Source organism: Caretta caretta, chromosome 6, assembly GCF_965140235.1.
Source record: "Caretta caretta isolate rCarCar2 chromosome 6, rCarCar1.hap1, whole genome shotgun sequence".
NCBI classification, from domain to species: domain Eukaryota; kingdom Metazoa; phylum Chordata; order Testudines; family Cheloniidae; genus Caretta; species Caretta caretta.
Genome location: NC_134211.1, coordinates 129,727,316 through 130,304,031, shown reverse-complemented (window position 1 = coordinate 130,304,031; position 576,716 = coordinate 129,727,316). Strand labels below are relative to the sequence as shown.

Genomic DNA, 576,716 nt, shown 5'->3' with positions numbered 1-576,716 from the left:
GCAGTGACCATGAGTTGGTTGAGTTCAGGATCCTGACGCAGGGAAGAAAGGTAAGCAGCAGGATACGGACCCTGGACTTCAGGAAAGCAGACTTCAACTCCCTCAGGGAACGGATGGCCAGGATCCCCTGGGGGACTAACTTGAAGGGGAAAGGAGTCCAGGAGAGCTGGCTGTATTTCAAGGAATCCCTGTTGAGGTTACAGGGACAAACCATCCCAATGAGTCGAAAGAATAGTAAATATGGCAGGCGACCAGCTTGGCTTAATGGTGAAATCCTAGCGGATCTTAAACATAAAAAAGAAGCATACAAGAAGTGGAAGGTTGGACATATGACCAGGGAAGAGTATAAAAATATTGCTCGGGCATGTAGGAATCATATCAGGAGGGCCAAATCGCACCTGGAGCTGCAGCTAGCAAGAGATGTCAAGAGTAACAAGAAGGGTTTCTTCAGGTATGTTGGCAACAAGAAGAAAGCCAAGGAAAGTGTGGGCCCCTTACTGAATGAGGGAGGCAACCTAGTGACAGAGGATGTGGAAAAAGCTAATGTACTCAATGCTTTTTTTGCCTCTGTTTTCACTAACAAGGTCAGCTCCCAGACTGCTGCGCTGGGCATCGCAAAATGGGGAAGAGATGGCCAGCCCTCTGTGGAGATAGAGGTGGTTAGGGACTATTTAGAAAAGCTGGACGTGCACAAGTCCATGGGGCCGGACGAGTTGCATCCGAGAGTGCTGAAGGAATTGGCGGCTGTGATTGCAGAGCCATTGGCCATTATCTTTGAAAACTCGTGGCGAACGGGGGAAGTCCCGGATGACTGGAAAAAGGCTAGTTGTCACGGAGTCCCTGGGCGATGCTCTGGAACTGCTCCCCATGAAGCCAGTCAGGACTCTGGGGCAGTCGCCTTTCTGTGAGCAGCCTGTCTTCAGGACACGCAGCTCACACAGCTTCCACCTTCCTGGGTCTGACCTCGGAGCATTCAGCATCCTCTGCCCCTCCGTGCGCTTCCCACAGCGAGTCCGCTCAGGCGGGGCTCCTGGGGAAGCCAGAGGGTCCTGCACCCCAACTTCGCAGTCAGACGTGACTCTCAGCCAGCCAGTAAAACAGAAGGTTTATTAGACGACAGGAACATGGTCTAAAACAGAGCTTGCAGGTGCAGAGAACGGGACCCCTCAGCTGGGTCCATTTTGGGGGGCAGTGAGCCAGACAACCACGTCTGCACTTCACTCCATGTCCCAGCCAGCCCCAAACTGAAACTCCCTCCAGCCCCTTCTCCTCTGGGCTTTGTTCCTTTCCCGGGCCAGGTGGTCACCTGATTCCTTTGTTCTCCAACCCTTCAGCTCTCACCTTGCAGGGGGGGAAGGGCCCAGGCCATTAGTTGCCAGGAAACAGGGTGTCGGCCATTCTCTGTGTCCAGACTCCTGCACACACATGCCCTCTAGGGCTCTGCAATGATCATACACCCTTACCCCACCACCTAGATACTTAAGAACTGCATAGGGGAAACTGAGGCACCCCCACACTATTCAGAGGAAACATTAAGAACAGTCCCACTTCGTCACATCTCTCCCCCCTTCGAGATCGAACTGAGCGGGGTCACTTTAGCCGGTGACCTGGGGAAGTTCGAAGCCACCAACGTTCCCATGGATGCCCCAGCATCTCTCCCATTCCTTGGTAGGAGTTACACCAGGCCCTTCCAGTTTCACGCCCTCCCTTAGGTCAGGGGTGGTCGATAGCACTCGCAGGCCGCATGTGGGAAGGTTTATGCAGCCCATGCCCTTTGGCCACCCCAAGAATGTCTCCCCATTGACCATCACCTTCTGCTCCCACTGGAGGTCCGGGGGGCCTGGCCCCAGGAAACTCCACACAGAGATATAGGTTGGGGTCAGGAGTGGGAGCCTGTCCACATCCCCAACCATCTGGCTGACGGAGTCTGTGGCCTTGGGACCCAGCAAGGGAGCTAGACACCGGGGCTTTTCCGCAGGGTCCCCTTGGTTCAAATCGCCAGCCTGCTCAAAGGCAGTGAGGTGGCATCCACACACACCCCCCCCTTAACTAGGGGCAGCAATTTAGTCTCGAGGTTCCCTGCGGAACTGGCCCCCCGGGGTCTATCCCCACTCACCCCTGGGAGGTCCCCTAGGCCTCTCCGCTCCCCCACCGCCAGTTCATGCTGCTGCTGCTTCTGCAGCTCTTTCTCGGGCTCTCGCTGTCTCTCACAGTCCTCTTGCTCTCTCAGACTCAGCTCCAATCCCGTCCGTCTTGATCCCCCAATGGGGAACCCGATCGTGAAGACCCCCGTCTGGTCGGGGACAGGAGTCTTGGCGATGCCTGGCTCCCGCTTCAGCTGCTCCCAGATCCTGCTATAGCCCCAGTTGGGGTCAGGAATCTGTTCCTTAGAGCGGTCATCCTCCTCCAGCTGCACGATTAACTCTGCTTTGGTGAACTTTCCAACGCTCAACCCTCTCTTTTTGCACAGGGTTACAATGTCCTTCTTAAGGAGACGGTGACAGGCCATCACTCCGCTCCTCCCAAGTTGTTGTGGACTCACAGGCCCGTGTGTTCTCAGCTCCCCACGGTTTCCAGGGAGAACCCCTAGTGTGTCAGCCCTTCTCGAGGTCACCACCTCTTTGCCAGGGTCGAGCTGCAGACTCCTCCGCCCCTTCGACTGCTCGCTGCAATCCCCAGGGGAACCCTGTTACTGCACAGTCCTTCTCGCTGGTCACACACTCCCAGGGGTTAACCGCCCCCCGAAACCGCTCCTCTCTGAGCCTTCAGCAGGCCTGGTCCTCGGCAATCCCCCTTCGTGTTACTGCTCCCCAGTCACTTACTGCAGGAAGCGCCATCCACGGGGTGCAGTACATCCCACCGCTGCCACCAGTTGTCACGGAGTCCCTGGGCGATGCTCTGGAACTGCTCCCCATGAAGCCAGTCAGGACTCTGGGGCAGTCGCCTTTCTGTGAGCAGCCTGTCTTCAGGACACGCAGCTCACACAGCTTCCACCTTCCTGGGTCTGACCTTGGAGCATTCAGCATCCTCTGCCCCTCCGTGCGCTTCCCACAGCGAGTCCGCTCAGGCGGGGCTCCTGGGGAAGCCAGAGGGTCCTGCACCCCAACTTCGCAGTCAGACGTGACTCTCAGCCAGCCAGTAAAACAGAAGGTTTATTAGACGACAGGAACATGGTCTAAAACAGAGCTTGCAGGTGCAGAGAACGGGACCCCTCAGCTGGGTCCATTTTGGGGGGCAGTGAGCCAGACAACCACGTCTGCACTTCACTCCATGTCCCAGCCAGCCCCAAACTGAAACTCCCTCCAGCCCCTTCTCCTCTGGGCTTTGTTCCTTTCCCGGGCCAGGTGGTCACCTGATTCCTTTGTTCTCCAACCCTTCAGCTCTCACCTTGCAGGGGGGGAAGGGCCCAGGCCATTAGTTGCCAGGAAACAGGGTGTCGGCCATTCTCTGTGTCCAGACTCCTGCACACACATGCCCTCTAGGGCTCTGCAATGATCATACACCCTTACCCCACCACCTAGATACTTAAGAACTGCATAGGGGAAACTGAGGCACCCCCACACTATTCAGAGGAAACATTAAGAACAGTCCCACTTCGTCACACTAATGTAGTGCCAATCTTTAAAAAAGGGAAGAAGGAGGATCCTGGGAACTACAGGCCAGTCAGCCTCACCTCAGTCCCTGGAAAACTCATGGAGCAGGTCCTCAAAGAATCAATCCTGAAGCACTTGCATGAGAGGAAAGTGATCAGGAACAGCCAGCATGGATTCACCAAGGAAAGGTCATGCCTGACTAATCTAATCGCCTTTTATGATGAGATTTCTGGTTCTGTGGATGAAGGGAAAGCAGTGGATGTATTGTTTCTTGACTTTAGCAAAGCTTTTGACACGGTCTCCCACAGTATTCTTGTCAGCAAGTTAAGGAAGTATGGGCTGGATGAATGCACTATAAGGTGGGTAGAAAGCTGGCTAGATTGTCGGGCTCAACGGGTAGTGATCAATGGCTCCATGTCTAGTTGGCAGCCGGTATCAAGTGGAGTGCCCCAAGGGTCGGTCCTGGGGCCGGTTTTGTTCAATATCTTCATAAATGATCTGGAGGATGGTGTGGATTGCACTCTCAGCAAATTTGCAGATGATACTAAACTGGGAGGAGTGGTAGATACGCTGGAGGGGAGGGATAGGATACAGAAGGACCTAGACAAATTGGAGGATTGGGACAAAAGAAATCTGATGAGGTTCAATAAGGAGAAGTGCAGGGTCCTGCACTTAGGACGGAAGAACCCAATGCACAGCTACAGACTAGGGACCGAATGGCTAGGCAGCAGTTCTGCGGAAAAGGACCTAGGGGTGACAGTGGATAAGAAGCTGGATATGAGTCAGCAGTGTGCCCTTGTTGCCAAGAAGGCCAATGGCATTTTGGGATGTATAAGTAGGGGCATAGCGAGCAGATCGAGGGACGTGATCGTTCCCCGCTATTCAACATTGGTGAGGCCTCATCTGGAGTACTGTGTCCAGTTTTGGGCCCCACACTACAAGAAGGATGTGGATAAATTGGAGAGAGTCCAGCGAAGGGCAACAAAAATGATTAGGGGTCTGGAACACATGAGTTATGAGGAGAGGCTGAGGGAGCTGGGATTGTTTAGCCTGCAGAAGAGAAGAATGAGGGGGGATTTGATAGCTGCTTTCAACTACCTGAAAGGGGGTTCCAAAGAGGATGGCTCTAGACTGTTCTCAATGGTAGCAGATGACAGAACGAGGAGTAATGGTCTCAAGTTGCAGGGGGGGAGGTTTAGGTTGGATATGAGGAAAAACTTTTTCACTAAGAGGGTGGTGAAACACTGGAATGCGTTACCTAGGGAGGTGGTAGAATCTCCTTCCTTAGAGGTTTTTAAGGTCAGGCTTGACAAAGCCCTGGCTGGGATGATTTAACTGGGAATTGGTCCTGCTTCGAGCAGGGGGTTGGACTAGATGACCTTCTGGGGTCCCTTCCAACCCTGATATTCTATGATTCTATGATTCTAGGTGAGACATGCCCAGATGATCCCAGCAGGTGATCCATGCTCCAGGCTGCAGAGAAAGGCGAAAAAAATCCCAGGGTCCTGCCAATCTGACCTGGGTGGAAATTTCTTCTTAACTCCAAATATGCTGATCAGTTAGACCCTGAGCATGTGAGCAAGACACATCAGTCAGGCATCTAGAAAGAGAATTCTCTGTGTCACCTCAGAGCACTTTTCACTCCACCGCCAGTCAGTGTCCGGTCTCCAGCTATGGCCCATCTCTGATGCTTCAGAAGAAGGTGTGGGGAAAAACCCCAGAACACGTCTGGTTAATTGTGCATCAGGGGGCAAAATTCCTTCCTGACCCTGCAGATGACCAGCTGAAGCCCTGAAGCATGAAATTTGGTTATAGTTATTGTCTTAATGCAAAACTGCAAGTGTTATGAGAAAAGGAGTACTTGTGGCACCTTAGAGACTAACCAATTTATTTGAGCATGAGCTTTCGTGAGCTACAGCTCACTTCATCAGATGTATACCGTGTGTTATGAGCACACTGAGGGCAATGCAAGCAGTCCTGTTCTCCCCATGGTTCATGAAGGCAGGGGTTCTCCAGATCATCATAAACCCAACTGTCTATAGTTCTAATAATTGACTCCCCCATCACTATTACCTCTCTCTTGCTAACAACTGGAGTCTCCTCCCCTGCAGCAGTATCCTTAGTGTGAGAGGATACCATGACATCAGAAACCAGGGTCCCAACTATGAGATCATTTCCCTCCATTCCAGTCTGATGTTCTTCTTCCCCAAGACTTTCATCCTCCTCAACAGCACAGAGACTGTCAGAGTTGGGATGGGACCACTCTACTGTCTACCCTGTGTACGTCTCTGCCTCCCTTGGCTCCTCCAGTTCAGCCACTCTGATCTCAAGAGCCCGGACTCAGTCTCTGAGGGCCATGGGCTGCTTGCATCGAATGCACACATACCCCACCTGCCCTCAAGCTGCATTCAGTGCAATAAACTGGATAGCCCCCAGCCTGCTGCTGGACATCTGCCTGCATTCTTTTTACTATTATAGCTGGGGGTGGGGGTTATTGGTCTAAGATTAGAGAATTGTAGGTGTACCTGGCTTTCACACTCCCTCTCTAAAGTCCCTCCATGTGGGCATGCAGGAGTGTAGACATCTACCCACACATGGCACCCCTGGCTTCAATGCAGGGGTGCCGGAACAGGCCTTGGCCCTCCCACTTTTGAAAGTGGAGGAGCCTGACTTGTCCACTTTTCACCACAAGTCTGGTCCCCTGCCCCTCCTCTTCCCCCTGAGCCACCCCCCACCCCCACCCCCTGGCCACAGGCAGGTGGAGAGGCCCAGGAGCCCCAGGCTTCTGGTTTGGCTGGAGGTTTGGGGGCTCAGGAGAAAAAGAGGGGCATGGTCACAGAGGGGGTGGGGCCGCATGCCCCGCCCCCCCATTTTTAGGAAGAATCAATCCAGCGTCTATGGGTCTCCACATCAGCATAGGGGTGGTCATAAATCTAAAGGGAGGGGTAACCATATAAAATCCCTCCTGGCCAGAGGCAAAACCCTTTCACCTGCAGAGGGTTAAGAAGCTAGGATAACCTCGCTGGCACCTGACCAAAATGACCAATGAAGAGACAAGTTACTTTCAAAGCTGGAGGGGGGGAAACAAAGGGTCTGTCTGTCCGTGTGCTGCTTTTGCTGGGAAAAGACCAGGAATGCAGTCTCAGAAACTTCTGTTAAGTTAGTAAGTACTCTAGCTAGAAATGCATTAGATTTCCTTTTGTTTAACGGCTGGTAAAATACGCTGTGCTGGAGGGAATGCATATTCCTGTTTTTGTGTCTTTTTGTAACTTAAGGTTTTGCCTAGAGGGATTCTCTATGTTTTGAATCTAATTACTCTGTAAAGTATTTACCATCCTGATTTTACAGAGGTGATTCTTTTATCTTTTCTTTAATTAAAATTCTTCTTTTAAGAACCGGATTGCTTTTTCATTGTTCTTAAGATCCAAGGGTGTGGGTCTGTGTTCACCTGTACAAATTGGTGAGGATTTTTATCAAGCCTTCCCCAGGAAAGGGGGTGTAGGGCTTGGGGGGATATTTTGGGGGAAGACGTCCCCAAGTGGGCTCTTTCCCTGTTCTTTGTTTAACACGCTTGGTGGTGGCAGCATAGGGTTCAAGGACAAGGCAAAGTTTGTACCTTGGTTAAGTTTTTAACCTAAGCTGGTAAGAATAAGCTTAGGGGGTCTTTCATGCAGGTCCCCACATCTGTACCCTAGAGTTCAGAGTGGGGAAGGAACCTTGACAGGGGTCTACTCATGTGGTTCTTCCTACATGACCCAGGCCTATGGATCACTACCCCCAAGTTAGAGACAGAGAACTGAGGTACAGGACAGATTAAATGACTTACCCAAGCTCACACAGGATAGCAAGCTCACTCTGTAGCAAAGGCAGGAGTCAAACCCTGACCTCCTAGTCCGAGGCCTGAGTGAAGACCCTCCTCCTTCACTTCTAAATATTTATTTCAAATCAAGGTTTATGCGCAAGTTTTGTATTAAAGTGTTGTTTATGGATTTAATTAGAATACTGCATATGAGACCTGCTAATCCTATTTGTGCTGCAACCGTATTAAAGTACTAACATCAATACATTTGAGTTTAAATATTTTATAATGGCAAGCTTTAAAATATTAATGATGTACCAAGTAACCAGTGTCATTGCTTCAGTCCTTTCTGTAGGAACTTTGCAGGAAATTAGAAAAAATATCTAATCAGTTGGATCCCTAGTCAGCTGTTTGAACTCCAGCTTAGAAAACAAAACGTTTGCCAGTTTTTACAAATGGAACAAAAAACTTCAGATGAAGTTTATTGTTATTTGTTCCCTTTTATGTTACACATTTACTGAAGAGCTTAGAAGAAATGTAACTGTAGCACGCAGCCACTAGACAATGCTATTCACTGGCTTTTTGGTCGGGAAAGTAGGGACCAAATTCTGCCAGCCTCATTCACACGAATCACCAGTGAAGTCAATGAGACAACCCCAGCGAAAGGTTAACACAAGGCCAAGGCATTTTTAAACCCTGCTTAACGCTCACCATGTAACCCTCCTGTATTGAAGACTGTGTTGGAATTGCAAGCTATCACTTTGAAAAAAGGAGCATCTCCTGGTCCTTCTTGCAGGCGAGGGGGCGCTGCAGCAAAGCATGCATGCATTAGGAGTCAGAGCAGAAAGAGTCAGCCTGAACAAGGAGGGTTGAGTTGTGCCTTGCTGCCTTACGGAGCAGCCTGTTTTCTCACTACTTTGGGGGTCTTGTGTGTTACCATCCTGAATTCTAAGAAATAAAGCCAGGTCCCATTGCAAGCTTCCAGAAGAGGTATTTATGTTTTTATCTAATTTCTCTGTGTGTATGCGGTGAACATACAGGTTAAATCGTGCAAAGTCCTTTGCTGTGGGGTGAATTTCAATCTATATCAATTTCTTTTGAACCATCCAAATCTCCTAGATGCACACTGGCCAGCAATGCTCAGGGTTGCTTCAAGGTTAACCCAGATTTTTAAATCAATGCAACTCTCAGAAAGATCATGCTACATAACAGTCCCACAGAAGAATGATAAACTACATCTCTTGCATTTACAGTTTCTTCTAGTACCCCCTGGTGTTTTGAAGTGGTGATTTAGGACTCATGTTCACTAGCATTAGGACTGTGTTGGCCAGAATTATGTTTTTAAATGAATCTTGTGAGCAGAATGCTAAAGTAGCTTTCCTGGGCTATTGTTAGATACGAATACACCATGTTCTAGGCTATAGATTTGGGATCTATTGTCAGCCAAGCTACTTGAACTCTGGTGGTATGCCCGTACTGCTGACTGTATACCCCTCCCAACAGGAGTAAGGACCGTCTACATTGGCTTTTTGCCTCCAAGAGTGGATTCACGTGACACCATCTATAACCTTCAGAAAGCAAATGGGCACAGATACCTGTGAATGCTGAACTTGTTCACCAGTCGTGACCCAAGCTGGAGAACACAGAACGCAGTCCATGGGGAAATATTTTGTATAATTAATTATTCAAAACAGATGTACAGTTCAATAATGGCATTTCTCTAATCTCAGTATTTGACAGCTCAGCCTCATGGAGCCTGCTGCACCGTGGGGAAGCAGGGGAGGGGGAAATTACCTTTGATTTTCCCCCCTAGGTTACATAAATTCTGTTTTGTAATCAGTTTCTTTTCAGCCTCCAAACACCTGCTGGGGTTCATCACCTCAGCTTCCATGCAGATTACTAGATTTATGCCAAACCCTCCTTAGACAGCAATTTGATCCCTCCCTCTTAATGGATCTGCCTCTAAGCAAACCCCTAAAACCATCTGAGACAATAACAGAACTCTTGAGACTAAATGACTTTTGTTCTCAGGGGGTCTGATGGGCTGTACAAACCCCACAGGGAGCAGCATAGGGACCTATGCTGGGCTCAGCCAGCCCCGCCCCTCCACACCTGTAGCAAATGCATCACTAGCCGGAAGAGTTAAAGGCAGGGGAGCAGCTCATTTGGGGCAGACCAGGGAGGAGAGCAGACCTGCAACCAGCAGCTCCACAGAGACGAGCGGAGGGAAGGCAGAATCTCTCCCTACACAACTGCCCCAGGGTCCCTCCCTGAGGGAAGGCAGGGCCTGCTGCAGAGACAGCCTGAGAGGGAAGCACTCCCTCTCCGAGGAGGTCTGGCCTGGATCGATTCCCTTTAGTTTCATTTGGACTACCCCGGCGGGGGAAAGCCTTGGACTGAGCTGCCCGGGAGGCTGGGCCATACCCCGGGAGGAGGCAGTTGCTGCCTGAAAGGGAAGAATAACCTCCCTACACACCGCCACCAGCAGGTGCCTTGTGGTGAGCAGACACCCCGCATGCTGCCTGACCCAGGCGGCGACCTTGGGACAGTCCAGGCAGGGGGTAGGAAGTGGCCCAGGGAGGGCCGCCTTATGCCTCCCTGGCAGTCAGAGCACTGGTAGCCCTCAGAGGGCCCTGGGTCAGAGCCCAGTGGAGTGGGAGGGCCCAGGCTCTCCTACCAACAACCCTCCCTGCATGTCACCAGCCTGAGCCCTAACCACTGGGCCGCGCTCCCCTACCAACCACCCCTGCACGAGGGCCATCAGAGTGGGGCATAACACCATAACCATAAAAAGCAATGCAGCCCTGGGATAACTAATGCTGGAAGAAAATATCAAGCAGTTCAAAAATGAACATCTCCAGACTAGCAATATCCTTGCTAGCCTGCTGACACCTAAATACAATACGAGTCTTACTGGAAAAGCAGGAAAGGCTATTTGTATCTACTGTACTGAGAGGAACCTGAAGAGAAGTGGGCCTGCAACCTACATGAAAGCTGAAAACCAATAACAAAATTAAGGCACCAGCATCCCTCAGTGGCAGCCTGACCTGCAGCGATAAGGTGATCTGTCCCATTTTTGCAAGCTCTCCGCACAAGCTGTGTTACACGGCAAAAGGCGCTGCAGACCATTTCCGATTACAGAGATGGGGTTTTGCCAAACTCCCTAACCACCAAATTAAACAGCAGAACATGGCAGATCTTGAGAAACCAGCCCAGGAGAGGAAAATCAAAGAGCCAAATACGAATTTCGGGCCAGGACAGTCTCTTGGGCAAGGTGGCGATGGAGCAGCTTTCGATTTAAAATTCAACCAAACAAATGTTCTCATCTTGGCTTCTCAAGCTACACGCAGGGTAGCCAGCAAGTTGGTGTACACAGGGCTCCCCTCAGCAGGTGAAGCACAAGGTGAAGCGGCAGGCCTGTATCATTGGAGAAGGCAGAAAGAGGCACTCTGTACTACAGACATTCACTGCCCTACTCCTGGGGGAATGCTGTGCCAAAAAATTAAAAATTCTGTGCACAATATTTTACAATTCTGCAAACATTATTTGTCAAAATAACACTATATAATCACGCCAGTTTCAATTATTTTGATAATTTATCTCAGAATACCTGTCAGCAAGTATGTCTGTAGCAATACAACAAGGAGTCCGGTGGCACCTTAAAGACTAACAGATTTATTTGGGCATAAGCTTTCGTGGGTAAAAACCCCACTTCTTCAGATGCATGGAATGAAAATTACAGATGCAGACATAAATATACTGGCACATGAAGAGAATCCCCCCAGGAGTAGAGAGTTAAAGAAACCCCTAAGACAACCCAGTTCCTTTTTCTCTGCTCCCTCCCTCCCCCAGAGCCCAACTTGGGGGCCAGAAACCCACAACCCCTCCAGCTCAGAGCCCAGCCATGGGCCCCCCAGCCCAGATACCCGAATCCCCTTCCCCAGATACCTGCATCCCCTCCTCCCCAAGAGCCCAGCTGCAGGGCCCCCCCTTGCCCAGACACCTGCCCCCCATCCCTCAGAGGCCAGGAATCCAGAGGGAGAAATAGCTTGATGTTTGGTCCCAAGCCTGTGTGCAGTTTCCTGCATGCCACCATCTCTTTCCATCAGCACATGCCGGGGAACTGCAGCTGCCGGAAACCCTCCAGCTGCTACCCACTCTCCCTGGCAGTGTCTTCTATGTGCAAGCTGGGCTCTGCCGGGTCCCACGGCCCTTAGTCACGGCCAGCAGCACTGCAGACCATTTCTGTGGGGGAAAGGAAATTCTACATACAAAACATTAATTTCTGCAAAATTCTGCATTGCACAGAATTCCCCCAGGAGTACTGACCGTCTCGACTGTAGACAAGTCTAGGCATCAGTTCTCACCATCAGACAGACAAAGTGGAGGGGCAGGCTCCCAGGTGATTATTTGTTCGGAAGGTGGGAATGGCGCAGAGGAGTAGCCTGGACACAGAGTGTCTTGAACCCAGGTCTGCCCCACTTCCAAAGCTTTTGTGGCTATGGGTAAAGCAGAGGCTTGTAGAAAGCCACTCATCTTTCCTCCAGCTAACTATGAGAGTGAGTTCTCAATACAGGCCTGCAGGCTCAGACTGGTAACTCTGAGATTATGTTTCTCCTCTGCACCTGCCACAATTCCACCTGCCCAGGAGAACACACGCAGGTAGGGCCTGATGGGGTCCTTGTTCACACCAGTGTCAATCAGGAATAACTCTGTCGACCTTGGTGAAGTCGCCCAAGTGTAAAACTAGCGGCATCTGGCAGTATCAGACATTTCACCTGGTCCCACGGTGCCACCGATGTCTTCCTCACCCTCCTCTGAGCAGCAAGTAGCCCTCTGAGGACAGGGAGAAAGAAAACAAGACTGAGTCCAAAATGAAACTGGAAATAGGAAGGGGGAGAATGGAGAAATGAAAGGGGGAAGAGAACAGGGACTGAAAGAACGAGGGGGAGACAGAGAGACAGAGGGAGTGACGGAGGAATGGAGTGGCATGGTGCAAGGCGCAGCCTGGGGGAGGGAAGCGAGCAAACCACAAAGGTTGGCTAGAGTCAGGAGCCTGGAACTGGAGCCAGGGTCAGAGTTAGGTGTTAAGCCAAGAGTCAGAGCCAGAGTCCGCACCAGAGGTAGGGCATAGGAGCAGGGATCTGGAGCAAGGCAGGAAAGCAGGAACTGAGAGTAGACAGGGGACAGGGATGGGGGGCAGGAACCAGGAGTCAGGCAAGTAGGCAGGCTTCATAACAGCTGCCAGCCAGAGATTCCCCTAGCTGCTCAGACAACATCCTGTGCCTCTTTCTGGCTTAAGTAGTGCATCCCAGCCAATCGGTGGGGCTGGAAATATCCTCCAATCAGAAGCTTTGTGGGCAGAGCTCTTTGTGAGCTAGAGCCTCCTTAGCCCCCTTCTCCATGGGCTCAGGTGAGCTGTTGAGTAGTGGCCATGCCTGAGGACCCACAGGCCTGGATTTGAGGGCCACGTTCCCTCAAACGTGGCAAAGCACGTGGTCATGAGCCAACCATGGCTTGCCAGTTGTAGTTCTAACCCACAGTTTGAGTTCAAACTTGAACCAGTTGTGTTGTGTGCGCCGAGTCGCCTGGCCTAAGAGGCAATAGCATCTTCAATAGAAGCTGCATATAATGGAGTCGCTTTTGATAGATTAAATCAAACATAATAAAACCAAATTCTGTCCACCATTGCAAGTGTGTAGCTCAATTTACCTACACCAAGAGCGGCCTGAATATGTCAGAGGGCAGTCTGACCCATAGACTGATGTTTGGGCCACTTTCCAGAATTATACTTTCCTGTCCTAGCCTTTGCAACCCATGAAGAAAGACATTTCCACAAATGAACTGGCCTCGCCTCCATTAAAGAAACCAAATAGATAGTATAATTCCATTGTAGGGATGAATTTGGCCCATTTTATTATCCTGCATTAGTACAACCTTACTGGCTTTTCTCACACTGCAGAGCTGCTGGGTTAAACTTACAAAAGCATTAACGTCCCATACCAACCTGTGTCCCAATGACAAAGCTGTAAACTGTTTCTCAGGGCGTAGCAGGCTGTCATAAAAATAAAGGGAAGGGTAACTACCTGTCTATATACAGTGCTATAAAATCCCTCCTGGCCAGAGGCACAAAAACCTCTTACCTGTAAAGGGTTAAGAAGCTCAAGTAACCTGGCTGGCACCTGACCCAAAGGGCCAATAAGGGGACAAGATACTTTCAAATCTGGAGGGGGCGGGGGGGAAGGCTTTGTCTGTTCTGTATTCTTGCCGGAGACAGATCAAGAAAGCAAGCAATCCAACTCCATTAGAATTAGTAAGTACTAGCAAGGAAATGTGTTAGTTTACTTTTGTTTTGGCTTGTGATTTTCTCTGTGCTGAGAGGAAGGTGTATTCCTGGTTTTCTTTTTGTAACATTGAAGTTTTTGCCCGGGAAATCCTCTGTGTTTTAAATCTGATTGCCCTGTGACATTAGCTTCCCTTCTAATTTTACAGAGGTGCTTCTTTTACCTTTTTTCTTTCTAATAAAGTTCTGTTTCTTTTAAGAGCCTGACTGATTTCTCTATTGTCCTAAGACCCAGGGGTTTGGGTCTGTGATCACTTTGTAACCAATTGGTTAGGATATTATTCTCAAGCCTCCCCAGGAAAGGGGGTGTAAGGGCTTGGGGGGATATTCTGGGGGAATAGGAACTCCAAGTGGTCCTTTCCCTGATTCTTTGTTAAATCACTTGGTGGTGGCAGCGTACCCTCCAAGGTCAAAGAGTTTGTGCCTTGGGGAAGTTTTACCCTAAGTTTGTAAAAATAAGCTTAGGGGGTCTTTCATGTGGAGAAAGTCACAGAGAAAATCACAAACCAAAACAAAAGTAAACTAACTTATTTCCTTGCTAGTACTTACTAATTCTAATGGAGTTGGATTGCTTGCTTTCTTGATCTCTCTCCGGCAAGCACACAGAACAGACACAGCCTCTCCCCACCCCCACCCCGATTTGAAAGTATCTTGTCTCCTTATTGGTCCTTTTGGTCAGGTGTCAGCCAGGTTACTTGAGCTTCTTAACCTTTTACAGGTAAGAGGTTTTTGTGCCTCTGGCCAGGAGGGATTTTATAGTACTGTATACAGACAGGTGGTTACCAGTGTGGAACCGGCTGACCAGCACTATCTGTGATTTGGGGGGCATGTCATAAAAATAAAGGGAAGGGTAACCACCTGTCTGTATACAGTACTATAAAATCCCTCTTGGTCAGAGGCACAAAAACCTCTTACCTGAAAAGGGTTACACAGGTCCCCACATCTGTACCCTAGAGTTCAGAGTCAGGAGGGAACCCTGACACAGGCAAATGCCAAAGTGCTTTGCAAAGTGTTCCATCTAAGTACTTCCCCTAGAACATACAATTCTTGACAATGTTTCTGCTTGGAAGATGTCAAGTCGTACCGCAGGAAATGAGTCACAAACAAGGTTTTTATAATTACATTTTAGAGAGAGATGAATTTATTCATCATGTAAGCTCCCACTGAAAATGGAATGAAGGAACCAATTTATTCATGCTCCAATCCTAATTCTAGAGCAAGTCAATTTTATTTTTCCAGTCTGATGCCACATAAATAGCAAGTGGCAAAGTGATTCCTGTCGGGGACAACTTCTAAGCCTTGAATGATAGTGGGTAAAGTTGCTGACACCATCAACTACAGAATGGATAAGAAGCAACACGTGAGCTGATGCTCCCGGTAATGGAAATATATCTGGATGACAATACTGACTGTGCTTTTCATCTGTGGATTTCAAAACGATTTACATGGGTGGGCACTATTAGCCTCAGCTAGGGAAACTGAGGCACGAGGCCCTCAAGTAACTTACCCAGGTTCACACAGGAAGTCAAACCCAAACTGAATCACACAGTGCCTGAGTAAGTGTTTTGTTTTGTTTGAGTCACCATAGTGGAGTATAGAGAATAGTTATGAGAATACATCAGAAAACAGGAGACCAATCCTGCCCCCAGTCTGCAAAGCAGTAAAAAGAATAGAAAGAGTAGAGAGCTATGGCTTGCTGCAGGGAATAATACTAGCAGCATTACCAGCTCCTGTGATCTCATTGCCCCTCTGATGATCTCTGATGGTTTTAAAAGCCTGGCTCCTGGAATCCTGTGATTACGTAAGACTTCCCAATTCCTTTCAAATAAAAAATAAGTTTCTAGTCCTCATGGTTGCTTGAAAATGTGACACAAGAGCACCCTAAGGGCTCAAAAGTCAAATAAAGAGAATCAAAAATTTAGTATTTTTATAAAATTCATGGTTTTTAAGCCAGTCTCATAATTCTCTGGAGCCTGACACGTGATTTTGGAACAGTTGAGGTTGGCAATGCCGCCAGCTTCTATTTTCTGTTCTGTTTCTGCCAGCTAACAACCCTCACTAATTCTTCTTAGCTAAGCAGATATTTCATCTTTACGGGCACAGCAGCTTTGGGATGAGGGATCTGAGCAAGGTCTCTGTAGCTTTCACTCATCTCAGCAGGCCCTGACGTATGGCTGACCTGTATTTGGGGTGTGGGCCAGGGGAACTGAGGTAAACTCTTTCTTGCGGGCAGGGAGGAGAAGGAAACTTGCTGCAGATAGGGAGCTCATAGAGGTGGAGCTAGAAGACATGATCCCTTCAAATGTGACATGGGGCACTGTTCCTCTCCACTTCCCTGGAAAGGCTACATAAAGGCTGTCTCCAATCTGGCAAGTAATCTTCAAAGAGAGCCCCTGTTAATATGAATGTATAGACTGGACTGAATCTATTGGTTGCTTCTTACTTAAACTCAGAGTGGTTTATTCTGCTGGGGAGAGGGATTTGTTGTCTGTAGAATAAATAAGTGTCACAAAATGGCTCCAGCTATTCATCTCTCTGCCTGCCCCTTCCCCATAATTCCAGGGAGTAGGTTCTTCTAGCATCACTAATCAACAACTCTCATTTTAAATGTCCGTCCATCTTCATGTTCAGTCCTTAGTAGCCCCTTTGCTCTGTGCAGTTTGTTTACAAGCACAAGGAAATGTAGGGACTATATTTTGGGAGGGCTCTTATTCATCAATAAAAAGAAGAGGAGGACTCGTGGCACCTTAGAGACTAACAAATTTATTTGAGCATAAGCTTTCTTAACTAATGGATTAAATGCCACTTTCATAGTGACTTGTGTGATGGGGGTTTTCACTTAATCAGTCCTTCATTAGAAAGCAGTCAAAGGTGTTCTGTCCCATCTTGGGCTGCATTTTTGCTTTCCTGCACAAAGTCTGAGTAGATTTGCTTTGTAATAGAAATTACAAGGCCATCTATGTGCATTGCCCAAGCTGTTTAAGTAGTACATGGATATCACTTACAGGATATTTAGAATTGCTGGTATCTGAATGTCTGTTCGTTTCTACCCTCACCACTTTCGTACCAACAGAGGCTTGGGGGTGCTGAGATGCCCCATGGAAACCAGTTTACCCCACTGTCCTGACACCAGTTCCTCTCCCTTGCCTGCCTATCAGTTCTAGTCAGCTGATTCTCATTCTCTTTTAATCTCACAAGTAAATGTTAGTTGTTTGAGGTTAAGGGGGAGGAGAAGGTGCCCTTTGCTTAATTTAACATAATATCAAGAATAACCCCTTAAAATCACACACAGAGCTGCACATTCAGCACCCCAGAATATTACCTCAGCCCAGCATAGTCATCTCTCTGAGGTATTCACAGAGTGCAGTCACTATAGTGCCTCAGACTGGCAAGCATACAGGAGCATAGAGTCCATAAAACATTAGCAGACCGGTATAATGCATCAAAAATGATTAGGGGACTGGAACACATGAGTTATGAGGAGAGGCTGAGGGAGCTGGGATTGTTTAGCCTGCAGAAGAGAAGAATGAGGGGGGATTTGATAGCTGCTTTCAACTACCTGAAAGGGGGTTCCAAAGAGGATGGATCTAACTGTTCTCAATGGTAGCAGATGACAGAACGAGGAGTAATGGTCTCAAGCTGCAGTGGGGGAGGTTTAGATTGGATATTAGGAAAAACTTTTTCACTAAGAGGGTGGTGAAACACTGGAATGCGTTACCTAGGGAGGTGGTAGAATCTCCTTCCTTAGAGGTTTTTAAGGTCAGGCTTGACAAAGCCCTGGCTGGGATGATTTAACTGGGAATTGGTCCTGCTTCGAGCAGGGGGTTGGACTAGATGACCTTCTGGGGTCCCTTCCAACCCTTATATTCTATGATTCTATGATTCTACCTGCTCAATTTTGTAACAATGCACTTGATCTGCAGATCAAGGCGGTGACAGGACTTGGGGCCCTGTTGGGTTAGGCAAAGTGGAGAATAATCATAGTCATAAATACTTGCATAGCCCCTTCCAGCAGCAGATTTCAAAGCATTTAGCAAACATTAGTGAATTCCACTTCCCTGCGAGACAGAGGTGAACACACCCACTGAAGGAGAGGTGGGCAGGGGTGTTTGCAAGGGGCAGGGAATGTGAGCAATCAGCTCCAGGGAAGTTTCAAGGTCGAGGGCAGGTGAGGCAGGAGCTATGGAAATCTGGCCCTGGATTTGGGTGTCCCTTCTCCAGCTGAGTGCTCAACCATGGGACTTTTCAGAAAGCAGCTGTCACAGGAGACAGCGGTGTCCAGTAACTGCTGTGCCCACCTGATACATGCCAACGCGTCCCTCATCTGTTCTTGGTCCCAGGCACTGAGCAGGAAGCTAGGGTGAGTATTATTATTTATTTGTATTTCCACGGGGTGCCACTCACCTCTCGCAAGTGCCCCTGCCGGATGGGTGGGCCTGCGCGCTCTAGGTTAGTGCTGCTTGTGGTAACCCTGGCTGGCAGTTAACTCTTCTCAGGCGGGTTTTCAGTGTCTCGATGTGCAAAACAAAACAAACCCCGAGTGCGGTACAAGTCCAGCAGGCCCTAACTCAGTGCCCTCAGTACGGTTTCCATCTGTACCCCCGTCCCTGGGCTCAGTCCAACAGGCCCTATCACAGTACATGGTTCAAACGGTCTTTCAGCCCCTTCTGGGTTCTCTCTCAAATGATCCCTGCTCTGGAACGGAGCCGTGCGCCCAGGGCTTCCTCCCTGGAGACTCTTCCCTCGGTAGCGAGCCTCACTGGCCCCAGCTGGGCCACTAGTTCCGTTCAGTCCCTTTGCGGGGGAGGTGGGGTATGAAAGTCTACAAATGCTGACCCTCTTGGGGATCTTTAACTCACTCCTATGCAAACCCCTTCCTCAAGGCTTTTGGCCACTTCACCTGTGGCCAGTGTGGGGGACCCGAGCCCACCCACTATCCGAGTCCCAGCCCAGGGACCCTATAAATAGCACGTATGTGCTGCATCCCTTTTAACTCTATGCTACTGTTCCCCGTACAGGTGCCGACTTTCAAAAGTGCCGCGGGGTGCTCTATCCCTGGCTCTGCCTCAGGCCCTGCCCCCACACCACCCCCACCCCGCCTCTTCCCGCCCCACCACCTCCCCCGAGCACACCGTGTCCTTGCTCCTCCCCCTCCCTCCCAGCCTCCTGCACACTGCGAAACAGCTGTTTGTGATGGGCAGGAAGCGCTGGGAGGGAGGTGGAGGCGCTAATTTGGCAGGGCCAGCTGCAGGCGCTGTGGGGAAGGGGAGGCTCTGATGGGGGACTGCCGGTCGGTGCTCATTTTTCCCTGTGGGTGCTCTAGCCTTGGAACACTCCCGGGTTCGGTGCCTATGGGTCCTCAGGCCACTTCCCTGCAGCCCCTTCCCCCTTAGCTCAGGCCTGAAGTCCCACTCGCTTTAGTCCCTGCAGCCAGCCACAGGCACCTTTCCTGCTTCTCTAGCTCCAGCCAGCAACTTACTCTGCTCTCTCCAGCAATTCCTTTTATATGAGCCTGCTGGAGTCTGATTGGCTGCTCCCTGCAGCCTCTTTCTTATTAGCTGCTTCCCCTGCAGCCACTCTAGGCAGCCTGCAGGTCTCATCTCCACTGCTCCGTTTCTGGGGCAGAATAGGCTAGGACCACGAGGCCTCCAGCCGGGAGCCTCTCAGCCTACTACACCCTGTCACACCCGATTACCGAGGCACCCTCGTCATAGGCCAGGTCTGCATTGTGCTAGGGGCTATACAAACAGAACAAAAAGACTGTCCCCTGCTGCAAGTAGCTTACAAACTAATTAATAAGGAGGGTGTATGCAGTGACCGTTAGCTAAGCAAAGAACTCCTACAGAGGGACCCTCATTTTGCTATAGGTCTATACAGTGCCCAGCACAATGGGGCTGAGACCTCTATTATTACAAATAGTAAATAACAATAATGCACTAGAAATACCTATTCTGTCTGGATGGAGGTGGGTAATTGCTTGCCTCTGCCACAGGCTGCCTACTCAGGCTAGCTGCCAGAGAAGTGTGACACAAGAGAAGTGGAAACTACAGTATCTACATGATCACCCTTCCTTCAGGCAAACTGCAACAATACCGAATGCCCACTGCTGCCTGCAAGCCGTGGTCATTCACGCAGTAGAGAGTCACTGAACAAACTGCTGACTAATGGGCCGACGGGATTCAGCCAGCTCATGTGCCAAGCTTTAGTACAGAACTTAATGTGAGTTCAGTGTACGCCCTTGTCTCGGCTAGACACTTCTGCTCTGTGCAGCACAGCTGGTGAAAAGCACAACAGACTGTTCAAGCAACAACCAGCAGCTCACTTTAGACCTGATCCAAGCCCGTGGGGGTTTGGCCAAGGCCCTTTAAATGTATCTGTACTCGGAGCACACTGGCAGTGGCTATGAAGCAGCACTTGGTGTTCTATCTTTGTGTTCTGCGTTTATACAGCACCTAACGCAATGGGGTGCTGGTCTGTGACTGGGGCTCCAAGGCGAAACACTAATACGAATAACTCACACTAATACTCTTCATCAGTAGGTCCCTACTGGTGTTTCTGATATAGAGTACAGCGAAGGTTCACAGGTGTGTTCTCCCATCCGTGTGTGTGGCGGGGATTTCTTTTATACTAATGGGAGTTACCTGCATCGATCTCCCTGGTAATGGTGAAAGAATTGGCTACTGCCTGTACATAAAAGCCAAGCAGTGTGACAGAATGAGAACAAAAACAATATAGGGCCAGAAAACCTCTGCAAAAAGTCACACAACAGCAGCACATCTGGTCCTCTGGGCATGAGATATATGGAGAGGTCCTACGTGTTACTGAGCAGCTGAGTGAGAGCCATCTGGGAGCTAGACCAGCCCAGATAAAACAGAATATAAACACTTCCCAGGTGGAAAAGGAAATGGTCGATAAAAAGTGAATGGAATAAATCTCCTAGGAACAATAGATCTGACATTAACACACAGAAACAGAGCAGTCACTCATGAGAGGAGAAAGGAGAGGGCAGGTAAGAAGAAAAAGTAGAAGAGGAGGAAGATTGAGAGAGAATCTACAAGAATTGCATGATCATGTCCCACAGATCAGTTGCACCAATTAAGCCTAAAAACCGAGGTCCTGGCCGCTTGAAGTAGAATATCAATGCCAATTAAAATGGAGGAACTGAACCTCCCAAAAGACTTGTTAGGCCTGTAATAATCTACAGGTTTGGGTTGGTGGTAAAGCAAACAGGAGGTCAGAGAAAAACTGCTAAGCAAAAAGTTCCCGTCGTTATCTCATTGTGTTTTGCTGCAGTTTGTCAGGGGGAGATGTATCAGGCCCAGACCCAGCAACACCAGGACTTCAGCCCACATTGGGAGTGCAGAACACCCAGCAGGAGGAGCAAGAGAGAGAGCTTGTGACTCACATCTTCCATGTTACAGCCTGATCCAAAGCTTATTGAAGTTAATGGAAATCTTTCGACACTTCAAGCTATCACCACTTTGTCAGGCCTTCCAGGTCACAAACACAGGGTCATATCCTGCCACCTGACTCACAGGAAGTGGAGTTTACTCATGCCTGAGGAGAGCAGAAGCTCCAGTTTGAGCTGGAAAATTTGATTTCCAATGCCAACGCCTACATGAAGAAGTGCTGACGTGACTGGCTGAGTGATCTGAACAGAGTTCGCTGAACGAGGGAGTGACCAGTCTTCTCCATGATTCTCCAAGCAAGAGGCATGGCAGGGTTTCTCCACCATGTACCACAACATAACAGGCCACTGTCTGGGCTGGGTCTGTAACTGAGTGTTGGATTACAGAGTATGGTAGACAACAGGATTTGGGGGGATGTTTTTTCCCCAGCACTAGGTATCTTTAAACCATTAATATTGAAAATGCCCTTTGATTTATGCTCTTGTTCTGAGAAGACCCCAATACATTATTATTACAATGAATATTGCAAAAGATCTTGAGCCATTTCATCAGTGTTCCTGGGAAAATATTCAGGCTCATTTTTCTTGGTTAGTAAACATTGCACAGTTAGGGCCTGGTCTTGTAAAGTGCCCTCTATTCCCATACTACGGGATATGACCCATATAAGATTCAACAAAACAACAGCTCTGGCTTCAAAAGGGTAAGAAAAACTATTATCCTTAAACCTTGATCCTAAATTATCTTGAAACATACTAATTTAAGATTGTACATTATTTGTTTCTTCACATTCATATTTGTGCCTCCTTCCACTGATAGGTTTGCTGATAGCATTGTACAGCACACAGGGCCTGACCAATGGGTATGGATATTTAAAGTGCCTCAGCATCGTAGTTGGGCATCTCACCTTTCCATCAGCCATAATCCATCTAAAAGCATCTACTCGTTATTTAGGGCCTGACTTCTAAGGTGCTCAGCACCTGATGTTCCTATTGACTGCAATTGACTGTCAGGCCATATTTCTCTTTACGGGACCTTGAGTGCATTGGGTTTGGTTGGTTGTTTCTCAAGCACAGGCAGGCACATCATACCCCATTAAATCTGGAGATACATCATACAAAGAACCCCCATCCTCTTGCTTACCATTAGCAGAGTGCTTAACATAGAGGAAGAGGCTGTCTTTGTCCACTCTAAAGTTCCATGGTGATGAGCGTCTTTAGGCTGGGAACTCAGAGCCTGGATGACCAGATGAATGTCAGACTCAAAGCGGTGAGCTCATAATTTTTGGTTTGATTTTTAACAATGCTTCTTTCTGCAGTAGGCTATCACTGAAATGCTTCAGGAGAGAAAAATGTCTGCAATAATAGGGGCTAATGAGTGATCCTGCCAATGGTATGTAGGGAATCCATCAAAACCATCAAAGATAATATTTCCTCCTGCCAAGTGAAAGAGTTTTGACATTGACTCATTCAGTTCATAAGATTATTCTTCGGACACATCTGTTTCCTCGCATAAAGATGCTCCATTGCCTTTCCTAAACCTTTTTACCCATAATAATTGTTTATCCATCTCTATCAGGTGTAGTAACAACTGTCTTACTGGATCGCAGTCTGCTCAATGTTATCATGTCACGCTTACTCTTAATTGCAGGGAAGGTAAATATAATCAAATCACCCAGCAATAGGTCTGTATACTGTATTTGCAGAGCCTACTGTCACATTTCCTGAGATATTGTAACTATGCAGCTGCCGACTCCAGAAAGGTACTGCATTTCTATACAGGTGTTCTTATGATGCAGAATTGGAATGCTCTTCCTATGTGGTCCTTGCAGTCATCGTGCACTTGTTTGGTCTCTGATTTAAAAGACTGATTCTCTCCTCTCCTCTCTTTGCCCTGCGCTCATTTTGTTACTTTACTGTTGGGTTTCTTTCACAAATGTGTCTTATGACACTACACTCTCATGCAAAACAATAACTTTGCTCCCGAAATTGCAAGGCTTTCTCAGTTCAAGACCCAGCAATTTACTTTTCAAGGACAGCCCTCCATTGATTCAGATGTTTACAATCACTATTATATTTTAACCACCCCCCCCTTCACAAATTCCTTTCTACACACTTCTGTTGGCTTCCACCTCTCTCTGGTGTCCTGCCCCTACGCTATTGATTTTCAATGCACTGTTTGCTAAGCCATCTTGAAAACTTACAAGCCTGTGCAGAGAACATATGCTCCCACCCTTATCAAGGTGAGGCTGATAATTTAAAAAAAACTAAATTCATGTGTCATGCTATATATGTGTACATCAACACACGTTACTGGAACTGATGAATGGGTGACTAAAATTTTGAAGCTTGATCTAATTAAATCAAAACATAATTTTGTCAAGTCTTGAATAGTGGAAGAAACCATTGATGGGTATTTGGTATGATTTCCAGACAAACAGCATTTCAGTGTCATTCTTTAATGATATTGCTCTTCTTGTAGCACGCCGCACCTCTCTTTGTAACTGCATGCTCAGTAGCCGTATAAATCCAGGGCAGATATTTCCAAAACATTTAAAGGACATGGAAGAAGGAGGTCACTACAACGAAGGGGTAAGGCAAAATCCTGCCACCTAGGCTGGGTTGAGGAATGGATGGTACCTGTCACACAGAGGAAGATGGTTAAGGGTTGGCATAGGTGCACACAGTCCTGCAGTTCTGCACTCTCAGGGCTAGTGCATGCCGCGAGGAGCACCAGTCCCATGCCTTTCTTAAAAGCCAGGGGAAACCCCACCTCCTTAGCTGGTAGATGAGGTCTTGTTCAGGCTTGGGGGAATTGGAAATGGGAGCAACAGGAGAAAGTGGTGCCCGCCTGAGGCTCCCTGATGTCCCACAAGTAAGTGGGACAGGAGTGGCATCTGATGGGGAAAGAGGTCTCCCAGGGTGGAGTCCCATATCCACCACCCCTCTGCTCCAGGAAGAGCTGTGTCCTAACAGCTATCCATCCCGTTCAGAGGAAGAGAGGATGCAGAAGCCCTTTGCCACTGTCTCCATCTATGGAAGAATTCAGGTAACTAAGGCCAGCAAGGACTGGTTCAATGAGAGTTCCTGCACTTGTCATGGAAAGGAAGTAGGACAATAGACCAGATCTCAGACATGGGGGGGAAGAAGGGGGGTCATAGTCTAGCACCCATGTGCTGTGTCCACTTGTTCATTACCCTTGATAAATGCATTGATACTGTGCCTGAACGTTCCATCGCAGCGGCGGAGGTCAGGGCCCTGCCACTCGGCTGTCCAGTGGCAGAGAAGTCAGCGACACAGGGTGTGGATATATTCCTAATGCAACTTGTTATTTCTACACTATACACACCAGTCCTGGGATCAAGGGGCACTCAGACAGCACCCAGACAACCCCCTCCCAGAGAGAGCTCATCTCAGACACCTGTGCCTGGTTTCCACAGAGCAACTCTGCTGCAAGAACGGAGTCCAGTTAGAGAGATTAAGGCAGAGCAAATACTCTCTTTTTGCTTGCCACAGCTCCCACCAAGGTGAGGATCATCATAAAACAATAACACCATCAAACAGCTCCCCCATGTTGTTAAAAAGAACTTGTAAGACTGTGCAACAGCGCCACCCGGTGACTCCCCCTTGTCAACAGGTACTGTAAGAATGCTGCACAGAGGCTGCTGGGGTATGGCCTACCACACTTACTGCCCCTGCATAGCACATAGGCCCAAGAACCACTTGTCTTATGGTCTAATTTTTAAACAGATGCCATTATTTCTAAATAACGTCTCTTAAAAATTGCATTTGGCAGCACAAGCCCATCTCCTGCCATGCTCAGGGCGGTAGCCAATATTTCATTGTCTGTAACAGAAAGCCGCTATTTTGCCTCTGAGGGCTATGCAGCGTCTTTTAGGAGTCTCTGCTGTGGAGCCAGTATGGCTCAGATGAAGAAGAATAGCTTTGTTGCGGTTCTTCACATCTTCACTGGGTACTGTACTCTTTCCTTTAGAAGCAGAACGCGTATTAGGATTTTTTTTTAAACGCCTTCCTTGATAGGATCATTTCTTTGACAGAAATTTAGTCCATAGAATGCCAAAAAGGAAGCCAGAGGCAGAATGGGGCAAACTGGGATGGAAGAAGGGAGAGCTCCAGAAGTTACAGTGGTTCAAACTCCACTCAGTGGGTCTGATTCTTAGCTGCCTTGCACTTTGCCTGGTACCCCTTGCACAAGTGAGTATAAAATGCTACCACCTCGGAAGTCTCCCCGTGCTCACACTGCCAGTCGCATTTTCCAGCCACTTTGTGAAAACATCCATGACTCCATAAGATACAAGGCAGAGGGGAATCGGGCCCATTGCACTGCCTGTCAAATTAGCGCTCTGACAGATGAGCAAGAGCTCTTACTGCTGACAAGTAATTACCAAAAGCAGCCAAAACCTGAGAAAACAGAAGAGTCTATTGATTCTTAAATCATTGTCTGCAAAAATAATGGAGTGCTGTAAAGGGGAGTGATACCAAGTCCGGCAAAAGGGGACAACACAGAATGGTTGTGTTTTTCTTTTAAACATGGAACAGAAGATGAAGGTGCATTTGGATTCATTTGCAATCTGCCACCAGCAAGACTAAGTTCAGCTAAAAGCAACAAATATGGTTGGGATGGGAAAGGCAAACAGGGATCGTTTCAGAAAGCCTCAGCTGCCTGACTGTGTGTAACAATATCAGTCTGAAAGCTAAATGGCATTAGCATGGCAGCCCCTGAACCATGCTGTTTGAGATCAAAGCAGAGACACGCAGCACTGCAGGCTATGATGGATTTTTTATTAATTTATTCGCCTTTCCAGCCTATTCTTGTCAAACTGCAGGCTGGCTGCGACAGTGAGCTGCAGGTTTGAGGTGCGTTTTTGGCGTTTACACCCTCTGCACCGGAAATATTCATCGCAGGGTCCAGGCAGCAGTGCTATTGGTAAAACGGACCAGCCATTATTAGTAAGACATTTTTTAACCAGTGTCTCAAAGAATAAATTACTGACTAATAAACTCACATGCACTGATCAGTTCGGAATACATCCATGGCCTGATAACTGAGCTCGTAAGCTTTAAATAATAGTAAAACAGTCACATGATGCTAAATGTCATGGTTAAAATGAACCTTTCTAGGCAATTCAGAATTAGGTCAGAATCCCTGCCTTTAGCCCACTCTGTTGTGCCTAGATCTTGCAGCACATAAGAACATATGAATGGCCATACTGGGTCAGACCAATGGTCCATCTAGCCCAGTATCCAGTCTTCGGACAGTGGCCAGAGCCAGGTTCCCCAGAGGGAATGAACAGAACAGGGAATCATCAAGTGATCCATCCCCTGTAACCCATTCCCAGCTTCTGATTCTCATTTTCTCAGATTCTCGTGTTGACCTGAGTGGTTTTGTACAAGTAACCCTCAAAAGTATTAACAAGGCACTATGCGCATACCCCGATTACGCCAGGATAACAATTCTCCTTCCACCAGAGAATCCTTCGGGGATGTAGAGCCAGTGTAGACGGCTCTAGGCCAATGGCATGGAAGTGATTTGTTTGGATAGGGCTGTGGTTTCCTTTTGGGGACAGGGTGGTTACATGCTGTTCTTGTTTATGTGTGAGAAAGGCGGTCAGAGAAGAACACCTCACACTCAGGTTTGTGATGGGCGTTCGCACCCAGGGGAGTTCATTCCTGTAGTACATGGAGACCCAAAACACACTCAAACTGACAACAGGAGATCTTTTATTCTGGTGCAGGTTCACCTCCATCTTTGGAAAGCTTCCTCCCACAACCCCCTGGAGAGTGCTCAGTCCAGCCTTAGGGCTTCTAACAGTAAATAGCTATGCTTAGATTAGCCACCAGGTAGCAATAAGCACAACAAAAATAGCTACAACATTACACTCCTCCCCCTTTAAATTATTAGTAATAATACACTTAAAACATTAATATGATGACAACAAAACAAAACGCCCTAATTCACAGTTAGGGATAGACTACCTGTAACGAGGCTGGTTCTGGCGGGACCCCACTGAGAGTGCCAATTCAGGACAAATTGCTTAAAGCAGGGCAGTTACAGCCCAAGGCTGGGGTTTCTGTGCACACCAAGGCAAACCAAATCAGCCAAACAGAGGAGACTTTGGTTTTATCTCACTGGCTAACCACAAGTCACACAAGCAATTCCCTTAGACACTCCAGTTTTCCAGTATCACCACCAGTGCCATTCGTTATGGGGACAAACGGTTATAGAAACCAATACCCCAGTAACAGAAAAAATGTTCTCTTGATCCCAAAGGACCAAGCCCCAGACCCAGGTCAATATACAAATCAGATCTTACCCACAAATCACGCTGCTGCCAATCCTTTAGAATCTAAAATCTAAAGGTTTATGCATAATAGGAAAAAGACAGAGATGAGAGCTAGAATGGGTTCAATGGAATCAATGACAGACAGTGATGGCAAAAAGAAAAGGAGTACTTGTGGCACCTTAGAGACTAACCAATTTATTTGAGCATGAGCTTTCGTGAGCTCTGTAGCTCATGAAAGCTCATGCTCAAATAAATTGGTTAGTCTCTAAGGTGCCACAAGTACTCCTTTTCTTTTTGCGAATACAGACTAACACTGCTGTTACTCTGAAACCAGTGATGGCAAAGTTCTTGGGTCAGGCTTGTAGTAATGATGGAATAAACTGCAGGTTCAAATCAAGTCTCTGGAAAATATCCCCAGCTGCAGTGCGTCCTTCAGTTTGTAGCCAAGTCCCTCCAGAGGCAAGAAGCAGGATTGAAGACAAGATGGAGGAGCTGCAGCGGCTTTTTACAGTCTCTTGCCATGTGGTCTTTGCTTTCTTTGTTCCAAAGACAAGCTGCCCATCACACGGCCTGGAAACACCTCAGAGTTCTGTCCATAGGCCTCTCCCTGCACACCTGGCTGAGTCCCAAGGCGTGTCTGCCTTCTCTCAATGGGTCAATTGTATAGCTGATGGTCTTTAATGGGCCATCCAGCAGGCTAGGCAGAGCTGACACCAACTTGTCTGGGGTGTCACCCAGAAGCACAGCACACGTTTGAACTACAGACAGTATAGAGCCAATATTCATAACTTTAACTACAAAAATGATACACACATATAGACAGCATAATCATAACCAGCAAACCATAACCTTGTCTTAGACACCTCATTTGACCCCTTTTATATAAGATTTGGTGCCACTACAGGACCTTGGTTGCAATGATGATCTATACGGTCTTAGATTATGTCAATAACGTCACACTACCATAATCTTCAAGTGATTACTTTCCCCTCTCTAGCATAACTGCATTACTCCTACAAATCCAGTCTGTCTCTTAGTTTGGGACATCTCCTGGAACAACGCAGTGAAAACACCTGTGGTCCTTGACAGTAGCAAGTGCAGAAGGGGTTTCTGATAATAAAAATGTCTCTATGGGTTTAATGTTCAAGACTGCTGTAGAGTAGGGTCCTTGGCAATCTCACTATTTCTGGATGTATCAACTGGATAGTCAAATGAGTCTGTACACCTGGTACCTGAACATCCAAATAAGAATTCTCTATAGGTATTTCCTCATGGTATTGCAGACTAACCTGATTGTGATGTCTACACATGTGCCCCCCGCATTTGGTAACTTAATCACCCGTCCAGGCTATGATGTGACCTCATAACCAGCAAAGGCAATTGCGAAAATTAAGAGTATATACTGCATTCCCTCCACCTCATGTTCTTGGTGATGCTCATACACCATAATATAACTTTTTGTGCAGCGTGCTCTCTCCTCATCGTAGCAGCTTTGTCAGAGTGCTCAGAGTTTAGATGAGTTCCTCGTTTCCTTCCCATTAAGCGTTCTGCAGGTGACTTTCCTGTTGTGGCTTGAGGGGTCACACAATCCTGGAAAAGAAGCCTGAATATTGTTGTGACTTTTGATGTAAGGGACCGTCTGTCAGAAAGGCAAGCTTAGCTGGGTGGCAAGACAGACCAGAGTACCCAAGGGGGACTCTCTGTGACTCAATGGTAAGTTATAGTGCTTGAGCAGTTCACACTTGATACTTGGTTGGTGAAATCTAGGTACAGCACTCAAAACCAGTTTGGGGTTTGCACCCTGCTTCTTCTGCCCTGAGGTTGGTACCCACGCTCTTGAGCCACTGCAGGACAGCTTGACAATACCTCTGTTCACTTAAAGATTCATTTCCTTAGGTTGGAATGCCGGACAATTGGCGCAAGATGCCTGCAACTCTTTGCTTAGTACTACCCTGTAAATCCACTGAGGTTACTTCCCTGCCTTGTGCTGGTTCCAGAGCTTTGTTCAGGTGGACTCTGCCAATGCATGTCTCTGAAATCTTTCAGCATTTATACCAGAGACAAATCTATCCCGCAGTATGGCTGTTAACTCATCTCCAAAACCACAACGCTCCGATAAACGATGCAGCTCCGCTACAAAAACTGCCACGGACATTCTACCTTGGTGGGAGAAACTATGAAATTGAAGGGTTTCAGAGGAACAGCCGTGTTAGTCTGTATTCGCAAAAAGAAAAGGAGTTGAAAAGGTATTGTTTCATATTCTCTGTGTGTATATAAAGTCTGCTGCAGTTTCCACGGTAAACATCTGATGAAGTGAGCTGTAGCTCACGAAAGCTCATGCTCAAATAAATTGGTTAGTCTCTAAGGTGCCACAAGTACTCCTTTTCTTTTTATGAAATTGAAGATGTTGCCCAGTCTCTAATGGCATGGGGTTATGACAGTGAGTGACAACTTTAACCAGCTCATCAAAGGATTTGGCACTGGGCTTTTCCTGTGCCACCGAGCTTCTAATGAAGCTATATGCTTTTGCTCCACATATGCTCAATAAAATGGCACGTTTCTAGTTATCATCCTGTATATCATTAGTGATGAAGTCCTGAGAGAGTCTGAGAACTGAAGCCAGGCATCATGCGCTTCTAGCCTTCCCCATGCAGCCATTTTCCTTTGCAGTTAAAACAAAGGTGTTCACTTACACACCCTGTGCAGACCTTGCTGGTGGTTGTTTTCAGTTTATCCTCATGGGCAACGTGACACACGGCACGGGTTCACATCTTCACACCGCCCCCTGGAGCGTGCTCAGTCCAGCCTCGGGGCGTCAGGTGGTAAATAGCTTTCCTCACACTGGCCACCAGGTGGCAATAAACACAACAAGAATACCAACATCATGACAGTTCCACAGTCTTAGGTGTCAGAGTAGCAGCCGTGTTAGTCTGTATTCGCAAAAAGAACAGGAGGACTTGTGGCACCTTAGAGACTAACCAATTTATTTGAGCATAAGCTTTCGTGAGCTACAGCTCACTATATAAAATCTCCTCACTGTATTTTCCACTTTATGCATCCGATGAAGTGAGCTGTAGCTCACGAAAGCTCATGCTCAAATAAATTGGTTAGTCTCTAAGGTGCCACAAGTACTCCTTTTCTTTTTACAGTCTTAGGTGGGCTCTCAAGAAAGTTCCCTTTTCTTGCCGGACAAGCCACACGCTCATGGCTTTGTGCTGCGTGTGCGGGAACAACAATCCCTCTGACTCAGCCTGCCTAGGACTCGCTATGGTCCACCTTCCCTACCCCCGCTGTGCTTCCACCGCAAACCGTTCTCTCCCACTCCATGGCTTCAATAAATGGCAGCAATTTGAAATAACCTGTGTGTGTTTATAACATGCCACTGAATAAATCCTGGGACTGCAGGGTGCATGCAAAATCTCTGCAATACACACTCCTTTCCCCCAGGTTCCATGGCCAAACATTGTCCGACTTAGACTGCAAGCTCTGTGGGGCAGTAAACTTCCCTGCTTGGTTTTGCCTGTAAAGTATGATGCACACATGTGGCTCTGTAACAATGCAATACGACACTAGGGGACAGCCAGCCATGTAGGTGACAGGCACACATGCAGAGAGACCCAAACAGATGTGGGAGCCACCACACTTCCCAGGGGCTGGACCATTCCCCTTGAGCAGTGTGAATTGCACACTGGAGAATGCAGTGTTGCAGAACAGCAATGGACAGCCAGTGAAAAGCAGGGCTCTGACAGTAAAGAAAAACTGGAATAGAGCCATATATCGCACACTGTATAGGAGCAACAGATTCACTTTCCAAACGGACAAATGTCTGAGAGTCCAATGAGAGAGACTCACTCAACATTTCAGAAAGGCTGCGGGAACAAATTTCAGAGTTAGGTATTTAACACATGCACCATTGATCTGGCATTAATGTCTCCACATCACCCTGAGCTGGGCAAGCAGCAAGCGTGCAGTTCTTTGCAGAGGCTGGTATCCTTCTCCTTGTAGTTATTTTCTTTCTGCAATAACTGAAAGCAGGCCTGTGAGCATCAGCCCTCAGGACAGAGACCTGCATCTGCTCTCAGGTATGGCTGTCTCGCTGTGGGACTGGCTGAACTAACTGACGAGATTTGAGCAGCAGCTCCCCTCTCCCACATAAAACATACATCACAACCACACACAATACAATGTTCTGAAACATCTAACAAAAGCAATTCCTAACAGGGAATCCCTAACTAAGCTTGGCTCCAACACATACCTGCAATTATTAACAGCAGGCCTGTGAGCATCAGCCCTCAAGGCAGAGATCTTCACCTGTCCTCCAGTATAGCTGTCTGCCTCTGGCTCTCACTGAACTAACTGAGGGAGTTTTTGCTTTATGTCTGGGAGTGGAATTGGTCCCCACCCTTGGAGATGCTCTACTGAACATGCTCCTGGGGTTTGTGAACACCCGCTAGTCCCAGCTGCTCCGCTCTTCTGGCAACAAACAAAACAAAACTGACTGCTACTGGTTTAAAGGAGCAGGGACAGAAGCGTGGGTTCCATTCTCCCCTCCTGGACCACTGGCGTCTCCCACAGCCCTGTAAAATGTTGACCGATCACATTAGGTTCTACCATGTCAGCTAATAATGCTAACGAAGCTGCTATTCATGCCCATGTTGTACCATAAGTATGGGGCTTGAGAGGCTATGTACATAGTCCTGAAATTTCACTGGCATAAGACTTTTTCCCCTGTCACCTGTGAAGCAAATTCTGAGCTACAACTTCCTTAGCTGATTCTGGATTCTGTGTTGCATCTTGTTCTGTATCGGCTTCTTTTACTTGAAATTCAATAAGAATATCAGAAAACTCTTCCCCAGGTGTATATGGTAAAGTAGCATCTTAATTGTACACAGGGAACTCTACTGATACATCTAACAATCTCTCCCCTTGTTCATAGGGTACAGTGTCATCTGAGTTCATTAATACAATGCATTCAGCATCTGGTTGCCAGGTATCAACGGCATATGAAAAAGTAGAATCTTCGGATGTAAATTCTGATGCTTCAGGATTCAATACAAAAGTTGTTTTGGCTTCCTCCGATCCAGAGAGTTTATCCCCAAGAGTTAAACCAGCTCCCTCATGAGAAGTTATCTTCAGAACTGTTTCGAGTTGAAGTTCATCTTTTCCTGTAGTAGAAATAAAAACCACATGGCCTCAATAAATCACAGCACAGTGTTCTTTCAGGTGCAGTACTATCTTCTGGTTTCACAATGTAAACAGTAAGGACATCCTGCAGTAGCTGGACCACAACATATATCTCGCGTTCCCATATATCCACTAAATTTACCTCTTAAGTCGAGGTTGCAAACTAGGAGCCTGTCACCTTCAGATGTGTGTGAAAGCCTAACTTCCATGTCCCATCTTCTCGTTAGCTCTCTGACTTTTCTCAGATTCTTTTCTTGCCAACTCATAAACATGCTTCAGTTTTCTGTTAAGATCTTTCACGTACTGTTGATGAGTTATTTCAGATTTGCCTTGCAGTTTAATTCCAAAACACAAGTCAATTGGCAATAAGGGACTGTGCCAAACATTGAGAAATATGGAGACTCTCCACTTCCGTCATTTTTGGAGCAACTGTAAGCACGAACCAATGGTTTGACATACTTCCTCCACTGAGTTTTTCTCGATCCTCCAAGGTCCCTCACAAGCTCAACAGCGTTCGGTTGAATAACTCTACAGGGTTTCCACATGGGTGATAAGGAGTAGATTTTTATTTCACCCACACTAGGGTGCGTAGCTCAGCTATTAACTCTGATTCAGAGTTTTCTCCTTGATCTCTGTGTCTTCTTTTTGGAAAACCATAATGACAGAGGAAAATTTCTCATGCAGTAGTAGCAAGAGTTTTGGCTGTTTGATCTTTAATAGGACATGCTTGGCCTTTCCCAGTAATATAATGAGTCACCACACAAAGGCTCCTTGTATCACAGTCATCAGATTCTAATGCTAAGAAATCTATGCATATTAACTCCAATGGTGAATAAATTTCTAATGCTGCCAAGCATCAATGAGATGTGGCATCCAACTCTGCATTTGTAAGAATTATGTTAGAGGCTTGTTGACAGTCACCTCAAACTTTACTCCATACATATATAGTCGTGGAATTTTGCAGATACAGAGCATTTGAGTTCTGGGAACTCAAGTTTATGCACAAGACAGCTTTGTTCACTTGCACGCAATCCCTCAACTGCCATATGCCATTATTCCAAGTCTTCTTTCTTGTTCTTGATACAGTACCTCTGCCAGTCCTGCCAAGCTGGCATTTCTACGTAATATATTTGGAAACTTCCAGTCAGCAACCCCCAAGATCAGCACAGTTGTTAATAGTTCTTTTGTGGTTTCAAAGGCTTCCTGACAGCTGTCAGTCCATTGATCCATTAGCTTTTGCCTATACCATGATATCTCTTCTTCTGTCCTTTCACTCTGCCCCGAGGAGTGATATCAAAGGCTTAGTAATAGCCAAGTATTTCTCTCCAAATCTTCTACAGTATCGTGTGAATCCCTGGAAAGTCCTTACTTCTCTTACAGTCCATGGCCTTGGCCGATCCTTTAAAGCAGACAACTTGTCAGAGTTAGGTTGTATACAGATCATATGTCCCAAATACTTAACAAACACTTGAAAAAAAAAACCCTTGCACTTGGAATGTGGGTTGGAAACTCCAGCCCACATTTTACCAAACATTGAAGAGCCTTCATTAGACTTGCTTCATGTTCTCCAAGGGTTGCTGAGAATATCATCAAGTCATCCAGGAATGCTATGACTTTGTGAGGTTGATGTCCTTCATAACATGTTCCATCATCCATTGGAATGTCACAAGGGCATTGGCCAGTCCTTGCGACATCATATAGAACTGCCAATTTCCCACTGGCATAGTGAATGCTGTTTTGGGTCTATCCTCCTTCTCCACTTCAATTTGGTTGTACCCAGTTTTAAAACCGAGAACAGTGAACCACTTGAATCCAGAAAACAAAGACTGAGCTTCCTCTCTCCTTGGTAAAGGATATGGACCCTTCCTGGTGATGCTATTAAGTCATCTGTAATTCACCACTGTCCTTAAGGCACCAGTCTTCCTTCTGACTAAAGGAACTGGAGAAGCATAAGGACTATTTGACTCCTCTATGATTCTGCATGCTAATAGTTCAAAGACCTGCTATTGCAATTCCTCAAAATCAGCTGGTGAAACCAGCCCTGTCCTTTCCTTCAAAGGCACATTGTCTCACAGATGAATAGCAAGAGTCAGTCCCTGGACACTCCCCAAAACTGAATAATGTCTGGGGAAAGCTGCTCCTGTTTCTTGGAAGATTCTCTTCTCAAGATGCTGTTTGTAATCAGAATTTATAGGGGGATCACCAAGGTCCAAATTAAGAGGGGTGTTGTCACCTCCTTTTATGGCTGGCATTGGCTTGACCTAGTCCACAACTTCTCCCTTAGCAATCCTGCTGGGTAGCGTGAGTCCATGGAAACTTACATTCTGCAGTAATACAGTGATCCTATTAGGGGAAGCTGTGGCTACTGTGGCGAACTGAGTTTTTACCACTGCCCCTCCTGGAAAACTTCCATTTTTTGCATCTTCTAGTATGACTTTGAGTTGTTCCTCTTTTGGTAACATCCTTACACTTCAAGTAACTTCCTTTACTTTACCTGGAGTGAGTCACTTGTTTACCCGCCCCCCTGCAACTCTTACAGTTCAGTTTGCAGTTCCCTTCTGAGCCCTCTTCACAGCATTGTGCACAATGTATGCCCCATCCCATACAGTAACAACATGCAGGTTCTGCAGGAGATATGAACCTGCCAGTTGCTCACAGTCTTCCTTAAGTTTTCATGGAACACTGGTACCCACAATAACTAACACTGAAGCTGGCGGATTCTGATCAGGGTATATCAGTGTGATGAACATCTCTTTCTTGACCGTCCCATAACTTTCTTGCAGGCATTGGACTGAGGCAATAATGTATCCCAAATAAGGAACTGCTTGACCTCCAGATCCTATTACCTGGAGTATTTCTCCCATTTGATGCAATTCTGTATGTACCAAGCATTCTTTGTAAAATTCTTGAGGTATGGAGGTTACCCGGGAACCAGTATCTTTTAAGCACTTTCTCAGTGAACATTGAGGGGTGTGACATGGTTCTCCTGCCAGTTTACTTAGCACCTCCTTCCATTTAGTCGGCCCCTCAAAGCTTAGCTCCAATCTTACAGTTTCCAGCTGGCTTCTGAGATTTTGGAGCCTTGTGAAGTTCTGGTTGCCCCCTTCTAGAAACTAAGTTCTTTTGTACGAACTCAGTGTTCAGTGGCTCAGTGCACGTAGTACTAGAATGACCCTCCTTACCACAGTTGTAACCATGGATTGTTTGCAATTGACTCCTCAGCAGCTAAGAGTGTTAGCTGAAATTTTGGTGAGCTATCCTGCTTTGCTGCCTCCTCGAAGTGGGAGGTCCTTCCACTAACTTTGTCATGTCCCAGTTTAAGATGGCATCAAGCTCGTGAAACGTCCAGGCCAGGGTACCGCAACTAGACTGTTCTCAGTGGTAGCAGATGACAGGACAAGGAGTAATGGTCTCAAGTTGCAGTGGGGGAGATTTAGGTTGGATATTAGGAAAAACTTTTTCACTAGGAGGGTGGTGAAACACTGGAATGCGTTACCTAGGGAGGTGGTGGAATCCCCTTCCTTGGAAGTTTTTAAGGTCAGGCTTGACAAAGCCCTGGCTGGGATGATTTAGTTGGGATTGATCCTGCTCTGGGCAGGGGGTTGGACTAGATGGCCTCCAGAGGTCCCTTCCAACTCTGTTATTCTATGATTCTATGTTGTCTGCATAAATGAACTTTCATGACTTCATTGTTGGCAAGTCATTGATGTAAAGGTTGAACAGGGTTGGCGAAAGCACAGAGCCCTGGGGTAACCCATTGCTCTGTCGTCTCCAAGCACTCGTCTTCTCCCTCATATGGACTCTGAACTGCCTATCGTGGAGGAACAGTTCAACGATGCCTGTGACCCAAGGTAGCAGGACCCGTGATACCTTCATGAGCAGGCCAGTGTGCCATACCATATTGCATGTCCCTGTTAGGTCGATGAAAACAATGCCTGTTTTGGAGTTTCTCTGGAAGCCATTTTCAACAAATGTGGTCAGCGCAAGTACTTGGTCGCACGTGCTACGGCCACGGCGAAAGCCAGCTTGGTCAGGGCTCAAAATTCTCTCCACGTCGGGTAATATGCGCTGTAGGGCCAAGCACTCCAGTGCCTTGAAGCACACCGACAATAATGATATGGGACTAGAGAATCAGGGAATTCCTAATTTAGACATCCTATATGACAACTCAGGACACTCCCACTGTTTAGTCTCTGAGGTTAACAAACCCTACTCAGGTTTCTAGTAACAGAATCAAAGCCTAAGAGCACTCTTCTGGATTAGAGCTATAGAGAGATTCTAAAAGTCGCTTTTTCTTTCCAGAAAGGCATGCAATAAATGCTTGCTAAATGGGTTAATTTAAGGCACAGACAGTGTTATGCTGTATAAGTTGCTTTATCTTTTCCCTCTGACGAGTAATGTCTAGACATTACTCTTTTCCAATGGACCTTTGCTGCCATCTACTGCACAGTTGTTGTTATTTTCAGTGTTTTCAAGCACTCAGCGCCCCAAACAAGATTAAGGGAAGCTTACATGTCCCCTGGCACCATGCCCAAATTCAAACTAGAGTTTCGTTTCACTCAGTAATCCCAGTGGAGAATCACAAGGTGGACAATTCATGTTCCTATATTAACTCTGGCAGGTTCCCAAATGCCCTCCTGACCCACTTTATATAAACGCAGTATTGGAATGCAAGGGCCGCTGTTTCACTGATGCCCCACGAGTAACGCAAAGCAGCATGAAGCACGACGCCAGAGCATGGCATGTGCTAAAATCAGCCCCTTAACCTAGCTCCCTGCAGTAAACAACATCCCACTCTGGCCAGTGGATCCAAATAGCTGTACATCTCCACTCAGTCGCTCTTCCCCTTTAGCGGGGGTGGGGGGGGAGGAGGGGGCTTTGTTTCTAGCTAAGTGCAAGATCTGGTTTCTATCCACCCAGAGTCCAAGGCCTCCCTCCATAAGGACTAGCCACCCCTGGTGGTGGAAGCAGGCCCGAACTCAGCCAGACACCTCCCTTTCTGATGCAGCTCCTGACACTTCCAGTAAGGGAAGAATCAACATTTTCTCCGAGAGCACCAGCAGCCTGGGGCTGCAGCACCACGGTGGCTTTCCGGAGACAGAGCCCTGACCCCGTGCACAGGAGAACCAGTCCCAGAGAACAGCAGATCCACGTCTCCAGAACGACACGGAGTGGGAACCTAGGGACACAGGACTGCAGAGCTTTCCTGAAGCACTGAGTCCAGGCCCCTGCTATCACAGGCGACCCTGTCACAGCCTCCCCTTCATGCCCTTACCAAGCTCGATCTTAAAACTACTGAGGGGGGGAAACGTCCTTCAGTCTCCATCCAGCTGGGCTGTATTTTGCCAACCTCCTCGACTCTAGGTGAAATTCTCTGTCTTCCTGAACCGGGCAGCCCCCTGCAGGAACAGTCCTAGGTTCTGTGTTTAGTGTCTGGCGGTGCCTCTGTGCCGCGCACAGCAGCGAGTCGCCCAGCCGGGGCCAACAGACTCAGGCTCGCTCTGCACAGCTAAAACCAGCGGGGTACGTGTTGCAGTTCAGATGGAGCCCATCCCCCTCTTCAGGCTTCAGAGCCCAAGCCCCAGAGTCTGTACGGTTACTTTTAGCACCAGCCCCATGCGCCCGAGTCTGTCGACCCAGGCTCTGAGCTGCACGGCCACAGGCGGTTACTTGCTGTGCAGACGTACCCTGGGTTTAGCAGCTGGATAGCAGGTGGAGGTAACCAGGTGGAGGTAACACACGCGACAATGAAGCCAACACGCTAACTGCAGCACAGGGCAGACGGCTCTTTTGTCATTAATGTAGCTGCACACAGGGTACCTGACACCACGCTGTATTTAAAGGACAGGCTGTTTAAGGACTGCTCTCTGGTTCAGACTTTCACTTGAGCCAGGCAAGCCCAGCTCCTACTGCCATTCTGAAGACTGAGTGAAACCTCATGTCATGAGGATTTGTGCCAATTACATAGGAATGAATTTTCCTCCAGCGCTGGGCTGCTTTCCTCTGCCTTCGGTGTGCTCTGCAATTAAGGTAGCGGAGTTGTTAGCATAATCTGATTTGTGCAAAAGCGCATTTAGCTACTTTCAGTCTGGATGTGAGCAAATTAATTGGTGTCATGTCATTCCCAACAAGAGAGACTGAAGAGACCAGCTGTGTGTTCTTTGCATCAATCCTCTGCTTCCCCAGCAGCACCCAGGAGCAGAGAGCTCCGGGGACTAGTCCCCAGCCAGCTATTTTGCTGCTATTGCTGGCTGGGGGGGGGGGGGGGGGGCGAGGCGACAGGCACTACGTGGCCAGCCTATCATAGAGGCTTTTCCTTCCCAAACGCTTCATTTTCAGTCCACTTGGGAAATGCCAACAAAGAAGGCAGAAAAAATAATTAACTCCTGCTTCTGGCACTTGGGGTGACGTTCACTCCGCACACACAAAGCCCTGTGCAAACGCCACACCTGGCCACCAGCTGTGACAGTGGATTCTCGTTCCAACCCCTAGGCAGGGCAGAAGTATAGCGGGGGAATCTGACCCTTGGGGCACGGTAACTGGCTGGGAGATCAGGTCTGGAGACTGCCACATGGAGGAGAAGACAGTGGGGGGAGATCCCAGGGGAATGTGCTTTGGGGAAAAGAATATGATAGGGTGACTGGAGGCCTAAGAGCATCCTCCCACAGGGACTGCAAACATACGTGCATTGTGGGGAAGCGATGCATGCCTACGGTTTCAATCACAGGCAATATGTGGGACCAGATGGCCCATTGGTCTGCTCCAGTCTGGCAACTTTACATCCCTGTACAAACTCCAAGGAAATACAGTGAATCTGTACAGGTGGATTTAAGTAAGGAGCTAATGTCGCGTGCACATTTCAGACTCCTACGACCTGGCCAGGAGTGAGAGGCAGCCAGGAATACACTGTGCAGCACAGGGAGGAATAAGGGAGCAGAGGGATGGGCAGTTTGAGCCTTAACAGCTGTGAAGATTTTCAGTAGCAAAGACAGAATTAGGGAGACCCAGTGACTCTTCCCAGGACTGGGGTTTTTGTTAAATGTAACAAAAGCAAGAGGCTAAGAAAACAAGAATACTTCTCTCAAACATACAGGCTAAGGCCCCCTGGCAATGCCATTAAGCCAGTGGCAGCATGTGGCCCAAACTAGCTGAAGGAAAGGAATTCTGCAACAATTGTCAAAATGGAGGCTCTCCACCACCATTCTTTCACATTGGGTGACTTGAAATATTTATCATGATTACTCCTACATGTCTTCGAAATCAGTGTGAAAGCTCTTGCAAATTGTAGCAATTTCTTGCCAGCTAGCCTCCCTCTCTTTTATCATTAACTCTTTATTAAGAAGATTTAGATTAATTGCATTGCAACAGAATATCCAGATCAAATCCTGCAACGATTCAAACTGCACTCCAGTGAAGAGAGATTTAAACGGTGTCTCTAGGAATCAGCATTGCACTCCACCCTCAACTCCTGGCAATGAGTGACATCAGTACACAATCACTTGAGGTCTGTAAAGCCCAATGAAGTCACAGGAAGAGACACACTGACTCCAATAGGCTTTGGAATGGTCCCTTCCCAAGTAACGAGGTCCTTTCAGTCTCATGAATTCTCTTCTGTGGAGTAAACATTCTCTAGGAATACAGCAGTAGTGAAACCGAGCAGAGATCTCCAGTCCCCTCTGAAAGGTATCTGCCATGACATCCCACAGCACGACTGGAAGCTCATCCAGGAGAGGCCACTTTCTCAAATCAGGCCTCTTCTGTTAGCTGGGACACTCAAATAAGGCGGACATCAGTGACAGAGCAAGTATGCTAAAGCTGGCTGATCAATCTGTACACTTTGTAAGCATCCCCCAGTTGGGCCACACTGAGGAGCAATGGGTAGGTGATCAAACCACTAAACAGACCATTCGGCTCCTTATCTGGGGAGTGTTAAAAGAGAGACAGGACCCTCTCTCCCCAGTCTCACCCTGTGTCTGGGAAGGGGGGAAAGCCGGAAGGAAGGGTCTGAGGCACCCACATTTCATATACAGTCTTTGCTGTGGCTGTTTCTTGTGCTAAATCCACACGGTGCTACTCTGCAGCACACAGGACCGGAGTTTGGCATCCAGGGGCCCTGCTCTCTAAAGCCCAGCAATACTGAATTCTGTAGCATATTGAAATTTCTGTGGCCATGTCAGGTAACATTGAAATTGGGGGTTTGCACTGACTCACATGTGAGCAGGGCTCATAGAAACAGCAGGTTGTTCCTCGTGGTACCTCCATGGATGTTCCTGATGAGCAAGGAGAACTGGGCAAGAAACACACCCCACATCCTCCCGGGTCACTGCTCCCCATGTGCTGGCTCCACTCCCCCAGCCCCAGGGCCTGGAGAAGAGGCCCTGCAGGGAAGACCCAGCTAGAGAATGAAGTGGCAGGAGCCGCTCGAGCCGGGACTGACAGACGCTGATAAGATTTTCTAGTTTTGACTCTGATTGGCTGTTTGCTCCAAACTCCTTGCACCCCTTCCTCAGTCTCATCACCTCAGCCTCACTCCGCATCTGCTCCTCACACCTTCCTCCCTGGCCTCTTCTCCTCAGATCAGGCCCCTTCACCCTGGGCTGGCCCTTGGGTTTCCATTTAATTTCTCCCCTCCTCACTAACCACCCCTTGCAAAAAAGTTGTCACCGACATGACTTTTGCCACCATCCGAATGGTCACTCTGCTTGTGTCCCACACCCCTATTCTCTCTGCCCTACCTGTCTCGACTGGCCGCTCTTCTGGCAAGGGACTGTCCATGTGTGGCCACTGCACCCTGCACAATGGGGCCTCATTCTCAGCTACCACCATAAACCTGGCTAATATTAATTAATCTCAATCGAGGAATGTTCCTTTTCACAGTGGCCTCCAATTCGCACTGTGCAGTGAGCTGGATCGTTTTGCGTTGACCATTCAGGGCTGCAATTGTCAAAGTTGTCAAGGGGAAGGGGCACCGGGGGCTTTTGGCAACAAAGGTAATTGTGGGTTTTGGTATCCAGAAGGTGCTTGAAGCTTTTGCAGGTGGGAGAAGGCGCAATCTCTTCTTCCCCTTTTTGGCCAAAGGCAAATGCTTTGTGGGACTTGTTTACATTCTTTCAGATTCTGAGCATAGGAGGCCACATGAGTCTTCACTGTATGAAGGCTAAGAGCTCCAAGCTTGTCTACGCAGGAAAAGAAACGGTTCCAGATGCACTGCGTGTGGAGGGCAAATCCTGCAGCAGCCCGATTTCGCAGTTGCTAATAATAACTGTCCTGGGGAGATCATCTGCAAACTAGCGGCTTTAAACAGAGGTGTGAGGAGCAATAGGGGAGACATGCAAATGCAAGAGGCGTTGGGGGATCCAGGCTGTGAGTGGGCTCAGTAAAAGCAAATTGTGTGGAAAGCAGCCCAATGCAAAGCAGTGTGTGGTGGTAACAAAGCCAGCCCCTTACCCCCACAACCCGCCCCCCCAAAAAAACAAAACCCAGAACTGAAAATCAAACCAAAATAAACATCAGCTCCTGAGCTCAGGGACTCTGCTGAGGATAGAAATGGAGGGAGCAGCAAGGCAAACTCCAGCACTGGCCTCCGAGAGGCCCGTCTTGCGGAACAGTTCGCTCAACGTGCCCATGGCCACAGTCAGTTCCAAAGGATGTTTTCCTTCCTATGGGCCAGCATGTCCTGGGGCTGTGAGGGGGAGTCTTTAGCTACTGTCGCCCCCGGCCTTCCCTCAGCCTGACACCAGCCCACTGTCTGGTACTCTCTGTTATGAATGTCTGGGCCCCAGTTACCAAGGTACTGAATTGTGCACATCACTTTAAGCATGTGAATAACCTCATTGACTTCAGTGGGGCTACTTCTTTACCTAAGAACCTTCCTGTACTGTGGCCTTAGGCTCCACGGGGCAGGGACTGTGTGTTATCCCTGGGGAGCAACCAGGGCATGGCACAAATGATGATGCCAACTACACTGCAGTCATGTAGCATAAATGCCCTACAATCCGGCACTTGACATCACACCATCATTTCCATGGCAACACACGGATGTCATGAACATAGAATATTACGGTTGGAAGAGACCTCAGGAGGTCGTCTAGTCCAACTCCCTTCTCAAAGCAGGACCAACCCCAACTCAATCATCCCAGCCAGGGCTCTGTCAAGCTGGGCCTTAAAAACCTCTAAGGATGGAGATTCTACCATCTCCCTAGGGAACCCATTCCAGTGCTGCTGAAATGGAAATGACGAATGGAAAATTCCAGGGGATGCTACACTGGTGGATGCCAAGAGTAAAACCTAAACAGTTAGACAAATGGGTTCTAGGGGGTTGCTTGTTTTGTAACTGGAATCGAAAACCAAACAAAATTAAACTACAAAGTAAACTTACATTGACAGACATAGACGATCCTAACTTTACTTACTGATAGTCCTGTTTTGTGCAGTTAGACACATACAGGTAGGTTCTGGAGCTTGGAAAGGGCTAAAAGGTTGCCTGGAAGAAAAGACCTGACATTTAGTGAGCTTCACGGAATGATTTTAGAGTCTCCAATCTAGGAAGCAGAACTCAGACCACACTTCATTCTGTCTCTCTCATCACCATCATCATTCTTGCCATCCTGTGTCAGTACCAGTCATCACAGGGCATATGGCAGCTATCACAGGGCACACATTTTGTTATCAAATTTGTTCCATTAGATGAATCTCAGAGTCTTGTTTCTGACTTTTCAAACCGGTGAAAGATGGTTGCGTAAAGATTTGATTTAGGAAAGAGACAACCTGCTTCTCACATGAGAAACCAAGTCAGCTGTTGAAAACCGCAAACCAAGTCAGATGGTAGGAGGGAAGGAATCACTTTCTCGAACACTGCAAGACCTTGGTCCAAGGTCGAGAGAGAACGCCTCCAGACACACACTTAACAGAGAAGAAAGAAAACTTGTTTCCCTTGGAATGTGTTCAGCCATCAGACTTCACCAGAAACGCTGCCTCCGTTGGAGTCATCGATAACACTACAGTTGTCACACGGGGCCCGGTTTGGGCAACTGCAGGAGAAGTGACTAAACCACTCCCTAAATAGGTGCACATCTGATGCAGAAGGGAATCCATATGCCGCCCTCTTATGACTGAGGCACCCCTCCTGTTTGATTCCCCTAGCAATTCCCTCAAACAACAGCAGGAATGATATGTGTTGAATCTGTGCAGTGTCCATTGCTCCCTTCTTTACAAAGAGACAGAGAACCCAGCACTGCTGAAAACAGACGAATACACGCTGAAGTAAATGCGAGTTCTGCCCGAGTGCAAGCCGTGAGATAGGACTCCAAAGAGAGTCGTTTGCCTGCCTCCTGAGAAGAGCCATCCTTGCCCTGTAGTGCACTCTGAGGTGAACACAACTGGACTCTGCCATGTTTTGCTGCAATATGGATCAGCAAATGCATCTAAAACTCGTAGGCTGAGATTGTCGAAGCTGCCCAAGGGATGTGGACTCCCAGCTATTAGTTTTCATTGGGACTGAACATCCAGACCCTATTGCAGCTTTGGAAATCCCAGCTGTAGAGTTCAGTGCAGGCACCAGCTTCAACAAACAGCCTGAAAATGCTTCAAGTACTGGAGCCAGGGAAACTTCCATTTGAACTCCATCCTTTTCTGGTGCAACTTGCGATTCGCTGCGTGAGCGTTCCTGTGGTTGCATTATTATTCTGCACAATCTCCTCGGCCTTTTTATGCTTTAGCAATGACCTTATGATAGTAAAATAAGCCTACAGAAATGGCACTTGTAATTAATCTATTTCCATAAGATTAGCATGTCAAATGTCACAGGGATACATGTTACATTCCTTTGCAGCTTAAAATCCTTTTGTCTGATTTCCATTAAAACCAGAAATGTCTCATCAGCAAGTAAACAGCCTGACATGAATTGCAAAACAGATCCCCACACTGACATCCAGATGAGTCAATCTTTGCTCTTCTACACAGGCCCATAATGCAAAGCTGGATTATTGTTATGTGACCGTTCTGAAGCAAATCCAGGCCAAAGAACCAACTACTGCACCTCGCCACCTCCCTGGTATCTATAATTTCAAACAGAGAGTGGAGCTTGGCAGAAATTCATGGCATAGACACCTGTCAGCAAAGAACTGGGTTAGGGGCCTATCCATCTTGTCAATTAATTGTGTAATACATCCAGAGATCTCTCCTGCACAAAACACATTCCACACATATGAAGGTGACAGGTATCACATGATACCAAACATGTGATACCATTTGTTTATCACATGACTCCACAATTTATCATCTTTCCAGCATCACTTGTGATGATGGATAGCCAATTATTTTAGTCAAGGTCCAGATTTCTTAGTCAAGGTATAGACAAGGTCCAAACTCCAGAGAAAATTAAAAAAAAAACCAAGAACAAAGAGAAACAAACAGAACAAAGAACAAGAACAGAAGTAGTACATAAAAATATTTCAGCGTCCGTTTAAAAAAGTGTCTGGAACGAACGAAGCTTTGGCCCAGTACGTGTCAACTTCTTCCTGTTTCTCCTTCGATTTGCTGCTGTCTCCCAGGAACCACGCTCCATTACAGCATCTCCTACTGAAATATTTGTGCTTGTCCAGAATAGGGGTGGTTCCGAAGAGTTGATCTATTACTCATTCTACTGCCCTGAGCTCATACTGAAAAGCTCATTTAAATAACAGGAAAAACGCCTGTCAGATTGACTGTGCTGGTCAGGCACCACACCAGGAAACCACTAGTAGACTCTAAGCAGTGATTGTGTATGTTGTGAAGTTACAGTACACCGCAGTGGGAGAACTTTCATTTATTGCTACCAGCCCAAGCTGTATTGCATTTCAACTCTTATTAGCATCTGATATTAGGAACTAACAAGGTAATGGAATGGAGAGTGTTTTCAGAGCTCGTTTACACCAGATGTGAGAAGGGTCAGTTTCCTAAGTAATGAGGCACTGTGTGGTTTTGCCCCTAAATCATTTCAAACTCAGCTCTGTCTCCTGAAGCTTGGGAGAATCAGTATAATCACGAACCTTTTCCACCCCTCCACTGACCCCACATAAAAGAAAAGAAAAGCTATAGGAAGTTGGGGGGGATTTTTAAGTACGAGTCTGTCTTTGACATGAGTATAAAACCCAGGAGCTACAATCTTCCGAGACTGTGTAGATAAAAAATATTGTATGTGTAGGCAAGTGCAAGGTCTTTCTTTCTTTCATCCAACTTTCTGCTGTTTCTTTAGACTGCTGCGAGACTGCCTGGCTCTTCCTTCACTTCTGATCAAGTCACAGGCCCCTAACTTTCTTCCTATGAAGCTCCAATAAGTCATTCCTTACTACTGAAGTTGCTGAGCAGGGGAATAAAGAAACAAGATGCTGACTCCAGAAAAGTAAGGGACCTACAGACCTAAACCTCACTCACAACACAGATGGAAACTTTTCTAAGAGAAACCAAACCAAACCCATAAGTGACACCATTGCAGGAAATCTGAGCAATATTTCCAATGAAGCCACCTTATCAGGTTTGGTCACCTCATTATCAGGAGCTAATGGACACTGACCCTCCCCACACATTCATAAAGACACCCTTCCTATCTGGATTTGGGCCAAATTTTCCTGCTGTTGCATCTGTGCAACCACGATGAGTCCCCTGCTGGTGTGATCTGCAGCCATTTTGACAGGGTCAGATTCATGCCCCACAGACTGATCGGCCCTATAATCTTGTTGCTGCAGAGGGGCTCAGACACAGTGAATAGCACAGCTTGAATGTTCCCACCAGTATGTCTTTAGAGTAACCCCACCACCATTTTGACAACCCCATATGGTGGACTGGAGTGCCTGGCCCAGTAATAACCACCATTTCTCACCACGTCAGCATTCCCGTTGTCCAAAGGCCCTCTCACCTCTGAGTGCTCACCAGCTCGACCAGAATAGTGCTCAAGTCTGACTACAGCCAGCCCTTCTCCTGCTGGAGGGAGAACTCGGTCTTCTCCCCAGACGTCTGCGCTGAAAGCATCACAGTCCCCAGTTTGGACCTGCCAGCGCCAAAGAGCTGCTCAGCGGGTAGTAATTGCCTTGGGTCACCAGCGTCCTCAGCGCAAAGCCCGCTTTCATCCACGCCAAGAGCAACTCTCATCCAAGCAGACTACAGCGCCAGCCTTAAGACGAGTTCCCCCACAGAGACGGAAAGAGATCCCCTTCCTTCCACAGTGCTGCAGCCATTGCTCTCCCTCCAGGGCCCTCAGGAGAACTCGCTGCGACCAGCCACTGGACGTGGTCCTAGCTCCAACGCGGGGCTCGATCAGGGACGTTCCAAAGCCACTGGGCTCCAGAGCCATGTGTCAGTGGAATGGCAGCAGGGATATGCCAAACCTGCCAGACTCCTCTGCAACTGCCAGCAGTGCCAGCCTGGACTCTAGGTGGTCGGTCACCTCTCAGACTCGCATGCCTGGTGGCCTTGCTTCTCCGCCGGAATTCTGTCCACTCCCCTCTCGAACCCTCATAGCAAACACCTACTTGAGACCGTAGATGCCAAACACATTTTGAATTGACTCTGTCTCTCTCCCGCCAGCTGTAGCTCCTTCCTCAGTTCTGCAAAACATCCCATAACTTCTCTTTTATTGAATAACACTGGCAGCCTTCATGCATGGCTCAGCTGCCCCCTTTCAAGCTGGGAAAATACCTTGAAATGACAAAGCAAGAGTGAACAAGACCATAGAGAGAGCTGCTAGGGTGTTGAGAGCACCCTTCACAAGACAAACCCTGAATCTCCTAAGAAAGAATACGCCAGGGGTTAAAAGAACTGAGTTCCTGACATTCAGTCCCTGTTGTAATTTATACATTGCAGCCCATTGTTTGCTAGGTAGCTGCGGTCTTTGAGGTGATCCACCTTGGGGATTCATAAATACTGTGGTTCCTCTGCAGCACTCAGCATTTCAAAGACTCTTTTGATGTTGAATAAAAACACAGAGCACTTACAGGGGCTTTCGGGGTTTCCTTGCCAGGATCTGCAGTCCTTAAAAAGCTGCAGTCGTTAAAGCTGGTAACTAATCAAAAGGAAAACACAAGTCACAGAATTTTAATATTTTATTACACAACTTTTAAATATTTCACCTGCTCAAAGAGCCCCCGGTTTCCCTTTTCCTGGGGACCGGCTGGGCTGTGCCAGGGGTGGGCAGAGCACAAGCTTTCGCAAAGGGAGGGATGAGGTCCTGCAGTGCAGAGCAAAAGGGGATGCCCCTTTTATGCCACAGTTTAACGTCCTTTTCAGGTTTCTCTTGGGCAGACCCATTACAGCTGGCTTGAATAAACACCATGGGCCGCTTTAAACGCTCCTCCTGACAGGGTCTCCCTCCTCACACCCCCACAAACGCCAGCTCTGCATGAACCACACAGCCATTGACACAGATGGCACAAAAAGCTTTAAAGGAAAACAGCAACTAGATTCTTCCTCTGACAGGTCATTTGCAGGGGTAGAACTAGCCTTCTCCTCCTTCACCCACTGGCAGACAGAGCTTCGCTGAGCCCTCTGCACTTCTGCTCCAAGCAGGGAAGGATGTTCTTACCCAAATCCATCCCATCTGACAGCACTTTCCTGCACCTGTTAGCCAGAGTCAGATCAGTGTCATACAATCATCCATCCACGGTGGCTCGAGGGGGCGGGGATTATTGACTCCTCAGCAGCTCCGCTGCAACTCCCAAGACATACTATAGGGACGATGTGGTTATCATCAGAAGAGATTATGCCGAAGAGAGAACCGGGATGCATAGGTTCAACTTGGGCCTGCCACTAATCCACTGTGAGCCTCTCTGGGCCTCAGTTTACTGAGTAACACTTCCCTAGCTTACAAAGAAGGGGTGTTAGCTAATTACTGGTTGTAAAGGCCTTTGAGATCTTGGGGTGAAAGTCACTATGGAAATGTGATGTATTACTACCCTCGTCTCCAAGTGGCCATCAGATACTTGCAGTTTTCCTCTGAGCCTTTACACTTTTGTCAGATCCGTGAGAAAGAGCAAATATATTCTAGATCTAGTTTCCATCTTTCATTGTAATATTTTCATGTCTTTAAGTTTTCTGTAGGACCAGGTGCTGTCTCTTTAAATAATGAGAAAACTAATTCCCCAAATAAAGGTTGTTGTTTGTTTTTTGGGGGGGGAAGAGGGAGGGGTTCTTTCCCCAAGCTCTCACAGAATTAAAATTAAATGTTTTATCATTAATATCACATCACAAGTATGTACAAATACAATTCACTGGAGGGGACTTTCCACAAGGAGGGTATAATTCAGAATTATCAATAAAACTTGTCTCTGACACCACACTTCCTTAAGGTTTAGATCCCTTGGTACCTGCTACAAAACTAGGCAGGGCTGCTCAAGGACACTGAAAATATTAAGTATGTTCATCCTTGGAGGATAAAGCTCCAGTGAAATCCCTTAACTCACTCAGTGACTTTTTCAAAGTCATTCTGAATGCCTGTCTCTGCAAAGGTTTTTTTTTTAAAAAAGAAAAAAAACCCATACACTCACACGTTCTTCAAAAACAGAAATGCCACAGTTCTGTGACAGCCAGTTCATAGAGAGCATTTATTCCACTGAGATGCGTTTTTCTGATTTTTTTCCACTTCTTTTCAGAGCTACACGCAATTCATCACCTGTTCAGACCAAATATTCCTCTTTCATTTCTATTTGCTTAACCAGCAAACTGATTTTTAAGTAATGCAAGAGGCACTTTCTGCACCAAACAACTGGAGATAACGATTTCCCATCGGCCATTGGCATCGTCAGTTTCTAAAATACAGAGCCCGATTCACTGCTGTCTTAAACTCTGAACAGTCTGATTATCTTCAAAAAGAAAAGGAGGACTTGTGGCACCTTAGAGACTAACAAATTTATTTGAGCATAAGCTTTCGTGAGCTACAGCTCCCTTCATTGGATGCATACCGTAGAAAATACAGTGGGGAGATTTTATATACACAGAGAACATCAAACAATGGGTGTTACCATACACACTGTAACAAGAGTGATCAGATAAGGTGAGCTATTACCAGCAGGAGAGGGGGAAAAAAAAAAACCTTTTGTAGTGATAATCAAGGTGGGCCATTTCCAGCAGTTGACAAGAAGGGGGGGGGGGGAGGGAGAATACACATAAGGAAATAGTTTTACTTTGTGTAATGACACATCCACTCCCAGTCTTTATTCAAGCCTAATTTAATGGTGTCCAGGTTGCAAATTAATTCCAATTCAACAGTCTTTCTTTGGAATCTGTTTTTGAAGATTTTTTGTTGAAGAATTGCGACTTTTAGGTCTGTAATCGAGTGACCAGAGAGATTGAAGTGTTCTCTGACTGGTTTTTGAATGTTATGTAACCCTTCTGCCCATCAGAGTTGGCAGCAACAAGGGCCGGATTCAGCATCTAGGGGATCCATTCCAATAACAATGCAAAACCGGCTCGAGCCCCCACCCAGTGACCTGGGACAAATATATATACCACTCCCGGCTGGACGCCTCTAAGAGACAATACTTCCCCTCTCACAAGCACCGAGTCTGAATGTAGCAAAAGCCTTTTAATAATAGAGAGAAACAATATGGCATTATGTTGTGGGAACACCACCAACAGGATTCCTAACACAACCCATGAGCAAAAACCCATCCCAAGCAAATTGGGCCGTGTCCTTTCCCTTTGGTTCTTGAGTCCAGCAACCCAAAAGTCACGCAAAGTCCCAAAAGTCCAACACCCCAAAAGTCTCTGCCCCGGTCAGTGCAGCCCCAGAGTTCAAAAATTTATCTGCAGAGTTTTACCTCCCAACCTGGGTGGAGGTGGAAGGGTTAAAGGGCACCTTACGTGGTCCAAAACCGATTGCCCCACCTCTCCACAAATCGCTCTGCTCTGCCAGCCCCCCCATAAGCTGCTCCAGCCATCCCACAAACAGCTCCACTCCACCAGCCACTCCACTCTGCCAGCTGTCCCGCAAACTGCTCCATAATATATCTTCAGGCTCCCCCTGTACTTAACACAACACTCAGCGATTTCAGCTCTTAGTAATTTTAGCTCTTCTGCAATTTCGGCTTGTAGTATGGGAGCCTCAGTGCTGATGCACCATCAGCCCAAAGTGAATTCAGTTCAGCAGCCTGTAACTAAACTCCTAATGGAATCAAAATTAGCTCTAACATTCCACAGTAGATAGAAAAAAAAAGTACAACTGGCATATAGGGCACTGACCAGGGGGCCCATACCACCAGGTACTAATACCTGTCCCCTGAATAGATGTGTGGACACAGTTGGCAATGGGCTTTGTTGCAATGATAGGTTCCTGGGTTAGTGGTTCTGTTGTGTGGTGTGTGGTTGCTGGTGAGTATTTGCTTCAGGCTGGGGGGCTGTCTGTAGGCAAGGACTGGCCCGTCTCCCAAGATCTGTGAGAGTGATGGGTCGTCCTTCAGGATAGGTTGTAGATCCTTGATGATGCACTGGAGAGGTTTCAGGGGACACCATCACAGGGCCTAATCACATCAGCCACACTATCACAGGCTCGTTCACCTGCACATCCACCAATGTGATACATGCCATCATGTGCCAGCAATGCCCCTCTGCCATGTACATTGGCCAAACTGGACAGTCTCTACGTAAAAGAATAAATGGACACAAATCAGATATCAAGAATTATAACATTCAAAAACCAGTCAGAGAACACTTCAATCTCTCTGGTCACTCAATTACAGACCTAAAAGTCGCAATTCTTCAACAACAAAAACTTCAGAAACAGATTCCAACGAGAGACTGTAGAATTGGAATTAATTTGCAAACTGGACACCATTAAATTAGGCTTGAATAAAGACTGGGAGTGGATGTGTCATTACACAAAGTACAACTATTTCCCTATGTTTATTTCCCCCCCCGTACAGTTCCTCACACCTTCTTGTCAACTGCTGGAAATGGCCCATCTTGATTATCCCTACAAAAGGTTGGGTTTTTTTCTCCTGCGGGTAATAAATAGCTCACATTATCTGATCACTCTCGTATGGTAACACCCATTGTTTCATGTTCTCTGTGTATATAAATCTCCCCACTGTATTTTCCACTGAATGCATCTGATGAAGCGAGCTGTAGCTCACGAAAGCTTATGCTCTAATAAATTTGTTAGTCTTTAAGGTGCCACAAGTACTCCTTTTCTTTTTGTGGATACAGACTAACACGGCTGCTACTCTGACACCTGTGATTATCTTCAGTGCATTGTACTGGTAAATCAGCAACAAATCATGCCCTGGATTACCAATAATACAATGCAGGATCTGTTTCTGCACAGTCTGCAGAGGCCCTACACCTTGACCAGTACATGTGTCCTATGTAACACTGGGAAATTGTGACCAGACATGGAAGTCCAGTGAAAATTACTGATCCCTTTTATCTGGGGCTCAATCCTGCAAGATGCTGAGCTCACCAGCCCCAATCAAGGAGAGCACAAAGCAAGGGCTTCGCTTTGACATCAGTGGAACGACGCAGGTGCATTCAGTTGAACACGTGCTTAAACCCTCCAAGTACAAAGGGAGCAGGGAGTTCAGGCTCTGGTGTTGCCAGACCTTGTGGGTTGGGCTCTGGGTTTGCAAAGCCAGACTTAGAGCTGATTTGTGTCATGGGACAGTAGTAAAGAAACACAGAAAGAGCCACTTGCTTCTACCAGTAAACAAGGAACCTTGGGCATCAACTTATTTTCCTTATTTCATATAACTATTCTCTTTATTTCATTGGAAAGCTTTAGCCTATAACTAGGGCTTTTGTTTCTGTATGTTTATTTCACGTTTCAGGGGTTATTTTTAGAAATTTGCGTTTTTATGGATGTAAGCAGGGTCAGGATGAGCTCTACCCTGACATCATGGTGGGTTGTGGAAAAGAACTTCAGGGGCTGATCTCATTTGCATAGGCACACCCACCCCACCTAGATGGTCACTTTGGCTGCTGTAGGAGCCCCAGTTTCTCTGTTATAGGGGCAGGAATAAACTGTTATTATCCTGATTATGTGAATCAAGGACAGTGGAACTGTACTTGGCCTTTTGTTATGATGGAGGGACTCACCATCACCAAGCAGCACTCACTGGGCAAGGGTCATGAGTTCCAAAACCCAGTGAATAGAGAGAGGTTGGGGATGAGTATTAATGCCTGGTGGTATAGGCCCCATGCTGAGGGCTTTAGATGTTAATTGCATCTTCCTCCTCTCTCCACTGTGGAATATCAGAGCTAATTTTGATTCTATTAGGGATCTAATTACAGGTTGCTAAGCTGAATTCACTTTGGGCCAATGGTATGCCAGCATGGAGGCTCCTCTACTATAAGCTGAAATCACAAAACAGCTAAACTTACTAAGAGCTGAAATCACTGAGTGTTGTGTTAAGTAGTGGGGGAGCCTGAAGATACAGTGCGGAGCAGTTTGCGGAGTGGCTGGAGCGACTCATGGGATGGTTGGCAGAGCAGTTGGTGGAGTGGAGCAGTTTGTGTGATGCCTGGAGCAGCTCGTGAGGGCAGCTGGTCGAGCAGAGCCCCATGGAGAGGTGGGGCAATCGGCTTTGGACCATGTAAGGTGTCCCTTAACTCCCCCCACCCATCTCCACCCAGGTTGGGAGGTAAAACTCTGCAGATAAATTTTTGAACTCTGAGGCTGTACTGACCAGGGACAGAGACTTTTGGGGTGTTGAACTTTTGGGATTTTAGGTTGTTGGACTCAAGAACCAAAGGGAAAGGACATGCCCCAATTTGCTCGGGGTGGGTTTTTTGCTCATGGGTTCTGTTAGGAATCCTGTTGGTGGTGTTCCCACAACATAATGCCACATTGTTACTCTCTGTTATTAAAAGGCTTTGCTACACTCAGACTCTGTACTTACAAGAGGGGAAGTATTGCCTCTTAGAGGCGCCCAGCAGGGGTGGTATATATTTGTCCCAGGTCACTGGGTGAGGGCTCGAGCCGGTTTTGCATTGTGTTATTGGAATGGAACCCCTAGATACTGAACCCGGCCCTTGTTGCTGCCAACTCTGACGGGCAGAAGGGTTACACGTAGATGTCATATACAGGGGGCTTTCCCTCTGTATATGTTAAAATGAGTAATGTATATTGTATCGTACTATACATTGTAATGAGTAAGCTCTCTGTAATGGTCCCTGGTGCACTTTAACATAGTACTTTTTCAAACAGCACTACATTAAGGCACACTAAAGAATATTAGTACACACCAGCAGGGCCTACACAGGCCAATTAATGTGCAACATATTAGCGTGCTTTAGAAATCACATCCCACCCCCTCTCCCGCCACATTACTGTTCCATGTAGACAAGACCTTAGATACAAGTAACAATTTCTGGCATTTATCCACTGAAACCAAAAGTCAGAAGACTTACCTCGATCCTTCCCCATGCACTCTTTCTGCTACAGATTTAAAAGACAGCACACATGTTCTGAGTTTGAATCCAAGTTCTGCTTTATCCAAACCATCGAAGTTTGGCCAGCGTATGTGCTCATATCAAAGGTATGGGGCCCGACTAAAGTAGTTTGGGGTTGGTTTATCTCCATGAAGATTCATGGTGTCATAGTGACATAACTGAGAGGAGCATTTTGCCCCAAGCCCTTCCAAGTGATCTGGAAAGTGTGTGTGTTTGGAGACAAGGAGGAGGTTCTCCCTCTCTCAGAAAAGATAGTGGGACTCAAAAGTACTCCCTTGAAAGAGTGGTTGGTTGATGCTGCCACAGGAACCCATTTGCTGTTCACAACAAGAAGTTTTATTGGTCCCAGACAGCCCAGAAACTATGCTATGTATTCCTGAGCACCATCTCCAGGCTCCTCAGCTGCTAACAACTATGTACATATGTACAGACATAGCACGCGCTAGTAACACTCCGTTTGGGCCACATTTGGCTCCCAAGAGAACAGGAGCAGGTTCGCGTAGAGGCTTGTTCACCAGCATTCGGATTCCAAGCACACGCCATGCGACCGCTCTGAACTCGACAGCACGGAGAAGAGCTGCTGAAGCTGAACACACCCTGACACCGGCTCCACATCTCACAAATTACCCACATGTCCCAGCTCACGTTCCAATTTCTGGGGGGAGCATTAAAATGATTATTCCATTTTCTCACTCCATTTCTCCTTTGCCTCCTGGAAATAGAGGGTGACAGAATGTGACATGGTCTGTCACTTCAACTTAGACCAGAGAGACTTTTTTATCCCACAATAATCTGAATGCAGATCAGATGTGATATCCTAAGGCAGAAAGAAACAATATGGGACTGGGGTAATGGGGGGGGGGGGGAGAACGTCTGAAGAATCATCTCTCATGTTTCACAAGCTTTATTATTTATTTTTTAACTCTGTAATGTCTGCAGGTCTTTTCATTGCCAGAACAGAGAGCTGGCATTGCTGTCTTCAAACATTTATAGACTTCTCAGTGTGACCACAAACCAATAGCCCTGTACCTGGACTTCCTGGGATAATGGCACAAATGAATATATGTGCTTGTGACGGGGTGTATCCGCCCCACACTGATACAGCAGGGTTTAACCCTTCTCTCTTAACCAAGGAGGCCACAGCCACCCGGCTCTGCTGGGCATGCTCCAGCTGGAGGCAGGATATAAAAGCCAGAGCAGAGCAGCTCAGTCTGGGCTGACCACCGGCAGGGAAGGAGGTGCGTCACCAGCTCCTGGGAGAGGACTGCCTGCACTCCAAGGCAGAGGCCAGCCAGTCGGAGATGGACCCTGCCATACCGGCAGGGGATGCCGCGGCGAGGGGAAAGACCAGAGAATCCCAGAGATGGAGGACTCCAGAGACTCAGGTAGGAAGTGACCCAGGGAGGTTTTGCAGGGAAACGGTGACAGAACCGGACCAAGGCTCGGTGTGTTTCAGTTGGACCCACGCTGAGTTGGTGGTGAGCAAACCCAACAGCAACAGGGCCCTGGGTCAGGACCCAGTGGAGAGGGTGGGCCTGGTTCCCCCTATCCTGGCCCCTACCCACCATGGGGTGGTGGCCCCGCTCCCCAGTACTATTGACTCCAGCCATTGGGCCACACTGCCATGACAGCAGGGGCTTTAGTATTGATTCTGGCCGATAGGCCGCACCGCCCTGCTATCAAGAGCCACGTTAAGGACTGAGGCCCCTCAGCCATGCAGCCCTGAGACCCGGGGCTCCCGTCAAACTCGATCGCGGGGCTGTGACACACCTCTCCTCCGCCCCCACGAGGTGCATCAGCCCCACGACAGTGCTCCAACGACTCAGCTCTGTAAGAAAATAGCTGTTCTGGAGTAAGGTCACCAAACACTCCTTTGTCACGATGTCAAGTTGTTGTGTTTTGTAAGCCATGTTTAGGCTGTTAATGTGCAGACACCACCGCCTCCCATGCTGAGCAATACCGTCTACTTGGATTCCCCTGTCTGTTTGTAGCCATCCGCTGTCTCTTGTTTTACACTTAAATTGTAAGTTCCTTGGAGCAGTGACCAGACTTTTGTTCCATGTTTGGGTCCATGACCAGGGATCCGAGCCGCCATGAGAATATAAAGAAAGGACGCCACTCCCTGGGAGCAGCTTGGTAAATACCCCAGGTATACAAGACTCAGACAAAAAGCCTGATCCTCAGCTAGAGTAAAGGGGTGTAGCTCTGCTGAAGTCAAGATAGGAGGAAGCCACTTTTCCTGAAAAGCTGGTGCTAGCTGTGGCCCATGCTCCTTACAACAGGTCTCCAGCCCCAGGTCCAGTTCTCAGAGCTGCAGTACTGCTGCCCCCAAACCACCAGGAGGTGGACCCCACAAATCATGAGATTTTAAAAATAATAAATGTGGGGTTCTTTTTATTTGCCTTCTGGGGTCATGTTGTCAATCATTCCTCTACAACCAGCAGGGCTCGGCATGTCCTTGATTTAATGAAAGTTGAGCCTCTCATATTCACATGCATCCATGACCTGGGGCTTTATGAAAAACACCAACTATGCAGAGACTTCTGATCAAAAACACACACAAGTTGGCAACACTGGGGCAGTAGCATCAAGCTTTCCAGCATCCCCGCAGCGCTGTGCCAATTCCCACCGGCTGAGGGCCTGACCCGCAGCTCAGCAGTTCCTGTGCAGCACTCCAGAGCTGAGCGGTGGAGACTGGCCCCATGCTCTGCCTGACCTTCACGCCTGGCTGCTCCCTTCGCCTCCCTCTCTTCCTTGAGCTCCATTGCACCCCCCCCCCAATTCTCACGGATACAGGGGGCCTCCTCGCTCCAGGGCTCCCCAGAGTCACCAGATTTAACTGGGAATTGGTCCTGCTTTGAGCAGGGGGTTGGACTAGATGACCTTCCGGGGTCCCTTCCAACCCTTATATTCTATGATTCTATGGTTCCCTGCCCCTCCCCTTCTGAAGCAGCTTTTCCTAACAGGCTCCTGGTGCAGAACGGGCGCAGCCCATCCCTTCCTCGGGCTGCATGCCTGGGACCCCCCCTTCCCATTTCTGCCAGAAGCCTGGCGCCTCCCTCCGGAGCGTGACTCTCTGAAGGGTCTGCCCCGGAAGCATTCTGTGTAGCTGTTGGCTGGGCTGAGCACAGAGGAAACTCAGCGAGTCACCAACTCTCTCGCAGGCAGTCCTGGAGCTGCCAGAGCTGGTGGAATGGAAACAAACAAAGGCCTGTGGCAACAGAGGTTCCACTAGTGTATCTAGGCACGCAGAAAACCTCCTGCCCCTGCTTTTGCTGCCTCCCAACCCCGCCTCAACCCCATTCCCCCAGGTACCATTAATATTGGTTACCCTGCAAAGCCTGAGTGCGACTGTGCTGAGTTCTCACGATTTTAGTGGGAGGTTTTAATGCTTTCCTAATATTCCCCCCTCAGTAACCAGCTGACAATGCACCCTAGCAGGCATGTGCATTGTGTAAACACCCCACTGGACACTGGCGGGGGGGGGGGGGCAAGCACCTGGGCAGGTACCCTGGCCATGCTGGCATTAGAGCAACTGTGTTTCCATCCCTTTCCTGAAGGAAGGTCCTGCCACCAGCGAGCCCTGGAAGCAGCAGGTTTGGCTGCGCGGCCCTCCATTTCAAGGCATACCGTCTCGAATCGCTGCAATGGACAGGAAAGGCTCCGTGCATCACAGCAACCCGGGCCCTTCGGGACGGCTGCCGCTGAGCTACGAAACTGGCCCTGCTCGAGGAGCGCGCTGCAGCCCCTCAACCATCCTGCGTTACCGCAGCACATAGGAGCCCTGCTCGCGGATGAGGACCCCACTGCTCTGGGTGCTGTACAGTCCTGCCCCAAGACGCCACAGCCGGAGCCAATCCCAGGAGCTGCTAATCAGAGGGAGCACACGGCACCACCTGGACACAAAGCTCTGTGCACAGGGGACTGCGGAGCAGGGCCCCACCTTGCAGAAGGGGTAAGTGAGATGGAGATGCAGGGAGTCAGCAGTAGTTGGGAATGTCGCCGAGTCCACGGCTGCCACAGGCGGTGAGGAGAGCAGGCAGAAACCTCTCCCCCGCGGAGACCATTCCCGCTTACCAGCAGATGGTGGTTGCAGTCTAGTCTCTGCTGGGCATTTGCCCACAAGAGAGGGCTGCCCTTCTGCAGCCCCCACTCAGCAGGGCGGGCGGTGCTGCCATGCACCTGTCAGGTGCAATGGGAGCGACTGCCAGGCATGCAGCAGCCCTACCGCTGTCTCTCACCTTCACAAGCACCGAATTCACTGCCCCCCCCCCACTACACAGCAGAGCAAGGGAGGCTGTTCCCCCAACAGACCAGGATGACAAGATTTAAAGGGATGCAAATGAAGCCAAGCGCTGTCCACCTCGGAGCTGCATTTATAACCCACTCCTGAACACAGGACCCAGGCGAGAATGATCACCGCTGGGCCTCACTCCTATTCACCTCACTTGGACAAGTAGTCCTGTCGGCTTCAACAGCCGATCAACATCCGCAGGACAGGAGGGGATTTGGCCCTGCCCTGGAAAAGCTCCCGTTGCCTGCTGCCCAGGGTTAAAGAGGCAGGCTGGTGCAGTGGGTCAGGTGCTAAGGTGCAACTTGGGAAACACGAGTTCAGTTCCCTGCTCTGCTAGCAACTGTCTATGTGACCTTGGGGAGTCGCTTAGCCTCTCTGTGGCTTCCTTCCCCACCTGTACAATGTGGACAATTGTTCACAAGGACAAGAGCAGATTAGACGAACACCTGTCAGGGATGGTCTAGATAATCCTTAGTCCTGCCTTGCATGCCAGGGACTGGACTAGATGATCTCTCGAGGTCCCTTCCACTTCGGTGACATTGTGAGGAGAAATACATTCAACAGCATGAGGTGCTCAGCAGGGCGACAAAGCCACAGAAGGACCCTAGATAAATGTAATGGTCCCAACGAGACATGCAGTTTTTAGCATGTTTATGGGCAAGTCCTGCTGTGCCATGTTAACATAAAGCCAGTTATAATCCATGAGAGAACCTGGCTTTTGATGTGCTTTGGTTCCACAAATCTACACCCAAGGGCTGCGACGCCCCACTCATAAAGCGACGTTAATTGTGATTTTGCAAAGAACCACTCGTCACTGGTGCCAGTGGCATGTGACGTGATGGAGCTACCTGGCCCAATGAGCCACCTCCTGGCATGTTGACTCCTTTTACCCCCAGCCACCACTGGCAATGGACAGCTCCAAACAAAAGAATAATAAACCAGCAAAGGAATAGATGAAACTACCAAACCCTTCTGCAGCTTGAAAAGTTCTCTTCCAATTCCTAAGGAGCCTTGGAGGATGGTATCTGTGGCCAGCTCAGCGTGTTAGTGCTGGGGGGTTCCAGAGAACTCTTTATCCTGCTGGGATTTTTTTTATTAGTATTATTAGCTCTGTGAGGAGGCCTTTTTATTTTTAGCATTGCCTTGATTAAATTCACTTTGATGTATATTTCAAGCTTCCCTCCTGATCACTTCACTGTTACAGGGGTAACTGAATTCCTGTTCGAGTGGGAAAGCACAATCCTTCCCCACTCTAATCACTGCAAAGACATAATACAGTTATCGGGCAACTTCTCATGTTTCAGAGCTACACAGGGGCTGGACCTAGGAATACTGGGGGTGCTGCCACACCCCCTGGCTTGAAGAGGTTTCCATCATATCCAGGGTTTACAGTTTGGGTCAATGGCTCTCAGTACCCCCACTATAAACATTGTTCCAGCCCCCCTGCACAGCTATGTAGAATCGGTATTTCTGGTTTATGTAAAACTACACCACAAGAAGAGGTTCTCCTCAAATCATCTTGACTAGTCGTTAGACAAAAGTCTGTATCTACACAATATACTAGTAACTAACTAGCTAATATGAAATAAGATGCCTTGTAGTCCTATAGCAAGAGGTTATAGTCAGAGACACACTCTAGACACAGTTCAAACAAAAGATGTTTCTCAGACAGCAAAAACTACAAAAAAAAATCAAAATAACCAGATCTAATAAATAAAGCATCAGGCTTCTTGTGTTCAGCTTAACAACAGTCACTGACCTTGGGCAAGTCACTTTGCTTCTGTGCCTCAGTTTCCCAATTCCCCATCCTTTGTCTGTCTGGTCTATTCCAGCTGTCAGCACTTGGACCTGCCCCTCCCAAGACGGTCTCTCCCAATGTTTCTGTACAGCACGTGGCACCAGGTGGTCCCCAGGCAGGGGGTCATTCAAATCCGTGCCCCTGGAAACAGCTAGGGCCTTGCACAGCAGTGGAGATCGATTCAGGCGGCACGTGCATTAAGAATCAGGTCCCGTGAAGCAGAGAGTCTCGTACCCAACAAACCAGCTACTAACAACTTCAACGGTGAGAATAAAGTAGCACTCCGTGAAAGTGTGACAAACTGCATGGAATTAGAACACAAAAGAAGGCTCACACCCCTGCCTCACACACCACCCCCCCATTCACAAACCCCACACATCCACCTCGCAAGCTCCACACCCCTACCTTGCACGCTACACCCATTTCACATATCACCCGCCCCCCATGCACTCATCTTGCCCCGTTCACACCCCTGCTTGGCACACCATCCCCTGCTCCGCCCACCTCACACTCCATCCCCTACATTACACACGCCTCCTCCCACCTCGTAAGCCCTTGACCCTAGTCCACACGCCACCCCTTGCCCTGCCTACACCCCCCCTCGCCTCCCCCCCCCCCACACACACACACACCACCCCAGCTTTGCTTGTCTCATGCCCTCCCCCTATCATCCTCACTTCACCTTGCCCCCAACTCACCTCCCCGTTCACACCCCTACTCTCCCACTTTCTACGCCACTCACCACAAAGCGAATGGCAGCTTCTCCTGTGCAGCCAGACTGTTTTCACTCAGCGTGTTCCCAGTTCCAAGACAACACCCCCCCCCACCCCGTGTGTTGCTCCTCACGGTACAGGCAGCCAGCCCCGGCACCAGGGGAAGTCAGGGCCGCAAGGAGACCTGCCTGGTCCTATCTGCTGCACCAAGTGAGGCCCGTATCCTGCTCTGCCAGGCAACCAGCGCGGCTCCAGCTGGTACAGGGTGAGGAGCAGGGGTGGTGCACCTGATCCCTTTGTCAACGAGTCAGACCCCGGCTATGCCCATCACTGCCCGTGGGGCTGGCTGGGCACCTGCTTGGACAGGAGCAGGCTGCCCCCCGCCAGGGGTTATAGGACATTACCAAGCTCAGGCAGGGAGCCGGGAGGGACGGGGACGCCCTGAGGAAGCGAGCCAGCCCACAGCTGCCGGGAACGCCGCTGTAAAGTGCCCCATGCCCACAGCAGAGCCAGACGGCTCAGTCGCTGAATGCTCTGCATTTCTTGGACAGATACTGGGCCCAAACGCCCCCTAACTGCACGGCAGCTGATGAGGGCACCGTGGGGCAGGGTTCAGAATGGACGCAGGATCTGGCCCACGACGGCCCCGTCAGGTAAATGAGCACCTGGCAAGCAGGGCAGCCGGGGCATGGAAAGGGCAAGGTCAGCGTGTGCCAGGCCCCAGCAATGGGCACACAGAGCCGACTCCTTCCCTTGCGCAGCCGGGGAGAGCGCCTGCACCAACAGCACGGCCTGCACTCGTGGGGCTGCTCAGTCCCAGCACCCCGGAGGGCCCAGCTCGTCCCTGCAGCCCACGCGCCCCACGGGCCCGCCTGCCCTTTCCACAGGGCTGCAGAGCGTGCACACAGCCCTGGGCACCGGGAAGCTCGGGGAGGGCTTGTGCCAAGCTGGGGCACTTTGGTTCTGCACTGCCCCAGCTCAGGCTGGGGCCTTCACAGCCCAATCCCACCAAGGCTCACAGAATAGGCCACAGAGCCTGGGCGTGAGCCCCAGTGCCCCCGACTCCCTGTGCACACCCCCCACTCACCAGTATCTCTACCATTCACTACAAATGGCTCCAGCTCCTCCCGAGCCTGCCCCCCTTGCCGGAGCTGTCTGCTCGGACTTCGCCCCAAGGCCCAGGCGGAAAGGCGCACTCAGCCCGACTTTCCCCAAGCTTGGAGTGCATCTACCCAGGAAAGAATTCTGTCGTATCTGGCTGATGAATCTTGCCCATATGCTCAGGGTTCAGCTGATCACCATATTTGGGGTCGGGAAGGAATTTTCCCCCAGGGCAGATTGGAAGAGGCCCAGGGGGTTTTTTGCCTTCCTCTGTAGCATGGGGCACAGGTAACTTGATGGAGGATTCTCTGCTCCTTGAAGTCTTTAAACTACGATTTGAGGACTTCAATAGCACAGATATAGGTGTGAGGCTTTTTGCAGGAGTGGTGGGTGAGATTCTGTGGCCTGCATTGTGCAGGAGGTCAGACTAGATGATCATAATGGTCCCTTCTGACCTAAATATCTATGAATCTAGGAGGAAGGTTGTTTCATTCTGCATTAAATGAAGAGATTCTGTTCAGCGCTATCACCGCAGGAGAAGGAACAGAGCTGACAGGAGCCCTGCTACCAGGACACCAATTTAGCAATGTGGGAAGAACATGGGTGCCTGAGCAGTGCTCCAGTGCCCCGGGAGAGCAGCTGGCTCTGGCCTGGCAGTAACATAGGACGTGTCTGCACTGCAATGAAACAGCTGCAGCTGGCCCATGCCCGCTGACCTGGGCTCGTGGGGCTCGGGCCAAGGGGCAGTTTAATTGCAGTGCAGACGTTCGAGCTGGGACGGGAGGCTGGTGCATTTATGAACGATAGTAAACCAGGGCTTCCGAACATCTGTGAGAAGCCGTTCCCTGTACCAGGGAAGCAGGCAGCAAATCTACAGGCTGGATGGGGGAGACAGCCTTGCGTCTCTCCCGCGGGAGCTGTGCATTCAGACTACACGCCCGCAGGGATCTGTTCCCCGTTGTGTGATGGCAGAGCCAGCTAGCAGGGGTTCAACACACAGCTCCACAGAGCGGCAGTTTTGGCTAGGGTCTTGCCCAGTCCTCTGCGTTCCACCCTTCCTTATCACAGGGGTGGTCCTACGAAATCCCTCCTCTCACAGCCGGCACCCTGAGCCACAGCAGCCCCACTGGCTGGGATGGAGAGGGAGTGCGGGCGCTGAACCCCCAGGGGTGTCTCTTTGCTCAGTACCACTAAGAATCAGGCCCTATGCAACCACTGAGAGGCAAGAATTTAGCTGCAAATCTAGCCCTAAGTGCTCCCATGCTGAGAGAGGAAACCCAGCAGAGTCTCTTGGAGAATAGAGGTGGGTAAATGTAGCACTTGGAGGAATAATACTGCAATCCCGGCTGGAACCAGGTGTGCTGAGGACAGGGACTGCCCAGGGTTTCCTATGCAGCTCTGCCAGCAAGCCTGGTGTTATTTGGATCTGATCAGCTATCATAGGATAAGCTGGGCTGGGCCACCTAGGGCTAAAGGCAGCCCAGCTGGTATACTGGTGGGTCAGCATTTGACCCATCTCCCTCTGAGGCATTACTACGTCAATACTGCAGTGCAGAACTGTGCTGGAAGTGCCATTTCAGCAAAGGTGTAACGCCAAGACCCCAGGCACTTGCCATAAAAAGGGTAGGGTGGGGCCTGGGGGGTTAGCCCCAGAGCCCTGGGGACATTCCACTTATAGGCCAGATTGTGACTGACTCCTTGCACGGGTGCACAAGGAGCGAAAGAGGGTGCAAAGATCCTTGCCCATTCTGCCTTGTGCCTCTTGCACAGGCACGAGGCACAGCTGTATGCCCCGGACAGCAGAAAGACTGCTCTCCGGGCCTCATTTGCATAGTGATCACATATGCAAATCAGGCTGTTGCACACCTGAATAGCCAGTTACACAACTAAAGCTTTAATCCAAATGGATGAAAACTCATCTGAGCACATATGCCTAGACCAGGAAAACATGACTTTCAGGTTCTCACACATGTCACCACTGCATTTTCCAGAACATCAAGTTAAACAGGGATCTGTTCCCCGTTGTTCGAGGACAGACCCAGCTAGCAGGGGCTGCAACACTCTGCTCCACAGCATCGTAGTTTTGGCTAGGGTGGTTTTTTAAACTGAGACATGCAAATGAAACAGAACTTTGCCCTACCAGAAAAAGACGTATTTAGAAAAAAATATAATGAAGTCTTAACACCCACACTGCCACAAAGAAGGGGGGTGCTGGTCAGCCAACATCCAGAATAAGCCACTAGACCAGTTAAAAGGCAGTTTGCCACGAATGTCCATCAGCAGCTGGCAGAGGATTACATCACTGTCCATCAAAGAGACAGACAGCACCTACTGTGCATCACTTATCTCTAGGAGCGACGGAGCTAAGGTCACAGGATGCTGTCAGACAGCAAGTGCCTCTCTTTCAACATATACCACTTGCCAGTTTCTTGGTGTTTATTGCTGACAAAATACGCTGGATTTGCCTCCGCACTTTTCCAGCACAAAAATTTGGCCACCTGGTAACAATCTTTCCTTCACTTAAAAGGGCACTTACTGATTGTGGAAGACCATGTTATTCCTAACACACCCACACCATTGCTATAAAGCAGGAGTTCTCAAATTGTGGGTCGGGACCCCAAAGTGGGTCATGACCCCATTGTAATGGGGTCACCAAGGCTGGTGTTGGCCCTGGGCCCGAGCAAGTCTGAAGCCCAAGCCCAAGCCCCATCGCCCAGGGCTAAAGTTACATGCCCCCCATCCAGGGCAGAAGCCTCAGGGCTTCAGCGTTGGCCCCCACCCAGGGCAGCGGGGCTCGGTCAGGCTTGGCCTTTGGTCCCCCCTCCTGGGGGCGTGTAGTAATTTGTTTTCAGAAGGAAGGTTGAGAACTGCTGCCCTGAAGGATGGCCATGGCACAACCTCCATTTCAACTTTTGCATCGAGAGACCCACCCTCTTGTGGAGCTCCAGGCTTTCTTTGGGATCTGTACATGGTGGGTGCTTGGATTTGTACCACTGGGCTGCCTCTCTGTCTCTCCATACTGTGATCAGATGCAATGCACTGAAGTACACAAGAGACTACAGGACAGGGTCATGCACTGAGGCACAATCTCCTGGGGTTCCCCCTGGAGCCTCTCTCCCCAGTGCACAGCTCCAGCTTAGTGCTTCCTGCCACACAGCCACCCTCCACTGCAGTGTAGCCCAGGAAGCGAAGGAGAACTCTGCTCTCATGCCCCGGTGATGGTGCAATCCACACAGAAAAATGATCCATTTCTCATTTGGTTATTTTTAAGGCCGTTTTCAAGCTATCTAAGGGGTTGGGATAGCAACAGGGCATCCAAATCCTTCGCCTCCCCCCCACACACACCCTGATTTAATTAACTGGGTGTCTCATCATCTTAGACAGCTTTGGAAACCTCAGCCTTATGGTTCAGTGAAAACCAAAAAAACCCACAATATGCCAGTTGTATATTCACACTTCAGAAAGCTATACCATGCTACCGTGATCTCCTTCAGTGCAGGACTCAGACTAAAGTGGATTTAAAGGAATTTGACTCAAAAAAGGCATAATGAACCATCAATGAAGATAAACACATCTTGGGAAGCCTGGGCACTAGAAATCTTGTTATACAGATAGATGGAGGATTTATCAATCAACTTTGGAAATCACATCATCATTGGAGCTGAGAATCTTCCAGTGCAGAAAGCCACACTAAGTAGATGTAATCTTCTGGAAATGCTCTCACATACATGACAGCAAAAAGAAAGAGGATGAAATGCCATACACCACTTTAAATCAGTTCATGGGAATATTTTCCACCGGTCCTGATTTGTTTCTTCAGCCTTGCCACCTTTCTAACAAGAAGCAGCGTTATTGCTGTGTGTCGGCTCTAACTTGTTTAGCTGCAGTCAGCTGTCCTCTCTCATAACGCCTGATTGTAATATGAGATACTGGACGTTCTTTGTGATTGGGCAGTAGCCATTTCTAATGCAGTATAAGCAGGCACGAGTCTCAACTGATTTCAACAAACACTGAAATGTGCTGGAAGCTGTAACCTCCGGAGACGTGCATTTCTAAGCTGGTGTCTGATGGCTGTCACACATACCACACTTCTCTCTCCTTTGGCGAATTTCCCATTCAAACCATTCAGATTTCACAACCCACACAGAGTGGTTGTCATATGTCCCACTTTAGGTTAGATGCCCCTCTGTATTTGACCCATCCTTCAGTTACCAGAGTACGCACTGCTGTCCCAGTACACTGGCACCTGATGGAGAATTATATATTAATATGGGGTAGCATCTTCTGACCGAATATTACTTATGCTATACTTTGCATCACACACACTTTTTGGGGTTCACATAAAACACCCCAAAACATCCAGACATTGAGATAACCAGACGGAATCCAGACCAGGGCAATAGGAAGAATAAAAGGAAGAGAGGTTAGGACTTGCATGAGTCCATCAGGCCTGATTTTCAGCTCCCTTGTTCAGATAGGCAGCTAAATGTGTGTAAGGAGGAGGCTGGTCCAGCAGTTTGGGTGCTAGGCTGCCTTTTCGGAGACCTGAGTTCTATGCCCTGCTCTGCCACAAACTTCTTGCGTGACCTTGCTCAAGTCCTTTAGTCTCTGCGTGTCCAAGGTACTCATCTGTAAAGGGGACAATAGCACTGCCTAACGTCACGGGGAGAGGATAAATGCATTTAAGATTATAAGGTGCACAGATATCTAGTAGATGGTTGGGTAGTTGGGTGTTTCGTCCCAAGCAAATGCAACTGGGAACTCATGTACATGCAAAGTAGATGCACACTGAGCATGTTGCGACAAATGCATGCCTGTCTGGAGCCACAAAAACCAGGCCTGGAAGTCCACAAATAAAGCATTCTCTTCCCCACTGCATTTGCCTTTTGTACACACAGTCCCCACAGTTGCTCTAAGCCTGGTGACAAGACAGGAGATCGTTGAGGCAACAGCCCAGACGACGTGTTCAAAAGTAGGTCTGTTAAAAACACTGACCAGATTAGTGTAAAGGACACACTCCTGAACCGGGGCAGGGCTGGTGATTTGCTGACTCGGTGTCCTAGACATCTAGGGGTGGGGGCAATTATTTGTCTGTCTGCCTTTACAGTACAATAGACAAACTCCTATTGACATAAGAAGGAGCTCTGGCAACAGAAGGGTGGCAGGATATTACCCAGGATTCTGTGAAACAAGGTGCAAGAGAAACACAAGGAAGGCAGTGGCACAAGGGTGACACGATCTTGTGCAAGAGCCTGAATATGAAACACTCAACCAGGGAAAGAATAAAAGGTGGCAGCGAAGAAAACCCACAGCAAGGCTGAGCCAAAACCACAGGGAGAGTTTAGTCGAGTGACCAGAGGTTCCATACAACACACACCTTAAAAACGAAGCCAGAGCTCACCTACTAAGAAAAGGACAAAATACTTAACCTAGTGAGCTACAGATGTGCATTGCCAAGTGATGAGAGAGAGAGAGAGAGAGATAGCTCCTGCGGGCTTCTCCTTTGAACACCTTCTTGTTTTGGGGCCAGATGGTTGCACTGAACCACTGGCCCAAGTGGAGGACCATTATTGTCATGAGATGCCTCTGCCACCCCACTATCCCGTTTAAGTCCTCTTCCCCCTTCCCTCTAAACTGCTTCTGATTGCCCTGCTGTGCGGGCTCCTCACTCTGGGCGTTAGCAGCAGCAGAGCATCAGTACAACCGAGGAACATCCTGATCCCTAACGTGCTCTGCACCAGTGCCTCGGAGAGCAGGCCAGTGTTTCACCGACACCCTGCGGCTGTCTAGAGAGCGGCACAGAGCGTCAGGGAAACAGGGACGAGAACAGACAATTCCGGACAGGGAGCTCACCTGGCGAGAACATACATGTTCCACCTCTATTGCTTGTTACGTATGTGTGGGCTGTCATAGAAAGGAGGGGAGACTTTCGGATTAGTGCAGAGGTGATCTCCCGGAAGTCCGTTACTGCATATAAAACGGGCTCTTTTCAGACAGCAGTTGCGTATGGGTTGTGCGCCTCATGGGGAGATTCCGACTCAGGCCAAGCGGCAAAGAGTCCGGTGGCACCTTATAGACTAACAGACGTACTGGAACATAAGCTTTTATGGGTGAATACCCACTTTGGCGGATGCTCAGACCAGTTTCCAGCTTCATCCTCATGATGGCTCTGGGAGCAGAGCAATAATGAACAAAACTGTTGGCTGTGGCTCTCAAAGACATACCCCGGCCAGAAGGCTGGATTTAGAGACCTTCACAGTGTTATACCCAGGAATAAAGACCAATGACGCTAAGGGCTTCAGGTCTTACAGAGCAATATATTGGAACCACACCCACATAGTCCCAAGGCTGGCAGGCAGAGGTACATGCAAGAGAAAGAAAAACAGCAGGTCACAATTTGCCTTTATCTATTCAGCCACAAATTCAGAATAACTCTGTGTGTTTCAGTGGAGTTATTCTGAGTTTACACCAATATAACTTAAGGCAAAATTTTACCCGATAGGTCTGGACAAATCTTTTCAGCCACCTTTCACAGAGACACTGGGAACAGAACAGTCTGGTTCGGCCAGTAGTGCATGCACGGCGGCATGGCACGCCATACCAGTGAGCTATTTATAGCTGGTATGCCGTACCGGAAAGACGCAGGAGGAGCAGGATGTAGGGCTGCTGGGTGACCCCACGCCAGCAGTTCCTCCAGTGCAGCCCCATCGCCCCCAGCCCCACCCCCTGCTCTTCCATGCAGCTGCGTCTAGCGTCTCCAGTCTGGGGTCGGTAGGCAGCCCCCCCGCCAGAGGACAGGGCTGGGGGCAGTACAGCTGCACCGGAGGAGCTGCCAGGCTGGGGCCGCCCGACATTCTGCTCCTTTCACTGCGGCAGTTCCCAGGAGAGCCCTGCGGTTCAGAAGTCTCCGGCGCAGCAGGAGGAGAACAGAGCCCCCCACCCAGGTAACATGGGATGGACTGCGGGGAGGGGGAGAGCGTGGGGCCCTGGGCTGGGGGCAGGATGGGGTCACGTGAGGAGTCATGTGGGGAGGTCACGTGCCCCCCACCTTTAGCTGGTGCAGCGCACCGGTAAGAAATGAATTCTACTTGCCCCACTGGGTACAGCACAGCAGAATGGCCTCTGAGCATCAATCTAGTCCTGGGCTGAGCGCTGTGCTTCACAGCTGAGCAGCGTTGCTGCCTCTCACTCCTTGCCTGCCCACACAAAAGGCAGGTCAGGACTGCCTGGCTCCCTTGTGGCCTAGGGGCCATTATAATCATCTCATCTGTCTGCCTATAGAGCACAGGCCAGAGAATTTCTCCTGGTGAGTGATTCTCCCATCAAACTTATAACTTCTGTGTCAGCTAATCCATCTCTTTTTAAAAAGACATGTGACTTGATATAAATACTCCAGCTGTTGGAGAATCCACCCCACCTAGGTCAGATAGTCCAGTGATTAACTCCCCTCACTGGGAAAAAGTTGAGCTTCATTTCTAGTCTGAACCTATCCAGCTCCAGCTTCTAGCCACACCGATCTTGTTATGCCATTGTCTTCTAGATTATGAGGGAATATCTTGTACTGGACCAACTTCTGTCGGTGACAGATACAAGCTTCCAAGCCACACAGAGTTCGTCTTCAGATTAAAGAGCCATCTGCTGCCAGAAATCTTCTTCCCATGTAGGTGCTTGTAGACCATGTTCAAATCACCCTCAACGTTCTCTTTGTTACACTACAATCTAGAGAGTTTCTCAAATCTCTCACTAGAACGCAGCTTTTCCAGAGTTCAGATCATTCTTGTAGCTCTTTCCAGAACCCTTTCCAGTTTGTCACCATCCCTTTTAAACTGTGGACTCCAGAACTGAACACAGTCTCCCGCAATGGTCTCACTAATGCTGACTACAGAAGTAACCCCGCCTCCCTTCTTCTACTCCATATTCCTCCTCCAGTAAACCCAGTGCTCACATTTGCTCTTTTAGCCACCACATCACATTGGGAGATTGTGTTCAGCTGGGTTCCACCATGACACTTAAGTCCTTTTCTGTGTCACTTCTTACCAGAATACAAAAAGAAAAGGAGTACTTGTGGCACCTTAGAGACTAACCAATTTATTTGAGCATGAGCTTTCGTGAGCTACAGCTCACTTCATCAGATGTATACCGTGGAAACTGCAGCAGACTTTATATACACACAGAGAATATGAAACAATACAGTTGCACACTGTAAGGAGAGACCTACATTCTTTGCTTGTATAACTTTGCATTTTAGCTGGCTTAACATACCTTATTCAAGGGAATCCAGTTTACCATGGTATCCAGGCTGCTCTGTAGAACTGGCCTATCATTTCTATGGTGTAACGAGGCGGCACCCACCTCTCATGAGTGCTCCCTGGTCAAGTGCGTGCATACCTGCAACTTTCTCAATTCCTCGCCTCATAGTGTCCCCTGTCGGCTGCTGCGTTTGTCAGGTGGGTCTTTGGTGACTTCAGCTCTCTGGCCGAGTCATCCCCAGCTCATGTGCAAACAAACCCCTTCTGGAGTACACTGTTCCACTGGGCCTGTCTTAAAGCCCTCAGTAATGTCCTGTAGCTTTCCCCAGGCTCAGTGCCTTCGCAGTCCAACAGGACCCATCACGATACCCTAGTTGGCCAGCTTATGTGCAAAGGTTCCTGCTGTGCAGTGGACCAGCCCCTCCCCAGGTGCCCGTTAGTCCTCTGACCCCAGCTCTCCAGCTGGGTCAGGCTCAGTTCAGCCCCCTTCTGGGGGGTAACAGTTCCACATCCAGTCCCTTCCCTGAGCCTGTCTACACTCCCTTCTCTCAGGGCACAACCACTCCCCAGTGGCTGTTGGGGTGGGGGAACCTGGGCCCACCCACTATTCCTGGTCCAGTCCAGGGACCCTCTAAGTAGCAGCCACATGCCCTGTCCCTTTAACTAACTGCATTTCCCTGGGCCACTTCCCCATAGCATGTCTTAATTGAGTCCTGGCAGCCAGTCAGAAGCCATTCCCTAGTTTCCCCTGTCCCCTGACAGCAGCAACTACCTGCCTTAGTCTTTGCAGTCCCTGCAGCCAGCCAGGAGCACCTCTTGGTCCCCCTGAAGTTACTGAACTCACTTTGGCCCAGCAACTCCTTTTGTATGAGCCTGCTGGGGCCTGATTGGCTGCTCCCTGCGGCCCCTCTAATTGGCTGCTTCCCCTACAGCCACTCTAGCCTCCTTGGGGGAGCTCTCCACTGCTCCTTTCCTAACATGGTTGTGGCAGAACCCCGAGGCCTCCAGTAGGGGCCCTTTGGGCCTAGTCCACCCCGTCACAAGTGGATTTAATGTGGATGAAGCACTTTGAGAATGGAACTAAGCATCAAGTACTATCAAGCACAGGCCCGGGCGACTTGAGCTAAGAGAGCAACTGCATTAGCTTAGTGGCAGAGGCCTTTGGCTTTTTTTGTGTTTGTGAACAGAGAACGTCCTGGCTGAGCTTGTCCCCACCTGCCACAGCTGCGTGGTTTAAGTGGCAATGGTGGTGTCTTCCCGTACGCAGCCCACAGCAATGTTCCATTGCCCCATAATAGGAAAGCATGGGAGAAGCGTGTGGTTCATCTGACATCGTAACCAGGGCCTTTGAGGAAGCTGGTCCAAAGGCTGAAGTTTCTTTATAGGAAGGGAAGAAGCTGCTGTAACTGACTTTCAGAAATGAAAGCCTTCTGCTGTTTGTTACCTCCCATTGAGCAATGCTTAGCCCCTGGGGGGTGAATTTTATGCAATTACTAAAGCTTCACGGTGGAGAAGACAAGACGTGAGGAAAGTGTCTGAGGAGAAAACACTGAACGGGTCCAGTAATTCAGAGTGGGATTATCAGTCAAATGAGCCATGAAATTATCCATTCTCTTGTAAAGAACATTAGCTGTAGCTCACTGTAGTGTATATGTCACGGCAGACAGCATTTAGGACCAGTCAGGCAAGGAGGAGTTAGGCGTTTGCCTTCAGGGGCATGCAGCTTTGGGAGGAATGGATCGGATATACCAGCCAAGGCTAGGAGAGCACCATCCGGACCAAAACTCCTGCACGATCCCTTTGCCTGCAGACATGGCCTGTCCCAGTGCCATTCCCCTGAAGGCTGGTATAGCACATTCATGCCCTGAGCACAGGGCTGGATTTGCCCAACTACTTATATACCTGAATATTGGAGCTGCTCCATATCTGGCCCTGGGTAGGATGCAAGTCTTCATGGCAGCCTGATGTGAATTGGCCAGTTTATGCCCCTACAAGGCGTTTGGTGCCCAGCTGAAAAGCCATGCAGGCCCAGGCAGCCTCTAAGGGTGCTGGGCTAGGGAACTCCGCAATGCCCAGTGTGGTAGAATGTCAGCTTGGGGAATGTCAGCTTGAAGCCCTGTCTTCAGCTCAGAGGGAAGTGAGGGTCCTGGAAAGGCTGGGGTCTGCTACACTAACCTAGGCCCACAGGCCATGGCCTGGCAAATCAAGGAAACCTTTATCACTCTGCACTGGGAGCTGCAGCATCCTACAGAACTAGTTCAGAGAACGGGATATACATAGAAGGGCTATCGAGCCTCCTGCTCCTATGCCAGATGCATCTCCCAGCCCCAGCAGGGGAAGGGCCCAGGGGAATGCAGGCATGGCCAGGTACAGCTGGCCGAACCTCAGCTGCTATAACAGCCCCGTGAACTCGCAAGCAGCCAGAATCAATGAAAGCTTCAGGCAGCTGTCCTTTTACCCCATCACCCAGACTAGGGCCAGGATGAGCTCATGCTCAGGGGGACAGAAAGTTGAAATTGACCTTCCTGCCCCCAGGAGCACTGCTCACCCAGAGATCAGGATCTGGCCCTCATTTGCATCACAGCCTTGAAGGAGTGTTGGGTTAATGGAGCCTACAAGTTTACTCTAATTCCGAGATTTTTACCTGTACAGAACGAACAAACGTTTATCAAAGGTCATGAGAAGCTATCATAAAATTATGGAAGAAAAGGTGTAAGTAGGAGACAGACAGACCAAATTAATGTAAACAGAAAAAAATTAAATTTAATTTAAACTCAAGGCCCGGGTTAAGATTATGACTGGTAACTACAGCAGTAAAGGACCAGAAATTAATCCTGAGCTTCAGTTCATTTGCAAACTTGACACCATCAGCTCAGGATTAAACACAGACTGTGACTGGCTCACCAACTACAAAAGCAGTTTCTTCTCCCTTGGTGTTCACACCTCAACTGCTAGAAGAGGGCCTCATCCTCCCTGATTGAGCAAACCTCGTTATCCCTCACCTGATTCTTGCTTGCATATTTATACCTGCCTCTGGAAATTTCCACTACATGCATCCGACGAAGTGGGTATTCACCCGCAAAAGCTTATGCTCTAGTACATCTGTTAGTCTATAAGGTGCCACAGGACTCTTTGCCGCTTTTACAGATCCAGACTAACACGGCTACTCCTCTGATACTTAATCAAAATTGATGCTTTGGAAATTAGGCCTGATTAGTGAGCAAAATAATGAGAGGATGAACACTTCCACCCATTGCCCTTTATGGGGCCCTTAAAGATAGACTTTGGAGAAGAGGGGGAAAATGTACTCAATGGGGCAAGGATTGTTGCTGTGACACAAGTAATGTTTTGACTCAACAGTTTGGACTGCAGGGAGCCAGAAAGTTGTTTCTTGGGAGCCTGAATATTTATCTAAGAACATCTTGGCAAACTAATGCAAGTGAGCTCATCAGCTTAACATGGATTTCTCCCTGAACAGCAGAGGTGAGATGGGAGGGTAGGGGGAAGCAAAGCCAGCAGAGAGGTCTTACAAAGCTTTATTGTATGTAACGTCCTTATTACAAGACAGAGGGAAGCTGCTTTACTGTGATGTTTAAGAATTGTATTAGCAGCCCAGTTCATCACTAATATACATAACCCATTTGGGGACACTGATAGCTGTCCCAGGCCACTGTAGAACAGAAATAAGTCTAAACTGTTTTCTAGTTCATATGTAAAGAATGAGGTATTGAAGTTTTATCATGAATACAGAAGAGGCAATATGGTCACTAGGGAAAATGCACCTGTGAATTGCCATTCTCTGTCTGTCTCTAACTGCCACCATTAATATTTTCTGTGTTCTTCACAGCTGTCAGAACATGCTGTCTTCTGCTTTATTCCCACAGCCTAAACCCTTCTAGCCCAGCTACATAGCCAGAATGCTAAACACTTGAGTGTGGCATATTATTCATCTTATCAAAGGCAGGAGAAGTGTTTAAAATGCTACAGTGATTCATATTCATTAGAGAAACTGTTGCTAAATTCCATTCTCTGCCCCCTCCCCATGCTTATATTTAACTATAAAGTATTCACAGGTTATAATGATAGGAACAGCACTGGAACATGTATTTTCTGTTCTTTATGAACTATAAAATTCGTTCAAAAACCACACCAGGCCCTTGCCTTGAAGCACAGCCAGGGTGGATGGCTTGCTTAGAACAAACAAGGCTGCTCAGAGGAGAGGAAGGGGTGGAGGAATGAGGGTTTACTATAATTGTCATATTAAAGCGAACAAGCAAGAGAGCCAATAGTATCCCCACATTACAGCTGAGGAAACTGAGATAGGGCTGTTCAGTGACCACACGGTAAGTGTCTTCGCTGCAGTTGGAGGTAGGACGGGAGAGGGTGTGATTGCAGCCCAGGTAGGCATACTCAAACTAGCTTTCACCAAGCTACCATGGGTACCAATAGCAGGGAAGCTGGGGCACCGCAGGCTTCAGCGTGGGTATGTCGCCATGTGCTGCAATCCCCTTTAACCTGCAGCCCTTGCCAGTACCCTGAAAGATGTAACTGGGACTGAAGTGGGGCACAGGCACCATCTTCAACTCTTGCAATTTTATCTTGAGTCTCTCAACATTGGGTGCTTTTTTCTAGCCCCAGTTCCTGGAGTGAAGTGAGTCCGAGAATCTCAGCTTGCATTAAAGAGGAAAGTAACTTTTTAACCCTCCTGGCTGCAGAGAAAAGCTTGAAGACATGAACCGCCTGCTGGCCAAAAGCACAGAAGCCAGCAGGGAAAAGAAAAGTTAAGGTGCATTCTATTTTAAAACCAATCTTATGATTTTGGGTGGCCTAGCTCATTATATTTGTAAGGCTTGGGCTTGGCAACACTGTAGGTCTTTTACTGGGATGAGCAGCACCCTTAGGGAGGTGTTGCCACTTAATACCCCCGCCTCAGTTTCCCCATCTCACGTGCGTGGATGGGACTGCCAGTTCCCTTCCTCCAGACACAAAATGCAGAGAACGGGCAGCCTGCCTCCCCAGAAAGCAGAGCAGGGACATGGCGGCTGCCCCGGTTTCCTCCAGAGGCATCAAAGGGCCTTCAGATCTTCTGAGCTGACTCCCTAAATGTCATTGCATTGGCCCTGACTGGTGCTGGGAGCCGAGGGTCAAGCTGCGAAAGCAGGGTGGCCTACACTGTGCTGGCACCCTGGCTGAGGGCCTGTGGACAGCTGGGGCCAATGACTGGGATGAACCCACAGCAGCACGAAGCTCTTTTAATCACCAGTGCAAAGTGACAGAGTGCCCCCCTCTGTAACAATTCCCAGCACTGCCCCTCCTCCGTCCCTGCTCATGTGGCTGGTGAGACTTGGGCCTCTGCCCTTTTGTTCCAGATTATTGCCTGCTTCCCTTCTCCAAACTGCAGCCATTGCTCACTGACCTTCCCAGCCACTACCATGGGAAGGAAGACAGAAGACAGAGACCCACCAATTAACAGGCCATGCTGGTTTCCCCAGGAACAGCTCTTCAAGAGCTGGATCCGTTATATTATTTAGTGACTGTTATGTACTGGGGATGAAGGTTTAAGTTGGGAGGTTTTCACCTTGTAGGAGTATGTTCACGAATAACAGACTCATCTGCCCACTACATCCCTACATCGACATTAGTACCGTGTGCCAGCAGCTGGGGAACATGCGAATATGGAATAAGATCACCAGTGTCTGCAAATGGAGAACATAAGACTCGTTCATCAGCCATCTGGTTTCTTCCTCACCTCCCCTGATCATTCCCCAATGGGGCGCCACTTCCATCATGGCTTTGCCAGCTGAGGCAAAGCTGACAGAGAAAGCTTCATAGAAAAAGACCTCTCTTCTCAGAAACGGAGTGGCTAACGGGACTGCTCTAATCCTCTCTCCCACAAGGACATTCCTGGGGACCCTCCTTTAAACTGACATGCTACTAGTGTTTCAACTGTGGGCTAGTTACAGCCAGACAGGACAATAAAGATGTAACTACATGGATAACAGAGGATCTACATGGGAATAAGCTGTTACAGTAAGGATGATATCTAAAGATGAGAGAATGTGTTCCCTATCAGATATGCACCTGGTGACTATCAGGAACAAAACATGGCAGTCCCAGATTCATGTATTTTCCTCACTGCTCAGGCATCATTCAGAATGAGGCATGGGAGTCCTTCTAATGCAGATATTATACTTCTAAAGTGCCTTTTTGGAATGCAAAATGTGGCCCTTCAAGTACATACAAACCAACATGCAAATACCTGCTAGAGAACATATATATTTTATGGGATATGGAGCCTTTTGCTTTTAGATGACTGGTTCATACCCAGTCCAAGGTGCTGGCTGATGGCTGTTCAGTGCTGTGTGTGAAATAAATGTCTGGGATCAAATTCCTAATGGGTATTACCGGCTCACAGAAGTCCCCACTGCCTGCAGCAGAAGGGAGTTCAGATAGCGGAGAATTGGCTTAGCATGAGATAGGCAATCACATGATTGAGTCTGCCTTTCTGCACATTTCAGGAGGAGGAAGGAGAGAAATTTTGGTCCAGAATAGGTCTGTAAGTCAGGAAACCGGTGTCCTTTTCTTGGCTCTGCCATAGACTTGCTGGCTCAGTGCCTCCATTTCCCTATCTAAAGAAGGGTGAGAAGACTCCCTCTGACTCTGCCTTTCCCTACTACACATCTGTTATCAGACCAGAGACCTCTTGGCTCTGCCAGGCCTGCTTCTCTCTCACCTGCCTTTGCATATTCTGCTAAGTCACCCCTCCCACCTGGAATACCTTCCCAAATTCCATATCACTCTTTTCTCCTCAAGATCCACTTTTAATTGATCCCTACAAGAAATTAACTAGTTAATAATGGCTAAAGCAAGAGCCAGCTGGAACTGCTGATTTTTATAAATCTGGTTTAACCATGTTTCCTGCACCCTTTGTATGTTGCTTGCCACCTCTGCTTGTGAGCTTTTTGGGGCATGGTCAGGGACTCATTGTGATCCCAATTCACCAAAGCCCCTAAGCACCTGCTTATCTTTAAGCACATGAGCAGCCTGATGGAAGGCACTGAGACTACTTGCATGCTTAAGTGCTTTGCTGAATTGTAGCACGTCTGGACGGTACCTCGAATACTTCGGATAATGCAATATTATAGTGCCTAGAGATCCGTGGGGCAAAATGGCCCAGGGATGTGGAAGGGCATCCATTGCGGCTCTGTACTTGTTTTGACAATCTGAAAGCTATTAACACACCGAGCACCAAACCCTGGTCTTCAGCTGTCTGCCAACTGCTGACACACTGAGCAAAAAATGACAGGTTTCAGAGTAGCAGCCATGTTATGGAACTAAGGTGCCACAAGTCCTCCTTTTCTTTGAGCAAAAAATACAACCATACAGGTTAACTTAGCAGCCACAGCCCTGCCTTCCAAATACGCCAGGCTGACCCCTCTAGAATAGATGGAAAAATAGGGGCTTCATTTTATACAACAATATGGGGGTTCAAAAGCCAAAGAATAAATCTAATGTGCCATAAAAAAAACACACACACATCACGTACCCTCCTACCAAGCAAGATACAGAGCACCCAATTCCACTTTGCACAATGACTGAGATGAGGGACCACAGAGACAATGGTGTTTCAAAGCACTCGATTACTCACATGCCTGCCCTAAGCTTGCAGGGCTGTCATCTCTTTTTATTATTATTATCAACAAAGATGAGGATTCAAACATTTTCCCGGCAGATCAGACTATATTAAAATACAATGCGCTTTCCCTCTTTTGGGATTTCACAGCCCTGCCATTTCACTTGTTTTCACAGCAGTCCCGATAAGCTTGTTGGAGACTGTGACAAAAGTACTATCATTGTTTCCAAGTTGGTTTTCAGCCCAAAATGAATCCGTTTACTGAGGCAACTGAGAAATTCATTTTTAAATGTTATAATTATGATGGTCACTGTTGGGCACGGTGGCACGTGCCTGTATTCCCAGCTACTTGGGGGGCGGAGGCTGGCGGATCGCTCAGAGGTTCTGGGCTGCGGTGTGCTATGCTGATCCGGTGTCTGGGGCTACTGACAGCCTCGCCAGCAGGTGGCTGAATGACTGGCTAGAACATGAATGATGTGTTGGATCGATGCTCTCTCTGTGAGGACTGATGGACCGATCAAGGGGATTATGGTCACTAGCACTTACAATTGATCTGGGCAAGTAACTTAGCTACTTTCTCATTTAGGACAATTTCAAGTTAGAAAAACTAAGCTCAGGCATAGAAAACTGCTAATATTTAATATATTGGCATAAATGTATTCAAATATTGAAACCAATTTATGAAAGAACATAGTAATATATTAAAAGCCACCATAGTGTATGTTTAAGATACCTATGCCTACTCTCCAATTCTTGAAGCAGCAAGGGACAAAATAAAACTAAACTGTTTAACGTTGAGGGAAGATAGATTGGTGCAGTTGGACTTTAGAACTAAACTGTGCCATTAAACCAATATGGGAGAAGTGTCTATGATGCTGGGTCTGAGAATATTCCAGGTCTAATTTAAAGGTGACTTGGTTGAGCCTTTTCCAGGCAGAAGACACACTGTAAGAATTTGGCAAAGGAGGTGTTGGATTGTTTCAACAGACCTTGTGTCTGATTTATCTTAATTGGTCTTAATGATGCTCAGCTGTGAAATAACCAGCTCACCCATGGCAGGCAGAAATCCACTGTCCTGACTTCTGTTCACATCAGCTCAGAAGGTAAGAATCCTGCTCATCAGAACCGCTCCCAGACAAAATTATATCCACCCCAGACGCAAAGGCTGCATTGAAAGTACCGATGTAGGTCCCAATCCTGCAATGAGCACTGGAAGAGCAGAACCCTGAGTCCATACGGAAATGCACTGGGATCAGTTCCAGGTAGGGCTCCCACCAGACAGGGCTTATGGCAGGATCAGGACCAACGTGCTTTAAAATACTCCTGCTGCTAGAATAAAGATTTTTGGGGGGTGGGGGAGTAGGAGTGAGGGCTTGGGGGAGGATCAAAGTATTTGGAGCAAAAGCAACACACACACACACTCAAAAGCATTTATCGGTATCTAAAAACTTAAATATGAGGCTAAAAGATGCTACCCCACAAGGAAAATATAAGTAGCTTAAATGTAACTTAAGGCACTTCTTTGTAAGAAACTATCTTCTGAAAGTTACCATACACAGAAAAGCATGAGTCAAACCTATCTGCTGCTATTAAAATGGTCCCTTTAAAAGCAATGTGCTCCACATATTGAGTACCAGTGCTATCAGCCCCAAGACTTTTCTCCTGTTAGAAGAGTAATTTTCTGAGAGTATTGCTTGAGTGAAGAAAATTAAGCTGCTGACTCAATTTGGGAGCAGGTCTGAAAACGTATTTCTTAAAAGGCTTACATTCCGAGGGGTCACACATAGCAGATTGAGGTTTGTAATGTGTAGCAAAGTGGAAATCAGATTTTGATAGACTTATCCCAGCCAAACTGTCACACTGCAATGGCGATAAGAGAACAGAGGCCTGATGCATTCATAATCGGAGGCTGAATGTACCTGTCCCATATAAAATGGCACGTTGGACAATTCCGTTCCCCTTCATGCCTCCTACCGGGAAAGGGGCACTCAGCGCAGTCTCACCCCAGTCTAAAGGTCATCAGAAGGCACCGTTCCCATTCCAACCCGGACTCCGAGGGAAATCGCCATCTCCACTCAGCCTGCTTCTGCCTCACACAGGAGGGGGCGACAGGCCACCGACACTGGCAGTTTTGTGGCGACAGTTACGTGCTTCGGGTGAAATTCACCCCGGTGCTGAGAGCCAGCACAGAGCCTTGGCACCACTTAAGACTGTGGGGCACACCTCTCTAGGGGGCGCAGAGGAACCTATGGGGGGGTGCAGCAGAGCCTGGGTCAGCCCCCATAGGGGGCAGGGAGGGAGCGCTATCCAGCCCCTCCCCCCCAGCTCCGAGCCTCGCACTGGGCCCCATCCCCAGCTTGGTGCGTCTCCATTCCCACCCGGGGCTGAGGCTGGGGGTGGGGGCGAGGACAAGGACGAGGACGGGAGCGGAGCCATACCTGGCAGCAGGCCCGGCTGCCAGCCCCCACAGCTGCCTAGCTGCAGCTCCACTCCCACCCCCAGCCTCAGCCCCTGGCCTCGGCTCCGTTCCCGACCCCAGACTCACCCCCAGCTGCCCCTTACCCCTGTCTCCCCCGCCAGCCCCCAAGAGCCACAGCCCTGCTCCTGGCCCTGGTTCTGGGCATGGGCAGGGATGTGCAACCCTCAAAAGTTTGAGGACCCCAACTTAAGGACTCAGAAATCAGATTTACGTGGATCTAAGCAATGCAGCGAGCATCACAGTTTCAGGGTAACTGCACCTGTATCGATGCTCCCGTCCTGCATCGATGACTCCGGTCTCCAGCCTCTGCCTGTCTCTGGGCAGGGACCCTTGTCTCACTCCCTTTTGACGGGGTGTTTTCAGGTTGCAGAGCTCCCTGCCTTATGCTGCCATATCCCCAGTGAGCCCATCTGTCTAAGGGACAGTGTCTGTGCTTTGCTTTCCCTCCGAGGGCTATGAATAGTGCACTGCCATCACTTACTAGTCACCACCCTGCTCCTTCGGTGCAAAATACATTTATTCTTAAGCTAAAACCACGACAAAGAAAACCATAATAGACATTCCTGGATGAATGCAAAACACTCACCAGAGGTCACCCCTCAGTTGTATGGGGCACTGGCAGGCCAAAGTCTTTCCAACCCCTCCACAAGGGTTGGGGCCCCCACATAGGCGCCAACTTCTTCTGGCGCCGGTGGGTGCTCGACCCCCTCTGCCCCCTGCTCCACCCCCATTCCAACTCCTTCCCCCAGCCCCACCTCCTCCCCCAAGCGTGCCACATTCCCGCTCCTCGCAGCACTTGCTACAGCTGTTTGGCGGCGGCAAGGGCTGGGAGGTAGGTGGAGGAGTGGAGATGCGGCGCACTCAGGGGAGGAGGTGAGGTGGGGTGAGGCGCGGGGAGCTTGGCTGCCAATGGGTGCATGGCACCCACTAATTTTTCCCCATGGGTGCTCCAGGGCCACGGAGTCGGCACCTATGGGCCCCCTTGGACAGAACTTCCTGTCTTTACTGACTCAGAAAGCAGGCCCTGAATCAATTTAAAACCAACCTTTTTATATCAAAAGCCTATTCTTTGTCTGTTGATTTTGGGGAGGGGGAAAGCAATTTGACTGGTACAGGCAAGTGTCCTCAGGGAGTGGTACCTCTCCAGATGTGTTTGGAACTTCAGCGATTCACCTCCTTAATCATCTCCGGTTTTGGTGCCTGGTGGAGCTGTGGCAACCCTCTCCCTCTGGAGTTACATACAATCACTTCCCACAGTGTTACATAAACCATTCATAAGCCTTGATACAATATGGGCCCCAAAGACATTGCAAATATCTGTCACATCATCTTGTATTGGCATCTAACCACCTCTCTGCCTTTTACTTCCCTCCCAGAATCCATTGGAAATACATACAAGGTGGATGGGTGGAAAGGGAGGTTTCTCAGGGAAAAAAAAAAAAAAACAGATCAGCTCTTCCTTTCCACATGCTAGGCTGCCACTTCTTCCCCACTGCTTCCACCTGCAGACTCCCTTTCTCCGGGTAGTCTGTATTTTAATCTTACTGTAGTCCAGAATATGGCAGAGTAACCTTCCTGATCTGCCATAACATTAAACACCCAGTCCCACACCAGTGCTCCTGCATTATCTGTTAGTCCCTCATACACATGACCTAAAAGGCCAAATCATTTCTTTCCAACTGTATTAGCATAACCCACTGTTCAGCATGCATTTCACATCCCCCTTCGATTTCTGTCCAGAATGGATAGAAGTCTTCTATAGCTGCCAGCTAGAGCATTTAGTCCTTTAATGTAGGTAGCTCAGAGCTGTGTTTCAGCTTTGGAGGTCTTGGGTTCAATTGCCGTGAGTAACCAACGGTAACAGTCATATTAGCCAACAACTGTGAACCCATAGTTGGGCCAAGCAAGTCCAGCCATATATCACACATGAGTCCTGAAGGCAATAATGCAAGGGCTGTCTGCTGGAGGCATTGTTATTAAAGGCTGTGTGTTGGGTCTGTTAGTTCTGCAATGTATGCTGATACTTTATGTCTTTGCTGATGCCTGGCCATCACATGGACTGGTTGGTCCATTCATGGCATTTATTTAATCCTTGATGTCTTTCATGGAGAGATTTAGGAGTTCTCATTTTATTTGGAATTCCAGTGGAATTGCCTTTAATCATGAGTCCATTTGACTCACTTAATTGTCCGCATGCAAAGTAGTCTTTTGTCACTTTCACGTGTCCTTTAGATACTTGGGTCAGCCGCTTCTAACGTAATTTAAAATTTCCTGAAGTTGTGTCTGTCGAGGTTGCTTTTGGTAGCTGGAGTAGTCTCTTTTCTGAAACTGAAACAACATCCATTTATGCCTTTACATCATCTTCAAGTTCAAGAGTAGTTAAGTGCGATGCCAGGCTCCGTGACAGTGTCTGCTACAGATTTTTCCCAGGAACATATTTAGCAATTGGGTTAAATCACATTAACCTTAAAAATAGAGGTTGGTATCTCAGTGGTGCTTGATCCAGGTCTTTTCTATTGATGAGAGTTACAAGTGGTTTATGGTCTGTTATCAGTGTAAACTAATCCAGTCCACACAGATATCCTTTTCAATCTGTGCAGATAGTTTTTCTGCTTCTGGAAGTGTGCAAAAGCAAAGTGTAACTAGCTTTCACTCCAAGCCATGTTGTCACAACAATACACCACCTAGGCCATTGCTGCTGGCATCCGCATGGACCATGGTGGATTTGCTCACATCGTAGTTCTGGAGAACTGGAGTGGTTGAGATAATTTATTTTACCTTTTTGAAGGCAATTTCTTGGTTTGGCCCCCATGGTCAAGATGTGTTGGACTTTAGCAATTCAGTGGTTTTGTCACTGTAGAGACGTCTTGTAGATATTGATCAAAGTAATTTACCATCCCCAATATATACACCTCACTTCTAGTACATTAGTTGGTGCATTCAATTCTCAGGCTGCTTTTACTTTCTCAGGCGTAGGACTGATTCCGTCTTTGTCTATTGTCTAGCCCCCCTGCAAAAAACCCACCTATTTGGGGCAGGCAGAAAACACATTGTTTGTCTAGCTTCAGACAGTCCACACTGTCCTGCCACTGAAGATCCACATATCAGAATACTGTCCATGGGAACTACAATTCCATTTGTGTTCATTAACAGTTCTTCCATCTTTCTTCAGAAAATTTCAGGTGCATTGGTAAGCCCAAAAGGCTTCAAAAGCAAAATCTCCCAAAGAGTGTGATAAATGTAGGAATTTGCCAGAATCCGCTTGAGAGAGCTGGTTTGGAGAATACTGTAGCTCCTTTCACTTTGAGGAGGAAGTCATTCAGTGTTGGGAGAATATATTTTTCTCACACAACTGCTTCAGTAAGTCTTTTAAGATACACACAGTTTAGTATTTTTCCATTTTTTTTTTAATACCTGGTACCATTGGGGCATACCATGCTGTAGGCTCAGAGATTTTCCTCAAGTATGCCAATCCATTCCATTCTCTAACTGTTTCTACTTTATGAAGTAATGGGACAGGAATCCTGCAAGGTGTATGTACAATATAGCATTCAGCATTGTCTCTTAAGGTTATTTATACCGGATCTCCTTTTAAAAGTCGACTGTCACCAAATATTCCATCCACTTCTTCCACCTTTCTCACTTGGCCCATCCTGGCTGCCACGCGGTGGCTGAGAAGGCTGTTGGTCTGTGGCCCTTTGATCTCAAAGACAAAAGCCGTGCATTCAGGGTGTAAATTGTTGCTGTGGCCCGTGCAGTTCGGAGTACCGCCAGGGCTACTCAGAGCTGTGTCCGGTGACTTCAGCTGTGGGAAGATGACTGGAAGTCCTGCACATGAGTCAATTTTAAAGTCAGTAATCTTGCCAGGAATATTCAATTTCACTCTCCAGGCAGGCTTTATGTCATCACAAGTGATAGATCCCAGAAACAATGACTCTTGATAGTCTGTAATACGAGTCAACTCCCTGACAGCTTTGGTGAAGCAAACAGCTGCAGGATGCCCTATTTCGTGTAATTATTACACCATGTGCCTCTGGCTGGACATGCATCATCTCTTGGGATGACTTTTTCCACATCTTGTGCAGAGGCTGGAATTTGTCCCTCTTAGTCTGGGATTCTCTCCTTGCCTCAGGGGTTTTATGATAATGAATTTTCATCTGTTGTCTGTTTACAAACCAGTTTCAGGTTTTTCCAACTTGCTCCAGCCTTTCGTTTTGTTGTTTGACTAATTCTGACCGGGGTGTTCCACAGGAATAAAAGTTTGACCCCTTCTGGGGTGGGGGCATATTCTGTGCTCCTACTGCAGCCCTAAGGCACGAGGAGCTCACTGTCCTTCCGGGGCCCCACTGAGGACCCTGTGCTTCCCCTTCAACGGACCCCTTCCCTGCCTGCCCCACACCCAGAGGCTCTGCTCACTGCCCCGTTACTATTGGTTAGGAGGATTGTCACTCCTCATCATTTCAGCTGCTTATTGGTAGAGACAGAAAAGGGGGAAGGGTGGGTGAGCTCTGGAGAATGCCGGCTCCTGGAGAAGAGGATCTGGCTGCCCAGGGCTGAACCCAAGAGCTCTGCCTGGGTGTGCACTGTTAGCAGACCTCCGGTACGAAACGGGGGGCCTGCCCCCGCTAAATGGCAACCCTGCCCCAGGGCTGGAGGAGCTGTCAGCTCCTGCTGTGGCCCTGGGGGCCAGAGGAGTTTGCTCTCCCCCCATGGCAGAGGAGTTCTGTGCCCCTGCTGATTATGGTGGGGGGCATGCCCCTCCTTGGTCCCCCCCTCCCCCCACCGTGCATGTTGCGGATTCTGATTTCTTTCCTATCTGTATAGCTGTGACCTGGGTTCAATCTCTCTTCAATTGTAGCTGCTGGAAAGGTTTTATCTATTATCACAATATCCAGCCTGGCTGATATTTTTATGTTTTGCAGTCCCGAAAATCTTCAGTCTTCAGCGAATGTATGCAGAGCTTTTATAAAACATTCAACATTTTCTCCTGGTGCTTGAATTCTTGGGTGAAACACATGCTTTTTCATAAACCCCATTTCTCTGAGGTATAAAGCATGCATCAGACATAGCCAGAACCCTTTCACAAACATCTTTGTGACGGTCTTCAGTAAAGTCAGAGGATTTAAAGATAGGCGCGGCTTGTTTCACCACAGCATACATTAAAGACAACGCCTGCAGAACAGCATCCGTTGCTTTCTGGAATTTGTTTGCCATTTGAAATCCTGCAAAATCCTGCTTCCAGTCTGTCCACTGTGAAGGTTTGTCAAAGCTGAAGTTCTCTGGGGCATTGGAGAGTGGCATGTTGATGAGATCCTGTGACTTTTAGTGCTTTGTTCCTTCTGTCTGCAACCTTAGGTGCTTCATGCTTTGTTTCTGTTCTTAGGAGTAAACTAACAGCATGTCACGTCCCTGTACCAGATATGGCCTGGCCTGGCTACAGAGACTGCTTATATACACAAGATGTGTTCACCATAAAATCCTTGAACGCTCTGCCAGGTATGGCTGAGGTTCATTTAAATAAGGTAGGTTTCAGAGTAACAGCCGTGTTAGTCTGTATTCGCAAAAAGAAAAGGAGGACTTGTGGCACCTTAGAGACTAACCAATTTATTTGAGCATGAGCTTTCGTGAGCTACAGCTCACTTCATCGGATGCATACCGTGGAAACTGCAGCAGACTTTATATACACACAGAGAATATGAAACAATACCTCCTCCCACCCCACTGTCCTGCTGGTAATAGCTTATCTAAATGGCCCAACCTGATGATCACTTTAGATAAGCTATTACCAGCAGGACAGTGGGGTGGGAGGAGGTATTGTTTCATATTCTCTGTGTGTATATAAAGTCTGCTGCAGTTTCCACGGTATGCATCCGATGAAGTGAGCTGTAGCTCACGAAAGCTCATGCTCAAATAAATTGGTTAGTCTAAGGTGCCACAAGTCCTCCTTTTCTTTAAATAAGGTAGTTGACACACAGTGCCACCTAGTAGCTGAAGAGTGTAATACAGGTTAGCATTCCGTGACACTGATCTCAGTTCCATGAATCGCTCCAGTGAAACTGAGACCAAACTCTGGCCCAACCACCTTCTTTCCCAGGAGCACATCTTCCTCCTTCTCCCAACAGCAGGGAGACAAGGTTGAAAAGCCTGATCCATAGATAGGAGAAACTGTCCAGAGTGTTCTGCCCATATCGAGCACTCTCGGATCTGGGCCCAGGCACTAACAGAGGGACAAGATAGAGACTGACTCAAGCAGTCATGGAAGTTGGGGCTACAGGAATGGGTCATAAGGAGAGATTTGAATGATACTGTGACAGTGACTGTCAAAAAAATATAAAGGGAAGGGTAACCACCTTTCTGTATACAGTGCTATAAAATCCCTCCTGGCCAGAGGCAACATCCTGTTACCTGTAAAGGGTTAAGAAGCTCAGCTAACCTGGCTGGCACCTGACCCAAAGGACCAATAAGGATACAAGATACTTTCAAATCTTGGGGGGGGGCGAAGGGGGAAGCGTTTTGTTTGTGCTCTTTGTTTACCCATTGGTTCTTTCTTGGGACTGAGAGAGGTCAGACAGAAATCCGTCTTCTCCAACCCATCCTGATCCAAGTCTCCAATATTGCAACCAGTATAGGTAAGCCAGGCAAGGCGGATTAGTTTAACTTTTGTTTTATGTGAATTTTCCCTGTGCTAAGAGGGAGGTTTATTCCTGTTTTCTGTAACTTCAAGGTTTTGCCCAGAGGGGGATCCTCTGTGTTTTTGAATCTGATTACCCTGTAAAGAATTTTCCATCCTGATTTTACAGAGGCGGTTCTTTTACCTTTTCTTTAATTAAAATTATTCTTTTAAGAACCTGATTGATTTTTCATTGTTCTTAAGATCCAAGGGTTGGGGTCTGTTCACCTGTACAAATTGATGAGGATTATCATCAAGCCTTCCCCAGGAAAGGGCGTGTAGGGCTTGGGGGGATATTTTGGGGGAAGACGTCTCCAAGTGGGCTCTTTCCCTGTTCTTTGTTTAAAACGCTTGGTGGTGGCAGCATAGGGTTCAAGGACAAGGCAAAGTTTGTACCTTGGGGAAGTTTTTAACCTAAGCTGGTAATAAGCAGCTTAGGGGGTCTTTCATGTGGGGCCCCACATCTGTACCCTAGAGTTCAGAGTGGGGAAGGGACCCTGACAGTGACTTTAATCAATCAATAATTCATATTGGACACAGAGAAGAGGGAACGGTAGGAGATTCCTGGGTCTTTAAATTCAGATGCAAGTTGGACATCCAGCAAGGACAACTAATATGCAAAGAGCTGAAGATCCCAGAAAGAGCGAGATGCTTTCTTGGAAATGCAATGTAAAATGGATAGAGGAATAAAACCAGGAACCCAAACCTGTTTACGTAAAGGCAACAAATACAACAGCGGATGATGGAGAGAGATTGTAATATCCCCATCTGCAGAGTCAGCTGGGTTGGCACCTTTGTGTGTGAGGGAGGTAATAATGAGCCAGGCACATCTAATTAACCTGAAGTGTGTAACTGTGCTGAGGGTCAGGTAAGCAGGGAAGACGGCTACTCGGAGACCAGAGGCTGGATCTCTCACATGCTGCCTCATCCGGGGTCCCAAGTAGAACAGGCCGCACTGAGGGAGAAGGAAACACCTCCTAGAAGTGTCCAATTTCCCTTCTTTTCCTTGCAGTTTGTCTCCACGCTGCTGGCAGCCACGGTCAGCGATGGATGCAGCCGATCCGGCGTCAATAACCATTTCGCTACAAAGGTGGAGAGGTGCAGACAGCGTTCAGCACCATTTCTCTAATCTCGCTTGGGGGGGTTGGGACCTGCTTGGAAGAGCTTTTCCTGAGTAGGTTTGAGATCAGTGGCCGGTTAGCACCACCACGTTGCTCCTCTGATCCTGAAACACACTTCATACGACTCCTACCGTTACTCACTGCATTCACCCCAGGTAGAAGCCCTCTGGTTACTCATGTGAGGAGTAGCGTAGACATGGAATGCTTTTGGATGCACATGCATCCTCTTTCATTCAGGAAAGAAGATGCAAGCCACGGGGGCTCACCAGCTATAGCACTAACTGATGCAAGAGTCAAAGGAGTCCATTATAAAAACCTGTTCATCTGTACAAAGTGAGTCACCCCCACCCACACAAACACCGCCAAATGCAGGGTCCCAGTGATGAGAGGCTGGAGAGCTAATCACAAGGCTGTCAGGAAGGAGCTGTGATTCACATGGAGAGGTGGGGAAATCTAGTTCATTAAAGTACATTCTACAGTTAACGAAGAGAAGGCAGAAAGCAAAACCTCGTTCTAATCTGCTCCCCACAGTGGAAGGTTTCTACAGTGAGAGATAGATAGTGCATTAATACCCTTAATTAGATCCGAAACCCATTACGGTGCCAGCCCCACTACAAAGCCTGACATTTCTCAACAAGCAGATGACATCTCCCATTACAAAAATCAAATATAAACCATCATCTAGCATTTCTAAACCCATCAGGTAACAACAGCGCATGAACCCAGCGCAAAATAAAACCAAGCCAGTCTCAACCCCTTCACCCGACTAAGCAGCCCTGGCTATATGCACCCCCTGGTGAATCCTGAGAAGCCCCCGCTTCTGCCATGGCCATCGTTCGGGCTGACGCAGTGGGGACTGAATCAAGGAACTCTGGAGCTAAAACATGAGTCTCCACAGCTTGAACTCCAGAGCCACGCTCTCCAGCTGGTCCTGCGACATAAAGCAACAGTGGCTTGGACACAGAGATGGACCCACACCACACCCTGACTGATGGGGTACATTTCACTACTGCCTCCTTACACCAGGGCCTAATCCAGCTCCCACTGACTGCAAGGGCCCAAGTGAAGACAGTGTCTCTGTAGCAAGGCGGAGCACTCACCGGCATGGCGCCTCCTGCTTGTTGGTCTGGGAATTAGCTCTTCCAGCTTCAAAGCACCTCCTGTTGGCTAGGGTCTCCCTTGCTGCCGCCTGCTTCTCCCTTTTCTCCACCACACTTTAGTTCAGGCCCCACGTCCCTCCCGGCCCGTGGTGCCCCTTTGCTCGGGCACTGCCCCCTGGCGGTACCCCACACTCAGGGGTCCTCCCCTCACTAGGGAACCCCAATTCCCTGAAGCCCACCTTGCCTCAGTGACCAACTGCCAGTCTTCATCTAGCCCCTTTTCTCAGAGGCAAACTGCAGTCTGCAATGGCTGCTCATCGTTGGCAAGGGGGTTTGGACCCGCTGCCTTTTCCTGGCCTGGCTGCACCGCTGCAGCCTCAGTACCCCCATAGGCCCTTTTAGCCTGAGGATTCGCCTGGCCAGAGTTCCCCCATCACTGCTCTGTTTGAGATACCCTTCTCTAGCCAAGTCCTTCCCACTCCACCACTGAAGTGAGACACCCCTGCCTAGCTCCCAGCCCTTTTATCAGGGCCAGTTGGACCCTAATTGGGTGTGGCTACACCTGCGGCTGCCAACCCAATCAGCCTCCCTCAGCTGCTTTGAGCCCCAGCCCTCTCCAAGGGCCGGCTTTTAACCCTTTCCGAGCCAGAGCAGGGTGATTGCCCCGCTACAGGCTCCACACCAAGATCACGGCAGACACAAGACCACAGCCTCACAGGGATGCTCTCTGCTTGGAAAGAACTTTCCTAAGCTCTGATCCTGCAATGAGCTCCCTATGGAGAGGTCTCTGAACCCACATGGAGCCCCACTGATCTTACTGGGGTTTGGTGTAGGCATAGGACTTTCATTGCAGGGTCGAGGCCTCAGGCCCTACACAGGCAAAGTCCCAATGAAGCCAAGAAGAGTTTGCCCAAAAGAGGACTTCAGGAGGGCTCCATTATTATTTATTTCTCCCTTTCATTCAACACAAGCAAAGAACCTTTATTCCTCCACTGGCCCCAGAATGCAGAACCTCAGGGTTTGTTTTTTTTAAACCTCTGGTGTATTAGTTACCCATACCACACATTAATTAATGATCCATCCTGGACCAGAGCAGTGCAAGGCAGGAGCCCTATTAAGTTTGGCAACAAAAGAGACCCTTTAAAGCCATAACAATTGTTACATCTAAACTATTATCCTTTAACATTGTTAGTGTGGTATTATCCAAAGGCCACAGCCAGGCTGGCCCCATTGTGCAAGGTGCTGCTTAATTGCCCCATTGATCACACAGGAGTTGATTTTTTTGAAGTGAAAATCCCAGTAAAAGAAATAACTGAAATCAAAAGTACGTACATAAACAACTGACTGCAAAGTCCCATCCCGCAAGTGACCCCCCTCACACAGTGTCATGATAAGCAGAACACTCAGAGGACAATATTGGGAAGGATACGAAACACCAGCTGACCATAATTATGATGGATGGATGGAGCTTTGTGCGTGCACGCACATCAATATATGTATATACACACCCACACTCACACAACCATAAAGATGGGCAAAAGCAGGGCTGGATATTTAGCCCTGATCCTGCATCACAGACATGCAGGTGAACCCTTGAAGACCATTGGCCAATGTCAAAAGACAGGATACTGGGCTAGATGGACCTTTGTTCTGACCCAGTCTGGCTGGTCTTATGTTCGTGGGACTCTGCGTGGGAACAAGATCATCTCAGAATCATAGAACTCCACGCCAGAAGGAACCACCGGATCATCTAATCTGGTCTCCTGTGTGTCACAGGCCAGCTGCACCACCCAGCACCTGCACATTCAACCCAGCAACTGAAATTAGATCAAGATCTCTCAGCTTTCCAGAGATCTAACTGTTATGTGCCACAGGCACAAGAAACCTCAAGAGCAGGGGGCTGTTTGCTTCTTGATTGCCATTTAATCTGGGACAGGTGCTGTAGGATGAATAATTCTAACTCTGACTCATCTCTGCTCTTGTTGAGCCATTTTTCCTCCTTTGGAGGACATGCAGAGGGACATCAGTGGCAGAGTTCTGCCAGGAAAGTGCTCTGGTCTTTGTCAGCACAGTAGAAGGCTGGTGTTTTACCAAGGTGCAGCTTGCAAACAATTCTTCGCACGTTGCTTTATTTCCCAGCCTAGTGAAGCAACGTGAAGGAGAAGCAGGTTTTCAATAAAGACAGCGCTTTGCATCTAAAAAAGAGAAAGCTACCAAAAGCCCGAAGGACTGACACACGGGCAAGCTGTTCCATGCATTGAACAGCAGTGGCTCCAGAACTGGTCCCCCGGGATCCTGCACCAACTGCTTCCTAGGCTGCGTACACGCCATTAATCATTACTAATTGCTTTACTACCACCACTTGCTAACCCCCCTTCTGTTGTTTTCTTATTGATCTCCTGGGAGAGGGAGGATTTGTATATTGTAGGGGACTACTGAGAGCAATTTGCAAAAGGGCCTGTCAGAGCAAAGGGAACCAGTGAGGGAGCAGAGCTGTTAATACGCGTCTGCGGACAGGTGTCAGTGTGGCTTTGCCTTCTGTTCTGCTCCGTGTCACTACTTCTTCTTCTAGGCTGGGCACATTTTGTGAATGCCTCACTCCTCAGAGGAATGCAGAATTAATGCCCATACTCTCCCCTAACCTCCCCCTCCTTAACTGAACATCCTCTCCCCTCCTCCACTGCTGGAATTTTGTACTGCACACTAATGCCTGAGAGGCCATTTTTGCTCTAACTTAGCCCTGGCTGTCAAAGGGCCATCACAGCAGAGAGCTACAGAGCATGGTGCAAATCCTACCTGTCCCGGGGTGCTCCATTCACGCTTCTCTGGCGCCTCCTCCTGGTCAAGCTGGGGATTAGTTCTCAAGGTCAACACCCCCCTTCCATGGTTTGCAGGTCGTCACCTCATCTCTCTCTCAGGTCTGTAGCTCCTCACTCATCCAGGAGCTGTAGTGTCCTCTTCTTGACTCAGCCCTCCGCCCAGGTCACTCAGCATCCCCCATTTCGGGGTACAGCCCTCAGTTCTCTCTCACTACCACAGGCGGTCTTCCTGTTCACTGCCCTGCTGGTCTATGCCATGCCCTTGGTGGCTGGTTGGGGAACCCAGGCCTGCCCTCTTCTTCAGGTTCCAGTCCAGGGACCCTGAAACCCAGCAGTTCTGCAATTTCCCCTCCCAGCACTCACTGCACTGACCCTGAACTGCTTCCTACCACTCCTGGTTCCCTGCCTCACTCTGGGTGTCCTAGCTCCAAACCCTCCTCCCTCTTCCCAGGGAGTGACTGTCACATCCCAGCAGCAGCCTCTGTCTGTTGCCAGCTTCCTGGTGTTATAGGCCCTGCCCATTCCTGCACAGCTGAACCTGCTTGCAGCCCATTCCCTGCTCCCTGGCTCCCATACCAGGTGCAGCCTGTGGAGTTAATAGGCCTACCTGGCCACCTTAACCCTTTCCAGTCCAGGGTGGGGTGGACACCCCATCACACTACCCCAGAAGTAGATTGCCCCATGCTCATGCATGTGACTGACCCCGTGACCCATAGGGGAAACCGGGACATGCTGACAGGAGAGCAAAGGGACGGAGGGCAGGGGGGAGGGGAGAAGGGAAGGAACTGGTCAATTCCCCACCCTAACCACAGGACGCTCCTGCTCGGAAACAACCCCCTGCCCAGAGCAGGACCAATCCCAACTAAATCATCCCAGCCAAGGCTTTGTCAAGCCTGACCTTAAAAACTTCTAAGGAAGGGGATTCCACCACCTCCCTAGGTAACCCATTCCACTGTTTCACCACCCTCCTAGTGAAAAAGTTTTTCCTAATATTCAACCTAAATCTCCCCCACTGCAACTTGAAATAGAAAAGGGTAGGCAGGCTATGGCCACCAGAGAGAAGAGGATCGGGAGAAATTCCACTCAGCTAGAAGTTTCCAGCTTGTCTAAGGGAATGGAGAGATGTAAGGGACACGCCTGTGGAAGGTGGCATGGCCCAACCTGTAGAAAAAGAAGCCTTGCCCACAAAGAGTTCTCCAAGCTCCCAAGGCAGACAGACAATCCCTGCATGGGTTCAATACTCAGAAGAATCAAAAGACCATTCTGCAATGGACAGCAGACAACAGGACAGTGTGCTGTCTTCCCAGAACGAAGACACAAGACATCACTCTAAAATTGTATAGGCTTCTGAGATCGATGGGCAAGAATTCAATGGTAATGGTTCATATCCGCACTACCGACACTGTACCGTGGGATGTCTTGCAGATAGTAGATGACTTCAGGGAACTCAGAAGCATGCTGAAGAAGAATAATGTCTGAGCGATCCTCTCTGAGATTCCTTGTGCCCCAAAAGTGAACGAATACATAAGGCAGAAGACTCCAGAAGTGAATCACTGGTTAGGTAAGTGGCGGAGGGTTTTGGTTTTGTGGAACATTGGTCCACCTTTTGTGAAGAGAGGGCGGCTGCAAAGTTTGGATGGCTTCCACTGCAGTAGAAAGGGAACCAATCTCTTCAGGGAAAGAATGGCTAAAATAGTCAGAAGGGCATTGAACTAATAAAAGGGAGGGTAAAAAGAGAGAAGATCTGAGCACTATGCACAAAAATCAAGCTGCTGAGAACAGAATTAATCAAGGAACCAGAAGACATGAAGAGAAGTAATTCTTGAATTTCCTCTACACCAGTGCTAGCAGCCTGGATAACAAACAAGAGGAAATGGAATTGCTCATTTATGAGTATAAATTGGTTCTAGTTGTTATTATTGAAACCTGGTGGAATTATTCATACAATTGGTATGTTACAGTCAATGGTTATAAACTATTTAGGAAGAATGGAGTGGGCTAGACGGCAGGGGGAGGGGCATTCTATGTAAAAAACAGCATTACCTGTTTCTGAGTCAGTAACTCAGAAGAAAATGATCTGGAATGCTTATGGATCACTGTCCTAATAGATAAAGCACAAGATGGGATATTCATTGGTGTCTGCTACAGACCACCAAATCACTGAGGGAATAGGATGAGCAGCTCCTTACATACCTATTTATAATGGTAGGCAAGAAATCTAGATGATCATGGGGGACTGCAGTTTGGAAGATATATGCTGGAGGCCTCATGCTGCCAACATCCTTGGAATTTCTAATTATTATAGATAACAATTTCCTAACTCAGAAAGTGTGGCAATCAACATGAGGGAATTCTCTATTAAACTCATCTTGGCAGTTAAAGAGGAACTGGTCACAGAATTAAAAATTAATGGTAGCTTAGGTACAAGTGAACATAACTTGATCCCATTTGTAATATGTAAACAGCATAAGATCCAGTCCAGTCTTCTTAGTGTATGTGCAACATGCCTTAGACCAAATGTGGTCTGCTGGTTGGATCATTAGCTTCCCTGGCTCGGGCTGGGTACTCACAGGGAGTGTGACATGAATGCTGATCCATGCCCACCTCCAGTCCAGATTTTATATATCACACACACACACACTTGGTGCTTTAAAAGTGCCAATTTCACAAAGCTGAAAGCAATTAAGAGCCAGATCAGCTGGGAGGAAGAATTTTATTAGAAAAATTTAAATGATGACTTGGAGTTGTTGAAGAACATTTTACTAGCTCTCCAAAGATGTGTAATGTATATAAAGTGACAGGGTTTCTATGTAACTTTGGAGCTGTGATTTACCTGTATCTACACACACATCAACCCCCTCATGTCAACGCAGTGTAGCATTGTAGTATGCCAAGTAAAGATACCTGAGTGACAAAGTCTGGAGTCAAACTGAGTTCTGGGAAGCTGAGTGGAAAAGGTCTCAGAGGGAATCCCAACAATAAAGAATTAAAGAAGGAAAATGTAATGAATGCCAAACAACACGGGTTTATGGAAAATAGATTCTGCCAAACTATCTTGATATCTTTTTTTTTATGAGATATCGAGTTTGGTTGATAAAGGTAATAGCATTTATGTAATATACTTGGACTTCTATAATGCATTTGACTTGGTACTGCACAACATTTTGGTTGAAAAACTAGAAAAATATAAGGTTAACAGGGCCCACAAAGAATGGATTGAAAGCTCACTAACTGATATGTCTCAAAATGTAAGTTTACATGGAAAAATCATCATTGAACGGGTGTGTTTCTAGTGGGGTCCCTCAGGAATTGGTTCTTGGCCCCCATGCTATTTAAACATTTTTATCAGTGACCTGGAAGAAAACCTAAAATCATCACTGATAAAGTTTGCAGATGACACAAAAATTGGGACAGTGATAAATAATGAAGAGGACAGGACACTGATACAGACCATTATGGATAGCCTGGTAAATTGGGTGGAAAGCAAAAATATGAATTTTAACAGGGCTAAACATAAATGTATTCATCTAGGAATAAAGAATGTAGGCCATATTTCCAGGATGGGGGACTCTATCCTGGGAAGGAGTGACCCTGAAAGATATTTGGAGGTTGTGGTAGCTAATCAGCTGAACATGAGCTGTTAGTGTGACTGTAGCGAGGAGGTGTAACCTCCCTCAGAGACAGACTAGGAGGGACCACAACCTGCCCCCTGGGTTGTAGGGCCAGGGAAGCCACACCCTCCCCACTGGAAGCTGAGGGGTGGGACAGGAAGTGGAAGTATAAAAGGCGAGCCCTGCAGCTCAGTTGGGCAGAAAGAGGTATAACACAATCCAATGGCTGAAACTTGAAGCTAGACAAATTCAGACTAGAAATAAGGCATAAGTTTTTAACAGTGAGAATAATTAACCATCAGAACAATTTACCAAGAGTTGTGGTGGATTTTCCATCACTGTTGATTTTTAAATCAAGACTGGATGTTTTTCTAAAAGTTCTGCTCTAGGAATTATTTCGGAGAAGTTCTCTGGCCCGCGTTATACAGGAGGTCAGACTAGATATCACAATGGTCCCTTCTGGCCTGGGAATCTATGAATCTATTAATTTGTGTGACTGCGGCTGCAGTGCTTCTATCTTCTGAAAGTAACTTTCTTGAAAGCCCTTCTTTGCAACAGCTCATCTTTCTGATGCTATTCAATGGCAAAATGTGCATCTATAGACCAAGGAAGGCAGGATTATATGCCACAAACCTGACAGCAAGTACTGTATTTAATCAGGTTCCATATGAAGTTCACACCGCATTGTGCCACACATGTAAGGATCCAGCAGTGATGGATTAGCCTTACTGGGCACACACACACACTCCAAGCCAAGAGCAGGGCAGTAGTGTGTTTGCCAATAGGCTGCCTAGGTGACTGGCACTGAATTTGCCAAGTTCTTGCAAGAATTCACTGGCCACAGTGTGCAAGAGTTGGAAGGACCGCGTCACAGGCCCATTGCAAAATATACAACCAAGTCAAACCAAAACCCAAATGGAATTCTGTTCTTTAGTCTCATCTCTACAGCCCTTCTTTTCCTTTGATTGCTGGTTATTACATTACTATGAGCCAACAATTCACTGCAAAATGTGAGCAGGAGAAACTTGGAAAATGTAAAACATTCCATATTCCTCTAGACTGTGGATCCAAATCTAGGAGGTATCCAGGCTTTGTCCATGTAACAAAACAAAAAAAAAACAAAACAAAAAATTCAACAATCAGGGCTTAAGCCAACCATGGATGGTTGGGGGTCAGTAGGAAAATTCCCCAGGGACAGAGTGTCCCACAAGTGCCCACTGCAGGGTCTCTTCCACCTTCCTCTGCAGCATCTGGTACTGGCCACTGTCCGAGACAGTGACAGAGAAGGGATACTGGACTAGATGGACCATGGGTCTGAGCCAGTCAGGCAAACCAGAGGAACTCCCACAGTAGACAAATGTGGGACAATCTGCCCCCTCCTCCCCACAGATCTCAGTCTGGCCTCTTATATTTAGGGGATACTGAGTTCCTATGAGATGTTGCTAAAACAAACACATCCAATGCACCGCTCTCGTTCTGACACTAATGCGGTGTGTCCTTTGTAGCCACATGACAAGGAGGCAGTGTCCTATCAAAAATAAAAGATGGTCCAGTGGTGAGGGTTTTAGCTCAGGACTGAAAATGCCCTGGTCCAATTTCCTGCTCTTCCACACATTGCCTGGGTGGCCCTGGGCATGCCTTCTGAAGTGTTTAGGCTCCTCTCTTCCACTGAAGTTGGTCATACTGCTGAGGAGCTGGGCCTTAGTTTCTTTGTGCCTCGATTCCCCCTCTGCGCAACACGGAGAATAGCACTGCCCTGCCCCACAAGGGGAATGTGAGGATTGTTGTATTAATTTAGATGGAATATGAGCCAAAGCTGTTATCACCCAGGCACTGTCCAACATTAAACAGTGTCAAAGACGATCACGTTTGGCCTAGAGACCTCAGCCTGCTTAGTGCCATGGCAAACATTCCATGAACAATCCTTTTAACTTGTTCTTAAAGATACAGAAGAAAAGGAAAAACAGTTAAAGCATTTGAAATGTAATCTATTCACTAAGGCTTTCCTTTCAACATCCCTTGTTCCCTGTCCCTTTAGCTGGAGAGAGTTTTTATAAGGAAAAACCCTTGTTTGGCAGTTGTTTAGATACCATCAAAGGTGGCACTCACTGTCCTTTTACGGGGAGTGAAGAAGTTAGTAGAGATGGACTGGAGCTGTTGCTGTTTTTCTTAAAGTCCAGCCCCATTTCCTAGAAGACAAAACAAGACAAATACACAGAAGAGGGAAGAGAAACAAACAGCAAAGAGAGAACGTGCAACTTCTGTCTCTGGTGTTGACTCTCACTTGTAACCTGATTGTCAGAGAAACACAAGCTCAGCACATAGTCTTATCAGCTTCTTCAAGGCATGGCAAACTTGTGCTGTTTAGGGCATTGCTTTTAGCTGCCTCTTCCTGGTCACAAGCTCACAACCATGTTGCAAAATATGCAGAGTTGGACGGCTAAGCCTGACTCTTATTAGACAGAAGGAAAAAGGGGAAGCGAGATAGGAAAGAGAGGAAGTAAGGTAGGGAAAGAAAGGGACATCCTGGGCGTGGGGGAAGAGACGAAGTCTCACATCCCAGAGAGTGTGCAGGATTCAGCCGAAGCTGGTGGAGGCATTGATGTCAGTCATCTGGCTCCCTCTCTCTGCCCCAGTTTGGTCAGGACATCTTTCGGAATTAGGATAAAGAAGGTCTGGGTTCCAGGGAGACAATGGGGATAGCAGCCATGATGGTGAAAAGCTTGCACCAGTAGCCAATTTTAAAGGAGGACTTTAGGAGAAGGACCACAAAAGGCAGTGGTGGGTGAAATAGCCCATTCCTTCATTATTGTGTCCACCAATTAGACCTAATTTCTAACACACCAATTTCAGTTCATTGATTCTCAGCAGGGGTGAAAGTAACTTAAAGGATTTACCGGTAGGCCAGAGTCCTGAGCAGGGGGCGTGGCCTCAACTGGAAGGGGCGTGGCCTTGACTGGAAGAGGTGGGCCTTTAAATCTCTGGGCCCTTTAAATCAAGATTTAAAGGGCCCGGGGCTCTGGCTGCAGTAGCGGGGGCTGGGAACCCGAGCCCTTTAAATCACCACCAGAGCTACCAGCTGCAAAGGTGGCTGGGAGCTCTGGTGCTCGGGGGTGATATAAAGGGCCTGGGGCTCTGGCAGCCACTACCACAGCAGAGCCCCAGACCTTTTAAATTGCCACCGGCGCCCCCAGCTGCTGCCGCTACCCCGGGGCTCCAGCAGTGGGGATCTGGCAGAGATTTAAAGGGCCCAGGGCTCCACTGAGGGAGTGGCGGCTGGGACCCCCGAGCCCTTAAAATCACCTCCCGAGCCCCGGAGCTCCTGGCCACCTCTGCTACCCAGGGGTTCCAGCAGCAGGGTTCTGGCGGCAATTTAAAGAGCCCAGGGCTCCAGCCACTGCCGGGAGCCCCAGGCCCTTTAAATCACCTGCCTGGGGAAGCTGGTCCAGTACGGTGCACCAACTCTTGCCGGTACGCTGTACCGGCCCATACCGGATTACTTTCACCTCTGATTCTCAGTCTCACACTGTTCTTGTTTACCAGGCATGGTCGTAACACAGTCCTTGAATTATATCAGTAGGTCTCCCCTTTCGTACCTTTTCCCATCAACATGATAGGTTATTGTAACATTTTATAAACTTTTGCTCACTCCTTACAATGAAACTCACAGTCAGGGTAAATTTATAAGCCCAATTACCACAACAGGCTAAATACAATAAAGATTGTGAGGTGCCTAGTAACGACCTGAGATAGATAGAAAGCTGTTATTACTATTTTATTTTTGTGTTGCAAAAGCACAAAGGGTCAGGGCCCAGTACAGACAGACAATAAGTAGGTCCCATTCCTGCCCTCTCCTTCTGACTGTAGGCTAACTCATCGAAACTAACACATGGCCAGTTTCTCTGCAGGTGGCGGTTCAGGAGGGAGTAAGTCAAATAAGCTATTGAGACCAATGCAAATGGGAACAGAATATTCTGTCTCAGGCAGAGCTGTAGAGAGGATTTTTGGGTGGATGGGGAAAAATCTGAAACTGAGCCCCCCTCCACCCCCACTACCCTGCTAAAAAATTATCAATGGGGGGGGAGGCCCTGAGGTGGGGATGGGAGCGTGACCCTGCCCTGCACTCATCCTGCAGTGGGGGCTTCTGTCCCACAAGGATGGGCCTGGCTCTCTGCTCCAGGTATTGTGACCTGATGCCTGGCCAACCTGATTGCCTTCTATGATGAGATAACTGGCTCTGTGGATATGGAGGAAGCAGTGGATGTGATATATTTTGACTTTAGCAAAGCTTTTTATACGGTCTCCCACAGTATTCTTGCCAGAAAGTTAAAGAAGTATGGGCTGGATGAATGGACTATAGGGTGGCTAGAAAGCTGGCTAGATTGTCAGGCTCAAAGGGTAGTGATCAACGGCTCCATGTCTAGTTGGCAACCAGTATCAAGTGGAGTGCCCCAGAGGTTGGGTCTGGGGGTGGTTTTGTTCAACATCTTTATTAATGATCTGGATGATGGGATTAATTGCACCCGCAGCAAGTTCGCAGGTGACACTAAACTGAGGGGAGAGGTAGATACACTGGAGGGTAGGGATAGGGTCCAGAGTGACCTAAACAAATTAGAGGATTGGGCCAAAAGAAATCTGATGAGGTTCAACAAGGACAAGTGCAGAGTCCTGCACTTAGGACGGAAGAATCCCCTGCACCGCTGCAGGCTGGGGACCTACTGGCTAAGTGGCAGTTCTACAGAAAAGGACCTGGGGGTGACAGTGGACGAGAAGCCTGATATGAGTCAGCAGTGTGCCCTTGTTGCCAAGAAGGCCAATAGCATTTTGGGATGTATAAGTAGGGGCATTGCCAGCAGATCGAGGGACGTGATCGTCCCCCTCTATTCAACATTGGTGAGGCCTCATCTGGAGTACTGTGTCCAGTTTTGGGCCCCACACTACAAGAAGGATGTGGAAAAATTGGAAAGCGTCCAGTGGAGGGCAACAAAAATGATTAGGTGACTGGACACGTGAGTTATGAGGAGAGGCTGAGGGAACTGGGATTATTTAGTCTGCAGAAGAGAAGAATGAGGGGGGATTTGATAGCTGCTTTCAACTACCTGAAAGGGGGTTCCAACGGGGATGGAGCTCGGCTGTTCTGAGTGATGGCAGATGACAGAACAAGGAGTAATGGTCTCAAGTTGCAGTGGGGCAGATCTAGGCTGGATATTAGGAAAAACTTTTTCACTAGGAGGGTGGTGAAGCACTGGAATGGGTTATCTAGGGAGGTGGTGGAATCCTTAGAGGTTTTTAAGGCCTGGCTTGACAAAGCCCTGGCTGGGATAATTTAGTTGGTGTTGGTCCTGCTTTGAGCAGGGGCTTGGACTAGGAGACCTCCTGAGGTCTCTTTCAACCGTAATATTCTATGATGCGCTGGGTCACAGCACCAATTATGACGGGAGTGGCCAGGCCAAATGTGAATGAGTGGCATTACGACCGGGCACGCAGGACTGCAGCACCACTCAGGTTCGGCCTGGCAGCCCTCCATCAGAAGGATGCTGGTCAAACCTGAGTGGTGCTGTGACCCCACACACCAGGCCGCAACATCCCTCGGTTTGGGGTCCTCTCAATTAGGGACACATGGCCCCTTTTGTCTGCCCCTTCTGAGCAGCTCTGGTCCCAGGGAGCACGGCCCTGAGGACTTTTCTGCAGCGCAGGATCACAGGTGCCTGCAGCATAGCAGTGGATTCCCTAATCCTTCTGTGGCTGTGTAGAAAAAAAGAATGAACAGGGGTGAGTAAACAAAGCTCTTCAGCTGATACTTCTGCCTTAAAAATCTGCACATTGATGGACATAAATAACAGGGCTCAAGAGATGGAGCTTCTACCAGGATGACCAATAAGCTAAGACAGTTTTATCTATTATCTCCTTCAGACCAAGGGCAGGAGATATGCCTTTTTGGGGGGGACTATCAGATATTAAATTAATATTGTACTTGCTCTTTGCCAAGAGGTCCTGTAGCTTATGTTTATTGACAATAATCAACTTGCCTGAAAAATGGTCCCACAGGCAATGACACCAGTAACTCTTTATAAGTAATTTTGTGTGACGTAGATCACTATAAAAATTGCAGTGATCTCTGGACAAGGTTTCATTTGGATTTAGCAGGGGGGGAAACCATGCATTGTTGGCAACATTCATCCCTCTAACTTAATTGAAATCTCAAATGGGCAGCGATGAATTTGGTCCAGTGTGACAGTTATATTGGCTTACATTCTTTCACCCAACTAATAAAAATGTTTTTTTTTTAAGAAAATAGGAATAGAATCTATGTTCCCACAGCCTGGCAGGCAGTGAAACCCAATTGAGAAGGGCAGACACACATATTTACTGGCTAGTTAGCCATCAGTTTCATTTCAGCTGCCCTTAAATGGAACAATACTGACATCCAGTGACAAGATAAAAACCTGCGGTTAACCTGTTCCCTACAACATTTCAGAAGATCTCTATCTCCAGACCTTGTTGCTTGTAAAAGATATCAGCAAGATAATACAATGAATTCTCATTAGAAATGTAATATTTGATTACCTTAAAAGTTATATTTAGAGCACAGCAACATTTCTTTCTTAAGGGAAATACTGACAATTTTAAAGTCAAAACCCAATGAAGGAAAACAAATCATATATTTAAGATATTCAGCACTGACCACCTCACCCCTGGATTTCATGTAGGATTTCCACTTCAGTAGTGCCTTTCATCCAAGAATCTCTAGGCAGTTTGCAAATAAGGCCATAATCCTTGCCACAGTTCCCAGGCTAACTGCACCTCTGACCCCTCCTGCTCTCACCGAGCATGCCCCCACTCAGGTTTCAGGCCATCAGCTAATACCTCACTCCAAGTGGAATCACAATATTCTCCCACTCTCAGACTTGTCCTAAGGTTGCAGTCCCTTGTGATCTAAGGGATCTGGTTTTCGACCGGAGCGCCTGGTTGAAAAGGAACCCTGGCAGCCCTGGTCAGCCCCACTGACCAGGACATTTAAAGTCTGGTCGGCGGTGCAGCAGAGCTAAGGCTCATCCCGGCTCCCGGAAGCTGCTGGCCTCTCCCTGTGGCCCCTAGGTGAAGAGGCTGCCATGGGAGCTCCGCGCGCTGCCCCACCCCAAGCACCAGCTCCGCAGCTCCCATTGGCTGGGAACCGCAGCAACCTAAGAGTCGCAGGGACATGCCACCACTTTCGGGAGCCGCATGGAGCCAGGGCAGGCAGGGGGCCTGCCTTAGCCCTGCTGTGCCACCGACCGGGAGCCGCCTGAGGTAAGCACCAGCCAGCCCGTCATTTCATTAATAGAAAATTATATGCACAAACCCTGTTATCTCAAATGGAGGGTCCCAAAAACATCACTGGTCTAGATAAAACAATAAAACAAGTTCATTAACTACAGAAAGATAGATTTAAAGTGATTACAGGTAACAAGGCCTAAAAGTTAGAATTGGTTACAAGGAAATAAAAGGTAAAACACAAACTAATCCCTAACTTAACAAGCAAAGTGAACTTAAAGCCAAAGGATTTCTCTCACCACATGCTCACAGCAATCTGGCTGGATGCCTTCAGCCAGGATCCCTCCGCCAGGTCAGTGATGTTTCTTTTGTCTTTCAAACATTGTTGATGCCGTGAGTAGAGATGACGGGGGAGAGGTGACTTGGGGCCTCTGTTCCTCATTTTTATATCTTTTCCTCCTCTTTGAGAATCATCTCCAGCGGGGGCTCAGGTGACAGGCGATATTTTACTAGGACAATAATGATTAGAAAATTATAAGTTTTCAAATGATACCTCACAAGGCATACTTGGTACATGATTTATCACACTTTTGTAGAAAGGATGAACATGAGGGGACAGATTGTCACAGTCCCATCGCAGTCTGTTCTCACCAGGTACTGCACCTGACCTCAACCTTTTCTCCCTTGACAGAGATTTAACTGTTTATAACCCTTTGATCTATCAGTTTACTGTGTAACTTCTACCTGAACAACCTATTGGGCTGCAAAGTGCTGCCCTCCTCCGATGTTTATTGGGAGGTTTGCTTATCTAGAATTATTGGGGTGCTTCCCTGCTTGTTTTTCCAACAGATCCCTGTCAAGTAAGGTCAGTACATTCTTTCAGGAAATTCTTCTAACCAAACACAGCTACGTTGTAACTTTACTTCACTGGCCAGGTTACACACAGTATTTATACCATTACTAATCTCTGTATCCTTGGATTCTTACAGAGCAGCTCCATGTCATCACAATCCTGTCATCAGATCAGTCACCTGGCCAGAGACCCACTGAAGTCAAAGAGGTCTGCCTGCATGGCTCCAACTGCAGGATCAGGTCCATAATGAACTAAACCTCATAATACCACTTCTTATCTACTTCACAGGGATCTTATTCCCCTTGTACAGCTTGGGAAAATGAGACATTAACAGCCTGCTTCTTCATTGCCTTGACCCAATGTCACTGTTTCTATCTGCACAAACATAGTACAAAATGCTCCACAGTCTGAAATCTTCTCCTACTAACACTGGGAGCAGCCTTTGACACCAACTTTGTATGGGTGTAAATGACTTCACAAGGTACAGGGCAGTGGATGTTCAAGGTGAAGCTAGGGGACTTGCCCAAGATCCCACAAGAAGTCTGTAGCAGAACTGAAAATATTTCCCAAGCCACCTGGTTCCTAGCCCTGTGTGTAAGAACCATCCTTCCTTTGACTTTACACATCTGATATTTGTAAATCCAAGTGTGTAGGATTTTATACAAAAGACAATTTGTAACCAATGAATCAATGCTTTCACTTTAATGCTGACGGACTTAAACACAACCGTGTTGGAGGTGAGGGGAGACAAACACTTCCAAATAAGCTAATACACTTAGGGAAATTATTTTCCCAGGGCAATGCACACTTTGAAAAATATCTTCAGATCATTATTTGGAGAAATATGTCCATCTGTTCAACCTGGGGCTATGCGGTACGGTATGTTTTCAGCACTGGGTACATGCTCTTACCAAGCTCTCCCAGCTGCCACAACATGAGCAGATTCTTGCCTCTAAAAGTAAATACACATTTCAGTGCAGCCAGTGGCTAGCTGTGCTACTGCCTTTCCACAGGGGATAATGGCAGTGCACGAAGCTCTGGCATGGGAAGGGGTACAGAGCATTCATTATTCCTTTTTCTCTCAGTAAAAAATTTTAAATCTGGGAAACTACTGAATTAGTGTCACAAGATGTGACCATCCCATCCTGGTCTCAGGAGGACAAGACTCATGCATAAATCCTTCCAGAATTAAAAGAAAGAAGTATTTCCATTGTCAGTAGCTCCCGATTTGGACCAATGTGAAACACGCAATCCATTTAGTAAGCCACACAGGTTTCAAGATACATTTATTGTGCAGCCTAAGGTTTCAGTAAGGAACTCAAGTTGTCCTGAAGCTGAATTATCCTGGAAGTGGTGTTCACATTTTAAACTAATACATTTTGTTCTCAGTGTTTTCAAGTTTACCCTTTGAAAGCTGCAAACTTTCAAAACTCAAAGAATAAAAAATTAATCGGCCACTTCTGTTCTTGCCAGATACTTGAAGTCCCTGGCCCTGCACACTCCTGCTACCCAGAGAAAGCATTTTAAGCCCCAACCTCCTCCACATTTCTACCCTCCTCAGCTTGCACAGGACTTCTCCAGGAAGCGGGGCAGAAATAACAGACGCAAGCCTCCCCATCCGCTGCCTTTTGAGGGTGCACCCAGGGGCAACACACCAGTCTCGTCACCGGATCCTTCTCCCTGTTTTCTAAACTGTCTAAACTGTCTGTCCCACTTCTATTGTGGGTGGGCCCAGATAATCTCAGACCGCTGGGTTCTCCACACAGTACATGTGGGATATTCTCTCCAATTCTGCTCCTTCCATCCCCCTTCCCTGTCCCTCTTCAGTGATCCTTCTCACAAGCAACTTCTCATGCAGGAGGTACAGTACTCCCAGTATTTCCTAATTCCCAAAACCAAAGGGGGAGTCAGACCCATTCTCGACCTGCAAGGCCTCAACAGATTCATAAAGAAACTGAAGTTCAGCAGGATCTCTTTGGCCACCATAATCCTCTCCCTGGATCTGGGGGACTGGTGCACCGCCCTCAACTTGAAGGATGCGTACTTCCACACATTGATAGTCCTGTCCCACAGACGGTTTCTCAGGTTCATAGTGAATCACAACCATTGCCAGTTTACAGTCCTTCCTTTTGGCTTGTCAATGGCCCCTCAGGTGTTCACCAAGTGCATGACAGTCATGGCCACCTTCCTAAGCAGACGGCAGGTGCAGGAATTCCCACATCTCGACAACTGGCTTGTCAAGAGCCGCTCCAGGGCTCAGGGAGTGGCACACGTACATCTGATACAAGCAATTTTTGATAGTCTGGGGCTATTGCTGAATGTGCCCAAGTCCACCCTATCCCCACCCAGAAGGTAGTTTATAGGGGCAATGCTCAGCTCCACCCAGGCCAGGATGTTTCTACCAGAGTCGCACTTTCAAACCATGTGCTCCATCATAGAAGACTTTCAACGTTTCCCCACCACGATGGCACAGAGCTGCTTGAAGCTGCTGAGTCACATGGCCACTTGCACATATGTAGTCCAGTATGCATTGGACTGGATGAATGCACCATAAAGTGGGTAGAAAGTTGGCTAGATTGTCGGGCTCAATGGGTAGTGATCAATGGCTCCATGTCTAGTTGGCAGCCGGTATCAAGTGGAGTGCCCCAAGGGTCGGTCCTGGGGCCGGTTTTGTTCAATATCTTCATAAATGATCTGGAGGATGGTGTGGATTGCACTCTCAGCAAATTTGCGGATGATACTACACTAGGAGGAGTGGTAGATACGGTGGCAGGTAGGGATAGGATACAGAAGGACCTAGACAAATTGGAGGATTGGGCCAAAAGAAATCTGATGAGGTTCAACAAGGATAAGTGCAGGGTCCTGCACTTAGGACGGAAGAATCCAATGCACCGCTACAGACTAGGGACCGAATGGCTAGGCAGCAGTTCTGTGGAAAAGGACCTAGGGGTGACAGTGGATGAGAAGCTTGATATGAGTCAACAGTGTGCCCTTGTTGCCAAGAAGGCCAATAGCATTTTGGGATGTATAAGTAGGGGCATAGCCAGCAGATCGAGGGACGTGATCGTCCCCCTCTATTCGACATTGGTGAGGCCTCATCTGGAGTACTGTGTCCAGTTTTGGGCCCCACACTACAAGAAGGATGTGGAAAAATTGGAGAGAGTCCAGCGGAGGGCAACAAAAATGATTAGGGGGCTGGAACACATGACTTATGAGGAGAGGCTGAGGGAACTGGGATTGTTTAGTCTGCAAAAGAGAAGAATGAGGGAGGATTTGATAGCTGCTTTCAACTGCCTGAGAGGTGGTTCCAAAGAGGATGGTTCTAGACTATTCTGAGTGGTAGAAGATGACAGAACAAGGAGTAATGGTCTCAAGTTGCAGTGGGGGAGGTTTAGGTTGGATATTAGGAAAAAATTTTTCACTAGGAGGGTGGTAAAACACTGGAATGTGTTACCTAGGGAGGTGGTAGAATCTCCTTCCTTAGAAGTTTTTAAGGTCAGGCTTGACAAAACCCTGGCTGGGATGATTTAATTGGGGATTGGTCCTGCTTTGAGCAGGGGGTTGGACTAGATGACCTCCTGAGGTCCCTTCCAACCCTGATATTCTATGGTTCTATGATTCTATGCAAGGCTGTGGCTCAGAGCCGCTCAGGCCTGGCTAGCCTCAGTATACTGCCCAAGCAGAGACAGCTTGAGCAATGTAGTCTCACTTCCTCCTCAGGTTATCCCTCCGGTGGTGGCTCAATCCTCAGGCAGTTTGTTTCTCCAGACCGCAACCATTGATGTCGCTTGTCATGGACACTTCAGTGTTGGGGTGGGGTGCGCATCTAGAGGACCTCAGGATGTCAGGCCTCTAGTCCCAAGCAGAACTCTTGCTCCATATCAATGTCAGAGAGTTGAGAGCAGTTCGCTTAGCCAGTCAAACCTTCCAATCCTACCAGGAGGACAGGTGTGTATCAGTCATGATGGACAATACAACAGTGATGTTTTATATAAACAGACAGGGTGGAGCACGCTCCTCTCCCCTGTGCCAGGAAGCCCAGGAAGCAGAGACGGGCTCCATCTTACGAAGAGAGGGAAGAGCATCTTTGCCAGCAGGCTGGCTAACCTAGTGAGGAGGGCTTTAAACTAGGTTCACCGGGGGAAGGAGACCAAAGCCCTGAGGTAAGTGGGAAAGCGGGATACCGGGAGGAAGCACAGGCAGGAATGTCTGTGAGGGGAGGGCTCCTGCCTCATACTGAGAATGAGGAGCGATCAGCAGGTTATCTCAAGTGCTTATATACAAATGCACAAAGCCTTGGAAACAAGCAGGGAGAACTGGAGGTCCTGGTGATGTCAAGGAACTATGACGTGATTGGAATAACAGAGACTTGGTGGGATAACTCACATGACTGGAGTACTGTCATGGATGGTTATAAACTGTTCAGGAAGGACAGGCAGGGCAGAAAAGGTGGGGGAGTAGCACTGTATGTAAGGGAGCAGTATGACTGCTCAGAGCTCCGGTACGAAACTGTAGTAAAACCTGAGTGTCTCTGGATTAAGTTTAGAAGTGTGTGCAACAAGAGTGATGTAGTGGTGGGAGTCTGCTATAGACCACCGGACCAGGGGGATGAGGTAGATGAGGCTTTCTCCTGGCAGCTCACGGAAGCTACTAGATCGCATGCCCTGATTCTCATGGGTGACTTTAATCTTCTTGATATCTGCTGGGAGAGCAATACAGCGGTGCATAGACAATCCAGGAAGTTTTTGGAAAGCGTAGGGGACAATTTCCTGGCGCAAGTGCTAGAGGAGCCAACTAGGGGGGGCGCTTTTCTTGACCTGCTGCTCACAAACCGGGTAGAATTAGTGGGGGAAGCAAAAGTGGATGGGAATCTGGGAGGCAGTGACCATGAGTTGGTTGAGTTCAGGATCCTGACGCAGGGAAGAAAGGTGAGCAGCAGGATACGGACCCTGGACTTCAGGAAAGCAGACTTCGACTCCCTCAGGGAACGGATGGCCAGGATCCCCTGGGGGACTAACTTGAAGGGGAAAGGAGTCCAGGAGAGCTGGCTGTATTTCAAGGAATCCCTGTTGAGGTTACAGGGACAAACCATCCCAATGAGTCGAAAGAATAGTAAATATGGCAGGCGACCAGCTTGGCTTAATGGTGAAATCCTAGCGGATCTTAAACATAAAAAAGAAGCTTACAAGAAGTGGAAGGTTGGACATATGACCAGGGAAGAGTATAAAAATATTGCTCGGGCATGTAGGAATGAAATCAGGAGGGCCAAATCGCACCTGGAGCTGCAGCTAGCGAGAGATGTCAAGAGTAACAAGAAGGGTTTTTTTCAGGTATGTTGGCAACAAGAAGAAAGCCAAGGAAAGTGTGGGCCCCTTACTGAATGAGGGAGGCAACCTAGTGACAGAGGATGTGGAAAAAGCTAATGTACTCAATGTTTTTTTTGCCTCTGTTTTCACTAACAAGGTCAGCTCCCAGACTGCTGCGCTGGGCATCACAAAATGGGGAAGAGATGGCCAGCCCTCTGTGGAGATAGAGGTGATTAGGGACTATTTAGAAAAGCTGGACGTGCACAAGTCCATGGGGCCGGACGAGTTGCATCCGAGAGTGCTAAAGGAATTGGCGGCTGTGATTGCAGAGCCATTGGCCATTATCTTTGAAAACTCGTGGCGAACCAGGGAAGTCCCGGATGACTGGAAAAAGGCTAATGTAGTGCCAATCTTTAAAAAAGGGAAGAAGGAGGATCCTGGGAACTACAGGCCAGTCAGCCTCACCTCAGTCCCTGGAAAAATCATGGAGCAGGTCCTCAAAGAATCAATCCTGAAGCACTTGCATGAGAGGAAAGTGATCAGGAACAGCCAGCATGGATTCACCAAGGGAAGGTCATGCCTGACTAATCTAATTGCCTTTTATGATGAGATTACTGGTTCTGTGGATGAAGGGAAAGCAGTGGATGTATTGTTTCTTGACTTTAGCAAAGCTTTTGACACGGTCTCCCACAGTATTCTTGTCAGCAAGTTAAGGAAGTATGGGCTGGATGAATGCACTATAAGGTGGGTAGAAAGCTGGCTAGATCGTTGGGCTCAACGGGTAGTGATCAATGGCTCCATGTCTAGTTGGCAGCCGGTATCAAGTGGAGTGCCCCAAGGGTCGGTCCTGGGGCCGGTTTTGTTCAATATCTTCATAAATGATCTGGAGGATGGTGTGGATTGCACTCTCAGCAAATTTGCGGATGATACTAAACTGGGAGGAGTGGTAGATACGCGGAGGGCAGGGATAGGATACAGAAGGACCTAGACAAATTGGAGGATTGGGCCAAAAGAAATCTGATGAGGTTCAATAAGGATAAGTGCAGGGTCCTGCACTTAGGATGGAAGAATCCAATGCACCGCTACAGACTAGGGACCGAATGGCTAGGCAGCAGTTCTGCGGAAAAGGACCTAGGGGTGACAGTGGACGAGAAGCTGGATATGAGTCAGCAGTGTGCCCTTGTTGCCAAGAAGGCCAATGGCATTTTGGGATGTATAAGTAGGGGCATAGCGAGCAGATCGAGGGACATGATCGTTCCCCTCTATTCGACATTGGTGAGGCCTCATCTGGAGTACTGTGTCCAGTTTTGGGCCCCACACTTCAAGAAGGATGTGGATAAATTGGAGAGGGTCCAGCGAAGGGCAACAAAAATGATTAGGGGTCTGGAACACATCACTTATGAGGAGAGGCTGAGGGAGCTGGGATTGTTTAGTCTGCAGAAGAGAAGAATGAGGGGGGATTTGATAGCTGCTTTCAACTACCTGAAAGGGGGTTCCAAAGAGGATGGCTCTAGACTGTTCTCAATGGTAGCAGATGACAGAACGAGGAGTAATGGTCTCAAGCTGCAGTGGGGGAGGTTTAGATTGGATATTAGGAAAAACTTTTTCACTAAGAGGGTGGTGAAACACTGGAATGTGTTACCTAGGGAGGTGGTAGAATCTCCTTCCTTAGAGGTTTTTAAGGTCAGGCTTGACAAAGCCCTGGCTGGGATGATTTAACTGGGAATTGGTCCTGCTTCGAGCAGGGGGTTGGACTAGATGACCTTCAGGGGTCCCTTCCAACCCTGATATTCTATGATTCTATAGTAAACCGATGCAGGCTATCTGCACTGACCCTACCTGCAGTAATATACAAAGTAAACATTGGGACTGTTAGAACCCTAAGTGTACACACTTTATTTTTATTTAAAATTACTAAGATGCCTCCAGACGGCTTGGTGTGTCTGGGGTATGTTTGTGTGCGTGTGTGTGTGTGCACACGTGGTCTAGAATCCAAGGCAAAGCTGGACCCAGCTGTCTCCTGTAATTACATTTCAAAGGCTCAAGCTGGGATTTTGAGTTTTGGCTTGAGTTTAAAAAGTGTTAGCAATTAAATATTCACAAGTGAAGCTAACATGCCATTAAAATAAGGAGGAGACATTCACACTTCGGTTTGGTGCTATTGTTCAACTGCAGAATCAAAAAGACAGCAGGACTTTAATGTATACATCAAAGGTGAAGGTCCTGGAAAAACTCACGTGTGCTTATACGTGCAAGTAGTCTCCTTGTGAAGCTAGGTTAAGCATGAGTTTGTCTTTGTATGATCAGGGCCTTAGTTCATAAACAAAGGAACTAAAAAGCTTTTTATTCTCAACAAAAAGTATAGATTTTTGGAGACTCTATATCAGTGAGAGAAGACATCTACCATCTGTTTGAGGGATTGATTCAACCGGAAATCTTGTTTCTTTGAAAGGAGTGTCAAGCATTGCCCCGCCCCTGAGCCCTCTGGCCAATGGTTTTGGTTTTACCATCACCTTCTCCTACCTTTTACACTTTCTTCTCTTCCCTGGTGCCAAGTTGCACACACACAAACTAGGGAAAGTGAATAATGATTAGATAGGGGAAGCGGTGGAACTGACTATACACAGAGATAACACATGCACAGTAACCAAACTGAAAATAGGGAGGAATAGATGTTTTTTCCCTCAAACTTTTCAGCTGTATAATTGTGTTACTTGTAAGCTTACAATAGTAGGTAAAATGTTGGCAAGAAGGGTGAGTTTTACATTGCCAGCATCCCTTCGAAGGGCTCTCCTGGCAACCCACAGGGACAAGCCATTGTAACATATGGCACCTCGGATGATGAGCAAATCACAGTATTGGGATTTGACTGTAAGGATGTGGGGACCAGAAGCCGGGCCTGTAGAGCCTGGGATGGCAGATGCTCCCACAATGCCCCCAGGAGGCTATGCAGCACCATACCTAGGGAGCACGGTGGCGAACAGGCGCAGCAGGAAGTACCACCCAAGGGAGCCAGAGTGACAGGACCCCGCCGACCTCTCATTGGCTAACCACCCTATTTAACCCTGGAGGGTGCCCCAGGAAGTTGTTTCAGCAGCAACACAGATATTAGGCCTGCTGTGACTCCAGACCTCACCTTGTCTCCAGATCTCTGGCCTCCGATCCCAGCCAGAGTCTGACCCTGATTCTTGCTTCTGATCTCCAGTCAGAGGCGCTGGCTTCCTCCTTTCGCCAGGGGTGCTCAACCGCCACTCAGCCCCGAGCCCCACCCCCACTGCACCCCTTCCCCCAACGCCCCACCCCCGCCCTGCCTCTTCCCGCCCAGTGCTGCGCCCTCCCCCAAGCGCGCCCCATCCCGCTCCTGCCCCTCCCCGCCAGCACCTCCTGCATGCCACGCAACAGCTGACTGTGCCGGGCAGGAGGCGTTGGGGATGAGGGGCAGGAGTTGATTGGCAGAGCCACTGGCAGGTGGGAGGTGCTGGGGGGGCAGGGGAGCTTGGCTGCCGGTGGGTGCTAACAACCCACTAACTTTTTTCTGTGGGTGCTCCAGCCTGGAGCACCCATGGAGTCTGCGCCTATGTTTCCAGTCTCTGGATCCAATATGGCTCTGACCCTGATTCTTCCTTCCTGATTCCAGTCTGGTAGTACCTCTGATCTTCCGTCTCTGACTCTGACCCTGACTCTTGCTTTTTGATCTAGTGATTCCTCCAATCCCTGCTCACTGACTACCATCCCTGATGGGCAAACTCCAGCCCAGCTGTGACCACTAGGCCGGACCACCTACATCCTGGTCCCTTACATTGTTTGGCCCACATGGGGATTCAGAAGACATGCATATCTGGAGATGATCCACAGACCAGCAGGGAGGACAGTTCCACAAAGACGAGGGTTACCACATCTGTGGGCTTCCCACAACTCTGGATAATTTTTCTAAACCGTCCATGGGGTCTCTTTTTCCTTTAAACGTCAAAGATACAGTAACTAACACTTCATTGGTTTTATAGCTAAGGTGGTGCTTAGAACTGCCTCTCCTTGTAACTCAAGAAGATTAAAAATACCTGTTAAATATTGCAGAAGTACTCCTTCAGCCCATTCAGGATCATGACCCCATTGTGCGCTGGATGTGACCATACAAAGACATAGTCCCTGTCCCAGACAGCTCACAATGTAGGATGTCGGTGCAATCTAGGATGATTGGGGAGGGGGGATATACACAGTTGTTGGATAAGTATGCACCATTAACCCCTTAGAGACTTAGTTCATGGGCCCATACTGCCCTAAGGTAGGCCTGGGCTTCAGGACAGTAAGGGCTAGTAGCCAAAATCTAAGTAGCCAACCTTCTCCCCAGGGCAGTATGTCCCAATGGCCAGAGTCAATAGGTCTGTCCCAGGACAGTAAGCCCTAGTGGCCAAAGTCTAGGTAACAGTCTTCAGCAGCCCAATTCCCTTCCCTGACCATCAGCAGTGTTCACGGTGAGTTGGATAAGGTAGGGGGACCAAAGCCCACCCTGGTCCACTTGGTCCTGATGCAGGGCCCTAGGGTACGGATACCTTGCTGCTCAGTCTCGGTCACCTGTCCTTACTGCCTCATTCCCTGGGTCACTTCCTACCCCTTGTTCCAACTTGGAGGTTTCCTCAGCACCCATTGCCTCATCTCCATCAGCCTTGGCTGGTGGTTGGGGTTCTGTTGGGCTCCTAACCTGGCTGGCTTCAGAGTCTGGGAGTTCTGGCACTTTCCCAGCAGGATCCTGCAATGCACATCTGCTCTCATCAGCTGCCAGCCCAGACTGAGCTGAGCTGCTCCCTCTTATATGGTGGTCCCAGCTGGACTATGCCCAGCAGGGGAGAGGGGGCGTGGTGTCCTCAACCCAGAGTATGGGATTAACCCCCTCCAGCCCAGTGCGTGGTAGGTACACCCCGTCATAATATACATTTGCATTTTTTAAAAAATAATTTTAAATAGGTAAAGAAAGTGTCATCTTTCCCCATCTGCCCTTTACTCTAGCTCTCAGTAATTGGCTGATTTCATAGATTTATACATTTTTAAGGCCAGAACGGCCCATTAGATCATCTAGCCCGACCATTAAATCTCACCCACTTACCCCTGCATTGAACCCAGTAACTTGTGTTTGTCTAAAGTACATCTTCCAAAAAGGCATCCAGTCTTAACCTGAAGACATCAAGAGATGGTGAATCCACCACTTTGCTAGGTAATATTTTCCAATGACTAATCACCCACACATTAAAAATGTGTGCCATATTCCTAATTTCAGTTTGTCTGGTTTGAGCTTCCAGCAACCAGCTCTTGTTCTGCATTTCTCAAGCAGGTTAAAGAGCCCTGTCACACCCAGTATTTTCTCCATATTCTTTTTGATAAGTTAAAGCTTTAAATCTCTCACTGTAAGGAATTAGCTCTAGTTCTTTGTCTGTGAAGCAGACAGAAATTGCTTCTCAGTCTATGCTACTTGAGAATTTGTCAGTTGTCCCAGAGTTGGTTCTGGATACAACTAAAGCCCAGGATGGAAATGTTCCTAAGTTTGTGTGTGCTAGGGAGAATGACATTGTAACTAGGTTGCATCCAGTTAGTGTCATAACAAGATTCCCAGAGTCCTGGCAATTCTGGGGCTGCTATTTTGCTTGTTGCTGGTGTATTGCTGGGTAAAGATATGACAACCTTGTCTGATCAGGTCTCTATCCTAGCCAGGGCACAAGAAGAACATGAAGGTGATTTAAACTGTGTTACCCACTAACAGTGAAAACTTGTAACAAGGAGGAAATGATTCCTAAGCCTGTTGAGCCTGGTAACCTGCATTTTGCCAATGAAGAAAGTTGCAAAGGGAAAGAGAGTGCCTTTAACCTTTTATGTAGTGAGTTTATCACCGGTTTTGGGTTGTTTGCCCCGTTTCTCAGCATTTTGTCCTGAGTTTGACATTCTCAGTTGTGACCCACTGAGGCACGGTTACAGTCGCTTAATCCTTTTCAGCATCGCTGCTCCCCAGGATACAGTCCCCGTTCTGTAGGGATGACCTGCTTTCCTTATTGCTGGATGTAAGTAACCCGGGTTAATGGGTCTGACGAAAAGGGGAGCCACGCTTGTTCCTGGGTAAATGAGAGATGGGAAATACTGTGGTGTGCTCACCTTGCCAAAGGTGTTGAGCCTTGTGATTGGGCAAACCCTAGGGGATGAAAAGCAGACTAAGCCAACCACAGGTAAGAAACAAAACCAGAATCAGGTTGTTTGGGGGCATTATTTGGGGGGTAAAAAAACATGGGTTTACAACACAGGGGTAAATGATTTGCAAATTCACACAAGTTCTGCAAAGCCAGAAATCTTCCCACTCCATGAGGTTTGCTCATCTCTACTGAGCAAAGGGATACAGGGGAAAACATCAGGTATTTACTGAGGTGTGACAATTGTCTGCATTTCTAATGATGAATTTTTTTTTCTTTTTTAAAAAAAGTTAATTTATTAAATTGAAACAAACTTGGTCATTGGGAAATTGAGGTATAGGCTGATTTAGCTCCCAGCATCTCCCCCATTTAGGTGCCTCAGTGGGAGCGGAGCTCTTTTGAAACTCTGGCCACTTGTTTAGAGGCCTAAAAGGGAGTTATCAGTGCTCAGCTTCTTTGAAGAGTTTATTAATGTTTGGGAACTTTAACAACTGCCCCCTCTGAATCAGCCCACTCGGGGTTCCATAGGATCTTGGCCTAATCTCAGATAGGCCATTTGCTTTCAGGGGAGCAAACCCTGCTACCCCTTAACTCTCTCTCACTGTCCCCAAACCCCATCCTTATGGCTGGAGTTCTCCCCTACTTCCTTAGGCAGAGCAGCTGGCTCCATTTTAGGGGCTGTCATGATCAGGGAGTCCTGAGGGAATATCAGGGATTTAAGCTGAGGCGCGGGGTTTCCTCCTGTGGAGGGGATTCTCTTTACTCTGAGACTTCGAGATTTTCAGAAAGCCTTTGCCCTTAGATTTCCAGAAAGCCTTTGATAAGGTCCCTTACCAAAGGCTCTTATGTAAATTAAGTTGTCATGGAATAAGCAGGAAGATCCTTTCATGGATTGAGAACTGGTTAAAAGACAGGGAACAAAGGGTAGGAATAAATGGTAAATTTTCAGAATAGAGAGGGGTAACTAGTGGTGTTCCCCATGGGTCAGTCCTAGGACCAATCCTATTCAACTTATTCATAAATGATCTGGAGAAAGGGGTAAACAGTGAGGTGGCAAAGTTTGCAGACGATATTAAACTGCTCAAGAAAGTTAAGACCAAAGCAGACTGTAAAGAACTTCAAAAAGATCTCACAAAACTCAGTGATTGGACAACAAAATGGCAAATGAAATTTAATGTGAATAAATGTAAAGTCATGCACATTGGAAAAAATAACCCCAACTATACATACAATATGATGGGGGCTAATTTAGCTACAACTAATCAGGAGAAAGATCTTGGAGTCATCGTGGATAGTTCTCTGAAGACGTCCATGCAGTGTGCAGCGGCAGTCAAAAAAGCAAACAGGATGTTAGGAATCATTAAACAAGGGATAGAGAATAAGACAGAGAATATCTTATTGTCCTTATATAAATCCATGGTATGCCCACCTCTTGAATACTGAGTACAGATGTGGTCCCCTCATCTCAAAAAAGATATACTGGCATTAGAAAAGGTTCAGAAAAAGGCAACCAAAATGATTCGGGGTTTGGAACGGGTCCCATATGAGGAGAGATTAAAGAGACTAGGACTTTTCAGCTTGGAAAAGAGGAGACTAAGGGGGGAGATGATAGAGGTCTATAAAATCATGAGTGGTGTGGAGAAAGTGAATAAGGAAAAGTTATTTAATGTTCCCATAATATAAGAACTAGGGGCCACCAAATGAAATTAATGGGCAGCAGGTTTAAAACAAATAAAAGGAAGTTCTTCTTCACTCAGCGCACAGTCAACCTGTGGAACTCCTTGCCTGAGGAGGTTGTGAAGGCTAGGACTATAACAAGGTTTAAAAGAGAACTGGATAAATTAATGGAGGCTAAGTCCATTAATGGCTATTTGCCAGGATGGGCAAGGAATGGTGTCCCTAGCCCCTGTTTGTCAGAGGGTGGAGATGGATGGCAGGAGAGAGATCACTGATCATTACCTGTTAGGTTCACTCCCTCTGGGGCACCTGGCATTGGCCACTGTCGGCGGACAGGATACTGGGCTGGATGGACCTTTGGTCTGACCCAGGATGGCCATTCTAATGTTCTTATGAGACACTGGAGCCAGCCCTGAACTGAATTCAGACTTAGGGCTCTGCTCCATGTGATTTTCAGGAAGGGTAAATCACGTGTTTGTTAGCTGGTGCCTATGCTCTGTAATGACCATTGGGGAATGTACACACCCCCAGACAATCAATTAATTTCCCAACTGGCAGAGTGTCCAAGCATGAGCCAGTATCACAGTTATCTACCCCCAGATTTACTAGATGACTCTCAGGTTCTCTGCCCACTGGACAATCCCAATATATATCCTTTCCTCTCGGCATTTCTTCTATTGCTGTGTTATTGTCCTCCATCAGATATCATACTCTTTCCCCTGGCTAAAGGAAAGCAAGGCTAAGATGGGTATCAAATGCACAGGGGAGGATTCAGAAAAAACTAGGGTAGGAAACAAAAGTGACATTAATAAAAGTTTTCAGTAGTTTCCATTAGTCAAACCTTTTCATGTTTAATATTCTACAGCAGCGTTGTACGCCATCATAATGTTTCCTCCATAATTCCCTGTCAGGTTATATAAAGAAATTTGCTTTGCATGGCTATGCTGGTTTTGTCAGGACACACGAAGTCCCCTGAGAGGAGCTAACTTTATTCAGTGATTTTTATAGTACTGGAAACAATATGAAGGAACAACAATGTACACAAGACAAAAGGCAGGCAAGGAGACCAGACCGTGGGATAGAGGATTAAAACAAAAATGACCTGGTACTGTCCCAACTGTCTGCCTTAGAACTGCAGTACAGTCAGTTAAAACACACAGCTAAGATTGTATTCCAGGCAGGTAATTCCTACAGGCATAAATGGGAATTACACATGTAACTCTCCTGAGCCTCTGATAAGGGAGGAGACAACTGTGTGAAGGAAAGCTTGACATACTTTTCCCAGTTGTGCAAAAACATTTCATTAGTGCCAACTCTTGCAATTGTATCCCAAGTCTCTTGGTGCTTTTCTTCAAGTCCCAGCTCTTGGAGCCATAGATTATGTGAAAATCTCAGCTTCCACTTCTGAAAAAGTTTCTAGCCTTCACGGTTACAAAGCAAAGCCTGAAAATGTGACCCCCAAAAGCTAAAATACTACAGGGCAAAGAACCACAGAGTTGTGATTTTTAAAAAACTCATGATATTTAAGCCAATTTCATGACTGTTGGGGGCATGACACATGGTTTTTGAACTTCTGGGGTTGACAGTACTGCCATTTCCAGCATGCCCTTTTAAACTGTGCTTTCCAGATTGACTCACCAAGGCAGCCCCTGCTGATCTAGGGCCCCAGTTTGCGTTGATCTCCACACAAGTGCAGGGGGTTGCCCATGTGGGGCTCACTGTGGGACCAGGCTCCAGTATCTAGTGCTATTATGACAGCCTTTTAAATATTTGTGGATATCAGAATTACCTGGTTCATTATACTTTTCCACATAACACCCCTGCTGCTCCAACACCCCCCGCCCTTAACTATCCCAGATCGAATGTAGTTGTAGGCTTTCATAGGTCTAAGGCAAATGGCACATGCAAAAACATCTACTAAAAAACCCCCAACACCAGCTCAGTCTATAAAGGTGTGGGGCCTGATTGTAGCTCCCTTTGCCCCATTCCCCACAGCTACACTAGCAGCATACCATGCACCTGTGCAGGAAGGACGTGAAGTAGACACATCCCTTCGGAGGAGCCACTGAGTCCTTAGCGAACAAGTGGAAAGAGAGAACCAGAAGGAGGCTCACCCTGAGGGAGGGAATTGTCCTCTCATTAGCCAGCTCAAAGCTTGCTGCCCCATAAGCTGGTGAGGCGGAGACGGAGTCCCTGTGGGAGAAGAGTGCCTAGCTACGGTGGCAGCTTTCCTGTGGGAAGACAGGACCCCCAAGGAGAGCTGGCCTGAACGAAGCCACAATTGTACTCCCATGCGTTGCAGGAGTCTTTGCTCTGTGCACATGTAGCTGCGTCTGTGGTGACTAATACACCATCTGAGTTTGCAAGCTAAACATTCTGGACTTGGTTCTGAGCCCTGCCCCAGCCTGTGAGCACTGCTCTGGTGGCAGAAAGGAACTGTATAGCCGACTCAAAGAGCCAGCCGGGGAGTGGGGAGTAACCCCAGATGATGTAGCCAGCAGTACGCCATCCCTCCTCCTGGCTCCCAGCATTGGGCCATGCCAAAGGTGGGAGGGGATGTGGCCAGAGTGTGCTGTGTTTCAGCAATATCCACATCTAGTGGGTGACCCCCGCGGGGCTGCTGCTGTCAGGTGTAGTTTACAGCAGCCCTGAGGTCACTCTAAATTAGGGTGGGGGGAAACGTATCCACGTGTCCCCAGCTCCCCATGGGATCAGTGAGCTACAGTTGACTTCTTTGCAGCTCTCCTTTCACCCGCTGCTGTGCCCAGGAGAGGACTGTCCTCCCTCCCTTCCTCGGCTCTTTGAGCCAAGACCCATGCATAGCTCAGTGCTCGGTCATAATTCCCATGAAGGGAGAATTCTGACTGTGTGAGGATGCAGGACTAGGCCCAGTGTAGGCATGCTACAAGAAAAGTCATGCCACAGCCCCAGTGTTGTTACCGATCCCTCACCAACCTCTGCACCAGAGGACATCCCTGTGCTTTTCTCACAGAGCCACCCACGGAAGCGTATAGCTGCACCATACACAGGGTCAGAACACGGGCTTTAGAAAGCAGGATGAGCTTTTCTAGCCACACGTGGCATTGGTGCAGCTGCACGAAGAGCTGTGATTGGGGGCAGTAGCCATCTCTGGGCCGAGGACACTTTTTAGCTTAAAGAGGCTGGTGGAAATTATGTTGATATTTTTTTAAACTCCAGCTACTTAGAAAGAAAAGGCTTTGGGGCTATATGAAAGCAGATGTAAATTCTGAATGCGCTTTGTGATAATGATGAAAGCAACCCCAAAGAGTGTGTGGGGTGAGCGAGACAGCTCAAAGGACTCTGTCCATTTGTTCATCTCCTGTAAGGACCCAAAATAGTTTTGATTTCTGATCATTCCTTAGACGCTCCTGAGCTCAATAGCACTAAACTCCATTTTAGGGCATGCAGAACCCAGAGTAGAAAACACTTAGCTTGGGCATTTTCCAGTAATTTAACAGAGACCCCCAAACAAAATAGTCACAGAGCGAACTTTTACACAGTAACATTTTAAGCAAGAGTTCAGGCTTGCTTGCTGCTCAGTCACCGCGTTTAGATTGTCATCAGCTTGATTTCAATTCCCTCCACCTTTTGCTAATTTTAGATTGTAATCACCATTCCTTACGGCGCCCAACCCTGCAGACACTATCTTAGTCTCTAAGGTGCCACAAGTACTCCTTTTCTTTTATCAGGAGTAGCGCTTACTACACTGATACTTACTACACTGATACTACTACACTGAGTAGTTCCATTGGCTGCACTACACCCAGTAGTGAGTGTTTACAGGATCAGGTCAGACACCCTTTGGCGCTTTTCATTCTGCAGTTTTTAACCTGGGTTTTATAACAAGTTAAAGCCACCCTCACTTTCACGACACAGTTTGGTTTGTATCCACACTTGTCAAATTGTGCATGAGCAGCACAGACAGATACACACAGAGCAGCATTAGGACTAGCAGTATATGGGGCAACGCCTTCTAAGATGCCCAACCACAAAGGGACTAGGAAGAGGACACCGTGCAAATAAGCTCCGCAATCAGAGAACCTGAGCTGAAGCCCATGGAACTCAATGGAAAGATTTGCAGTGACTTCAGCTGGGCTTTGGATCAGGTCTATAGGTACAACACTCTGTCTACACTGCAAAAAAAGGAGCAAGCTGAACCACGAACAGGATGACAACCAGGTGATTGCCTATGCTGGTGGCCAGGGTCAAACATTGTTAGGTAGCCAGGGTTACTGACTGAGCTTTAACCATGTTGTGTGTAGCCAGGCCAGTAACTGGTTACAAACTTAGCTAATAGTGACAGTGAAGACAGGGCCATAGACACCAATGGATTGCTGAATAAAGCCCTCACATTCTTTTGGCCATATTATGGTCTAGTCATTTCTTAGTCCAGTCTTGAGTGCAGGGGACTGCCTAGATGATGTCTCGAGGTCTCTTCGAGTCTGACACTTCTACAATTCTATGGAGGTTGTTTAGTTGGAAAAGTTCTGTTTTACAAGAACTGATTTCTTTGCATTTCTTCTACACCTCCGGGAGAGCAGTTCATGCATTTAGGCTGGGATCCCGTCCTTACCTACCACACCCTTAGTCCCTGGGAGTTTTAAAGTTGTCTTCAGCGGTCCTAAGACTGGTACTGGCACCCAGCTACAGAACTTTCTCATTTCAAGAACTACTTTTTTGCACTGCTGAACACCCTGGACATTTAAAGCTTTGGCTCATGAACAAGATCAAGTTGTGCCCCTTGTTTCTGCAGTGTTACTGTGTAATTTCAGGGATGATGGGTACTAAGGTCATTCACTCCCTCAGCAGCATCCAAAACCAAATGCTTTGTCGCAGAACGATGGGAAGAGAAAAGGAAAAGAAACATATATGACTTTGTGACTAAAACTTTTAGAAATGCAACAGCACTTGTGTGGGGTCATTTTAGGGAAAGAGCCTGTTGCCTTTTGCTGACCTCTTGAGGTCAAGCCACAAGCCACAGATGCAAGGGAGCCTGCTCGAACCACGTAGTAAATAATATATTTAGTAAATGTCTTCCACTCAAGCCCATCTCTAAGCACCCTCCTCCCCCAAAAAATCAACCCCTCTTTGGAACAATATAGTGACAATTGCTTCAATGACCAGCTGATTTATTCAGATTAGCGGTTGTTAAGATGATCTTCAATTGTAGGGAGTAGCAGAGCTGTTAAAGAAATAGACATTCAGCAGGAGTACATATCCTCTATATAGCACATCAGATTTTCAAAGTCTTTCTACAGTTATTAACTGATATCTTATCTATTTCATAAACCAAAACGTACACTTTGGCTTTGTCTATGCTCCCAAGTTTTGTCGACAAAGGGCAGTTTTTGCTGACAAAACAGTGGATGCGTACACACTGCAATGTGACTTTTGGCGGCCAAAATGCCCTGTTTTGGCCACAAAATAAAACCACCCCGAGGAGAGACATAAAGCACTTTGCACAAAATTTTTGTTGACAAAGTGCCAGTGTACACACCACACTTGATTTTATCATTTTAATTGGCCTCCAGGAGGTGTCCCACAATGCCCATCCTGACCGCTCTGGTCAGCAGTTTGAACTCCACTGCCCTACAGCCAGGTAAACCACCATCCACCCCTCCCCCTTAGAAGCCCCAGGAATTTTTAAAATTCCATTTCCTGTTTGCTCAGCATGGAAAGGTCTCATCTCATCTTCCCAGGTGACCATGGCAGGTTATCGCAGCAAACACTTTCCCACTTGGACCACTGCAGAGCTGCTGGATCTGCTCAGGATATGGGGAGAGGAAGCTGTGCAGTCCCAACAGTGCTTGAGACGTAGGAATTGGGATACCGATGGGCAGATTTCTCAAGGCTTGTGCAAAAAGGGCTGTGATCAAGATACGCTGCAGTGCAGAGTGAGGATAAAGGAGCTGAGGCAGGCGTACCATAAGGCGAGGGAGGCAAACCATCGCTCTGGTGCTACACCTATGACCTGCCAGTTCTATAAGAAGCTGGACGCTATCCTCGGTGGCGACCCCACCTCCACTGCCAAGAACCCTGTGGATACTTCGGTGGGCCTGGAGGTGGTGGAAAGAGGGCCCAGAGGATGAAGTCATTGATGAAGAGGTGGAGTTAGATGAGGATGTGCTGCTCCTGGCAAAGTCGCCCGGTAGGGCAGGCACCCAGGAACTGTTCACCACTCCGGAATTGTCTAGCTTGGCTCTGCAATTGCTCTCTGGCGAGCAAGAAGCAGGAGAGGAGATGCCTGGTAAATGGCTGTAGCCTATGTAGTGCGGAGGTGGGTTCAGGGTATAGAAATGTACATGACTGGCTGTGTTTCTGTGTGCTGGACATTTCCCTGTGTAGCTAATCAGTACAGCAGAACAGGGTGTTGATTCGTGCCGAAATCTCATGGGAATCCTCCAGAGAGATCTCCAAGAAAGTTTCCTGGAGGTACTCACAATCCTCTGCCGAAGGTTCCTTGGCAGAGCTGCTTTGGTCCTTCCCCCATTATAGGAAACTTTCCAGCGCCATTCGGCAATCACTTGTGCAGGGACAAAAGCGGCACCCGGACGAGCAGCACAGGGAGCAGGGCGGAAGCCACAAGCGTTTAGTAGATGCAGCCTCGCTTCTCTGCTTACCCTCAGCACTGAGATGTCTGCTAGAACAACCCCTGCCTGTGGAAAAAGTGTGGGAGAATTTTAGAATTTCTTCCCTAGTCAGCTGCACCACAACCCTTGTGCTCTTTTCCCCATGTAGAGTATCCTCTTCCCCCCAGCCAAGGCTTACCATACTTTGGGTGGTTCGCAGAGATGTGTGCTTGCCAAGGGTCAGTGCGAAAGTGATTGTCGTGTTGCAAAAGGTGTGTTTTACTGAAATGTTTCAGTGCTGTGCATGAATTTAACAATCATGTTTCTGTGCATTGTTCCTTTTGCTTCAGCAGATGTGGCCTTGAGGAACACCCCACACACACCGGCCAAGTGTCTCCGCCAGGTAAGAAAGCACCCAAGACAGAGCAAAGAAGACATGTTCCAGGAGGTCCTGCACTGCTCCAATGCAGAGAAAAGGGCACACAAGGAGTGGAGGGAAGCCAAAAGCAGGACAAAAAAGAAAATCAGGAGTTTAAGGACGCTACTGAGCGGATGATTAAAGTCATGGAGGAGAAAATGCAGGTGCTGAAGTCCTTAATAATGCTACAGACTGAGCAAATGTGTGCCCGCCCTCCCCTGCAGCACATTCAAAACTCTTTTCCATTCCCCCCCACCCCAATCCGCCCACACAGTCCTTTCCACTTGCTGGGACTTCTGGAGTTTGCCTTCACTCCACCCCCCTGGGATAACTTTCAAAATGATAGCTGGACCTATACACAGCTCTGAAAGTCTGCCCTTCCCTGGTACCTCCTTTCCCACCAACTATTTTTGTATATGTTTTTGTTGTTTCTTGTGCAATAAAAGCAAAGCTTTCGAATGGTAACTCATCTTTATTTGTTTCCTACAAACTGAGATAGCAGGCACGACCAATACATGCACAGGGAGTGTAACCATGTTCTCACTGGAATGTAAGGCCCCAAAAGTCACCATTGCTTCCTAGGAAAACTACATGAAATGTAACATTGCAGCATCAATCACAGAGATATACATTACCGGTTCTCATTTTCAAAGTGTTGTCTCAAAGCCTCCCTGATTCGAATTACCCCCTTCTGGGCCCCTCTGACAGCCCTGGTATCTGGCTGTCCAAAATCAGCAGTCAAGCCGTCTGCCTCAGCACTCCACCGCTGAGCAAACCTTTCACCCTAAACTTCACAGAGATTATGCAATGTACACCATATGGTTATGACCATGGGAATAATATCCTTATTGAGGTCTAACCTGCCATAAAGGCATCACCAGAGCACCTTTAATCTGCCAAAGGCATATTCCACTGTCATCTGGCACCTACTCAGCCTGTTGTTGAACTGCTCCTTACTGCTGTCCAGGTTTCCCATATAAGGTTTCATGAGCCACAGCTGTAAGGGGTATGCTGGGTCTCCCAGGATCACTATGGGCATTTCAACATCCCCCATTGTAATCTTCTAGTCTGGAAAGAAAGTCCCTGCCTGTAGTTTTCTATACAGGCTGGTGTTCCTGAAGATGCATGAGTCATGCATCTTCCCGGACCACCCCGTGTTGATGTCAGTGAAATGCCCACGGTGATCCACAAGTGCCTGCAACACCATGGAGAAGTACCCCTTCTTATTGATGTACTCCGTTGCAAAGTGCTCTGGTGCCAAAATAGCAATATGTGTGCCATCTATCACCCCTCCAGTTAGGGAAACCCATTTCTGCAAAGCTGTCCACTATTTCACACACGTTTTCCAGAATCATGGTCCTTTGTAGCAGGATGCAGTCAATTGCTACGCACACTTGCTGTAACTCACCAGTCGACTTCCCAACTCCAAATTGATTCGCAGCCAACCAGTAGCAGTCTGGAGTCGCCAGCTTCCACACAGCGATTGCCACATGCTTCTCTGCTGGTAGGGCAGCTCTCACTCTGGTGTCTTTGCGCCGCAGTACTGGGGCAAGCTCTGCACACAGCTCCAGGAAGGTGGCTTTCTGCATCTGAAGGTTCTGTAGCCACTGCTCGTCATCCCACACCTGCGTTATGATATGATCCCATCATTCAGTGCTTGTTTCCTGAGCCCAGAAGCGATGGTCCACCCTCTGCAGCTGCTCTGTGAATGCCAAAAGCAATCTAAAGTTGCTCCTATCCACATCACACAGCATGTCAGGCAACTGGGAATCTTCTTCAGTTAGGAACTTTGCAATTAACTGCACTGCCATCCATGATGTCTTCATGACAGTTATCAGAGCATAGGAGAGCAGGGCGGGATCCATCCTTTCTCACAAAGATGCCGTGGTGCACAGCAAACAAGGCCCTTGAAAAATGCTGAGAAAGAAAGCCGGAAGCCCATGGACTGCTGGAACAGAAAGCAATGCATCATGGGACATTGAGCCCAGTCCCAAGATGTGCTGCGATCGGCTCCACCTTCCCACAAGACCTAGTGGCAGAACAAGTTGAAGGGAAAGCAGTGGATGTATTGTTTCTTGACTTTAGCAAAGCTTTTGACACGGTCTCCCACAGTATTCTTGTCAGCAAGTTAAGGAAGTATGGGCTGGATGAATGCACTATAAGGTGGGTAGAAAGCTGGCTAGATTGTCGGGCTCAACGGGTAGTGATCAATGGCTCCATGTCTAGTTGGCAGCCGGTATCAAGTGGAGTGCCCCAAGGGTCAGTCCTGGGGCCAGTTTTGTTCAATATCTTCATAAATGATCTGGAGGATGGTGTGGATTGCACTCTCAGCAAATTTGCGGATGATACTAAACTGGGAGGAGTGGTAGATACGCTGGAGGGGAGGGATAGGATACAGAAGGACCTAGACAAATTGGAGGATTGGGCCAAAAGAAATCTGATGAGGTTCAATAAGGATAAGTGCAGGGTCCTGCACTTAGGACGGAAGAACCCAATGCACAGCTACAGACTAGGGACCGAATGGCTAGGCAGCAGTTCTGCGGAAAAGGACCTAGGGGTGACAGTGGACGAGAAGCTGGATATGAGTCAGCAGTGTGCCCTTGTTGCCAAGAAGGCCAATGGCATTTTGGGATGTATAAGTAGGGGCATAGCGAGCAGATCGAGGGACGTGATCGTTCCCCTCTATTCGACATTGGTGAGGCCTCATCTGGAGTACTGTGTCCAGTTTTGGGCCCCACACTTCAAGAAGGATGTGGATAAATTGGAGAGAGTCCAGCGAAGGGCAACAAAAATGATTAGGGGTCTGGAACACATGAGTTATGAGGAGAGGCTGAGGGAGCTGGGATTGTTTAGCCTGCAGAAGAGAAGAATGAGGGGGGATTTGATAGCTGCTTTCAACTACCTGAAAGGGGGTTCCAAAGAGGATGGCTCTAGACTGTTCTCAATGGTAGCAGATGACAGAACGAGGAGTAATGGTCTCAAGCTGCAGTGGGGGAGGTTTAGATTGGATATTAGGAAAAACTTTTTCACTAAGAGGGTGGTGAAACACTGGAATGCGTTACCTAGGGAGGTGGTAGAATCTCCTTCCTTAGAGGTTTTTAAGGTCAGGCTTGACAAAGCCCTGGCTGGGATGATTTAACTGGGAATTGGTCCTGCTTCGAGCAGGGGGTTGGACTAGATGACCTTCTGGGGTCCCTTCCAACCCTGATATTCTATGATTCTATGATTCTATGTTGAGGTGGACTGTGGGATAGGTACCCAAGTGTGGATGCGCTCTGCTGACAGGGGGAGTGAGTGTGAACACACAATACCAATTTTTATTGTAACACTTTTTGATGTCGACATAACTCTTGTCAACAAAACTCTGTAGCATAGACAAGGCCTAAGCCTCTCCAATTAAGATAAATGAAAAAGATTGGGATTGTTACCTTAGAGAGGAGCTGAATGAAAATGGACATAATAAAAGAATATAAAAATACTGAATGGTCTAGGGAAGATAGAGCAGGAGCTTCTGTTCTTCCAGTCTCATAACACAAGAACAAGGTTCAATGGAATAAAAAAGTGGGACATTCAAAACCAATCAAAGGAAATACTCTTTCAGAGAACATGCAATGAAACTGCAGAACTCACTGCCACAGGAAGTCATTGAGGCCAAGAATGTAACAAGATTCAAAATGGGATTGGACATTTATATGGATAACAAGAATATCCAGTGTTAAAATTAACGACGATAACAATTTTGGAAGGGATATTAAATCTCATGTATCAGGGCTTAAACCAGTCTCTAAATATTAGAGACCAGGACCTAGTGTGTTGGGCAGATTAGCCCACATCTGCTTATTGTGGGGTTCTTACACCATCCTCTGCAGTATCTGGTGCTGGCCTCTCTTGCAGGCAGGATTTGGAGCAAGGTGGAGCTTGGGTTTGATGCAGTTTGGCAATTCCTACGTAGTGTGTAGGCAGTGCGGTCCCAGGAGGAAAGAGCCAACAGTACAATAGAGAAGCTGCCTTTCTGTACATCTGAACGAGTGTCTTCTCTGAATAACTGTGCTAACGAGATTGGTCCAGTTTGTGTCAAGTAACAAGCTGAATCAAAGTCCTTCAGAATCAGGATTTTCAATGGGAGGTACCACACTGGGGGGAGGAGGGGAACAACGTGGGACCTGCCTCACTGAGAGACTGTCTCTCTCCCAGGGCTGGCAATCCAAGGCCCTCGGCACACCCTCATGCCATGTCCATGAGCCCTGCACCCATGGCTCTACTCCCCTTCAGAGTTGTAAGAGCCACCCTCACAAATGCTGTCTCCGGTGCTGGTGGGGGCTACCACTCCTCTTTGGACCTCTGCGGCCTCCAGCCTCCCCAGTTCACCACCCCTCTCCCTCAGGCAGGCTGTTGTGGTGACGGGAGCCATGATGGGTGGTGGCAGCAAGGGTTTCCCTCACACAGAGCCCAAGAGCCGTGGGTTTCAGAGCTGATCTCTCAGAACGATGAATGGGCCAGGTCACAATATGATCTATGATTTCAGGCTGCCTGCAGACTCAGGTAGATATTACACTCAGTTCATGTTTTCAAGCTTATCTTCACAACCGTAGGCTGGAAACAAGGCAGAGAAGCTGATGGCATCAAATGCCTCCAGGAGCTGGGGACCTAGGGAGGCACAGACCTATCGTGCCTGAGCCTTAATCCAGCCCTGCTGTCTACCTGTGTCATACTGCCACAACTGCAAGGCTGGAGGCACTGTATAAACAAAGAGACTGCTGGCAGGGAGTTCTCTGTGGGGGTCCCTTGACTTTGGAATTTTCTTCCCTCTTGTCCTATAGGACAACAATCTGTTGTCCTATAGGTCTCACTACAAAGTCCATCGATTCTCCCAGCCCTTTAGAGAGAAAGTAAGATGGGGAAGGTGGGAAGTGGTGAAAGAGGACTGGGGCTGGAGGGTTATATTTTGCCTGGATAATATCACGAGGCTTGGGAGAGGGTTTAGCTGGAGCAGATGAACCTGCTATAATACCTTATGGGGACGTTTTAGTCATTTTAGTTTTGACTATTGTCCTAGATCTATGGGAGTTGTTCCTTTCTCCCTTTTCTGTGTAAATCAAGATACATAAATAAATAAATAAACATTAAACCCATCGAGCCTCGCTTTGGGGAGATTTAGACTGAGAAGCTGACGTAACGAGCGTCGCGTGGAGCGGGCGTGGCAAGGCAAGTGTGAGCGTATCATCAGGCAGGCCAAAAAGAAAGAGATTTAAGAGCAACTAGCAAAAGACAGAAAAACTAGCCGCCCATTTTTTTCAGTACCTCAGAAGCAGGAAGCTGCCAAACAATCAGGGGGGCCCCTGGAGAATCCAGGGGCTAAAGGAGCACGCACAGAAGACAGGGCTATTGCAGAGGAGATAAATGGATTCTTTGCTTTGGTCTTCCCTGCAGAGGATGGAGGGAGATTCCCTCGCCTGAGCTCTTTAGGTGACAAATCTGAGGAACTGTCCCAGATTGAGGTGTCATTAGAGGAGGTTTTGGAACCAATTGATTAATTAAACAGCAATACGTCACCAGGACCAGATGGGATTCACCCAAGAGTTCTGAAGGACTCAGATATGATTTTGCAGAACTGCTAACTGTGGTATGTAACCGATCACTTAAACCAGCCTCTGTCCCAGATGATTGGAGGATAACTAATGTAATGCCAATTTTTCAAAAAGGCTCCAGAGGCGATCCCGGCAATTGCAGGCCAGTAAATCTAACTTCAGTACCAGGCAAACTGGTTGCAACTATATTAAAGAACAGAATTATTAGACACATAGATGAACATGACTTGTTGGGGAAAAGTCAACATAGCTTTTGTAAAGGGAAATCATGCCTCACCAATCCATTAGAATTCTCTGAGGGGATCAACAAACATGTGGACGGGGTGATTCAGTAGATATAGTGCACTTGGACTTTCAGAAAGCCTTTGACAAGGTCCCTCAACAGAGGCTCTTAAGTAGGCAAAGATGTCATGGCATAAAAGGGAAGGTCCTCTTCTGAATCAGTAACGGGTTAAAAGACAGGAAACAAAGGGTAGGAATAAATGGTCACTTTTCAGAATGGAGAGAGGTAAATAGAGATGTCCCCAGAGGTCTGTACTGGGACCAGTACTGTTCAGCATACTCATACATGATCTGGAAAAAGGGGTAAACAGTGAGGTGGCAAAGTTTGCAGATGATAGAAATTACTCAAGATAATTAAGTCCAAAGAAGACAGAAGAGTTACAAAGGGATCTCACTAAACTGCATGACTAGGCAATAACATGGCAGATGAAATTCAGTGTTGATGAATGCAAAGAAATGCACATTGGCAAACATAATCCCAACTATACATATAAAATGATGGGGTCTGAATTAGCTGTTATCACTCAAGAGAGAGATCTTGGAGTCATTGTGGATAGTTCTCTGAAAACATCCACTCAATGTGCAGCGGCAGTCAAAAAAGCAAACAGAATGTTGGGAACCCTTAGGAAAGGGATAGATAATAATACAGAAAATATCAGAATGCCAATGTAAATCGACGGTCCACCCACACCTTGAATACTGCGTGCAGTTCTGATCACCCCATCTTAAAAACAATATATTTGAATCGGAAAAGATACAGAGAAGGGCAAAAAAATTATTGGGGGTATGGAACAGCTTCCATATGAGGCGAGATTAAAAAGACTGGAACTGTTCAACTTTGAAAAGAGACAACTAAGGGGGGAGATGACCACGATCTATACAGTCATGAATGGTGTGGAGAAAATGAATAAGGAAGTGTTATTTACCACTTCACATAGCACAAGAACCAGGGGGTTGCCCAATGAAATTAACAGGCAGCAGGTTTAAAAGAAACAAAAGGAAGTACTTCTTCATACAACGCACAGTCAACCTGTGGAACTGATTGTGGGGGGATGTTGGGAAGGCAAAAAGTATAACAGGGTTCAAAAAGAATTAGATAAAATTCATGGAGGATAGGTCCATCAATGGCTATTAGCCAAGATGGTCAGGGATGCAACCCCATGCTCTGGGTATCCCTAAGGCTCTGATGCTGGGACTATACAACAGGGAGATAGATCACTCGAAAATTGTCTCGTCTGTTCATTGCCTCTGAAGCACCTAGCACTGGCCACTGTTGGAAGACAGGATACTGGGCTGGATGGACCATTGATCTGACCCAAAGTGGCCATTCTTCTGTTCTTATATACAGAGAGTAACAACTGCCTGCAGGAGGGGATGGAAATGTTATGCAAATTGCAGCCAGTAGCATGGGGGTGTGTGGCTAAGTGGGTGTGAAAGGCCTTTGGGTGTTAGCTTTGCTTGCTGACAGGCTTTTATTTTTATGCTTGGTGTGCCCTGGGCAATCCCAAAACACACACATCTTTCCCCGTCAATGGGAGCATGAAAAAGGATATTTAAAAGGCCCTTTGAGCTAGGAAGGGAGACTTGTTCTTTTGGAGGAGGAGAAAGAAGAGGCTGATGACCAGTGTTCTGTGCAAAGCATAGAGGGCCGTATGTCTTGGATTGTGTGGTTACAATTTTCTCCACTGGCTGCTGTAAATGCTGAACTGTATTTTATAAACGATATGGCCGGTGAAGTGGGGAGGTGGTAATTCCCCTGGACGCTCTCCTCAGGCTAGGTCTGGCACTCCCTGGGAGAGAGATGCAGCGAGGACTCGGGACCTCACCTACCTGGGCAATGTGAACTTTGATTTTTCCGCCCATGGGGTGAGATTCTGGGCGCAGCACAGAATTTGCAGCCCAAAGGGAAGGTGGGTAAAAGGAGCTTTATGCCACCTTTGCGCTCTCCCAACTCCAGCCCCAGCATAATTCAGGCAGCTCAGGGATTATGGCAGTCTCTCTTTGCTACCCCATGGCTGGTGATGCCTCTGAGAATTCCCATAGTATCAAGAGCCCAGTCTTTCCTTCTTCCTGAGGGTTGTAGGGTTTCATGCTCCTATGTTTGCCCTATGAGATGCCCAGGGAATTCTCCCCTGCCAAACTCTAGGACATTTATGGCCCCCATGGTCTGCCACAAAAGCACACAAAGGTCACAGCAGGGATTAAAATCCCATCCCATGGTCTTTGGGGAAATGTAGCTTTAGTAACTGGCTGGCTATTCTGATGCAGGGATTGCTATTTGTGGGTAGGTACATTAAAGGATGTGATTTATTATGGTAATTATTTTATTAAACAGTTTGCAGTACATAGGAGGTTAATGGGTTTTTTTGTACTTTTCTTTTAAGTGGAGAGGAAGTTTTCACTTTTTCAATGCCTCTTTCTCACCAGAGCGAAGTGGTTTCATAAGATCTCAGTGAGTAAAGGCTAAGTATGTATTTTGGGACTTTTCCTTTTGCCATGGCAGTGCGCTCATTATCAAGATCCACTTCAAGAGGAACTTGCTTCTGACTGACAAGGTAGGCAAGCTATCTGAGAGGTATCTGCTACAATCCACGTAACTCAATGAATGATTGGGCAACCGACTTGCAAGTCCGATGAAGTGAGCTGTAACTCACGAAAGCTTATGCTCAAATAAATTTGTTCGTCTCTAAGGTGCCACAAGTCCTCCTTTTCTTTTTGCGGATACAGACTAACACGGCTGTTACTCTGAAACCTGTTCTTACCACAGTGCAACCTTGCCTTTGTTGTGAATAGCAGCTTCATCAATTGATATCCAGGGCGGTTCCATTTCTAAGTGCCGACATGGTGCCAAATGTTCAGACAAACCACTCCCATGCCAAAGGTTTGTGTTTGTTTATCCACTCCAGCTTGTCCCATTAACCCATCAGACCCTCTGGGGCTGGGAAGGAAGAGAGCACACACAGCAGCAAAAGAACCCACATGCCACACTACAGCATTCACATTCCCCATGCACATTCATGGTGCTGTAAAAATAATAATAAATCCTCTGCGCAGAATGTCACGTAGCATTTCAGACTGGCCCCCACAGCCTCTCCCTCGCTCCAGCAGCAGCCATAGGACAGAGAGCACGGGGTGAAGTCAGGGTACAACAGCTCCACTCCTGAGTGGACCAGCTAAAAGCTGCCCAGATGCAACAGGTCCCACCAGTGTCCTCACCACCTCTCCACATGGCCTTAGCAGGAGGAGCTCCACCTCAACAGCGGGGGCAGCAGCACAAGGGGCAGATTTCTCCATCCCAACAGCTTTCCCATATGACTAGACCCCTCTCTAGATAGATGCCTGTACAGTCACTGCTTGGATGTTTCTTCTAATCTCCTCCCATCCCTCTCTTATTTCTACACTACCCCATCGGCCAGCCTCACCCTTCCTGCCCATTATGTTCCTCTTCACCCTTCAACCCTCATCCCCTCCATCCTTCACCCCCCCCTTCTTTTCTATCCCCTTGTCTTCCATCTCTCCCTAGCTCTATCCGCAGGATGCTGGGTGTCCTCTTCTGACCTGCTCGGTGTAGTGAGATGGGGCCCTGGAACATAAACCCTTGTATCAGAGGCCTGGTATGAGGCCTAAGGCCTGGGCTAAAGGAATGGTCAAGACTTTTGTGACATAAAGCAAAGTTAAGCTGTGAGCCAGAGGCAGGCCCTGCTCACAGAAGCTGGCAAGGAAAGGGCTGATGTTGCAAAAATACACCTACCTAAAAGATCCTGGACACTAGAGATACCAGAACACTCCGATACGTGCACATTTCACACAGATAACAAAGGACAGGTGGGCCCACCCTAAAGACGGGGGCAAAAGGGTAACATGATGGATAGAGTTGTTTTGTTCGAACCAACATGTACAAGGTGAGAGGCGGCACCTTACTGCGTAGAGGGGTTGTACCTTGCTACGTAGAGGAGTTGCACCTCAATACGTCAGGAGTGATGGGTAACTTGTTTGTACCTGCGTATAAGAATGCATCCCTGGGGCGGTGTCTTTGTCCGGCCTAGGGGGCAGTGGAAAGTCCCGCCACTGACGGAGTTGTGTCCATTGTCAGGGAGCATGTATGTACTGCAGCACTGTAGACATCTGATCCGAGGAGCTAGAGTCTGTGTTTCGTTTGGCCATAAACCTGGCCGGGTGCCTTCGTACCTTATCAGAGTCTGTGGTCATTGGGGGTTCTCTTTGGGTCTGCTGTGTCAGCAACCTGTGCAGAGCCAGGGCAGCACACAGAGGGAACACACGCACCCAGCTGACTGTTATCAACATTGGATAGAGCACAGCACCACACCAGTGGCGTCTGACAACATGGTGACCCCGACCGCTGATCTGGTGAGTAAGTGAGCTGTCCGCTGTAGGAATCGCAATCTAACACGACAGAAAACCATGAGCTAGGGAACCCCCTTAGCCCCTTCCTGCAAATCCCCACAGAGTTTAAAAAATATAATGGGGAAGAAACATGTCATGTTTTTTGTCAAGCTAGGGCAGAGACTGTAGCCTTAAAATGTAAAATATTGCAAACTATAACCATGGCTGTTAAATGGTTAAAACAGCCCGCCACAAAATTGGCGGGGCAAGTAACAGAAACAAAGAAAGAGTTAAAAGAATCAAAAGAAGCTACACAGCCCTGGAATGCTCCCACCTCCCTCGCAGGGCGGCAAGCAGCCCAGAGACAACTGGCACAGGAACCAAATAAAACCTTGGAAACAGGTACAAGAAACCTCCAAAAAATACATGCGCCGTCCCCTGTTATAAATATTGGTGGTAAAGAGCAGGCTTCAGGTAGCTCCCCTGTGCCTGAAGAACGGGGACAGAAGTGGAAAAAGGTGGCCCTAGTAAAAGTAAAAGATGAAACAGGGCCCACTGCAGTGCAACCACCTCCTGATGACAAAAGCCAGGTTCTGGTGAAACCTAACCCAGGACCTAGACTGGTGCCTGTCAGAACGGGACAAGTAAGTGCACAGGTGGAAGAAGTAGCACACGATGCTTTCACTCAATTGGTAAATCAAATGAAGGGAAAAATGGAGCAGTTCACAGAGCACATTAGGAGACAGGAGCTCCGACTCGATCGCAGGGGAGTGAATAAAAAGGAATTTCAAAGTCAAAAACTAAAATTGAGCAGGTTAACACCTAGAATTGATGCATTAACACATGGAGTTGCCCCAAAACAGTTAACTGCAGCAAAAAAGGGCACTCCCGCCATCCGTCTGGCATGCGCACAAAAGCAACAGACACTGGGGGAACAAATTCAGGTTTTACAAGAGGAGGTAACTACCCGCACTCTCCTCTCAAAGCCAGGATAAAAACCAGGGGCGCGGTTCACAGCTATTTGGGTTCCCAACTACTTTGACCTATGGAACCACACTCTGCGCTCATATCTAAAAATAGAACCTTCTTTCTCAAATATTTTCACATACCGATTAAGTTTTTCCCTTTCTAGGCTTTCCCAGTTGGCTAAACTCGCTGCTGCTGCCTGTACTTTCAAATACCTTGACAGAGTTAATCCCTCTTGGCTCAGGTCTCGCTACCTTCCTAGGTTGCTCTTCACCCCCCCTTTACCCTGCCTCGCCTCACTTTGGCTCTTGCTCTCTCTCTCTCTGTGTTAAAAGTTATAGTTTTTACAGAAACCTCCAAAAGATAAAAGCAATTGAAAACAGGACAAAACAAGAAACAAAAAGAAAACAAGGTAAAAACTTTACTTTAAATAAATTCAGTAAATTCATTATTTTAACCCTTCAGGAATGCAACCAATGAAATTATTCCTAACTTTCTTGAAGATATGGTTGCCAAGCAACAGAAATGTACACTCTGCTTCTAATCCTAACCACTCACTAATATTTGGAACATGGGCTTTTCTTATTTCCATATAGCAGAGTTTAAAAATCATGTTAAATATAAAGTAATGCAAAATGCCTTGTTATCAAATTAATACAATACATGTGGCAAATATATTTTTATCAATGTATGTTAAAAGTTGTAAATAAGGTAATAACTTGTTTATTTAAATGTTTGACCCTTTTTATTTTTGTTTGCCTTTATATATATTCTATATATAGAATTCTGGCGCCATTTGTTTGTCCTGTATGTCATGTGTGGTGTCCTGTGTTGTATGTTGTGTGTGTCACGTGACTATTTTTTATTATTTTTATTTTGTTGCAACAAAAATCAATTGTATACCCTTTTAAATAGATATAAATGGTACCACACTATTTTAATATTATGGTTGGGGGTATATATATTTCTGCCTCAACAAATAACGCAATGGCAAACAAAAAGAATTCTCTTTTATTAATCACGGGTTTGTTTTTTAAGTTTTTTTATTTGTTATTCAAAGAAAAAATGTAAGGGGAAACCTCAACATTAAGGTAAAGATAATATTAACAAAATGTCAATTACTTGTTTGGGTTTTTATAAACTTGTTTCCACTTTTAAATAGAGTTATAAGAACGTGATAGCAAAAATGTTTAAAAATCACAATTTATGCATAAAGATAACCAAACTATTTCAACAGGTTTCCATGTTTTCCATAGATTTCCACCTTTGGCTCCCAAACACAACAAAGCATCATAAAAGTTTAATACCCTCAAAGTATTTGCATAGACCTGTATTTAAAATTTATTTTGGTTTAATTTGATAGGCTTTTCTTTTGTTATGTTATCTTAATGGGAAGCAGTGGTTGTTAAAGTTTGTGCTTCTAAACAGTTAACAAGAGTGAAATTGGCATTACAAGCAAATTAAATCTAAAAAGCTTGGTAAAAATTCTGTTATTAACTCTTTTGCTAAAACAGAGTGCTCAGCAAGGCGAAGCAATATACCTTCTCATAGAAGAGTGTGAGCATCTATTTTAGCAGTTAAGCATTACATTTAGTATAAAATATTAGTAATGCACCTCAAATGAAAATGAATGTCTGTACAACAATTGCCAAAGTATAGCTTGTGTTATCAAAGACTCGGTCCCTGTTACATTGTAAAAAAAATAATTTAAACTTTGTAGTAAGTTTGGTTTACTGAAAACAAAAACAAAAAAGGAAAACAAACAAAAAACTTTACTATGTTAACTAACAAACGTTGTTTAAGTTGCGTCCCACAGACCAAAGACACCAGAAAATATCACACCCTGAAGACACCAGAAAATATCAGTATACAGCGAAGAAAGCCCCAAGCATCAAGAAAAGAAAAATGAAGTGCTTTATAAATAAGAGACTGGTCAAATACACCTCTGTCTACCATATGTGGACAATTAAGTCAACAATCAGCTAAAAACCATTAGCGGGACCAGGATAAACTGTCATTTAATTTCAACTTGGTTACTGTGTAAAAACAACTGTCGTATCGCTGTGCTACTGTATTATCACTGTACTGTTGTATTATTGCTGTACAACATTTACAACGTGCACAACCTTGCTAAACTGTTTAACCAACACCCAGGTAAAAATGAACAAACGAACAGCAGCAAACAACATGAAGGCAGTTAAAAACAAACTGGTAAAGAAATTAAGTTACACAGTAACTACAAATTGGGTAAACAAATTCCCTGTTAGTACCAGTCATAATTTGGGTTACTGACACTGCATCCTAACTAAGGTACATGTTATTCAAAACAATCTTGTTCAGTGTCTGGATACCAGTCCTCCATCCTGACACAGCAATATTTGATAAATTGGTTACTGTCCATTCAGTAGGTTATCTGGAAGACAGCATCCATAAGAAACAACTGGATCTATGTCAGCTACTAGTTTCAGAGTAGCAGCCATTTTAGTCTGTATTTGCAAAAAGAAAAGGAGGACTTGTGGCACCTTAGAGACTAACCAATTTACTTGAGCATAAACTTTCGTGAGCTACAGCTCACTTCATCGGATGCATTCAGTGGAAAATACAGTGGGGAGATTTATATACACAGGGAACATGAAACAATGGGTGTTACCATACAGACTGTAAGGAGAGTGATCAGGTAAGGTGAGCTATTACCAGCAGGAGAGCAGGGGGCCGGGGGGGTGGGGGGGGACCTTTTGTAGTGATAATCAAGGTGGGCCATTTCCAGCAGTTGACAAGAATGTCTGAGGAACAGTGGGGGGGTTGTCCCTGTTTTTCCCTCTCTCTTGGCAGTGAGAGGGTTTTGTATCCCTTCCCTTGTCTCATGTTTTGGGAGAGGGGATAAAATCTTAATTCTTCCATCTCTCAGAGCTGGGCAGCCTTGGGGACCTGAGGGCTGATACTGGAGAGAGGATGTGAGAGGTCCGCAGCGATGGAACTGGGAGTTTTGGCCATGTTTATTTTGGGGTATGTTGTTCCAGCCTGATGCCAGCAGTGAAATGGCTTTGGTTTATTCTCACGGGAAAAATGAATGGCTACAACTTCTCCTCCTCCTTAGGTTCTCTGTATAGGATTTTAGAGGAAATGTGCATGCTGCAAGTGTAACGCAGACAGACCCCAGTCATCCGTGGGACCTCTGGAGCTTAAGGCATGAGCCTCTACCGCATGAGCTAAAAGCCAACTGGCTGTTAGCGAAGGCTGTAGAGCAGACTCATTTTATCCTGTAGCTGCCCAATTAGGGAAAGCTGGTTCTCAAGAGAATTCACCAACCAAAGCACAAAATATTCTTGTCTGCTTGTAATAAACATATTGTCTGGTCCCAATCACCTGCCCCGTGTCAGGATTCTGCAGATGACCAGGCCTCTCACATGCAGGGGTATTATGAGCAGGCTGCCACAGATTTACGGCCTGTCCTCTGAGACAGATGAGAATGCAAAAACTAAATGACAGGCTCCACACCCCTGGAGGGGGAATAATGATAATAATAAACACCCCTCTGGGAAACAGACACCCCTGTGATGCCCTGGCTCTTCAGCTCCTCCCATATTGGCACGCCCCACCCCCTCCTAAAGCCGCGCCCCTCACCCTTTAGTCCCGCCCATGTCTCTCCAGCCCCCCCATCCCCACAGCCCCGCCCCTCACCCTTTAGTCCGGCCCACGTCTCTCCAGCCCCCTCCCCACAGCCCCGCCCCTCACCCTTTAGTCCGGCCCACGTCTCTCCAGCCCCCTCCCCACAGCCCCATCCCTCACCCTATAGTCCCGCCCACGTCTCTCCAGCCCCCCTCCCCACAGCCCCGCCCCTCACCCTTTAGCCCCGCCCACGTCTCTCCAGCCCCCCTCCCCACAGCCCCGTCCCTCACCCTATAGTCCCGCCCACGTCTCTCCAGCCCCCGCCTCCCCACAGCCCCGCCCCTCACCCTTTAGTCCGGCCCACGTCTCTCCAGCCCCCTCCCCACAGCCCCATCCCTCACCCTATAGTCCCGCCCACGTCTCTCCAGCCCCCCTCCCCACAGCCCCGCCCCTCACCCTATAGTCCCGCCCACGTCTCTCCAGCCCCCCTCCCCACAGCCCCGCCCCTCACCCTATAGTCCCGCCCACGTCTCTCCAGCCCCCGCCTCCCCACAGCCCCGCCCCTCACCCTTTAGCCCCGCCCACGTCTCTCCAGCCCCCCTCCCCACAGCCCCGCCTCTCCCCTTTTAGCCCCGCCCACGTCTCTCCAGCCCCCCTCCCCACAGCCCCGCCTCTCCCCTTTTAGCCCCGCCCACGTCTCTCCAGCCCCCCCTCATCCCCACAGCCCCGCCCCTCACCCTTTAGCCCCGCCCACGTCTCTCCAGCCCCCGCCTCCCCACAGCCCCGCCTGGCCCTGCTCTGTCCTGCCCCTCGGTCCCAGAGTCGGACCCCTCAACCTGCAGCCCCGCCCCGCCCCTCTCCTCTTGCCCCGCCCCGCCCCGCCCCTCTCCTCTCGCCCGGCCCCGCCCCTCTCCTCTCGCCCGGCCCCGCCCCTCTCGCCCGGCCCCGCCCCGCCCCGCCCCGCAGCCCGTCCGGGCGGGGCCGGTGACGCCGGGAGGCGGGGGGCGGGGCCCCTCCGTAATGACAAGCGGCGGCCGGGCCTGGCCGGGCCGTGGCGCGGCGCGGCGCGCTTGGGCCGCGGGGTCGATGTGGCGGCCGGGGGGGCGCTCGGCGCGGCCGGCACAGGTACGGGGAGCGGCCTAGGCCCGCGGGGGGCAGGAGAATGTGGGGGGCTGGTCCTGGGGGGGACCTGCCTGGGGGCAGAGCGTCGGGGGGGGAGAGGTTGGATCTGGGGGGGCCCATGGGGACCTGCCGGGGGGCAGAGCGTCGGGGGGGGAGAGGTTGGATCTGGGGGGGGCCATGGGGACCTGCCGGGGGGCAGAGCGTCGGGGGGGGAGAGGTTGGATCTGGGGGGGCCCATGGGGACCTGCCGGGGGGCAGAGCGTCGGGGGGGGAGAGGTTGGATCTGGGGGGGGCCATGGGGACCTGCCGGGGGGCAGAGCGTCGGGGGGGGAGAGGTTGGATCTGGGGGGGCCCATGGGGACCTGCCGGGGGGCAGAGCGTCGGGGGGGGAGAGGTTGGATCGGGGGGGGCCATGGGGACCTGCCGGGGGGCAGAGCGTCGGGGGGGGAGAGGTTGGATCTGGGGGGCCATGGGGACCTGCCGGGGGGCAGAGCGTCGGGGGGGGAGAGGTTGGATCGGGGGGGGCCATGGGGACCTGCCGGGGGGCAGAGCGTCGGGGGGGGAGAGGTTGGATCTGGGGGGGGCCATGGGGACCTGCCGGGGGGCAGAGCGTCGGGGGGGGGAGAGGTTGGATCTGGGGGGGCCCATGGGGACCTGCCGGGGGGCAGAGGGTCGGGGGGGGACAGGTTGGATCTGGGGGGGGGCCCATGGGGACCTGCGGGGGGGCAGAGCGTCGGGGGAGGGGAGGTTGGATCGGGGGGGGCCCATGGGGACCTGCTGGGGGGCAGAGCGTCGGGGGGGTTGGATCTATGGGGCCTGTGGGGGACTCATGGGGGGCTGGTCATGGGTGGGGCCTGTGGGGGACCCATGGGGGTGGAGCGGGGAGGTTGGATCTATGGGGCCTGGGGGGGAGCCATGGCAACTGAGGACCCATGGGGGTGCTGGTGGGTGGGACCTGCTGGGGAGGGTGGAGGGCCTGTGTGGTGAGGGAGGATCTGTGGGGGACCCATGGAGGTGGGGGGGGGTGAGGATCAAGGAGGAGGAAGAGGACCAGTGGGGGTTCTTGGGGGCTGGTGATGGGTGGGACCTCCTGGGGGAGCAGAGGGTCTGGGGTGGGGAGAGGAGGACCCAGGGGGCTGGTGCCAGGGGAGGGAATCTGTGGCGGGAGCAGAGGGTTTGGGGGCGGAGGAGAAGGAGGACCCATCGGGGTTGGGGGGGTGCTGGTGGCACCTGTTGGGGTGCAGATGGCCTGTGTGGGGGACCCATGAGGGTTGTGGGGGGGATGATTGCTGGTGGTGGGTGGGGTTACCACAGGGGTTGTTGTGGGGAGAGTCTTGTGATCCTTCCCCCTGCGCTGCCTCCATTGGGCCAGGTGGCTGCTGCCCTAATGGACCCTCCCCTGTGCCTAATCCCTCTCCCCAGGCCACCGCAAGAGGTGACCCAGCCCTGGCTCTGGGGCAGAGCCCAGGGCCATCCCATGGGCCCAGCTCTGCAGAGCTCCTCTCATTCGAGTCGCAGCCTGGCCTGGCAGCGCCCCACGAGTGGGAGGAGCGCTGGGTGTACACCTGTTGCCGAAGGGCACTGGTGGTGGGAGCTGGGCAAGGTGGAGGCAGGTGGGTTGCTTGCTCCCTCCTGGCATTGTTAGCACCCCTTGAGCAGCATGGTGCTTGTGCCCAAGTGAAGTGGTGGGCCCTGAGCAGAACCCCAGGGAGAGAGAGCGCAGCAGCTTCCCCTGCCCTTTGGGACCCAAAGAGCTAACGCTGCAGATTAGCTTCTGGCAGAAACAAGCAGTTGCTCCTGAGCAGTAGTGATAGGGGAGATGATGTGACAATTAGGAGTGTTTCTGTCACTGTCTGAGCTTTTGAACTGTCTCAAGTCCCTGTGTTCTCTCTGTTTTCTATCCCCAACCCCCCGTTTCTCCTTCATGTCTTTTGCTTTGTCATCTTTTGGCCTGTACTTTCTACCCTATTCAAGCTGTAATGGCAGAGAACGTAGGGTCTAAATAACCAAGCAAAGTTCATGGATTGAAGAGTAATGGACTTGTGCTGAGTTTCTTGGTTATAATTAACTGATGCCTTACTGTTTAAGTAGTCTGTAGTTTTAGTCCACATTCTTTTCCTACGCTGAAGCCAGAAATTATGATCTATATTTCTCTTATCTTTATAGGGCCATAACTTGAAATAAAAGCCCAAAGAAAATGACTTTGCTAGAAACTGTATATGGTGGCATAGGGGCTCAACTTCTTCCCATATGAAAAATGGAGGTCTTTGAACACAGTCCACAGGACTAAAATGCTTTTGAGTTTGGAAGCCTTAAGTTTTAACTTGCAAGGAGCCACAAAAAGCCTTAGGTTTTACAGTAGTTATTGCCTAAATATTAACCATGAAACTTTTCTTCCCCAGAGAAAAAGCCTTATATCTGAATACTGATGTAGTATAGTAGAACCTCAGAGTTACGAACGGCAGAGTTACAAACTGACCAGTCAACCGCACACTTCATTTGGAAATGGAGGTATGCAATCGGGCAGCAGCAGAGACGAAAAGAAGCAAATACAGTATAATACTGTGTTTAAATGTAAACTAAAAAAATTAAGGGAAATCCGCTTTTTTCTGCACAGTAAAGTTTCAAAGCTGTACTAAGTCAATGTTCAATTGTAAACTTTTGAAGAAACAAACAATATTCAGAATTCTGAACAATGTCCATTCCTGAAGTGCTCATAACACTGAGGTTCTCCTGCAAATGCTAGTGCTTCCTAAAACTAGGGGGTCCTAAACACTTCTGCAGCACTAGAGTAACAAAACCCTAAACACAGCTCATTCTGGACTAATACTTTATCAATAATGTATTGTCATTTCACTGTGTAGAGCACTGAATGGTTCAGAATTCAAATGCAGCATTACCCTAGCATGTTGTAAAAATCAGACATTGGGCCAAAAAGACCCTTTCTGTAGTGGTTAAAACTGATATGTCACAGTATTCAGGGATTCCTTGATTTCAAGTTACTTTCAGCTTAACTAAGCTAAACTGAGTATAACTGCCTCACATTTCTCTATGGTAACTGTCCTCTAAAGTAACCTATATAGTCGGAAGAAAGAAAAGGAGGACTTGTGGCACCTTAGAGACTAACAAATTTATTTGAGCATAAGCTTTCGTGAGCTACAGCCCACTTCATCGGATGCATTCAGTGGAAAATACAGTGGGGAGATTTATATACACAGAGAACATGAAACTATGGGTGTTACCATACACACTAAATCTCCCCACTGTATTTTCCACTGAATACATCTGATGAAGTGGGCTGTAGCTCACGAAAGCTTATGCTCAAATAAATTTGTTAGTCTGTAAGGTGCCACAAGTACTCCTTTTGTTTTTGCAAATACAGACTAACACGGCTGCTACTCTGAAACCTATATAGCTGGGTGACAAACAGTGGGCAGTGACTAACCACAGATTATATTCACAAGAAAACACATCTTGTGCCAGCCAGTCAGCCCGCCTGGACTCTAGGGGAGATAACAGCATCCTTGATATGTGAGTGACTCATCCCTTCTTGCAGACTGAATCTCTCAAGGTACAGCTTAATGCCTCCAATGCCCACTCATGCTTTACTAAAGAAAGTCTTAGTGATTAATTTTAAAGACCCGTAATTAGCTGGGTCAAATGGGAAGAAACCTATATCTAAACTAGGAAATCTCAGAGCCATTTGATTCTTAGCAGGGGCTGCTCCTGACAGTTCATGGAAGCCTTGTATACTGGTAGCCCTTGAATTAAGTTCTGGTCCACTCACTGTATATTCTAAGTGTGTGCCTGTTCCAAAACTGAATGCTTTTGGTACAATATAGTCATACTTTTTCTCTTAATTGCAGGATGAAGACACTGTTTGAGGAGATCAAAGCATCAATTAAAAATAATTATGATCCAGACCGCTCATTTTGGAGGCCTGTGCTCCCTTGGGGAGGGGTTTTTACTATCAAAGCTGGCCGTAAAGCTGTATCTTGCACACCACTTTATGTTGAAATAAATCTGAAAAATACTTGCACTATAGATGGATTCTTGATGTTGTTGTATGTCATTCTGCATGAAAATGAACACTTCCCCAAGGAACTCTCCCTTCATTTAGGTAGAGAGTTTGTCGACTACTTTCTTTACTTAATGGACACCTATAATTTTACAACGGTGAAGCTGCTTTGGATTTGGGACAAGATGGAGAAGCAACAGTACAAATCTGAAGTTCACAAAGCTTCACTGGAAATCGATTTATTTGGAAATGAGCATGATAACTTTACAAAGAATCTAGAAAGTCTCATGTCTACCATTCAAGAGAGCTACTGTTCAAATTCGAGGTGTCCAACTCGTATGCAGGAAGATCCACAGAGAACAATTAACATAAAGTAAGTTGCTGTACATACTGGCATGCAACTGTGATAAAATAAACTTCTTCAAAGGGGGCTGCAACTCACCTTTTTAAAAGATCTGTATTTGTCAAAGTGCTAGAATACAACTCTGGTTGTATGTAACTGTAGCAAATGCGTACATCCTGTGTACTCAAATCATTCCTCTTAAGATCTTGCTGTAGGAGACTTAGAAATGAACCCTTCTGGCCTAGGGTTGGCTAACAGTGTGGTTTTCTTTTTTTTTTTTTAAAGAATATTGCATTAATTGCAGCAGAGCATGTCTCTAATATTCTACACGGCAGTGCTAAAGTTTTTAATTGATTTTGATGCTCACTGATTCAGTGGGAGTGCTGGCTTGGAGAGCTGTTCAACAAATACTGCTGGGTTGGGCTTTCTTCCCTCTCTGCTTGGAGCATGTGATATGAGAATTGCTCTCTTGCATTCATAGCTGTTGACTTATTGTGACTAAGAACTCTCCAGAGGTGCCTGTCATTCATGCGGGGTCCTCGCTACAGATTAACACTTGCAAAATAAATTACCTGCCTAAAATGGATTGGTTTTTCCACAGTAAAGAATAAATAGTTGTTTTGCCCTGTCCCAATACTAACCCTAGTAAATGTGTCCCCAGTGGCTTGGTGGAGTTGACCTTTGCAGTTATACCTAGAAATTAACAGAGGGAGGTTCAAATGGACAAAAGTAGCAGGGAGAGGGAGTCTCAAAGTTGAGCATCCTTAACAGAAAAATTTCTGTTGGCAGCTCCAGCTCTCAAACGGAGGGGCTCTAGCACCTCTGATTGGAACTGGGGCAATAGGTTGCTGGGGGAGAGCTACTTTCTCAGGCAGCAAGTTCCCAGACCACTGAGGATACTTCAGATGCTGGAGTAATGTGCTTTTGTGTTGAAACTCTAAATTACATTATTAAGCAAGTTGTTGCACTCTCCACTCTAGTTTCTTAGTGGTCTCAGCTTGTACCCAAGTCCAGAGTGTATTACACTAAAACACATACAAAGTCTGACAAGAGGGGGGCTAAGAAGTGAGTCTTGGAGAAGATGCGGGAAGGCCTTCATTTCTTAAATGAAGTACATTAGGCCAAAACACACATCTCTGGGGTTATGAATTCTGTTGACCTGCTCAGAATGATCACTGAAAGAGCTAGAAATGTAGTTTTACTACCTGACTCTCAAATCTGTCTAGCAGAAACTTTGAGAGCTCTTGCTGCGTCAGTGGTACCAGTATGAATCATGATCAGTGATTCTTCACCCTCCTCTACTGGAATCCTGTCTACTTCTGCCATGAGGTTTTTATACTAGCAGCTGATGCAGATGCGGTTAAGTTACAACTGCAGCATATTGACCACATGGTAAGGCACAGGGCTCTCTGCTACAACTTCGTAAGTTCTCTCTTGCAGATTGTGGTGTTGGCTTTCATGGGCTTGAAAGTCTGCTGGACTTAAATACTTCAGATTTTGAATTTTTACCCTTTCACTGCAGGCATTGTGCATCAATGAAAGCATTTTTCCAACTTGTAGAGTTCAGTTTCTTAGCTGGTCAGGTCAACCTTACTCTGCTCAATGGTGACCCAGATGCTATGTAATTGTCCTGTGCTTGAATTACAGCGCTGTACCCTCAAGATGTTAATTTCGTACAACAATAAGTATAGCAATTAAGGCTTTGTTTCAACCATTCTTTGTCTGATTTAATAGTTGGATGAGAAATCACATTCCAAAACAGGTGCTCTAAACTTCTTTTAGAGGTAGAAGAGAAATTTGTCTAATCCCTCCTGTCACGTATGAGCTTTTAAGGGCTGGGTCTGTGCTCCGAGGTAACAGCAGTTTTTAGGTTTAATACCTTCCATACGAGAGACTTTCAAGGGCTTGCTGTTTTAACATTGACTCTTTAACAGGGGACTCTTAAAACATTAGTGCTGCAACCTAACAGACCACTACCTTCTAAATATACACTGCTTCCCCAGTGAGGCATGCCAGCTAATCAATGAAGCCTTTCTGAGTGGGTTTAAGGTGGTTTTCTCAGACTGGTTTAAAAACACAGAAATCCCTGTGCTCAATGGTTGTACTGTGAAAATGAATATGGTGCTGAACAGTATGTAGAAACACCTTTTGCGGTCTATATTTGAAATATGTGATGTATCAACCAAGCACCAGTCCTCCTGTCTATACTCTGTTCTGTATTTCATACATTTCTTCTGAGTAAGGTATTTGGACTACCTGACTCTACACAAACACCAGGGAGGAAGGGAAAGGAAGGTCTGATGGAAACTCTTGTGGGTGATCCTAGAGTACAGAATAGGACAGAGCCTTTTAGCTTTATTATGGAATACATGCCATGAACAAATGTATCGTAACATTGACAAGATGAGATCAGGTTTAGCTGACTGTTTGCAGAGCTGAAAGACTTGACTCTCAGTAGCAGAGGTCTCAATATGACAGTCATGTTCAGGAAAAGTTGGTTTAGAGTTTTAGACAAAATGTTTTCAATATTTGAGTTAAAGTAGCTGGGTTCTTGGACAAGAAACAGCCTTCAAAAGACTCTTTTCATGGGATGATGGATTTTTTTTGTATTGAGTTTAGGCATTACTCTTTGTGGTTAAATGATACTATGTAAGTACAGAATAAATCTGATCAAATGTCCCTAACTATTTCAGTCCTCCCCAAGAAATTCCTCATGGAGACTTGATTCAGCGGGCAGTAGATGAATTATTCTGTTCCAAGATAGAGCTGTGTGAACAGTATGGGTAAGTGCATAATAGATATTAAAGTGTGTATTTGCTATCCTAGAGGGTGCACTTGCTCACAGCTAAACAAAACCTTTTCCTTGGATTGAAATGTTCTGTGCTTGGTCTCGGCCCAAAGATGACATTGGACCTCTCAAACGGCACACATTTTTCCATGGGTTCCTGCAGGGGGGCTGCCTTTCATAAACCCAGAACCAGCAGCTATATCCACACCTGCTGCTCCTGCCTACCAAACACGCTGATCTATCCCTGTACAATATAGGGGGCTGAACAGTCTGGAGGGGGGGTGAGGAGAAACAATGATGGTGTATTCAGAGTAGCAGCCGTGTTAGTCTGTATTCGCAAAAAGAAAAGGAGGACTTGTGGCACCTTAGAGACTAACCAATTGATTTGAGCATAAGCTTTCGTGAGCTACAGATCACTTCATCAGATGTTGGCAAAGGAAAATCTGAGGTTCCAAATCTGAGAGGCTTGTGTGGAAGGGAAAAATCCAGGGGCAACATCTGGGGGAAATTTTTGGACTAAGTTGCGGGGAGGGAAGAGGTCAATGAGAGGGGTGAGATTGCAGAATGGGAAGAGCAAAACAGACAGTGGGGGATTGAGTCAGCAGATTGCTAGAGACATTGTCATATTTTTAAGGTCCGGCTTGACAAAGCCCTGGCTGGGATGATTTAGTTGGGGATTGGCCCTGCTTTGAGCAGGGGGTTGGACTAGATGACCTCCTGAGGTCCCTTCCAACCCTGATATTCTATGATATTCTTACAACTTGGTTCGGGTAAATGGATCCAAGAGCCCAGGATGGGGTGGGATGTGGGCTAGGAAGAAGCATGCCAAGCCAGATTCACAATAGTGTTCTCTGAGTTGGTGTTATAATGTACGCTCACCACCAGAGTGCCTCCTTATAGCAAAACCAGACATCTCAGGCCAAACACTTGTCAGAATTATCTGGGTATATCTCAATCCTATCCCTGCCAGCAGGGAGGCCTCAAGCACTGGTGTCCCTTGGTTCCTTCTGGTCTCTGCCTGCAGCATGTAATAGGCTAGTTTCCTGTGGGTTGTAAGACTTGAGTCTAATTTCAGTGGTTGGGTTTAGTGTACAGGTGCTGAATGGTGCTGGAGGCCTGTGATATACAGAAGATCAGATTAGATGAGCTGGTGATTCCTTCTGGCCTTCAAGTCTATAATTCTGCCCCAGTTTCCCTCTGCTAGACCCATCGCTATCTAGCCACTTGTTGATTCTTTGTTATGACCTCAGCGCTCTGGCCAGGTTAATAGTAGTCCTTTCCCCTCCGAGTGTTAGTCATATACCTCAAGCAGCCCATTGCCCTAGATGAGGGGCGCACGGTCCCTGGCCTCTCTGAGCATGTTGAAAGCCTTACTAAATCATCTTGCTGGGTTTGAAGGGGAAGTGAGGTCTGCACACTCCTCAGGGTTCCAGGCCAGGGCCATGGCATGAAGTGGTTGGCACTGCTCTCACCCCCTCACTGTTTCTCTGGTCTATTTCCTACGGGGCCTCTGAGTCAGAGAGAGGGGTCTTCTCTTCTAGAGGATCTGGTTTCCTGAGCAGTTTGTCCCCAGTGTGTTTCTATAGGCGCCTGCTCTCAGTGGCTTCCCCATCTCTCTAGCAGCCACTAGGCTGGGTTTCAAACCATCCTTCTGGTTTCCCTCCTTAAGACAAGAGGTTCCCCCCCACCACCACCTTTTCCGGAGCTGGGGCTGTATTTGACAGTCCCTCTCTGTCCCCTTTAAAGCAGTCATAGAATCATAGAATATAAGGGTTGGAAGGGACCCCAGAAGGTCATCTAGTCCAACCCCCTGCTCGAAGCAGGACCAATTCCCAGTTAAATCATCCCAGCCAGGGCTTTGTCAAGCCTGACCTTAAAAACCTCTAAGGAAGGAGATTCTACCACCTCCCTAGGTAACGCATTCCAGTGTTTCACCACCCTCTTAGTGAAAAAGTTTTTCCTAATATCCAATCTAAACCTCCCCCACTGCAGCTTGAGACCATTACTCCTCGTTCTGTCATCTGCTACCATTGAGAACAGTCTAGAGCCATCCTCTTTGGAACCCCCTTTCAGGTAGTTGAAAGCAGCTATCAAATCCCCCCTCATTCTTCCCTTCTGCAGGCTAAACAATCCCAGCTCCCTCAGCCTCTCCTCATAACTCATGTGTTCCAGACCCCTAATCATTTTTGTTGCCCTTCGCTGGACTCTCTCCAATTTATCCACATCCTTCTTGAAGTGTGGGGCCCAAAACTGGACACAGTACTCCAGATGAGGCCTCACCAATGTCGAATAGAGGGGAACGATCACGTCCCTCGATCTGCTCGCTATGCCCCTACTTATGCATCCCAAAATGCCATTGGCCTTCTTGGCAACAAGGGCACACTGCTGACTCATATCCAGCTTCTCGTCCACTGTCACCCCTAGGTCCTTTTCCGCAGAACTGCTGCCTAGCCATTCGGTCCCTAGTCTGTAGCTGTGCATTGGGTTCTTCCGTCCTAAGTGCAGGACCCTGCACTTATCCTTATTGAACCTCATCAGATTAACTCCCCTCAACTCTGCTTCTGGATCTGGGACTATGGTTCAGGTTGGTAATTTCTTCCCCGAAACAGAACATGACACAGCCGCCTCCCCCTGCCCTCCACACACATGCTCCTGGAGCTAGGGTTGTAACTTAGGCCAGCTGTAGAGCCTTAGGCACCTTCTTTCAGCTCACCCCTTATTCCCAGTTAGTCTCTAGGCTCCAATGGCTTAGCAGTCATGCCCTGCTGATGACTCCCTTGTTATGAAGGAAGAGGCAGCATGTAAACTGGCTCCCCTGCTAAAGGTCGTGCCCGTCGGCTGGGAGAGAGCAGAGCCTTGCCCTGCCCACTCTTCAAGGCTTCTGGGCCAGGCCTGTGATGAAACAATAATGGGGATTTCCTCCCAAACACTACTTATTACGGGACCATGTCCTCTCTTCCAGTATCTGAGGCCTTTGCACGTCCAACATCCCAAAAATCTTAAGGACCATGATGTGATGGTGGGGAGCTGATCCCTCACACCACTACCTTTTAGGGGACAGATCACCCTAGCACAGGAGATACGTCACTGTAATGCTTGAGTCCCTTTGTAGACCCAGGCCATAGTCCTCCCTTGTCTTCCTCCACTGAGACACCTCCAATTTGGGGTAGTGTCTGCTGTGTATTTTGCATACATCACTGCTGACCAGTACCAGAGGACCATTTAAAAATTCCAGCTGAAGGGGGTAACTAGCAACGGTGAAGGATCTGGGCCCCTGCTGCCCCAAGTGTCACCGTTGCATTTAACAGCAGTATCGCCTCAGATTACCAAAAAGAGATGCTCTGGACCCTTACAGTGGCATTTGCAAAGGTGCCTGAGAGTAAGGTGCCCAGCTCCTGCTGACTTTCAGTGAGATGTGGCACCTCATTCCCCCGGGCACCTGACAGTCCCTCCACCAAAGGACTGCTTGGTTCAAGCAGTAAGTTGGTAAGCAAAGAGTAAACTGGCTAGTGTCCTCTAAATTTACTGCAAATTATTGTTGCTCCTTGGCCTGAGCAGTTAGCCATTCTTCTGGACATAGCTGGGTTGTTTCTCTTAGGAGAGTGTGTTGACATGAGTTTGGTATCTTTAGTGCAGTCTTTGTTCCTGCTCTGCTCAGGAAAACAGGACTTTGGGTACATTCTTTATGAATAAACAGCCACCAATTTTCTTGCTCACTATTTCCAAGGCTGCCTCTCCATCCAATCTTTGTGCCCAAAGGAGCTCTGCCTCTATCCCCTCTGAGCCATGCTCACAACTATGTCAGAGGCAGAAAGCCAATCAGTCCCCTAGGAAACTCCTTGGGCTGCGTGAAGTGGCTGCTGATTGGCCTTTTATGTGTCCTGGTGCCTTGGGCAGCAGCTTCTGTTGGGTCCAGTTGTCATACTCCATAAAGGAGGTGAGTTGCTGCTTCTCTGTAGCCTGAATGAGGGATAGCCAGCACATCTATCAGCTTTCACAGGTCTGTGATTGCCTGTGGATCATATGCTCAAATAAATTTGTTAGTCTCTAAGGTGCCACAAGTCCTCCTGTTCTTTTTGCAGATACAGACTAACAGGTCTGCTACTCTGAAACCTGTGGATCAAAGACACACCGGATGACAGCCATTAACACCTTCCTGCATAATATAAACAAACCAAATTCTACTACAAGACAAAACCTGCCCTAATAAAGTGTAAACCTACAATCATGTCTGGATGTGAAATAAAAACTGTTTAATTGTACTGCGTGCCAAGTGAAATAATTGCCATTTCTGCTTCTCTACTTGCAGATGTAATGGGTTAAGAGAGTTCACCCAGAGAGTTTTCTGCCATGGGGCACCGCCTTTTGTTGTTTTAAATATGCAGCAATGGAAGCCAGAAGAACTGGCATATGTACCATATCATTTGGATTTATCTGATCACAAGTAAGTATTTTAAAACTATATTTAATGAGGCAAACAACGTCTCTTCACTTCGTGTTCTCAAGAGGAGTCCAACAATCCTTTTGAATAATCTGTAAAGGAAAGGGTGTTTTTTAGAGTCAATAGTAATGAAGCAGTATTGACGGTCATGCTCACTGTCCGTTTCTGCTAACTTCTTATTGTCAAAACCGTTTTAGAGCAGTTTTGTTTCAGAACCCACCTTCCTATTTTCTATTAATTATTGTAAATACATCTAACTGCAGATATTTCAAATGTATTATTACAGGACTTAGAGCCCTGTATACCAAAATGCTAGCTGAGACCCAGTTAAGCATCAGAGAACTTTGAATCCAAATTTTACTTCCTTAGCTTGCCTGACAAGGAGAAAGTGAAGGGTGATGTGACTGTCATAGAGGAGCAAAGAAGGAAACTGTTTACCCATAAAAAGAACATGGAGGACTTGTGGCACCTTAGAGACTAACCAATTTATTTGAGCATAAGCTTTCATGAGCTACAGCTCACTTCCTCGGATGCATACTGTGGAAAGTATAGAAGATCTTTTTATACACACAAAGCATGGAAAACAAAAATGGGTGTTTACCACTACAAAAGGTTTTCTCTCCCCCCACCCCACTCTCCTGCTGGTAATAGCTTATCTAAAGTGACCACTCTCCTTACAATGTGTATGATAATCAAGGTGGGCCATTTCCATCATACACATTGTAAGGAGAGTGGTCACTTTAGATAAGCTATTACCAGCAGGAGAGTGGGGTGGGGGGAGAGAAAACCTTTTGTAGTGGTAAACACCCATTTTTGTTTTCCATGCTTTGTGTGTATAAAAAGATCTTCTATACTTTCCACAGTATGCATCCGAGGAAGTGAGCTGTAGCTCATGAAAGCTTATGCTCAAATAAATTGGTTAGTCTCTAAGGTGCCACAAGTCCTCCTTTTCTTTTTGCAAATACAGACTAACATGGCTGTTACTCTGAAACCTGTTTACCCATAAGATTCACAACAGAGCCCCCCACGTAGGCCCCATTTCCTACCTTCAGATGGTGGGGGGGAGCCCAGAAGACAGGTGGGAGTAAGATGGGTTAGTAGCCAACACTATGGGGATAGACTGAGGGCCTCAGCCCCACCCCCACAAGGTACTGTGTGTCTGTAGTGGTGGAAGGGTGAGGAAGAGGCCCATTGTATCCATAGTCAAAAGATGTGCTTTCACCCCTCCCTGATAAGCGCATCTTTCCTGGCAAGTGAGGAGAATAGAAGTAAACCAGCGGCAGATCCTGCTTCCCTTCCCAGAGGATTGTGAAGAGTGGTGGAGCTGTGGGCTGGGCCACCCCCCAAAGGCACTGTTGATACAGCAGGAGGGGACTAGCTTTCCTCTTCTGACACTAAGCAGCTAAGGGGTGATCCATGCCCCCATCCCTCCCCAGAAGACTGCAAGAGTCAGCTGAACTGTGGGCTGCTGCTCCCCCCTCTTGCCCTCTGAACTCACTGGCAGTGCAGCAGTGGGAGACCTGCTGGGAAGCTAAGAAATCGAGTGAACATTGGACCCTGGAGGATCACAGAGCAGCAGCTGTGCCAATTAGAGCCTCATCCCCTTCCCTCTCTGTGGAAGTCCTAGCAAGTGGAGGGAGCAGCACTGGGCATAAGGATAACAATACCACTGAGGGGAGTGGAAGGAATAGGTGTTTTTTCCCCATCTCCTGCTTCTCCCCCACCCCCCATCTCTGATCCTAGGCAGTGGTGAAAGGAGCAGAGGGTGTTCTTCTCCCTGGCCTTGTATAAGGTTGGGTCAAGCTAGCCTGGAGGCAGCTACAGTTAGAGTGCAGCACAGAGGGGAACAGCAGCGGGCCTTGCAGTTTCTGTCTCAAACACTGGTGATGGATGGTCACTGGACAAAAACTACCCACAAGGGAGAACAGGGCAACATGCAAACGAAGGAAGCGGAGGCCAAAGGAGAATCAGCGGCTATGGGGACAAGTACAACAGTGGCACAGATTAATTCCAGCTTAGCTGTGGTGCTGGAAACCCATGTCAGCAAGTTTTGAAGAAAAATTAACACAAACTTGACACTGTGGATAGTCAAACCAGCAGCAGCCATTAGACATGGACTTAAGAATGATCAGCATTGAGGTGGACGTGCAAGATGGGTTTGTTTCAGAGGTGTATTGAGGGGTAAACATGTTACAATATGTAGCGTACCCTAACTGAGGAGGCTACTCCCTTCTTCAGTAACACTTGAATTATTGCAGTGGGTCAGAAGTCATGGGCAATTAAGTTTTGAGTGGAGGTCTCATCACATGATGATCTTTAATTAAAGGTTCATCTTCCCTTCCTAGAGACACCAGAACAATCCTGAAGGGTTGGTAACCCTGTGTGTAATAGTGGCATGCAACTAACTCTTCTCTTAACCCAGTGGGGGATAGATTGCCAAGTAGGCAATAAGATCCATTTAAAAACAATATCAAATAATAGCATCACCAGGATCTAAAGAACAGGCCCTGATGAATGTTTGGGGTTTTTACACCCTCAGGGACTTTACTTTTGCTTCAGAAATTGCTATAACATGCTTAATAGACTGAATGAAATCTTTAAACATTAATGAAGTTATTATAATCCTTAGTGTTATATCTCTTAACCATATTCTGTCTTTTTGTGAAAAGAAAGCACAACTCAGAAAGAAGCTGGAATTTTAGAAATTTATTGTTAAGACAAATATTTTGTGAATAAAATGCAAAACTGTTGATTATAATGAAGAAAAATCCCTTGTACGATACATCCCAGGGTGTACTTTAAAGCAGTAATAAGGGGACAGTTACTGGAAAAAGAGACACACAGGCAAAAACCAGGCTGGCTTATAGGAGCAAAGTGACAGTTTGCAGAAGCAACCTAACATGACTAATAGTGCAGCTTTATAGCAAGAGCTTAAAAAAAACATAAAAATAGCTCTAGAAACATTGATAACAGAAAACCCCAGACAGCTCACCTGTGGGCCAAGGAAAGGTTCTCTGACTGGGGCACAAAGTCAGGCAGCTTGCTAGCTAGACTGATCTCTAATAGAAGACATAGAACTAATTGCTGTGAGGTCATGGTCCTGCTGAGAGTTTCCCGTGTGCATAGCTGTCACAGCACCACCTACTCAGGCCGCTTGCTTGTGGGCTAGCCACTCCTCAGTTTCCCCTCACTCAGGTGGGATCTCAAGACCCTCCCAGGCAGGTTTTACTGCCACACCCAAGTCTTTTTCTGGGCACAGTTTTATTCAAATATAAAAATATCAAAAACATCATAAGTTCTTCTGCTGACCCTGGGCTACGGTGCCCGGAGGCTTTTCTTCCTTGTCTTTCTCGGTGCTGAAAAGAGAATACCCCCACACTACCCTACCTCTCCTCCCATCCTTATGCTTCAGGGCCTACTGCAGAAGCACATCTCCTCGCAACTGAGTTTTCTCAGCCTTGATTCCTTGTCGGCTGGATCTGATAATTGAACAGGGCTGGCTGGCTCCAGGCCCCAAAGAAGCGGGCCACCCTGTCACAGCATATCGTAAGCTTTCCCTGAGTTTTGGAGTAAGCATCACTTAAAGGCCACCTGAGACCAAAGCACTAACTTTTGGTGCCGGCCTGTATTAAAATGCCATGCTCAGTAGAGTCATAGGTGTTAGAGTGCCCCATTTCTATTAGCTCATTCATTCCTTCTTCCCTGCCAATGCACAACTTCCCTCTGCCACATCATTCAGCAGCAACACGCTCCAGATTGATTTTGAAAGTTATTTTAATGCTTTTTCTTATACTAATTTGGAGTGAAGGGGACAGAAGATAAGCCTTTTCTGAAGAAAGGTCAGACTAGCAATATGTTATCTTGCCACAGCCTGTCACCCTTGCTCCAGGAATTGCTCAGATGGACATCAGTCAACTAGGGCAAGAAAACAGCTCACTTAGAGGAGTCAAGGGCAATGCTGGCTCCTCTCTACAACGATTTATAAGACAACTAAATGCCTGCCATTGTAGTAACATTCTTCTTTAGCATTTACTTCCAGAAAGAGCATGTTTGTGATGGTTACATCTTTGTTTGCCTTAATTTGCAGGTACTTATTGGAAGGTGCCACGTTGTTCAATAAAGAGGAGCATCATTATTCTGCAGCTTTCCAGATTGATGGGTATTGGATGCACTATGATGGCCTCAGAAATGTCAACTTAATTTTGTTAAATAAACCTCCAGAATTTCTTCTTTTGTCATCTCTAGTTTATATTAGAGCAGCAGAGAATAAATGGCATATCTAGACTATGGAGACAAAGTTAAATCACGTTCCCTTCTCTGCCACCAAAGCTGGCCCATCCCAAACGGAGGTCTATATTTTACGTATACTTGGTATCCAAGAAAGGAGTAGAACTACAGTAGTTCTGGTATTGTATCATCCAATGCTTACTCCAGGTAAAAATTTGAAATTGGAAACACTATGCAATTTTTTAAAACATTTGAGCTATTTTTATACAGGCAAATTTTTATGCTAAAATAAACAGGCAAAAAACCAAGAATGGCTGTATCCTTTGTTTCTTTATTAATATTTCAAAGTAGGTGATAGAAAAATCAGTCTTTCATTTACGTGGATTACCTATCATAATGCACAAACAAGGCAGGTAGAATTAAGGTTGCTCAGACAACCTTACTTGTGGCATTTCATGAGTGCTTTACTTCGTGGCCTAAAAACATTTTAACATAGGAAATACATTTTAAGTAAAGCTAAGTTTTTACATCAGAAATAAATATCAGTTATTGAATGCCAATCTACCTGTCGTCAGTAGCATCTGAGCCCTCTAGAGCAATACCCGTCATTCACTGAAAGGGTGGATTCTCTATGCATGAGTATCCCCACTTTACAGACAGCATGGCTGAGCAGTTAAATTTGGCAGATTATTTCTGAACCATAGTGTGGCTAAATGATTGAGTGGGATCTGCCATATGAGATCTGGATTCTCCTTCTGGTTTGTGTAACCTTTCAGGGGGGTAGGACTCTTGCTTAAAAAAAATAAACATTTTGAAAGGGTACTGAATTAACAACACATCAGCATGAGTGAGACTTGAACTGCTGGTTCCTTGCCCAGTGCACCATGTTATATGCCAAAAAGTGTGCCGATGTGGGGAGTGGGATCTATGTTACCTGGCTGTGCCTGGCCTGACTGGGGCTGGGGGAGGTGCACAAAAACAGGGCAGTGCAGGTGCCAGGCTAACTCAATGGTCACTGTTTTCTGGCAGCATGCCACAAATGAGATGTTAGCAAAATACAGAGGACATGGGGATTTCGAAGCACGAATAACTTACCCAGTAAACAGCAGTTTGTGGCAAAAGGACTAGCTCTCTGACAAAATTTAAAGTCCTGTTGCAAGTCATGGAATTCTGGAAAAAAGGCCAGTAAATGACATAGTATAGCACTAAGGTTGAGAGACACTGTACATAAAACCTCAAGTTTTGCACGGTCCGCTTTGAATATGCTGATTAAGAAACTATATGAGAATTAAGTGGCCTTTGCAAAATTTTACCTATTCACTTCCACAGTGTCTAACTCAGACTCTGTACTTTGCTCTTTACTGGGAAGTCAGTAAAAGTAACAGCTAGATCATTTAAAAACCAAATAAATGTAAGCCTCCAAAACAGATTTTCAAGGTAGAGGCAGAATTATCAAACAACCAAACACTAAGAAATATGTTTTACCACGGGGGAAAGGTTGCTGGTAGTCTCCTGATTCTCCAGGAGAGGGCAGCAGAAATCATTCTGAAGGTTCCTGGGTCTGGAACACTTATGTCAGATGACAGGTTTCAGAGTAACAGCCCTGTTAGTCTGTATTCGCAAAAAGAAAAGGAGTACTTGTGGCACCTTAGAGACTAACACATTTATTTGAGCATGAGCTTTCGTGAGCTACAGCTCACTTCATCGGATGCAGTGAGCTGGAGCTCACGAAAGCTCATGCTCAAATAAATTGGTTAGTCTCTAAGGTGCCACAAGTACTCCTTTTCTTTATGTCAGATGATGGTTGCAAGAGTAGACTCCTCTGTCCTTAACTCTTTACGGTTGTAGTTAGCCATACTGTGTATCTGGGGCTAAGTTTTAAACTTGTACTGGTTTAATGGGACACTTTTAGTTACCTAAACTAATCTCCCTGCTCCCTGACCTTCTCACCTGTGCTCCACCTGAATTCTCTCTCTCATGCACTCACTCTCTCATCAATATAACTGGGACTATTTGTGCTGAAGGACCAAGGACACATGTTTCTTCCACAGTAGCTTTTCCAATAAAATATTTTGCAAAAACACAACCCATTCAAGAACGTCAAAGCCCCTTTAATGCATGTGCTGAACCTTCACCAAAAGAAAGCAGCTTGTATGGTGGCATTCTGTGTTCTACACATGCAAAGGAAATAAGAGCAATGCCATTCATCAGTTTTTTGGCTCTGCCACATCCCTCGGGTTTGCAGTGGAATAAATGGCACAGCCAGAAAGCTGGTGACCCACCTCAGTCGAATACTGGCAGGCATGGTTTTACTCTGTACAGCTGAGCTTGGACCTTAGTTGAGGTCCCTAGTTGTTGCTGTAATACAAGTAACTACAGCAGAGCTACTCTCCTAAAAACTTTGCAAAGGCTACAAGACATCTGAGAATTTGGGATCCTGGAAGAAAAACTCTGAAATTGAAATGTGGCTTACATGAAAAACTGTACAGCGAGCGTACACAGAGTTTCCCATACTGCTGAGGTGAGGTTGGGTTGGGGCACAGTGTTCTCAAACATGCAGTGGTTGGAGCCTGAGACTGCTGAAAACTTTGTGCCCAGAGCTGACCTCTCCCAATCAGTCCTCCATATTCACAGCCTTGAGTGGGGTTAGAAAGTGACCACATTTCCTTTTCCAATTTAATTGTCACAAGGTCACTAGATACAAATGTCAAGACATGGAAGATGGAAAGGAAAGATGTTCTTGTTTAAATATGGCTGGGGCTCAAAAGATCTGGATTCAATTCCTAGATCTGCCACACACTCCCAGTGAGGTAGCAAAGTCTGCAGATGATACAAAATTACTCAAGATGGTTAAGTCCAAAGTTGACAACAAAGAGTTACAAAGGGATCTCACAAAACTGGAGGACTGAGTAACAAAAAGGCAAATGAAATACAATGTTGATAAATGCAAAATAATACATACTGAAAAACATAATCCCAACTATACATACAAAATGATGGGGTCTAAATGAGCTGTAACCACTCAAGAAAGAGATCTGGGGTCACTGTGGATAGTTCTCTGAAAACATCCACTCAATGTGCAGCAGCAGTCAGAAAAGCGAACACAATGTTAAGAACCATTAGGAAAGAGATAGATAAGACAAGACAGAAAATATCATATTGCCACCATATAAATCCATGGTACCATCACACCTTGAATACTACATGCAATTCTGGTTGCACCATCTCAAAAAAGGTAGATTAGAATTGGAATAAAGTACAGAGAAGGGCAAGAAAAATGATTGGGGGTATGGAACAGCTTCCATAGGAGGAGAGATTAATAAGACTGGGACTGTTCAGCTTAGAAAAGAGACGACTAAGGGGGGAGATTACAGAGGTCTATAAAATCATGACTGGTGTGGAGACAGTGAAGAGGGGAAGTGTTATTTACCCCTTCACATAACACAAGAATCAGGTCCTCACCCAGTGAAATTAAGAAGCAGCAGGTTTAAAACAAACATAAGGAAGTATTTCTTTACACAACATACAGTCAAGTTGTGAAACTCATTGCCAGGGGATGTTGTGAAGGCCAAAAGTATAACTGGGTTCAAAAAAGAATGTGATAAGTTCATGGAGGACAGGTCCATCAATGCCTATTAGCCAAGATGGTCAGGGGCACACCTCCATGGTCTGGGTCAGTGATGAGCTGCCAAAATCTTAATCGGTTCCCTATAAAAAGTTCTGATTTAAGGGATGTGCCAAGAGGTGGAGGGGATGGGGGTGTAGTGGCAGGGAAAAGATTGCACAGAGGCAAAAGGGGCTTGTTGCAGGGGGTGCAGTGGCACAAGGGAGAAATGGCAGGAGGGGGTTGTTGCAAGGGGCTGGCAGGTGGAGGTGTGTATATGCCCAGGGTTGTTGCAGGGGGGTGAAGGTGGCAGGGAGCGGTTTGCACAAGGGAGGAGTGGGCAGGAGGGAGATGGCAGGTGCGGGGGGGGGGGGTCCCGGAGACCGTGGCTAGCTGGGGGGGGGGGGTGCTGGGTGGAGGTTGCCCAGAGGCAAAAGTGGCAGGACAGGGTGGGTTGTTGGGGTAGGAGGTGCACAGGGGAGAAGGTAGCTGGTCAGTGGGTATTGGAGGGGGTGGCACTGGTAAGGGGGAGGGGTGCCCGGGTTGTCCCACATACACCATTCCCCAGGCCAGGGACTGGACCTGCCCACCCCCTGGCGCTCCGCGGGCCCGTGCAGCTCCCTGTGGCCCAGCTAGGTACCTTGCTGGCAGAGTAGACACCCAGCTTCTCCGCCCGAAGAGCAGAGCGCAGCTGCATCTTCTTCCCCATGCCGAGCTGGGCTCCCCGCCGCCCCCGGGCTCTCAGCAGCGGTGGTGGCAGCCAGCGCCCCCCCCCCCCCCGTCCCCGAGCCGGGCTCCCCGCCGGCCCCGGGGCTCTCAGCAGCGGTGGTGGCAGCCAGCGCCCCCTCCCCGAGCCGGGCTCCCCGCCGCCCCCGGGCTCTCAGCAGCGGTGGTGGCAGCCAGCGCCCCCCCCCCCCGAGCCGGGCTCCCCGCCGGCCCCGGGGCTCTCAGCAGCGGTGGTGGCAGCCAGCGCCCCCTCCCCGAGCTGGGCTCCCCGCCGCCCCCGGGCTCTCAGCAGCGGTGGTGGCAGCCAGCGCCCCCCCCCCCCGTCCCCGAGCCGGGCTCCCCGCCGGCCCCGGGGCTCTCAGCAGTGGCAGCTGCCGCTGAGAGCCACAGGGATCCCGGCTCACGGCGCGGGGAAGAAGGTGCTAGACCCTCCCCGTCCCCGTCCCCGCTCCGCTGCCAGCTGCTCCCCTGGGGGAGGGACTGGCCGCGCCCCGGGCGGCTCCCCTGGGGGAGGGACTGGCCGCGCCCCGGGCGGCTCCTCTGGAACCGGGAGGCAGAGAGCAGCGGCAGCCTTGTGCTCAGCTGTTCAAAAAATGTTTGGGGGGCACGGCTTTTTGGTGCCCCCAACCACTTGGCGGACTAGGCAGCCGCCTAGGGGTTGCACTGGCTCTGCCCAGCAGACCCTCCAGAACTCCCACGCCTCCCGGCCTCCCCCCGTTCCCTATCCCCTGACCGTCCCCCCTCTGAACCTCCGCCCCCTCCAACTGCTCCCTGCCCCCTTACCCAACCCTCCTCCCAGCCCCCTTACCATGCTGCTCAGGGCAGCGTGTATGGATGCTGCGCCGCCCGCTGGAGCTCGCAGGCCCACCCCCTTATCAGGCTGCTCAAAGCGGCAGGAGCTGCCCAGCTGCCCAGAAGCGGTCCAGAGCGCTGGTGCCATGGCATGCTGAGGCTCTGTGAGAGGGGGGAAGGTGGGGGAGAGGCTGGGGGAGCTCAGGGAGCTGTAACAATTTTTAACGACCGGTTTGCGCGAACCGGCTCCAGCTCACCACTGGTCTGGGTGTCCCTAAACCTGTGACTGCAAGAAACTGCTACTGGATGACTGCAGAGGTATCACTCAAAAATTTCCCTGTTCCGGTCATTCCCTCTGAAGCATCTGGCACTGGCTATTGCTGGAAGGCAGGATACCAGGGTGGATTTGATTTAAATCAAATCTATTTAAAGCACTAGGCAGGAAGACTCGATTTAATCATGGATTTCTACATAAAAGTGCATTCTTGTTGGTTGTTATAACTTTAATACATATTCTTCACAACGCCGAGATAGATGTAGGTTTCATTTTTAGAAGGTACACACTGTACATTTTTTAAGTGATTTATTTTGAAAACTTTTCAGATTAGTTTTACACTATATCAGAAAATGACTGATTGGTTATTCATTTACCAAAGGTAACTGAAGCAGATAGTTCACCTCTCAATGACTTCATAAATATCTCTAATTCAACAGGTTAATCATTAATATTTGGAGGATTTTCTTGCCATGCTGTATTAGGAGGACATCACCAGACAAACATTTCAATTGTTTTATTTAACTAAAACAACAACATTATGTATTCTGGATTTTTTTCTTTAACAGCAAACATAATATTTTAACAAAACAAGCATATGAATTTTTGAACTTAAACATTCATATTTTTTAAAATCAGGTTTGTTTTTGTTAAAATTGTTTTAAACTAAAATAGTTAAATGAAATATATATTTTTTAAAAACAAAAATTAAATCGACTGTCAACCAGGTCAACATCAGAAACTTAAAATATTGGCTTCTGCAGCTAACTCAGTCATCTTCACCTTCATTTTTCTGTTTGTTCATAATCTGGCTAAGGAAAACAAGCTTTCCTGCTTTTTCAGGTCCCAAACGATTTCTCAATTTGGAATGAATTAGTCCAAAAGGAAGAAAATATTCTTTCTACACCAGCAGAAGCTACTGCTGTTAGAAGTGAGATCATCACTTCAACAGTCTCTGAATCCAAGTGCTTAAGTGACTTCCACCAGTTCACTGCTGTGACTTTCTTTAAAACATCATCAGCAAACATATTTCTTGAATGGTTCACCCTTAGCTCTGAAGTTTATATAGTTGGCATTATAGAGGGATGATTGCTGGATGTCCATATCATAGCCAACTCCTCTTCAGCAGTTAAGGTTTGACCTTGGTTCCGAGTATTGACAATATCTACAAGAAAATGAGCTGGAGACAGTGCTTGTCCCATTCGTTTTTTTTAATGCTTGTAATTTAACTCTGTCATTGCATATTTCTCTTTTTCAGATCTTCCAAATTTCAACAGCATCAGCAATAAAACAGCTATTTCCCTGCATTTTGTGCAAGGCTACGGAAATAGGCTTCAGGGTACTCAGCATGTGTTCAACCTTTCTCTTAAGCCCAATGTTGGGAACTTAGGCTGTGACAGTGCCATCTATTTTTTCACAATTTTGTTCACAAACTGTCATCAGATTAGGCCAGTTCTTGATACAGTGCTCAAAACAGTCCACTACGGAGTTCCTTCGCATGTCTTGTAGGAGAGTTAGCTTGGTTCCTCCCACTTTTTTCAGAGCAGCTGCTGCAAAGTGATTGTTACGAGAAGTATTTTGCAATTTCAACAACATTAGCCTTTATTTCTGGAACACTGAAGTCTTTGGCTAGGAGGTGCATCAAATGAGCACTGCAACCGTATGTTATTGGCTTGGGACTCTCTTCACTCTCTTCTAAATAATTTCTTCTCATCTTGGATACATTTGCAGCATTGTCTGTGACCAAGCTGCGTACTAAACATTTGAAATTTTTTTCAGTTTGTTATAGCTTTTACTGCACTTCTTGTAAGTATTCTGCTGTGTGTGCATTTCCTGATGTAGCAATTGTTTCTGTAAGGAAGACATTCCTTTCTTCTGTTATCACACAAACACACACAACAGCATCATTGTGAACATTGCTCCACCCACGAAGACTCAGGTTAACGACTTTATCCTCTAAACCCTTTGCACACTGCTCAGTTTCGCTTTCATACACTTTATCCAGCAATTTGCCTGCAACATCCACTCTGTTGGGTGGACCGTATCCTGGTCTTAATGACTGAACCATGTTAATAAAGTGTGGGTTCTCAATCATACAGAAAGGAGAGTTTGTTGCATAAGGAGAGTTTTTTTCATCAGTTACCTCTTTTTGTAATCTGCTGGTTCTTATAACAAACTAAGGTTGTTTCTGGATGATGGAGATTTTTTTTTCTTCTTTTTGCTACAGGTGATATATACTGTCGCTATGTGACATACATGATGTGACTGAAACACTATCATTGGCAGATAACCCTGAAACTATAGAAAATGATGGTGATCTTGAAGGTGGATAGTTTCAGAATCCTGTTGAGGATGGATTCTCCTAAACAAAGTAAGCCAATGCAGTTATTTCATTATTACCATACTCCTCATTTAGTATTAATCATTGCATTCACTGACATGCAGTACTACTTTAAAGGTTTCAGAGGAGCAGCTGTGTTAGTCTGTATCCGCAAAAAGGAGGACTTGTGGCACCTTAGAGACTAACCCATTTATCTGAGCATAAGTTTTTGTGAGCTACAGCTTGCTGTAGCTCATGCTCAAATAAATGGGTTAGTCTCTTAGGTGCCACAAGTCTTCCTTTTCTTTTTACTTTAAAGGTGAAATTGTAAAAGGAAGCTCTGCCTATTTTGGCTGTTTATTTTTTATCACAACTGCATCTAAAATGACAGTACCATAGAGTAACAACTATATTTTTTGCTCAAACATGAGAATTCAAGAATAGTCCAGAAGACAGGCAGTCCGTAAGAAAGAAGTATGAAATAAAAAAGTTTACCAACCTGAAGATCCTGCATGTTCAGATATGTTCCTTTCATCATCTTCAAGTACACAAATTTGCAGAGGGACGATAGGGTTGAAGTCTTATTTCTCACCTCTATATATTATTTATTTAAAAACATTTTTGCTGTTAACAAGCACGTTATCTCTGGAGACACAAATCCACAGTTTGAGAACTGCAGAACTAAGCATCTCCGATGGTATCTTCTAGACTGAGCACTGAGTCCCATTGCATAGATAGAAAGATTAACCAAAATAGTCCATACAGAAGCCCCTGGAACCCCATAAAATTGGGTCCCTAATCCTTGAAACATTGGAACTCATTTACAAAACTTTAACCATTACATGAATATATTGTCTCATATTATAGAATTAGAATTTATAATCCCTATTCCATGAGATATCTTTGAGCGATAATGTATCTTAATTAAAACTAATTTTAGATAGGTTTTTTCCTCAAAAAAAGCATTTTATCAAAAAATCAGATTGAAATAAAAAAATCAATTTTTTTTTTTTTAAAAAATCATTGATTTTTATCCACCCTGTCAGAGCATGAACTTTGCATCACAGAAAGCTTTATCAGGATACGTAAAGTTCTTCCTGAAATTAGGTTTCAGGTAGGAGTCTTCACGTCTGCAGCCTTGCTATGGAGCATAGGAGGGAAAACCCCTCTCCTGTACTTGTTGACACATTCACAGGTGGGTGTGTGCTTGCTGCACAGAACAGGAGTGGGGCTTACTCCTACGCACCTTGTGAAGTGTGGGGGACAGGGCATTACAATGGGACAAGACAAGCAGAGACTGTAGAATTTTTCTCTCTGATTAAAAAAACTTTCATATTTTAAAAATGTCAACTGAGCATGTTAACTGTAAGGTTTACACATACAAAGAACAATGCACAACTTTTTAACTCTGCTGCCTTGTGTGCATGTCTGGTTATTCACACGACATATCAAATATTGTCTTTTATGTGCATATGTACACACACAGAGATCAGAGTGTCATTTGAGTGAGTGATGCATATGTGTCAGGAGGGGTTACAGTTACAGGGGTTACAGTTTTAAGACTATAGTACAAAAGCCCCCTCTGAAGTGGCTTTTGAGAAAGGACTCAAAAAGTAGCCCAGCAGACAAAGGTCAGGAAGCAGATTTCTGAAAATTATTCTCTCTCTCAGCTTAATCCATGACTGGGAACTGGGACCTCAGACCTAAATTAAGCCTCAAACCCCCTTAAGGGACCAAATCACATAGATGTCTTATTTAAAAGTAGGATTAAAGCCAGCGTGCATTTGCATTCACCATCCACCATCCAGCCAAAATGTAAAAATAAAATCCTTTTTCCCTCAGATTTATTTAGTAAACATTTCACATTAAATGAAATACTGTTACAACAAATTGTTACAGAGCATTATCACAATAGCAAACACACATTGAGAACACTATTAAGAACAAAATTGCAAGTTATTCAGCAGTTTTTTCTTGAACTCAAATGCCACTTATGTAAACAATAATGAAAACAAAATCCTGCTGCTAAAAAAGGTGTACACATAAAAACACTGTACATACACAGAATTACATTTCTCATCTGAAACTCACAACCAAATCACTCCTCACAAGTCAGAGTACAATACAGTACTCACTCTACAATGGTTCCAAATCCTGCTAAAAGTTAAAATTCTCCTTGGGTTTAAAGTACAGCACAGGACATAAGGCAAAATATAGGAATTATCATCCAGTTCTTTGAGTTTTAATTAAACATCAGGAATTTAAGGCAAACTTGGAAATTTTTGCATTGTTTCATATAAATAAATGAGGACTTACAGATGACAAATTCACAAAAGCAACACTTAACTACCTCCGTAAAACAGTTAGCTATTTGGAACATCAGAGATGTATATTGGACACATTTGTCCCCTCAGAGATTCAAACAGGATATTCCAAAATCAAAGCATTTCTAATAGCAATGACTGTCAGGAAACTTGCATATGGCATTTTATTAAGTTTCTTCTAAACATGTGAGTGAAAATCCAATGACTTATGCATATATAAACTCACACCTATTTCAAAGTGCTTCTAAAAAAAATAATTTTGAGTGATTAAGAAATAGAACTGGATGATAATTTAAAGTTGTATGACATCTTATTTGAAGGTCTTAACTTTTAGATTGCATGAAAGATGGTACAGGCTGTAATAGGTTTATTTCTTTTAACTGCTAAACTGATTGTTGCATCAGATCTCCCTAAAATGGAGCACTTCGGTGAACAGCACAAGCAGCGCCCAAAACAGAAAATGAATATGCCATATTTATTAGTTTATATGATCTCTAAACTTGATAGACGTACAGCATATGTGAGTATTCTGCATCTTACATTGATCCACTTCTATGAATATCCAATCTAAACAGATCTGCATCTAGAAACAGCAGGATTTTTCATTAACTATTACTTCTTCCGTTCTTAACATCAAACCTGCATACTGAAACGTTACTTAGGTTAGTAGTACTCTAAATTTAGCAATAGGCTGCATTAACCTCAGCGTCATGTAAAGTGGTAAGTCTATTTAACAAATTAATTTCACTATAGCCTAAATAAAGGGAATAAATGTACATTGCACTTGCAAAATGCTTTGAGATCACTAAACGAAAGGCGCTAGCTAAATATTGACAAACCATCACCATACCTGTTAGGTATGCACTGTTGTCTTTTTATTGATGCCAGACCACTTATGTCTGTATCTTGTGCCACTTTCTACACATGAACTTTGTTTACTAATGAATCAAATGAGACTTAAGTCTGTATTTTAAAAAGCTGCATTCATGGAGTACTCTTGTAATTAATCAAACTCCTAAAAAATTCAGTACATACTGAATTACAGAAAAAACTTGTAGCCACTTCAAGGCATAAACTCAAACAAACACTGTTTTGCAAACTAGGTTCTTGACCATTTTTATCTCCTTGTTTAGATGGGGGATAAGATACTCCTTAATTCACAAAAATGAATGGTATCGCTATGAACTTGTAACTGGAAAGCAAAACAGCATATGTAAACATTCAGCTTGGGTATTTACTTGAACAAAATGAAAAGGCAGCCTAGACAGCAGACTAACATGATTTTGGTTGTGACTTGTTCCTAAAATTGCTTTTCTCCGCACAAACTCTCCATGTACAACAATAGAGCTACCTGTCTTCTATCAACAGATCAACTGGAATCATTCAATTATGCATTATTGCTATGTAACTAGAATAAGCAATAGGTCATTCAAATAAGCAGCATATAAAATGCTAAATTTGTCCATTGTATTTGCTTACAAATCCTGCTGAATTCTACCAAGTTAGTAAAGCATGAAGACTATTTGCAGGATTTCATAATTTGTGCAAACATTGGTAAAACATGATTTTTTATGGTTAAAAGACAGTTCTCTCATTGTTTAAATCCGAATGCTAGCTTATGGAAGAACAAGGAAAACTGCAGTTTGCCTGGTTGCAATTAGTTTTACAGAAAAATAAATTTAAGTACATCCAGGACACCTTATTTTATGTACTTATAAATGGCTTTTTAAACAACTTTGTCTAACATTATTGCACTTTCAAGAATAATAGTATGTGGATTTTAAGAGTGAGGGGAAACATACATTGGATTATTATGTTAAAATTGGGAAGGAGGGGCGGGGGTGGATGGAAATAATCCCAGAAGCAGAAAAATGTATCAAGTACCAGAATTGGCAAGTATAAGTACAAATATTAGAACAGAATGCAAGATAAACGTGATTCCTTGTTTAAAACAGAAAGAAACATTTTGTAAAACATACTCTTGCAACCCAAAATAATATTTATTCAGTTATTTATTTTAAATAAATGGTCATCACATAACCACCTCAATTTTTTATTTATCCACCCAAAGCTTAACTAACTGTAGGGCCATCACTGAAGTAGACTTCTTCAGATTCTGGTTTATCAGAAGAAACAACCTTCAGGGTTCAGTTACAAAGATATGTGCATAGTATAAATAACCATGCCCAGTGCTTTTTATTCAATGTGATATTTTTAAAGGCAAAACTTGTCTAAAGAGGCAGAGATTCACTCTTCATCCAGTCCATATTTAGAAACTTTGTGAAAATAGGAATATTAAACTAGATCAATTGAAAAAATTAGAGTATGTTGTGTTATTACTGACATTTTTCATAGGCACAAATTAATAAAGCAGATAGAGAGAAACAAATACACTAGAGAACAATCAAAACAAATCATGCTTTATGCATACTGCACTAAATTGGTAACAGCCTTGTGGTAAATCCTACATTTAGCACCATTTTGATACCTGAACACTCTGTAAAAGCAATCACACATTCTTAAAAAAATAAAAGTTACAAGGAAATATGAACACAAGTCTGCTAGGACCAAGGATGGGATGGACACATCTTTCTAAATATTTACACCTACGCTGTGAACTCTGCTGTGCTACTTAAGAAAACCAAGACATTGTTGATGAATTAACCATTTAAAATTGTCTTTGTATTATGATTACAAGCACATTGCAGACCAGGTAAGTAATTTCATCTGGCATTAGTCTGTCCACAACAAAAATATAGGGGGAAGGTTAAAACAAGTCAGTTGATTGCAATTTGTTTTAATAGGTTCAAAATTATAATAAAAGGCATTAAACTTACCTTGCAAATGTATTAATTTAAATAGTCACCCATGATAATTATCCCCAGCCCAAAACACATTAAGCAGGTAACGAAGGAGTGTACAGGCAACATACTATGGCATTTATTATTTACAAACCTTGAGATTCAGAAACAAGGCAGCCCTTTAGTTACTATTCATAAAAAAGATCATGAAGCACTGGCATTTTCTCAAAATGAAGACACAGCCAGACAACTATTAACGAACAGCCCAGTCATACGACACACTCAAAGGCCTCTCATCCCTCGCACAGTAAACTGCATGTTTCATAATAGGAAGAGGTAAAAGCTCTAAAAAGTGAAAGGATACACTAGGTTTTCTAACCCTATCCCAGGTATCCTAATGTTAAGATAACCACTTCATGCCAGTCACAGGATGCAGTCCATACCCTAGATTGGCAACAAGTTTCCATTTGTTTTGTTTTGTGTAATTAACAATAACCAAGGCCAATTTTTGAAAAGAAAAAAAAAATCCAACTCTGTCAATCAAATATTCACCCCACTCCTCCAACTCCAGAAAATGCAGCTTATGGTCTCCATGAATTGGGCATCTTTTCAAGCGGAAAAAGTTCCATCTTCACATTAGGTCCATGAGTTCACACTTTTCATCAAAGTGCAGTCAAACCAAAATTGCATCGACAGTACATCATACCAGCAGAGTCCAGCCAAGTATCTGAGATAGGGTCATATTTCTGTACGGTGTTCAGATAGGATGACCCTGAGTGACCTCCAACTACATAAAGGTGGTTATCAATTACAGCTGCACCAACTCCTATTAAAGGGAAAAAGATGCAAAATTAATTAATTTTTGCTAAATAATATTTTTATTTTTAACCATCTAAAATGGTGTTTTTAAAAAAGGCTGCATGTGGGTGAAAAATCTTTGCCCCTTCAGATCTGTGTCTCCTTTCCTGAATCACCCTGCACCCTCCCTCAACACCTGACCCTCTTTTCCCAGTCAGACCAGGAGGAAGGGATATGCACTGCTGAAACTGAAATGCCTGTCCACAACCAGCTGCTTAGGATAGTTCTATTCCCATTTTTAGCCTCGTTCATAAAGATATTAAAAAATGACATTTTCTACATATCAGTAGTAGTTATTGTTTTTATATATCTTGGTCAAGATTCTGCCTTCCTTTGGTTGAAAAGTATCTGAGTCCCCAGATAGTCCACACTGACTTCAAACGGTCTACTTGTGAATAAGGTACTACTCAATGTGAGTAAAAGTAGTAGAATTGGGCCTTTTATTATAATTAGATCAGGAAAATAAATGCTCTTGTAATGTATTCAAACAAAAGTTAAATCCAATATTTAGTCAGTCATTCTTTCACACGACATTACATTATTTCAGTGATCTTTAGTCTACTCAGGGAAAAGAGACAACACTCTGAAGGCCAGGTCCTGCATTCTTCTATATAAAGTCAAATGGCAATTTTGTCTCTCAGGACACCAGGAAAACCTCGACATTCTCAGCATTTTACACATTCCTACCTGTTCTGGGTTCCTTCATAGGTCTACACACCGTCCACTGATTTTGATGTGGGTCATATCTCTCAATGCTTGACAAGTGAGACACCCCATTGTGTCCGCCCACTACAAAAATGAACCCCAGCATGACAGCAACACCAAAGTTTATCCTTTTGTCTGCCATTGAAGCTACTGTCTCCCAGGAGTCTTTACTTGGATCATAACGTTCCATGCTGCAGATACAAATAAACAACTTGTAAGTCTTGGGTTTAATGACATTTGTTTGCACCGAATTTTATACCACAAGAGACTTATCTGCATTCATCAGGGATTCCTAGCTTGCTTCTGTCTACTAAAAAGTTTGCTCCATTATATAAGGCAACAAGAAAAAATGTTTAGGGTAATGGAAAAATTCTGCATTATAGCTTCTTTTCACCAAGGCTGGCACAAAGAAGCTCTGAAGCCAACATACTCAACAACAGAAGGATCAGCCCCTCTTAGGATCCTCCAGCAAAGAATTGGCATAACTGAAGATTCAGCCCACAATATTGCCAAAAACAATTTAAAAATATTCCCTCATGGCCAAACAATATAGTTCTGCCTGTACTCTGAGGTTATCAGATTACGGTCATAACCACAGGATACATTTTGACATGAAACAAGACAGAGTGCGGGGCTGAGGGTTCTTGTGAAGGACAAGTGCAATTATAATTCAAGTAACCACCACCACCAGGTAATCTGAACATTTCACAACTCTGCAATGGAATTTAACCGAAAAGTCTACCAGGCTCAAGATTTCCCCATCTTGCTACAACACCATCTGAGACTGGAAGGGGGTGGGGGTGGGGATGGAAATGGGAAAGGAGTATTCGTCAAGAATGGCAACACAGGGGTTGGAACTGAACAGTAACGGAGGATGGGACATGTCCTCACTTCAGGGTAAATTTGAAAGTAACATGCAGCCCCACGAAACATACCTGTCCAGCACTGGAGCTGTACAGAAGACAGTAGTTACTACAGACATAGGAATGCAGCCATCCCGTACCAGATGTGCCGCGCCCGTGGCATGGGGGGGAAGGAAAGAGAGAGGAACAGGGAACCAGGAGTAGTAGTGCACTGAAGGCAAGGAGCTTATTTAAACATCAGCCAGCTTACTTGATCTTCCAGGGCTTGTATGAGCCTGATGACCATGTCATAAACAGGGTCCATAAATAGCGAAAAACAAAGCCACTCAATAAAAAGCTTTAAAAAAGGGAATCTAGAAATATCTGTCACAATTTCAGTAACACCACAACTGTGAGTGATACTAACAATTCCTTTGTGACAAAGGAAGAGCTGTTCATGGCCCTAATCCTGCAGCCAGATCACAGATTTCAAAAAATTTAAGACCAAAAGGGACCATTAGATCACAGAGTCTTGACCTCCTGCATAACACAAACCATTAAATTTCAACCAGACACCCCTAAATTGAGCCCAATGATGTTAGTCGAAAGGAGATTAAACTGTCATGTGCCACAGGCAGGGAACAGGGGACACTGAGGTGTCAACAATACTGTTGCAATGGTTGGGAACTGATTTGACAGGAGATGCCCAGCAGCAGGTGATCCCTGCTCCATGCTGTTGATGAAGGTAAAAAACCCCCAAGGTCCCTGGCAACATGACCTGGGGTAAAATTTATTCTTGAGCCCAAATCTGGTGATCAGTTAGAGCCTGAGCATATGAGTAAGACACGCCAGGCATCTAGAAAGAAGATTCTCTCTATCATATCAGAGGACTGATCCACCCAATCTGCTGTCCGGCCTCCAGTTGACCAATCTGATACTTCAGAGGAAGGCAAAACAAACCAACACACATCTGGTCAATTGTGCATCAGGAAAAAAAAAAATCTTCCTGACCCTGCAGATGACTGGCTGAAGCATGAAATTTGATTATAGTTAGCGTGTTAACACTGAACTACAAGTGTTATGAGCATGGTGAGGGCAATGCAGGCAATCCTGTTCTTGCCATGGCCCAGGAAATAAAGGAATGTATACGGGGATTCACGGACAGAAGGGATCATGGACCAAGATCCATGTGGTGAGAAGCTGGAAACTGAATGGAGCACTGACGACTTCAATGGAACTCCTTATGGGTACAAGATTCCATCCATGGGGATCTGAATGCAGGACTAGGGCCTGTGACTGTGTGTGGTTTTGTGCTCATCCCCTTTTACTGGAACTTTATTGTTAAACTAGTCTAAGGCTCCAGTTCAGCAAGATACTTAAGTACAAGCCTTTATATAGACTTACATTTTCATATTGTTAGCATCAGAACTTTAAGCATATTTTTCTCTTAAGATTTGTATAAAAGAAGAGCTGAGCTCTTAGCTAGAACACTTCAGTTGTATACTGAAAAAAGATTCCTCAAATGAATTCTCATGTTGATGCAACAGAACAATAACTAATGAGGCCCACCGTGGATTACCACTGATCTTGCTTAGAAACTTACAGATGGCTGCTGATCACAAGGTAAATATTATCACTGGTTTTCCAAGTTCACACTGTTTTCATCCGGCAGACCTCACGAGTACGTACCTGTCCATATGGGCAGGACCGTAGCCGCCGATGGCGTATATCATCCCATCCAAGACAGCCGCAGCAAAACAACTTCTTGTTTTACTCATTGGGGCCACTGGTTGCCATTCCTTAACCTTTGGAATGTATTTCTCCACTGACTGTAAATAAGACTGCCCATCATAGCCACCTAAGGCATACAGTTCTCCTGCTAGAACCACGACGCCAAGAGTACTTCGGCTCTCATTCATTCTTTCAAGAGATGTCCAGGTATTTGTATCAGGATCCCAGCATTCCACTGAACTTTCATGTTTTCGGTAATTGATGCCTTGACACATGTGGGTTGCAATCCCTCCTACAACATATATTTTCTGGTCCAGGACACATATTCCAAATTCATAGCGGGGAATGCTAAGAGGCGCCAGACCTATCCAGGAGTCTTTCTGGGGAAAATACATCTCAACACTGGAGAGGAAATAGAGAAATTGGATTAGGTGAACAGACTTTACTCTTTAAAGCTTTGCTAAGTCCCACCAAGTAGTATTTATTTGTTAAAGACTGAAATGTATGTTCCATACCTGTGTACCTTCCAGTGGCTTTAATGGGAGTTGGATCAGGCCTTAAGTGATCCAGATCCAAGAATACGGAGTATTTCACACTCATTGATTAATGTGTATGAGGGAGTTATTTGGTGAGGTAACTCTTCCTCTGTATATACACAGGTAGGAAGAGAAAATTCCCGAAAGTCACCATGAAATATATTATCATAGAATCATAGAATATCAGGGTTGGAAGGGACCTCAGGAGGTCATCCAGTCCAACCCCCTGCCCAGAGCAGGACCAATCCCCAATGTTTGCCCCAGATCCCAAATGGCCCCCTCAAGAATTGAACTCACAACCCTGGGTTGAGCAGGCCAGTGCTCAAACCACTGAGCTATCCCTCCCCCCCCAATCACTGTATGGTCACCAAGACCAGAAATCTGCTGGCAATTGGTGTTAAAGTTGCCATGGGAAATCCAGCTTCAACAGTCTCTGGGACAGCTTCAGACCCCAAATGAGACTTCAGTGATCACAGCTGGATTTTTCCTAGACCTTTATTTCTTTGACAGTTACAGAGTCCAGCAACCTCAGTCTTCTCAGAAGGGTTCAAGGCAGATGCTGATAAAGATACAACAGCAAATATTACAACTCTGCTGTCCTGCAGGAGAAAGCATTCCATGCTGCAGAGTGGTGGGGCCCATTTTCAACTAGCTGCTTGTGGAGCAGATATCTGCATTTGCTCTTCCCCCAGCTACCTTTCACCTTGAATTTATTAGAAAAGTTAAAACAAATAAATAGAGAAACAAATAGCTCTTTATGTCCAGATGGATTGTTTAAACTCAAGGACTTCAGTTTAGTCAATTACAGTAGGGAAGAGGAAAAGCTCCTTATTCCACTCATTTGCTAAAGGCTTGAGGACAGCTGAAAGCAATGGATTTCCGACAAAAATATTGGGAAGGGATAGTCTTACAGTCAGTACTTCACTGTGGGAGTTTGCAGAAGAACAGCTCCAGAGAGAAATATCAGAAAAGTACACTATTTGATTTAATAGAAAGCCACAAAGTCTCAATTAAAATACCTCTGATCCTTAAATCTGAGGAACTGACAATTTCCCACCCCTGACTGTCTTCTGTGCCAATAGTGGTTTTCAATCATCACTTTGCTTCAGGAAAGCTATGTTTTCAGATCAAATTTGGGAAAGTTAAGAAATACAGTTGTATCTACAGTAAATCATATGTAGATTTACAGATTATATATCAAGAAAAAATAATTACCTCAAAAATTAAAAACTTAAAATGACATGCTAAACTTTTCTTTAAGTCATGTAATTGTAGGAGTTTGGTTTCAAGTTATTTAATAGGATACTAACCGAGCCTTTCTACTCTAAGAGATGGTCTGAATTGTGACAGATATTACAACCCCATCCAGTATCTTTAAGTGCCATTGTATTAAATTTATAAATGATTTATGTATGATTGCATTCTACTCCATGGGGGAGGGTTACCAGAGCTCATACAGGAAATAAAAACAGTGTGTGTGTGTGTTGGGGGGGGGGTGATTAAGGCCAGTCACTAAGACTAAACAATTCTAGAGAGGTTTGCATATGCTGGTTGAAACTGAGTTTTCCAAAGACAAGACAAAGAAGGGGCTTTTGGTATAAAAGGATGACCTGGAACTGAGCTACAGGACCTTCTCTCTGATCCAGAAAATGGACAGGACCTCCTGACCAAGGGCCCCAATCCTTGAGGAAGGGCTGGAAAGACTTTGGCCTACTAGAGATCCCAGAAGACTGAAGAGTAACCTCTGGTAATATTTTAGCACGCATATCAGAATTCTGGTTGTTTTTATGTTTTCTCTGTAATGCTTTTACCTTAAGAATACACATGTTTTGCACAGAGTGAGCTGTGCAGTAACTGACAACACACTGTTCATAGCCCTGGGAAAGAAAGCAAAGCACAGGACCAGCCTTTGGGCAGACTGGCTTGCTGGGATATCACAGCGTGGGCAGGGAGCTGTGCAGCCTTAAAACCCCAGTCAGGAATGACAGTGACATGGATCTCCACTAAAGACAGGTGACAGTTGGGAGCTGGAAACCATATGTGGGTATCCTCAAGGGACCATGGAGGGGGAATACAGGTGCAGTTACCAAGAAACTGTGACATGAATACTCTATCAGTCAACAGTATAATAAGGCTTAATGTTTAGTGTTAAAGATACACTATGAACCACAAAACAAAACACCACATTACATTTGTCTGAAAACGTTATAAGCCAGTGGTTCTCAAAGCCGGTCCACTGCTTCTTCAGGGAAAGCCCCTGGCACGTCCCTTGGCCCGCGCCGCTTCCTGCAGCCCCCATTGGCCTGGAGCAGCAAACCGCGGCCAGTGGGAGCCGCGATCGGCCGAACCTGCGGACGCAGTAGATAAACAAACCGATCCGGCCGCCAGGGGCTTTCCCTGAAGAAGCAGTGGACCGGCTTTGAGAACCACTGTTATAAGCAACCCCGAACAATACCAGAACTGGAAAACACCCCAAAAGAAGGCATGTTTCTCTCTCTCTCTTTTTTTTTTTAAATACAGTTTGCTTTTGGCACCTGACACAACTCAGAGATGTATATAGAATATGACCACTGGGGTCTATTCATAACAAAGGACCAGTGCAAGCTCTCAATTACCCTGTCTCTAAAGTGGTGAGAAATTACATTTGTCTCCCTCCTCAGGTAAGGATATGAGCCCTTGTTCAAAAGAAAGACTGTGTAGTGTACATAATCAATCATTTACAAGCGAGCCTTATCACATCTGGCTTCTCCTAGGCCATGGGGGTGACAGCAGCTGTTACTATTAGTGCTGCATCATCTTCCCCTCCCTCTTCCAAGCATTCACTCTCATCCAATTCTAGCTCTGTGCTTTGGAGCATGTTCAGTGCAGATAGAACGTTATATTGTAGCAACATGCTTCTAATAAGCTATACTTCAGAGGCTAACATTGATCCTAAATCTTGTTGGATTTTCATGGGGACAGCAAAAGGCACATTTCTGGCCCCAACATCATCCCACTGCCAAATTTCAAGTTCTTATTCCAAACATTTGAGGAACTACAGCTCTTAGATTATCCAACCATTTATCTGAATTTAGCAAACCTAATTTCCCCCCCCCCCCCACCATCTCATTCTTAGAAAAAACAGAACTGTTTTTGCTAATGCACACGAAGTTTGGAAAATTTCAGATGAAGTGGTTTTAAGCAACTGAAAACAGAGGATTATAAGTATAAAGCAACTTTAACTAAAGGTGTAGCCATACTACTTACAATCAAGGATTCAAAGCACTAAAAATGTAATTTAAAAAGTTATACCATCTCAAACATCATTTGAAAAATAAGAGAGTTAGCAGTCCCAATGATACATCCTGGTTAACTACGAGGTCTGTTTTATCAATAAGGTTTTGTGGGGCACACATCTATGATACCTAAGCTACATTTTTTACTATTTGGCAATCTAGAATGGTGATTGGGGAGAGTAACAAAAATCGTATACACAGTAAAAACATGAAAGGGTACCAAGGCAAAAACGGAGTGAAAATAACTGTACGGTTAACAAATTTCATATTTAAATACAAGCACCCCAAACGATCTACTAAGGCTTTGCAATATTTTACATTGCAGAAAAGTTCTCAGCACAAATAAAGAACATGTACCAAGGAAGATCATATATAAAAATAAAGAGCACAGTATGCTCAACCCTGTTTCTCTGACATTTTGTAAATTTGATTTTTAGTCATTTGGGTGCTCATGAAAGGAGCTGATTCACTGACAACCTCAAGACTGAAGCCCTTTAATTACAAAGTAAACAGTTACAACCCAAAGACTGTCTCGACCCTGACCTGGAGGACATGTTAATGCATGGCTTCTTAACACCACTTAGTGTCACCAATACTCCTTACCTTTCCAAACAAGCAAACAGTCCAGCTTTTCCTCCTACAGCACAAAGTACTTTGGGAGCACACCGTGGTCGTGTCATCAACACAGTCTGATGAGAAAGTCTATGCTCAGGCATAAAGTGGTATTTCAGAGCTTCATTCAGCAGATGTTTACAAGTATGGTCATCACGAATAAGATGGTTTGCCTCGTACAACCTAGTAAGAAACTTAACGCTCAGCAGTGGCAACCGGACACAGTGTAGCAGCTGTGCTAAGTACTTCTGTCGCTCTTGCACATCGTACTTGATCCAAGACTCCAGTGCATAAAAAACCGTCTCTTCTGTGACAACATTCAAACAGTCATTTGAAACAATTTCATCTAATTCAGCATGTGTAAGCTCAAAAAATTCTTCAGTCTGACAAACATCTTCAAAATTCTGACAAATGTATTTGTTCGCAGCCAAGTAGAGGTCATGGCAGCCATACGTCTCTGCGAAACGAGAAATCCCAATGCAATTGCCAGGGTCTAGCTGGCTTTCAAGAAATGTGCAACATTCCTTTAGTACAAGTTTGATCTGAAGAAGATTTGCAGCTGGAAGAAGTGACTCTACGGTGTCCTGCGAGATGAATACAGTCCCTGTGTATGCATATTCCACTATAGCCTGCAGTGCTGCCTCGTCAACACACTGGAACTCTACCTCGGAGTTCTCTTTCTTTGAAAGATTTCCAGTGAACATGGCTTTGAAATACGGGCTGATGCTAGCAAGTACCACTTTGTGTGCATGGATCTTGACATCGCCAACTCTAAGGATAATGTCACACAGCTCGTGATGTTGGCGAAGGAGGTTCAAGCCCTGCAGAAGCTGTTCAGAATGTAAGTGGGTTAAGTTGGCAAGCATGTAGGTTGGAGACGACTGGTCCATCTGTGACGAACAAAATTTTAAATATGTTACTCAGCCTTTTATTTTAAAGGGTTTCATTATCCATTTTACTTAAGCCTCTTAAATCATTAAACAGACAACATTTAAAAAAAATCAAATTTATTTTTCATCTTTCATGCTGTTATTTTAATTATTGTATTATGCTCCAATTGGACAAATAAAACAAATGTTTTTCTTTCTGATTTTCACAAACTAGCAACATGCTTTTTTATGCACATTAATTTAAAGTCAAAGGTATTATTATATTTTTTAAAAAGTCTTTCCTTTACAGAATTTGTATTTTGGGCCTTACGTACCTGATAGTGTGTTTAAACTGGGATTTTGCATCAAATATACCCTCAACACAACCACAGTGGTGGAATAAAAACAATTAAGAGACCATGGTCATTTTGGACAGAACTTATCAAAGAAATATGATTTGCAGATCACTGCCCTTTTCGGTCAGGTTGATGCACAAATGCCCTCGTTTGAAGAAACCTGCCTAATATCCAGTTGAACGCTTCAAAGTCAATGAGCTGTACTGATAATTCTCTTTAGTGAATACAGTAGAACCTCGGAGTTATGATCACCTCAAGAATGGAGGTTGTTCATAACTCGGAAATGTTCATAACTTTGAAGAAAACATTATGGTTTACAACTGAACATTGTCTTAATATAGCTTTGAAACTTTACTATGCAGAAGAAAAATGCTGCTCTCTCTTTATTTTTTAGTAGTTTATGTTTAACACAATACTAGACTACTTTTGCTTTTTTCTTTTTGGTCTCTGCTGCTGCCTGACTGTGCACTTCTGGTTCCAAATGAGGTGTGTGGTTGATTGGTCAGTTCATAGCTCTGAGGTCCTACTGTACTGAGCAAACCTTGTGAAGAGGAAACAATTACTACACATGTCCTTGGAGGAAAGCAGGTGCCATGAACTCTTCAAAATTTAATATTCTGCAAGGAGGTTCAATATCTTCCTCCTCCTTTCCCAGGAGCATTTGGGAGGATTCATTATTTAATATTTCGAACGTGCTTTGAAAAGTTCTCAAACATTACTAAATTAAATTATTGTAGTTTTAGAAAAGAATGGGAGTGCTTATTCCAGAATCTCTTATTTCAAAATCATTTCTAACAAACAATTATAAGGGGCCATTCTGCCTACAAAACTATTTTTCTTATTGTGACAGACTGACAATATCTTGAACAAACCTTACAGAATTAAGATAAACTTTACTGAATTAAATTAAACCTTATTGAATTAGGATTAATACCTCTGAGGTACTGTGTATTAAAAATGCAATTGTGTGTTATTTTGGCATTGTACATACCTTCTCTAGAAGGGAGAGGGGATGCTAATGTACTTCCTCTGTTATCAACCACTTGAAGCCACCACCTTGGAGAGGCTCACATATATTAGTTCAGATTGGATTCTCCTGGGACCAAAGGCCAAAGAAACGGGTTTTGAATAATTAGCCTAATTTTAAACTGGCTCATGGGCTTTCTTCCTGAACCAACAAATGGATAGGAACCCGGTCTACAAAGAACCTCAATCCTTAGCGTAGCGTTGAAAGGACTGGGTGCTTTTTCTGAGCTGAAGTTGTAATGAATTTGTAACCACAAGACATCCCCCCTTGGGTGGGAGGTTGGAGGACTGCTCCTGCCAGAATCCATGTTAGGATGTCTGTAAGCTTATTAGCATGTGTGTAGACTCTTTTATTGTTTGTCATATGTTTTCTTGGTAGTGCCTTTTACCTTAAGAATAAAGAAGGCTTGCATAGGAAGTGCTTTGTGGTACCTTATAACTGTAGCAAATGTACCTGTGTTAACCGTCTCTGAATAGGAAGTAAGCAGGTGTCCATCAGCAGCCTGTCTGTGCTGGGGATAACACGGTGTAGGCAGGGAACCGCTCAGCCTGGCAAAACCCTGGTCAGAAGGTAAAGAGACACGTTTCCACAGAGAAAGGCAATGGCTGGGGAGTTGGAAGCCTGAGAGTGGATGTCCAGGCTGAACCATTGAAGGGGAAATACAGCTGCAGTTGCACTGAACTGTGACATTTATTATTTATTAAATAAATATAACACCCCTAGACTCTATCTTGAGTATAATTCTGCTTGTTGTTTTTCATAAACCACAGAAGTAATTCTTTTGTTTACTTTTGTATCGCAACCAGAATTATTAAATTTGTGGTGGGGAAAAAGTGTCAGGCTGCTAAAAACTGAGGTAACGGAATTTCCTTCTCAGATAATGATTTGACAGATTCTACCCTTTTAGGCTACATCCAGATGTGCTTTACCAGTCTATCTACCAGCAAAGTGCTCCTAGTGAGGATGCAACTATACAAGCTTTATACCAGTATAATAAAACCATCCCCTACAAATGAAATAAACTGGTAAAAGTGCACATATCCTGGCACAGCTGCATGCATGCTAAGGGCTTCTGGTTGCACAAGCTAGGCAGTCAGGAATCACACATCTTTGTACCCCTGACCAATACAGCTCTTCGGGCAGAAACCTGTAGTGCAGACCTAGCCCTGCACTCTGAAAGCCCACTGAAATCAATGGGTTGTGAGGCAAAATTTGGCCAAATCATTTTAAATTCTGATTTCGCCATCATTATCCACTTATTCATGCACAGCTGCTCCCAGCATCAGCCATAGGGGTTATGCACAGAGGAAAGAACAGACTTCTAAACCTAGATATTGTGCATAAGAAAGGATGATGAATCAACTAGAAGGAAACATTTTAAATTGTAAACTTTTCAAGCATTCCATTAACGTGTCCCCATTGTTATACTACACATTTTCACCTCTTGCTTGTTTAGCTTGTTTAAATACAATGGCAGAGACAGATCCGCTCTTGTTCATGACCCCAGATAAAATACATATGAACCTTGTGCCCATCAGATTTCTGAATTTTAAATAAATCAGCTTTTCATTTGTTAAACTGACTACAACGCATTATCATTTTACTTCTTGTAAACTGGTACTAAAAAGTAAGGACTTGTGGTCACTGGCAAGTTTCTCTTCACCACTTTTATAACTCCCTGACACCTAATTTGCACAGCAGAGCACCGATGAAGTGCTGAATCTGGAGGGAGACAATTATCTGACAATGTTTAAATATAGAACATAGCAGTCGCTAGCAAAGAGGTGAAGAATTACAACCAAAGTAAAAACAATTTTGTGCAGGAAAATACACAAGTTTACCCCTTTCCTATTATAATATTGTATAAAGTTTTTAAGAAAACCCTTCATCACAATTCTCTGAAAACAAGATTGTGACAACTGGTCACTGAATTTGCAGTATTCACAAGCTTAGTGATGCAATCTAGCAGCTAAAACCCCTGCTTCTTTTCTTTTTACTTCCTTTAGTTAAGTGTATTTGTTTACAGAGATTATATTTCTTTGCCTCACTTCCTAATTTTACTCTACAAGTATACAGAATCCAACAGACACACAAAGCTAACAACATCCTGAAAGACTATGGCTAGAGAACCAGAATCATTAGTGTGATATGGAATAAGTCCCAGATCCTGCAAAAATGTGTTCACGTAACTTTGCGTGCGAGCCGTCCCACAGAATTAAATGTGACTACTCACATTTGTGTTTACCACACATAACAAAACCAGTGATCTTCAAATAAACAACAATACAGATTCTGTGCGCATCTTTACTTAGTTTGTTAGCCATGAAGTCAGAACAAGGTACAAACAGGGCTTTTGCCACAGGCTCCGCTCCAAAGCCCTGGGTACAAAAACAACAAGGAGTCCGGTGGCACCTTAAAGACTAACAGATTTATCTGGGCATACGCTTTCGTGGGCTGGAACCCACTTGCATCCCACAAAAGCTTATGCCCAAATAAATCTGTTAGTCTTTAAGGTGCCACCGGACTCCTTGTTATTTTTGTGGATACAGACTAACACAGCTACCCCCGCTACTTGAGAACAAGGTAAATTCACTAGTCATAGAAATGTGCCTATTCAAATAACTTGCACTTAGCAAAGCGTGGTAGTGTTCCTATAAAACACTTAGATGAACTGTTGAGTCCTAGTCACTTCTAATGACAAAAATTAAAACGGAAGTACAATAAATACCAACAGAATTATTGTTAGGAATGTCATGATTATATTGGAAAAGTTATATTAAATTTGCTTGACCTATAAATTATCCCCTTTTCACAAACAATATTATATAATGACCCCCATTATCTATATGCAATTTTCTTTACATGGGAATAATAGGAAGTAAGGACCTGGAATAAGCACTTGAGCCAAGGGAGCTTTGAAATGCCTCCCCCAAATCCTCATTTGTACCATAAAACCCTAGAATCACAGCACATGACCATCAAGGCCTTCTCCTGTCCAGGAGAGGCTTGTTCCCTATTGGCACATTCAAGAGCTTCACCAAGTTTAATTTTAAATTTCTTAAGCAACCACAAGTTGTGTGTCAAATTACAATGAAAAAAAAATGCCATCCCCAACACTGTGTAGCATAAACCTTCTTGTTTGTGCTTCTTAATTTTATTCTAACTCTGATATAGACCATAATATAGAAAAGGGAATATGCAACAAATAAGCCACCATTTCAGACAAGTTTACTGCTGAAGAAATTAACAGGCTGGGTTAGCCTCTTATTTAACTCTCTCCAGAGGCACAGCTTTGGAAAATATGCTAGAAGGACACACGTGGCCTTTTGGTACCACTGTCAATACAGAGATATTATTTGTATTGTAATCTCCTCAAACTATGGATTAGTTGAGACCTGACAGGCCTGTTCCATTTCTAGGTTCTATGAACAAATCATAGGACACTAAAGACAGAACTACGTTTGTCCCCTCCAGACTGGATTACTGAATATTCTCTACTTAGGGCTATTCTTAAAGACAACTCTGAAAATTCAATTATAACAGAAGGCCTACCTACTTGGTGAAGTGTACTTGTTTTGCCACCTCCGAATTGCTTCCCCATCTACTTTTGGGTAGAATACAAAATGCTGGGTTTGGTCTAAAAAGCCTCACTGGTAACGTGGCCATTTTCCCATGGAACATGTTTCATCAGAAAACACCGATTCATCAAAATGTTCCATGAGAACGAGACAATTTTGACAAAAAGGTTTTCAATGGAATCCTGCCTCATTTTCCGCCAGCTCACCCTCCTGGCTCCTTGGGAGCAGGGGCTCCCAGCAACCCTGGCTCCCAGCACAGTCTGGGGGTCCCAGCCTGGCCGGCTGCCGCAACTCCGGGGGGCTGGGGGAACCTTGGAAACGTTTCAAGCAAGTCAAACTGAAGCACCGTTTTGACTTTTCTCAATAAAGTTTCAGCCTTTCCCTTCTGCAGGAAGTTTCATTTATTTTGGAATGTCCCACGGCAAAGGAATTCGGTTTGGGACCCGGGATCTAGCTTTGGTTTATAGGTTGCCTTCCTACTACCCATCACCTCGGTGTCTTCTGGGAGCCGAGGCAGGGCTGCCCGCGCTTCGCAGGTCTGCAAACCGGAGGACCGGCGCGGGGCGCGCTCGGCGGGCAGCGCCTGCCTGGGACCCCGGCTCGCTCGGGCGCGCCTCCGAGGGCGGCGGCGACAGGCTGCGGCCCAGCGGCACGAGGCGCTGCGAAGCTGGGGCGGCCCAGAGGCTCGGGGGACGGTCCCTGACCCGAGGGGGCGACAGGGGCGCGCCCGGGACGGGAGAGGGGCGCCGCGGCACGGCCCGAAGCCGGGGGGCTCACGCGGGCCGGAGCCGCGTACCGGCTGGCTCCTCTCCGGGAGCGGCCCCGCGCCCGCGTGGCGAGCTGGTCTCCCGGAGCCGCTCGGGGCCGGCGGGCGGGGGGGGGCGCAGCCCGGCTCGGCCACCGGGGGGCGCTGTTCGCCGCACACGGGGCTCGGTTGCGGACGGGGCTCTCCCTCCCCGCCCCGGGGCCCGGGGGCCGCTCCGCCGCAGGCTCGGCTCACCTGAGTCATGAGGGCGGCAGAGGCCGGGACGAGACCGAAGCCGGCGGCGGCGGCGGCAGCAGTAGGCCCCGTCGCCTCCTGTCAGACACCAACACACAGCGGCCTTGCGTCACTTCCGGGCACCCAAACCCACGGCTCCGGAGCTTTGCCTTCCCAACGGCCATTTCGGTACAGCCGCCATCTTGTGGGTCACATGACACTAGCCCGCCGCCCCGCCCCCCGAGGAGGGACAATGGCGCCTCACCCTCGAGCTCCCGGAGCCTACAAATCCCATAGTGCTCTACGCTGCCCTTTCCGGCAACAAGCAGCGTCGAGACGTGCCTTGGGACGGTCACGTGATGCCCTCCCCTGGCGGGCGGCCATTTTGCCACGCGCTCTGGGGATGGGGGGCGACGCGTTGGTTCCGTCCGCTCCGCCCACTCCACCTGCGGCCGCGCTTGGTTGAGGCCGCGCAGGCGCAAGGCGGCCCCTGGAGACCGCGATGTTTTCCTCTCAGGCCGGTTCCAGCCGCTGCCCGGGGACGCCGCCGCCGCCGCCCCCCCATGGCCGCGGCCCTCGCCCTTCCCCCGCAGGCGGGCAGCATGGAGGCCAGTGAGCGCGGGGCCGGCGGGGACACGCGCGCGCCCCAGGGCCGGGGCTCGCCGGCCGAGCGGGAGCGGGAGCGGGAGGCCGCCCTGCTGCAGCAGCTGCTCCGCCGCCGCGGCCCCGAGCCCGGCCCGGCCCTGTCGGCGGCCGGCGGCGAGGAGGGGCCGGGGCCGGGGCCGGCGCCGGGCGAGCTGCCGCTGGCCGAGCTGGTGCGCGGCCTGCGCGGGGAGAGCCCGGCGCTGCGCGGGGAGGCGCTGCGGGGCCTGCGCCGCCGCCTCGCCCGCCCGGGGCCCGGCGCCCAGGCGCTGCGGGCGCTGGTGGAGCACGGGCTGGAGAGCGCCGAGCCGGCGCTGCGCACCGCCACCGCCCTGCTGCTGCCCGCGCTGCTCGGGCCGCCGCTGCCCCGCGGCCTGGACCTGGGCGACCTCACCCTCAGCCTGGCCCGCAAGCTGGGCGCGCCGGCCCGGCCCGGGGGCGGCCCGGGGGAGGAGGCGGCCGCCGCCTTCAGCAGCCTCCGGCAGCTGGGCGAGACGCTGGGGCCCGAGCGCTTCCACGGCTACCTGGGCCGCCTGCCCTCCGCCCTGCGCGGCCACTACAACCGGCTGCGGGAGGCCCGGCTGGGCGAGGACCTGTGCGGCGGCGGGGACACCGCGGGGGCCCGGCCCGCGGAGCAGGATCCCCTGAGCACCAACCTCAAGTTCGGGCTGATCCCTCACGAGCTGCACGGCCGCCTGCTGGACCAGGAGGATTACAAGAACCGCACCCAGGCCGTGGAGGAGCTCAAGCAGGTGCTGACAGATGCCGCCTCCGCCAGCCTGACCTCCACGCCCGCCCCCAGCCTGCTGGGGCTCATCAGCTTCCTCTACACCCTTCTGGACGACTCCAATTTCAAGGTGGTACATGGCACCTTGGAGGTGCTGCACCTGCTGGCCCTGCGCCTGGGCGAGCGGGTTCAGGCCTACCTCGGACCCCTTGTGTCGGCCGCTGCCAAGGTGCTGGGTGACAACAAGCTGGCCATCCGGCAGGAGTACAGTCAGCTCTTCTGGTGCTTGATGAAGGCTGTGGGTCCCCAACAGGTATTGTGCCTGCTACTGCAGCCAGAGCATCTTCAGCACAAGAACTCCAAGGTCAGGGAGGAGGTGGTGAACATCTGCATCGGATCCCTGCTCACATACCCTAGTGAGGACTTTGACTTGCCCAAGCTGGCGTTTGGGTTAGCACCAGCCCTGGTGGACAGTAAGCGGCGGGTCCGCCATGCTGCCCTGGAGGCCTTTGCGGTGTTGGCCTCTTCCATGGGCTCAGGCAAAACCAGTCTCCTCTTTAAGGCTGTGGATGCTGTTGAATTGCAGGACAACGGGGACGGGGTGATGCACGCTGTACAGGCCAGGCTGGCCAGGAAAACCTTGCCTAAGTTAACAGACCAGGGGTTTGTGGAGTATGCTGTGCCCATGCCATCCTCTGCCCATGGCAGGGGGGTCCATCTGCCCCATGGAGCAGACACAGATTGGTTGCTGGCAGGCAACAGGACTCAGAGTGCACACAGTTACTGTGGGGATCATACAAGGGATGCTACCCAAAACTATGGCTCTCACAGCCCCTATACTGATCAAGGGATATGTCCCAGAAGGGTTTTAAGTGCAGGTAAAGGAAAAAACAAACTGCCTTGGGAAAATGAGCGAGCTGGAGGCACAGGAGGAGGCTGTTCAGGAAACCAGACACCCTTTACAAAGGGCATAGAACAGGTATGTACACTACTTCACTTAACACTTTTTTCCTAAAGGCCCTTCCATACAACGATCTCAGAGCTCTTTGTAAACATTTAATGAAAGAAGTTGAATGTTTTGATCTAGGTGATATTGCTTCTGTGTCAGATAAGGAAGCTGACATGCAGAAGCCAAGTGAATTGCCAAAGTCAAGTACGGTCTATGATAGAGTTAGGAATAGTAAAAAACAGATTTCCTGTCTTTAAAAACCAATTGTTTTTTTCCTCAAGAGGAAACTGGTCAGTTTCCTTCTAAGTGCAAAAGCTTTTCACATATAAATTGAAAAGGGAACATGACTGTTACAGTGCAAAATAAACTGCTTTGCTTCTGGCTCTTTATACAGAGCTCTGGAGTGCTCTTATAGCCAATGCTTTCCTCAGTAGGCTCAACCACAGAATATTTAAATGTGTAGGTCATGTCAGTAGTTACCTGAGTTGCATTTGACCCTATGAGAGCCTGCATTGAGTAGAAAAGGTTTTAGGTCAGACATAGCTAATACACTCCCACTAATCATAGTCTAAATTTGACCACTTCTCCTTGTCAGACAAACCCTGAATGTGAGCTTATCATCCATAAATTAGTGACCTATCCAAGGTCATCTGAAGTCCCCTCTAGTTCTGCACTAGGCAGCCCTCCATTCTCATGATTTGCTGAATGTTCATGAAAAGTCTGCCTTTCTGCTAAAACTTCTTAAACAGGTTGTTTTGATTTTAGCATGGGTTGCTATCTAGAAAGCTAACTCATAATAAATGCTGGTTAGAAAATCAGTCTTACTGAAACAATTTCCCCACTGAATATGTTTTCCATTTATAAGTTAATTTTCAGTCATGTAGCTATTCTAAGCTCTATATTTTGCTCATATGTTTCAGTACCTTGAGCTTTTCCCCTGAACTAATTTGCTCCACATAAGGGATATAGAACCACTGAGAAATTGAAAAAGGGGGAGATTGATTATGCACAAGCACATTCCTTAATCAGTGTGTATATATTTGTGCTAATATCTGAAGTGATGAAACTTTCAGATTGGCAGTCCTGGGCACTACTGTCATATATTTATCCACAGAACAGATAGTCTAGGTAAGGGTTTCGATGCTGGCCTGCCATCTCTGCGGGTTAGAAGAGATTTCACTCAGTTCTTGTCCTCATTTCTGAGACTAACAATTATATTAATGCTAATTGTGTAGGTAATTGCTAATTGACAGTGTACTAATTGTAAACTGAATCGAGTTGTATACTATGGTATACATTAGTGTCACAAATCTTTCACTTTTTTTAACATTAGGAAACTTTTTATGAATATGGAACTTCAGAAATTACCTCTTGTTCACTGCTTGAAAAGACAATCCTCTCCGTGACATCACAACTGGTTGCTGTGAAATGGTTCCAATTTTTTTCAAGTGAATGTGCTTTCAAAAGTGGACATATTTGATGCCTGTAGATTGGGGAGAGACCTCAAAGGGGAGGTCCACTCACAAAAACAGTGGGCAAAAGTGGCCATATTGACAACACTTGAGACTAAAGGCCTCCATTTAACCACAGAATCAGTAAAGTATGGGCGGGAATGGTGTAAAATTTTCCCACACCACCCCATCAGTCTGCTTGTTTTGACCTGGAGAAACAGCCTCGGATGGTAATGAATTGTTCACTACAATTTCTTCTTCTACACAGAACTTGTGCGGGAAACCTTTAATTTTTTAGCACAAACTTTCCTCTTATTTATCCCACCTTTCTCAATAATGTCATCTTGTACCATGCGAAATGCACTGTTTTCCTCTTGGTGTTGGCACACCTAAAATATGTGTAGACTAGAACTTGAAAAAGTATGTGTCAGATGAGGAACCTACAGCTGCACCAACAGTCTTTGCAGAACATAAGGTTTTATGTAAAACTCAATGGGCTGGATTGACAAAGAGGCTTAGGCTCAGTGTTGCAGTGCCTAATTTTAGGCACCCTTCTGCCAATGGACTCCTCAGCCCTGAGTTAGCTGCCCAGCTTCTCTGTATAATGCATGGGGGGGGGGGGGGGGTTAGGTGCCTAAGAATGGGATCAACAAAAGCTAGCAAGCTGAGTGGGGACTGAGCTGCCTAAGGTAGCTAATAGGAAATACTGGGGTGAGATGTGGCCTAAGCTTGGTCTCTTAAAGGGACTTAGGGGTCTGCCTCCATCTGGAATTCACATCTCCTGGAGTTACGTGCCTAAGACCTTTCTTGCTAGGGAGAAAAAAAAAGACAGGTGATGCCCCCTTCTTCCATTTAGCACATTCACCCAAGCATTCAGATCACTCACCCAAGATGTGGGAGACTTGGATTCAAATACCCTCCACCCCCCGTCTGTTGTGGACAGGAATTTGAACCCGGATCTTTGGAGAGTGTCTTAACCACTAGCCTATGGATAGGCTTGGAAGGATTAGATTTTTATTGGTTATTGTAAATGTCAATTTCGTCGGACACACACAGACTCATTAAAAAATATTTCTATCAGTAATAACTGCGAGCACTTGAGTTTGATTTTAATTATATTTACTCTGTATATTTGGACATGTGATGTTGTCAGTTTGTTTTAATGGTTATAAAGCTGTAACTTTTTTTAATCTCAATGTCTGCTGTCATTAAATAATTCTGACCCTTATAATTTCCCACAACAGTGAAAATGTAAATTGATAAACATAAAAAATGCTTAAGTCCCATGATTTTGCCCAACTGAAAATTTCAATGGTACAAATAGAAATTATGCTTATAAAATATCAATATTTGTTGAAATTATTAAAAAATTTCTGCCAAGCCTACCTATGGAATATTCTGGTGTGGGGAGGTCTCTGTCTCTCCTGCTGAAGCCATTTCACTTTTCATATATGTTCACTGATCCAGAGACAGAGTGAGGCTGACTCAGTAGCTAGCTGAGTGGTCAGGACCCTCACCTAGCCTGTGGGAGATCCGCCTTCAATTCTCTGTTCCAGTGAGTATTTAAGTGTTTTACATGAAGTGGAATGGCTTCAACAGAAGAGATTGGGGGACCCACCCCAGCATATCTCATAGCCCAGTTGTTAGTGCACTCTCCAGACAGGTAGGTTCACATCCCAGCTCCAAATTGGACAAAGGGGGTATTTGAATCCAGGACTTCCATATCCTGGATGAGCACTCTCAATGCTGGGCTAAAGGTTATCAGGAGGCCACCTTTTCCTCCTCCAGTGCTGTCACTTTGTTTAGGTTTAGGGCCTGATCTGTTAGGTAGCTTCTGAGAACACCTTCTGCATTGGGCCCTGCAGGTGAAATAGAGGAATGCCTAGCTGGAGGATCCTGTCGGGGCTTGGGCGTGAGCGAGGCACGTGGGCATCAGGACTGAGGTCGCTTTGCGCGTGGCCAGTGGCAGATTTTTAGATGCCTAAAAGAAACATGGATGCCTAGGGACTTCAGTACCTACAAGGGTTAGCTGGAAGCTGAGTGGGGGTTTTGAGGATCTGAATTTTGGGCTAAGTGGCAGTTGGGGCTAGATCCATAATGCGATTTAGGCATCCAAATTCTAGCCTTTGGGTTGCAAAATCCGAACATGATATTACATTGCTCTACATCTTTCATGAGCTTGCAGACAGCTCCATTACTCTTGCTGCTCAAGGCTTTGCCAAGGAGCCGTTCAGTGAAAATAAAGACTCTACTTGCCTTCACTACTGCTGTTCAGATTTCTGTGGTTAGTGTGACAGGATTATCTTCCAGAGTGAAGATGCAGCCTGTAGGACTGTATTTGAACTTCATTTTTGTTTTAAAAATGGAATGTTCTGTATCTCCTAAACTTTTCTCAGAGACACCCAGTCCCCTCTGGAAATGTTTTCTGTTCCTGTCCTTTCTGCGGAAAAGGACCTAGGGGTGACAGTGGACGAGAAGCTGGATATGAGTCAGCAGTGTGCCCTTGTTGCCAAGAAGGCCAATGGCATTTTGGGATGTATAAGTAGGGGCATAGCGAGCAGATCGAGGGACGTGATCGTTCCCCTCTATTCGACATTGGTGAGGCCTCATCTGGAGTACTGTGTCCAGTTTTGGGCCCCACACTTCAAGAAGGATGTGGATAAATTGGAGAGAGTCCAGCGAAGGGCAACAAAAATGATTAGGGGTCTGGAACACATGAGTTATGAGGAGAGGCTGAGGGAGCTGGGATTGTTTAGCCTGCAGAAGAGAAGAATGAGGGGGGATTTGATAGCTGCTTTCAACTACCTGAAAGGGGGTTCCAAAGAGGATGGCTCTAGACTGTTCTCAATGGTAGCAGATGACAGAACGAGGAGTAATGGTCTCAAGCTGCAGTGGGGGAGGTTTAGATTGGATATGAGGAAAAACTTTTTCACTAAGAGGGTGGTGAAACACTGGAATGCGTTACCTAGGGAGGTGGTAGAATCTCCTTCCTTAGAGGTTTTTAAGGTCAGGCTTGACAAAGCCCTGGCTGGGATGATTTAACTGGGAATTGGTCCTGCTTCGAGCAGGGGGTTGGACTAGATGACCTTCTGGGGTCCCTTCCAACCCTTATATTCTATGATTCTATGATTCCCCTACCTGTGACTTAGAACTGTCTGCCTCACTTTCATTTTATAGTCTGTCTATTCTTATGTTGTAGTTGTCTGTAAGGCAGAGTGATGACTTTGAGGTGTTTGAATTTGAAGATTTTGTCAGTCGCACTCTGCCTCTGGTAATCCCATGTGCCCCTTGTCCACTCTTACTTGAAGGGTGGCTGAATAACCAGAAAATTCCTTAATCATAACCTTTACATTAAAATGTAACTCTTCCCCACATAACATTGTACCCATACACTGCTAAGTACTTGCCAGAATAAAAGTTAGCATCCAAATTCTGGTTATTCTGAAAAGCCTATTGCTAAACTAGATACACATAATCACAACATGCAAGCCAGATCTGCTTCATTTAGCCACTTTCTGAGTGAAGTGCTGGGTACAGTTCAACCACTAGTATAGAAAGTGTCATATTGTTATCCACACAATTACAGAAACTGTGCTAGAATTGATAGAGCATGATGTCTTGTGTGTGTCTTGTAATGGTTTTGAAAAGGGTTTGTCTCAGTCTTCACTAAAAGGCAAACAGTTTCCAACACTATTTGTGCGGGTTAAGGGGAGTATGTTGATATTTGTGAGATTTTGGAATTGTCGTCTGTGGAAAGTGCCCATTATTAAACTCTCACATCTCTACTAAGAACTGTATTAAATGGTTAACCGATAAGCCTGATGCTTATTGGTTTCTGTTAATGGTTAAACTCCGCCCCGTGTGCCCGGAGTCCCTCTGGGCCGCCAAGGTCCATCCTGGTTGCTGGTCCCGCACCCGAGGTCCTGGTTGCCACCCTGCTGCTGCCTGGCATCCTGTTGCACTCGTGGTTTGTCCTGGCTGCTGGGACCCCAGGCGCACTGGGATGCTGGGTAGCAGCAGAGCCACAGGCGAGGGGCCCAGAGCTCGGGTGCTGGGTAGCAGCAGAGACCCTGATGTGGGGCTGGCAGCTGGGATCCCTGGGCGTGGGGGCAGCACAGGAGTCCTGCGTAAAACATGGGGGTGCTGCAGCACCCCCCGCGTGCCTAGTTCCCTGGGTAAACGTTTAACCGTGTAACCAATAGAATTTTAATCGGTTACACGGTTACTGTTTTTAAATGTTTTTTACATGCCTAGTACTTAGTAAAAAGAAAAGGAGTACTTGTGGCACCTTAGAGACTAACAAATTTATTAGAGCATAAGCTGTAGCTCTTTTTATGCATACAGACTAACACGGCTGCTACTTTGAAACCTAGTACTTAGTATGTTTTAATTGTTGAAACAAACTCCCAACTCGCCTGTTGACAAAAACTAGACAGACTTTCTCTGGATAGACCTAAAGCAAAATGTGAGTAGGCCCTGATTCTGGGAGTAGCAGTCTTCCTTGTCCACTATTAGACTAACTCAGCCCAGGCTTGTGTTTATAGTCATTAATCATACCCCTTCCCATCTAACCATTGCTTCACTTGGTGACAGAAGGTATCAGTGTCTGATGCATTAGAAGTGTGCCATTCCTCTTTAAACTTGTCCTATAAATCCTTTGTATCTGAATACTCTTAAAGACAAAGTGTGGGCTGTATCAGTTTTCCTTTGGAATAGGTAAAGAATGTAGAATTTTATTTTTAACCTTATTGTGAAGGGTAGCTGTGTACTCCCCATCCCTCTTCCTTGGAGTTCCAGTGCAAGACAATAACAAGCCTCCCCTTGAGGGAGAAGCCTAGAGAGAGAGAGGAGGGCAGGTCTTTAGAGGAGAGAGAACTAGGAAGACCACTCACTGAGAGAGCCATGAGCTCCTCTTTCCTGTTAGACTATGTAATGGTTACTTTTAGGAGCGGATCAGTACAGCCATGCTTAATTTCACTCAAACCTGATGGGTCTTAACCTCTTCATAACCACTGCCGTTAAAAAGTGTTTCCTAATGTAGATGGACCTTTACCTTTTGACACACTGTCAGTTTTGCTAGGCTGCTTTTAAGCATTGAGATATTAGGCTGCTTAGATAAACTAAGAATTCTGCTGCTCTAAACTGTTAATTTTATTGTTAGCTCATCTTCATATCCCAACCCCCTGTTCTTGTCTGAATTGCATTTTATCTGAAACCTAGGGCAGGGACTCTTTTTATTATTTGCTTTCTGGTACCTGATACAATGAGGTCCTAAATGCTTGGGGGGGGGGGGGGGGAGTTCATGTCCTTTGGGAAAATTCAGTTTTGATGGAAGTACATGAACTCCATGCTTTTCAGTGAAGAGGCATGTGCTCATGCCATTGCTGAATTGACCATTTGTTTTCTGTACTTGGGGACATCGTCTGCTAACTGAAAAAGATGATCAGCTCTACTTCTTTATGATGTGACTCTCTTAAGACTTGGAAAACCAAAAAGAAAAAATGTTTGGATAAATCTTAATTCTTAGGTTTTGATTTTATAAAAAATAAAACTGCAAACTACAAAAATCATAGAAAAATATTTAGAGTGTCTGACCTCTGGTGTAAATAGAATGTTTAACTATTAATGTGGAGACATTCCTTTGAGCTGAGCTCATTTAAAAATTAACTTTCGGAGCCATTTAGTAGCTGAAAACTTACGAAATCAGTTTAATGTTTAATATACATAGCTCTCTGGTGGTAAAGTTTTTAGGAGACATTACATTGTTTTTGGTGTTTACTAACCCCCAAGACTTGTATAGATTAGGATAAAAGTTGTGTTTCTGGAATGTGTAAACTAATGTGTTCTCAGGGTATGTCTGCTCTACAAATGCTACATTGACACAGCTGTAGGGCTGCAGCTGTACTGCTGTAGCTTAGACACTTAGTGCAGCGACAGAACGGTTTTTTCTGTTGCTGAAGTAAACCTGCACATCTACAAGTGTTGGCAGCTAGGTCAACAGAAGAATTCTTTCATAGATGTGTCAGTGTCTACATTTGGCTTAGGTTGGCTTAACTACATCCCTCAGGGTGTGAAATTTCTCATAGCCCTGAGTGATGTAGCTAGGTCATTCGGCGTTTTAGGTATAGACCAGGGCATGTTGTGTAGGCTGTGTTAAAGCGCTTGCCTGTGCACAAGTTGCCACAGTTTGACAAATCATTTTACTTAAACCAGTGCAGGTTTTCTTTGTGGACTACTTATATCACTTTAAAACTTTTGTTGGGTTCAACTTGTAGCTGTAAATATACAGATTCAAGCTAAATTCTTGTAAGTCAGGTTCAGACTGCTAAGAAGGGTAACATGAGTTACAACATTTAAACTAAATCAGTATAAAATTACACCTCTAATTACATGAATACAAATTTGTGAGCAGCACAGGTCTAACACATTCGAAGCTGGCTGAGTTAAAGCCTACGGGGGAGCTTATTGCCCTGTCTACATTACTCTACAAACATACTAGTTAGAATATGTTTGATAACACTCTAACAGCATCTTTTATCCAAGCCCTGTACCAGGCTGAGTGCAGCAGCACACTTGGTGTTAGGAGCAGGGTCTGGAAGGGAAATTTACCCTACTGCCCTTTAAGATAACAAAACCAACTGCTCTGTCTTTGTGTGACATTACTGTATAGGGGAGCCATCTGCGCTTTTGTCAACTTAGTTTTGATTGTTGCAAAGTGCCAAGCACACTTTTGGACTCTAGATAAGCTTAATATTCTATTACTATAGCTTCTTCTCTTTGGTACAGTACTGACCATGTTTTCAAGAACAAATACCTCTTCTAATCAGTTATTTCAAATATGCAGAGCCACACAGCATAGAACAATAAAGTAAAAAAGGAGAAACTCCGCCAAAATATTTTGGTTTTAAAGCTGCAAACGGTGTTAATTTATTTTTAGAATAACCAAGGATGTTGCCTATTTCTAGAAGATATCCAAGACCATATGCTGCTTTATTTAGGTGGATGCCATTAAAATATTTTACACCAAGAATATCACCTTGATCGATCGGTTCTTCAGCACTCATATAGATTGCTCCAGTCACAACACGTCTTCAATTCTTGTCTTATCCTGGCCTTCCTTCTCCATGTGTGACCATGCCTTTTCACGATAAAATCTTCCCATCTCTTTGGAGGTCGGCTGAGTGGTTGTTTCAGTTCCCCTGGGGACCACTCGTGGACAGCTGCAGTCCATTGATTGTCAGTGAGCCTAGATATATGCCCATCGCATTTTACTGTACCTGCTTTCAACAACGACATCCTGCACTCCACTCATCACTTCACTGGGGACTCTGTCGCAGATTGAAATCCCCAGAATTCTTTTTTCCATCGCTGTTTCTGTGACAGATAGTTGTTGCTCCTCTATCTTTGTCAGCACCATGTTTCGCTGATGTACAACATTTCCGGTAGTACTGTTGAGTTAGAGGTTGCCTTGTTGTTTTTTTTCCTTGGAGGACATCCTTGATAGAATTGAATACACACCAACCAGCTTGCTTTCTTCGTAAGAGTTGACCTTCCTGATCACGGCGCATGTTAATTTCTTGGCCCAAATAGACTTATTGTTCAGCTTCTTCTGTCTGTTCTCCCTTGACTATTACTTGGGCTTTTGGCAAGGCATCAGATCACACACATTTCATTTTAGAGCAGATCATTTTCAGTACAACTTGGCTGCTTTTTGTGTCGAGGTCTTGCAGCATTTTCTATAGTTTGGAGTTTTCGGCAATCAACACAACATTGTCCGCAAAAAGAAAAGGAGTACTAGTGGCACCTTAAGGACTAACATTTTTTTGAGCATAAGCTTTCGTGAGCTACAGCTCACTTCATTGGATGCATGCCGCGAATCTAAGGTGTTTTAACTGCTCTCTGTTGACTCTGATTCCACCCTTCCGGTTCATCTACCTCATTACCATTTTGAGGCAGGCTGTGAAGAGCAGGCAGGTTTTTGAAGGAATTTTCAGCATAATAGACCATATCTTCACTATAAGCCAGCTATTGGATCGCTCGAGGGAATACAAATTCCCTTTATGTATTGCCTTCATCGACTAAGAAAAAGCATTCGACAGAGTGGAGATCAATGCAGTGCTGAAAGCTCTTGCAGAGCAGGGCATTGACACAAACTACATGAGACTACTAAAGGAAGCAAACTCTGACTTCATGATGGATTAACTCTGACATTCTCCTTTGCATTCCAGCCAAAAAAGGCATGAAGCAAGGAGACACAGTTTCACCAAAACTCTTCACCAAGAATATAAAATATCTTAACTGCTGTAGAGCATTGTCAGCCACTCCATAGTTAAGGTTGCAATCCAGGTCCCGTTGCAAGGCCTATAAATAGATTTTAAGGCCAGAAGGGACCGTTATGATCATCTGGTCTGGTCTCCTGCATAATACATACCAGAGAGCATTACCCAATAATTCTTGACTTAAGCCTATACATTCTGTTTGAGCTAGCCTAGAGTTCTGTTGTAGACCAATCCAGTCTTGGTTTAAAGGCTTGTCTTTCCTTGCCCTCCTCCTACAGCTCTCTTCTTCTCCTCTTCCTCCTTGTCTGTCAAATACAGAAGTTTGCTTTCCTTCTGTAACCCCTCCACTTGCCACAGTGGCCCCATCCTAACGCATTTCCTGATCACTCTCATGCCCACTGTCATCTCCTCCCTTATTAGTCTCCTTGTTCTTTCACTCTTCTGACTCTCTTCCTTCACAATACAAGCAGGATTTAGTTTCTCCGATTTAAAAAATAAACCAAACCAAAAAACTACCTACCCGTGACCCAACTTGCTTCTCCAGCTACCGCCCCTTCGTTTCAATGAATGAACTGTTTACAATTTTTCTCAACTTTGTCTTCTCCAATCTAGCTTCTGCCCCATGCATTTCACCGAAACCACTCTTGCCAAAGTTCAGAACCACACTCAACCTGCAGTTGTCTTTGGTACAGTCAACCATGCTTTTCTTGGAATCTTGACTTCCCTTAGCTTCTATGACTGCCCTGTCCTCTCTCCTTTTTCTAATTGCTCCTTCAGTGGATCTTCCTCATCTGCGCACCCCCACCCCCCAACTTTCTGTGGGGGCTCTGTTCTCCATCCTCTCCTTCTCCTGCTGCACTTTTTTCTCTACGTAATCCCATCAGCAAACACAAATTCGACTACAGTCAATAGGTTGATGTACATATCTCTCTACTCCAGACATGTCTCCTTCTGTCCAAACTAAAATCTTGGCCTATCTCTGAAGACATTTCATTGATGTCTAGCCATCAGCTTCTAATATACTGGCCAACATTGTTTCATTGTTTCCTTGTATTCACCATCTGTCTGTGTCCATCTGTTGTCTCTGTCAGGGCAGGGATCGTCTTTTTGTTCTGTTTGTACAGTGCCTAGAACAAAGGGGTTCTAGTCCATGACTTCAATTCCTAGGTGCTAAGATAATACAAATACTAAGTAAATGCTACCCCTGTTTAGAGGCTGAAAATTAGTAACATGCCTTTGGATCCATATGGACTTTCCCACCAAATTTCATGCATGGAATGAGTTGGAAATTTGAGTTGTAATTTCCTAAAAATCCCCAGTGGGGTGCTCTTGCCTTCAGTCTGAAAACTGTGTTTTGCTCATTCATAATTAAAGAGAGTTGGGGGAAGAAAGTAAAGCTGTGATGGGGGATGGGATCTGAGAGAAAGTATGTCCTGGGGGCCTGAAGCACTGTTGGAGGGATGGGCACGCCTCCAGAACCAACGTGCCTGGGGGAATCCATGAAGGATTACAGATGAGTTACATCCACCGATGAATTTTACCCATCTAGCAGGAAGCAGAAATTAACTGTCCTAAGCAAAAGTCCTGGCGTAATGGTGCAGTTGTCTTGGTGGAATAACTCTTTGGAGCAGGCATGGGGCTTCCTTAGAGCCAGAGGCAGCCCCAGTAGTGCAACTCAAATGTGTTCCTGGTCTTGGGGAATTAATGTTTGCATAGTGCACCTTTCAATAAAGGTGGGGAAGCTTTTGGGCATGAGAAGGAGCATTTAGAACAAGTATCACATGGCTCTTGAGGAATGTCAGAAATAGCCATTACGCATAGCCTCTGAATTAACTAAGTCTTGCAAACACAGCAAGGGTATTAAAAATCTGTCATTTAATAAAGCATTGGGCAGCTACTGACTTAATCTCTTCGTCTCATTCCTGTCAAATTCCACTGTCTGTATAAAACAAGAAAATTCCACCACACAAAATATGGCAAGGGAGGACTTAAGGCTGCACCTGCCCATTTACCTTCTGTTTTCCATATCCTTCCTGAAAGTGAGACTTGAATTAACCAAAGTCACCATGCATAACCAGGAAATGTAGAAATGGTGACTTTCCAGACAGAACAACCACACAGCCTTAACAACCCCTGCAGGGATGTTCAGAGAAACTTGAATCATCACAGTACCTTATTCTTCCCTAGCAAAAGCTGGCACATTTTTCTTGCCCACTGCAATTCCAGATTAGGACTTCTGTTTATATAGTTTATCAAGACCTCCACTGTGATGTGCATAGCACTGTTTCTGGAGTAACTGCTACTGATTCATAAATCCCACTGATCCAAGTTGATCTGCTTTTCCTTGTTTCCAGTTGCACAGTCACGGTTAAAGAGGTTAACAGTACATTATGGAAAAAGAAAAAGAGTACTTGTGGCACCTTAGAGACTAACCAATTTATTTGAGCATGAGCTTTCGTGAGCTACAGCTCACTTCATCGGATGCATACCGTGGAAACTGCAGCAGACTTTATATATACACAGAGAATATGAAACAATACCTCCTCCCACCCCACTGTCCTGCTGGTAATAGCTCAGGACAGTGGGGTGGGAGGAGGTATTGTTTCATATTCTCTGTGTATATATAAAGTCTGCTGCAGTTTCCACGGTATGCATCCGATGAAGTGAGCTGTAGCTCACGAAAGCTCATGCTCAAATAAATTGGTTAGTCTCTAAGGTGCTACAAGTACTCTTTTTCTTTTTGCGAATACAGACTAACATGGCTGTTACTCTGAAACTACATTATGGGATTTCCGGAAAATTAATTTTTGGTAGTTGTCACCTGAACTTTGCGCTTAAAGAATCTGTTGTGTGGGAGAACATGTATACTGAACCTTGCATAACATAAAGTTACTATAGCTTTTGCTCTGTAAAAGACAGAATGTGGATCACTTCACCCAGTTCTGAAAAGCAGCCGCCTTGAAGGCGGAAGACAACAACTGTCGAATAGTGTACAGCAACATTATTAGGGCGTTACCAAATTCTCGGTCCACTTTAGTCAGGTCCACTTTAGTCAATTTCACAGTCGTAGGATTTTAAAAATTGTAAATTTCATGATTTCAGCTATTTAAATCTGAAATTTCATGGTATTATAATTGTAGGGATCCTGACCCAAAAAAGAGCTGTGGGGTAATCACAAAGTTATTGTGTGTGTGTGTGGGGGGGGGGGTGCATTGTGCGGTATTGCTACCCTTACTTCTGCGCTGCTGCTGGCGGCGGCACTGCCTTCAAAGCTGGAAAGTGGTGACTGCTGGCCAGGAGCCCAGCTCAGAAGGCAGAGCCGCTGCCAACAGCAGTGCAGAAGTAAAGTGGCATGGTATGGTATTGCTCTGCTTGCTGCTGCCTGTAGAGCTGAGCCCTTAGTCAGCGTCCGCCACTCTCCGGCTGCCCAGCTTTGAAGGCAGCAATGCAGAAGTAAGGGTGGCATGGCATGGTATTGCCACCCTTACTTCTGCACTGTTGCTGGCGGGGTGCTGCCTTCAGAGCTGGGCATCTGGCCAACAGCCGCCGCTCTCCTGCCACCCAGCTCTGAAGGCAGCGCAGAAGTAAGGGTGGTAATACTGTAACTCCCTAAAATAACCTTGCGACACCCCCTCCCCCCCTCGGCAATTCCCTTTTGGGTCAGTATCCGCAATTTGAGAAATGCTGGTCTCCCCCCGTGAAATCCGTATAGTATAGGGTAAAAGCATACACAAGATAAGATTTCATGGTCCATGACGCGTTTTTCGTGGCCATGAATTTGGTAGGGCCCTAAACATTATGCAGCAGTTCAGAAGAGAAGTATACATGAGACATATTTAATTTTCATGTAGCTTCATTGTTCATACATACAGTTGAAACTCTCCTCCGTTTCCGATTTTCTTAAGTTGGGGAATTCCTTGGGGGCTTGGTGATTGGGTCCTGTGAGGGCAGTAATGATACACATCATCTGATGGCTGTTCAGTGTTCTCTGAAATTAGTTTTAGATATAAGCTTGTATTTTGTTCTGAGAAGAAAAAGCATCTGTGCACTAAAACCACCATCCTGGTTGCCATTTCTCAACAAAGAGAGCACAGATTAAATGGGAACGAGGGCCGAACTATCCCTATGATAATAAAACTTGTTCCTCTAGTCAGAGTTGAGGCATACAGATTGGACAATGTGAGTAAGGATATGGTTTTTCTCTGCTAGTTCTCCAGTTGTCAGTTTTTGACACTTTCACAGTCTGGTGGTTGAAAGGGGTTGCTAACCCTGTTAGTTTTCCTCATGGAGTATGGAACCCAGTATCCTTATGATATCTGCAGGGCCCTGCAAACCTGCAGATATCTACTTTATATCCACCGATATCTGCATCCATGGACCAGGTTTGTGGATTGCGGATGGATGCAGATCAAAATTTTATCTAGAGCTCTGCAAGTCTGCTGATATCTACTTTACTTTATATCTGTGGATACAGATAGCTGCAGATCATGTTTGAGGGTCAGATGTGGATGCAAATTTTTATCCGCGCAAGGCTCTACTTATGTGGTTGGCACTACGAGTGGATGCCTTTGTGATTGGAGCTGAAGGCCTTGAGTTCTGTTCTTCAAGCTATGTCTTCTGTTTAGCTGGCAGCCATGGCAGCTCTAGGTTTATTGCTTGTCCTGTGCTGTACACTATTGTGCTTCCTATCTGAACTTCAAGCTCCAAAGTTGTTTAACAATTTTCAAAAGTAGTAAATTCATCCAGATAAGAGTCTGGTCTAGTAGTCTGAGCAGGGGACTGGGAACTAGGGCTCTGGAGTTCCAATCCCAGATTTGACTCAGACTCTTGGTAGCCTTGGGCAAATCACTTAGCCTCTCTGTATTAGTTTCCTCATTAGTCAAATAATGCTAATAGAAAAGTGTTGCAGATGAGCACTATATAATGCTGTGTGTTGTCATTATTATACATCATTATTGAGGGTTTCATGCCATTATTTTCAATAGTCCTGTAGCAAATTGAGATGTGTCTTACTTTTGTTTTTAATTCTGTTTGAATTAAAGTCTGCTGCAGTTTCCACGGTAAACATCTGATGAAGTGAGCTGTAGCTCACGAAAGCTCATGCTCAAATAAATTGGTTAGTCTCTAAGGTGCCACAAGTACTCCTTTTCTTTTTGTTTGAATCAGTGGCTCCAAAAGACTTGTAGCAAGTTGTTTCCCCATAGACTTTCATTAGAAATGGATCTAGTCTCGGTGGAAGACTCAAGCATCTGGGCTTGTACAGACTAATCTTAGTGATATACATCTCAAACCAGATGATTATCTACAAGTTAAACAAAAGAGAAACTAATTCTTATAAATTATTTATAAAGCTTTCATTCCTGGGCAAAGATCTTAAGTCAGGTTTTAAGCTGTTGTGTTTTTTCAATGGACTGGTTTTAAGCCCCTGAATATGAAGATTTGGAATTGATCTATGGATTAACTTTTAAATATAGTTTGTGTGGCAGCAATGCATAAAATTAAAATGAAATTTAGGCTTTTGGTGTTTTGGCTAATAAAGACAAAAGCAAATGTAGAAACCATTTCAGTTTCAGAACTGCTATGCTTGCATGTGTACACGTGGAATAGTATCACAAAAGCGAACAACCTTCCCCCATAAACCAGTTGAAAAAATTTTTTGTTCCATTTTAAACCAAAATAGCTAAGTGACTCTTTGGAATTTAGAGAGACTAGAATTCGCTGCCAACTTACCACATGCAGGCTGTAACGGATTTTTCATTTTGAGGAAAAGAAGCTTACTAGAGACAGCACAGTTTAAAATGGATAACTTAATAAACTTCAGAATTCAAACATTTTTTCCATTTCAGAGAGGTGTCATTTTTGTTTTTGTTGTTTTTGGCAGGGTTGTGGCTTTTTAAAGTGTGTTGCAGATATTCTTGAACTACAAAAACAGCCCTCAAGCTTTTGTTTAAACTTTTTAAATAACTTTTGATAGCATGCTATAGCTGCAGAAATTAAGCTGAACCGCTTCTTAGGACATTTTATGAAACATAATTAAATATTTTAACTTTAAAATTCAAGACATGCTCACAGTCACACTGTACATCTCATAATTACACCACTTCAGGTACAGTCATCCACTATGTGAAAAGATTATGGGCCAAATTAATAGATTCCAAGGCTAGAAGGGAACATTGTGATAATCTAGTCTGACCGCCTGTGTTACACAGGCCATAGAACTTCCTCAAAATAATTCCTAGTGCAGATCTGTTAGAAAAATCTGTCCTTTGCCATGTCTCTGAACCCCCCTTGCCTTCAGTAGAGTTGTATGTGTCCAAATGAGGACAAAACGTGTCCTTGTGTATGCTGGCCAAGATGGTCTAACTTTCAACCTGTCAAATTATTACAGCAGTAGTACTTGCAACATAACACATTTAATAATCTTTACCATTGGCCACTGTCTTGTGGTTTACACTGCATCTTTTGTTGTTCAGTTGTAGTAAGGTTTTACAGCTTATGTAGTTAGGTATTCAGTAGATCAGTTTCTCCATGTAAAAGTTTTAGATAGTGACCATTGCAGTATTTGGTTGCAGGTCTCTATTTTGAGCTTCATTTTGAGCTCATTTATCCAGTCAAAGTGATGTGCCTTTTAAGATTTTATTAGGCAGTGTCTGTTATAATGTATACTCTAGGCTGTAAATTGCAGAGAAGTTGAATTATCAGACTAATTGAAATTCCATGTGTTCACTATGACTTTTTGAAAAAATTTGAGTTGAGATTCCTGCTTTCAGAATTCAAACCCAAGGGTAAACTGATACTTGCAGTGAAATTAAAAGTCAAGATGTTCCTAAAGTGAACTTATTGCTTGAGAAAGGTGCTGGCTTGTTGGACTTGGAGAATGAAGTCCTCCATCCAAAAAACTTTGAAGAGAGTGCTTTCTGATGGTACCTACCCCTCTAATAAATATCTCATCCCGAACAGTGCTGTGAACTTCAGGGCTGAGTGAATAATTTAGTCTCTATATTCGCACATCTCAGCAGATAAGTCAAAGGTGCCAGTTACAGTAGTTTTTGTGATACACATGTCCACTGGGAACTGGATTGAGACCACCTTATTCTCCATATAGACTGCCTTTTGATCACTACACAGTGTTGCCAACTTGTGATTTTATAGCAATTCTCATATTTAGTGTTTTCCTAAAGCCCCCACTCCTGAAATTACACGAGAATCTCATACTTCGTTAAAAATTAATCTAGTCCAGGGGTAGCCAACCTGAGCCTGAGAAGGAGCCAGAATTTACCAGTGAACATTGCCAAAGAGCCACAGTAATATGTCAGCAACCCCCGACCTGCTACCTCCCTCCAGCACCTCATGCCTACCAGCAGCCCCGCCAGTCAGCACCTCCCTCTCCCTCCCTATGCCTCCTGCCCGCCGCAATCAGCTGTTTTGCAGTGTGCAGGAGGATCTGTTGGGGAGAGGAGAGGAGTTGAGGGCATGGCAGGCTCGAGGGGAGGGGCAGGAGTCTTGTGGGAAGGGGTGGAGTGGTGGCAGGACCCGGGGTTGAGCAGTGAGCACCCCACAGCACATTGGAAAGTTAGCATCTGTAGCTCCAGCCTCGGAGTCCGCGCCTATGCAAACAGCTGCATGTTAACCTCTGAAGAGCCGCATGTGGCTCCGGAGCCCCAGGTTGGCCACCCCTGATCTAGTCCTTATGCTTGCAGAGGAAACCTTGAAAATATGATCCTTAGAGGCTCAACTTTAGATTGTAGGGGTTCATGACTGTGTGTGTGTGGTGCTCTGATTTATAACACTTTTGGATTGGCAATATTGCAACCAGTGTGTGCTGCATTCAGGCCAGCAAAAGGCTCCATATCCCATTTATCAATCCCTTGAGCCTTCTAGTCCTCCAGTAAACGATTATCTGAGATTTCTTCTGTTTAGCCAGGACTCTTGGAAAGCAGGATTTGAAACATCAGTATTAAAAATAAATAAATAAAAGTGGGGAATTACATCTGGATCCCTACTCTCTGATTTTCTGTTAGAATTTAAATTTTATTTTAAAATTACAAACAGATTGAAAAAAGAACAGGAGGACTTGTGGCACCTTAGAGACTAACAGATTTATCTGAGCATAAGCTTTCGTGGGCTATAACCCACTTCATCGAATGCATGTAGTGGAAAATACAGTAGGACGATTTTATAAACACAGAGAATATGAAACAATGGGGGGTGTTATACACACTGTAACAAGAGTGATCAGTTAAGGTGAGCTATTACCAGCAGGAGAGGGAAAAAAAAACAACCTCTTGTAGTGATAATCAAAATGGGCCATTTTCAGCAGTTGACAAAAACGTGTGAGGAACAGTATGGGGGGGGGGGAAATAAACATGGGGAAATAGTTTTACTTTGTGTAATGACACATCCACTCCTAGTCTTTATTCAAGCATAATTTAATGGTGTCTAGTTTACAAATTAATTCCAATTCAGCAGTCTCTCTTTGGAGTCTGTTTTTGAAGTTTTTGTTGTAATATTGCAACTTTTAGGTCTGTAATCGAGTGACCAGAGAGATTGAAGTGTTCTCTGACTGGTTTGTGAATGGTATAATTCTTGGCGTCAGATTTATGTCCATTTATTCTTTTACATAGAGACTGTCCAGTTTGGCCAGTGTACATGGCAGAGGGTCATTGCTGGCACATGATGGCATATATCACATTGGTAGATATACAGGTGAACGAGCCTCTGATAGTGTGGCTGATGTGATTAGGACCTTAACTGATCACTCTCGTTATAGTGTGTATGATAACACCCATTGTTTCTTGTTCTCTGTGTATATAAAATCGCCCTCCTGTATTTTCCACTGCGTGCATCCGATGAAGTGGGCTGTAGCCCACGAAAGCTTATGCTCAAATAAATTTGTTAGTCTCTAGGGTGCCACAGGTACTCCTGTTCTTTTTGTGGATACAGACTAACACGGCTGCTACTCTGAAACAAATTGAAGTACCTTTACTTGCATAAAAGATTTTATTCCTGCTTCATCCCTGCTTTTATACTGATGAATCATCTTATCTGGATAACTTCAGGAAAGCTTATCTTATATGTAAGGTAATTGGAAAAATGACATTTGCAAGTTTCAGAATGAGAGAAATCAGCTGTGACTTTGAGTCGGATTCTGTGGTGCGCCTCTTAGAGGTGTGCACAGAGATTCTGGAATGGCTAGAGGCTGGTGCAGCCCGTGGTGTAAATTAGAGCATCCCAAAGCTTGCTGTTATATGACAGCTTCCTGACTGCTCTCTCTGAGCTGTCTCAGAGCCCAGAATTTTCAAGTGTCAGTATGTTGTGGAGGCATCCCTTCCCTTCTCTTCCCCGGCATGCACAATTATACTGCTTTCACTGGGGCTTGTGAGGGTAGTGGTTTATGCCAGCCTTATGTTGTTCCTGTGGGTCCTGTTCACCACCAGAGTGGCATATAAGGGTCAGAGCAGAGGTGATCGTCTTTTTTTTTTTTTTTCCCCTTTTCATTCAGCGTAGCTAGTTCTTGAATGTACACATTATGGGCCAGATTAATTTCCATGGGTACAGGAAGTTGTAAATTGCATGCAAACACTGTTCCACAGTTGTACATTGAGAGTATCCAGGGTAAGATTCTGATTCCTGTCCTGTCCTGTCCCCTTTGTGAACTGCAGCAGTGGCTGCTGGTTTCAGTGCTGTTCCCCTCCATCTGACACCACAGTTTCTAGTAAAATACGTCCTCTGTGTCTAGCTTGGCAATGGTGCAGATCCTAAATGAAGACAGTTATTATTTGAGGGTGGCTTCTAAATGTCGTGTTACAGTAATTCATTATGGATTCCACTGTTTATAAAGAAAAAAATTGGGCACATTATTAATATGAATAAATGTTTCTTTACATTTTCCGTTTTCTTACAGTTCTGTCCATACAATGATTTCCTTCATTCTCCAAAATTAAGATCTTCTCAAGGAATGCCAGTCAGTGATGATTTATTTTTTAGCAGAAAAAAAGCTTCAAGGAATTTATTTCAGAATAGTCTAGATCTTAACTCTGAGCATTCTCCTGTTTGTCCTGGTAAGTATCATTGTAGATAATTGTGTTTAAATAAGCAGAAGATCTGTTAGTGATCAGGTACCTTTAGGAAAACTTGGTAAGACATCTGTGCTCATTTACAGCATTCTGAGAATGTTTAATCATTTGGTGATTTTTGTTTTTTTAAACAGGAAGGCTCCAGTATTGAGTAAATAAAAGCAGAGTTATTTCCTCAGCTGCAGTAAATTGGCATAGCTGTATTGAAATCATGGGCACTGTGCTGATTTACAAGAGCTACAGTCAGATTCTTAATCCTGGTCTACACAGAAATTTGCACTGGTTTATCTAAATTTATTTAACATCACACCTTTTGTTGAATCAGTTTAGCTTTTGTGTGTACGCATGCCCTTAGTTTCAAAGTATACAATTTAATTTGTCCATTTAAGAAATGATGAATAGGAAATAGTTCAGTCTTTTAACAGCTAAAATGAATGGCATAATTTCAGGGTGACCTTGAGTCAAGACCTTCCTCCTGATTTTAAAATGTAGAAAAAATGCTGTATCACAATTTCTGTGTAGATCAGCAAGGAAACAGGTTTGACCAGAGTTCTTGTGCATTGTGTGAAATACAGTTCAGACTTCAGATTGAATAGTAAATGGAAGAGCAATGGAACAGTTTGAGAAAATAGTGATTTATTGCCATGGAAACTGTTCTAGCAAAGACCCTATTGAATAGTAACCTTAATAAAGGGAGCACTGAACTATAAATTTGGCAACATGCCGCAATGGCTACATTTATATAATGTATCCTTTTCAGAAATATGTTTTTGTCAGTAGTGAAATGGTTTTCTATTGCGTATGTTGACATTTTCCCTTTTCTGTTGTGTTTTTTAATAATTGGTCGGCGATAGACATAAAACTAGAAAGTGCCTGAATAGTTTTTGGTGGTAAAAAGTGACTTTTGAGAACGGTTTTGAAGAATGAGATTTTTTTTCCCTTTTAAAATAATTGGGAACCTTTTTAAAGATCAATTCTATAAAAGATTGGGTATTCAGTGCAATGCTTAACTTACGATAGCTATCTTTTGTATTCTAATAGTGAAAAGGCACGTGGAGACACTGGGCAAGACCAAACTTGTTTCATTCCCTTTTCTTGGCAGTGCACTGTTTATATTCAGCCCCGGTTGGGGAGCATTGACATATTTGGAATTCCAAGCGTATTTACTATTCTGTTAAGAATGATGTCATTTTAAAGAAAAACTTCATATTTTTTTGTTTTTAAGGCATTTTTCTCCCCTTTATTTTTCCATATTCCAAGAAGAAATTACTTGTTTGGTTTTTGTTTCACCTACTACAAATCCCATTGTTGGTAATATGCCTTGGTAGAACCACAGGCTTCTTTGCATGAATGAAAGTATAATTCTTTCCATTATTCTAGCTTATGTGCATGAAGAACATTATAAGGTTGCTTAGAAACTCATGAGTGCAGCACTGAAAACTTTCAAACTTTTCATTTAGGTTTTATTATCCAAATTAAAAAAGTTTTTACTCACTGTTAATTATTTTTATAACTATTCAAAAAGGGTTTTAAGTTTGTGTTTCAGTTTTAATTGTGTTTTTAAACTTCATATGGAGGTACTTGCTGATATTTTTTTTTCCTTTTGTAAGGTGTTGTGGGCTCTCATCAGCCACATATTTCAGGGAAATGTGGACAACTTGGATACTCACAGATACGTGGAAAGAGTGGTAGTGTGGGTTCTGATTTACAACTTTTAGGATTAAATAACCATCGGCAAGATAAAGGTACATGGACTATAATCGTACTCCACATTTGTGCACGCCCCTTTGAGAGCATTATGGTGTTGTCCTGTGTCAGGTCTCTTAGTAAATATTTTATTTTTATTTGGATGAAATATGATCTGGCAATTTTCTGTGTTTAGTAAAAGAACATAGATGAGATGAAAAAACAAATAGCTTATAGTCAAAGTATAACCAAACACAAACATGGAAGTAGAATTTTTGAGAGACCAGGTAGCTTGTACTAAACACATGAAATTAGATGGTATGAACAATTCATCTATTACAGTGGTTCCCAGACTTGTTCCGCCGCTTGTGCAGGGAAAGCCCCTGCCGGACCGGGCCAGATTGTTTACCTGCATGTCCGCAGGTTTGGCTGATCGCGGCTCCGAGTGGCTGCGGTTCACTGCTCCAGGCCAATGGGAGCAGCTGGAAGCAGCACAGGCTGAAGATGTACTGGCCACCGCTTCCAGTAGCTCCCATTGGCCTGGAGCAAAGAACCGTGGCCAGTGGGAGCCGCGATCAGCCGAACCTGCCGACGTGGCAGGTAAACAAACTGGCCCCGCCCGGCAGGGGCTTTCCCTGGACAAGCAGCAGAACAAGTTTGGGAACCACTGCTCTATTAGCTTGCATCTCGCGCTCAAGTAAAGCTCTGACCTTCACTTATAATAGTTTGGGTAAATGTATTATTTTGCTACAAATTATTGCTGTAATAGTATACCCAACCAGAATTAAATGCCACTGTCTTCTTAATGGTATCCTATTGAATCTAGCATTTTGACTGTTTTAGACTGATACTTTAAAGATGGTGATTGTCATGGACTTGATTATCAACTGTGGGTTTGTCTACATGGAGAATAATTCTGGAATAGCTGTTAATGATAACCTCCAAGTGGGGATGCTCTTATTCCGGAATAAAAGTGCCTTTATTCTGAATTGGCTTAATCCATTTTGGGTAAACCAACTTGAAATAAAGCACTCTCTCTTTGGAATAAGAGCATTCACATGTGGCGTTATTCAGGAATAGTTAATCCACTTCAAATTCACACCCTACCTTATTCTGGATAAACTCTAATGTGTAGACAAGTCCTTAACAAAATAATGTTTGATTCCTCCTAAAATTAGTATTTTTCAGAGTATTTTAAAACCTAATTGAAGGACAAGTTGGCTAGAAAGAGAAGTAAAATTAAAATGTTGTTGGTTGTTAGAGGTTAATTAGTATAAATAATATCTTTTCATTCCTTCTAATATCAGTTTGTGCCAGCCTAAATTTTACCAAGACCCAACGAACTTTTTGCAGTCCAGCAGAGCGTACTTTGTCCTTTCCAAGTTCTAACACAAGCCAAGGGGCCTTCATTCTTCCATCTTATCCACTCTCATCACCTAGAAACAGTCCAAAGCACACCTCCCCTCCTGCTGAATCTCCAAAGAAGTCTCAAGATCATGCTGTTAACTTTTCCAATTCCTGGCCTCTTAAAAGCTTTGAAGGGTTGTCCAAGCCCAGTCCTCAGAAGCTTCTCAATCAAAAGTCAGGAGACAATGCAGGTAAAAATATTGCAGAAAAATAAAAGTTTATGGTCACACTTTGAAAGTGGCCTTCAAAAAAGTGTACGCAAAACCTGCATCTGTGTGAATGCATTGGGAAATGTGCACATATCTTGCTTGCGCCTGTAAAGCGGGTTTTGCATATGCACTGTTGTGGGCACATGGTCAAGACCCAGCTTTTGAAAATTCGGCTCTTTTGTTTATACATTTAAAAAAAATATATTTGCAGTTAGATTAATCTGTTTTTGCTTTTATACTCTAGATAAGTGCACAAATATGTAATGTACTAGGCAAGAATTGTCTCAGTTGGAACACACTTAAGAGCTTGGCTACACTTGCGAGTTACAGTGCAGTAAAAGAGCCCCGGGTGCCCTAGCTCACTACCCATCCACACTGGCAAGGCACGTACAGCGCTCTGACTCTGCGGCTGGTCCCTCCTAGTACTCCAGCTCGGCGAGTGGAATAACGTTTTGTGCGCCCCCACTGGAGCGCTGCAGTGCCAGTGTGGACGCCTTGGTCATGCGCTCTGATCGGCATCCAGAAGTGTCCCACAATGCCTGTTCTAGCCACTCTGGTCATCACTTTGAACTCTACTGCCCTGCCCTCAGGTGACCAACCATCAGACCCGCCCTTTAAATTCTCTAGGAATTTTGAAAATCCCTTTCCTGTTTGCTCAGCCAGGCGTGGAGTACTCTCTGCAAATCTTTCTGGGTGACCATGCCTCCACGCGCCAGGCCATCCCCAGTATGGAGCAATGGTGAGGTGCTGGACCTCATCATTGTTTGTGGGGAGGAAGCTGTCCAGTCCCAGCTGTGCTCTAGCCGTAGGAATGAAGATTCCTTCAGGCAGATATCAAGGGACATGCTGGAAAGGGGCCATGACCGAGACACACTGCAGTTCAGGGTTAAAGTGAAGGAGCTGCGGAATGCCTACTGCAAAGCCCGCGAGGCAAACAGCCGCTCCGGTGCTGCCCCGTGAACTGCTGTTTCTGTAAAGAGCTGGATGCGATACTTGGGGCCGACCCTACTTCCACTCCGAGTATCACCATGGACACTTCAGAGCCCAGTTCAACAAGGCGGGAAGAGGAGGAAGAGCAGCAGCAAAGCGGGAGCGAGGGTGCTGAGGCGGAGGAAGACACCCCGGAATCCCTAGATGCATGCAGCCAGGAGCTGTTCTCAAGCCAGGAGGAAGGTAGCCAGTTGCAGCGGCCGGTGCTTGGGGAAGGACAAACACCAGAGGAGGTTCCCGGTAAGCAGCTTTTATTTTGGGAAGGAAGTTACTTGGTGCGGGCTCTTGGGGTGAGGAAAGTATGGACTGCATGCATGCCTAGATGCGGAATAGGGCATTAATGTGCTCTTTTACATCGTGGTAATTGGCCTCAGTGATCTCTTCAAAGGTCTCATCCAGAACTTGGGCAATGTGCTTGCGCAGGTTTCTCAGGAGAGCCACTGTGTTCCTTGTCCCAGTAAGGCTAACTTGTCCATGCCACTGTGCCGTGAGGGGCGTGGGGACCATTGCTGCACACAGGCAACCTGCATATGGACCAGGGTGGAAGCTGCATTGCAGTAGAAGACCCTCCTTTGCTTCCCAGGTCACCCTCAGCAGCGAGATCTTCCAGGACGAACTCCTGTGGAAAATGTGGGGATAGTGTTCAGTATAGGGGGCCCCCTGCCACTGTTGGCTCTCCCTAAGGCACGGAAACCCAGAGGACAGTACAGCTGTGAAACAATCAGTCATGCTTGGCCCTGTGCTTATTCACCATTTTTGGGCTCCTGTGGGTTGTGTGCGCTCGCTTTGGGACAGGCAAATTATGCTCTTGTGTAGACTGTGCTTGCTCTTAAGTATGGGGGAATCGTTGCTCTGTCTGGTGTGAACAATGCTGCCTTTGTTAAGTGTTGCATTTTGCCTTTACAGATGAAACCTTGAGATCTCAGCTGTCCGTGTTACCACTGGCCGAAAGACTCCAAAGAATCAGAAAGAGGCCACGTAGAAGCAAGGAAGACATTGCATGAACTAATGCAGCATTCAAGTAATGAAAATTGAAAAGTGCAGGAGTGGTGGGACAGTGCAAGGAGGATCCACCAGCAGGATGAGCTGCTCTGGCAGCAAAGCACGGATCAGCTGATAAGCATCATGGCACGCCAAGCGGACTCAACCCAGGCACTCGTAGCCATCCAGGCATAGCACTACCGTGCCCTTCCCCCCCCCCCGCTGCCGCCGCCGCCCTTGTCCCAAAACTCTTTCCCTTGTTCCCCAATGTCACCTCTAACCCACTTTCCCCAACATCCGGGTTCTTATCGCCACCAGCTGCCTCCAACACCTGTAGCTTCACCACCCAGCCCTGAAAACTACGATCCTTACCCACTGCACTCAACCCCCATCACCATGCAGTATAGCCATCTTGAAGTGCAGCACTGCAATCCAGACAGGAAGGCTGAGTATGATAACAGGACATACGCAAATCTGTGATTTTACGGTTCCCCACCCCACCCACTTGCCCTTTCTGTTTCCCAAGCAGTTGTTTCTTTTCAATAAATGGATTTTTTGGCTTTGAAAACATTTTTTTTTATTGCATAAAGTAAAAGATACCTTAGCCCAGGAAAGAAACAGGCACTGCAAGTCAGTGTAGCAAACACAGATTCCTACTAACATTGGAACCACTGCACTTCACTCTCATGCAGGGCACTAGACATTACTGGTCGCTTTCAGCCTCAAATTGCTCCCTCAAGGCATCCCTAACCCTTGCAGCCCTGCTCTGGGCCCCTCTAATAGCCCTGCTCTCTGGCTCTTCAAATTCAGCCTCCAGGTGTTGAACCTCTGAGTTCCATGCCTGAGTGAATCATTCACCCTTCCCTTCACAAATGTTACGGAGATACAGCACACGGATATAACCGCGGGGATGCTGTCATTGGCCAGGTCCAGCTTCCCATACCATGAGCGCCAGCGGTCCTTTAAATGGCCAGAAGCACACTCCACAGTCATTCTGTGCCGGCTCAGCCTGTTTGACTGCTCCTTGCTGCTGTCAAGGCTCCCTGTGTAGGGTTTCATGAGCCACGGCATTAAAGGGTAAGCAGGGTCTCCAAGGATCACAGTGGGCATTTTGACTTCTTCTACGGTGATCTTCTGGTCTGGGGAAAAAAGTCCTGGCTTGCAGCTCCCTGAACAGGCCAGTGTTCCGAAAGATGCGTGCATCATGCACCTTTCTGGGCCAGCCTGTGTTAATGTCAATGAAATGCCCACGGTGATCCACAAGCGCCTGGAGAACCATGAAGAAATACCCCTTCCGATTAACATACTTGGAGGTGAGGTGGGCTGGTGCCAGAATTGGAATATGCATACCATCTATCACCCCTCTGCAGTTAGGGAAACCCATTTGTGCAAAGCCAGCCACAATGTCATGCACGTTACCCAGAGTCACTGTTCTTCTGAGCAGGATGCGCTTAATGGCCCTGCAAACTTGCATCAACATGATTCCAACGGTCGACTTCCCCACTCCAAACCGGTTAGTGACCGATCAGTAGCTGTCTGGAGTTGCCAGCTTCCAGATTGCAATAGCCACCCGCTTCTCCACTGGCAGGGCAGCTCTCAATCTCGTGTCCTTGTGCCACAGGATGGGGGCGGGCTCCTCACACAGTCCCATGAAAGTGGCTTTTCTCATCTGAAAGTTCTGCAGCCACTGCTTGTCATTGCAAGCTTGCATGACGATGTGATCCCACCACTCAGTGCTTGTTTCCTGAGCCCAAAAGCAACGTTCCATGGTGGTGAGCATGTCCGTGAATGCCCCAAACAAACTTGCGTCATATGCGTTACTTGAGTCGATATAATCGTTGGAGTCCTCACTGTCACTTTGGATCATAAGGAATAACTTGATTGCCAAACGTGACATGCTGGCGAGACTCGTCAGCGTACTCCTCAGCAGTTCAGGCTCCATTCCCGCAGGCCAAAAGGGAAGACAGAGTGCGCAGTACAAAAAATTTGGAAAGATGGCGCCAAATGTGGACGGAAGTACAGGGATCGCTGGGATGCGAACCGATGTATCTCGGGGCTTTGGGACAGGACCCAGAATGCCCTGCCTTCCCACCCCCTTTCCACAAGCCACAGCGCCAGAATGGGAAGAGGTGCTCTGTGTGATAGATGCCCATAATGCACCACTCCCAATACCGCTGTAAGTGCCGTAAATGTGGCCAGACCCGTGCGCTTGTTCCTGTCAGTGCGGACAGAAGCAGTGCTTTCCCTACTGCTCTCTCCGAAAGCGAGTTTAACTCAAAGCTCTCTACATCTGCAAGTGTAGCCATGCCCTAGTGTACCATCTGTCTTCTGATTAAAAGAAGATAGCACTTGTAAAGAAAAACAATCTAAAAGACTTAAATGCAATAAAATACCTTTATGAATGAATATACAAGAAAATGATACTCATTGTGTTTTGCCTTTTTTCCCTTTTAACCTTTATTTGGAAACTTCTGTATTCAATGACCAGTCCTCACAGTTTCACACCTATTTAAAATCTAACTAAGGCCAAATGTACTTACAATGGGAATTTTTATGCTAATTCCATTCCAGTTTCAACATCAGTCATTGCCATTAACGCTCAGTGTAAGACCTTGTCTATGCAAGGAAGTTGCACTGGCTTAAACTGAAATTGTTTTTAGATTGATTTAGTTAAACCTTTGTCGAGATACTCTTAGTTTAAGGGCAGCTTATTTCAGTTTCTTAGGGCACGTCTTCACTGGCAACATTAAAGCGCTGCCGCGGCAACGCTTTAACACGGCTTGTGTGGTCACGGTGCTGCCAGCGCTCTAAAAGCCCCACCTCCACAAGGGGCGCAGCTCCCAGCGCTGCTGCACCGTCTGTACTGGCGTGTTGCAGCGCTGGAAGTTGCAGCACTCGGGTGTGTTTTTTCACACCCCTGAGCGAGAAAGTTGCAGCGCTGTAAAGTGCCCATGTAGACAAGCCCTTACGCTGATTCTTAGGCTGTGTCTACACTACACAGCTTTTAGCTACATGGCAAAACTTTTATCTTTCAGCTTTGTTTTTTTTTTAAATGCCTCTGAAAGACAAAAGTTTTTGTTGTTCAGTTGCCAGTGTAGACATCTGTGTGAAGTGTTAAGCCCCCTCTGAAAGACACAAGTTTTGCCAGTGGCAAGCACCGCCGTGAACAGTGCGTTGTCGGCAGGAGCGTTCTCCAGCCGACGATGCAAATGCTGCTCATTGGGGGTAGAAGTGTTTTGTCGGCAGGAGAGCTGATAAACAGGAGCTGTGCCGCTCGACTTTTAGCTGCATGGCTGTAGCTACACAGCCACGTCACTAAAAGCTGTGTAGTGTAGGTATAGCCTTAATGTATTTAAGCTAAAACAAAACGCTCCTGCTTAAAACCGAACCAAGAGTGATCCACACAGCTTTTTGCAGAGGTTTAACTAAATCAAGTTAAAAATCACACGTTTAAGTTCAACCAGTGCAGCTTTCTTTTGTAGAAAAGCCCTAAGTCAGTTATTTGGCAGTTTTCCCCCTAAAGTGACTGTCCTGATGGAGCACAACTATTAATAGCTGACTTTTTGCATGCCTAGCCTGTTGTTTGCAGTAGTTGTGCCATTTGTTCTTTCACTAGAATAGTCTTCTTAGCGAAGCAGTTTCCACAGCATTTATCTTGGAACCAGACAACTTTTACTTATTCTGGATTCAGAAAGATAAATCTAGAGCACTATTTAATGTGTACATTTTGTTCCCTCAAAACATATGTAAAATAGACCAATTTACATCTCCTAAGAGAAAGTATCCTGGACAAATGTGAAACGCTTTTGTAAGCTGCTGCCAGTGTAATAAGGTTACTGTAATGGCAGAGTGTAGGGCAAAGATGCTAGAAAGTTGGCAAGCAATGAAAATACCTGAGTAAGGAACCAGAAGATGTTCAATATAGTATCACTTAACATATTTTTGTAAAACAAAGTAAAATACAATATTGAAAAATACAGATGCATAACTAAAATATCAAAGGCTTACCTTTGGCCGTTCTTTGTGACCTTTCACATATAAGTAGGGTCATGTCAAATTCAGGGTCCATTTTGGTCAATTTCACAGTCAGAGGATTTTAAAAATTGTCAATTTCATGATTTCAGCTATTTAAATCTGAAATTTCAGGGTGTTGTAATTTTAGGGTCCTGGCCCAAACAGGAGTTGGGGCTGGGGGGTGTTGCAGAACTGCTACCCTTACTTTTACACTGCTTCCTGCAGATCTGGCACCTGGCCAGCAGCTTCGCTCTCTGGCCACACAGTTCTGAAGACAGCTCAGAAGTAAGGGTGACAATACTATGACCCCCCCTTAAAATATGGCAATACTGTGACCCCCCTTTGTGACCTCCGTGCAACTCCCTTTTGGGTCTGGACCCCCAATTTGAGAGACACTAGTCTCACCCTGTGAAATCTGGTCCTTTATGTGCTTTTACCCTATACGGTACAGATTTCACGGGGGGAGACTAGATTTCACAGTCCGTGACATGTTTTTCATGGCTGTGAATTTGGTAGTGCCCTAATCATAAGTAATGTACCTAACAATCGATAATTGGATGATCTGTAAGTTTTGAAGAAAGCTAGTTTCTTTGACAAGTATCTTCTTGAGTTATATTAAGTCTTCTCATTAGTAAAGACAAATTTTGTCAGACACCAGCCAGGTATTCTATATGCATACACTCTTCCCACTCTCTATTGTTTGAAATAAAAACTGCTTTTGGTAGCTGTTCTAGAAAAGTGAAGAAGGCTGGATTTTTTAAAAACAGAAAGTACCTAATACTGTTAATCTTTTAAAAATAGCTTTTGAATAATCAATGAAATATCTTTTATCAGGTAAAGTTGTATAGAAGTTGAAGAAAAAGAACAGCATGCTATTATATTAAAAAATAAAATTAGTCATGCGAGCATTATTATTTTTCTCGACATGTATAGTTTTAATTCAGGAATTCACACTCAAAACCCATTGTGAGTTACTGAATTTTGCAAACTTTCAAGTAATTGAAAACCTGGAATAAAAAAGTGAGGATTATGCATCACAGAATGTACTTCAATTAATTTTGTTAACTATAATTTAGTATTAATTATTGGATACTTCATGGTATGCTGACATACTTTAGCATATTTTGTAGAAATGATGACATCTTAGTAATGTGAGACTTTTTTTTCCCCCAGAGAGGCAGTTAGATATGGCCAATTTTATGTGAAGGTTATAAAGCATGTGAACAAATAAGTGTGATTTAGTAGGGTTTACTGTATATCAATAAATAGAATTATGAAATCTCAAAGGACAGGCCTAAACAAATGTATGCATCTTATTGGTGTCATTGGGTTTCTGTACCTCACCTGTGTCATGAGCTATTTATTGGCATATTCTGTGTGCAACAAAATTACAGGGTAGAATTTCCTCATGAAAAATGAGCTGCTTCAACCAAAGGTACCCTTAAAATATTTACATGACTAAACATTGCGTCACAAGTGCGCCCCTTCAGTGAGGGGAAAATCACCTCTTCTAAAAATATTTTTGCTGTGTTTCGTGAAAATTGAATATGTATTTTCTCCTATTGAGTGATGTGTTCCACTGTTCTTCTGAAATGGTGACGTCTGTCTGTATCTTACCCAGGGGAAAATGCACAGGAAAAGCATTCTCCAATTCAGCTTAAACCAGCCTTGGTGAGATCGCCAGCTTCACGGAGAGGATTGAATGGGACCAAACCTGTCCCCCCAATACCAAGGGGGGCAAGCCCGTTGCCTGATAAATCTGAGTTAAACACAGCGGGACAGAAAAATGAAGAGTCTGAGGATATTTGGAAGAGTGAAAAAGACAAGAAACTTGCAGTTGATCTTTCAGAATTAAATGTCAATGATAAGGAGTCAGACCAGGAAGAGGTTGGATTTAAATGTGATTTTACATACTTTAAAAAGATGCTAGAATATACATTTTATAAGCAAACAAACAAAAAACAACCCACCCACCCCAAACACACACACACCAAACCCAACCCCCTTTAAAACCTCAGGTGTAGAAGAAAAAAATATATATATGTTCACTGCTGTACTCTTTGTGACCATGTCATGGATACCAAAAGACTCCGTTAAGATGATGTTATGTGTCTGGTAGAAACTAACTAAAGCAATGAAAGTCAGTACTGAAGGACACTGTCCGTGCCCTGGGCATAGGCTCATTTTACTTACCTATTTTGAGGTTCTCAAATCATGCTGTTGACATTCTCCATTATAGTACCATGGCATGAGTTAGACATTTACACAGCCTGAACTTTTTCTTTGGTTTTGTCCAAGGTGAAACCACAGTGCTACCCTTAATGTAGGACTTAAATAATTAATCCTTTATTTTTATTTAATGGTTTTATAGAAAATAGCACTTGATTACTGTGACTTCTATTTAACTTCCAGCAATCTCTTCTTCAGACTCTTTTCACCTGTAAAGTTTGCTGAAGTGCACTGTCACTGATGCAGCCCTTGACATATGCTTAAGTTTCCATGGAGTGAAATGAGAAAACCTGATCTAACGTATGAATTAGATGAATTAGGGTGTCACCTCTGGAGTTATTCCGCTGTATTGTGTCACTCCATAATGTGGAACCATTATAATGTTAACACAGCTGTAATACAGAATCCATATAAGAGAGTAGGTATAGATCATGCCTGATTTGGCTCTCCTAAGGGAATGGACAAACACACATTGTATGGAAAATTGTAATGCATCTTCAATACAGTTAAGTTAAAGCTTCATTTTATATTAAGAAATGATCATTTTTAAATAATAATTTTTATCCAGTGGGGTTTCATCCTCTGAAAATCACAAACTCATGTATAAAAAGAAAGAAAATCCGTACATTAAATTAGAGATGAAAGCAATCCATAAATATACCTACCAAACTAGGGGTCACTGAAGCTGGGGTGGCAGTGGGGCGGCTGTCTCAGTTTGCATCTTTTATTCCCAAGATCTTAAAAAAAAAAAACAAACAACAAAAAATAACAAACAAACAAAAAAAACACCCCAGACAAAGGGTCACTAGTGAACAGGCACAGATGCATGCCCAGGTACCCCATATTCAAATTAATCCTAGCTCTCTACTTAACTTCCTGTGGCTCTGAAAAATCCACTGGTTGGTCCCCATGTTTAACCCATAAAGGTGGTGTTTTTGGGCTAAGGGAGGAGGGGTTCTGAGCTTGCTGGGTTTGATGGGAAGGTGCTTTTGAGCCTGTGGGTGGGGTGGGTAGGTTGGGGAGTAAGGGGTTTCTGAGCAGTGAGGTTTGATTGGAAGAAGCTCAAGAGAACGTGGGGAGCTCTGACCCAGAAGTGGGTCGGGAGGGTTGATTGTGGGAGAATGGGGTGAGCTGGCAAATGAAGGTGTGAATATAGTGGATTGGTGTGCGTGAGTGTGGGGGCCTTGAGCGGGTGGAAGTCACTAGTGAGAGATTGGAATGTGAGAAAGGAGACCGTGAATGGGACAAAACAGTAAGGGGGTCCCAGGTAGAAATACTGTTTTCTCCCATCCCACCCTTTATTGCAGTTTGTCCCAACCTCCCTCCAGTTCCTCCCCTGCAAAACCCTGTCTCATAATACCACCCTCCAGTGCCGTTGTTTCCTACCCTGAGTATCTCCCGCAAGGAGAGGGGAGAAGATGCAGTGGAATGGGGCTGTAGTTTCATGACTTTGGGTAGCAGCCTTCACTGGTAGACTGGGGTGAGATTCACCTTTGCAGTTCTCCCAGCACTGGCTAGCTTGGGGAGCAAAAATCAGAGGTCCCTTCCACAGACTGCCATTGAGCCAGTTAACTCTTCTCTTTAACATGAGCCTATTTAACAAAATTATTTTTTTTTAAAAAAGATTGATAGTGTGTTTGTGTGAGGAACCTTTCATTTTAAGCTTTGCAGAACATAACTAGATATGATGTGCATGCTGCATTTGGGTTTGCATTGGTTGTACTATTAAATTGTGCATGTTTGTTTCACTTTATAAGAATAATAATGATCTCTGACATTAAGAAAATTGAGTCCATATAGATTACCTTGCCCAAAGGGGGCATAGACACAGCCCTGTCAACGTACAGTGAATAAAAATTAAGATTTTAGAAGCAGGCTTGTATTTGACAACTCGTTCCTGTGTTTGTGAATTATACATGCCGTATGTAAACTCTGACATTGTTTTCAATTCTGTTTAGATGCAGAGTTCACTTAGGTCTCTCCGTAATAGTGCAGCTAAGAAGAGGGCAAAACTGAGTGGCAGCACTTCAGATCTCGAGAGCCCCGATTCTGCGCTTAAACTTGATCTGACTATGGACTCCCCTTCCCGCACTTCCTCTCCAAATGTGAGCTCTTACAGTGAAAGTGGAGTTTACAGTCAGGAGTCTCTGACTTCGCCAGTGTCCACAACCCCTCAGGGAAAGATAACGTGAGTGTAATTTATATGTCAAACCCCCATTGAGAATTCTGATGTAATCGCTGTTAGGGTTAGTTAAATGTTGAATGGTGGGAAACCTGTATTTTTAATATGACGTTGGTTTGCTTAGTGCCTAGATTTTATCTGAGAGTTATTCCCAGTTAAAATACATTGTGCTCTGCTGCTGTGGTTTAATATTGTTTTAATTCATTCCTCCTTTTTCTTTGACCCAGTGCCAACCTCTAGCTATAGTAACACCAAGTAGCTGTGAAAGCCCTGCAGTTGCTATTAAATATTTTATAATGATGCTGAACCACAGGCTAAATAAATGAGTAAAACAGAATGAATCAGGAGGAGGAGGAAGAGGTTTTCTTATTGCAACCTGGAAAGTTAATCAGGAATGCATTTTTTTAAACAGATTTTTGGGTGGGGATGAAACAAATAATTTAAACTTTTTTCATTGTTGTTAAACCTGAATTATCCACTAATGCAGCATTTCCATTGTAATATTAATTGCGGAGAATTGTTTTCTATGTAATGCCTTTATTCTCTCAGCTCCTTTGCAAAGAAATAAATAGTGTATTGATGGAATTTGTTTTGATGGTGCAGTAAGGTTGAGCAATTAGCTGCAGTATGTACTTATTTTTAATTTTGCAAAATGAAGTGGGAAATATTTTGCTGAGTATTGCAAGTACATCCTCTCCTTACCTTCTTCCTAGGCACGTGGCCAAGCTGCTTGCAGCTCAGGCCTGACGAACGTAATGTAAAAATCCAACAGAAAAAACCTCTGGCTTGCCATGTTGTTGCAGCATGGACTCTGACCAGGAGTGATAGGAACAGTATTCTGTAATACAGAACATTTCCATTAGTCCCCGACATTGCAGCTTTAATGTATGACAGTGCTCACAGCTAATGCAAGTCTAGTCCACCAGGGAAGATATGACCTATATAAGCAAGTTTGAATTTGTGCAAGAGTGACAGAATGCCATGCCAGGAGTCATTAAATACCTTGAAGTTTCTTTATATATTTAAGAGAGTTTAGTTCAGATGCTGATGTAGGCCTTGCTGGAGCCCTCGGCATAGCTGACAGGCTGAACCAAAGTAGGCCTGGACATGGTGAAATAGTAATACACTAGGTGTCAGCTAACCAAGTTAGCACATCCATCCTCTCAGGTCATGATACAAGAACACCGAGAGTTCTCAAATAACTTCATAAACAAATGCCCACAAGAGCTGGTACTAGTGTGCCAATTAGGCCTACGGCTGGCTTTCCAGCACTGGAGGTTGAAATTCTGTGTTCACAGAACAAATAACAGCATGGGCAGGAGAAATGGAAACTTCTCCCATATATCTGCCTCATGTAATTTTTTGTTCTTAGAAGGAGCTACTCAGAGTGGAGGGGGTGGTGAACCTGATTGTTACCAAATGAGTTCTCTTTCTCTAATCTGTAGTAAACGTGACCATTTCTGGTGATGTGCTGGAAATGTTTTGTACCCAACACGTTGTGTTTTCACTTCAGGTGAAAAATGTTCTTGGGCAGGGCTCCTAGTGCCATTCAGAAATATATTTATAGAAATGATTTTGTATTGCAGCAGCTCAGACATCTTTCCTCTACTTGGATGCAAATCATGTCCAGCAAGACTGTCTTCAGCAAGAAATAGAAGTACTAACGTAGTGGAACAGAGCTCCAGTGCAGGTAATTTGTTGTGCAGAAAAAGAAAGATATAACTAATTCGGTCAAAGTGAAACCATTTTAGTTAAGGCTCTGTCCAATATTTTCATAACAAGCTCCACTTTAGTATCTAATTTTCTCTGGTCTTATTTGACCTATTAAATCTTAGCCCAGAAGTAGTTTTTGTTTTTGTTTTTTTTTACTCTATTAGATTTTAATTGACCATTTTGAAATCATACTGTGGGCTTGGGTTTGAGAGGAAACTTCTGTGATTGTTTCTTTCCCTTTTCCTGTAACACAGCTAGGGCATGTTAAAACTAGCCTCAACCCTGCAGAGATATCAAAAAATTTGATTTGAGGGTTTTTTATTTATGAAATAGTGATGCACCATTTTAGTGATACATACTGAACACTTCACTATGGATTCTGTTGTGCAGGGGTAACATTTCATGATAAATCAACCTCTAACGTGAGCATAATTGGCCAACGTCTGAACTACGGAAATGGATCTGGTGATTATGAAGATGACAAGCAGAGAGAAGTGTCACCTTGTGTTTTTAAAGGTCAGAACAAAGAGCATCAAAGGCATTGTAAACCTACAAAAGGTTAGTGAGCTTCCTATGTTTTGTGACCTCCTATTTATGGCAAAAAAACGCCCCTAAACTTTTGTTAGCTTTTTATAAATCAAATATTTCATGGAATTCAACTTAGTCCTATAATTACAATCTCCTTTTAGCTTAATAAGATATATTTGTGAAATTAACAAGCTGTTAATTAACAAGTGTTAGATAACTGTTAAAGTCTCAGGGATAGGAAAAGACTTGAAATGAATAATCAGAATCTCACTTTTCTCAGCCAAAATATGGATATAGCTATATATGTTTCATTTTTTTAATTAAGCCATCATTATTGGTAAAGTTCAGGCAGATAAATCATAGGCTTTTGTGTTTAAGTTCTAATGAGGTTTTGAAAAGTTGCATTGATTTAGCACTAGGCACATATTAGTAATATACAAAAGCTACTGCTCCCTGCATCATAACTAGCTTACCTATGGTTAAAGGATTTTGTCTTCTATATGTTTCTCTGTCTCTGGCCATTGTTAGCATGCAGCCATGACAGTGTGTCTTTTTGACCAAGAAAGCTAAAAATGAAAGTCAAATTAAGGGATACAGTCTTCACCTTTTACATTACTTAAAATCTGGCTGATTGGTAGTGGCTAAAGTAAATATCCTGTGGCAGTATTTTAGTGTCTGATGTGAAATGTAGTGGCCTTATCTCAAAGCCTGATAGACATGTGTGATGTATAAAGAAAGTCTCCAAGAGAATCTGTCCCCAAAGAGTATGGTTTTCTGCTCTTTTTTTTTTTAAAAAATTTGGGGACTTATCTATCCTGCAAACTCTCCAGTTAGCATAGATGTAGTGACATGATGCCATTACAAGAGAGTGAAATCTGAGCAATTGGAGTGAAGGTGGGGGAAAGGGATTTTAGTCAGACTGTTTAACGTCTTTGTTTAACACCAGTTTAATTCCTGTTGCCTATGAAACACCATGACTGTAAGTAGGGTGACCAGATGTCCCGACTGTATAGGGACAGTCCCGATTTTTGGGTCTTTTTCTTATATCGGCTGCTGTTACTCCCCACCCCCTGTCCCAATTTTTCACACTTTCTGTCTGGTCACCTTAACTGTAAGCCATCTGGAACAGACACCGGCTTCTTTCTTCTTTGTACAACATGTAGGACAATCCTTGGTTAGTTTCGTAGCTGCTACTGTAATATAAGTAATATTTGGCTAAAGATACAATTCTGGCTAAAGAACCATGACTGTTCAGTTAAGGGATAAAAGCTCGCACTAAACAGCTTTTTAGAACCTCAAGAAGTTATTCAGTAAAAGCAGAGATGACTAGGGTTGATGTACCTGATATTTTTTTGGTATACAAAAACCAGCAACTAATAACCTTTTTTTAGGGGTGGGGGTGGAGGATAAAGTAGGGGATGGAGAGAGCAGAGGAGACATTAACCCCTCCCCCAAAACAAACCAGTTCTAGGCTTTCTATTATGTTATGACACACACACACACAGAGGGGGGGGTGAGGAGGGAGTAGAAGCAAAAACCAATCATTTGCTGGTCAGTTTCAACAGCATCTCCCTCCAGTGAACTTTCCATAGGGAAGGAGTTAGATGGAGGTTGAGTCAGGAAACGGAACAGCTCTCATGGGATAGAGTCTTAAAAGGCTTAAGAATTCTTTTGACTCTCCAGTTTGTGTAGTCCTGGCTTGTCTCAATCCTCTGTGCTAAAAAGTCTTTGTTATAGACAGTCAGATGTAATCACAACAATAAGATAAAGTCAGGCTTGCCGCACCTCAGCATCTATTTGCCATAACATTTTTTGACTTATTTGTGATTTTTCCAGTGAGTGATCTGACTTTCCTCAAGCTGAAAATGTTAATAACTCCATGGGAGTTATTTAATGCTAAAGAATGTAATGCCAGTCTGCCATTGTTACTGATTGACATTGCCATATATGCAAACAGTGCAACCGGAATTAAAATATAAAATGTATGTTAACTGAAAAATTGACGAACTGCTAAATTGTGCAGTAATCAACATGAAGTGGTCTGGAACAGAAAATCAGTAGTTTTCAGTTGATGCTAAATTGGCACAATTGTGCTGAATTATTGGAAAAATAGGTGCATGGGAAATAATTGTGTAAAGCGAGTTGGTGTTTAGTGTATTTGAAAGTAATGATATTTAGTATATGTGATCTAGTACTTCTGAGAATTTCAGCGTTAAGTAAGCCTTGCAATACTCTAGTAAATTAGAAGTACAGTCCTGCATAAAAGTGATTCATCAGTTTGGTAAAACTAAGTTTGGTAAAATGATACTTTGGAAGAGTGCAATACATAGTAATGGGTAAACTACATGATTTAGCTCTTCTTTGTGTGTAATTTTTAGGATTTACAGGGTCAACATCTAGTTTACAGCAAATTAACAACCTAGACTTCATTTCACCGAGTGCCCTGTCTGAAGATTCTGTAGTAATTGTTGGAAAAGGTATTTTAAAACTTTTTTTCTCTATATATGCAATAAAATTTTAGTATAGAAACAATAGTATAGTATTTTTGGACAGTCAGGAGAAGGGGAGTTGAAATGAGTTCATTCAAATGTTTATTATTTAAAGAGTAAACAATCCCCAATTTTTAAAATAAATTAAAAGTATTAAAGTTCAAAAAAAGTATTGGAATTACTGTATATTTTTACATTCTTAATGAGAAATGTAATATACACTGTACCAATGTTCCATCTAATTTTTGAGAGGCCATGTGCGCAAAAAATTTCTTCTGTGCAAATTGTTGTGCTTCTGTGCAAATTTTGCGCGAGGTGTTTTGCTGTGTGCGCAGAGTTTAGGATCTGTGTGCGCGCGCAGACGCTCACAGCTTAGAGGGAACAGTGCACTGTACTACAATATTAGCATTAAATAACAAAGAACAGCAAGAACATATGAGGACCAAATTTTGCACGTATACCCACACACAGAAAAAGTCCCATTGCAGACAGTGGACATGCATAATGTAACTTCGAGTAGAATTTGGCACTAATGTTATAGCAACCCAAGTTTTATTTTCTGGAATTATTTTTGCTTTGCTTTAGTGTGTTACTGAGTGACTTCTGCTGTGTGAAAATGACCTCTTGGTGAGGTTACAATATGATAACCATTTCAGGTGTTTTTGGAAGCCCCCCGTCTGCGCCATTAACATACAGCCAGTCCATGATATCGTGTGTGGAGAACGGAGACGTCCTTTCTCTCAAACAAGGCATTGAGCCTCTATCAGGGATCTATGGGAGAGCTGTCCAGCAGAACAGTGCACCTTTCCTTGATTCTGAAAATGAGAAAGATGTAAGAGTGTAAAACAGATTTGATTGTTTTTCAAGTGTCACTAGTGAATATAGTTTTATGTTCTCCAGATTCTGGTAAATAAATGTTTGATTCAAGTACAGCCATCGATATCTCAGGTGGCTGGTAATGGAATACAGAGCTTTTTATTTCTAGGTCTCTGGTCTAATTCCAGCACAGGCTGGAGACTAAAGCTGAGTGAATAATGAGGAATCATTTGTCAATATCCTGATGTCCTCTGAACAAGATATTGCTTTGTCAGTTTGCACACTTTTAGTGAACATTTATGTGAATAGTTTTGTTTGTACAAATGTTCACACAAAGTTGTCTTTAGACCTGAAATAGAGATTTATTTTATTTCTTCAGTCTTTTTATGATGATTCAAATAGATTAAAGGGCTAAATTTGGTGAAGGAATTCAATTGGTTGTTGCAAATGTTCAATTCAATGCAGTTGTTTGTTCATCTGTAGCAGGTACTGAAATGTATCAACATCACAAAATAGCCATTAAAATTGTTACTAATTAGCATTTTTTGTTAACACTCTGAGCAAAGAGACCAAGGATTGAAGGGACATGGAGAATGAATTTCCCACTAGCCCCTAAGGTAGTCCCTTCCTTTCATGATCAGGATATTTTGGCAAGGCAGTGTGAGGAACCAGCTGCTGTTACTGACCATCATCTGTTGTGTGGACAAAGAGAGGACTGCAGTTTGCAGACTTTTAATCCAACACCATTCATAAACCATACATTCCCTGTAAATAATCTTGTCTCAGTGTCTGCACTGTGGAGAGATTTTATGAAGAGCTGTGCTGCTACTTACATCTTGTTCAACTTTCCTATGACTTTGAACATTAATATTTATTTGTATAAAATAACACAAGGTAAAGATACTTCTTCAAAAGGAAAATCACATTTCTTCCTGAAAATGCATGTCAAGTAACCTCTAAGATTGCTAAAATTTAAAGAAATTAATGACCATTTATTTGTTTTCTCACTTTGTTTAATCTGTGCACTTGACTGCACTTTTAATAGTCAGTTTCACTATTTCCTTATAGATAAAGGAGAAAATTACAAACTGAAAATACTCCTGGACTTTAAGGCCAAAAGGGACCATAGTGATCATCTAGTCTGACCTTCTGCACATCGCAGAACCTCACTTGCCCACTTCTTCAATAGGCCCATATCCTTTGGCTGAGTTACTGAAGTCCTCAGATCTTGGTTTAAAGAGTTCAAGTTACAGAGAATCCACCATTTACCTTTAAACATAAAACGGGGGATCACAAGAACCCTTAAAGTGATTTTTAAAATAATCAGGTCACACAGTTTGAAGATTGCTCTATCAAAAAATTGATAGTTTAAAAAAAATTCAAAAAATTGACATTGGGCTGGACTCCAAACCCTTTACTCAAATTAGTAACTAGTTATTCACACATGTAGTACCATGAAATCTAGGGGTTCACAGTCCTGCTCCCCCTAATAACTTAATTATTCATAGATTACCACGAGGGATTATTTCTGTGCTGCAAAGAGTCTCATACTCATTTTACATGGTATAAGTAGCCCACACTGCTCACAGTGCATAGAGGTAAGCACATGCACAAGTCTTTGCAGGATTGGGTCCCAAATTAGCGTAAATAATTCCCAAATGCCCTGTGGAGTAGTAGTAGAAATTGTGAGCCCCTTTGTTTAGCAAAGAAGATTCCCAGTGCTAAGTTATTGACTGAACTATTTCAGTTCAATTACATTTTACAGTGGGACTTTTCCTGTTTTGTGCAGATGAAAGTTGCCATGTCAAAATCTGCCCGGGATAAGATGAGGCAGAAGAAGAAAGAAGAAAAAGAACAGAGTCATAAAGAACATCAGGAAGTCAATGATGTGGAAAAAAAGGAACAAAATCCCTGGGAACGACTGAGACACAGTGAACCAGAGAAAATGGCAACAGAAAGTAATGTTTAGTATTTTGTCAATTTAATGGCATACTATTAAATGGTGTTGACTAAGTATGTTCTAAATCTGGTATAATAACACTAATTATTTAAGGTTATGACTGCCCAAAATGACATCAGGTATTACTGAAATTTTAGGCTACAGTGTAATCTCCTTCGTGAGTTTATTTGTTTTTGGGTATAAAATACTAACAATAATAAGGAAGGAATTTATGACAGATAAGTTAACTGTTTCTGAGATCTTTATAGAGTACAGCATAGTACTAAGAAATAGCGACCTCTTCTCTTTTTCTGATTTTCCTGTTCTTTCTCTGTTTTGTAGGTTTAAGTTTTTATGGAGATGCGTTAATAACATCCAAGGATGAGTTGTTATCTTTTGAAGATGTTGCCTTCAGTACTCCACTAAAAAGAACATCCAGTTTAAGGCAGACACAGTCTTCAGTCTTGCTAGATTCAGGTAAGCTGTTACAGTTAATTAAATGTAAAACACTGTATTAAAGTGTTTGGATGCTCGCAGATGAGTCAAACCCATAGTGTAATCAGTCTTAATATGATTTATTTTAAAACTGAAGGGATAATGTGCAAAGTTGTGTATGCCCTTACATTTTAGTTCGGTGCTAGCTACCACTTCTTATTACTAACGTTACAGAGAATAAACCTACATTTTGCAGGTATAAAACAACACTTCTAATGCATTTTTCACATCTCCATCTTCCTTTGTGGAAGAGGCAGATACATATCCCAAAACTGAAAGCAGTTACAAATACAGTTTTTACTAAAAGATTGAAACCCACGTTAAAATACTCTATCCCCAAAGAGATAACATTGAGTCAGGATTTTATGCTGTGGGTGTTAACCGGATGGAGGGAAAAAGACACATACATCACGTGAAAGTTTGGCCCTGTTGAAGTGAATGCCAAAACTCCCACTGACCTCAAATAGAGCTAGGATTTCACCCAAAGTTTATCATATGATAATTGCTAATTTAGCAAAACAGCACTAAGGCTTAGATGTTAAAGTTGCATCCCTGACACCAGCTAAGGCACTCAGGTCCTGATCCTACAAAGACTTACACATCTGCTTATACTTAAATACATGAGTAATCCCATGTAATTTACATGTAATCCCATGTAATCAGTAAAAATTAAGCACATGCGACTGAAGCCTTAGATGCTATACTTATGAGTGTAGAATAAATATACCTAAAAACATAACCGCCACTTCAGCTCCCTAGTCCCTGACTCTCTTTACTCAAGATAACTGAGAAGCTGCACAGAGGTTGTAAGAATCTTTATTGGGTGGAGGGTTCTAGGATTTTTTTTTTGTGATAGGACTTCCATGGCAAAGCTCAGTCTGAGTAACTTCTTCCAGAATAGCACACCGCCATTTTCTCCTAAAGTTTATTGTGTTTGTTCCTGAGCAGGGCAGGCCTGCCATCCTGATGTTTTTAGCTCTTCATATATTATCTCATTCCTAACATGCCATGATGAAGACAGAGCAATGGTGCAGCTGCAGCTCAATTCTGCTGCTGTCAGCTCCCTAAATTTCTGCGAAATTCTGCCCCAATCCAGCCCAGTTGGGGGTTACAACAAGCTGGGAGATTCTATAGTGTTTGCCAACTGTCAGTGGTCCCCAGGGACCCTCCAGTAAGTATGGATAGTCAGAGTGCCGTGCACAGGGGACTGCAGGAGAGGTGGCATAGGAACCAACTATCCCGACTACATTGACTACAAGCAGTTTGTTCCGTTTGCACTGCAATGTGAGCAGAATGGTGCTGAGGCTCTAATTCAGGGAGTGTGCAGGGTCACTAGTTTTTGATTACCTTACCGAAGGAGCAAGAGTTGAAGATGATTAGATGTCTGACCTGCAAGGAAAATAAAATTTTAAGCAAGTTATTTTTGGGTCACTAAATTGGTCGCTGCTCCCTTGAAATATTTTTCATCTAGAGTTTGGCAAATAGTGACATTTAAAACGCTACTGGCATTTCACCCCCCCCCCCCAGTGACTCAAAAAATATTTAATGGAGTAAAAACAAAGTTTAAAAAAAAACCCCTAGATACTGTATGTCAGTTTAAGGAAAGTTTAACTCTGATACAGTTAAAATGTCTGATAGAAAGCCCTTCAAACTGGAGGCTTATAGTTGCTATGCTGTTAGTTCTTTAGACATCATCAATCGGCTACAACAGTAGCAACACAGAAACTAACAAACAAATGCATTTTGGATTATGAAATAATTTAGAAATTCTTCTTTCTAGTTTGCTAGTAAAACATATTGAAAATCTACAGCTGTCTTTGCAATTATAGGTAGTGTGATACAGATAAATTGAATTTGAGCAATAGCTCATTAAAATTTAAAATAATGATTTGCTAACAGTAAAATTCAAAGGAATGATTCAGTGGTGTTAATTATATCTGCTGGGAACATTTAATTGGGGAATTCATGTATTTTTACGAAAGCATAGCTTGAACATTAGAGATTTCTGGGGAGCTGTTCAATCCTTAGGCCAAGATTTTGTTGCCTCTCCAAACTATAGAACCAAATACCTGTTTATATCAGAAAAGTGTGTAATTGAGAAACAGCACGTCATTTCTTCTGAACTCTGGAAAAATTCTGAGCTACAGGTATATAAATAATTTTCAAATTAGACTTCTAAATAAATTCAAATGCAGGCAGTATCCTTCTTAGGTTTGCCCACATTATCTTTGAATGCATCTGTTTCTCCTTGTAAAACCCTGCATTTGTGTGTGCAGTTCAAGTTAACGGTCTTCAAAGTGAGTGCCTGTGTGCACAAATTTTCATTTACATGCACCAAATGGTGCACTTGCAAATGTTGTGGGTGTAATTGTGGTGATCTTTTTGAAAAATCAGCCCTTTAGCAATAGTAATCTGTCCAGACACCAGCTTTCGTGTAGCTAACTACATTCATGTCTTACTACTAGTCATTTTCTTCATGTTCTGAAGATAGTCAGTGATTATTGCTTAAACACTTCATGACTTGACAGATGAAACATCTCCTGGACTGAGAGGGCAGTATAAGGATCGGACCCCATCAGTCACACATAGTCCAGAGATAATGGATCCATCAGAGTTGCGACCCTTTTCAAAACCTGAAACAGCATTGACAGAAGCATTGCGACTTTTAGCTGATGATGACTGGTGTGTATATTCACATATATATATATATATATATGGAATCTGATTATAATTTGCAGCATTTATGTTAATACTTATTTTAAAAAAATGAAATGTACATAACTTTTTTAACCAAAAAGCTAAGTCTGTTTAGTAAAACATAAGAAAAGAGGGCAAGTCCTCATGGTTGCAAAGAAAATATTGAAAAAGTGAACCAGGCATAACCATCGGAGTGATGCCTGCCTGAGTTTGCAGACAGCCTGAGACAACAGCTCTGTGAGGTGGGACGGGCATCTCAGTGGGTTGTTAATTCCAAGACACAGTGTGCTGCGGAGCTCCCAACCAACATCATTGTACTGTTCCAGATGTGAGAATGGGCCCCTGCTGACACTCCAGAGATGAGCAGTGGCATTGGCATATTGGCCCCTTTCTTGCCTCTTTTGGAGTCGGGGGAGGAAGGGCACATTGTGATGTACCTGCAGCCCCGTCTTAATCCAGCCCTGCTACCGTCTGTACCACGGAATATTTTTGCGAGAGCTTCTAGTTTAAATTATTGCTGTTTTTGGAAACAAAGTTTGTATTCACTATTTGTTTCCTGAATAATCCCGATGGTTGTGCTACTTAGACACAGAATCAAAGGCAGGGCTGGAAGGGACCTCAAGTGGTCATCTAGTCCAGTGTTTCTCAACCTTTTTGATAGCAGGGACCGGCTTTCTGCCTTCCTAAACTGTGTCGGGGAAATCTCAGGGACTGGTACTGGTCCAAGGACCAGTTGTTGAGAAACACTGCTCTAGTTCATCCCGCTGTGCTGAGGCAGGACCAAGTAAACCTCGACCATCCCTATCTGACCTACTCTTAAAAACCTCCAATGACGGGCACTCCACAACCTTGCTAGGAAGGTTCCAGAGTTTAACTGTCTTTATAGTTAGAAAGTTTCCTGATATCTAACCTAAATCTCCCTTGTTGCAGATTAAGCCCATTACTGCTTCTCCTACCGTCAGTGGACATGGAGAGCAGTTGATCACCATCCTCTTCATAACAACCCTTAAAGTATTGGAAGACTGTTACCAGGTCCCCCCCTCAGTCGTCTTTTCTCAAGACTAAATATGCCCAGGTTTTTTAACCTTTCTTCATAGGTCAAGTTTTCTAAACCTTCTGTAATTTTTATAAAATTCTCTGGGCTCTCGCCAGTCTGTCCATGTCTTTTCTAAAGTGTGGCCGCTAGAATTGGACACAGTGCTCCAGCAGAGGCCTGACCATGCTGAGTAGAGCAGGACATACAACTGTCCTGTTAATACACCCCATATGGATATTAGCCTTTTTTGCAACTGCAGCACATTGTTGACTTCTATTCAATTTGTGATCCACTGTCACCCCAGACATTCTAGTTATCTGCTGTCTCTGTGATTTTTGTGAGATACTGCTTTTAATTTAAATATTTATTTTATATAGGGAGAAGAAGATTGAAGGACTGAACTTTGTTCGATGTTTGTCTGCTTACCATGCTGATGTGTTGACTGGAAAGCTGCATGAAACAAGTCTGGCTGTAGTTCAAGAGGTTAAATTTTCATATAAAAATCTTATGCCAAAAATGTTGTTTTGATAGGAGTGAGGTAAACATTTGAGTGGCGAGGTGTTACGTTCAGTTGCTGCTATTTTCTTTATGTTGGCCAGCTTTGAAAGGATGGGTGCAGTTTTGTAAAGCAGCCTGTATTTGGGATATTCAGTAGTTTTAAATTTGCTTGAAAGCTGTGAAAGTTAAGATCTAACCTGATATCATTTTGATATGTTATGCATATTAACTCCCACACATCAGGAATCAAAATGAGAATTTCTCTTTTTCTAAATGACTAAAAGTTTACAAACAGGAAAATAAAATTAAGTTTTCCTACTTACACATTGTTTGGGTTTTTCTTGTTTGCAGGTTAAGAATTTACGCTCTGGTGTTTCCCGAGCTGCTGTGGTCTGTTTAGGGGATTTGTTCACCTACCTGAAAAAGAGCATGGATCAAGAACTAGACAGTACTGTAAAAGTCCTGTTGCACAAAGCCGGAGAATCCAACACCTTTATAAGGGAAGACGTAGACAAAGCATTGAAGGCTATGGTTAATAATGTGACTCCAGCACGAGCACTTTGTTCTCTTATAAATGGAGGTCAAAGGTAATTCGTAAAGAGCTTGTAATGAAATAACTAAGAACAAATTCAGTGCATCACATAAGGCACTTAATTTTTCTTATCAAAGCAGAACATTCAAAATGAAATACTCCAGCCTTGCAAAACCCTGCTTATCCAGAGTAGTGTTTTTTGGCAGTCAAGTGAAATGTAAGATTTTTTTCCATTATCATGGTAAAAGGTAGATTCGTAAAATTTGTGCCTAGTTGGTACATCTTATGATAGTTTTGTAAGACTGCAGTAATCTGTAGTAGTGTTCATTGCCATATTCTTGAGAAGCCTGATAACACTCATTGTCTTTTGGCAGAGCTTATTTAATTCATCCTCCTCTGTCACTTATTTTGCTCTCATAAACCTTTTTCTTCAGCAGTTTTGGGAAAGTGGTTTTTTTTTCTATCTCTGAACACATGTGTCTTGATTGATTTCACAGTACTAAGACTGCACTTCTCTGAGTGGCTAACAAGCAGCTCTTTGTCTCTGCACATAAATTTTGACTTCCTGCTTGGTCTTGGCATGAGTTATCATACTATCAATCATTCTTTCTTGAGTACCTTAAACAAGACAACTTCTCTCCATCTCTTTTCATGATTTGAATCCTACTTCCTCCCCTCCACCACCAACCCCACACACACACATTTTTGGTAGAAAGTTTACTCGTTCCTTTTTTCGTTAAGCATATTATCTTCTGACCTTTTATATCCTCTATCCATCTTCCATCTATAGGACCTCTAATAGTTAGCTTCAGTCTTAGACATCCCTGCTAGTGATGTATACCTTTTTCGTCTCATTCTGTGATCTCTCTGCCTGCTTCTGGATATATATGAATTTTTCAATGCTAAGTCCTCCCTCTCCAGTGTCTCTGACAGTCACACTCCTTAACTCAAACTTTAACTTTGTCCCCAGCGTTAAAAATCTTGGCTTTATTCGTGATTCTAGCCTTTTCCCCCCCTACTTTTCTTCCTGGCAAGTTGACCTGTCACAATCTCCAGAACGCTGCCAGAATCTGATTCTTTCTCTGCTGGAATCCTTATTTCTATGTCGTTACTTCCCATAGGACTATTTTCAGAGTAACAGCCATGTTAGTCTGTATTTGCAAAAAGAAAAGGAGTACTTGTGGCACCTTAGAGGCTAACCAATTTATTTGAGCATAAGCTTTCGTGAGCTACAGCTCACTTCATCGGATGCATACTGTGGAAAGTGTAGAAGATCTTTTTATACACACAAAGCATGAAAAAATACCTCCCCCCACCCCACTCTCCTGCTGGTAATAGCTTATCTAAAGTGATCACTCTCCTTACAATGTGTGTGATAATCAAGGTGGGCCATTTCCAGCACAAATCCAGGGTTTAACAAGAACGTCGGCGGGGGGGGGGGGGTAGGAAAAAACAAGGGGAAATAGGTTACCTTGCATAATGACTTAGCCACTCCCAGTCTCTATTCAAGCCTAAGTTAATTGTATCCAATTTGCAAATGAATTCCAATTCAACAGTCTCTTGCTGGAGTCTGGTTTTGAAGTTTTTCTGTTGTAATATCGCAACTTTCATGTCTGTAATCGCGTGACCAGAGAGATTGAAGTGTTCTCCGACTGGTTTATGAATGTTATAATTCCTGACATCTGATTTGTGTCCATTTATTCTTTTACGTAGGGACTGCCCAGTTTGACCAATGTACGTGGCAGAGGGGCATTGCTGGCACATGATGGCATAGATCACATTGGTGGATGTGCAGGTGAACGAGCCTCTGATAGTGTGGCTGATGTTATTAGGCCCTGTGATGGTGTCCCCTGAATAGATATGTGGGCACAGTTGGCAACGGGCCTAATAATAACATCAGCCACACTATCAGAGGCTCATTCACCTGCACATCCACCAATGTGATATATGCCATCATGTGCCAGCAATGCCCCTCTGCCACGTACATTGGTCAAACTGGGCAGTCCCTACGTAAAAGAATAAATGGACACAAATCAGATGTCAGGAATTATAATATAAACCAGTCGGAGAACACTTCAATCTCTCTGATCACGCGATTACAGACATGAAAGTTGCAATATTACAACAGAAAAACTTCAAAACCAGACTCCAGCAAGAGACTGTTGAATTGGAATTCATTTGCAAATTGGATACAATTAACTTAGGCTTGAATAGAGACTGGGAGTGGCTAAGTCATTATGCAAGGTAACCTATTTTCCCTTGTTTTTTCCTACCTCCCCCCCTCAGACGTTCTTGTTAAACCCTGGATTTGTGCTGGAAATGGCCCACCTTGGTTATCATACTCATTGTAAGGAGAGTGATCACTTTAGATAAGCTATTACCAGCAGGAGAGTGGGGTGGGAGGAGGTATTTTTTCATGCATTGTGTGTATAAAAAGATCTTCTACACTTTCCACAGTATGCATCCAATGAAGTGAGCTGTAGCTCACGAAAGCTGATGCTCAAATAAATTGGTTAGTCTCTAAGGTGCCACAAGTACTCCTTTGTTTTTTCATAGGACTATTGTAATTCCCTTACTAAACTTCTGGGGGTACAAAATACTGCCTCCCAGGCTGTGGGGGAAAAATGTTCCAATTGCTTATCCCTCAGTTAAGCTAAGACTTGTAATTTGGTGTCCAACAAGAAAATGTGGTTTGTCCCGAATTTGGTCTGTGATCTCGTTTTCTCTGGTAAATTAAAATAACACATGGTATCTGCTGTGATTTCCTAAAGACATTGCTCTGCATTGCTTGTCCTGATCTGGGCTACTGTGACAGTTTCTCATTTCTGTTCTCTTGTTTTCAGTGTCTTTGACTTTCGCTTGATCTTATTTTTAGTTGTATCCTTGCTTTACTGTAATTAGAAAATGCCCCTGCACCATCTGTTTCCTACTGTTACTTGGAACTGAGACTGTGCAATCAGGCATTTCAGATTCAGATAAAGTTTATAATCCTCCCCCCCCCCCCCCCCCAAAAAAAAAAAAAAAAAAAAAAAAGGAAAATCATTCTAGTTTGAAAGCTAGGTCTGAGCATACAGAATAGCCCTAGATTAGTCTTGCAGTAGTGCTGCCTGTTGTTGAGTGATACTGGTGGACAGAGTCACAGGTATGTTTTGTTCCTGGTCATTCATCAGGCCAGTAGAAAATAGATTGCGGGCTCTGGAAAGCATTTTCACTTGAGCGGTTTCCTCACCTATGTCAAGTCTTGGAATGTACTGCGCTGCATATATGTGCATGGGCTTGTTTTGATTAGAGGAAGGACCACGACCTGAAGAAGAGTTCTGTGTGGCTCGAGAACTTGTCTCTCTCTCCAACAGAAGTTGATCCAGTAAAAAATACCACCTCATCCACCTTGTCTCTCTAATATCCTGGGACTAACATGGCTACAACTCCACTGCATACCTCTAAACTGTCATTCATTATAATTTAATTTTAGAGGGCAACCACTGATATAGGTCACTTTGCTTTTGCTTAGTACCTTTACAGACTAGTGTGGCAGATTGTCAGTTTACACACTGACATAATGAGCCTTTAAAAAGAACCAAAAACACTAGGCTGCTGTCTCAGTCCAGGCATTGAAATTATGTCACTGGTTGTTGCCATAGCTTGGTAAATCTGGCATCCATATGTAAAATTGCAACTTCAAGAATATAGAATGACCATTCTGCAGCTTTGCTTTTAGAGGCCTGTAAAGACTTCCCCATCAAATTTGCCCATCCCTGATACATTTTCAGATCCTTAAGTCAGAATTGTCTGTCTGTGCTGAGAGTTCCAGTATAGCATCTTAAACTAGAGATCGAGTTCTTCAGAAGTTAAAGGAGACTTCAGTCACAGTGATGATTAAACTCATCGTGAAATACTTGCTACTCTGGTAACAAGAATTTTTAATAAGTGTATCCGGAGGAGTACCATATGGTGGAGAATAGGTAATGTTGTACCTTTGTTTAAGAAAGGGGGAAAAGTTGGTCTGGGCAATTAAAGACCCATTAATCTGACGTCAGTAGTTTGCAAAGCTTTCGAACAAATTGTGAAGGAAAGAATAATTAAATTAATGGCGGTAAAGGGGATGTGATGCAACATGGGTTTAGCAAAGGTAGATCCTGCCAGATTAACCTGATTGCTGTCTTTGAGAAAATAACTGATTGGTTTTTTGTTTTCTTTTAGATAAGGAAAGTGCAGGAGCTCTAATGTACTTGGACTTCAGTAAAGCATTTGACATGGAACCACATGGGAAACCCTTAGTTAAATTAGGGAAGATGGGAATCAAGTACAAGAACTGTAGGGCAGATGAAGAAATGGCTCAAGAGGAGAAAGCAATGGGTTGTGCTGAAAGGTGTTATCGGAGTGGAGGGAGGTTACTAATGGATTGGTCTTGGGATCAGTCTTATTCAATATTTGTATTAAATGACTTTGGCACAAGAAGTAGTAGTGTGCTAAAAAAATTTGCTGCTACACAGTTAGGAGTTATTGTCAGAACAGAAGGGGATTGGAATATTGTATAGGAAAATGTGGAGAGGCAGAAACAGGATGAAATTCAGTAGTACAAGGTACAAGGTCATGTAGGATTGGATGAATTCTGCTACAAGCCTGGGGGCTCATCAGATGGAAGCAACAGAAGAGGAGAGAAGCCTGGGTGTGTGGGTCGATCATAGGATAACTATGAGCCACCAATGTGATGCAACTGTGAAAAAGGCATAGCCAATTCTAGGATGTATCGGGCAAGGCATTTCCGGTAGATAGAGAAGTATTAATGTCATTGTACAAGGTACTGGTGTAACACTCATTTGAAATACTGGGTAAAATTCTGGTCATCCATGTGCAATAAAGATGAATTCCAGCTGGAAAAACTGCAGAGAAAAGTTACTAGGATGATCAGGGAACGTAGGGCCTGTCTGATGAGAGGAGACTAGTAAAGCTTGACTTCTTTAGTTCAGCAAAAAAGAAGGTTGAGAAGGGATCTGATTGCTCTCTATAAACACGTTAGCGGCTTAACACCAGGGAGATGAAGATGAGCTATTTAAGCTAAAGGACAATGATGACTCAAGAACAAATGGGTATAAACTGGCTATGAACAAATTCAAGCCGGAAATTAAAAGGTTTCTAGTCATCAGAGGAATGAGGTTCTGGAACAGCCTCCAATAGTAGTTGTCGGGGGGGAAACAACTTAATTTAGTTTTAAGAGAGAGCTGGACAAACCTGAGTGCTACTGTATGATAGGATTGCTTGTAATGGGGTGGAGTAGGGCTCAACATCCCTGAGACTCAGTGCTGGTTTATAACTTATGTTCCTAAAAGCCCATGTGCTTCAGGGTTTCAACCAGCCACATGCAGAGGTCAGAAGGGATTTTTTTTGGCCCCTCCCCATTCCCCAAATGTATTCTGGGTTTGTTTGGGATTATATTATCTCCTTCCTCTAAATCATCAGGGATAGCCATAGCTGGAGATGGGAGATTGGATAGGGAAGGCCAGGGCTCTGAGGTGGTACTGTGCATTTTCTCTCTCAGGTGCTTGGCTGGCTGGTTCTTGCTCACATGCTCAGGGTCTAACTGATCACCACATGTGGAGTTGGGAAGGAATTTTCCAAGTCAGATTGTCAGTGACATTAGGTTTCTTTGCTTTGTTTTGTTTTGTTTTCCTCTGAAGCATGTGGGTGCAGGTCACTTTCCAGGATTATCTGGCTATATCTCAATTCTGGGCCATTGCGAGGACCTCAGTCCCTCCTGTTCCCTGCCTGCTTGTGGCACAGAACAGTCTAGTCTCCTGTGGGCTGTAATAAATTGGTCTAATTTCAGTTGTTGGATTTAATGTGTGTGGGGAGGGACTGGGGGGATGATGGTGGTGATGGTGACCTGTGTTGTACAGGAGGTTAGACTGGATGATCTGGTGGTCCCTTCTGGCCTTGAACTCAACTCTGACTTCTGCTGTGACAGAGTTTTTGCAATACGAGTAATAGTCCCTATTTTTATCATTGCTTTCAATGTGTTCTGACCTGAATGGCAACCCAATCTACATAGTGCATACTTCCCAGATAAATCAGTAGCCTCCAAGGCATCAGAAAAAAACTTGGAGTTGTCATCCCCTCAAGACTTATACAGTAAAATTTCAAAATGTCTTTCAATATAACCTTCAACATAATCTTCAGCACTTTTAAGATAAGGACAAGAATTCTTTAACATCCAGAGTAGGTAGCTCGTGGTTGTGGATGATGCATTGCACAGCAATATGAATATCTTATCTAAATTTGGCCTCTGAACTGTCTGAACAGTACATATTCACTACTGCACCATCTAAGTTTAGGTCAAGTTACAACTGATCCACAACTCGGAAGGCTGTTTTTATTCCCTGTATGATACTATTAGCTGCCCACATTCCAAGTCTGTTATGTCAGCAAAGAGAGTATAAGGTTCCCTATCCTGAGCAAATTTGATATATGCTGACGCTTTCTCAGTGACAGCTTTCAGCACAGTATATCAATAAGCACAGTAATAAATCTACTTTTTGGTATACTTTTTCTGAGACATTTTTTGCTAAAAGACATTGTGGGTACCTCTGTGAGTGGGTGTTTATCCATGGTTAGACCACTTGTGCCTTGCGAGTTGGAGTATTTCAATTTTAGAGATTTTAAAATCATGTCTAGCATCTGTGTAAACAGGGTTAAACAAGAGCCACCCTTGGAATCTCCTTGTGCTACATTTTATATAGAGTAATTGCAGCTTCTTGAGAACAGAATGATGTTTTCTGCTACCATGCATTTCACCCAAACAGCAGAGCAGTTGTGAACATATAGGGAATCTGGAAAGGCTTTACATCTCCTTGCAAGAGCATTGCCATTATCACAAACCTTTTCATGCTTTCTGCAAATTAAAACAAAACATTCAATCTTTTTGACATGAAAACCATGTCTGCTCGGGAAGCATTTTAGGTCTAAGTTTCTCATGTTCTTTATACTCTTCTGTAACATGTGCTTTAAATTTAGTTGGCCAGGCTTTCAGATGGAATTTTGAACACCCCATCCTGCCGCCCCCCAGAAAGAGCAATTGATCCAAATATTGACAATTTTAAAAAATGAAGTCTGTCTACATAATTTTATAAAAACGTGTTTTAAATAGTGTGTAAATCAAGGATATCTTTGTTAATCTTGGTTGGCTCTGGCATCAGCAGTTAAATTTGGAATTACAAGATTGTAGGGTTACCCGCTTAATTTAGAGGAGGCCATCTCCCACTTAAGATCAAATCAAATTGTATTTTTGTAGTTTCAGTAAGTAATCAAGTTGTAGTATGTTTTGTCTGGGTTAGGCAGTTTACACTATTGTTTACATTTTTGGCAAACATAATGATCTTTGAACTATGGGACTGCAGTTTACAGTCCTTGCGCTTCCTCATAAAATCTGAGAAACTCTGTCTTGCAGCAGCTGCATTGCTGCCAAGTTTGCAAGACTACACTGCAATTAGACACCTGTGGCTGGCATATCAAATGCCTAGACTGCAATTAAATAGGCCCTAAGCCTAAGCCCTGCAAGCCTGAGTCACTGGGCACAGAACAGCTGCAGATTTTTATTGCAATGTAAATATACCCGAAAACTTGCTACACAGACTAGTGTCGCTGGAAAATTAAACTGTTGCTCGCTTTTGAACCATCTGGCTATCTGAAAAACTCACCTCAGTCACCACAGACCACTGATCCAAGCACTAACAGACGGGGCCTTCAAACTGCTTCAGCCTCAGTCAGGCCCCAGGGCATTTCTTGTGTAACTGCCATCAACTAGGTCCATTACCTTCACTCTGACTGGGGGCTCTGTTCTATTGCTTTGCTCAGCCACTTCTTGTCCTTTTGTGCCAGAGTCCGCCCCGCCCTTTGCACCACTCCCACTCTCCTCTCTGAGGATGGGCAGCTCAGCTGCTGTGCCTAATATCACTTAGCCCGTCTCTTCCATTGCTGCATTGTCTGACAGGCAGAATGATGCTTTTACTTGTCTAGGAGCACTTCTGTTTAGCCTGGTCTTCCAGACCATAGGACTTTTTGCTTGCTGGTGCTGCGACATTACTCTTGCTCTTACGTATTGCATCTTCCCCTGCAACTCTCTGTCACTTAGAGACTCCTATCAAGTGCCAAATCCACTTAAAAATTGCCCTCTTAATCTTGATAGCATTCCATAGATTCTCTCCAATCTGTCACTTGATCTATTCCCTTCCCTACCTGCTCGCTAAGTTTCTCCAGCCTGGATCTAGTCTTTGTCTTTCCCCTCCAGTCCATGCAATAGGAATTGCTCTTCTGCTTGTGTTGTACTTCCGCCAAGCCCACAAGTCACTTCTTTCCTTTAAGTCTCTCTTCTAAATGTCCTTTTTCTCTTTAGCATGTGACTGACAAGTTATATATGTATTGTTAGAATGTCGCACTGCTCTGTTCACAGCTAAGGTTTGTAAGTGCTGTACTAGCCCCAATATCAAATTTCTATTTGGAGGCTAAAATAACAAAATGAGGAAGAGCGGTCTGAATATTCAGAATTACATGCGTCTAATTTGCGGTTGCACTTCCATGTATGTACTTGGTAGTTTGGTGCATGCTTCTGAAATTTTGGGTGAGAATATTCTGTTTTATATTTGCATGCTGGCATCACCTCTGGTGGGAAAATACACTTGAGTGGAGTTTTTAAAGGATAATAAAAATGCTGATTTGTTTTGTTTTAAATGACTCTATAGATTGGTGTCCTTGTGTAGAATGTTTCAGAGCACAATAATTTGTTGCTAATAAAATTAGTGACTATATGTTGGAAGGTATGTTTCTTACTATTCATCTTTAAAATAGATTATTTTTAAATTAATATTCACTTTGCTCAAAAAGGATGCTTTTAAAAGTAATGTTTTCCATCAGCATTTGCAACCTGGTTGTTGTAGCGCTGTGCCAATGAGGGCTAGAAAGTAAAAATAACTTGAAACAAAAGCAAAATGTATTCTTCTATTTTAATTGTGCATTCTAGTGTGTATGTGGTATGTATATGTTTAAGAATGAAATGAAGTTTTTAATCCAACAGTCTCCCTTTAAAACGTTTGGTGCCATGGAGTGGAAATGGACATCTCTTTGTACAAAGTTAAAATAAGTATCCAAATTTCAGCAGTTGGTCAGTAGAGCAGAGTTGCAGCTTGAGTGGAAGAATTTAAAACACTTGGCTTTCAATAAGCATTGAAAGAGTGAGAAAATATAGGTTAGCCCTTTCCATGGGTTGTTAGTGACCATTTGTATCTTAATGTTTTTTCTGTAGTCATTTGCACACTGCAGTGAGAAGATGCACAGCCCAGCACTTATCAGATGTGGTGGAACGAATGGGACCGGGACGGATATTATCTGGAATTAAGGATGTTACTGACAGGATTTTACCTGCTGTAGCCAGGTTTGCACAGGATGGCTCACAAGAAACAAGGTCAGTAGGTAGTAGTATTACTTTATATATAGCAAATAACTGTTCCAGGTGGAAATGAAAGATTTTCATTCTTTAACTTGCTAAACTAGCTTTTTTTCACTTTTTCATGCGCCTAAATTAGCTTCTCTTGAGTGTGGTTTCTTTGGAGGAGGTGGTGAGGGCATATGAATATCTGAAGGTCTTTCTGCACTTCGAAAATTTCATTTTAAGATATGTTCTATTGTGATCAATTAGACAGATGGTAATGGGCCAAATTTCCCTAATATTTCTAGGTTAATATGAAATGGTTTGCTATGATTTTAGGTACTATGGTCGAAAGATGCTCTTCAGTATGACGACTCATCCAGACTTTGACAAAATGCTTGAAAAGTATGTGCCGTCTAAGGATTTACCTTACATTAAGGAGTCTGTCAGCAGTCTACGTCAAAAGGTATATGGAAAAGCTTTTGTCTAACAGGTTAGAAAAAAATAAATGTAGGGAGACTAAATGGCTTACGGATCTGTAAGGTGAAACAAGGCCACTGGTAAGCCACTGGTCAGATGTACTTTTGAATACAGCCATTCCTCTGGGAACAAAGGGTATAAGCCATACCTTCCAGATAGAGCCGCTCCTGTAAAGCAGTGGCTCTGAAAAGGACTTGGGGTTCATGCTGGATAACCAACTGAACGTAAGCTCCTAAAGCAGTGCTGTGGCTAAGAGGGTGAATGCAGTCCTTGGATGTATAAATGGGGATATAACAGGAAGGAGGTGGTATTACCTCTGTATATGGCATTAGTGAGACCATTACATGATACTGTGTTCAGTTCTGGTACCTGCGCTTGAAAAAAGATATTGAAAAACAGGAAGGGGTTCATGAAAGAGCTTCCAAAAATTATTTAAGGTCTGGAAAACACTTTGCAATGGGAGATTTCAGGTGCTCAGTCTTCTTTGCTTATTGAAGAGAAAGTTGAAAGAAGACTTGATCATGGTCTAAAAAGACACTCACTCTGTGCAGGTAATCTCATACTAGAGGGTTATATAATTGAGCAGACAATGAGTAACAAATCCAACCGCTGGAAAAATTTAACAGTGATAGTATTTAACCATTAGAACAGATTGCGAGACGATAGATTATCCATCACTTAATGCCTTCAGTCAGGGTTGTATATCTTTCTAAAGGATATGTTCTAGTTCAAACACAAGTTATTGGGCACAGTGTAGGAATAACTGAATGAAGTTCTGTGGCCTATGTTATGCAGCAGGTCATATTAAATTATCATGATGGTCTCTTCTAGCTTTAAAAATCTGTGAACCTGCCGGTCATTGTTTCTAATCTGGCCAAGGTCAGTAGTACACAGCAATCTCTACTGCTGCGTAACCTAATGAATAGCCATTTTCCTTGTGGAGAGTAGTCCACATCACACAAAGCACCATGGCAGTTGGTACTGAGTAATTGCTTGTTGACTGATTCAGTGGCAAGGCCAAAGACTGATCCTAAAAATTGCTGTGTCCTCTCTCTCTGCAAGAGATACTCCCTTCTGAAGAGAACGGAGGCATACATTTCACAGTGCAGTCTTGGGGAAGTTTGTAAGACTTCAGTATCCAGTGGTGTCAGTCTGACACCCTTCAAAAACAGCTAATGTGCATACCAATTTTTACAAAGGAAAAGACCGTGAAATACTTTAATCATTATTTATTAAATGCCACTTTTAGCAAGACCTAGTTCTGTACACATAAAAGTAAGTTAAAATACACAAACAAAATTATAATCCTCTTTAAATTCAAAGAGCAAACATATGGGTATAATGTAATAAAATAGTTAATAAGGGGCCAATAGAGGATATCTGGGATGGAAGTAATTTTTAGGTGCTTTTTTATAAGTAGGAAAGAGATGGATTGAGTTGGATCTGTGGTTGGGATGAGTCCCACACCATAATATCCACTGCAGCTAAGGCATGATTGCTGGCTTCAGACAGTGTTGGGATCCTTAAATGATGGGCAAGATGAGGCTCAAAGTTTCGAGGACAACCTTTAAAACCAGTTACCTTTATGGTCAGTCTGCCACTTCAGCAGCCAGTGTAAAGAATACAGAGACAGCATAATATGCTCACGTTGCTTAAACCTGAGTTGATGTGTTGCTGGCTCTGAACCAGGAACAAATGAAAGAGGAGACCTGCTAAAATGGAATTACAATAATCATGCCTCATGGTTAGGAAGGAGCGTGTTACTTTTCGGAGGGCACGTCAGAATAAGTAAGGGTGTAGGTTGCACAGATTACACAACCAGAATAGACACTTGGAAATCACCTCTGACCCATGGCTTTCATTGGAAAGGACCTGATCAAAAAGGACATTGGGGTATGTCTACACTTCAGCTAAAAACCCACAGCTGACTCAGGCTCACAGGGCTCGGGCTAAGGGGCTGTTTAATTGAGGTGTAGATATTCAGGCTTGAGCTGGAGCCTGAGCTCTGGGATCCTCTCACCTTGCAGGGTCTTCAAACCCAGGCTCCAGCCCATGCCTGAATATCTACATCACAATTAAATGGCCCTGAATCCTGTGAGGCTGAGTCAGCTGGCATGGGTCAGCCACATGGTTTTAATTGCGGTTTAGACATTCTCCAGGTTCCTTAATCTGGTCCACAACTTCTGAACAAGTTTCCTCAACAAACAGGCAGTTGAAACCTCCTATCAACAGCCTCCACCGAACAGGACAGGTTTCATTTTGCCAGAGTTTAAGATAAGGTAGGTTCAGCACAATTAGCTGGCTTTATTACCCAGACACTGTCCAGGGTGAAGACTAAATCTGTGGGACCCAAGAGCTACCATTGTCCATCATCCAGCGCACTGAAAACCCTTTACTATGTTCAGAAATACTGCTGCCAAGAGGTGTCTCAGCATGTTAGGCAACTTCTAGAGAGATGTTGTATTTCACATTTCTGATTACTAGTGTTCAGGGGCTTATCTTTGTCTTCTAGGGCTCCTAGCACATGGCTAGCACTTTAATATTCAATAATGAATTCTTAGTTAGAAAAATATGTAGTTAAATCTTTTATAATTTATTATTAAAACATTTGTTCTTACTGATACACCCTGGGGTGTGCAACCACTGGTAGGTTGCTGCTTTTAAGGGACTTGTGGTAGTCAGTTCCTGTGACTGCCCAATGTTCTGTACCTTGTGTGATGACTTGAAAAGCGAAGTTACATGTAAAACAAATGAATAATTTACAGTGAGGAGCATAAAGTGACTTACAATAAAATAAAATTGCAAGAGATGTAACTGTCCCTCAGTGTTTTGGTGTAAGTACTTGTTTCAGTACTATGGAGCAAGATTAAATGACAGGGAATAAAAAGTCCTAAATAATGTTTACACTACAGTTTTTGCCATTGTCAACATTTGAGCAGCTGCAGCAGTGGTGAATGGCATGTCCAGTTTTTGCCAGTGTGGTCACACGCTGAGAGAACAAACTAAATCACTGAGAGTTTTAAGCTCAGCATTGAGAACTAGTTTTACAGCCAACATTAGTCCATCCCTTTCAGCAACCAGACATGACTGTACTGTACTTACTATTTTGAAAGGGTTTCAAAGAATACAACAGGTATTCTTAAGACAAGTGGATTAATTTAAAATTGCCCCATAAAACCAAGTAGTTAGCAACTTCCCAAAAGGAAGAATTAGAAATTTGATAATTGGCGCCGAAACTTGTAACTAACTTATTTAATGGGATAGAAACAACTCCATATTCTAGGTATTTGCACAACTCAGACATTTAACCCAATAATTGCAGAATCATTAGGAGCTTCTAAATGTGAAGATGGCAGTTTGACTCATCTCTTTCAATAAATTGCATAGGGGAAAAGTCTGTTGTGACTTTCTCCTTTGAAGACTTAAACCTGGACAGGGATCAAGCAGTGGCAGTTGATGGAGTTTAGCTTTGGGTAGTTTTGGCTGTCACCAATGGATGTAGCTTTGGCATATAAATCAGGAAGGCTGGAGGAGGAGGGGATAACTTAAAGGAAATGAAGAGGTGAAATAGCAGTGTTTTTAAGTATCTTTCCTACTTATGTAAATTTAATATAAACAAATAGTGAGTTTACAGTCTTGCATCTTAGCTAAGGTGAATAATATTAATACTAGGGATAAATGGTCATTTTATTGTATTGCTTTGGAATACAATTGCATTGCGAACAGATTGCACCTATGAAAAGACACAAAGTGAATCTAATCTGTAATTGCTTCGGTTGCAACAAGTGAACTATTTGCTACTGCAGTTTGATCAACCATTAGGCTGCTATTAAAGAGCTTCCAACGCCACAGCACAGTACTGGATAACCTCTTATTTATGGTCATATATTTGCAGGGCCTAGGAGAGATGCCTCTAGACACACCGTCAGCCAAAGGAAGACGTTCTCATACTGGCAGCATTGGACATTCCAGGTCATCATCCACTTCGAGAGATGTGCTCAATATCACTGAAAGGTAGAATTGTCTTGCTAAATTGCAGACTCTGTTAGTAATTCATCTCCAGGGAATATTCTTTGCAGTACCGCTGGGGAGAGATTGTACAATGTTCATAGCAATATTTGTCAGATTTAAATGGAACTTAAAAAAAAAAAAAGTTGGTGGAACTTGATATATCTCAAGTAAATACTTTTAATTAGGCTGTCACTCCTTACTAATAACTAGCTTACTGTTTTGTGCAGTTAGGTGTTAATTAACTCACCGATTGCCTGTGAACACACATGTATCTTATGAAGGAGCATTTGTAGTGCCTTTTGTTCATGTACAGTGCTTCACTATTACTGTAAATGTAGTTTAAAGGTTTTACCTTTTCTGGGCATGACATTGGAGTAACTGAAGTTCTTACTCAGTGCTGGACCATATCAGTAAGAATATCCGTACATATGTTTTATAGTGTTTAATCGTTAATCTGATAATGATTAAAATCCACTGGAAAAGTTAAATTATTGGCTGGGAGACTAATACAAAATAATTAAAATAAGTTGCATATAAATTCTACAATGGACTCTTTGAACTCTTTTCAACAGCATTCTGATTATACCCTACTAGACCATAAGTAATGGAGCTGGTCAGTGGATAACTTGTCTGATAAAAATCTCTAAATGGCAGTATTGTCACATGATAAAAATAGAGGAGTATGTCTCAAGTTTACACAACTGTTATATTAATCATCATAATACTGACCCTTGTTTTTTTGACAATCCAGATTTGTCATTGGTATAAACTATTTAGATTCAAATGGGAATGTTGCATTCTGGGAGCTACTACCCCAAGCATTGAGAAGACAGATACTTATTCAAAATACTGATAGTTGTTAGGAAATGTGTCACAAACAAGCTTATATTGAAGGTGTGGTTAAATTTTAAAACTACAGGCATAAAACAAATTGCAAGTAGAAGCAAACAATTTCTGGACTTTTGAGAGCATATGAGCTGCAGAAAACCAGTTACTCAATACTCTTGAGCTCCTAGTAAGGCAGTATAGATCCTGAGCTAATACACACATACAGTGTACTAAATTATATATGGAAAATTGCATTACATACTCTAGATAGATAACTTTGCTGTATCCAAAACATCTGCTATCTGTGTATCAAATATTCAACAGCTGTTTTGCCTTTAATATATGTTTCCTAATTGTAAACATGGCCATGTAGAAGAATAACCATTTGAAATATAAATAGATTTTATATAATACACAGAGCATGGACTCCACATTGGATTGAAATGTGATGATTGATATTTTGGATACTCATGTGGAAAGTATAATAGTTTTCCTTCCTGTTTTAATAGTCTCTTTTAGGATACGTCTACACAGCAGATGAAGGTGTGATTGTAGCACAGGTAGGCATACTTATGCTAGCTTTAGTCTAGCTGTGTGGGTAGCAATAGTTTTAAAGATGTGACTGTATGGTCTTCAGCGTAGGCTAGAACCTGAGTACAGACCCATCACACCTTCACTTGCTTTGTAGACATACCATTAGAAACTATTTTGAAAAAAAGAGAAGAAAGGTAGAGGTCCAAGAAGCAATAGTAAAAGTATACTGAGTAAAAGGAATTGTGCATGAATTTGTAACATTTTATTGTTCCTTTGTTAAATATAATTCTTCTTTGAGTATGTGTCAGTGTGGATCCCCCTGTAGGTGCGCATGCACCTCATGTGCACAAGGTTGGAGTCTTTTGAATAGCATTGTCCATTGGAGCCACAAGTGCAAGGTCATAAAGGGTGGAGTGGCTGCAGACATCTCTGTTTCCTTGAACTGCCTGTGGCAGCGAGATAGAGCCCAGCAAGTGTCTAATTCATACTATAGAGCTTCAGACTCATTGTTTTTCTTGATTACTTTGGTGTAGAGAATTTATCTTCACTCTTATCCCCTATTTTCTTTACTTTGGATGTTGCAGGAAGAAAAGAGTAGTTCCCCACACCCGTACGGTGGGGGTGAGGCTCTTTGTGCTAACATGACAGACTCTAAGCCATCACGGTTCAAACCGTCCGTTGGCATCATTCTCCTCACGGACAGACATAGCCATTGCCTATTCTTCCTGTGGGAGTGCTGTATCCCAAAGTGCATGGTGGTGCTCATAGTTTTCCTCCAGGACCCGCAGTCCAGGGATGCCTGGCTCAAGTTACATCTGGTTGAACAATTCATACTGGTCACTTTAGATCCAGAGGAAACAACCACCCAAGTGGCTATGAAAGAGTTGGCATTGGCCAGCACTCCCTCGAACAGGCACCATGCTCTGGGGTCAGGCAGCAGAAGAAAGGCAACAAAGAGGACACTGTCAAAACTGGCACCAACAACTCTGACATGATGCTTTTTGCACTCGTAGCCTCGGCACTTACAGCCTCAATACCACAGCTAATACTTTCGTCTCAGTCACAGAATTTGGCGATGTCTCAGTTTCAGAATTTGGCCTGAGTTTTCCATGCCACCATGACCCTATTGAAAGTCAGTAAGGAGGGTCAGCCTTAAGTGCTCAACACACTCACTCTTCTGACTGAAATGAAGGAAGACTGTCTTCAGAGTGAGATGAAGTGAGGAGCATTCTGAAAGGGGCTACAAAGAAGGTCTCATGAGTCTCCTGTTTTTCCCCACTGTTCACTGGGGGAGAAATTGCACCTACTGGACATTTCCAGAGCTTTGTTTAGTATGTTGACAGAACCAAACCATTCGGGCAGTGTCCCCATTTATTCCTGGCTATAGTTGGATCGTCCAAGGGATAGGTCATCTCATCACAAATTCTGTTCTGTATAGGTTTTTATACCAAACTCGTCACCATAGTATTTGAGCATCCTCTATTAAAGCAATATGCAAAGTGATTATGCATCTGTCATGTGGTGTTTTTCCTGTCATCCTCTCTCCAGAGTGAGAAGCACGTGCAGTGTAATGTCTTGTTTTGGTGGGGTTTTGTTCTTCTATTAAAATGTATTTATTAAATAAATATACCTGTTGCTACGTGATTATTAGAGAAGGCAGGTCAGAGAAATGAACCTTGGATCAGAAAGTGGTGAGGTTTGTGATGGTCCTTAGTTCTTGACAAAGTTCATTCCCTAGTCTCGGACCATCCCTGGAGGAGATTTCGTCTCCCACGCAGACGAGCTTTAGTCTTATTGTTAAGAGTTCCATTGTACCAAAGGAGTGAAGCTGTCAACCACAGTCTTTACAATGGAGCTTTAGACAGTCTTCTAGATCTCCTGGGCCCAAGCCATGGAGTGATTTGAAGATAAGGACCAACACCTTGAACTTGATTCAAAATTCTATGGGAAGCCGTAGTAGAGAGCAGAGGAGAGGTGTCATGAGCTCATGGTAATCCATGTTGCCTAGGAGATGCGCCGCAGCATTTTGTATTAATTGGAGTTTCCCAAGTATTAAAAGTTTTGTGTATAGGGATATCACATTGCTGTCGTCCAGGTGAGAAGTGACAAAGGCCTGAATAACTGAGGCCAGCTCTTTTTCTGCCAGGAATGGCATGGAGTCTCCTAGCCAAGTGGAGATGGTAGAAAACATTACTTGTGGCCTTTGCAATGGACTGATACCTGCATGTCCTCGAGTGAGGTTAAAAGCAGCAAGGATTGATGTCTTGGTTGTGAAATCACCAGAATCGGCAGATTTGTATGTAACATTTTGATCAGCACAGGGCTGTTGTTTGTCTCGGACATAGGGAAGTGCTGCCCGGGGACACCACAGCTAAGAGTCTCTTTCCTTGGTGAGGTGCTGGGCTGCTGTGAATTCACCTGCTAAGCACACCCAGGCTAACAGGAATCTAGTGCAACAGAGGTAATATGCAAGGAGTAAGTGCAACAAGCATGGTTTGTTCTCTGTGTCAGCTTCTTGCTGTCGTCCTCCTCCTCCCTAGGCCATCCCCCACTGGCATCTTTATTGTGCTTCTGATTTAGACTGACTCTGTAAGCTCCTCAGGGCAGCGCTCCTGTCTTTTTTTATCTACCTAGATATACTCAGCCCTGAGATCACACCTGTCTCTGAAAGATCTCTGAGCCCTTCACAAACATGGGTAAGTGTAATTACTGATGAGGAAACTGAGGCACAATGTTTTAAGGGATTTGCTCAAGATTATATGGTGGGTCAGTGATAGACCAGGAACTGAGCTCACCACTGCTGACTCCCGGGCCAATCTGTGCAGCCACACTGCCTACTCTTGCAGTACCCAAGCTTTTTAGTAAATGAGTCTGCACTAGGATGATGTCCCTCAAACACCAGACATGTACTGACACTGGACACTTGTGGATTCATTAGTCAGTGTTTGTAAATCACAGACTCTGGAGATTAAAAAGGCTAGTTAGACCATCCAGTCCTCCCTGCCAGCACAGGATCGTGCCCACTTGTGCATTTATTAGTATTTGAAGAAAGAAAACAGTACAAAGCCATTTTTTTGTTGTCCTTTCCCCAGATCACGTCGTGTCGTCCTCTTGATTTGCAGGTGGAACACAGGTGGCTTAGATAGATGTGTGTGTATGCGGGTGTGTGTGTTAAAATCTGTGCTTCAGACAACAGAAGGAGGAAAATAACAGAGCCTGTGAAAGAGCAAGATACCTACTTTATCTGAGACATGTTTTTAAAGGGCTGTGAGTGTGGTGGGAGTTGGACTAGCCATATCCTGCTGTAGAGAATCATATTTCATTTCCATTCCCCAGGATGAAAAGGTGATGCGGGCTAATTTGAACCTGGTCATTAAGACCCCATTTCAAAACTCAGTGTCAGTTAAACTCTGTTCTCCTCCCCAGCCTGTGGGCCTTTGTTTGTTGTTATTAATCAGGAAACAGGGAAATTGCTTTTACCATAAAATTTGGACTTTATTTGCTGGAAACAAAACACTGATCTGATTTTGCCTGATGGAAGAGATGTTTATGGCTGCTGGACATGAGTAGTTTAGCACAGCTCCTGTGGGCTAGGGAAAGACAGGCAGATTATTGACCGAGTAGGAGGGGTCCAGGTGCAGTGGTGGATCCCATTCACAGGGACATGTTAGCAGGCAAGATTCTCTCTCTGGAAGCCACACATGGGCATGGAGTTTAGTGTTGGGGAGGATTAAATTCCAGAGAAGTATATTTGAAATCTTTCTAAAATAGATACTACAACACTTGTGATCTCTGGTTTACGGGGGAAGCTTCCCTTTTTTTCCATATACACGTTCTGGAGAGATGAACTATAGTTCGAACTCTTATAATCCCTTTCATTTCACCAGTGAATTCTACCTCCCACCATCCTTCTGTAAGTATCTTTATCTCTCTTTTGTATAAGGGAAAACTGAGGCACCAAAACATATGATCTGCCCAAGATCACAAAGGAGGCAAGTGGCAGAATTACAGGGCTGTAACCAGGGTGGCCCCAGCAGGGAAGCCACCCAGAGTGCAAAGATGCAGGGGTGGAAACATGATGAAAAACGGTGGGGCCGCAAATATGCTTGCTTGCCCTGGGCACTAAAATGTCTAGTTATGGCTCTGGATCTCACCTAAGCGCTGGGTCGTCTTCGTAGTACAGTTGTGTCCATATGTGGTGAAGAATAGAGAAAGCTCTGTGTCATCTGTATATTGCTGGCATTTGAGTTCATGTTGTCTGACCTAGTGGTTGCATATAAATGTTGAGAAGAACTGGAGAAAGAGTTGAACCTTGTAGAACTCCACAAGACAAGGGTCTAGTGGTGGAGGTGCAGTTTCCCATCATGACTCTTTAGGTGCATCCCTCCAGGAAGAGTTCAGACCATTTAGCACTTTACCTCAGACTCCTGCTACCTAACTCAGGAGAGACAGCAGTACCTTTGTGGTCAACAAATGTTAATTGGTGCAGAGGTGTCCAGGAGGATGAGAATGGATGTCTGTCCTTTACCCATTGATGGATGATCTCCTCCTGTCAATGCCACTAAAGCAGTTCCAATTCCCTGTCCTGGCCTGAATCCAGATTACGCTGGGTTTAGAATGTTGGCTTCCATTAGATGAGCTTATAGTTAGCCTTTTGCTTGCTTGGTTGCTTGCTTAGGAATGAGAGGTTTCACACTGGGCAGTAGTTGGCTACGACTAAAGTATCCAGGGTGGATACTTTTTGATGTTATTCAGACTATTCAATGGTTGAAAGAGGAAGATTCCTTCTCTGAATGAGGCATTGGCTATATTGGTCAGGAGTGGCATCACTTGTTCGTGACTCAGAAGCCAGGAAGGGCATGAGTCAGATTCACAGGTCTTGGGTCGGGACTCTTTTAGGGTGTCCAGGACTTCTTGATGAGTGAATGTACTGAACTCTGGGAATACAGATGGGCTGTTGGTTGTTGGATACAAGCGGAGAGATCCATGCTGTTTGAGAAGGCTTCCCAAATGTGCGTGATCTTTTCAGTGAAATAGGATGATAACTCTTCACAGAGCTGGGTGCTTGGCTCTAATGCAGGCATTGAGGATTGATGAAGTGATTTACCACCACTGATTGCTCCTTGGAGCCGGATTTGGCAGCTTTGGTGGAGGCTGATAGGAAGGTTCTCTTGGCTTGTAAGACAACCTCAGGATAGGCTTTGAGGTATTCGCTACGTTTCATCCTATCTGAATGAATTTTTTTCTGTCATTGATGCTTGAGTTTCCACCCTTCTCTCTTCATCTGGTACAGGCTGTCAGAAAACTAAGAAGCCCTGTATGGGTGATGGGGAAGAAGGGGCTGTTTGGGGACCAGCATGTCAGTGGTCGAGGCCAGTGCAGAATGGTAATGATACCTCATCTTCAGGTGTGTAGCGCTGCCGGAGTGGTCTGGAGTGTCACTCTGGCACCTGGAATCCAGGATGGGGCAACGCTCCAGCATTCTAGCATTTCCTCTCCCCTCTTCCATTGGTTTCCTTTGAGGCTTGCGTGCCTCCCTGAAGCATCGACTGCTTAGTTTCCCTGGAGGAGAGAGTGTGTGGGAGGGATCCAAGGGGTGTAGGCGCTGGGTAGTAGGGCTAGAGGGGGTAGCTTCCATCCTAAGTGCAGCCCGCGTCGTGTGAGCCAGCTCCATCCCTGGTGTGGTGGTGGCAAGTCCATCCCTCCCTGTGCTTTGGCATGGAGCTGGGGCTGGTGCCAGCAAGGGAGGGATGGAAGGAATGAGATAGACAGGGAGGGGAGAAAGTGGGGGTGGTCTGCAGTGGAGGGAGCCAGACACAGCCAGCTGAGGACACCAGCACTGCCCCACAGCTCCTTGTGCTCCCAGCTGTAGCCCCCCAACCTGTCCCTCCCACAGCCCATCCCCTACTACTACAGTATACTACTATAGCCCACCAACCCATCCCTCCCTCAAATCCCACCATCTCTCCTCAACCACTATCCTATAGCCCCCCCTATAACCTCCAACTCTCCACCCAGCTCCTGCTTAAACTCATCCAACCCTCTGCTGCTCCATCCCAAAATAAACATCCAACCTCTCTGATCCCCCCCAGTTAAATCCAAACCCTACAAAACCTCCTGCCATAGCCCCCTCTCATCCCTCTTCCCTGCCACACCAACCCCCATCTCCTGAAATAAACCCACACCATCACACAACCCTCAAATAAATACCTGTAAAACATCACCCTGCCAACCCTCCCCACCACTTCTCCCCATCCCCTCGAGCCCCATTCCCCAATAAAACCTTCCCTACTCGCCATCGTCTCCCCTCAAACTCCCTCTTCACCCCTTCTCCTGCTGCTCCACCACCCTTTGCTCCCACCAGTGCCCTTCAGCTGCCGTCAACACCCAAGTCCATCTGCCCAATAGATCAGCCCGTATGCTGCCAACTGCTGGTTGCCCCAAACCCCCTCTTCCTTCTGTTGCTCTAGTCCCTTATGGTTCACCCAGGAACCACCCCCCACGCTGCCCCTCACCCCCTTTGCCCTGGCATCAGCATCCCATATTTATTATGGAGTGTTTTGCAGGGCTGGTGAACCGTTTCCCCTTCCACTCCCCAACCCTTGTAGTCATGGATGGTCAGATAGCGAGCCCTTCCTCCCCCAACCCCCATCAAAGGAGCCTGCCACAGCAAATCTGCAAGCAGCAAGAGCCAACAGGCTGGAGTGGGGAGCCCTTCAACTCCTTGTTCTGTGAGTGGGGTGCTGGTCTTCTATAATAGGCTTTGGAATTTCTTGGACTCCATAAGTCTTCATGGTTGAATTAAGATCACTGGTCTTTCTTGTTACATGGATGCTACAGGGTCTCTGATCACTGCCTTAACGAGGTGAGGGTCTGTCCAAGACTGTGGCTGGGTTATAATGTCTTCCATCTTGATATCTAGGCTGCAGATCATATCCAGGTTATGAATGGCTGTGAGGGTTGTTGAACCAGAGATGACCTGTGACAGTCTGAGTGTGAGTTAGTGAGGAGATGAGTTTTGGGATTTTTGCATCTGCAGCCTTGCCAATATGAGTATTGAAATCTTCCAGGATGACAAATTAGGGGTATTTCACTGCCATTGCCAACAAGGAGTCATTGAGCTCCATTATCAATCCTTTTGTCTGTGGTGATATTTAAATAAGCATAAAATCTACCTTGGCTTTGGCTCTGGTTTCTACTGGCAAATGAATTCATATGAAGTTTTTACCTGAGGCACCTCACTTGCATTTGATGTTCAAAAGAATATCTAAGTGGGTAACATGATGTATTTTACTGTGTTACCAATTAGCTAGGACATCTTTCCCAGTGAAGATCAAGGCTTACTCCACCAGAGCTCCAGCAACATCCTCTGCCTACTTCAGAAATATGCTAAGTTTCTGAGATCGGCATGGCGGCAATGTGGAGTAATCCACTGACTTTTGTCAATCATTATGCATTGGACTTAGCTGCCAGGCAAGTTTGAAAGAACAGTGCTACAATCCCCGTTTGCCTGCTGCAGCTGATGTTCCTCATTCCACCACCCAGAAGAGGCACTGCTTGCCAGTTGCCTACAGTGGGATCAGCAATGACATATACTCGAAGAATGAACAGTTCCTAACCCTACAATAACTCTGGTTCTTTGAAGAGGTGTTGTAAGTGCAGATCCCATGATTGGCTCTCCATTCCCACTCCTCTGCAAACACAGGCTGTGAGTTGTGGGGGAACTGAGCAGAGGTCCCTGGGTGCTCTGACCTTTATGCCCTCGTACAGGAGCACGAGGAAGCACAGGGTGCATGCACAGCCCCAACAGACGCTGATTTTGCTTGCATGTGCATTTACAGTTGGATCCACCCTGACATCATCTCGAAGAGCCACAGTTTGGGTAGGGTAAGAAATGGTTCATTTTAAATAACCTACTTTAAAATGCCCAAATGCCTTTGATAGGAAGTTTTTCTATTTAGTTTTTGATGGTTTGTATAGCTGAGAAAGTTGACTACCCGTTAATGTCAGGCTATTGTTCCAGCTGGTCTGAATGTTAAGCAGATAACAGTAATCCTTTTTTCCCCCCCAACAGAGAGATTACAGAAGTACGTGAAATTACAAGAAAACCAGTTGCTCGTAATTCACTAGAAAGTGCAGAATATGTTAAGGTCATTACAAGCTTACTGAATGCAAAAGACTTTCGGGACAGAATTAATGGAATTAAACAACTGTTATCAGACACGGAGAACAATCAAGACCTTGTTGTTGCGAACATTGTGAAGGTAACTGTATATAAAAACATCCTCTTTCAAAGGCCCATTAAGCTTCATCCTGATTCTGTGTAGGAAAAGCCTTGGTAATAAGAATGTACTGCTTCAGAGATTCTCACTACTAAAAACATTGGTCTGGTCTTTTATTATGAAAATCTGACAAACAGGAGAGTCCCAGAGCAAGTGGGGAGTAGGTCAGGCCTTGCTAATGAGGAGATGGCGAGGTCCTAAAATAGTTGGAAACAGATGGGAAAAGAGAGAGGCTTAGAGCTGTGTCTTAGGTAGAGGTTGAAAAAGAAGGGATTGGAAAGACTGGGGAAGGCCAAAGACCTGATTGCAGAATTAATCCTGGAGTATTTTTTCCAATTATTATGGTTTTATTCTTATCTTAATTCCATGTTAAATCTTTGTGTGAGTTAAACAAAAATCTATTGCCCAGTTTGGATTTTCTCTTGTTTTCTTTTTATTACAATTCTACCACCACTGTGTGAGCCTTTTACCAAATCTTATTTTAGGAAGCCATAGACTGCATCAGTCTAAAGAACTCCTGAGCAGTTTAAGCAATCTTTGCAGTGGCTTGCTTATTTCAATTTGGATCAGGGCATAATTGTGCTAGGCATTGTATAAAGGAAGATATGATACCTGCCTGAAGATCTTAACTCTAAAAAGTAAGGAAAACATAAAAGGTAAAAGAGACACATACAATCAAAATTAGTACCCCAAAAACCCTGTGTTGTGTGTGAATTAAGGTTGCTCTGTACAGAGCATAATTTATACAAAATGCAAAAAGCAAGGAAATGAAAAGTTAATGCATCTGATATGCCACACCATTTATTACATCCCCCCAAAGACGCCCACCTCATCACTAGAACAATCACCAAACAAGACACAACTCCACAACCTTAATCTGTCTCAGTAGAGATGTCAGCCACCACCCCTTTCCCCCAAATTCCTCCACATCAGCAACTGCCAGACTTCCCTCAGCTTTCCTCTGTACTATCTGTTCAGCATAGTTCTGGAAAGTCTCACTCACTCTTGTTTGGGGACTTAAAGGAGAAGAGGTCTATTTCTGTTTTTTTCCAAGAGTTAATTTGTTAGTATCAATGCGGTAGCTGCATCCAGTCTACTTTCTCAGGAATGCCATTTTTTAGGGGGAAAATAGCAGCCTAGAATAGATTAGGTTAAAACCCTAGCAGAATCCCTTTACTTTTAATGGAGTCTTGCATGGATCAGTTCTTGGCCCAATGCTATTCAGTATCCTGATCAATGATCTAGAAGAAAATACAGAATCATTGCTGGTAAAATTTGCAAATGACATAAAAATGGTTAGAATGGTAAATAATGATGGGGTTAGGTCAGTTATACAGATCATTCTGGATTGCTTGGTAAGGTGGGTTCTCGTTGGAATTTATCATTATAGATATTAGTGTCTGGTGGTACCCTATATTACTATCTTAACCATAAATTCCTCTGTTAAATCCAAAGTCTGAATGATATTTTTACAATTGTTCTAAACACATCTAATAGCCTAAATAGTAGGCAACTACTGCATTCAAACTGTAACAAAACATTTATAACATTTGATCAAAATACTTACAAAAGAGCTAAGCCATGGCCAGCTCCAATTTGGTCAAGTATTAGCAGTGAACCCTTCAAGAGCTTATCCTTTTATAGCCATTAACAAATAAGTGAGGTCACTGCTAACGGCTGACTAGCTAAAATCCAGGTTTTGGTGGTTTGGGGACATTGCTGGTTCAACTCACACAATCTTTCCTTATTATTAACTATTCCTGATAATTTGGGCCTCTTCTTCCTTCTATCTTATCAGTTAACTCTCAGGTCCTATTTTTCAGTTAAGCTGCATACTTTCAAGGCTTTCCCACAACTGCACTTTACATGACCTACATAACCACGTTTGTTTTTTTTTAAAACTAATTTAACCCTTTGTTACTTAAACTACAAAGCACATATATTTTTCTTCATTCCCACAGTTCATTTTTACAATATGCATTTGTACAATATGGATTTTAATACAGCTAGTTGTAAGAATGTAAAGCATCTAGGAACAAAGAATGGGGACTGTATCTTGGAATGCAGTGACTCTGAAAAGGACTTGGGGGGTCAAGGTAGAAAACCAGTTGAACATGAGTTTTCTTTATAACTCCTTACCAAGCTGACAAGCATGACCTTTATCATAGCAGGACCTTTCCCAAGGAAGAATAGGCGGTGCAGATTGTTACTATGATGCTAATCTTGTATTTCCTGTGCATACACAGGTAAACTAGTTGCATTCATTCACATAAGGCAATTAGCCATTCAAACTAACAAGACAGATCACAAGTGGTTTACTATGTGGAATTACAGGTTTCAAGGAGAGATTAGGACAATAATATTACTATACCACAAGTTCCATCTAAATGCTAATGTCCCCTTCTGATCTTGGAGTCAATAGAATACAGTAATGAAGCATTATAAGTAGGGCTGTCGATTAATCGCAGTTAACTCGCACGATTAACTCAAAAAATTAATCGTAATTAATCGCAGTTTTAATCGCACTGTTAAACAATAGAATACCAATTGAAATTTATTAAATATTTTGGATGTTTTTCTACATTTTCAAATATGTTGATTTCAATTCCAACATAGACTACAAAGTGTACAGTGCTCACTTTATATTTTCATTACAAGTATTTGCACTGTAAAAAGATAAACAAAAGAAATAGTATTTTTCAGTTCACCTCATACAATACCATAATGCCTAATCTCTTTATCTTGAAAGTACAACTTACAAATGTAGATTTTTTTTTCTTACGTAACTGCACTCAAAACCAAAACAATGTAAAACTTTAGAGCCTACAAGTCCAGTCAGTCCTACTTCTTGTTCAGCCAATCACTAAGACAAATACGTTTGTTTACATTTATGGGCGATAGTGCTGCCAGCTTCTTATTTACAGTGTCACCTGAAAGTGAGAACAGGCATTCGCATGACACTTTTGTAGCCAGCATTGCAAGATATTTACGTGCCAGATATGCTAAATATTCGTATGCCCCTTCATGCTTCGGCCACCATTCCAGAGGACATGCTTCCATGCTGATGATGCTTGTTAAAAAAATGTGTTCATTAAATTTGTGACTGAACTCCTTGGGAGAGAATAGTATGTCTCCTGCTCTGTTTTACCCACTTTCTGCCTATATTTCATGTTATAGCAGTCTTGGATGATGGCCCAGCACATGGTGCTCATTTTAAGAACACTTTCACTGCAGATTTCACAAAACGCAAACAAGGTACCAATGTGAGATTTCTAAAGATAGCTACAACACTCGACCCAAGGTTAAGAATCTGAAGTGCCTTCCAAAATCTGAGAGGGATGAGGTGTGGAGCATACTTTCAGAAGTCTTAAAAGAGCAGCACTTTGATGCAGAAACTGCAGAACCCGAACCACCAAAAAAGAAAATCAGCCTTCTGCTGGTGGCATCTGACTCAGATGATGAAAGTGAACATGCATCGGTCTGCACTGCTTTGGATAGTTATCGAGCAGAACCCCTCATTAGCATGGACACGTCCTCTAGAATGGGGCTGAAGCATGAAGGGACATATGAATCTTTAACACATCTGGCACGTAAATATCTTGTAATGCCTGTCTCTTTCAGGTGACATTGTAAACAAGAAGCAGGCAGCATTATCTCCTGAAAATGTAAACAAACTTGTTTGTCTGAGTGACTGACTGAACAAGAAGTATGACTGAGTGAACTAGTAGGCTCTAAAGTTTTACATTGTTTTATTTTTGAATGTAGTTTTTTTTGTACATAATTCTACATTTGTACATTCAACTCTCATCATAAAGAGATTGTATTACAGTACTTGTATGGGGTGAATTGAAAAATAATTTATTAGCCTCTAAGGTGCCACAAATACTCCTGTTTTTTTTGAAAAATACTATTTATTTTGTTTTTTTTATAGCACAAATATTTGTAATAAAAAGTAAATATAAAGTGAGCACTGTACACTTTGTGTTCTGTGTTGTAATTGAAATTAATATATTTGAAAATGTAGAAAACATCCAAAAATATTTAAATAAATGGTATTCTATTGTTTAAAAGTGCGATTAATCACAATTAATTTTTGTAATCGCTTGACAGCCCTAATTATAAGACAGGAACAGGATTTAGCATCTACAGCTAATTAGATCATTGTTAAGCTTCTAACAAGATACAGGTAAACACAGACACATACATTTAGCATCTACCCTTGATTTCTATTACTGCAAATAAATGGGTTAACAATTCTGGTCTAGCACATCTCTTTGAAATCCACATACAAGTAGACTGTCTTGATTACATTTCGATTTCGGTGCCTCTTGTTAAGTTGTTATGGGTCACCCACAAGTTGGCTGTTCTGTCAGTGTCACAGAGACGCTTTAGCTCAAACAAAAATTGTGGGTTTGATACAGAAATTACTAAGTGATGTTCTGTGTATGGCCTGTGTTATACAGGAGGTCAGACTAGAACAGTGGCTCTCAACCTTTCCAGACTACTGTACACCTTTCAGGAGTCTGATTTGTCTTGTGTACCCACAAGTTTCACTTAAAAACTACTTGCTTACAAAATCAGCCATAACCATACAAATGCGTCACAACACACATTACTGAAAAATTGCGTGCTTTCTCATTTTTACCATATAATTATAAAATAAATCAATTGGAATATAAATATTGTACTTACATTTCAGTGTACGGTATATAAAGCAGTATAAACAAGTAAGTGTCTGTATGAAATTTTAGTTTGTATTGACTTTGCTAGTGCTTTTTATGTAGCCTGTTGTAAAATTAAGCAAATATCTAGATGAGGAAGCCCTTGGCGTACTCCAAGGGGTACACATATCCCTTGTTGAGAACCACTGGACTAGATGATCATAATAGTCTCTTCTGGCCTTAAAAGTCTATAAATAGAAATAGTTATTGTTTCTGTTTTTGTCTTTGCTTCAGGAAGGCAAAAACTCCTTTGGCGTACTTATTCTTTATCATCGGTTTTGTTCAATATCTTCATAAATGATCTGGAGGATGGTGTGGATTGCACTCTCAGCAAATTTGCGGATGATACTAAACTGGGAGGAGTGGTAGATACGCTGGAGGGGAGGGATAGGATACAGAAGGACCTAGACAAATTGGAGGATTGGGCCAAAAGAAATCTGATGAGGTTCAATAAGGATAAGTGCAGGGTCCTGCACTTAGGACGGAAGAACCCAATGCACAGCTGCAGACTAGGGACCGAATGGCTAGGCAGCAGTTCTGCAGAAAAGGACCTAGGGGTGACAGTGGACGAGAAGCTGGATATGAGTCAACAGTGTGCCCTTGTTGCCAAGAAGGCCAATGGCATTTTGGGATGTATAAGTAGGGGCATAGCGAGCAGATCGAGGGACGTGATCGTTCCCCTCTATTCGACATTGGTGAGGCCTCATCTGGAGTACTGTGTCCAGTTTTGGGCCCCACACTACAAGAAGGATGTGGATAAATTGGAGAGAGTCCAGCGAAGGGCAACAAAAATGATTAGGGGTCTGGAACACATGACTTATGAGGAGAGGCTGAGGGAGCTGGGATTGTTTAGCCTGCAGAAGAGAAGAATGAGGGGGGATTTGATAGCTGCTTTCAACTACCTGAAAGGGGGTTCCAAAGAGGATGGCTCTAGACTGTTCTCAATGGTAGCAGATGGCAGAACGAGGAGTAATGGTCTCAAGTTGCAGTGGGGGAGGTTTAGATTGGATATTAGGAAAAACTTTTTCACTAAGAGGGTGGTGAAACACTGGAATGCGTTACCTAGGGAGGTGGTAGAATCTCCTTCCTTAGAGGTTTTTAAGGTCAGGCTTGACAAAGCCCTGGCTGGGATGATTTAACTGGGAATTGGTCCTGCTTCAAGCAGGGGGTTGGACTAGATGACCTTCTGGGGTCCCTTCCAACCCTGATATTCTATGATTCTATGATTTGTGTTGTGGTAGCACGTAGGGGTTGAAATCATAGACCAAGGCCCCATGGTGTTAACACTGCACAGACATGTCTCTGAAATGCTATGGGAGGGGGATGCTCTATTCTTCTCACGCAAAATCTAGGGATTCAGTCTATTTCAATGGGTAGCCTTGTTTAAAAACAACAGTAGCACAGAAAATACGGCTATCAGATCAAAAGTTACAGAAGGCTGGTTTAACCTTATTGTGTTGTCTGGGAACGACTAGAATACATATGAACTGAGATAAAATTGAATTCTATACAGTATAAAAATATCAAACTCCATTTTACCTTGGTAAAAAGGATACAATCCCAGATGACTGCACATCAAAATTTTGTTTGGGTAAAATGTACCACTCAAGTTACTGTGTGAGAAAACATGAAACTTCTCTAACTCCTGTGATATTTGTATGCTTTTTTCAGATCTTTGACGCTTTCAAGTCTCGCTTACATGACTCCAACAGCAAAGTAAATCAGGTAGCTCTAGAGACAATGTACAAGATGATTCCTTTGCTGAAAGATAACTTATCACCTGTTATCAACATGTTGATTCCAGCCATGGTAGACAACAACCTGAACTCCAAGAATCCAGGGATCTATGCTGCTGCCACAAATGTTATTCAAGCTCTTTGTCAACATTTAGGTAATTAACTGTTGAAGTAGCCAGTCTTTATAAAACTGTTCCTACCAAGCCATTGTATATGTGTGGTGGGTAGGAGGTTTGAGGCCTTGGCTACACTTGCGAGTTACAGTGCAGTAAAGCCACCCAGAGCGCTGTACCTCACCCCCCATCCACACTGGCAAGGCATGTACAGCGCTGTGTCTCCGCGGCTACAGCGCTGCTGGTACTCCACCTCCGAGAGGATTAACAACTGTTGCGCATTGGCTGAGACGCTCCAGTTCCAGTGTAAACGGGGAATATCGTTATTACACACTGATTGACCTCCGGAAACTCCCCATAATCCTTTTAATTTAATTGTGAACTCTGGACACGGAAGTGCCGTTTCAAAGCTCAGTTTCGGAGGGGGGCTGCTTATCAAAAAAACCCACACAGCTGCTGTTTGCTTTGAATGAGTGAGAGGCAGGCAGGGGGGCTCCGTTTGGAGTGCTGACAGCTAATGTTTGCTTGAAGGGGGGGGGGGCGTCCTGTTTCTGAAAGCTGCTTATCTCATCTATCTATGCCGTTTGCTTTCAGTGAGAGAGAGAGAGGCGCGGGAGGGAGCGGGGCCTGTACTTACAGGACAGCAACCGGACGCATTCTCAGCACCCCAAAAAACCCACACTCTCTCTCCCCCCATGCTCCCTGTCACACTCCACCCCCCCCCCCATTTGAAAAGCACGTTGCAGCCACTTGAATGCTGGGATAGCTGCCCATAATGCACCGCTCCCAAGGCAGCTGCAAATGTGAACACCACAGTGCGCTGGCAGCTGTCAGTGTGGACAGACTGCAGCGCTTTCCCTACTCAGCGGTACGAAGGTGGGTTTAACTCTCAGCGCTGTACATCTGTAAGTGTAGCCAAGGCCTGAGTATATTGATATGCTGAGCATAGATTGACTTTGGTGACTGTTAGGAAGTGTGAAAAAACAGAGGCTATCCATTACCTTTTTCACTTTGCACATTCACATCTCTTAGGCTGTTTGCCCTGATCAGTCCTACACAGCACATAAAATGATGCAACAATGTTGCTGTAAGTCAATTTATATAAGTCAGGAAGGGCCCAGTCCTGCAAATTGAGGAACACCTGCTGAGATGGCTGAGTGCCCCTAACTGTAATGGCTTTTATAGCATTTAAAAGTGTTAAGCAACTTTGAGGACTAGGCCAATGGGCAGTAATGTAGATGTTCGTGGCCTTAGCTGCCATGTACATTTCTAACTCTGCAGTAATGTAGTAGTTAGTCCTTACAAGAAATCAGTTCTCTTGTAGCTATTCATAAAAATTCACAAGTTAAAATAATTCTTTGATCTTCAGAATTTATTAAAATAAAACTGCTGAACCAAAGTGACTTAAGGTAGAAAGTTTCTTTTTTTTCACTGAACTGAAGATTTTCTTTTATAAAGTCGTTTTAACTTGCCTACATACTTTACTGTTGTATAAATGTGATTATTCTGATGGTTTTTAACATTTTTTATTCTTTGAATTTAGATAATTACTTGCTTCTCCAACCATTCTGCACAAAGGCCCAGTTTTTGAATGGAAAAGCAAAACAAGACATGACTGAAAAGCTTGCTGGTAAAGTTACATATTGCTTTGCAAATTCACTTTTACTTGTATTCCGTTTTCATTCGCCAAACTCACTTCTTGATGCAAGTGGTTATGTTTGTCACAACAACAAGAGTATCGCATTTGGCACAAATGCCCTGCAGCCACAGAAATCATGCGCATGGCTCATGCAGTGATTCTCATGCTGCATGTTCTCTGTCAGAAGAAACAGTATTTTTAAGCCAAAGGAGCAGACACATTAGTTGGTCAGATACTCCTGCAAAGGGGGCCATATAATAACCTAAACGGCAGAGTGGTAGCCGTGTTAGTCTGTATTAGCAAAAACAACGAAGAGTACTTGTGGCACCTTGGAGACTAACAAATTCATTAGGGCATAAGCTTCCGTGGGCTACAACCCACTTCATCAGATGCATGCAGTGGAAAATACAGTAGGAAGATATATATACATAGTACATGAAAAGATGGGGGTTGCCTTACCAATTCTAATGAGACAATTCCATTAAAGTGGGCTATTATCAACATGAGGAAAAATCACTTTTGTAGTGGTAATCAGGGTGGCCCATTTCAAATAGTTGACAAGAAGGTGTGAATAACAGTAGGGGGACGTTAGCATGGGAGAATTAGTTTTTAGTTTTCGTAATGACCCATCCACTCCCAGTCTTTATTCAGGCCTAATTTGATGTTGTCCAGTTAGCAAATTAATTCCAGTTCTGCAGTTTCTTGTTGGAGTCTGTTTTTGAAGTTTTTTTGGTGAAGAATTGCCACTTTTAAGTCTGTTATTGAGTGTCCAGGGAGCTTGAAGTGTTCTCCGACTGCTCCCTGGACACTCAATAACAGACTTAAAAGTGGCAATTCTTCAACAAAAAAACTTCAAAAACAGACTCCAACGAGAAACTGCAGAATGTAAGGCACTGGGTTGCGGTGGCTCTGGTCAGAACCACTGACGGGCTGTTAAAAGTCCCATCAGTGGTGCTGCCCGGTTAAGACAGGCTAGTCCCTACCTGTTCTGACACCACGCTGTGCCCTGGAAGCAGCCAGCAGCAGGTCTGGCTCCTAGGCAGGGAGGCCACGGGACTCTGTGCACTACCCATGCCCCAAGCACTGGCTCTGCACTCCCATTGGCTGGGAAGAACTACAATTAATGCTCAGGGTGAGTAACTCTCCTTCCCCTCTTGTATCAGGTTTGCAACAGTCTTCTACCCCTTAGCTGCAGAGGGTCTCCACAGTCCTTTCACTAGGGTATGGGAAGAGTCCTTCCACCCCTCATAGCTAGCCCTCTTACCAGCTTCTGACCATAGACCTTTGTAGACTTATTCCCGAGGCCCCTATCAGGAGAAAACTGCAGCCATGGCTGCTGTTCTTCAGATTTGCCTGCAGAGAGACTGTTCTCTCTTCCAAGTCTTTCTCCCATTGACACAGTGGTTTGGCTTTTATATCTTACTAGTTTTCACAGCAGGCCTTGCTCTCAGCCTGTTATTGCACAGTCCTTGAAGACGAAAGATATCACACTGCCTCATGCTACAGGAGACCCAGGCCCAGTAACAGGCATAGTGGGCTGCATTTCCTCTGAAAGGGGTCAGCACACTCTGTTACTGGATCTTAATCTAGTAGCATATTATTTTTTTTAAAATAATGTATTAGATAGATGCCCTGGACATGATGATTTAGACAGAATAGACTTGTAAGTGTACCTCACCCTGGAAACAGTTGTCTTGTGTATGGCTGGATTCACATTTCTAGATCTTCTCACTAACATTGTTAAAATATTGTTAGGAAGATAAATGACAATAGCAGCGATAACAGCAACACCCAAGCCAAGTGTTACCAAACTAAGATTCATTAATTATGCTCTCCATAATGACCAGATTTTCAACGTGGCTGAAAATCAGATTTAAAAGTTGCCCCCTCAGTGTTCATATACCAATTGGGCAGATAATGTCTCTTATAGCTTCATTGTGGTCCCACATCACGTTTAATAGTTTAGGAGTATAGTTTCAAATTCATTGGCTGTACATTTCCTATCACCTATAACAAAACACCTAAAGCTTGTACTGCAGTTTGAGATTATATTCTTTAATACGAAATGAGAGGGGGGAGATGGGTGTTGCATAAGTATAATCATGAATATCTGGCTGAATTATCTTTTGTTATCACTACTCTAAAGGAGGTGGGAGATCATTAGACTAATCCAGCGGTTCTCAAACTGTGGGTCAGGACCCCATTTCAATGGGGTCACCAGGGCTGGCCTCAGGCTTGCTAGGGCTTGAGGCTGAAGCCAAGGTCTGAGCCCCACCACCCTGGCTGGAAACCAAAGCCTGAGCCCCACTGCTTGGGATCAAAGCTGAAGTCCAAGGACTTCTGCCCTGAATGATGGGGCTCAGACTTTTCACAGAATCATAGAATATAAGGGTTGGAAGGGACCTCAGGAGGTCATCTAGTCCAACCCCCTGCTCAAAGCAGGACCAATCCCCAACTGAATTATCCCAGCCAGGGCTTTGTCAAGCCTGACCTTAAAGACTTCTAAGGAAGGAGATTCTACCATCTCCCTAGGTATCGCATTCCAGTGTTTCACCACCCTCCTAGTGAAAAAGTTTTTCCTAATATCCAACCTAAACCTCCCCCACTGCAACTTGAGACCATTACTCCTCGTTCTGTCATCTGCTACCACTGAGAACAGTCTAGAGCCATCCTCTTTGGAACCCCCTTTCAAGTAGTTGAAAGCAGCTATCAAATCTCCCCTCATTCTTCTCTTCCGCAGACTAAACAATCCCAGTTCCCTCAGCCTCTCCTCAGAAGTCATGTGTTCCAGTCCCCTAATCATTTTTGTTGCCCTCCGCTGGACTCTCTCCAATTTGTCTACATCCTTCTTGTAGTGTGGGGCCCAAAACTGGACACAGTACTCCAGATGAGGCCTCACCAATGTCGAATAGAGGGGAACGATCACATCCCTCAATCTGCTGGCAGTTCCCCTACTTATACAGCCCAAAATGCCATTGGCCTTCTTGGCAACAAGGGCACACTGCTGACTCATATCCAGCTTCTTGTCCACTGTAACCCCTAGGTCCTTTTCTGCCGAACTGCTGCCGAGCCATTTGGTCCCTAGTCTGTAGCGGTGCATGGGATTCTTCCGTCCTAAGTGCAGAACTCTGCACTTGTCCTTGTTGAACCTCATCAGATTTCTTTTGGCCCAATCCTCTAATTGTCTAGGGCCCTCTGTATCCTATCCCTACCCTCCAGCACATCTACCTCTCCTCCGAGTTTAGTGTCATCTGCAAACTTGCTGAGGGTGCAATCCACACCATCCTCCAGGTCATTTATAAAGATATTGAACAAAACCGGCCCGAGGACCGACCTTTTGGGCACTCCACTTGATACTGGCTGCCAACTAGACATGGAGCCATTGATCGCTACCTGTTGAGCCCGGCAATCTAGCCAGCTTTCTATCCACCTTATAGTCCATTCATCCAGCCCATACTTCTTTAACTTGCTGGCAAGAATACTGTGGGAGACGGTGTCAAAAGCTTTGCTAAAGTGTCTTTGGCCCCGCTGTCCAGGAGGCTGGGCTTGGACTTTGGCCCCCTTGTTAGGGGTGGTGGAGCTCAGGCTTCAGCCCACCCTCCTGGGGTCATATAGTAATTTTTGTTATCAGAACTTTGAGATCCCTGCTATTAGCTTAGATGGTCACAGACGCAACCCCATGCTCTGGGTGTTCCAAGTCTCTGACTGTGAGAAGCTGGGATTGGATGACAGGGGATGGATCACTTGATAGTTATCTGTTCTGTTCATTCCCGCTGAAGTATCTGGCATTGGCCACTGTCAGAAGACAGAATACTGGGCTAGATGGCCTTTCTTATACATTTTACATGTGAAGCTGAATTTCCAGCACATTTGTGTATCAGGTTGTGTTGTTTTTTTTTTTCCCCGTGAGGGTGGTGGTGGTGATCTAGTAAAATTAATGGCACTATATAGCTATCCATTCTGGTGACGAGATGAAAATATGCCTGTAATATTTATGCTTTGAAGTTGTTAAATCTTAAGTAGGGAAATTATTTTATTTATGGGTATTTATATTAGAGGGCTTCTGTACTGCCACAGTGTTTTTAGTTCTATCTGTTATGCCCAAGTGTTGCAGAATGTGTGGAACTCTGTCAGGTTTCTCAGAAGAGTGGTGTAAGGGACTGTGGAAGACTCTGTGATGGCCTAGCTAGGGAAGAACGCTTTCTCGTGCAGACAGTTACTATCGGTCAGTGTCGGACATGAGGAACCGCTCAAAACCAGTCCTCAGCCGGTCTTGACTGCCTTGTGTGGCCCCTTGCCAGTAGAGGAGCACAACCCCTTAGTAATTATACATGAGCTAATAATGTTAAGTGTATATTGATGCCTGCTATCCACCCCTTCGTGGGACTCCGTCCCAGGCATTGCTCCGGTGCACTGGGCTCTCTGCCTCCGTGACAGCAACGCTTGGAGTCCCTTACCTTCAATCAAGCCAATAATTTGCCGCTTTTGAGCCTCGCTTTTTTGAAGCACCCCTGCCAGGCCTCCCAGGGCTAGAACAGAACAAGTGGGTTAGAGTGACAGCATCACCTCACTCCTTTGTCTTCTAGCCACAAACTACTCAGAGACCTTCCTCTTGTAAAACGTTTGGTGCGATTTATTGATAATGTTCTCCCCAGCACCCTTACCAACTTCTGCAGATCTGTATTGATAAAAGCATACACTCCTTAGCTCACCTCAGTGAGCCAAGACAGGTGGAGAGAAGATATCTTCCTGCTCAGAGATCTCTCTGGGCTCTGACCTTGAAAAACCTGGCAGTCTTTCTTTCTCTTTGAGCGCTTCCTTCCTATGCCTTTTCTACCTCTTTAGTAATGGGCTAATTAGCTGTTGGGGCTCTCCTGGGACCATCCCAATCTATCAATTAGACCCAGCTTTACTGCTGAGGTTTACTTGGGAGTGATTTAATTGGTGACCCACTGATCAGCATGCAGGTACAGCTGCCGTTGTCCAGCGCTCTGTCAGTTATCCTAACACGCACACTGCAAAACTGATACATAATGATGAGAAAAGGAAGTTATAACAACCCAACCTCAAAATGTATCCTCCTTTTCTAGGTTTATCTGACATCATTTTTTAATGAATGGTTACAATTATTAACTTGTGCTAGATGGATATAACTTTTAAAAAGCCTCTGAGGGGGAGATGATTGTCAAGCGATACTATTTAAATTGGATTCACAGAGGTCATGGTATTTGCAAAGAAAATACAAATAATATACTACAACATGGTAATTACAGTTGTATTGTGTTCTCTTAATTCTTTCAGATCTTGTTATGGAGCTATACCCACGGAAGCCTCATGCTATAGAGCAGAAAGTTTTAGTTGTCCTATGGCATCTCTTAGGAAACATGACAAACAGTGGCTCGCTACCGGGAGCTGGAGGAAATATTCGGACAGCTACAGCTAAATTATCAAAAGCACTTTTTGCACAAATGGGTCAAAGCCTGTTAATCCAGGCTGCATCTCAGCCACCACACATCAAAAAGAATTTAGAAGAATTTCTTGATATAGCTACCTAAAATAAACGGTGTGTGTGTGTGTGTAGCTCAGTCAATACATACACTATATGACAGACTGATACCTGTTTACATGAAGACAAGTGAAACAGTTCTAAAGTTGCTTTTCACAGTGCCTGCACTTTCATGTAGAAAACTAGAATGGCTGCCTTTATTGACAACCTGTAGAGCACCCCACTGTCCTGAGCCAGCACATGTACACCAAATCAGTATAACACTCATGAACTGTCCTCACCAGTGTTGCTTGCAGGCCACATGGAAGTATCTAAGGTCTTTAAAGAGAAGTCAGTCCTGCTCATTTGCACTCTTCTTTAGAAATTACAGCACAGTACCCTGTATGTAATAATAAATATGAAATTTGTAATGAATAATATACTTTTTATTATGTAATCATGTTCTGACATGTTTTCTCACTTAGCCTTACTTACGTAAGTGGAAAAAAATCCTTGAGTGATGTATATGGTACCAAGAACAGGGGTTTCTGTGACATTTGTGAAAAATATGTATTTCTTAAATCAGTCCACTTATGATTGTGCAGTATTAGCTTACTATTGCTCCTGTTACATTGATGTAACATTTGTTCGACAGTTGGGCATAATCAGCTGCACAGATGTAAAATTTTAACAGGTTATAATGAAGCATGATGACAAAAAAAAAATTAGGAACTTTTTACAGATTTTGAAATACACATTTGTCTTAAAAAAAATTTCCAGGTGGTGAATGTAACTTCCGTAGTTTTGTTTAAAAACACTAAATTTAATCTTTATCTGTCAAATATTTATAAAGGTGTTATCTCTCAGCCCAGGTGTGTAATTCTCAACAACATAGTGCCACGTCTTCAATAGCTTTTTTCAGAGTTCTCCGGCTACAGGTACTGTACTCATTTTAAAAAGAAAAAGGAATGTTATAAAAAAATAAATGGATTTATTTCTGTAAAAGTGTGACATGATGTTTCACTCAAAAACTCTCTCTCTTTGTTGGATGCAAAAACAAAATCATTTATGGACAACTAAACATACAACAAAGACTAGTGTTATCTGTAAAGTTCTGGTTTACACTGGGTATCATGAGAGGATGAATGTTACCATGAAGCAAGGTTCTGTTTCATGGGCAAATAGTGCTAAAAAGTTAAGATGGTTAAAAGTGTAAAACTCTATTTTCCACCTCAAATTGTGAGCTCAAGGAAACCGTACAAATAGTTCTTTTGTGTCCACTTCAGTTACAGATATAGCTGGAGCTAAATTAAGTGTGGAAAATTAGTTGTAGATATTATTTCTGACAGGATTTTCATTCCCCACCTTTAGCTCCTTAGCACAAGCCTCTCAGCTCTTAATGAATGTTTACTTCCAAGGGGAGTGGGAGCAGGGAAGAGTATGAGCCTACTGGCCACACATCATCCACTGCCAGTTGTACATACAGCGATCTGAATGTTCCTTTAACTGCTATTAGTACTTGCATTGTAGCAGCTAGGGTCCCCAGTCACCGATGGGGGCTCATTGTTCGGTACTGTACAGAAACAACAAAAATGATAGGGTCTGAATTAGCTGTTACCACTCAAGAGAGAGATCTTGGAGTCACTGTGGACAGTTCTCTGAAAACATCCACTGAATGTGCAGCGGCAGTCAAAAAAGCAAACAATGTTGGGAATCATTAGGAAAGGGATAAATAAGTCAGAGTATCATAATGACTCTTTATAAATCCCTAGTATGCCCACATCTTGAATACTGCGTGCAGATCTGGTTGCCTCATCTCAAAAGATATATTAAAATTGGAAAAAGGTTCAGAAAAAGGCAACAAAAATTATTAGGGATATGGAACAGCTGCCATATGAGGAGAGATTAATAAGACTGGGACTTTTCATCTAGGAAAAGAGACAACTAAGGGGGAATATGATAGAGGTCTATAAACTCATGACGTGTGGAGAAAGTTAAATAAGGAAGCATTATTTACTCCTTCTCATAACACAAGAACTAGGGGTCACCAGATGAAATAAATAGGCAGCAGGTCTAAAACAAATGAAAGGAAGTATTTCTTCACACAATGCACAGTCAACTTGTGGAACTCGATGCCAAGGTATGCTGTGAAGGCCAAGACTAAACCAGTGTTCAAAAAAGAACTAGATAAGCTCATGGAGGATAGGTCCATCAATGGCTATTAGCCAGGATGAGCAGGGATGCAAAACCAAGCTCTGAAGTGCCCCTAGCCTCTGTTTGCCAGAAGCTGGGAATAGGGAACAGGGGCCATGATCACTTGATTACCTGTTCTGTTCATTCCCTATGAAGTACCTGGCATTGGCTACTGTCGGGAGACAGGTTACTGGGCTAAATGGATCATTGATCTGACTCAGTATGGCTATTCTTATGTTCTTAAAAATGCAGTCCCTGCCCCAAAGGGCTTACAACCTAAGTATAAGAAAGATGACAACTTGATGGGGAGAGTACAGGCAAACAATGAGACTACTGGTCAGCATGACAAACAGTGGGTACAGCTCCCTGGCCGTGTGGAAGGCTTACTACTACTGTTGCCTGGTTTTCACAGGTTTAGCAGCAGACTGCAGTAGTTGAGTGTTTTCTCACAAACCCTTGCTCCGTATGACTGCAGAACACAGGTGGAAGGGCAGTGGAAGTGTGGGCACTTCAGGGAGCCTGGTGGAAGCGGGCCCAGGGTTGGGGCGGCCTAGTGGTAGTGGAGCCAAGGACTTGTGGGGGAGGGAGCTGGCGGGAGCAGGATTGTGGGGAGCAGGGGCCAGGGCCATGGGGGGAGCTAGTGGGAGAGCGGGGCCCAGGGCCGTGAGGGAGCTGGGGGGGAGCTGGCAGGAGGCTGAGGGGAGTGGGGCCCAAGGCCATGGGGGGAGAGCAGGGCCGTGGGCATGGGGGACCTGGCAGTAGCGGGGCCCAGGGCTGTGTGGGAGCTGGCAGGGGGCTACGGGGAGTGGGGCCCAAGGCCATGGGGGGGAGCAGGGCCGCGGGCAGGGGGCTGAGGGGAGCGGGGCCCAAGGCCATGGGGGGGCCCAGGGCCGTGAGCGGGCGGGGGGCTAAGGGGAGCGGGGCCCAGGGCGGGAGCGGGCGGGGGGGCTGGCGGGAGCGGGGCCCAAGGCCGTGGGGGGGGGGCTGGGGGGAGCGGGGGTGGGAGCGGGTGGGGGGCAGGGCTGTGGGCGGGACCCAAGGCCGTGGGGGGGGGAGCAGAGCTGTGGGCAGCAGCTGGCGGGGGGCTGGCGGGAGCGGGGCCCAAGGCCGTGGGGGGGGAGCAGAGCTGTGGGCACCTGCTGGCGGGGGGCTGGCGGGAGCGGGGCCCAAGGCCATGCGGGGGGCCCGGGTGGGGGGCTGAGGGGGGCGAGGACGGGGTCTGACGGGGGGCTGGTGGGAGCGGGGCCCAAGGCCATGGGGGGGCCGGGGAGGGAGCGAGCGGGGGGCTGAGGGGTGCGGGGCCGGGGGCTGGCGGGAGCGGGGCCCAAGGCCAGGGGGGGCTGAGGGGAGCGGGGCCTAAGGCCAGGGGGAGCAGGGGCGGGAGCTGACGGGGGGCTGGCGGGAGCGGGGCCCAAGGCCATGGGGGGGGCCGGGGCAAGGGGGGGCGGGGGGCTGAGGGGAGCGGGGGCGGGAGCGGGGCCCAAGGCCGGGGGGGCTGGGGGGGAGCAGAGCTGTGGGCAGCAGCTGGCGGGGGGCTGGTGGGAGCGGGGCCCAAAGCCATGGGGGGGGCCCGGGGTGGGGGCTGGGGGGAGCGGGGGTGGGAGCGGGCGGGGGGCAGGGCCGTGGGCGGGAGCGGGCGGGGGGCTGAGGGGAGCGGGGCCCAAGGCCGTGGGGGGGAGCAGAGCTGTGGGCAGCAGCTGGCGGGGGCTGGCGGGAGCGGGGCCCAAGGCCATGGGGGGGGCCCGGGGCGAGGGGGAGCGGGGGTGGGCGGGGGCTGAGGGGAGCGGGGTCCAAGGCCGTGGGGGGGCCGGGGCAGGGACTGGGGGGAGCGGGGGTGGGAGCGGGGGTGGGAGCGGGCGGGGGACTGAGTGGGGCGGGGCCCAAGGCCGTGGGGGGGGTGGCGGGAGCGGGGCCCAAGGCCATGGGGGGGCCCGGGGAGGGAGCGGGCGGGGCCGAGGGCTGGCGGGAGCGGGGCCCAAGGCCATGGGGGGGCCCGGGGAGGGAGCGGGCGGGGGCTGACGGGGGGGTGGCGGGAGCGGGGCCCAAGGCCATGGGGGGGCCCGGGGAGGGAGCGGGGGCTGACGGGGGGGTGGCGGGAGCAGGACCCAAGGCCATGGGGGGAGCGGGAGCGGGCGGGGGGCTGAGGGGAGCGGGGCCTAAGGCCAGGGGGAGCGGGGGCAGGGGCTGACGGGGGGGTGGCGGGAGCGGGGCCCAAGGCCATGGGGGGGCCCGGGGAGGGAGCGGGGGCTGACGGGGGGGGTGGCGGGAGCAGGACCCAAGGCCATGGGGGGAGCGGGAGCGGGCGGGGGGCTGACGGGAGCAGGACCCAAGGCCATGGGGGGAGCGGGGGCGGGCGGGAGGCTGAGGGGAGCGGGGCCCAAGGCCGTGGGGGGCGGGCCGGGAGCGGGCGGGGGGCTGACGGGAGCGGGGCCCAAGGCCGTGGGGGGCGGGCCGGGAGCGGGCGGGGGGCTGACGGGAGCGGGGCCCAAGGCCATGGGGGGAGCGGGAGCGGGCGGGGGGCTGACGGGAGCGGGGCCCAAGGCCATGGGGGGAGCGGGGGCGGGCGGGAGGCTGACGGGAGCGGGGCCCAAGGCCGTGGGGGGAGCGGGGGCGGGCGGGAGGCTGACGGGAGCGGGGCCCAAGGCCGTGGGGGGAGCGGGAGCGAGGCTGAGGGGAGCGGGGCCCAAGGCCGTGGGGGGGGCCGGGGCCTTGGGGGGGGAGCGGGGGGGGGCGCCCTGGCGTGAGGCGGCACGTCGGCCCCCGCCGGCTCGGCACGTGGCGCACCACCGCCGCTGAGCCCGGCCAGCGGGAGGGGTGGAGCCAATACCCAAGCCCCGCGCTGGGATGGCGCATGCGCACAGCAAAGGTCGAGGGCGCTGGCGCGTGCCTTCTATGGGAGAGGCGACGGGCAGCCTCTGTCTGTGGCCTTCGGCGCATGCGTAGCGATTCTCCGTCGCCTTTAGGGGTGGTGGCGCCTGCGCAGGCACGTTTCGGAAGGGCTGGCACGCATGCGTAGTGCGCGCTCCCGCAGGGTCTGGCAGAGGCGGTGCGGCCGCAGGAGGCCTATGGCACAGAACCTCGCGCCGGGTCAGTGCCGGGCTGGGGCGCGCGGGAGCAGCGCGGTGTGAGCCTCGGCCGGGGCGCGCGTGGGCAACGGGGAGGGCAGCGGGGCGCGCGCCTGGGGGACGCGGGGGAACTGCGGGGAGGCGCCTGGAGTACGGTGGGGGCAGCGGGAGGGGGCGTCTGTGGAACCGGGGGGGCGGGGCGCCTGCGGAATGGGGGGAGAATTGAGGAGGACCGGGGGGGGAGTAGCGGGGGGCGGGGCGCTTGGGGAATGGGGGGGGAATTGAGGAGGAGCCGGGGGGGGCGTAGCGGGGGGCGGGGCGCCTGAGGAATGGGGTATGTCTGTGGAAGCGGGGGGGGCGCCTGGGGAATGGGGGGGGAATTGAGGAGGACCGGGGGGGGAGTAGCGGGGGGCGGGGCGCTTGGGGAATGGGGGGGGAATTGAGGAGGAGCCGGGGGGGCGTAGCGGGGGGCGGGGCGCCTGAGGAATGGGGTATGTCTGTGGAAGCGGGGGGGGCGCCTGGGGAATGGGGGGGGGAATTGAGGAGGACTGGGGGGAGGTTCTGCGAAACGGGGGGGGGCGTAGCGGGGGGCGGGGCGCCTGGAGAAGGGGGGGAATTGAGGGCTGGGGGGTTTCTGTGGAACTGGGGGGGGCGCCTGGGGAATGGGTCGCAGCGGAAGGGGGACTTTGTGGGGGGGGGCGCCTGCCGTATGGGGGGGAATTGAGGAGGACCGGAGGCGTCTGTGGAACTGGGGGGAGGCCCTGCTGAATCAGGGAGGAGTAGTGGGGGCCGGGCGCCTGGGCAATGGGGGGCAGCGGAGGGGGGACTTTGTGGGGGGCGCCTGGGGAATGGGGGGCAGTGGAGGGGGGACTTTGGGGGAACGGCGGGAAGGCGGCAAAATTTACTGACTCTCTGTGCCGCATCAGACAATCTTCCCAAGTTGGAGAGCTGGGATGGGCCTGCCAGGGCTCGGGGCTTCTGTCCCCCTGGAGGCATCTGTCGGGGCCCTGCTCCTGCTGAAGCCCAAGGCTGGCAGGTGGGCCCCGCAGGCGGAAGCCTCAAGATCCCCTTCCCCACCACTCTGGCTGCAAGGCAGAGATCCGGAGCTCCCGCGCTCTCCACTCTGCTCCCCGCGGCCCCCTCCCCACCCCCAAAAGCTGCAGAATGGGGAGGCGGGGGGCTCTGCCAGCCACACTTAAACTGTAAAAGAGCTGCGTGTGGCTCAGGAGCTGCAGTTTGGTCACCCCTGTTATATACCATACTCGTGTAACCGCTTACAAACATTTAAGGTGTTTTGGTTTTTTTGAGTTTGCTAAGATTGTGTATTCAAGCTCCAACTGGTAACATCTGTTTCCCTTCAACAATATAGTCTGTACTGTACTGACAGTTCACAGTGTTACTTTTTCATTATGTGTTGGAAAGGAGTGGTCAAACATTCAACTTCCCCTTGAAATTCCACTTTGATTTTCAGTGACGTTTTTTAACTGATCACAGTACTGAATGGATATCTTCAAGAGGCCTAAGAAATATTATGAATATTCTGCATACGGTAAATAACTTTGTGTGTGTTTTGAGGTTGAATTAATCCCAGAGAAACGTTTAATAAGTGATATTGTGTAGGACCTACAGTGTGTTTTAGTCCACTCTAGATCAGCATGTGCAGTAATTTTTCACTTCATCAACAAATTCTATTTGTGTAGCTTTTTGACGTTCTTAATAATATTGGTAAACAAATTTTCTCCTTAAACAGAGGGAAAATGTTACTGTATGGAAGAAGAAATAATTAGTATAGAGATTGTATTTGCATTCTTGCAGGGTGGAGATTCTTTAAAAAATACATGAATGAGATCAGTTTTAAAGCTGCTTAAAATGATTGAATTTTGCAAGTGGGTTTTATTTCTCTTAAAATGGCATTTTTAGTTCCAAAGTCAACAGCTTCTCAATAGTAACTGGTACCACATGGCGACAGAAGCATGGAGACCATGTGTGAGGAAAAGGCACATCTCTGGAACTTCCCCCTCCCCCCCCCCCCCCCAAAAAAAAATCTGCTTCCAGAACGCATGTATTCTAGGATTTTGGTGTTCTAATGCAGCAGCACTGATTATGTTGAATGTTTTAAAGGAAAACTACAGTGTAATAGTCTAATTGCTGTGTAATTTCAAGGAGAAAGTTTTAGTCTAAAATATGTTGGACACTAGATATTAATTACTCAAAACCAGATTCTGATGAGTTGTTTGCGCTGTTCTGGTGATGATGTAGCCATATATCAGCTCAAATGGTGCACAGTAGTGAATCTCATCACCAAATCCAAGAGGAGAATCCCTATGCCCTATATATTTATTGGCTTCCTCTCCCTCCCTGTGAGCTCCACAGAGAGGATGATCTGTCACTACCAAAACTTGAGCTCCTACTCTGCTCCTAAGCCACTGCTCTGCCCCAGCACTTGTCTACTCTTGTTTTGCAAGTTAAAAATAAAATGGCTAGTAGATTTTAAGCACTTATAAAAGAATATGATGGCTTAGTTCACTACTTCTATTTTTTAAAACAAGTTAATATTGCAGTTGAAATTGCGAAATCACTCGAGTATGCTATATATTGGCAAAATGGAAACTTAGTAATCAGTCTCTTAATAGATTGACCATCTTCTACCAAAGTCTTTTATACTGTAATAGATATGGTATAGTATGCTGTGCAGTGTAGTAATGGAATTTTACAAAACTATTTGTATCGTACAAATGCTGCATTTTTTCTCAAAGGTTTTCTACATTATAATATGTGCCCTTTTTGATGCCAGGGACCTTTATGATTGAGAATTTTACAAATAATATGTGTATTTCAAGCTATTTGGAAAATGTTACTGAAGTAATGCTTTCCTAGACCATTATGTGAATAAAGTGGTAATCCTGAGTACCCTTACTAATAACCCCTAACCAGCAAGCTGGTTTGCAACACTGTAGAAAGAGAGGGAGTGACCACTACAGTTAAGCATGCTTACCTTGCAGTCTTTACCCCTTGTTTTTCCAAGATTAGGCAAAAATGGTGTAAGAGTGAAAAATACTTTTCCAATTTAAAAATAAAACAAAGCCAAAAACAAAAAAACCCACATGTGAACATTGTGGATATTCTATTGCTTGAAATACCCTGAAAGCAAGTTGAAAGTGAAACTTAGCATGGAGTTACCATCCTTACTTGGAAATGCCTTCGTTCTGGAGAGAATTGATTGAGTTATGAACCTTTGACAATCACATGCAATACACCTTTTGGGGTGCAGTTTGCTCAAAGACTCTTTTCTCAGAAACTTAGGGCTGACTGAGAGTTTACATTAACCCAGTGCTTTTCCCTTGCACTCTTGTCCAGCAGTCTGTCTGGGCCTTTGCTTGATGCTTCTGGTATCAAGGTCTTTTCCAGCAGGACACAAAAGCCTGGCTATAATTCATTCAGCCAGCCTGTCTGTAATTTGCAGTTCTCCAGTATGGTCAGTGGCAAGGGCAGATAGGGCTTGACCTCTGTAACCACCTGGGTGTGATTACTGTGACCTCAATTTAAAATACAGGCCTTTTGAAAGGGGCATGGAGGGTAAGGGCTGAAATGTTTTTCTGGAGTATTATGAAAAAAAGCTGTCCGCTCCATGCTCTTAACTGTCTCTACTACAAGACTGTATGGTAGTCCCTCCCAGAGATAATTTCACTCCTTTTAAAATTTACTGACATGCTCATGCTTGTAGACAAAATACACAAGGTGAAGGATACATGCAGTCTTTTACAGGCAAGAGAAACAAGGGGCTTTAAAATGAAAAATACAGTTATCTTATACTAAGAGTCATAAGTATTGTGGCTGGGTATCAGGCCCAGTCAGTAATGCAGTGATCTATATGTGGCAGACTTTTGCTTATACTGTATTCACCATAGACAGAATCATTGTAAGTATCGTCAGGTTTAGACATACTCATTTGACAGTTCCACTGAACACCGTTCAGAGGATCCAAAAAGCAGCCCTTTTCTGGTATGCCGTGTATCAACCATGTCAGCCTTTTCACACTACTCCGCAGTCGGATTTGTGTTGGTGCTTTCTGGAAAATTTGGGCAGCTGTCTCACACAGTCTCAGCTGCTGGTGCCAGAGACACAGGACTCTGTTTTCTTCACTGGTGCAGTATGCTTTCTGTCTAGGCTTTTTCTGTTGTACTTCTCAACATGGTATCTGAGCATTTACTTATTGAATTGAATACACAGTTTTTTGTTTCTCCCTCCCAAGTCACAGGAATTCTAGGTTCAAGAAGTGGGTTTTAGATTTCATTTTGAATGTGCTGAGGGTGGCTGGAATATTCTCCCACAGAAAGGGACCTGAGAGATGGTAGGACTTGCCAGCCCAGTCGTATGTATGTTGACAGTCCTATCTGGAACTTGGTTACATCTGCAGTTGGTACTCCCTTGCTGATAAATCAGCTGGAAACGTATAGCTGCAGTTTTAGGAACAACGTGTTAATTTTTGTTACAGCCTGGCTACAAACTCAAGGTCGGTCTACACTACAGATTTATGTCAGTATAACTGTCGCTCAGGGGTATGGAAATCCGCACCCCTGAGTGATGCAGATATATTAAGAATGCCTGGTGCAGACAGCTTTATGTTGACAGGAGGGCTTCTCCTGTTGACATAGCTACTGACTCTTGGGGAGGTGGAGTATCTATGCCAACGGGAGAGACTCTCCCGTTGGCATAGGTAGCATCTTCACTAAGTGCTGTATGTGTAGATAAGCCCACAGTTAAAATTTGTAGACTGATTCCCCCCCTCCACCCCCAATACTTTAGACCTAGGAAGTCTAGGAGCATCACCTCCTGATTGCAGGTTTTGGAGTCATGTTTGTTACCATCAAGCTGGTATAAAATCTACAGCTGCTTTGAAGGATTGGGCATGGATTGTGCATGTGAAGGAAGGAAAGGTCCCTCAGGCTGAAAAGATAGGTATAGAAAACCGAGCCTGGACAATATCCGGAGTTCCTACCTTAGAGGAGAGCCATATTAGTTAGTTTCTTGCCATATTAGTTAGTTTCTTGTTGAGGATGAGGTAGCATAGGAGAGAATGCATCTGTTTTAATTGAAAAGAGGAATACTCCTTGAGTGGGGTATGTTTCCAGTGGGGTCCTGCGGGGATCAGATCTTGACCCCCTGGCTGTTTAACATTTTTATCAGTGACCTGAAAGAAAACATAAAACCATCACTAAAAGTTCTCAGAAGACCCAAAAAGTGGGGGAGTGGTATATAATGAAGTTCTGGTGCCCACGGTTCAACAAAGATGTTGATAAATTGGAGAGGGTTCAGAGAAGAGCCATGATGATAATGGAAGGTTTAGAAAAGATGCCTTTTAGTGATAGACTCAAGGAGCTCAATCTGTTTAGCTTAACAGAGAGAAGGTTAAAGGATGGCTTGATTAATCTGTAAGTATGTACATGGGAAACCCATTTAATAATGGGTTTTTCATTCTAGCAGAGAAAGGTATAACAATCTAATGCCAGATGTTGAAGCTAGACAAAGGCATAAATTCTTAATGGTGAGAGTAATTAAGAAACAATTTACCAAGAGTTGATGTGGATTCTTCATCACTGTGAATTTTTAAATCAAGATTGGCTGTTTTTCTAAAAGATCAGCTCTAGGAATTATTTTGGGGCAGTTCTCTGGCCTGTGTTATACAGGAGGTCAGACTAGGTGGTTGCAATGGTCCCTCCCGGCCTTGGAATCTATGAAACTCTAGTGATAAAGTCCATTATTACTAGGGAGCTGATTGGGTTCTTCTGACTTTGGACTGATCTCCCGTTGGGTTCAGAGAAAGATAAATGCGGGATCCTTGAGATCTAGACCTCTCTTGTAAGGGGCTTGGATGCAGCAGAGACAGAGCAGCAAGCAAAGATGCAGCATGCTGCTTAGTTGTGCCAGGCAAGTGTCTGGTGTGGGCTGGTTTGGGCCGCTTCACTTGGCGGGAATATCAAGGACGCAGAGTGGGAGGACGGATGAATCCCTCCTGGAGGACTAGGGAGAAGCTTCTGTCTTGTGAATTTTGCCTGGAAGAAAGTCTGTGTGGCAGGGTCTGGACCGAATCTTTTTTGCGACCCTATGTTGTTTGATCCTGTCTAGCCAGCTTCAGGCCTGATGGAATGTGTTGCTGATGGTGGTAATTTTTTTCTTGGGGAAATCATAGTTTGAGCTAATTCATCTAGAAGTTACAGTTGATGATATACTTTGGGGTGTAACTGGAATATAGTATTCTGTATTAACTAGCAGTAGTAAATTGACTTAAACAGATATTTTATACAGGGTAAAATACCTCAACCTCTTACAAGGAAATTGCAGTGGTTGGTTCTAATACCTGGATCACTACATGGGATATTTACAAAAGATGTTGCAGCTGACTCTCCCCAAAAGTCTAGAAATACCCATCACTGTCAGTGTTTCTGTAAATATGAATGGTGCTAGTGAGTGTGGAAAGTCTAAGTTTGTGACCAAGCAGATGAATGCGTGAGGCATTTAGGAGGCTTTCTCAGATGGTTGAAAGTAAACTGTTCAAGTATAACTAGAGAGACAAGGTGAGTAAGGTAATCTCTTTTATTGGACTAACTTCTGTTGGTGAGAAAGACGTCTTTCGAGCTTACACAGAGCTCTTCTTCAGCTTAGCTCTGTGTGAGCTTGAAAACTTCTCTCTCGCCAACAGAAGTTTGTCCAGTAAAAGATAGGTGAGGTAATATCTTGTCTCTAATATTCTGGGACCAACATAGTTACCACACTTCATTCAAGTATAATTCTTTATCTAACTTGGATTAATCCATGGCCAGTCATGTTGCACAGCTAGAGATTGTTCCATTGTTGGTTAAAATCCTTTTTGTTTCTGAAGGCTGCAGGCTTCTGTGAACTTTCTTCTTTGGTTTTACATAGCAGTACAGAAGAGTCAGATTAAATCAGTTAATTTAAAAAATACTGGATGTACCTGAGAACACAGTTGCCAGCTCTTTTACTTGCAGTGAGATACTGAGCATTCCTTTTCATTTCATCAGAGGCAACATAGCAGTTTATTGGTTATTTAATAATGTTTTACTGCTAAAAGAGGATATGTTCTTACAAGCAAATGGAACTGATTATAAATCATCTTCCTGTAGTTCAGTTGAATTACATGGAATGTTTTGCTACACCAAGTAGGACAATTTAAAAATTGACAGCTAAATTGTACTGGCATCTGGAAGATGGTAACCTTTAATCTGTATTTCCACAGGATATCATTCAACAGAACAACATTAACAGCAGCTATGCAGAACTCAGATCATACAGAGGATGACTGTAACCTAAGTAATGACAACACAGTCAACAGCACTGACGCAGCAGGAGAGCAGCTTACGGACTTCAGTACAGAGATTATGAGTGTCACAGAGATGGAACAGTCTCCCGATAGCTCTCCTGATGTAGATGAGGAGACCACACAAGAGAGTGGAATACCAGATATTCACAGTTTACACACGACTGATGTTGAGGCTCATTTCCCTCCTGAATATGAGAAGTTCTGGAAAGTGGTAGAGGAGAATCCCCAGGATTTCACAGGCTGGGTATATCTGCTGCAGTACGTAGAGCAGGAGGTTAGTACATCTTTTTCCCCAAAATGCATAGAAGGATGAATTAAGGCATTGTCTTCTGATTGCAGTCTTGAATTTAAAGTTGTATTTCGGTCCCTAGCAAATATTGTTTCAAGACAGTGGTTTTGGATTTCTACTGTACTACTGGGCCGTGTTCTTTCTTAAGGGTATAAGCTCTGACTTCAGTTCTCAAATCTCTGTGCTTTATGCATGTTGAATTCTAGCCCCTTAAAAAAGGAGACATAAGAGAGGCCATTTTGGGTCAGACCAGTGGTCCATCTAGCACAGTATCCTGTCTCTTGACAGTGGGTAAGGCCAGATGCTTCAGATGGAATGAACAGAACAGGACAGTTATTGAGTGATCCAGCCCTGACTTCTTCAGTCATGGGTTAGGGACAATCGGAGCATGGGAACACTGCAGCTCTGGCCAATTTTCATGGCCAGTTGTGATTGTACCATGTCCTCAACTAGTTGAGAGGAAAGAATAAAGATGATTAAGTCTTGAGAGCACTAATATTGTGAAACTTTCTAATTAGATTTTTAAAATAGCGTTGTTATACCTTGTAAAATCCTTTTAAAGAGCAGCTCCACCTAGCTACAAAGACATACTCATTTTACTTGCATTACAATCAAGCTAGTAGATGAATATTGCTTGTCCAGCACTTAGCACTCAGATAATGATTTACACCCACCTTCTAAGTGTTACTGCTGATGCAGGTTGTAATGCAGACATCAGATACTAACAGATAATGGCTTTTTCTCAGTCTGTTTATAAAAGTTCAAATGCTAGCCTAGTTTTGTGTGAAACTTTTTGTTTCCGTGGCTTGATGAGTTATATAGATGTCGTTGTCTATAGAATCACTGAAAACCTGGAGCCCTTCTGACAGCTAGTTGAGGTCTGGAACATCTGTCTAAAGAATCAAGTGCAGTGGCTGAGGTGAAAAGAAGCAGGTTCTGACTGAAGATGCTAGCAGAGTAGTGTGGGAATACTTAAGCTGTGCCTGCTTGCATCTTTGTAGACCTGTAACTTAAGTTAGCTTAGGTCTTAGTGTTGTAATTATTTGTGCTCATGTATATTCAAAGTTATTTATAAAACTACTGAAAAGCACGTGCTATTACGACATGGCTTTCTATGTTTGAATTGGAATGGTGCCCTCCATGTAAGTTTCAAATAACTAGAGAAGAGCATGAATTCTTTCTCAAGAATTTAAGTTATAGTTTTGTTGTATATTTCTTACAGAACCACTTGCTGGCTGCCAGGAAAGCATTTGACAGATTTTTCACACATTATCCATATTGCTATGGATATTGGAAAAAGTATGCAGACCTTGAAAAGCGACATGACAACATTAAACAGTCTGATGAGGTACGTTGGTAGCTGGATATAGCTATCACCATTTGGTCCTGTAAGCCAAATGATGACTAAACCACTGCAAGTCATTTTGGCTGCCAGTACCTACCATATATGGTCAGATTTATAGGGATTTTGTTTGCATTTGTCACTTTTTTTGTGGCATTTGTAGCTAATATTTTCTCTCTTTGTTGGCAGGTGCGTTAAACCTCTACAGTTTGTCAAGCTTTGCAGTGCAAGCCTCTGTATTACACTGCAGCTTAACAAGTAGGGCAGGGCTTTTCTGTCACTTACATTTATTTCTCATTTTCAAAACAATATAGTTGGTTTGCTGGTCACAATTGCTACATCTTATTGCATTTTTGGTCAGACGCTGTCAATGATGCTCTAATGGGTCTGTGCCCTATGGTCTGTACCCCAAAGCCTGCCCACACAACCTGGTCAGAATGCAGGGACCGCTGCGCTTTGAAGATCAAGACTCTGCACGTGGAGATCAGAACATTGCCATGTTCTATCCAACCTCCACCCAAATGGTAATGGTAGATTATTTAAACAAAATTCCAGTAATTAGTATTTCTAAGGTTCACCGGATAACACAGTGTTGCCTCTCTCTTAGGACGCTATTAAATATTTGAAGTACAGTTTATGATGTTCTCTTCATAGGTGTATCGGAGAGGGCTACAGGCAATACCTCTTAGTGTTGATCTTTGGATACATTATATAAACTTCTTAAAAGAGACCCTGGATCCTGTTGACCCTGAAACTAATAATACTGTAAGAGGGTAAGTTGGTTGTGTTTATATTAAAAAAAAAAAAAGGGAAGAAACACATGAACACAGTTGTAAATGATATGTAGCTACAAGAAAAGGTAAAAATCTTTAGACATTCAAGCAAAGCTGAAGTAGCATCTAGCTGCATCGATGTCTCCATTTTTGTCTGATAAAATAGTTCCATTCACTCCTCAGAGCCTTGGGACTAAGCTCTTAGAGAGAAACTCCTCGTGGGTTTTTAGTGGTTTGATTTCTTGTTTATGGCTTATTTTTATGTTGCCCTTATTCCTTTTATTGTGAAAATATTAGGAAAAATCACTGTAGAGCTGCTTATTAAAAAGGTCTTATATTTATCATATATCTAGAGAACATATTTGGTAACACGCATTGTTTGAATCCCCGAAAGAATACAGTAAAAGCTAAATAGAACATTCAGAGGCTCTTACAAAAAAATCCACCTAATTCTTCTTGCTACTTGAATAGTTGAGGTACTACATTCAGAAATGGCTGTTAAACATTTTTTCAGAGCCTATGAACATGCGGTCTTAGCTGCAGGGACAGATTTCCGCTCTGACAGACTATGGGAAATGTATATAAATTGGGAAAATGAACAGGGCAACCTACGAGAAGTTACAGCTATATATGATCGTATCCTGGGGATTCCAACACAGCTCTATAGCCATCACTTCCAGAGGTAAGGACAACTTAAAGCCTTGGTTAACTTCCTACTATTAACTCTGCTAAATAGGCATAAATATAAATAAATGTTTAATATTTTTGTAAAACTCAAAATTGTTCAATCCAAACAGGAACTTAGGAAGTTATTACACTTAAGCTAGTAATAAAAATGATTGGCTCTCCAAAAAAAACAAACCCTCCTTCTGGGTAAACTTCACTACTTAATTATAAGCAAATACATTTGTGTAGTGTCTTACTCTACCATCTATGTTTTAATAACCTACATTGTAGTTCTTACATTGATACTATGAGTGCACTGTTTCACATGCTAGCATTTCTTTAAATAAATAAAACTAGGGCTAAAAGAAAACTGGAGACTGAAAACGTTTTCACCTTCATTAAGAATGGGCAGAGATTTCTCTTTAGGGAGCCATGGAAGTGATCTCTGGAGCAGCAAGACCTCAAACTGATGCAAAATGTACAACACAATAATATGTAATAAATGACAGAATGTATTTAAATCAGCATTGCCTGGAGCTGCAAACCAACTGAGAGTTGTACAGACTGAGAACTTTTTATTCTTTTGAGCACTGAAGCAAAGTTTAGGAACTGGTCTCCAGAGAAAAACCAAAAATGTCAAAATTCACAAATTGGCCTATGACCAACTTTTCTGTAAAAAGGAAAGTGTGGGAATTGTTAGCAGGAAGAAAAATGTGGTGAACTTAGAAAAGGATGCATCTTACCAGAAAGTTTTGTTGTTCAGCTTCTAATTCCATATCCTGCTGCAATACTCAGCTGAACTGTTTTGTACCATAAACTAATTCAAGAAAAATACTTTATTCAGTTTTAATTAAACATTAAAAACCAGAAACCCTAGTTAAGAGGTACAGCAGTCTTCCTAATAGTTTATAAAGAAGTTTTTTAGTAGGAATTCCCAAGCAAGTGGTCATTCTCTGAGAATTAACATCCCATGCCATCCTATTCACTGAGCAGGTAGCCTTTTCCCACCACAGTTTGCAAAGGTATTCAGTTACAAGCCACTCCTTAATGTTTGCCCTTCATGGTACTTGAACCTTTTGAAACAGGAAGCTGCTTTGCACACCTGGTAGATATTACCTATGTATTATGTACACTGTGAGAAGTCGCATCTCCAGCAGAGGTCTAGGTTCTTAAACCATCCGCTTGTGCTAATAATCAGTTCTTCTTCAAGTGGTGTCCCTGTGGGTGCTCTGCTTTTAGATGTTGCACCCCTGTGCTCATAGCCAGAGATGTATGGTAGCAGTGCCCCGGTTGGGCCGCACATGCACAGTCCCCGTCTCGCGCTTCTTCAGGCGGTTAGCTGGTGCTGTACAACCAACTCCCCCCCTTCCCTCCTCCACCCCCAGTTCCTTCTCTGCTGCCGTTGGCTCAAGTCGGAGCACTCAGCAGCGCCTCACAGCTAGAAATAATTCTTTTTCCTGTCCCTTTCGTAGTAGTTCTTAGTTAGAATACAGTAGACTTTTTTTCCCCTTCTTACCTTATCCCCGTCCTTTAAAAATAAATAAAAAATTTTCCTCATAGGACCATAAATTTTCAGTCTGCCTTATCACAGCAGCACTATACTTTTATATCTCTCCGCATCACTGAGAGAATAAGCTCCCTCAGGGGCATGCCTGGCTCCCCAAGTTTTAAACGCTGCACTACCTGCCAGCTTTCAATACCCCTCTCAGACAGACACTCTCAATGCATCTGCTGTCTTGGTGAGGGACATGTACCGCGAAAGTGCTTGTACTGTCTAAACTTGAAAGCTCGCATGAGAGAGGCAAGGGATTTACAGCTAAAGCTGCTCCTTATGGAGAAATCTCTTCGCCCGGCGTCTGAGCCTGAGGTACGAACACCTCCTGGCCAGAAATTGCTGACTGGCACCTCGGACAAAGGCCCTTCTTTCAGGGGAAAAGATCCTGAACAACCTGTCAAGAGGGCAGCAAAGAAACTGGGCACCCTGTCCCCGATTCCAGAGTAGGCCAAGAAAAGGCGCTCCAATAGCGGCCAGATGCTCTCAGTACCGACCGCACCGGCCATAATCAACAGCTGACGGACCACGTCCCGACGGTACTAAGAAACCCAGAGCTCCAAAGCAGTCGAGCTCTGCCACAGGCGTTAAGGGGAAAGTGAAACCCCGTGCCACGGCACCAACAACAGCAAGCAAGCCATCAGTACCAAGCATTCCTGCACTAATGCTGCCACCTACTGCTGGTACTAGGCGCACCAACCACACAGCTGCGCCGATAAGCTCACTCCAGCACACGGTACTGAGCTCCACCATCCCACCGGTACCGAGACCAGACACGTGTCAGCAGTTCCTGTGCCACACAGACTTATCTCTCTCATCGGTACCACAGTCTCCTCAGCACCAACGGTACCGCGGTACTAAGCCAACTCAGCTCTCCACAGTTTTCAATGCAATCCTCTAGTGAGGAGGACGATGAAGAGGAGGATATTGGACACTCGCCACAGCTTTCCTCTCCCGTGGCTACTCCTGCCGCACAGTTCCCACCAAGCATAGGCTTCCCTGTAAATTTTACAAACCAACCCTGGTTGGGCCAACCATGGATGCCCACCATGCCCTTCCAACTGCAGTGGCCATTTTGCTGGCTCCATACTCACAGCAGCAACAACAGGGAGTACCCAACACTCTGCCCTTAACCACCCTTATTGCCATCAAAGGCACCTTCTGCTGTCTCCAAACACGGGGCCCAAGAACAGGAGTAATTCTCGGACCCAGACAAACCAGCTGACATAACAATTTTCATTTTCCTCCCCAGATGACATAATTATGCCCCACCACAGCAGACGATTGCAAGCAGTTCCAGGATCTCTACAAGCGAGTGGCCACTTCCCTAGATATCTCCCTGGAAGAAGTCCAGGAATCTCGCCACAAGCTAGTGGACGTACTTCACACATCCACTTCATCCAGAGTCGCCCTTTCCATTAATGATGTGATTATGGACCCTGTGAAGTTGTTCAGGCAACCCTAGCATTGATTCTACCTATCTGTAAAAGGTCTGATAAGAAGTATTACATGCCAGCCAAGGACACTGAATTCCTTTTCTCACATCCAACGCCCGAATTCATTCGTTGTTGACGTGGTGAATGAATGGGGTAAACTACAATACTATAGAAATACCCCGTATGATAAAGACTGGAAACGGCTCGACCTATTTGGCCGCAAAGCATACTCTGCTGCGACATTACAGGAGTCCAGGAGAGCTGGCTGTATTTCAAGGAATCCCTGTTGAGGTTACAGGGACAAACCATCCCGATGAGTCGAAAGAATAGTAAATATGGCAGGCGACCAGCTTGGCTTAATAGTGAAATCCTAGCGGATCTTAAACATAAAAAAGAAGCTTACAAGAAGTGGAAGGTTGGACATATGACCAGGGAAGAGTATAAAAATATTGCTCGGGCATGTAGGAATGAAATCAGGAGGGCCAAATCGCACCTGGAGCTGCAGCTAGCAAGAGATGTCAAGAGTAACAAGAAGGGTTTCTTCAGGTATGTTGGCAACAAGAAGAAAGCCAAGGAAAGTGTGGGCCCCTTACTGAATGAGGGAGGCAACCTAGTGACAGAGGATGTGGAAAAAGCTAATGTACTCAATGTTTTTTTTGCCTCTGTTTTCACTAACAAGGTCAGCTCCCAGACTGCTGCGCTGGGCATCACAAAATGGGGAAGAGATGGCCAGCCCTCTGTGGAGATAGAGGTGATTAGGGACTATTTAGAAAAGCTGGACGTGCACAAGTCCATGGGGCCGGACGAGTTGCATCCGAGAGTGCTGAAGGAATTGGCGGCTGTGATTGCAGAGCCATTGGCCATTATCTTTGAAAACTCGTGGCGAATGGGGGAAGTCCCGGATGACTGGAAAAAGGCTAATGTAGTGCCAATCTTTAAAAAAGGGAAGAAGGAGGATCCTGGGAACTACAGGCCAGTCAGCGTCACCTCAGTCCCTGGAAAAATCATGGAGCAGGTCCTCAAAGAATCAATCCTGATGCACTTGCATGAGAGGAAAGTGATCAGGAACAGCCAGCATGGATTCACCAAGGGAAGGTCATGCCTGACTAATCTAATCGCCTTTTATGATGCGATTACTGGTTCTGTGGATGAAGGGAAAGCAGTGGATGTATTATTTCTTGACTTTAGCAAAGCTTTTGACACGGTCTCCCACAGTATTCTTGTCAGCAAGTTAAGGAAGTATGGGCTGGATGAATGCATTATAAGGTGGGTAGAAAGCTGGCTAGATTGTCGGGCTCAACGGGTAGTGATCAATGGCTCCATGTCTAGTTGGCAGCCGGTATCAAGTGGAGTGCCCCAAGGGTCGGTCCTGGGGCCGGTTTTGTTCAATATCTTCATAAATGATCTGGAGGATGGTGTGGATTGCACTCTCAGCAAATTTGCGGATGATACTAAACTGGGAGGAGTGGTAGATACGCTGGAGGGGAGGGATAGGATACAGAAGGACCTAGACAAATTGGAGGATTGGGCCAAAAGAAATCTGATGAGGTTCAATAAGGAGAAGTGCAGGGTCCTGCACTTAGGATGGAAGAATCCAATGCACCGCTACAGACTAGGGACCGAATGGCTAGGCAGCAGTTCTGCGGAAAAGGGCCTAGGGGTGACAGTGGACGAGAAGCTGGATATGAGTCAGCAGTGTGCCCTTGTTGCCAAGAAGGCCAATGGCATTTTGGGATGTATAAGTAGGGGCATAGCGAGCAGATCGAGGGACGTGATCGTTCCCCTCTATTCGACATTGGTGAGGCCTCATCTGGAGTACTGTGTCCAGTTTTGGGCCCCACACTACAAGAAGGATGTGGATAAATTGGGATTTATTTAGCCTGCAGATTGTTAGCTGGGATTGTTTAGCCTGCAGAAGTGAAGAATGAGGGGGGATTTGATAGCTGCTTTCAACTACCTGAAAGGGGGTTCCAAAGAGGATGGCTCTAGACTGTTCTCAATGGTAGCAGATGACAGAACGAGGAGTAATGGTCTCAAGTTGCAGTGGGGGAGGTTTAGATTGGATATTAGGAAAAACTTTTTCACTAAGAGGGTGGTGAAACACTGGAATGCGTTACCTAGGGAGGTGGTAGAATCTCCTTCCTTAGAGGTTTTTAAGGTCAGGCTTGACAAAGCCCTGGCTGGGATGATTTAACTGGGAATTGGTCCTGCTTTGAGCAGGGGGTTGGACTAGATGACCTTCTGGGGTCCCTTCCAACCCTGATATTCTATGATTACAATTGAGAATTGCCAACTATGAAGCCCTACTGGCAAAATATGATCACAATAATTATGAAAGTCTCTCGGAATTTATAAACTTTATTCCAGATGACAAAAAGGATCAATACAAAGCACTCGTCATAGAGGGCCAACTTATCACCAGAACATTACTCCAAGCTGCCCTTGATTCCACTGATTCTGAAGCAAGATCCATAGGAACAGCAGTCGTTATGAGGAGAGCCTCCTGGCTTCATCTATCCGGTTTCCCAAAGCCGGTGTAGTCCACCATAGAAGACTTGCCTTCGAAGGTGCCATACTCTTTGTGGACAGAATGGACATTGCATACCCTGAAAGACTCAAGGGCCACCTTGCAGTGTCTTGTTCCCAGGTGTGTGGATGCCCAGAGATGGCAGACCACTTACCAAACTCCTCAACAGTTCCAACCCCCTCAGTATACTCAGTGGAATAGGTATTACGACCAACAGGGGTGGAAACAGAAAGGTTTGAGGAGAAGACAATCCGCTTCCTCTACTACTAACTCTCAGCCATCAACTGCTAGACAACAGATTTGAAGCCTTGGTCGAGGGCTCGAGAATCCCATCTCTCTCAATGCTGGCACCATCTGTCAATGGCAAAATTTTTGGAGATCGCCTACTTCTCCATTCTGCCCCATCTGGTAGTCCCTCAGGACGATAGATGGGTATTGGAAATCATCAAAACTGGTTACTCCATCCCCCTTACCTGCAAACCCCCTACCCATCCCTGTTCAGGGACCCCTCTCACGAACATCTACTGCGGGAAGAGGTGAACCATCTCATATCCCTAGGAGCAGTAGAACCTGTACCGACAGAGTACAGCGGGAAGGGGTTCTATTCCCACTACTTTCTCTCACAGAATAAAACAGGAGGTTGGACACCTATGTAGATTTACGGCAACTAAACAAGCTTGTAAAAACACAGAGATTCAAAATGGTCACACTAGGCACCATAATCCCAGCATTAGAGAGGGTGGACTTGTTCTCGGCCTTCGATCTACAGGACGCATATTTTCATATATCGATCCATCCCTCACATCGGAAATTCCTGCAGTTCACAATAGCACAGGATCACTTTCAGTACTAAGTTCTACCATTCGGCCTTCCCACTGCACTGCGAGTATTTTCCAAAGTACTCGCCGTAGTAGCGGCCTACATACGCAGACAGGGAATAATGATATTCCCATACTTGGACGACTGCCTGCTGAAAGCACCAGTACTGCAGCCAGCCATATGTTCCACCCAACGTACAATACATCTCTTTATCTCCTTAGGACTTCAAATAAACTTACAAAAGTCCACCCTAACACCTGTCCAGTGCCTGGAATTCATTGGAGTGGACCTCGATTCCCTCAGAGCAACTGCCTCTCCCAACAAAACACTTTCTGACTCTTAACCGCCTTAAACTTAACAGCGCAGAACAGCTTGCAGGTGTCTGCCAGAACTTGCCTGCAACTCCTAGGCCACATGGCTGCCATGACCTTCGTCGTCCAACATGCAAGGCTACACGTGCGGTGCCTTCAAGCCTGGTTACGGACAAATTATGCTCTCCGCAGGCACAGCATAAACAAACTCCTCACTATGCCGAATGCAGTCAAGGATTCCCTGCTATGGTGGACCAATCCGGCCAGTGTCTGCAGGGTGTGCAGTTTCTGCAGAATCTGCCAGCGCTCACCATCACCACAGATGCATCCTTCCTGGGCTGGGGGACGCATCTCGAAGCACATTCTATACAGGCCCACTGGTCTCCAGCAGAGTCCCAGCTTCATATCAACCTGCTGGAACTCCCAAGCGGTTCAAAATGCCTGTTCTCATTTCCTACCACTAATCCAAAACAAAACGGTAGAGATCCTCGTGAACAATGTAGCCACCATGTTTTACATAAACAGACGAGGAGTGCAGTCACACTCCCTAATGTACAGAAGCCATGCATCTTTGGCATGGTGCATCAAACACAATGTCCATGTTATAGCTTTGTACCTTCCTGGCTTCCAGAATAACACAGTAGATACCTTGAGCAGGAAGTTTTATTAAGACCACGAATGGGAGCTGAACACACCAGTCATCAAAGATATTTTCCGGATGTGGAGGTTCCCAAAGATAGACCTCTTTGCAACTGCACACAACTTCAAATGCCCCCAGTTCTACTCCAGAACAGGACTCCGTCGACACTCTCTGGGTGACGCCTTCCTCATCAAGTGGAACGCCCCCCTCCTGTATGCCTTTCCCTCCCACCCCCCTCCTAGCCCATGTACTCCACAAGATAAAGCAAGATAGATCCAGAGTGATCCTCATAGCTCCCACATGGACACGACAAACATGGTACCCTTACCTTCTCCACATGTCGGTCTGTCCCCCACGCATGCTCCTGCTTCTGCCTCGACTTCTGTTGCAGGATGCAGAGAGCATCGTCCATCCATATCCTCAAAGTCTGGTTACTATATGGCTCTCAGGATCTGAAATGACATGTTCCACAGAAGTTCAAAACATATTATTAAACAGCCGTAGGGCAACTACCCGACACACCTACAGACATAAGTGGAAACTATTCGAATCATGGTGCCAACGCAAACAGATGGCACCTGTGTCAGCCTCCTTACCTCTTATTTTAGACTACCTACTGGAACTTAACTGGGACTTTCCATGAGTTCCACCCTTGTACACCTGTTGGCCATCATGACATTTCATCATAAAGTCAACAGATTCTCTATTTTCATGCATCCCATCACTAAACCCCTCTTAAATGGTCTCTCCAACTCCCATCTGGAAGTGAGAAAACCCTCCCCACCATGGGACCTCAACCTAGTCCTCCATGCCTTCACCGAGCCCCCTTTCGAGCCTTTAGCTACAAGCTCCTTACTACACCTGTCTGTGAAGGTTGCATTTCTAGTGGTCATTACGTCGGCCAGGCAGATTGGAAAACTAGCTGCTTTCATGAGGGATCCCCCCTATATGATCTTTTTTTAAAGATAAAGTATCTTCAGACCCCATCCTAAGCTTTTGCCTAAGGTGGCTTCATCGTTTCACCTTAACCAGCCTATATACTTACCTACATTTTTTCCAAAACCACTTACAGACAGTAGACAATCCAGAGTACGCTACTTGGACGTCTGTAGGGCTCTCGCCTTTTATGTTGATAGAATAAAATCTTTTCGCAAATCTCCAAAATTATTCATTTCTATCACCGAATGCTGTAAAGAGCACACCATTTCCAACAACGTCTATTCAAATGGATATCAGACTGCATCAAACTCTTTATCTCCAGTATAAATAACAACCCCCTACTGGGATCCATATGCGTTCTACGAGGAGTCTTTCAACCTCCGTAGCATTTCTCAACAACATCCCAATTGCGGAAATCTTAGGATCACAACCTGGATCTCCCCGCACGCTTTTACACAACGCTATGCGTTGCAACAACACGCATCTTCTGATGCCCTCTTTGGTCACACATTGTTTTCATCTGCTACGACTTCAACTCCGAAGCCCCCTCCTTCCACCGGAGGGCACTGCTCTGAAGTCACCTAAAGTGAAGCACCCACAGGGACACCACTCGAAGAAGAGGAAGTTACTCACCTTGTGCGGTAACAAGTTCTTTGAGATGTGTGTCCCTGTGGGTGCTCCACTGCCCACCCTCCTGCCCTCTGCTTTAGAGTTCTGTCATATACAGACTCTGCAGTAGAGAAGGAACGGGGGCATATGGGGGTTGGTCGCACAGCGCCAGTTAACCACCTGAAGCAGCGTGAGACGGGGACTGTGCTTGTACACCCCAACAGGGGCACTTCTACCACAAATCTCTGGCTATGAGTGCAGGGGCGCAACGACACCTAAAGTGGAGCACCCACAGGGGGACACATCTTGAACCTCTGTTACTGCACAAGGTGAGTAACTTCCTCGTCTTTGCCATATAATTTAGAATAAGTGAGTATTTTTTAAAATGTAAAAATTGTGTATTTGTTAGGTGAACAAATCCTGTTTGTTTGCAGGTTTAAAGAACACATACAAAATAATTTGCCTCGAGACCTTCTAACTCCTGAGCAGTTTATTCAGCTGCGCCGGGAATTGGCATCTGTCAATGGCCATAGTGGGGATGATGCACCACCCGGAGATGACCTTCCTTCTGGAATTGAGGACATAACTGACCCTGCAAAGGTAAATGTGCAGGCGAGCTTGAGGAACACCTTTGCATGTTTGTTCAATCTGCTGCTGCTGAGAGGAGAGTTTTCTTTTATTTGCACGTAGTGTACTATGTTTTTGGCTGAGCTGATTCCATAGGGTAGAGTGTCATCTCCTACATGTGAGCCAAAGAGCAGCAGTTAGTGTGTGATGGACAAGAAGAGATCTCCCTTAGACTACTTAGGTTTGAAAGCAATGCAATTAACATTTAATATTAAAAGTGATCTACAAAATTTTAGCAGAGTGTTGACTCTTTCAAATAAATGGGATAAGAGTTACGGCATGTTTTGTGAGGTTTTTTTTTAATATATTTATTTAATAATGGCCTGTGCAGATCCGTGCTCCTTGAAGGGCATGCAAAAGCGTGGAACCACCTAGAAAGAAGTGCCCATTTGGGGTTGTACCAAACTAAAGATGGAATCCTATTTGGATATGACACATGTCAGATGAATATCACTTCAGAAATTAAGAGGCGGACCATTGGATCCAAGACCTCCTCAGGTCCATTACACTGAGAGCTAAGACCATGTGCACTCTTATCCCACTTGTTCAGGACAGCACCTGAAGTAGCTGTGTATCTTTTTTATATTTTAATTTATGCAGATCACATAAATAATACAATACAATTGTAAACTTGATATTTTACAGAACAGTATTAATCACTTGCTTTTATCACGTATCTTTAGCTAATCACTGAAATAGAAAACATGAGACATAGAATCCAAGAGATTCATCAAGAAATGTTCAATCACAATGAACATGAAGTCAGCAAGAGGTGGACCTTTGAAGAAGGAGTAAGTTTTCTTGTGATAGCCTTTTTTTGTATGAAAGGCAGCGTGGTCTAAAGGCATGAACATGGGACTGGGAACCAGAAACTCCTGGTGTTTCTAATTCTGACTGAATTACTGTAAAGCTTTGGGCAAATAAATGGTTTTACCCTCATTTCCTTGGTTTTCCCATCTTCAATAAGAGTACTTTTCTAAAATCTACCAACATTAATAACTAATTCTCACAGCATCTCTGTGAGGTAGGTAATAAGTTTTACTTTGAGAGAGGCAACGTGGGGAAAATACATTTTACTAAGTGTGTAAACTTTTACATACAGTGCCTTTTTCGTACTATGTATAAGAAAGAGGGTACTGCTTCATAAATGTGGTATATTGCAGAATTAAAACTAGTCAATAAAAAGAAAAGCTTCTTAAAATTAAGTTGTCAGCAAGATAGAAATTGTAAAGAGTCCAACTAGGTGCAAAAATCTGATACTGCTCTGTTGGGAATTTTAGTTGTGAAATTCTGTTGAGACGGGCAAAAACTAACTCATGGGTCGGCAACCTTTCAGAAGTGGTGTGCCAAGTCTTAGTTCATTCACTCTGAGGTTTCGCGTGCCAGTCACACATTTTAACGTTTAGAAGGTCTCTTTCTAGAAGTCTATAATATATAACTAAACTGTTGTTCGCAAAAAGAAAAGGAGTACTTGTGGCACCTTAGAGACTAACCAATTTATTTGAGCATGAGCTTTCGTGAGCTACAGCTCACTTACATCTGATGAAGTGAGCTGTAGCTCACGAAAGCTCATGCTCAAATAAATTGGTTAGTCTCTAAGGTGCCACAAGTACTCCTTTTCTTTTTGCGAATACAGACTAACACGGCTGTTCCTCTGTAAACTGTTGTTGTTGTATGTAAAGTAAATAAGGTTTTTAAAATGTTTAGGAAGCTTCATTTAAAATAAAGTGAAAATGCAGAGTCCCCGGGACTGGTGGCCAGGGCCCAGGCAATGTGAGTGCCGCTGAAAATCAGCTCACGTGCCACAGGTTGCCTACCCCTGAACTAACTATTCATCCAATCACACCAAGTTGTGCTGCATGCTTTATAACAAACAGTAATTAAACTAAGCAGTCAATCAAAACAGGCATATGAAATTGTATATATTCAGTGAAGCCGAGTTACTTTTGCAACTTCAACTTCTGAATTCTTCATACATTTACCATGTAAACATAACAGGACATTATTTTTACCTTCAATTTTCTTTGTTTTTAAAGAGGAAGAACTTGCCTATGTATCATGTTTGCATTTAGGTGGTCTCAAATTGGGCTGTGACATTCACGTTTCATTAAAGGGAATGGGAGATGTGGGGAATTCCTGCTCTTGCTGCTGTTTGTCTGGCAGTAGTTTTCTGTTGGTTTAAACTAGCAGTTGTATTATTTCACATGGACATTGTGACATGGGTAGGGATGGTGTCCCTAGCCTGTATTTGCCAGAAGCTGGGAATGGGCGATGGGATGGATCACTTGATGATTACCTGTTCGGTTCATTCCCTCTGGGGCAGCTGGCACTGACCACTGTCGGAAGACAGGATACTGGGCTAAACGGACCATTGGTCTGACCCAGTGTGGCCGCTCTTATGTTCTTATGGGGGGAAAAAAATGATTTTAAATGGAAAGCTCATCATGAATAAAACAGTGGAGAAGGTACTCCAGAGCAAATAAGTGTAGGTCAGGCAGTGTGTAAAGCTGCATTAAGCTCTTTCTTGCATTGCATGGATTCTAGTCCATGTTTTTGAGTTCTCTGTTCTGTGTTTGAGCAGCGCAAGGTCTGTACGACTTTACAGTGGTCTGTAGTAGCCATAAAGGCTCAAAAACCAGAGGGGAGGCCTGACCATGGGTCCCCCCTTTCCTTGCCATGCCAGCAGGTTAGAGGGTGTATGGTATACAGGGCTTGCTATATACCAGTGCAGGATCACCCTTGCACCAGGGTGAATGCTTCCTTTTGGGGACCATAGTATGCTGTCAGTACAGTGCAAAGTGGCCGTGCCTGATCTGAGGATCCTGATCAAAATTTTTACATAAGAGTGGCCATACTGGGTCAGATCAATGATTCATTCTAGCCCAGTATCCTGTCTTCAGACAGGGGCTAATGTCAGGTTTTTGGAGGGAATGAACAGATCAGCAATCAAGTGATTGTCGTCTGCTTCCAGCTTTTGGCAATCAAAGGCTATGGACACCCAGTGCATGGGGTTGATTTCCTGATCATGTTAGCTAATACCCATTGATGGACCTATCCTCCATGAATGTATCTAGTTCTTTTTTGAACCCCGCTATAGTTTTGACCTTCACAACATCCCCTGGCAATGAGTCGCATAGGTTGACTGCATTATGTGAAGAAGTACTTCCTTTTGTTTGTTTTATTTTATTGGGTGTTCCCTGGTTCTTGTGTTAAGGTGTACATAACATTCCTTATTCATTTTTTCTCCACACCCGTTCTTGATTTTATAGACCTCTGTCATATCTCCCCTTAGTCTCTTACAGGTTCTTAATGCTGCTATGTTTGAGTTGCAGACAAGGCGGAGGATTGATTAATTACTAACAGCATTACTGTTGTGGGTAATTTATTGAAAAAAAGATTATTTTGGAAAAGCTGTTTTTACAAGACCTAGATTTTGGCCCAAACTTGAATTGGCAATTACAGTAACACTTTAAAATTAGTCACACTCTGAAATCCATTCAGATTTGGACGTTTGAATAGCCTACATAAGATTATTATTCTGAAAAGTCAGAGGGCTTGGTATAAATTCCAGTATAAAGTAACATCTAAACAGTTTATCTTGCTGTGTGTTTTTGAACAAGTTGTTGAATTTGACTCCCATGTTGTTCATCTGTTGCAGATAAAACGACCTTACTTCCACGTAAAACCTTTGGAGAAAGCCCAGTTGAAAAACTGGAGAGAATACTTAGAATCTGAGATAGAAAATGGGACACATGAACGAGTTGTGGTCCTCTTTGAAAGATGTGTTATTTCATGTGCCCTCTATGAGGACTTCTGGATTAAGGTAAGGGAAGGGATTTACTAACTAATTCTTCCTGATTGCAAACATTGATCTAGTGACTAACCTTTTGTACTCTTGTTGAATGTTGTTCATATATAACTATATCTGTTGCATTAGGAGATGGTCTGCTTGCAACCAGATTTGACTGCTGCATATGCCAACTTCGTTGCCTCTCTACGTCCTTCCTTACAGAAACTAGTCTAGTGGTTCAATAAAGGTGCTGAATGGGTTTAAACAAAAGAATTTTATCGTTCTGTCATGTATTTAAAGACCAAAAATAAGCTTTAAATTATTCAATCTATACTCTGTTTTCAAATGTAGTATGCCAAGTATATGGAGAATCACAGCATTGAAGGCGTGAGACATGTCTACAGCAGGGCCTGTACTATACACCTTCCTAAGAAACCAATGGTTCATATGCTATGGGCTGCCTTTGAAGAACAGCAGGGTAAGCCTTTTCTAGTTAAATTAGCCTTTTGATTGTTGCTGGCAGTGATTTTTTTTAAGAGTTGATGGATGCATGGTGTCTGCATTAAATATTTACCCAACATTTTTAGGAAACATAAATGAAGCAAGAAGAATTTTGAAAACATTTGAAGAGTGTGTTCTGGGACTTGCAATGGTTCGCTTGCGAAGAGTTAGCTTAGAACGCCGACATGGAAACATGGAAGAAGCTGAACACCTGCTTCAGGAAGCTGTTAAGAATGCTAAATCAAGCGGTGAATCGTCATTTTATGCCATCAAATTAGCACGACATCTTTTCAAAGTTCAAAAGAACCTTCCAAAAGCAAGAAAAGTGCTGTTGGAAGCCATTGAGAGAGACAAAGTATGTGTTTCTGAAGGCTTTATAAACAGTCCTGTGATATTTAATTTCCTCTTCCTTTTAGTCAGTGCGTTAAAACACGGCAACAATGATGACAGGTTTTCAGACTGTATGTAAAGCATTTTATTGCCACATGGAGACACCAGTCCCTCTAAGCTGACGTTGCCAGATTTGCAGGTTATGAATCTTGCCTTTTTCACCCTTCAGATAGCATCCATGATTCCCCTAATGTTCTGAGACATCTTTGTTTTTCTCTGTCCTGCTCCCTTTCAGACATAACGAACAATGCAGGAATGCTGACGTTCCATGGAAGGAATTTATTAAATACCATTGGTAGTGTTAGTGCGGGACCACTTTATTTGGGTGCCAGCTTCGAGCCCTCATGCTAATCACAAGGATACACATACCCTCAGATTTACTGTAGACCATGGGCGTCTATTTATAAAATGACACAGGTCAAACAGCAGGTTTGTTCCAAAACACTTCAGGACAGGAAACCTTTGTACTGACTACACTATAACATCTGTTTACAATGTAGGACACTCTGGTGCGCAGAGCTGTTGAACTGATTAGAAAGAAATGCTGGAGATGTACTTGGGCAAACACTATTTTACAATAAACTATAACTTTTTTCCACAGGAGAACACTAAATTATATCTCAACTTACTTGAAATGGAGTATAGTGGGGATCTTAAACAAAATGAAGAAAACATCCTCACCTGTTTTGACAAAGCTGTCAATGGTGCATTGTCTATAAAAATGAGGATTACATTTTCTCAGCGAAAAGTGGAATTTCTGGAAGATTTTGGTTCTGACGTCAACAAGTAAGATTTAATCTACACTATGACTGTAATGGGGGTCACCAAATGAGGTGCTGTTTATAACTTCGGGAGAAGAGTTTGTTAGATATACTCCTTAAACTACTATTTTAGCACTGCAGTTATGACACTGTTAGAGTTGAGGACAGACAAATTCATACTAAGTTCCTATTTTCAAGTATTAGCAACTTTCTGCTTTCTGGAAAAGCTGCCATTTTGTCGCATGCTTGTTCTCAGCTCAAAAGAGTGTTGTCTTTTTGTTTGAAAGCTGTGTGGTAAGAGACCATTTGTCTAGGCTTTATAGTGGGGGATACTCTTGAAAGAGGACATGAAAAAAAGTGTTCAATGCTTTTTTTTTTTTTTTTACTACTCTAAGATGGGCAGTTGTGGGTGAAGTTAAATTTTCAAACTTGCCCTAACTTGGCTTATCCTTGAGGACTAGTATCATTAATGTGTTAAATCACAGGCTTTCTAATTGTATGCTGTGCATTGAGCCTTCTCTAGGCATCAGACGTTTACAAAAATGCAACTTTTAATTGAATACTTTTTATCCTCTTCATTCTCAATATTACCATATTACTGTAATTTTCCTGCTTTTGGCTTGGATTTTCCAAGCCATAAGTTAGATTTTCTGCATTGCATGTTGCCAATAATAGCCTATAGTAAAATTCTGCCTTCTGATATGCACTGAGTTTAATGGGAACTATGCATGTAACTCACAGGAAGGAAATTGGCTAAGAGAAGGCAAGCTTTTAGGTTTTGATATGGTGCTGCAGGGCAAAATATCTGAGATGTGCTGAACGAAAAGAACAGGGATGGAACTCTAGACCTACTTGTGTCAAAGGAGGTGGCTGATGGAAGAAGCAGTTTTGGTCTGTCAACTTTTGAACTGCAGTAGTAAGATAAATCTGAACCAGCAGCTGAGCCTATATTAAATGAAATTAAAATATAAATGAAATATCTAGGAAACATAAAAATTGTTTTTGCGCCTATTGAAAGATGGGCTGCTTTATACACTGTTACTTGATAGCTATATGGCTCTTCATGCAGCACTGAATTCCTCTATTTTTCATATAATTTGTGAAGGGTCTTTAGATATTTATATGAATTATAGCAACACATGTAAAACACCATGCACATTTATGGTGCAGTATAAATGCTTAATATAAACACAACTGTAAGTAATGGTAGGTTGGTATTTTTGTGGGGGGAAAATGTCTTCATATGCCACTGAAAATGATTTTCACTATATTAACATACAAATTTGAACAATTTGCTGTGCATCATGAAGATAATTGAAACTAGCAAGCTTTTTGGTCTTCCTCACTTCATAGTGGATAGCTTTAATCTTGGTCTTAATTTGATTTAAAAAATTAGTATACCTTTCCATGGTTTCATAGTAATACAGAATTTTTACAGTCTGAAATAGACATTCTTAACAATTGTCACTATAAAACATCCTTTGATTGACAATGGATAGAAGATGTACAGATTGGTAGCCTAATTATGTACAGGCTGTACTGTTTTGAAAATTTAACATGCATGCTAAATAAAGTTTGTGGGGTGTGTGTGTGTGTTTTTTTTCCCCTCAGGCTTTTGGATGCCTATGATGAACATCAAACACTTCTAAAAGAGCAGGATTCTTTAAAAAGGAAAGCAGAAAATGGGTATGAACTGTATTCACCTCATGCTCCTAAGTCAATTAATAGTTCGTGCAATAGTGGTATTGCTTTGAATTCCAGGGTAGCAAAGACAGGATCCTGGGGTATTGTAGAAGTGTATAAACTGTGTGTAGTGTATCTGGAACAAAACATTTTGAAATGTTTCTAAAACATTTCAGAGAATGTCACTGACTGCCCCATACTCATCATTAAGTATTTTGGGTTTTTTAAGTTCATTTGTTTTTTAAAGACCTTTAAACTACTTTGGGCTTTGTACTCTCTTCCCAGGAGGCCTAAAAGAAAAGGGAGTGGTGCTAAATATTAAATAGAGTGTAGCGTATCTAGGTATATCTCTAACTTGACTGTAACGTGTTTTGCCTTAATTTACAGCATTGGCATCCCAAAAGTACTTTAAATTCAAATGCTTGTGCTGGAAGCTGCTAGAATTCCTGGAAATGTGTGTTTAAAAAAAAAAAACAACCACACACAAACCCCCCCCCACAACCCACCCAATAGAATCATAGAAATGTAGGGCTGGAAGGGACCTCAAGAAGTATCAAGTCCAGCCCCCTGCACTGAGGCAGGATGAAGTAAACCTAAGCCATCCCTTACAGGTGTTTGTCCGACCTGCTCTTAAAATCCTCCAGTGATGGGGATTCCACAACCTCCTTTGGAAGCCTATTCCAGAGCTTAACTACCATTATAGTTAAAAAGTTTTTCCTGCTACCCAACCTAAATCTCCCTTGCTGCAGACTAAACCCATTACTATTTGTCCTACCCTCAGTGGATATGGAGAACAATTGATCACTGTCTTCTTCATAACATTCCTTAACATGTTTGAAGATTGGTGTGGGAGGGTTGATAACAATCTTCTTTTCTCAGTTTTTTTAATCTGTCTTCATAAGTCAAGTTTTTCTAAACCTTTTATCATTTTTGTTGCTCTCTTCTGGACACTCTAGGAAAGATTTGGACAAATTACAAAGTATGGCCCCAGAATTGGACACAGTACCTCACCAGTGCTGAGTAGAGCAGAACAGTCGCTTCTTGTCTTACATATGACATTCCTGTTAATATATCCCAGAATATTAGCCTTTTTTGCAGCTGCACACACTGTTGATTCATATCTATTTGTGATCCACTATACCCCCAGGTCCTTTTCAGTAGTACTAGCAGCTAAGCCATTGTGTAGTCCATGCTACCTATTCCTTATAACCCAATCATCCTCTAGGTGCTTACAAATTGATTGTGTAATAATTTGTTCCAGTATCTTGTCAAGTATCAAAGGTAGGCTGACTGGTCTGTAATTCCTTGGGTTCTTTTTGTTCCTCTTTGTATGTTTACCCTTCTCCAGTTGTCTTGGACCTCACCTCTCCTCCAGCAGTGCTCAAAGATAATTGCTAACAGTACCGAGAGTGCTTCAGTTAGTTCCTCAAATACCCTAGGATGATTTTCATCAGGCTCCACCCATTTGAATACACCCACTTGATCAATATATTCTCTAAGTGTACTTTCCCTACTTTGGCGTGCATTCCTTCCCCATTCTTGTTAATACTGTGTTGAATATCTGATCATCATTAACCTCTTTAGTGAAGACTGAAGCAAAATAGGCACCTCAAAATAAAACACCCCAGCCTTCGTGATGTCATCAGTTATTAGCTTTCCTTCCCCACTAAGGAGAGGACTTACATTTTTCTTCATCTTTCTTTTGCTCCTAAATGTACTTAAAGAATTTCTTCTTATTGCCTCTTGTGTGACTTGCTAAGTGCAGCTCATTTTGTGCCTAGCCTGTCTGATTTTGTCCCCATGTGCTATTCTTTTGTTCTCCTGCTTAGCAATTGTCTGATTCCCCTTTTGTAGGATTTCTTTCTGATGTTCATATCCTTAAAAACCACCTGACGGAGCCATATTGGTCTCTTACAAGTCTTCTGTCTTTCTTTCACATGGGGATAGTTTGCTGCTGTGTCTTTAATATTGTCACTTGAAGAAACTGTCAGCTCTTCTAAACTCCTTTTTCCCTTAGATTTTCTTTGCATGGCATCTTACCTACAAGTTCTCTGAGTTCGTGAAAGTTTGCTTTTTTTGAAGTACGTTGTCCTTATTGTGTTGCTCTCCCTCCTTCCTTTTTTTCACAACAATGAAATCATCTCATGATCACTTTCACCCAAATTGCCTTCCACCTTCAGGTTTGCAATCAATTCTTCCGCGTGGGTCAGAATCAAATCTAAAATGGCTTCCCCCCTGGTTACTCCCTTCGCTTTCTGAAGCAAAAAGTTGTCTCCAATGCATTCCAAAAACATATTGGAAATTTTGTGTTTTGCCATATTACTTTTCCAACAGATATCTGGGTAGGTAAAGTCCCCAGTTACTACTAGGTCTTGTGTTTTGGATATGTGTTGTTTGTTCTAGAAATGTCTCATCCACCTCCTCTTCCTGATTTGGTGGTCTGTAGGAGATCCTACCCTGATGTCACCCCTATCTTTTTATCCTTTTCCCAGATATTTTCAACTGGTTTTTCTCTGCCGTGCTGGTTTTCTGGACCACAGAACATGTGTATATGTTCTTGATGTATAATGCAACATTTTTATCCTGGCTGTCCTTCCTGAACAAGCTATATCCCTCTATCCCAGTATTTCAGTCATGGGACTTGTCTTACCAGGTCTCTGTGATGCCAATTAAGTCATAATTTAGCTTATGGACTAATGCTTCCAGTTCTTCTGGTTTATTCACAATATTCCTTGTATTTGTGTGTAGACATCCAAGATGTTGAGCAGCTTCCCCCACTGGTTTGCCTCTTGTGGGTCCTGTGATCTTATTGTAAATTTCCATGTCCCCACTTCCCAACATCTAGCTCTCTGTTAAGGTTGCCTTTTTTATGCTTACCTAGGGAGGGTTTATCACCTGCCTCTTTGAACCTAGTTTAAAGCCCTCCTCCCTAGGTTGGTAAGTCGATGTTCAAAGATGCTTTCCCTCTTCTTGGTCAGGTGGGTCCCATCTCTTCCCAGAAGAGCATACCATGGTCAAGGAAGCCAAAGCCCTCCCGTTGACAAAAGAATGGCCATACTGGGTGAGACCAAAGGTCCATCTAGCTCAGTATCCTGTCTTCCGACAGTGGCCAATGCCATGTGCATCAGAGGGAATGAACAGAACAAGTAATCATCAAGTGATCCATCCCCTGTCGCTCATTCCCTGCTCCTGGTAGACAGAGGCTAGGGACGCTTCAGAGTATGGTTTTGCATCCCTGCCCAATAGCCATTGATGGACCTATCCTCCATGAACTTATCTAGTTCTTTTTTGAAACCTATTTTAGTCTTGGCCTTCATAACATCCCCTGGCAAAGAGTTCCACAGGTTGACTGTGCGCTGTGTGAAGAAATACTTCCTTTTGTTTGTTTCAAACCTTCTGCTGACACTATTAGCGCAGCCATGCATTCATCTCCAGGATGCATGTGTGTCTGCCCAGGCCCTTACCCTCAACCAGAGGATGGACAAGAATACATCCTGAGCTCCTGACTCTCACCCTCATTCCCAGAGCCTGGTAGTCACTGCTGATCTGCTAGTGCACATGTGGATGAGCAGCACAGCGTAGCAATCAGAGGGACAGATAAACTTAAACAGATAAACTCGGCAAACTTTGCATAATATCTTGGATGCAGGCTTCAGGCAGGCAGCCCACCTCCCAGAACATTATATCGGGTTGGCAGATGAATGCCTTTATTCCCCTCAGCAGTCCCTGAACACCAGTACCCTATACCACCTCCTCTTGGGCGCCAAGGCTGTGAGCCTCCCAGCCTTAGGGGCTTGTGGTTCCTTGTCCTCAGCTGTTGAGGTCTGTTCCTCGTCTCTCATTGCCAGTACAGTGTACCGTTTGTTCACCTCGATGGAAGGGGAACTTGGGTGGAAGGTGGAGCACTACTTACTGCCTGAGGTGGTCAGCAACCAGTCTCCTCCCCCTACAGCAGCTGGTTCTTCATCTTCCTCTTGTGCCACTGTAGTCAACTAGCATCTTCTATCCCAGATGTTTCCACAGGCATCCTATTGATGAAGTTCTTCTGCTCCATGAGCCACCTACTCCTGCGCATCTCTCACCTGCTTCCTGAGCGATTCCATCGACAGACACCTCTCACACGGGGTGGTTCTTGCGGCCTGGCTTTCATCAGTGGGGCATGCAGGCCTCCATTTCCAGCAAGTCAAGACCAGGAAGCCGCCAGAGATGACTGTCTGAAGGCAGAGGAAAAGCTAGCAATGGTGTTGGTGACACATTATTTCCCTCCCATTGCAAGTTCTTCCTTACTGAATACCAGCTAGCTGATTCCCTTAGTCCCCCAGCTGCCTTCCTCTCACCAGCCATGAGACTTTCCAAGCGAGAACTTTCACAGTCAGAGGGCTTTCATCCATAGATCTCAAGGTGCTTTACAAAAGAGGTCAGTTTTGATAAAGGAAAATTTTGGCCCTGGTTATCAAGAGTATAAAAGAAGACTAAGTACAATTGAAAATGATTACATCTCCAAAGCGTCTCTAATTATTCCGAATGTTGGTTTTAGATATTCTGGCTGCACAGATCAAATAGCCAAAAACTTCAGTCTCAGGATTCCTTTGGAGTAATGAAAAGTCTAGGATGAAAACATCTAACAATTTTCACTCAATTTTTCTAGACATGTAAACTATCAAATAGAAGTGGCTTCCAAACATCATTTGATCTAGAACAGATTTGTGGGATGGATGAAGCCTCTGGATCCTTTCCAGTTTTCTGTGTTTCTCTTCTTCTGTGCTGGCGACCAAAATTGGACACAGTACTCCAGATGAGGCCTAGCCAGCGCTGAACAGAGCAGTACATGCCAATGAACAGGAGCGTTACCAGCTGGCACTTAACTTGCATAAATTAAACCCCACAAATATGACATACTTAAAATCTAGAATAAACTTCACATAATATTTAAAAGTCAATGAGTAAGAAATGTGTGTTCGTTTTTGGAATAACTTGAAAGTTAATAGAAGTAAATTCTTGAACTCTTGGGAGTAGCAAGGGGTTAATGTACCTGTCTTTAATACTGCAAACAAAATGTATATCCGAATTTGGGGTAGAAGTCTTGGGTATGACTAGTTGAAAAGCTGTAGGCTGGATTCAGTTGGCCTTTTCACAGATAACCAAAAGAATAATTAAAATGGTCAAAGAATCTTCCAGAAGCTGCATCAAGCATCTTGTGCCAGGACCTGTGACTGGTTAGATCATGAGGTTAAAGTCCCCTGTACAAAATCATTTTTTGGAGCAAGAATTAAATAGAGAACGAGGAAAAATTGTGGAATAACCTGGTCCTTAAAACTCTGAAGTGAGGGACACCAATCTTAAATTAATATGCCTCAAAACAACTTTTACTTCTTTATAAGCCTTTTTAGATTGGAGCTCAGGGATTTTAATCTTTGCTGATGATGCCTGACAGCTACAGGAATCACAGTAGTTGGTTTGGGACTATTTGTAGGTGAAAGGATACCAGGAGAAAATATCCTTTCAACAAACTAGAGCATTTTAAAGTATGTCCTATATTACCACTGTGTATAATGAGAGCGAGAATATCCATGACCTTACAAAAGACATGGTCTTCAGGATAAGATTAGATGCCAGGAAGGTATTAAACACTGCACAGATTTATTTCCACATTCAGTGTATGAATGGACCCTGGTCCATGAGGCTGTTCATTAGGAGAGAACACTTGTTTGGCACACAAGAGAGAACCAGAGGCAAAACCTGGACCCAGAATGCCAGGGGCAAGCCCAGACCTTGCAAAGGTGTGAATCTCTTTTCAGTCCAAATAGTCAATGTGACTACAGCCAGACCTGAATGTCTCCAGAAATAGGCCTAGGGGGCAGGGAAATCCATTGACCAAGCACATGTATTCCCTTTCAGACAGGTGAGTACTGGGGACAGAGTGCCCCATAGCTACTCCGTGGGCCCCTCCACCTCCCTTCTGCATCAACTTTCTGACCTTGAAAGACACACATCACAGCATTGCACACAAGTCTACTTGTGAGAGTTTGAGACTGCCCTTACAAGACTGGAACTGTTTCCAACAAAGGAAAGTGACAGTCCACTCCTCACCCTACAGTCCTAACCTAAATTGCCAGGCATGGAGGATTACTACATTTAGTTAAAATAACATGGAGTGTGGCATCTCAGGAAGAATTCCTGGAAGTTTGGACTGGGCAACACTTAAACCTAAAAATGTGTCCTATTTTGAAAGGAGGTGTTCGGTTTAGAACTGTACTTAGTTACCATCGCCCATTATTCTTGTATTGGTTAAGAGTGTGCCCCAAATGTTTAGCAATGTTAGAATATTCCCTTCTTCAACATAAAGGACTTGTTGGCAGAGTCAGGAACTTACAAGTTACAGGGCAGAGACAGGCTAAAGAGCACTGCTACCAAAAATAACTAATGCTTGGGGTCAAAACTTGATTACCTAAAGCTGAGTAGCTCTATCTGTATTTGGGCATCTGAATGAGTAGTTTCTAAGAATTAGGTGCTGCCATCTGCAGCTCCTGTTGACTTCAGCGAAAGCAGCATGTGCCTGACCTCCCAAAATTGGATTCCATCTTTGGGTCCCCGCCTTAGAAGCCCAGACTTGAAAATGTCACCTTGATTCTTATAAAGTATACAAATACACATTCGTGTAGGAAGTAAAGCTTTTCTAGACAGTGTTTTAAAGTTTGTTAAACAAAATACATTCGTTTAATTTTGCAGATCAGAGGAGCCAGATCAGAAGAAAGCACATACAGATGATGCGACGTTGGCATCTACCCAAATGATGGATGGAGACATGCAAGCAAATCAGGTTGCATATAATTATAATGCATGGTATCAGGTGGGTATGAGGTTATCACTTTCCATGACTGTACACTCTGAATGTATGTGGCTGTTTTACCCCCAAGGACCTTATTTATCTGCAGCTAGATACTTAATGTCTCAGATAAAACTCTAGTTCTGCCTTCTTTCCTTTTGCACCCGCACTGCCCCTTTACATGAATTTGTTCCTCTGTCGTGGGCCAAGAGTGGCAAAGACTGCAATAGCTGGCTCTTGTGTGACTTGACTCTTATATAGGCCTGCTTGCATAAAAAAGACCCCAAAAGTACACAAACAGTTGAGGAAATCAGCCTCTCTTCATGCTGGAATCTTCTGCCCTGCAGGTAGAGGACTACACATTTCTGCAGAAAGGCTATTTCAGGGTTGCCACGTTCGTGAGGTGTTTTTTTTCTTAAAATGCCTCAACACTTACCTGAGGTCTGACTTGCTTTTTTACAGTTACTCGTCTGAGAGAAACACAGGACGGCATTGTGCGTGCCTGTGTGGATGCCAGTCTTGGTGTGGGTGCCTCCTGTGCTCCCTCGTGCTCCTGTAGGGGCAGAGCAGCTGCGGCCCTCCCTGAATTTCCTCTCGCTGCCCGTGGAAACAAGACAGAACCTAGCGACTGTCCAATCTGTTAGGCTTTAGCTTCCACTAAACTCTTCAGAACTTTCCAAAATACCTTCTACTTGCTGTAGAAACAACAGATAAACTATGACCCACTATTGTCCTGAAGTTGGACATACCCCCATATGGCATGGTTCAACCGCCTACCTAATGGTGGACTCTTAAATCTTCGGGCTTCAAGCCTTGCTCTTTCTCCAACGGCCTAATTCTGCTAATGAATGGGCATAGCATATGCCTTTTCTACTTGGGAATGAATCATGCACCAGATATGTGTTTGGTGTATTCCAATCGTTTTCTTTGAGGAGTTGCAGGATGCTGAACTGCAGCTCCATTCACTGGCGCAGTCAATGAAGGGCCTCTCTGGATCCAGGAGTCAGGTACCAGATAAAACATCTACAAGCACCCCCTCCAGTAGACATAGGATGCCCAAGGCTGGTGGCAAAGCAAATGCAGACATCAATGTAGCAAAGTCTGGTGTCAAGAGAGGCCACTCCGAACATCAGGGCAGAGACTCTAGGCAGGGCTTTGGGTCTTCCAGGAGAAAGACTGCATAAAGCCTTGAGGGGAGGCAGGGGGATCACTGAGCCTCACACTAAATCTAGAGCTAGAGATGGCTCCTTGTTAACCATTACGGCATCACACACTTTGCAACCATCAGCACTGACCCCAGCAACAGGCACTGACGGCACTGATGTACACATATTGGAGGACTCTGGTCCCATGTTGAAAATTACCGTTTTACCGAGACAACCACGGTCCTGGACCCTGATGTGGGGAATGTCATGTGCCTTGGCACCACTGCTAGAAGAAATCTGTTCTTCCCCTACTATCACAGGGACATGTCTTCTCACCTCCCTCAAGCAGGGAATCTTCTCTCCTTGGGCCAACTTGTGAGAGCATGGATAGACCAGGTGACTCTCCTTTTAGGGCTTGCAGCCACATGGGGATTAGTATTGGACTGCCATCATCAGGCAAGCCAGCCATATCCATATGGAATGCTACCATTGATGTCCTGGGTTTACTGGGGTCCTCCTTTGCATAATTCCAGGAGCAGAGCCCTATCCCATTCTCGGAAGAGGATGAGATTGCACTCCTCAATGGCGTGGCTTGCTAGACCACAGACAGCCAAGAAGAAAGCCAGGAATTCCTGAACATAGGATCAGAGGAGCAATGCAATCTTACCTTGCCTTGTAAGGATGTTTCAGCCTAATCACAAGACAAAGCAATGACCCCAGCACCAGCTGACTTTAGGACATTCTGAAATCAGCTTAAGAGAATAGCCGAGACTCCTGAAATAGATGTCAGTTAACCAAGAGAAATCTCGTAAATTTGATATGTTGATGACACCAAGCCTAGCCAGGATTGCCAATTGCAATAACTGAAGTGTGGTTTGACGTAATGCCTTAGTGGGGTTAAACCTCTCTTCACCTGGCCAGGCTTGATGTCAAAAGATTGAATTTACAAGATTTTTTTTTTGTATGACTGACATCTGTTTCAAGAATGTCTGTCTGCTATTCATTGCATCAACCTGCCGCTATCCTGGCCGCAGCAAAAGGAGTGGAGAACTGATACCAAGTTGTGCATAAGGCTATGAATATTTTTATGCCCACCCCATCCTGGGCTTGTTGGCAGACTCAGTGCGAGAAAAGTCTAACAAGCACCCTGAGGGATAAAGACCCAAAGAAAGTCTGTTGGGTTGAGAGGAAAGCCTATTCTTCTGCCTTCCTCCGTGTTTGAGTGGCAAACTACAAAGCCCTTGTGGCCAAATATAATTTTCTAACTTGGGACATAGCAACAGCCTTTGTTGTCCAGGCTTCCATCAGAGAACAGGAATGAGCTCAAGGAGGTAATCAAAGAGGTCCAGTTAGGAGCTAAGGTGGCCCTATAACCAGCCATGGATGCTTCGGACATGGCAGCCAAGTCCATGGCTATCGTGGTTATTATATGAAATGCCTTATGGTTCCAGATGTCGGTGATTCCCAAGAGGTACAGGCTATGATATAGGATCTACTCTTTGAGGGGATGGAATTGTGCAGCCAACACATAGACAATGCTCTGCATTCCTAAGGATCTGAAGACTACCCTGTGCTGCTTGGGAATGTGTACTATAGCCCCTTAGCACAAACTGTACCATTGCCTACCTCAGATGATATAGAGGAACCAGTCATATCCCACCAAGCAGCCCGATCATACTCTAAAGATAAAGGCTAGATATGCCAGGACACATCTTCCTCCTCTTTAGTGACACACTCAGCACTAGCGGAACATTAGTAAATTTGACAGGACTGGCAGGAGTTGTCTTAGGGCTCGTTCAGAACATGTTACCTTTGTAAGTTGCCTTACCCCATTCCACCAGGTGTGGTGTGCCGTAACATCTGATTAGTGGGTGTGGAGATCAGTGCCCATTTCATTCACTGGATCTTTGTCACAAGAGACTGCTGCAAACAGAAGTAGCTTTGTAGCTTCATCTTGGAGCCAAAGAGGAGATAGTACCAGAATACAGGGGAAGAGGCTTTTACTTCTGGTATTTATAGAATCATAGAACCATAGGGTTAGAGGAGACTGCAAGGGTCATCTAGTCTAACCCCTGCCAAGATGCAGGATTTGTTGGGGCTAAACAGTCCAAGACAAATGGCTATCCAGCCTCCTTTTGAAAACCTCCAATAAAGGCGCTTCCATGAACTCCCTAGAGGTCTGTTCCATTGTCCTGCTATTCTTACAGTCAGGAAGGTTTTCTTGAGATTTAATCTAAATCTGCTATGCTGTAGTTTGAACCCATTGCCTCTTGTCCTACTCTCTGTGGCAAAGAATGAGTTTTCTCCATCTTTTTGATGGCAACCTTTTGAGTATTTGAAGACCGTATCTTGTCTTCCCCCTTAATCTCCTCTTTTCTAAACTAAACATTCCCAGTTCTTTAACCTTTGCTCATACGGTTTGCATTCTGTCCTTTTGCTCATCTTTGTCACTTGCCTCTGGATCCTTTCAGTTTCGCTACATCGTTTCTATACATTGGTGACCAAAATTGGACACAGTACTCCACCTGAGGTCTAAGCAGCACTGAGAAGAGCGTCCTCGCACCTCCTGTGACTTGCATGTTATGCCTCTGTTCATGCAACTTAAAATTGCATTTGCTTTTTTTGCAAGAGCATTGCATTGCTGACTCCTGTTGAGGTTGTGATCTACCACAACTCCCAGATCCTTCTAAGCAGTGCTGCTTGCAAGGCAGTTATCCCCCATTCTGTATTTATGCATTTTGTTTCTCTTCCCTAGGTGTAGCACCTCACATTTGTCTTTGTTGAATTTCATTTTGTTGTCTGTAGCCCAGGTCTCCAATTTATCCAGATCTCTCTGGATTTTAGGTCTGTCTTCCAGAGTGTTGGCAACCCACTCCCTTCACCCCAGTTTTGTCTCACCTGCAAATTTGATCTCTCTTCCTACATCCAGGTCATTAATAAAAATGTTAAAGAACACCGGACCCAAAACAGATCTCTGGGAACCCCACTTGAGACCTCTCTCCAATCCAGCATCATTCCATTAATAGTTGCTCTTTGTGTGCAGTTAACCAATTATGTATCCACTTACTGGTAGTTCCAGGGAGCTCACATTTCTCCAGCTTACTTATTAGAATGTCACATGGGACTGTGTCAAAAGCCTTGCTGAAATCCAAGTATATGATGTCTACCGCATTCCTCCTATCCACCAAACCAGTTACTTTGTCAGAGAAGGAAATCAAGCTGGTTTGGCACGATTTGTTCTTGGTAAACTTGTTCTGGCTGCTGGTGATCACCCCTTCGTCCTCCAGGTATTTGCACATGGAATGTTTTATACATTGCTCTAGTAGCTTCTCAGGTACCAAGGTCAGGCTGCCTGGTCTGTAATTCCCTGGTTCCTCCTCTTTTCCCTTTTTAAAAATGGGCACCACATTAGCCCTTCTCCAGTCTTCAGGGACTTCTCCGGTCATCCTTGAGTTTGGAAATATAGCCGGTGGTTCTGAGATTTCTTCAGATAATTCCTTCAGCACCCTGTACAAAGAAGAGAGGTTTTTGTCCTGTCCTGTACCTAAGGCTTACATAGAGAGAGCAGTGTCTTCAGCCTGCTTCAGGAATGCGCCAATATCTGAGATCTGCCAGGTACGAACCCACCGACCAAATGGTCAAACATTATGCCAGTGATGGAATGATGCTTCAATTTTTGACTAAAGTAGTTTAAAATTTCTCATTCCCATTATCCAGTGAGGGGACTTCTTGCCAGTCACGTATGTTGGGATCCACACTGACATGTACTCTGAGAGAATGGTATGTACTGTACAGTAACTGGGGGTCTGTGAGATATTGCAGTCTTCACAGATCCCATGATCTGCCCTCAAACCCCACTTTCCAGAGTCTGTACCAACCGCAGGCTTTGATTTGTGAGGGAACTGCTGCAGGGTTGTGGCCTCCCTGCCCTTAATGCTCTCGCTTGAGGGCACAGGGTGCACATGCAGCTCTGATGGCCACAGCAGTTCAAAAGATTCCAGTCTTGTGGCGCGTGTGCTCCCACAGGGAGATGCACACTGACTATACCACCTTGAAGAACCAGTCATAGAACCAGAGAAGATTAGGGTTGGAAGGGACCTCAGGAGGTCATCTAGACCAACCCCAACTAAATCATCCCAGTCAGTGCAGGGTAAGTATTCTTTTCTGGCATGATGTGTGGAGGTAGTCTGAAACTGCAACGTATCAAATATATTTGAAAAATGATTTCTGCTCATTTTCCCCATGATGTCTCTTTTCCAGTACAACTACCAGAATGCCTGGAATTATGGACAGTATTATGCTCCCCCTCCAACCTGATCAGAAGAGAGACTGGAGTTCATTGTGGTGGTTCAGCAAAGATGGGAGTATGAAAATATATTTTTTTAAATTAGGGATGTGAACAAATGAACTATTGTAATACCTGCAGTTTTGTCTTTTTGCATGTGAAACAAGCCCATGTTCACAGGATACGTGAAGCAAGATTTGTGTGTTGGTAAATGATGCATTGATCTCTATACGCTGCTAGTTACCATAAATGCAACTTTATTTCCCACACTAACTTAAGGAAAAATTATCTGGAGGCTTTTTTTTGTTGCGTTCTGTTTTGAGTTAGCATTGTTTCAGTAAGGATTTTTAAATCCTTCAAGCTACAATCTTCTTTTAAGCAATGAGGAAATTCTGATGTCCAGTGTTCATCACAGTAGCCAATACAAGAGGTGAACAGTGTGGAAAGGTCTATGAACATGAGCAGCCCCCTTTAATTTTTTTCATCTTTACCTGCTCTCCTCTTCACTATCCAAAAACCTCATTTCCTACCCAGCTCCTCCAGTGAAATTTTTCATGGTCCAAGTGAGCAGTGCCCTAATGAGTCTATTGCCATGATCATAATGCATACAGTAATGTCAACATTTGAAAGTTATAATGTGTATTTTATATTTTACATAGTCACAAATTAAATGCAGTGCAAAATGGTTGCATCCCTTTTTTAAAAAGGCACTGAAACGATGGTGTTTGGGGTGGATGTTTGTAATTTAGAATTCTCATGTACAAGTTGTGAGTAAACTTTTTCATTTTGATCAAAGTGATCTTTCTCTTTTGTAATAAAACCAAGGAATTATTCAGTAATTCTTTGAGCTTTGTTGGATTTTCTCTTTGCTATCCCATTAAAACATTGTGAATGTAAAAACTCATTGTTATGCCGTTGAAAAACTTGTATGTCTACACTGCAATTAAACACCCACAGCTGGCCTGTGTCAGCTGCCTCAGACTCATGGGGCTATCAAATTGCACTGTTGACAGTTGAGCCCAGGCCCAAGTCAGCTGACCCAACAGCCATGGGTGTTTAATTGCAGTGTAGATGTACCTATGTCCTTAACAATGCAACTACGACTACTAGCGTAACTAACTCTGGGCTAAAACATCCTTTAAAACATGGAAGTACTGTGAACTGAGGTTCTGTGTTGACCTTTGCTCTCCTATAATGCAGATGGGTTTGAACACCAAAATTAAGCTAGCAAGCCACTGGTATTTTGAAATTGAAGTGCACACTGAACTTCTGCAGCACAGCGGTTCTCCATTTGCTCTTTTCTAGAGAGGCCACCTCCAGCCTTAAGCTTTGTAGAGCACACTTTTGAATATCATTCTTCCAGCACATATTGTGCTGCATTAAAAGTGGTGGGGGATAGGTGAAGATGTTTGAACTAAACCCCAATGCAGTGGAGGTGCAAATGTACCTTTTAAATTTCATCTAGTTTAGGGGGGAGGAAGTATGGGAGAAGAGTGCTTTGGGCTCATCTAGTTTTAGATTTATGATTTGCCATGTGGGCCTGAACTGCATTCAGGAAACTATTTACCTCTGTCCACAAACAGCACCTAAACCTTAAAAATAGAAAAAGCTTTTCTTGACTGAACTGGAAGGGACTTATGCGCTTAAGCATGTTTTCAATTATGTACCATTAATTACTAATGGCTCCTAAGAGTCTTTTATTCTGGTCTGTTTACTACTGTTGGAAAATTGTTTATAGCCCCTGCAGCTAGGTATCAAATCATAAATTATTAATTAGCTTGTGGGTCAAATCCTTTTCTAGTGTATCTAACAGTTCCTTTTAAATGTTCGCCAGTGGCTGGAAGCTGGTGCTGTCACACAGCTCGTGTGTGTGTGGTTTTTATATATAATATATAAATTAAAGCCAAAACTGGCTGAGAACTTAAGTTGGATGATAATGCACTGTAAGCCCAAGTGATGTTCCGAACGAGAGCCCTCAACTACAGTTGTAGCTGTTTCCATCACTTCATGCTGACATCTATAGCTATCATGGACTCCCATAAAGACACTGGATTTAAGGCTTACTAGAACAGTGGTTCTCAAACTTTTGTACTGGTGCCCCCTTTTGCATAGCAAGCCTCTGAATGCCACCCCCCTTTATAAATTAAAAACACTTTTATATATTTAACTCCATTATAAATGCTGGAGGCAAAGCCGGATTTGGAGTGGAGGTTGACAGCTCACAACCCCCTATGTAATATCCTCGAGACCCCCTGAGGGGTCCCAACTCCCAGTTTGAGAACCCCTGTACTAGAACCATCTGTACCCACTAATTTCTTTTGTCCTCTGATGGGGAGCTGTTAACTGCCCACTTCACCTTGAATGGTTTCTTGTAATGTGTTAATTCCTGTGCTTAACACTTTGCTTTACCTTGTATTTAGCTGTGACACTAAGTGCTTGTCTACGCTTACAGGGCTGCACTTGTGCCCCTGTACCACGTAGTGAAGGTGCTCCCTATGCTGACAGGAGAGCATCTCTAGTGTCGGTACTCCACCTCATGGAGAGGCAGTAGCTATGCTGATGAGAGAAGCCCTCCTAGCAACACTGCGCTGTCTACACTGGGGCTTATGATGGTATAACTGTTGCTCAAGGGTGTGGATTTCTGAGCAACTTAGGCTACATCTATACTGCACACCTTAAAACAGGCAGTGTAGCTGCTCTTTGTCCCTGACGACAAAATAAAACCACCCCCGACAAGGGGCGGTAGCTTTGCTCTCAGGAGAGCGGCTCCTGCTGATGAAGCCCTGTCCGCACCAGTGCTTTCTAGCGTTAAAACTTTTGTTGTGTGTGTGGGGGGGTGTTTTCACACCCCTGAATGACAAAAGCTTTAACAAGGAAAGTGCTAGTGGAGACAAAGCCTGTTAGCCTGACAGATTGGTATTTGTAGACCAGGGCTATGTACCTTTCCTAGATCTTAAGCAGAGTCTGTATAAGCTCAAAAGCCCGACTTTCACCAACAGACATTGCTCCAGTAACATATTAGCTCACCCCCATGCCTTTCTGCAGATATAAGGTTCAGAGTGACACACACAGTTAACAGTCCTGGAACCTGAGGGGGGAGAATCTCAAGGAACTTGCCCCTCCTCACCCAGACACCTTATATTAAACCTCCATGAGAGACTAGTATGGCAGTATTGAGCATGTGAAACTTAAATGTAATTTTCCACTGCTGGATCTGCCTCACATCCCCAAGTGCCAGACCCCTCAGTTAATTGAGAAGACCTAGTCCTAAATTCTGAAGCAGAGATACGAGAGTCCTACAATGGAAGTCAAGGCTACAAAACAGAGTTGGTGTTCTGCAGTGCTCAGCCTGCAACAACCCAAGCAATAAGATGGGACTGTGGCGCTTGCCTGACCAGGCCTGATGCAAACACTGACTTCACTCAGCTGTAAAATCTGAGTATGTGTAATACCACCCCCTGGACCTCTTCCTCCTCCAACACTTGGGATGGCTACTTCACTACTCCAACACTTGGGATGCCACACTTCCTATGTATAAAAAACAAATGCAAACCAACCATAGATGCCACCTTAGATTGGGTATCTGAAAGTCTTAAAAATGACTAGGTAAGCACATAATGCATTTCATAAATGGGGAAACTGCACAGAAAATTTAAGTACCTTACCACAACTCTCACAAAACATCTGTTCTTGATTTTAAAATTGTCAGATGGAGAACCCACAGCAACCTATGGTCAATTGTTCCAATGGTTAATGAAAAAGGTCAAGAGGAACTAGATGCCATGACCTCCAGAGGGTTCAGCTAAATCTTGAGCAATGCCTGGAAGGTTACTGTGAGGTTCTTACTAATTTATTTCCTAGCGCTGTCTGTTTCTTTCTGCCCTCCCCCTTTCCAAATAGAGTCCAGTTTAGCTGACCACTAAAAAAATCCACTCTTGTGTCACTGCTGTGATCAGAAAGCTAAACTAAAGACAACTTAGCCAACTGCAGTAAGAGGTTGGTAAGGCTGAAGAGGCTAATACATTCCTTGCTCAACCTATGGTGTTTTCCATGAGCCAAACTACAAAAGTGGAAAGACAGACACCGCTTACATGGATCTGAACCAGGCACTGCTAGGAGCTTAAAGGAGGTAGACGTACAACAGCACTGAAGGGAGGGCTTAGCACCCAGGCCAACATGGAGGGAAAAATGCTGACAAAATTTAAGTGGGTTTCCCTTCCCCCTCATTGCAACAGATTCTACAAAGCCAACTTACAAATAAACCCAGCATCTGCTTCCACTGCAGAAGAACAGATTTTCCAGATAAGTTTACTGAAGTATGGAAGCACAAGGAAAAAAGAAGTCAAACTACCTGCATCTATAATCTGTTTTCTTTAGTGATGTTTTACTGTACAGCGATTGAGAAAAAAACCAAAATGATTTTCAATACAGAAGGCCATAGTTGTAACATTTCCTGAAGCAGTAAGAACAGAATTGCAGTTGGCAGATGTCTTCTCACTTATTGATGAATTCACAGCACTAAAGGAACAAATTCTTCGTATCAATCAATATCCACCAATTCAACTTCAAAAAAGAGCTTTGCATTTGGAGGAATCCTGTTTGCACAAGAGTTAAAGACATTTTAACATAATCCAGCTGGATATATGAACTGGCTAGATATAACTTGTGACTTACCACCTGTTGTTCAACCTGACACTTCAAAGTTTGACATTTCAGTAACCTCTAGCAAGAAAAGTTTTCACCTCCACTAGTTTACATGCTAAAAGCAAGCTATTAAATCATTCACTGTATCTGTAACATGGCAGTGACCATACGAAACACTCTGTGCCAACTGCTCAGCAGGTAGATTTCACAAGGTCTTAATGAAATGCTTGTGGCATGAGACTTTCCCCTTCGTAAAGCCCAGCTAGGGTAGTGATGTAAGCAAGTCAGGAGCAGCATAAAGCCATAAATCTTCCTCATTTTAGGGCACTATTAACGTTGCTGATTCAACTTCTAGCAGGAAGAGGGGCAAAAGTAGCACAAGACTCCGGACAGAGCATCAACATGTCTCATTGGCAGAGCTGCAGGTCCAAAAAGAGCCACAAAGTAGGAGCAAGGGAAGAACTGTAGCCTCCAACCATCCGTCAGCTATAGAGGGGGGAGCATGGCTGGGAGTCTGCTGAGCAGTTTTGCAATGGGTGTCCCTGTCTGCTTTCCATTAGCCCTGTTTGCTGATCTGGGAACATAAGAATGGCCATACTGGGTCAGACCAAAGGTCCACCCAGCCCAGTATCCTGTCTACCGACAGGGGCCAATGCCAGGTGCCCCAGAGGGAGTGAACCTAACAGGTAATGATCAAGTGATCTCTCGTCTGCCATCCATCTCCACTCTCTGACAAACAGTGGCTAGGGACACCATTGCTTACCCATCCTGGCTAATAACCATTAATGGACTTAACCTCCATGAATTTATCCAGTTTTCTTTTAAACTCTGTTATAGTCCTAGCCTTCACAACCTCCTCAGGCAAGGAGTTCCACAGGTTGACTGTGCGCTGTGTGAAGAGCTTCCTTTTATTTGTTTTAAACCTGCTGCCCATTAATTTCATTGGGTGGCCCCCAGTTCTTATATTATGGGAACAAGTAAATAACTTTTCCTTATTCACTTTCTCCACACCACTCATGATTTTATAGACCTCTATTATCTCCCCCCTTAGCCGCCTCTTTTCCAAGCTGAAAAATCCTAGCCACTTTAACCTCTCCTCATATAGGACCCGTTCCAAACCCCAAATCATTTTAGTTGCCCTTTTCTGAACATTTTCTAATGCCAGTATCTCTCTTTTGAGATGAGGGGACCACATCTGTACACAGTATTCAAGATGTGGGCGTACCATGGATTTATATAAGAGCAATAAGATATTCTGTCTTATTCTCTGTCCCTCTTTTAATGATTCCTAACATCCTGTTTGCTTTTTTGACTGCTGCTGCACACTGTGTGGACATCTTCAGAGAACTATCCACGATGACTCCAAGATCTTTCTCCTGATTAGTTGTAGCTAAATTAGCCCCCATCATATTGTATGTATAGTTGGGATTATTTTTTCCATTGTGCATTACATTTATCCACATTAATTAAATTAAATTTCTGTTGCCCAATCACTTAGTTTTGTGAGATCTTTTTGAAGTTCTTCACAGTCTGCTTTGGGCTTAACTATCTTGAGCAGTTTAGTATCATCTGCAAACTTTGCCACCTCGCTATTTACCCCTTTCTCCAGATCATTTATGAATAAGTTGAATAGGACTGGTCCTAGGACTGACCCTTGGAGAACACCACTAGTTACCCCTCTCCTTTCTGAAAATTTACCATTTATTCCTCCCTTTGTTCCCTGTCTTTTAGCCAGTTCTCAATCCATGAAAGGATCATCCCTCTTATCCCATGACAATTTAATTTACGTAAGAACCTTTGGTGAGGGACCTTGTCAAAGACTTTCTGGAAATCTAAGTACACTATGTCCACTGGATCCCCCTTGTCCACATGTTTGTTGACCCCCTCAAAGAATTCTAATAGATCAGTAAGACATGATCTCCCTTTACAGAAACCATGTTGACTTTTGAACAACAATGTATGTTCTTCTATGTATCTGATCATTTTATTCTTTATGATTGTTTCAACTAATTTGCCCCATGCTGACGTTAGACTTACCGGTCTGTAACTGCCAGGATCACCTCTAGAGCCCTTCTTAAATAGTGGCATTACATTAGCTATCTTCCAGTCATTGGGTACAGTAGCTGGTTTAAAGGACAGGTTACAAACCATAGTTAAAAGAAAAGGAGGACTTGTGGCACCTTAGAAACTAACCAATTTATTTGAGCATGAGCTTTCGTGAGCTACAGCTCACTTCATCGGATGCATACTGTGGAAACCCAAGAGTTCTGAAAGAACTCAGATGTGAAACTGCGGAACTATTAACCATAGTTAAAAGTTCCGCAGTTTCACATCTGAGTTCTTTCAGAACTCTTGGGTGAATGCCATCTGGTCCCGGTGACTTGTTCCTGTTAAGTTTCTCAATTAATTCCAAAACCTCCTCTAGTGTCACTTCAATCTGTGACAATTCCTCAGATTTGTCACCTACAAAAGACCACTCAGGTTTGGGAATCTTCCCTCACATCCTCAGCCGTGAAGTCTGAAGCAAAGAATTCATTTAGTTTCTCCGCGATGACTTTATCGTCTTTAAGTGCTCCTTTTGTATCTCGATTGTCCAGAGGCCCCACTGCTTGTTTAGCAGGCTTCCTGCTTCTGAAGTACTTAAACATTTTGTTAATATCTTTTGAGTTTTTGGCTACCTGGTCTTCAAATTCCTTTCTGGCTTTTCTTATTACATTTTGACATTTAATTTGGCAGTGTTTATGCTCCTTTCTATTTACCTCACTAGGATTTGACTTCCACTTTTTAAAAGATGCCGTTTTATCTCTCACTACTTCTTTCACTTTGTTGTTAAGCCGCGGTGGCTCTTTTTTAGTTCTTTTACTGTGTTTTTTAATTTGGGGTATACGTTGAAGTTGAGCCTCTATGATGGTGTCTTTGAAAAGTGTCCATGCAGCTTGCAGGGATTTCACTCTAGTCACTGGACCTTTTAATTTCTGTTTAACTAACCTCCTCGTTTTCGCATAGTTCCCCTTTCTGAAATTAAATGCCACAGTGTTGGACTTTTGAGGTGTTCTTCCCACCGTAGGAATGTTAAATGTTGTTATACTGTGGTCACTGTTTCCAAGCAGTCCTGTTATAGTTACCTCTTGGACCAGATCCTGCGCTCCACTCAGGACTAGATCAGGAGTTGCCTCTCCCCTTGGGGGTTCCTGCACCAGCTGCTCCAAAGAGCAGTCATTTAAAGTATTGAGAAATTTTGTCTCTGCATTTCGTCCTGATGTGATATGTACCCAGTCAATATGGGGATAATTGAAATCCCCCACTATTATTGAGTTTTTTTATTTTGATAGCCTCTCTAATCTCCCTTCACATTTCATCGTCACTATCACTGTCCTGGTCAGGTGGTCGATAATAGATGACTACTGTTATATTCTTATTAGAGCATGGAATTACTATCCACAGAGATTCTATGGAACATGTGGATTCATTTAAGATTTTTATTTCATTTGATTCTACATTTTCTTTACCATATGGTGCCACTCCCCGCCCCTCCGCATGACCTCCTGTTCTATCCTTCCGATATATTTTGTACCCCGGAATGATTGTGTCCCATTGATTGCCCTCACTCCACCCGGTTTCTGTGATGCCTATTACATCAATATCCTCCTTTAACACGAGGCACTCTAGTTCACCCATCGTATTATTTAGACTTCCAGCATTTGTGTACAAGCACTTTAAAAACTTGTCACTGCTTATTTGTCTGCCCTTTTCTGATGTGTCGGATTCTTTGTGAATGTTTCTCATCTGATCTGGCCCATACTTTGTCCTCTTCCATCCCCTCCTCCTGATTAAACCCTAGAGAATGTCTATCAATAGACTTGCCTCTAAGAGAAGTCTCTGTCCGACCCAGGTGTGCCTCTGCAGCCATCGGCTCCTCCCCCCCGATCTCTTAGTTTAAAAACTACTCTGCAAACTTTTTAATGTTAAGTGTCAGCAGCCTGGATCCACTCTGGTTTAGGTGGAGCCCATCCTTCCTGTATAGGCTCCCCCTATCCCAGAAGTTTCTCCAGTTCCTAATAAATCTAAACTCCTCCTCTCTACACCATTGTCTCATGCACGCATTGAGACTCTGAAGCTCTGCCTGCCTACCTGGCCCTGCACATGGAACTGGTAGCATTTCTGAGAATGCCACCCTAGAGGTCCTGGATTTCAGTCTCTTTCCTGGCAGCCTAAATTTGGCCTCCAGGACATCTCTCTGACCCTTCCCTACATCATAGGTACCTACATGTACCACGACCACCAGCTCCTCCCCAGCGCTACACGTAAGTCTATCTAGATAACTCAGATCCGCAACCTTCACACCAGGCAGACAAATCACCAGGGGGCACAAGTTGAGATGCTGGAGACAAAGGGGGTATTTTCCCTTTCTCCCCCTCCTACCAGCAGCACAAAAAGCTAGCAAGGAACAGAGACAAGTAGGATGTAGGGAGTGTTCAGCAGGTCAGCCCACTCCTGTTTTCTCCTTGTGTCCTCCGGCCAGAGGCATTGTGGAACATAAGCGCAGATGAATCTCACTACTTCCTCTTCTCTTTGCCGCTGAAGCAATGACAACAGACTTCTCTCTTTCTCCCACCCCGGTTGTTAAGAACATAAGAATGACCATACTGGGTCAGACCAATGGTCCAAGTAGCCCAGTATCCTGTCTTCTGACAGTGGTCAGTGCCAGAGGGAATGAACAGAACAGGGCAATCAAGTGATCCATCCTCAGTCATCCAATCCCAATTTCTGGCAGTCAGAGGTTTAGGGACCCCAGAGCATGGGATTGCATCCCTGACCAGCTTGGCTAATACCCATTGATGGACCTATCCTCCATGAACTTAATCTAATTTTTTTTTAACCCAGTTATAGTTTTGACCTTCACAACATCCTGTCAACGAGTTCCACAGGTTGACTGTATGTGTGTGTTTTTTAACTAGTGTGACCAGGTATCCCATTTTTAAAGGGACAGTCCCATATTTAAGCCCCCCTGCAGGTGTCCCGACTTCTTAAAAACGTGCCTCCCTCTCCCCAGCCCGTGTTGCCTTGGGAAGACATGGTGCCAGGTACCAGGAGAGGCGGGTCTGTCCCAGGGGCCAAGCCAGGCATTGACAGTGGAGAGGGCTGGGCAGGGATGGTCAGGTCGATTGGTCACCCCCACACCATGTGAGAGAGGTGTACAGGAGTGTGTGTGTGTGTGTGTGTGTGTCACCTTGCCACATGTGAACCCTAAAGCTTTAAAGATAAGGTAAATAAAAAGAATCCTACACAGTATTTCTTTTTAACAAGGGCTCAGTCAACTTGATGTTAATTGAATGTTTGTACTGCATAGTTCTGACTGATTGCCATTGAACTCGCTTGCATACGAGTTTTTTTAACAGGTGCCCTGTATTCAGCATAGGGAAATATGGTCACCCTACTTTTAACCAGTTACTGATCCATGAGAGAACCTTCCCTCTTGTCCCATGACAGCTTACTTTGCTTAAGAGCCCGTGAGGAATCTTGTCAAAGGCTTCTTGAAAGTCCAAGTACACTATATGCACTGGATCCCCCTGGTCCATCCCCTCAAAGAATTCTAATAGAATCGGATTCCCCTTCATTTAAAGCACAGCAAGTTACCTCTTTACTACCCTTATATGGTCCCCAGATAGATCACTGAATTTGTTTCAGTGCTGGAGGTGGAAACGTTTAGGAGAATGCATACTTACATACAGAGGAGAGAGGAAGAACTATGCCAATGAAGCTATGAATGGAAGAATGGCAAGTCATCCCTGTTCCCAAACTAGTGTCATGCCTCATTTAGGATGTCCTGCTCCTAGTTCAGCTAGGACACATTTTTAAAGCATAAACCGTCATTAGCATTTTGAAATCCATACATACATTAATTCCCCCATATTCACTTAGGCTTCCACCCTAAGCCAACCTGTAACTGCAAATGTATATTCCATTGCCAGATCCCTGCCTGCAAGGCCTTTGTCCTGCCAAGTGCGTGTTTGTGACAGCCAGTAGTACAAGTCTGCTCTTTTCCCACTGTATTAACTGCTAAGCAGAGGCAACAATCACTGAAACAAGTGTGCATGGCAGGGGCTGCTGAGAGAGAGACAGAGAAAGAGCGAGCGCACACTCCAAAATGGTCCTATTCTGTAAGTCAAGCACCATGTTGCCAACGTACACCCCGCCAGAAATCCATCTTTGCCTTGGTTATATGTTTCCAGCAGGAAAAATCTTACTGCAAAGAGACTTGAATAACAAGGACGTTCCCAAAAGGTACATTCAATCCTGTTCATATTTTCAAGTAAAAGGATACTTGGCATCAGGCTGCCCTTTCTTCCCATAAGCCCATTCAGGTTCAATTTCCAGATGAGCCTTCTCCCCTTTAGTCATTGTCAACAGAGCTTCATCCCACTAAAAAAGAAAGTATGTTGTAACATGAAGTTCAAAAAAAAAAAGATGTAATTTCCAACTCTATTCTTTTAAGTACTTGGGCTCTGAGCCAGAACACACACACCAATAAATGCTTCCCAGCTTGCAGCTTAACTAACTGCAGATGGCCTTTCAAGCAGTAGTGTTCGACAACTGGATTTTTCCTTTTAAAAAATGAAAATGTTCCCACAGTAACACCTGTTCAAGAGCTGTTCTAGGATTTACTGCCACGGATTTGGATTTATAGCCCAGGCACATACAGTACAGTGGAAACTAGCCTCTGAAGTTTAGTATCCCCTGATGTGAAGATACTAGTAGGCCAAATCTTTCTTATTTCAATAAGAATATGAAACTCAGTGTGTGTTTTCACAGATTCCACTTATTTTGGAATTTACAGATAAGCCGTTATCCAGCTGGGGTTTATGAAGTTTGATAACTAATTTTATCTCTCAGTGCTTGTCCCTCCCCATGCCAAACCTCATAGCTAGTGTTCAGAGTTTAGCACGGTATCAGCTTATCAGATAACAGGTGGTATTCAGATCTCAGCTGTTTGAGGTGTATGGCAACAATCCAAGCATGGAAGTGTTATAGCAAGAGACTAAAGCTTATCACAAAAAACTGAAGCAAGTGGCACAAGACCAATGATATTTTGGGGGTGTCCCCCTCCATAAGTAGCTGTCACAGTACATCCATGCCGAGCCACAGCAGTCGTGCATGGCACTGGTGAGGAACCTGATCCTGCACTGAGAAATGCAGCAGGGCGGCCACCAAGTTACTACTGTCCAGTAATAGAAGGGAGGCAACGAGCAGGGCCTGTAGCTAAGCACCTCATTATGAGATGATACACCCACATCTCCTCAGACATACCCATGCAGCATCCACACCTGCCCCCATTCTCTAGGCTCTCCAAGGTAAGTAGGCAGGCAGTTGTGTAAAGGGCTTGACACATCTGCTTTGTCCAGAGGACTATACCTAGGACTTTACTTAGCTACCCATCCTTTTAAAAGCAGCCTTCACTTGCACTAGTGACAGACTGGAGCTCCATGTTGTGCCCTGTGCAAGGATCAAGCTTAAGTGCAAAGAAGTGTGATCAGCTCTTCAGAGTTCTGAAGTGAAATCCAGACACACCATACTGGCTCGCAGCTGTTCTTCTGACACCATGACACGCATCAGAGCTTGGGAATAGTTCAGGATACTGTTTAGCTCGTCTGTTCAGCTGTGGCATGAGGGGTGACTGAGTGGATAGAAGAGGGGCTCTGGCGGGAGATAAGGATATGTTGACTGACCTGTCAGGTTACTGGAACCAGCACATACTGTCAATTTGCATTGTGGTAGGGCTAGATGCACAAAGGGACTTGGGTGCCTAGATGCCTCTTTAGGCACAATTGACATTCACAAAACCACCACTCAGCTGCCACCAAACCTTCTAGGCACCTAAATCACCACTTCATGCATAGGTTTCCACGGGTGGGCAAGCTTGTCGGAGCCCTCGCTCAGGCAAGCCTTATCGGTTTTCTCAAACTAGGCATTCCTCCGCATCTCTCACCTACAGGGCCAGTCTGGTATATATGCTCTCAGAAGACCTAACTTGCATATGACAGCCCAGGGCAAAGTTAGGAATTCTGGGGGCTATCTGTACCAGAATACCCATTAGCTCAGTGGTTAGGGCCCTGACCTGGGTTGCGTGACAGCCACTCAGCCTGATTTGGAGCAGGGATTTGGCCCCAGGGCCCCCACATGCCAGGAGAGTGCCCTAACCACCAAGTACCTGACTATTCTGTGGCATGTCTATTGCTTTTGTTGGTGCTGGTCCACTATCTAAAAAAACCTGACTATACACTGGAGCAGGGCCTTGAACTTGACTTCCTAACCATTTGGGTTCTGAGACACTTGCTAACTCTCTTTTTTTCTGCCCTAATGAATATTAATTATACAGAGAAACCCTCCTCTCCCCCATAGGGCACTCAACTGAAACATGGGAGACCTGGGTTCAAGTCCCTGCTCTAAATCAGACAGTGCAGGGATCTGAAAACAGGACCCTTGCATCCCAAGTGAGTGCCCTGACCACTGCGCTATTTGCTGTAGTGGGGTGGTGGCCTGTCTCTCTGGCATATCACAAGAAAGGGCTGATCTTGCTTAGGCCCTGACTCCAGGAGAGGTATCACGGTGGAGAATTCCAAGCAGAGAGAGGTGCCTCTCTCCATTCTGTCAGTCAGGTGCCTAAGGTCTGGACCAATGGGGATTAGGCACCTGCATATCACTGTGGATCTGGGCCCTAAGCCCCAGTCCTTTCTTCTGCATTTCACACTTCTGCTTAGGTTTCCTGGCTCAGCTTGCTGAGTTCTGAGAATCCCTTTCTTAGGCGCCTCACTCAGGGCTGTGAATTCTACTAGATGTAGGACCCCTAGCAGTTAGACTCCTTTGTGAACTCAGCCTGTCGCACACAGGGGCTCCAATCAAGGTTCACTGTGCTACGTGCTGTACAAATATCTAACACACTGTCTCTGACCCAAAGATCACACACTCAAATACTGCTGTCCACGTGTTTAGTTATGGAGAGGGCCTAGCACTGGGAAGTTAGATGAGGGCATTTATATAAAAACTGAAATAAAACATATTCCTGGCAAAAGAGCTGTAAACTCACTCTCTTCTCCAGGTAATTCAGAGAAGCACCCAACAGATGCACACCAACAGGTAAACCTACAGACCGAGGACTTCATCAGACTTTGACACAGACAGATTTTTATGTGGTTTACTTACGCCTCTGATAACTTTTCCTACGCCAACTTTGAAGCTTAAAGGTTTGGCTCCTTTTTTCTTCTTTGAACCTGAAAGACACTTGTAGATACATTTATTCAGCCAAAGTCAAGTCACTAACTAGCTCACGCTAATAGTTCTGACTAGAACTACCACTGCAGTCATGCACCACAAATATCTACTGCACCGAGATACAGATTATAGATGAGCTGTAAATGAATTTCCCCCCGCTTCATATCATTTAATCATTCAAAATAGCAGCGAAATAGCAAACAATGGGGCAAATTCACTCTTGATGCAAGTGCCCATAGTTTCTTTAAACCAGTGAAGTTGCACTAACACCAGAGCTGATACTGAAGTAACAAACAGAGAAGATCTATTTTTATGGTATTAGAAATGCAGGCAGGTACTGTATTTGGCAAGCAACATGTTCAATAAAATCAGCAGGGAACCAATTTTATGTACAATGTCTGGAGCAGAAAAACAGACTGTAAAACAATGATCTGAATCTTGCATAGTATTGCAATTACAACCTATTACTTTTAACAGTGCTATAAAACTGCTGCAAAATTTATGTTTCTAGCACTTGTTTCCCCCATAAGCTATGTATTTTACACACTTATCCCCAAAGCATCTCTGCATTTAACTGATAATTATACAAGCTGTCTGCTTGGGCAGCTAAATAAGCTACCACCACTCAGGCTCTATAGCTAAACAGAGTTTTATGAATTAAAAGCCTTTATCTCTGCCCTTCTGCAAAACCACAGGACTGACTAAATCAGTATGTTTCACATTATCCATGGCCTGGAAATACCATATGTAGTCTATGGCAAGATGCAGGGATCATGTTATAAAAAGTGAGTCCTGAAAGAATACCCTGCTTTCTCTCTTGGAAAGATTCATCCCAATAACTGACAGCAACAGGACACGGAGCAGAAGCAGTTTCTTAGGACCCAGGCTATTCAAGCCTTTAAGAAGCATAAAGACAACTTGGTGACTAGCGTTCCAGCTAATTTCTTCCACTCATATGTTGTGGAAACTATCTGAACTCTTTAAACCTGCAAGACCTTGTTATCCAGGTGACCTTACTTGTTTGAATATTGGTATCGAAGACAGTCCCATCCTGTAACTTTCCCGTATACCAGCAATGAACGACATCTCCTTTTTTGGGAAAGTTAGTTTTATCCCCCTTTTTCAGAACTGATTTTGTATATTTTGGTGGACCCTGAATTAAGATAGAAAATAGAGAATTACCACAACCTTAATGACTCGTCCCAAGTTATCAACAAAGCACAAGATGGACTAACTGAAGCTAATTGAGTTTAAGCCACTGAACGAACCACATTCAGATACTAAGGTGAACAGCACCCATATATGCTTTTAAATTAATATAGTCTGTACGGTACTTTAGCATCCTTTGGGAAGGAAAGGGTTATATAAATGTAGTCTATGCAAAACCAAGATTGGTCCTGATGCCGAAGTTATTTAAAACTTTGGGGAGAAATCTGCATGAGAATGACTACTGGCTCAAAATATGCTGGGTAAGTGAGAAGTTAAATTAAGGTCCAATTTTTCAATCAGATGAGGGTCTTCCAGAAAACTACAAATACAGACTTATGAAGAACAACAACTTGTAAATAAACACTTCACAGCTGTCACTTCTGGTGAGAAAGCAAACCAAGAGCACTCAATTTCTCTTTACCAGTTTGTATATGGTACGCTGCTCAGCTCTCTTAACATCACTGAAAATGTCTTCATGGGGCTTTGGCCCTCAAATGTACCCCTGTCCAGTTAGAGAGTATTCCAACAAGAGAGAAAATGCTGAGGGGATACATTGTACCAATAAAAGAAACATTTTGCAGTCATATTAACACTTTCTGCTTGGATACTGCCATCCAACCAGAAATCCCACTAGTGAATGTTTGTCCGCCGTACCACTTCACTTCCAAGAACTGTTGTGTTCATCTTAAACAATTTCAGAATCAATTTATGGATCCATTCCAGGCTGCATGCTTTATTACCAATCCCCCTCAACCCAGCCCACTCAAATTCTCTACCTTTTATAATTCAAGGTTTCAAAAGCATTTATTCTACTACATAGGCAGTAGTCCTAATCTAAGAAAGAGTAGTTTTCTATACAAACCTCATCAACAATCTCTTCAGGCTTAGTTTCTTTTGCCTTGTCTTCATCAATTTTGACCTTCTTTACCTGTTCCGTCACTTTATCTGCACTCTCTGTGCCTTTAAAGCGCTGTAAGGAAAGCATTTATCATTACCTGCTACATAAAAGGATACAAAATCCTTCAAAAGGCTGTCAAAATCTACTTTACAGCTTTTATATACTTAAGGACCAGTTCTGGAGGAGAAACAACCATGGATTCCAATAGTCAGCAGTATTAAGGCTCTACAATGGACCTAGGTCAGATATGGGGTGATCATTTCATTAAAAGTGTTTGCCCACAGGTGATATTTTTCTGTGACAGTTCATTCAAGAGAGTAGTGACTGTCTGGTTTCACCCATATAGCTGTTTTTGGGGCATTTAGCGTACTGGATGAGGTACGCCACCTTGTTGTGATAGGCATGTGTAGGACCCAGGGATCCTGAGAGGTGTGTTGTGGGGGGTACTAGAGGGCCACTTCACCTTGAATGGTCTCTTAGATTAGAATATGTAACTACTGATGTGAAACAATCAGTTCTACATTGTACTTAGTTGCTATGCTCCGAGTACCTTTCCCAAACCTGGCCTCTTTCACTAACAGACATTAGTCCAATAGAAGATATTACCTCACCTCTCTAATAACCTGGGATCAAGGTGACTAAAACACTGCAAACTGAAATACGAGTTATTTAAATATGTATAATGATGCAGGATATTTATAAAGGATAAAAAATGTCACATGTTTTCTGACAACTGAAGATGCACAGGATGTATTTGCATGACTGGTTATCTTAATTTGCTTTGAAGGGCATGCATAATCAAAACATGTTCCTCTAGATTAAAAAAATATATATTCAAATGATCTGAATTTTGATGGGTCAAAGGAAAAATTCAAAACCCAGCAAAACCATCACTCACTGAGAACTACTTATATACCAAGTGTCAGCTATCAAACTTCATCCATGTTTGTGTTAGTCTGTGAATTGTGGTAATACCCTTTTAAAAAGTTCTATTAACTTGGTTTAACTTGAACAAGTAGTGTTTCTGATAGCACACCCTATAAATAACATGCACAGAATTTTTAAGTTACTTTTATCAAATATCTGGGTGTTTCTGTTCCCGTAATGATGTTCAGAAGGCCCCTTGTTGAGATCTGAAAGCAGTATCAGACTCTTTCCCCTCTAGCCCCTTCCTCTCTGAGCACACACTATCTGTCTCTTCAGTTCCAATTTTGTTGCTGTTATTAGCAAGAGTGTGCAGGAAACAGCAAGAACAAAGGATCAACAAATGATGAAATTGACTATAGAGAGTGCTGTCAAACATATAAAGCAAAGCACAGAGAAAAATCTCATCTTTCCGTTACAAATGACTGCCTTAGGAGCCACAGCAGGCACTCGCTATTCCAATGCAAGTGTGATTGTGAAGTTGACAATGTCCCTTTAAATAGATGAACACTATTTTCACGCACTCAAATGAAAAGCAGCAAGAATTTTGCTCAAAGTTCGAAAACAAAAATATGCTTCAGCTGCAGAACAATTCAGCCAAACAGGCGAACGGTTTGGAGAACGTGGAAATGAGGCTAGAACGAAAACCATCTGTGTTCTCAGTCACAAGCAAGTGCTATAAGAACGAGGGGCTCTTTGTCCCATACAGGCCTAGGAGAGGCAGGTACTCACCTGAGTTTCAAAGAGCTGGTTATAGGCCGTAACTAACTGGTCCTTGGTCGCAGTCTTGGCCACATTTTTTATTTGCCCCAGTAACTTGTGTTCTGCAAGAAACTAGAGACAAGAAGGGGAAACTTAGCTGAGTTGCCAGGGCTTTCCGTGCCCGCAGTCTGCTGCGAAAGGACCCTGGGGTGCTAGCACTGCTGGGGGTGGCAGGTTGCACTCGGAGAGTTGGGGGCTCTCACAGGATGGACCTGTCACTCCCTTGGGGGTGCCTGGGTGGGTGGAGTGGTGGTGTCCGGCCAGAGTGGAGTCGGAGATGGGGGTGTCATGGGGACTAGCTGGGATGGAGTCGAGAGACAGGGGCAGCCTGGGGGTGAAGTTGGAGGTGGTCATGTTCTCCTGCTGGGGTGGAACCAGGGGACTGGGCCAGAGGAGTGGGCATGGGATCCTGCAGGGGATGAGCTGGAGGATCTGGTTGCAACGAGTTGGGTGGCGGAGAGGGGTGAAGCTGTAGAGGATCGTGGGGTCCAGGTGGGGGGGGGGCAGGCTGGGGAGGATCGTGGGGTCCGGCCAAGGTGAGGCGCGGGCACGGGAGGAACGGGGCCCGGCCGGGACAGGGCGCGAGAGGAACGGGGGCGGGCGAGGGGAGTGGGGGGGCCGGGGCGGGGGGGCCGGCGGGCCCGGCCAGGGCGGGGCGCGGGAGGAACGGGGGCGGGAGCAGATGGGGCGGGGCGCGGGAGGAACGGGGGCGGGGGAGGGCAAGGCGAGGGGGGAGCGGGGGCGGGGGAGGCCGGGCCGGGGCGAGGCGAGGCGGGGGGGCCGGCGAGGGGGGGCGGGGGACCCGGCCGGGGCGAGGTGAGGGAGGAGCGGGAGCAGGGAGGGCGAGGCGAGAGGGGAGCGGGAGGCCGGGCCGAGGCGAGGTGAGGGAGGAAAGGGGGTCCGGCCGGGGCGAGCGTAGGGGGCAGCAGGGGGGCCCGGCTGGGACGAGGCGGGGGGTCCGGCCCGGGAGAGCGGCGGGGGCAGCAGGGGGGCCCGGCCGGGGACGAGGCGAGCGGGGGCGGGGGGTCCGGCCGGGGAGGGGGGGGGCAGGTCCGGATGGCCGCGGGGTCCGGCCGCGCCTTGCGCAGCTGCCCTCAGGAGGGCGCGGGAGCCGCGAGCCGCGGGCCCCTCCCCCCGCTCCGGCCGTACCGCCTGCGCCGCGTGCTCCTGCAGGAACTTGATCAGGTCCTTCTTGGGCAGCGCCTCGCTGCGCAGCTCCTCGGCGCTCCACTGCCGCGGCGGGGCCGCCGCCATCTTGCTGCGCCGCGCCCCCCGCCTCCGTCGCAGGGCTCCCGCGCAGCGCCTGGCCGGGGGCGGGGCGAGGGACCAGAGGGCTGTGGGAGGGGCCTGGGCTGGGGGGAGGGGCCAGAGGGGCGGGGCGGGGTCTGGGCTTGGGGGTGGGGCCGAAGGGGTAAAGGAGGTGCTTGGGGTTGGTGGGCGGGGCCAGTGGGGTCGGGGCGGGGCCTGGTCTTGGTGGGCGGGGCCAGAGGGGTGGCAGGTAGAGTAATCTTTACCCATTTTAAGAACAGGAGGACTTGTGGCACCTTAGAGACAAACCAATTTATTTGAGCACAAGCTTTCGTGAGCTACAGCTCACTGCATCGGATGCAGCCTTTTCTTTTTGCGGATACAGACTAGCACGGGTGTTACTCTGAAACCTGTCCTTATCCATTTTGACTCTCTGGGTATAATTAAAGCACCAGAACCCCCATTGTGTGGGTGAGGTTGTACCAGTCATGACAAAGGACAGTTTGAATATTATGAGAGAAGGTGGGTGAAGTAATATATTTATTGGACCAACTTCTACTGGTAAAAGAGACAAGCTTTCAAGCCATACAGAGCTCTTCTTGAAGGTTGGCAGAAGGCTCCTCCTGGCTGAAGGGAAGAGCTGTTCTCTAGGCATCCAGCTACAGAAATGAAGAAGCTATTAATATGCAGGTACAATCAAAGAGAAGCAACATCTTGTGGTGACTTGCAATCTGCAGTGGAAACTTTACTGTGCTTCACTTTATTACTGTGATGCTGTTCAAAGTGGTAGAAAGATAACAGGGCAAGAATGGGTTACTTAAAATATTTAATTATTTCAAGCAGAAAGTAAATCATAGAATCACAGGGTTAGAAGGGATGGTAAGGATCATCTAGTCTAACAGCCTGCCAACATGCAGGATTTGTTGTGTCTAAAATCTGCTTGTTTATGAAGCAAGGGTGGGCATGAGGAAGAATCTGTTTTCCGTGGGACTAGGAGGCAGGTCCCCACTGCAATTCTACTTTTCAAACTTCTCCACAGTACTCAGTGCATAATTAGTAATTATTTTCTAGACAGCCACATCTGTAGCAATCTAGCTTCCAGTGGACTGTTCCGTAACTGAGAAGAGGATAAGGAAACTGATTCTAACTGTAAATAATGGGATGACATGAAAACACAACTATCCTAGAGCTGTCATTAGAAGACGTTATAACCTAAATATTGGCAAAAGGTATGTAATGCTGCTTGTCATTATGTATTGGTAGTCAATCTATTTTCTCATAATGTGCTGAACCCTTGTGGTACCTGACTAGCTGTTTGTCAGGGTGTGCAGTGTTTATCACACTATCTTTCTTTACTGTAAAAAGAACAGGAGTACTTGTGGCACCTTAGAAACTAACAAATTTATTTGAGCTACAGTTCACTTCATTGGATGCATGCAGTAGAAAATACAGTGGGGAGATGTTATATACACAGAGAACATGAAACAATGGGTGTTGAAGTGAGCTGTAGCTCAGGAAAGCTTATGCTCAAATCATTTGTTAGTCTCTAAGGTGCCACAAGTCCTCCTTTTCTTTTTGCGGATACAGACTAACACAGCTACTACTCTGAAACCTTTCTTTACTGTGTTATTATCACGGAAATTGGTTTAAGAGACAGTCTGACAAAATGCCTGATTAGAGTTTTGCCAGCATTTTAAACAGGAGCATGACTCGTGCATGATGGGTCAGTGAAAGAGGTGAATAACTTCTGTTCGGTTCTGTTCCCCTTGGCCTGGTTCCACATTTGTAAAGTGATGGCTAGTAAGTTTCCAGCCCGGTACATACTATGGTTGACAGTGCAGAAGCAATACTGTGGGTAGTCTTCCAGCACAGGCTCCCTGAACAACGTGCACAGGGACTAGAACATTTGGGAAGGCGGGACTGGGTCCTGGTGGCTTTAGCAAGCGCTTGGGTTGCAAGTGCCTTCCCTCTAGGGGACTTGGTCAAGCTCTTAAACGGACTACATTTCCCAGCATGCCGCAGCGCCTGCTAGCCATAAGCCCCCCCACACGACTACATTTCCCAGCATGCCGCAGCGCCCGGTAGCCGTAAGCTCCCCACACGACTACATTTCCCAGCATGCCGCAGCGCCTGCTAGCAGTAAGCCCCCCCACATGACTACATTTCCCAGCATGCCGCAGCGCCTCTCGCGGCAGAGAGCGGCCCTGAATGACTACACTTCCCAGCGTGCTGCGGGGGCCGGCGCTCACGCGGCAGCGCTCGGAGCGTGGCGAGGTGTTCCGGCGCTCCCGGAGAGCGCCGGCCCCAAGATGGCGGCGGGGGCGCCGGCGGGCGGGCGCTGAGGGAGGGGCCGGCCGTTCCCCACCGAGCATGAGCGGCGGCGGCGGGCAGAGGACGCTGTTCCAGAGCTGGGGGGCTGGCGTCAGCCGCGCCCCGGGGGCCCCCTCAGCCCCTCGGCGGGAGGCGGCTGCCGGTCCCGCGCCTGGGCCCGGGCCCGGCCCCGAGGCGGCGGCGGCGGCGGGGGACGATGACTTGCTGCTGGCGGCGGCGGCGGCCGAGGCCGAGCGGGGCCCGGGCGCGGGGGCGGGCGGCGGCGGCGGCGGCGGGTTCTGCGCGGCGGCGGGCTCGCTGTGGGTCTACCCCACCAACTGGCCGGTGCGCGGCTACCAGGAGCGCATGGCGCGGGCGGCGCTGCTGGCCAACACGCTGGTCTGCCTGCCCACCGGGCTGGGCAAGACCTTCGTGGCCGCCGTGGTCATGTACAACTTCTACCGCTGGTTCCCCTCCGCCAAGGTGCTCTTCCTGGCGCCCACCAGGCCGCTGGTGGCGCAGCAGATGGAGGCCTGCGCCCGCGTCATGGGCATCCCTGCGCACCACATGGCCGAGATGACAGGTAGGGAGGGGCCCGCACGCGGCCCCGCGGCCCCGCCCCGGCAGCCAGGCGGCCCCCGGGCCCGGCCCCGTTCGCTGGGACGGCCCCGGCCCGGCGCGCCAGCGATGCCCCTCGCGTAGCTGTCGGCAGAGGCGGGACGCAGCATTGAGCGGTGCCCTGACTCCAGTACCCCCCCAGCCCCCCCCAGGCCCTGACTCCAGCCCCCCCCCCTATGCCCTGATTCTTGCACCCCCCCCACATTCCCACCCCCACCCTGAGCACCAAACAGGAGCTCCTACACCCCTGTGTTCGAGTCTTTTGTTCCTTTCTCTGCAGTTCCTTCTTTCATTACTACTCTGCACCCTCATTTCATCAGTTAAAGTGAACACTTAATCTGTTGTTAATATTGACACTAAAATGTCATCACAAAATTGATACTTTAATCAGATTAACAGGAGACAGTGCAGTTCATATCTCGGAATCGTTGTATCAGGATGCCTACAGACTCAGACGTTACTGCAACAGTTACGCTGTTAAGGTGCCACAAGTACTCCTTTTCTAGTTACGCTCAAGTCACATTTGGAAGGTTTTCTTTGCTGCCACATGGGCTAGAAACTTAATTTAGAAAAAAATCAATTCTGAAGAAACTGAATGATATGGCCCAGAGCCAGTGGCACCAGCTGCTGCTCAGGCAGCCCATGAGCTGCCCCAGTGGCCGGCCCCCAGGGTCAGCCACACCAGCAGCTGCGGAAGTCATGGAGGTCCTGGAAGGCAGGGAATCTGTGACCTCCATGACAGACTTGCAGCCTTAGTGATGAACTATTCTCAATTATAGTGGAGCAGTAGGGAGACCATAATTCAGGATGTATCAATTTTCAGCTCAGCAGGATGCTCACACCTCTTACCTAAACTGTAAACCTGTGATGTTTACTGGCTTAATCAATACACAAAGTAATCTCTTCTCCACCCTATTATCCAAAAGGTGGACTAGATATTTCTAGAAGACTCTATTATCCATGTTTAAAAGCTTCCTTCTTTCCTGAAGCCAAGGGTGGGCATGAACTTCAACATGTAATACCTCTTTGTGTAGCTTTCCACTGATTAGGGGATCTTCAGGGTATGTCTACATGTCAAGTTAGGGGTGTGATTCCCAGCTCATTTACGCATGCTCATGCTAGATCAGTCGGTGCTAAGGTAAGTATAAATAGTAGTAAAAAGAAAAGGAGTACTTGTAGCACCTTAGAGACTAACCAATTTATTTGAGCATGAGCTTTCGTGAGCTACAGCTCACTTCATCAGATGTATACCGTGGAAACTGCAGCAGACTTTATATACACACAGAGATCATGAAACAATACCTCCTCCCACCCCACTGTCCTGCTGGTAATAGCTTATCTAAAGTGATCATCAGGTGGGCCATTTCCAGCACAAATCCAGGTTTTCTCACCCTCCACCCCCCCACACAAATTCACTCTCCTGCTGGTGCTAGCCCATCCAAAGTGACAACTCTTTACATAATCAAGTCGGGCTATTTCCTGCATAGATCAAGGTTTTCTCACATCCCCCCCACCCCCATACACACACAAACTCACTCTCCTGCTGGTAATAGCTCATCTAAACTGACCACTCTCCAAGTTTAAATCCAAGTTAAACCAGAACATCTGGGGGGGGGGGGGGGGTAGGAAAAAACAAGAGGAAACAGGCTACCTTGCATAATGACTTAGCCACTCCCAGTCTCTATTTAAGCCTAAATTAATAGTATCCAATTTGCAAATGAATTCCAATTCAGCAGTTTCTCGCTGGAGTCTGGATTTGAAGTTTTTTTGTTTTAAGATAGCGACCTTCATGTCGGTGATTGCGTGACCAGAGAGATTGAAGTGTTCTCCGACTGGTTTATGAATGTTATAATTCTTGACATCTGATTTGTGTCCATTTATTCTTTTACGTAGAGACTGTCCAGTTTGACCAATGTACATGGCAGAGGGGCATTGCTGGCACATGATGGCATATATCACATTGGTGGATGTGCAGGTGAACAAGCCTCTGATAGTGTGGCTGATGTTATTAGGCCCTGTGATGGTGTCCCCTGAATAGATATGTGGGCACAATTGGCAACGGGCTTTGTTGCAAGGATAAGTTCCTGGGTTAGTGGTTCTGTTGTGTGGTATGTGGTTGTTGGTGAGTATTTGCTTCAGGTTGCGGGGCTGTCTGTAGGCAAGGACTGGCCTGTCTCCCAAGACTTGTGAGAGTGTAGGGTCATCCTTTAGGATAGGTTGTAGATCCTTAATAATGCGTTGGAGGGGTTTTAGTTGGGGGCTGAAGGTGACCGCTAGTGGCGTTCTGTTATTTTCTTTGTTAGGCCTGTCCTGTAGTAGGTAACTTCTGGGAACTCTTCTGGCTCTATCAATCTGTTTCTTTACTTCTGCAGGTGGGTATTGTAGTTGTAAGAGAGCTTGACAGAGATCTTGTAGGTGTTTGTCTCTGTCTGAGGGGTTGGAGCAAATGCGGTTGTATCGCAGAGCTTGGCTGTAGACGATGGATCGTGTGGTGTGGTCAGGGTGAAAGCTGGAGGCATGCAGGTAGGAATAGCGGTCAGTAGGTTTCCGGTATAGGGTGGTGTTTATGTGGCCATTGTTTATTAGCACTGTAGTGTCCAGGAAGTGGATCTCTTGTGTGGACTGGACCAGGCTGAGGTTGGTGGTGGGATGGAAATTGTTGAAATCATGGTGGAATTCCTCAAGGGCTTCTTTTCCATGGGTCCAGATGATGAAGATGTCATCAATATAGCGCAAGTAGAGTAGGGGCTTTAGGGGACGAGAGCTGAGGAAGCGTTGTTCTAAATCAGCCATAAAAATGTTGGCATACTGTGGGGCCATGCGGGTACCCATAGCAGTGCTGCTGATCTGAAGGTATACATTGTCCCCAAATGTGAAGTAGTTATGGGTAAGGACAAAGTCACAAAGTTCAGCCACCAGGTTAGCCGTGACATTATCGGGGATAGTGTTCTTGACGGCTTGTAGTCCATCTTTGTGTGGAATGTTGGTGTAGAGGGCTTCTACATCCATAGTAGCCAGGATGGTGTTATCAGGAAGATCAACTTCAATCCATCGGTGATCTTCCTGATAACACCTGGTGATAACACCTGGATTTGTGCTGGAAATGGCCCACCTGATGATCACTTTAGATAAGCTGTTACCAGCAGGACAGTGGGGTGGGAGGAGGTATTGTTTCATATTCTCTGTGTATATATAAAGTCTGCTGCAGTTTCCACGGTATGCATCTGATGAAGTGAGCTGTAGCTCACGAAAGCTCATGCTCAAATAAATTGGTAAGTCTCTAAGGTGCTACAAGTACTCCTTTTCTTTTTGCGAATACAGACTAACACGGCTGTTACTCTGAAACCTGTCATAAATAGTAGTGTAGCTCGGGCAATGATGACACATCATGGGCGGTGGCGGCAAGCTGTGCCAAAGATGTAGCCACCAGTTTCAGGCGGGTTTATGCTCAGGGCGACTAGCCTGTGCCACTGCCCATCCTACCACAGCCACACTACTCTTTATACCTGTGCTAGCTCGATGAGCATGAGCACGAGTATGTGTCTGTGACCTGGGAATCTGACCCCTATCACGTAGTGTAGATGTGACCTTAGAATAATGCAGTCAGTCTGTTCCCTATTCTCAAACTAATTTTCACTCTTCTTATTTCAAGCTGCCACTGATCTAAACTTGAGCTTGAGCTATGGCACCTGTATCATAGCAGATGGTACTCTCCAGGGAATCTTTGGGCCATCCTGTTGTTTTAAGTGAAGTTTTTCATACTGATTACAATAAACTTAGGCCTTGAGTGACTCAGCAGGTGAAATGCCTATAAAACTGTCCAGACTTAAAAAGGCATGTTCCCCGTCCATCTAGCCCAGTATTCTGTCTTCTGACAGGTTTCAGAGTAGTCTGTATCCACAAAAAGAAAAGGAGTACTTGTGGCACCTTAGAGACTAACCAGTTTATTTGAGCATAAGCTTTCGTGAGCTACAGCTGAATGCATCCAATGAAGTGAGCTGTAGCTCACAAAAGCTTATGCTCAAATAAATTGGTTAGTCTCTAAGGTGCCACAAGTACTCCTTTTCTTTTGTCTTCTGACAGTGGCCAATGCCATGTCACCCAGAGGGAATATATTCCAATTCCAATATATCTTTTTTGAGATATCTCTTTCGTAATGATTCTCAACATTCTGTTCACTTTTTTGACTACTGCTGCACATTGAGTGGATGTTTTCAGACAACTGTCCACAGTGACTCCAAGATTTCTCTCTTGAGTGGTAACAACTAATTGAAATCTGTAATAGTGCTCTTTTTTTTTTTTTTCCAGGGGGTACTCAGGTTCTCAATCGGAAGGAAATCTGGCACAATAAGAGGGTCTTTTTTCTTACTCCTCAAGTAATGGTAAATGATCTTTCTCGTGGAACCTGTCCTGCAGCAGAAATAAAATGTCTGGTTATTGATGAAGCCCACAAAGCTCTTGGAAACTACGCCTACTGCCAGGTAATGGTGGACTAATGTGAACTGGTGGACTAATGTGAACTGCAACCTGGTAATGGTGGACTAATGTGAACTGCATAATCTTGTGAGCAATTCTTTTTGCAATCATAGATAATTTACGCACAAATGTAGATTGTTCTGCAGTTTTTTAAACTGAGGATTTTGGTAAGAAATCAACAAAGACAAAACATTATTTTGTGGCTTACAATACCTTGATACAAGTAATGGATAAATTGCATGCAACAAGAATGTACACAAGATGCTGTCCATTCTAACTGTGTTATGAAATCTTAAGTAGATGGGGAGATAAGCATTTTGTATGGTTGGGTATTGAACTGCATTTTCTTTTCAGAAATTAATTTTTAAACCTTAGAGTGTAAAAAATTAAAAATGCATTTGTCGTGTGGGGCTATTTCTACAGGGCATGGGTATGTTTATGAGAACTCAATCTACAGCAGTCTATCTGGCATGTATCGGCAAGGAATTAAACATTTAAACTGCTGCCACTGGGGTCTCCTATCTTAGAGATTGCAAATTAAACCACATTTCTGAAAAAACTTTACTTAAATTGAACTAAATTCTGAGCCCAGTATGACCCACTGTTGTCCCTTCAGTTGAGGTCTTGTCTCATGCAGTGAAAAAGGCATTGAAATATCTTGGTTAAATCCCTTTCTATCAATACTTCGGTTTAAAGTTATGAAGCAAGTCCTGTATTGAGAAATTTGCAGTGAACTGATGTGGCACTAGATGGTTCCCTATTAGATCATTGCATAGGAAAACTGACAAACAGCAGACTCGTATAATATGGCACATAAAGGAAAATGCTGAGGCTTCTGTTTTTATTAGAATTAAAACAGAGAACAGGCTTGTTCACCATAGCTGCACCACCTCCTTCCTGCAGCCCTCCCGAATTTCAAACCCTTTAGTAACTTGTTTTCATTTTGTAATAATGCAAGTGTACAGGCTGTGGTGCTTTCTGAGCATCTGACAAAGGATTACATACTTCTTTATTCTATTAAAGTCCAATGTAGCTTTTTTTTAACGGTGATCGTTTTTTTTTGCGGTGATCGTTTACCTGTGTTATGGGGAAACGACTCACATTTCATTGAGAATTTTGTGAGCTTACTTAAGGCAGAGTAGTGGTTCCCAGCTTTCTTTGTTAGTCACCTTTGCTGTGGAATTGGCATATAAAATGCTTTTTTCCTTATCCTGTCTTGCTGTACTTGGGCATGACTACCATCACTTTTTAATGTGTCTATTTAATTCCCTTGTCCTCTTCTGTGTGTTGACTTTTTTTGTATTTTTTTTTTTAATTTCTGTTTGATATTTGTAGCACTTTTCTGTGCACTTCCAGTGGTTCTCATACTTTTCCTCACACAGCAGAAGACTGCCTCTTGGTCACAGTATATCAGAGTACTACAGAAGAATAGATGCTTGTGCTGCCAGGCTGCTTGTAGCCCTGTACATTAATTGTGTATTTGACTTTAGGAGCTGATCTGGGTGAGGAACAGGAATATAGATGGCTTCAAAGGAACAGCCTCCCTCTTTCCCAGTTGCCATTAAAACAAGTTCGCAATGAGAGATAGATGGGTGCATGTGGTTTTATGCAGCTCTTGCCCCCTTGTCCAGCTCCTTTGTCATACCATTTTCTTCATCATTTCAGACTAGTTTTGTACTCAGGTTGCAAATGCTGGCTTTCAGAGTGGCCTTCCAGATTTCCTGTTGGGCAGCTCATTTGGCTAATGTGCTGTAAATCCACTTGCTGAATCCAGTAATAATCCTTTTCAGTGCTCACCCAAGTAGTTCTAGTGCAGGGGTAGTCAACAGGCAAACCGCGGACCAAATCCAGACTGCCAGATGCGTTTGCACGGACCCTGCAATTTTTTTTTATTTATCATTTTTTTTATTTTCTCTTGAGTCTGGATGTTCACTATATCTTGACTAATAAATGTAGACCTTGACCAAAAAAAAAAAGACTACCCCTATTCGAGTATGCGGAGTTGGCTCTTGAAGCCAGTTCACATAATCTAAGGGTTTTTTTTGGGGGTGGGATGGGAGGGGATTGACAATCATTTATTGTTAGATTCTGTTTCTAGGCTAGACACTAACTTTGTGGAGAATGCTTTTTTGAACATTTTAATTTTTCACATATGTAAACAATTGAGAGTAAGAGCTTTTCCTCTTTAAGGATATTAATGTAACTCTTGGGTTTTTTTTGTCAGGTTGTGAAGGAACTGAGCAAATACACAAACCAATTTAGAATCTTGGCTCTAACTGCCACACCAGGCAGTGACACAAAGGTGAGTCAAGTACTGCATTAGTGGGCTGAGAATTAGAGTGGCTTCAATAGAGCCCCCCAGAAGAGCGATCATTACATGAGTGTTGCTCTCTTTTGGCAGCAGCAGTTTGCTGATTAGAATTGCATGATCCTAGTCAGGCACAAGTGGCTCCTGCGGCACTGTTAATGTTGCTGTGCAGTCTGAATGTGTTATGCCACCTTTTCCCAAATAGTATCAGAGGAAACAAGGAATTTCCAAACTCAGTGATCTAAACTCTTCCACATTTATAATGAATGTCACAAATTATCCCTCTCGTATTAATGTACTTGTTTATACTGGACTAATGGCCTGATGAGGTGGAGTGAGGGAGGGTTATGGCAGCTGATGCAGACGTAGTTTTTTATAGCAAAACTTTTTAACAAATGGTGCTAGAATAGTTCTAACTCAAGTATTTTTTCTTATTGCTATTTTAATGATTGTTTTACTTGCTATGTATATGATGTGGTAGGGCATTTTCCTGACTACATTGTTTTGTCTGATGTTTAAAATGGCTGAAATGATCAATCAGGGCCCCTAGTTGTAGTGGAGACTGCTGAAAAATGAATTGCTGTCTGCAGATCCCTCAATACAGGTAATGTTTCTTTGCTATTTCAAATAGTTTTACAGGGCCTGTGTTGTTAACTTTCACATATCCTTGATTTACAGCAGTGAGATGACATTAAGAAAAATACACTATGTAAAACACTCTTTTCCTGTGACTTCTTCATAGGCTGTACAGGAAGTTATTTCCAACCTATTGATAGCACAGATAGAGCTGTGTTCTGAAGATTCCCCAGATATTCAGCCTTACTCTCATGAGCGGCAAGTTGAAAAATTTGTTGTTCCACTTGGTAAAGAACTAGCAGAAATTCAGAATGCTTACATCAGGGTGAGTTACTACTTTTTTTTACCATTAAAGAGCTCATGTCACTATAGAAATAGTAATAAAATCCTTATCTGTCTTGTTAATGCCTCTAACTACTAAGACAAGTACTCTGTTAAGCTAACTTACGTTATTTATGCTGTTGGCTTTTTGCTTATGTTTAGCTCAGATAGTAAAACAGAGTGGCCAGTTTCACTTTTGTTACTACTGTATCACTTAATGTTTCTGATACACTTGCTTCAAGTTTTTGTTTGGCTTCACAACAGCATGAGATAATGTTTAAAATTAAACTTGTATTAAAATATAGAAATCTCATCGTATGGTGTCTTACTCGATTAAGAAACTTGCAAAATCTACATTTGAGCCTAAACTAAATTGACAGCTTATTTTAAGTGGGTTGGTGTAAGAGTATTAACATGATGCATACAATTCTCAAGCTATCCATTTCATTGCTATATTTACGCAAAAGTTATTCCTATACTGTGAGTATTGAATCAAATGCTTGTCTTCCTTCCTGTAAAAATTTAACTTTTGATTCTTAGCTGCTTTGTGAGTGTACTGCTAAATAGATTTTTCTTTTTTAAAAAGTATTGCCTAGCAAAAAAAATATTGCAAACTGTATGACCGAGGAGCTCAGGTGGTATTCTTCACTTATAAGTAATCTGTTCAAATACAGTCCGGTTAGCAATGAACAGAAGTGGCTGCCAACTGATGGCTGTTCTGTGGCCTGGCTGTTCTCAGTCAGGTTCTGTTAGACAGATGTCTGCATTATGGAAGTAATTATTAAAAACGGAGGCTCTTCCTAGAAATCTTCAGGTATTTATTAATGGATGAGGTTTATACATGTTCAAAGTTACTAGATTTAGTAACATGTTTTCTCCAAAAGTTGTATTTATTTTTTTAAAAGTTGATCATCCACCATATTGTTGAAGGGGTAGTTTGCCTTCCACGTTAATAAGTTTTGTTTAGGGTCTATGTGAAGAGTCCTATTAAGTATATGAAGAACATTTTCTTATTTGTACATCTTTAGATTTAGGAGACAATTTTTAACCTGGAGCTATTTTCAGATCTTTAATCTTAGAGATTATCTCCATGAGACAGTCAAACTGGTTTAATGAAATTAAGTTTTAAACCAGTGCAAACCCTTAACTCATTTTAGCTTAAACATAGCTTATTTTGGTTTAATTTCAATCCATTTAGAGCAGATTTAAGCTAAACTGAAACAAGTGTCCACCACAAATTTGTGTCAGTTTAATTAAATCAGTGTAGTTTCTTTGTAAACCAAACTCTGTTTTCTGTAATGGGTGCCAGTATGCGTTCAGTCATGTGTTAATTTCCTTTTTGGATTTGGCACTGAGAACTTGAGGTTTTTATTTTGATTTGGAAGGTAAGATGTCTTTTTTACCTACACTAAGTATAGCTGCAGTGAAGGAGGTAGGAGAGTGAAAGGGTACTGCACTGGTTTTCTCCTGCATTCTACTTGTAGAATACACAGGCAGGTTAAAATGCCTCATATGGCACAGGGGACTGGCTCAGGTAACTACAACAGGTGCCTCACCTGTTTCAAAAGAGGATGGAGCCATGACCCTGCTGGCCCTCAAGGTGTCTCACGCACTGGCACTTACCTTCCTTGGCCTTTGCGCTCCCTGAGTTTGTGGTTTCCCTGACAAGTGTACGAGCGGGAGAGCTCCTTCTGTCCTCCAGGGCCAGTCACCATCGCAGCATTTTCAAGTGCACATGGTGATGGGGCAATGGAGGGAAAACATTTTAATGTGCACACATTACACTCTTTATTAAGTGCCTCTTGTGGTGTGTGTGGGGTTTTTTCTTTCATTTTGTTTGTTTTTGTTTATTTCCAAAACATCCTATGTTGTTTATTTTGACTCTTGGATTTTGGGCATCCAGTGGGAATCATGGGAAACTCACTCTTAAGATTTTGTGACCCTCTGTGGCTATTCTTATTAAAGGTTTTTATTATAATAGCACTGAGATGCCCAGCTAAAATCAGGGCATCTCTGTGCTAGGCACTCTTCTGACACATAATAGGAGACCTTCCCCACACTGAAGAGCATACTGCAGCTGGAGGTGTATTCCCATCTTGGATAGACGTTCGCAGGCTAGCTTTGATTGTGCTATGCTAAAAATGGCTGTGTAGCTGCAGTGGTGCAAGCGGCAGCATGGGCTAGCTGCCAGTGCGTGCGCCTCGGGTCTTGGATGGGATTGTACGTAGGTGACTGGACTCTGCTGCCTCCCACGCCACTCTGCTGCCTCCCACTCCCCTACAACTATTTTTAGCAAGTTTAGCTTAGTCAAAGCTAGCATGTCCACATCTACCCTAGCTGGGAATTACACCTCTGGCTGCACGGTAGATTGTACCCTTGCATAGCAGTTCCAGGCTGACAGCTTCTAGGTAGCAAAGTCATGATGAGACTACTTGTACACACTAATTCCGTATTTTCAAGCTGGGCAAGGAGTGCGTGGCTTGTTGTAGGAAAGCTAGATTAAAAAGCCTTTTGGTTTTTAATATCGTTACCAGCTTATCTTTTAGACTAACTAGTCCTTATAGATGTAGAATGATACCTTTTATGATTTTGCTGTGTCATTGCTAGCTAGGCTTTGGATTCCAGGTGATCTGCAAAGGTGTACAACTAGATTCTGAAGTAGAACAGAAAGTTCTGAAAAGCTTTTTTGAAAAGTCACCTTATTTTATGTCATTTTCTGACTATGCCATTAAGAAATTAGTAGGATTATGACATCATGGCAACAAGGAAATAAAATCTGATTGACACTGTTTAAATGCTTTTTAACAATTCTCGTCCTTCAAATAGTTTGGAGAAAAGTCTGAAGTCCACCTTTCAATTAAGAGCTCCCAACAAGTTCTCAGCAAAACTTTGCAAGGCCAGAGTAGACATATATACATATGTAGGTTAAATAACGTTTCTCAGCATCTGTAAGCATAGGTCAGAGGTCCAGGTTTTTAAAAATAATATTGGTATATGCATGCTAAGCACATAATGTGCTTGAAAAGTTAGACCCCCATGCACAATGAAGTCTGAAGCTTTATTTATGACGGTCTGTAACATTAAACAAGACACAAGTTTAAGAGAAAGTGAATGACAGCGTAAAACGAGTTACAGCAGTAATGCAACAAAGCTGGAAAAATCCCACTAGTTCTGTAGTTCATAGAGTATCAGGGTTGGAAGGGACCTCGGAGGTCATCTAGTCCAACCCCCTGCTCAAAGCAGGACCAATCCCCAACTAAATCATCCCAGCCAGGGCTTTGTCAAGCCTGATCTTAAAAACTTCCAAGGAAGGAGATTCCACCACCTCCCTAGGCAACGCCTTCCAGTGTTTCACCACCCTCCTAGTGAAGAATATCCAATATCTAAAATCCAACCTAAACCTCCCCCACTGCAACTTGAGACCATTACTCCTTGTTCTGTCATCTGCTACCACTGAGAACAGTCTAGGTCCATCCTCTTTGGAACCCCCTTTCAGGTAGTTGAAAGCAGCTATCAAATCCCTCCTCAGTCATCTTTTCCGCAGACTAAACAATCCCAGTTCCCTCAGCTTCTCCTCATAAGTCATGAGCTCCAGTCCCCTAATCATTTTTGTTGCCCTCCACTGGACGTTTTCCAATTTTTTCACATCCTTCTTGTAGTGTGGGGCCCAAAACTGGACACAGTACTCCAGATGAGGCCTCACCAGCCTCTAATAGAGGGGAACGATCACGTCCCTCGATCTTCTGGCAATGGCCCTACTTATACATCCTAAAATGCCATTGGCCTTCTTGGCAACAAGGGCACACTGTTAACTCATATCCAGCTTCTCGTCCACTGTAACCCCAAGATCCTTTTCTGCCGAACTGCTGCCTAGCCATTCGGTCCCTAGTCTGTAGCGGTGCATGGAATTCTTCTGTCCTAAGTGCAGGACTCTGCACTTGTCCTTGTTGAACCTCATCAGATTTCTTTTGACCCAATCCTCTAATTTGTCTCGGTCCCTCTGTATCCTATCCTAGTTAAACAGTTATTTTTGTAAAAGTAAATAAGCAAGGCCCTGAGTTTCACAATAACTTGATTAAACTTCTTAGGCACTAACACTGGTTTGAAAAGTACAAAGTAGGCAGGGCAACAATGTTCCAGTATTAAGGCGGAAATATTTAAACTGCCAGGATGTGATTGGATGGATGCAGTTTTGTTAGCGGATTTTAACAATATATTGTGTCCGAGCTATTTAAACATTTCACATTAAAAATATGAATTACTTTAGTAATGGTTTGAGGAAGTGCAGTAGAACTGCAGAGTTACGAACACCCGAGTTACGAACTGACCAGTCAGCTATACCCCTCATTTGGAATTGGAAGTACACAATCAGGCAGCAGCAGAGATGGGAGGGAAGAAAGAGCTAATACAGTACAGTTCTGTGTTAAACATAAACTACTAAAAAAAAAAGGAAAGCAGCATTTTTCTTCATAATAAAGTTTCAAAGCTGTATTAAGTCAATGTTCAGTTGTAAACTTTTGATAGAACAACAGTAATGTTTGGTTCAGAGTTCTGAACATTTTAGAGTAACAAACCACCATTCCCGAGTGTTCGTAACTCTGAGATTCCACTGTATAGCAATAGGAGCATAATAAAATGTCTAGTCAGATAATGGGAAGCAGGTACCACAGCATGACAAATGTGAATTTTATGACTTGTTAGAAGTATATTCCCCAGCCTCCTCAAATGTTAGTATGTAAGAATAGCGAGATTTCAACAAGCTTCATCAATGTTCCTATAAAATATGCTGCATCCGATGAAGTAAGCTGTAGCTCACGAAAGCTTACGCTCAAATAAATTTGTTCGTCTCTAAAGTGCCACAAGTACTCCTTTTCTTTTTGCAAATACAGACCAACACGGCTGCTACTCTGAAACCTGTATAAATGAGGAAACCATGTCTCCTTGCACCCACTAGTGTATTGGCCGTTTACCGAAAAAATACAGTTTTCCATAGCCATACAGTGTACCTTCAAACTTGAAATTTAATTGGTGCTTCTAGCAGCTTAAACAATCTAACACAACTCATAATAAATAATAATGTTCTACATTAATCCATAGTTTTACATAAAATGACTATACAATTTACTGCAGTTTTCAGGGTGTTGAAGAACACACATTCAGATACTGTGGGAAGATTTTTCTGTAGCTTACACATTAACAAGAATGTTTCTGTGTGACCTTGCTTGATGCCCACAAAAATAGTTAAATAGTTCTGTAACTGAACTGAAAACTGCATAACAACTGAGACTTGTTTGAGGTGTTATTTGCTCTGTAGATTAAATACAAACTGATGCTTTCAGACTATAGGCATTAACTGTTTCCTATGGATTTTTGAAGTTTGTATTGCCAAAAAACATGTTTTGATGATATTACTATTGAGTAATCAAAATGCATAGGTTTTCAGTGTCTGCCAGGAAACCTTGGTAAGCTATTGTGAAACCACCTATTTCTCCCCTTTCCTGTATTTGCCACATATGTGAATTGATTGGATAGAAACTGAAATCTAACTGCATCTCTGGATCCTGTATTGAAACTCATAGGTCTGCATAAGCTATATATTTACACTTAATATAACGTAAGATATCTTTCAAGTATCAGAGGGGTAGCTGTGTTAGTCTGGATTTGTAAAAGCAACAGAGAGTCCTGTGGCACTGAAACAAATGTCATCTAAAAACTACTTTGAAAATTCTTTTAATGTATCTAATCAATATTGTATACAGTTAACCACTGGACTTTTCCTGTGAATACACTTCTTCAGTTGTAATGTGATGAACTTCTTACTGGGTTTCAGAGTAAGGCTGTATGCTAGCTATCATAGCAATGTAGAGCTGGAAGGGCCTTTGGGAGGTCATCAAGTCCAATGCCCTGCGCTGAGGCAGGCCCAAATAAATCTAGACCATCTCTGACAGGTGTTTGTCCAACCTGTTGTTAAAAACCTCCAGTGATGGGGATTCCACAACCTCCCTTGGAAGCCTGTTCCAGAGCTTAACAACCATTATAGTTTTACTAATATCTAACCTAAATGTCCCTTCCTGCAGATTAATACCATTACTACTTGTCCTGCCTTCAGTGGTCATGGAGAACAACTGATCACCTTCCTCTACAATAGCCGTTAACCTGTTTGATGACTGTTATCAGGTCCCCCCCTCGGTCGTCTTTTCTCAAGACTAACCATGCCCAGTTTTTCTAACCTTTCCTCATAGATTAGCTTTTCTGAAGCTTTTATCATTTTTGTTGCTGTGTTTTGGATTTTCCAGTTTGTCCACATCTTTCCTGAATTGTGGCACCCAGGATTGGACACACTACTCCAGTTTTTGCAACAGTATCCCATTATTTACTTGTATTCAGTTTGTGATCCACTATAACTCTCAGGTCCTTCTCAACAGTAGTGCCACTTAGCCAATTATTTCCCACTTTGTTGTTGTGCATTTGATTTTTCCTTCCTAAGTGAAGTACGTTTCACTTGTCTTCGTTGAATTTCATTTTGTTGAATTCAGACCATCCTCCTCCCTCAGCTCCTACGCAGAGGCATGGCCAGGCAGTTCTGTGCACTGCCTCTTTCCTGAGTGCTGGCTCCGCAGCTCCCACTGGCCAGGAACCGCGGCCAATGGGAGCTGCGGGGACAGTGCCTGCAGGTGCAGGCAGTGCACAAAGCCCCCTGGCCGTGCTTCCCCCTAGAAGCCAAGGGAGGTGGATGTAACTGCTTCCGGGGAGCCCCTCCGAGGTAAACGCCAACCAGAGCCCTCACCCCCTCCTGCCCTCCACCCAAACTCCTGCTGCTGTTCGGAGTGGGGCGGGAATGGCCCAAGACTGCCCCAGCAGCAGCCGGTGCAGCTGGCCACTGCAGAAGTCACCAAGGTCATGGAATCCATGACCTCCATGACAAATTTGCAGCCTTATTGATAACTACTTTGAGTATGGTCTTTCATCCAATTGTGCACTTAGAATCATAGAATATCAGGGTTGGAAGGGACCTCAGGAGGTCATCTAGTCCAACCTCCTGCTCAAAGCAGGACCAATCCCCAATTAAATCATCCCAGCCAGGGCTTTGTCAAGCCTGACCTTAAAAACTTCTAAGGAAGGAGATTCTACCACCTCCCTAGGTAATGCAGACCACATTTAATTTAGACCACATTTTCTTAGTTTGCTTATGAGAATGTCATATGGAACTGTCAAAAGCCTTACTAAAATCAAGATATATCAGATCTTTCCTCCTATTTAGTAGGACAATAACCCTGTCAAAGAATGAAGTTTGTTGATTTGGCATGATTTGTTCTTGACAAATCTATGCTGGCTATTCTTTATAACCCTGTTATCATCCAGGTACTTACAAACTGATTGATTAATAATTTGTTCCAGCATCTTTCACCTATCAATGTTAGGCTGAGTGGTCTAGAATTCCTCAGGTCCTCTTTGTTCCCTTTTTAAAGTTAGGTACTACATTGGTCCTTCTCCAGTCCTATGGGACCTTACCCATCCTCCAGAAGATCTCAAAGAAAATTGCAAATTGCGCAAAGATTGCTTCAGCTAGTTTAAGTACTCCAGGATGAATTTCGTCAGGCCCTGCCAACTTGAATACATCTAATTAGATAAATATCCTTTAACTTGTTCTTTTCTTATTTTGGCTTGTGTTCCTTCCCTCTTGTCAATATTAATTTTGTTGAGTATTTAATGAATACTAAAGCAAAACAGGAATTAAACACATCAGCCTTGGTGATGTCATCAGTTATTAGCTTTCTTTCCCTGCTAAGTAGCGAACCTATGGTTTCCTTCATCTTTCTTTTGCTTCTAATATATCTAAAGAACATCATCTTATCGCCTTTTATATCCCTTGCTCAGTGTAACTGACTTTGTGCCTTAGCCTTTGTGATTTTGTCCCTACATGCCTGTGTTGTTCCTTTTTGTACTGCTCCCTACCAGTTTGTCCATGTTTCCACTTTTTGTAGGATTCCTTTTTGATGTTCATGTCCTTAAAGAGCTCCTGATGGAGCCATATTGGCCTCTCACTATTCTTCCAGTCTTTCCTTCACTTGGGAATAGATGGCTATAATATTGTCTCCTTGAGAAACTGCCAGATTTCCTAAACTCCTCTGTCACTTAGATAAAGTTCCATGGGAAGAAAAATCTATCAGTTCTGGGTTTGTTAAAGTCTACTTGTTTGAAGTGCAGTGTCCTTGTTCTGCTGCTCTTCCTCCTTTCTTTCCTTAGAATCTGTCATTTCTTGATCAGTTTATACCAAATTGCCTTCGACCCTCAGATTCCTTACCAATTCCTCCCCATTGGTTGGATTCAGATCTAAAATGGCTGTCCCCCAGTTACTTCCTCCACTTTCTGAAACACCAAGTTGTTCCCAGTATATTCCAAGAACTTGTGCTTTGCCATATTACTTTTCCAACAGATGTCTACATAGTTATTCCCCTGTTACTATCCGGTCTTGTGTTTGATATTTCTGTTGTCTGTTCTAGAGATTCCTCATCCACTTCTTCTTCCTGGTGGTCTATATTTGACTCCTACTATGATGTCACACACATTTTCTCTCCCTTTTATCTTTACTCAGAAACTTTCAACTAGTCTGCCTCCCACCCCCTTATGGACCTCCTCATGTTTTGCCCTTCCTGTCCTTCCTGAACAAGCTGTACCCCTATATACCAATATTTCAGTCAGGAGATTTATCCCTTCAAGTTTCCGTGATGCCAATTAATCTGCCTTGATTACTATATTCTGAATATCTAGGCAAAGCTCTCTTTAAAGGTCATGTCACTCAGTAAGTTGAACAGCTGAGCCGGAATGATGTCTATCTTCTGTCTGCTGAGTACTGTATTCAGTCATATATGGGTGTGTGGTAGTGAGTTTTAAAAAATGGAAAAATTGAACTATTTACTTACAAAGCTTGAATGAATAATGCAACTGACTCTTCGCATCCTGGACTCTGTATTTCAAAGGTGACAAATACTTTGGTTAACTCAGTTTTTGAGAAGAGTGGGGAAAACCTGTACTCGAGGGTGGGATTTTTCAAAAGCGCTCAGCATTGACCAAACTCTGCTCCCAACTTTTATTATTGTCTTCCCTGGGAACAGAGTTGGGCCAACACTGAGCACTTTTGAAAATCTCCTGCTAAATGTTTTGGGCACCCTAGAGATGCTGTAGTGGAAAAATATTTAATATGTTAATATTTGAAAAATCTAAAAAGTTTAGTTTTTTAACACTAGAACTTATGATCTATACCTTTGTGACTTGAATTTATCTTGTTTACAAAGATTACATGAATCAATTTGAAAAGTACTATAAATCTCAGAAATATTATGGATAAACTGTAAAAACTGAAGTAACTAATGAGAAATTGTGTATAAGACTTTTTCTGAATTGGCAGTAAAATTTCAGATGTTAACCCTGATGGCTCAATAACTAAATTGGATTGATTGTCTTGCTAATTTGATAGACTGCAGGTATGATATGTAGTTTAGGAAAATAGGATTAAAAATTGTGTATAGTTTATCACAAAGACTTATAAAGCTGTCGACTAGCCTGACATGATTCACTTGCAAATTTAAGCGTGCCATTGTGTACAAACTGAATTTGGAAAATGCTAGGCATCAGAAATGGGAGACTACGGCCTTTGCAGGAACCATATTTCATTGTGTCGATTTGCAGCAGCTGGATTGGTGTATCCTGCAACAATGAATATATTCTGCAAACATAGCTCAGGGCTCTCCAGAAGTTCTGCCAAGAAGTTTATTTCTCTCATTATAGAGTCTTCATTGGTGACCCCTCTGAAGCTCCTGCAACAACCAATTTTTAATTATATTCTATTCTTTTATTGTATTTCCTGAAGTCCCCTCTAAGCCTGGAAGATTCTTTTTCTCTTCCCAGTGGTTCTATGGTGATTCTCAGTGATACTGCTTAATGTATGTATTATACATGGTGATAACTGCTAAAATGTTTCTTAACCCAAAATTTACAAGTGTCAGATGTAACATTCCCTGTTGCACTCATCATTCCATTTTTTATATAAAAAGACGCAATAGAAGTATCACCATAACTAATTTACTTCAAAAAGTTAAATACTTCTGTGACCTTAGCAACAGTCTACAGAATGTAATAGTTATCTCCTGAGTTGACTTTGACTTTGGTCTTTGAAACAAGAGGTATTTAATAGATATAACACATGCTTTGATTTTCAATGTTAGCTTTTAGTTTTTGTCATATTCTATTTTAAATATATAGAAAGAGACCTGTACTACTTAGGGCTTTACTAGAACAGTATTAATATGTTTCTTACCTAGTATAAACAACAGTAGGAGGCCACTCTTCAATAATTATGTCAGAATCATAAGGCTGAGGTGGCTGCTCCTGCAGTAGTTCAGGCAGGTAGTATGCGACTGTCACTGAACGTGTGATCTCTGAGTGAGTTTCATTAGTATGCACTAGAGTCACAATGGGTATAGTCATCCCCAAGTACAATCCTAAAGAAAAATACATGACCATCACTCTAGAGAATACAAAAGAGAACTTTTGCACTCAATATGTATGAAGTTTTAAAACTAATATTGAACATTCTTAAGCTAAGCATAGATAAAGTACTGCAGAGTAGAAAAGTTTTTCATAGCAGAATGGAATTCAGTAGATTTAGAAAGTGGTGGCTTTAGGTGCTGTTGGCTGGAGGCAGCTAGTTGATATTAATCTTCCACTGTGCCTTGGACTTGCAGTACATACAGTATATTAAAATGAAGTGTTCTGAGAGCTCTTCCCTGTCTAGATGTAGTTAGGTTTGGCAAAGATAGGGCTTGTCTACACATGAAAGTTAATCGGAGTAATGTAGTGTGTGAATTTAAAGCGAATTAATTATTCCTGATTAACTCCATGAGTGGATGCTGCTGTTCTGCAATAAGAGTACCTTTGTCTGAAATAACTTAATCCACTTGGATTTGGAATAGGAGCATTCTTATTGCAGAATAGGGTCCTCCAGACATGGAGTTACACAGGAATAATTCCCTTATTCCACAAACTGCCTTAACCCTGAACACTTGTCTTTTTAGGTTTATTAATCTAACAGGTTTGTATATATATTTTCACACACACACACACACACACACACACACACACACACACACACACACACACACACACACACACACACACACACACACACACACACACACACACACACACACACACACACACACACACACACACACACACACACACACACACACACACCCCTGATCATTATTTCGCATTTTAACGCAGCCAAATGCAGAGTTACACATCTAATAGTGCAGGCCATATCTACAGAATGAGGGACTGTATCCTGGAAAGCAGTGACTATGAAAAAGATTTAGGGGTCATAGTGGACAAGCAACTCAGTGTGAGCTCCTAATATGATAACTGTGGCAAAAAGGACTAATGCAATCCTTGGATGGATAAAGAGGGGAATGGGAGTAGGGAGGTGATTTTTACCTCTGTATATGGGTATTGATGAGACTGATACTGGGATGCTTTGTCCATTTCTGGTGTTCACATTTTAGAAAGGAAGTTGAAAAACTGGAGGTGACTTGATTAGTGTATATGTACTTTTGGGGGGAGAAAATTCTGTGTACTAAAGGGCTCTGTAATGTAGCAGAAAACGGCACACGAATCAATAAATGGAAGCTGAAGCCAGACAAATTTATATCGGAAATTAGGCACAAATTTTTAATAGGGAGGGTAATGATGATTGGAACAAATTTCCAAATCAAGACTGGATGCCTTCCAATACAAAGAAGATAGCTCGTGTTGGCTAATGCATGTTTGGCTCAATACAGCGGTACTTGGGTGAAATTTAGTGGCCTGTATTATACAAGAGATCAGATTAGAAATAGATGATCTAGTGGTCTTTTCTGGCCTTTAGCTGTGCAAACTGACTCTTACAATTTTTCATTAGTATTCTAACAGTTTAGAAATATTTGAACGACCAATATCCAGACAGCCTTTCAGGAAAAACTCATTTGTCTAGTGCTGATCGTGTACTCAGTGTAGTACAAAAATCACAAATCCCAGCCTCATCAGAATTTGAAAGGGAGAGGACCTGGTGGGAAATAAAAGCTGGAGATCACTCAATTATAAAACTTGTGCTTTTGAAATGTTTGTGCAAGGAGGCATTTCAGTTTGAGTGTTTTTTGTTTTCATTTCCAATACAAAGAAGCTGTCACAGGGAGCTGTTTCTACTATAAAGGATTGTGTATTTGGTTGGTGCAAATCAAACTAGAATTGATGAGAGGTGCTGGAGCATAAATAGCAGAAGATGTTGTAATTCAAAACTAGCATCTGTAGTTACCTGAAGAGTTCTGCTCACAAATATATTTCATAAGCTTCATGAATCCCAGACATATGCTCTGTTCATACTGTTCTTCTTGCATTTTAATACAAGCCCATTTAGCTTTTCCATACTGACGTTTTTCGTAAAGCACTTCCCCAAACTGCAAACAAAAAATCAGACAATGAGTTAGTATCTTAATTTGATGTTAAGCTTTGGTATGGGTAATTTAAAGAACTTCTCAGTGTTTAAGATGACTAAGTCAGATCCTTTGCCTATTTTGAAAGGAAATAAGCTATCTGGTACATGGGCAGGAGAATGAAAAGAATGACGTGACTTATACTAAAATCTAGGTGTTCCAATTAAAAAAATTATAAAGAATATTGCTTTTCAAGTCTTAAATATTTAGTTCACTTTTTTTGTAGCTAACACTAAGGTTATCTAATGGGGATTGTCTGCTGAGATATAGCTGCATGCTAGCCACTTGCCTCAAAAGATTATTACACTGGTAAGTTGCAGGATTTTTTTAAGACTTAAAACTCTGGTAGTGGGGCCATCTACACATTTTGATATATTCATTTTTTTCCAAATTTTCCATTAACTCTAATCAATATCAAGGATTACCTTGACAAGGGCCATAATCAGTGGTGCTGTAAGTTGATCATAAAACAGATTTATGTGGAGGTTAGTGCAAGGTAATATAACTGAAACTGAACAGGAGTACTTGTGGCACCTTAGAGACTAACCAATTTATTTGAGCATAAGCTTTTGTGAGCTGCAGCTCACTTCATCAGATGCATAAAGTGGAAAATACAGTGAGGAGATTTATATACACACAGATCATGAAAAAATGGGTGTTTATCATACACATTGTAAAGAGACTAATCACTTAAGATGAGCTATTACCAGCAGGAGAGTGGGGTGGGGGGAGAGAAAACCTTGTGAAGTGATAATCTTCACTTCACAAGTGGGCCGGCCACCTTGATGATCACTTCAAAAGGTTTTCTCTCCCCCCACCCCACTCTCCTGCTGGTAATAGCTCATCTTAAGTGATTAGTCTCTTTACAATGTGTATGATGAACACCCATTTTTTCATGGTCTGTGTGTATATAAATCTCCTCACTGTATTTTCCACTTTATGCATCCGATGAAGTGAGCTGTAGTTCACGAAAGCTTATGCTCAGATAAATTGGTTAGTCTCTAAGGTGCCACAAGTCCTCCTTTTCTTTTTGCGAATACAGACTAACACGGCTGCTACTCTGAAACATAACTTAAACTGATTTAGCATTCAATGAGTTTGCAGTACTACTGTAAATTACCAGCTATGTTCAAAGAACATTGAGGTTTCAAAGTCAAGCACTCAAAGATAAAGAAATACCAGAATTAAAGTTGCCCATGCAGCCTTAATTCACTCCCTTACACCTATGCATTATGGTACAGTCTCTAATTACCTGATGACCTACTATTTTTTCCCCCAGAACTCCTGCCTCATTCAGTGCACAGGATGGACAGTATTCACTTAATGAGCAGCTATGCAGTATTTGTTTTATCCTCGTTGTTGAATGTGTGGCTTTACATCTTATTCGTTCCACACTATTCAAACCCAGCTCTAAAGACAGTATTAATTTCCTCCTGGACTTTTCTACAGAACTCATCGTTAAGTGTGTGCTTCATGAACCATAATTAATCAATCTTTGCAATGCTCCTGTGAGATGAAGGGATATTACTATGCCCATTTTACCAAAGGGGAGCTGAAGGCAGAGATACAGGTCAAAAGTATCCACTGGTTTTGGGTGCTTAATTTGAGAGGCCAACAACATGATCTTTTCAGCGTACCTAGCATTATATAACAATTCATATGTTCAAAGCACGGCTCCAGCTGACTGCAGTAGCAGCAGTGAGTGCTCAGCATTTATTCAGATCATAGCCATGTGTCTCAAGTTGGGCACCCAGAAAATGAGGAACACAATTAGTGAACACCCCTGAAAAGTTTGGGTTTAAGTGGCTTGTCCAGCATTACATAAGAAAATGGGGGCAGAGGCAGAGATAGAATCTGATTCTCCAGGGCAGCATTCAGCTAACTGTGAGACCATCTTTCTCTCCCTGCAATCCCCTGCCTCATTCCTACACACCTTCTAATTTCTGCAAGAGGCAGGGGTCCTATCGGCAACAGCCTCCTGTGCTACACAGCCTTGATTCATACCCAGAGCACTTTCCATCACATCCACTGAATGAGGCACAGATCCTGTAGAGGAAAATAGTATGTAACTGTCACAGTTCCAGGATAACGGCACCTGTATTCCCCCTCCATGGTCTCTTCAGGAACCTGCTTAAAGATTTCCAGGTTCCAGGCATCACTTCTCCTGGGTGGGAACTGTCTGACTCCCTCCTGACAGAGGTTTTAAGGCTGCAGCACTACCTGATCTACACTGGTATCCCCAGCAAGCCAGTCTGCCTAAAAGACCAGTGTCTGCTCTGTTTTTTTCTGAGAACTATGACTAATGTATTGCCAGCAGTTAGAAGTGACCACACAGCTCTTGAACAGCACTTTTTGTTCATAAGGTTAAAAGCATTATAGAGAGAACTTATAAAATAAAGTACTTTCCTATATGTATACCAAAAGTTCACTAGAGGTTACCCATTAGTCTCTGCCCCATTAAACAGAAAGTTCTGTTTGTTGGAACAGGAAAAAGAGCCTCAAGTCAGTTAAAACTCAGGCAGTTTATTCTAAAGTACTTTGTCTCTTGATCTCTGGAGAATCCAGTCTCAATTAGTATATGTGAGTCTTCTCAGGAAGGAGTACTGGGGGAGGGGGCCTTAATCACCACCCACTGCTTTTGATTCCTGGAGGAGGAGCTGTAGTAGCCCTCCCCCCTTGAGGAGGTTATTAAATCGCACCTTCTCTCTCTCTAATATCCTGGGACCAACACCACTACAACAACACTATGATTTCCTAGGCTTTTAAAAAAGCAACTGAGGAAAAAAATTCCCTCATGTGGCATCATAGTGACACCAACTTGGTTTATCAGTAGGTGTGGAAACTTTAGATCCTTTGCCACTTGAAGTAAAGAAGTAACTGAGAGAGGATACCTGTACTACTGCTATGTGGACTTTCACTAGAGGGGGATGAGATGCACATTTGCTGGTGGGTTTCACAGTTGCTGATAGCAGAGGAATAGTGAGGCTCAGGAATCTTGGGTTAGATTCCAGCTTCTGGGTGGGAGTATGCTCTACAGAGCACAGATTCTTCTGCTCATTTTCTTCCAACCTGGATCCCTTCTGCTTGGCCATGCTATTATTTGTAATGACTAGAAAATGGCACATGCAATTGGTGAAAAATCCAGAGTCTGAAATCTGTTTGCAATGAATGTTTGTTGTAGTTCCAATAACTAATACTGTCTATTTGTAAACAGGTGAAATTAATTGAATTAGCTATAGATAGATAATCCAACTCTTCTGGCTTTACCTTTTTGCTTTTAAATATCTGATGAGAATTTTTTTACTCACTTTTGGTAACAGCCTTTGTGTACTGATAAAACAATGGATCTGATAAACAGAGAAGTTAACCCTACCACTTGATTAGCCAGCTTAGTGATACATTTTGAGAGTGGAAGTGGAAAACTAGAAATGAATTTCAAATAGTCTGAAGGAGTGGAAATGTTATCTTGGAGGCATTTTAAAGATAATTTCTACATGTGTATTCCTGAAATCTGCAAAGCAGAACTAGACTGTAGCTAACCCAGGCTCTGAGTAGAGAGAAGGTATTCTGTTCTCTGGATCAGAGCAAGCATGGATTGTACAAAATGGCAAATTCACAAATCAAAAGTATGCTCAAGGACAGTCTTTTTTTGGACTCTTACTGTTGAAGTTAACATATCTAGGTATTTAGCTTGCATTAAGCTTTCAGTAGCTATTATGCGGTGTTCATACAAATCTCATACTCTGTTTCTCACTTTAACTTTTTCTGTTTAATTTGGACTTAATCTAATTGCTTGGGAAAACACTGACTTTATTTTTTAAAATTATATTTGAAAATAACATCTCTTGCATACCTGGCAAGACACGCATTCTGGATTTTCATTGGGAAAGGAAAACGTATTCAAAATTTTGAACTTTCCTTTTACAAGGTAAATAAAGGGAAAATATCCTTTAAACTCTTTTAATTTAAGTACACATTCAGTTACTGATTTGGGATGTTCACATACTGAAGTGTTTTTGGGTCACCTAACTTTCATTCTAGGCATACTGATTTCAATCACTTGTGTGTACTGTTCTCCCTTTCTTCAATTATGGACTGTTAAGACATTAGGGCCAGGTTTGTATCAGTCTTGAACACGTATACAATTAAATTGCTTATCAAAGTGTACTCATTTCAAATACCAGAATAAATACTTTGCAGGAAAAGAATTACCTTTTCTTTGCGGTGTACCAGTGTAAATGGGATACTTTCCCTCTCCTGATGTTGATTATTTCTGGTCAGTTGCTGGATTGGCTCTGCCATGTCTGCAATGACATCATATGTTTTTAATTCTAGAATTGAAACTACAGAAATAAGGAGTAAGCACATGTGGTTTTATTTTGGCCCACTTTGCTTTTGTGTTTTTGTTAAAAATGAGCCTGACTTACCTCAGTGTAGAAAGACATAGTCAGTTGACTCTTACCTTTGCACCTCTAAAATTATAGAAATTTGAGACTCTATTTATTTATATCACAAAGTAGCATATTGTCTGAGCCCTACTATACTCCTTGTTGCTTGTTGACACTCCCACTGCTCCAGTAGAAAACCCCAACATGTACAGCTGTTCAGGAAACAATACCTAGATAAGAGCATAGTCCAGTGGTTCTCAACATGCCCAATCAGTATACAACTGTGGCCCATGTGACATCCTCGAAGGTATATGGGTTTTATATATGTGGGCTGCATCCACAGTGTGTGTGTGTGTGTGTGTTTTAGGGCTGACAAGCGATTAAAAAAATGAATCACAATTAATCGCATGATTAAAAAAATAAACACAATCACACTGTTTAACAATAATAGAATACCATTTTAAAAATGAAGTGAGCTGTAGCTCACGAAAGCTTATGCTCAAATAAATTGGTTAGTCGCTAAGGTGCCACAAGTCCTCCTTTTCTTTTTGCGAATACAGACTAACACGGCTGTTACTCTGAAACCTGTCACTTTAAAAAAAGTTTTGGATGTTTTATACATTTTCAAATATATTGATTTTAATTACAACACAGAATACAAAGTGGACCGTGCTCAATTTATATTTTTGATTACAAATATTTACACTGTAAAAAAACAAGAGAAATAGTATTTTTCAGTTCACTTAATATAAGTACTGTAGTGCAGTCTCTTTATCATGAAAGTTGAACTTACAAGTGTAGAATTATGTCCAAAAAAATTAATTGCACTCAAAAATAAAAGTGTAAAACTTTAGAGCCTACAAGTCCAGTCAATTGTACTTGTTCAGCCAATCACTCAGACAAACAAGTTAGTTTACATTTGCAGGAGATAATTGCTGCCCGCTTCTCATTCACAATGTCACCTGCAAGTGAGAACAGTCGTTCACATGACACTATTGTAGCTGGTGTCACAAGATATTTCCATGCCAGATGCACTAAATGTTCTTATGTGCCTTCATGCTTCAACTACCATTCCAGAGGACATGCATCCATACTGATGACGGGTTCTGCTTGATAACAATCCAAAGCAGCGTGGACCGACGCATGTTCGTTTTCATCATCTGAGTCAGATGCCACCAGCAGAAGGTTGATTTTCTTTTTTGGTGGTTCAGGTTCTGTAGTTTCTGCATCCGAGTGTTGATCTTTCAAGACTTCTGAAAGCATGCTCCACACCTCATCCCTCTCAGATTTTGGAAGGCACTTCAGATTCTTAAACCTTGGGTCAAGTGCTGTAGCTATCTTTAGAAATCTGAGATTGGTAACTTCTTTGTGTCTTGTCAAATCTACAGCGAAAGTGTTTGTAAAACAATGTGCTCATTCATCATCCGAGACTACTATAACATGAAATATATGGCAGAATGTGGGTAAAACAGAGCCAGAGAGATACAATTGTCCCCCAGGAGTTCATTCACAAATTTAATTAACACTCTTTTTTTTTAAGAAGTGTCACCAGCATGGAATCATGTCCTCTGGAATGGTGCCCGAAGCATGAAGGGGCATACCAATGCTTAGTATATGTGGCACACACATACCTTGCAATGCTGGCTACAAAAGTGCCATGTGAGAACACCTGTTCTCACTTTCAGGTGACGTAAATAAGAATCAGGCAGCATTTTCTCCTGTAAATGTAAACAAACTTGTTTGTCTTAGCGACTGGCTGAACAAGAAGTAGGACTGAGTGGACTTGTAGGCTCCAAAGTTGCACACTGTTTTGTGTTGGAGTGCAGTTATGTAAGAGCCGCCCACCCCGACATTTGTAAGTTGTACTTTTCCAATAAAAAGATTGCATTACAGTACTTGTATGAGATGAATTGAAAAATACTATTTTTTATCATTTTTACAGTGCAAATACTTATCAAATAATATGAAGTGAGCAATGTACACTTTGTATTCTGTGTTGTAACTGAAATCAATATATTTGAAAATGTAGAAAAAGATCCAAAAATATTTAATACATTTAAATTGGTATTCTGTTGTTTAACAGTGCGATTATTTGTGATTAAATTTTTTTAGTTAATCGTATGATGTGTGTGTGGATGCTTCCCACATAACGCATAGAGAGCTGCATTTGCGGTCCACAATGGTAAATAGGTTGAGAACCACTGGTTTAGTCATTGTGACCCACAGTATCTCAGTCACCTCCAGTTACTTTCATTCTATCTCTGGAAATTAATCTACACTTGCACAAAATGCAGCAGCCTGTTTCTCCTACCAGGAGAAATAAATGAGAGCACATAACTCTGGTAGTCCATTGGCTCTCCATTCAATATTGAATCAAATTCAAGGTCCTGGTCCTAACCTCTGAAGCCCTCAGTGGGCTATAGTGTAGCTATCTTAAGCCTGGTCTACACTGGGGAGGTGGGAGGATCGATCTAAGTTACGCAACTTCAGGTACGTGAATAACATAGCTGAAGTCGACATACTTAGATCTACTTACCGCGATGTCTTCACTGCGGTAGGTCGACTGCTGACGCTCCCCCCTTCGACTCCGCCAACGATTCTTGCTCCGGTGGAGTACTGGAGTCGACGGGAGAGTGCTCGGCGGTCGATTTATCGTGTCTTCACTAGACGCGATAAATCAACCCCTGTTGGATCGATCACTCAGGAGGTAAGTGTAGACATGCCCTAAAACACTATCTTTCCCTGGGATCCACTATTAGTTGCAAGCAGCAGGGATTATGTGACTGATGAAGCATATGATGAAGCTGACGGGCAGGACACTTCAGCTCAGGCTATGTGACAAACTTTGTACCCATAGAAATTGGACAAGTCACTGTCTGGCTGTCTTCAGAGAATGGTGCAATATCTGCCTCCTTACACAAGCCTTCCCTAATAACAAGGAGTTCAAAGTAGGAGAGTATTTAAAAAACAACAACAAAGCCCTGAAGCAAAACAAGGGATTTCAGTCAAGGAACTGATCGGGAGTTCGTGCATGCAGCTTATACAGAATTAAGTATGACATTAATATGGTATCTAAATACCACAGACAGGCACTGCAGCTTACTTGAAAAGAAGTTTGCTTTGTCACGTTAACTTAAAAACTACTGAGATTTCTTACATGGGGGAATCATCGAGTTAAGCTAAGAAGGAATAAAATGGCCAAACTTATGACACATGCCAGCTTTACGTTTGGCTGAAGATCGTGTCCTTTGAAAGCTTATTTTAAACAGCCACAGGTCCATAATTCAATATTTAAATAACATGGGGAATTTTTCTACATGCTACTTTAAAACCTGTGATGTAGAAGGCTTTTTATATTGCAATTGTTTCCATCTATTGCATAATATTTTATACATATTTGTCAAATATCAATGATGTAATGAGATACATAACCTACTTTTGATAAGGGATTTTACTTTAAATTTAAAGGTGCAGAAGATATTTAAAATGACAAAATGAATTGGTCAACTTCTGTAATAGTAAATATTGACTTTCTAGCAAAATGAAGCTGTAATGTACAAAAGCTTGAATCAGGACAAAATAGGTTTCATAACTTCAGATTTGTAAATTTTTCACATCCTGCTGCAGAAAGAATTCACAGTGGATTAATATTTTAAGATTAGTCATAATGCCATAACATAAGACGCTGGCAAGTCTAAAATCAAAAAGCTACCAGTTTTGTTTGGGCTAAAAGGCACACTTGCATTTTGCACACTACTTTGCTCTGTTTGTAAGCAAAGAGGGTGTTGCATATAAAAAAATGAGCCTCTTAAGTGTCATGTGTGTTGCTTGTGATCACAGTCCTGGCACCCAGGCGGCTGAATTAAGATGGCACAGGGCCCCTAGGAAATGCCAGAATTAACGTCTGAGTGCTTGACTTTGCAACCTAATAGTCTTTTAATATGTTTTTGTATGTAATTTCCTAGCTCTTTTTTAAAAAAGCAAACTGAATAACAAGAAGTGCCCTCTTGTGGTATTATAGGGACACCAACATCGGTCCTCTGCAAGTTTGGAACCTTTTAGATCCACTGCATAGACCTCTGCCACTTGAGCTAATGGAATAACTGATAGCAGTTGTAGGTTGTCATCTTGTATGTGGGTCAGCACTGGAGGGGGTGGAGAGACACTTTGTGTGTGAGTTTCAAAGATAGTTGCTAACAGCAGAGGAATGGTGAGACTCTGCAGGGGAGTGTGTTCTAGTGGGTACAGACCCTTCTGTCCTGTCCCACTCGCGTCTTTGCTCCACCCCAAGTTCCTTGTTCCAATCTCCTTCTTGCTTACCCAGCTTCATGCCAGACCCATTCTCTTTGCCCAGCCAGTGCTCGTGTCCCTTTCCAGGTTCCTCATCCAACTTCTCTGCTCTCCCATGCCCACTCCCCCAGATTCCAGTCCTAGTTTCCCTCCATTGGACTCCTTATCCAATCTCAGTCTTTCCCCCGACCTCTTCCCCTCCCTGGTTCCTTGTCAGTTTCTCTGTTTAGCCAGTCCCTGTTCTCCCTGAACACCGAGCCCCTTGTCAGATCTGTCTCCCTTCCCCTGCACCCCCATTTCTTCCCCCACTGATTTAGTTCTAAGCTCCTCGTCATGCTAGTCCCTGCTTCTTTTCCAATCTCAGTGTTTGTGCCCCAAAGCCTACTCGCTCCCATCCCCCTAGTCTCCTTGCTCAGTGTGTCCCAGGTTCTCTCCTCCCCCACTCCCATACTCACCAGACTTCTTGTCCCCGTTCCCAGCTACTTTCCTTTCCCCAGGTCTGGGTTTTGTCTTCTCTGCATTTGAATCAGACAGCTTTCTTCTCCATGCTGCTTGGATGCCAGAAGGAGGGTCATTGAGACCACAAGAGAGAGAAGCTCCCTGCTCTGAGTCCCAATGCCCAGCCCCATCCCAGCCTGGAGCAGCCAGGTCTGTCTTTGTCCCTGTTACCGTGGGCTGCACCATGATCACTCATTCTGTGAGGATGGCTTATGTGCAGTATGGTAACATGTTGGAGCTGTTACGGGATGACACATGCTCAGTTGCTCTGTGGGGATTCACACGTGCAGTCTGGCCAGTACAGTGGTAGGATATGTGAGAAGCTTGAGCATGCTCAGTAAGGACAGAATCTTCAGCAATTTTAGCTGTTCGCTAATAAGTCTCTACTAAGAATGTCCAAACTGTGGTTTTTCTAAGGCTTGTAGGTAGGGCTGGTTGGAAAATAAGAATTCCATTTCACACAAAATATTTGTGGTTTCAAAGTTTTTTGTTCTGCACTGGAGAAAGTTAGCTTCATCTAAAGTTGTCTTGCCAAAGAAATAGCTCCTGTCAGCCCAGGCCCCTTTCCTGGCTCAACCTCTGTTCATGGAGGGAGAAGACAAATATAGTGGAGGTGACCATTTCCTGAAAGTCACCTGCCTTTAGCCATCTCATCATCCTCCCCAGATAAAGCAGTTAATCCTAAATCCACTGCTTCTATGGACAAGCTAAAGGTCTTCTAGCACCTGTTAAAGAGAATAGTGGAGATGCTGGATATTTTGCTGTGGAAAATCATCCAAGAGAATCAACATAAGCTTCTGGATATCCTGCAGCCTTCCTCCTTGGGGCAAGTGGCCATGCCCATTAATGCTGGACTGCTTGAATCAGCCTAATTGATTGGGCATAGGCTTGTCTTAGTCACAGCAACATCGAAAACTCTCAACAGGAGACATCAGGTGTTAGCTAAAGTGTTTGAATATTTCTGTGAAAACCTATTGGTACTCTTGTATTACAGGTGGCTCATGCGAAGCCAAAGCAGGAGGACCAACCAAAGCCTTGCTCTCGAGAAAGACCTGAAGAAATCAGACCTCTTTGGGAGGAAAGTGTATTCCCAAGTGTGATGTTGTCTAATTAAAATATGACCATGTAGATCATTATTGCTACCACTGTTATATGTTTGCAGCAAATCTTGTACAAAGTGTGTCAAATTAGGTGTCAATAGAAAAGTTATGTGCTGAATATGATTGTGGTATTTGTATGGAGGTATCATTTTTGTATTTGAAGTTAGGAGTATTAGCTCTATACCTGGATTTCAAATGTTTGCTCCTGGGTAGCCACCCACAAGGTATTTAGCCTGCACATCTTGAAGGGACTATTCAAGTTAAAATGGCTCATTAAGGAACACTTAACTCACAATGTACCATGGGAGATGCCAGTCTACACTTAATGGACTTTCCTACGAATGTTCCATCTGGAGTATAGGTAATAGCTTCTGCTGTGACTAAGCGAAATCATGCATGGACATGTGACTTGCCCATGTGACCCCAAACACCATCTTGCTACCTGTAATTTTCCACAGAGAGAACAGTGGGTTTCCCTTCACTTGAGAGAACTTGATGGATCTGATGGACTTTCCTGAGGACGTTTCAGCCAGACTATGGGTAATGGCTGCTATAACTCATCGAAGAATGCAAGGGCATGTGACTAGATCATGTGGTACTGAACTCCATCTTGTATTTCTGTACTCTTCCACAAACTGTGCTGAGTGCTTTGCTTGGAACAATGAGTTTCCCTCCACCTAGGAGAAGCTATAAAAGGCCCTGGAAACGTCTCCATTTGGCTGCTTTCCTGCTCTAGCCTCTGGACTATGGACTTATACTAAGCATTCTAACCAGGGGACTGAGGACCTTCCAATGATTTGGAAGCAACCAGAGCTTTGACTTAAGCCAGCAGTTTACTCCATCACTGCTACAAGCCTGATCCAAGAGCTTTTCATTTATTGTATGTATTTGATTCCTTTAACCAATTTTAATTATTTTCTGCCTGTCTTTTTATAAATAAATCTTTAGATTTTAAATACTAAAGGATTGGCAACAGTATGGTTATTGGGTAAGATCTGAGTTATATATTGACCTGGGTGTGTGGCTGGCCCTTTGAGATCAGGAGAACCTTTTGTTTAATTAAACTGATTTTAAAGAACCACTCATCTTTAAGTCTAGTTCTGGGTGTTGAATCCAGGACTGGAATATCTAAGGAGGCTGCATTTCTGACTTCTTGTTAGCCAGTGTGGTAAGACACAAGTTTACATTTGTTGCTGGTTTGGTATATCTCACGGATTGAATAACCACCAGTTTTGGGGTGTGTCTGCCCTTTTTTCCAGCAGCTTGTCCTGAATTTGGTTTTCTCAGTTGACCCACGAAGGCGTGGTGACACCAAGTAAGACTTTAGTTGGGAGTGGTGAATGTGGATCAAGTGCTGCTCTCCACATATAACTTTCCTTTATGGGACAGACTCTGGAAAGGACAGCTCGAGGAACTGGAAAGCTTTCAGCCCAAACAGTGCTCCAAGTGGCTCTTGATGCATCAGATACAGCCACCAGGTCAATGGCCAGAGCCAGGATGATGAGGTCTTTGTAGTATTAAGCATTGGAAGTGAAACTGGAAGTCTACGTCATCATGGAGGACCTCCCATTCAAAGACAGTGAGCTCTTTAACAGTGATATGGATGAGGCTCTCCACATCCTAAAAGACTCAAGAACTACTTTGAGATCTTTAGGCTTGTGCATCTCATCCCCAAAAAGGAAGCACCTGAGAAAATAGTAACCATATGCCAGACAGTCACTGTTTGCACTTAACAGTCCTCCGAGCCTGGAGGAAGAGGCAGTGATTTCACCATGTTCTTTCTTGCTGCCCCACATTCCAGGGCTCCTGACATAAACCAGTTTTGACACGTACATTGAGAGTCCGGCCAGACCGTCTGCAGATCCTCCTTCTGTTCCTGTTTTTGGCAACCACCTGTCCCACTTGCCACTATTTCCTAATCCCAAAGAAAAAAGGGGGGCTGAAGACCTATCCTCAGTCTTCACCATCTCAACACCTTTGTCTGTTGCTTCAAATTCCATATTGTGACTCTTGCCTCTGTAATCCCCTCCCTGGATCCCATGGACTGGCTTGCCAGCTCTCAACCTTCAAAATGCCTACCTTCACATCTAATACATCCTGCTCACAGAAGATAACTGAGGTTCCTGATATGTATGTCTCTGTCAGTAGAATCCTACCCTTTGGTTTCTCTACAGTCCTGCATGTACTCCCCATGTCCTAGCCGAGGCGTGTCTGAGAAGACAAGGAGTCCAGGTGTATTCCTACTTCAATGACTGGCTGGTACAGGGAAAATCCTTCCAGCAAGTGACAGACTTATTTCAAAGGACACTAAGCCTCTTTGACGTGCTGGGACTCAAGGTAGACAAGGAAAAATCCATACTGACCCTGATTGAGGCAGGTTGGGTTATAATAATTCCAGCAAAGTCCAGACAGCTTTGGTACTCAAGCCTTGTGAACCTTTTAGAATGACATATCATCTCCTTATCAGATCTGGTCTTACAGAATAATGGCTGGATCCTGCATCTGACAGCCTGGATGCTGGCTGGCTAACATCTACAGAAAGGATCCGCTCTGCTGCATTTCAAGCCATCTTGCTCCAAAACAGGAAACTCTTACCCAGACTGACAGAGCCAAATGGAAGAGGGTTTCTGTCTGGGCAATGCAGCATCAGCTCTTGCTTGGTAGCAGCCCCGATTTCAGCTATACTGAACTACTTACTTTCTCTAAAACAATAAAACCTGACCCTTAGTTTGATATGAGTACACTTGGCAGAGACATTGGTGAATCATCTTCCTGCACAAGGCTGTACCATTTTCTAGCACCCGACAAGGTTCTTCATTGGGTGCTCACATGCTTCCCCACTGGTCTGGCAGTGGGAACCTCTCTTGCCTTGGTCCTCAAATTGGTGATGACTGGACTGATGGGTCCACCCTTTGAACCATTGGCTACCAGGTCTCTTTATCACATGTTGAGGCAGACAGCCTCTTTGGTGCCATCACATCAGCTAGGTGAATAGGAGAGATTCAGGCCTTCGTGATGGGGTTCCCCCGACATTCTTTCACAAGAACATTGTCACTCTCAGAGCTCACCTTAAGTTTCTGCGTAAGGTGGTTTCCAACTTCTGCATCAGTCTTTTCACATTCCCTGAACTGCCTTCCACTCCAGGTAAAATGAGACTTCACATGCTGGATAATCCTGAGCATTGTCATTTTATTTAGATGTGACCATGCCATTCAGGTGTACATCTAGACTGTGTGTGGCATTTGTGGAATGGGCTAAGGAGCAACCTATGCCATCAGAGACTCAAAGCAGGTCTCTGATTGTGTTATGACAAGTTTTGGCTAAGAAAGATCTACCTGGACAGATGAAAGCTCATTCACAGCTCAAGCACCTTTGGTGACCTACTTGGGTAATATCCCCATATCAGAGAGATGAAGGGCATCAACATGGAGTTCAGTCCATTCCGTTACCACTCATTATTCCCTGATGCAAGCTACAAAGTTGGATACTAGTTTTGGTAGTGAAGATTCTACAATTATTCTTCAGGTAAGCCTCTGCTCACCCTAGCTCCGGGGAACCATTTTAGTCACAGAGTAGAATGTGTGGACAAATCCCTGAAAGAAGAGAGAACAGTTACTTACAGTAACTGTGGCTCTTTAAGATGTGTTGTCCACACAGATTTTACAAAGCACCCTCCATCACCACTCATAGGACTCCTGCTCCTAGAGGATTTTATTGGGTTGCAGCCACCCCACCCTTCATGTCCTTGACGGTAGGCACCTAGTGTGGCCTTAGCAGACATTGATGTTCAAAAGAATCCAATCTCACCCGCATGGACACTGAGTGGAATGTGTGTGGAAAAATCCATCTCTAAGAACTACAGTTACTGGAAGGTAAGTAACTATTTGTTAGTAGGACTGAGTTTCATCTTGTACACCACAAGTGTAGATGTCTGTTGGGTGGAAAAATTAGTTACATTTTCAGATCTTTACAGTAGTTCTCTTTATATTATTTTTTATCCAAGAACTTGCATGCTTTATGCTATTTGTGTGACTTGAATATCATCTTCTAATGAAGAGAACTCTGTTATTGAAAATGTTAATATTGGTTAACTTTGATCTCTGGTTTAAACGTTAAGTTTTTTGCTTAGTAATTAAAACGTCAGATCCTGCTTTAATATCATCGGAGGCTGACTTACAATTTGATATGCAGTATAGTTGTAGCTGTGTTGGTCCCAGGATATTAAAAGATATTACCTCACCCAACTTGTCTCTCTGTTGGACCAAATTCTGTTGGGAGGAGAGACGCTTACGTGCTATAGAGCTCTTCTTCGGGTCTGGGAAAGGTACTCCATGTCACAGCTAAATACAAGTTCGAACAGATAGTTTAATACACGTAGTTAGCTCATGTTCTAAGGGACCATTTGAAATCAGACAATTGCTATGCTCTCAAATGACCTCACACAGGAAAATAAGACAACACAATCTGTGGATGAACACTTTTCACAAAACGATCGGTCTATATCTGACCTTTCAGTCCTCATCCTCAAGGGAAATCTGACCAACACTTTCAAAAGACAAGCCTGGGAGCTGAAATTCATAACTTTGCTAGACCCTAAAAATCATGATCTAAAAAGACACTGGATTTATGTCTTATTACAACCCACTAACCCCCCTTTTTGTGCTATGACTGTAGGAAATGTTAACGGGCCACTTCACCTTGAGTAGTCCCTTAGAGTAGGTGCTAATTACTATCTGTTCAGTTGTGACACTCTGGGTTTGTCTACACTACCACTTCCCTGCAACTTACATCGCTCAGGGGTGTGAATAATCCACACCCCTGAGCGATGTAAATTACACTGACCTAAGCGCCAATGTAGATAGTTTCTCCAGCTGACATAGCTACTGCCTGTCACAGGGGTGGAGTAAATAAGTCAATGGGAGAGCTCTCTCCTGTCAGTTTAGAGCAGGGGTTCTCAAACTGGGTGTCGTGATCCTTCAGGGGGGTCGCAGGGTAGTTACATGGGGGTCACAAGCTGTCAGCTTTGTGGGGCTCACAGCCCCAAGTCCCCATTAAATTACATTACCTCCCCATTTTTAATTTATAAGGGGGGGGGAATATCACACTCAGAGACTTGCTATGTGAGAGGGCTCACCAATACAAAAAGTTTGAAAAGCACTGGTTTAGAGCGTCTTCACCAGATATGCTACAGTGGTGCAGCTGCATTAGCCCTCGGAGTACCTTTCCCAGATCTAAAGAAGAGTTCTGTATAAGCTCAAAAGCTTGTCTCTCACCAATGGAAGTTGGTCCAATAAAATATATAACATGACACAAATTGAGAGTTGATAGAAAAAATTTTGTACGAAAGCAAATTAATTCAAGCTAAATCACTGAATAACATTCTTGTCTATGCTGCTTATAGTAATAGGATTTTTTACCTTTATCTCAGGAGAGTAGTTGGAATAAGGTTTTTGATATATTGAAGTATCTCCGTAGCATAAGGTATTCTTTATAAGCTCTATTTCACCCCTTCTGGTGACCTTTTTTAAAAAAAATTCCATTAGAGGAAATTTTTCATGTTTAGCCTGAAGGTAAGTCTTTGGAATGTCAGCCAAACAACTTGTATTATGGAACTGTGAAGTAAAATACATATTACTCAATTCAAACTGCTTTTAAATTTGAACATTTGTTATGGATTTATACATAAAAACGAGTATAGCATATATATTTTTATATTTTTAAAATAGTGCCCACAGGTGTGATTGGTACTTGAGCCATATGGTACATGTCCTTTAAAGCTTAACATTCAGACATGACATAAGATGTGAAATAACTTTGGGAGGGGACAGGCTGAAGAAGGATGAATTGCAGCACTATGTGTACATCTTGAGGGTTCAATTATTTAAATATTAAAATGGTAATTAGGATTGACACTATATGTGAGTGTTATAGAAGAAGCAAGTCTTTTTGGTGGGATTTCAGTTGGAAGAGGGTAGGACTGGTCTGATATATTTGACGGGACTTGGTTTAGAAGTCAGTTAATATGAAGATTTGGTAACCTCTAATTGTGGTGGGTCTTATTAGTATATACATTCACCAGATACTGAATGTCCTACCAGGCACCTGATCTAAATTCATCAGATCTACTGTGGGCTTCACTTGAGAAAAGAGAGGAGGATTCTACTTGGCAGTCACTAACCTAAGCAGGTATATGCCATACACAATGCCTTTTATATTGTGATGGCATTAAATATCTTAGCTAATAACTTTAAAATTCAGCAACTGGATGCTTCAAGCAAGTAGGATAGGCTTGGTTTTGCCAGTTTTTTAAAGATTTGTAAGGAGGCTCTTAAGTTGGAATAAAGTAATCTGAAATACCTGCAGTTATAGGTTTCCTGCTTCTGATGATAGTGAAGGAGCTGTGTTTATAACTAAAGGAAAACTTTTGTATTTGTTATATTGAGGCGTTTGCCATTGCCATGGTTCAGTGGGTAGGCATTGGTTTGACTATCGGGCCCGCTGTTGCGACAGGAATAGAGTATCAGTCACTTTCTACAAACACTAAAAATAAAAAGAAAAGGAGTACTTGTGGCACCTTAGAGGCTAACAGATTTATTTGAGCATAAACTTTCGTGAGCTACAGCTCACTTCATTGGATGGATCAAGGATGGTGACAAAGATGTTTACAAAAAACAAAACCAAAGAAAATTCCCAAACTCTGATTTAGAGATGAGCTGTCCACATTTTTTACTTAGTGTATGTCCTGCACTACAAACAAGTCAGGTTCCTAGGACCTGAAAAATTACTCCAAACATTTTTTTTTAAAAATTCCACAATTACTTTGAACAAAGTTTTAGCTGTGACTTTGTTTATCCATGTTCTGATCCACTTATCTCATATGCACACTGCTCTGTTCTTGATGGTTCAGGCCACATGTCTCAGAACTGGAAGTGTAACTTCCCCAAAACACCTGAAACTAGAGGTCTAATTTACATTCCCTTAACTATAGTCAAAAGGCGATATTTGTTACATGATAACTAATACCAAACAAACTTTAATATGAGCTCTCCCTATCCACACCCTCATATTAAAATATTACTGTGGGAAATTTCATGATGGTAGTGACTAAAATTTTTGATAGATGTGACGACAAATACAAATTAGAAGGTGTAAAAGTTGGCTTGTAAACCAGATATTTAGCAGCAGCCTCACAGAAGTCACTGTTTCAAAAATATTGGTGCAAGCTCTTTGATCAATTATAATAGAACCACAATCTAAACAGCCCACTTGCTGACCGTTTCCTGTAGTCACAGGCATATATCCGCTTTCTTCCAAGAGTAAACTTTCACCCCTACCAGCCTTATAACTGTACACACATTATTTTCAGTTTCACTAGTCTGGAAGCCAATTCTGTTAGAGTCATAGTGATAACAAAAAGAAAAGGAGGACTTGTGGCACCTTAGAGACTAACCAATTTATTTGAGCATAAGCTTTCTTGAGAGTGAGCTGTAGCTCAAGAAAGCTTATGCTCAAATAAATTGGTTAGTCTCTAAGGTGCCACAAGTACTCCTTTTCTTTTTGCAGATACAGACTAACACGGCTGCTACTCTGAAACCTGTCACCGTGATAACACATATTGTAATCTCTTCCCTGCTCCTCCTTGGAAGGATCATTGTTCCTCTTCCCTTTCTTTTTCAATCTCACTATACAGACACAGCATTTGAAAAAACTGCATAGTCCATAAAACAAAAGTAAAATTTGTTAATGGTAGGACAGTATTGTAAGATTCCCAAAAGAATTGGAATATCACGTTTCTAATAAGTATGCTCCTTCCTTCCAAGTTCCTTCTGTGTAATCTTGCTAAATCCTAAACTGTTTTTATTGTTAAGAGGTTTAACCCAGCTTCACACTGTTCCATCACTTACAGGCACATTCGTTTACTGCATAAATTAAATACACTTGTACAGAGGCTCAAATTTAAATTTGAATTTTGGGATGGCCTTTAAATTACCTTAAAAAGGATGCAAGAGCACTAACCACCTCAAATGTCACCCGGAGTTGTTGTGGGAGCCTTGGATCCTGGCTCCCGTTTTACGCATCTATGGTGGCAGACTGAAAAACTGGCCGAGGATGGAGATGAAGAGGAGAAGTGGGGCTGCCCCACACAATACACAACCCTTTTAATCGTGCGCTGCCTCTTCTCCATGCTCGCCATTTCGTCTGGTCTCTCTAGCCCTCGGTCGGCTCCAGCCACCCCCCTCTGACTCTGGGACCTGGGGCCGCCGGTGGGGAGCCCGGGGGACACCCCTGCGCTGCCGTGCGGCGAGCGGGCTGCGGCGAGCGGGCGGGTCCTTACCCCTGGGCACGTCCACCTGGTGCCCCCTGCCCACGCTCTGCCAGTAGCTGAGCAGGCGCTCCTGCTCGGCGGCGGCCGCCTCCTCCTCCTCCGCCCGGGAGCAGCTGCTGGGAGCAGCCGCGTCGGGGCTCTGCTCCTCGGCCATGCTGTCCAGCTCCTCCAGCGTGATCGCCCCCGGGGCGCCGGGCTCCCCGGCCGCGCCGCTCATGCGGCAGCTGACCGCTTCCTGCTGCATGGCGAGGGAGGCGCTGGCCCGGGCCGAGGGCGAGGTGCTGCTCCGCGCCCCGCGGCAGGGCGAGCACTGGCGGCGGCGGCGGCCAAGGCGGCGCTTTTGCTCGCCCTGCCCGGGGGCGGGGGCAGCCTGCTCCGCCGGCGCCACCCGCTGCTCGCCGCGCTTGCGGACAGCTGCCTCGTCCCTGCCGCCGCTGGCTGCCTTTGCCCTTCCCAGCCCCCTGGCCCGGGGGTCGCAACTCGCGCGGCGGTGCCCCCATCCGCCAGTTGGTTACCTTCTGAAATGTGGACAGGGAGAGGGGTTCTTCTCACCTGGAAAAGGTGACCATTGTGACAAGGTAGAAAAAGGAGTGGCTGGCTTTACATTACCTTCTTGCCAAAACAAGCATCTGAGTGTGGTTTTAGAAACAATTAACATTTTTATTCAAACCTACATTAAAACGAACTGCTTTAAATGTTCCTGGTTTGTATTTCAACTGTATAATTGCAAGAAAACCAAAATATTTGTCTTCACAAATAATTGTACAATGTAAGTGTTTTGTAAACATCATGGCTATACATCTTTGTGCAGCAGTATTCTTTCCTGTTGCTTGGGATGTCTTTATTGGCCCTCTCTGGAAGGGAGGGCGCCTGTTCCCACCTCTTGCAGAAGTCCCCCTGTAGCTTTGAAAAATAGCAGATGGGAAAAAATGATGATACGATTAATTATGCAAAATATAATTTAAATTAACTATTAAGGTTATAAAAAAATATTCCTTGAACTTCTGTTATATTTTTTAACTTTACAGCTACATATAATCATTAGTGAAGATATGACTATTGGCTGCAGCTGAAACACTTACTAACATTATCACAGTTTGATCCTTATCCAGGTTATTCCACTGAGTCTATATGCAACTGTCTGGATACTGAGCTGTAACTTTTGTTCTTGTACTATGAACACCTTCAGATGATGAGCCTGGGAATTTAAATTCATAACTTTTCTAAACTCTAAAAATCATGGACTAGAGACACTGGATTTATTATAACAATTTATTATAATTATTATCATGATTTATTATAACAATCATAGAATCATAGAAGATTAGGGTTGGAAGAGACCTCAGGAGGTCATCTAGTTTAACCCCCTGCTCAGTGTTTCCTCTAATTTTTGACAGGCCGTGTGTGCAAAAAATTTCTTCTGTGCAAATTGTTGTGCTTCTGTGCAAATTTTTGTGTGCACGGTGTTTCGCCATGTGTGCGGGGTTTAGGATCTGTGTGCACACGCGCACAGCTGAGAGCAGGGGTCAGCAACATTTCAGAAGAGGTGTGCCGAGTCTTCATTTATTCACTTTAATTTAAGGTTTCGCGTGCCAGTAACACATGTTAATGTTTTTTAGAAGGTCTCTCTCTATAAGTCTGTATATTATATAACTAAACTATTGTTGTATGTAAACAAGGTTTTCAAAATGTTTAAGAAGCTTCATTTAAAATTAAATTAAAATGCTGATCTTACGCCGCCGGCCTGCTCAGCCTGCTGCCAACCTGGGGTTCCGTTCGCTGGGACCCCGGCTGGCAAGGGGCCGGCAGCCAGAATCCCAGACCGGCAGTGGGCTGAGTGGCTCAGCTTGCTGCCACTCAGCCTGCTACTGGTCTGGGGTTCCATCCGCTGGCTCCTGCCAGCCAGGGTCTCGGCTGCCGGCCCCACTCAGCCCGCTGCCGGTCTGGGATCCCGGCCCACATAGAGCGGGTACCTACCTTCTCCCTGGTTCTAGCCCATTCTCTTTCTCTCTCTCCGCACTGAGCTGAGGGTGGGAGTGCACTGAGCACAGGGCTGGGGGTTGGGGTGTAGGGTCTGGTCAGGAGCTAGAATGAAGGAGGGGGCTCAGGGTTGGCGCAGGAGGCTTGGGGATGGAGTGCTTACCTGGGCAGCTCCCATTTGGTGCGAGGGGTGGGGGTGGGAATGTGGGGGGGGGTGCAGGAGCTCCCGTTTGGTGCGAGGGGTGGGGGTGGGAATGTGGGGGGTGCAAGAGTCAGGGCATGGTCTTTGGGGGGGCTGGGTATGTGTGTGGGGGTGCAGTAGTCAGGGCAGGGGGCTGGGCGTGTGTGAGGAGGGTGCAGGAGTCAGGGCAGAGGCCTGGGGGCATGTGAGGGGGTGCAGGAGTTGGCAAAAGCTGTGGGGGGCTGGGTATGTGTAGGGGGGCTGGAGTCAGGGCTGGGGTGTGTGAGGGGTGCAGGGGTCAGGGCAGAGGGCTGGGGGTATGTGTGAGGGGGTACAGAGGTCAGGGGTCAGGGCAGAGGGCTGGGGGTATGTGTGAGGGGATGCAGGGTGCAGGGGTCAGGGCAGAGGGCTGGGAGTGTGTGAGGAGGGTGCAGGAGTCAGGGCAGAGGGCTGGGGGCATGTGAGGGGGTGCAGGAGTTGGCAAAAGCTGTGGGGGGCTGGGTATGTGTAGGGGGGCTGGAGTCAGGGCTAGGGTGTGTGAGGGGGTGCAGGGTGCAGGGGTCAGGGCAGAGGGCTGGGGGTATGTGTGAGGGGGTGCAGGGGTCAGGGCAGAGGGCTGGGAGTGTGTGAGGGGGGTGCAGGGGTCAGGGCAGAGGGCTGGGGGTGTGGGCTGGAGTCATGGGGGTGCTCCCAGCCCAGAGTGGCTCATGACGGGGCTGGAGGGGATATGCCCTGATTCCACCCCCCATCCCCATCCCCATCCCCACCCCCACCTCTTCTCGGCCTCCTCCCATGAGCAGGGCTGCTCTGGCTCTGCTTCTCCCCCTCCCTCGCAGTGGCCATCAGCAGGTTGGATCCAGGGAGGGAGAGGGGGAGGGGCAGGACCCAGCAGGCTGGGGGAGGGGGGGCCTTGCCTGCCCTGCAGCAGCAAGCTTCTTCACCCTGCCCCGGGGAAGGGTGGGGGGGCGGCGGCGGAGAGGAGTGCGCCAGGGAGGGCAGGATTTTTAATGGCTTGCTGCTGCCTGCCAGGGTCCTGGCCTGGGTTCGGCAGTGGGCGGAGCGGGGCCAGCGGCTGGGACCTGGCAGGCAGCAGCATGCCATTAAAGATCGGCTCCCGTGCCATCTTTGGCACACGTGCGATAGGTTGCCGACCCCTGGCTTAGAGGGAACAGTGCCCCTGCTCAAAGCAGGACCAACACCAACTAAATCATCCCAATCTATAACCCATTAACACCCCGCCTCTCCAGGCTGCTTTTTCCCCTCTCCTGTCCTTTCCCCTTCATGTTTGTTAGGGATGTTTACAGGCCACTTCACCTTGAATGGCCCGTTGAAATAACTGAGAGAAGGTGGTTGAGGTGATATCTTTTATTATACCAACTTCTGTTGGTGAGAGAGACAAGCTTTTGAGCTTACACAGAGCTTTTTTTCAGGTCTGGGAAACATATTCAGGGCATGTCTACACTAGAAATGTAAGTTGACCTATATGAGGTCGATTTACAACCATCAATCCACACTGCCCTCCTTGGGTCTGTGGTGCACATCCTCACCAGGAGCGCTTCCACCACTATCCCAAGAAGGGTAGTCATTTTAGCATATGTGCAACATGCCTCAGGTGTCATTTGATCAGGACTCATCACCGAATTTGGTCCACTGGTTGGATCATCATGGGGAGCTGAGAGCCTGGTCTCTCAGTTCCTCTGGCTGCTCCCTGCCGAAAGCCCGGCTGCCCCACAGATTCCCGGACTCCCAGTGGGCTGCCCCCTCTGTCTTCCCCATTCCCCTTTGGGATCGGAGGAAGCCACCTGGGTCTTCTTCCCTCTCCCTTCCCTGCTGTGAGCTGCGGGAAGCCTCCAGTGGCTTCTTGCCCCCCTGGGGAATTAAGTCCAGCTGCCCTGACTTCTTGGCCCTCAATCCTCCCCTGCCCCTCCCCACCTGGAGCCAGGCAGCCTTGTCACTGAACCATGAAATTGACAAGGATGCCTAGCTTCTGGTGGGGAGTGAGGGCCACCAGAGCTTCTCACCGCAGGTCCCAGTTGGGGGCAGAGTCCATTCTCCCCCAGAGTCAATGTAAAGGATGCAGTGTCTTCATAGACACTGTGTCACTCTGACTACGCTGACATAAGCCTTACAGCTCTCGTGGAGGTGTAGTAGGGTGGAGGAAGGCTGTAGTGTAGATGTAGACATAATTAGGTTGACATAAGCTGCCTTATGTGTGCCTAACTGTGTAGTATAGACCAGTCGTCAGGGTGTCCCCGCTAAATACAAGATGGAACAGATTGTTTAGCATAGGTGGTTAACACATATTTCAAGGGACAATTCAAGGTGAAGTGGCCCTTTAACACCCCTCTAGTCATAGGAGGGAAAGGCAGCTAGGGGGTGAAAGTAGGTTACAATTTATTGTAATAAACCATAAATCCAGTGTGTCTATTTAGTCCATGATTTTTAGCGTCTAGCAAAGTTATGAATTCCAGCTCCCAGGCTCGTCTTCTGAAAGTGTTGTTTCAGAGTAGCAGCCGTGTTAGTCTGTATCCGCAAAAAGAAAAGGAGGACTTGTGGCACCTTACAGACTAACACATTTATTTGAGCATAAGCTTTCATGAACTACAGCTCACTTCATCGGATGCATTCAGTGGAAAATACAGTGGGGAGATTTATATACACAGAGAACATGAAACAATGAGTGTTACCATATACACTGTAATGAGAGTGATCACTTAAGGTGAGCTATTACGGGGGCGTGGGGGGGACGGGGACAAAAAACACCTTTTGTAGTGATAATCAAGGTGGGCCATTTCCAGCAGTTGACAAGAAAGTCTGAGGAACAGCGGGGGGGGGGGGGGGGTAAACATGGGGAAATAGTTTTACTTTGTGTAATGACCCATCCACTCCCAGTCTTTATTCAAGCCTAAGTTAATGGTGTCCAGTTTGCAAATTAATTCCAATTCAGCAGTCTCTCCTTGGAGTCTGTTTTTGAAGATTTTTTGTTGAAGAATTGCCACTTTTAGGTCTGTAATCGAGTGACCAAAGAGATTGAAGTGTTCTCCGACTGGTTTTTGAATGTTATAATTCTTGGCGTCTGATTTGTGTCTATTCATTCTTTTATGTAGAGACTGTCCAGTTTGGCCAATGTACATGGCAGAGGGGAATTGCTGGCACATGATGGCATATATCACATTGGTAGAGGTGAACGAGCCTTTGATAGTGTGGCTGATGTGATTAGGCCCTGCAGTGGTGTCCCCTGAATAGATATGTGGACACAGTTGACAACGGGCTTTGTTGCAAGGATAGGTTCCTGGGTTAGTGGTTCTGTTGTGTGGTGTGTGGTTGCTGGTGAGTATTTGCTTCAGGTTGGGGGGCTGTCTGTAGGCAAGGACTGGCCTGTCTCCCAAGATCTGTGAGAGTGATGGGTCGTCCTTCAGGATAGGTTGTAGATCCTTGATGATGCGTTGGAGAGGTTTTAGTTGTGCAAGTTTTTGAGGATGAGGACTGATAAGTCAGATACAGCATGGTCACTTTGTCAGAAGTGTTCACCCACATATGATACAGTGTTTTTAACTTTTATCATTTTTCTATGAGGTCACACGAGAGTATAGCGATTGTCTGGTTTCACCTACGTAATTGTTATTGGAAATATGTGTTAACTACTTTATGCTAAACAGTGTGTTCCACCTTGTATTTAGCTGTGACACTGAGTGCTTGTCCCAGACCTGAAGAAGTGTGCAGTATAAGCTCAAAAGCAAGTTTCTCTGACCAAGTGAAGTTGGTCCAATAGAATATATTACTTTGTCTCTCTCATGTGTTTGTAAGTCATATTTTCCTGGGAGCGTGTTGTTAGTGGGGAAAAAAGGCTTACATTACATTTGACTAGTGATAAGATGTGTTTTTTGCCATGAGGTAACTAGCATGTATTACCCGACCTGCTGTAAAAACATACCAGAGACCACGCACTTCAGTTATATTGAAGGGTAAACTAGGTGAGGTCAGCACTATGCCCCCATGCCTGACCAACAATGCAAAGGAGTAACCTAACAAAATGGATTCATTCTTAAACATCTTTGATTTTAGTAGTACAAAACAGTAATCTTGTCAGTATGAAGAATACCCCAGAAATGTATCATAGCACAAGTATGTATCTCATATATTTTGCTATAACAGTAAAGAATGTAATTAGAAATAAGACAATTCAGTAGAAAAATCAACATCTATGTATGCACCAAATGAAGTAATAGAAGAATATAAAGCATTCACTTCACTGTTTGCAAGATGGCGGAATTACCTACAGAAATAGGGATTTTTAATTAAATTTAAATTGTGGTGGAGGGAGTCCAAAGTAGCATTAAATGTTCTAGGAATGTCTAGCTGTTTAGGTATATGGGTTCTTTGGAAGAGATAAAAGAAATATGAGTCTACACCCAGATCCACAAAGCTATTTAGCCTCTTAACTTCCACTGAAATCAATGGATGTTAGGAGCTGAAATACCTTTGTGGATCTGGGCCTACTGCACCTGAAGGCTCAGGAACAAAAAGGCAAATGAAAAGAATCATTTTTTTATTTTTATTTTTGGTGATGTCATGATTTTTGGGTCCAAAAGAATAAACTTTACTACAGGGGTGGGCAAACTTTTTGGCCCCAGGGCCATATTGGGTACAGAAACTATATGGAGGGCCAGGTAGGGAAGGCTATGCCTCCCCAAACAGCGAGGTGTGGCCTGGCCCCCACCCCCATTCCAGACCCTGGAACTCACACCCCCCGTCCAACGACCCCTGCTCCCCGCCCCTGACTACCCCCCAGGACTCCTGCATCCTATCCAAACACCCTGCTTTCTGCCCCCTGACCATCCCCCCGGGAAGCCTGTCCACTATCCAATCCCCCCTGCTCCCCACCCTCTGACTGCCCCCCTGGGGCCCTCCCACCCCCTGTCCAACTCTCCCTGCTCCACATTACCTGTGGGGTGGGGGAAAGGAGGGCTCAGTCCTTTCCTTGTGCGTTTTCCCTGCTTGTTTGGCTGCTTTCCCTGGCAGTCTGGCAAGGCTCGCTCCCTGTCTGCGCTTGGCTGCTGAGGACAAGGGCCAAGCATGCTGGAGGTAGAGGGGAGCCCTGGTTTGCTCTGCCCATGTCCCCAGCAGCAGGGCCCAGGCCCCTTGGTCACCCCCCTGCAACTCCCCCTGCTCCTCGCACCCCCCCCGGAACTCCCCCTGACCCCACTGTCCTGGAGCACCAGGTCTGGCTGCGCTATAGCCGTGCCGCCCGTCTGGAGCTGCAGCCACGCTGCCCAAGTGCTGGGGGAACTGTGACTGCTCGGGAGGCAGGGACGGGCCAAAGGCTAGCCTGCGTCCAGCTCACCACGCTGCCGGCGAGTTGGGCTGGCTCCTCTGTAAGCCTGTCCTGACCCAGCTCCATGGCAGGAGCTCAGGGGCCAGAGGGAAGGGTCCTGCGGGCCGGGTGTGGTCCGCGGGCCGTAGTTTGTCCCTCTCTGACTTACTATGAAAATTAGAATTTAAAAATTGAAAATTACAAATTCACAATAAAAACCACAGAAAACGTTATACTAAAACTACTTAGCTGTGACTGCTAAAACTACTAGTAACTATAATATTTTTAATTAGAGCTGTCAATCGCAGTTAACTCACGTAATTAACTCAAAAAAAAAGTTAATCGCGATTAAAAAAATTAATCGTGATTAATCGCACTGTTAAACAATAGAATACCAATTAAAATTTATGAAAAATTTTTGGATGTTTTTCTACATTTTCAAATATATTGATTTCAATTACAACATAAAATACAAAGTGCACAATGCTCACTTCATATTATTTTTCTTACAAATATTTGCACTGTAAAAATGATGAAAGAAATAGTATTTTTTTAATTCACCTCGTACAAGTACTGTAGTGCAATCTCTTTATCATGAAAGTGCAACTTAAAAATGTAGTTTTTTTGTTACATAACTGCTCTCAAAAACAAAACAATGTAAAACTTTAGAGCCTACAAGTCCACTCAGTCCTACTTCTTGTTCAGCCAATCTCTAAGACAGACAAGTTTGTTTACATTTATAGGCAATGCTGCTGCCTGCTTATTATTTACAGTGTCACCTGAAAGTGAGAACAGGGGTTTGCATGCCACCTTTGTAGGTGACATTGCAAGGTATTTACATGCCAGATATGCTAAACATTCGTATGCCCCTTTTTGCTTCGGCCACCATTCCAGAGGATATGTTTCCATGCTGATGTTGCTCATTAAAAAATAATGCGTTAATTAAGTTTGTGACTGAACACTTGGGGGGAGAACTGTATGTCTTTGGCTCTGTTTTACCCATATTCTGCCACATATTTCATGTTATAGTAGTCTTGGATGATGACCCAGCACATGTTTGTTTTAAGAACACTTTCACAGCAGATTTGACAAAACGCAATGAAGATACCAATCTGAGATTTCTAAAAAAAGCTACAGCATTCAACCCAAGGTTTAAGAATCAGAAGTGCCTTCCAAAATCTGAGAGGGATGAGGGGTGCGGCATGCTTTCAGAAGTCTTAAAAGAGCAACAGTCAGATACCGAAACTACAGAATCTGAATCACCAAAAAAAAAAATCAAGCTTCTGCTCGTGGCATCTGACTCAGGTGCTGAAAATGAACATGCATCGGTCCTCTCTGCTACTCATTATCGAATAGAACCCATCATCAGCATGTCCTATCGAATGGTGATTGAAGATGAAGGGACCATAAGAATCTTTAGAGCACCTGGCACATAAATATCTTGCGACATTGGCTACAACAGTGCCATTCAAACACTTGTTCTCACTTTCAGGTGACATTGTGAACGAGAAGCGGGCAGTATTATCTCCTGCAATTTGTAACCAAGTTTGTTTGTCTGAGCAATTGGCTGAAGTATGACTGAGCGGACTTGTAGGCTCTAAAGTTTTACATTGTTTTATTTTTCAATACAGTTTATTTTTTGTACATAATTCTACATTTGTAAGTTCAACTTTCGTGATAAAGAGATTGCACTACTGTATTTGTATGAGGTGAATTGAAAAATACTATTTTTTTTACAGTGCAAATATTTGTAATAAAAAATATAAAGTGAGCACTATACACTTTGTATTCTGTGTTGTAACTGAAATTAATATATTTGAAAATGTAGGAAACATCCACAAATATTTAAATAAATGGTATTCCATTCTTGTTTAACAATGTGATTAATCATGATTCATTTTTTTAATCACTTGATAGCCCTATTTTTAATGAATTGTTATTAAAATACAAATTATATAGCACAATGACATTCATCTGTTAACAAAGATAAATGAAGTGCTAAGAATAGTAGTTGTAAAAGCATTTTAAAAATAAATTATTAAAAGGCGCAAAATTACTTTTACAATAGATTACAAGAAAGGAAGTCAAACTCAGGGTATCAGAACAGCAGATAAGACAAATTTATGTAGTGCTATGTGGTTTTATGCAGACATTTAAACTAATAAGGAATTCTTTTCAACTCTAAAAACATGTATGACAATTCTGATATTTTTAGGAGTGTGTGTAAGTGTGTAAAATACTTCAGTGAATCAAGTCCCTTTTAGTAACTCAGTCATTTCAGATGAAGAAGAGCTCCCTTGTTTAGGTATTGGGATGCACTGTGCCTTTAAGAACACAGCCCTGGGAAGTGGGTGCTGAGATGTTCCATCCTGTGAAAGGGAGGGGGGGAAGAAGCCCTTCTGTCACCCACACCTGTTTCTGCAACCACTGCAGGTGGCTCAACCTTTATCCCCTTTACCTCTTCCCATCCCAGTGTTTTTTCCTTCTCCCAGTATCTGGCAGTGCCTCTATCCCATTCTTACCCCCAACTCCTACTCCCTGTCTGTGATTTTGCCCTTGGGCCTTTCTCCTTCCTCTACCTCCAGCTGTTTTGCCATCCTGTGTATTCATTCCTCCTGCCCCCACACACAAATTCTGCCCATCTCTCTTCTTCCCCCCCACCCCAGTGTACCCTTGAACCCCCATAAACAGCAGGGAACACATTGGAGTCCCAAATAAGGGCAGAGTGAGGGTGGTGGCTTCAGCAAATATTACTGTAACAGCAAAGCAGCAGATGGTGCCATTACACCTGTGTTGCATCACTTGCTCACGTGGCCTGGCCTGGATGGTGTTTCAGGGCCTCAGGGCAGCCTATGCTGCCTCCATGTTGTCCTACACAGTGTCCCCCAGCCCTGGAGCACCCACAAAAAAATTGGTGGGTGTTTAGCATCCACTGGCTGCCCCCTTATCAGCACTTCCCCCTTCTCCCAGTGCCTCCCACCCGCTGCAGATCAACTGTTCCGTGGCATGCAGGAGGCACTGGGAGGGAGGAGCGAGGGCTTGGGCACTTGTGGGGAGGAGGTGGAACAGGGCAGGAAGAGGCAGAGCTGGGGCAGGAGTTCGTGGAGAAGTCTGACTTCTTAATACTATATCCTCTTCCACCCCAGCCCGGGTCACGCTGCCTGTCCACCCAGGGGTTCTTCACATTGGCAGCTCGCTGTGGCAGGCCCCCTCTTCCATTCCACCTACCTTTAAGAAGGCGGAAAAGAAGTACTACGTCGCTGCAAAAGGGTTCAAATATTTGTACACTCACCCTCCAGAGGCATCACTGGTCATGTCCACTGTGGATGAAAGGGACAGGCAGGACCAAGTCAGCGGCACTCCGAAAAACAAAGACGCCAAGCGACTAGACTTGTTTGGCAGAAAAGCTCATTCGACAGCCATCCTGCAGTTTCAGGTGTCTAACCACCAGGCCTTGTTAGTCAAGTACAGTTTTAATCTGTGGGACTCTCTTAGCAGATACAAGGAGGCCCTCCCACAGGACCAAGCCCAGGAGTTCGCTGCTTTGGTCGACAAAGGTGCAGCGGTAGCGAGAGGCGCCCTGCAGATGACCTGGGACGCTACAGATTCAGCAGCCAGGGTGGTCGCCTCTGCAGTGGCCATGAGGCACAGCTCCTGCTTGCAGTCCTCCAGTTTATCCCAGGAGATGCAGACCACCATTCAGGACCCCCCATTTGAGGGGGCACGGCTCTTCTCCAAGCTCACAGACACAAGGCTTCATGACCTTAAAGACTTCTGTACCCGTCGCTTCTTGGGCCTTCATATCCCTCAGCAGTCCAGGAAGCTGTTCATCCTCTTCCTTCACCTAGACTGAGGAAGTCCTGGGGGACTCCCGGGCTGAACATCTACAGGAGAAAGGATAGAGACAAGGGATCTAAGCAGCGACACCAGTCGTCTTCCCATTCATCTGCTCAGCCTTGCCCTTCTGGGAGCCAAGGAGGCTAGAAGCAGACATTTTGAGGATGCACTAGAGGACGGTGACCCAGTCTCTTTCCTGGATTCAGCCTCCCACTCTTTCCTCAATCACCTGTGCCCTTTCTGGTCAGCCTGGTCTTGGCTGACCTCAGATCATTGGGTGCTCGACATAATATCTTCAGGTTACACCCTGCAGTTCATGGCCTATCCTCCCTCCATCTGGAAGTGGTCCGCATCATATTCCAGATATGGGGGAATCCCCAGGTGGATCTGTACGTATCTAGGCAGAATAGGAAATGCCACGTTTTGTTCTCAATTCAGGGGATCAACAGACGCTCCCTGTCGGACGCTTTTCTGCTCCTGTGGTCAGGGACTCTGTTGTACGCCTTCCCACCAATGCTGTTAATTCACAGGATCCTCACGGAGATCCAGCAGGACACTGCAAAGATGATCCTCATAGCGCCGGCTTGGCTGCGCCAGCACTGGTTCGGCATGCTTCTGGACCTCTCTGTAGCTGCTCCATTAGCCACTGCTTAGGCTGTCCCTGCTGTCCCAAAACCACGGTGGTCTTTGCATCTGAACCTGGCAGCGCTGCACCTGACGGTTTGGCTGCTGCATGGTTAAATGCAGAGGAGCAGGAGTGCTCAGCTGGTGTCCAACAGGTCCTGTTGGGGCAGCAGAAAGCCCTCCACCAGATCGACCGACCTGCCCAAATGGAAGCGGTTTGCTTGTTGGACCTCCGACAAAGGCATTTGGCCCACTGCAGTTAATCCTGGACTACCTTCTGCATCTCAAGCTCCAAGGTCTATCAAGGTCCACTAGGCCAGTGGTTTTCAAACTGCGGGTTGCGACTCGGTACTGGGTCGTGGAATGTAAGGCACTGGGTCATGGCAGCTCTGGTCAGCACTGCTGACCAGGCCGTTAAAAGTCCCGTCGGCAGTGCTGCCCGGCTAAGGCAGGCTAGTCCCTACCTCTTCTGACACCGCGCTGCGCCGAGGAAGCAGCCAACAGCAGGTCTGGCTCCTAGGCAGGGGGGGCCACAGGGCTCCGTGCACTGTCCCTGCCCCGAGCACCAGCTCTGCACTTCCATTGGCTGGAAACCGTCCAATGGGAGCTGGGTGGGAGTGGTGCCTGGGGGCGAGAGCTGCGCGGAGCTGCTTGTGTGTTTCCACCTAGGAGCCAGACTTGCTGCTGGCCGCTTCTGGGGCGCAGCGTAGTCCGCAGTGCCCGGACAGGCAGGAAGCCTGCCTTAGCACCCCTGCTGCACTGCTGACTGGGAGCCGCCCGAAAAAAACGTTTGAAAACCACTGCCCTCGGCCACTATCTCGACCTTCCATCTGCCACTCCAGGGTAGGTCAGTTTTCACCCCGGACATGACTGCCAGGTTCCTCAAGGGCCTGGAGGAGGAGAGTAGGTTGCATTTCCTAGACGTCAGGAGGACACTAGCCTCCTACATTGAAAAGACCAAGCCATTCTGCAAGTCAACGCAATTGTTCGTCACAGTGGCCGACAGGATATAAGGTTGTCCAGTGTCCGCTCAAATAATTTTTTCTTGGATCACTGCGTGCATTCGCTGATGCTACGATCAGGCGAAGGTGCTACCTCCGGCGATTATAACCGCTCTCTCAACCAGGGTGCAAGACTCTTTGGCAGCTTTCCTAGTCCAAGTGCCTATCCAGGACACTTGTAGGACAGCCACCTTTTCGTCTTTCCACAGTTCACGTCCCATTACGCACTTACCCAGCAGGCCCGGGACAATTCTGGCTTCAGTAAAGCAGTACTCCAAGCCGCTAGACTGTAAACTCTGAGCCCACCTCTGAGCATGCTGTTTGTGAGTCACCTAGAATGGAATCGACATGAGCAAGCATTTGAAGAAAAAACAATTACCTACCTTTCGTAACTGTTCTTGGAGATGTGTTGCTCATGTCCATTCCATTACCCACCCTTCTACCCTGCTGTTGGAGTTGCCAGCAAGAAGGAACTGAGAGGGCATAGGGTTGGCGGTGCCTAATATACCAGCACATGAGCGCAGCACACAGAGGGGCACCACAGCTGAACCTATGGATACTGCTAAGGGAAAAATCTCTGACGACTGCGCACATGGGCGCGCACACACCTAGAATGGAATGGATGTGAGGAACACATCTCCAAGAACAATAGTTGCGAAAGGTAGGTAACCGTTTTTTCCTTTTTCCTTTAGTTTAAAATTGGTTATACAAGACTGTGTGTGATATCTGTTTTTAGCTTAATGAATACAAAGGCAAGAAAACTGTGTGGATTCTGTTTTGTGTAGCTTCAGACAACTTTAAAACCTCATATGGAGAGAAAAAAATCACTGCAAGGTGTTGAAAGGAACCTAAGCCTCTGAATCTTTTTATGAATAATATATATTCATCTGACCAGAAAGCAGGTGAGAAGTAAGGAAAGGCTGAAGGATCGGAATGAATGTATATGGTTATCAGAAAGACACCTTAAGGATATAGGTACTGTTATTGGGTAGACCACAATGAGTTCCATACCAAGTCTGGGTTTATTTAGCTTTGGATGTCGATTTAGTTTTGGACAATTTAAAAAAGGATTTCAAGGTAGTATAGCAGTGTATCACTTGTCTCTTAATGTTTAGTAGTTCTATACATAAAATGTTCCAGATTTTCTTGAATTCAAAGCATTTAAGAGAAAACATACCTTAAAACAATAAACATCCTCTGTTTGCCAAACTTTCCTTAAGGTCTGTCACTCCATGGAGGTGGGGATGGATGTTTTTCTAAAAGATATGCTGCAGGAATTATTTTGGGGAAGCTCCGTGGCCTGTGTTTTGACAGGAGGTCAGACTTTGAACTTCCTGTGATTATGGGAGGCCAGGTGTAGGTTAGATCTTACCATCTTTATTTTTAAGAGGATACATTCAATTGCATAACACAAGAACCAGGAGTCACCCAATAAAATTAATAGGCAGCAGGTTTAAAACAAACAGAAGGAAGTATTTCTTCATACACCACACGGTCAACCTATGGAACTCATTGCCAGGAGATGTTGTGAAGGCCAAAACTATAAGAGGGTTTAAAAAAGAATTAGATAAATTCATGGAGCGTAGGTCCATCATGGCTATTAGCCAAGATAGTCAGGGATACAACTCCATGCTCTGGGTGTCCCTAGCCTCTGATTTGCAGAAGCTGGGAGTTTACATCGGGGGATGGATCACTTGATGATTGCCTGTTCTGTTCATTCCCTCTGAAACACCTGGTATTGACCATTATGGGAAGATAGGATACTGGGCTAGAAGGATCATTGGTCTGACCCAGCATGGCCGTTCTTATGTTATGTTCTTAAGATGATAGTTCCCCTCAAACTAATCCTTCTCCCAAAAAAGACTTCCTTATGCGCAAGCTATTAAATCTTTTTTTCCTGATCCTCTTCTACTGATAGAGATCATTTTAACTGCGGGAAACTTGGTAGTGTGGAGTTAAATAACCAGTCTAATGACAGGGTTTATTTCCTGTCTAAATCTGCCGTCTCTAGGAATAATCCCACATCCTTTATTTTTATTTAGGCTGAAAGAGAACAAATTAATGCCATGAACTAGTGAGAGATCACAGCATTCTTAAAAAAATCCTATCCGATTTGACTTAATGTGCATATTCTTAAATATATTAAAACATCCATACTGCAGTCTATGCTAGATTTGAATTCAGGTCTCAAATGATTCCATGTATACTTGAGGATATTAGTGGGCCATGGGAAACCTTTTTGTAGTTTAGTACCTTAAGTGGTGTGGGGGTGAAATTGATCAGTTTTTATGTGGTGAAAGTTATGTTGATTTTGTTTAGTAGGGGAAAATATTTTGTTTAATTTGATACCATATGCCACTGCACTCATGGCTACTTTCCCACTTGATAGAGTGGGATAATTATGCATGCATGTCTTTGTATATACTGTTGGTAATATATTCAGCTGTTTTTTTAACTGATCTCATTGAGTTATAAATATACTCAGGCACTATTGAGAATTTCATATTTAAATTTAAAAGAAAATTTATTTGTTCTACAGTTCTATTTAAAAAAATATTTTTATACTATTGTGTATAACTAAAATGTCCTGGAAAGATTAAAATGATTTGCAGTTACTCTGCTTTTTAATTATAGCTGATTTAAATCAAATACTGGGAGATTAGTTAAATGTAATGATTCACTTGTATCTGAGTGATGCATGTTGCTGTAACTTTTCTAAGTAGGTTATGTTTACAGTCCTTATCTACTTCAGTTTTGAAGCTCCAGGTGACTAAATCCTGCTGTCTTTCATAATAGTCTTTCTTGGTTTGTTTTGTAGAAGATGATTAGATCAGATAGTCAGTGCTTGTACACTGTGTATGTAGTGGGGATATCATTTTCTTCCATACCGCAGATTAGGTCAGGGAGATGAAACACAAACATACATAATGAAAAATTTAAAAGATGTATCTAATTACAAGAAATAATAGTGTAAAAAAACAAAAAACCTGTACATAAAACCATAGCTATGATGTTATCAAAATTTAGCAAAGGCGTTGGCTCCCTTTAAAGGAAAAATGTCTACCTTTATATTTTGTATATGCTATTTTTTAGTTAGAAGTCTTGTTTATGTTTGTTAGCTTATATTCAAATACTAATTTACACTATACAGGTCTTTGGGTGTAATGCACACTACACTTTTGTCTTCAGGTTTTTCACGTTCTCATCTTGAAGTATTTCTTTGATCTAATAGTAGTACTGCATTATGGAAGTTATTGCTTCTCTTAGTATATAGTATTTTATGGCACACCATTCCAGTAAATGTCTCCCCTGACCTGTTCAAATCATGTTATTTAGATATTTTATTCCAATGTGAAATGCAGATCTCACTCAAGTCCCATCATGTTGTTAATTTAGTGGTTAGTGACTGTCATTTACAAGTTACATTGATTATATGCCATAGAATATGTATTTCTTCAGCTCAATAAAGTCCCTACAGATTCTACAATAGGTCTTTGGGGAAGAACTGACTTATTGGCTCCCGGGGTATAATTGTTCTGTTGAAGAGTGTGCCACCTTTATTCTGCCTCCACAGATACAGGCAAAGTGAACAAGAACTCCTTGCTGCAAGAGATTTAGGATGTTCTGATTTTTTTTCTAAATTAAAATAAGCCTTAATGTTTTTAATTTCTGATGCAGAAATCTGGGCAAGTATTTTTCACTGGCTTTTGGGACAGAGAGATTGGATTCTGGCTTCCCTTTCTTCCTGAAGTACTACAACAGCATATGCCCCTGTAGCCTAGCAATCAAGCAGAAAAAAGCCTAGAGGGAAAACTTGATATTCTGACACTTATTGCCCGACAGTGCATAGACAATAAGCTCTCCTCGTTTTGTGGCCAGCTCAGGAAGGGGGTCACCCTAGTAGCCTTCTCCTGAGCCAGAAAAAAGTCAGGAAGCCCCAACAGTGAAGCAGCAACCAATCCCCTTGATCTTTCCTGCTTTGCTTCATTTCCTTCCAGGAGGGAGCAAGTGACACAATGATATGAAGGCAGTTCTCCCAAGGTAGAAATTGCTACTGACAAGTTGCGTGAACCTGCTACATTAGCTTCAACATTTTATCATGGTCCTAGCAGTGGATCATTTCTGTCTCCCAATTCAAGGCCATGGAAGGAGGCAAGAGAAGCAGACCCAGATCCACCCAACAGAGCATTAAGTTAGTAGTTGGAGCCCCAGACTCATTTTCCAATAAACAGCCCACTGCTCACATCATAATGGGCTGCTTAGTCTGCTGACTTTATAATCCCTTAGTTAGGTTTTCCACATTCAACGGGTCTGTGACATGCAGGGATGGAGATATGTTCCCATACTGAAGCTCCTCTCACTCATCTCCCACTCCCTTTCCTTTCCCATTGGTGATTCTGTGGGGGGAGAAATCTCTGTAGATGAGCTGAGGCAGTTTATCGCTCTCCCCTCCCCCAGGACTTGCCTTCAAGTGCCCTAGTATGTCTAACCTAGCAAATGCAAAATAAGGAGCCAGAACAATACAACTTGCAGTATAAGTTGAAGCAAGTGAGCAAAAAGAACTATGTTCAGTTGTCATCGTAGTGGGTACATGTAGATGAATTGTAGACTTGATAATTACCATAGTTAGAGATCGGAATATTATAGGTTTATGCAAAGTAAAACTGGAATAGTTGACTTCTGGAATAAACATGTTCTACTTCTAAAACTGTGATTTATCTGATATTGATTTTCTGCTGTTAGTACATTTCACTCTAGACACAGGGGAAACTTTCCCAAACTGTTTCCCTCTGGTTTAGCCTTAACCAGTGTTTAAACTGGTGGGAGCTGTTGGTACCCAAGATTCCAACAAGCAGACCTGTACTTACTACTGCAGTTAGCCTCGTTTTTCAACATGTTTAACAAAAATGGTTATAAACAGGTAGGGCGTCCAGAGTTTTCTGAATGTTACAGCTTTCACTGGCTTTTACACCAATTCAACTGAGCTCCTCCTACAACCTCTGGGAAATTGTGTAAATATAGTTAGTACAGACACTACCTCAGTCTGATTACTAGTGGTGATTACTAAGGTCAGCTCCCAGACTGCTACGCTGGGCATCACAAAATGGGGAAGAGATGGACAGCCCTCTGTGGAGATAGAGGTGGTTAGGGACTATTTAGAAAAGCTGGACGTGCACAAGTCCATGGGGCCGGACGAGTTGCATCCGAGAGTGCTGAAGGAACTGGCGGCTGTGATTGCAGAGCCATTGGCCATTATCTTTGAAAACTCGTGGCGAACCGGGGAAGTCCCGGATGACTGGAAAAAGGCTAATGTAGTGCCAATCTTTAAAAAAGGGAAGAAGGAGGATCCTGGGAACTACAGGCCAGTCAGCCTCACTTCAGTCCCTGGAAAAATCATGGAGCAGGTCCTCAAAGAATCAATCCTGAAGCACTTGCATGAGAGGAAAGTGATCAGGAACAGTCAGCATGGATTCACCAAGGGAAGGTCATGTCTGACTAATCTAATCTCCTTCTATGATGAGATTACTGGTTCTGTGGATGAAGGGAAAGCAGTGGATGTATTGTTTCTTGACTTTAGCAAAGCTTTTGACACGGTCTCCCACAGTATTCTTGTCAGCAAGTTAAGGAATTATGGGCTGGATGAATGCACTACAAGGTGGGTAGAAAGCTGGCTAGATTGTCGGGCTCAACGGGTAGTTATCAATGGCTCCATGTCTAGTTGGCAGCCGGTATCAAGTGGAGTGCCCCAAGGGTCGGTCCTGGGGCCGGTTTTGTTCAATATCTTCATAAATGATCTGGAGGATGGTGTGGATTGCACTCTCAGCAAATTTGCGGATGATACTAAACTGGGAGGAGTGGTAGATACGCTGGAGGGGAGGGATAGGATACAGAAGGACCTAGACAAATTGGAGGATTGGGCCAAAAGAAATCTGATGAGGTTCAATAAGGATAAGTGCAGGGTCCTGCACTTAGGACGGAAGAACCCAATGCACAGCTACAGACTAGGGACCGAATGGCTAGGCAGCAGTTCTGCGGAAAAGGACCTAGGGGTGACAGTGGACGAGAAGCTGGATATGAGTCAGCAGTGTGCCCTTGTTGCCAAGAAGGCCAATGGCATTTTGGGATGTATAAGTAGGGGCATAGCGAGCAGATCGAGGGACGTGATCGTTCCCCTCTATTCGACATTGGTGAGGCCTCATCTGGAGTACTGTGTCCAGTTTTGGGCCCCACACTTCAAGAAGGATGTGGATAAATTGGAGAGAGTCAAGCGAAGGGCAACCAAAATGATTAGGGGTCTGGAACACATGAGTTATGAGGAGAGGCTGAGGGAGCTGGGATTGTTTAGCCTGCAGAAGAGAAGAATGAGGGGGGATTTGATAGCTGCTTTCAACTACCTGAAAGGGGGTTCCAAAGAGGATGGCTCTAGACTGTTCTCAATGGTAGCAGATGACAGAACGAGGAGTAATGGTCTCAAGCGGCAGTGGGGGAGGTTTAGATTGGATATTAGGAAAAACTTTTTCACTAAGAGGGTGGTGAGACACTGGAATGCGTTACCTAGGGAGGTGGTAGAATCTCCTTCCTTAGAGGTTTTTAAGGTCAGGCTTGACAAAGCCCTGGCTGGGATGATTTAACTGGGAATTGGTCCTGCTTCGAGCAGGGGGTTGGACTAGATGACCTTCTGGGGTCCCTTCCAACCCTTATATTCTATGATTCTATGATAGTGCATACAGCTAACATGAATTCAGAGTTAATGGTCTCTTGTCAAATTAACAAAGATGTCTTTGGAGAAAACTTGTGATGGTGTTACAGAGTGCTAAGACTCTTTCGATACTGCTACCCAAATGGACCAACAAATTGAAAAGGCCATTTGTCTAGAGCAAAATCTGATTACTCCAATAATAAAATTGTAGAGTTAGTGCTCGTGCAAAACTAAGTATATGGAAAAAAATCCTGACCACCTTTGGCAAAGGAACAAAGGAGAAAAACAGTATTAAGATGAATTAGAGCAGGTAATTTCCCTTGTTCCACTGAAGTAGAAAACAGGCTTGCATGATGTGTATGAACAGAATTAAATAAAAAAAAAAAATACTTACACCCTGGAAGACACAAGAAACTTACCTTGACAGTGGAGAACACTGTAATGGGAAATAACATGGGCAGTATCCATCTGCTATACTATAAGCTATCCTGAAGTGAATTTAATCACAGAATAGTCTCTACAAGATTACCATTTAACCTACAAACTAAGAGAGTCAGTTAAATTCTATTTATTTTATCTCTGTTTGGCAGATAACCGTTTATTAAAGCTGACTGTTTATTATAGATAAACAAACAAAATTTTGAAAAAGCATAATCATTTCTTATCTTTGCATTACATATGTGCTTTTTGTTTTACCTGCAGGTTTTGGAAACATTTGCTGGCCGCCTGATTAAAATTCGAGTTTTGGCACAGCGTGATATTCCCAGCCTTACAAAGTACCAGATAATTCTAGCAAGAGATCAGTTTCGGAAAAACCCTTCTTCACGCAATGCGGTAAATGTTACTTAGTAATGTAATTGGCTAAATGAGTTTATATTCTACAGTATTCAATAAAAAGTAGTAATACTCCTACATTTACATAGTACATAAAATACCAATGGATCTCAAAATGCTTGACAAACTATAAATAGAAATTACCACAGATTTGCAGCCCTGGGATGGAATGTGCCAACTTGTTTAACCACTCTCAACACCACTGAAGGACCATTTAGGACCTTGGTTCTTAGACTTTTGTACTGGTGACCCCTTTCACACAGCAAGCCTCTGAGTGTGACCCTTATACATTAAAAACACTTTGTTTAACACCATTATAAATGCAGAGAAAAAGTGGGGTTTGGGTGAAGGCTGACAGCTCGCGACCCCTGCTGTAATAACCTCACGACCCCCTGAGGGGTCCTGACCCCAGTTTGAGAACCCCTGATTTAGGAAAAGAGGGAAGAATACTGTATCCATCTGAAACTATATAGGGAACTAGACGTGTAAAATATAACTGCCAAGATTACTCTGAGGTCTGAAAATTCAGCTAATGCACCTCCTTGTTTAAATTGCCCCAGGGTTTTTACTAATCACAAATAGTCTTCCCTTCATTTATTCAGTAAGCCAGGTGACAGCTATACAGAGAAACTCAGTTCATTTATGGTTTTCCAAAAGTCCTATGAGTGCCTTAAGCATAACAGAGAATGTAATTTATAACAACCAGTACAACTTTATCAACTCAAGATGCTTAGGTTGGGTAAGTGTAAAGGAAATCCCATCCTGCCAAACACAACAAGCAGTACAACAAAAAGAGCAGTACAACAAAATGGTATTCTCTTGGTAAGGCAGATAGTTAATTTATTCCAGAGGACAAGCAAAACAGCATTGGTGTATTTTGAAAATATTTTTGCCAATGTCCATTATTCTCAAGTGATTCCTTTATCAAAATTCTTCCATGACTCCTTTGAGAAAAAAGGTTACTTTTATTAATTATTAAGAAACTTTCCCAAACCATTTCCAGCCTGGTTCATGAGGTTTTTGGGGAACAAACCACCAATTCAGTATTGTTTTGCAGTTTCATTTTTCAAATGTTAAACTGATTTTTGGCATCAAAAATTGCAGTTTGATCCCTGTTGCTTATTGACCTCTTTTATTTAATCCAATGTGTCATAATTGTTTTATTAGGGGATACAACAGGGCGTAATTGAAGGAGATTTTGCTCTTTGCATTAGTTTGTATCATGGTTATGAACTACTCCTGCAGATGGGAACACGATCATTATTTATCTTCCTGTGTGGAATTATGGATGGATCAAAAGGTAAAATGCATTCACAAACAAACTATCTCTGCTCCTTATTTCCTCCTCCAATTAATTACTAGGAAATAAAAACATATTACGTTGAGTACCAGGTATATATGAGTATTTAAAATTATTTAGAACAAAAATAGTTTAACAAATGAGTTGCAAATAAAATTTGTATATTTTCTTTTTGCAGCTTACATTTTGATGAAAATATCATGCTCAATGTAAGACTTGAAATAATCTGTAGATGAGATAGTGTAGTTAGATTGGGAAAGCAATGATGTGTGTATGGAGATAGATCAGTGAAGTATGAGGAAGATGCAATCAGAGTTCAGAGCACGATACAGCAATAGACCAGAGTAGAGATAGAACCAGCCATTAAAAGGTCTGTGCAGAAATGGATTAGGTCTTTAAGGCAGTGTCTACACTGGCCAAAAAAAAAAAAAAAAAAGGACCTGTAATTCCCCAACAATTCAGCTCTATTGGTAATAGCAACCATGGAAGACAGAGCGTGGGCAGCACTCTGGTGTTTTTACCATCATGTCTCCTGGCTCTGCAGGGTTAGGTACATGACGGTAAAGTGCCTGAACACTGTCTGCACTACCTCTTCCTCCCTCGCCATCACCAGTGGAGTATAGTGTGTTCCATTTTTGATGGTGTAGAAAAGATCTTACTGTTGTATAAAACTTGGATTCTTCTTTGACTGGCCTCTGCACATTCCTGTTCGTGGGATTAGTACCTCCTGGCATCAAGCTGTGCAGTCTTCTAGAGAGCAGCGTCTGGGGCCACTTGCCCCTTCCTAATGCGTGTGTGTGTGTGTATGTATATATATATATATATATGTGTGTATGTATATATATATATATATATATGGTGATGGGTTCTGAGAGTATAAAATGGGAATGGTCCCAACTGCTGCTAATTCCTTCTTTACTGCCAAAGGTGCAGTTATTGCACACAGGATCCTTGATGCTTTCCTCATCCAGTGTCAGCTTTGGTGATGTACTAGTCGAAGTGCAGTACAGCATATTCACATGCAGTGGGCCTCTGTCTAGCATAAGTTGCTCAGAGGATGTGTCCCCAGACCTAACTGGATAGTCTGAGTCTGGTGTTGGGAACCTGGCATGGTTAACTCTGCTTTTATAGGGAGCACAATAGTCCCCTGATCCTTTGGGGTATACTATGTTGGCACCCTTATACCTAGATCTCCTGTCCTGGAGTCTTTCCAGTATCAGAAACTTAATCTCAGATAAACACTACACAAAGGTGATGGTTACAGATGGTTTACTTTCAGTTCCTGCAGAGATAGCTTACTGAGGGTCTAGAATTTCCTTTTGTGGGAGTCCTCCAGATGAAATCAGTAGAAATGTTCAAGTTTCCAGGTGTCAGGGCATTTTTTCATTCATTTCCGCATCTGGACCTTGGCCCACAGACAGGCTCCTTAACAGTGTAACTGGGTGATACCACACCCAGGCTATATCGGTGGTCTTCACAACACTGATTTACAAAGATTCTACCTCTTCTTGACCCTACTTACAACTGAGCCACTTAAATCTCAGATCATTCAAGATGGAAAAGGTGAAGGAAACGCATATATAAGGGAATTCCCTTCTCACCTCCCTTACCATCTCTAAAGGAATATTTCCAGATGTGGACTGGGATATTTATCTTGCCACCTCACCCCCACCTTTTCAATGTTTGTGGATCTCGTCCCAGATGAAAGCTTCATGCCAGTGTTCTGGAGTTGAGAGCTGTTTTGTTTAGCTTGGAAGGCTGTCTCTCTTTGGCCAATACCACATACTCATGTGGTGTAGGGTGGAGAGCTATGTCCAGGCAAATACTTTGAAGAGAGTTTACATGCAATGACACAGATGTCTGTCTTAGGTCTTGTTCGGGTATTGTGTAGTACAAGGAGAGTAGTCCTGACTAGGCAAGGAGACCGCTCATTGTCTCCAGTTCTGATACATGGTCAAACAAGACCTAATGTCCTTGATAGAAGCCCCTTGTCTTGGGCTGGAATCAGAAATTCCTCTGTGTATTCTCTTTGATCCTATTGTTTCACGAGATCTGTCTGTGATTTAGTCGGGGATCGGTCCTGCTTTGAGCAGGGGGTTGGACTAGATGACCTCCTGAGGTCCCTTCCAACCCTGATATTCTGTGATTCTGTGATCAGCTGGTGCGGAGCCAAGATGTTGTTAGTAATCCTAACCAGGGTTTGCCTTTGAATATGATACGTCTTCCCAATTCATTGGATCTTTGTCATCATGAGGTGGATGTAGCTGTCATGGGATATTTCCTCTGCTTCATGTATCTTTTCTTTTGCTTTTGGGATTGGAGTCTTGTTTCACAAAGCTCTTGGGACCTCTGGTTTGTCAGAGTATCATCTGTACCATACAGCAGACATCTGTGAAGAAGTCATTCCTCATAGCCTTTCAGCCCACAGACTTAGTTAGATACAGGCCAGATGGCAAATGCTCTCTAAACTGTAGAGCATATGAGAAATGTGATTTGGTCAGTGTCCTCATGCCCATTTTCAGTCTCCAGCCATCTGTTTCCATCTTGGACAAGTCACTAACCTGTCTGTATTTTCCCAGGTCTCATTTATGCCCTTGTTATGACTTGTCCGTGTTCAGTTATCTGGATATATCAAAAGGTATTAACTAATCTGAACACAGCACCCATATTACAGGCTTCCTTACTAGTTTTTTTATAGAAATTGCAAAGCCATTACTTGAAAAACTGTATGGTCTTAACGCAAAAAAATTGTTGTCCTTCACTGGGTCAGATCTGGGAGAGCAAGATTGTAGGCACTTCTAATACTCTCTTGATCTGTCATCCAAAGGTGATGCTCATTTTTAAGTCCTTGTTCACCTGGAATTGCTCATCCCATCTTCTGAGAGGTACTGCTCACTAATCTCCCACAAATGGGAGAATGCAGAGCCACTGGAAAAGAGATTTACCAGTAACTGTTCATCAGGCATGTTGCCTCTGCATATTCCTACTCATCATCAACTTGCCCCCACTTCTTTTGAGTCTCAGTTTAATAATTCCAAAATTAGGCAAGGAACTGAGGAGTGGTTGGAGTCTTTGGAATTCTCCTCAAGGGGCAAAATGGCTCTCAAGATGGTTGGGCAGCTCTCCGCCAAGAGATGCCAGCCGCAGAAGTGTGAGTGTGCAGGGATGTCACATTCAAGCAATAACAGTTACTGGCGAGTAACCTCTTTCTCAACCTGGGGTGTCAAGGTTCCTTCCTCACTCTGAACTCTAGGGTACAGATGTGGGGACCTGCATGAAAAACTTCCTAAGCTTATCTTTACCAGCTTAGGTCAAAACTTCCCCAAGGTACAAAATATTCCACCCTTTGTCCTTGGATTGGCCGCTACCATCACCAGACTAATACTGGTTACTGGGGAAGAGCTGTTTGGACGCGTCTTTCCCCCCAAAATACTTCCCAAAACCTTGCACCCCACTTCCTGGACAAGGTTTGGTAAAAAGCCTCACCAATTTGCCTAGGTGACTACAGACCCAAACCCTTGGATCTGAGAACAATGAAAAAGCATTCAGTTTTCTTACAAGAAGACTTTTAATAAAAATAGAAGTAAATAGAAATAAAGAAATCCCCCCTGTAAAATCAGGATGGTAGATACCTTACAGGGTAATTAGATTCAAAACATAGAGAACCCCTCTAGGCAAAACCTTAAGTTACAAAAAAGATACACAGACAGAAATAGTTATTCTATTCAGCACAGTTCTTTTCTCAGCCATTTAAAGAAATCATAATCTAACACGTACCTAGCTAGATTACTTACTAAAAGTTCTAAGACTCCATTCCTGGTCTATCCCCGACAAAGACAGACTATAGACAGACACACAGACCCTTTGTTTCTCTCTCTCCTCCCAGCTTTTGAAAGTATCTTGTCTCCTCATTGGTCATTTTGGTCAGGTGCCAGCGAGGTTACCTTTAGCTTCTTAACCCTTTACAGGTGAGAGGAGCTTTCCCCTGGCCAGGAGGGATTTCAAAGGGGTTTACCCTTCCCTTTATATTTATGACATGGGGTCACTACCACCCACCCTTTCTTTGTGGCTAGATGGAAAGGAATGTTGGTCCATACACTTTCTTTTGTAACATGGGGCCATGGTATGGAAAAGGCTGAGAACCACATATCTAGAAAGGGTTCAGGGTACAAACAGATGTATAGAATAAGATACACAATATATTTTAACCACTTAGGATGTGTCTACAATGTGTTGTAAACCCTGGTCTGTGGGACCTGTGCTTGTGGCCTTGGTATGCTTGAGCATCCACACTGCATTGTAAACCTGGGTCTACAGTTGTGGGACCCGGGTCTCTCAACCATGCTAGCGTATCCATACTGCACTATGCAGACCTTTTGACTTGAGTTTGTGGCTTGAACTGCATCCACACTGCAAAATGATGGGGCTTAGACCCAACTCACAGTGGGACTAGGGCTTGGACTTCTCTACACGCTCCCCAGATGAATCCAAGGAGCCAGGTCCTGAGTGCTTGCTGACCCAAGTCAGAAAGATTTGTGTGTGGCTGGTAGGGCGGGGTTGGGCTCACACTTGAGTCTGACCCTGGATTTCCAATGCAATATACACATATCCTTATTAATTTAGAAAGAAACTAATATGAATCTGGCCACGTCTACAGTACACACTTGCTTCGGAAGAACTACATCAGTCCAGGGTGTGAGCAGTGTAGTTATACCGATCTTAACTCCCTGTGTAGACAGCTGTGTGTTGGCAGGAGAGCTTCTCCCACTGATATAGCTACTGCTTCTTGCAGACGTGTGGCGTTATTAAGCCGACAGAAGCTCTCTGATGAGACCTTGTATTCATGATACCATTAGCACTTCTGGATGATTTGATACCAATGTAAAAAAAAAAAACAATCTTACAGAATGCCTCAGATCATAGAAATCTTTAGCAAATAGTAATGTATATGCTAGTGTCTTGTGACATTCATGTGTTGGTATTTTTACAATTCCTGCTTTCATACATGCTTACTTTGACATTTTATTACTATCTACTAATACAACAGACTATTACTGTTGTATTAGTAGATGCATGCACTGGAGTATGCATTTATTATTTTTCCCATTTCTTCCGTTTCACTGCTTCCTTAAGCCCTTTCTACAATGGGAAGTTGATTACTGACAACATTCTCCGTTACAGTGGGTTCCCTTGAACCAGTGCTGGCAATAGTTCAGCTGTTAGGGTAACCAGGGCAAACCTTTTTTCTGCACTGTTACAGAAACGTTCAAGAAGACATGTAACACTGTCCTGCTTACACTAGTAGCTCAACTGTTTTCAGCTATGGGTCCCCTTGAGTGCAGAAAGCATCTTCAACAGCTGGCCAGTTTCCTAATTTAAACTGGATAATATTAAAGAGACAAGGTGAGTGAGGTAATGTCTTTTGTTGGACTAACTTCTGTTGGTGAAAAGGACAAGCTTAAGAGTTCTTTAATAATCATTTTTAATTTTCCTCAACAGGATGTAGACTTCCGTTATGTGCATTTAATCCTCATACTTACACGCTAACACCCCCTGAAATAATACTTACTCCCAATTACATAAGCCTTTCCATTATAACCTTAGCTGCTTCAGAAAATTCTATTTCAGTTTCAGTTAAGGAAATGTGGAATTGATTCTGAATTAAATTCAATTTATATGTAGCAAAACACCAAATTTTTTAAGATTACTCAAGAGTTTGAATATTAAACCATCTTATCTTTTTATAAAGGCTTGACTCGTGCCAGGAATGAACTTAGCCGGAATGAGGACTTCATAAAATTGTATCGGCAACTTGAAAACATGTTTTCAGACACATCTGTGACTTCAGCAAATGGAAATTTTCTTTACAACAATAGAACAGGTCAGTGTTTACCTTTGAAGTCAGCATATTTGCTTCCTGAATTTTTTCTAGAAGAGCACTTTTTCCCCTCAAAATTTAAATCTGGCAGAAGGTCTATTCAACATAAAGCCTAACTGCTGATTATTCGTGATGCAAAATAAGTCTGATATTCAGTGTGGTGCCTCTCTTTCCTAGTGCACAAAACTGGATGGTAGTTACATTGCAGCTTTTATGTGTTCTATTTAAACAGTTCCATCTGTCTTCAAATCACAGTTTTGTAGATCTGAAGCCTTGAAGTTCAGTTAGAATTTAACTATAAATTATTATTATAATCTCTTAACTAGCCTTGTGCAATACTTTTTTAATTTGGCCACAACAAAAGTAATGTTCTGGTCTTGAAAAACTGGGTTTAACAAACATGCGCTTCAGTAATGAGTTCACTGAAGTTCATGTGCTAGATAGTTATTGTAATTAGATTGGAAATGTTGGGAATTGGTGCTTCTCAGACTTGGAAGAGAGAAGTAGACTAAGAAAACAAAGTTCACAGAACCTCTTATATACTTATTCCAAAAAAGACACACAGGTATATTTTTTAAAATGACTTTATTTGGTTTACAGGACCTGCAAATAAAAATAAAATCATCTACAGTCATCCAAAATTAAAGAAATTAGAAGAGGTTGTAGTAGAACACTTCAAATCCTGGAAGGGATGTACAGGTAAATGTTAGTCTCAAAAACGTAATCTAATTGCACTATCTGGGTATGAATCCATAATATTCTTCTTTAATTGTTTCATTCATTTTAATTGAAATGTTCCTAGCCTCTTTTTGCCAGACACTAGGAATGGGTGACAAGGGATGGATCACTTGATGATTACCTGTTCCGTTCATTCCCTCTGAAGCACCTGGCATTGGCCTCTGTTGGCAGACAGGATACTGGGCTAGATGGACCATTGGTCTGACCCAGTATGACCATTCTTATGTTCTAATTCCTTAACTGATTGAAAGTCTTGCATATTTTTCTAGGTATTTTTATGTTATCCACTTGAAAAAATATCCCTGTGATGGGGCGGCTGCCCCTCACTGGCAGAAAAGGGGTTAAAAGCAGCCCTAGGGAGGCTGTGCTGGTGGCAGCCAATCAGGGCTAAGTAGGCCCATATAAAAAGGAAGCTACAAGGCAGAGTAGGGCAGTTCTCTGCTAGGAACCCAGGGAGGAAGGACTATGTCCCTGAAGGGCCAAGAGAACTGCCGAGGAAGCGGGCCGAGGAAGCCAGAGACAACTCCTGGCTGACTGCTGGGGGGTTGCAGTCTGAGGTCCTGATACAAGGGTAAGGGGGGTGCCGGAGCCACGCGGGAAGTGGCTAGACCATGGACTGCAGTTTGCCACTGGCAGGAAGTGGCTGAACAGTATACTGCAGGTCCTCTGGAATGGGGGATCACAGTGTGTGGCACGGCCGGAGGGCTGTGTCACTGAAGAGGACACCATGGTCCTTGGAGAGACGTTGGTCCAAGAGCAGGAATCACGGCGGCAATGCACCACATAAAGGGGGCACACTCAACAGCAGAGCTAATTCCCAAGACAGGCTGAGGAGGCACCAGAGTGATGAGTGGACCCCGTTGCAATCCCTGAAAAAACAAATTGCCATCACAGAATTATTTAAGTGAAATTCCCTTATAGGTTACGTTAACCTTATTTTACTATACATTCTTTCACAACGCTAACCAAATGTTAAAACAATGATAATAAACATTTTAGTTTTATTACTGGGGTCTCATTTGTTCCAGGATTTCATGGCCACGGAACAGGCTGTGGAATCCAACTCTCTCTGCAGAATTATGCCCCTGAAGCTATGCTTTCATTTTAAAAAAATCTTGTTAATATGGTTGTGCAGGAAACATTTTAAAGTGTAAACAAGAACTGATGCAATGTCATCTTCCTGAGTGGCAGAGAACTTGGAACAAGGAACAAAGTTTTCAGACAAAGTGACTTCTACATAACTAAAGGAAAAATGTGAAATTTTAAGAATGAGTTGGATTGAAAATAAACAAAATCCTCATATGTGATATGTTGTTAATCTGTTTTGAGTTTTCTGTTTCTTTGTAGTATTTTTACTTGATTCACTTTAGTGTGATTTATAGGGTTTATGTTGTGTGTTAAAAAGTGTTAAAAAATTAAAATTCATATTTTAATTATGCAAAAGTTCCTTCCATGGGAGGAAGAATTGGAAGAGCTCTCCCACTGAAAACTTCAGTTAATGGGGAGGAAAAGGTATATCACTCTTCATTATGGAGTTCAAGGATACAACGCTTGACGCTCCTAATTTGGGATTCTGTGAAAAGCCATAAAAGTCACCTAAGATAATCAGTGCATATATTTGTGCTTTAAATAATGCAAAATGTTTATTTTGATGCTTCAGAGAAAAGAGCACTTTCAGATAACGTTAAATGATTCACCTGTATCAAGTTAATTAGGCTTAAAAAGTCTGACTATTTAAAAGTGATTCCAGTCTTAGTTTCAGAATTTCTGAGACTTCTTATTGTAGAGCAATCCGTGTTTGCAACATTGAGAATTTGACACCAAAAACAACCTCTCTTTCCCCTCAATCCTACTCCATATATTTATATATGCATTGGCATCAGGAAGCATAAGTTAAATGTTTGAAAATAAAACAGTTTTTAGTGCTGAAACCATTGATTTGAAAAGAACAATTGGAGGAATCCTAAAATTAAGGACTGCATGAAGAAACAAATTTAAAGTAGGCCAGCTTGGCAAGTTGATCTCATCTCTCTGGTCACATGGAATCATGACATATTACATGAATGTGACGTACTAGGGTACGATCATGCCACACATACTTTATCAGACAATACTGACCAGCAAATTGAGTTTTCAAATGATGCTTTACAAGGCATTTTTTGTGCAAAGATTATTACAAGTGTGTAGGGGTATATTCAGTCACATTGAGTATGTATATATGTCATTTATATATGGAGGTACTGACCATGGTTCCAAGGGTTAAATTGAATTTTATACTTAAAGTAGCAATTTAACCATTTCGTTATATATGAAGAGTACGGTGTATTCTTTTCAAATTTATATGACTTATTCTTTAAATACAGAGTGGATATATATAGAGAGAGATCTATATCTGTGTAATATGCATATACTTATGAGTGGTTTCAGAGTAAGAGCTGTGTTAGTCTGTATTCGCAAAAAGAAAAGGAGGACTTGTGGCACCTTAGAGACTAACCAATTTATTTGAGCATAAGCTTTCGTGAGCTACAGCTCACTTCATCGGATGCATACTGTGGAAACTGCAGAAGACATTATATACACAGAGACCATGAAACAATACCTCCTCCCACCCCACTCTCCTGCTGGTAATAGCTTATCTAAAGTGATCACTCTCCTTACAATGTGTATCATTGCTCATGTCCATTCAATTTAGGTATGTGCGGTTGTCCCATGTATTGGTGCTGGAATTTTTTCCCTCAGCAGTATCCGTAGGGGACTGGCTCCGGCGCCCCCTGGAGTGGCGTGCACATGCCGCGGTATATAGGGTGCTATCGGCTCTCCGCACCTTCAGTTCCTTCTTGCCACCAGTGACGGTGCTGGAACTGTTGCTGCTTCAGCTAGTGCTGTAGATGGTCGTTTGCACAAACTAGTTATGTCCTGTATTATACTATGTATAGCTTTTGATTAGTGTTTATAAATCCCGTAAGTATAGTTAGAGACTCTGTAGGTCCCCAACGGGACTTTGCCTCGGGACAGGCTTCAGGCGTCATCGGATGCGGTGGACACTGCTGGCTGAACCATGGCCTCAGCCGTCACCATGCACCAGGCATCCTGGCTGCCCCTCTCTGGCTTGTCCACGGCGGCTCAGCAGTCGATGCAAGACCTTCCCTTTGATGGGCAAGCCCTTTTTGTGGAACAGACTGACAGTAAGCTCCGTGGCCAAACAGACTCCCGCATGACCCTTAAAACGCTGGGCGTGTATGTTCCCGGCCCTGCCCGCAAGTGGTTTAAGCCGCAGGAGCCTCAGGGTCAGGGGAGCCACCCTCTCTGGGAGCCTCCTCATAAGAAATCCAGAGGCTACCAGCAGTGTCCTAGCCAACAGCCTTCGCAGGCCTCTCGGTCGAACTCGACCCACAATAAGTAAGCGGGCAAGTGCTCATTTTCAGGGTGCACCCGAGGGCAACATACCAGACTGTTCCCAGGATCCTCCCTCCCTTATTTTTACCAACTGCCTTTCTCCTTTCCTCCCTGCGTGGGCATCTATAACGTCGGAAAGATGGGTCCTCAGTACGATGGCGTGGAGTTACACCCTTCAGTTACTTTCTACCTCTCTTTCCAACCCCCCTCCCTGTCCCTCTTCAGGGACCCTTCTCATGAGGGTCTCCTCATGCAGGAGGTAGAGGGATTACTGCAGGTAGGTGTGGTGGAGGTCATTCCTCCAGAGTTCAAGAACAAGGGGTTCTGTTCCTGGTACTTTTTAATCCCAAAGGTCAAGGGCGGTCTACAACCTATTCTGGACCTACGAGACCTGAACCGCTTCCTAGCAAAGCTGAAGTTCCTCATGGTTTCCCTGGCCTCCATCATCCCTTCCCTGGATCCGGAAGACTGGTATGCCACCCTCAATCTGAAAAGTGCATACTTTCACATTGCCATCTTCGAGGGACACAGACGCTTCCTCTGGTTTACAGTGGGTCCCAAACCCTGTCAGTTTGCAGTCCTCCCGTTTGGCCTAGCAACAACACCGCAGGTATTTACCAAGAGCATTTCAGTGGTGGCTGCCTACCTCAGATGTCGGGGTGTCCAGATCTACTCATACCTAGATGACTGGCTAGTCAAGGGCAGAGCCAGGTACAAAGGGATGTCATGAAGCTGTTAGCCTCCAGGATGTCATGAAGCTGTTAGGAGTCCAGGAGAGCTGGCTGTATTTCAAGGAATCCCTGTTGAGGTTACAGGGACAAACCATCCCGATGAGTCGAAAGAATAGTAAATATGGCAGGCGACCAGCTTGGCTTAATGGTGAAATCTTAGCGGATCTTAAACATAAAAAAGAAGCTTACAAGAAGTGGAAGGTTGGACATATGACCAGGGAAGAGTATAAAAATATTGCTAGGGCATGTAGGAATGTTATCAGGAGGGCCAAATCGCACCTGGAGCTGCAGCTAGCCAGAGATGTCAAGAGTAACAAGAAGGGTTTCTTCAGGTATGTTGGCAACAAGAAGAAAGCCAAGGAATGTGTGGGCCCCTTACTGAATGAGGGAGGCAAACTAGTGACAGAGGATGTGGAAAAAGCTAATGTACTCAATGCTTTTTTTGCCTCTGTCTTCACTAATAAGGTCAGCTCCCAGACTGCTACGCTGGGCATCACAAAATGGGGAAGAGATGGCCAGCCCTCTGTGGAGAAAGAGGTGGTTAGGGACTTTTTAGAAAAGCTGGACGTGCACAAGTCCATGGGGCCGGACGAGTTGCATCCGAGAGTGCTGAAGGAACTGGCGGCTGTGATTGCAGAGCCATTGGCCATTATCTTTGAAAACTCGTGGCGAACCGGGGAAGTCCCGGATGACTGGAAAAAGGCTAATGTAGTGCCAATCTTTAAAAAAGGGAAGAAGGAGGATCCTGGGAACTACAGGCCAGTCAGCCTCACTTCAGTCCCTGGAAAAATCATGGAGCAGGTCCTCAAAGAATCAATCCTGAAGCACTTGCATGAGAGGGAAGTGATCAGGAACAGCCAGCATGGATTCACCAAGGGAAGGTCATGCCTGACTAATCTAATCGCCTTCTATGATGAGATTACTGGTTCTGTGGATGAAGGGAAAGCAGTGGATGTATTGTTTCTTGACTTTAGCAAAGCTTTTGACACGGTCTCCCACAGTATTCTTGTCAGCAAGTTAAGGAAGTATGGGCTGGATGAATGCACTACAAGGTGGGTAGAAAGCTGGCTAGATTGTCGGGCTCAACGGGTAGTGATCAATGGCTCCATGTCTAGTTGGCAGCCGGTATCAAGTGGAGTGCCCCAAGGGTCGGTCCTGGGGCCGGTTTTGTTCAATATCTTCATAAATGATCTGGAGGATGGTGTGGATTGCACTCTCAGCAAATTTGCGGATGATACTAAACTGGGAGGAGTGGTAGATACGCTGGAGGGGAGGGATAGGATACAGAAGGACCTAGACAAATTGGAGGATTGGGCCAAAAGAAATCTGATGAGGTTCAATAAGGATAAGTGCAGGGTCCTGCACTTAGGACGGAAGAACCCAATGCACAGCTACAGACTAGGGACCGAATGGCTAGGCAGCAGTTCTGCGGAAAAGGACCTAGGGGTGACAGTGGACGAGAAGCTGGATATGAGTCAGCAGTGTGCCCTTGTTGCCAAGAAGGCCAATGGCATTTTGGGATATATAAGTAGGGGCATAGCGAGCAGATCGAGGGACGTGATCGTTCCCCTCTATTCGACATTGGTGAGGCCTCATCTGGAGTACTGTGTCCAGTTTTGGGCCCCACACTTCAAGAAGGATGTGGATAAATTGGAGAGAGTCCAGCGAAGGGCAACCAAAATGATTAGGGGTCTGGAACACATGAGTTATGAGGAGAGGCTGAGGGAGCTGGGATTGTTTAGCCTGCAGAAGAGAAGAATGAGGGGGGATTTGATAGCTGTTTTCAACTACCTGAAAGGGGGTTCCAAAGAGGATGGCTCTAGACTGTTCTCAATGGTATCAGATGACAGAACGAGGAGTAATGGTCTCAAGCTGCAGTGGGGGAGGTTTAGATTGGATATTAGGAAAAACTTTTTCACTAAGAGGGTGGTGAGACACTGGAATGCGTTACCTAGGGAGGTGGTAGAATCTCCTTCCTTAGAGGTTTTTAAGGTCAGGCTTGACAAAGCCCTGGCTGGGATGATTTAACTGGGAATTGGTCCTGCTTTGAGCAGGGGGTTGGACTAGATGACCTTCTGGGGTCCCTTCCAACCCTTATATTCTATGATTCTATGATTCCTGCCATTGCCTCGGTCTGTTGGTAAACGACAAAAAATCCATGTTGGTTCCGGTACATAGGATAGAGTTCATCGGCGCAGTGCTCGACTCGACCTGAGCCAGGGCGTTGCTGCCACTGGAGAGATTCAGGACACTGATGTACCTCATCGCGGAAGTCTCTGCATTTCCCCTGACCACGGCCAGGGTTTGCCTGTGTCTACTAGGTCACATGGCAGCGTGTACATATGTGGTACGCCACGCCAGGCTCTGGATGCAACCCCTGCAGCAGTGGCTGGCGACGGTCTACTCCCAGTCCAGGGACCACCTGGAGAAGGTCGTCACCATCCCCATGACAGTACTTACCTTGCTGCTATGGTGGACCAACCCCAGGAAAGTCCTAGAAGGTGTTCCCTTTGTCAGCACTCCTCACTCAGTCGAGTTGGTTTCGGATGCCCTGGACTTCAGCTGGAGGTCACACCTCAGCACCTTCCAGACCCAAGGTATGTGGTCCCCAGAGGAATCGATACTACACTTTAACGTCAAAGAGCTCAGGGTAGTGCACAGTACATGCACAGTCTTCCGACCTTACCTGTTGGGCAGAGTGGTCAGAGTCCTCATGGACAACACAGCCTTGATGTTCTATATCAACAGACAAGGCGACGCACAATCCTCGGCACTCTGTCTCTGGGACTTTTGCATCGACCACGGAATCCATCTAGAAGCGTGTCACCTTCTGGGTGCCAAGAACACACTAGCATATCACCTAAGCAGGGACTTCTCCTCTGACCACAAGAGGGTGCTTCACCAGAAGGTAGCCAGCATGATCTTCCAGAGGTGGGGAACTCCCGAAGTGGATTTGTTCGCGACCAGGTAGAACAGGATGTGCCACAGATTTTGCTCCAGACAGGGTCTGGGCAAGGGCTCCCTCTCTGATGCCTTCCTCCTGCCATGGGCAGGAAGCCTGATGTATGCTGTCAAGGTTCCTCCCTCACTCTGAACTCTAGGGTACAGATGTGGGGACCTGCATGAAAAACCTCCTAAGCTTATCTTTACCAGCTTAGGTCAAAACTTCCCCAAGGTACAAAATATTCCACCCGTCGTCCTTGGATTGGCCGCTACCACCACCAAACTAATACTGGTTACTGGGGAAGAGCTGTTTGGACGCGTCTTTCCCCCCCAAAATACTTCCCAAAACCTTGCACCCCACTTCCTGGACAAGGTTTGGTAAAAAGCCTCACCAATTTGCCTAGGTGACTACAGACCCAGACCCTTGGATCTTAAGAACAATGAACAATCCTCCCAACACTTGCACCCCCCCTTTTCTGGGAAATGTTGGATAAAAAGCCTCACCAATTTGCATAGGTGACCACAGACCCAGACCCTTGGATCTTAAGAACAATGAACAATCCTCCCAACACTTGCACCCCCCCTTTCCTGGGAAATGTTGGATAAAAAGCCTCACCAATTTGCATAGGTGACCACAGACCCAAACCCTTGGATCTGAGAACAATGAAAAAGCATTCAGTTTCTTACAAGAAGACTTTTAATAAAAATAGAAGTAAATAGAAATAAAGAAATCCCCCCTGTAAAATCAGGATGGTAGATACCTTACAGGGTAATTAGATTCAAAACATAGAGAACCCCTCTAGGCAAAACCTTAAGTTACAAAAAAGATACACAGACAGAAATAGTTATTCTATTCAGCACAGTTCTTTTCTCAGCCATTTAAAGAAATCATAATCTAACACGTACCTAGCTAGATTACTTACTAAAAGTTCTAAGACTCCATTCCTGGTCTATCCCCGGCCAAGACAGAATATAGACAGACACACAGACCCTTTGTTTCTCTCCCTCCTCCCAGCTTTTGAAAGTATCTTGTCTCCTCATTGGTCATTTTGGTCAGGTGCCAGCGAGGTTACCTTTAGCTTCTTAACCCTTTACAGGTGAGAGGAGCTTTCCCTTGGCCAGGAGGGATTTCAAAGGGGTTTACCCTTCCCTTTATATTTATGACATATGCGTTCCCTCTGATTCTGCTCATCAGCAAGGTCCTAGTGAAAATCAAGAGAGGAAAGGCGCAGGTTATCATGATCGCCCTGGCGTGGCCTTGCCAGCATTGGTCCGGGACGCTATCAGGCTTGTCAGCGATCCCTCCCTGGCCCTGTCGGACTGACTGGGCCTGCTGTCACAGAATCACAGCCGACTCTTGTACCCCAACCTGGTGTCCGTCCACCTCACCACATCGATGTTGCGTGGCTGAACCCAGATGAACAGGCCTGTTTGGAAGGGGTCCAGAAGGTCCTCGTGAGTAGAAAGCCCTCAACTCAGCAGACCTACCTGGCAAAGTGGACAAGGTTCTCCTTCTGGGCGGCTGAACGGGGCATCTCCCCTTTGCATTTTTCGGTGCAGTCGATCTTAGATTACCTGCTTCATTTGAGGAACCAGGGTCTGGCACACTCCTCTATCAGGGTGCATCTGGTGGTCATTTCAGCCTTTCATCTGCCAATCCATGGCAGACGGTGTTCTCCCATGCCATAATGGTAAGGTTCCTTAGAGGCCTTGAGAGACTCTTTCCTCAAGTCTGGTTGCCAGCCCCTTAGTGGTATCTCAACTTGGTTCTGTCCAGGCTCACGGGACCACCCTTTGAGCCTTTGGCCTTCTTCTCCCTGTCTCACCTATCATGGAAGGTAGCTTTCCTGGTGGCGTGATGTTAGCGAGGCGAGTCTCCGAGCTGTGAGCCCTGACCTCAGAACCGTACACAGTCTTTAGTAAGGACAAGGTTCAGCTCTGGCCCCACCTGGCTTTCCTTCCCAGGGTGGTGTCCATTTTCCACATGAGCTAGGACGTCTTCCTTCCAGTCTTCTGCCCTAAGCCCCATGAGATTGGTGAAGAGAGGCGCCTTCAGACTTTGGACGTAAGAAGGGCTCTGGCTTTCCAGCTAGATCGGACAAAGCCTTTCTGTAAGTCAACTCAGCTTTTCATCTCTACAGCTGATAGGATGGAAGGCCTGCCAGTGTCCATGCAGAGGATTTCTAACTGGATCACCTCTTGCATTCGGACCTGCTATAGGTTGGCGGGAGTCCCTCCACTGCCAGTCTTCAGAGCCCACTCAACCGGAGTTCAGGCATCTTCAGCAGCCTTCCTGGCGCACTTCCCAATCCAGGACATCTGTTGAACTGTGACGTGGTCCTCGTTGCACACATTCACAGCCCACTACGCCATCACTCAGCCGGCCAGGGATGACGCTGGGTCCGGCAGAGCTGTGTTGCAATCTACACATCCGTGAACTCCTACCAACCTCTGAGGGGTACTGGTTGGGAGTCACCTTAGTGGAATGGACATGAGCAAGCATTCAAAGAAGAAAAGACAGTTACCTTTTCTGTAAGTGGTGTTCTTCGAGATGTGTTGCTCATGTCCATTCCACAACCAGCCCTTCTTCCCCACTGTCGGAGTTTCTGGCAAGAAGGAACTGAGGGTGGGGGGAACCAGCAGTGCCCAATATACGGCAGCATGTGCACACCACTTTAGGGGGTGCCAAAGCTGGTCCCCTATGGATACTGCTGAGGCACCAGTGCACGTGGCGAGCACGCACACCTAAGTTGAATGGACATGAGCAACGCATCTCAAAGAACGCCAGTTACAGAAAAGGTAACTGTCTTTTACTGTGTGGTCGTTTTGATGTAAAATAATTCTGAATTTCCTATTGTTGTTGGTGCTCATGGCTTTACTTGAGCAACTTTAATTGTTGTACAATTAAGTGTTTGTGTTGGATACATACATAGAGACTGCAAATTCTTCAGGGAAGGAGACCATGCTCTTTTTAATAGGTTAGTGGGAAAGGGACTGTCTTTTTTTAATTTTCAAGATGCATTGCCAAAGTAATGATATTACAGAAATATTGATTAAGCATAATAGTATTTATGTATGTGTTGATACCTTAAAAATTGGGGGAAAATATTTCAGGCCAGTATGTAAGGCTTGTTACAGTATTTTTTAATCTTATTCAACCAGTGTATAACTGCTTGTCTTTATAAATTACTATTTTTAATGTACTCTTTGATTTATAGATCTTTCTACCGTCACAGCATTGAATTTTTGCCAAAATTACAAAAATAATTTTGTCAGTAAAACACTAATTTTCCAATTTTAGATTAAAAAAGCTTGATGCTTTTGGTGTATGCTTAGCACAATAATACATAAAATAATTTGTGCAAATAACCATAGAAGTAAGAGGCTTGTGCTGACAGTTGAGGTTTGAGAGACTGCAGAAATTTTACTGGTGCTATGTTGCTACTTATTATTATTTATTCAGTTATAAAGATCTTATTGTTCATTTTTTATATGTGTAGGTCTGGAAAACATTTTATTGAAACTTCCTACAAAGTGAAAGTTGTAGATTTGTTTTTTTTTTTTTTTTTCCGTGTAGCCAAACGGAAACAGAGAAGCAGATTTTTTTTATAGTTGGGTGTGTGACATTAGCCACCTTCCAGTTTTCTGCAATAGTAGCTGTTTGTAGTGCTAAATAATCTATTTCCTTTTTTATCAACATAAAAAGTGCCTGGATATGTGCTCTCAATACCCTGTCAATTATGTTAAATTTCCAAATCCAGTAAAGTTTAATCAGCTCAGCTCATCTACCAAGTAGGAGCTCATAATTAACGTTAACACACCTATTCATCTTCTCATCTCCTACTTGTCTGAGCTAAGAGGATGAACAAAATCTTCAGATGCTTAAGTCGGGGAATATCAAGTAGGAGAAGGGGAGGTTATTCGTTCTGCATACAGCGTTAGTGAGACCATTACTGGAATACTGTGTTCAGTTCTGGTTTCCATGCTTCAAAGGAGATGTTGAAAAATTGGAAAGCCTTCAGAAGAGAGCTGTAGGAATGATCTGAGGTCTGGAAAACTAGGGAGAGACTAAAGAAGCTCCAGTACATTTAGTTTATCCAAAAAAAAGGTTAAGAGCTGACTGATCATGGTCTACAAGTACCTACAAGGGGAAGAGATTTCTGAAGTAGACAGCTCTTTAATTTAGCAGAAAAAGGCATAATGAGAGCCAATGGCTAAAGCTAGACAAAATCAGATTAGAAATAAGGCACTCACTTTTCACAGTGAGAGTAATTCATTGCAACAGCTTACCTAGGGATGTGGTAGATTCTTCGTTAGTTAAGATCTTTAATCAACACTGGACATCTTTCTAAGGGAGATTTTTTAGCTCTGACAGAATTTACTGTCTTGATGCAGAGATCATATTCCATGATCATAATATGGTTCTTTCTGGCCTTTCACTTGACCTTTGAAGATTCATAGGTTGTAACATGTTGGCCCTGCAATGTGTCCTAAAATCAGTAAATCCTGGCTACTTAGGATCACGGGCAGGAGGGCTTGCCAGACCTCTTAAAAGCAATTAATATTCAATTCAGTTCAGATGTTTGAGATTTCTAATATTTAAGTATGGACCAAGATTTCTGAACCTTGTGGGTGAATAGTGTGTGCTAGGCATCAATTCTAAGCAAGAGATTAACAATTTTACAGTTATAATGCAAAATTAAAATGTATACATAAATAATTAAGCAGTCTTTTGTAGCACAGAGGGTAAGTTACTGTACCATATTTGTCATTCATATGCTGGCTATCTTGGGCAGCATCAGTATCATTGATCCATCACAGCATACTCCACCACTTCTCCTCAGTCCAAGTCTTTCCTAGAAGGAACAGCTGCAGGAAGTGTAACCCAGCATCCAGAAAGCAGTTCAGGAGGCACTTGTGGCCAATCAAATTAAAACATGAAACAGCTACTTTGCACATACTTATAACAAAGGCAAACACCCTAGAGTAGTGCTCCTGTTGATCAATGCAAGATCAGAGATCAGGAAGCCCTTTATTATTCAGTCTTATAAGAAAATCAGCACAGGGCACCAGCCTACTCTGTGAATCTAGCAACATGGGCATCCTGCTAATCTATAGACTTTTGAAAAGGAGTCGACTGAGATACTGTGTGAAATAGTAAAAATAACGAGGAGTCCTTGTGGCACCTTAGAGATTAACAAATTTATTTGGGCATAAGCTTTCGTGGGCTAAAACCCACTTCATCAGATGCATGGAGTAAAAAAGACAGTAAGAAGAATATATATTATAGCACATGAAAAGATGGGAGTTGCCTTACCGAGTGGGGGGTCAGTGCTAACAAGCCAATTCGATTAAGGTGGAAGTGGCTTATTCTCATTCTTAATTGAATTGGCTTGTTAGCACTGACCCCCCTTTTGGTAAGGTAACTCCGATGTTTTCATGTGCTATAATATATATTCTTCTTACTGTATTTTTCAATCTATGCATCTAATGAAGTGGGTTTTGGCCCATGAAAGCTTATGCCCAAATAGATTTGTTAGTCTCTAAGGTGCCACAAGGACTCCTCGTTATTTCTGTTTATACAGACTATCATGGCTACCATTCTGAAACCTGTGTGAAATAGTGATGTTGTTTCCAAGGCTTATTGTCCATGTGTGTCTAAACACCGTGTTGATGCTGCAATGACCCAAAACCACCACTTCTACCCTTTGTACCCTTGACTTTTTCCAAGTAATCTCTGGACCTACACACATGCAGCCAGTCACACTCTGGATTAGATTTGCAGACTCAAATGAAATACAGGGAATACAAGAAACAGCTTCTGGTGATCTCCTTCCTGCAGACAAGAAGCAATCATACTAGTCCACCCCCAGAAGCTCATGGACCCAGTAAAATTCCAAAGCATCATTGCATGTAACTCTGTGTCACCAAAAACTAAGCGAGTCACTGTAACTATTCCATAACCACAGCAATTGACACTGACAGTGAAGTGCCACCCTTCCCAAGAGATCTCCACGGTTCTCTGCAGTCTGTGACAGGAGTCAGAGGAAGAGAATTTGTACATCAGCAGTGTAAAATATAGGCAGGTGCAGACAGCCTCCAACAAGGAATTTTTGTGAGCCTATGCCCTCTCTGTGGAAGACATAAAGAAATCCTGTCTTTCCACCTTTGTATCTGCTCAATCAGCACTAAACTATAATTCATGGCTCCCTTGAAGAGCCATAAATGATTCATGGGGGAGTCACAAGTGTTGGGAAAAGGTTTTTAATTGATATCCCAATTTTTTGTTTGCTTTTAATTAAGAGGCTATTAAACTGGGCTTAAAAATCACCTGTGTCTTATCTATGGGTCTGTGTCTTATGCTCCTGCTGCTGCAGGGGTTGGGTGCCTCTGCTCATGGAGGTAGCCTTTTGCAGAGAGACTCCCGGCTAGGGGAAACATTGAACAGGAAGTCTCTCAGCTGAAAGACCCCAGCTGGAGCAGAGGCAGAGAGAGCCTCCCAGTGCAAGCAGTTAGGGGAAAGGGGCTGAGGGATGTCCTTGTACTGGAACAACTTTTACCACGTGCTAAACCTACATGTAGCAAACGTTTGGCTGAAGATGATGATTTTAATAATGTTAAATAGAAAAAGAAGAAAAGCAGACAATCCAATTATAGTTACATTATGCTTGGATTTTAGTGTGTCAGTATTACTGCAGAAAGTCCACAGCCCCAATTTGTTTTAAAATGTTAGTAAATGAAAGTATGAGGCCAGAGAAACTACAGAGACATTTAGAAACCAGACATCTGGAATTCATAAAAAAAAGCCCAACAATATTTTCTTTCCGAAACTTGAAGAATTAAAGCAGCAATAAAGTAATGTCTAAAGAAGTGTCTGTTACTCAAAAAGCTTTACAAGCACATCTTATGTTGTGGCCAGGTGAATTGCAAAATGTAAACATGCATACACCGTTGGTGAGACCCTTCTATTTCCAGCAGCAATAGACGTGTGTAGAATTATGACTCGGTAACGAGCAGCCACGATGCTGAAAACCATTCCTATGTTAAACAATACCCTTCATCAATGTACTGATGACCTTGCAGAAAATGTCCAGGACCAATTGATGGAACAATTTAAGAAGAGCCAGTATTTCGCTCTGCACCCTGATGAATCCAGACATAGCCAAAATAGCTCAACTTCTATGTTATGTGATATTGATAAGTCAAAGCAAGTACAATAGTTGAAGAACTTTCATTTTGCAAAGAAATCCCAACCCAAATAACTGGTGAGGAAATATTCAAGGTTCTCGATAAATTTATAGTAGATGAAGGTCTTAACTGATGTGTGGGGGTCTGTGCACTAATGGGGCAGCAGCCAGGACTGGAAAGAACAGTGGGGTTGTAGCACAAGTAAAGAAAGTCACATTAGCAGCAGTTTTGAGACACTGCATGATTCATTGTCAAGCTTTGGCACAGAATAAGTTGAAACCTGAAAGTCTCTAGACCAGGGATCTCAAACTCAAATCACCACGAGGGCCACATGAGGACTAGTACATTGGCCCAAGGGCCACATCACTGACACCTTTTCATACACAGATACAAAAGCCCCCTCTGGCCCTGCCCCCACTCCGTCCCTTCCCTGAGGCCCTGCCCCTGCCCCACCTCTTCCCACCCCCATTCCAACCCCTTCCCCAAAGTCCCCACCCCAACTCCGCCCCCTCCCTGCCCCTATTCCAAGCCCTTCCCCAAATCTCCGCCCCTGCCCTGCCTCTTCTCTGCCTCCTCCCCTGAGCACGCGGCTCCCCACTCCTCCCCACTCCCTCCTGGAAAGCGATAAGCACTGCCAAACAGCTGTTTGGCAGCAGGAAGCTCTTGGAGGTAGGCAGAGGAGCGGGGACGCAGCGCGCGGTGGGGGGAGGGAGGGTGGAGCGGAGGGGAGCTTGGTGTCCACAGGAAATAACTCGGGGAGGGGGGGTCAGGGAACTTGACGGGCTGCAGCAAATAACTCAGCAGGCTGCATGTAGCCCATGGGCCACGTGTTTGAGACCCCTGTTCTAGACCCTCGATATCATTATTAAAATTGTTAATTTTATAAAATCCCAGACAGTGAACAAATGTTGTTTTAGCATTCTGTGTGAAGAGATGGGCTCAGCTTCTGTTTCACACTGAAGTCAGGTGGTTGTCATGTTGGGAAAGTGTTCCAGCACATCTTTGAATTGCATGATGATACCAGAATTTTCCTCCTTGGAAAAACTGAACTATTCTAGATTCTGGATTAACACAACAATACACAATGTCTCCACTCAACTCCAGAACCCAGCATATCCTGTGGCAAAGAACCTATCCCCTTCCTTTTCAAAAGAAATTATCTGCAGTTGAGACGGGATTCCTGGGACACCAGGAACTATACAACAGACGCATGAATGATAACCTAGTTCCTTCCTTCTCTGAATTCAGCCCATCCATGCAACAGGAACTGCTAGAAGCATTACAGAGTCACCTGGTGTGTCTGATCCCTTTCTGAATAGTGAAAGAGTCAAGTTCATTTGGGATTTTTCTGCTGAAACTGCCAACACCTATTTTGGGCAGGGAAATTTACCAGCAACTCTAGAAGATGCCATAATCTGGCCACTTTTTAAGGAAACAATTGTTCAGTGCAATGGACTTTGTCAACTATTGTCCAGTATCTAATCTTCCATACCTGGAGAGTTTATTAGATTGTTTAAGGGCTGCCTCCAACTTCAGCTGGATATAGCTGATATGCTGGACCTATCCCAGTCAGGCTTTAGGTCAGGTCATGGAACAGTGATGGCATTAACAGAAGATTTCCTATAGAACAAGGATCCTTAAACTTACCACTAGACCTTGCCTCAGCATGTGATAGAGCCAGACATGGAATCCTGTTGTCTCACCTCAACTACGGCCAGGCTTAGCAGGATCATGCTAAGATAGATTCAGTATATCTGCTCATTCTGCTCCCAGAGAGCCATGGTTAGGGTTACTTTCACCAGCAGAACACTCAGCTGCGGAGTCTCCCAGGCATCCATCTGTTCCTGTATCCTGTTCAACCTCTGTATCAGGCAACACCCGGCTGTATGAGAGCTTCAAATGAGACACAGAGTACCATCCCGCAGCTATTTACAGGTCTGAGCTCAGCATCCAGCTGAAACTGAATACTGGAAAGAATGAGGCAGTGCTGATGGAGAGAAATAAGCACTTGGAAGATCTCACTTAGTCTCAGAACAAAGCCTCTCTTGTTAGCATGACAAGTTACTGAGAACACATCACACCAGTACTCCACTCAGTTCTCTGGCTCCCTGTTGAATATTGGATCATAGTCAAAGTTTCAGTCTGCAATTTCCATGCCCTCCCTGGAATTGGACCCTGTTACCTGAAGAATGGCCTTCCATGTTGGCTGTATCCCACAAGAACAAGGAAATTGCTGACCTCAGAAGCGACACTTGTATTTTCCGGAGACCATTTTCTTGTCAACTGGCTTGTGAATCTGAGATTCACTCTTGGAAGAGGTGAGGAGGGCTACTGACTTCAGGTTCTTCAAAGGAGATTGCAAAACCCACTTCTTTGACTCTGCCTGCCCAAAATTTCACTGCACGCAAACACGCCAGGCACATACAATTAAAAGAAAAATAAATAAAATGCAGTTTCTGTTGGTTGAAGTGAGGAGTGAAAGTGAGAGAGATAGAGACACCTTTGTGAAAAATATCTATATTCAATTCTAACTTCAGGAGGCACTCAGATACCAGAGTAACAGGCACAGCATGGAAACATAGGTGGCTCTCGGCAGCTCTCCAACAAATGAGTGTTCTGCCTATTCACAAGAAACCATCCCTTTATACAATCAGTCTTGCCAGTTATTTCCATGTTCATATCTATCTTTTTTTTTCCTTTTGGAGGGGCGAAGATGTTAGAAGTTTGTGATAAAGGAACTCTTGAATTACCTATAGTCCTCCAATTGCCGTATTCCATTTCAGACAGCAATTACACCTTGATATTGCCCCGAGGCAGTGTTGGTTTCAGTAATTCATGAGCTAGACAAAGTTCAGGTGTGCATGTTGATTTTTTCTAAGATCTCCCTGGCTTTTATGTCACCTGGTAGTAATGTATTTGCAGTACCTGGAAGGAGTAGACAGAACTGCATAATCATACTGCTTATAGCTCAGATAATTACCCATCAAATGATCAACAAACCATACTTTAATCCCAGTGTTAACCCCAAAATGGTGCTGTGCAAATACATAATAAAATTCAGCTGCAATTTACCTGCACCATTAAAATAAACAATGAATACAGGCAACACAATCTTTTAGGTGATGTGACTGTATGAAGATAAATGGGACAGAATATAGCCCTATGGTAGGTAAAGCAGAGCCTTTAGATAGTGGCAGGACAACTGCCTCTTAGGGACTTGTCTATGTGGCAGGTTATGTGGCAAGCCAAGGTGTGAATCTACAACACTCAGTAACTTGCAGTCTGGAGGCTGCCACAGCATAACGGAAGTCCCGGTGTGCAGCTTAGCATATTGCTCTGTTACTCATTGAGCTGAGAGCTCACCCAGGAAGCCGAAGTTGCCGACTTCTAGCAGTAATTGATAAAGGCTATCAGTACCTAAATTTGTTTATCAACTAAGATATTTATCCTGATTTATAACTTAAGCCCCATGTTTCTGCTCTACCATGCTGTGCACTAGCCTTTCCTGAGTATCGTGCATTTTTATTGCTAGGAAGTCATCCTTACTTCCCCTGTGCCTCCTGACTTTTGTTATCTCTTTTGTTTGGTCATTATATATTTGGTTCTGAAATTAGATTGCAGATTCTTTGTTGCACGACCATGTCTTAATTTTATTTTTTGGCATCTACTGAGTGCACTTTGGGGCTTTATAAAGCAATACATTATAATAAATTGTGACTTGGGGACAAGGTTTTCTCAGTGCAGGGCCCTCTCTTGGATCAAATTCCAGAGCAGAGCCAGTGTTAGTTCTGCCTGATATGTTCCAGGGAGTGACTGTATCCTTTCTGTAGTGAATGAGGAGAGTTTTTTCTTTTTTAATAGGTTAGGAAGTGTGTAATTGTCATTTTTCCTAACATTGTGTTAATTTGGATGACTTTGTGCTCATAGCACAAATGGGAAGGGCACACTTTAAATCAAAAAATGAAATGAAATCCATTTGGGCACAGCCTTATCCTTACTGAAGTGATGGGAGTTAAGCATGCCCAAAGAAGGGGTGATCTGGCCCTGTGTTTTTATTTATTGTGGATAAAAAATCCTTTTCTACCTCATAGACTTATTTTTGTCTTAAACAGATCAAAGCATGTCTGAAAGCAAACCCAGTGATACCAGAGTTATGATCTTCTCCTCATTTCGAGACAGCGTCCAAGAAATTGCTGAAATACTTTCCCAGCACGAGCCAATTGTCAGAGTAATGACCTTCGTTGGCCACTCCACAGGAAAGAGCATGAAGGGCTTTACACAAAAAGATCAGCTTGAGGTAAAGATATAATCAATCTTGTTTGAGAAGATGGGTGTAGGGAATGTGATGTGCTAATATATATTGTATAGAAATGACTGTGTAGTTTTAAGTTCCATTAGTAAATTGCTGTACTAAGTAAACCTCTAAGTAAGATCTCGAGATCTCTTGGTGCCAACTGGAGAGGGTCCAAGGGGTGCACAGGATTTTACAGAGATCCTCTGGATCAGATATATGCATAACAGTTCACCAAAGGGTGACATGTGTGGACTCTACTGAGATCCAAGGGCCCACCAGTCATCATAATCTTTGTGAAATGTAGGCATGGATAATATTTGAGGAGTTGTGTATCTATACTAAAAACTATGTTCTTAAGGTCTGGGAGCTGAGGCAAGTCACCAAGAAGTGACAGACCTCACACATGTTCCTTTCAGGCTGGAGGTAACAGATGCTTTTTTCTCTATCTGGCCATAAGTATTGTGTGTCTCACAATGAATGCCTATTTGCATACTCAGTGGAGGGGTATCCTGTTTCACTAAGACCAAAGAACTAGTCTGGTATATCAGGATGCAAAGAAGCACACAGGATCCTTCACTGAGAAGACAAGCTAACAGTATGTTTTATGAAAGGAGGGTCACAGCCAGCCTGGCTGTAAAGTACTGAAAGGATTTTGCATGAGCAATAGTCTATAACACATAAGAGTAGTTAATTAAGTCTAGACTCTAGAATGCATGTTACGATTTTATTTTATATGTAACAATTTGTTTCCAATACTTCTCCTAGCTATTACTTAAATGTCTGTGCTACGTTAAATAAACTTATACTTGACTTCTCCATAAACTTATCTAAGTGCTGTGTGTTACGTGGAGTGGTGACTTGAGGTGAAAGTGGTAAGTAGGGATGTATTGTTCTTTGAAAGTAGCAGACCTGTGAATATTGCCGATGTCTAGTGGATCAGGAGCTGGACACTCCAGGGAGACAGTTGGAGCTAATCTGTAGAGAGAGAGTGGGGCCTGCGTAGGCTTAGAGGAGGGAATGCTTGTGTTGCCCATGGCCAGTGGGGCTCGGGAGCTGACCCCCCAGCATACAGACATGGCTTCCTCACGCTGAAGTCAGATGGTAGTGTGGGATGTCTCAGCCCTGGGAAGCATGACATCCACTTGCAAAGTATTTTTTTTCAGGTCATCTGCCCAAAAAGAAATGTATAAAAGAGAAAATATTTGCATTTAATAATTTTGTGGTGTGATTTCTTTTAATAACAAATATGCAATATTTGAAAAGAATGAAAATGTCTGTGGAATGAATTGAGTACAGTGCTGTTTTCCCTAGTTTTTTGGAATTCTAAATGGTGAGACATACCCTAAAATCTTGACTTATTGGAGTAGTAGAAATACATATTTGTAATATTGAGAAACTGATTAGTAGGAGTAGGTTTCTCTTGTGTATGTCGTAGCTGGAGGCTGGATAAGGTGTGAAACATCTGTGATTCTGTATTTAAGGGTAGAATAACATTGATAATACTGACATACATAGCATTTGTTAGTCAGCAGTTTGAACTGGAATAGTTAACTGTTTTGGAAGGAGGTAGATTGTGCTTCTACAGTTTTTAGACAAGCTGAATTTTAATCACCGGGCTGGAATGTAAAAAGATGGTGAGAATTTATTTAGGACAGTAAAGGAGATTTATGATATGTGTTTTAATCCATTTTTAGGTGGTAAAATGCTTTCGTGAAGGTGGCTATAATACACTGGTCTCTACATGTGTAGGAGAAGAAGGGTTAGATATTGGAGAAGTTGACCTCATAATCTGTTTTGATGCCCAAAAAAGTCCAATTCGTCTTGTGCAGCGAATGGGTCGAACTGGGCGCAAGCGGAAAGGCAGAATTGTTGTCATACTTGCAGAAGGACGGGAACAACGGGTGAGTTAAGAAATCTCTCACTGTAGTATTTTCTAACTTTTCAGTCTCATCACTTATTCATAGAATCATAGAATAAAAGAGTTGGAAGGGACCTCTGGAGGCCATCTAGTCCAACCCCCTGCCCAGAGCAGGACTAATCCCAACTAAATCATCCCGGCCAGGGCTTTGTCAAGCCTGACCTTAAAAACTTCTAAGGAAGGGGATTCCACCACCTCCCTAGGTAACGCATTCCAGTGTTTCACCACCCTCCGACTGAAAAAGTTTTTCCTAATATCCAACCTAAATCTTCCCCCTGCGACTTGAGACCATTACTCCTTGTCCTGTCATCTGCTATCACTGAGAATAGTCTAGATTCATCCTCTTTGGATCCACCTTTCAGGTAGTTAAAAGCAGCTATCAAATCCCCCCTCATTCTTCTCTTCCATAGACTAAACAATCCCAGTTCCCTCAGCCTCTCCTCATAAGTCATGTGTTCCAGACCCCTAATCATTTTTGTTGCCCTTCGCTGGACTCTCTCCAATTTCTCCACATCCTTCTTGTAGTGTGGGGCCCAAAACTGGACACAATACTCCAGATGAGGCCTCACCAGTGTCGAATAGAGGGGAACGATCATGTGCCTCGATCTGGCAATGCTCCTATTTATGCACCCCAAAATGCCATTGGCCTTCTTGGCAACAAGGGCACACTGTAGACCCCTATCCAGCTTCTCGTCCACTGTCACCCCTAGGTCCTTCTCTGCAGAACTACTGCCTAGCCATTCGGTCCCTCGTCTGTAGCGGTGCATGGGATTCTTCCGTCCTAAGTGCAGGACTCTGCACTTGTCCTTGTTGAACCTAATCAGATTTCTTTTGGCCCAATCCTCCAATTTGTCTAGGTCCCTCTATCTCCTATCCCTACCCTCTAGCATATCTACCACTCCTCCCAGTTTAGTGTCATCCGCAAACTTGTTGAGGGTGCAATCCACACCATCCTCCAGATCATTAATGAAGATATTGAACAAAACCAGCCCCAGGACCGACCCTTGGGGCACTCCGCTAGATACCGGCTGCCAACTAGACATGGAGCCATTGATCACTACCCGTTGAGCCCGACAATCTAGCCAACTTTCTACCCACCTTATAGTGCATTCATCCAGCCCATACATCTTTCACTTGCTGACAGGAATACTGTGGGCGACCGAGTCAAAAGCTTTGCTAAAGTCAAGGAGTAACACGTCCACTGCTTTCCCTTCATCCATAGAACCAGTTATCGCATCATAGAAGGCAATTAGATTAGTCATGCATGACTTTCCCTTGGTGAATCCATGCTGACTGTTCCTGATCACTTTCCTCTCGTCTAAGTGCTTCATAATTGATTCCTTGAGGACATGCTCCATGATTTTTCCGGGGACTGAGGTGAGGCTGACTGGCCTGTAGTTCCCAGGATCCTGCTTCTTCCCTCAAAAATTCTCACAAAACAATTGCATGCAGATTGATTAAAATCCTGGGGAGCTTGATGATGGTGGTGAACTCTTTGGGGTTTTTTTCAGTCCTAAGTCTTTCAAAGCCTTTGAGGCAGATAAGTAATTATACCTATTATACAGATGGGTAAACTGAAGCATATAAGGTTGTGACTTGCTCAAGGTCACAAAATAATTAGTGGCAGAGCTGGCATTAGAGTGGGGGACTTGAAGCTCCATGGTCCCCCTCCGCTGGCGGCTCTGAACTGCTGGGCTCCCCTGTCACTTGTGACAAGGTCCTCTGCTGCTCACAGTGAGGCGCGGTAGGCGTCCTCTGCTGCTCACGGCGGAGGGGAGTGCAGCAGGAGTATCTCACAGCTCCCTGTCTCCGCAGGCAACAGGGGACCCTGCAGCTCCCATCCAGCGCTGCCTAAAGTCACAGAGGTCTTTGGAAGTCACGGATTCCGTGACTAAATTGCAGCCCTAGTGATAAGCACTTTGGAACAGCAGCACTGAGTGTGAGGTGAGGTCTGAGGAGATCTGCATAAATTGAAATCTCCTGTAACTGTTAAAGAGTTGAGCATCCCATCTCAGCTTAACATTCTCACTCGATACTGTTCCAGTTCAAGATGTGATGTTTGTATCTGGCTTAGACTTTGAGATGACAGAGATTTGATTCTCAGACAAGGTATCCTTAGTCACTCCTGTCTGTTAAGAGGAACCTCTCAGAAGGGCATACTGTATTTGAAAAGAAAAAGGTGGGCGATATGTTGTTTAAATGTCATAAGTAGATATTTTCAGTTGCCACCTACAAAATCTGCCTGATTATTTTACATGTTTAAAAGCTCCCTGCGTCATGGGATACTAATGTGGTTGTTTGCTGAAGCTTCCTTTTGAAGCAGTTGTATTCCTGTGACCTTCAGGTTATTGCATGGAAACCTTTGAGGCAGACAGTTCTGATCATACATTTGTAAGCTTTAGATTCCACTTTAGCACAAGCTGGTCAGAGGAACACCACTTTTGGAAGGAAGCTAGGAATGGTGGGAGTGGGGAGTCAAGTCTCAGGTTTACATCCAAAGATTTTGGGGTCACAAGTGTAAGAAGAGGCATGTGAAAGCTCAGCCCCATACGTTCTAAACAGGAAAATTATTCAGGATGGTCGTCAGACAACTCCATACAGATTTTTCAAGGCGTATGCAGGCCTACTAGCACAACGTTTGTTTCCCTATATAGATTTTCCTCCTTAAAAAGTGTCACCTAACAAAAACTTCTTGCAAACTGTATGATTTAGGAGCTGATTGAGAGTTGGCGTTCTTCACTTGTAAGTAATCTTTTCAAATACAGTCCAAGTTAGCAGTGACCAGAAGTGGTTGCCAGCTGATGGCCTCTCTTGTCTCAGTCTGGTCCTACTAGACGGATGTCTGCATCACAGAAGAAATCACTTAGAATTGGCATCTTATTGGACTTCTCCTTTCGTGCTTTTAATAAGAAAAACAAAAGAAATAGTATTGTGTTTTTATACAGAAGTTTCATCTTGGTGAAGAAAGGGTATACAGATTATTATAGTTTTAAACCCCATAATTTTGCACAACTGGGAAAATTTAAATAGCTAGAAATCTAAAAAAATACCCCAAAAACGCTTAAAAATATTGATATTAATTGAAATCTGAAAAATAAAAATCAAACTTGGCCAAGTCACATTGTATTTAACCTAGATTACTCTAAACTCCTTCAGGGAGGGGTGGTCTCCCCCCCCCCCCCCAAGGTTCATGCCCACTTTTGATACTGTGTCCAAAAAAAATTTAATTCTGTATAATACTTTTGTTGTAGTTATGTCTTACTGGGGGGGTTTCTTATTCAGATGACATGTTCTCAGACATCTCTGTCTTTTCTTCAGTGCTATGTATTATGCTCTGCATGGTTTTCATAAATGAATTTGTTAGGCCATCTCCTCACCTCATTTTAGTTGCCTGCAGTAAGTGAGTGGAAAGGTAAGAATGGGCTGAGAAGAAAGGAAGTGGCAGTCTTTTTGTTCTGTGTTAGGTTGTTTTTTCTTCCACTGGAACTTTTAAGATGTTTTTCTGTGTAGCTGGATGACCTGATTATTGTCATGCATATCTTTCTCTTCCTTTCCTCTGTTCGTCCTGAGATGGGGTCAGATTGTGAACCCCTTACTGACAGCTCTGTGAACCCGTTACTCTCACAAGTAGTTCAATTGACTCCATTGGGGCGATTCATGTGAGTAAAGGAGTCACAATCTGGCTTTGATGTGTCGCATCAAATTTGGCCTGTATTCTTTTGTTTTTGACAGGTTTCAGAGTAGCAGCCGTGTTAATCTGTATTCGCAAAAAGAAAAGGAGTACTTGTGGCACCTTAGAGACTAACACATTTATTTGAGCATAAGTGAGCTGTAGCTCACGAAAGCTTATGCTCAAATAAATGTGTTAGTCTCTAAGGTGCCACAAGTACTCCTTTTCTTTTGTTTTTGTAACACGTTTGGGGACTCAAAAATATAATCCGTAACAAAAGTATTAAAAAATACCTGAATGTTCAAGTGCCCTTTTAATTCTCTTAGTCATAAGGTGAAACTCTCCAGTAACAAGTGGCTTATCCTCTATTTTACAGACTTACAATCAAAGCCAGTCCAACAAAAAGAGCATTTACAAAGCAATTTCGGAAAACAAAATGCTTCACTTTTACCAGCAAAGCCCTCGTCTGATTCCTGAAGGAATAAACCCAAAGTTGCACAAAATGTTTATCACTCCTGCAATATATGAACCAAATAATTCAAGATCACTTTCCAAAGAGAGAAAATCCAGCTCCCTCCAGCATAAATCCGCTCTCTTTTCCATGGGCACAAGTAAGATGATGATGATGATGATTTCTTTACACGTATTATGTAACCAGTGGTTCTCAAACTAGTTACCATTGTGGGCTGCATCCAATACTACCTGTATGGCCCTGAGGATGTCACATGGACCGCAGCTGTGTGCTGATTGGGCCAGGGGTTTAGAACCATTGGTGTAAGCTGGTGTCTTGACTGCATTGTGATACTGAAACATGCACAAAACTGTTCATAAGTGTTATGGGTCGTTAGTAAAAAATATAATTTATCTTACTCATAACTTTTCGGTTCCAATATTATGATGAGACCACTTGTTTATATACAAGTTCCAATTCTTTCAGCATCCTTGAATCATAGTTATTCCCTTAGTGTGTACAGTGTGAATCAGCTACTTGTCTCACTTTTTTCCTTAATTCAACTCCCAAGTGTTTGCTGGGTCTTAAACAAGTATATTGCATCAAAAGGTTTTTGCATCTTTATCAGGCTCTGTAACTTAGGCAGGAATTGTTTTCTTGACTAATTTTAATAATATTAGAAAAACTGCTGAAAATTCACCACATATTTTAGCAGATAACTATAGATCATAGAATATCAGGGTTGGAAGGGACCTCAGGAGGTCATCTAGTTCAGCCCCCTGCTCAAAGTAGGACCAATCCCCAACTAAATCAAGATGGAATGCTCCCTGTATTTGCAGAGCTCTTGTTTCAGTCTGAAAAATGGCAGGGTCTTAGACCTGACCCATTGGAACTATAGATTCCTAGGTCAGAAGGGACTATTGTGATAATCTAGTCTGACCTCCTGCATTACACCGGTCATAGAACTTCCGCATAATAATTCCTAGAGCAGATCTTTTTAAGTAAAACATCCAGTCTTGATTTTTTTAAAAGTATCGATGGAGAATCCACTGTGGTAAATTGTTCAAATGGTTAATTACCCTGTACACGCTCTGCTCAAAAATTATGCCTCATTTCCAGCCTAGCACCAGCTAATAGCCATTGGGTCATGTTATATCTTTCTCTGCTTAAACCGAAGAACCCATTATTAAATGTTTGTTCCCCATGTAGATACTTAAATCTTTTGTCGACCCTTTGGCCATTTCACGTTCTCTTGTTTGGTAAGAAGAGGGGGACCCTCAGAACAGATAGGAATAACCAAAGACTCTTCTAATACATTGGAAAAGGTAAAGGTGTGATCAGCACCACAGCTTGTGTCCAGGGAACTGCTTGTTCTACCACTTGAGATTAGGTTCATCCAAGAAGTTTTTAATCTAACCCCTTCCCTTCTTCTCTCCTGCCCCCAAGACTTGATAATTCATCTCTGAAAGCAACTTGGCTCATTCCAGTAGTGTACAACTTAAAAGAAAATGTCAATGAATTCTGGTACTTCATTACAGGATGACTGAAAATTTACATAAACAGAATATGTTTTTAAATCCCTCCTAATCCCTTTTCTCAAAGCCCTGGTCTACACTAGGACTTTAGGTCGAATTTAGCAGCGTTAAATCGATTTAAACCTGCACCCGTCCACACAATGAAGCCCTTTATTTCGACTTAAAGGGCTCTTAAAATCGATTTCCTTACTCCACCCCTGACAAGTGGATTAGCGCTTAAATCGACGTTGCCGGCTCGAATTTGGGGTACTGTGGACACAATTCGATGGTATTGGCCTCCGGGAGCTATCCCAGAGTGCTCCATTCTGACCGCTCTGGACAGCGCTCTCAACTCAGATGCACTGGCCAGGTAGACAGGAAAAGAACCGCGAACTTTTGAATCTCATTTCCTGTTTGGCCAGCGTGGCAAGCTGCAGGTGACCATGCAGAGCTCATCAGCAGAGGTGACCATGATGGAGTCCCAGAATCGCAAAAGAGCTCCAGCATGGACTGAACGGGAGGTACGGGATCTGATCGCTGTTTGGGGAGAGGAATCCGTGCTATCAGAACTCCGTTCCAGTTTTCGAAATGCCAAAACCTTTCTGAAAATCTCCCAGGGCATGAAGGACAGAGGCCATAACAGGGACCCGAAGCAGTGCCGCGTGAAACTGAAGGAGCTGAGGCAAGCCTACCAGAAAACCAGAGAGGCGAACAGCCGCTCTGGGTCAGAGCCCCAAACATGCCGCTTCTATGATGAGCTGCATGCCATTTTAGGGGGTTCAGCCACCACTACCCCAGCCGTGTTGTTTGACTCCTTCAATGGAGATGGAGGCAATACAGAAGTAGGTTTTGGGGACGAAGAAGATGATGATGAGGAGGTTGTAGATAGCTCACAGCAAGCAAGCGGAGAAACCGGTTTTCCCGACAGCCAGGAACTGTTTCTCACCCTAGACCTGGAGCCAGTACCCCCCGAACCCACCCAAGGCTGCCTCCTGGACTCAGCAGGCGGAGAAGGGACCTCTGGTGAGTGTACCTTTTAAAATGCTATACATGGTTTAAAAGCAAGCATGTGAAAGGATTACTTTGCCCTGGCATTTGCGGTTCTGCCTTTGCAAAAGGTTTCTGGGGAGGGCAGCCTTATTTCGTCCTTCATGGTAGGACACTTTACCACTCCAGGCCAGCAACACGTACTGGGGAATCACTGTAGAACAAAGCATTGCAGTGTATGTTTGCTGGCATTCAACCAAAATCACGCGGTGGGAGGAGGCAAAATGCGACCTTGTAACGAAAGCACATGTGCTATGTATGTAATGTTAACAGCAAGGTTTACCCTGAAAGAGTGTAGCCACTGTTTTATAAAATGTGTCTTTTTAAATACCGCTGTCCCTTTTTTTTTCTCCACCAGCTGCATGTGTTTCAATGATCACAGGATCTTCTCCTTCCCAGAGGCTAGTGAAGCTTAGAAAGAAAAAAAAACGCACTCGCGATGAAATGTTCTCCGAGCTCATGCTGTCCTCCCACACTGACAGAGCACAGACGAATGCGTGGAGGCAAATAATGTCAGAGTGCAGGAAAGCACAAAATGACCGGGAGGAGAGGTGGAGGGCTGAAGAGAGTAAGTGGCGGGCTGAAGAGAGTAAGTGGCGGGCTGAAGACAGGGCTGAAGCTCAAAGGTGGCGGCAGCGTGATGAGAGGAGGCAGGATTCAATGCTGAGGCTGCTGCAGGACCAAACCAGTATGCTCCAGTGTATGGTTGAGCTGCAGCAAAGGCAGCTGGAGCACAGACTGCCACTGCAGCCCCTCTGTAACCAACCGCCCTCCTCCCCAAGTTCCATAGCCTCCACACCCAGACGCCCAAGAACGCGGTGGGGAGGCCTCCGGCCAACCAGCCACTCCCCCACAGAGGATTGCCCAAAAAAAAGAAGGCTGTCATTCAATAAATTTTAAAGTTGTAAACTTTTAAAGTGCTGTGCTTAAAGTGCTGTGTGGCATTTTCCTTCCCTCCTCCACCACCCCTCCTGGGATACCTTGGTAGTCATCCCCCTATTTGTGTGATGAATGAATAACGAATGCATGACTGTGAAGCAGCAATGACTTTATTGGCTCTGCAAGCAATGATTAAAGGGAGGAGGGGAGGGTGGTTAGCTTACAGGGAAGTAGAGTGAACCAAGGGGTGGGGGGGTTCATCAAGGAGAAACAAACAGAACTTTCACACCGTAGCCTGGCCAGTCATGAAACTGGTTTTCAAAGCTTCTCTGATGCGTACCGCGCCCTCCTGTGCTCTTCTAACCGCCCTGGTGTCTGGCTGCGTGTAACCAGCAGCTAGGCGATTTGCCTCAACCTCCCACCCCGCCATAAACGTCTCCCCCTTACTCTCACAGATATTGTGGAGCACACAGCAAGCAGTAATAACAGTGGGAATATTGGTTTCGCTGAGGTCTAAGCGAGTCAATAAACTGCGCCAGCGCGCCTTTAAACGTCCAAATGCACATTCTACCACCATTCTGCACTTGCTCAGCCTGTAGTTGAACAGCTCCTGACCACTGTCCAGGCTGCCTGTGTACGGCTTCATGAGCCATGGCATTAAGGGGTAGGCTGGGTCCCCAAGGATACATATAGGCATTTCAACATCCCCAACAGTTATTTTCTGGTCTGGGAATAAAGTCCCTTCCTGCAGCTTTTGAAACAGACCAGAGTTCCTGAAGATGCGAGCATCATGCACCTTTCCCGGCCATCCCACGTTGATGTTGGTGAAACGTCCCTTGTGATCCACCAGAGCTTGCAGCACTATCGAAAAGTACCCCTTGCGGTTTATGTACTCGGCGGCTTGGTGCTCCGGTGCCAAGATAGGGATATGGGTTCCATCTATAGCCCCACCACAGTTAGGGAATCCCATTGCAGCAAAGCCATCCACTATGACCTGCACATTTCCCAGGGTCACTACCCTTGATATCAGCAGATCTTTGATTGCGTGGGCTACTTGCATCACAGCAGCCCCCACAGTAGATTTGCCCACTCCAAATTGATTCCCAACTGACCGGTAGCTGTCTGGCGTTGCAAGCTTCCACAGGGCTATCGCCACTCGCTTCTCAACTGTGAGGGCTGCTCTCATCTTGGTATTCATGCGCTTCAGGACAGGGGAAAGCAAGTCACAAAGTTCCATGAAAGTGCCCTTACGCATGCGAAAGTTTCGTAGCCACTGGGAATCGTCCCAGACCTGCAACACTATGCGGTCCCACCAGTCTGTGCTTGTTTCCCGAGCCCAGAATTGGCGTTCCACAGCATGAACCTGCCCCATTAGCACCATGATGCATGCATTGTCAGGGCCCATGCTTTCAGAGAAATCTGTGTCCATGTCCTGATCACTCACGGGACCGCGCTGACGTCGCCTCCTCGCCCGGTATCGCGTTGCCATGTTCTGGTGCTGCATATACTGCTGAATAATGCGTGTGGTGGTTAATGTGCTCCTAATTGCCAAAGTGAGCTGAGCGGGCTCCATGCTTGCCGTGGTATGGCGTCCGCACAGAAAAAAGGCGCGGAACGATTGTCTGCCGTTGCTCTGACGGAGGGAGGGGCGACTGACGACACGGCTTACAGGGTTGGCTTCAGGAAGCTAAAATCAACAAAGGGGGTGCCTGTACATCAAGGAGTATTTCAGGCAGGACTGCACGGAGGGTTCCAATAAGAAATGGTGCACCTAAGTTATCGTTGTTATTGGAACAAGGAGGTTAGCCTGGCCTCTGATTGATACATGGCTAGATTTACCTCGCTGCACCTTCTCTGTGAGTGACTGCAGTGTGACCTAGAGGAATGAGTCCCCTAGACAGGGGAGGAGGCAAATGAGTACAAAACAAATCTGGTCTATTTCTTGTTTTGACCCACTCCATCTATCTTTTACATCTTTGGCTGGCAGCAGACGGTGCAGAAGGACTGCATGCCATCCACATCTCATGGCTGCTCGGCAGAAGATGGTACAGTACGCCTGCTAGCCATCCCCATCTCTTGCCTGCCTGGCAGAAGATGGTGCAATACGACTGCTAGCAATCCTCATCTCTTGCCTGCCTGGCAGAAGATGGTACAGTACGACTGCTAGCAGTCCGTATCGCCTGCCTGCTCACCATAAGACGGTTCAATAGGACTGACTGCAGGACTAAAGAGAATGACCTGGTCAAGTCACTCCAAATTTAGTCCCTGCGCCCATGTCTGCCCAGGCGCTCCCAGCCGACGCGGCCAGGAGCACCTCGGACACGATGAGGACGACTACCAATCGTATTGCACCGTCTGCTGCCAGAAGGCAAGGGGTTGCTGCTACTGTGCAGCAAAGCCGTACCGCGTCTGCCAGCACCCAGGAGACATAGGGTGACGGTTACCTGAGCGGGCTCCATGCTTGCTGTGGTATGGCGTCTGCACAGGTAACTCAGGAAAAAAGGCGCGAAATGATTGTCTGCCCTTGCTTTCACGGGGGGAGGGAGGGAACGGGAGGCTGACGATATGTACCCAGAACCACCCGCGACAATGTTTTAGCCCCATCAGGCATTGGGATCTCAACCCAGAATTCCAATGGGCAGCGGAGACTGCGGGAACTGTGGGATAGCTACCCACAGTGCAACGCTCCGGAAGTCGACGCTTGCCTCGGTACTGTGGAAGCGCTCCGCCGAGTTAATGCACTTAATGCACTTAGAGCATTTTCTGTGGGGACACACACACTCGAATTTATAAAACCGATTTCTAAAAAAACGACTTCTATAAATTCGACCTTATTCCGTAGTGTAGACATACCCAAAGAAAGATGGAGTTTTGTAAGATTTTACTGGGGTGGGGAGACACTGAGATCAAAGACAAGAAGACAGGATACTGGGCTAGATGGACCTTTGGTCTGACCCAGTATGGCCATTCTTATGGCTATACAAACTAATAATTGTGCCGAACAAACTAATATTTTTAGATGTTGTAGACAACAATCTAAATTATAAGACCAACAGTAAAATGTTTAATTACTTATTTCCATTAATTTAATTACTACTGTATTTTGAAATGCCTTTTTAAATTTTTTTACTTAGAACTTTACTTGTAATTTCAAATACTCTACTCTTCTGCATTTATATACTGAACTTGAATAAGCCTCTGATCTATGGTTTTGTATTAAAGTAATATACTTATGTCACATATATCTTTTTACAGTTATTATTTAGCTCTAAAGTTCCCTACTTATTACAAATATTTTTTTTCAGGAGATGTCAATTTGTCTGAATTTTTTTTAATTACATCATATTTGAGGGCTGATGCATTTTTCGTAGTGATAAATCTTATGTCTTTTGTTGCAAATGAATCCTTTAATTTGGGGTTTTAAAATGTATCCAGTGTGCCAGCATTGCCTTTGGCAGACTGTCTCTCTAGGTGCTCACCAATCACGACATCAGAACACACACTAAACTTTTGGTTTATAAAGCAGTGGTAATAGTCCCAACTCTCCTCTACGGCTGTGAGACTTGGGTGACCTATCAAAAACACCTGAAAAACCTGGAATGCCAGAACCAGCACTTTCTTTGGAAAATCCTCAGCTTAAAGTGGGAGGATCATCGCACTAATGTCAGTGTCCTCACAGAGGCCAACATCGTCAGTGTTGAGGCCCTGATTATCCAGCACCAGCTGAAGTGGAGCGGCCACTGTGCGTGCATGCCTGGTGTACACTTACCAGAACAACTGCTGTTTGCCCAGCTCACCAAAGGAGAAGAGAAACTGGGAGGCCAAAAGAAAGGCTTTAAAGACACCGTCAAGATAAACATCCAAGAGATGTGGCATTGACCCCACACACTGGGAGACAGGATAGAGATAAGTGGTGAAGGCTTGTCAAAGAAGGAACGTCTACTTTTGAGGAAAATCACCTTGCCCTGATTGCAGAAAAATGCCAGAAAAGAAAGGTCAGACAACTGACACACAACAATCTTGGCCCAACCCTGACTTCCAACACCACCTACAATAACTGCCAATGAGTTTGCGGCTCAAGGATTAGATTCCTCACTCACCAAAGGACCCATAAAAAATAAAACCTGTGAAAGAGATCATCCTTGACCTCGAGGGATCGCTGACGATAACGGATTCAAAGACTTATTTTACAAATAAATTTGTATATGAACTTGTGCCGACCTGCGTCCCCATTCCTCTCCATTTTAGTGCTCATTGGTGTGAAATCACACTGTGTCATCCGAATGCTTGGCACATTTTTTATTCCTGTGAGATAAGTGTAATTGCTGGTGAGTGGAACAGTATCTATTATTGTTTTAAACCAGAGATCCTAATTACTTGAGTAATCTGTTTAAGAGGCTATTTTTTAGATGTAGTATTTGCTGTAATGGCCCACTCATCCTATGGGATAGTGAGCTGTTTGCACGCACTTTGGTTGGTGGTAAATGTACCTTGATACATTCTCTTTCTCCCCTGGGAGGATGAAGATCCATTGAGTTTGAGTCCTGGTTAGATACTTGAGAGGTACCTGGTCTAAGTGGATCCTAAAATTGCTGCTGTCCTGCTTCAGAAGTAAGCATCTGAAGAAGAAGGCCTGCAGCCTCTTCAACTCAGAAGGATTAATTCTTCTGTGGCTTGGTTTCCTAACCAGCTTTTGAGAAGGCCTGGAAGAAAGGGAACTTGGTAAAATTTCCAGACTCTCTTGCAGACTCTGCTTCCACTAGCTCCACCTCGTTTCCATCCTGTTTCCCATGCAAGACTCAGGTGTCACTTGGTAGAGCAAGTACAATTAGCCACTTTCATCGAGCAGCAGCTGCCTGCAAGTTCGATTCTTTCTGAAAGCTTTCCTCTCAGAATCTTACCTCCCGGAGGCTTTGTCTACACTGGGAATTTTCCAGGCTTCCCGCTGCTGATGGTCAGCCACTGTAGTGCTGCACTGTTGGAGCTGATGCCTGCTTGAGAAAGCATGAGGGCTTGGGGTAGGAGAGATTCTTTGTTTCCAGCTGGTTCCTTCCAGCAGTTAGAAATATCAGAGCTCAGAAGGAAGGGTTACTGTTGTTCAGCACACCATAGGAAGAGGAAGATTGTTTTCCTGGTAAGACCAGACAATTCCAAACCAAGGATTTTGAGTTTTTTTTTCCTTTTGGATCTTTGGCATCCAGGAATGCTACTTTCACTGAAGAACATGTCTGCTTTCCCTCTTGACCTAGATACTGAGAAGATTAAGAGCTCGTGGAAGCCTCTAGACTTTAAAACTGATCTACACAAATTGCAGGTGCTCCCCAGGGACTTTTGTGATTTATAAGCTACTCTCCAGAAGATTGATTCAGCCATTTCATTTAATCAGAGTATTTACACTGCCTCCATCCCTGTGCTATCTCATCAGCATGGTCATTGCAATGGGCTACCTTTTTCTAAAATTCCTTTAAAAAAAAAAAACACTTTAAAATATTACTGAACTGCTGATTACCTAATCTGGCTTTTTAATGTCAAGTATGTTGGATCAGAGAGTGCTGCTTTTGAGCCTGCTCTGGGATCCAGAGGCATAACTGGTAAAGGCCCCTCAGATTTCTGTGGAAATAAAATGGAAAATGCTGATGCCGTAAAATATTTCTGTACTTGTCCCTGTAGGGTTTTATGTGACTGAAGCATATGGAGTAAACTAAAATGTCTAAATGTCATATTTATAGGCTGGTTATGGCTGTACTGAAAAACTTACTTATTGTATGCTGAATAATTTGTCATGGAGGGGTGAAAATAGTAGTCAAATAACATATGACTGCTTGGCCTTGCTGCAGATACCACTCTCAACACCATGTCTTCTAACCCTCTGGTTAGAGCACATCTGGTTGGTACAGTGTCAACAGCCAGTGCTTTCACGTGGGATCCTGGTGTTGCTAACAGTGATTCAGCAGAACTGATGTTAATAATGGGAAATATTTCAAAAACGAGCCTGATGTAGACAGGACTGTAATTTCTGATTGTTTAATATTTTACATGATCTTGATGGCCACATTGCTGGGTGTTGCAGACCAAATGACTCAGCAGCCTTGACTGTCGTCTTGGTCTGCTCCCATTCTTCTACAGCTGCTAGTTTTGATACTAAATTTGGCAGGATTCGTCTTCACTGATGCTCATAAAAAATTCATACTGGTGTATCATAGAATCATAGAATATCAGGGTTGGAAAGGACCTCAGGAGGTCATCTAGTTCAATCCCCTGCTCAAAGCAGGACCGATCCCCAATTAAATCATCCCAGCCAGGGCTTTGTCAAGCCTGACCTTAAAAACTTCTAAGGAAGGAGATTCCACCACCTCCCTAGGTAACGCATTCCAGTGTTTCACCACCATCCTAGTGAAAAAGTTTTTCCTAATATCCAACCTAAATCTCCCCCACTGCAACTTGAGACCATTACTCCTTGTTCTGTCATCTGCTACCACTGAGAACAGTCTAGAACCATCCTCTTTGGAACCCCGTTTCAGGTAGTTGAAAGCAGCTATCAAATCCCCCCTCATTCTTCTCTTTCAGTGTAGAAAGCCATTTCTATGTTATAATTATGAGGAGCCAAAAAAAATTGCTATTTAGATGATATTAAATGGATTTAGCAGGGAGCTCACTGAAACACTGTTTAACTGCTCGGCTGCATCACATGACCTCCCCCCTACACACTCAGTTGGAAGGCAAAACCATGCTGACCTGTGATATTACACTGTTGTTCAAGGGGCCTTACAAAAACTCAGTAAAACTTGACTTCAGGAATCCTGCTTGAATGTTTGGCTTTAAAAGAAAAAGGCTCCAGGAGTTCTTCTGAATGTTATGTTACTTCCTGACAACATGCATGAAGGGTTTGGGGATTTTGCAGTATGGTCCAAACATAATAGTGTGGTGTACTGGACATCATAGCTTCATTTTGGTTAACTGGAAAATCTATAGCACATTCCGTCTCAAGTGACACACTTTGTACTTCAGAAAAAACTGATTATATTCACTTTATTAAGTAACTATGAAGTTTTTAACTGATCTCAGAAAGCCTGTATCTTAATGTCTGTTAGGTTTGTCCCCTTCGTGCTACAGCAATGGAAAAAGTGTATTTTTAAAAAAGTTACTGGAGAAGATTTTTCCTGTTGAAAAATAGTTCACAAAAGGCAGATCCTTCAAGAAAGGGTAAACATCACAGGACAATACCATGGTATTAAATCGTAAACACACTCTCAGTTCAGGACCCAGTCATTATTCACTCTGATATTCACTTCACTGTTTGTGTTACATTTGCAAGTTTGTACCCTACAGAAAAATGAAGTACCTTACCCAGTGGTACCTGGGGGTGTTAAAGTGCATCGTGTGTGACAATCTTAAAGGTGACACAAATGTATGAGTACCAACCTCAGAGCAGACTGTTAAAAACCAGGGCACAAACTCCAAACTGATTGTGAATTCCAGGCTTAGGTTTCACCAACCAACTGCACTAAGTGCCAACTCTTCAGAGACTTTAACAGCCTCAACACAGAGCCACAGACAGTCCCCTTGGGTACTCCAGTCTGTCTTGCCACCCAAGTGAGCGTATCTTTGTGATCGATGGCCCCTTACACCAAAAATCACAGCAATATTCAAGTTACTCCTAATCCCAAAGGACCGGTCACTTACTTCATGTCAGTTGCGCTTTAGGTCTCATACCAAAGACAAAAAGAAAAGGAGGACTTGTGGCACCTTAGAGACTAACAAATTTATTTGAGCATAAGCTTTCGTGAGTTACAACTCACATCCGATGAAGTGAGCTGTAGCTCATGAAAGCTCATGCTCAGATAAATGTGTTAGTCTCTAAGGTGCCACAAGTCCTCCTTTTCTTTTTGCAAATACAGACTAACACGGCTGCTACTCTGATACCAAAGACAGTGCTTGTAGCCAATTCCATAGTAACCTGTATTAAGATTTATTAAAAAAAGAAGGGAACTAGATTGTTATTTACAAGGTTAAAGCAAGCAAACATAGACACACAAATGAGTTACAGTCTTAGGTTTCAAAAAGTAATATAGGCCTCTATCATCAGCAAGCTCTATTTATCCTTAAGGGCTAACACAGGCTAAGCAGCCAGGAATCTCTTGCTTATTCCTAGAAACACCTTGCTCCCCCAGAGTCCAAGCAGCATAGAGATAGCTAGTTCCTTTTGTTTGGGGTCTTTATTCCCCTTCTGCCATGTGCTCTGAGCTGCTAACTCAGCTGATGGGAGGAATTTGCTTGCATGACTACTCTTCATGGGGAGAAGAGCAGAAAAACAATCATAGAACCATAGTGTTAGAAGGGATCACAAGGATCACCTAGTCGAACCCCCTGCCAAGGTGCAGGATTTGTTGTGTCTAAACCATCCAAGACAGTTGGCTCTCCAGCCTCCTTTTGAAAACCTCCAGTGAAGGAGCTTCCACAACCTCTCTAGGTCTCTGTTCCATTGTCCTACTGTTCTTACAGTTAGGAAGTTTTTCCTGAGATTTCATCTAAATCTGTATGCTGTTGTTTGAACCCATTGCCTCTTGTCCTGTCTTTAGTCCTTTTGTTGATGGCTTCTCTATCCATATGTAGGCAGTTTCCGGTTACAAGATTCAACTCTAGCCCATCTGATATCAATGGGTCTCCTCTTTTGGGAGAGGTGTAATAATTTCTGTAGAAGAGCAGCTCTTCACACTAATGTCGCCATACGGTCGAAGAGGCTCACAGTACAACCTGCTCAAATATTGCAGTACAATATGGAACACAGATATTACAGATAAGATTAATGCATGTGGCAACTCACAAGCACTCGATAGAATCCAAACATTAAATGCTTTCTTATCATTCTAATACCAGTTTTATCAATGTTAACCCCAAAGTGAACCAGACAGATTCCAGCTATGTATCTGTAAGTGTCTAGCTGGGATATGGGGACCTTGGCATGATCTGGCACCTTGCCTGCCAGTGTCACTTCATGTTTCTGAGACTCTTTTTGACTGACTTAAGAAGTGATGGTGACAAGTTTGAAAGAAGCTCTAATCACAGTCCTCCAACGGAGATTACAGCTTCAACAAAAGCCTCGTGGATAGATGTATAAAAGTGGAGAAAATAGGATAGGGGAATCTTGGGAGTTCTGAGTGTTAACTGGATCCTGAAGGAAGCAAGGAATTAATGTGCGTGTTTAACCTATACTGTTGCATTTTTGTTTTTAGGGTGGTAGCTTCTGCTTAATATCTTAAAGTAATGCTTACACATATTCTGAATATCGAATAGCAAGGCTAGGAAACAGCAAGTAGAGACCCGATTGCAGTTTTATTTCCTTAATTTCTGTGGAAAATGAAAAGACTTAGGAGCACAGAGCCTGTATTTGCCCATAGCTTTAGATATTGGGGTGGGATCTGAGTTACCCAGGAAAGAATTTTCTGTAGTATCTGGCTGGTAAAACTTGCCCATATGCTCAGGGTTTAGCTGATCGCCATATTTGGGGTCGGGAAGGAATTTTCCTGCAGGGCAGATTGGAAGAGGCCCTGGAGGTTTTTCGCCTTCCTCTGTAGCATGGGGCACAGGTAACTTGATGGAGGATTCTCTGCTCCTTGAAGTCTTTAAACCACGCTTTGAGTACTTCAATAGCTCAGGCATAGGTGCGGTTTTTTGCAGGAGTGGTGGGTGAGATTCTGTGGCCTGCATTGTGCAGGAGGTCAGACTAGATGATCATAATGGTCCCTTCTGACCTTAGTATCTATGAATCTATATTGAGAGCATTCTAAATAATTGAATTCTTACTGGACAATATCTTAACAGAAGGAAGGAGTCCGAAATACAAGGTATACCGTCAGTCTGAGTAGAACAGTCATTTCCAAGATAGTGATGCCACTGTGAAAAGCACAAACAGCACTGTATGTTCCAGGGATGCTCTGGAGACTTCCTTGTTCCCATGTGTGTAACCATGTATATCTATATGTAATGCACCCATTGGTAGGTGATCACGTTTCTGTATTGAGTGAGATTTTATTATTGCAAACAAAAAAGCAGGATCATTTGTGTACCGGTTTCTGAGACTCAAATCTTGTCCATCATTGCAGTATTGTTTCAAAGCCAGTCCACAGGAGATCCTCCACTTGCTCTCACTATTCTTTAAAGTTAGTGACAACTTGAAGGTAGCACATTTGCAATATTTTTTCTTTCCTGAGCTCTGTCTCATCTGTTTGGCTTCAGCAGCTGAACAGGGAGGCTTAACGCTCCTAAGGGAGTAAATAGTTCATTTGGGGCCTAATTTTTGTTCTTATGTATCTGAGTATCTGTTAGAATCTTCAGGGCATCTGGTCATTGGCGGGAAGGGAAGGGAACCCTGACTGAAGTTGCTCACCTGACTGACTGACCATAGACTCAAGCCACCACTACACGTGGCTGAAAGCTCCTTGGAATAGGTGCTCCTGTTGATATGTATATGACAATTTCTTAGGAAATAGTGTTGTGGTGTCTCTTAAATGGAACAAGAAGCTTATTTTTAAGGTGTGTCATTTTTGCGGTGGTCAACCTTGAGCCCTCTTTATTTGTAAAGTGTCTCTCTTACTCCCTGTCTCCATCTCCCCCAAAATTGCTAAATATTTAACTTGTCCATTTAGTCTCTTGAAACTGAATTTGTAACAGTATTTAATGACACTGGAGTTTGCTTTCTAAATCCTTTATTTACAACTACAAACAATCCTTTCTGTGGATTTTTGGAAACATAAAGATACTACAAAAGAGGCAAATCTGATTCCTAAAACTTAAACAAAGCTGAACTGTTTCTCTCTACTATTTAGGTCATGCCTTCTTTAAACCCAGTCTTTGGTTGTGCTACTTAGTGCTTCTGTTTCTCTCCTCCTAACACTGAACCTTGGTGCATGGTACTATTATGTAATGGATTGTAACGTAACAAAGTAATAAAGAGCTTTCTTCTGGCACTAAGTTAGTGTCTTTAAGAAACGTTGATCTTTATTAATCTTAAGCAGTTTAGAGGTGAAGTAAGGTTAGTGTCAGGCAATGGGATGAATGGTTGAGTATTTTAAAAGCATAAACTACTGAGAAACTTCAATTTCTACAGAATCTGCCTGTTTACATAGATGTTTTATGCAGGGAACATATTTAATCTTTGCTCCATAGACTGCACTGGCTCCTATTAAGTTTATGGGTGAAATTGGATGGATGGTTTTTTGGAGTTTTTTTTTTTTTTTTTTTTAAATCTGTTAAAACCAAGTAGGTTTGGGCCCTGGATATTGCAGATCTTTATGCTGTACCTTTAAATTTGATTCCAATTGGGTCTCTTGCGTTAATGATCCTAGTACTGTATGATTGGAAGCAGGATGGTGTTGTTGGAAGACACTCCACCCTGAACTTTGCTTTCTGTGTTTGGTCCAGTTTCCTTTTTCCAAGTCTGATGCCACTATAAGACCCATTTTCTCTCACAGGTGAGGTGCGAGGGGTTGGTTTGTTCTTGGGGTGTGGGAGTTTTTTAGTGTATCAGCATAAAGTGAAATTTGAATAATTATTCTGTGCTTTTATTAATATTGTGATGTGTGTTGTGTGGTTGTGCACTTAAAGCAGTTTAGGTGGATGTCATGTATAATCTAAAAGACTACATGTGTTTATAAAAGCATGCCTACTGTACTGTAATGTACTGAGGACAAATATGCCTTTCATAGAAGTATAAAAGTTACATCTAACCAGCTTACTTTTACAGTTTATTTTTGCTTATGATCATATGTCATGAACCAGCCTTTGAATTGAGATATGAAAGTCATGTATTTTTGTGGCATCTGAGTGAGGCACCTGGAAAGGAAGTTAGGAACAGTAGGTAGGCCCCTTGCGAATTGAGGAATCGCTCCATTATTCTGATGCCCCCAATGCCAGTGTGTTCATTTCAGGAGTTTGGTGTTGGCTACATAAGGTGTCAACTGAGGACAAGAATTAGCATTCTGGGTACTCTGCTTCCTTTCTCTTCCTCCTCCTCAAAGATTGCTCTAGTTCTTTCCTGTGTACTCTCTTCCCCATCCACATGCCCTTGATAGGTAAAACGGGGACCAAAATAGTCAAGGGATTAATTAGTTGTTTGGTTTTAACAGATTTTACTGGTTTATACAGTGCAATAACAGGGCTTTTCCAATAATTCCATCTGATATTTTCAATTTTCTCCTAAGACTTTTGGCAACACATGATTAACTGAGGAACTATGTTTGCCCTGTGTGATAATTATCACCACCTGCAGGGCTTGCCAGTGTTCGTTTACAAGTATACGCACACCTCTGTCCACTAGCTCCTCCATAAAACAGAATATTTGAATTTTTTTTTGCTTCTAACAACAGATTCTTCTGCCTGTCCACTTCAGTTTGTGTTGCTGCATGTTTGAATTCAGTAGCAATTAGAGATGATCAAATAACAGGCTGAAATAGAATTATTTAATTAAAGATTAACAATCAGTGTTTAGTACAGCACTATCCAGAATACAGAAAGAAGACATACTTCACCACTTGATGTAGGTGAAGAAAAGGTAGTTTGGTCCCTTCCTCCATATTTGGTGGAATGGTGACAGTGTTAATTCCCAATCTAACTCCCAAAACCTCTGAGACAAAGAAATTCCTTTTCGGAAGGAAAATACTTCTGATGACTAATTTTATTGTGACCTGTTTTGACTTTTTTTACCGAATATTGATGGAATTTTCTTTATGAGATCTTCAGGCTGCATGATTGATAAACTAAAAAGGATTCTAATCTGGTCATTATTACTGACAGCTGTGACAACTGCCAGTTCTTATGGAGTTAACATAAACATCTTTCAGTGGATCCTTATTTTATCCATTACAGAAGACATCTGCAATAACAAGTACCTCTTATCAATCAAACAACATAACTAAATCTTAGACACCCCTCATCAACCACCCACTCGTGTTTATACCATATTTCCATACTTCAGTCTTTTTCCTCGACATATAGATAGATTCATAGATATTAAGGTCAGAAGGGACCATTATGATCATCTAGTCTGACCTCCTGCACAACGCAGGCCACAGAATCTCACCCACCCACTCCTGCAATAAACCTCTCACCTATGTCTGAGCTATTGAAGTCCTCAAATCATGGTTTAAAGACTTCAAGGAGCAGGGAATCCTCTAGCAAGTGGAGGATATGTTTCCCCACATATGTGGAGGTGCCAGCCATAATAAAGTATAGCTCAATATTTGGTCACATGAATATAGGTCACTCACAGGTTAAAAGCCAACACTCTGGCCTTCAAATTCAAACACACTCTTTGCTGATATCATAAAGATTCTGGGAGAAAAGTTAATAATGCAAATAAATTTAATATACAAGAAAAATAGGACTGAAAAGGTTAATATTTAATTACCAATGTGGCAGTGCGAATTTGTTTTCCTGTGGCTAGTATCATATGAGGTCCTAATTAATCACTGTCTTTTTCTTTGTTACATAGATTTATTTTTCCAAAGATGTTTTCATTTTAACCATTTGCAGGCACAAAGCAAACAGACTCTCGTGAAAATTGGTTCCTAACATCAGAGGAATTTGAAGTATGGAACAGCTTATACAAACTAAAAGAAAGTGATGGAGTCAAAGAACCAATATTGTCTCAAAGTCACTTTGAAACTTTAGAAAATATGGAGGAAATAGCAGTAAGTTCAAACTTAAGTGTAATGTCACTAGAAGACCCAGAAGAAATTACAGAAGTGAATCTCTGCCATTGATTTTTGGACGTGTTTTTCCTTAATATTAGAATTGATCTACAGTGTAAAATTATCAGAAGTTATTGTAATATTGTAGAGAAATCTGAACTACTTCTGCTGTGGGGATGCCAGATGCTGACAGAATATTACCTAATGAGTTTCCCAGACCAAGATTCTTCTTCATATAGTTGAGAACAATTCAAAGAAATCCTTTGACAGGGAAAATAATCCCAAAGACTTCTGGGTAGTGAATCAAATTAATGAAAAAGATTCTAAGGAAGGCTATCTAAAAAATACAATGTAAGGACATTCTGATATCTATATGAGAAAGAACCAGGGAATTGTAATCAGAGATTGTTCAGCATGTGAGCTTTTTCTAATATCTGAGACCTACTTCCTGTCAATTAAAATATTTGTAGAATATTGTCATGTCTCCTGCTGCTATTATAGGCATAGGAAACTTATTTCTGTTGGATACAAACAACTTGTATAAACTTATTTCTTGTTTAAAAAGGAAACTATATCCTCAGTGATGATGATCAGTAATTATGGGTATTTTGAAATCCCTCTGTTAACTTAGAGAAGCCAAGACTCCCACTCAATGGGCTCTTTCTTGATGCAAAAGAATAAATAGGGATCCCCATCTATCACTCACATATTTTAGATCCGCATGCTTTGTGCATGAGAAATGGCAATAGTTGGAAGTTTCTTTTGGTTACTTGGAAAGTAGTACAGAATACATAGTTCAGACTGAAAACAGAGAATATTTCCTTTTATTAAAACAGACATATCCCCCTCATAACAATAAGGCCTTATAGGCCTTCTCTTTTGTTCAGGACATTTGAGGGTTGTTTCTATAGAGAACTGGGACTCTGTTTTGTGAACCAATTGCCTGATTGAAATCTTCGTGTTAATATTTATTTGAAACTGCAGGCATCTCGAGTGGAAGGAGCTCATGAACTTTCCCTATCTGAGTGGAGACTTTGGCAGAATCGTCCCTTTCCTACCTATCTGGTTGACCACTCGGATCGTTGCTACCATTTTATTAGAGTTATGGAAATGATAGAACTGATGAGACATGAAGAGGTAGGTTCTTTGAATTACTATGTTTGACTATGTATGCAAGTATAGATATGCATCAACTGCATAATAATAAAAAAAGCAAATTCAAATATGTTTAAGGGCTTATCTACACAAAAATTCACAGGGAGGTGAGTATGAAATAGCTAGGGTGTAAATTTAATGCGCAATTAGCTGTTCCACAATAATTCCTTGTGTAGGCACTCTTATTCCACACTGAGTACCTTTTTGCAATTTAGATTAAAAAGTGGGTTAATCTAAACCGCAGTAGCAGTTTAGGTTAATACTGAGTGATAGCTATTCCACATTAGCTTTTCACAACCTTTTCTGCACGTAGACAAGCCCAAATAGTGGTTTAGTCTCTGTATCTTTGTCAGTCAAGATGAAAGGAGGAAAAAATGTATGTAGTTTTTAAAGACGGCGTAGTGGCTAAGCAAATATTCACAAAACTGAACATCTTAAAATATCCCTCACTTGCAGTCTTTTATTTTCAAAAGTTTATACTGTGCTATTAAACTGTTGTATAAAAGGTAAGTGTTTGTTTTCTTCTGCAGAATGTTATGACATAAATTTATTCTAGTTTTAATAATTATTTGTATCCAGATATCACTTTTCAGAAAACCCACAATAAGAGAACTAAACACATACCAAGGAAGCAACATCATAACAAAATCGCAAAAAGGGACACTACCAATCTTCCAAAAACATTAAAAGTTTAGAAGTACTTGCGTATCACTTGCATGTATTAAATGCAGTTACACAAATTCATCATTTTCACATATCCCATATAAGCACTGAAAATATACTTCAGTAATATCTCACAAAAAATGCTCTAATTATCACAGTATAAAATACTAAAAGAAAGCCAGAACCTTCTCTGTTGGGTTCTAAAAGGTAAGAGCAAGGTCATAGAATCACAGAATATCAGGGTTGGAAGGGACCTCAGGAGATCATCTAGTTCAACCCCCTGCTTAAAGCAGGACCGATCCCCAAATAAATCATCCTAGCCAGGGCTTTGTCAGCCTGACCTTAAAAACTTCTAAGGAAGGAGATTCAAGAGTACACCAATCAAATATACAGGGAGGAAAATTAAGTTGGGAATATTATCGATTTCCTTAGATTGTCATTGATTGGTGGCATTTAGGTGTTTATAGTAAAATGCATTTGTAGGTGAGATTATGTACAGATAGATGTATTAACAAAGTTTGAAGATTTTAATTGGACATTATTCTGCATTTTCCTCCAGTTTAGCTTCAGCATAATCCGTAAATGTGGCTCTTCGGTGTGCTGAAGTTTTCTAGGTCATCAGAATCTGTTGCTTAGCTGCCAAAGTTTCTTGAACAGCCATGGTTAATCACTGGGAAAGAATAGAGACATTGCAGTTGCATTTCTTGCCAGGAAAGTGAGTTAATGGTAAATTATAAATAGACATTTTAGGGACAGCTTTATCTTCTCCATTTCAGCCCAGAACAGTAGAAGTCTTAAGCCCTTCTAGAGCATGGGTTCTCAATCTGGATTCATGAACTTATTGTTAAGTGGGAGAAGGCTCATAAGGTAGTCCTTGTTTGACCCCCATCCTTTGCCATGGTGTAGAAGATTTTATAAATGCTGTTCTAGTGTGTAATCATGACTGTACATTTTGATTGTGGCATTTTGAGTATTTGTGAGGATTTAATTTCCTATTTATTTTATTTAAATACAAAATATGCTTATGCAGTACTGTAGGTGCCCTAATTCATGAGTATTGCAACAAAAACCCAGCAGCAATAAAATAATTCAAACAAGAACTCTGCCAGCCATCATCTAAGAAGCACACCCACAACCCTTTCAAATCAATGTTTTTTGCTACATGCCTGGAAGGTCACTGGATGCAGGCCATTTCAGATGAAGCAGGGAAGCAAGTCCCAGAATCTTGGGGTCTTCACAGAGAGCGGTCTTTCAGCAGCCCACTCTTTTGACCAGGGTGGCTCAGGGAGAGAGTCAGTCCCTCAGCTAGGCTGGACCTAGACCAGTTAAGACTTCATAGGTAGAGCCTCTCGTGTTTTTCGCAAATATGAAAAAACATGAAATAATACTTTTTTTTTTTTTTTTTTTTTAAGTATGACCTGAAATAGAATGAAACACTGCTCAGGTTTGACTGGGCTGCCTTTCCAACCTGGCAGGGTGGCTGAACTTTAGTGAGTGGCATTGAAATCTGGTGCACAGGGTTGGAGCACTGCTCCGGTTTGACTTGGCCACCCCTCTGTCATCCCAGTGGGATAAAATGAAATGACAAGAAATTCCCTAAAAATAAAATGAAAGATTATAATAGAAAAAGAATTTCATGGGATTCTATTTAAAGGTTCGCAAAAAGAAAAGGAGTACTTGTGGCACCTTAGAGACTAACCAATTTATTTGAGCATGAGCTTTCGTGAGCTACAGCTCACTTCCACGGTATGCATCCGATGAAGTGAGCTGTAGCTCACGAAAGCTCATGCTCAAATAAATTGGTTAGTCTCTAAGGTGCCACAAGTACTCCTTTTCTTTTTGCGAATACAGACTAACACGGCTGTTACTCTGAAACCTATTTAAAGGTTGTAGCCAACACCTTAAACTTCACTTAGAGACCAATAGGCAGCCAGCGCAGAGCCTGAAGCGCTGGTGTTACATGCGGGCAGTGAGATGCCCACTCAGTAACCATGCCACTGTGTTCTGCACCAACTTTAATCTCCAGTTTAACTGTAAGGAGTAGCCCCATGTATAGCACATTGGAATAGTCCAATCTTGAGGTAACAAAGGCATGCATAACTATGGCAAGGTTTGAATCTGAAAGGAAGGATTGCAACCTTCTAACCAGACACAGGTGGTTAAAAGCTGGCTAGATCACAGCTATAATTTAATTTGCTTAACAGCAGCAGAAGGCCTGGAATCACCCTAAGTTGCAAAACCTAGTAACAAATGGTAGATTCACTCCCTCATCACAGGAGTTGATATTGCCCATACCATTTCCTGAGGTTGGTTCCCACCATCATCACCTTAAGCATGAACAGGAGGGGTTACAGAATGACATCTTGCAGCACCCTGCATCGGAGTTCTTTAGGAAGAAGAGCAATCACAACTATCCATCGAGATCTCTGAGAGAAAAAAATGAAGCCAATTAAAGGCAGCCCAGTCTGTTCCTGCCAAAGTCCTCAAGTAAGTCAGCAATATCTTACGATAAACAGTATTGAAAGTAGCTGATTAATCTAATACTGACATGGACCACCTAGTCATCCACCGTCAGGAGGAGATTGTTGACCAGTGCAATCTTTGTGCCAAAGCCAGATCCGTATCTTGATTGACGAGGATCAAGAAGATCAAAGGCATCTCGCTACAACCTTCTCCACAGTCTTACTGTGATGCTCTGTACCTCGGGGGAACCCCCATGTTCATCCTTGTAAAATGATTGTGTGATATTGTGATATCCAGTGCAAAGTTTGTCATGTCGGGTGTCTTCGGAAGGCTCATGATGCACTGAGCATTGTTGTTATAGTGATGTTATAATAATTGTTGTTACAATAATGTTATAGGTTGTAATTTCATGTATATAGTTATGAGGCTGAAAATGTGTCCTTGTGGCTTAAAGCAAGCCCAGGAGAAAACTCTCCAAGAGCAGAGAGGAAGTTCACACCTCATCTCAAGGCATGTATGGGACAAACCCAGCCTCACAGGAATAAAGGACACTGGCCTAGGCAACAACAAAGGATCTGTTGGACTCTGGAGTGAGTCACCCCCTTCCTTTGGTCAGTTTGGGACTGTGATGAGGTAATGCTCACCTGACTCTGAAGGGGGGGGGGGGGGCAAAGCCAAGAGGGAAGAAAGGACATGATAAAAGGGAGAGACGTTTGTCATGCTCTTCATCTCTTCCACCTCCATCTACAGACATCACCACCAAGCGACTGAAGCGCTGATTAAAGGGGAGAGCCCGGCTGAAGGCAACCAGCCAGGCTGTGGTGAGAAGCATCTAAGTTTGTAAGAGCACTGGAAGTGTTAAGATCAGCTTAGAATGCGTTTTGCTTTTATTTCATTTGACTAAATCTGACTTGTTATGCTTTGACTTATAATCACTTGAAATCTATCTTTGTAGTTAATAAATCTGTTGGTTGATTCTACCTGAATCATAGAATAACAGAGTTGGAAGGGACCTCTGGAGGCCATCTAGTCCAACCCCCTGCCCAGAGCAGGACCAATCCCAACTAAATCATCCCAGCCAGGGCTTTGTCAAGCCTGACCTTAAAAACCTCTAAGGAAGGAGATTCTACCACCTCCCTAGGTAACGCATTCCAGTGTTTCACCACCCTCTTAGTGAAAAAGTTTTTCCTAATATCCAATCTAAACCTCCCCCACTGCAGCTTGAGACCATTACTCCTCGTTCTGTCATCTGCTACCATTGAGAACAGTCTAGAGCCATCCTCTTTGGAACCCCCTTTCAGGTAGTTGAAAGCAGCTATCAAATCCCCCCTCATTCTTCTCTTCTGCAGGCTAAACAATCCCAGCTCCCTCAGCCTCTCCTCATAACTCATGTGTTCCAGACCCCTAATCATTTTGGTTGCCCTTCGCTGGACTCTCTCCAATTTATCCACATCCTTCTTGAAGTGTGGGGCCCAAAACTGGACACAGTACTCCAGATGAGGCCTCACCAATGTCGAATAGAGGGGAACGATCACGTCCGTCGATCTGCTGGCTATGCCCCTACTTATACATCCCAAAATGCCATTGGCCTTCTTGGCAACAAGGGCACACTGCTGACTCATATCCAGCTTCTCGTCCACTGTCACCCCTAGGTCCTTTTCCGCAGAACTGCTGCCTAGCCATTCGGTCCCTAGTCTGTAGCTGTGCATTGGGTTCTTCCGTCCTAAGTGCAGGACCCTGCACTTATCCTTATTGAACCTCATCAGATTTCTTTTGGCCCAATCCTCCAATTTGTCTAGGTCCTTCTGTATCCTATCCCTCCCCTCCAGCGTATCTACCACTCCTCCCAGTTTAGTATCATCCGCAAATTTGCTGAGAGTGCAATCCACACCATCCTCCAGATCATTTATGAAGATATTGAACAAAACCGGCCCCAGGACCGACCCTTGGGGCACTCCACTTGATACCGGCTGCCAACTAGACATGGAGCCATTGATAACTACCCGTTGAGCCCGACAATCTAGCCAGCTTTCTACCCACCTTGTAGTGCATTCATCCAGCCCATACTTCCTTAACTTGCTGACAAGAATACTGTGGGAGACCGTGTCAAAAGCTTTGCTAAAGTCAAGAAACAATACATCCACTGCTTTCCCTTCATCCACAGAACCAGTAATCTCATCATAGAAGGCGATTAGATTAGTCAGGCATGACCTTCCCTTGGTGAATCCATGCTGACTGTTCCTGATCACTTTCCTCTCATGCAAGTGCTTCAGGATTGATTCTTTGAGGACCTGCTCCATGATTTTTCCAGGGACTGAAGTGAGGCTGACTGGCCTGTAGTTCCCAGGATCCTCCTTCTTCCCTTTTTTAAAGATTGGCACTACTGATCACATCCCTCAATCTGCTGGCAATGCCCCTACTTATACACCCCAAAATGCCATTGGCCTTCTTGGCAACAAGGGCACACTGTCGACTCATATCCAGCTTCTCGTCCACTGTCACCCCTAGGTCCTTCTCTGCAGAACTGCTGCTGAGCCATTCGGTCCGTACTCTGTAGCGGTGCACTGGATTCTTCCGTCCTAAGTGCAGGATTCTGCACTTATCCTTGTTGAACCTCATCAGATTTCTTTTGGCCCAGTCCTCCAATTTGTCTAGGTCCCTCTGTCTCCTATCCCTACCCTTCAATGTATCTACCACTCCCCCAGTTTAGTGTCATCCACAAACTTGCTGAGAGTGCAATCCACACCATCCTCCAGATCATTAATGAAGATATTGAACAAACCCGGCCCCAGGACCGACCCTTGGGGCACTCCTCCAGATACCTTCTGCCAACTAGACATGGAGCCATTGATCACTATCCGTTGAGCCCGACAATCTAGCCAACTTTCTACCCACCTTGCAGTGCATCCATCGAGCCCATACTTCTTTAACTTGCTGACAAGAATACTGTGGGAGACTGTGTCAAAAGCTTTGCTAAAGTCGAGGAATAACACGTCCGCTGCTTTCCCTTCATCCACAGAACCAGTTATCTCATCATAAAAGGCAATTAGATTAGTCATGCATGACTTTCCCTTGGTGAATCCTTGCTAACTCTTTCCTGATCACTTTCCTCTCGTCTAAGTGCTTCATAATTGATTCCTTGAGGACATGCTCCATGATTTTTCCGGGGACTGAGGTGAGGCTGACTGGCCTGTAGTTCCAGGATCATCCTTCTTCCCTTTTTTAAAGATGGGCACTACATTAGCCTTTTTCCAGTCTTCTGGGACTTCCCCCGATCGCCATGAGTTTTCAAAGATAATGGCCAGTGGCTCTGCAATCACATCCGCCAATTCCTTTAGCACTCTCGGATGCAATGCATCCGGCCCCATGGACTTGTGTACGACCAGTTTTTCTAAATAGTCCCGAACCACTTCTTCCTTCACAGAGGGCTGGCCACCTCCTCCCCATGCTGTGCTGCCCTGTGCAGTAGTCTGGGAGCTGACCTTGTTCGTGAATACAGAGGCAAAGAAAGCATTGAGTGCATTAGCTTTTTCCACATCCTCTGTCACTAGGTTGCCTCCCTCATTTAGTAAGGGGCCCACACTTTCTTTGGCTTTCTTCTTATTGCCAACATACCTGAAGAAACCCTTCTTGTTACTCTTAACATCCGTCACTAGCTGCAACTCCAGGTGTGATTTAGCCTTCCTGATTCCATTCCTACATGCCCGAGCAATATTTATATATTATCCCTGGTCATTTGTCCATTCTTTCACTTCTTGTAAGCCTCTTTTTTGTGTTTAAGATCAGCAAGGATTTCACTGTTAAGCCAAGCTGGTCGCCTGCCATATTTACTATTCTTTCTACACGTCGGGATGGTTTGTCCCTGTAACCTCAATAAGAATTCTTTAAAATACAGCCAGCTCTCCTGGACTCCTTTCCCACTCATGTTATTCTCCCAGGGGATCCTGCCCATCAGTTCCCTGAGGTAGTCAAAGTCTGCTTTTCTGAAGTCCAGGGTCCGTATTCTGCTGTTTTCCTTTCTCCCTTGTATCAGGATCCTGAACTTGACCATCTCATGGTCACTGCCTCCCAGGTTCCCATCCACTTTTGCTTCCCCTACTAATTCTTCCCGGTTTGTGAGCAGCAGGTCAAGAAGAGCTCCGCCCCTAGTTGGTTCCTCCAGCACTTGCACCAGGAAATTGTCCCCTACATTTTCCAAAAACTTCCTGGATTGTCTGTGCACCGCTGTAGTTCTCTCCCAGCAGATATCAGGATGATTGAAGTCGCCCATGAGAACCAGGGCGTGCGATCTAATAGCTTCTGCGACTTGCCGGAAGAAAGCCTCGTCCACCTCATCCCCCTGGTCCGGTGGTCTATAGCAGACTCCCACCACGACATCACCCTTGTTGCTCAGGCTTCTAAACTTAATCCAGAGACTCTCAGGTTTTTCTGCAGTTTCATACTTGAGCTCTGAGCAGTCATACTGCTCCCTTACATACAGTGCAACTCCCCCACCTTTTCTGGCCTCCCTGTCCTTCCTGAACAGTTTATATCCATCCATGACAGTACTCCAGTCATGCGAGTTATCCCACCAAGTCTCTGTTATTCCAATCACATCATAATTCCCTGACTTTGCCAGGACCTCCAGTTCTCCCGCTTGTTTCCCAGGCTTTGTGCATTTGTATATAGGCATTTGAGATAACCCGCCGATCGCCCCTTGTTCTCAGTATGAGGCAGGAGCCCTCCCCTCTCACATGCTCCTGCTCGTGCTTCCTCCCGGTATCCCACTTCCTCACTTACCTCAGGGCTTTGGTCTCCTTCCCCCGGTGAACCTAGTTTAAAGCCCTCCTCACTAGGTTAGCCAGCCTGCTCGCGAAGATGCTCTTCCTTCTCTTCGTTAAGTGGAGCCTGTCTCTGCCTAGCACTCCTCCTTCTTGGAACACCATCCCATGGTCGAAGAATCCAAAGCCTTCTCTCTGACACCACCTGCGTAGCCATTCATTGACTTCCAAGATTCGACGATCCCTACCCCGGCCTTTTCCTTCCACGGGGAGGATGTTTCTTGACTTTAGCAAAGCTTTTGACACGGTCTCCCACAGTATTCTTGTCAGCAAGTTAAGGAAGTATGGGCTGGATGAATGCACTACAAGGTGGGTAGAAAGCTGGCTAGATTGTCGGGCTCAACGGGTAGTTATCAATGGCTCCATGTCTAGTTGGCAGCCGGTATCAAGTGGAGTGCCCCAAGGGTCGGTCCTGGGGCCGGTTTTGTTCAATATCTTCATAAATGATCTGGAGGATGGTGTGGATTGCACTCTCAGCAAATTTGCGGATGATACTAAACTGGGAGGAGTGGTAGATACGCTGGAGGGGAGGGATAGGATACAGAAGGACCTAGACAAATTGGAGGATTGGGCCAAAAGAAATCTGATGAGGTTCAATAAGGATAAGTGCAGGGTCCTGCACTTAGGACGGAAGAACCCAATGCACAGCTACAGACTAGGGACCGAATGGCTAGGCAGCAGTTCTGCGGAAAAGGACCTAGGGGTGACAGTGGACGAGAAGCTGGATATGAGTCAGCAGTGTGCCCTTGTTGCCAAGAAGGCCAATGGCATTTTGGGATGTATAAGTAGGGGCATAGCCAGCAGATCGAGGGACGTGATCGTTCCCCTCTATTCGACATTGGTGAGGCCTCATCTGGAGTACTGTGTCCAGTTTTGGGCCCCACACTTCAAGAAGGATGTGGATAAATTGGAGAGAGTCCAGCGAAGGGCAACCAAAATGATTAGGGGTCTGGAACACATGAGTTATGAGGAGAGGCTGAGGGAGCTGGGATTGTTTAGCCTGCAGAAGAGAAGAATGAGGGGGGATTTGATAGCTGCTTTCAACTACCTGAAAGGGGGTTCCAAAGAGGATGGCTCTAGACTGTTCTCAATGGTAGCAGATGACAGAACGAGGAGTAATGGTCTCAAGCTGCAGTGGGGGAGGTTTAGATTGGATATTAGGAAAAACTTTTTCACTAAGAGGGTGGTGAGACACTGGAATGCGTTACCTAGGGAGGTGGTAGAATCTCCTTCCTTAGAGGTTTTTAAGGTCAGGCTTGACAAAGCCCTGGCTGGGATGATTTAACTGGGAATTGGTCCTGCTTCGAGCAGGGGGTTGGACTAGATGACCTTCTGGGGTCCCTTCCAACCCTTATATTCTATGATTCTATGATGGACGAGAACACCACTTGCACCTCATACTCCTTTATCCTGCTTCCCAGAGCCACGTAGTCTGCAGTGATCCACTCAAGGTCATTCTTGACAGTATCATTGGTGCCCACGTGGAAAAGCAGGAAGGGGTAGCGGTCCGAGGGCTTGATGAGTCTCAGCAGACTCTCCGTCACATCGCAAATCTTAGCCCCTGGCAAGCAGCAGACTTCTCTGTTTTCCCAGTCAGGGTGGCAGATACAGGACTCAATCCCCCTGAGGAGAGAGTCCCCGACCACCACCCGCCTCCTTCTCTTGGGAGTGGTGGTCGTGGAACCCCCAACCTTAGGACGGTGCATCTCATGCCTTTCAACTGGTGGAGTCTCCTTTTGCTTCCTTCCCCCAGACGTATCATCTGGACCACTCCCCACAATGGTGCCTGTGGAGAGAACATGAAAACGGTTACTTACCTGTATCCGCGTAGCTGGTACATGGACGTTCCCCCTTCTTCTTCTGGAGGTCACATGTTACCAGATTTCTTCACCGTCCTCCTGTCCACGCTGTGCAGCCTGCTCTGAATCTTCAGAACCTTGTGCCTGTAGAAGCATATCCTGACGTCTGTCCAGGAAATCTTCAGTTTCTCTTATGCAACGCAGGGTCGATACCTGTTGCTCCAGACCTTGAACCTTCTCTTCCAATATGGAGACCAGCTTGCACTTTGTACACACAAAGTTGCTTCTGTCCTCTGGAAGAAAGACAAACATGGCACATCCAGTGCAGGTCACAACAGTTGAACACTCCCCATCCATATTACCTTCCTACTATGAGCTTCCTCAGGAGATGCAGTAATTACTCAGAGAAGTCGTTAGGGTGTAAGCCTCAGTGGGCTCACCCCAGGCGAACTCCCAGGCAAACTCCTGCTGTCCCCCGCTGCTCTACTGTCCCCTGCTGCTCAGCTGGTTCGCGAAGCGCCGGCTTTTTTAAACAGCCAGACTCACCTGAAACAAAACACTCCCAACTCCCGCCCTTTTCAGCCAACCAGTCAAGCACTCGCTCAAACTTTCAAGCTGCCCTCACTACAAACACTCCGATCCTCTCACCAAACACACACTCAGATACCCAGATACTCACCAACACAGATCCCAGGCAAACTCCTGCTGTTTGCTGCTCTGCTGTCCCCCGCCGCTCACTGAAGCGTGTGTTTGGTTTGAAGCATGTCAGAGACTCCCCTTGGGATAACAAGCATGGAACATATCAATTTCTTTGTTAAATTGATGAACTCATCTAAGTTTGCAGTGTCCAGCAGGCATAACTGGACACTGCAAGACAGAGGTTCCTAGGGTTGTTTCTGGGACCAGAGATATTGGTTAATGTCATTCGGTTGCACAATCCAAGGAGCAGCTTACATGACAGAGACTGTGCGTGAACAGCCCAGGAGTGGGGGTCTCACTGCAGAGCAGGGTAAAGCTGGCTCCCAGAGTCAAGGAGTCCTAGCAGATCACCGGTCCCCATAACACCAGGGGAAGGTCACACTTACCCAAAAAGGGAAGATGCGATGGTGGCTGAAATTTAACTAAACAGTCAGTATCAAGCAATGATTTTTTGAGCAAAAACCAGACTAATGTTTCTTTCAAAGCAATAGGCAACCTGCCCTTTCTGAGAAGCATTGACCGTCTTCTCAAGCCAGGTACCCAGTACTTCCTTCCTTCCTTCCCCAGCCAAGAAGTACATGGATCCCACGCATAGGTTTTGGAATGAGCTCCTCCATTACCCCAGTGATCATCACTGATTGAAACTAGCAGGAAAGATGAGGTCCTGGATTCCTGAGGCCTTGCTCTGTCTCACCATAGAATCAAACAACCCATTCCTAATCTGATCAGTCCTTTCTGCAAAATAATGCAATTTCTTGTAGTGGGGTGGGCTCAGACCAGCTACTGAGTTCAGGCAGCCTGGATTTACCTGGATTTAGTCTTCCGCCCAAAACAAATATGCTGTCTAAGATTTTGTGGATGCTATGGTGGAGGAAAAAGACCTTTTTTTTTTTTTTTTTTTGGTGCTTCATCCCAGGCCGCACAGCATAAGAGTTTTCAAAGCTTTCTGCTGCAACTAGTCAGCCTTGGCATGAGACTTATGCCACTGCTGGTCTAACTGTCTTCCCTCCTGCCTCATTTGCTGAAAATCATCAGTAAATCAGGGTGACCTGTGAGAACAAAGCTAGCAAACAGGCACATCTTGTATAATTATATAGTGTGGGGTAACTGCAGAGTGAAGATCCTTTTGTGTAAAAAACACTTGAAAGAAAAAGCCATGTATAAAACCACCCGTGGTGAAAATACCACTTGCCTTAGCTCTGTAAGCCAACTCCATCATGAATCGGGAGTGTGTGACAGATAACATTTCACTAAGAGATTTCAAAATCTATGGTGAAGCCTGCCCGCTAGCAACCTCAGTTTCTCAGAGGTTCACCCACCCTGTTTGCTAATGATCTGTGCTGGGCATTCATTCTTTTGTCTGATGTTCTTTTTCTTTTCTTCTTGGGTGATCTTGAAGGGATAATGACAGATAAACAGAATTAGAACTAGGAGATGAGCCTTGAGACGCAGGGTTCCATGTTCTCAGGTCAAAGCAGGCTTAGCCATGCTAGCCATGATAGCTGTGCCACTCCTTGCTTCTGGGGAGTTGGAGTCCTAATGCTAGGTCTTCTGATTTTATTTTAGGAGAGAAGATTGTTATAATCTTAATCATCAGTAAGAATCTTTCCCTTAATCTTCATTGTAGCTGCATCTACATCTTAAGGCTTGGTTAGCTGTGGCAGTCGCAGAGACATTTATGCATGGGATTCAGGCAGCACTTTGAGAGCTAAGCTGTTCATCCAAGAAGCAAGGGCAGGGATGGGGAGTTCAGAGCCAATAATAGGTTAGCAGTAGGGGGAGTATAGACAGGAGATTTGGAATTAGTGTAGCTCTCCCACATTTTAATGGATAAATCAACTACCCTCTTTCAAAAACAAAAGCCCTCCCCCCAAGGAAGACTTGTCAGCAATGGATTTGGGTACCTCAGAAAGATGGCAGCTGAAACAACTATTTAACTTTTAAATAATCTGTAAGTAAAATAAGTATTTTTTAAAAATTACTGGTTTTAAGAGGAGGGGACTTTTAAAAATGTTATATACATGCGCTAATTGATGTTTTCCTTCATCCTTTAAATTTTAAAAACATCTAAATGTATAAATTGAATATCACACTCAAGAATCTGTCCGTTATTGTATACCCATCTCTAATAGTTTGAGAGAGAGCACAATTCCAATGTAATCGCCTCATTACATTAGTGCTTATTTGATGAACAACTGGAATCACCTCCTCGATATGTATACTGAGTTGAAGTAAAATGTTAAATATATAGCTATTCTAATTGTATAAAATTTAAAAAATTAAAATTTGCTCAAATGTTATATTAGCATCAACTTGAATAATAGAGCGTGGTTTCAAATTCATAAATTGAACCAAAATCTAGGGAACATTACCTTTCAAATAATGTGGCATTACTTCACCTCCTAAAAGTCTAGGAGCCAGTCATGCCTGGCAAGTCATACATTCAGAATTCCCTCATGAAATAGGAGATAATGGGAAACAGTAGTAGTATTGCATGCAATATTAGTCAAGTCAGGAAATTCCAAAACTTCAGCATGCTTTGGCAAAACTAACTTGGTGATGTCTGTTAACAAGAGAAAGATGAACAGAAAGTTCTGTGGATGAGTTGATTATACTGGAATAATCTTAGCTCTCAAATTTTACTAGTTAAGGAGTTCTTAATCTTTCAAGACTAACGTTTTGTTATTAAATTAAATGCAAAAATAACGCAAAGGCTGAGGGAACTGGGATTATTTAGTCTGCAGAAGAGAAGAATGGGGGGGGGATTTGATAGCTGCTTTCAAGTACCTGAAAAGGGGTTCCAAAGAGGATGGATCTAGACTGTTCTCAGTGGTAGCAGATGACAGAACAAGGAGTAATGATCTCAAGTTGCAATGGGGGAGGTTTAGGTTGGATATTAGGAAAAACTTTTTCAGTAGGAGGGTGGTGAAGCACTGGAATGCGTTACCTGGGGAGGTGGTGGAATCTCCTTCTTTAGAGGTTTTTAAGGTCGGGCTTGACAAAGCCCTGGCTGGGGTGATTTAGTTGGTGATTGGTCCTGCTTTGAGCAGGGGGTTGGACTAGGTGACCTCCTGAGGTCCCTTCCAACCCTGATATTCTATGATTATGCAAAATCTAAAAGGAAAATAAGAATATCGGGAAGCAATTGTCTTGAAGATTTTGACTTAGCCAATAAAGCTTATACATTTCTTTGACCCAACAAGTGCAGACTTGGCTAAGCAATGTATTTACGAGTTGTTTCTGATCCTGGTAACATTTACGCACATGTAACTTTAAGCACCATGAAAAATCCCATTTACTTGAAGCACATGCTTAGGTGTTTGCAGGATCCAGGCATCAACATATAGGCACTGTGGCACAATATCCTGGGCAAACCTTATGGAATTAAGTTAAACCTTATTGAATTACATTTAATATCTTGGCGGGGGGGAAATTGTATGGGACTTCTGTAGGAGAAAGAGGGATTAATGCAGTCTCTGGGAGATAAGGTGAATTTCAAATGACTATGTTGAACAATATAGCAGATGTGGTTTCTCTTTGGGACAATAAGTGTGAAGTGGAATTTCTCGGAAGTACTGGGGAGGAGGGTATTGCAAAATCCCACCTACAGACTCTGTCTTAGAAGCATTGCCCTGAGGGGAGGATCTTTTTGTTTGCTGATCACCTGTGACATAAGGACAGTTCAAAGAACCAATCTGGATTCACCAGAGACCATCAGACAAAGGAAAGGACTTTTGAATATATAGCCCCACTTTAAACTGATTCAGGGCTTTTGTTCTGATCCAGCAAATGGGCAGGACCTCTGGTTCATAGAAGGCCGCAATCCTTAGGGAAGAGTTGGAAGGACTTGGCTTACTGATGCCCCATAAGACCTGAGAGCTAGTTCTGAGCCCAGGCTGTTATGAACTTGTGACCATGAAAGAGATCTCTTGGGGGTAGAAGGGGGGTGGGGGTGGAAGGAGTGTGAGTGAAGGACTCACCTGCCAGAGCCCTTATTGGAAACAGATGGAGGGGATCTCTGGTAAGATTATTAGCGTGCATGTAGGTTCTTGTATAGGTTTTAATGTTTTCTCTGTAGAGCTTTTACCTTAAGAATAAAATATGCTTATAAATAAAAGAACTGTGTGGTACCATATAACTGGGACAATTGTACTTTATACAGTCTCTGAGGGGAGAAGTGAAGCAGGCCTGTTGAAGCAAATTGTCTTTTGCTGGGAATAACAGTGAATTCAGGGAACTGTTCGGCCTGGAAATGCCCTGGTCAACAGTAAGAGAGACGTGTGTCATTGCCCGAGAGGCAGCAGCTGTGGGGCTGGAAGCCTGAGAGTGTGCGTGCCCTTGCTGGACTACTAATGGGGAATACAGGTGCAGTGGCCCTGAATTGGGACAGGTGTAGTGCATCTAGGTATGCACCTGTAGACTTTGTATTATATGTGATCAGGATGCAGTTTTCAAATTATCACTTTCTTTAATCAAGACCACTGTTCTTCAAATGAAATTAAGGCACTAGTCCTCAGTGAGGACTCCAGCCATGTCAAGTTTCAGATGTTTTGATGTACCTTAATGTGGTTATATTTATTTACCCATCCTCACTGATCTCAACAATGGATGAAGGGGTTTTACTGTAACTTCCTGAAAATTAACCTGTAGGCAGAGACCAAGCCAGTAGAACTGCAACCTAAAAAGGCCGGGTTCTGAGAAAGTGAGTTTGCAAAAACAGCAGTGTTGGTGTGGTTATATATCACTTTGCAGTCTCAGAAAGAAAAGGAGGACTTGTAGCACCTTAGAGACTAACAAATTTATTTGAGCATAAGCTTTCATGAGGTACAGCTCACTTCATCGGATGCATTCAGTCTCAGCTATTATGAGGTACTGCCAGGTACCTACTATAAATATAGATAGCCAAATGTACTGATACTAATCCTTCTCCTCTAATGTTAATTTACAGCCCTTAATAATAGAAGGATTAAGGCAAATGCAAGTCAGAGCCACCACTTTAAATAACCAAGGTATTGCACTTCAAACTACAGTGGTTTGTGTAAGTGAATCAACACGGTTTTCTTCAAAACCAGCAAATAAACTAGAAGTATGTGGTGAGACTATTAAGCATTTATTTGGAACAGTGCTCATTTAAAGTACTTTATTCTAATATAAATATTTGAAGACTTACCTGCTCTGTAGATGTTTTGTATATTCTTTATAGGCTTGTGGCAAAAAGGCAAAAAACAATCATTCTCCTGTCATTGTGCCCTTTTAATCTGATTTTGAAGAAACCTCAGATTTACCCTGCAGCTGTTTTCATTCTATAATGACTAAACAAATACAATTAAAACATTTAAAGTTTTTTTAAAAAAAACCTAGAAACTAAAAATAGATTCTGTTGTATTTTAATGTTGCATTTAATAGAGTTTTGAGTTTATTTTGTTTTATGGCAGTTGAGAATCTAGTAAATGTTATACAAGTGTTATCCATTTTAGCCTGTTTGTCATGTATTCAAAGAACAAATTGGAACATTAAAAATATATATTTATATCTGACCCTTTGTAGCAAACACATGTACTGCAGGAAGCTTTTAATGCCTGTGTGGCTTTATTACTAAGGCAACAAGAACTGGGCAGATGGAGTGGATTTTCTACTGACTGTAAGCAAGGATTTCTGTGTAACATGATGATAAACCAAGTTGACCCTTAAACTCCAAAACAGTGTAATAGCTTTTAAACATCTTGAAGATTAAATTATACAAGGTCAGGACAGACTAATCATTAGAACACATTTGTGTAAATTTAGGTATTTCTGTACAAATAAAGGAAAATAATTAAAGTAATATGTTTTCCATCTGGAATGAACAAGACAGATTTATGTGCTCTTTCAAAATTGGAAATTCTGCTGAATGCGGGACAGGATCATGTGCAGATATACACAGTGCTTAATTGAATACTTTTGGTATGGCTAATACTTTGCCTACAATAGTATTTACTTGCATTGCCCTTCTTTAGCTCAATGAATTTTTTAAAAATTGCTTTCTGGATAAAGTGTGTACCATAGAGTGCTTTAGGTATTATTGTAAATATTATAATTATGGATCTTGAAAATTGCATTGGGAAAGAAGTTGAGCTATAGACAAAGGAGAAAAATTACGCTACAGCCTTTTGATTATGGTAGTTCCCTTTTGGAATATAGCCAACATTCTGATGCTGTTGACAGATAGTTAAAATAGTTTGAGACTGTGCCATATTTTAACTAGGCACGTGTTAAACCTGGTACTGGCCTTACATGCAGGTGGTTCTTATTTTTATTTAACGCTCCAGATTTTTTGTGTTTAAGGTAAGGAAAAGTAAAGACATTGGGGAGATCAGCAGCCAGGTGTAGGGGCATGGGAAGTTAGCAAGTTATGTGGTTTCAGGGAAAGGGGTTTTAGTTGTGGGGACCTGGGGCTGTGCACTCGTTGTGAGGGGGAATCCAGTGCCTGCATACTAAGGCATTAATGTGTTAAGTGCTCCCATGGCACTGCTGCCTCAGGTTCCGGCACACCCCACGACCCCCACTGCACCCTTGTGGTTTCATCTTACTAAGGAAATAATTTTTATTCAGCGTCTCACACAGAGAGTAAAACAAGTATCAGTGTGGGGTTCCTATCACTCCTGTCATGATCTTCCGCTCTGCTGCATGCTGATTAGGCCTCAACTGGAGTATTGTGTACATTTCTGAGCACCACATTTCAGGAAAGATATTGTCAAGGTTCCTACCCCACTCTGAACTCTAGGGTACAGATGTGGGGACCTGCATGAAAAACCTCCTAAGCTTATCTTTACCAGCTTAGGTCAAAACTTCCCCAAGGTACAAAATATTCCACCCTTTGTCCTTGGATTGGCCGCTACCACCACCAAACAAATACTGGTTACTGGGGAAGAGCTGTTTGGACACGTCTTTCCCCCCAAAATACTTCCCAAAACCTTGCACCCCACTTCCTGGACAAGGTTTGGTAAAAAGCCTCACCAATTTGCATATGTGACCACAGACCCAAACCCTTGGATCTGAGAACAATGAAAAAGCATTCAGTTTTCTTACAAGAAGACTTTTAATAGAAATAGGAGTAAATAGAAATAAAGAAATCCCCCCTGTAAAATCAGGATGGTAGATACCTTACAGGGTAATTAGATTCAAAACATAGAGAATCCCTCTAGGCAAAACCTTAAGTTACAAAAAAGATACACAGACAGAAATAGTTATTCTATTCAGCACAGTTCTTTTCTCAGCCATTTAAAGAAATCATAATCTAACACGTACCTAGCTAGATTACTTACTAAAAGTTCTAAAAAAGAAAAGGAGTACTTGTGGCACCTTAGAGACTAACCAATTTATTTGAGCATGAGCTTTCGTGAGCTACAGCTCACTTCATCAGATGTTTACCGTGGAAACTGCAGCAGACTTTATATACACACAGAGAATATGAAACAATACCTCCTCCCACCCCACTGTCCTGCTGGTAATAGCTTATCTAAAGTGATCAACAGGTGGGCCATTTCCAGCACAAATCCAGGTATTCTCACCCTCCACTCCCCACACAAATTCACTCTCCTGCTGGTGCTAGCCCATCCAAAGTGACAACTCTTTACATAATCAAGTCGGGCTATTTCCTGCATAGATCAAGGTTTTCTCACATCCCCCCCACCCCCATACACACACAAACTCACTCTCCTGCTGGTAATAGCTCATCTAAACTGACCACTCTCCAAGTTTAAATCCAAGTTAAACCAGAACATCTGGGGGGGGGGGGGTAGGAAAAAACAAGAAGAAACAGGCTACCTTGCATAATGACTTAGCCACTCCCAGTCTCTATTTAAGCCTAAATTAATAGTATCCAATTTGCAAATGAATTCCAATTCAGCAGTTTCTCGCTGGAGTCTGGATTTGAAGTTTTTTTGTTTTAAGATAGCGACCTTCATGTCTGTGATTGCGTGACCAGAGAGATTGAAGTGTTCTCCGACTGGTTTATGAATGTTATAATTCTTGACATCTGATTTGTGTCCATTTATTCTTTTACGTAGAGACTGTCCAGTTTGACCAATGTACATGGCAGAGGGGCATTGCTGGCACATGATGGCATATATCACATTGGTGGATGTGCAGGTGAACGAGCCTCTGATAGTGTGGCTGATGTTATTAGGCCCTGTGATGGTGTCCCCTGAATAGATATGTGGGCACAATTGGCAACGGGCTTTGTTGCAAGGATAAGTTCCTGGGTTAGTGGTTCTGTTGTGTGGTATGTGGTTGTTGGTGAGTATTTGCTTCAGGTTGCGGGGCTGTCTGTAGGCAAGGACTGGCCTGTCTCCCAAGACTTGTGAGAGTGTTGGGTCATCCTTTAGGATAGGTTGTAGATCCTTAATAATGCGTTGGAGGGGTTTTAGTTGGGGGCTGAAGGTGACCGCTAGTGGCGTTCTGTTATTTTCTTTGTTAGGCCTGTCCTGTAGTAGGTGACTTCTGGGAACTCTTCTGGCTCTATCAATCTGTTTCTTTACTTCTGCAGGTGGGTATTGTAGTTGTAAGAAAGCTTGACAGAGATCTTGTAGGTGTTTGTCTCTGTCTGAGGGGTTGGAGCAAATGCGGTTGTATCGCAGAGCTTGGCTGTAGACGATGGATCGTGTGGTGTGGTCAGGGTGAAAGCTGGAGGCATGCAGGTAGGAATAGCGGTCAGTGGCTAAGTCATTATGCAAGGTAGCCTGTTTCTTCTTGTTTTTTCCTACCCCCCCCCCCCCAGATGTTCTGGTTTAACTTGGATTTAAACTTGGAGAGTGGTCAGTTTAGATGAGCTATTACCAGCAGGAGAGTGAGTTTGTGTGTGTATGGGGGTGGGGGGGATGTGAGAAAACCTTGATCTATGCAGGAAATAGCCCGACTTGATTATGTAAAGAGTTGTCACTTTGGATGGGCTAGCACCAGCAGGAGAGTGAATTTGTGTGGGGAGTGGAGGGTGAGAATACCTGGATTTGTGCTGGAAATGGCCCACCTGTTGATCACTTTAGATAAGCTATTACCAGCAGGACAGTGGGGTGGGAGGAGGTATTGTTTCATATTCTCTGTGTGTATATAAAGTCTGCTGCAGTTTCCACGGTAAACATCTGATGAAGTGAGCTGTAGCTCACGAAAGCTCATGCTCAAATAAATTGGTTAGTCTCTAAGGTGCCACAAGTACTCCTTTTCTTTTTGCGAATACAGACTAACACGGCTGTTCCTCTAAAAGTTCTAAGACTCCATTCCTGGTCTATCCCCGACAAAGACAGACTATAGACAGACACACAGACCCTTTTTCTCTCCCTCCTCCCAGCTTTTGAAAGTATCTTGTCTCCTCATTGGTCATTTTGGTCAGGTGCCAGCGAGGTTACCTTTAGCTTCTTAACCCTTTACAGGTGAGAGGAGTTTTCCTCTGGCCAGGAGGGATTTTAAAGAGGTTTACCCTTCCCTTTATATTTATGACAGATGTGGACAAATTGGAAAAGGTCCAGAGAAGAGCAACAAAAAATATTAAAGGTCTAGAAAACATGACCTATAAGGGAAGATTGAAAAAATTTGGTTTGTTTAGTCTGGAGAAGAGAAGGTTGAGGGGGAACATAAGTTTTCAAGTACATAAAAGGTTATTACAAGGAGGAGGGAGAAAAATTGTTCTTGTTAAACTTTCAGGATAGGACAAAAAGCAGTGGACTTAAATTGCAGCAAGGGCGGTTTAGGTTGGACATTAGGAAAAACTTCCTAACTTTCAGGGTGTTTAAGCACTGGAATAAATTGCCTAGGGAGGTTGTGAAATCTCAGTCATTGAATTTTTAAGAGCAGATTAGACAAACTGTCAGGGATGGTCTAGATAATACTTAATCCTGCTTTCTATGCAGGGGGTTGGACTAGAAGACCTCTCGAGGTCCCTTCCAGTCCTATGATTCTATGATATTTCCAGTATACTCTTCACTAACTTACTGGATGTATTATACCACACAGCAGTATTCACAATCTATACCACCCTTCACTGTCACCAGTATCAACTGAGCAACATTATTTAATTTGGAAGCACTTGTTGATTTTTGTTCTGGCCACTGTAGGTTTTTTCAGTTTCTTACTGGTACTCCATGACCACCACATTAGTTACTAAATCACATATTCATAAGACTTATATTATTTAATTATGGCTTTCTTTTTATGTAAGTATTATTTTCTGTATAAGTGACTTGTTTTTTTGTATGTAGGTTTTTTTATTGCTTAAAACTCAAATTATTAAAAATAGTTGTAATTTTCAATTTCCTAAATTTTAAAAATATCCTTGCACAAGAATAATGTTTTCCTCCCTGAAATTCTATAGATGAAATGATTATTGAAACCCTGAATTATAAATGTAAACAGATTATCAGTTTGTATACATCTAATAACAAGTCATCCAGGCTCCTACAAGGATTACATCTAAGTGATTGAAGTCTTTTACTTACTTATGTGGGGAGAGGGTGGCATTTTAGGGTCTTGCTACTGTAGGTATAAAAATAAACATTCCATTGGGATAATTTAATATTGTACATTGTAATTTATTTTGACTGTTTAAATTAGCAAACTGCTTTTGTATATATTTGTTTTGTAGGCTTCAGTAGAATGGATAGCAGTTGGCTATGTCTATATTAGACGCATTAAGGTTTAGGAACCTTACAAAGAAGCATTGAGGTTTAGGAACATTTGAAACAGTTTGGGATCCAACAATGTGTCTTTGTTATCCATAGTTTATTAGGTTTAGACCATCTATATTTTTAATCATACCTGAACAGTTGTAAAATACATGATGATATCCCTCTAACAGTGGTGAATTGTGGACTATTGGGAACTCCAACATGTGAGCTACAGGGGACTTTCTCAGATGCTCGTTATGCCTGTCTTCCATACAGGAGAAAATTGTTGCAGCCACCATTTCAGGCATCTGTAATACAAACTAGCTATCATTTGTATCCAGAATGGTCATGCTACAATATATCCACTCCAACTCATATTAATCTATTAGTCTCATATTTCATTTGTTCTTTGAGAGCCTCTTAACATCTGTAGAACCACTTTGATGATACTGGCTACGTTAGCTGCTACCATGACTGTCATATTTTGCTGCTGTGAGTCCTCCTCTCTGAGGAATCGTTTGACTTTACCTTTTTATTGTTATGGCTTATTAGTAAGATCCATTTCGTTGTTTACTGGAAGTAATGATCAAAGAAATACTGGAAAGTGCAACCACTTCCACTGAAACAAGCCTAGTTATTTCTTTTTTAAAGAGGACTATAATATTTTCCTCTGAACAATTGTCCTCTGTATCCAAATCAACCAGATGAACAGAAGTTTTTAAAGAAGCTGGTTTCAGGAGAAGGCTGTCTTTGTAAGAATAACACTCCATTTTAGGGGGGATGGGTTGCACACTATTTGACTTTCGCCAAAAGTTTTGTTTATATTTGATGGCATAGCTGGCTTCTTACATATTATTTTATGCAGAAGCTTGATTTTTTTTCTAAGTGCATGTTAAAAGCATTCTGATATTTTTAAAGTATTGTTAATATTTACTTGTAAATTTTAAAAAGGGGATCCGCTGTGTTTCAAAGTAGCACTCAAGGTACTTTGTTGTTCCAAGTATAGGAAAGACTGTCTTGTACTAAAGAACCAACAAATGTGGGTTTGTCCTTGAGAATTAAGAAGTGAACTGATCAGCTAAAAGGATAACTTTGCAACTATATGTAATTCAAATAGAATAGAATGTACCAGTTTAATTATGACATCTGTTCTTTTGTTTGTTTATACACCATATGGTATAAAAGCCACTAGGCTTAATGTTGTAACATTGGCATTGAAGTGCTCATTAAAGTTGTAACCGACATCTACTTAACCTTAAGATAGCAAAGTATTAATTGAACTATCCATATTGAAAGTAGTAACTACTCCAAATGCATCATTTGGTAGCTAATGAAACCAACATTTAAAAAAAACAAAACAAAAACCCAAACCCTAAACATTCCAAAGCCCTGTCTTTCCTACACTTTGTTGGTTAAAGTTATTGAAATATAAGTATTTATTTTTCTGTTTCATCACAATAGATTTGATTCTAATTGTTAGTACTAGTCTTACTTCAATACCTTAGTTTTAAACAAGCCTGTTTTTTTGGAAGATGTAACTTTTACAAAGTGTCCATTGTCTTGTAGCATTTATCTGTTAATTTTAAAATAGTAAAAAAAGTATTAATATAGACTTTAGACTTAAGCTATAAAATGTGTCCAAAGCAGGTTATGGAGTCTTTCTTGTGAATGTTAATTCTGATATCCTACAGAAGCCTTAGATAATAAAAAGAGGAATTACAATTAAAATAAATTATCACCTTAAATGCAGCCAAGAAGCCCATTTCAGATGTTAGAACTTTTGTATTTATTTATTTATTTATTTATATACTTGTCTTTTGTGTATTAGGAAAAACTGAATTTAATAATTCTAGACAAGGTTATTGGTTTAATACAATAATATGAGAGAGAGGGTTGTTTTCCTCTTTCTCATGACCTGCTTTACTGATCAGCTGATGCACTATTGAAACTTGCTAGATTGTGGAGTAGTTTATCAGATGACATTTTAAGTCTGTAGAAATTGTATGTATTCAGGCTAAAATGTAACTTTTGTAACTCTGTCTTTGCATCCATCAGTAAGTAGTAAGCAGTTTTGTTTGAAGAAACCATTTTGTATGATTTAGCACTGCACTATAGCAAACAAGAACATTTATGTAACTCCCTGTAAGCCTGAAATTAGGACAGATGTCAGTAACCTAGATGTTAGAAGATTTTTGAGCACTGGCTATGTAGACATGACACACCGTTCTGTATTCCTGTTTTAAGTAGCTCGTGTATAAATTGGCTGTACATTATACGTGTTCTACTGGATATTGGGAGATCAACACTTATATCTTTAGATATTAATTTGTCAAATTACTTTTTGATTCTTAAATTGGTTTTCCATGCATATAGTTATACTTAATGCACAGAGAACTAAGAATGAAGCCTGGTGAATTCTCTATATCTTAGATTCCTTTAAAGTCTATCAAGCACTGATGAAAATGAATCCCAGAGCTGAAAGTATATTACAAACTAATAGCTTTTGTTAACTGTCATTGATTCTTCGGAGTTTCTAAAAAGCTATGATAAAGCTTCATGTCTTTCCTTTTTCCTTATTCCTTCATGATATTGCCACAGCAGACACTGTACAAGTTGCATACCCTGTCACAGAAGAGACAGAACTCTTTTCAAAGTAATAAGTAGTTTTTTGGGTTGTTGGAGTTGTAAATGCACACACATGCTGTTTTGGGTACAGTTTTCTTGAAATCCACAGTATAGAAGCCCCCTCCGTAATCCCTTTCCTGTCCATTACTACTTTCTGCTTGCTGGTGGTTACAGAAAATAACCTTTTTGTGGTTTCCTTACATGAGAGTGGAGTTTAGGTTCAAATTTTGATCACTCTCTCTTATTTAAATGAGAATGTGAGAGATCAAAAATTTAAACTTGATTTTTTTTATAGTTTATTGTTAACTCGCTTCTAGTATGCAGTAGTTATTGACGTTTTTCAGGGAAGGATCCAAGATTCTCTGGATCCAGGACTGAGGGCTAGTCTACACTGGCAGCAGCGCTTTAACGTGGCTTGTGTAGTCACAGCAGAGTGCTGGGAGAGAGCTGGGTTGGGTTGGGTTGGGTTTTGAAAGCAAATGTCCGTTACAGCCAGCTTACACGGAGTTTGGCATACTACAGCTATTGAGAGGGAGAGCTTGCATTCCCTGTGATTCCCTGCGTTACCTAGGGAGGTGGTAGAATCTCCTTCCTTAGAGGTTTTTAAGGTCAGGCTTGACAAAGCCCTGGCTGGGATGATTTAACTGGGAATTGGTCCTGCTTCGAGCAGGGGGTTGGACTAGATGACCTTCTGGGGTCCCTTCCAACCCTTATATTCTATGATTCTATGAATGAAGAGTGGCTAGATCCTGCTAGGGAGCTTTTGAACCACCCATGTGCATAAAATAAGAGGCAAAGATCTTCAAAAGTCTCTAGTGATTTGGGGTGACTGATTTGATACAGCTGCAGGAGGGCCAATTTTCTGAAAGTGCTGAGCATCTGCTCTCTGCAAAAATTGGGGCTCCTTTAAAGTGTCTTAAGTGGGCCACCAAAAAACTTGAGGCGCCCAAAATCACTTGTCACTTCTGGAAAACTTGGGTTAGTCTCTTTGTCAAGCCTGCAGGGAGGGTTTGAAACTGTAATTCCAGCATATCTGATTTTGTCAGTAGTTTACAAGAAGTCCCACTTTGGAAGAAAGGCTTTTTAATCTGTACTGATGGACAGCTTGCACAATTTGGGAGGAAGGCATATTCCTCAGAGAGTCTTATTTCAAGAATGACAAAATATTGTGACATTACAGTTATTCCCACTGGACAAACTAAACACTGGACACTTGGCTTGGGAGTATCCAAAAGGAGCATAGATATCCTGGACAGTTAAGGAAGGATGGAAAGTAGATAGATATTTCTTAAAGATACCATCACTACAAGATTTTCACCCCTGGATCTCAAGTTCCCAGCACAAGATGGAACAGAACTCCTATAGCTCTCAGAATTTTTGACTTTCTGACACAGTAATAATTCTAGCAACTCATGGGCTCTACTCCAATACTTAGTTATGGTGGATTAATCTTTGGTCATGCCACTTTCCATTCTAGCACTCTTGACTCTGAGATTCAGATCTTTGGGTTGAGATGCAAGCACAGATGGTGAAGGGTGCTTATTCTCCCACTGGTGGAGCTGAACTGGTTGCAGCAGAAATGGATATTTTAAGAAAAACATCCAAATGCAGATAATGTCATGAAGGAGAAAAGTTAACTGCTACTATTAAGGCAGCAGAGGAAACATAATCTGCAACGCATGATATTCTCTGTGACAACACTACCTTTTAATTTTTGGTGGGTTTGTTTGTTTTTAAAAAGATTTAGGCCATAATTTTCAACCCTGGATACCTAAATATGTATGTAAGAACTGAACTTCAGGCAAACTTCATTGGAAAAATTTGGCCTTAGAATCCAAAGGAATTTTCTCTATCCCATTTTTAAGGGTAGTTAAACCTTGGGCCTAGAATCTTGGCATTTATTTTAAATGGTTTTATTAAAATGTCTGTAAACCTAAATCTGTTTGTTTTTATCTGATTTTAAATGTTCCATTTGTTTGTTTCTCACCAGGGAGACTGCAGCTATGAACTGGAAATTCAGCCTTATTTAAATATGGACGATATTAAAACCTCAAATGCTCAAAGGAGTAGATGTCTTTCCACCAGCAACTCCAAGGCTCAGAAGGCATTTTCATCCAGAAAAAACGTGGCACAAGGATCAAAAGTAAAACTTGGTTCATGTTCCTTAAGTGAACTTGATACAGAATGTATTTCACTGTTTAAAACAACCAACTTCAAGACCACTAAAAGAACATCTGCATTAAATTTGAAAATGCCTTCAGCAAGTACAGAAGTTAACATTTTAGATTCTTTTTCAACTGCAGAGGACGCTGTTTCTGAATGTACTGTACATAAAAGTCTACCAGATAACAGAGAAAATGTGACATTTCACTTAAATGAATTTACTGCCCCAAGTGATCTCAGTGGAAATGTTACCAGTTGTGCAAATGAAATAGTAAAGGAATGTAAATCTGTAAATCAAACCTGTAGTTCACTGAACAGAAACTGTGCAGATTCTGGTTACAGTAGCTTCACAGAGGAGAAATCACCAGTTTCACCTAGCTTGTTTTACCTACCTGAAGCAGAGTTGGATTCATTTGCACTCACAACTCCAACTGAGGATCCTTCATTGATAAAAATAATATTAACAAATGTAAAAAGGCTTTTGTCACAGTCTCCTCCACCTTTGAATAAACTCCAAAATTGTGAAGGATTGGACAGAACCAGAGACGATGAAATCCAACAACCTGTTCCTTTTCAAAAAGTTATTTCCAACACATTCACAGAGGGATTGCAGGGTAAAACCTCTGTCTCTTTCACAGAGTTCCAGAATCTATCACTTCCCACTCAGAAATGCTCAGAATTAAATGCCCCCAGTAAATTGTGTTCCTCTATAAGTAACTGTCCTTCAGAACCAAGCTTCCTTTCTGAGGCTTTTGTTGGCAAGACAAATAATGGTCTTAACTGGGACGACATCTTTGACTCTGATAATGGAGAGCACACAGAAATTCAAAAGGACAATCTAACAATGGTAGATCATGCTCTGGCAAATAGCCCTTCAGACAGAAATTCAGTTGACGGGTATAAAATGGATTCTGAAAAGTTCCAGGAAAATGTGGCCACTGACAGAGATGAGAGCATAAATTTATTTGAAGATGAACATTTTTCTGATGCTAACAATGCAAGCCTTTCTAAGTACAATTGCAGTAAACTTTTGATGTCATCAGATTTGTATGATAAAGATGCACCAAGTGCTGGACAAATTTCTGAAGGGCATATTTCAGATGAGTGCTTTCTAGACAGTGATACAAACCCCAGAGAATCACTAATAAGCTGTAGGACCAGAAATTTGAAAATACCTGAACATTTGGATATTGTAAACAAACAATTTCTGGATAATGAAGATCTTTATGACTGTTCTCAGGAACTGTTCTCCGTTAACTTTGATCTGGGGTTTTCTATTCAAGAGTCTGAGGATGAACAAATAGACATGAATGGTAGTCAAAATTCAGATAGTATCTTGGGCACTCATGTCGATATTAAACCTACTAGAGGTGAAAATGAGTTATCAAATGATAACTTAAGACATCCATCTCCACCAAAATTGAAAGATGAAAGCATTGGAAGAACAAACTTTTCTACACCATTGCCCTCACAAAATCAGAGAACGAATCAAGCAAAACTGACTGAAAACTGTATCTCAATCATTTCTCCTATGAAGCTAACAGAAGAAAAGGAACATGGATCATATGACTCTTTAGCTTCTGCATTTTCCACACCAAAAGGTAGAAAGGTTAGGAATGTTAAAGTCCTCAAAAGCATTTCTATGAATGCTTTTTCTAGAATCAGGCAGGAAATTCCCCAGATTTTGCATACAAATAAAGTAAATACCAACACTGTTAAAGTTGTGCTAAATTCAGCTTTTGATACACCAGACCTCCCCTCAGGAAAGACTGAAAACCTGGACCATAGACAGCTGCATGTTTCCCGGAAGTTTCCTATTGAAGGTAAGGTGTCAGCTGTAGTTAATTGAAAGGTTGCTCATACTTCCATTAAAAATAAATAAATAGATCTTCCTGTAGAATTCAGTAATTCATGGGTCCTCAACCTTTAGGTTGTGACATCAGGAGTGTGGGAGGAAGCACAACCCCTTGATTTCTAGGAGAGGTGAGAGGGGGGAACCTTTATGGCTATGTGGGGATGGTCTCCAACACTCTCTTGGATGGATAACACAGTATGGATAATGTTGTACAGAGATTTCCAGAGCATCAGCTAATAACTCCTACCGGTTCTACTGATAGGAATAAATTATTTTCTCATCACCCTTGAGCTATCATAAAGAATTATTCTTTGTTCAATAAGGGTTTCTTTGGATTACAGCTGAGAATTTTTTTTTATTGGCAGCATTCAGACTCAGCAGTGGATTATACAGTCTGATTTTTGAGGGGAGAAGGAAGAGAAATGTGTGAGCATAATCCTAAGGAACTTTAGTTTCTGTAAAGCTTGCCTCAGATTTCACTTGGTTAACATGCAGAATACATATTTAAATATGACTGTTTCAGGCTGAATGACTGTGAATACTGCAGCAATGGGGGTCTAGGTTAAACCCCTAAAATCTATGCACAAGTACTGATCATGTGAACATGTGAGATGCAGTTATGTGAACTGTAGCTGCCTTTAAAGCCTGTTTAATCCTCTCAGTGTCTTATTTGTAATCATCTCGATCTGTTACTCTGTAACCCCTAAATCCATGCCTTCACATTTTTGTATCATAGTTCTAAATGGGACAGAAATTGTATTGACAGATCTGTTTAATTTTAATTATACAGTGACTGACTTGCATGGTAAATATCTCCTGACAATAACTTCTGCTGGAACATGGATTGCCTTTATAAATGTCAGTTTATAAAGGGTGTAAGGGTGTGTGTGTGTGTGTGTGTGTAAAAGCTTCTAAATCTCTCCCTTGTTCTAGGTGCATCTATACCACAAAATTCATAAATTCCATACTGCTGTCCTTAAAAGCCCAAACCTTCCCAACTGATCAGGGCCAGCAGTCTTCTCTTCCCTCCTCTGTCCCTCCAGCCCACTTATCTCTAAATAACCTTGAACTACTTTGACAAAAATCAAGATCTAATGTTACTGAACCTGATTCTTGGGGCCTACTGAGGTTTGCTGCCTGGTTTCATTATTACTCTTAAATGTTGAAAATAACCCACTGCTGAGCAGTCTCTTCCTGCGGCTGAAGAGTCTTTCTTTTCTCCCCCTACGCTCCTACTACACTTGCTCAGTCTCTCCAGTTACTGGATTCTCTAAAGTCTCTTGTTTGCTTGCTTGCTTGCTTTTGCCAGAAACCTAGGTTCCTTCTAGAATCTGGCTGAGGCACATTGCTCGGACTCTCACATCTTCCTATGTGATGTCTATATCTGTTCAGTCTTCAGGATGTTTGAGCAAGCAACTTCAGTAAACACTTAAATTAACTAAATTTAATAAACAAATTCAACCTAGTAAAAAAGTCTGGAATTAGTGAATTAGGTCAGTTATTTCCAACTAGAAGAAGATGTAGTGAATAAGGATCACTACAATTTAATGTTTGAAGACATTGCTATAGAAGTGCTAGGTAGTATGCTTCTCCCTAAAGTAGTAAAACCAATGTTCACCTCGCCTTCTTTCTGTTGCAAGCACCAAAATTAATAAAGAAATAAATAAATAACCCTGCCAACTGTGACTATAGCAAGTCTCAGGCACACCTTGGAGAAAAAAATTAGAGAAGGTGAAAGGACTGCTAAAATAGCCTCTTGATGGCTCTTACTGGCAAATTAGAAAACTCATCAGAGAACATCCGTCTGTTAAGGAACTCCATGTAAGAGTCAGAATGGACAGCTATATCTTGGGCAGTGTAGGGAATATGGCATCTTTCAGAATACATCAAACAGGGTATAATTCTTTGTAGTTCACTAGAAAATTAATACACAGACTGTTACAGATTTCGTAAGAAGAATTTTCAGTCAGTTCCACTTCTCTTCAGGGTGTCTGGAACAAAACAAGAATGTGGCAACTAACAAGAAAATAAATATGTAACTTGTTCACTACTAATATGGGTTTTTTCCCCTCTTTTACTTTATCCCCTCCACTCTTCATCTTCTGTGCTGCATGGGTAATTACTTCAGTGCAAAGAAATACACAGTAAACCTCACTTTCCTTGTATCTCAGTAGGAAAATACTTGTTTTGGTTACCAGGGCTAACAGGAACAATGCTTACTACATACATCAATAAATAATTATTTTTTTAGCCATCTTCAAAGCCAAATAGATTATGATTGTTTGGTTAGAGCTATATTGTGTTGTAGAGAATACATTTTCTTATGATTGTTATCTATTTGCCACTCCTCAGTAGAAAGTAGCAGCGAAAGTGAAGAAGAGATTGTTTTCCAAAGGAAAAATAAGAAAAAAGGAAATGTTTTGAAGTCTCCTGATGTGAGTCATTCAAAAAAAAAGAACGTTTCATTAAACGCCAAAGCAAAACTCCTTTCTGGAATCTGTAATTACATTTTAATTTATTTCTATTCACCAAGGTTAAGAATAACAGCGATTTTGAATCACCAGTTCATGCTGTCAAGAAGCGTAGGCATCCACTTAACACAGTAAGTAAATGCTTGAACAAGACATAAAGAAAATGTGTTTAAAAGAACACAATTTCACTCAGCTGATTTTAAAATGGCAAACACTTTCCCAATCACTATAGAATCTTTCCTACTTAAAAAAAAAAAAACCCAAAACCTGCTTTGGTGTACAATAAGGGACGCTGACTCACGAATATAAAGCATGCAAAGTAAAGTTTACAGTGCATTTTAAAATGTGCTAAGGGACAACATCTCTTGCAAAATGGCCTCCTCTTCATTCCAATTCTAATAATTAATTTCTCAGATTTTCGGCTCTTGGTCACATTTTTGGATGCAAACTTAATTTCTGAAATACTCCCTTCTCAGGGTAAAAGTCCAGCTTTTCTAAAGGTCTTAGAGGATATCTGAAACTTTTAGAAAAACAGCATTTGGAAAATAAAATTGGGGGAGCCAGTTTTAGGGTATGTATGGTAGATTATTTTGCAGACTAGCTATGCTAGTGTATCCCTTTCCCCCTCACTTCCCTCTTCCTGCCTCCAAAGCTGTCTAGTCCAATTGCTAGTTGGATAGATCTCTTCCACATTACTCAAACCACCGTTGCAAATGACATTAACTGGCAACTTTGGCATTCTCTGGAGTGAGGCCCAGTGAGCCAGCTGCTGTGGCCCCTGCCCTTCTGGAAACAACAAAGACAATACAATTCTGGGAAATGTTGAATTTCAGTTCCACGGCTTGTCTGTATGTTGTGCTTTAATTACAAAGTAAAACTAGAATGAATTTCCAGTTTCAGGTAGGCAAATATCAGGAGACTCTGCAATAGCTTGGATGATTTAAACTAGGGCTTGTCTACGCAGTTTTTTGCACTGATTTTACAAAATTGTTGTACAAACAAATTTAAATTTGTACATACTCCTAGTGTGGACACACTGACATTGGTTTAAGCCAATTTATATCAGTTTAGCCATTTTAATTTAAATACCATTTATATTTAGCAGTATATTTAAAAAAAATACCAAATTGTTAAATAAAACTGATTTGGGGTTCTAAGACTTTGTTTAAAAAGTTAATTGGACAATGAGTTAATAGATGTTTTGGCGTTCCTTTTGCAAAACCTAATCAAATGGAATATTCAGAACTGGAAACAAAGATTCACTTGTTTAAGTTGTTTATAAAGCTAAATCATTCATAGATATTAAGGTCAGAAGGGACCATTATGTTCATCTAGTCTGACCTCCTGAATTAATCTTTAAATATTCATGGTAAATAGGCCCAATGGCCTGTGATGGGATGTTAGATGGGGTGGGATCTGAGTTACTACAGAGAATTCTTTCCTGGGTATCTGGCTGGTGAATCTTGGCCATATGCTCAGGGTTCAGCTGATCGCCATATTTGGGGTTGGGAAGGAATTTTCCTGCAGGGCAGATTGGAAGAGGCCCTGGGGGGGTTTTCGCCTTCCTCCGTAGCATGGGGCACGGGTCACTTGCTGGAGTATTCTCTGCACCTTGAAGTCTTTAAACCATGATTTGAGGACTTCAGTAGCTCAACATAGGTGAGAGGTTTATCGCGGGAGTCTGTGGGTGCAATTCTGTGGCCTGCATTGTGCAGGAGGTCAGACTAGATGATCATAATGGTCTCTTCTGACCTTAATATGTTGGGCTTCAAGAGCTAGCTCATCAGAGGCCTGATCCAGGACCAAAAGCATCTGACCCAAACTCATTAGAATGTTTCTTTCTTCTCTCCCTTTGACCCCTAAATATCTTATTTAAGATGATATGTAGTTGTATCTGGCAATGAATTATACATTCACAGTTTTAAGAACAGAGCCTCTCTCCTTATAAGGATTAGTAAAATAAGAGAGTTGTGCTACCAATAAGCCCACAAAGCTTTCATATCATATTTCACTTAATCTTTTTTCCCAATGACATAAGCTTTCTTCTCCCTTCCTCAAAAATGGATGGCTTCTTTATTTCATAGAAAGATTACTATTAATGTTCTTTTTGTGGGAGTATAATTATCAACATATCAGATGCACAGATTACTTAGGTCAGAGAATCTCAAACTGGGGGGTGTTCGGAGGGCGGTGGGGGAGAGAAACCAGAGAGCAGCAGATGCTGGCCAGGCACCCAGGTCTGAAGGCGGTACCACCAGCAGCAGTGGAGAAGTAAGAGTGGCAATGCCATACTATGCCACCCTTACGTCTGTGCTGCCTTCAGAGCTAAGCAGCCATATATGTACTTGTGTGGCAAGAGTGAGGGAGGCATAAACTACTGCAGACACAAAGAAAGGGGGTGGCGCGATCAAATAAGTTTGACAACCACTTGCTTAGATAATATTTGATATTGAAGAATAGCAAACTGAGCCATTAGGAATGGTTACATGACCGTCTTCTTCCTATTCACTGAAGTGTTTGTAACATACTCTAGTCAGACGTATCTAGTGATGAGGGCATGGATTTTCACAAGAAATCAAACAGGACTGTGGATTGCGACATGAGCCGTTACAGGAAACAACTAAAAGGTGTCAAAAGGCAAAAGAGTGATGACAACTTTTTTATGTTCAAGGTAGGAGCTTTACATGTTGAGTAGAGGGTAGGGTCCCCGGGGGGGCTGTTAGGAGTGGGGGTCCCGTGACGGAGTGGTCAGGGGACAAGGAGCAGGGGGGAATGGATGGGTCGGGGGTTCTGAGGGGGACAGTCGGGGGCGGGAAGTGGAGGGGGCAGATAGGGGGCGGGGCCCAGGCTGTTTGAGGAGGCACAGCCTTCCCTACCCTGCCCTTCGTACAGTTTCACACCCCAATGTGGCCCTCAGGCCAAAAAGTTTGCCCACCCCTGGACTATATGCTCTCTGCTTTCAGCATTTGAGTCAGCCCCCATTTTGACTTCGGCTACTCCTTTCTAACCTCAGTTGCAGCAATTTGACTACTCTTTCATGGCTTTCTCTTCCTTTGATTTCAAAGTCTGACATATAAAATCTGTGGTCATCGGAGAGCCCTGTGTCTCCTGAATTCATTAACTGATTTTACTTATCTACGATACAAGTACCTCTGAAGTATGCTACTGTAAATTACTCACTTGTTTGCATTTTCGTAGAGTGCAGCCAGACAATTTTTAGATGAAGAAGCTGAACTTTCCCTACAAGAGGCAGAGGCTATTTCATCTGATGAGAGTGATTCAGAGAACGAACAAAACTCCTCACTCAATCAATTCCTTAATGATGAGACACAGTTCACAGAGGTTTTAAATGGTAAATGAAGAAAATCACTTTCCTTTCTATTAAAACAGTGTTTGAGATTTTTATTTGGCTCTTCTCTTGAAGATCTGATCTCACAGGTAACCATTAGACACATTTTATCGAGGAACATATTGCATAAAAGGCCAAATATTTCCATGCGGTGAAAGCAGCATGTAAAAAGGGTGAGATACACAATGTCCAATTGTTGTATGTGAGATCTGAGAAAGAAGGATGGGAAAGAGGGTGTGTTGGAGAAGAAAAGGGGAAGATTTTCTAGTGAAAGTGAGAGGTGTGTGTGAAGACGAGGAATTTTAGCTGAGGCAATGTTCCACATGCCCCTTCTTCCTTTCTCTCTCTCCCATTTGCTTTCATTATGTGGGGGCAGCTGCTTCTCTTCTTCCCCCCACCCCCGAGGGCATCGGGGCTTGGAATCACATACTGCATCTGACCCCAGGCACTGAGACCTGTCCTGCTGCTGGAGCTGGACGATTGGCTCCTGTTGGTGGTGGAGTGTGAGGGATTGATACAGTTTGCTGCTTAGGCGGGGGGTAGCCCTTGTGAGCTCCTTGTTTCAGCCTCACCTTTAATCTAGTTGCTGGATCTCTTGTGATTCTGGGAGGTAGGCAGATCACTTAGCTTTGGGGCCTGGAAGGGATTTTTCCCATATGGCAATGACCAACCTACTATGTGGGTTTTCACTTTCTCTCCTATATTCTGGAGGTCTGGTTTTGAGGGGTTCAAATGACAATTGTCACAACTTGGGCAGATTCCAGTGCAGGTGGAGGGGTAGAAAGGGTCGATGTGAGGTCCTTGTAACCCATGCAGCTGCTGGGTATTGGTCCTGGGCACAGCCCTGCATGGAGAGAGGGTGCACCTTTGTGTGACATGGCATATGGCTCCCTTCACCTCCTCTCTCCTACCTATGACGTGAAGGAAGGGAGCAAGTCAGCACTTTGTTTTCCAGTCTCGGTAGGCTTGAGGCTGCAGAAGGGGGCATGGCTTTCACACACACCCTCAGATTTATAATCCGCCAGGGCTATCTGTGCCAGGTGAGGTCTGCATTGGAACAACCCTGCTGGGCAGTTTGGAGTGGTCATTCCAGTTGGATAATAGTTTTAAATAAAGCAATGGCCACTGCATTTAACCCTGCTATGGTGTCTGTGTCTCATGGTGTTCATGTCCACATAGATTTACAATGCATTTTATTCTTCACTGCGGGCTTCTGGGGTGTGACAGTGTTGTGCAATGTTGAAGAAGCTCTTCAAGGATTGACTGATTATAACCAGGTTGTCTTTCCTTAAGTGATTTTTTTCCTCCATTATGAATGTAGAAAACCCTCAGTTTTCCATTCCAGTTGGGGTCTGTCTGGATCTTTCAGGTCTCCTAGGAAAATGCTTTTATATAAAGTGAGGATTATGATCAGGTGCTTTTTAAGATAAAATGGTATGAACTTACTGATAAAGTTGAGGAAGCAAAGTTTTTCTGCTGGGATGATTAATTAATTGTTTAGTACTTTTGTGCAAATCGTTGGCTGTGTGGGGAATGAGGCAGGACCAAGGAATTAGTAATCACAAGTGAAGTGAGTGGTTACTCCAGTAGATTACTGTCTGAGGTTTGTTCCCCCCGAGGAATAGATCTGGCAGATGGCCTGTAAAATCTGTTCCACTTTCTATTCTGAATTATTCTTTTAGCAACAAGGATGCATTTTATACACTATGCCAGACTTGCATCTGTTTCATTTCCAACTTTCTGCTCCCCTGTTCTGTACAGTCCTATATAAGGGGATGAGGGAGGAAGTAAGTATGGGATTGTGGAATATCGGACAGCAAAATGTTGGAATCACCAGCTTTGGAAACAAATGTTTCATGTAAGGAGGTGGGAAGAAATTGATGCTAATGGAGGGTGTCTTGTTCAGGTTAAATAATTAGGTGCTCTGAGTCTGGAAGGCTAATTTTGTCTTTGAGGGAAGGATGTAGGAAAATGGATTCATCTTCACTTTGGTTTGATAGATTCTTAAAGGCAGTTACTTGAGGAGTGTTCTCCTGCAGGTCAGGTCTCAGTTGTTCCCTGTTTATATTGGATTTCGACAATGCCATCCCTGTTTTCAGAGCGACCCATGAAGAGATGATGGTTAGATCCATTTTCAGGGAGACTTGCATAGTGGAAAAATGGATGGTTTGAATGTTACAGATACATGATGTCAGCCTTCTCTGTTGGAAGCTATAATGAGCTTTATGAGGTCTGCCTATTGGGAGAAATCTTATGGCACAAAAGAACGTGCCATACGGGATCAGACTAATGGTCCATCTAGCCCAGTAATCTGTCTTCCCACAATGGCAAATGCCAGGCTCTTCAGAGGGAATGAACAGAACTGGCAATCATTGAGTGATCCATTCCCAGTCGTCCACTCCCAGCTCCCGGCAAACACAGGCTAGGGAGCGTAGGGTTGTATCCCTGACCATTCTGGCTAATAGCCATTGGTGGACCTGTCCTCCAGGAACCTATCTAGTTCTTTTTTGGACCCTTTTATAGTTTTGGCCTTCACAACATCCCCTGGCAACAAGTTCCACAGTGTGACTGCGTTGTGTGAGGAAGTACTTCCTTTTTTTAGTTTTAAACCTGCTGCCTATTCATTTCATTGGGTGACTCCTAGTTCACTGTTGATAGAAGACTGGGTAGGTCCAGTCTTCTATTTTTCCAAGAGCATGTGGGGATTTTGTAGGAGACTCTTGAGTCTTTATCAAGTCAGGAAAAATTTGAAGAGCTTGTTTTGCTATGGAATATTACTTTGGGCAACACCTTTATGGAAATGTTTATTTTGTTGGTGGAAAACCATTGTGTAATTAAACACTTAATAAAGTCTCTGTTTTCATAATTTTTATTCAGATTCTGAGATGGAAGGAGTTTATCTAAAATCTGTCCGTAGCCCAGCTCTCGGCAACAGGTATAAAATGGTGCATAAAGGATTCAATAGTATGGCTGTTTTCTCACAGGTATGAAGTGAAATGACTCTGCTTTCCTCAAGAAGTGTAACCTATTTAAGGCTGTATTTCTGTTTAATCTTTCTTTCAGGTTTGTTTGCAACCCAGGCTTCCTAAATAGTTCTTTCTAGCAAAAACCCAGTTTATGATTTTATTAGTCATTATAAAAGAGACCAGAATGCATACACTGATAGACATGCATGCCTCTGTACTTTTATACTACTCCTTTTTCCATCCGAGAGAGGCCATTACCTAATTTGAAGTTAAATGGTTTGGTTTTCAATATTTAGTCGTCTTTCATTTATTGAACAATGCAAAATGGACAATGGCATTAATTATTGCCGGTGGCCTCTTTGTAGTTGATATAGTATCGTACGTTGCCCTCATCACGGCAGTAATACTGATTTTATAGGTGAAAATCTCAATTTTTTTGCTATTTACAAATGAAAAATCAAACTAGCATGGTAATTAAGCTGGTCTCCTACACTTGCATGCAGATAAATTCCACAAAGCATAAACAATGCACACAGGGGCTGCAGAATCTGTGGAGAAGGTACTTTTTTTCTGAATCTGCCACTGCTGTGGCGTCTATGTAACCTGTGAAGCTTATGTTCCGAACTTGACCGCACTCTAGAATTTAATTTTGCATTTCCCAAATCTTTGTGCATTGAGATGTATTGTGCAGAGTAGATAGCTTGTTTTGAAAACAAATCTAGCAAAATGCCTGTCTCATTATTGTAAAATCTGTTGTATAGGCCTAGTGGAAGCCATTTTGCATATGTTGTGGAATTTGCATTGTATACATAGTAGAATGTGAGTTGTGTGTCATCAGCATTGTTTAATGTAAAAAATTGTAGAATTTTGTCTTTTGGGTACAAGTTTGAGGTTCTAGAATGAATGAAATTACAAAAAAATAAATATTTGTAATCTGAAATATTTAGCTATAACACATACTGAAAACTGAAATTAGGATTGATTGTTTAAAATGCAGTCTCAGAACTATTAGCCAGTAAATCTCATTTAATTTCTCCTGTTATGTTAGTCATATTCACTTTAAATATTTTCTAGTGACAAATGATGGGCCTGAGCCTGCAATACTTGCAGTTTCCCATTTACTCCCTGGGGAATCACACACATGTGGGGGCTGTAGGATTGGGCACTGGAAGTAGCTCAAATATTAGGTACCTGTTTTGACTTCAGCAGTTTGCATAAAATGGATAAATGAGCACACCACTTATGTATAGTGCAAAGCCAAAGTGGTCATGTTCTAATTCCTTCCAGATTCCTGAGCAAGATGAGGCTTACTTAGCAGATAGTTTCTGCGTTGAAGAGGAGGAAGAGGAAAATCTCAGGAAAAGTGACGCTAGTGAAGAAGAGGAAGTGTGTGTCAATTTTGACCTTGTAATGGATGAGCGCTCTGCTAGTGGAAGAAAACAATACCTCACTCGCCGCAGAGTAAAATTAAACCAGGCCAAGACAGAACAGAATTGTGCAGTTCCGTTAACAAAGAAAAGGTCCCGAATTATTGTCCTTGATGATTCTAGTGGGGATGAAACAAATGTCAGTAATCAGAGGCCAGTAAAAACAGCTTCTCCCAGGAGAGACTACAGCCATGCTCACATACCCAAGTCATTGCTTTCAGACTCTCCTGGACAGCCTAAAGCTCCTGCTAGAAAGAACTCTATTCATCAGCCCCTGGAGAACAAGGATCAGAGACTAATTAACCTGAAGGCTTCAGTGTCTGAAGTGTTGGACTTTCAGCCAGAAAGTAGGGGCAGAGGCAGGCCGTCTTCGCTGGCTATTGCCAACAATGATTTGCTGAGAAGGGATGGGGATTTTCAGGCAAAACTCAAGGTGGGTATTATTTCAAAGGCATAAGAGCGCCATTTCACTTCACATGTATTTGTAGAGTGCCTTGCAAACCGGGGCCCTGGCCCCGAAAGATTAACTACTTGTGCTGCTGTAAATACAGGTGATAATAATGGCTGTGAATCTGGTGCCATTCGAGAGAAAGTTGAAGGGAACAGTACAACGGAGTACTAGGGAAGTGGCCATATCTCCTTACCACTCACCAAGTGGAGCTTTGCTGCATGCTCTGTGCATTTGATGGTCCAGGTCAAGATGTTGGGAACTGACAGAATTTTCAATTAACAGTCATTGAGGAACATGACCATATTTCCGATAATGGGGAGCTTCGGATCGTTTGGGGTCAAATAACCAGGGTTCTGTTATAATTTCTGTATTTATAATTCCTGTAATAGGTTTGTACACTTGGTCCAAAATCAAACCCTGGGTGGTCTAAAATTTGGCTCCTAAATCTTTGTGTAGGCACCCAAATCAAAGCAGCCTGATGGTCAAAGGTGCTGACCACCTGCAGTGCCACTCAGTATCGGTGAGTGCTGATTACTTGTAAAGTTCAGGCCCCTCATCTGGTACCTGCATGCCGATCTGGGAGCCTCGCTTTAGGCAGACAGATTTGAAATGTTGACCTTGAAGCTTAAGTCTCTGCAGTACAGAAAAGTTACAAACAAGATAAAAGTGAATTTCTCATTAAAAGATGCAACTGAATGATTTCTGAGAGAATGCCAGGATGAGCGTGAAACGAAACTTGATGCTGCTAAGCCTTTATATTTAAATCTACATTCTTAGGGAGTGCCATCCTTTTGCTCCATATTGCCATTGCAAACGTGGTGTAGTGTGTGCTTTTTATGTTTGCAGGTGGAAGGTTCTTCAAAAAACCTCTGTGCAAACACTTCAGATACATGGTGCTCTGGTTCCAAGGGAAATTCTGCTGCTGCACCACCTGTTTCAGCTGGTCTTCTAGAGAGAAAAGCCTCCCTTTGCATTCTGGTCGACAGTCGTGAGATCTCCTCTGGATCAGAAATAATTTCCTCCCTGAAAGCGGTTCATGGAGTAAAGGTGCAGGTTTGCTCTCTCGGAGGCTGTGATTACATTGTGAGCAATCGAATGGCAGTGGAAAGGAGAACTCAGTCAGAACTGCTGAACAGTATGAACAGGAACAAAGTTACACAACGGATTCAGCATTTGCAGAGCATGTTCGAGAGGATATGTGTGATTGTGGAAAAGGACAGGATTAAAGCAGGTTAGCTAGTATTCACACTGCTGCTGTGACTGGCAAAATTAATAGTTACTGCACTGGCTTTATATACTACTAGAATCAGTGAAATTTTAAGAACATTTGTTTTAGAACCTTTGTGAAGTCTTATGGAAATAAAGCCAGAAACCCATCGCTACAAGCTGAGCAATATAATTTGCTGTATATTGAAAGGTTTTATAAATGGATGTAAAGTTATTTGCAAAATCAAACATAGTGATCCCTATTTTATTTATTCATAACAATGCTAGTCCCTGAGGCAGCCAAAAGCCAGCTTTGCCCAGTGAGATGAAGGCAATTTACCTTCTCTTATTTGTTTAGCTGAAAATATTTTTTGAAGTAGTACTGTAAAGGTAAACTCCAATGTTCCCTCAAAACAGCGTACTGTATATTTTTAAACTAAAGCGTACTTAGCATTAAGACAGCAACTTGTTCCATCAAAATTGCCATGTTGCTGCCAATAGACTTTTAGTATCTAACAGATTATGTAGACAATGGCCTTGCTTTGAAATCAGAGAGAGAAGTAGGAGACTCTATACAGCAGTTGTAGGTATTAAATTATTGAAACCAAATGTTTTTGTAAATGTAGCTTTATGTGAAGTATAAATGCTTAAAACTGTAACCCCCAGTGCTTCTGATCCCTGCCCCTGTGTAACAAACCGGCAGAGGACTATGGGATTGATGCAAGTTTTGAACATGGACGCTGAGAGTGAAGTGCTTAAATTCTATATAGTCACAAAAATAAGTGTCTTGACTTATGTAAAGGTGCCTCACTATCCCACTGCTGATGCTGTTGCACACATTGTTCATTCCTGTAACATCCTGTCCACTTTCCCTCATTCCATTGTTTCCAGAATGCTGCTGCTTTCCTCTTTTTCCTTCCCCATTACTCCATCCATGTTACTTATCTGCTCAAGTTTCTTCATTGGCTACTCATTTCTCACCACTTCATGTTAAAGCGCCTAGTCCCTACCTTCATGGCCCTATATAATCTCTCCTCATCTTTGGCTCTTCCTTCTCCTCCACTGCTTGCCCCTGTGCTCCTCCCAGTCCCTCATGTTAACTGCTCTTCATCTATTTTGCATTTTCAACCTAGAATTTTGTCATCTAGCCCTTGTATTTGGTACGGCTTCCTACTTCTTTTCTGCCATGTTTTCTCTTTTCCTCTTCCAAGAAACCAGCCTTCTCCCCAATCATCTCTTTATTTGAGTAGTTTTCCCTCATCTCATCATCTTATATAGTGAGTTCTCTAAAACAATCTTATTGTTTGTAAAGTAACTTACAAAGTTGTGGTCATGATTATTGATGTATATTCCTTCTTAACAATCCCAGATTTAAAAAGAATTCAATCTCTGTGAAAACTCTGATTCTGAACTTTTCTATTCTAAATATGCAGGAGAGACTTCAAGATTATTCCAAAGGACCAAGTACTATGATGCCATGCTGTCAGCCTTAATCCGGGCTGGAATCCGAATCCTTTTCAGCTCTTGCCAAGAGGAATCTGCCCATTTGCTGAAAGATCTGGCTCTGGTAGAACAGAGAAAGAATGTTGCTATTCATGTACCAACAGAAGTGAAAGGGGCCAAACAAGAAGCTCTCCGGTTCTATCTGAGTATTCCCAACATCAGCTACGTAGCTGCACTGAACATGTGCCACGGCTTTGATTCTGTGAAGAAGATGGCTAACAGGTAATGGCAGGGTAGATTGCATTGCAAATACCTCAGGATTCATTTTACAGGGAAAAGTGAATTTGGCAGAGGTGATCCTTTCACCTCCCTCTGTGCCTTTGCTTTTCATGCCACTTCCTTGGCCCTCTCACACAGGATCTCTTGCCAGGGCAGGAATCGGCTAGAGTGGCTTGGGGTAGCAGTCTCTGCCACAGCACTGCTCATAATAAAGTTACCCGAACCCAGGGTTTCTCAAATGCAGCCATCGTGGCTGCATGTGGCCACCAGGGGCTTTTCTTGTGGCCACAGCCTCCTGGGCAGTGATTGGGAGGGGAGGGGCAAGGGGAGAGAAGCAGTGACTCCTCCCCTAGGCCACCAGCAGAGGTTGGACCCCCGCCCCCCTCTGGAGCCAGAAACGCTGGAGGAGCAGGCAGTCGGTGTGAGTCCCCATCTTCCTGGGGCCAGTGGGGCTCAAGCTTCCGGCTTCAGCCCTGGGATGGGAGGCAGCAGGTTCCGGCCATGGAGTGGCAGACCCTGGCCTCAGGGCTTCGGCCCAGACCTGGGCTTCGGGCGCTGACCCCAGGCTCCTCACTCCCTATTGCCCCTGGCCCCTGCTGCCTCTCTACCCACCTCCCCATCCAGGGCTTAATTTGTCCCTCAGCATGCCAGGGCTGAGTAAATTTGCTGTGAAACGTGATATTTTTATGTTAGTATCAATTTTCACTGCCTCCCAGCTAGCTAGAAGACTGCGTCTGTGAAAAATGATATTAACAGACATACAAATATCACGTTTCACAGCAGCAGTCACTTTCCATAGTCCATCAGAACCAGAGAGCTGCTTGTTTGGCCCCTTTCACCTCTGTTGGCACAGGAACAGCAACATTCTTTCTCTGTTCTACCAGAGCAGACTGCGACCCTGAGCCACGCGAGCCATTTACTAACTAGCAGAGCAGACTGCGACCCTGAGCCACGCGAACCATTTACTAACTAGCAAGTCTAAAACAAAACAGAAACCAAAAAAGCAAAAGAAACAACAATAAAAGACAAGAACATGCAAAGCACCTTATTTTTATGTCTATTCTGTTGCGGTCCAGTAAAGAACAGTACATTATTTTGATTGAGTTTGAAAAAGAAACCTTATGTAAATAAATTACAGTGATTTGGGTGTGTATCTGTGCATATTTATATGTTTTTCCTAAAGTTAATTAAGTATTTTAGGAAAAAATTGTCAGAGCAGCCACCAATAAGTGTCTGTGGCCACACTTTGAGGCTATCAAAAAATGTGTTGAGAAACCCTGTGCTTTCCTTCCTTCACTGCTTCCAGGTGTCTCCCCCCAGCACTGCTCTCTAGGCTCCCTGCTAATCTTCCCTTCCTAGCTCTGGAATGTGACATAAGCCCCCTTCCTCAGCCCTGCCTTTGCTCTCACCTCATTGTGTCCCAAGTTGTTCTCTGCTTTGGGCTGGCCTCCTCTGATGCGGGGAGTTCCCTCAAGTCCCAGTGAGAGAATACTTTGAAAAGTTCCCTGGCATCTCTGGGCCCTCACTTTACTTGAAGCAGATACCTGCAGCAGATTGAACAAGCACCTGTTTCATTTGTCCCAATTGGCTTTTCCCCTAGTGTGGAACCTAGCTGGAACCCAAAGAGCAGCATCTGAAATATCCTCTTTTGTGTAATGTCTTTTGCAGCTGCCCGAAGGACATAGCCACCTGTGCCCAAGTGAGTCAGCAGAAGGCTGAGGAGATCTACCGCTATATCCGTTCTGGCTTTGACTTGCAAATGCTGCCTGAAAAACTTCACACCAAAGGGAAGAGTAACACGTAACAGCAACACACTGAGAGAAACACAAGTCTGGACTCTGGAACTTTGAGGCAATTTATTTTTAAACAATGCACTTTATTATTGTTACATATGATTCACTGTAAAATATGTAAATAAATCATTGCACAAAAAGTATATTTCTTTATAGGTGGGAGAGGGGATGTTGAGTTGTGCTGCTGTGACAGAATGAGACAGTATCTACGATGTTGGTACTTGGGGGAAGCATTTGCTGGACCAGGTCCACTCTGGCCATCCCCCTCTCTCTCTCAACAATTTTTGGAAGAACAGATCTGTCTTGCATGGTAACCTATGTGGCTCTGTCCTTCTCTAGTGGCTGGTCCATACACAGGAACGTATGAGTCTACTTCTGCCTCTGAGCTACAGAACCAGGCTTCTTTAATTTGGTCAGTAAAACTTCATGTGTTTTGCAAGGGGCATGACATTACATCTCAGCCCCTCCACTACAGTAACGAGATGGTACTGCTTTATATTTTTTTCATAGCTAGATGTTACTTGAAAGGTGTTACTGTATGTATGCCAAATATGGGCAGGGATCATGTCATTCAAACTTTCCCTGGCAGATGCCCATCATGTGGGCAAGCTGATCATTGTGTAAAGATGCCAAAATGATTTCCAAAGCCATCTGAATTCTCCCTGTCTCTTACTAATAATACTTGTAGCTTATTATGACATCAGGGTTACAGCATTGTTACAGCTGAACTGGTTAATAATGGAGGCCTAAATAGCTTGTCTAAATGAAGCAAGGTTGTCAGCTGAGTGGTAGTACACATGGCTCCTCTTGTCCAAAGAATGTAGGATTAACATGCTGTTCATGAATTCTAGCTACTTGTCCACACAGAATGGTCTGGAACCACAGCTGGACAGTGGGATTCCACAGGTAGACTAAAGTTGGAGCCTTTGCTTTGCTGGGTTATGGAAAGATAGTAAGCGCCCCACCAAACTGATCCTTCCACATCTAGTACATCTTCAAACTGAGTTCTCACATCAAGAGTAAAAACTTTAGTGGCTCATTGTACCCAATGGCTTTCCGCTCTTGAAACATTATTCAAATGCAGAAACATGATGTAAAAAGTTTCGATATTCCAGTGCTGATCCATTTGTCGTTTTGTTCTTCGGCAATATGTATCCAGGAACCATTTGACTCAATGATACACACCGATGTTAGGGAGCTTATTCCTTCACCCACTTACTTCCCTAGTCCTTCTCGCATGAACAGAGAGCAACAATACCCGAAGTCCAAAGGTGCAAACAATTCAATGTTTATTGGGGTGAACTTCCAGCAAGCATGATTCCAGTTTCCTTCCTTAGTGTCCCCCTTCCCAGCTCTGACACCACAGAGCTTTACCTGTGTCCCTGTTCCCATTCCTGCCCTTAGCAAAACATTATTCCAATTTCCCCACCCCCATTCCCTGTTCCCATTTCCCCCTTAGCAAAACATGATTCCAATTTCCCCCCCCAGCCCCATTCCCTGTTCCCATTCCCACCCCCTTAGCAAAACATGATTCCAATTTCCCCCCCCAGCCCCATTCCCTGTTCCCATTCCCACCCCTTTAGCAAAACATGATTCCAATTTCCCCACCCCCATTCCCTGTTCCAATTTCCACCCCCACCCACTCACTTCCTGATTGACTGCAGACTATATAGTAAAACTTGAGTTCTGCTTAGCTATACCTTAACCAATCATTTTCCTGAAATTTAACTAACCAATCCTAACGTATTGTAACATGATTATGTAATCAGTTATATCCCACCATCTTAATTAGTTTACACCCAGCAAAATTAATTATACAGCAGACAGGAACAATCACAGAACCAGACAGACAATAGCAAAGTGGGAACTATAATGACAAAACAATACAGAAGTGAGGATTTCACATCCCAGCTATTGATAAGTGAGTTCTTGCCAGACAGGGTACTATCAAACTAAGTTTCCTTTTACATTTTCTAGGCACTTCCCTTTCTCTGGAGGCGATAGGCACTATCAGGACAGGATTGTATCCTAACAGCCCAATAGCACCTTCTTTCAGTGACTAGTTTGGAATGTGAGGAGATGACCGGTCGTTTCCCAGCTTATGGCTGTCTTTGCTGCTTAGCCAGAGGCCTTAGCCTAAGAACAGGGCCTCAGACTGTCACAGGGAGAGAAGGCCCTTACACCGGCAGACAGTGATTTTGATTCTTTTATACCTCTAATTAGCCAAGTGATAAGAATAGACCTAAATTCTTAGAGTTTGGCCTTTACAGACAGGCCTGACTATCTATATCCTAACACCCAGTATGGCCAGTGTTTTCTGGCAATGAAAACGGAGTAATTTTGGGTATGTTAATACAAAAAAACGCTAGAGGCAGCTATGTTGGAGAGATGGGGGACAGATGTTGGGCACAGAGGCCTCTATCCTAGAGCCAGCTGTGTGCAGAGGAGGACAGATGCTGGGCACAGGGGTACAGCCAGGCCAGTTGTTTGTGGGGGAGAGGGGCGAGGTGCTGTGGACGTTGCCGAGAGCAGGTGCGAACACCTTCCACTCTGCGGCATAGTGAGAGAGCTCAGCATCCTGCTGCCAAGTGCCCTGCCCACCCAGGGGAGCTCCATAGTGGTTTTGCCAAGCCCAGGCTTGTGTGAGGAAGGGAGAAGCTGGCGGTGAGTCGGAATATCAGCCAGGGCCCAGCCTCTGCCCTGGGAATGAGTCAGGTGTGTCTGGGGAAAAATCTGAAGGGGGGAGGGGAGGGAATGGAATGTGACCCTATGTGCCCCACCCACCCTGAATTGCAATTCCGGAAATGAAGAATCATTTTGGAAAAAAACATAGCAATAGCTGCAATTTCTGTAAAACACTAGCCCTCATGCCAGGCAACCACGCTCAGCATGTTGCTGCCACCTTGTGGAAACTGGTGGGGGGGGAATCTATTGGTAGATGTCTTCCCTTGCTTAATATTAGGAGGATGAGTGAAGATAAAGACTTTTAAGAAAGATTCTGCTAATGATATCTCAGTGAAAGCCTTCCTGTTTCTTTTCCACAGCAACCAGAGTTTGATTTCAGAAAGACAATTGTATGGATTTTAAGGTAAGCAACAAAAGTAGAAATCCTTGTTGATGAGTGATTATTTCTAACACATGGTATTGAAGGCCCGGATGGCCTTTCTAAAACCCATTTGTTCATCCCAGGCCCTGCTGGGCTGCTGAACAAGTTACAGTGAAGTTTGGTTAATAGTGGAGGTCTCCATAAGCATTGTGGTTTGCATTTAGTTCTCATAACATAGATCTGATGTTTAGTTACACTGAATCATGTTTAAATTTTAGAAAATGGCTCTGCCCCATTGCAGTAAAATCTCATGGTAGGTTCTTTTAAATGGCATAGCTTATTGTTAGGGCCCTACCAAATTCATACTCCGATTTGGTCAATTTCACGATCATAGGATTTTAAAATCTATAAATGTCATGATTTGATATTTAAATCTGAAATGTCATGGTTTTGTGACTGACCCACAGGGTTTGCAGGGAGGGGAGGCACAAGGTGATTGGAAGGAGGGATGGGGTATTGCCAACCTTACTTCTGCACTGCTGCTGGCAGCAGCACTGCCTTCAGAGCTGGGCGGCTGGATGGGAGCCCCGCTCTGAAGGGAGAGCCACTGCCAGCAGCAGCGCAGAAGGAAGAATGGCCTGGTGTGGTATTGCCCGTAGGGCTGTCAAGTGATTAGAAAAATTAATTAGTCATGCTGTTAAACCAAAATAGAATACCATTTATTTAAATAGTTTTGGATGTTTTCTTTTTTCAAATATATTGATTTCAATTACAACATAGAATACAAAGTGTACAGTGCTTGCTTTATTGTTTTTATTACAATTTGCACTGTAAAATGATAAACAAAAAATAGTGTTTTTAGTTCACCTCATACAATACCATAATGCACCCTCTTTATGGTGAAAGTGCAACTTACAAAGGTAGATTTTTTTTTGTTACGTAACTGCACTCAAAAACAAAACGTAAAACTTTAGAGCCTACAGGTCCATTCAGTCGTAATTCTTGTTCAGCCAATCATTAAACAATATATTTTGTTTACGTTTATGGGAGATAATGCTGCCGGCTTCTTATTTACAATGTCACCTGAAAGTGAGAACAGGTGTTCTCCTGGTACTGTTGTAGCCGGCGTCACAAGTTATATACGTGCCAGATGCATTAAAGATTCGTATGTCCCTTCGTGCTTCAACCACCATTCCAGGGGACATGCGTCCATGCTGATGATGGTTCTGCTCAATAACGATCAAAAGCAGTGCAGACCGATGCATGTTCACTTTGATCATCTGAGTCAGGTGCCACCAACAGAAGGTTGATTTTCTTTTTTGGTCATTTGAGTTCTGTAGTTTCCACACTGGAGTGTTGTTCTTTTAAGACTTCTGAAAGCGTGCTCCACACCTCATCCCTTTCAGATTCTTAAACCTTGGTTTGAGTGCAGTAGCTATCTTTAGAAATCTCACATTGGTACCTTCTTTGCTTTTTGTCAGCTCTGCTGTGAAAGTGTTTTTAAAACGAACAACACGTGCCAGGTTATCATCCGGGACTGCTATAACATGAAATATATGGCAGAATGCGGGTAAAATAGAGCAGGAGACATTGCACTCATTGGAAGAGAATTGTCACAAATTTAATCAACAGGTTATTTTTTTAACAAGCGGCATCAGCATGGAAGCATGTCCTCTGGAATGGTGGCCGAAGCATGAAGGGGCATACGAAAGTTTAGCATATCTGGCATGTAAATACCTTGCAGTGCCAGCTACAGAAGTCCCATGTGAACACCTGTTCTCACTTTCAGGTGACATTGTAAATAAGAAGCCGGCAGCACTATCTTCTGTAAATGTAAACAAACTTGTTTGTCTGAGTGAATGAGTGGACTTGTAGGCGCTAAAGTTTTACATTGTTATGTAACGGCACTCTAAAACAAAACAAAGAAAATCTACATTCATAAACTGCACTTTCACGATAGAGATTACACTGCAGTACTTGTATGAGGTGAATTAAATACTATTTCTTTTATCATTTTACAGTGCAAATATTTGTAATTAAAATAATCAAAAGTGAGCACTGTACACTTTGTAGTCTATGTTGTAATTGAAATCAATATATTTGAAAATGCAGAAAAATGTCCAAAAATATTGAATAAATTTTGATTGGTATTCTATTGTTTAATGGTATGATTCAACATGATTATTTTTTAGACTTAACTGCAATTAGTCAACAGCCCTAATTGTTATCCTTCCTTTTCTGCTGCTGCCTGTAGAGCTGAGCCCTCACGTCCAGCAGCACAGAAGTAAGGGTGGCATGCTGCTGGCAGGGCCCTGTCTTCAGAACTGGGGGCCTGGCTAGCAGCTGCTGCTCTCCGCCACCCACCTCTGAAGGCAGGTCAGAAGGTTGGCAATACCATGACCCCCTTACAAAAACCTTGCAACCCCCAGCAAACCACTTTTGGGTAGGTCCCCTCAGTTTGTGAAACACTGGTCTTTTCCATGAAATGAGTATAGTATAGGGTAAAAGTACAGAAAAGACCAGATTTCAGTCTGTGATGTGTTTTTCATGACCCTACTTATTTTGCTCTTCACTCTCCCTTCAAAAAGGAACAAAGCTTTAACTGCTACCATAGAAGGTAAAGTGTATAGAACTATGTAACTCTTTCCCATAGAGATTGTGTAGAAAACTAGAAAGTTTGAACAGCTATTTGGGGGGGGAAGAAATGTGTGCTAAATCAAGAGGAAAGATGGTGGTGAGCCCTAAACCCATATTTAGGGTTACCAGAGCATACTTAGTAGTGGTTCACAGTCAAGCTGGAAGGGCATATATTGAGTGGGATCCTGCCTGGATCTGTTTTGGGTCCGCTTCTGTTCAATATCTTCCTCAGTGATTTAGATAATGGCTTATAAAGTTTGCAGACCATACCAAGCTGGGAAGGGTTGCAAGTGCTTTGGAGGGTAGGATTAAAATTCAAAATGATCTGAAGTAAATAGGATGAAATTCACTAAGGACAAAAGCCCAGTATTCCACTTAGGAAGAAACAATCAGTTGCACACATACAAAATGGGAAATGACTGCTTAGGACGGAGTACAGCAGAAAGGGATCTGGGGGTCATATTGGATCACAAGCAAATATCATTCTGGGATATATTAGCAGGAGTGTTGTAAGCAAGACATGAGAAGTAATGCTCAGGCCTCAACCCTAAGCAAGCCTCTAATTACCAAAGCAATGGACTAGCTTCCTTACAGCAAGCTGTTTCCTACAGCAGCCACAGCTCCTGCCTCAATTTGTTCCACTGTTAACTAAAATCTGTGCCAGCCCCTGCCTGACCTTTCTGTTCTAGTGGTGTCTTCTACCCCTGTGCCTCAGTCTCTAATTAATCAGGCAACAGTCCAGGAAATAAGTTAGTGTGGCTCAAAACTCTACTTAAGTACTTCACGCAAATTTGAAGTTTAAGATGTTTGTTTTAACCCTACCATTTCCATTCATATTCTGTGAATTCCTAATGAACTTGCTCCATCAGTTACCTAAAGTGAAATATTTTTTTCCAACTGAGATTTAAGTCCTACCTAACAGCTTTCTAAAAAGGTCTGCTGCTGTTGTGGGCACAAATGCAGGAGGTCTAGGTAAGATCTCTCTAATGGTGAAATTGGTTGATCCCACTCCCCTCACCACAACCAAAACTAGACATCTGAACCTCATAGAGCTGTAGCTTAAAACAAGTTGAATTGCCTTTAGTTTGCCCTTCGCTGGGGTATGTAGAAGCATCCCTCAGCCTATCAGAGCGTAGCGTAGAACAGACTTGCAGCCTGCGATATCAGTCAGCAGCTATATGAACTTGGGGGGTTTTAATTCCTGCCCTGTACCAGGGAGTCTGGCAAAGTCTGCCTACACCTCAGGAAGGAGAACAGAACTAATCCTCACAGCAAGCTACAAAAACAGATCCTTAATTAAGCCCCGTAGCTTTGTATAAAGCTAGACTGAGCATGGCCCCAAACTCTGCTTATAGAAATACCTGCCCCAATTCACCCTGCACTCTAGCTCTGTCTTTAAGAGGAAAGTAACAGCTAGGGACACATTAAGGCTCACTAGGGTGAAAGCCTCCCTAGATAGTTCTGAGGATATTGCAGTTAGGCAGAGAGATGCACCTGCTGTCAGGCCCTAGGTGCTGAAAAGTAGGACTTGTGTTTTCTTCAAGCCTCATATACAGATCCTACATGGCCAGAGATCCCTCCTTCCCCCAATTCAAAAAGGCTTTATTAAAAAAAATCCTACACACTAACTGAAGGGTACAGGTTACAACCTTAAGCAGCTGGTAATTAACTGATATAATTACACCTTTTAATCATTTACTATAACAATGACATGATCATGAAACAGTTTGAGACATTTGAAAAGCATTGAGAAGAGTTATTTAATAAAAATACAGGTGGTTTCAATATAGGAAATTAAAAGGCCATTTCATTACAAACCCTATTGGAGGTTTATTACACTACCATTTTTAAAACATCATTTTTACCTTAAAAGGAAAAACAAAACTTTTGACACTAATTGGTATTTTATAAATTTTCCCCAGAAGAGGAAGTGAAGTGAGAGGTACACCTTGAATTGGGACAGAGTGTTTCAATTTACACAGAAGATCAAGCATTATTAATCTCCTCAACAGGCATGAATGAAACAAGATTGGAACATAATTGGACACCTTAAAATACTACAGGCCAAATATCAGTGTGTGAAGGCCAAGTATGGGAGCACAAGTTGAAAGGGGTGGCTGAAGCCCCTTGGAATATTTTGCCCTTTAATTTAGTAAGAGAGTTACAGTAAATGTTAAACTATTTACAACCATGGACTGGGTTAAGTAGAAAAATAGGAATCTTCTTGCTCTTCTTCATCAGACTGGTCTGCTGCTTCACCTACGAACAGCTTCCCTATAACAGAGTCATTCACTGCACCTGCAACAAGGAAAGCATTGGGGGGAAGGTTGACTGGAGTAGAAGAGCGCTTATAGAAGTCAGATACAGCAAGTGCAAGCAGGAAGTGAATTGCTGCTGATATTGCTCCAACAGAACAACTTTAGGGAGCATGCTGCTGCACTCCTAGCTTGAAGGTAGCAATCACCTTCAACTCAGCATCTCAAAGGATTAGGCCTGAAATAAGGAAAAGCAGCAAGGATAACAGAGCTCACCTTGATCAAAGGCAAATGTGGTGGTTCTTCCAGTGGCTGGAGTGGTAAACACAGTTCGAGCCTGATTTAAATGACAGGGGGGAAAAGTTTACACAACTTTGTCCATTTTTGCATCAACTATAAGGAAGATACTAGTTCACTATTAGAATGCAATTATGTGTGGTGTAGGGCCCCATTCAGTAGCTAGCCTCAGACCATCCACCAGATTGTGTCCTCCAGGTGAGACAGATGGGGGAACACCTACTTTGTGAATCCCACCAGGGCTTTGGCATGACCTAGGTACCAGGAAGCAGTTGATTTTGCACATGCCACCGGAGGGAACTTAGGTGCCGTAACTGTGGGGTGAGGCAGCAGCTGAGCTTGGGTGGAGAAATTTTAGGCACTTAGGGGCAGAGTCACAAAGACGCCTCAGCATTGTGATCTGGAGCATTGCTAGGCCTAACTGGGTAGGTGCCTGGGAAATCAGGGATTCACAAAGCCTGACCTTTTGCAGCTCCTACATGCTGAATGGAGGAAGCCGCACTGGAGAACGGGCTTTACAAAAATCAGCCTGCTAGCTGGCTCCTTGCCCAAGCTAGGTCCTGGGAAGTGCCAACATGAGGAGGGTATTAGGTGCCCATCACCAAGAGAGGGGCTGGGTTTAAGTCCAGGCTACAGGGATTACTTCCCTCAGCTTCAAACACTTTGATGGCATTAGGCACTTTTTAATTTTTAATAGTAAGAGGAGCTCCCTCAACTTTTATCCCAGTGGTTAGGGTACTCACCTGGGTAGTGGGAGACCTCTGGTTCAAATTTCTCCCACTCCCTCCACAACAGGGGGCAGGGATTTGAACGGAGATTACCACCTCTCAGGTGAGTGCCCTAACCACTGGGCGATGGGGGAGTCCCGCAGGTGCGCCTGTTGAAGCTGTTCCACGGTGGATACCTGATGTTTAAAAAAAAAATCATTAGATTGGGGGACTGGACCTTCCCAGGTGAGTGCTCTAACCCCTAGACTATCGCATCACTAATACTTTCTCTCTCTCTCTCTAGCTACATGATTCTTTCTTTATTTAAACCATAGTACAACAGCTTCAACAGGAGAGACAGAGAGAGCTCCACATCAGAATAGCTCATAGCTCAACAGTTAGAGCAAATGTGAGAGCTGGCAGATCCCAGCTCAAAACCTTCCTTCCCCTCAGCTGGAGGAGTCTCCTACATCCCAGCTGACAACTGTGACCACTGGTCTAAGAGTTTTGAAGGAGGCCTTCTGTTGTGTAAGCTTCCCTAGAGGGGTCTGATTCAGTAAGGGAGCTTATCAGACAGGGCCTTGGAGGCTAATTAGGTATTTATCTGCCTCTCTTTTCTTAGTTTTTGCATTGCTCTGAGCCTTAGAAAGCTGGATGCCTGACCTGGTGATGCAGTGCACATATTCAGAGGTGGATACAGACACTTGAGGAACTTTTACTGCAAAAATTTAAGCACCAAACAAGTTTAGGTGCCTACAGGGTTTAGGAGCATCTGTGAATCCCCATGCAGCCTGATTCTGGTATTTAAGTGCCTAACTAGGCAGTTAGGTGCCCATGCCGCTTCCCGCAGCTCCCATTGGCCAGGAACAGCAAACCACAGCCACTGGGAGCTGCAAACGGTCAATGTAAACAAACTGTCTCGCAGCCTGCCCACGGATTACCCTGACAGGCCACAGGTTGCCCACCACTGACCTACAGGGCTACGCAGCCCCTGATCACATTTTCTGAGGAGCTACATTTTGGACTTTGGCACCTAAAGTGCTAGTTAGGTTCCTAGAGCCCTTTGTGGATCTAGCTCCTAGTGTTTCTGAATTTAGTCATGACAGAGAATTGCCATTTTCTGGCTAGAAGTTGTTTTCTCCAACATATAGTAAAAGCTCCCAGTCTTCAAAACTGTAACAAATAGGTCTACAATTACAGCTTTGCAATTCTGGGATTTTTCTGATTCCATTCAGCAGGAGGAACAACGCACAGGGACTAGGGCTCCATGCTCCATGCTAGCATTACTAGTTTTCAGTTCAAATTACAGGAAAAAATCATTACCGATTTCTTCTTGATGTTGCCCCAGGTACCCTTCTTGCCTTGTGTGTTCTTTTGCATTCTAAACACATACTTATCATAGTCATGCCTGTAAATACAAACAGGTCAGTCAGTATTACTGGTGTATCGACTCTGTAAATTCCAGTTGGTACCATTACAGCCATTATAAATAAGTTACCCCTGTAGGCAGAAAGTAACCAAACCATTTTAAAGAAAAACTGATACCATATTTAGTCTTTTTTAAAAAGCCAGCACTATAGTTCTGTGCATGAATTGTATGATAAACTTTATAGTAACACAGTAGTCAGAATGTGCAATAGCTCTCTGAAGTGAGAGACCAGTGAAACAGTCAGCATCCTCCTTTAAAATATAGTGCTTATCCCTTCCATTCACAAGTTAGCACTAGTTAAGCTTAGCATCCCAGAAGCTGCTTCTTCCTCAGTCAACCCCGGAAGTGAAGCCTTTTGTATTGGCCACAGTAGTAGGAATTCTACTTCAGGACTTCTAGGAACTACTGAGGGTTCTCAACCAGCTTTGGCCAAGTCTACACTACAAACTTTGCTGGTATAATAATATTGGTTAGGGATGCAGTTCTTTAGGACATTTTTATACCAGCAAAAAGCTCTACTGTAGACTGTGTAGATGTGGTTATACTACCAAAAAAGCCTCTTTCATAGATCATAAGGCCAGAACTGTGACCTTCTCAACTGGTCTCTGTGCATAACACAAGCCATAGAATTTCCCTGCAATAATTCCTGTTTGAACTAAAGCAGATCTTGATTTAAAAATTGCTAGTGATGGAGACTCCACCACAACCTTGAATAAGTTGTTCCAGTGGCTACTTATCCTCACTGTTTTAAAGTCTGAATTGGTTTAGCTTTAACTTCCAGACCATGGAACCTTTCCCAATATAAGCTGTGTCTCCCCCTAGAGGGGTTTGCCAGTAGAGCTATCCCAGCTAACCTTTTCCTAGAATTCTCTGGGGTGGCGGGTACTGTGCTACCATCTAAGCCTTATCCACAGGTTGTCAGGATTACTGTAGACTTGCAGATATGTGTAATGGAGAAAGAGGAAATATCAAATGGCTGATGGCAATTCAAACCCAATTTTTACCTTAAAAAGAAACACACACACACTCACTAAACTCCACGCATGAATGAAGTGAAAGGTGCTCAGATACATTGGCAGTGGACCACTAACAAAAAACCCCAAGAAAGATACACTACATATTTCACGACTACCCTATGCTTCATGTTTTCCACACTTAAGATGCTTTTTTGCACTTTTTAATTTCCCGATTAGTATGAAGGAATCTAGTTTGGAACTAAAGCTAAAAATGCTTAAAGTGATACAAGTGAAGTGCTGTGTTTGGCTCTTAAATCATCTTTAAATGCCAACATTCTGTTCCTCCTTTTCCTTTTTGCAAATTGCCTGAACACAACACTCATGGCTCCCCCTTCCAAACATTCAATTTGCAAGCAATTGAAAATGACAAGTTCACTTCTGAACCAAATTTCTTCAGATTTTTTGAAGAAATTCCACCGCCAGCAGAAAGACCCTGCTAAATATGAAGCTCAATCACTAATCATAAGAGTGAAAATGGGCAATCAATTCATCAATTTCTTAGATGTTTATTTTCAAATTCACATAGTTCAAATAGCATGAGCAATTTTGTTAAACATCTCTCTGTCCAAACAAAAATTCACAGGAATGCAGGATTTCCTATGCAGGAGCCTAGCTTGCATGCAAAACCAATATCCCAGCTCCAACAATTGCCCGTTACTGATGTTTCAGAGGAAGGCAAAAAAAAAAAGCACACAAAACTGAAGAGAAATGTAATGTAATGTACCTGAACAACTACAATTAAACACAACAGGAACTTACTGTTGAGTCCTTACAGAATCTTTCAAATGCTGGGTTTTTATTTAAGATATAAACTCTTGGTATTCACCTCGAACACTTCTTGGACCTCAGCTCTGAAGCATGGAGACAGTTTTGCTAAGTCTTAATTAAATGTTCCAATTCGCATTTCCATAAAGCTGACATATTCTTAATTCCAAGGTGCCATCCAAGCCAGCTTCAAAATATTAAATTTCTTAAAAGTCTACTCTTTGGTTGTAAAGTTCAAACACCTGGCCAGCGACTGCAATTTATATGAAAAAGGTAGAGCCTGAACAGTGCAGTTCCCTAGGGAGCTGGTGGAATCTCCATCCTTAGAGGTTTTTATGGCCTGGCTTGACAAAGCCCTGGCTGGGATGATTTAGTTGGTGTTGGTCCTGCCTTGAGCAGGGATTGGACTAGATGACCTCCTGAGGTCCCTTCCACCCCTAATCTTCTATGATTCTGTGATAATGCCCATCAGAACCTGCTCCCCGCCTTTCAAGTAGAAAGACATAACTGAGAAACTCTTTGTGGCATTACACAATGAACAGCAGTTTGTAGCTCTTACCTGTTGATAGATCCCAGCATGCCAGGGCTAATATGATCACACTGAGGGGTTTTTACCAAGGGGAAGACAGCTGAGGAAGGTGTGATTGGATTGCTGTCCATAAGCTGGAAGACATCATCATCTTGGCTTTCCCGAAATGTTGGGAGCTACAAGAAAATCACACCATCGTCGTCATCAATGAACTAGCACTTTTAGAAACCTATTCATCTAGGACAGTGAATTAAAGATGCACCTTACTTATTCTGCTTTCCCCTCTGTAGTCTCTTGTTAAGGAGCACAGATGAAATAGCCTGCAGCCAAATGCTTTTTTATTTGAACAGCAAAAGCCACAGCACTTTTTTTTGTTTTAGCAGACACCAAGAATATTGGACTGGGTTTTGAGAGTGAGATGGGAAGAGATTTAAAAGTTGCCTTAAAATTTTATTTAGCAGCTTTCAAGATATTTCAATCCATATTAAGTTTTCCTTGGCATAAGATGGATTTGGTTTTCAAATAAGCCTCAAGTCAGCCTCCTTTTATGCATGCACAATTTTACATGTGCACTTTTTAAAAACTAATGGCTGCTGTCAGGTTTATGCTTGTAGAGTCTGTCTGTACACACGGGATAAGGCTTGACAAGCATGCACGCAGGTGTATGTACCCACAAAGGGAATACCCACCTTTAAAAAATATAATCAGACCACATAACTGTGGAATTTTTCCATTGACTACTAGTCGCACAGAAACCTAGCCATCACTTTGATCTCACTTGCAGAATAAAAATTCTAACTGTAACTGCAGGGGACAGAACCTCCAGACAGTTTTATTACCTGCCTCATTTTAGATTTATAAGAAACTTCCCGTCATATTCAACCTGTCTTCAAACAAGCGCTAAAACAACATCTTTCAAAATGGTCTCTGAGCCATAGCCAGGTCTGGAAGTGAATTGAAAGGGACATAACATGTCCTGAAAGGGAAAGTATTGCTAGATTTCATGTCACCTCCTCTTCAAATTTGCCCAAGAAAGTCAGATTAGAGTAGTAGCTGGGAAAACCATTACCATCAAGGTTCTTGAAGACAGTGCACCAGGATTTATTTGAGGGGCTATGTGACAAGAGGAGGCTGGGGAAATAAACCCTGTAACATTGCTATCCATAGCTTAAAGGAACCTATTCTAGCTATTTCTTAGACTCTTCTTTGGAAGTTCAAGTCTCTGCAGTACTTTTGATTGAAGGCCAGACGCTTGCAGCAGCCAGGCATGTCTAGAAGCACATCTAGGAAACTCAAATTGCCAACACTCAGCCATAAGTGGTCAAAGATATAAGCCCTTTCTCCCAGCACAAGTCACTGACCTAAAATCCAAGAAATTGAACGGGCAGATTTTTAAAACAGAAGATTTGATTTAATGTATATTTTTAAATTACAGATTTACCTTTACTCTTCTATTCTGTAGCGGTGTTGCAGTGAAAATATCATCGTGGTCATCCTTTGGCAAATGCTCCAGGAAGTCCCTTATCTGTTGTTTCCTTTTAAACGTTCCCACCTTAGCAGTTATCATTACCGGTTGTTTCTTTTCTGAATCTGCCAACATATTACATTTGTTCAGAGGTATTGGCTACATTATTTGGCCTTACAGATTCTTAGTTATAGACAATACTGTTGTGATGCACAATCCACAGTCTTACGATCTTTGGAGTTTTCCTGCTCCCTGTACTTCTAGTTTCTATAGAATTTACACACAAAAAGAAAAAAGAAAAGTCTAGCCCTTATCTCAATTGGATGTTGACTCTGCAGCCTTATGGCAGCATTGTAAACACCAATTTTTTAGCTATTTTATTGGGCAGTTAAGCAGAAATAGTCTTTGTGTTTGCATATCAGACATTAGGTTTCTGTTGTACAAAATCTGTGAGCTCAGGTGCCTTCGGCTTCATTGCGTCTCAGATCTTCTGTGCAATAGACAGAGCAGACCTGAGATAGATTCAGCAGCTTCTGGAATGCTCATTCCAGAACTAACTTTGTACAATTCAATGAGGACTCCACCCTCTGCGGATCTGAAGCCACTTAGTTCTCACAGTTGATAAATTATAGTTTGAGTATTTAACATTAAAGCTTCAAAACACAGATGGGGACTAGCAAATGGGAGATGGTGTAATGGGTTGTGGAAGTATGTATGGAACACCACACTGCCACCCAGCAGATGGCCTGCCAGGAGACGTCTGCTAGGGAGGCAGATGTGGTTGCCTGTGCCCACAATGAGTGTGTCATAATGGCGTCAGGTGGCAGGGTGCTGGACTGCCTACAGCACTCTCAGATGCAGCCTGAGACCCATTTTGAAATTCATTGGGAGGAGAGGGTTTGGCCCCTGAAGCAGTCAGCAGTGGCTACGAACAGTCTGGGAGAGGCCTGAAAGAAGTGAGTTCTGAGCAGACAAAGCCAGTGCAAGGCAGACATCAAGGGAGTGAAGAGTCCTGTTTGCAGGAGTGGAATGCGGCTCAGGATGGAAAACTGGAAGGAGAACAGATCGGTTGAGGTGGAAGAATTCTGACACCACCTTTGGAAGGAACGTGGGATGCAGTCATAAGGAAACCATGTCCCTATGAAATATAGTGTGTGGGGGTGGTTGGGTGTGCAGTCAGCTATCATGGCTGCCAGTTTAATGACTCTCCTGGCCAAAGTGATAGCCATGAGGAAGGTTACCTTCTTGGAGATGTGAGAGGGAGCACGTTGCCAGAGGTTTTGAAGGGAGGTGGAGAGGGAAAGATTAAAGTCCCATAGATACATAGCTTTAAGTACCTGAGGGAAGCTGTTGAGAAGGCCTCTTGGGAAGTGAGCAGTGGTGGGGTCAGTGTAAACAGAGTCTACATCCACAGGGGGGGAAGAAAGGCATTAAGTGCCTCCAAAGGAACCCCGACAGAGCTGAGGGCAAAGCCCGACATTTTGAGCTCTAGGAGGTAATCCAGGAGGACAGGGATGGATATGGCTGGTATGTGGGCCACAGGTGTACCAGTAGCAAGCCCGCAGCGCCAGGTCATATGCCAGGGGGTGAGATGCGTGGGTACAGGAGTCCGAGCTTTTCCTGGAAGCAGGGGAGAATATCAGGTCCACCTCAGAGAAACTGTTGGAGCCTGACGAAGCCTCCGGGAGTGGTGGAGTCGTTGGTACAGGGGGTCCGCAACACACAGCCTGGAAATGCTGCTTCTGGAGCAGGGACGGTTCATCCACCAGAGTGGGTGGTTCGATTGCAACAAGCAGCAGAGAATGCACGTCAGACAGTTTGAGATGCACCAATGGGAGAAAGGGTACACAATGTCCTGGAATACAGGGAATGTCCCTGTGAGCACCCGAGGCGGGCGGTGATGTCTGTGGTACCAAGTGGGCTGACAGGTGTGGAGATGCTGGCGGCATGGATGGTGCGCACCCTGGCGAGCGGTTCAGGCGGGCAGCCTTATCTTCACAACAAGGAAGTTTAGGCTGCTGCAAATGTTGTGCACATCTTCAATTCTCACTGGGCTAACAATATTACAGGATTTACAGACTGATATTAGATTCTATTCAGCAGGGGCTGTACTGGATTAAATCCAGTGCATCACTATCAATTTACGTACTACACATGCAATAATACCACTTCTGTGTAAGTCTACCTGCTTAGTATGGACTGAATTTAAAAAAAAAACTGCTTGAAAAAATCAAAAATGAAGAAATAGAAGGAACAAATGTGATTTGGGCAGAAAGGCCAGTACCTTTTTGTCCTTTTTTATCTAACACAGTCTTTATGGCATGCTTTTTGGAACCTTTTGTCTGATGCTCTTCCATATATTTCTGCTGGCATTCTTCTGCAGATCGAGTACCCAAAGCCATTGCTACATCCAACCAAAAGCCATTCTTGTGTTTTGGAAAAGAAGCAACAGCCCTGTAAAGAGAGCAAAACATTAATAATCTATAGCTAGAAGAAATGGGTTGAACTACATGTTCATTCAAAAGTCAAACCTCTGATCTACAAGAGTCATAAGACAGACTGAATCTAACATTTAAATTGTTAGGTTTAAAAAAATGAAATCAAATTTTATAAAAGAAACTCCTTTTCTTAGGAATGTAGAAATTGCTAGACCAGACCAATGGTCCTTCTAATCCAGAATTTTGCCTCCAACAGCAGGTAGTGCCAGACAATCTGGAGGAAGGTGTAAAACCTTCATCACAGACAATCATGCCGTGACCTGCACATGGGCGGAGGTTCTTCCTAATCTCAGGCAGAGTAGTTTTTTACACCCTGAAACATGAATTTATTTCTGTTTTAAGTGTTTTTTTTTAATCCTAAAATAACTGTAGTCATTCTTATTATTCACAGAAGTGTCAAATCCTGCTCAGGTTTCAGAGTGGTAGCCATGCTAGTCTGTATCAGCAAAAACAACGAGGAGTCCTTGTGGCACCTTAGAAACTAACACATTTATTTGGGCATAAGCTTTCGTGGGCTAAAAGGCACTTCATCAGATGCATGGAGTGGAAAATACTGTAGAGAGGTATAAATACACAGCATATGAAAAGATGGGAGTTACCTTACCAAGTCAGGGGTCAGTGCTAACGAGCCAATTCAATTAAGGTGGAATGGGCTATTCTCAACAGTTGACAAGAAGGGAGGAAAAATCACTTTTGTAGTGCTAATGAGTTCCATGTAATCAAGGTAGCCCATTTCAAACAGTTGACAAGAAGGTGCGAGTATCAGCGGGGGAAAATTAGTTTTTGTAGTGACCCATCCACTCCCAGTCTTTATTCAGGCCTAATTTGATGGTTCTTGGCTTCATCAATGCCTTGTGGCAATGAGTACCACAAGTTAATTTCCCTGTAAATTTTAAGTGTTAGTTTTTATTTTTTTAACATCCCCTTCCTATTGTATTTGGAGGGAGCAAATGGTAGTTCCCACTTATCTTTATCTCATTCATTAGTTTGTGTGCTTCTATTATGTCACCTCTTATTCACCTGCTCCTTCAACTAAACAGTCCTGAGCTCTCTAAATTTCCTCATGTGAAAAATCTTTCACACTTAGAAACATTAGCACATTCAACTGAAGAATTAAAAAATCTAATTTCTGTGGGGTTTTTATACAACATATATCGTTTACTTTTTGCATATCAACTCCCACAACAAAAGTAAGTGAATTTTTATTTTGTTTCTAGTCATTTTAAATTTCTAGCTTTCCAGCACTGGCACAATGCTGTAATATGTTTGAGCTGCAAACCCTGTAAAAAACAGGAGACTCATGTTCAAGAAAAATTGGTTTAAATCAAAATGTAAAGGTTTTGCATAACTTATTTTACCAAAACCTACATTGTCTGTGTCTTTCATTTCAATTTTTTTTTTATTTTATTTTTTTTTTTTTAGGTGTACAGGATTGTATTGTCTGGAGAAATACTCAAAAGTTCACGGTCTTTTTTTTTTAAGTCTGAAAAAGACAAAGTTCGAAATTTAAGAAACCGATAAGGACTGAAAATGAAACATGAAAAACTTGAACTAGAATAGTCTAAGCACATATTAAAGACACACTAGTGTAACTGGTACGTCTTACTCTACCTTGACTGAGAAGTAATCAAAGCGATGCTAAGCTAATCTAAATGCTCAAGTCTAATACATTGCTTAAAAGTCCAGGTAAATTACTGTTTTTTGTTACCAAGCATAACTGCTTGCCTGTGTAGTTTCTGTAGTTCTCTCTCAGTCCAGTCTTCAGTTGCACCTGGAAAAGACTCCAAGGAATTCTGCACCTCTCTCTTGTCAGATTCCTTTGACTTCACCGCTGAAGACTTTGTACTGTTGGTAATCTTGCAGTCAGGTTTTTTGGCAGATACTTTTGATTTCTTTTCTTTTATTTGAAATTCTCTATCCCAGTCTTCTGTCTCGGTTTCTGACTCAAACACATATGTTGGAGGGTTAATACTCGCTTTTCTTGTGTTTAGTGTGCTGTCAATCAAAGGGGCACTGCTGGACCCACCAGCAGGAGCCTTCGCTTTAGGTTCCACTTCTGATTGTTTCTTCTGGTCAGACAGCTCTATCCTTAACTGTCTGTTGTGAGAGGAAGTGGCTGCAGAATTTTCTATTTTTCTTTGCTCCGAGGATTTTTTCTTTGTATCGCTCTGTGAACTCTTAGCATCGGAGGAAGATTTATAATTATGAATCTCTCTTTCCAAAGAGGGTTTTGTTTTCCTTTTGATAGACAGAGGGATATCTTCATTGGAGTCTTCCTCATCCTTGCTTGAGGATTCTTCCGTAGACAGTTTGTCTTGGCAAAACTGTTTCAGTGACCTTAGAGAATACCTGCAACTCTTTAGCTCTCTGCTTGAGTTTGTTTTGCAATTTCTGGTCTCAATTCCATATTTTGAAATATTTTGCTCTGCATTTTTTTCTGCAGTCTGGCTATTATATGTTAGGTTATTTTGATACAGCTTTTTATGCTTCAAGGGTGTCAACACAACAGTCCTTTTATCAATATTATTAAGTTCAGCTTCAGTGTCACTTTCATCAGGATCTGAAATAAAACGTCTAGGGTCTCTTTTGTCACTGGACCGAATTTCTTTTTTGAAATTTGCTCTCTTCTCATAGATTTTTCCTAAAAGAAAAAATATTATATACAGGTTTTCACATACACCAAAACACGTTTTACATGTGATGTAGCATTGCACACTGTTAAACAACTATACCTTACACCCCGTACAGCAGCTACATTGAACCCCTTGTACAATTGTTAAAGCTGGATGCTCAGTTCCACTTCTACTGGCAGAATCCAGTGGAACAGGATTGAGGCCAGCAGCAACTCCCCAGTGTGCAAATCCCTTGACTCCACAGAAGCCTCTCCATCAGACTAACAGGAGATTAGGGTTCCAGAGGTCAGGAGGGTGTCCATCAGTTCATGCTGGGCTAGGAAGTAGCTGCCTTAAGACAGCTTTCCTCCCAAACATATAGAAATAATATTGTAAAACCAGTGGGAATTAGTGCCGCTAAGCAGCGTTAACTCTGACTCTGTACTATCCTGTCCCAAACATGAGAAAGATATGGCACAGGCAAGCTGCAGTCACCTTGCATGGACATCCCTTCCAGGTGGTGGAAGAGTCAATTGCCCAGCATTTGAAGGCTATGGTGCGACCTCATATTTAACATGAGCATTAATTGAAAATTCCACCAGGTGAATATGGCAAACTTTTCTGGGCTCTCTGGTCCATCTCGGGGGTTATGCCTCAGGAAGGTACAATGTAGTCCTATGGGCCCAATTATGCAATCTTGCATATACTTCAATTTACTGAGACTCCACTGAGAAGGCTTGTATTTTCAAAACCCTTCTGGAAAGTCAGATGCTACCTAGTATATGTGTGAGGCAGTATGGTCCAGCAGTCAGGACACTTGAATGAGGAGGCAGGAGACCTAGGCTCTTTCTGGTTCTGCCACTGACCTGCTGCAGGACCCTGGTCAAGATACTTAACTTTTCTGTCTTAAATATCATCCCCATTTTAAAGGGGGAAACTGATTTTCCTTTGTGAAATACTCTGAGATCTATGGATGAAAAGCACTAGATAAGAGTTAAATATATCAGTTATGTTGGAAGACGTTTTCATGCTAATAACTTACTGTGTATTGCACAGATCAAAGAGAAACATGGAATTTTTTTCCCCCAATCTACACCATAAACACATTTCCCCATCTTTATACTTTTCAGTTAGGTACAGTAAGAAATCTATAGAATAGCCTCACTGCATATTTCATGCTCATGGAAGTGAGCAGTAAAAATATATTTCAAGTTTAATTTAAACAACCTACTTATCAGAAAATAGATGCAGTTCAATTATTAAGATTTTTATGGTTAAGAGGCTTGGGAAGAGGTGTTAATAAGTAAGGCTTGAGTGGTACCATGTATCAAAGAACGTGGAAGTTCCTTTTTTTCTTGGAAGAAAATGTAACTTCATGCTCAAACAAAAAATTGAAAAAGTACAAATTTCCAGCAGTCATAGTAAATGTAGAAAAAGTCACAAGCTCATTTTTTTTATTTTAAAGAAGACTGACAAGTGAGGAAGAGAGGCCTGGAGCGGGGTGTGTGCCTGAGATTGAGCCCACACCGCACTCACCCTGGGCAGCGGCGGCTCCTGTTCCCCACAGAGCTGGACCCAACTCCCTACTCCAGGTGGTGCAGCCTAGTGCACAGGTTGATAGCACCGCTCAGGTTCCGTAGGAACACAGGAGTCACCACTCCCAGGGTTGAATATGGGGAGAACTCACTCTCTCCCCACCAGGCCTTCCCCTCTTCATGGGTGCTTTATTAAAATCAGACAGAGAAATCATGGTGTCTGTGACTTTTCCACTGCTGTGACAAACTTGCAGCTCTAGTCATAAACAAGTGCAAGATTGTACGTCATCCTGATCTCTGAAAGCCCGTTCAAATCCACCTTGCTTACACAAGTCAACCTACTTGTAACAAATAAAGCAAGCAGGATTTGAACCCCAAAAATCTCAGCTACCAAATAAGCTGACAGTCTGTTCTAGATCACAGAGGACACGTTGCACTCATTACATCTGTCTCTTCAAGTTCTTGTATCAGGACATGATATTTCAATTGAGAAGAATCCTTCTCCCTCAACTGCTTAGGGACACATTCTGCTCCCTGAAGTCAATGGGAGCCCTCAGGTCATTACAGAAGCAGAACTGGTCCATTAGGAAGTAGTTCCATTTAAAAATGCCAACACCCTTCTGCTCACAACAATTGGGGGGGGGGGGGGGGGTGGCACACACACAGGCAGGTCTGGCCAGGAACAGGGCTCCTCACACAAAACAAATCTGCTAGGTTTCAGTTAAGTGTACCCAATTAATAGAATCCATCCGAACTGATGAGTAAATTAAGACTATCAAAACCACAAAGAGAATCTTGAAGAGTTAATTCCAACATAAAGGAACTGAACAAACATGGAACATAAAGTCAACAGAAAATGCTCAATACTCAATCTAAATCATTCAGCTACATGAGTTTTATTTTGGATAAGACCCAGCCAAAATAAAATACTCCCTTCACGCAATAAAGAATTCTATAAGAGAGGCTCTAGTTGTTTCAAAAAGGACACTAACTTTTGTTTTTAACTTAGTTTTATGGGTTTACTGTATATTTCCCAAAAGACTTAAAAGTTGATGATCGAGTGTACTTTTTCCTATTCACGCAGGCTACTTACTTTCTGCACTTCACTCAGTTTGAAAAGTGAAGCTAGACTGATGAACTTTTGTTTGTTTCTTTCCTTTTTCAGTTGTCACACACTGACAACTCCAAGTCTTATGTGTTCAGATTCACAGCATAGTGTAGCAGAAATTTTAATCAACCTGTTTCCATTTCAATTTATGACAGATAACAAATCTGTCTATTCATGAAGTTTGTATCCCTTCTCTATTTTCATACCACCTATCTATCTTTTGGGCATAAAACTAGTGGACAGTGTTGCTTTAATTATTAAAAAAATCAACTGGCAATCAAGATAGATGAAAAAAGTTCTTAGCATCTAGCATCAACACCATCGTAGTGATTTTGTTATAGGCCCACATTTAATAGACTATCTTCCCCATTTACAATTACTTCGGGGGGGGGAAATGCACTTCGTAGCTTGCAAACACATGGCCATTCTTACCTTCAGATTGGCTTTTAGTTTTTCCTTCACTTGTCTCTGTTGTATCCTCTCTGTTGTTCTTTGGAGAGCTGGAAATGGTTTTCTTTTTGGCTTGTTTATTACTACTACATACCTTGAAAAATAAGAAAATAAATGTGTCTGCCAGAGATTCTACACATCAGCTATAGTAAAACCAGTATGGAATAAGCAGCTGTAAATTCTTTGTGTTGCACTCTAAGATGGAGGGGTGGAGGTGTTAGTAATAAACTATATGGCACAGTATTTTGCTATACTGCATCAGTAGTATTTTGTAAATGTTGACGCTCATACAAATTCCACATGGGACATCACAGTGAGACCAAAATAGTAGATCAGGTTTCCTTTAATTTATAGGACCACTGTAACTAAGAAAGTGAGTCTCAAACTGAGGTCCATGGAGCCATTTATATCATGTTGGTAAAGCAGCAATGTATAGTCAAGCAATGGCACCCGCTAGCTATTACAGCAAAGTCCAGTCCTCTTAAGGTTTCCAGAGGCTTTTTAGATCAATTAAGCTTAAAAAAAACCCCAAAACAAAAAACCATAACAGCAGCCCCATTTAAGCCCATGCACAACTCAGAAAGAACAGCATCTTCCTTTCACTTAAATTTAACCATATTCAAATTTGCCCAGTGTGTTAGAATTAGCCCACAGTTCCAAACACAAAAGACTGATCCAAACTGCAAAGTGACCAGGGAAGATCAGACCAGAAAGAGCTACAGGAGAAGAGAGAACATTTGGTCCTAATGAAAGTGAAGTCCTCCACCCACTGAGGAAATTAAATTAAACAGCACAGATAAAAAATGTTGATACCTACTGCACTGGCATGAGTTTATTTTCACCTTCTCTGTTTAGTGCTGTCCTAATATTATATTTTTAATATAATCAATATAGTTGTGGAATGAGCATTGTGAGGTTGCAAAGGAATCTCTCTCAGGTGCTTATATGGCACCCATTACCATAGTATGAGAGCGCCTCAGAATCTGATGTATTTGTGACTGGTTCCTTCCAGGGTGCCAGGTGGAACTGAGGTACCACTGAGCCCTGACACACCAGCCTGGGCTCCCTCTCACACTGTGCTGCTGTGACAAGCTCCAAAGCCCTCCAGCCTGCACTTTCACCAGCATTCACACAGGTAGGTACACACCCAACTGCAGTTACATGCAGACTCTCTAACCACCAGCTTCCCAGCCTAGGACCCCAGAGCAGTACCGTCCTGCCCTGCTCAGCTCAAATCTGGCCAGAGTATGGGTTTAATACCTGGTCCGCCTCTCCCTCAATGTAAAGAGAGCAATGCACACTTGTGGTAATCAATCAGATTTTCCCCCAAGCACTCCAGTGAAAGCTCACTGGTTTGGATTAGAACATAAAATAAATGTATTAACTACAAAAGATAGGTTTTAATTGATTGTAAGTGATAGCAAACAGATCACCTAGCTAATAAAAACTGCAAAGTAAGCTTAATATACTCGATAGATTTGATATGAATAGCAGATTCTCACCCTAACTGATGGTACATGCAGACTTGTAGGTTCTTAAGGCAGAAGCTACACTTGCTTTGCAGCTTGGAATCCGCGGATGCTTCATACACAGGCTAGAAATCCCTTTAGCCTGGGTCCAGCACTTCCCCCAGTTCAGTCTTTGTTCCTCAAGTGTTTCCAGGGGTGGTTTTTTGTGGGAAGTGAAGAACCCCAGATGATGTCACTCCCTGTCTTATATAACTCTAGCATATGGCAGGAACCCTTTGTCTCAAAGCTTTGGCTCCCAGACCAATTTGTGGAAAAATACTGATATCCCAAGATGGAGTCCAGAATCATGTGGCCTGGTCACATGTCCTTGTAGAGTCATAGCAGCCATTACTTACATGCTGTCTGGAGAGTTCTCAGGAAGACTCATCCAGTGGGGGATAAGCTTCTCTTAAGGCCTGTTGGTCTTCCTAATGGCCCCTTACCCTGAATAGGCCCTTTACAACCAGCTATTTAGAGTAGTGGGTGTTACCCAGGTATAAACTACATTTGAAGTACAGATACATAGTCAGTATTTATAACTTCAGATACAAAAGTGATACACGCATGCAAACAGAATAATCATATTCAGCAATTCATAACTTTTCCCATGACACCTCACATGACTTATCTTGTATAAAATGCATCATAATTATGCCATAATCATATCATAATAGAACTATGAAGAATATGGGGTACACTGTCACAGTATTTATCCTCACAACACCCCTCTGAGATAGCACAGCCCTTTTATCCCCATTTTACTAATGGAGAACCGAGGCACAGAGGAACCCAGGGCCAGATGTTCAAAAGGGATTTCAGGTGCCTACAGAGGCAGATATCTGGCTCTTTAGGCACTTGAAAATCCAGCCCTCAATAACTTGCCCAGGTAATACAAGGAGTCTGTGGCAGATCAGCAAATTAAACCCACATCTCCCAAGTTCCAAGCTAGAATGCTCACCACTGAACCATCCTTATCCTCAAGAGTATTGGTTGATCATAGGATGACTATGAGCCACCAATGTGATAAGGCCGTGAAAAAAGCTAATGCGGTCTTGGGATGCATCAGAAGAGGTATTTCCAGTAGGGATAAGGAGGTTTTAGGACCATTATACAAGGCACTGGTGAGACCTCACCTGGAATACTGTGTGCAGTTCTGGTCTCCCATGTTTAAGAAGGATGAATTCAAACTGGAACAGGTACAGAGAAGGGCTACTAGGATGATCCGAGGAATGGAAAACTTGTCTTATGAAAGGAGACTCAAGGAGCTTGGCTTGTGTAGCCCAACTAAAAGAAGGTTGAGGGGAGATATGATTGCTCTCTACGAATATACCAGAGGGATAAATACCGGAGAGGGAGAGGAATTATTTAAGCTCAGTATCAACGTGGACACAAGAACAAATGGATATATACTGGCCACCAGGAAATTTAGACTAGAAATTAGATGAAGGTTTCTAACTATCAGAGGAGTGAAGTTTTGGAATAGCCTTCCAAGGGAAGCAGTGGGGGCAAAAGATCTATCTGGCTTTAAGATTAAACTCGATAAGTTTATGGAGGAGATCGTATGATGGGATAACATGGTTTTGGTAATTAAATATTCATGGTAAATAGGCCCAATGGCCTGTGATGGGATATTAGATGGGGTGGGATCTGAGTTACCCAGGAAAGAATTTTCTGTCGTATCTGACTGATGAATCTTGCCCATATGCTCAGGGTTCAGCTGATCGCCATATTTGGGGTCAGGAAGGAATTTTCCTCCAGGGCAGATTGGAAGAGGCCCTGGAGGTTTTTAGCCTTCCTCTGTAGCATGGCGCACGGGTCACGGGTCACTTGCTGGAGGATTCTCTGCTCCTTGAAGTCTTTAAACTACGATTTGAGGACTTCAATAGCACAGATATAGGTGTGAGGTTTTTTGCAGGAGTGGTGGGTGAGATTCTGTGGCCTGCATTGTGCAGGAGGTCAGACTAGATGATCATAACGGTCCCTTCTGACCTAAATATCTATGAAAAAAAAAAGTGATCCTTCCAAAGTAGTCCACACAGAAAGAAGTTCAGAAACTACTGAATTAAAAGGGTGTGGCATACAAAAGTCATCTTAACTTAGATACTTTTTAAACAAGTATAGAACAATAAGGTAATAACATGCAGAAAAGTCTTACAATACTCAAGTAGTTTTTTCCACCCTCTTCTATAGTAACATTTAGTTTACGATCAACAAACTCTCGTTGTCCACACCAGTAATGCAATGGTGGTTTAATGCGCCGACCACTACGGCTGTAACTTGCATCTGGATCTTTTTGCACAGAATTGCGTTTGGGTGTCATATCTACACACACACACACAAAAAAAAAAATCTTGTTAGCAGCAGCACAGTTTTGAGTTTTGTTTTTTTAAAAACATCAGAATACTATTTTACTTTTAAAATAATCTTTAGTAAGATCTTACAGGCATAAACCAACGTTTGCAAGTTCAAAGCGGCCATCCTGGGTCAGACTAAAGGTCCATCTAGCTCAGTATCCTGTCGTCCAACAGTGGACGATGCCAGGTGCCCCAGAGGGAATGAACAGAAAAGGTAATCATCAAGTGATTCATCCTGTCTCCCATTCCCTGCTTCTGGCAAACAGAGGCGAGGGACACCATTCCTGCCCATCCTGGCTAATAACCATTGATGGACCTATCCTCCATGAATTTATCTAGTTCTTTTTTTTAACCCTGTTGTAGTCTCGGCCTTCACAACATCCTCTTGCAAAGAGTTCCACAGTTTGTCTGTGTGAAAAAATACTTCCTTTTGTTTGTTTTAAACCTGCTCCCTATTAATTTCATTTGGTGACCCCTACTTCTTGTGTTATGAGGGGTAAATAACACTTCCTTATGTACTTTCGCCAGACGTGTCATGATTTTGTAGACCTCTATCATATCCCCCTGTCGTCATTTCTTTTCCAAGCTGAAAAGTCCCAGTCTTATTAGTCTCTCCTCACATAGAAACTGTTCCATACCCCTAAAATAATTTTTGTTGGCCTTTCTGAACCTTTTCCAATTCCAATATATCTTTTTTGAGATTGGACAACCACATCTGCACGCAGTATTCAAGATGTGAGTGTACCAGGCATTTATATAGAGGCAATATGATATTTTCTGTCTTCTTATCTATCCCTTACTTAATGATTCACAACATTCTGTTAGTGCAGCAGCAGTCAAAAAAGCTAAGTGGATTTTTCAGAGAACTATCTACGCCTCCAAGATCTTTCTTAAGTTGTTACAGCTAATTTAGACCTCATCATTTTATATGTATGGTTGGGATTATGTTTTCCAATGTGCCTTTGCATTTATCAACATTGAATTTCATCTGCCATTTTGTTGCCCAGTCACCCAGTTTTGTATTGATTTTCATGCAAATGATGCTCACACAAAACAAAAGTGAATATCTAAATCAAGAAATTACCATTCTTACTTTTAAAAGCAGACAAGTCAAAGACCCATGTAACTTACTGTGATTAAAGTATTACAGTAATTTTTGCCCCCCACAGCAACCAAATTTATGCTCTGAAGTCTTTTGACTTTGTGACATAGTTCAGAGAGTAATGATACACAGAGATCATATAGGAAGGTGGTGATAAGTGGAATTAGACAAAGAAAAGTTTAGACTCTGAATCTATTCCCAAGTTTACAATCAGTTGGAAGCACACTGGAAAGAGTACAAATGTGCAGATGATACAAAAATGAAGAAGTCTGGATAAAGAGATAATGAATAATTAAATCTGATGAAAGCCATTTTGGAGCATCAGATCACAAGGATATTCAGAACTGACAGAGGTGCAAAGAGCAATTAAGATATGGTGGCCCTAGAATTAGGAAAACTAGAAGAGTTTGTACTAAGAAAGAGAAGTGGATAAGAGGAAACAATGTACAGGGTTATAAAAATGTCAACATTTCAGAGAAAACCTGAATGTCATAACTGTTCATACGGTGTAGTTGTAGCCATACCAGTCCCAGATTATTAGGAGACACAAGGTGGGTGAGGTAATATCTTTTACTGGACCAACTAAAAGATATTACCCCACCCACCTCATGTGTCCATGCATTAAGGGAGATAAAGAGAAATAGTTTAAAGGAGAGAATTTGGAATGGCTGTGAACAACAGGAATTGCAAATATACTCATTTTATAAAGGGGAGTAAAATAAAAACTTACAAGGAAATTACCCCCTCGCAACCTTTCATTCCATGTATGTGAGTGCATCACATAACCTCTTTGGACCAAATTCAAACTTAGCCTAAGTTATTCTACACAAACCAATGTTGATAGATCATTCCTCACAAACTGTGGGTTAAATTTATCCCTTCATGTTCCAATATTTTAATAGAACATTGAGCTTCACTGTGAGAAAGAAATACCACTACAATTGAAAAAAAAACAACTTCATGCTGTGACTATTCTAAAAATGAGAAATGTTAAGAAGCAGTCAGTTATTTAACCATTTAAATTACCATCAATTTTGAACAAAAAAAGGGGGTTGGGGGGGTGGAGGTGGGGTAGTACTCACATCTGTTATCATTCAGTGCTACTTCATAAGTGGTGTTTTGTGTTCTAGATTGTTTTTTTAAGTCTCCTGTTACCTCCTCTTCTTCCAACATATCCACTTCCACAGAACTGATTTTTTCATTGCCAGCCTCGTCAGTATCTTGTTCTTTCCTAATTTTTTGAAGTTTAAGAAAAAAAAAAAAGAAACCAAAATCTGTCACTGCTTAATATTGCTTAGTTGTTAAAGAACTTCAGCTGAAATACTATTGTACACCATTCAAACACAGAAAACTCACAAATGAAAAGCCTTGTACATGGTTCTTCCCCGTCCCCACACCAGTGTATTAATGCAGCTGCACTGATTCAAACCCCTAATGTAAATAAACTACGCCAGAAGCCAAGCCAGTGCAAGTCCTCCGGTATTAGTGCAATTGGTGTACTGGTAGCACCACTGTAGCTAAATCAGTGTAGCTGCACTAGTTTCTCTCTCACTTACACACACACACACACACACGACAAAGCCTGCTAAACTTTATTTTCCAGTTAACACATTGGTTACTAAGAATTTGCTTAGAACTTAGTCTAAATACATATCTACTGAACCTCAGTTGTTTTACATATTTTTTAAAAACAAATATTCACTCTACACTATTAAGTTAGCACTGAACAAAATAAAGGCCTACCAAAAGTTACCTCTTTAGTTCCCCAAGAAAATTCTCAACATATTGTTTCCATTGTTTTGGAAATCCAAATGTAAACTTCTTGATGAATTTGTATGGAAATCCTGTTTGAAACAGAGGAGAGCGTTAATAATGGCTAAAATTTTAACAGCATACTCTACTTTCTACTGCATTTCCTCCCCTTTCACAGTAAGAAAGAATGATATTTGAATAGTGAATTTGGTTCACTGACAGCAGTACATAAGTTGTAGTACATTACATGTGACAGTAGAACCTCAAAGATAAAAAACACCAGAGTTATGGACTTACCGGTCAACCGGACACCCTGTGAAACCACAAGTCCTCAATCAGGCAGCAGCACAGACCAAAACACCCCTCACAAATACTGTACTGACTTGGGGCTTTATTCACTGGAGGGTTGGGTCTGCAGCCGTGGGCGGGGGGGGAGGTTCAGGGCGGACTTGGGGCTTCTGACCCTCAGGAGCACCAGGGCTCTGGGCTTAAACCCTGCAGTTCTGTACAGAGCTTCAGCCCTGAGGGGGGTGCTATGGCTCTAGCTACAAAGGGAGCACCGGTTTCGGCCTCAGCGCTCCCCCTGTAGCTAAAGCCTTGATCCCTGGCACTCACCCCCGGAGCCTTGGCCCCCTCTCCCACCACCCTGCGGCTGTAGCCCTGAGTGCCCCCCACTGCCCAAGCGCCCCCTCCCCCTACCCTGTGGCTGCATCTGTGAGCACCCCTCCACTGCCCAGGGACCCCCTCCCCACCCCCTGCGACTGCAGCCCCGAGGCCCCCCACCACCACCCAACCCAGAGCCCTAGCCGCCCTCCCTCCCATCCTGCGGCTGCAGCCCCGAGCCATCCCCCACTCCGGAGCCCTTGCACCCGCATTTCAGAGTTACGGACAACCTCCATTCCCAAGGTATCTGTAACTTTGAGGTTCTACTGTATATAGAAAAAAGAACAGTCATCAATTCCGTGCCCCCCCCCCCCGCCCCAAAGAAAAAGAAATAGACATGTAGTCAATTATGTCTGTGACTTTTAATTAATTCCCTGAAGGGCAAACTGCTAAGCTGAATACTGAAAATACTGCCGTAGGAATGGGTGAAAGTCCATTTAATTTAAAGCTACTTTGCATGCAGCTGGCAGCACGCTGGATTTAGTGTTTTGAAATGGGTTGGAGGTTAGGGACGTAATCACTGCATCCATGAGATAGGATAACCATTACACTTTTTCAGTTGTCCATGACTGTTCATGCAGTGGCTAGTAAATGCTGTCTTCCCTCAAGTCACCCTAACAGGCCATTGGCATACAGAAGACTTGTGATGGATGAAGTGAACGGAAGAATGACTAGAGCACTAGGGGCCGAGATCCCCACCTGAGTTCAATCAACTGGAATATAAAGACATTTAAAGACAATAGTTGGGGCTCTTTCATAGCATTTGCATAGCTATGTATAGTTGAACCATTTCTGATAGTGTGGCTAATCTGAGCTGTCTCCATTTGGACATGGAGTAGAGTTTTTCCTCACTGCACTTCCAAAGAATGTCATAGATTTTTAAGGTCAGAAGGGGCCATTAGATCTCCTAGTATGGCCTACTGTATATATCACAGGCCAAAGAATTTCACCCAGTTACCCCCTTATGGAGCCTGATAACTTCTGTCTGACTGAAGCTTATCTTCCAGAAAGCGATCCAGCCTTGATTTGAAAACATGCTTTGGTCAGTTCCACTGATGCTGTAGAAGTTACCAGTGTCAATAAGAGAGTGGGTTTGATTTGGGGTTAGCTGGCTGAGGTTTAACATGGACAAGGCGAGATTACACCGTTGGGAAGGAGTAGCATTAGATAAAGTGGTGTATGCTCCACTAATTGAAAGTGTGTGGCCACTATTTGTGAATCAGGTTTACAATTCAGGGGGTTTATTAGGCCATGGCTGCTATTAGATTCTCAGAAAGAAACTGTAGATCAAGGAGTGCATTTTTCCTCATCTGTACTCAGTGAGGGAATTTTATTTTTTATTTTTTTTAATAAAGGATTTGGACCTTTTCATGCTTATCTGAGCCCTTGTCACCTCTGTAATATTCTCTGCTTGGGGCCTCAAGAACATTCTGAGAAGCTGAAGCTAGTACAGAAACTTGCTTATTAAGTAGAACTTTATTCTACTGAAACACACTGCAGCTGTGGGCTTCTGAGTGGAATTCAAAGTGCTGGCATAGACCTCTAAAGCCGTAAATGGCTTAGGTCCAGGTTACCTAACAGGCTACGTTTCTCCCCAAGCCATACTGCCATCTTGATATACGAAGAAGAAGGGGCTTTTGGCAGGACACTCTCAATGAGGTGTCTAACTTCAGAATTCACTCCTCACCCAAGCCTGCCACTGCCCACATTTCTTAGCCTCCTGCACATGCTGAAATTTCAAATGAGTTTCCTTACCTTCTTTTCTCATAGAAACAGAGTTTATATTTCCTTGTAACAAGTAGATACGGCCAGATATTGTTTTAACTTGATTCGATGCCATGCGTTCCACAATTGCATTACTATGCCAGTACAGTTCTTTCATATCTCTGAAGAGACAGAATAAATAGAAATAAGTTGTTCATTTTTCTTTAGGGAAAATTATTAACACTGCAGTTTCAAGTTCCAACAATGAGAATACCAAGATTCTGGATCAGACTGGTGTTTAAATATTTTCATTAATGATCTGGAAAAGGGAATGAACAGAGAAGCATCAAGATCTGCAGTAATACAAAATTATGGCCCAATCCAACTCCCACTGAAGTCAACAGAAGCCTTTCCATTGACTTGAATGGGTACTGGATTCAGGCCCTTATTTAGCAGAGTCAAGATTCTGAAAGACTGAGGAACTCCAGAGGGATCTAACAAAGTTAAGTGAATTGGGAGTGCAGTGGAAGAAATTTAATATTGATATCACGGAATACAAGAGCACAGTTAACTGGAGTAAAAAATGGATTAGGTGTTTACCAGGTATGGGTAATGAAGACATCCACAGTTATGTAAGACAGAATAAAAGATAAGGAACATAAACTGTCACACATAGAACCAGATCCTGGACAGGTTGTAGGTATTAAGGGCACAGGAGAGGGCTGCTGGTTATTGTTTTCATAGTCACACCTGAATCAAGATATTGATGCACAGTCATGCTGGAAGGGCATATCAAGTCCAGTTCTGCTCAATATCTTTATCAGTGATTTTGATAATGGCATAGAGAGTACACTTATAAAGTTTGCAGACCATATCAAACTGGGAGGGGTTGCAAGTGCTTTGGAGGATAGGATTAAAATTCAAAATGATCTGAAGAAACTGGAGAAATGGTCTGAAGTAAATAGGATGAAATTCAATAAGGACAAATGCAAAGTACTGCACTTAGGAAAGAACAATCAGTTGTACCTATACAAAATGGGAAATGACTGCCTAGGAAGGAGTACTGTGGAAAAGGATCTCGAGGTCACAGTGGATCACAAGCTAAATGAGTCAACAGTGTAACGCTGTTGCAAAAAACGCAAACATCATTCTGGGCTGTATTAGCAGGAGTATTGTAAGCAAGATGCAAGTAGTAATTCTTCTGCTCTACTCCGCGCTGATATGGCCTCAACTGGAGCATTGCAGTTCAGAGCCCTACATTTCAGGAAAGATGTGGACAAATTGGAGAAAGTCCAGAGAAGAGCAACAAAAATGACTAAAGGTCTGAAAAACATGACCTATGAGGGAAGGTTGGAAAAAAAATTGGGTTTGTTTAGGATGGAGAAGAGAAGATAGAGGGGACATAACAGTTTTCAAGTACATAATAAGTTGTTACAAGGAGGAGGCAGAAAATTGTTCTCCTTAACCTCTGAGGATAGGACAAGAAGCAATGGGCTTAAAATTGCAGCAAGGGAGGTTTAGGTTGGACATTAGGAAAATCTTCCTAACTGTCAGGGTAGTTAAGCACTGGAATAAATTGCCTAGGGAGGTTCTGAAATCTCCATCACTGTCTAATCTGCTCTTAAAAAAATCTCCAAACACCTGTCAGGGATGGTAGAGATCAGAGGTGGGCAAACTACGGCCCGGGGGTGGGGAGCTTCCAGCCCTCCACATGTTTTAATCCGGCCCTCAAGCTCCTGCCAGGGAGTAGCGTCAGGGGCTTGCCACACTCCGCGCGGCTTCCAGAAGCAGCAGCATGTCCCCCCTCCAGCTCCTATGCGTAGGGGTAGTCAGGAGGCTCTGCACACTGCCCCTGCAACTCCCACTGGCCAGGAACTGTGGCCAATGGGACCTGCTGGGTGACGCCTGCGGACAGGGCCTCCATGTAGGAGCTGGAGCGGGGACATGCCGCTGCTTCCGGGAGCTGCTTGAGGTAAGCGCTGCCCGGAGCCTGCACCCCCCTCCCGTGCTCCAACCCCCTGCCGCAGCCCTGATTCCGCTCCAACCCGCCAAACCCCTCAGTCCCAGTCCGAAGCACCCTCCTGCACTCCCAACCCCTCATCCCAAACCCCACCCCAGAGCCAGCACCCCCAGCCAGAGCCCTCACCCCATCCCAACCCCCAATTTCATGAGCATTCATGGCCCACCATACAATTTCCAAATCCAGATGTGGCCCTCAGGCCAAAAAGTTTGCGCACCCCTGGTCTAGATAATACTTAGTCCTGTCTTGAGTGCAGGGGACTGGACCTGACCTTCTGAGGGCCCTTCCAGTCCTACAATTCTATGATAGACTGGACAGCTAGTCCTTGAAATCTTTAAGTTACTTAGCTGAAGTGCTCCCTTCCCTCAACACAGCAGAGTGTACTTGGTATTTGCTGAATGAAGCTCTACGCTATCTTCTCACCAGCTGTGCACGTGGCTCTTTTAGACTTAACAGCACTAGGTCCATCCCCCAAACTCTCTCTGGTAAGTGGAGGGAGGCAGAAGTTGGTGGGGGGGGCATGGTCAGCAGCAGTGGTAGCCCTATGTAATGGTTAAACTGAGGCAGACTAGTCTTTGGTGCACGTGATTCTTTCCAGATCCACTCAATAGTCCTAAGTGGAGATGCCAGGATGGTGCATATTTGTGAAGTTGAGATACAGAAATGAGAATAAAAAAAACTATGTTTTATGCCACAGAAATGTGCAACTTTGATGAAGGAAAAAAAATCACTTACCTCCGTTTTCCTTCTACACACACAGCAGTATTGTTGTTGATAACCTTAATCCTCCACTCACTTAGACAGATTTTTGACTAAGATAAAGAAAAACAGCATTATAGGTACACTTAATATGCCAATTATACAGCCATTAAAATAAAAAGCAAACTAACTATCCTTTAACCAGTAACTTTTAAGAAAACAAAAGCTTTATAATGTTTGTTTAAAACCAAGAATTCTACATATGTTAACAGTAAATCAACAAACTGAATACTCAGGAGATGAAAAAGTGACCAATACATTAATTCCACTGAATGCATCCGATGAAGTGAGCTGTAGCTCACGAAAGCTTATGCTTAAATAAATTTGTTAGTCTCTAAGATGCCACAAGTACTCCTTTTCTTTTTACATTAATTTGCTATTTTCAGTGCGGGTGGAATTTGCTATTTCCAGGTAAAGTTGAAAACAGATGCCTCAAAATATTAAGCAACTGAAAAATATGCACATGTTTGACAGTAATTTAAAAATGAAAGTTAAAAAACCCAAATATTTAAAAAAGTTAGGGGAGTTAGATTCCAAAACTTCTAGACAATTAAAATCTGGAAACTCTTAAAGGTTCCAACACCAACTCTTCCCCCGCACCTGTAATCCCTTATTGTTGGGAGAAATCCAATAGTTGGCACATGGAAGAGTTAAAGTGCTTCCAGTTGTATTTACTGATTATATTATAGTCAAAACGCACAGCACACGGAGTATCAGTAAACTCTCAGTGCATGCCTCAGGTGCAGACCATGGACCTGACAGCCTACTAAAGACAGACCTTCAAGTGCCTTATCGCTTTTGGAAACTGGCCTTGTAATTTTATATTGAACATTATACAAACACGCGCACACAAGATCTGGAGAGTTTTATGAACTATATCATTCGATTATGAAAATTGTATTTATTAAAAATTCCTCTAACACTTAAATGAACTAACTATACACCTTTTCTTTATTATTTCTTTTCCTCCCTGCCTGATGTAATGGATTTAGGGGTTTTTGCCTTTTAAAATGTTAGACTTTGACCATAATCACAGAATCTGATGCACTAATGCAGACCTCTGGGCTAAGAGTCCCACACAGGACTTGATTCCTTTGGCTGCAAAAGCAGTTTAAAAAAAAAAAAAAGTGTAGTGGTGTCTGTCCCAGATCCCTTGCCTGTAATGTCTATCCCCCATCTCTCGCTTTCAAAGTTTTTGTCTCCATCCACTTAGAATGTTCTGTTTAATATTAATAGATATTAAAATAAAGAAAGCTGGGAATAAATACCAATGTTTGGTTGAGAGTTTTGTTAAAAAAAAGTGTAAAAAGTGTTATTTCTGTTTCTTTCTATCACCATTTTTAAGCTTAAACAGGTTTGATCAACCAAAACAGGATCACATGAGGCCCAGTCTCTGATCATATAGTTAGACTGACAGCCTGCAAGTTTTCCAAAGGACACATATGAAGCTTATGAATTCCACAGTATAGATACATATTTATACTTCTATATTGCTATATATGACAAAAAACTAAACAAATACCACTACCTGTAGCAAATCTGAAGGTATTTTTCAATACAAAATCTTTCCACAAAGGAACAAACTTTCCCACCTGTTTATTTGCATTGCCATCATTTTTATCTATGTGAGATGAGCCTGAGGGGGCCGTACAATCTCCTTCTTTTGGTTTTTGTTTTCTTGGTATGTGGACCTTTGGAGAAGAAAACATAATACTACAGAAGCACTGTGTGGGTCTCTGAGGGTCAGTCTCTGATTTCTTCTCTACTCCTTGAGCTGTTTTCCAGGTGCTCTCTTGTAATAGTCTTCCTTCTCGATGAGGACTGGCATATATTGTTTCTCCACTGCCATACCTTTCTGCTAACTGAACCCCAGTTTTAGAAGGGTCGGAGTTTGCGTTCACAGTATCAATCATGGTATTTTGAGACATTTCATCATCAGCATCAATTGGCTCCACAAGAAAAACATCATCCTGACTGTTGCTGGTATTGTTAACCGTACATTCTCCATTAAAGTTACTGACTTGTTTGGCAAAATCAGATTTGATTAACGGCTTGTTCACGATTGTTGAAGAAATGCTTTGCTTGATTTGGTTTGACAATGCAGGATCTGCCCAATTAAAAAAAACAAAAATAAATTCAGGCAAAGTAACTCATGTTATTCCAAAAAAAAGTAAACCTGCATTCATAAAACCAGAAATCTGATTCTATTACAATGAATCGTGACAGGTTTCAGAGTAGCAGCCATGTTAGTCTGTATTTGCAAAAAGAAAAGGAGTACCTGTGGCACCTTAGAGACTAACAAATTCTTTGAGCATAAGCTTTTGTGAGCTCACGAAAGCTTATGCTCAAAGAATTTGTTAGTCTCTAAGGTGCCACAGGTACTCCTTTTCTTTTTAAAAAATCTTGAGTAGAAACTATAGCTTCCCCTCCACCCCCAATCAGCTGGCACAATGATTTCCACATACCCCAAGACCAGCAACTCAGCTGCATGAGCTGCAAGTAAGACTTCTGCTGCTAAAGTCCACTTCAACCTTCCTCACCTGCTGTCCTTACCAAACTGCTCCTAAGCTGGTAGTGATAAAGTGACGAACACAGAAGTCTTAAATTTGTATGCAGAAGTATAGAGAGGCTCCAAGAACTTTTGTCTGCCCACAAAGACCTGAAGAAGAGCTCTGTGTGGCTCAAAAACTTGTCTCTCACACCAACAGAAGTTGGTCCTATAAGAGATATTACCTCATCCGTTTGTCCACACAGAGGCAGAATTTGGAGAGACAAAACAGATGGAAATTTACATAGTACTGCTAGTAGGCAGAAGTTTATATAGTAGAGAGAAGATAATACCAAGAAGATAATACCAAGCTCCACAATTGGAATCAGATGTCATGAGCAGTCATTTTATAAAAGAGACAAGATAAATGATACACCCTACACCGCCACCCATCTCAAAATGAAGGACTGGTACAAATCTAGACAAACGTCCAGTGCAGGGGTTCTCAGCCTTTTTCTTTTGATAAAGAAAATGATACACCCTCCCTCCCATCCATGCCAAAAAAATTCCACGGCCTGCCTGTTTTTCTGCATAGCCAGTAGATTAAAAATCAGGGACAGCATTAGGGGATACCGAGCAGAGCAATTGCCTGGGGCCCCACAAAGTTAAGTTGCTTGTCTTCAGCTTCAACCCCGAGTGGTGAGGCAATGATGGGAAAGGGAAGAAGAGATACTGTACTCTAACTACAGCACACCCTCGCTATAATGCCCTTGATAATAACGAACCTTCAGCTATAATGAACCCAGTCCTTGGATCCCACCTCGAGTTCCATGGCTGCCCCCTCCTTCAGCCCCTGCAGCTATTGCAGTCAACCATCTTCCCTCCCCGCTCCCGCGGGACTCTTTCGCTAAAATGAACGAATGACTTTGATCCCAATGGGATCGTTATGGCCAGGGTGTAGTGTATCTAAACAAACAGAAACATAAGAAACCAGTCACTGTTTTAAGAACCACTACCAGCACTGCCAAGAAAAGTACCTTTTTGCTGCTTCTGCACTTTCTGTTTCATGCGCAAGAAGAACTTTTGAGGAGATTCTGAAACCAGAGTGTCCACAGCGAGGGAATCCACATTTTTGTTTCGCGCTATCTTGGGGCAATGCAGTGCTAAAAGAAAAATGTTCTCTTAAATTCAGGAAGCGAACAACAGTATAACAGAAATCGTTAGTATTCATTTAAAAATTACTAGACTAAATATACATTTCATAGAACATTAACTTCTCCAATGAAAAAAATACATAATTCTCTTATTTCTTGTATTTCAAACTTTAAAAAACAAACAAAAAACAGGATTTATATAAGCCATTTGTTCCAAGTGGGACACAGTTCCATTAAAAAGTTTATTTTTTTGAAAAAATAAAGGTCATGTCCCACTTCATAACAGACCTGATTTGGCTCACTCCTTATATTCCCTCTACTTGCCAATATCAGAGTTGTCTTTTGGAATAGGAAAGGGCAGTGCTTCTTATCTATGGCTAGAAACAGGCAGTCTAATGAGATTCAGTTTTTCTCTTTTCTTGTTTTTACCTCCCGTCTTTTCCCCCTTTTGTCTTAGATCTCTTCTCTACATGAGCAGTTCAGCTCTTAAAAACCTCTAAGACCTGAAATCCTGCCCCACTGATATCCATGGGAGCTTTGCTATTGACTTCAGTGGGATCAGGCTTCACCCCTAATAAGTAGTGCTATTACTACCCCACAATGGAACAGAAGATTCCAGCTAACAACCAAAACTGTTATTACTTTTGTCATAAATATAAAGGGAAGGGTAAACCCCTTTGAAATCCCTCCTGGTCAGGGGAAAGCTCCTCTCACCTGTAAAGGGTTAAGAAGCTAAAGGTAACCTCGCTGGCACCTGACCAAAATGACCAATGAGGAGACAAGATACTTTCAAAAGCTGGGAGGAGGGAGAGAAACAAAGGGTCTGTGTGTGTCTGTCTATATTCTGTCTTTGTCGGGGATAGACCAGGAATGGAGTCTTAGAACTTTTAGTAAGTAATCTAGCTAGGTATGTGTTAGATTATGATATCTTTAAATTGCTGAGAAAAGAACTGTGCTGAATAGAATAACTATTTCTGTCTGTGTATCTTTTTTGTAACTTAAGGTTTTCCCTAGAGGGGTTCTCTATGTTTTTGAATCTAATTACCCTGTAAGATATCTACCATTCTGATTTTACAGGGGGGATTTCTTTATTTCTATTTACTTCTATTTTTATTAAAAGTCTTCTTGTAAGAAAACTGAATGCTTTTTCATTGTTCTCAGATCCAAGGGTTTGGGTCTGTGGTCACCTATGCAAATTGGTGAGGCTTTTTATCCAACATTTCCCAGGAAAGGGGGGGTGCAAGTGTTGGGAGGATTGTTCATTGTTCTTAAGATCCAAGGGTCTGGGTCTGTAGTCACCTAGGCAAATTGGTGAGGCTTTTTACCAAACCTTGTCCAGGAAGTGGGGTGCAAGGTTTTGGAAAGTATTTTGGGGGGAAAGACGCGTCCAAACAGCTCTTCCCCAGTAACCAGTATTAGTTTGGTGGTGGTAGCGGCCAATCCAAGGACGACGGGTGGAATATTTTGTACCTTGGGGAAGTTTTGACCTAAGCTGGTAAAGATAAGCTTAGGAGGTTTCTCATGCAGGTCCCCACATCTGTACCCTAGAGTTCAGAGTGGGGGAGGAACCTTGACAACTTTAGTATCAAAAAATTCCACACCTTTAAAAAAAACAAAACAAAAAAAAACACATTAAGATATCTGCAAATGAACACTTAAGGGAGCTAGCTAGTTCCTCTTACTCCTTTGTCACTGTGTACAAATGGGAAACTTCTGTACAGGGAAATTCAGTCAGTTAAGTTTTCTATGCTTTTTCCTGCTGAGGCTAGAGCTCTCCCATCTACTTAATTACTCCAGCCCCAGCAAGCAATGGAGGCAACATCCATGGGAGAAGCTCTCTCACCAACAGCACTTAGGTCGGTGTAGCTTACATCACCCAGAGGGGTGACTTATTCACACCCCTGCGTGATGCCACTTATACCGAGTTAAGCTGTAGCCTGTACACAGCATATGTACATACAGACATAAAAAGGCTCAAAACTACTAGAACACTGTATGACAACAGTGGTCTTATATTGTTCATAAGACATTAAGATACTACAGACCATCTCACTCCCCCTAAGACATCACAGCACAGGGACAGTGTGGCAATGTGAAGTACCCTCCACAGCAGCCTACTCCCAGTTCTAAAACCCTACAAAAGCATAGCACACCTGATGGAATAGAAATCCATGACTATGTGTACTGGTTGCTCCCTGAAGCTTGATCCATCCCTCCATTCAGACACACAATCACTGTATTACAGTGATACAGATCAGACAGATACCACCATCATCCTTGCGTTTTACTGGAGATGTAATATAACCAGGCATCTTGGAAATATAATGCAACAAACCTTTCCCTGGCTGGATCTGTCTATCAGGTACCTTGCCAGCTTTTTGCTGGTTTTCTTCATCACTGGATTTTTTATCCTGTGTTCCCTGATGGACAAGTTTTGTAGCAGGAGTCAGGATCAAATCGCTGTTGTAATTTGTCCCTAACAATGTTCCCGTGGGTGGCATTTGATGCTGTTTTTCATGGGATGCCTTGGCTTTCATTCTTTGGAAGATTTTTGCTGGAGATTCATGAGTTAAAGCATCACAAGCTTTGCGTTTCAGTAAATTTTTGTCTTTTAGTGGCAAGATCTGTTGCTGCTGGCAAGATGCAACTTGTACTGCTACAGTGTCAGAATCTGGCCTTATTTCACTGAGGTCAAGAAATTCTTTAACATATGTGCCACCCGTTATTAATGTGGACTGAAAAATACCTTCCCTTTTCTTGGAAGTTCCTGCCCCTCTTGCATGGTTTTCCTCGAAGTCACGTAAAACTAAAGGGAGCACAGCTTCTTTTGTTGCAGAAGTAGTCAGACCAGCATCTTGAAATTTCACCAAATCTTTTAAAGGAGTAATAGTACCTGACGGTATGTTACTCAGTAAGATTGCCTGCAAAGGCATATCTCCTCGTCTGCTAGAAGAAATGTGAGATTTTGAAATCCTTGTATTTTTTAAAGGTGTAGCAATCATCTTGCCAAAGTTGACAACAACGTGTTGTGCTCCTACTGCAAAGTCATTAAAATGTGCATGTTCAGGTATAGTTTTTTAAATGACGGAAGGAGGAACAAGAATTCCATGGATTGTCGACTTTATTTCTTCAAATTTCAGCTAAAAAGAGAAACGTGGTTAAAAAAGTTGGTCTTTACGTTTTCACTGTTAGTGCCACATTTTAAAGTAAACTTCTGTTGTACATCAATCAAGTTGAAGTGCTACATACAGATGCAAAAAGAAAAGGAGGACTTGTGGCACCTTAGAGACTAACCAATTTATTTGAGCATGAGCTTTCGTGAGCTACAGCTCACTTCATCGAAAGCTCATGCTCAAATAAATTGGTTAGTCTCTAAGGTGCCACAAGTCCTCCTTTTCTTTTTGCGAATACAGACTAACACGGCTGTTACTCTTAAATCTACATACAGACGGGCAGCCTGCTTGTTTCACAGCCAATTATTTAGTTTCAGAAAAGTGACACACAAACATGCCACACTTAAGCAACTGTATTGTCATGGATTGCTCGGTTTACTCGGTTAAGAATGTCTCAAGGAGCAGAATTCTAGACCCCTGACGTAAATAGGAGACTTCACAAGTGACTTCAAGGGGAACGGGATCAAGTCCCTTGGCTGTTTTCTAAAACTACAAGGCTCCAGCCTCTTGCAGGCGTCAGGAAAACGATGGGGAAAGATCAGCTTTGGGCTTAGGAGTTCCCCATCCCCAGAGCCCTGTTAGCCACAGTCCCTATCCGGGGCAGCTGTACCACGAGAGCGGGGGTTTCATGGGCGAGACAGAGCTCGTGTGCAGCGCCGAGCACAGGCCACGGGAGACACAACGCCCGGGAGGGAACAGCCGGTGCTGCTGACAGCTGGTGCCTCCCACCAGCTCCCGGTACAAGCGGTCACCCACCTTGGCCCTCCCCCCTAGCCCGGGACCAGCGCGGGTCTCGCCCTGGGCGGGCCACGCCGAGCCTGACGGCCCCGCCCCATCGGGGCTCCCGGCCGCGCCGCTCCCCTCAGGCGTCCGAGACGCGCCGAGCCCGGCCCGGGCCCACGAGAGGCTGGGTCCGCGCTCTGCCCCCTCACACCGCCACCCCTCCCCCAAGCGCGCGCGCGCCCGGCCGCCCGCCCGCCCGCCCGCGGCAGGGCCCGGCCCGCCACACTCACCCCGCCGCCTCGCTCTCGCCGCCCGCCGCCGCTTTTCTCTCCCCTGCGCGGCGCGCGCGCGGCCGTTACAAGTTTTGAGTCCCGCCGCCTCGCACGCTGATTGGCAGGGAGGGGAGTGACGTCGGCGGAGGCGGGACTGCGGCCGTGGTAGGAGCGGGCAGAGGCGCCCGCCGGCCCGCGGTTCGCTCGCAGTGACGTAAGGCGGGCGGGCGGGAACCAGCCGGGGTGGGCGGGGCGGGGCGAGGCTCGCTGGGCTCTGTCGGTCTGCGGGCGCTGTTACCTTCCCCGCCTCGTGCCGTGGCGGCGCGGGATCCCCGGGCTGGGGGGCTGGGACCCTCCCCCCCCTTCGTTATTTACAAACAAAAGGGAGCGCGGCCTGCTGCTGCCCGGTGTTGGGGGCGCGCCCGGGCGGGTGGGGGGGGGGGCGTGAGGGGTTCCTCAGCAGGTCCCACCCCCGCAGAAGTGGGGCGGGGCTGGAAGATGCCGGGCCCCACGAAGAGGCGGCGGGGCCAGCCCCCCACGCCCCAGCCGGCCTCCTCTCTTGTTTTCCCCCCTCGGGGAGCTGAGGGGGCGGCTTGGCGCAAGCCCGCTCGCCGCCTGGGTGTGAGAAGCCCCCGGGGTGCAGACATGGGCCCTGCGCCGCCCTTCGGCCCCTACGCCTGAAACCGGCCTGAGGGGGTCACCCGCTCGCCCCGCGCCGCGGCCCGGAACGGGCTTCTGCTTTCGCTGCCTGCTGTCGGGCCGGGGAAAGCGCGCTGGCTCCCCTCAGACGCTGCGTACAACGGAGCAGCTTCGCTCGCGTGGGTCAGGTTACTCCTGCGCAGGTGTCTGCATGAGCCAAGTGCTGTTTATTAACAGGAGGGGCACCTCTGCTTTGTTCCTCACATTTCCTAAGCCGCCTCAAAGAAATGCTCGTGCTAAGTTTGATTTGCGTTTTGTCGAGAAAGGCAAAGGTCTCCTTCAATTTCAGAAATCCTTTCCCTCTGAGTGGGTTATTTATCTCGTTGGTACTTGGGCATACGATTTTATATCCATCAGGTGACGAGGTGGCCCTTTTCCTACCAGTGACTTCAGTAGGTTTGTAAAAAGAACAGGAGGACTTGTGGCACCTCAGAGACTAACACGTTTATTTGAGCATGAGCTTTCGTGAGCTACAGCTCACTTCATCGGATGCATTCAGTGGAAAATCGTAGGTTTGTAGGTGCCGTTAGTGCCTGGGGTAATATGCCAGATAGTGAGTTCTTCCACCATGTTACAAAAGAAAAGAGGAAAAAGACAAGTGAATGGTGACACTAACAAAACTTGTATCCAGATGTGCTGGCTCACTGAGATAAGAAAATAAAAAGGGAGTGAAATCAGGAGGTAGCAAAGGCATCTAATAGACCAGACCTCATGGATTTAGATTGGCTCTACTAGTTGAGCTTTAAAATTCAGAGTTGCAGGCAAAAGGCCATGTAACTATTCAACAATGTAACTGATTGGATAATTATGCTAGTTATGCACAGTGCACATATATAAAATCTAAATCAAGGAAAAGGAAAATACACAATTACTGGCGATCAAAGTTCAAGCTTGGTCTCTTCAGGGAGGAAGCTGGTGACAGCTTGTTGAGTTTTTCAGGGAAAACATCCAGTTTGATGAAAAACCTCCTTTACAAGCTCAAGGCATCTAGGCAGGAGTGGCTGTCTGGACCCTATTATTTGCTAAGACCATCCATTGTGGATTTCCTAACTATCTCTGCTGCTTTCCCTCTCCTCCTCTAGTCTGTAGAGAGAAACTCCAACCCCAGAAGAGAGAGGTATCTGCAGGGGAGCAACCTGTGTGAGTGATGAGAGGATATTGTGTGCGTAAGGGGGATGCGAGTCAACATGTTATATGTGCAAGTGGTGGAGGAGAGAGGATTAGCTGTGAAAAACTGAAAGAGAAGTGCTCACCAGTCCAAGGCACTGTTTTCTTCAGCAAGCCAATAACTTTGCATTATGTTACGGGTTTCACCTACCTGTGCTGCTAACCATGTGTCAATCACTTAAATTGGGATCATCTGGTAAGGTAATTGAAAAGAAACCCAACATTAGCTGGTAAAATTAAAAGAGAGAGAGAATTGGAGACAGAGAGAGAACACCAGAGGAAGTTGGTAAAACATCAAAACAGGAGCTGCAAGGTTAGGGGCACTTTTATATTTTGTGTCTGGTTGTTTAGATTGTAATTTTGGCCTAGGTATAATGATAACAGATCTTGGCGCTATAGCGGGGCAATAGCAATAAAGTGTATTGGCTGTGTTTAATGTACAAAGGTACATGTGTGGTGCCGTTGATGAGTGGCTCCATCCTATAGTAGTGGTTATTGCTATCTTCTAGCATTCCAGCATTTTACATACTGTTTTGCCTCGGGAAATGTAAGACTTAATGTATCATTGCCCATTTTATCCCTTCTGCGCTAGATTATCTGTAATATCAGTGAAGAATACCAGTTCCTTGTGCACTTGAAATAAGGTACAATGAGGAGGGCTTAGGCTAGGCTGCGGGAGCCTTTTAATATTAAGAGAAACTCGGTGCACCTCATTCAACCAGAATAGATTATTCTTTGAAATTAAAAAAATAATAATCCATTTCTTGAAGATTTGCATTCTGATTCCTACAGAGATTTATAGCAACTATGAAGAACCTTGGAAATCAGTCATTAATTGTTACTCTCCCTTTTGGACTCTTTTCTTGGCAGTGGTGTAATTAGATTTGTCTTTTCTACATATCTATCTAGTTTACCACTTTATAGTTTATTTGCATTACCACATTTCTTTGCTCCATTTTTATAAAAAGTGCATGCTGTTGCTTCAGAATCAGTACTAATTTTTATCATGCTCTGCAATACTCTTTTACTCTTTTTGAATTTCTGAGATCTCATTTCAGGTACATTTAGATCTCTGAATAAATCTGGTCCTTCTTTTGCCTTTGGGGAAGAAGTCAAATTTATAATCATTTAATAACCCATACTTTGGCTTTAAAACTCCAGAAATGCCATTAAATCCACTTAAATCTTTAATTTTCTCTTTGATTCATGCTGCAAATTAATTAGACATATTACGTGTCTAATCTCTCGCCTGTTTTTTGTCTTCCCATTTCTTCCTTGGCAGGGTCTGTATTTTATTTGTTGCAGTTGAATGAATCTTGGCTGTGAATAAGGCTGTTGGCTGTAGTACTTTTGGCTTGTTTTCAGAAATTGGAAGGTTTGCCATGACTGAAGCAGAGGGCTACAGGAAGAGAAAAGATGATCTTGTGGTTCAGGCAGTTGAATGCTACCTGGAAGAACTCTGTTCTATCCTTGCCTCAGAGACAGAGTTTGTGTGATGCAAGGCACATTACTGAAACCAGAACTTTCACAGTTCGCCACTAACTGTGTGTTCATCATTTTCTGAGCACCTGACTTGGGACCTGACTTCCAGACATGCTGAGCACCCACAACTTCAGCTATGGCTGTTTAGCTATAAGAGGACAATGCTGTCTGGAGGAATAAGCACAGGGCTGGTTGATTGTAGGACTAGTTCTACTCCCGACTCTGCTGCTGATTCACTTTGTGGCCTTGAGCAAGTCACTTTGGCCCAGATTTTTAAAGGTATTTAAGTGTTGCTCTGTTCAGCATTGCAAGGCTTAAGTGTCATTTTCAAAAGTGACCTAGGTACTTAAACTCCTCGCTCACATTTTAAAATGAGACACACACTCCTAAATCAGTTGACCATTGCAACACAGAGCAGAGCAATGCCTAAATACCTTTAAATATCTGGGCCTGTGCCTTTGTTCATTTGTAAAATGGAGAGTTGCGAAGATAAAATCATTAATATTTTTAGGCTCAGATAGTACAGTGAGTGCACAGAAGACAACCTGAAATTAATAATTCTGGGTTTGGATGGTGTGCAATAAATAAGGCCTGTGAACACTTTCCATCGTGCGTGGTGAATGATGCAGAGGTTCTTTGGAAAAAATTCTGTGCAATCATGTAATTAAAGACTATCGGTTATGTTCGTAACATACAAACAGCAAAGTTGGATAAAATGCTCTCTCTGGAAAGTGGCAATGTAACACACTGTTATTTCTTAGATTCCAGAACACTAACACACAAGAATCAAAATCAGAGAGAGGCAAAGCAGGTTGCTCCCCAAGGCAGAGAAACACAACTTAACCCACTTTGCTCTAGGCTGACTCTTTACAGACTGACTGCTGAAAATCCAGATCACGTGCTTCCGTACAGAGCCCCCAAGCCTGCAAGCAAGATCAGAAAACCCTTATACTTCAAGTGACAGCTTAAATTTTTAACACCGTATTCAATGCCCTACTGTATCATGCACAGACAACCTTAATTCTGCCACTTTCTAACTTTCCTGTACCTGACCTTGCAACCTTAACATTCTTTTATTGTAAGACAGGTATGGTATTATTTACAGTATCTCTACAAAACACACTGTAGTTCATGCACACATTTATGTACTTCATGGTACATGTTAATATGTGGTATAAATGTAGGTGGCAGTCATGCTACCGCATTCAGTCAACTCCTTTCTCTTGTAGGCTTTGGGCCACAGGGTTTACATTTACATAATACTTTTCTTGGCTATGTAACTAATTGTTGTCGGTTTTTTTTTTTTTTTTTTTTAAGAGAGTGGAAGAATGCAGGAGAAAAGTATGCCAACCAGTAATACAGGGATAATGAGAGCCACTCACTTGCTGCAGTTACCGCAAGAAATGCTGACTGAGATAATCAGGTACCTTCCTCCTGCGGAAAAATCCAAGGTCCGTGCCACATGCAGTCTCTTCAAGGACCTGGTTGATCAGCCTGTTGTGTGGCAAAAGAGTACCATTGTTCTCCGACGCATAAGCGCTTTCAACGCCGAGTTCTGGGACGTGCTTCGGAAAAGAAAGATCACTTCTGTAGAAGTGAAAGAAATCGGGCTTAAGCAATGGCAAAAGCTGCTGAGGTTCATGCCTGGTCTGCTAGATGTAACTGTGGATTCCCTCTGGAGCAAGGAAATCCTGCAAGGTTTACAGCTGCTCACAGGTCTACAGAAACTTCACTTGAAAATGTGCTCTAGGTTATCTGAGAGAAGTATAATCAGGGAAATTGTGCACTTTCAACACCTTACCCACTTGTTGTTGTGCGGCATAACCTTCTTAAGTAGCAGTGAATTGATCAGAATTGCTTGCTTACAAAACCTACATCTGCTCTCATTGCATACTGTGCAAAAGGCTCTTCCTGAGAAAGCACTAGAGTATGTTTTATTCCATTTACCAAAACTCAGAGAACTGTCACTTTCTTATATCCTGAATAAGGAGCATTTTTTGTTATGCCTCAGTTTGCCAGATAGACTTCCCATCCCTTATTCATCAGAAGGTGAGCGTTGTTTCTATAGGCTATATTTATATACGCTATATTCAGAATTATGGCACCAGTCCTACCAGCTCTGATGCATGTGTTTAACTTTGCTACCATGAGAAATCAATAGGACTACTCAAGGTAGAACGTTAAGTATGTGCATAAGAGCTGGCAGGATTGGGGCCTAAGTGTCCATTGTTGCTCAAAGGATTACATGCTGAGTATATTAGAGTGTGTTGGTAGTGAAGATTTATTCTTAACTGTATCCCCTTGCTTTAGTGGACTAGGTTCAGATTTTCATTGCATTACTGTTTTGATATGTTGTAAACATGTTTCCTAAAGCTTGTGGAGTATTTTAAACTGAATATATAAATAGCTTTTTCAAATTTATGATTATGGCTGGGATTTTTAAAAGGGATTTTGGTGTCCCTCTCCCCTGAATTTTGATAGCTTTTGGATGCTGGACTCCCTTGAGAATCCCAGGCTCTAAAAATAGGATATGGGGACCCATGATTAGGCTGTAGAATATAATCCTGGCCTAAAAGGAGGATATAGTTCTTGGCCAAGACTTTCAAAAGTGACTTGATTTTAAGTGTCTGTTTTCAGATCTCCAAATGGAGACACCTTTAATGGGTTCTGATTTTCAGAAAGAGCTGAGCACTTGCCCTCAAAATCAGGCACCATTAAAGTGACCTCCCCAAAAAATTACCTCGCCCACGTTGTCTCTCCCAAATCACTAGTCATTTTTTTAAAATCTTGGCACACACATTTAAGTATTGTAGCATTTTTATAATATACTTCAGTTTTACACTAGAGCAGAGATTCAACCTCTTTGTTTTATATTAAAATCCCTGTGTATCTTCACTTTACAGCACATAATCGGAGAGCACAGAGAAAGTTCTTTGGGGATCGTCAGCGGAATTTGTTCCTTAGTTTAGGAATCTTAAAATAATTTTTAAATGGACCCTTTATGAAATTTGCATATCTGACCTTTTTTCAGAGCCCTTCTACTAACCAACAATTGGTTAGTTTGTTGTTCAAACTTTCTAGATAACTCATTGTCAGATACCTTCCTGTTTGAAGAAATTAGGTTGCAGTTAAGCCAAATTATTAACCAAAGTGTAGGTGTGTGGGGGGATTTCCCCCCCCCCCCCGTCTTTCCTGTTATATTCACTATGTGCTACCATAAGTATGAACCTAATGTAAAGACTTGTACACAACCTTGTGCTTTAATATTGGAAAACAAATATCTCTGGGATGTCAAATAAGTATTTCCCCCCACCTTTTCAATCAATCCACTATGTTTAGAGTCGCCTCCTGTTCCAAAACTTCAGCTTCACACTCTGGCCTTGAGGCAAACTGGTTATAACCTTCTTTCAGAGCGTTTCCTGGATCAGCTCTCCACCATACACACTCTGACTGTTTGTTACATCAAGGACTTTTTGTTACACTCAGTGGATGTTTTTGGACAGGTGCTGAAGAACCTACCAAACTTGACAGAATTAAATCTTCTATGTAAGTTGTTTTTAAGATTGCAGTGTTTTTTGGTTTTGTTCTGTGCAGGCTTAGGAAGGTTTGGGTAGTTTCATCTTCAGTTAAATGGTAACCAGCAAGACAGCAAAGAGCTTATTTTTATGGATGTTTCTGTTGGCTGATATATCTTGTCTCTGAAAAAATCAGTTCCCCAATTCAGAACCTGCTTGGCTTGACTGTGTTCATTCAAACCTGACTGAAAAATCAGTCTAGATATCTACTATTTAATGAAGCTGCTGCCTTATGGCTCTTAATGCCCTCCGGGTTCCCTTCCCAGTCCAGTTGACAGATCCCCACTACTTCTTATTTACGCTTGGGATTTGTCCCCATTTCAGCCATGGAACCAGCCACTGATGCGGCTGCACCTGTGAAAACCCCTATGAAGTCCTAATCCTCTGTGTAAGGGCTGGCCGAAACTGAAAATGTAGGGGTGTGAAAAATCAGTACCCTGAGAGATGTAGTTATGCCGACCTAGCCCTGGTGTAGACTAGGAATTCTTCCATGGACCTAGCTACTGATTCTCGGGGAGGGGTTAACTACAGCGATGGAAGAATCCCTCCTATCACTATAGTTAGTGTCTACACTGAAGTGTTACCGCTGCACAGTTGTGCTGCTATAGCCACAGGCGCTGGCTTCCTCTTGGCTTGCTCGTTCCGCCCCCGGACCCACCTCCACCTGCCCCCTTCTCGCAAGCCCCCACCTTCACCCCACCTCTTCCCCGCCCCCACTCTGCCCCAGGGCTGGAGCACCCACAGAGTCGGTGCCTATGGTTGTAGCATATTAAGTTTAGACAAGTCTGAAGTCACAGGACTGGAAGTTTTTATTTTTATTAGGGGAGCAAAAGATACTATGTTATAAAGCTAAGTACTTGAAAATGCAGGTTTTGAAAATGTAGTCTTCCTAGAGAGACTTTGGGGTTAAGGTACTCAGGTAGATGGTACTCAGGAGATCGAAATTCAGCTCCTGGCTCTGCCATGATTTCCTCTGTGACCTTGGGAAAGTCACTTACTCTCCCCAGGCTTTACTTCCACCTCTGTGAAATGGGGATAGTGATACTTCTATTGTCTGTCTTGTCTGCTGAGCTTGTAAGCTGTTTGGGCAGGGACAGTGTGTCACTAAGGCTACATCTACACTACAGCAGGGATCCACGATCTGAGATCGATCTACCGGCTGTCAATTTAGTGGGTCTAGTGAAGACCCACCAGATCGACAGCAGATTGCTCTCCAGTCGACCCCTGTATTCTACCCCTGACGAGAAGAGTAAGATAAGTCGATGGGAGAGTTTCTCCTGTCGACCCCCCCCCCCCTCAGAGTAGACCCTAAGGTATCAAGCATCAGAGGAGTAGCCGTGTTAGTCTGGATCTGTAAAAGCGGCAAAGAGTCCTGTGGCACTTTATAGACTAACAGACGTATTGGAGCATAAGCTTTCATGAGTGAATACCCACTTTGTTGGATGCATATAGTAGAAATTTCCAGAGGCAGGAATAAATATGCAAGCATAAATATGCAACATACCTAAGGTATGTTGACTCCAGCTACGTTATTCACGTAGCAGGAGTTGTGTAGCCTAAGTCGACTTACCACGGTAGTGTAGACATAGTCTATGTGTGTGTATTGCACCTAGCACGATGGAGCCCTGATTTCAGTTGTAACACAAATATTGGTTTTATTTGTACCTTTCATGCTTTTTCACTGTCTCATTCTTGCTGAATAGTGGATGAAAAACATAGAACTTTGGTATCTGTTTAAAAAAAACCCTGATACTTACTTTGAAAAATATTGTCAAGAAAAGAGTCATAAATGTCTTTCCATTTTGTCCTCTCTGTCTGCTTTTAAAGGGATCTCCAATTTGGATATGTTTGTTGATAACATTCCTTCCAGCCTTGTTAAACTAAGTGTGATTGGAACCAAGCTCTCAGACTCTGCTCTCAGCTGTTTGTCTGATAAATCCTGGAAGCTAAGAGAAATGGATCTAACCCTTTCATATGGATTTGATGAAAAGACTCTGAAACAATTTCCCCACCTCTTTCCACTGCTGACTAGACTGTGCCTTAGGTATGACTGAACAATGTGCTACAGATATTGAAGAATGAAAGAAACTTACTACATTAGGACTTGTTGATGTTACAAGCTGCACTGGTCTAACTAAAAGTGTGAGGTTTTTTAGCCAATTTTTAGATAAACTGGTACAAGTCTGTGGGTAGACATGGTCATAGTTAACACCCCTTTAAAGCTAAATAAAGAGGCAGCACTAAGCGATTAAGAAAGGGATGGGTGTTCTTTATTTACCCTGTTTTGTGTCTCCTGGGAGTTATTTATCCAGTAAATGGAAGTGAAATAACTAAATCTGTTGTAATTCACACCTCTGGCTATTTCAGTTCAAGTCTGTTTGTGAATAAATGCCCTATTTTGAAATAATTCAGTAAAAAAGAAATCAAGTTATTCAGAAATAAGAGTATCAATACACAGGCTTGAACTGCAATAATTACAGATGTGAAATGTAGCCTCATTCAGTATTTTGGTTCCATTTACCATGTGAACAAGCCCTTGCTTCCAGACCATCAGATTCAGCCCAGTGTATTCAGAGGAGAGGAAGGGAAGGGCAAGGGAGATATCTCCCTTACCATGCCAGTAAAGCTAATAGGTAGTTGGGTAGTCAGTAGCAGGAGCAAGTGTTTTTGCTCTCACAAGTGCTGAAGAATTGTGGGCATGGGAAACTTGCCCTCATTTCCTTATCCTCTGAATATACAGGGAGACCTGAGCAGGAGGTGAGTTGATGATGTTGACCCCCACATGAGATGGCGAGTGACGTCATTAGTTGACTTCCAAAGAGCATAGGAGGGTGCCAGACTTGAAGACATTGTGAGGGTTGTATGGTGCCAGCACTTGGAACTGTGCGATGACTCTGGGTAGCCAATAACTGAAGAACCTGGCAGGGAAGTGAGGAGCTGGAGTAAGGGCAGAGCCATAGTCTCTGGCTGGAGGATAGTACATCTGGTCCCTCAGTATTCTTTCCCCCAGGGAAGTCTTTCTAACTCACTAGTCTCCAGATAGTGACGTCCAGGCGTGGTAAGCTGTCATTTTTACTCCTCCAGCCGGGGCAGGCAGAGAGATTTTCCTCTCTCCTTAGGTTAGGGGGGCCTGATAGCTCATCCAGCAACTGGGGAGGATCTGACCTTTGAATAGCTGTGAGTTGGCCAAAAAGCCCTGATCATGGTCTGGAGAAGACACATAATTCCCTTTGCCCATTCATACTGCATAGGGCAGCCCTCTGGGATAAAAAGTTCTTTGCAATTAGTTATGTTATTAATCCTTTGTCCCTGGCGATGCTCACTGCTGGCATGCTTGTGCATGGACAGGGACGTGGAAGAAACTTGTTAGGCCACCCAGACCACCTCTAATCTCTCTGATTCTATGAACACACATCGCTGCCATCACTAGTGGGAGATTCTGGATCTTTAAGTCCCCAATATAGAAAGTGTTCTTTTGCTCTGTATTTCAGATATCTCTGTTTCTAACTCCCTCTGAAGCCCTAAGTGCAATCTGTTTTTCATCCCCAGTGGTTTTGTTTTGACTGACAATATCTTGTTGAGCTTGGCTAAAATGGAGAGTTTGCGAGAACTTGATGTTACTGGTAGCACAAATCTGACAAAAGAAGCAATCCAGAATTTTCACATCACAACGGACTGCAGGGTACATCTCCTCGTAGAGTGGCATTCAGTGTCTTCTAAATGTGACTGCTTATGGAGCACGTAATGCACTGCCTTTCTTATAACCCCCCACTGTTTACAGACCTTTGATTGCTAAATGTACTGCTATCAGGAAACCAAGAATGTTTCTGTAAAGTTCTGCTGAAATTCCATGTGAGGAAGAGATGTAGTGGAAACAAACCTCCAACATTCACCATAACTGAATAGCTCTTCACTACAGCCAGTGGCTCATGAATATGAAAAACAGAAATGTCATCTTTGAGCCTGTAACTCTGCTAAGACAGAACTGTAAACAAATACTGGCATTCTATATTAAAATTTCTGAGTAAGTCTCCAGTGGCCATTGATAAAACTCTACACTTCTGTTAATATGATGCTTGACTACATGCAAATGATATTTTTCTTTTACTCTGTTGTCATTTCTGCCTGGTAAATTTTACTGACATTCTTAGCCAGCAGCTCAGGCATGGGAGAAGGGACAGAGGAAATAAGAGAAGCTGGGGCTCAGGGATACTGGAAAATAAGGGAAATACAAGAGGGGAGGGACTTGTCAGCATGTAAGTCTCAGTAAAGTGTCAGCAAGGAGGTGCCTGGGTGGATAAAAGTGAGTTACCGAAAAGGTCAGGATTCCAGCAAATTGCACCAGTCACAGAATGGAACCACAGGCCCCTTCTAGTTAACTTTCGCCATCCTGAAAATTTATTTTTTCTATTCTTTTAGGTGTCTTAGCCAGTTTTTAATCCATAGTGGCTCTTTACCTCCCAACTAATGATTACTTAGATTTTTGTAATGGCCTTTTATGGAGCTTTTGTCAAGAGCTTTTTGAAAGCCCAATAAACATTCAACCTGTTCTCCTTTATCCATAATTTATTATCTATTTTATTGGCCCATTCTAAGAGATTCATGAAACATGATTTTCCTTTACAGAAACCATGCTGGTTATTCCCTGTGATACTCAAGGTCATCCAAGTGGCTTACGTTTCTAGTTTAACCATTTTACCTAATGCCTGAGTGAGGCTTATTGGTCTGTAATTCCCAGGATCACCTTTAGCACCTTCTTTAAATACAGATCAAAAATTTGTTGCCTTCCACCAGGTATGAATCGCACTTGTCTGAACTGGTGTGGAAAAGTTTGGTTTCTACTAGTACTTAAACAATTTTAAAAACTTGTGTAGCTACACACAGTGGTGAACAACATTTTCTAGTGTAGGTCAGGCCCATCTGAAGCTATACCAATAAATGGGGTAGTTCATACCTAGTGTTTCAGGCTCTCTGTCTAAAAAAGGCTCGGTGCAGCATTGGGTTCATATTTGGAAGGTTTGTTTCAACAACTGTAAGGGCTATAAACTCAGTTTTTTAATTAAAGCTTAAATTTTGCAGGCTCCCATGAAGCTCATAGCATTCCCCAGATCTGTATTGGACATTGCTAGGTTCTACTACATTTCACTGTAACTGCTCCAGAAAAAGAGAGTGGCAGTATGGTCCAGTGAATGGGACACAGGAGTAGGTGTCGGAGCAGCTGCATTCTATTCCTGGCTTTGCTGAATCACTTTGCCTCTGTTTTCACCCCTTCTCTTTGTCTGTTTTTGTCTATTTATATTATAAGCTGTTTGAGGCAGGGACTGTCTCTTACTGGGGCCAGGTCTACACCTCGTTTTGCTGGCATAGCTGATAGGAGTGTGGAAGAAATCACCTCTAACCATAGAATCATAGAAGATTAGGGTTGGAAGAGACCATCTAGTTCAATCCCCTGCTCAAAGCAGGAGCAACCCCAATTAAATTATTGCAGCTGGGACTTTGTCAAGCCAGGCTTTAGAGGCTTTTAAGGAAGGAGATTCCACCACCTCCCTAGGTAACCCATTCCAGTGCTTCACCACCCTCCTAGTGAAATAGTGTTTCCTAATATCCAACCTAGGCCTTCCCCCACTGCGACTTGAGGCCATTGCTCCATGTTCTGTCATCTGCCACCATTGAGAACAACTTAGCTCTATCCTCTTTGGAACCCCCCTTCAGGTAGTTGAAAGCAGCTATCAAATCCCCCCACACTCTTCTCTTCTGCAAACTAAATAACCCCAGTTCCCTCAGCCTCTCCTCATAAGTCATGTGCTCCAGCCCCCTAATCATTTTCGTTGCTCTCCACTGGACTCTATCCAATTTGTCCACATCCTTTCTGTAGTGGGGGGCCCAAACCTGGATGTAATACTCCAGATGTGGCCTCACCGGAGCCGAATAGAGGGGAATAATCACTTCCCTCGATCTGCTGGCAGTGCTCCTACTAATGCAGCCCAATGTGCCATTAGCCTTGTTGGCAACAAGGGCACACTGCTGACTCATATCCAACTTCTCATCCACTATAATCCCCAGGTCCTTTTCTGCTGAAATACTGCTTAGCCAGTCGGTCCCCAGCAGTGCTTGGGATTCTTCCGTCCCCAGTGCAGGACTCTGCACTTGTCCTTGTTGAACCTCATCAGATTTCTTTTGGTCCAATCCTCCAATTTGTCTAGGTCACTCTGAACCCTATCCCTACCCTCCAGCATATCTACCTCTTCCCTCATCTTAGTGTCATCCAGAAACTTGCTGACGGTGCAATCCATCCCATCATCCAGATCATTAATGAAGATATTGAACAAAACCGGCCCCAGGACCAAGCCTTGGGGCACTCCACTTGCTACCGGCTGCCAACTAGACATCGAGCTGTTGATCACTACCCATTGAGCCCGATGAGCTAGCCAGCTTTCTATCCACCTTATAGTCCATTCATCCAATCCATACTACTTTAACTTGCTGGCAAGAATACTGTGGGGAACTGTATCAAAAGCTTTACTAAAGTCAAGGTATATCACATCCACCACTTTCCCCACATCCGCAGAGCTAGTTATCTCATCATAGAAGGCAATCAGGTTGGTCAGGAATGACTTGCCCTTGGTGAATCCATGTTGACTGTTCCTGATCACCTTCCTTTTCTCCAAGTGCTTCAAAATGGATTCCTTGAGGACCTGCTCCATGACTTTTTCAGGGACTGAGGTGAGGCTGACGGGTCTGTAATTCCCCAGATTCTCCTCCTTCCCTTTTTTAAAGATGGGCACTATATTTGCCTTTTCCAATCGTCCGGGACCTCCCCCGATCACCACAAGTTTTCAAAGATAATGGCCAGTGGCTCTGCAATCACATCAGCCAACTTCCTCAGCATCCTTGGACGCATTGCATCCGGCCCCATGGACTTGTGCATGTCCAGCTTTTCTAAATAGCCCTTAACTGATGAAGCTATGCTGGCAACACCCCCCTCCCACTGTGCAGACATAATTTATGTCATTTGGGGAGGTGGTTTAACTATAGCAACAAAATAACTCATTTTGCTCCTATAACCTCTGTCTCCACTAGAAGGCTTTACCATTATAGATAGCCAGCAAAGCCTTTGTGTAGTGTACACTAGCCATGTATTTGTATTTGGCAGCACAACCTCTTTATGACTCCAGGCCTCTACCAGAATAGAAATAAATAGTAATAGTGATAAAAAGACCTGTACAGTTAAGTGAAACTCTCTGTTCAATGTGCCGTGCCACTCAAAAATGGAAAGACAGTATTGGAACATGACTTTCAAGGTGAAACAAAGGTAGTGACTCAAGGTATACATGCATTTGAACTCCCTGGTGGCCAGCCCTTCTCCACTACACTTTTATATAAAATGAGTAATATATTGAAGCTATTCCTTGCTGATGGTGCAGCTGATGGGCTCTTCAGCATTTGAAAAGGGCAGATTAATCATGCTGAGGCTTGCAGTTAAGAGGCTGTGTCACTAGCTTGTAATTTCCTGTAATCAATGTACTTTCTCTTCTGTGATTCTGAACAAACAGATGCAGAGATAATTGCAAGGAGTGCCCTGTCCTGTGCCTTTTAAGTAAGGCTCAGGGAAGTATAATAGAGACTCTGCCCTAAGATGCTACTTGCTCCTTCAGCTGGAGGCCAAAGCAGTTGTTTGGGAAGTGGCAATCCCTGATGTTGCTTCCTGCAGTGATTTCTCCATAGCTAGTCTACTGTGTGCAATTTATTGGGGAGGGGGTTCTATTTGGGAAAAGGAAAAGAGACTAGTCCAGTTCAAGAACACAAAGAAGATGTAATATATAGCCCATCTAGATCTCTCCCTCCGCCTTTCTGGCTACTGGCATCTTTCCCCGAAAGCCTTGTCTAGATGGGAATCTTTTAATAAAAAAATTCCTGCTATTGTTAACACTGGTTCAGCTGGACTGGTGGGAGCCCTAGTGCAGGCAGCTCTCTGGCTCAGGCAACCATTTTCATTCATCTATCGAATGAACGTTTTCAGAGCAAGTCTAACTGACAATGTGCTGAAAACAGGTGCTAGAGCACTGCCTTTGCTGAAGGTCCCACCGTCGCTAACACTGCTGCAGCTGAACTGGTGTTGGCAACATAGGGTATGGATAAGGATAAAATGCTTGTGTAATTGCTTTTGAGTATGTTTGCAGTTGCAGCTCCTATTGCACTAGTAGTTTTACAAGCTCCTAGGGGTTTCTGTGCTTGCACACACCTACCTTTTATGGATCTCTCCACTGCATTTTAAGTTAGCATGTGATCAGTGCTTTCCTTTGGCTGGTCCTGGGGTGTAGAACGAGTTCACCCTTGATATGACAGTATTGCCAAACCCAAACGTTCAAATATCACGAGTTAGGTCCAAAAAATCATGATTAGTTTAAAAATTGAGATTTTTAAAAAAAATAATACATTTTGTGTCTTTTCAGTTTTAGCGTTCACCTTTTTTGGCTTTTCTTGATAACCACCAGAGCTAGAAATTTACCTTTAAAATAAAAAAATGGAGCTAGTTATGGAATCACATGACTCCAGGAGCTTGGGTTTTAAAACAAGTCCAGAGGAGAGCAATTAAAATAATTAAAGGTCTAGAAAGCATGACCCATGAGGAAAGATTGAAAAAATTGGGTTTGTTCAGTCTGGAGGAGAGATGACTGAGGGGAGATATAATAACAGTCTTCAAGTACATAAAAGATTGTTATAAAGAGAAGGGTGATAAATTGTTCTCCTTAACCACTGAGGACAGGACAAGAAGCAAAGGACTTAAATTGCAGCAAGGGAGATTTAAATTAGACATTAGGAAAAACTTCCTAACTGTCAGTGTAGTCAAAGACTGGAACAAATTAACTAGGCAGGTTGTGGAATCTCTGTCATTGGAGGTTTTTAAGAACAGGTTAGATAAACACCTGTCAGGGATGGTCTCGATAATATGTAGTCCTGCCTTGATGCAAGGGACTGGACTAGATGACCTATCAAGGTCCTGTTCAGTTCTACATTTCTATAATTCTAAACACGAAATATCACAAGACTTGCAATAAAATCATGAGAGTTGGCAACACTTCATTCCACATCTACCATACTTAAGAAACTCAACAGGCAGTAGCTGTTCATGGGTGTGACCATTTTTGTCCCCTCTCCTTTCCCTCTTATCGCATGTTCCTGGTTTTGAACATCTTGATTATTTTTTGTATGTACTGAAGCAGACTGTTTTTTTAAATTATTATTTTATTATGTTCTAATGTTATATGGTGCCCAGAGCAGTCTAGGACCTTATGGGAAAAATATTCTTCTTATTCTGTAATTTTCTTCAACAAAAGTTGTGCTCATTTTGATCACATGATATGGTAAATGCATCAGCATGATCTCGGTGTGGTCCTTTTCTCTTTCATATCTACCAGTGCTGTACCTGGTTGGTAATTCCTATATCATGGAAGCGTAGGACTGGAAGGGGCCTCAATAGGTCATCTAGTCCAGTCCCCTGCACTCAAGGCAGGACTAAGTAATAACTAGACTATTCCTGATAGGTTTTGCTTAACCTGTTCTTAAACAGTGATGGAGATTTCACAACCTCCCTGTGCAATTTGTTCCAGTGCTTAACAACCCCGACAGAAAGTTTTTCCTAATGTCCAATCTAAACAGCCCTTGCTGCAACTTAAGCACATTGCTTCTTGTCCTATCCTCAGAGGTTAAAGAGAACAATTTTTCACTCTCCTCCTTGTCACAACTGTTTATGTACTTGAAAACTGTTATCATGTGCCTCCTCAGTCTTCTCCAGATTAAACAAACCAAGTTTTTTCAATCTTTCCTCATAGGTCATATTTTTTAGACCTTTAATCATTTTTGTTGCTCTGCTCTGGACTTTCTCCAGTTTGCCAACATCTTTCCTGAAATGTGGTGCCCAAAACTGGACACGGTACTCCAGCTGACGCCTTATCAGATGTGGAGTAAAGTGGTGGAAGAATTAATTCTCATGTCTTGCTTACAACACTCCTGCTGATACATACCAGAATGATGTTTGCTTTTTTTGCAACTGTGTTACACTGTTGATTCATATTTAGCTTGTGATCCACTATGACACCCAGATCCCCTTCGGCAGTACTCCTTCCTAGGCAGTCATTTCCGATTTTGTATGTGTGCAACTGATTGTTCCTTCCCAAGTGGAGTACTTTGCATTTGTCCTTACTGAATTTCATCCTATTTTCCTCAAACCATTTCTCCAGTTTGTCCAGATCATTTTGAATTTTACTCCTCCAAAGCACTTGAAACCCCTCCCAGCTTAGTATCATCTACAAGTTTTATAAGTGTACTTTCTATGCCATTATTTAAATCACTTATGAAGATATTGAACAGAACCGGACCCAGGACCAATCCCTATGGGATCCCACTCGATATGCCTTTCCAGCTTGACTGTGAACCACTGATAACTACTCTCTGGGAATGGTTTTCTGACCAGTTATGCACCCACCTTAGGTGCTGGAACTAGATATGCAGCAGGATCTCCTGGTTTGAAGTGGTTTCCATCATATACAGGATTTACAGTTTTGTTCAATGGCTTTCAGTACCCACACTATACCAATTGTTCCAGCACCCATGGCACCCACCTTATAGTAGCTCCATCTAGGTTGTATTTCACTAGTTTATTTATGAGCGGATCATGTGAGACAGTATCAAAAGCCTTACTAAAGTCAAGATATACCATATCTACTTCTTTCCCCCATCCACAAGTCTCATTACCATGGAAAAGAAAGCTATTGGGTTGGTTTGACACAATTTGTTCTTGACAAATCCATGTTGACTGTTACTTATCACCTCTTTAGCTTCTCGGGTTTTTCAGATGATTGATTGATTATTTGCTCCATTATCTTTCTGGGTACTGAAGTTAAGCTGAATGGTCTGTAAATCCCTGGGTAGTCCTTATTCCCCATGTTATAGATTGGCACTATATTTGCTATCATCCAGTTCTCTGGAGTCTCTTCCATCTTCCATGATTTTTCAAATTATAATCACTAATGGCTCAGATGTCTCCTCAGTCAACAGCTTGAGTGTTCTAGGATGTATTTCATCTGGCCCTGCCGACTTGAAGGTATCTAACTTGTCATCTTGCCATCTTGTAAGTTGCCAGAAGCTTTGCATCTCAAGGATGGAAAATGACAAAACAGCAGGAATATGAATGGCATCTAGCATATGATCTCCCACGTCAACTGCCTCCAAATCTTTGTAACTAAGGATAATATTTCACTCTTCTTTAGCTTCCATACATAGTTTATATCTTTTCTATTTAACTCCCACTGAGTTTTACATCATCATGCTTCAGGTACGTGTATCATGGTGTAATTCCCTGCCTATATATATTGTCTTTCTATTTTTTTATGTAAATAATTTCTTGCATTTACACACTGACCCTGTGGCAATCTTCCATATTGATGCATTCCTTTCCCTTATTTTTATTTGCTATATCCTGAACATTTGGTCAAAATAGTTCTTATTTCTCTGCTTTATCTGTTTCGTTACTTCTTTCGAGCCCAGTAGCTGCACGAGTCCAATAAAGCACCATCTATGTGGCTTCACTGTCTACCAGAAAGGTGCCTAATAATAATCAGTGCCCTCTTATAGCAATACAACCTATCTGATCACAAAATCTTTTCTACCATATCCCTCTGTCTGCCTACTCACCAGTGTAAGCCACTGGTTTCTTATTCCTGCCATCTCTGAAAATTACCTCTTTCCCCTTATGCCTGCCTCTTTTTACCAACTCACTGCTTTTAACGTTCCCTGTAGCTTTGTCTGTCTTTAGACCCAATATACTAGAGTTCCTTCTATTTAGAGAGAAGTCACATCACTGTAAAAGGCCCTGTTACTTTAGATAATACGTACAAATGGTCATTTCCGTGTCCAGGTCCCTATTCATTACCATGCTTGCTTTGTGAGAGAACTTTAAGTCCTGTTCTTCATCTTACTGTTGTTTTGTCATTTCCATTATTGAGATGCAAAGCTTTTGACAACTTCTGCCAATTTCTGTAAGTTTCCCTTATGTCATTGCACTCTGACTGTAGTACACTCTTCTAAAGGGAGTGATGTATTGTTTACAATGATTCCACAGATGTGGAATGCAGGATCAGCCACTGAAATTAGATTTTAACCTCTGACACCTGCAAATTGTAGAAAAACAATTTTACGTGTACAATAACACAGCTGCTAAAATTATTAACTGAATCACACTTAACAACTGGCGTTTCTCCAAAAACTGTCTATACATTCAGTTAAACAGAACATGCTATCTGTAATAGCACCATCTGGTAACTTTCAGTAAAATTAAAGAACTGGGGAGGGTAGCAAATGGGAGGAGAATTTTTGTGCTTCTTTACCCCTTGGATTAGCATGGGTGGGGGTAAAAAAAGTAAAGGATCTTTAGTTTTGACTATATTTTTAAAGCAGAGTGCCAAACTGACTCCCAGTCTTATCTTAAAGAAAACTTAAATATCCCTGATTAAAGTCAGACATCGTACAGGTGGTACTATGAAACTTGGGGCTTGAGCTGGAACCCACTGAAGTATACAGGAGTCTACTGAAAAAGATCTGGCAGTTATAGGTTTTAGAGTAGCAGCCGTGTTAGTCTGTATTCGCAAAAAGAAAAGGAGTACTTGTGGCACCTTAGAGACTAACAAATTTATTTGAGCATAAGCTTTCTTGAGCTACAGCTCACTTCATCAGATGCATTCAGTGGAAAATACAATGGGGAGATTTATATACACAGAGAACATGAAACAATGGGTGTTACCATACAGACTGTAACGAGAGTGATCACTTAAGGTGAGCTATTACCAGCGGGAGAGTGGGGGGGGGAAACCTTTTGCAGTTACAGTGGATCACAGATTGAATATGAGTCAACAATGTGATATAGCTCTGAAAAAAGGTAATATCATTCTGAGATATATGAATGGGAGTGTCCTACATAAGACACGGTAGGTAATAGTCCTGCTCTACACGGCACTAGTGAGAGTTCAGTTGGAGTACTGTGTCCAATTCTGGGTGCCACAGTTTGGGAAAGATGTGGCTAAGTTGGAGAGAATCCAGAGAAGAGCAACAAAAATGATAGAAGGTTTAGAAAACCTGAGTTATGAGGAAAGGTTAAAAAAACTGGTCATGTTTAGTTTTGAGACAAGATGACTGAGGGGGGGACCTGATAATGTCTTCAAATATGTCAAGGGTTGTTATAAGGACGATGGAGATCCATTGTTCTCCATGTCCACAGAAGGTAGGACAAGCAGTAATGGGCTTAATCTGCAGGAAGGGAGATTTAGGTTTGATATTAGCAAAAGCTTTCTAACTGGAAGAGTAATTAAATTCTGGGATGGCTTACCAAGAAGGTTGTGGAGGTTTTTAAGAACAGGTCAGGCAAACACCTGTCAGGGAGGGTCTAGGTTTACTTGGTTCTGCCTCAGTGCAGGGAGCTAGACTTGATGACTTCTCAAGGACTCTTCCAGTCTTATTTTTCTGTGGAAGATCTATAAAGGATATGAACTCTCCTACTTCAGGATATCAGCAACCAAAGTGAGGTTAGGAAGACACTTCTCCCTGGTGAATGTCAATGCATGATTGTTCATTCCTCTGAAGCACTTGGTTCTGGCCTGTTCAAAAGCCCACAAAAGTCAAAAGAAATGGCCTTTGACTGCAATGAGATTTGACATTCATAGATTTCAAGGCCAAAAAGGACCACTGTAATCATCTAGTCTGACCTCTTGCATAGCACAGACCATAGAACTCCCCCAAAATGATTCCTAGAGCAGATCTTTAAAAAAAAATCCAATCCTGATTTTAAAATTGCTAGTGATGGAGACTCCACTGCGACCCTTGGTAAATTGTTTCAGAGGTTAATTTATCCCATTGGTCAAAATTATGCCTTATTTCCAGTCTGAATTTGTCTAGCTTCAGCTTCCAGCCATTATAACTTTCTCTACTAGATAGAAGAGCCCATTATTAAATATTTGTTCCCTATATAGCTAATTACAGTCTGTAGTCAAGTCATCCCTTAACCTTCTCTTTGTTAGACTCAAGGAGTTCAATCTGTTTAGTTTATCACTATAAGGTATGTTTTCCAGTCCTTTAATCATTCTTGTAGCTCTTCTTTGAATCCGCCTCAATTTATCAGCATCCTTTTTGAACTATGGACACCAGAATTGGACACAGTATTCCAGAAGCAGTCGCATCCATATACAGAGGTAAAATAACATCTCTACTCCCACTGAAGAGTCCCCTATTTATGCATCTAAAGTTTGCATTAGCCCTTTTGGTCACAGCTTCGCACTGGGAGATCATGTTCCCTGATTATCCACCATGACCTCCAAATCTTTTTCAGTGACACTGCTTCCCAAGATAGAATTGCCCCCATCACAGAAGTGTGGGCTGCATTCTTTGTTCTTAGATGTATACATTTACATTTGCCATATTAAAATGCATATTGTTTGTTTGCACACAACTTACCAAGTGATCAGATTGCTCTGAATCAGTGACCTGTCCTTTTCATTATTCACTACTTCCCCCAATTTTTGTGTCACCTGCAAACTTTATCAGTGATAATTTAATGTCTTCTTCCAGGTCATGGATAAAAATGTTAAATAACATAGGGCCAATGACCAATCCCAGGATCCCATTAGAAACACACCAATTCAATGATGATTCCCCATTTACAATTATATTTTGAGATCTATCAGTTTAATGTGTTCCATGTAAATTTTGTACCATTCTCATTTTTTAATCAAAATGTCAGTGGTGCCAAGTCAATTGCCTTACAGAAATCTCAGTTTATTAGATCAGCACTATTACCTGGACCAATTAAGTTTTTAATCTCATAAAAAACATCAAGTTAGTTTGAAAGAATCTCTTTTCCATAAACCCATGTTGATGGCATTAGTTACATCACCCTCTAATTCTTTATTAATCGAGTCCCGTAGCTGCTGCTCTATTATCTTGCCTGGGATCAGTGTCAGACTGATAGGCCTATAATTACTCAGCTCATCCAGTTTACTCTTTCTTAAATTTGAATCAGACCCGAGAACAAGGTAGTGGGTTGGATGGGCCAGTGGTCTGAAGCAGTGTGGCAATTCCTGTCTTCCTAGAGAAAAAGAAAGTCATGCCTATCCTGCCACACACCTACTCTTAAACAAAATTCCCAAATCCTTGTAATCTCTATTATGGCTTAAGCTCCCCATGTGGACCATGATCCCATCTTATTTTATATTTTGAAAACACACTAAAGATCTGATCATGTTTATTATCATCATATCCAGCTATTGTATTAAGCTGCCAATATGTTAATATGTACAGGCATATTTTAAAAAGCTTTAAAGAATCATCTTTTATACAGCACATTATTTGCCGTAAGTACCAAAAGATAAATATGGAGTAAGGACCAGCTACATTTAATTTGTTTTACAAAGTTAATTTTGGAAAAATGTGCAGTAAAAATCCATCATTTTCATTGGCCTGTCCATAACTTTTAGCAAATGCCAACTATTTAAAAAAATCTTTTAAATATTTTGTTGTTTAGGGTTTAGCTACATTCTAACAAAATCCTATTTTGCATGCTAAACACTCCTCAGTCTTAGGTGTAGTGACATAAATGGCTTAGTTACAAGGATCAGACAGCAATTTCAAAGTATTACCTTTCAAGCCTCGCTGGGCCATGTTAAGTCTCTTACAAGTTATTTTTTTTAATCAGATACTGTAGTTTTCAAATGATACCCCATTTGGTATGGGGTTTTTGCCTAATAAAAAGGAAAGATATTCTGAGACACCTGCAAGTAGCAAAGGCCCTGCAGGAAACAATTCCACACATGATATCTTTGAAGAAAGAAGAAAAACACTGGATTTTGAAAAATCCAATTTTGTTTGCACTGAAAAGAGCTCATGGAAAAACAGTAGAGTAGGTCAAGCTTCCACTAGATGGCAAGCATTCCCCTTCTTATTTGTATTCTCAGCAACCTAAAGCTCAAAGGCTGCTAAGATTTCACCTTCCATATAAAGCTATGGGTGGCTGCACTTCTGTTGAAAATACAGTATAGCTATATTTCTTAATAATAATAATATTTTTATAGAGACTGTCTCATCTATAGATCTCAAAGCATAAGGATGAGTAAGAGTTCAGATAAAGTAAGAACTGACCTAAACCTTAATAAAAACTGAACTTTTTGTTGAGGTTTGAAAAGTTGTGGTTATATCCTCCCCATTTTATTGCTTTGCTGCCTCTGCATATCCTGGTATACATTGTAAGAACCTCACCCAGTAACTTCTGTATCAAGCCCATAACTTCTAAGCTGAGATATGCTATTGCTCTACCAGAATGATAGAATCATAGAATCATAGAATATCAGGGTTGGAAGGGACCTCAGGAGGTCATCTAGTCCAACCCCCTGCTCAAAGCAGGACCAATCCGCAGCTAAATCATCCCAGCCAGGGCTTTGTCAAGCCTGACCTTAAAAATATCTAAGGAAGGAGATTCCACCACCTCCCTAGGTAACACATTCCAGTGTTTCACCACCCCCCTAGTGAAAAAGTTTTTCCTAATATCCAACCTAAACCTCCCCCACTGCAACTTGAGACCATTATTCCTTGTTCTGTCATCAGCTACCACTGAGAACAGTCTAGATCCATCCTCTTTGGAACCCCCTTTCAGGTAGTTGAAAGCAGCTATCAAATCCCCCCTCATTCTTCTCTTCCGCAGACTAAACAATCCCAGTTCCCTCAGCCTCTCCTCATAAGTCATGTGTTCCAGTCCCCTAATCATTTTTGTTGCCCTCCGCTGGACATTTTCCAATTTTTCCACATCCTTCTTGTAGTGTGGAGTCCAAAACTGGACACAGTAATCCGGATGAGGCCTCACCAATGTCGAATAGAGGGGAACGACCACGTCCCTCGATCTGCTGGCAATGCCCCTACTTATACATCCCAAAATGCCATTGGCCTTCTTGGCAACAAGGGCACACTGTTGACTCATATCCAGCTTCTCATCCACTGTAACCCCTAGGTCCTTTTCTGCAGAACTGCTGCCGAGCCATTTGGTCCCTCATCTGTAGCGGTGCTTGGGATTCTTCCGTCCCCAGTGCAGGACTCTGCACTTGTCCTTGTTGACCTCATTAGATTTCTTTTGGCCCAATCCTCTAATTTGTTTCTTGACTTTAGCAAAGCTTTTGACACGGTCTCCCACAGTATTCTTGTCAGCAAGTTAAGGAAGTATGGGCTGGATGAATGCACTACAAGGTGGGTAGAAAGCTGGCTAGATTGTCGGGCTCAACGGGTAGTGATCAATGGCTCCATGTCTAGTTGGCAGCCGGTATCAAGTGGTGTGCCCCAAGGGTCGGTCCTGGGGCCGGTTTTGTTCAATATCTTCATAAATGATCTGGAGGATGGTGTGGATTGCACTCTCAGCAAATTTGCGGATGATACTAAACTGGGAGGAGTGGTAGATACGCTGGAGGGGAGGGATAGGATACAGAAGGACCTAGACAAATTGGAGGATTGGGCCAAAAGAAATCTGATGAGGTTCAATAAGGATAAGTGCAGGGTCCTGCACTTAGGACGGAAGAACCCAATGCACAGCTACAGACTAGGGACCGAATGGCTAGGCAGCAGTTCTGCGGAAAAGGACCTAGGGGTGACAGTGGACGAGAAGCTGGATATGAGTCAGCAGTGTGCCCTTGTTGCCAAGAAGGCCAATGGCATTTTGGGATGTATAAGTAGGGGCATAGCGAGCAGATCGAGGGACGTGATCGTTCCCCTCTATTCGACATTGGTGAGGCCTCATCTGGAGTACTGTGTCCAGTTTTGGGCCCCACACTTCAAGAAGGATGTGGATAAATTGGAGAGAGTCCAGCGAAGGGCAACAAAAATGATTAGGGGTCTGGAACATATGAGTTATGAGGAGAGGCTGAGGGAGCTGGGATTGTTTAGCCTGCAGAAGAGAAGAATGAGGGGGGATTTGATAGCTGTTTTCAACTACCTGAAAGGGGGTTCCAAAGAGGATGGCTCTAGACTGTTCTCAATGGTATCAGATGACAGAACGAGGAGTAATGGTCTCAAGTTACAGTGGGGGAGGTTTAGATTGGATATTAGGAAAAACTTTTTCACTATGAGGGTGGTGAAACACTGGAATGCGTTACCTAGGGAGGTGGTAGAATCTCCTTCCTTAGAGGTTTTTAAGGTCAGGCTTGACAAAGCCCTGGCTGGGATGATTTAACTGGGAATTGGTCCTGCTTTGAGCAGGGGGTTGGACTAGATGACCTTCTGGGGTCCCTTCCAACCCTTATATTCTATGATTCTATGATTCTATGAATTTGTCTAGGGCCCTCTGTAACCTATCCCTACCCTCCAGCGTATCTACCTTTCCTCCCAGTTTAGTGTCATCTGCAAACTTGCTGAGGGTGCAATCCACACCATCCTCCAGATCATTTATGAAGATATTGAACAAAACCGGCCCCAGGACCGACCCTTGGGGCACTCCACTTGATACCGGCTGCCAACTAGACATGGAGCCATTGATCACTACCCGTTGAGCCCGACAATCTAGCCAACTTTCTATCCACCTAATAGTCCAGTCTTGATGTAAGAACGTCAAGTAATAGTGAATCTATCACATCCCTAGGCAAGCTGTTCCAATGGTTAATTACCCTCATTATTAAAAATGTGTACCTTATTTCTAGCCTGAATTTGTCTAGATTAGCTTTCAGCCATTGCATCTTCTTGTATCTTTGCTAGATAAAAAAGCTGTCTACTCTCAGAAATCTTCTCACAATGTAGGTACTTGCAGAGAATGATCAAGTCACCTCTTAACCTTCTTTTTGTTAAACTAGCTTTTTTAGTCTTTTACGAGAAGGTAAGTTTTCCAGACCTGAAATCATTCTGGTAGCCCTTTTCTGAACTTTTCCAATTCCTTTTGTAGTGTAGACACCAGAACTCTGCATTGCTATTCTAGTACTGGTCTCTCAAATGCCATATACAGTGGAAGTACTACCTCCCTATTACTAGTCAATGTTCTCTGGCGTATTCATCCAAGGTTCGTGTTGAATCTTTTAGCCACGGCATCACTCTGGCAGCTCACATTCACTTGGTCTCCACTATGACCCTTTCAGAGCTGCTGCTTGCCAAACACTCTCCCGTTTTATTCTGACCTGAAAAAGAGCTTGGTGTATATTGAAAGCTTCTCTTTCACCAGTAGAAGTTGGTCCAATAAAGAATATTACCTCGCTCACTTTATCCCCCTTATTTCTTCTGTCATTTGCAAACTTTACCAGCAGCTATTTTATATTTTTTTCCAGATTGTGGTTTAAAGGTATTGAATAGCGAGATCTCTGTGGGACCCCCTGGAAATACCTCCATTGGATGACTCCCAAATTTTGGGGGGAGATCTATCAGTTAACCAGTTTTAATCTGTTTAGTACAGGCTACATTTTTATCTGAATGGTCATGTGACCAAATTTATAATCTCATCAAACAAGTTTGATAAAAACCTATTTTTCATAAATCATATTGATTGGCATTAACTGTACTAACATCCTTTACTGATTGCATCCTGAATCAGCCTTTCCATGATTTGTCCTGCATTTCATATCAGGTTAACCACCCTGCAGCAGGTGTGCTGGAGGTACATTTTCACAGTGTTTCCACCTCGGCAAAGACTAGAATGTAATCTGGTGGCTGTCTCACTAGAAAGAGCCAAGTTTTGTGCAGTTTTTTTTAGACAAGTTTCTAGACCAAATGGTATCAAATAAGCATCTGAAGTTTTGGATCTTTACCCCATATTGAACCATTCTGAGGTTTCTCCCACTAACTGTTCCCCTTCTCTCACACTTGACCAGTTTCTGCCTCACAGATGTCAGATTTCCAGCCCTGTATTCATATATACCACATCACTTTGTGCTTGCTTTGCTATGGGCCCAGGGCCAGTGGCAGTAAACACAAGAACATCTTGGTACACACATAACCATCTGCTAAGGGAGAGTGATTGGGATCTGACCCTCTCTATTAAATCCATTTGTAAAGAGCGTCTGTGCTCAGGGTGACATTCATGCCACCCTCATGAAACCAGAACAAAATCCCACGTCCAGGAACAGTGCAGTCACCATTGCTGTCTATAGGTGGAAATAGCTGCTGCAGCCTCTTTGTGCCACTTGCACAAAGGCTTAGGGCCATCGGAGCTGCATCATTCTGGGTCCCACGGTATAATAATTATTTATTTGTATTATCATAGACCCCATTTTGCTATGCACTGTACAAACACAGAATGAAAAGATGGGTTTCAGAGTAGCAGCCGTGTTAGTCTGTATTCGCAAAAAGAAAAGGAGGACTTGTGGCACCTTAGAGACATTGGTTAATCTCTAAGGTGCCACAAGTACTGCTTTTCTTTTTTTTAATGAAAAGATGGTGCCCATCCCCCTGTTGTCTCTGTGCTGGTGTATGTGGGGCTGGTGTTGAGATCCCCCTTCTAATTAGCAGAAAGCTTCAAAGGTCCCTAGTGCAGCACCCCACTGCAGGGTGTAAATGATGTAGAAAACCACATGTGAGCCCTTTCCAATAGGGCAAGTGTGAGAAATTGGCTAAAATCAGCATTCATTAATTGTCCCTGGAAAGGGACCAATGTAGGTTCACAGACTTCATCAGTTTTCCTCTTTAGTAGGCTCCCCGCTTTCACAAGTTGAGACGCTCTCCAGCCAAGTAGACTGCTAAGGAAAATTGGCTTGAGTGCTACTCATGTGTAAATTGCTTATAGTGGCAGGCCAGCAGAGACCAGAACTAAAGGGTCATGCCCAGAGGCTGGGAGGAGGCAGGTGCAGAGAATTAGGTTGCAAAGAGTGTCAGGAGCCAGAAATAGGGAGCAAGGAGTACAAATGGAAAAGGAAAGAGATCAAAAAGGGGATGCAGAAAATAAAACGAAAAATGCGGAGTGAAAGCGGGACAAAAGTTCATAGATTTTAAGGCCAGGCGGGACAATTGCGCTCATCTGGCCTGCATCACACAGGCCATAGGACTGTGACAGATTTAGAGCTGCTCTGTAATAATTTATTAATTATCTGTCTGTTCTGTGGGGTGTAAAAATGTCTACTATATACAGAGTTAATTCAGTAAGCAGGTTTGGTGTTTTGGGGTTCACCCAGTCCAGTCAGGGATTCAGTCAATGTCTGCTTTGTAATCCTGGGGGTCATGTGTCTGCACAGCTTTGGTCCAGAGCTCTGACCCCACAGCAGCCCACAAGCTTCACCCTGGCTTTGCCCAGCCTGGTTACCCCTGACAGGCCGACCTGAGTACTCTTAATTCACCCCCAAATCATCCTCCTGCAGGGACCAGTCCCTCTCTCTGGGACTGTGTTAAGTTCACTGCCTCTCCAGAGAGAATGAAAGACTCCGACCTGTCAGCTTTCTAGAAGCCAACATTTCCTTGAATTTACCCAGCACTGATGATTTATAATGAAAACAAAATGAGTGTATTAACAAAAGAGCCTGGGTAACAGGGATCAGGGATCAAGGTAGAAATGGTTACAAACAAATAAAAGTAAAAACACGCATCTAAAAGACCAAAACTTAATCTATCAAGATACAGTCTTTGTTCAAGATGGTTTATCTCACCCACAGTCTCCTTTCCAGCTTTAATGGGCCAGCCTGGCCAGGATCCATCACAGAAATCAAAAAGCTCAGTTCCTCCTAATGTAGAGGATAAAAATAGAGTCTCCCTCCATTCCATGTATCCCCAATGGGATTGTCTTTGTTTTACAAGCCAGGAAAGACTCCTGGGGATTCAGTTGCCTGTGTCTCTCTTGGGTGCAGGAGCCATGTTAATTTTCTGTCTCTTGGATGCAGGCTCAGGATAACCCCCTCTGGTTTAGCTCGGTAGCTTTGTTTACTGCTAATATAAATTGAGGTAAAGTCACATTCCTTTGCTTAGGGTTAGGGTGACCAGATGTCCTGATTTTATAGGGACAGTCCTGATTTTGGGGGCTTTTCCTTATATAGGCACCTACTTAGGGTAGATCTGTTTATTGCCTTTACCTAGGCTAGGCCATCTGATCTTAAATATGTTCTAGTAACATTATACAGAGGGAATTCATAACTTCACATATAATGCTAACATGGGCATTTTACAGTGATATTAAGACCAGAGTGGTTATCAGCTTTCATATGATATTTTACACAATGCTCTGTGGATAAATACCATGACAACAGAGTGTTGGGAGTAGTGAGTTGGTTGAGTCTGAGGCTCTTAGGGTCACAGCAGTGTCGTCAACACCTGCACCCAGGAAACGGGGAGGTGGATTCCTATAGACAGGTCCCTGCAAACACTTCTGGGACGAGGCAAAAGCCACTCACTTTGATCCTCTGGCTCTGCCCTCCCACAGAGCCCACCAAACTTCCTAGGAAGACAGAACAAACACTTTGGCAACATTTAAAAACACACACTCTCCCTTTTTGGGGACAGACCCTGTTGGTTGACAGACTGACCCTGGACCGACATATCTTTTTTGGAGTCACTGTTTCCCAGGAGAGTTTCCACATCCTGTAAGCATGGTCTACACTCTTTGTTCCTAGATTTAAGACCTTAAATTCTGCTGTATTTAAATGCATATTGTTTTGCTTACGCCCAGTTTACCAAGCAATCCAGATTGCTATGGATCAGTGACCTGCTCTCTTCATTATTGACCACTCCCCTGATCTTTGTGTCATCTGCAGCCTTTAACAGTCATGATTTTGTTTTCTTCTAGGTCATGGATAAAAATGTGAAATGGCATAGGGTCAAGAGTCAATCCCTCGGGACTCCACTAGAAACATCCTTTCAATGATGATTCTCTACTTACAGTTACATTTTGAGACCTCACAAGCTGCCAGTTTTTAATCCACTTAATGTGTGTCATGTTAATTTCGTATCGTTCTGGTTTCTTAATCAAAATGTCATGTGGTACCAAGTCAAATGCCTCACAGAAATCTATTACATCAACCCTATTATCTTTATCAATCAAATTTGTAATCTCATAAAAAAACCCAAGCTTGACAGGATCTATTTTCCATGAACCCATGTTGTTTGGCATTGATAAAGAATTAAAAAAGGATAATTAATCAAGTCCCACATCAGCCACTCCATTTACTTTGTCCAGGATTGATGTCAGGCTGTCAAGCCTGTGATTATTTGAGCCATCCAAATTGGCATAACGTTTAGCTTTTTTCCAGTCTTCTGCAATTTTTCCAGTGTTCCAAAGCTTATTAAAAATCAACATGAATGGTCCAAAGAGCTCCTCAGCCTGCTCTTGTAAAAGCTGTTGGATGCAAGATATCTAGACCTGCTGATGTAAAAATATCTAACTTTAGTTGCTGCTGTTTAACACTCTCCTTAGTTACTAATGGAATGGAAATAATTTCATGATAAGATATGACTACATCATCTGGCTCTTTCTCAAAAACAGAACAGAAATATTTATTGAACACTTTTGCTTTTCTGCACTTTTATTGACAATACTATCATTCCCATCTAGTAATGAACCAATACCCATTGTTCCCAATATACAGTACTTTAAAAAAGTCTCATTATTATCCTAAATGCTTCTGGTCATAGATTTCTCCTGGTGTCCTTTTGGTTTCCTTATCAATTTCTAGCTTCTAATTTATTTTAATTGCTATCAATAGCCCCTTGTTTCCAGTTGTTATATATTGCTTTTTATTTTTTATTTTTGCCTCATTTCCGCTCTTTGCCAGGATGGTCTTTTAACCAGCATAGCCTTCTTTTTTGATTGTGGGTTTGGGGGCATCTAGTAAAATGTTCTTAAGCAGTTGCGAATTACTATTTACATTTTCTGTGTAAATTCTTTCTCCCAGTTGATTTGGCTCATAATTGTTTTCAGCTTTATGAAACTGGCCTCTTAAAGCACCAAGTATATTACTTGTATATATATTACTGTACTGCTGAGACTTCTAATGTTTGCATATAAATGGATCGAGTCATAATCACTTGTACCTAAGCTACCACTCAGTTTTAGTTCTGTGATCAGTTCTTCATCTGTCAAGCTGTGGTCTAATATATAATTTCCCCATGTTGGATGCAATGCTTCTTGAGTTAGGAAATTGTCATCTACAACTTTTAGCAATTCCAAGGATGTTTTAGTACTGGCATCATGACACCTCCAGCAGTGGTTGCTCAGATTGAAGTTCCCCATGATCACAGATTTTTCCTTACGCATAAGGAGACAGTTTTCCTGTTATCAAGTGTATTTTGGTGGACGGTTGTAGACCAACTAATACCCCCCCTTGTGCTCTATCTGTGATGACATTGATCCATTAGCTTTCCAGATAATTTGCTTCCAGATTGCCAGTGACTCAGAAATGGGAAATGCCATTTTTGATAGAGTGCCACTCCCTCTCCCCTTTTTCCCACTCACTCCTGCCTTGGAGTCTTCATTAATTTTGTTCTTGACATCTTGATTTTGTGCTAAATGAGGGATCATTTGTTCTCTCTTTTCACCATCCTCTTGTTAGTTTAACACCCTCTTGACTACTCTAGCCAGCCTGTCCTATAACAGTCTGGTTGCCTTTTTACTGAGATGGAAGCCATCCAAACTGTACATCCCTCTCTGACCATAGAAAATGGACCAAAGTTCACCCTCTACCTTACACCACTTACCTAGCCAGCAGTTCTCTTCCAGAAAATTTGCATTCTGTCTTCCATTGCTCATGGAACCGGAAGAATCTCCATGAAGATCACTTGGATAGTTCTCTCCTTCAGCACTGTGACAAAGTGGGGGATTGTCTTAATGTTTTGTATGAACATTGTGTGTGTGCCTCAGTTTCCCCTATGTGTTGCGTGATTAACCAGGTGGTGGCACAAGGGTGTTGATCTTTGCAGAGATTACCTAGAGGATCAGGTGCGACTGCCATCTAGCTACCTGGGCCCAGACAATGGCTGGACATTTCAAAACTTAACAGCTGATGGCTGGGGGAGGGGGACCACCCTCTGCCAGAAACCAGCCAGCTACAGTGAGTTGGAGAACAAAGAGTTGAGATGGAGGCCAGCTGCCCAGTTTTTCCTGGGAAAGACGACAAAGGACAGAGGAGAGGCAACTGGACATGACTGAGGGTGGGCTCTTAGAAGCAGGACACTCTCCAGTTTGAGTCTCTGGGGGGAGAGCTAGGGCTCTAGGCCTGACCAAGATGGACTTAACTATAACTTTCTGGTTTCTGTGTTAACAAAGAACCTGCCTACGTTGTGTTCCAGACAACTAATAAACCCTTCTGTTTTACACCGCAGGTTGAGAGTCACTGTTTACTGTGGAAGTTGGGGGTGGATGACTCCCCTTTGGGGGTGTGTGTAAGGCTTCTCCCAGGTGTACTATTCAGGTGGACTCGCTGCAGGGAGCTCACAGTGTGGAACAGGGGAGCTGAAGGCTCTGAGGTCTGTCCCAGGAGGCACTGAAGCCAAGGAGACTTACCCTAGTGAGAGTGTGCCCTGAGGGGTGTCACACTGAAGCGGGTCCTGCCAGAGATTGGTTCGGAGCTGTTCCAGAGCACCGAGCCTGGAGTAGACTATAATCGCACCCTTCCGAGTTTCCTGGAGTAGACTGTAATCTGTTAGGTATCCTGTGAAGCAGTGTCATTAGTGCCACCTGCAGCATCACCAGTGGGCCCTGACCCATCAACTTCAGAAGCCTATCCATTCTTGCAGTCACATCTCATGTCTCGACTCTGGGAAGACCTCACACCATCCTTTTGCCTGGCTGTCCCTTGCCTCAATTCTTCAATGCCTCTTAGCACAGACTTCTCAGCAAAAATTATCTGTCATCTTTGGCCGGCTGGAGACCGTTGTGAACATGTTTGTGTCTTGCCAGCTAGGCGGAGCAGCCATCCACACATGCATCCTATACACCTCTCCATTCCTTTCGATCAGCCGGATCTTCAGAGACATCTGCTTTTGTTTCTGTGCTGAGGATCTGGTAACAATTGGGTACTTCTAGCTGTGTGGAATTCCTCCTCGTCCTCTTCTCACTGGTAGTCCCATCCTGCCCATCCTTGTCTGCTTCCAGCTGTGAAGAATGCCACTTGATCCTTTTGCTTCTGGGGATTATAAAGTGTCAACCTCCTTCTCTGATTTCCACTCTGTCCGGTTCCTTGGGTACCCATTCCTTTCTTTCTTGAATCTGTGGTGGTGATGCTTTCTGACTCTGGTTGTCCAAGTACTCCACATGCTCTCTGATGCTTCTGGCTTCAGGAAGAAAAGAAAACATGGCTCAGCCATTGTTCCAGTGCTGGTCGTCCTGGTATAAAATATAGAAATGTATCTAGAAAGCCTCTCATGCTGCCCAATGCAAACCCACTCCACAACTCAATAGCTGATCCTCTTTTCCTGCGTAGGAGCTCACTAGGTAGCTAACTTCTATACTAAGTCTCACTGCTTAGCTCCACCCCTTCACTAACCAGGGGGGATTAAGCACTCAAATGTCAAACACCCGGGCCAATCACAGGCCCACAGGTCCCAGCCACAGGGCCCTCACCAAAACACAGATGTGTCTCCCCTGGCATGTTCAGGGCCCAGCAGCCCAGCCATACCACCTGCACAGAAAACAAACACACACACAGTTCATCAAGCACAAGGCCTGCAGCTACTCCCTTCCACGCCACCCTATTGCTGTTCCTGTTCACCTGGCAAAAATGCGGCGAGTGAGTGAGAAACAGCACTGGGATGAGGGAGATTGAAAGATGTCCTGCTGCTAAGGCACCCTAGAATACCTTCCAAAGATGAAAAGGCAAAAGAACTCAACACTATCTGTAAGGGATTAATTGACCTGTAAGGGATTAATAGAGCCATAGGGAGGCTGCACAAGCAGCCAATAGAAGAGGGGCTGTGAGGAGCAGCTTATCAAGACCCAGCAGGCTCATATAAGGAGAGCTGCAGGGCAGAGCAGTGTCAGTTACTCCCTGCAGCTCAAGGAGGGAGGACTGGGTGCCTTGTAGGTGGAAGGAACCCAGAGTAGTGCTTGGCAGGAACAGAAGAGTGAGAGGACACTCCTGGCTGGCTGCTAGGACTGGCATGCTGAGTCCCTGAGGTAGGGGCAAAGAAGGTGCTGGGCCTGCGGAGAAGTGGCCCAGGGAAATACACGGAGGAGTTGGAGGGGATGTAGCATGTGGCTGCCGTCTACAGGATATCTGGGCTGGGACCCAAAGTAGTGAGCAGGCCCTGATCCCCTACTTGCCACTGGGGAAGTGGCAAGACAATTGACTGCAATCGCCTCTGGGGAAGTGGTTGGGCAGTTGACTGCAGGGCCCCCGGAATGGGGGAGCACATATCGTGACACGGCTGGAGGACTGTGTCATGAAAAAGACACTGTGGTTCTTGGAATGACCTGGGTCCAGGAGCAGATGGGATGGTGGGCAAGGCACCATCAGGAGAGGGCGTACTGACCTGCGCAGCTGATCTCCAAGATGGCCAGCAGGAGGCGCCATTGTGGTGAGTGGAGCCCCGCCACATACATAAACAACTCAGTACTACATAAGGGTAATCGTCCACTCTTGGTCTTTGGACAAACTCCTCTGGTCAATTCCGGGAGTCTCCCTGTGTAGCAAAGGTATCATGTGGCCTGCATTTTGTACCTCAGCCCATGACCCTAGCTAGAAATAGAATTCTGTCCTCAGCACAGAATGAGTTTGACCCTCCTTCCTCCCTGTCTGTCATTCTGTCAGATGCTCAGAGTGATACCCAGTGATGACGAAGCATAGCATGGCCTTGCTGACAGTGAAGAGTGTTACAAACATGTGCTAGCAACATGTGCCAGTTTAAATATCCTACATCACTGAGAATTCATTTCCTTCGTGTTTAACTGCCTTACACAGCTTCTTTATTGCCTGGTGTGTTAGGACTTGGAAAATCCTAAACTCTTTGGGATGAGGACTAGTGTTTTTGTTCTGTGTTTGTACAGCCCCTAACTCTATGGCGTCCTGGTCCTTGACTTGGCCCTCTAGGTCCAATACAAATAAATAACAGTGCAGGCTACATGATTGCTTTTGCCTAATTTCCCAGAAGGCACTAATATACAGAGATGGAGAAGGCTATTTCTGTTAATTAGTTCAGGTATTTAGTCTAAAACAAGTTCCACAATATAGGACTCCAGCCCAAAACTCTGGGCACCCTTGACATAGTTATAAAATCCAGAGATGCAACAAATAAAACAATTTAAAACAGCAGCATTTCCTTGTCCTCCACCTCCTCTAATCACTAGTATTCATTAGGAACCGCCCCCCCCACCGCATCTTTCTCTTGTATTACCGTAGCATAGGCCTAGCTAACAAACTAGGCCAGGGGTTAGAGGAGACTTTTTCTTTTGTTTCTGTGGTGTTTGTGCCATCCTGAGTACAATGGTTGCAGGAAGAACAGAATCACCTCTTTCTTTCCATTAAATGGAACTGTGACCAGTAAATTGAAACCCAGAATCAGTCCCTTGGCAAAACGTCCCTTGGTCCTCCGTGTTTGTCCCCACACACCACACACGTACAGGTCTGCTCGCCGGCCGAGCTGGGAAGCCACCGAAAATGTTGCTGTGCTAGTGCAGCCTTTTAATTAAAAATCAGATTTTCCCCTTACGAGTATTAGTTTTTAAGGGATTAAACCAAACCCAACTCTAAGGAATGAGTCAGTGTTTTATCTCTTTGTTCCCTGAGGTGCAATTGATGTGCAATAGCTGTTTCTGCCTGTGCGTGAGGTCAGCTCTGCCCACTAATTAGACTTACAGAGTCAGTTATCTTCCCAGAGCAAAAGAGAACAGATGTTTGTTACCAAACTGCAGTTGTCTCAGTGGTGACAACAGATACGCACCTGCTGCAGAGTAACAAATAAACCCCAATATTGTATGTTTTCCTAGCTTGAAATGAACTGGTAAGCAATTCTGTCCCTCCATCTGTTGCATATGTCATGACACCCAAGCCCAATTGCAGGGAGCATCATATTTATATTCAATAGCAAGCTGGCAATGACTGGGTTGAATATAAAACATTAAGGGAGCTAAAGAGTAAAAGAGAACTGACGGGAAGAAATATGGTCATCCTGTAATAGGCTAGTGTAGACTTGGCTGGAGTACCAGACAGACTGACACAGTCTGATGCTTCGTGGTGTCCTATAAGCAGATCAGTTTTGTCCCCTTTCTCCATGTGCAGCATTGTGCAACTGACCTGGTGGGTTGTTGGAGTGGGGGCAGTTCAGGGGTGAAAGTAAGTTAAAGGACTTACCGATACGCCGGAGTCCTGAGCCGGGGGCATGGCCTCAACTAGAAGAGGCAGGGCCTTAAATCCTCGGGCCCTTTAAATCCCCACCGGAGCCCCATTGCCGCTACCCCAGGGCTTTAAATTGCCATCTGGGAAAGCCGGTCCCGGTACGGCGCACCAGCTCTTGCCGGTACGCTGTACCGGGGCCTACCGGCTTACTTTCACCTCTGGGGCAGTTGCTTTCCTAGCTAGCAGCTGGCCACTTCCTGAGGCTAGATTTGTATTACACTCTTCATTTTCACTGCCCAAGTTGCTCATTGCTTCTTCCAAGTGTGTGTTTTAAAACGTTACATGATTTAACACACACCTACATACACACCATGAATGGATTGGACTGAGGGTTTCCTTCCCTGGGAGCTGACTTTGCACGCCCTGTCAAGCATCACTCCCTTGGGTATTATTCAGCAGCAGATTTAGGTTGGCTGTTTTTAGGAAGTAACACATTGCGATTATTAGACCTCAGCCCTTTTCCCCAGGATGGTGAGAAGACTTTGCATGTCCCGAGGTCTCATAAGAAATTATGCAGAATAACCCAAGAGTTTAAAAATTCATGTGGCTCCTTGCTGTAGCTCACCCCCGTAACAGTTGGATCTTTAAGTGCTGCTGTTAATGTTTGCCTCAGTCTAGCTACTGTTTTCCAGCTCTCTTTGCCTCTTCTCTGTGTCAGAGGCTAGGAGGACAGATGTCCTGCCTGAGGACCATTTTCTTGCTCTTCCTGCTACCAAAAGTGGTGATAGAGCAAACCTCATTTTAGGCAAATACTTTGCTCAGGGGTGTTATAACAAGTGCATTTCTTTTGAAAAGCTGATGAGATTTTGAACGTCTACGTTAATGTTTGTAGCGAAATTAATTTCCTAGATGTATTATTGCATTACAGTAGCACCTTGAGGCTCCATCTGCTTACCTATTGTACTAGGTGATTAACAAATATAAAGCAAAGTTCTTTGGGGAACGGCCTTACAGCCTAGCTGAGTCAGACAAACGAAACATAATTGCCCCATTTCACAGATGGGGAACTCTGGTACAAAAAGATGAAGTGACTGGCGTAAGGTCACACAGGCTGTTTCCGACAGACCTGGGAATTGAACCAACATTTCCTGGCTTTCAGGCCGGTGTCGTAATCACAAGCCCAGTGTTTTTCTAGTATGAGTTATGGAAAGTGTCCCCAACTATTGATATTCAAATCTTTATATCTGTATGAGTGGTGTCGTCAGGACTATTAGTGGGGGTTTTAAAATCTCAGTGCTGTAAAATACTAGTTATCAGGAGTCTTTAAATAGTTAAAAGAAAAGGAGGACTTGTGGCACCTTAGAGACTAACCAATTTATTTGAGCATAAGTTACTGTGAGCTACAGCTCACTTCATCGGATGCATTCAGTGGATCCTGAGAGGAAGGGGGGCTAGACTCCCAGCAACTGCTTGAAGATAGCTCCCCTGAGGAAACTAGGCCAGCCTGTGGCTTGACAGGGTTCCTTGAAGCAAGGGTTGCCTGCAGCACTGTTGGGTATGTCTTGTTTTTTTCCTTTCCTCTGTTTCTTTTCTCTCGAACCCTGGAAGGGGTGAGCTCCAGCAGAATCTCACTGAAGGCCTGGGTTTCCATCCCTGGATCTCTGCGGCAGATTACCTGGATGTGATGATGAGCTGAGTGAGTACAGAACCCCATCACCCCCAAGGGGGCATTGTGGAAGGACGAGGCCCATGACTAAGGATAATTAACCACTAGAACAACTTACTAAGAGTGGAGTTGGATTCTCCATCACGGGAAATATTTTAATCAAGACTGGAGGCTTTTCTCAAAGATGCTCTAGTTCAAACAGCAATTAAGCAGGGCAGTCCCATGGTCTGTCCTACATCGGAGATTAGACTAGATGATCACAGTGCTCCCTTCTGGTTTTAGAATCTATATCTGATTGATCCGGAAGGGTGCCTATGCTATATAATTAAGAAGCACTTCAGAATGAGCATATTTTTGCAATAGCTCCGTAATGGATGGGCTTGTGTGGAATAGCTGTTTTAGGACTAGGTTCATATTGTTTAAATTTAGTAATTTTTTTTATTGTCGTATCTGTTTTTATTATAATGATAGAAATTATATAGCAAGAAAAATGGACGCTGCCTCTCAGGATAGGGTGGGGCATAGTGAATGAGCCCTTGCAGGACAGGGTTGGAGTGTGATCAGGGCATGTGCTGGTGCTACCTGGCCTGCAGCTGGGCACTGTGGAGGTCTTGGTCTGCAAGAAGCCCCTCAAGAAAAAGGTTTTGATTCCTAGAATAAACAAAATTCTTGTCAGAAAGCTGAGGACAATTCTCTTCAGAAAGGAGAATCTCCTCAGAAAGCCCCAATGGGAGCTGCGGGAAGTGGTAGCCTGGCCTGCACCACTTCCCGCAGCTCCCATTGGCTGGGAACAGCGAACCGCGGCCACTGGGAGCTGCGAGTGGCCGTACCTGCGGACGCTCAGGTAAACAAAGTGTCTTGTGGCCCACCTGTGGCTTACCCTGAACATGCCATGATCTAGCTTTAACTTCCAGCCATTGGGTCATAGTTAGACCTTTCTCTGCTAGATTGAAAAGCCCATTATTAAATATTTGTTCCCTATATATCTACTTTCAGAGTGTAATCAAGTCACCTCTTAACCGTCTCTTTGTTAAGTTAAATAGATTCAAAGAGCTCAGGTTTTCTAATCCTTTCATCATTCTTGCGGCTCTTCTCCAAACCCTCTTCAGTTTATCAATATTCTTCTTGAATTGTGGGCACCAGAACTGCTCACAGTATTCCAGCAGCAGTTGCACCAGTGCTAAATACGGAGGTAAAATAAGCTCTCAACTCCTACTCGAGACTCCCTTGTCTATGCATCCCAGAATCATATTTGCTCTCTTGGCCACTGCCACTAGGAGCCCATGTTCAGCTGATTATCCAACACAACTCCGAACATTTTGTCAGAGTCACTGCTTCCCAGGTCAGAATGCCCCAGGCTGTAAGTGTGGCCTAAATTCTTTATTCCTTAGGTGTATCCATTTACATTTAGCAGCATTAAAACGCTTTGAGTTGGGAAACTCTGACATATAGTGGGCTTAGCGCATAGACCGAAGCTTTGCTAGCTGCTCTCCTTTGGAAATGTAAGTGAAGTGAGTGCTCATGAGAGGTGCAGGTTCAACAGCCCTGGAGACTCTCTCTGTCCACAGAACCGCACAGCAGGGCATAGCAACAACTTCCCTATGATGCCCTGGATCCAAAGTCGGCATTCGGTGCTCTAGCGCACCATGACATCCTCTTCCCCTCCTCGCATAGCTCCACCTCCGCATTATGGTTCCACTCCCTGATTGGAAGGAAAGTGAACAGAGACCTTTTCTCCCTCCCCGCCCCACAGTGAGCAGCAGTGTGAGGAGCCCTTCCCCTTTTGGGATGGTGAGAGTTCTTATGGCCCGGCAGCTAAGCTTCCGTGATCACTCTGGGTCGTGTGGCCTATGGCCGAAGTCTAGGTGGCTGCGTGGTGTAATGGCCAGAGTCTACATATCTGCGTGGCCTAGCGGCCACAGTCAATGTGGCTACCTTTCTGCTGGGGCAGGGTGGCCTAACAGCCAGAGTCACTGTAGCCGCCCTCCCTACCAACTCAATATTTCTGCATGGCCTAGCGGCCACAGTCAATATGTATACCCTCTTAGAATCATAGAATATTAGGGTTCGAAGGGACCTCAGGAGGTCATTTAGTCCAACCCCCTGCTCAAAGAAGGACCAATCCCCAACTGCATCATCCCAGCCAGGACTTTGTCAAGCCTGACCTTAAAAACTTCAAAGGAAGGAGATTCCACCCCCACCCTAGGTAACGCATTCCAGTGCTTCACCACCCTCCCCATGAAAAAGTTTTTCTTAATATCCAACCTAAACCTCCCCCACTGCAACCTGAGACCATTACTCCTTGTTCTGTCATCTGCTACCACTGAGAACAGTCTAGATCCATCCTCTTTGGAACCCCCTTTCAGGTAGTTGAAAGCAGCTATCAAATCCCTCTTCCCTGTACTTTTTCAAATCTGTTTTTTCGCTTTGTCAGGAGCAGGCACTGCTCAGAGATGAAATGCTGTTCTGAGAAATCTACAGAGAGACAACTCCAAAAATGTACCAGCAGCGCCTCTGCTGCAGCACTTCAGCCATTCTATCCTTTTCCAGCTCAAATGCAAAAAAGCAGATTCTATTCCAAATCCTTTGCATGCATCCACTTAAATCACTGAATCTCCAGGCAAGACTAACTAGAAACACCCCCCCCCCCAGGCACCACAGCTTCCAAGAGAAGGTGATCAAGATGATCAAGCTGTCCGGCTTGTTGATGAAGGTTTGTAGACCTAAACATCCGCTCAGCTGACGCCTCTGATACACGATGGCTTACTGCTTGGATGAGATCAGCTCATGCGTGAACAGCAGCTAGCTGAAGCTGAACCTGAGCAAGACAGAGGGGATGCTGGTTGGCAGAGGAAAGTATTCTGAAAGTTTGCAGCCACAGTGCTGTCTGCATTGATTGAAGATAGAGCTACAAAAGGATGTCTCAAAACTGGGTGACTGGGCAACAAAATGGCAGAAGAAATTTAATTTTGATAAATGCAAAGTAATGCACATTGGAAAGCATAATCCCAACTATAAAATGATTTGGTCAAAATTAGTGATTACCACTCAAGAAAGAGATCTTGGAGTCACTGTGGACAGTTCTCTGAAAACATCCACTCAATGTGCAGCGGCAGTCAAAAAAGCGAACAGAATGTTGGGCATCATTAAGAAAGGGATCGATAATAAGACAAAAAAGATCATATTGCCTGTATATAAATCCATGGTACGCCCACATCTTGAATACTGCGTACAGATGTGGTCGGCCCATCTCCAAAAAGATATATTGGAATTGGAAAAGGTTCAGAAAAGGGCAACAAAAATTATTAGGGGTATGGAATGGCTTCTGTATGAGGAGAGATTAATAAGACTGGGACTGTTCAGTTTGGAAAAGAGACGACAAAGGGGGGATATGATAGAGGTCTCTAAAATCATGACTGGTGTGGAGAAAGTAAATAAGGAAGTGTTATTTACTCCTTCTCAACACAAGAACTAGGGGTCACCAAATTAAATTAATAGGCAGCAGGTTTAAAACAGCCACAGGGAAGTATTTCTTCACATGATGCACAGTCAAACTGTGGAACTGTCTGCCAGATGATGTTGTGAAGACTATAACAGGGTTCAAAAAACTAGATAAATTCATGGAGGATAGGTCCATCAATGGCTATTAGCCAGGAGGGACGGGGATGGTGTCCCTAGCCTCTGTTTGCCAGAAGCTGAGAATGGGAGATGGGATGAATCACTTGATGATTACCTGTTCTGTTCATTCTCTCTGGGGCACCTGGCACTGGCCACTGTCGGCAGACAGGACACTGGGCTAGATGGATCTTTGGTCTGACCCCGTCTGGCCGTTCTTATGCTCTGATGTTCTTACATTACAAACCATACAGCAGCACAGCTGTATCTCTGCAGCTGCACCACTGTAAGGTCTCCCATGTGGCTGCTCGATGGAGGCGGGAGAGAGCTCTCCCACCGACATAGTTAAACCACCCCCAACGAGCGGCGGTACCTTTGTTGGCGGGAGAGCATCTCTCACTGACATAGCGCTGTCCACTGTGACGCTTTTGTAGGTGAAAATTATGTAAGTTGAGGGTGTGTTTTTTTCACTCCCCGACCGACAAAGGTGCCAGTGTAGATGTAATCTAACTCACCCCTTTCAGATCTAAATGCAAAACTCAGCTTTTCTCTGAGCTTTCCCTCACTCAGTACTTAACCACACAACAACAAGCCAAACCAAAAGCCCATAAACTTATCAATCTTACTTCTGTGACAGGCTTTTAAAATATGTCTGCACTAAAAATGGGTCACTGGCCATTACTTGTGAAGGTGAGCAGCGGCATGCGGCTTTCTTAAAAGCCTGCCCCCTTCTGCCTATTCAGCAGCTGGTTTTAGAGCATTTTCTGTATTTCTTTTGATAGGCTGATCACTTTGCCGAGCCCATAACTCCACCTGTACACCTGTGTGAGGTCTAAGCCAAGAGTTATCTCCCTGACTGATGGAAAGCGACCTTGTCACTTGGCAGTGAGATGCCCTGCACATCCACGGATCAATACCCAAGGTGATATACGAGCACAATACCAGATGTTTACTGAGCCATGTCGCAAATGGCGTGAGGACCCACTGGCATGAAGGATTTCTTAATGCCACGGCAACGAGGTCTCGTTCCTACACCCATTTGTCACAGCTCTCCAGTTTGTACCCCTCACTGAAGGTTCAGGTTATGTAAAACTTTAAAAAAAAAATCTTCTAACCACTGCTCAGGGAACCTCAAGAATAAAACCTTGCAGAGGAAAAACTGTTAACTAAGCACCAGGGACTAAATCCACAGGGGGGGTTATGCATCACAATGCCCAGCATGGTAACTCCTAACTGTCAAACTCCCTGCCACAGAGTGGAATCCACAGCTCCAAGTTATGCATTGCATGGGGCAAGTTAGGCACCTGAGAATGGGAGTCACAAAAGCCAGCACCAGCGCCTATATGTATAAAAGAGAGAAAGTAGGAGCATGGAAAACCCAGTGGTATGTGATCTAGGAATTATACAAATGCAAGATCATTTAAACCAGCCATGGCTAATCAGGAAACTCAATTTAACGGGACAAACCTCAGGGAACTGAGTTTTTCCTATTAAAACAGAACAAGTGTTCTGTCACTTTAACAGGATGATCATAATTGCTCAAACCTTTGTGCTGGGGATGGCTTTTAGGCTCATTTCTCTGTCAATTACCAGTGTTATTATGGTTGTTAAGGATCACTAATTGCTTGCAGATTGTGTTGTTTTTCCTATCTCACACAATGACAACCATGAAAATGTCTAGAATTTATATTTTAATGTCCATTTAAATGGTATGTTAGTTTATTTGACCAAATCATGGTTATGTTTTAACTACTGTCTATTATTGCGTAAAATTGATTGATTTGCAATTTATCCCACATTAAAAAAAACAGAGCTACAGAGACATTCACTGACAATATCAAGACGGATAGTTGGATAAAATTGTGCAGATTACTCATGTTCTTGAAGTGAAACACCTGCATACGTGTTTGCAAGATTGGGGCTAAAATGAGTAACATCTGCATTTATTTCAAATAAAAGAGTTTTCAAACTCTTTCTCCTTAAGTTTGAAATGCAAGTTTTTTAAAAACTTTACGATGATCAGACAGCAAATTTGGAATTTTTGTATTTGTTCCACCGTTTAAATACAACTACAGCATGGACAGGTTTGCCACATAAATCTCCCATCCCTAACAGCCAAAAAGATCTCTCATAACTGAAGAGAAATAAGATCTCAAATTCAGTAGACAAGGCAGTATGGCCTAGTGGACAGGGTGTTGGAGAGGCAGTCTTAAATCCTGGTTCTGTTGAGTATCTGTGGGCAATCACGTCCCCCATGGGCCTGAGCTACTCCTTGCCCGTTCAAAAGTAAGCTGTTTAGGGAAGGGACTGTCTCTCAATATATGTTTGTACTGCACCTTGCACAGATTGAACCCCACATTTGATTGGGGCCTCCGCACACTACTGCAATACAAATAACTAATAATACTAACACAACAGGCAGCCTCTTGGCCAAAGATCCAAGTGACTTGCAGAACCACGTGCAAAGAGAAAAATGAAAACAATCATTTATAAATTGTTTTCAAGTGTTCACTAGTGGACAGTGTGCAGCTAAGGAACATCTCTGCTGCTAATGGTTCCGTAATTTGAGTTGTGTTCGGAGCAAGCATTCTCACAGGCTAAAGATTCCAAGGGGCTGTTGCATTACATTCCCTCATCATTATGAGGACACAAAAATAGAAAGCATCACTGAACAACCTATCCATCTTACAAAGTTAACATTGCCTTCTCTGCTCCTAAGTACATTTTCATGTGGTGTCTAAAGCTAATATGATTTCTGTGCAGGATGTAATTGCTTTGTTTCACGTAGGATTTGTTAATACCACCAAATGTTTAAGCCACGCAATTTCAATACAATTTAATAGCTGCCTCTGCTGAAGAGTATACACACACACACACACACCCTCACTAGGACCCTATTAATAGGGGGAGTGGACAGTGGATAAGTGTCCTAACACAGCTGGCCAAAGACTGAACTACTCCAGGGCTGGATTGAGCCATAGGCACATGGTCCTCTGCCCCAGGCCTCTGCTGATGGAGTCATGTGGTTACATCAGAATCATCTTTAAAAAAAACTGAAGTGTCTGGACTTTTGGCTGCAAAGAAAAGCTTGAAAACATGACTGGAGTGTGACCAAAGCAGTGTCTGCCTGAGTCTGCAGAGAGCCTAAAACAACAGCTCTGAGGAGTGGAGCACTGTAGGATAAGTATAAAGTTAAAGATTGAAAGTTAACTTAAGTTTGGTTAAGGAAATGTATCTGTGTTGTAAAGGAAGGCCCTGACTAGAAAGTAGAAGGAAGGCCTTGAAAATAATGAGTGATAAGGCCAGAAGGACTAAAGTAGGGAGGACGTCTTGTTCAAAGAATAACTAATGAGCTAAGGGGAAGGCCGCTGACCAACAGGGGTGCTTGCAGATGGTTTTAAATCAAACAAAAAGAATCTGTCTTAAAATAAGCCAACACAGCCCTTTCCCAACCCACATACCAGTGTTAATGCCTGTGTGAACCCAGTGCAATGGGAGAACTTTTGGACAGCAGTTAGGGGAGGAAAGGCCTTGGGAAGAAAAGCTGTTGTAAATCTTATCTGGATGAAGACTGGAAATAAGGGTGAACTGTCTCCAACTGATTTTGTGATGGGATGCAGCTGCCCCGCACTGATACTTCAGGGGTTGACTACTCCCTTTGGGCCGAGGAGGTCATGCCCCCTCGGCTCTGCTGGGCATGCTCCAGCTGGAGACCAGGTATAAAAGGGAGCAGCCCAGCTCATTCAGGGCTGACCATCAAGGAGAGAGGATGTGCCAGCCTGGGAACTGCTGAGGCCCCAGGTGGTGGAAGCCAGAGCTGCTGAAACCCAGGTGGACACGCAAGGATCTGCAGACACCCAAAGAGTGTTGGAGTTGCCGGGAGCTGCACAGGCTGAGGAGCTCAGAGACGTCTGGACCACTGCACCAAGGACAGGGCAGGAAGTAGCTCAGGGGGACTAGTCGTTCTGCCCGGGGGGGTGGGTATCAGTGTGCTTCGGTCAGATCCCTGCTGACTCAGTGACA

At 44.2% G+C, this 576,716-nt stretch overlaps 9 protein-coding genes, 1 long non-coding RNA gene and 1 other non-coding gene across 26 annotated transcripts; 7 read left to right on the top strand and 4 right to left on the bottom strand.

The window, feature by feature from the left end:
• The first annotated feature begins 139,713 nt into the window (after positions 1 to 139,713).
• DORIP1 (dopamine receptor interacting protein 1) lies at positions 139,714 to 155,938 on the top strand. 3 transcript variants are annotated; one of them, XM_075130035.1, is made up of 7 exons: positions 139,715 to 139,813; positions 142,213 to 142,321; positions 143,193 to 143,381; positions 143,677 to 144,201; positions 146,865 to 146,954; positions 151,269 to 151,403; positions 155,488 to 155,938. In XM_075130035.1, exons 4-7 carry the CDS (start codon positions 143,678 to 143,680, stop codon positions 155,681 to 155,683), a joined length of 945 nt encoding a protein of 314 aa, XP_074986136.1. In that variant the 5' UTR covers positions 139,715 to 139,813; positions 142,213 to 142,321; positions 143,193 to 143,381; position 143,677; the 3' UTR covers positions 155,684 to 155,938. The 3 variants fall into 3 exon arrangements, with proteins under 3 accessions (XP_074986135.1, XP_074986136.1, XP_074986134.1); XM_075130033.1 differs by lacking the exon at positions 143,193 to 143,381; XM_075130034.1 differs by lacking the exons at positions 142,213 to 142,321; positions 143,193 to 143,381 and having other exon boundaries at positions 139,714 to 139,813.
• Positions 155,939 to 165,159: 9,221 nt separating this feature from the next.
• Positions 165,160 to 184,007, bottom strand: KLHL28 (kelch like family member 28). 6 transcript variants are annotated; one of them, XM_048852028.2, is made up of 6 exons: positions 183,858 to 184,007; positions 179,733 to 179,838; positions 177,019 to 177,917; positions 172,563 to 173,006; positions 170,014 to 170,222; positions 165,160 to 169,294 (listed from the first exon to the last, which is right to left on the bottom strand). In XM_048852028.2, the coding sequence occupies exons 2-6, from the start codon at positions 179,772 to 179,774 to the stop codon at positions 169,131 to 169,133; spliced, it is 1,758 nt and encodes a 585-aa protein (XP_048707985.2). In that variant the 5' UTR covers positions 179,775 to 179,838; positions 183,858 to 184,007; the 3' UTR covers positions 165,160 to 169,130. The 6 variants fall into 6 exon arrangements, with proteins under 6 accessions (XP_048707985.2, XP_048707986.2, XP_048707987.2 ...); XM_048852029.2 differs by lacking the exon at positions 183,858 to 184,007 and adding an exon at positions 182,832 to 183,447; XM_048852030.2 differs by lacking the exon at positions 183,858 to 184,007 and adding an exon at positions 182,836 to 183,447.
• LOC142072605 (uncharacterized) lies at positions 174,757 to 177,025 on the top strand. The gene is made up of 3 exons (XR_012669130.1): positions 174,757 to 174,887; positions 175,661 to 175,800; positions 176,853 to 177,025. It is a non-coding gene; the product is annotated as an uncharacterized LOC142072605 (long non-coding RNA).
• A 392-nt stretch (positions 184,008 to 184,399) lies between the features above and the next one.
• TOGARAM1 (TOG array regulator of axonemal microtubules 1) lies at positions 184,400 to 270,653 on the top strand. Its single transcript, XM_048852021.2, has 22 exons — positions 184,400 to 186,184; positions 205,789 to 205,945; positions 207,571 to 207,705; positions 208,954 to 209,244; positions 216,869 to 217,134; positions 219,435 to 219,664; positions 221,245 to 221,348; positions 221,762 to 221,929; positions 224,278 to 224,376; positions 225,045 to 225,220; positions 226,994 to 227,162; positions 227,486 to 227,620; positions 230,167 to 230,320; positions 231,749 to 231,854; positions 232,221 to 232,456; positions 241,697 to 241,855; positions 242,159 to 242,285; positions 246,195 to 246,313; positions 255,747 to 255,936; positions 262,347 to 262,566; positions 264,068 to 264,154; positions 269,465 to 270,653. The coding sequence occupies exons 1-22, from the start codon at positions 184,400 to 184,402 to the stop codon at positions 269,716 to 269,718; spliced, it is 5,367 nt and encodes a 1,788-aa protein (XP_048707978.2). The 3' UTR covers positions 269,719 to 270,653.
• Positions 270,654 to 274,777: 4,124 nt separating this feature from the next.
• Positions 274,778 to 314,995, top strand: PRPF39 (pre-mRNA processing factor 39). 7 transcript variants are annotated; one of them, XM_075130030.1, is made up of 15 exons: positions 274,790 to 274,928; positions 276,378 to 276,455; positions 282,162 to 282,519; positions 283,757 to 283,882; positions 284,531 to 284,649; positions 285,164 to 285,331; positions 294,583 to 294,748; positions 295,459 to 295,566; positions 298,434 to 298,598; positions 298,917 to 299,043; positions 299,153 to 299,421; positions 300,058 to 300,242; positions 301,829 to 301,903; positions 308,630 to 308,750; positions 314,132 to 314,995. In XM_075130030.1, the coding sequence occupies exons 3-15, from the start codon at positions 282,196 to 282,198 to the stop codon at positions 314,186 to 314,188; spliced, it is 2,010 nt and encodes a 669-aa protein (XP_074986131.1). In that variant the 5' UTR covers positions 274,790 to 274,928; positions 276,378 to 276,455; positions 282,162 to 282,195; the 3' UTR covers positions 314,189 to 314,995. The 7 variants fall into 7 exon arrangements, with proteins under 7 accessions (XP_048708144.1, XP_074986131.1, XP_074986132.1 ...); XM_075130031.1 differs by lacking the exon at positions 274,790 to 274,928 and adding an exon at positions 275,837 to 275,942; XM_048852187.2 differs by lacking the exon at positions 276,378 to 276,455 and having other exon boundaries at positions 274,778 to 274,928.
• LOC125639268 (small nucleolar RNA SNORD127) lies at positions 299,499 to 299,586 on the top strand. The gene has a single exon (XR_007357447.1). It is a non-coding gene; the product is annotated as a small nucleolar RNA SNORD127 (small nucleolar RNA).
• A 3,519-nt stretch (positions 314,996 to 318,514) lies between the features above and the next one.
• On the bottom strand, positions 318,515 to 333,176 carry FKBP3 (FKBP prolyl isomerase 3). The gene is made up of 7 exons (XM_048852193.2): positions 333,013 to 333,176; positions 331,834 to 331,935; positions 330,142 to 330,249; positions 329,088 to 329,223; positions 328,002 to 328,069; positions 325,126 to 325,223; positions 318,515 to 318,751 (listed from the first exon to the last, which is right to left on the bottom strand). Exons 1-7 carry the CDS (start codon positions 333,115 to 333,117, stop codon positions 318,697 to 318,699), a joined length of 672 nt encoding a protein of 223 aa, XP_048708150.1. The 5' UTR covers positions 333,118 to 333,176; the 3' UTR covers positions 318,515 to 318,696.
• A 2,088-nt stretch (positions 333,177 to 335,264) lies between these two features.
• FANCM (FA complementation group M) lies at positions 335,265 to 489,362 on the top strand. Its single transcript, XM_048853667.2, is given in 24 exon segments — positions 335,265 to 335,354; positions 335,356 to 336,004; positions 340,348 to 340,520; positions 342,740 to 342,817; positions 343,566 to 343,724; positions 395,192 to 395,323; positions 396,491 to 396,623; positions 402,373 to 402,504; positions 403,102 to 403,200; positions 421,610 to 421,794; positions 423,486 to 423,692; positions 427,756 to 427,990; positions 444,801 to 444,958; positions 445,943 to 446,095; positions 471,810 to 473,805; positions 476,190 to 476,272; positions 476,371 to 476,439; positions 478,842 to 478,979; positions 479,507 to 479,660; positions 482,535 to 482,641; positions 483,911 to 484,483; positions 485,348 to 485,732; positions 487,141 to 487,432; positions 489,098 to 489,362. Coding segments are annotated over 24 exon segments (6,516 nt in total). The 3' UTR covers positions 489,234 to 489,362.
• On the bottom strand, positions 346,760 to 375,140 carry LOC125638217 (heme-binding protein 2). The gene is made up of 5 exons (XM_048853674.2): positions 374,862 to 375,140; positions 360,463 to 360,554; positions 356,073 to 356,214; positions 354,039 to 354,222; positions 346,760 to 353,538 (listed from the first exon to the last, which is right to left on the bottom strand). The coding sequence occupies exons 1-5, from the start codon at positions 375,094 to 375,096 to the stop codon at positions 353,367 to 353,369; spliced, it is 825 nt and encodes a 274-aa protein (XP_048709631.2). The 5' UTR covers positions 375,097 to 375,140; the 3' UTR covers positions 346,760 to 353,366.
• Positions 489,363 to 496,640: 7,278 nt separating the features above from the next.
• On the bottom strand, positions 496,641 to 531,462 carry MIS18BP1 (MIS18 binding protein 1). 3 transcript variants are annotated; one of them, XM_048853668.2, is made up of 17 exons: positions 531,262 to 531,450; positions 529,411 to 530,215; positions 526,959 to 527,084; positions 525,026 to 525,540; positions 523,410 to 523,486; positions 520,706 to 520,836; positions 518,289 to 518,379; positions 517,618 to 517,766; positions 515,235 to 515,401; positions 511,554 to 511,665; positions 507,592 to 508,507; positions 505,653 to 505,822; positions 503,345 to 503,493; positions 501,934 to 502,079; positions 499,488 to 499,572; positions 497,437 to 497,497; positions 496,641 to 497,203 (listed from the first exon to the last, which is right to left on the bottom strand). In XM_048853668.2, the coding sequence occupies exons 2-17, from the start codon at positions 530,075 to 530,077 to the stop codon at positions 497,106 to 497,108; spliced, it is 3,660 nt and encodes a 1,219-aa protein (XP_048709625.2). In that variant the 5' UTR covers positions 530,078 to 530,215; positions 531,262 to 531,450; the 3' UTR covers positions 496,641 to 497,105. The 3 variants fall into 3 exon arrangements, 1 of the variants encoding a protein (XP_048709625.2); XR_007357173.2 differs by lacking the exon at positions 496,641 to 497,203 and adding an exon at positions 498,201 to 498,361 and having other exon boundaries at positions 497,438 to 497,497; positions 531,262 to 531,452; XR_012669129.1 differs by lacking the exons at positions 496,641 to 497,203; positions 497,437 to 497,497; positions 499,488 to 499,572; positions 501,934 to 502,079 and having other exon boundaries at positions 503,357 to 503,493; positions 507,575 to 508,507; positions 531,262 to 531,462.
• Positions 531,463 to 531,705: 243 nt separating this feature from the next.
• Positions 531,706 to 542,234, top strand: LOC125638218 (uncharacterized). The gene is made up of 5 exons (XM_075130060.1): positions 531,706 to 536,707; positions 537,623 to 537,747; positions 537,931 to 538,137; positions 539,994 to 540,210; positions 541,716 to 542,234. The coding sequence occupies exons 1-5, from the start codon at positions 535,920 to 535,922 to the stop codon at positions 541,909 to 541,911; spliced, it is 1,533 nt and encodes a 510-aa protein (XP_074986161.1). The 5' UTR covers positions 531,706 to 535,919; the 3' UTR covers positions 541,912 to 542,234.
• Positions 542,235 to 576,716: the final 34,482 nt, after the last annotated feature.

Coding starts and splice junctions, on each gene's coding strand:
- DORIP1 (XM_075130034.1), top strand. CDS start 143,678: ATGAAGACACTGTTTGAGGAGATCAAAGCATCAATTAAAAATAATTAT. Junction 144,202..146,864: donor CAGAGAACAATTAACATAAA/GTAAGTTGCTGT, acceptor TAACTATTTCAG/TCCTCCCCAAGAAATTCCTC. Junction 146,955..151,268: donor GAGCTGTGTGAACAGTATGG/GTAAGTGCATAA, acceptor CTCTACTTGCAG/ATGTAATGGGTTAAGAGAGT.
- MIS18BP1 (XM_048853668.2), bottom strand. CDS start 530,077: ATGATTGCTACACCTTTAAAAAATACAAGGATTTCAAAATCTCACATT. Junction 527,085..529,410: donor ACAGATCCAGCCAGGGAAAG/GTTTGTTGCATT, acceptor TTTTTCTTTTAG/CACTGCATTGCCCCAAGATA. Junction 508,508..511,553: donor AACTAAAAGCCAATCTGAAG/GTAAGAATGGCC, acceptor TTTTTCTTTTAG/GAAAAATCTATGAGAAGAGA.
- LOC125638217 (XM_048853674.2), bottom strand. CDS start 375,096: ATGCAGCAGGAAGCGGTCAGCTGCCGCATGAGCGGCGCGGCCGGGGAG. Junction 354,223..356,072: donor TTGTGAGCAGAACTCTTCAG/GTAACTACAGAT, acceptor ATTTTTCTTTAG/GATTGTACTTGGGGATGACT. Junction 353,539..354,038: donor CCTACTGTTGTTTATACTAG/GTAAGAAACATA, acceptor TGGTTGTTGCAG/GAGCTTCAGAGGGGTCACCA.
- TOGARAM1 (XM_048852021.2), top strand. CDS start 184,400: ATGGCCGCGGCCCTCGCCCTTCCCCCGCAGGCGGGCAGCATGGAGGCC. Junction 217,135..219,434: donor AGGAGTCAGACCAGGAAGAG/GTTGGATTTAAA, acceptor AATTCTGTTTAG/ATGCAGAGTTCACTTAGGTC. Junction 227,621..230,166: donor TTCAGTCTTGCTAGATTCAG/GTAAGCTGTTAC, acceptor ATGACTTGACAG/ATGAAACATCTCCTGGACTG.
- LOC125638218 (XM_075130060.1), top strand. CDS start 535,920: ATGCAGGAGAAAAGTATGCCAACCAGTAATACAGGGATAATGAGAGCC. Junction 537,748..537,930: donor AATTATTAACCAAAGTGTAG/GTGTGTGGGGGG, acceptor CACTATGTTTAG/AGTCGCCTCCTGTTCCAAAA. Junction 540,211..541,715: donor CTGACTAGACTGTGCCTTAG/GTATGACTGAAC, acceptor TTTCATCCCCAG/TGGTTTTGTTTTGACTGACA.
- KLHL28 (XM_048852028.2), bottom strand. CDS start 179,774: ATGGACACCTGCTTACTTCCTATTCAGAGACGGTTAACACAG. Junction 170,223..172,562: donor GGTCCTGCCCATATGGACAG/GTACGTACTCGT, acceptor TTGTATCTGCAG/CATGGAACGTTATGATCCAA. Junction 169,295..170,013: donor TATGAAGGAACCCAGAACAG/GTAGGAATGTGT, acceptor TCCCTTTAATAG/GAGTTGGTGCAGCTGTAATT.
- FKBP3 (XM_048852193.2), bottom strand. CDS start 333,117: ATGGCGGCGGCCCCGCCGCGGCAGTGGAGCGCCGAGGAGCTGCGCAGC. Junction 330,250..331,833: donor ACCAGCTCTTTGAAACTCAG/GTGAGTACCTGC, acceptor CTTTCCTTACAG/CGCTTTAAAGGCACAGAGAG. Junction 325,224..328,001: donor TAGGAAAAGTTATCAGAGGC/GTAAGTAAACCA, acceptor TTTCTTTTTTAG/TGGGATGAAGCTCTGTTGAC.
- PRPF39 (XM_048852187.2), top strand. CDS start 282,196: ATGCAGAACTCAGATCATACAGAGGATGACTGTAACCTAAGTAATGAC. Junction 283,883..284,530: donor ACATTAAACAGTCTGATGAG/GTACGTTGGTAG, acceptor TTCTCTTCATAG/GTGTATCGGAGAGGGCTACA. Junction 299,044..299,152: donor TGCCTTTGAAGAACAGCAGG/GTAAGCCTTTTC, acceptor CAACATTTTTAG/GAAACATAAATGAAGCAAGA.